The sequence below is a fragment of the Thunnus maccoyii genome, chromosome 4, assembly GCF_910596095.1.
Source record: "Thunnus maccoyii chromosome 4, fThuMac1.1, whole genome shotgun sequence".
NCBI classification, from domain to species: domain Eukaryota; kingdom Metazoa; phylum Chordata; class Actinopteri; order Scombriformes; family Scombridae; genus Thunnus; species Thunnus maccoyii.
The window spans coordinates 14,461,012-14,932,155 of record NC_056536.1 but is presented as its reverse complement, the minus strand read 5'-3'; the positions used below and the strand labels follow the sequence as shown (position 1 = coordinate 14,932,155).

At 40.1% G+C, this 471,144-nt stretch overlaps 15 protein-coding genes and 2 long non-coding RNA genes across 33 annotated transcripts; 12 read left to right on the top strand and 5 right to left on the bottom strand.

Annotated features, from left to right (window-relative positions):
- The first annotated feature begins 6,663 nt into the window (after positions 1 to 6,663).
- plekhn1 (pleckstrin homology domain containing, family N member 1) lies at positions 6,664 to 22,823 on the top strand. The gene is made up of 16 exons (XM_042409229.1): positions 6,664 to 8,845; positions 10,583 to 10,673; positions 10,880 to 11,041; positions 12,193 to 12,273; positions 12,829 to 12,919; positions 14,773 to 14,906; positions 15,472 to 15,621; positions 16,795 to 16,875; positions 17,004 to 17,079; positions 17,352 to 17,497; positions 17,837 to 17,989; positions 18,722 to 18,958; positions 19,482 to 19,637; positions 20,195 to 20,440; positions 20,663 to 20,723; positions 21,778 to 22,823. Exons 1-16 carry the CDS (start codon positions 8,772 to 8,774, stop codon positions 21,960 to 21,962), a joined length of 2,124 nt encoding a protein of 707 aa, XP_042265163.1. The 5' UTR covers positions 6,664 to 8,771; the 3' UTR covers positions 21,963 to 22,823.
- On the bottom strand, positions 11,105 to 14,762 carry LOC121895786. The gene is made up of 2 exons (XR_006095844.1): positions 13,860 to 14,762; positions 11,105 to 11,494 (listed from the first exon to the last, which is right to left on the bottom strand). It is a non-coding gene; the product is annotated as an uncharacterized LOC121895786 (long non-coding RNA).
- A 1,490-nt stretch (positions 22,824 to 24,313) lies between the features above and the next one.
- On the bottom strand, positions 24,314 to 39,029 carry LOC121895781 (PPARGC1 and ESRR induced regulator, muscle 1). Of its 6 annotated transcripts, none has more exons than XR_006095841.1 (6): positions 38,924 to 39,029; positions 38,001 to 38,214; positions 27,661 to 32,341; positions 27,324 to 27,545; positions 25,500 to 25,616; positions 24,314 to 25,160 (listed from the first exon to the last, which is right to left on the bottom strand). XR_006095841.1 is itself a non-coding variant. In XM_042409225.1 (6 exons), the coding sequence occupies exons 3-6, from the start codon at positions 28,089 to 28,091 to the stop codon at positions 25,045 to 25,047; spliced, it is 888 nt and encodes a 295-aa protein (XP_042265159.1). In that variant the 5' UTR covers positions 28,092 to 32,341; positions 38,001 to 38,214; positions 38,924 to 39,029; the 3' UTR covers positions 24,314 to 25,044. The 6 variants fall into 6 exon arrangements, 4 of the variants coding, with proteins under 4 accessions (XP_042265159.1, XP_042265160.1, XP_042265157.1 ...); XR_006095842.1 differs by having other exon boundaries at positions 27,324 to 27,848; positions 32,209 to 32,341; XM_042409225.1 differs by having other exon boundaries at positions 27,324 to 27,887; positions 28,001 to 32,341.
- A 49,858-nt stretch (positions 39,030 to 88,887) lies between these two features.
- Positions 88,888 to 90,883, bottom strand: her9 (hairy-related 9). Of its 2 annotated transcripts, none has more exons than XM_042409389.1 (4): positions 90,508 to 90,883; positions 90,240 to 90,335; positions 90,048 to 90,135; positions 88,888 to 89,917 (listed from the first exon to the last, which is right to left on the bottom strand). In XM_042409389.1, the coding sequence occupies exons 1-4, from the start codon at positions 90,613 to 90,615 to the stop codon at positions 89,337 to 89,339; spliced, it is 873 nt and encodes a 290-aa protein (XP_042265323.1). In that variant the 5' UTR covers positions 90,616 to 90,883; the 3' UTR covers positions 88,888 to 89,336. The 2 variants fall into 2 exon arrangements, with proteins under 2 accessions (XP_042265323.1, XP_042265322.1); XM_042409388.1 differs by having other exon boundaries at positions 88,888 to 89,920; positions 90,508 to 90,880.
- Positions 90,884 to 133,708: 42,825 nt separating this feature from the next.
- Positions 133,709 to 135,665, top strand: foxl2l (forkhead box L2-like). Its single transcript, XM_042409408.1, has one exon. The coding sequence runs from the start codon at positions 134,359 to 134,361 to the stop codon at positions 135,151 to 135,153; it is 795 nt and encodes a 264-aa protein (XP_042265342.1). The 5' UTR covers positions 133,709 to 134,358; the 3' UTR covers positions 135,154 to 135,665.
- Positions 135,666 to 136,660: 995 nt separating this feature from the next.
- Positions 136,661 to 156,201, top strand: tmem201 (transmembrane protein 201). 2 transcript variants are annotated; one of them, XM_042408920.1, is made up of 11 exons: positions 136,661 to 136,879; positions 137,522 to 137,642; positions 137,731 to 137,925; positions 138,030 to 138,209; positions 140,008 to 140,366; positions 140,472 to 140,672; positions 145,039 to 145,262; positions 146,931 to 146,978; positions 147,093 to 147,401; positions 148,153 to 148,275; positions 153,766 to 156,201. In XM_042408920.1, the coding sequence occupies exons 1-11, from the start codon at positions 136,770 to 136,772 to the stop codon at positions 153,858 to 153,860; spliced, it is 1,965 nt and encodes a 654-aa protein (XP_042264854.1). In that variant the 5' UTR covers positions 136,661 to 136,769; the 3' UTR covers positions 153,861 to 156,201. The 2 variants fall into 2 exon arrangements, with proteins under 2 accessions (XP_042264854.1, XP_042264855.1); XM_042408921.1 differs by lacking the exons at positions 145,039 to 145,262; positions 146,931 to 146,978; positions 147,093 to 147,401; positions 148,153 to 148,275; positions 153,766 to 156,201 and having other exon boundaries at positions 140,472 to 143,331.
- Positions 156,202 to 161,602: 5,401 nt separating this feature from the next.
- Positions 161,603 to 183,079, top strand: pik3cd (phosphatidylinositol-4,5-bisphosphate 3-kinase, catalytic subunit delta). 3 transcript variants are annotated; one of them, XM_042409014.1, is made up of 23 exons: positions 161,603 to 161,968; positions 162,825 to 163,006; positions 163,685 to 163,913; positions 164,845 to 165,077; positions 165,432 to 165,608; positions 167,430 to 167,585; positions 168,116 to 168,202; positions 169,239 to 169,460; positions 173,055 to 173,151; positions 173,565 to 173,695; positions 173,771 to 173,821; positions 173,940 to 174,107; positions 174,519 to 174,640; positions 174,748 to 174,891; positions 175,015 to 175,114; positions 175,214 to 175,380; positions 176,625 to 176,734; positions 176,963 to 177,041; positions 177,128 to 177,295; positions 179,828 to 179,951; positions 180,303 to 180,448; positions 180,539 to 180,671; positions 180,760 to 183,079. In XM_042409014.1, the coding sequence occupies exons 2-23, from the start codon at positions 162,866 to 162,868 to the stop codon at positions 180,895 to 180,897; spliced, it is 3,123 nt and encodes a 1,040-aa protein (XP_042264948.1). In that variant the 5' UTR covers positions 161,603 to 161,968; positions 162,825 to 162,865; the 3' UTR covers positions 180,898 to 183,079. The 3 variants fall into 3 exon arrangements, with proteins under 3 accessions (XP_042264948.1, XP_042264947.1, XP_042264949.1); XM_042409013.1 differs by having other exon boundaries at positions 168,113 to 168,202; XM_042409015.1 differs by lacking the exons at positions 161,603 to 161,968; positions 162,825 to 163,006; positions 163,685 to 163,913 and adding an exon at positions 164,495 to 164,725 and having other exon boundaries at positions 168,113 to 168,202.
- Positions 183,080 to 183,647: 568 nt separating this feature from the next.
- Positions 183,648 to 205,006, top strand: ctnnbip1 (catenin, beta interacting protein 1). The gene is made up of 4 exons (XM_042409016.1): positions 183,648 to 183,867; positions 192,985 to 193,099; positions 194,498 to 194,588; positions 204,895 to 205,006. Exons 2-4 carry the CDS (start codon positions 193,004 to 193,006, stop codon positions 204,951 to 204,953), a joined length of 246 nt encoding a protein of 81 aa, XP_042264950.1. The 5' UTR covers positions 183,648 to 183,867; positions 192,985 to 193,003; the 3' UTR covers positions 204,954 to 205,006.
- Positions 205,007 to 210,698: 5,692 nt separating this feature from the next.
- Positions 210,699 to 211,421, top strand: LOC121895793. The gene is made up of 3 exons (XR_006095847.1): positions 210,699 to 210,785; positions 211,113 to 211,191; positions 211,291 to 211,421. It is a non-coding gene; the product is annotated as an uncharacterized LOC121895793 (long non-coding RNA).
- Positions 211,422 to 229,894: 18,473 nt separating this feature from the next.
- On the top strand, positions 229,895 to 266,058 carry clstn1 (calsyntenin 1). The gene is made up of 17 exons (XM_042408197.1): positions 229,895 to 230,146; positions 246,202 to 246,324; positions 250,450 to 250,645; positions 251,563 to 251,771; positions 252,478 to 252,627; positions 252,892 to 253,077; positions 253,226 to 253,474; positions 255,823 to 255,944; positions 256,101 to 256,263; positions 257,726 to 257,883; positions 258,315 to 258,463; positions 259,694 to 259,938; positions 260,928 to 261,098; positions 261,403 to 261,548; positions 261,702 to 261,837; positions 264,032 to 264,216; positions 265,705 to 266,058. The coding sequence occupies exons 1-17, from the start codon at positions 230,065 to 230,067 to the stop codon at positions 265,897 to 265,899; spliced, it is 2,865 nt and encodes a 954-aa protein (XP_042264131.1). The 5' UTR covers positions 229,895 to 230,064; the 3' UTR covers positions 265,900 to 266,058.
- A 4,543-nt stretch (positions 266,059 to 270,601) lies between these two features.
- On the bottom strand, positions 270,602 to 273,496 carry lzic (leucine zipper and CTNNBIP1 domain containing). Of its 2 annotated transcripts, none has more exons than XM_042408199.1 (7): positions 273,405 to 273,496; positions 272,252 to 272,388; positions 271,963 to 272,098; positions 271,733 to 271,831; positions 271,508 to 271,603; positions 271,174 to 271,255; positions 270,602 to 271,081 (listed from the first exon to the last, which is right to left on the bottom strand). In XM_042408199.1, exons 2-7 carry the CDS (start codon positions 272,350 to 272,352, stop codon positions 271,026 to 271,028), a joined length of 570 nt encoding a protein of 189 aa, XP_042264133.1. In that variant the 5' UTR covers positions 272,353 to 272,388; positions 273,405 to 273,496; the 3' UTR covers positions 270,602 to 271,025. The 2 variants fall into 2 exon arrangements, with proteins under 2 accessions (XP_042264133.1, XP_042264132.1); XM_042408198.1 differs by lacking the exon at positions 273,405 to 273,496 and adding an exon at positions 272,814 to 272,996.
- LOC121895333 (nicotinamide/nicotinic acid mononucleotide adenylyltransferase 1-like) lies at positions 273,032 to 283,212 on the top strand. The gene is made up of 9 exons (XM_042408376.1): positions 273,032 to 273,136; positions 273,445 to 273,581; positions 276,873 to 277,056; positions 278,942 to 279,063; positions 279,895 to 280,282; positions 282,165 to 282,322; positions 282,606 to 282,784; positions 282,891 to 282,992; positions 283,111 to 283,212. The coding sequence occupies exons 2-9, from the start codon at positions 273,470 to 273,472 to the stop codon at positions 283,168 to 283,170; spliced, it is 1,305 nt and encodes a 434-aa protein (XP_042264310.1). The 5' UTR covers positions 273,032 to 273,136; positions 273,445 to 273,469; the 3' UTR covers positions 283,171 to 283,212.
- A 995-nt stretch (positions 283,213 to 284,207) lies between these two features.
- ube4b (ubiquitination factor E4B, UFD2 homolog (S. cerevisiae)) lies at positions 284,208 to 302,702 on the top strand. Of its 3 annotated transcripts, none has more exons than XM_042409402.1 (28): positions 284,208 to 284,567; positions 286,017 to 286,140; positions 287,805 to 287,940; positions 288,442 to 288,529; positions 288,936 to 289,080; positions 289,203 to 289,428; positions 289,674 to 290,153; positions 292,487 to 292,628; positions 293,030 to 293,130; positions 293,335 to 293,449; positions 293,630 to 293,713; positions 294,032 to 294,088; positions 295,210 to 295,326; positions 295,530 to 295,628; positions 295,725 to 295,838; positions 296,084 to 296,282; positions 296,747 to 296,885; positions 296,975 to 297,074; positions 297,306 to 297,433; positions 297,630 to 297,728; positions 298,044 to 298,279; positions 298,399 to 298,525; positions 298,664 to 298,808; positions 299,092 to 299,226; positions 299,358 to 299,549; positions 299,930 to 300,104; positions 301,169 to 301,315; positions 301,540 to 302,702. In XM_042409402.1, exons 1-28 carry the CDS (start codon positions 284,544 to 284,546, stop codon positions 301,602 to 301,604), a joined length of 3,939 nt encoding a protein of 1,312 aa, XP_042265336.1. In that variant the 5' UTR covers positions 284,208 to 284,543; the 3' UTR covers positions 301,605 to 302,702. The 3 variants fall into 3 exon arrangements, with proteins under 3 accessions (XP_042265336.1, XP_042265335.1, XP_042265338.1); XM_042409401.1 differs by having other exon boundaries at positions 286,017 to 286,236; XM_042409404.1 differs by lacking the exon at positions 289,674 to 290,153 and having other exon boundaries at positions 284,212 to 284,567; positions 286,017 to 286,236.
- A 1,059-nt stretch (positions 302,703 to 303,761) lies between these two features.
- kif1b (kinesin family member 1B) lies at positions 303,762 to 362,552 on the top strand. 3 transcript variants are annotated; one of them, XM_042409808.1, is made up of 48 exons: positions 303,762 to 304,056; positions 305,294 to 305,447; positions 321,821 to 321,897; positions 322,046 to 322,225; positions 323,336 to 323,401; positions 323,818 to 323,996; positions 324,610 to 324,721; positions 325,294 to 325,371; positions 325,466 to 325,531; positions 326,120 to 326,195; positions 326,676 to 326,754; positions 326,874 to 327,016; positions 328,118 to 328,159; positions 329,883 to 330,094; positions 331,603 to 331,682; positions 332,225 to 332,300; positions 333,705 to 333,784; positions 334,253 to 334,359; positions 334,710 to 334,793; positions 335,090 to 335,270; positions 335,397 to 335,469; positions 343,123 to 343,228; positions 344,145 to 344,293; positions 345,310 to 345,488; positions 345,813 to 345,950; positions 347,077 to 347,328; positions 349,050 to 349,168; positions 349,548 to 349,633; positions 349,928 to 350,057; positions 350,397 to 350,550; positions 351,087 to 351,177; positions 351,284 to 351,402; positions 351,532 to 351,587; positions 352,928 to 353,036; positions 353,497 to 353,563; positions 353,796 to 353,880; positions 354,461 to 354,566; positions 356,177 to 356,291; positions 356,393 to 356,526; positions 356,643 to 356,704; positions 356,818 to 356,963; positions 357,125 to 357,385; positions 357,521 to 357,592; positions 357,903 to 358,024; positions 358,208 to 358,360; positions 358,481 to 358,673; positions 358,768 to 358,886; positions 358,973 to 362,552. In XM_042409808.1, the coding sequence occupies exons 2-48, from the start codon at positions 305,342 to 305,344 to the stop codon at positions 359,013 to 359,015; spliced, it is 5,463 nt and encodes a 1,820-aa protein (XP_042265742.1). In that variant the 5' UTR covers positions 303,762 to 304,056; positions 305,294 to 305,341; the 3' UTR covers positions 359,016 to 362,552. The 3 variants fall into 3 exon arrangements, with proteins under 3 accessions (XP_042265742.1, XP_042265741.1, XP_042265739.1); XM_042409805.1 differs by lacking the exons at positions 328,118 to 328,159; positions 347,077 to 347,328 and having other exon boundaries at positions 303,764 to 304,056; positions 329,961 to 330,094; XM_042409807.1 differs by lacking the exons at positions 328,118 to 328,159; positions 343,123 to 343,228; positions 344,145 to 344,293; ... (23 more) ...; positions 358,768 to 358,886; positions 358,973 to 362,552 and adding an exon at positions 337,669 to 341,740 and having other exon boundaries at positions 329,961 to 330,094.
- Positions 362,553 to 363,810: 1,258 nt separating this feature from the next.
- pgd (phosphogluconate dehydrogenase) lies at positions 363,811 to 372,189 on the top strand. The gene is made up of 13 exons (XM_042409809.1): positions 363,811 to 363,946; positions 364,912 to 364,987; positions 365,087 to 365,266; positions 365,387 to 365,452; positions 365,543 to 365,661; positions 365,919 to 365,988; positions 366,113 to 366,247; positions 366,373 to 366,562; positions 367,849 to 367,979; positions 368,687 to 368,820; positions 369,471 to 369,570; positions 371,045 to 371,167; positions 371,620 to 372,189. Exons 1-13 carry the CDS (start codon positions 363,939 to 363,941, stop codon positions 371,737 to 371,739), a joined length of 1,452 nt encoding a protein of 483 aa, XP_042265743.1. The 5' UTR covers positions 363,811 to 363,938; the 3' UTR covers positions 371,740 to 372,189.
- Positions 372,190 to 378,625: 6,436 nt separating this feature from the next.
- Positions 378,626 to 384,602, bottom strand: tardbpa (TAR DNA binding protein a). Of its 2 annotated transcripts, XR_006095964.1 has the most exons (7): positions 383,882 to 384,599; positions 382,085 to 382,248; positions 381,767 to 381,907; positions 381,134 to 381,304; positions 380,956 to 381,040; positions 380,005 to 380,151; positions 378,626 to 379,223 (listed from the first exon to the last, which is right to left on the bottom strand). XR_006095964.1 is itself a non-coding variant. In XM_042410102.1 (5 exons), exons 1-5 carry the CDS (start codon positions 384,120 to 384,122, stop codon positions 380,567 to 380,569), a joined length of 1,191 nt encoding a protein of 396 aa, XP_042266036.1. In that variant the 5' UTR covers positions 384,123 to 384,602; the 3' UTR covers positions 380,060 to 380,566. The 2 variants fall into 2 exon arrangements, 1 of the variants encoding a protein (XP_042266036.1); XM_042410102.1 differs by lacking the exon at positions 378,626 to 379,223 and having other exon boundaries at positions 380,060 to 381,040; positions 383,882 to 384,602.
- Positions 384,603 to 385,728: 1,126 nt separating this feature from the next.
- c4h1orf127 (chromosome 4 C1orf127 homolog) lies at positions 385,729 to 403,662 on the top strand. 2 transcript variants are annotated; one of them, XM_042407763.1, is made up of 13 exons: positions 385,729 to 385,751; positions 386,044 to 386,154; positions 386,240 to 386,316; positions 386,395 to 386,496; positions 386,589 to 386,713; positions 386,823 to 386,966; positions 387,254 to 387,292; positions 387,471 to 387,608; positions 387,701 to 387,785; positions 389,129 to 389,325; positions 389,468 to 389,585; positions 390,326 to 390,529; positions 403,038 to 403,662. In XM_042407763.1, the coding sequence occupies exons 2-13, from the start codon at positions 386,117 to 386,119 to the stop codon at positions 403,112 to 403,114; spliced, it is 1,344 nt and encodes a 447-aa protein (XP_042263697.1). In that variant the 5' UTR covers positions 385,729 to 385,751; positions 386,044 to 386,116; the 3' UTR covers positions 403,115 to 403,662. The 2 variants fall into 2 exon arrangements, with proteins under 2 accessions (XP_042263697.1, XP_042263696.1); XM_042407762.1 differs by lacking the exon at positions 403,038 to 403,662 and having other exon boundaries at positions 390,326 to 392,718.
- Positions 403,663 to 471,144: the final 67,482 nt, after the last annotated feature.

Below are 471,144 nucleotides of genomic sequence, written 5' to 3'. Positions count from 1 at the left end.
AGCTGAACACTCTCACTTTACCCTTCTTGACCTCAGTCACATGGCATTCACACCTGTGGCTGCCTCTGCACACGCTTGAACCTACGAACTCCCACTCACCCAAAAACACAAACGCAGGCCAAATACACACAATGCAAAATACCCACAGGTTTGAATGGGACAAATAACTGACGACTAGGACTGCAGATACAGCTGGTTTTATACTACATTCTGAGGGCAGCACATGGAGATACATCTGTGTTAGTGTGAAGCTTTGCTATACTAAAGAATGGATATTGTAAAAACCAATGTTGGTTGCAGATATCTGTGAAATGTTAAGGTCACAGTTAACATGATGTCAGATGTCAGAGGAGAAAATAAGTTTGCAAATTTCCAAAACTTTATCATTTTTAGTTTTCTCTCAGTTGCTCTGGATTATGTTATTTATTGCAGATTTTATGAGACAACATGGAACTGTACATTTTTGCGTAATTCTTATATTTGAGAGAGATAGCAAATGATTCAGATTTTTTGCCTAATAAAATGGTTAAATTACTAGACGAATGGGCAGGAAAGGGATTGTAAGTGTATTTACAGATGATTACAAATAATTTCATTTGAAACAATAGCATCTAAATTTAATATAGGTAACAATCATTTCTTTAAATATTTACAAATAAGGAGCTGTCTCATGAAACAGCAGAAAGAAGAACAGAGTCAGAGAATTCATGGGTTACTGGAATTCATTAACAAAAATAGAAAAAGTGAAAATAGTAAAATCTCAAAACTGTACAAAATCCTACAGGAAACAAAGGTAAATGTGGACAACACCAAAGAGAATCGGGAAACGAAACTGGCAACAACAATTTCCGAAGAAGATTGGAAAGAAGTACGTAAAAGAGTTTTTAAGACAACACAATCAAAATATTGGAAAGAATTTGCTTAGAAAATTAACATGAGGCTTTTCCTAACACCCAAATTATATCAAAATATAGTCGATCAGACAGGACGCCGAATGCTGAAAGGGTTTTGGGGGGCAGTTCAGGACAAGGTCACGAATATTTTCCATTTAAAGAGGCTGTTAAATCATCCAATATTATATCAGGTAGCATCCCACTAGAAATAGAGAGGGAAGGAGATAAATATCTGTATTCAATAATTTGCTTAGCCGCATTAAAACAAATTACACAGCACTGGCTGGTCGTTAAACCACCATCTATTAACACCTGGAAATTAACAGTCAAAGAGATCAAAGAAATGGAAAGAATCACTTATAAGTTGAAAAACAGCGAGGAGGAATTTAAAAGAAACTGGAGTTAATGGGTCATGGAAATAGATGGAGTGGAACAGTAAAATAAGAGTACCGCAGAACCTTTTCTTTATTTTCTTAGTTATGTCAAAAGCAAAAGTTGTATAAATGTATAAATGTGGCAGGATGAATGAAATAAGTGACAAAATTGATAACTTGTAATGTAAAAACCTGCAAAAATGTAATTAAAAAAACATGGAACTGTACTATTTGAATGCAAGCTCCACAACATTGCTGTTAAAATGATATTCCACCCAAATCAAACACAATTGATGGCTTTTAAAAAATATATATATATACATATATATTGTTCCCATCTTCACAAAAAAGCCCATCAAATCACGTTGGTTACGACAGATTCTAATTGTAACAAAAATCTTGTCAGAATATTCTCAAAACATTCCTGCGACATGATCCACTTCTCTGCTGTCCATTCATATGCTCTGTATGTTATTAACATTTATGGTACCAGTAAAATATGACTAATAACAGGAAGTTTCCAGCAGAGCTTAGAAGTTTCCAGAGGGTTTGAAGAAGTGGTGTATTTACCAGTAAAATAAAAAGACTAATAAAAGAACAATAAGACTCTTTGGACCATAAGGAGCAGGAAGGACAGCAGAGAACTGGATTATGCTGCAGGAGTTTCTATTGACTATCTGTCCCTGTTACTGTTTGAATCCACTGACTCTTCTCAATCAATCAATCAATTTTATTTAAAGTGCAGAATCACCATGCAGCATGGTCCCAATACACTTTACAGTTAAAAAGAATACATAGGATGAAACATACAGCCATCAATTTACAATAATAAAATTAAAAGTGAAACAACCACATTAAAAACATGTTAAATGGATGTTAAAAGGTGATGGGCCCGGCTAAGTTTTAGGGGAGGCTGTCATGAAGTGAATAAAGGAAGGTTTTCAGTCTTGATTTAAAGATATCAACAGAACGTACTTCTTGACATGTAATAGAAGACCATTCTAGAGATAAGGGGCACGGTAGGCAAATACTCCGAAGCCAGCTGACTTTTTGTTAACTGAAGGAATAACCAGGAGACCAGCATCGAGCATCCTTCTCTATGAAAGACAAAACTGCCAACTTTTTACACCCAACTTTCAAGAGAAGGAAACTGAAAGTTAGATTTTGGTTGGATAATTACTCTACATGTAATATGTGCTTGTATTGGTTTCTGCTTACAGTAGCTGTGAGTCACTTCGGCTGCTATGAAGATGCTAATGAGTTTACAACCTGTCCAGATGAATGTGCTCACCCTGGAGGAGCTGCTGCCCTTATCAGGTCGTGGAGATGCTGTCACCCTCTCTGGAGGAGCTGCTGCAGCTGATCCGGGGGGGGGAGCGGTCAGTTCCTTCTCTTCATCCTTTCAGCATTCCTGCTACTGGAGCCTCTCCTCTTTCCTCCTGGTGTCAGTCTCTGTACAACCCTTATCAGGTCACGGAGATGCTGTCACCCTGTCTGGACTTTTGTGTCAACTGGACCTTTGCACCTTCTGCAAGAAGCCCATACACCGTCTGACATGCTGCTTAAGATAAGACTGGGCCTGCAATGGAAAATCTGTCAACCTCATTGAAACTATGACTGTACTGATCATATTTACCTTATGTTCTTCACAGTAACAATAAAACTGAAGGCTTTAATGCTCAAAAACACAAACACAAGATGTGTGCCTGATGGCAGACCTACAGTGGGTGAACAAAATAACAGAGAGAGACACGTGAAAGTACAATAACCCTGCAGTCAAAAAGCAACTACAGTAGATTTATGTTGTGTCAACTTAAACAGAGGTATGACAATTTTTAGAAGGGGGGTTTCAAGTCAATGTGAGGCGAATTACAGAGGTACAAAGAAACCAGAAAGTTGCAGCCTCTTGGTGCATGAGTTGCAAATACAGATAAATTAAATAAGATAGATAGATAGATAGATAGATAGATAGATAGATAGATAGATAGATAGATAGATAGATAGATAGATAGAAATTAAAGGTTTAGAGTAGCCACTTGACATGAATCAAAATAAAAAAACAATGAGGTAAGTAAAAGAAACAAATGCGATTAAAGGATAAATTATATACAGTAACTAAACAACCCAATTCATATATAAAAAATAAACAGAATATAACCTTAACTATAATATACTATATGCTGAGTATACGCTGTTCAATGATGTGATGTTAAAGCTGCTCTGTTTTTAGACTCAAACAGTATTCACACAATTACATCCTAAACACTAAAAAAACACACTTAACAAGTTACTGTAAAAATGTGCTTGACAACATTAAAAACTAGTTGAATCAACACCTCTGACAGCATCAAACATGACCCCATTATATAATTATGCTGCTTTTATCAGTGTAAGTTCTGTATCCCTTTAAATTCCTACAATGTATGTATTCCTTTAATTATGCGCAGTATATATTAAGTCAGATAGATTAGACTAAGAAAATCTAAAAAGTATATTAAAAGGTTGGTGCAATATCTGCAGTAGATATTTGGTATTAATCTAAGCAGTGAGACTGTAGCAGTTTCACACAGTTTTTTTTTCTATCTCTCATTTTAATAGTTAAGACGTCAGCAGAGTTCCTCGGAAATTCTAAACCATGTCTGACATGTCACCACAACACATGCCTGTAGGTAGTCTTAATGCTGACTTCTTTGTTTAGTTTTTTTCCATAAAGTTGAAGTAAAAATAGATGATGAAAAAAGATCATATCAACGTAAGAACCCCGACATTCACAGTGTGTGATTATGTTTGTAAGTCTGTCATATCTGTTACATCTAAATAAAAACAGTCTTCTTCTCTCTAGTTTACTATAATCAGATAAACTGGTGGAGTGTGACAGAAACTGGGATCTACTGAATTTAGAAATTGAGATAGTTAATCAGACTTTGACTGATCTTGCCTTCAAAGGAGGGCCGGGGTCCAATTAAGATTCCTTTATGGTCGTCCTGTGTGAGAACTTTGGCACGTCAGATTCTCTGTTGGACACCTGATGTTGGGGGCCTCATATCCAGACTCTGTTTTAGTGGCCTGAGGTGTGACTTTAGCACCGCTGCTCTCACCCGCTGAGTCTGGATAAACACAAGCGAGTGACTTCTCAGGGAGAGCCAAAGTTCAACCCCACCACACATGGAGGGAATGACATTATGAATATTTTGTCAATTTAGGCTTCTTGTTTTGAGCAGATGTGAAACATCTAATAAAATGGTCTAAACTTTAAAGAAACCCAAACTGTCCTCTACGTTGGTACAGAGATGGGTCCAATCTAACATTATTTTGGTGAGCACAGACTGAGAAACTGAAACATACCAGATAATAAAAAGTCATTATTTTTAATGGGAAACTATGTGGGCTATTGTTAGGAAACAGCTCATTCAGGATATACCATCTGAAATACGGTAGGAAAAAATGAATGGGCTGTTTGTCTTTCTAGATATGCTGTTGCTTTTGGCAAAGCACCCGGTATTTCCCCTTTCCCATCAAACAATATGACACACGTCTGTAGGCGTGCAATCTACTGTGGTAACCTAACCTTACCCACAAAGTGAGTTATATAACAACAACAAGCACATTTATAAAAGTCTGTAGTCACCATGTGAAGGACATGGTCTGCTTGAAAATAAGCACTTTGTACGATATGTTGCTTGTTGAATTGTTGGTTTTGAAATGTTACAAAAACTTTCAGACGCAGCTCTGGAGGTTTCAGACAATGATCCCACGTGTATACTGGCCCCATGAGACTCATTACACATCAGAACCAAAATTTTTCGATGTTTGTAAAATGGAGAGACAAACTTGTTTCACCACTAGAAGGGAAAAAATGTACAGTTTGGTCTGAGAGTGTCGCCAGAGTAAAGATAATGTTGTTACTCAAATCGAAAGGGTTTATCCTCTGTTCAGTGGTTGTTTAAAGACATCTGATGCTGCCATCAAACTGATATCTGTAGGTTGTATTTTAAACAGGTCACGTAAACAACACATACGTCACCTTTATGTTACAAGTTATGACACAAGTAATGGACATTGAACTTGGAACTGGTTCAATGTTTGTTTTTATCGTCTTTCAGTTTCGCTTTTGGAAAAGACAGAGTAAACGACAAAATAAAGTTTAAAAGGTAACTTCATAAGCTCTGATATTTAAAGAAAAAATTCTGTTTATGCCGCAATTTGTCATCTCAGAGATTTTAAAAACATTTCCACTTACAAAGTTATGAATACCATCAATGAATCATTAATGTAAACTTGTAAACATGACAAACATAACCCAACCCTACTATTACCTCATCAACTTCAGCACTGCTAGCATATTAACAAACAGCATGTTTACATGCAAAAGTTGCCTTCAGCATCTCAGCATATACACATAACTATAGTTAGATGGTAATATGCTAATGAACAGCATGTTAGTGGAAGATACTAACATTTTGCGTGTTAGCGTCTCACAAGTTTAAACACCTCTTAATTGACTGACTGGGATTGAGTCATTAGTTTCAGAGATAATCCTGAAGTCAAGAGTTGTTGTTTGGAAATTTTTGGCAATGACTAATCCTCTGAGGACCTTGAATATCTGGGTCAAATTTTATGTCAACACATACAATATTTGTTGAGATGTTTCATGTCAGATAAAATCATTGTGACCAACTGACACTCTTTTTCTTTTTTGGACCAACTGACTTTGCATAGATGAACAAAAATGTTTGTCATGAAGTTTATGGTTATACCTAAACTGTTATTGTATTTTAGGGGCAGGTTTGTCCACCCACTTACATTTTTTTTATCTGATGTAATGTAGTTTCTGATTGAATGTTGGAATTCTTGGGAAAGAGTTGGTTAACCTGTACCCTTTGTGAAGACTGGATGATGCACCTTGCCTATAATGTCCGACTGAAACAGGATTGATCTCAAAGCAGAAATTCCCTAGTTTCGTTTTTTTCAGTTGGCTGCCTTCCTCATATTCTAGGGATACTTACAGAAGTGTTAGTCACCATACGGGCTACATGTACTATCTCGTAATGCTTTTCCGTGATGATCAACAATACACAGGAAATATGCTTGCACGTGAATATAAATGATTAAATCATTGGTTGAATTACACTGCATGTGTAATCAGATGGATTATTCAGTAAAATGATCAGATTACTTTGAATTGAAATGAAACTAAAGACAAACAGGGACCTCAAACAGCTACCAGGATTACACTGACTCAGAGGGTCCCTTTAAGGACTCACAGATACAAAAATAAAAAATAAAGATTTAGTATTCAGCTATGAGGTCAGCAACAAGTAAAGGCTGAAAGTAAACAGCAGAAATAATATATATAGTATATATATTATATATATATAAAAGGATGGTAACTGTGTTTATAAAATGTATTGACAGTAAATAAAATGGCACTGTTTTCAGTTATTTGCACCTCACTATCTGAATTTTCTGTAGAAGATAAAATACAAAAGGAATCTATTTCTCCAAAATATACAGCAAATATTTTTCCTTTGTAACTGTAATTATTTTAGTTAATAAAATTAAAAAGTTGTTGGTATTCTTGTTAATTAGGTGGCTCTTTAACCAAGTTTCTAACATTGTGGCTAACAAGCTACGTATCTAAATGACAAGTTGTGATAAGTTAGGGCCGATTTTATATGACACATCGTGTTTTTAGTGGCCATGACATTGATCTATCCTGTCCCTGCTTGTTGGAGGTTGAAGTGTTTCACACGGTTTCTTTCTACTTGTAATTCTGCTTTCTAAAGAAGAACAAACCCCACTCAGTGCTAATCATGTGAGAGGCAGACATTAACTCGGTGAAATGGAGGCAAGATAAGATGCTGGCAATCTATATTATCAGTCTGCACTTCACCTACTGATGCGATAAAAGTTATTTTCTTTGGTCAGCTCTACATCTTGTCTGTCACTTACCAAGATGTTTTATATTCAGTTACATCACATGCAGCTCAATCAGTATTCTTCACTGATTAAATTACGTGATCTTGTCATGAGCTCTGGAGCCCATCAAACAGGGTTTAGAGAACAATACTACAGTGTCTTAGAGGCTGGAAGGTGACAATGACTCTGCAGTTGGTTTTTAACAGACAGATGACTGTTGCTGCCTCGGGTGCATCCGTTTTAACAATCTGGTTGAACAGGTTGACTTTACCTGACAGGGAGCTGTGCCTGTTTCATTTTATGACCAAAGGAGCTAATAGCAATGACCTAATAAGTGAGCAAACACAGGATGATCACGAGTGTTTGACTCCTCCGTCTGATTGATAAGTCCACTTGTCACTGTTAATTTAAGGATAATGTTTCCTAGTGTGAGTCATGGGTGTTGCAACCTAAAACCGAAGTTGTTTTGTTTTAAAGGCTTACTTACAACTAACTTTACTTTATGTCGACTGTACTATCAACTCAAACACCTTATTCCATTATACTGTACATTCATTAAGAAAAAAAATTAAATACTGAGGAAGAAAAGCTGTATTTACCTACTTAAAGTGTATTTTAGGCTTGTGCATCAATCATTTTGTCAGGGAGGGTTTCACCTTTTAGTTTGTAGATATCTCATATATGAATTAGGAACAAACACCTTACATGCAAATAGGACACTGTTTGCATACACTTCTTGCCTTATGAAAATGAGAGGCTTTGAATACACAAGCATCCTGTTTAAACTATCTTCCCTTCCCTTCACACACTGACAGACGACTGACCTAGAAGTGATGAAAGGCTAAAGACAAATATCCCATAGAGAACAAAGGCAGAACAAGACTGATATCTCATAAAACAATGTGATACCTAAAACATTTGTACCCCTGGTTTAAATATCATAGTGAGGTTTTGCTTATTTTTAACATCTACAGTGTGTTTTCTTTTTAAATTAGTAAAACCACAAAAACAGGGAAGTTCATAGTAATATAATACTTCCTGGATACCTCAGTTTCAAAATGACACTGATGTGTTTCAAGCATGTGGGCCAATAATAAATAGACTCCTTAAGGCTGCAGGCATTTTTTCATGTCTGGGCATGCCAGTGGAAGCTCCCATCTTCCCCTTTGATTGACACACACCATCCAGTGTGTTTAGTGACCACTCATTTCAGTGGCGACCCACAATGAGCTCCATTTGGCTCCTGGAAGGTGTGAAAAGGCACACTTCTCCCTGAACCCCCCTGTCTTTGTTGTTGGGATTGATTTAACAGACAGAGGCAACTCACAGAAGGTGTGAGTCCTACTGGTTATTCGCTACACACACACAAACACACACACAGCCTGTGACACAGCCCCAGACTCCACCCCTCCTACGCAGTCACTCTCACAGGTCTGACTATACAGCCCTCACCCTGCCCAGTGCTCACTCAGTATAAGTCAGACTTCAGCAGGGAGCGCACTGCACTCTTGGATTACACTCATCCATCACAGAAGGAGTACAGTTTGTCTATAGAGCAGCGCAAAGCCCCACAGAGCACAGCAGCATGGGGAGCAGCATGTCATGTGTCCCCCAGCACAACTTCAGATTCTCCAGCAAGAGTTTCATACGCAGAAACAGGTAAGAACAATCCAACTTGTCCAGGCGTTCTTACTGTACTTGTGTTAGTGTGTTTGCTCTATACGGAGTACACGTCATGCCCTTGACTGCTGTTATTTTAGACTTTGCATTTCAGCTGGAAGGAATTCTTGGTATTTCTCAGGGTTTGAGCAGTGGGGTTAAACAGAGGTTGTGAATTTTGTGAGGCCAGGGTCAGGATCATATGGTAATACGGGATAGTCCCGGAGTCGTGCCTGAGTGGTGCCCGCCTGGCCAACGGTGTCAATGATCCAGTTACCATTTGCCTCCTCTTTGCATCTCTGTGAAGATGATCTGCCAGCAGCTGTCAGTGAATCTGGTTTCCCTCCAAAATCAGGACCTGACCCCATTCATTATCATGATCACATGTGGGCAATTATAATTATTGACTGATGATATCCGGTTTATGACTCCTGATGTACAAGTTAACAGCTTGTAATGATCTGACCTGAAGGCTTTGAACATGAATGTAGGATCTGACTGACATTAACGGGTTATACTTGGATTTCTATTTGGTTTTCTTTAATCCTCTGGGATTATTATATGCCTGGGCATGTTACACTTGGTACAGCCCACTCTGCTAGACCACCACATCTGATTCTAATTAGCCTCTGCTCCAGTGTGATGATTCAGGGTCTGGTTTTGTCAAACATGCCATGTAGCTCTTGGTTTTCAAATAAAAACCCAATAAAACCCCCCACTGGGTTTCAAAAACCCAACGGCTCAAGCTTGAACACTGATACGCTTTCCAAGTTGGATCGATGGTTGAGTGTGAACAATACATTCAGTGTTCCTATTTCCCGTGTTCCCTACTAACTCTTTGTGTTAGTGAATTAGGCCAGACTCAGGTATTCCCCACAGAGAAGAGGAGTGAGTAGCTGTTGAATGCCTCAGCAATGACTTGGAGAATGTTGGGTGTGCAAATCTCTACCTGTCTATTATCTACATTCCTCTTTCACTTTGCAACTGCAGATTGCATCAGTGTACACGGTTATCGCATTTTTCTCTGTGCACAAGTGAGCTGTAAAAAAGAGATGTAGTGGGAAAGCATCACAGACATGGACTTCCTGATTAGACAGGCCTTGATTCCCACTGCGCAGACAAAGCCCTGGGTTGTTGCACAAAGGACACTGAAACACATATGTGCAGATAAGCAGATAAACTACAAACCGAGATTGTAAAAGCAGTCCCTGAGCCTTATCATTGCAGCGTGGGGAGCTTCCTCATAAAGCTGTGACACTAATGGTAACAGATGAGGGTCATGCAAAACAAAGAGGGACATTGAACACTGATTTGCCTATGCATATCCTAACTATCAGAAACACAAGACCTGATTGTTCTTATCATTTAAATGGCTGGCATTGATGGAATGAGGACAAAGGAAGCGGCTCTGGTTAATTTATATGACATGAGATAGAAACCATGATTCATTGACTCTGCCAGTGGGTCCAGAGTCACTGTCATTTGATTATAATGTAAAAAAAAAAGAGGAAAACAGAAAAATAAGTCACTGACCCTGAATTTATGAATTCAAATAGTAGAGCAAAGACTGTTTTTTTAGGTCATCTCTCCATCTGACAACAGTAACAAATGACTGTGAACAGGAAATATTCTTTGTTGACACTGCAGTCGTGAAGTTGAACTGAAAGGCAAACATGGACTAGATGGTAAACACTGGAAAGTGAGTGCTAACACGTGGTTTTCCTCTCTCTTGAGCAGCAGTCGCCTGTTTCGCAAGAAGAATCCCCAAGAGGGACAGGAGAAGTCCAACAGTATCATCAATATCCTTTGCACTGTCACCCCCAGGAAGGTAAGACCCTCCGTCGGCTCGCAGGAAACGGCACTAACATGAAACCCTATCATCTGCATACCAAACAAAATTGCTCTCCTACAAATGTCAATCTGTGCACGATTTGATTTTTTATTGCTGTCTCTCTGACCGACTTTAACAGCTGGTCTGACTGGTTTAATCATTGTCATGTTCAAACTTCACCGACACCGTGATTATGATTGCAGGAAATGTCCTCCAAAGATCTGCAGACGATAGAGAATATAAAATGGGATCCGCCATTCCCCTATGACCCGGCAAGCGGCTGGAAGAAAAGCAGTATCAATGTGAAGAATTATGGCCGGATGATTCACAGCTCCAAAGTTCGTTTCCGTTTCGTTCACTGCCAGGTGAGTGGATTAAAAATAACGTTTTAATGAGTCTATGTTGAAATATCAGGAAAGCAACAAAGCAAGCGCTGCAAAATCTTTATTGTGGTCAATGAAGTCTTAAACAATGACCAAGCCTACAATGACACATCATGCCAGTCATCCATGTGAGCCCTGTGAGTGCCAAAACCACAAAAACAGGTGGAGAGTAACAGGATGTTGCTCTGCAGCCACCAAACACACTGAAACTCGCTGCTGGCATTGACGTGGTGGCTGGCTGTGAATAATCCAATCAGTTCTCCACAAAGCGGACCGCAGCCTGTGTTTGGACATGCTCTTTTCTGCTGCTCTTGTGAAACATCTCAGAGAGAAAACCTCAGGGTAGAGAGTGTAACTCTGATCCCAGGGACTGATAGAGGACACGCCGGCTCCTTGCTGTGGGAACTGCAATTTGTCAGAGCTTTGTCACAAGAGCTGTCAAAAAGTAGAGAAAAAAGAAAAGATTGATAGAAGCAAAGGCGTGTTCAGTGAGCTCATGATGGCAAATGAACACATTGTATTACAACAGAAAAATAAAACCACGAAGGAAGGAAACATGTATTACCCAAGTATTGACAAAGAAAGCCATACAATTATCATTAAAGAAAGGGAAGTGAAGTGACTATTAATCATATTTTGTGGTCACTTAAGAAGTTTTCACATTTCTGAGCATCCAGAACCTACTCAATCACAACACTTCCTTTAGATGATTCATAAAACAGCTGATGATACAAGAACAAGATGTTCCAATATGAAATAAAGAATTAGACATAACTCCTGGCAGGGATTTAAAGAATCATTAATCTTAGAGGCTTATTGGGCTGTAATATATGACTGTAATATTTTCCTCATCAGAGAAAACATTAGAAAAGAGATTAGATTACAACATAGGCCTCTAGACAACGCCCACTGATACCATTGCACATGCACTGTTTCGTTTAATCAAAACACTAAACCAGCTGATTTCACCAAATAGTTTTCTAATTAAAAGTTTGCAAATCTGTGAAATTAGCTGCTGTAATGTTTGGTTGGAATTAAAACCTGCACATGCATGAATTCTGCACAAATCTGGAGGCCACCCGACTTACTTTTTATCAACAGTATATCTGCAACTTCTCTTATCATCTCTGCAGGACGTACATGATTGCTACTTGGATCTCTTCCAGACACACCTTCATTTTGTGTCCAACAACACAAGCGGACTGACATACCAGGTGAGTTTTAACTCAGGCAATATTATCAAAAAATGCATCCCTTCATTAGAATCCAGGGTTCCTCAATATCTCAGGATTGATTTTTTTTTAATAGTTTTAAATATTCCTTTGGGGCAGAGTTTTATGTCATCATAACTTTTGACATGCATACCCTGTCAACCAGCAGTGTGTTGATAAACAGAAAGTATGATTACTTCTCTTTACCTGTCTCATAAAGCGTGAGCAGTCATTAATCATCATGATTCTGTGTCTGTTGAGGGCTAAACTTGTCATGTCAAAAAAGAGTCAACTAAGCACCTGCAAACAGTGTTAGTCAGCATATAGATGACGGTAAATGGAAGGCAGACATGACTACATCATTGGCTTACAAGACCTCAGTGTCACGGTGAATAAGCTTTTATAACTGTGTTTTAGTTAATTTAGAGCAGAACAGTCTTCTCAAATAGAGCATAATAGCAAGGGAAATGTAGCAGAGAATGCTTAGAAGTGTATAAATGAGAGAATGTTTTTTTGTCCAAAGAAGTATGACTGAACTTTTTGTTGTTTTGTGTGCAGGGGACTCTTCCATTGAAAGAACTCACCATCTGCAACCTGCAACAGAACTGCAACCACAGCCAACCCCAAGAATTTGCCTTTCAAATAAACGGTAAGTTCAACTTGTACTGAAGAGACAAAAGTGGGTGTTGGCACAAAGCCCTTGAATGTTGTAATGTTTTGAGATTTTATTGGCTGTGTTGAATTTAGCTGATCAATCACTCAGACTGGAACTGACTAATCCAGAAGGATGTTTATAAGCTGTGGCTGACTTCTTACTTCTTACTACATTTTTAATGGTCATAGTAAGTCACTATTTTTACCTCTGCTGGTGGTCTGCTATGTTTGTCCCTCTCATCACTGATGGATCAAAGTAAAAATTCTCCTCACTTAAAAAACCAGCAAGGAACTACACGCTATTTTCAAGCTGCAGCATTTCCTATGTTGTCACATTCCAGTGATTCAAAGGTGCCGCGACCCTCTTCACCTCCACTCAACCCCAAGACTAACTAGAGTTGGGCCCCCTTCACCCTTGGCCAGGGGGCCAAACTGGCTTTAAAGGCCCCACTTGTTAGACAACAGGTGCACTTTAGTCAGCCCAGCTGTCGTGCAGAAAAGCCCGGCTACCGCTCTTAGCCTTGTCACTGCATATAATCTATGGCACATTCCAAAAACTGCTCAGGTTAATGTCTGGTAGTAATGCCACTTAGCTTTTGAACTCTGAAAGGACAATCTGAAACTATTCATTACGTAGAAATAGGATGCTGTAGGGACTAAACTTTGATCTTTGCCTGGTGAAACAATAAACTCCATGAAGTTAAAAGGAAATCTAACTTGTATAAGGTCAGTCAGTTATGAAGAGTGTAAGGTTTCTGTGTTTATATGTCTTCAACGTTATCTAAGTGAAATCTGAAACATCTCTGCTGTCACAATATTGACGCAGTTTGACGTTGCTTTCTCATATTTGGCTCTTCAATTTCCCGGATCAAGCTTGTTATTTTGTGTTATTGTATTTCAGTTGTTTTCATTACACACTACAGAACTTTACTTACCTTACGGGACGACTCACTGACAAGGAACATGTTGAGGAAACATGACGAAATTCTGAGTCAAGTGAGAGATCCGATGTAGATGTTTCCTCTGTGAGGCTTTCGTCTTCCTCACACATGGCTGAAAATATGAATCAGCTTTAGTATTAAGTGGTGCTGGTGAGTTAGTGTGATGAGACAGTCTGAGAATATTCCCAGAAGCCTTCACATGGTTTGAATTAGTGCGGCTGTGAAAGTTAGAAAATGACAGTTAATTACTTTTAACAACAGTTAATGACCTCTGTAAACTGAGTAATAGTTTGAATGAGCGAAAGTCTCATTATATGTTCCAGTCCCCAGAATTTTCACATCACTTTTCTTGCTTCAAATGTGGACACTTTTCAAGGGAGTGCTATGGTCAAGGTCTACAATTAAGAGCTGAAATGAAGAGAAAGTCAACAGATGAGTCCAGAGTGGCTGCTTATTAAGGAGCAGTCAGTAGGCAAGGCTATAGTTCTCAACAATTACAGTACAAAGCTGTGGGGCTGGAATGAAAGAGGCTATCTCTGTTGTTTATCTCTGGTATGTGTGGGACGGATAGAGGGAGATTCCAGCTCTTTTCATCCCAGGTCTTGTTCACTCCTCCTGGGTAAGCAGGTTGTGGGAGGGAGAGTCTGCTACAATTTTTAAATGCCAAACGAGGCGGGTCAAGGGACTGATCTTCCACAGTAACTCTTACATGTGGTTTACTGTCTTGAACATGTGTTAACATTTATTATGTATATTACATAACAGGCTCTAAACACCCAAGGAAACAGAGTGTGAACCCCATTAATGATTCATCACCATAACGGAAAGCTTTCAGAAAAAAAAAAAAAACGAGAACCCTTGGTGCCATTTTCCCTTTTGACCTTGTGACCTTTGCCTTTCCCTGCAGGTGTCAGCCTTAACCACATCATCGTCTACTGTGCCAACCAAGAGGAATTGGACCTATGGTTTGGCCTACTTAAAGAAAATATCGAGGCGAATGGAGGCACTGCAATTGCACCTGAGAACTTCACCAGAGTGAAGGTAAGTTCAACAACACTTTTTTGGTGGCTCCTTTCCCCAAATAGCCAATGACTCATAAAAACCCGCTCTTGTGCTGCAACACAACAAGATCCACATGAATGTGGTCATCTTCTAATCCATCTGGTGAACTAGCCAGGAAAATGCTTTTGTTTTCAACCCATTCTGATAAAACAGGATGTGTGTGAGCGTGTAGATTCGGTGAGTCAAGTAGGTCACTGCCAGCTCTGGGCCTCGGGGCTGGATACTAGGGAGCGGCCTTGACCGCATCACAGCCTACATCAAACTTAACCCCAACATCTGCACAGGGTTAAAGTGCTGAATCCACACCCACAGGTGGGGAAATAGCTGATGAAACACATGAACCTTAGATGTGTCATGACAGAAGAAAAATAACAGAACTGATGATGCTTTTATAAGCCTTAGCTTAGGAGGCTACACAACAAAGAGTGATATTCTGGGGGGAAAAATCAACATGTTTAAATTTGCTTAAGGGCAGAGCTCTGTTCATATTTACTTTGCTTATGATTCTGTCTGACTTCCGTTATCCCTTGTGTACCTTCCATAGCTAAACCAGCATGAGACTCCTGAAGGCAGAGAGGAGCTGAGGAACTCCATCAACAGAGAGCCCATCTACGAGTGGGAGGGCTCTCAGCGAGACAGCCTGGGTCCCATCACCTACGTCACTAAAGTCCGACTGCAGCACCTGCCCTGTCAGGTACGACACAACTACTGCTTATCAAATCTGAGTCATACAGAAGTAAAACACACAATCTGCAGTGTGGTATACTGTCAGTTATGATACATACATGTTGTCAAACTCTGGGAATTTTTCACATGATGAATAAATACAAGATAACATCAGCTCTAAATCCAGGTGACTCAAATAGCTTTTAAATTGCGCAACACACATACGCATTACCTCAACACAATGTAAGGATTGAGGGGAAAGGTTGGAGTCCATCTTTACATAACCCTATTCATATGTATTTTTCTGTCAAGGTGTAACATGGTGTCAGACACCTGCAACCAACTGATGACTCTTGAGAAAATGACTATGAGCCAAATCAGACATGAGCGTGAATAAATAATGCTGGTATAGCTTCACATAGCAGCCAATAAAAACAGTACTCATGACACAGCTTGCATGGGTATCTGTAATTAATTCTCTGTGGGAAATAGCGGTAGCACTATTGAAGTGTGTGAGATTTAGGATCTGGGTGTGTGAGAGGCATTTTCCCAGCTCACGCAGTGACTCGACTCACCTCACAGCTGGAATGTCAGCTGTCTCTCCAGACACACCCTCCGCCAGGGAGAGGAAACATAAACTCTCTGTCTGCCGCACCTTTAAATGCCCCACTAACTGGTTTGACTGTAGATCCTCCTGGGATTTAAACTGTGTCTCTCAACAGAGTATTAAAGGATAAAACTGGTGGTTTTTTTTAATGTTTGCACCAAGTCTCACGGCTGCCTCTGTGCTTTACTTTGCATTATTCGGTCTTATCTTCACATAGTTAGAAGGGATGGCTTTATCAGGCTGTATCAAGTATTTGTGCCATTCTCTCTTGTACAAGGTCTCTTTTACTTTATTGCTTATTTTTTTACTTTATTGAGAATTTTCCTTACACCCTGCACTCAAAGGGAGAAAAGGAAGGCTCTACAAGAGCCAAATCCCTTATATTGCACTAAAAATGCTCCTTTTCAGAAGTGTAACAATGAAAAAAATTATATAAGAGAAATGCAAATTGACACACAAAGTAGTAAACTGCCATTAAAATGACGCTGGTATTCTAGTACTGGATAAGGATATTTAAATACGGCCCCCCTTATCAAATGAAAACACTACACACACACCTTAAGCTCATCAGCTGCTGTTCTCATGTGTCCACAGGAACAGAATGACAGACTACTGGTGATGTACCCATCAACGCTGATCATCCTGTCAGAGGAGAACGATGGGCTCTTCTATAAGGTACCATTGACCTCATTGAACTTTTCCCCTTAAGTTTAATCATATCCTGAGTTGTGTGCATACAGTACATCCAATGTTTTCCAATGTTTGCATCAGAGAGTTGTGTTTAAGAGTCATTATGATTACAGGGGAAACTTCCACTCAACATGATTACTGTGACCACACCCTGCCAAGACGTTAAACCCAACACCTTTATGATTGAAGGTAAATACACCGAATCAGTGAGCTGCTCAGCCACAGTTTCTTCAGCACACTGTTGTTTAAATAGACATGTTAAAGGGATTTAAATGTGAGTGTGCATTCTTATGCATGTTTTACGCTAAGTGGCCTTTTCCATGAATCCGCTAGCGTCACAAAGTGTAACCCTCCATGAATGAGCTGGTTTTATCCTCAGTGAATGGCAATCTGACTGAAGCACATTCCAGTGAGCGACTGGACCGAATGACAGGCTTTGTCCCCCCCTCCTCTCTTCCCAGGAAAGCTGATCAACCCCATAGTGGTGTCCTGTCTGGATAGGGCCGAGTTCTGCGAGTGGATCCAGCATTTCAAAGCTGCTGACGTGCCCGTTCTCAGTCCCCCGCCCCCTGTGTATGACATCATCTACACCCCGACGCACAGAGAGGTGAGCCCTGCCCTCCTTCATTTCATGGGCCAAAAACAATTATATTCTTCACTGTTGCTGATGATCCACACCTATCACGCAAGCTATCTCCACCTGGTTTGTGAACCTGCGTGCAGAGTGAATTTAAGTATGAGGATAAGTGAGAATAGAAGCAGACAATGCAGCTGCGCCTCTTTTGTAAATTAACATTCATAATTCATTCATCAACATTCAGCATATGAATACCTTGCAACTACTACTATTAAGTCAACAGTCCAAAAGAAATCCAAAAAAGTCTGTTTAGCTTTGCTTCTTTGCTCTGTCATATTATTAATTTATTGCATCTTGTGTGACCTACAGGCGCCCCAGTTTGACAGGTGGAGTGGAAACAGCCAAGGACGCTCTGAATCCTTAAAGTTCAGCCAGTCACAGAGTGGACGTGGGTCCCACAACCTTCAGTTACCCATTCATGAAGACAACCCTCTCTCCCCAGGATACTGTGAGCCCCTCTGTGTAAGTCAGCTGTTTGCTAGTTTTCGTGTTAAGTATTCTTGAACTAATAAACTGAAGCACACACACACCAATACTCCAATATTTGCACAAATATAAATGTGGTAGGAGTTAGTTTTACATCGATAAAAAAGACCCCTCCTTCTTATTTGCCTTGGTGGAGCAGAGCAGCAAGGCTTTACTTTTACAGAGTTAATTATTAAGCAAGGTGTAGCAACTAAACCGCTCCTGTTGCAGCTACAAAGGCACAACTGATAATCTCAGGCCTTGCAAAAAAAAACAACCTAACAAAGTCAGAAATTTATCCCAGAAACATCTTATATGAGCCCCTTACATGCTGATTCAGCAGTGAAAAGTTTGCTTGTTAATTTCAGATTCTTTGCATTATCAGGACTTTTGACCAAACTCTCCTGAGAGACGGACTATGTAGGCCGACTGCCCATCTAATTAGCTTTAAGTGGAAAGGGCTCAGTGCCCAGAAGACATGTTGTTGTTCAGCTTCTGACCTCAAACACCACTCTCCCAATTAAACTGATGAGTGATGACCTTTTTCCTCTCACACACTCAGTCGAGAGCGGTGACTAAAAAACACACAATGATGCAGAAAACTAATGATGAGGGGAGGATGTTTGCTTTATTAGCACTCCGTGGTTGAAATCACCGATGCCACCCGTGTTGTATAAGTCCACAACTCTTGGCTGACTTTTGCCCTGGGTGTGTTTGTTGTCTCTACAGTATAGCTCCAGCCGTCCCTCCTCGACTGAAACTGCCCGCCTGGGAAGCAGGACCAACAGTGTGTCATCCCACACCAAGCCCGACCTACGACCTTTGTCACTCCGTTACTCCTCCCCACAGCGCAGCTCCTACCTCCAGCCTGCAGAGAGCTCGGTGCTGTCTCAGATCTACAGCACGCCCTACTCTGCCCTGCACCGTGCCAGCCCGCAGCAGCTGGAGAAAGCGCCGCTTGTCAAGGTAATAAGTCAGTTTGGCATCTAACTTGATAACTGAATATTCCCCTTGAGACTGTAGACTTATTTTACATGTCATGTGATCAGTAACAAAAATAGACACACCGAGCAGCAGGCTGAGAGGGGGTAATAGTGGCATTTGTGCAGAATTGAGGTTGAAAGATAAATCTACTTGATGGTGCAAGGAATGAAATGTCTATTATAGTTCATAAACAAAACTTAAGCCACCAATCAGACATTTACTATACACAGGGGACATCCCCACATTTATATGGCAGTTAGGAGTGCAGTTTTTATACATATTGACAGCTGACGGCAGTTTTCTGAGACAACAGACTGTTGTCCAAAATCTAATTGGTAATTTGATCCTTAATCCCAAAACTAAGTGTGGCTTATGTGATTGCCTTATGTGAACCTTCAGAGCGTGAGAGAAAATGACAGACAGCGAGGATGAGGGAAATTTGGTGATAGTCATCACATGGTGTTTTAAATTAACTCTTGGATCTGTTTGGATCTTTTGTGATCAGTCAAACAGCTGGAGCACACCTCAGACAACCCTGAACTACTCCCTGAACGCCCCGCAGCGCCACTCGGACATGTGCACCCCCCGGCAGCCCTTGTCGCCCCTGTACGATGAACCCTGCAGCCCAGAAATCTACTCTCTGGATGAGGCCAGGCCAGTGGTAAGTGGGTCAATGATACTGGATCCATAGGTTCAATTTACACCTGCACAGCTTGTCTGATATCAAGCAGTAAACACACACATACACACAGTGGAAAAATAAGAAAGATCAGGTGTTGTCAGAGACTTGGCAACAACCAGTAACTCATGAATCAGTAGGTCTATGTAATCAAGCTGATTGCTGAACGTGTTTACACCTTTGCATATTTCCACTTATTTTTTATTTGGTCGTGGTGGTAGTCTGGATTTTTTTGAGCATGTTAAATCATTTCTAATGACAAGATTGAACTATTTTTAGTTATTAACAACTAAATCTAAATTTAGAAATTACTTGTTTCACAATTCTTGGTTAAATCACCTTAAACCAGCTCAATTTCATTTGATTTTATAGACAAACAAGATTTTTTTTAACCAAAATCTGCTCATTGCAGTGTTACCTCGTTTAACCAAAGAGCTATTTGACAGCAAGGTGAAATTATTCTTATTGTTAATCATCTAAGCACTTGATTCACATGCTCACAACTGCCCCATCCTGACATGTCTCCCTCTGTTCCTCAGCATCAGAGCTGGCAAGAACCCATTCATCAGCACCACCACCAGCAGACCCCCCAGCTCCTACCCTCCTCCTTCCAGCTACGCACACCTCCCTTGGGCAAGCGTTGCAGGAGAAGCCTGGTCCTGACCAACTCCCAGGGACAGGCTCTGGGCCTGGAGATGGAGGCTCCTCAAAGCCAAGCAGAGCAGAGAGCCGAGGCCGTGTCAAGGCTAAAGCTGCTGCCTGCGCCCGGCCAAGTGCAAGAGCAGGTGAGAAACACAGAGATACTCGTCTCCCAGGACACTCCGGTTTCTGGAATGCTGTGGTGCAAAATATGGAGCGCTGTATGGTAGCAGAGCGTGTGTATATACTTGTTCTGCAGGTGATATTTGAACAGGTGCCGCAGATGAAGATATTTTAGCGAACATGAGAATGTTTGTTATTGTTGATCATGGGAAGTAACTTTCTTTTGTTTTCACATCTGTTGACAGATTCTCCTCCCATCGGGCTCTGTGATGAACACCTCTCAAATGCCTTATGGTTACTCACCAGGTAAGAACTGAAGGCATGCAATCATGAACCTAATGAAACATTCCTCATCTTATCTACAGTGTCCCTGTGTGAACTCAAGTACGGCAGTTTATAGTAAATGATTATGTGCTCCCAGTCCTGACAGCATGTTTTTTATTTGACAAGATTTTCAATCTTTCATGGCTAAATAGGGTTTATATTTCTATTGAGAAACAATAGTTGCTCTTTCAAATCATGGCTATAACACTGTGGCATCATATTTCCTCACAAGTGTGAGTTATGAAAGTCAACATTGTCAGCCGCCTACCCAAATACCACCAAGGACACAGAACATTGCTCACACTCCATTACACCTTAAATTAAACACAGCATGCACTTTGAATTGATTGAACATTTCAATCTGTCAGTAGGTAGACAGAAGGTTAAAGGCTGCAGAAATGAAAGTGCAGGAAATGCGCAAATGTGCTAGTGAAGTGAAACTTAGTGCCTCTCTAAATGCCATTTGTGCAGATGTCTCATGTAGCGGAAACCCAGTGTAAGAGAGCACTGTTCCACAGACAGGATTTACTCCTACAGTGTGATTGACAGCACACAACTGGGCAGGGTTACGCTCTCTCATATCTACAGGCTCGTTTATCACAAGCCTTTTTCACATATGAACCCCGGACAACATCCGGAGAATCAGGTCCTGACATTTTACGGAGTTGCCCTTTCACACATATAGCACACAGCAGGAGATTGTCCATGTCGGATGCGTTCTCACCTGGATGAAAACAAGAGAAGCATGTACCTGCTAATTGCATTTATCTTAGATTTACAGATTTAATCTAACACATGCTGCAACCAAGTGATTTCAGGTTGCATGTTTCTGAACAATTAGACAGTGAAACAAATGAAAATGTATTGACAGGTTACAATACTGGTTTTACAGAAAGATAATTGTCGGGGCAATATTGGGACAGGGCCAATCATACCATAAGTACGTTGGGACTGTCTAAGTTTATTCAGTCAGGGCGAGGTTTTGTCTTTCATTGTTTGAATCTAAAAGCCTGGGAATCTTCTCTCCCTCCTATAGATCACCACTCGTATCTTGATCCCACAGAACCAGATGACCAGGAAATGGACTATGACAACATTTGGGAGTACGACTGTGATACTGGAATGATTCAGCCAACGTCTGGAATTTCGACACACTGGACAGGATTAGACTTTGGGGCCAGAGGCCTTAGTGCCATGGCAACCCAGCAGAGATGGTCATAAAACAAAACAATAGCCCGGCACTCGTCTGGACGTGTGCAAACAACAGATCTCTATCAGAGGGATAATAAAAGCCAACTAGCACAGCCTGTGTTGCTCCTGCTGCGTACAGTATGAAGAAACAAATCCCATGAACTGCGTTGTTACATGTTGGGCAGTCGAGCAGAGGAATGTTGAGCGCAGGTATGAAGAGGAACAGGCTGAAAACAAAACATTATGAAACTGATCACAGACTTCAATTGTCTGTTTGATATGTAGCATTCACGAAATAGGAGTGTACATACTGTGTAGTTTTAATGTTATTTTTGTAATGTGTTATATAATTGCACGGTCAAAGATGTCATATGTAGTGCATATGTAGTTTTTTATATTTAAAGTATTTTCTAACATGCTGTCCAGTTTATCTATTGTTTTATTGTTTTATTTTTCTTTGTTTTTACTTAAAGCTGTAAAAAAGCATTCCACCAGGGCTTGTTATAGTAAAGGATGTATATTTTTGTAAATGTATGTACATTTAATATTTTATTATGCTACATTGTCAAGGCGAATAGATGTGGCTTCAACCGACTGCCTTAAAGGTGCTAATGTTACTATCATTACTGCAGAATACTGATACCTGTGTGGCTTCCTTTTTTCATATTTGTTTGAGGTGTTTATTTATATTTGGAAATAAAACTGGAAAAGTGAATCAACACGTTTACAGTATCTCTGTTTTATCTTATTCCAGACATGTTTTAAGACATAAAAATATTAGGATGCAAGGATGCAAGATGCAATTTAGTATCCCTAAGAACATTTATCAGATATAACATATGCATGAGGCTGATTGATGAGATATTATTTGACCATAGAAAAGTTATTGTTTGAAGAGAACAATAAAACAAAGAAATTCAATGAGGTATGAAAGAATATTTATGAGGCCCTATAAAACTCAACAAAGAACTTGTGGCATGGCTGGGAAAGGGGGTGGGGGACTTTATGTTATGAGAGTTATGTTTGCAGATGGTAAGGGGGCAGGATGAGAGGTGTATGTGTTGATGAATGAATGTGATATGAATGTACATGTGTCTTATGTCTTTATATCTTGTGTGTGTGAATGTATTAATGTTTCATGTTAGTCTGACACCATCTTTGGATTGTATATACTATCTTATGCATCAAGGTATTATTATATATTTGTTGGTGAGAGATTGTAAGCAAAACCACATGGTGGAAAACATGAAATCATATAAAGATAATTATTTAAAAAATGACATAAAAATACTCTGCTTGCAATAATAATTTGTTTCTAATATGGGTTTTTTCACCAAGAGGTTCAATTAACTAGTTAAAAATGCTTAAAATCACATGTACTCCATCTAACTCATTAAAAAACATCCAGAATCTATGAATATGCAAATATTTCATTTATTTCAAAAGTTTATCTACTTGATACAAGATGTCCACATGACATTTGTGCAAGCTGCATACTGGACCATGATTAGCGTCCAAACTAGTTGTGACAAATATCAAAAATCATGCTCATAGGAACACGCCATAAACTCAGATGAGCACAGAGAAACTTTCCACTTTCAGCAGATGAATATCAAAACAACTTTCAAGTGTCAAACTCTGCACAAACATCATTCTGCACAGTGAAACTCAAACATCCAACTGAAGGAACAAGAAGAAAAACATATTTTTGAGTGGACAGGGACTTTAAGTATTTTTGTATTTCAAAGCAAAGTGCTACAAAACATATGTGAGATTTAGATGACTGTGAAGCTTTTATCTGGGCAGTAAGTGAAAATCAATGAAGAAGACAACAGCAAACATGTTGTCCCTCACTAATGATGCACTCCCTTTCTGGGCCTTATAAACCAGTGAGTCTCAAACCTGTTACTGTAGCGCCCCCATGCATGAATCAGTGTAATTTTGAAATGGAGTTACAGTTGTCAGATGGCACTATTTTTTCCCCAAATTTCATCAGAATCTGATCTGTTTAGTGTCTGTTGTTGTGATAACACTGCAACAGCTTCAAGGGCTGCTGCTAAACTGGAAGATGTATATTTTACAGCTCAACTTTGCCATCTGCTGGAGAAAAATATGTATGATTCCTGAAGAACAGAGAATCTCCTGTCATTACTTACCAATAATGCTGAAAAAGCACATTTTCCAATGAACACTCTCATCTAGTAGTTTGGGTCTATAGTGAAATTTCTGAAAAATGTATGAAATCACTTGGAAACTGAACCACATACAGAAAAGTGACAATCTGGTTTTAGGTTGTTTTATGAGCTTATGTTGCCCTCTAATGTTTGAAAAGTTTCAAGTCTGTCCAAGTCCTTTTAAGATAACAAAAGACACAGCACACATCTCAGAGATTCTGTTTACTGTAGTTAAACCGAAAGGCAGCTCACAGAGTACCAAATACTGTACAGTCAACTATAAATTATCTATCATGAAAATAAAATTCCCTTCATATGATAAAAAAAAAAAACTGGCGCAGAAAAAGTCCCTTAAATTAATTATTAATTTGAAAGGGTGTTATGTTAAAATATGTGTAATCTGTATAAAATATTTCCAGTAACAATAATTGGAAATATTTCACACAGTCGTTCTGTATAAAAGCCTTTGCTACATAAATGTAATGTAATGAAAACAAACAGAATCATCCCAGCTTCTTCACATTGCCTAAATCCATTATCACATCCATTTAATGGCTCAAACCTGCCTTGAATCTTTCTTCTGTACATACTGAACATACTGAATCCTTATTTACATATGTGAAAGCCTGTCTAAAACCTTCTTTCTCATTTTGTCTTTGGTCGTTTCATGTACAGTATCATATATGAATACTTTCAGATGTTTAAAGTGTCAATTGTTTAAAAAATGAAAAAACAACTACAATTAAATAAAACCTGTTTCCATTTAGATTCAATGGACAAATCTAAGATTAATAAAGCAATTATGATGCAGATTCCTGTTGCAAACATGTAACAGCACATCAAACGTGACTAATTCCTCGAGGGACTCAGGTCCTGCAGCGGCTCATATCCACGTTTTCATGGGAAAATAAATCGTGACGTATTTAGAGGCGGAGGGATCAAGAATCAGACGAGGCAGTTTCTTGCAATTCCCTCTCACCGGCTGCCGCCTCCACCTTGACGTACTTTCGCAGGTATCGGATGGCTGACAGAGCGCTTACGTTTGCCAGCAGCACTGCGTGATAATACAAATGAAAAGTGAGCCATAACATGACTCATGATACTTTGCAATCACAATATTGTAATTATCTCCTAAAATAATGTTCAGACTTCTCTGGAAGTTGATTTTATTTCAATGCTTTGTCATTATTATAGTATGACAAAGCCTCAGAATATTAGTACCAGTCAACAGGCCTTATAATCCTTAAAAAGCTCAATTTAACCAACAAAAAATATAATAAATGTAGACCAACTTAGTGGATAAATAAGCAGTTGATTTTCACAATACTGTAATTATAAATAAAGGTTATGTCTGAAATTTTAGTACATGAATGCTACATGTTAACATACATACCAGCTTTCCAGGCATCTCCAACTTGTGGGTTTGCAGTCTTCAGAACCCACGATGCAAATGCAATACAAACCAGACACATGTCTGATTGTCTGAGAGGCAGGAATGAGGCATCCAACCCTTCAAAGAAAGTGACAGAGTGTTATAGGAAACATCTTAAATCATTTATTGCACAATGCATTGCAGATATGACATCAGCCATCCGCAGCCGAGTCCAGTGAGGTCAGGGGCTTTATAATCGCCACTAACACAACAACAGCTGAGTTATACGTAAGGCCCCATTAATATGTAGGGACACACTGTGACCAGTCAAATCCGCAGCACCTGCACAGGTTCCACTTCTGCAAACGTCCAAGGCCGCTTGATGCTACTGATATTAGACATCATAACTGTAGTGGCCTTAAAGTTAATCCTCATGGCAACTGCTGGATATTGGATGCCACATTAGTAGGTTATAAGTTATTATCTTAATTAAAACTGGACATTTAACATGACATATATATGTGTGTGTGTGTGTATATATGTAGAGAGAGAGAGAGTGAGAGAGAGAATCCTTAAGTCAAAGTATTTTCATTTCCTTTCACAGCTAAACATAAATTAGAGCACTCCACTGGCAGCTTAGAGAGGACACTCATTGAGTGAAGTCAAGTTATCACGTACTACCATTCCTCCTGGCTTTTACTGCTATGTGCCTGCGGTGCAGCGAGTGTCCTCTGACAGCTGAAGGTAAGAGAATCTGTCCCGGTCAAGACTGTGACAGCTGACTGAGTGGATGATATGTCCTTCACTACAACTGTCCACATGTGAGTAAAACAAAAAAAGCTTAACTTAAAGAGTTCAAATACTGACAGTGCATTGTCTTTAAATCCAGAAGTGGAAAAAGTACAGGTTTGGACATACTGGCACAAAGATACTGTCTGTTAGACTGATCCATAGAATTAGTTTTATTTTTGTTCTTATAATCATCCATTTCAACTTAGATTTGCACAAAATAATTCACAAATGTCAACACTAAAGTGTTAGCCAACACAGTCCAAAACTAACCCTGAATAAGAGCTGTTTCCATGGTAACAATCCATATCACACACATTTGCTGTTGCTCCACTTATAACCGTATTTTCCTGGTAAAATATCCTTCTATCTTTTAATTTAACCAGGAAGCAAGGCTATTTAATCCTGCTTAAAATATTTTTAAAAAGATCAGTAAAATCAGACCTGAGGGTGTCTGTATATTAGTTTAAAACCAACAGTTTGTGTGTTTCTCAGCTGCTTATAAAAACACCCTCAATAAATTTGGGCATGATAGTGACTTCAAATAATGTCTTTTGAAAATTGCAAACAGTCCTACATTGTAGTTGACTTTTGGGTGACAGATTGTTCCTTTAATTACCTTTTAGTGACATTTACCTTCATTCCATGAATTTTCAAAGAATAAAACCCTGATGAATTTCTGTTCTTCTATGTGTACCTTCCAGAAACATCTTGGTTTAAATTAGCAAATTGGACTGCTGAGCCTCATAATTGGTCTGTTTTGTTTTGAATGAAATCTGGAATTTCTATCGTATAAACACACTCACATCTCTGCTTATTGTGATGGGCAATGCAGTTTTTTCTCTGAATTTAAATCTCAATTAGGTGTCACCAAATGAACCAAAATAGAGAACAATAGATGATTATAATTCATAATAAATAAAGACATCTCTACTTTAATTCAAGTAAAATGCTTGCGTACTTGTTTCATCACTGTGTATCATCTACAATGTCTGTAACAGCAGATGTTTAAACCAAATTCTCATCATCGTGTTCATTGTGTGCAGTTGGACTCACTTGGATTTGAAACAGCTATCTGTAGGTCCTCATATCTGAAAGGCTGCTGCGCTAGTTGTCTGGAGATCCTGTCTTCCAGGTGGTAGAGAAGAGGATCAGGAAATGTCATGTCTTGATGTCCCAGAGCATTGAGGGGACGAATTGTCCCCCGAAGAGATTTGGCACTTTGCCTCACAGGTACAAGAGACAAAGGGCTCGATGTCTGCTTCTGGACTGTAGATCCTGTGAAATTAACATTCCTGAAGGAGAATGTAGTTTTCCAAAAGAAATTCTGCTTGAGGTCACTATCTGTGAAGAAATTGTCATATATATCTGTAGATATCTGATTTGAGCTTGCCTTACGGGTGAATCTAGTCACCACCTTTACAGGGCTGCCACTTTCATCATCCTCTTCATCAGATTCCAAAGAAGAATCGTCAGTTGAGGAGGATGTGAAGAAATAGTCATAAGCCTCTGGGAACTGCAGGTTTTTATTTGTTGAGCGAGAGTAGGAAAAGATAGGAACCAGCTCATCCTTTTCCTCTGCTGTGATGAGAGGAGAGAAGAAGCTTTCTGTGTCAAACTCTGAAAAGAAATGATCGTACATCTCAGGGACAGAATTTCCATCAATGTAGGGGGCAGTTATGTTATCTGTATCTGATTGGCTTGGAATTGGTTGTTTGTTACCAAAAATGTACCGAAATATATCTGTGAAAGAGGTTCTGTAGCTGTCTTTTGAGGATGAAGGTAAACAGTCCGTGGCTTTGTCTTCCTTAGACACATGTCCATCAGTGAAATACTCTACTGCTTTTGCTGATTCTCCTTCATCTAAGGTTTGTAAAGTTTGACCTTTCCATGCAGAGCGAAAAGTCTGAGATTCCAGGGCAGGCAGATTGTGCACACTTATATTTTTAGAAATCTTTCTGAGGTACTTTTGAGCACTTCCAGAGAGGACCGGCTGAGAAACATCACTCACAGACGTCAACATCATTGTCTCAGGGTTAATATCAGCACCTTGGCTCACTGGGACAGGTGCACTCTCCCACATTATACCCCTCGAAGAGGTAGAATCAAGTGCTGCGACAGGACCTGAATTTGATTCTGCAGAAGCACCAGTTTGCTCAGGCTTGGACTTCTCCTGTTCAGTCAAAAAGCCTGAATCTGTCATAGTGAGCATGTCATTCTCCTCACTTTCCTCTAAGGGTGTAAGGGAGCTGGCTGGAGCATTTTTGTTCATCATTCGTAAACCCAGGATGTCATTTATTGTCAGCTTCTCCATCTCATTCCAAAAAGAAGACATGGCGAACACAGAATGTTTTGAATCCGGTGCATTTTTCGCCTCACATTCAGCTTTGGATGCTATGACGGCATCTTCTGCTCTGACGACTAAATCGCATTTTGATTCAGTTGTGTCATGTGACTGATCTTTAGGTTCAGAAGTGGCATCTCCTCCCTCATTTGTTGCCAAGATTTGTGAGGCTTTTTCTCCTTGACCTTCAGAGTCATTTGGACTGATAGATGAAAAAGAACTTACCGACATGTCTGTGATATTTCCATTTGAGAGAGACGTGACAGATTCTGTGTCCAGAGTGCAGAAGGATGATACAGATGTAATATCTGAAGCAGTTGTTAGTAAGTCTTCAGATGTGGACAACCTGGGATTGGTTTCTCTCTTACTGTTGCCTGTTAGATTAATTTCACCAGATGACAAAGAATTCCCATTTTGAACAACCATTACTTCTGCTGAGTTAGCACTTTCTGGCAAAGCATCTAATTTGGATAAAGTTTCCAGAGGATGTTCTGTTTCCTTTACTGAAGTATTCATAGCTATACTGGAGGGACTTTTAGACCGACAGCTTTTATCAGGCGATGAATTGATACCATCTGATGTAATTTTATCACAGGTCGTTTGAGTGGGAATCTCCATCTGGGATTTTTCGTTGTGATTAGGCAGTTTCAGCACATCACAACTGATCCCACCAGTTGCAGACAGAGGAAGGTGAGTGTTTTCCAGTGTAGAGCTATAATGGTCTGCATCGTGACGGTTAATTTCCAGCTGTTGTTGGGGCTCAGCCTCACTTAGACTGTGTGTGTGGTTGTCTCTGCCAGAATTTCCAGCCTCTGCAGCCAGGACTGACTTAGCAGTGGATAGTTTCTCATTTTGGATGACTTCCACAGCAGGATGATTTGAGTCTGCCGTTGATAAAATACTGGGAGTTATTGAGTTGACCTCTGCTGAACAACATTTTTGATTTTGTTCATTTCCCATGATAGAATTATGACTCTTTTCATCAGACTGTTGGAGACTCCCTGCATGAACATATTTGTTTTCACTGTTTGCTGTTTCTGCGGCCGGGTCTGATTCACCAGTTACACCTTCAGTAAGTGAAACTGGCCTCCCAGAATTTATATTCAGGCCAGTCATTTCTTCTACCTGTAATTTGCTGCATGGCTGTGAGTTTGTTGCCATATTAGCACTGTTGTTTAGTGCTGAAATCACACCGTCATCCTTTGGAGTTACTGACTTCTCATTAGTTGCATTATTTTCAGTCGAGCCTGGTGCTTTACACCGTCCTTGTTGAACTATGCTGTCTGGTAAATGTTGGTATTGACTGTCACATGGAGGAACGGAGAGAGAAAGACTTGCTTTTATCTCGTCTCCAGATACGATCACAGGGAAATTGTTTGTGACTGAATATGAAGTTAAGGTGGATGTTGCATTTTTTTGTGGTTCATTTAAATTAAATAAATTAATATCATCAGATAAACACAGAGCCCTTCCTCCTCTCCATGTATACTGCTCCTCATCTGAGTCACTCTGCTTGACTAAGACCTGTCTGTCATGTCCATTCCCATTCTCAGCTGGATCGGAGCTGAGTCGTCTCTTCTTCCTTCTCTTCCTTTTAATAGAGGCAGATGGAGACGTTTCTTGGCTCGTGGCTTTGTTTGTGCATGTCGCATCTGGATGTAGAAAATTTGGGTTTTGTTCGTCCTTCCGTTTCACATTTGTCACAATCTCTAGATTACACTGTGAATCAGTGTTACACTGACTTGATGACAAATCTTTCTGCTTAACATCCTTGAAAGGTGTGCACGTTTTCACTTTTACCACTTTGTCAGCTTGAGGTGATGTTTCTGAGCAGACAATCCCGTTTGGTGAGTCATGAGACTGATTCTGCAGTGTTTCCTTGTTTGCTCTGGTTTCTGTGCAGTCTTCCTCTTGGATGAATAACTCTATTTGAGGGGGAGCTGATATGTTAGTCTTGAGCACTGAGTTACTGGCTGCAAGTTCATGTGAAATTTTGGAGCCAGGCTGGACTTTCTTCATTGTGTTTATGTTGCTCATGGCGTCGACAGGCTCCGTGGTCTCTTTGCCACCTGCTGTTTCACCCCTGGCAGGCGGAGAGTTTAACTTGGGGTTGTTTTTTGGCGAAATACTGCTGCTGGCTTGTTTCCCATCACTACACAGCTCCTCCTCCTGTATTGCTTCTCTGTTTTCTCCAGCTTTTACTTGGTTTGGCTCAGGAAGCTTCTCTGCCTCTGTAAGACTTTTCAGCCTTTCAAAGAATATATTGACAGACTGCAGGTGTATATCCTCCTCGCTGCCCGAGAGGACGCTCTCCATTCCACCAACGCCGTGTTTGCTGAGGAAATGCTCCACAGGTGAGCCCTCACAGTCTGGGGGGCCGTCGACGGGGCGGTCTGCCTCTGAAAGGCCTGCTGTTAGGTCGACTCTCTTAACCCTATTAGCAAGAATGGACGCTGTATCATCCATGTCACTCATGCCCGAGTCATCCAGACCTGCTAATGCTGGAGAAAGCATGCTGCACTCCTCGCACTCCTGAAAGAAGCAGTCCCAGTCACGGTCACTGATCTCCACACTGTATTCAAAGTCTTCCATTTTGATATAGAGGGCTCAGCACAACCTGCAAAACCAATCAAAGTGCTATTATTCAAACATAATCACTTTTAGCAGCATCATAAAATTATACGTCTTTAACACAAAATGCCAAAACAACATATTATAAACATGAATACTTAACACTAAACTGCCACAAGATAACTAAATCGACAGATTAATAAAGCAATTAATGCAATTATAAAAAACAAGCATGTAGATTTTAATTGTACACAATTTTGCAGCAAGGTTTTAAACATGTAAATAACTTAAGTCAAATGCAACAACTTATAATAATGTGATGTAATGTAAAATAATGAAATGTAATATAATTTGAACGAGCCAGTAAACTAAAATTATTGAGAAATAAATGCAATTAAGCTATTACTAAACTAAGTATGATAACAGTCAGTATTGCTTTTTTCTCTGCACTTCTAGCTGTTTGCATATGTACTTGTACATTTATGTACTCTTGTTTCCTACCTGTCCTGCTTCAGCTGTGATCCTGGTCCACAGGAGGTGAGATCTAGAGGTCTGGTGCCTGAGCAGCACCATGTTGTATGTCCTGTGGTAGGCATCCTCGTGCATGAGCACGTACAACGACGAGCCCCATGATTTGATAAATATAGAGCAGTGCTTCTAGTCACGTAATATACGCTGTGTTCTTGCAGCAGCCATCTCCAACAGAGGGATAATGTTTCTGAACTTTAAATAAACTCTAGCAAAGGCCTGAACTAGTTATACAGGATATGTAATGTCGCTATTGTTTCATCTGATACATACATGTAAAAATCTATAATAAAAATTTGTCTGGGTGAAATCAATGTTTGTTGTGTGACTTTGACTCTATTGTGTACGCATCATAATCTTTAATAAGATAAGTGAATCTGTGTTGAAAATCATGTGGTACCTACAGTGGCGTCCCTGGCAGCTGCTGCTGATTCCAACAACAGCCAGTCGCTCAGCAAATATAGGTGTCATGCGAGGTGTGTGTCAGTCAGCTGATACCTCATTGGTGTGATGTCATGGAGTGACAGTGGATCTGAATCTTTCCTGTGCAACGTTGCCAGACTCTGCTGGAGAACCAGAACAACTGACGAGCCCGGAGCTGCATCATGTGAGACTCGTGACTCATCTGAACCTGGACAGAAATACAGACAAAAAAAATCACTTGAGAAAAAAACTAAATCGATTCAACTCCAACTTCAGTGAGGCATACTTTTATAATGAGTTGTAACTAATGGATATATTAATGGTTAATAATTCATTAATTAAGGCTTTATAGATCAATAAGAACAGCTTTTGGTTGCCAGACTGTGAAAAATCCATTTAGCTTGTATATGTCCTCCTTCAGTAAAACTTGAGCTCTCTAAGAGTCATGAATTTGTCACTTTACAGTACAGATCTGCAACTATAAATGTCCCTCATTAATAAAGGGGCATTCTACTACAATTAGGCACCAAATCTACAATCGTAAATGTTTAGAAGTTGTTAATTAATAGATTTTGGTCCGGATGTCCTGCAGCTCTTTTCCAGAAGTGGTTGAATGGCTCATTTGAAAGGTCTTCCTGATGAATTAAAGAGGTAAATAAAAAGACAAAGCAAGCTGTGCCAGGAAATACACACCAGCCAAATGGCTTTTTCACAACCTAGCAACCCAAATAATTTCCTTATTAATGCATTATTATTGATCTATAAAGCACTAATAGATAATTTACTAACTACTATATTAGTAGCACTTCTAAACCCTTTATAAAGTATGCTTTATTAGAAAGCAGCAAACAAGTCTAATGCATAAAAAAATAATTTAAGCTAAAAGCTCCACTTATTCAGAACTTGTGAGATGCAGTTGAAAGCTCTGAAAACCTAGTAAGTGGACCTTTGAGCTTGAGATTATTATAATATCATATATTATACATTATTATATTTTGTTACACAAAACTGTTCTCAAAGGTCAAAAATGAACTTCCATTCCCAAAATCTAATGATTTTAAACTACGACTTCCTGTTGACTGCTTGTTTTGCTTTACTGATCTTTTCCTGCTGCATCTTCTTTTCATTTGATCGCTTAAGTCTTCCTATGTTATTACAGTTTAATCTTTAAGTCAGCAAATGAACATTTTTGCAGTTGCTGGGAGACAATTATACTCTCAGGTGCTTAAAACTCTGGCACAGAAACAGGGCTTATTTAGTGCTTGAATGTGAAATCTTCCATTAGTGAGGACGGCTTATCTGAGGAGGGCTTGAGCCTTTGTTTACAGCTATCACTAAGGACAATGTGATTACGGGGCCATCCTTGCTGTCAAAATGTCACTGACACTAAAAAGATACCAAGATAACCTATCAGTCCTGATCTCATTATCAACTGTTAAACTATACTTAACAGATGCCTAATGTGCCTTAATTGCAGTAAAATGTATTGATTAGCGATGATGGCATCCCGATGATAATTTAGTATGGAAACCCCTCACATGATATGTTTTACTGCTCTCTGGCAGCACTATTTTGTGAAGTAATTACATCAAAAGTGGTGAATTTGGTAGATTTTCACAATATGTATGCAGTATGCTAAGCTTCGGGTATTCAAGACCTTAAAAGATCAAATTTGGATAATTCTTGCTTTAGTCAAATTTTTCTCCGCAGTGTCACTTTGCATTCAGAATTTGCATCTAACACTGTCACAGGCTGTAACTACAGCCTTTATTTGCCTAATTTTCATCACTATAGATATTTATGAGAAAACAGACCCTCTAATTAGCCAAACCACAGCCTGGGCTGTGTGCCCAAGAGGGCCCTCTCAATTCATCAGCTGTGATAAAGGGGGACAAGCCAGGGCCTGTGTGGCTACTGCACCTGGGGCAGCGGGCCGTTTTGACACGGGTGGGATTCTGTTTCCATCAACAGGATTAAACTCTTATGAGTCAGTTCTTGGACTTAAGATTGGAATCTGTTTGAGCTGTTTCATAGCGGCTCATGCGACAGAATTTTACCCTAATTGTTTACCATGTCAGCCCCGGCAATTCAGCGTCAATTAAACAAAGCCCAGTAAACAGACACATTCAGCACCAGCTCAGCGTGATGTTTAAACAGAGAGGAGTTTGTGTATGGTCCCGTTACCAAGCAAGCATCCTTGGTTGGTGGCATCTTTTGTGTCAAACAGGGGTGCAAAGTCTTAATTATAGCAAAGCAAAGGGTAGAAAAACAGAAAAAGTAGACAAAGATTCCTATTTTGGATCTTTGAGGGCTGTTTAGAAAGCATACAGGCTGTTTGGCAATTTACAAAATGCCACACAGGTTGATGTAGACTCTTACAAGACGGCTTAACTGTTAGTGAGTCAAAAACAATAAGAGGTCATGACAGACAGTTCTCTAAGGATTACACTGCTCATAGGTGTAAAACAATAAAGATATCATTAAAAAATAGGGTGCTTAAAAATATATTTTAACAAGTTAAATTAACAACATTATTTTTCCTGGTAGTTTTCTGAATGTGAATCAGTCTGTAGCTAAATTAAAATGTAGTCATTGTTTGTGACTCAGCTTCTTTAATTGATTTTATCTTTTTCAGTGTTGCATTAACAGGAGCTTAAGGAAGTGACATGGAGGACAGAAAGTGTTGAAAATATATTCCAAACAAATGGATTTAGTGTTTCTTTTTATTTCAGTATTTACTGTACATTTAGCTTCTCTATCTCCAACACCTGCATGTATGAGATCAGTGTTTAGATCTAAGTTTCCCTGTTGCTTACAATGAAATCTGTTTTATTTTATCAATCCATCTGATCTGATTTAAGTCCTAAACTTCTGGTCTCATGCTGTAGTGTTATTTTCTTATTGTATCCATTTGCTGTTTATTGTAAATTATATGGTGTATGATTACAACTCCAGTAGCCTATAAGATGATTTGTTTTCTCTTTGTTGATCAGATCTGTATGTTTAATGTGACAATTGATAAATGTTGTATATATAAGTCAGTTTAAACAACAAAATTAATTCCACTTTTCCACTTCTTCTTTTCCAAGAATCTGCATCCACAGGTCAGATCCTTCCTTTAATTTTACTTTTGCAGGGGTACTGTATGTTAAAGCTGCCATCAAATAGTGATATTGAACTGAATCAACACACTGGGAACTACTCTAGTCCCACCATGACATTTAAAATGGTTGTACCTGTGGCCTACTGGTTTATCCTCAGTGTGAGGCAGAGAGCGCCTGCAGGCACTCAGGAGGATTATGCATCCTCCTGACAATGGTGAGATTTGATCAGGCGTACTAACAAAGCATTATTGTCTTCACCTCAAATGTCACCGACAACACAGAAGTATCAGTGCACTGAGATGTTTGGGGATCATGTCAAAATCCACCAATTCGACTCTGCAGGATTTAAACTTTACCTCCGGGCTACCATACCTGCGTTTTAATGAAAAGAACACAGGATGGTTAATTTTGCTTGATTATTCCCACAGGCCTCCTTATTTACTGGTTGCAAGATGGCGAGGAAGTGACTCACATGACATTGTCGAACTATTATATTTGACAAGGAACAGCCTCCAAAAACTCATTCTGCCTGAAAATAGTATAATAGTTGAACTCACTGACTTCTCCAGTCAGTGACTCCAGTACTTCCAGTCAACCACATGATGGCGCTTAACAACCACCATATGAGACAAAAAACATTGAGCCCATGCATGTGGCCCCACTGGCCGTATCCTTAAAGGATATTTGAAATTTAATGAAAGCATTCCTATTTTACTGAAGTAAAAGTAACGACACAATTACAAAATCCATTGCAAGAAAAGTCCTACATTTGTTAATAAATGTACAGAAATATAGCAGCAAGTATCACACCAGTAAAATTAGACTCACTGACAGACTCTTAGTGTTATAGTATTACTAGATTTATGAATTATCATTACTGGTGCATTGATATGTCATGGTGGAGGTAATTTTAGCTACTCTATGTACTGTTGTACGAGCCTATAGCTATAGTCTTTACAATGCTGAGCTCATCACAAGTTGGTAAAACTGTAAAGCCCCTCTATACACACTGATGGTGTAAATACACGAGTGTGTTCGCTGATTTGCGTGATTTGACTTCATACAGCACCTCTTAAGTACACTACTTACTTTCCCCACGACTGTAAATAACAAGGAAACATTTACAGCGTTTGTCTGTTCCAGTTCAAGTATGGCTTTATGGAGCGATAGGACATCATCTCATTTTCACCACAGTTACAGTAACCTGTATGTCTGCATGACAGACTGCATATCTACGTGCATGTTGGCGCATTAAATGACATATTTAACAACTGAAATATCGCTATACTCCCCTCAGATCATCATGCTGTGTATACTTTTCATATTGTTTTTGAACTGGAAACATAAGACATTTACTGAGAGCTATAAAGGATAACTAAACTTAAAGCTGCACAAAAGAGTCTTTCATGGTGTGCAGAGTCATCTCTAGCTATATTCACAAACCCAGTGCTGAAGCCTATTGGTTCCATCTCCATTGCCTCCTTCCTCTCCACCATCAGGCATACAACCACATCATTACACATTAGCTGGTGTCAAGGTATTTTTAGAACTTCAGACAGCGGGTCGGATTCTTCTTTCAGTTTCCAGCCTTAAGGCGGTCTGACTCCTTGCACATAAAACAATTTAGCCCATTTTCACCACTTCTTCCCATGAAGCCAAACAACTGAAGTGATTGTAAAGCAAGCTGAGTGAGACCTACACATTAGCGAAGCTGAACAGTGCACAATTAAGGCAGCAGACGCGTGACTTCAGCTATGTGCCCGAGGTGTGGGTTGACCCTGGCTGACTCTGCTCTGTCTCTGGTCTGTCTCTGGTCTCTGTCTGTCCTGACCGCATGCGGCCCTGCAGGCCTCATCAGCTGGGTTAATTTGTGAAAGACAGCTGACACTGTTCACTTCATCTGCTTTGCACAACAGCTTTTTCTGCCATAGTAAAAATATTGCCAATATCTGTTAGACTGTGTTCATACAATGACTTAAACAAGCTCAGTCCAACATGAATAAGATTTAATTTGCTGTTATTTTAATTTACCTTCTTATAATAAATTAAAGAAACAGAGTCCAACATGAATACGCTTTAATTTGCTATTAATTTAACTTCTCTTACCCTTATCTGTCTATGATTATGAAGCATTGCTCATGAGAGATTTTATCAGTCTAAACTATGTTTAAAACTTTACAAAAGCTCTGAAATCTGCACCGTACACTTGAGATTGACTTTTTTTTTTTTTGGTCTCAGATATACAATATGAAACAAAAAGGCTATTTGCACTCAGGGCATCATCATCCTGCCAAACAAAGAGAGACTAAATAATAATCTTTAAAAATAGGGCTTTTAAAAATGTCATCCGATCTAAAAAAGTTTCAAGGTAACTTCAAGCCTCCAACTCTCAGGTTCATCACTATGTTAATGGATGACAATGGGCTTATTTCCAGTTTATTTCAGTGATGCTTGAATTGAATGAAAAGTTTTGGCATGGTCACACTCCTTAGGGAATGTCCTTCCTCGTCTCTGCCTCTGCTTCTCTGCAGACAGACCACTGTTTACTCTAGGTTAACCATATGGCAAGCCATGTGAGAAATCATTCTTCACTCACTGGACTCTGCGGGTTAATAAGTTATCTGAGGACAAAGAGCTGACAATCCCACCACCACAAACCCAGCGATGGCCTTCCTTCCTTTGGCCTGGGTCACCGGGGTTATCAGTGACAGGGCGAACAATAGGAAGTGGTATGGCCAATCAAATCGCAGCACTGTCACTCACCTCCTGCATGCCTCCACACAGCTCTACAGTGCTGCTGGGAAACAGAGCCATCCGTCCACCGCTCTCATCGCATGTGAGACACAGAGTCCTGTGCTGTCACCACTTTAACCGGCGTGTCACACAGCATGAAGCAGCCCCTTGACCTCTCATGTATTAACAGTGCTCACCGCCCGAGGCCGACAACAATCCTGGTGTCATTGTCCCGTCAGAGCACCTGTACAGAATGCATAAATTACTAACAGACTTCTGGAAGTGACAGCACACTTGTTGCTGGCAGAATTATGACTTCCAACTATTTCCAGAGCTACTGTACATTACTACAAGTCAAAAGGGCGCTGGATACAAAAAATGTGTCAATAAAAAAGAAAGAATCTGCACACATACCCCCATGACAAGGAAGATAAGTAAGCTGATCCTTTTTTTTTTTTTTTTTTTTTTTTTAATTTATAGAATTATGACTTCTAGACATGTAGACTCTGAACAGAGACCATTTTTCATGTTTTATAGTCTGAATCATGAACACCAGTCCTTACTGTAAGCCTGGAGGGGATCATGCGTTTGGTCATATGTGTGTGTGTGTGTGTGTGTGTGTGTGTGTGTGTGTGTGTGTGTGTGTCTGTCTGCAGCTAATCTCGCTGCAGACATCAGCCTAATATTTTTTAACACAATTATGACAGTATACCCAAGCATCTCTCTTGGTTAGCTTAGACTTTTGTCTTTTCAGCAGTCCTCTCCATTTTACAATATGCGTTATTACGTAGCAAAAGACATTTTCCGACACATTTCCGGCAATCGGCTAGGCTAAAATCAAGGCTTGCCTAGTCGAGGCCACATTTTTGGCCTTTGTCGTGGCTCAAAAACTAACATCCATAGAAAAGTTTGGTCTCATCTTACACTAGAGCATCTGCTGATTAATTCCATACCTGATATATTATGATCCTGTAAAGTTGGGCACGTTACGAGATGAATAAATTCCTGTTTGTGTTATCTTCGCCGCCATCTTGGCTGTACACACCTGGCGGAGATCTGCACTAGTTACCTACGTGCTGACAGCAGCAGTGGAAAGTAAATAAATACATTTACTTAAGTACTGCACTGAAGTACAAATTTGAGGTGTTTATAGTATAAGTATACCATAGTATAGTTATTTGTATTTTTTCTGTTTAAGATTTGACCTAAAATCATAGACTGTAAAAAAACCCATAAATAAAACATATGAGGAGCTTATAGAAAAATTCTGCATTGTCACAAATTAAACAACCCACACGTATATAAATAGTTGAAATGAGCTTCACTTCAACCAGCTAAAGTAGAATAGTAAAATGCTACTTGTATATTGAATGAGCAATATAGGTGCCAATAATATATAATAAAGTGACACATTATTTTTCTGCATAATGAGCAGATTTACTTGTGATACTTCGAGTAGGCTACATTTTGCTGATAATACTTATGTATTTCGACATTTTTGTTTGCTTACTTTTACCTCAGTAAACGACCTGAATACTTCTTTCATGGCTGGCTAACAGAATTTCACTGTATATAAGGTAATGCTTGGACCCAATATTTTTAAATTTAGCATTGAAAATGCATATCATATAGACATTTTTCACAGCAAACTTTCTGACTTGTCATAGTAGGAAAACCACAGCTGTTACTAATAACATTAACAATGGCTCGTCTCTATTCAAATGTCCTGAAACTGAAGCAGATAAATGGAATTCAGCCATAAACCGTTTTATTATTTACACCTGTGCTTTTCCTACCGTGACAAAATATCTTATGTGAAAAAAGCCTATTGTAAATTTGTCTGAAGTCAATAAACTGACCATACAAAAACATAAACATACCAAACTGTGCAGCCAACTTGGGTAGCCTTCAATACTTGTCAAAATAGACAAATATCTAGACATTATGATGACTTTATAATAATTTACAGAATAATGTTTATTCTAAAATGATAGATTATGATAGCTATGCCATGAAAATTAGCTTCCGGATTATATTTATATTGTCTGGGTTTTAAATGATTTTTTGTCACATTTCAGGGGCCAGTTTAACATCAAGAGGGATACTGTAGACATGAAGTAACTCATAAGTGGCACCTCGCCCCTTGTAAAAGTGTTATCTCCAGATTTGGGCTGTAACATGATCATGAAGTCAGTTTTTAGGGTGTCTCCTTCCCAGTAAGGAAAAGGCGTACTACACAGGTTGCAACCTTGTCAAAACCAGCCTGTAAATCACAGCTTGGGTGCTCAGCCCTGCAGTGCACACCCACAGGCTTGGAGTCTGCTCACAGCAAACCTGACTCAAATGCCTGTCTGCCTGTGCTGTGCCCTGGCTGCCCTCTGGATCTGAGTCAACGGGCTAGTGAGAGTGGGCGTTGTGCTGCTGAGGGCACGGGCTGTCCCCTTGGTAACCTCAGTCTGAGCCTTCTCACAGCTTCGTTGGCTAATGACTGAAAGAGGGCACAAGTCCCTCCCTCTACAGCATAGAAACAGCCACTCCATGACCTACAGTATCTGTGGTTTATCAGCCACATATTTCCTTCTCCAGACCTGCAGCTTGTTTGCTTCCTGCTAATGTGGATCACCCACCGTGTTAAAACGACTCTCCCCTGAAACCACTCAATGCACAAGGTTATCAATGACCGACAACTGAGCCTCGACAGCGAGGTAAAATGTGGAGCCTACCTCCCTGGTTTGTTTAACCACAGCTGGTTGTTTGTGGCTCGACATTTGTTAATGATGCGTCGCTCGGAGGCTGAATGGCACATTCTTGCGCTGACACTTAAGATGTTTTTAACTCTTTTGCCATTGAGGTCCAGAGGACTGTGGATCAAGTAGGACTGAAAGGCAGCTAAATTAACACAACCAGTCAGTCAATGATGGCCTTTGCCGCCTGAGAGTGTGGAAGAATTTGCATTGAGGCCGCACCATTCACGCTACAATACGGTGGGTCCCTGACAAGTGCTCCAGTGCTCGTCTGGGTCTCGGGGAGTGTAGCTCTCTAAGGAAAGAGACTCTTCACTTGTATGATGTCAGAGGCCAAATGGAGAGCTTAGGTAACAAGAGGCAAGTTGAAGCTTATTTGCTTGGTAGTTGCCATAACAGAAAGGGTAATAAGTAGTATTGGCTGATGTGTTCCCTCTGCTTAATGAGGCACAACAAAAGCAAACGGTCAGAGGTCGGCATTACCAATGCCGTCAGCTCCCAAAACCTCTCAGAGCTACAACCCTTTCACACTGCAAAATAATCAACGCTGACTGTCGGGACTGCATGCTCGAATGGGCAGAATGTGTGTAGTCAGGCTCATGCTGCATTCACACAATGTCGGCAAAATGAGAAGAAAAGGAAAACCTCCAGTTATTCCTACTCAGGAGAGTTCACATTATTTCAAGATGGGGGGTTACCCCTACTGCTAGCCTTGTAGTCAAACCAAATAGTCTAAACTAGTTACTACAGCTGTGTTATGTAGTTGTAGCAGTAAAACCAGATACAGAAAAACACTGTATAGCTAATACAGCTATACAGTGTTAGCTATAGCTAATTTTTAATTAGCTCAATCAAATTAGAGTTAATATTTGATTTTAATTAAATGTAATTGCTGGCAATGGCAGCTTTGCAGCTACGTTAACTGCTGCCAGTTGACTCTTTTACATTCTTTTCACTAAATGAGAGATACAGCTGTCATATCTCCGATATAGGAATTACTGTACAACTCAGACGCTGATATGAGTGTTTTTTCCCATCTGCTGGCAATTAGTCAAAAATTAAACACCTATTCATAATGATATTTTCTGTGACATCATGCAGACATCTGTCTGCTGGAAGAAGAGGGCACAAAGTGGATGTTGGAGAGGCAGGGCCATGATTTTTTCAGTTACTTTTCAACTTTGAGGATTTAAAGGGGAAGTCCACCAAGTTTTCATACATAAAGGTGAGTTTACTCATCATGGGGAGTACTAACCAGCCTGTAAGACAGTTGTCTAAAGTTTGCAGGAGCTTTAGAAATAAACAAACAAAATACCTCTTGTGATGTCACCAAGGTTATCCCAGCTTGGGCTTCAATGGAAAGCTTGCGTTGAGTCTGGAGATGGAAAGATGGGGTCGCTTATCAGGCATGCAGGGTCTATCAACGAGATGATAATTTTCCAGAAATCTATTATTGATGCTTTCAAGTTGCATTATTATCAGTATAAGTTGCAGCCTTTTTCGAGCTTGTGACATACAATAGACTAAAAGTCAGGATAACTCTGCCTTTGCGTCAATTTTGACCTCTTTTTAAATCTGTCTTTTGCAAGTCTAGTGCAACTTTGGTGCAATTCTGAATTGCAGGATTGCCTTTTAAAAGTATGGTCCTACTTTAGTTATGGTTTTTCGTTTTCTTTTAAAAAAGATGGAGTGCAGAAAAACATTAAGTACTTTTTTAAAATGTCTCTTTTTTGATCAACTTTGTTTTTAAAACCTGAGAGTTTAGAGAAACATGTTATCAATCAACGTGTATCATGCATGTCTGAAATGGCTTAACATCACTGACATTAATAATTAGTTGTCATAAACTACATCATTTTATACCATTTTATATCAAACACATGTATAAGACATAAACTGAACATACAGTACTTTGCACAACATTGTTACATACCAGACTTTGAGCAATTTCCATTCTTCAGTGGATGGGGGGGAATACGCAAATTCCTTACTGAATGGATCAGAACCCTGATTTTAACCCAGAACCCTTTTTCTTTGAGGAAACCAAGCCAATCACTGACCCTCCATACTACCTTACTGAAGTTAAAACATACAAACAAAGTCTAAATTGGAGTCGTACGGCTTTGCCTGACAACAGTGATTTCCTCTAAAGCCGAAGAAGAGCCAGGAGAAAGAAAACACCTGCCAGCGTTTGGACGGTAAGGCTATGCCGCTGGTGATGGTGATATCATCACACTCCCAGGGTTCACTGCAAGTTCTCACCTAATCTTGTGTGATTGGTAAACCACAGTGGACTGTAACAGTGCTGTAATACTGGTCGACGCCTATGCACCAAGGGAAAATTTTCACATCTGCAGTTTTTCAGAAATCTCTGATCTTACATGTATGATAAAGATGCTTTATGCTGCAAAACCATGGAAATTTTCACTGCGTTATTTCATCATGGAACAAATAACCTTAACATATTTTCAGTTCTGCCATGTGGTCTTATGTTTCACCACAAACACAGTTTTGTTTGAAAAAAGTTGCCTACACTATGGTTTTTAGAAAAAAATATACTGAGAAAACCCATAAAAGGTCTCAAGGGTCAAAATGCGACTCAAGAAGCTTGGGTAATGGGTAGTGGGGAGAGAGGGGCCAACAAAGACCGTATACTTAAGCAACTCTGTGTACTTCACAATTTTAATCAAACTACACAGAGCATGGCATGCTGGGAGAAAGCCTACCCCCACTGTAGCCTGGGAAAATGCCAGCTTGTCTTGAGAACTTCCAAACAATCACTCGTTCCCCTCCTCTACTCTCTCAGAGCTCCCACTGTGTTGTAATATAACCTTAGAAGGGGGTACCAGGGCTGTGAGAGGTTAGTGCTGTCAGTGGGTACATTATAGTAGAAGCTGCGGCATTGCCACATAATATTACTAAATACTAGCTGTCGCTTTGAGGTTGCTGAGGAGAACTGCTCGGTTTTGGCAGGTGGGGAGCCGGGTGGAGCTCAGGCTTTCACAGTAGGTTCTGGTTGATTAAAAGTGTTTCAGCACAGTGGTGACCGGTGGTACCCAACCGCTTGCCGTGAGGAAACTAACAACATCATATATTACAACGATTGGCTGGGGCTTGTGAGTGTTCCCACAACAATCAGAACATGAGAAGGTGAGCATGTGGAGACGGAGATTTAAAGTGGTGAGGTCTTTTTTAATATTGTCCCACTGAAAGGTCAAGAGTCAGTCTCTGTCAGCCTCCAGTGGGTTTATGAGCCCAAGGCTTTGTTACTACAAATACTCAGTTTAAGGTGATAGTTCATTAAGACATTTGCAGTACATGTCTTAGAGTTACCAGACTACACCCTGAACTTGCTTAGTTGAGTCATCGTCTGGAAGGATGCAGGGATATGCTGTAGTCTCCTTGCTAATCAGAGATAGGAATACAATGGGGGCCAGGAAGTATGTTGCTGGAGTTTATCGTTTTTCAGGTTGATATGTGATGTAATTCCTGTTGAATCAGAGACATAAGACATGGATCATCACATCATTCAAAATGTGAACCAATGAGATACTAGCTGAGGAGAGAAAGGAAGTCTGATGGCACGGTTTCTTAAAAAACTGAGACTTTAGAATAGAATAGATCAGAATAGAACAGAATCAAAGAGAGTATACAAAACAGAAACAATAGAACAGAAGAGAATAGAAACTTTTGAACTTCCAAGAGTCCAAGAATATAATAAATACAGTGATTACAAATTTGTATACAAAAATACAAACTTGAACAGAACAGAACAGATAGACTAGAATAGAATGGAATAGAATAGAATAGAATGGAATAGAATGGAATAGAATAGAATAGAATAGAATAGAATAGAATAGAATAGAATAGAATGGAATAGAATAGAATAGAATAGAATAGAATAGAATAGAATAGAATAGAATAGAATAGAAAAAATAAACTCATTAAATAAACTTTAATACCAACACACTCAGATACAATGAACATTTAAAGTTGGGAACTTTATATCGTATGCCGAAGTGAATAACAATATACATAATTGCCCTCCAGGATGACACATAGCGTATATCTGTAGTGTTTTCTGATCTGACACCGCTGTCAGCAGGACGACATTATTTGTCACTGTCTTCCAAAACCATTATAAGTCAGCACTGAAAAAATTCAAGTGTTTTTTTCTGATCTGGTTAGGTTTAGGCACAGAAATGGCCATAGGCTGTAAAAAAAAAAAGGATGTAGTCACCGTGACGTCACCCATTGGTTTGTGGAGTGCAGTTTTGAAGCCTCGAGGTTAGTGATTTGACCATCGCCATCTTGGATTTGACTGTTGTCATGTTTGATTTTTAGAGCCAGAAGTGACTATATTTTGACGAGAGGGTGGAGCTGACTCCATGATAACCAGCGACCAGCTTGGTTAGCATGGTGCATTTACAGCCGACTCCTTAGAGGGTCTTTCAGTACAACCACTGAACAAGACTTTCATAGGCTACCAAAATGTTACAATTAGCTTTCATGAACTGAAAACACACTGTGAAATAGCGGCTACTACGCTGTGAATCTGGCACTATGCCATGGTTATGTTACATAATCAACGTTGTCACCGTGGTAGCAACTTGTCAATCACAAGGTAGCCACACCCTAAAGCATATGCTGCTTTATCATATATTTTACTTTAAATGGTACCATGATTTAAAAAATCAACATCATGCTGTATTGAAGAAGACTTGAAGAAGAAACTAGCGATTGAGACCATAAACTCATTAGGAAAGTGTTTACTGAGGTAATAAATCAAGTGAGAATTAGGGCCATTTTCTCATAGACTTCTATACAATTGGACCTCTTTTTGCAACCAGTGGAGTCACCCCCTGATTGCCATTAGAAAGAATGCAGGTTTAAAGAACTTCAGCATTGGCTTCACTTTTCAGACCGGGAACTACCAACTTGGAAACGACATGGTTAGGGTTAGGAAAAGACTATGGTTTGGATTAAAGTAGCTACTTCGTTAAGGTTAGGAAATAATTGTAGTGATGACTATTGGTAAGAAACGGGAAACAAACAGCTCTTTCCAATGTCAAATTCTAACATTTTGTAGACACATCCAACTACCCCAACCTATGTCTTCTGTGGACTTTGTGGTTCTATAACAATGTCATAGTATTTCCTCCTTTGTTCCTGATAGATATACGTATATTCTTGGGTATCATAAGTACTACGGCTGCTAGAGGTGTTTGTCACTTGAACGTAACCTTACATTGTTTTTTGGATATTTGCTTAAACAACTGATACAGCCTTTTTTCTTGGGAGGACAGTCTTTGAAGAACATGAGTTGCATCTTCAGGGCCTATCCTGTAAGATACTGCTCATTGATTGTCTGCAGAGTTGGCAAAGCAAATATGTGCAAATAAGTTCACGTTCCTTGTGGAGTGAAACTTGAAAGGGGTGATCTACTGACAGAGGATAAAATAATTGTGGCCATCATAATTTTCCAGAAATCTATTATTGAAAACAGGGATGAGTGGGTTCAAGCCTGTTGGAGAACAGTTTAGAAGGCCTCTGCTTTCACTTGCCCGAACCACTCACCTCCCTCCTGATTTCACCTCAGGCCAGATTGTCGCTTTTACTCCTGCTGTTTCACCTTCTCTTATATGACCATCCCCTGGTTCCCTGCTGGGGGCCAACCTGCCATGTAAAGAACTTGCTCCACAGGTAAGAGCGGCCTGAGGACAAGCTCTCCTGCTGGGCTGTGACACATGCTTACTCACTTTGCCCTTTCTCTGGGGGAAGCTAACATGTTTCTTTTACAGTCACAGGCACATATGCAAACAAGCAGGCAAGCTCACACACACCCGCTAGAAAGGAGAATACAATCTGTCAGTTGCTATGTTTATGAATGCTTCTAATGTTTTTTGTTTGCTCTCTCTGCATGAGCTTCTAAGTGACCCAACTGCTACCATAAGTCTTACTACCATGACCAAAATAGAAGAAGTTAAAAAAAAGCATAACACAAAGTATACCAGTAAAATGTTTTTCTATATGTTCTTGTTCCCTCTCTCCCTGCCCACAGCTGCAACACGACACAGTTGTGTTTGGGCAAAGGTACAGAAGCAAGACTCAGATATAGACGGCCACGCACTCAGACGCTTCCTGCTGCGTCTCGCTTTCAGTCTAGAGCTATTTCAGAGGTTATTGATGTGTTCGCCAACTGGGAGCTTTCTAAACAACTACCCTGCTGCAACAGGTTACAAGTCCAGCTTCCCGCTCATTAGGCTCTAATTGATTGTAATCCGGCCTTTGATAAGTACTGCCCCGCTATGGGGTTGTTCTGCACATGTGAGCGCCCCCACTGTCCCTTCTACTTGTTCACCTCACTCACCAGCAGGGTCTGGAGTACAGACACAATTGGCCCTCTCAGATGGAATCATTAAAGCGGGCGGGATAGCATGGGCTCTTTCATACATCAGGCCTCTGTGGACCAGCTTGAGACCAGGGACAGTGGCCACTCTGCCTGCCCAGTGGGAGAGCCCCATCCTGAGCAGGCTATTGTTGGCCTCACCCCTCGACTGGCTGCCTGTGGTTTTGGTTGCATTGGCTTGATTTGTATGCCAAGGTCCTGGACTAAAGACAGCCATGCAGGGGAGCTGGGTCAATATTGGTTTTGAGAGCTTGAGGAAAAATGTCAAAATGTTAAATTCTATTGACTTCCCCCCACTGCTATTTGTTTCTGTGGCAAAAGGCCTAGTGAGCCATTAGTGTAAACAGGGCTTTGTCTTAGGGCTCAGCTTCCAGCAGGAGGCTCATAGAACAAAATCCGGAGATAGAGGGTCTGGTCCTCTCTAAAAATGGCTGATAATGAAAAAGACAGATACAGAAAACAAACTGTTTTCCGCTCTGACACTGTTGAAGCCATCTTTGTAAATCATTGCAGTAAGTGCTTTTTTGGCATTTGGGAAAATCTGCACAAATGAGTGAGTGCTTCAGGTTGATTACAACATTCTTTAATTGCTTTAATAAAAAGTAAATATAATACATAATATGACATAATATGATCACATTGACTCTTTGGAAACGTAATTAATGTTTTTCCTTGTTATGTTTTGTAAGGATGTCATATGCTTTTAAGTATAATATGTAAAGTAATGACCTTTCCACGTGCAAATTTCACCTCTGTGTCTTTGTTCAGAGGTCTACTGAGTAACAGTGAAGAGCAGCTGTTTTACAGCAGTACATCCCTCTTCCTTTGGCTCTTAACTCTCTCCTATCTCTTTCAGCCCTCCAGGAATATGGGATTCTTTTTAAAATCACTTCAATTAACACAAAGCTATAAAACCGTTCTCCTCGAGTGTTTTCACACCCTCGTCCTCTCTGCTTTCTCCTCTGGTCCTCCCTGCTTTCTTTTACCTATTTCCCCCTAACTTTATTAGGTGGAAGGCTTTTGTGCTGCTACAACAAGTCACTTCCTCCATGGGCAGACAGGGAGGGAACATGGAAATACTGAGGAAAAGGCAAATAAAGGGCCTGAAGGGGCGAGTCTTTCACTGAAAATTGTAAACTGAGTTTTTCATAAAAGCTTGACTGCCTCAGCCTGAATTGATTTATCTTTTCTGAAATGTGTATCTACTCCCTTTTATCTCATGTGTTGCAAAATTAATCCAGAATGATCTAACACTCTTACTACCTCCTATGTTTTTAGTTTTACCACCGCTAATGGATTACTTAGTGTGTAGTTACACTGGAAACAATGCATGTGTGTGAAATCACACCTTACTGCAAGGTGAAGCATACCTCTCATTGGACACCAACAAGGGTTGTGAAAGTGTTTAATCTACATACTTACTGACACTAAATTGTGCCGTCAAGTAGTCTAACAAGTTTAGTTAGCCCCCCCCACTTCTCAGACAAATAACACTTTGATTGCTTGTTGACATGAATAGGTGTAACTTTATGTTAATGGATTCACTGGTCAAGAACACAGATGAGATCAAACACAAATAAAGAAAGATAAAAATGAAATCTGGTTTTGAGGATTTGTCTTTGAGGGGAGAATAGAGCTAAAGGCATGCATACATAGTGTATGTGTGTGTGTTGTGTGTATGTAAGCATTTGTTCTAACCAGGTCAATAGGTTCATTCAGTCTATGGAGACCTGGACGACCTACTGGACAGGAGCAGACCTGCTCTGCAGCTGCAGCAGACAAAAGAACCAGTCATACTCTCCTGTCCAGTCTGTGTCAGTGACCCTGTCCAAACCAGCTGTGTTTGAATTCATGCATAATACAGCTGACTCCAGTTACGGTCAGGTAAATAAGAGCTCTGGCCTTCTTGTCGAGCACAAGATGACTGGATCAGCTTTTTACGGTTTAAGGCTATTAAGTGTTGCAGGTTAAGAGCAGCAGTTGGCCAAAACAGAGTACTGGTTTGTGCAAATTGGAGCATTCAAATCCATTCAAATAGATGAAAGAGTTGTGTTTTTTCAGGCAGGCAAATTTCAGTCTGAAAGTGGCCTAAAACTGTACTTTGACACAGCAGTGCTTTGATTTAAATGCTCGGTGGCATGATATCATGCTTATGTTCATGAACAATGCTGATGCTAGACCAATGCCGCTAGCATGGCTAAAAACTGTCCAAACTAACAAATCACAGAAAAGTTTAGATGTTGCCTAAATTAGAGATTAATTCTTTCATTCAGATATATCAATTTATATCAGTCTCCAAGAGCTGATCCCTGAAAAATAAGACCTATAGATCGTTTGAACATAAATGTCTCATCTGAGTGTTGTTTGTGTTGCATCTTTATGGTGATGCAAACAGGACATTATATACTGAAACACTGCAACCACATAGTGTAACTTTAGTAATGGACTAAAATAAGATGTCTTGCAATAACGGGAAAGTCCAAAACTTTGACACGACACAGTGCCCTACTTTTTCTGAAGACGTAAGAGTACAATAGTATTTTCTTTTTCTACCTCAGTGACCCTTGGAGGATGCCTGACTCATTTTCTGCATGACACTGGACAGACTCTCGCCCTTTACTAGGGACTGTGCAGAGATGCGGTGGGTAAGTATGAGCATTGCCTGTTTGACTCAGGAGGACAAAAAGCTACAGTACAAGTAGCGAGAAAGGCATCTGTCACCACGGTGAGTACGCACACGTGAAAGAAATATAACAGTTGTAAAAAGGGGGCACATGTGGTCACGACACAGCCTCCAAATCCCCGTCCAGTCCTGCATACGCCAACAAACAACCCACAATCCCCTTCAGTAGCGTTGACTTTGCATGAACATATTTGCTCATTGTGATTGCCAACTTTCTGCCAGCCCCTTCTAGTGAGAGAGTAAGCAAACAAGTCCTTCTCCCCTTTGGACCTGCTGTAAACCAAAGACTGAAAGATGCAGAACAAAAGGAGGTGAAAAGAGCAGTCAGAAGATAAAGAAAAGTAGGGTGAAGTTTGAAAGCTTCAGAGTTGAAACAGAGAGAATAAACAGACCATGTTTGTCTCTACTGCTACTGATACCAATGATATAATCTTTACAACTGTGTGGTGAAAGGAAACTGCAAAAATTGCGCAAACACCAATAAGTATAAACAGTAACTCCTTCAAAAAAAAAAGCCAATAAAAGGGTTTTCTTTATGAGCAAGAATAACTGAGTTGTGTCCAAATAATGATCATTGTGGGTTTGCGGCTCCTCAGCTTCCTGTGTTTTCTCTCTGTGGACTCTCCTCAGTTATACAGAGTCAAAGGAGTCAAAAGCCAGCCAGCATGTGGGATGAAGTCGTTGCCCACTGTGAGCATTGCCTAAGGGATTTGTTGGACAAAACCTGACTCCAACACCTGACACCTCACTGTGAATGATCCTCTAAAGAGTGCACATCCTCCTCACCCAGGCTAAATCAACTGAGCCATTTACACACTCAACTCTTAGATGATTGAATGGGTTTGTCTTGTCTTGTTTTGCTATCCATGTAAAAACTGTATTTCAGGTTTCAAGGTGGATTTTATTGACACTCTCTTCATATGCGATACTCAGCATCAAGGGGAATGAAATTTGGTTTCATACCTTCAAACTGGAGGCTTTTTCGTGAAGTGAGGTCTTTCTTGGGTTTATGGTAAAGGTCAGACCTGGATTTTGGCTTGAGTAGGACTCAAGAGAGTTAGAGTATGGAAATGTATTAAGGTCCTCATTATTATAGAATGTTAATGTGTTGATCTTATGTATTTCTAAAGGTTTAGTGCCCATCTTGTGGTTTTTGATGAAATTCAACCTGGAAAGTTTCAACAACATAAAATAAAAGGGAAAATATAGCCAGAGCTGATTCTAGGAAACCAAGTGAAGGACTTAGAAAAGACGGGATGACATTAGTCACCTGGAAACTCAAGCTACGTCTCACCCAACAAAATGACATCATGAGAAAGCACCTGCTTGTAGGAAACAAAACACAGTGTGCCCAGGAAACAGCTGCCCATCTATTGTTGTCTGGAGTTTTGGTTTATGGACAACATGAACCTCTCAACAAAGCCAAGTCCCCGTGGATGACAATGGCCTAAGTAGGAGGCAGAGTGAAGGGCATGCGGTGTTAAATGAAGTGCAATGTCAGCCTTTTATGTGTTTTTATTGGGCAGTCAAGTGGATGGTGCAGCTCAGTAGGGGCTGCGGTTAAAGAGGAGGGAAGATTCTTTCACACTTAGGTGTCTATCCTGCTATCAGACCCTGTCACAATGATGGAAGTGTCCAGCGGGGGCAGTAACAGGGTCCATGCACACACTTGTACACAAACACACACGTATGTAGTCATACACAAGGTTGTATCATTGTTATACGTTCAGTAGGAATGCTGAGAGTTTGAAAAAGTTTTCTGGAACAGCTAAGGTTGACTTTTCCACTTGGAGGTGTCAGCGCATGGGGCTTCATCAAAGAACTTGAACCCTGCTCAACTTTTTCCAGGCTGCAATGCAACATCATGTGGAAAGGTGCTGCGTCTGGCTATAAAATATGTGCAAGCATAAATTCCTGGTAGCTTTGTAACAGTAACAGAGTATTTCTACTGTTTAACTCACAGTTGTTGCAAAAAGGATAAAGAATTGATAAAAACTACAAGCCCATTAAGATCCCAATCAATTTTGAATTCATTAATTGCATCACACATATAACAGCTTCATAGATTTTTTTAGGGATTTCCACTGTAAATTCAATAAACCTGGAGAACTAACACACTGACTTTTGAAGCATCACAAACATCATTCAGGGTCTTTAATATGTGATCCATTTCAATCAGTAATATGCACAGATAGTGTGTGTAACCGGTATGATAATGACCAAGCAGATTGATCAATAAGACAACGATCAGCCTGATAATCCTTTATGTGTCCCAGTTTAGTGTGTGTATGCAGAGAAAGACTTGTACTAGCCTGTACCTGCTGTTTAACCGCTAAACTTAATCCTACAAGAGGATCAATTATTTTCAGTCAGTGAGTCAACTTTGACAGCCGAACAACGACTTCAGCTCTTCAGGTGCAGGATTTATGTTATGTGTTGGGTTTAATGCTAAATAAATCACATGTACTAACTTGTGTTCTTCTTAGTGTCTGAACTTTTTCACACTCGGTTATAAACAAACAGAACATGTAAAGACTGGATGTTATTTCATTAAGGCATTACTCTTTTCTGTACTGAGGGAGGCAGTGTTGGATTTGTTGGCTCATCAAGAGGCATTTCTAAAACAGTATTCCGAAGATCCAATCCTGAGAGAAATATCTCCGAAGAGCCGTCAAACAGCTGTCAGGAGTAACCTGGCAGACATATTGTCATATATCATCTGGTCATTTTGTTAAAAAATAAAAACATGACAGTCAAACTCATCAAACAATGTGAATATAGTGACTTACATCTGCAGTTTTCTACCTTGATGTACTGAAAGTGTTTAAGGATAGCTTTAAAAAAAAAAAGCCAAGCTTCTATAACTATTCAGCACAGGATTAAGTGTGTTTTGAGTCAGAAACCTGGTATAAAACTAACTCACAGTGCTTATTTTTGCACACAATGAAGAAGCTGATCCACTAATCCAGTGCCACAGGTGCACAAATACCTGTGTAAGCACAGTTAGCTAATACTGATAAAAGCTCCTGGAAGAAGAAAAAAGGAACAAGGAAAAGTTCCCACACTTTGACTGTTTTGTTTCTCTCTCTGTGTCCTTTCTTTTTTTTTTCTCAATCCTGCCAAAATGTAAAGCAGTGTGCCAGCCATGAATGAAAAAAAAATGATGGGGGAGGGAAAAAGAATAGACTATAGAAAAACCAACACTGACTCGTGTAACTCACCTGTTGGTGAGAGTTTTTGTTTGGTGTTCATTCAGACAGCGGGCGGCTGGGCGGCCCCTCCCTGAGGCAGTGTTGGTTCCCAGGTAGAGAGAGGAGAGAGGGGAGGAGAGTTCCCACCACGCTCCCTAACCGTTCTCACCGCAGCTCATTGGTCGGACGTTGCCTCATCGCTGAAACACGACACTCTTCCAGCAGCGCAGGCAGGTGTATGAGGCAGCAACGCAGAAGGAGCTGACAAGTGTGTGTGTCAGACTCGAGGACAAAGAGACGTGCAAAGAGGAGGAGGAGGAGGAGGGTGATGAGCAAGTTTCACTCAGCTTTGTCATACCTTCAGACTCTCAAAGTATCATGCATGTCGTCAAGCACCTTGTGTGTATGTGACCATTCACGTCAGCTTTGCCTTTGTATTTAGCAGCTGCTCCACCAACCTGAAGACAGGTGTACACAAACACTGGATATTTTGCCAATACATAGGCAAATGAGCCTCTTTAATCAAATGTTGGTGGTTCCCACACAACTTTTCACAATCACTGGTTTCTTAGAGGGGAGCTGTGAAAGAGCTGTGTCTGTTTTTCTTTATTTTGGCCTTCAATCATTGCTATGCTGGCATGGTCGACCAGAAAAAATATAATATTCATGACTTAAATCTGACTTGATTCCAAGTCAGGAGTCTCAAGTCTATACAGCTCTGCTCACTGTCACGAAATCCATTTTAAAGAATCTTGACTTTCCCCTCATTACTTTGTATTTGTTCTGTAAACAACAGAGAACAGTTAAAAACTGCCTTGCAGAAAGGAGAGTGCTCACAAATGTCTTTTCCCATGTTTTTCCGTATCTCTTTATCTTTTGAATTCTTAATGTAGACATCAAACATTTAAAAATGTGGTTGAAAATTTTTGTTTTTTTATCTCATCCACCAATTCAACAAAATTGCAAAGTGTGCAGCAGTTTATCAAGGTTTCAGTTCTAGTCATGATCCGGATAGTTTAAAGCGTCTGACTCATACAGGTGAACCATTTCATTCTGTGTATTTCAGTGTTAAATGGAACATGACTGTGACTAAAACCAAAGTTATATTGTTCTTTTTACCCTTTAGAAAACAGTGTGAGGTCAGTGCAAAGTGTGAGGTTCAACAAGTCAGTCGTGCACTATCTCATTTCAGGCTGGTGTTTATTTCTGAATGGAAAACAGGTATACCAAGATATGAGTGAACTTACTCTGCACCTGGGAACGTCATGAACTCCTGGGTAGCTTCCTGAAGTCAGCTCCTATCACAGGATATCGCTTTAACAGCGCGCAGTGACAGCTGACTTCCTGGTGTGGGTTTCGAAAAGGCACAGGCAGGTCCCAACTTGGAGACATGTTTACTTTCACCTCAGTCTGACTGACAAGGAGCAATAATAGGTGAGTGTTTAACCATTTACTGTCTCAGCTTCCCTCAATCAAGGTAAATAAAAGGACTTTTTGACAAAAACAGTTGAAACTGTGTTTTTCACATGTACAAGGGGAATTTTTGAGAATCCAGACTTAATTTATTTTTTTAATTTATTTTAATTTATTTTTTTGATGTTGTTTGTGTTTGGCCCTGCCTGACACTTGTCTCAGATTTGCAGTATAACAATTCAACGATACTGCTGAACAGGTCTGTTGTCACTGAATTACTGTTAAATCTTGCCCATCAAAGCAGACACATGCAGACCTGTTGATGCACATGGAGGCTGAGTCAGACACACACAAGCATGCTACTGTATGTACACACACGTATAAACAGCAAATTAAAGTCTTTGTCACTACCCTCAAGTCATGTCTGCTGTCTACACTGAAACAACAACAGAAACTGTTAATTTCTTCTTTTTCAACCTCTTTTAGTTTAATGGCTGTGGTCAAAAATGAAGTAGGTTACTTGGAAATTTTTTTAGTAGGAGGCAACAAGGTACGAGTAACGAGGTAAAGCTAATTTCTATCATCCCTGACTTAGCTTTGCAACATCAGCCCGACATTGTCACCCTGCTCATCATGGTCTGGCAGGGCTTAATAGGCATTTGTTGGCAATGGATGTCAAGAGGTTGGCTGTGCAAGTGATGACTGACACATCTTTATTGTCTCAGACATCAATATGAAGCCTATGTTTCACAATACATTTGAGAAGTAACCTACCATCATGTTCACAGCTACATCTTTTCTTTGTCCTCCTTTTTAGTTACAGCCATCATCTGTTTAGGGGTGGAACAGACACAGTCTCTTGTCTGGTGAGTGTGAGGTTAATGTGTTTCTGTATCTGTTGCTTCCTCACACTCAGTGTATGAATCAGTGCAAACACGTCAGAGGGATTGAGGTGTAGAGTTTACACGATTTAGTTTATTTAGCACACCTATAACATGACATGAAAACAGAAGGCCGTATGGACATCATTTTTATAATAACAATAATATTAAAAAGCTATCGACACAGTTGTGAAATATTGAGTTCAAGAGTTTATTTTTAATAAGTCTAAAATAATTAAGTGTATGCGCATGTGTGTGGGTGTGTGAATGAACAATTTTAAATGTGCGTGTGTGCGTGTGTGTGTGTGTGTGTGTGTGTGTGTGTGTGTGTGTGTGTGTGTGTGTGTGTGTGTGTGTGTGTGTGTATAGGGCGGGTGCTTCTGGCTTCTGCCTCTGTCTGTTAATGTGTGTCAGTCTGCAAGCGAGGCAATGAGCCCGGCTGTGTGCCTGCTGGAGCCACACGTGTGTATGTGTGTGTTTGTGTATGTGTGTATGTGTGTGTGTGTGTGTGTGCATGTGCATGCGCGGCTGCTGACGGGACCTGTCACTATCAGGCCCACACATCTCTGGCACTGTCTGTGTTGACACTCTGCCCGAGGGGGAACGAGTCTGCAGAGGTTGAGGAGAGCAGCGGTTTCCCACGGCTGCTGCTCTCAGCCTCGGCCCTGCCTCTGCATTCCAGGGCTGCCAGCGCTCTGTAAATGTTTGGACAGCCTTGAACAAATAACACACCTTGAAAGGCACAAGCACAAGCCCTCTCTCCCTCTCTGCACACCCCTTCTCTTCATTTGCCTTCTTAAGCTCACATTGCTAACACCCCCAACCCACCCAGACCACAAATCTACCTCCCTTGCAGCCACCCGCCCAGCTACTGCCACTCTCAAACTTTCCCAGCTTCACTCTCGTGCACAAATAAACACCAACCTGTACTATGTTACTGTTGTACGCTTGGATACACAAACATGCAGACACACACCTGTGTATATGTAAATATACACACATGCCTATTATTTTGTGACGGCAGGGCTGTAGTTGTTTTAACTTTGCGGGATTATGTTCACACATACAATCACAGAGCTATAGGAAGAGTACATTTTTGTATTGAAAAGGATATTTTTTGACACCCCATAAAAGGCACACAATGGACCCCAGATGCATTTAATCTACCATAAACATATAAAGTAGTTGCTGATTTAAAGCACCTATGTTTAGTATGTGATTATAGTATATTGTGAAGTAGAAAAATTAGACAATAACTGGCTTAATTTGTGAGTTTCTTTCAGAACTTTCACCTCAGTGTCTCAGGGTCAGATCTGTAGTTGGTGTCTTACCAGATACCACTACCAGGAATCATTAAATCCTGCATATAGGGCCAAGTTGGCCTGAACTAAAGGTACAGTGGCTATAGTCAGTAAATGTGCCCAGATGGTGCCGGGGAAAAAACTGGTCCCTGCCCACAACCACAGTTTCCAGGCTGGAAACGGCTCCCATCCGTTAAGTAAGGATGTGGCAATCAGGGTGGTGGATGTGCTTGTAGAGAGCCTGAGTTTGTCCGTCAGTGTTCGTCTTTTTATTTACTGCAACCACAATATTCTCTTGACTTTAACAAAGTGTTTTAGTTGCCCAACCCTAACCATCCTTTAACTGTAATTTATTGGCCATAACATCAATCTTTCCCTAACCTTAACCATACTACAGCTGCCATGCACAGATATTGTAGAAACCAAGAATTTAAAAAAATAAATAAATAAAATCACTGAACATAATCCAGTGTTTTGCAGAATTGTCAAATATTGATGTTCTAGTGAGGTTGGAAGGATTGTGTCTTTGTTGCAGCATTACTGACTCTTGGTCTGTCTAGACCCTGCCCAGGCCAGTAATGAGTTAGCAGCAGCAACAAATACTACTGCAGGAGGAATAACCACTTCAAAACAGTGTGGTCACGTGTGGTACAACATCGTTGTACTTTTGAGTGTATAAACGGCAGGGGAATAAAAATAAGTGCCACAATGTACTACTTGTATACAGCGCTGCTCCAGCAATGAACTTTCGTACTGCAAAAGGTAGTTCTGCTCTACATTTGTGTCCCATGAGTGCACATGAAACTTCAATTCACTGTACAAAACCTGGATGATCTCCATATTCCCCTCTGACTGAGTGATGCATGTTAAAAGAATATCATATCCTCTGTAATCTTTTAATTCCTATGAGGAACCAGAGGCGGCCTGTGTCACCTGGGGTGCCACATGAGGTGGGGGAGTGCCAAATAAGTTGGATTTTTTTGTTTGCTTGTTTGTTTGTGTGTTTTCACTGACATGTGTGCTTGCATATAAAGCTTTTGGGAATATGGGCTTGTTCTCCCTTCTTAATGTTTTTCCTCTTTCCATTAACTTGCACAGGTTTTGATCTGGTTTAGTTTTCAAAGCCTCACTGGTCAGTCAGTTTTCGCCCAACAGGCCATGCAACCAAACACTGACCCCCACTTGTCTTTTTGTCTGAAGGTCTGGCAGGACTTTGTCTGAGCTGGAGGTACCATTGTTGCACTTTATTTTAGTGTGAGTTAATTTTTAAAGTTCTAGGGCTGGAGGTACTATTGTAGCACTTTTTGGGGGCTCCAATCTAAAATCTGGCCTAGGACACAAACACAGTCCTGACCAGCCCTGTGAGGAACAACAATCAGCAGATATAAAGGTACAGAGGAGGATTTCTGTAAAATCTTTTAATGGTAATACCTAATGACAATTTTGCAACTTTTAAGCCTATAACACTCAATTACTGCAACCATGAATGTTAAATATAATTACTATTCTCATATTAGTTAAGTTTGGTCCTGAAATGAATGTTATCAAGACTTTGTTCTGCTGATAGAGGAGAAAAGACTGAAGTGCAACATGCTTGTTTTGATGTTTTGATAAACATCCACCCTCAACAGCCTCCGACACACCACAGACACACATAGCGTTTACATGGCCTCCAAACCACACAAACACTTCCTGTCAGAGAGGGCTTGTGAACATGATGAGAGTTCTCAAGCTCAGTTTAATGAGCGACTAATCATCAAACGAAAATACACGTTGATGGTATGAAAAAATAATGCTGCTCCCTCCCAAAAGTCTCCATAAAATATGTTGGCAATTAAGACATCCAAGCTACTGTGAATGAAAACATCCATGTCATTAGGATAAATGTCTGTATACTGTAGCCGATTGTTAGCCAGGCCCTCCCTCATACAGTATGTGAACAGCACATTCATTGGGCATCAGGCTTGATGAGCAATAACATGGCATGTTAATCGTGAGGCTGACCCGGTATGAATTCCCACACAACCACCCACACGTGCACCCTGATGTCTGCCAGCAGCTGTGGAATCTGAAGTTCCTTGCTCATAGTGAATCCCACGAAACATAATGCAGGACAACTTCCACTGCACTCCGCGAGCAGCAGCCACTCAAACGCGGCTCTGTTTTCATTGTCGGGAGGCCTCGGGGTACATATTTCTGTAATTTGGCTTTTATGCTCAGCAGTTTTGCAGCTGTGATGACATTTGGGTGTCGCCCCCCTGTTTCTCACGGTCTTGCTGCCAACGCTGCTCCGGCCGCTGGTCGGCAGCCAAGACTGAGGTCTGTGTGTCAGCCCCCACTTCTTGTGTACACATGCACACTGAAAGAAGGTGCTTTTGAAAAAATATATTCCTGGCAATCGAGTTAACCGCAGTGGGCTTTTTTTTTCTCAGGGTCAGTTTTCCAAACTGTAGCTCAATGGTTTCAAGGGGAGGAAGGGTGTCAGAACTACAGCATATTGAAGTGGTTCAGTGCATGCACAAGCCTTCCTTGTTTTTGTGCTTTGAAGGTGCCTCACGTGATTTTTTTGGCTTTTGAAGATTGCAGACATTTCAGCTTCTGTTTGCTTATAACAAACTGAAGTATGCAGCCTGCTATGGTTCTTTACCTTTGTTTGCCTTCAATTGCATATTAAAAGATTTTACTGTACACTATAATGCTCTGTTTCCCTCTTCTTAACTTACAAAGTGTCATTAAACAAACAGTTTAATGACATTTAAGAAGGGAGATACTGTACAAACTCAACTTTACAAACAAAGGAACTGTACTGACAGAAGGCAGCAAGCTGCCTTATATACAACAAGTAGAACCTGCAGAACATGATAAGAAAAATAGTAGATTGAGCCAAGTGCACAAACAAGTTGTCATCAAGATATAAAACATAATTGTATGTTGTTACATGCAATTATTTATCAAGGCTGTATCTGGGCCAAATGTGGTAAAAAAAAAAAAAAAAAAAGATGTCCATCTTGGGCTAATTTTAGATTAAATGAGATGGACTAAACATGAATTTTCAATGTCTAATTCTGTCTTAATTGTGTAATGATTCGGCCGTGATTAGCCAACTATATTTGGCCCAGATAACAGTCTGTAGACACTGGATATGTGGTGGAATTAGCTTTTCAAACACTGAATGAACCAATAAAATCCAACTACAGGAAGGCAAAGCTAAGGTTTCTCCTAGAGGCATACCCACTGCCGTCTTGTACTGAGCATCAGATGTAAGCAGAGTTACTCCAAATAATCAATTTTCTGTCTTGTCTTCCTCTATAAACAGACATTTTGAAATGATTTCCTGGTTGGGAGGGACCAGTGGGGAGGGACGGAGGGGGCAGGTTTGGGTCTCGGGGGGGCGATAATGGTGGGTGTTCCCCACGCTCGCCCCTGTCTGCTTGTTCTCAGCTGTCCTCCCGGAAACCTCGGTCCAGCTGCTGCCCATTACACCAGGAATGTATTCTTGAGTCAGATGCCAGGAGTGTGGTGGCACATTAATAACAGAGTGACCACTAGCCCGGGCCACTTGTGAGTTATTAACATGGCACACTCAAGTCCTTCCCATGCCCCTCTGCTCCCCCTCCCATAACAGCCCACTCTGACAGCAGCTGCCGGACTCTCGGTTTCCCAGAGTCAGGGAGTGTGTCAACATGTGTGTGTGGGTGTGTGTGTATGTGTGTCTCAGGGTGGGGAGTTTATGGGGTCATGGTATCTGATTAATTGGTCAGATATGCATACCAACGGTTCCTGTTTTGTCATGGTTTAGGCCGATTTGTCTAATCGCTTGACACCACTGGGACTTTCTGTCTGAGCAAAAATGCCAGAAACATGATCAGCAGTCTGGGGCACAGTTTGTCTATAGCCAGTCAATCAGTCAATCAATCAATCAATTAATCAATCAATCAGTCAATCAATCAATCAATCAATAGATCAATCAATCAATCAATCAGTGAACTGAGTGGTTTTTTAGACATGCAGTTCATAAAAGATAAAGAAAAAAGTAGATACAAAATAAGAAATAATACATGAATGACTGCACATTTCAGACAATGATTTTGTTTACGAGGCAGAAGGAAACTATGTAAACTAGTTGTGGAGGAAGAAAACTTTGATTGACTGGATGTGGTTGTGAATGATACTAGACATTTGGCGCCATTGCATGTGGTTCACTTCCTGGCTTTGCACCATCAAAGGTAACGGAAACTCTGAAGTGCCTTTGAAAAGTCCATGGAGCAAAAATAATTACTCTCATTTTTTAAGAATACACTCTCAGTATGAAGTCTTTGGTGAATGTACATCACAGATGTTACAAGTCCATTAATTTTCTCTGATCACCCGATAGTGAAACATTCTCGCCATTGTTTGAAACTGCTTGATTGGCACAATTTAAGGACTCCACTCATGCGGCTGTGTATGAGAGTGTGTTACAAGGCCCAAAAGCTTGTGGTTTGGAGTTTTTCTTTACATAATCTCTCAACATATTCAGGCAGTGAGCACCTGGGTGGATCATTTTGGCCCTAATGATATGGCCTGGCAACAAAACAACCCAAAAGGTACTTGAGGAAGTTTTTTTGAGACTGGGCCTAATTACAACACGGGACAAAAAAATCAAACCGCCCCGCACTTAATTGGCTTCTTTTCTTTCTTGGTCCTATACATAGCCATTCAATCATGAGATGGAGGCAAACAAAACCCTTGCTCCCCCCTTGACCCAAAACACTCTCTAATTGCCACTGCATGGTCAGCTACAGCTGTAGGTGGACTATCCTATAGTAGAGCATCCGGAAGCTCCAGACAGCACTATAAGATATACATGCAATGGTATATCGGGGGGGGAAATGAAGAATGTAATTATTTCTATACTTCAAGAATGTGCTTACATCCAGACCTGATGCTTACGTTCGCTAAAATATTTGATCTACTTAGGTGTCACGTACAAAACGTGAACTCTGCCAACAACATTAGATGTACAAGATGACAGGAAAGTGGTTGGTTCGTTTTTCTGCCTCTGACCACTTCCCTTGTGTAGTAAAGTATGTCATGCCCTCATCTATCTTCTAGTTTCTTGCAGTTAAAAATATGTGGTTTTTCTGCAAAATACGGTTACGTGTTATTCCAGCTTCATGCGTCTGTTGGCGGGGTCATGACCCAGCACATTCACACATGTGGCATCTGCACGGCGGTGGAATACCAGAGCAGTGCTCCGCCAGCAAGACGACTAATACGACATGTGCAAACAGACACAGGTGAAGAGACGGCATGACAAACATGTATCAGATGGCAGACTTATGGAGTCTTCTAGGGGAGACCGGTAGCTATTAGTAAATACATCATGACGTCTTTCAGAAACTTTTCTCATAGCGGAGCTAGATGAAGGACAATAGTGAAGCAACGAAAATGAGAATAATAAAATGTCTTGTGATACTTCTATCTGTGAATCTCTATTAGAGGACATGTAGCTCTCAATCACTCATTCAGCTTTAATGAATTCAATTCACAGACAGACAAGTGGAAGAGCTGTTAGTGGATATGTGTGTGTGTGTGTGTGTGTGTGTGTGTGTGTGTGTGTGTCTGAGCCACATTGAGGCCACCGTGTGGGACCCTCTTTTCACTCTCTTCCCCTTGCACGGCTGCTTCTAATCTCTGACCCCCATCAATAAGATGCATTCAGAGTCCATCAAACAGACAAGCTGCTGCACAGGCAGCCGCACACCGCTGGGGGGAGAACCATGGGAAACACTCTCTTAATTGTCCTCCAAACCTTTTTAAAGAATATTAAGCTGCATTAGCTGACCATGAGCCTTTCTTCGCCTTTCCTCTAGAGAGGGCTACAGCAGCCCACTCAGCCAATAGGCCATTAAACGTGACAGGTCTTTGTGAAGAACAGAGAGACAAACTCCCAAGAAAGTGCAGCTAGCAAACCCCTGTTTAAGAAAAGGGAGGCTAACAGGTTAGCTAGCCTTGCATCTGGTTTGTTTCAAAGAGTCCGTGCTGCCTGACTCGCTCCAACATCCTCAGACCTATTAGGGACCATTAAGCATCCCAGTGGAGTGAGTCTATACTGTTAGCCATAACTCAGGCAGGGTCAATCTGAACAGACACAATATATAGGAGGATCATTAGAGGTAAGATTTTCCAACTTCAGTGATGTCATTGTTGCATTCCTTGTTGGCAGTATAACATATTTTATTTGGTGGAAAACACCTTGAGTAACAACTTAATTTTCCAGTGGTCTCATTCAGTGTATTTAAAGGACCAGTTCACCCAAATTACAAACCAAAAAAAGGATATTTTCTCATTCCATGTGTCGAGCCATGCAAACATATGTTTATTTTGATTTCCTGTCAGTTATATACTGTTATAATGTTGAATGTCTATATTAACATAGTGAAACGCGAGATATATATATGTAAAAATTTTCCCTGAAAGTCAAAAGCCCAGGTTTTATCCTGTTCTGAATGCTGTGTTTGAGCATGCTCTGCACCTTTGCTGACCTTTGCTAAGCTATGATTTAGACCAAAAGATATTTCTTGATTTGTTGAGTGTGAGTTGTATTATTCCAAGTCCCTGACCCAGCCGTTCTGTGGGGCATGGCTATATTGTCCATCACATTAGCCACATTAAGAAGACTTTAGGAGCTTGGATGGAGTGAACCATGTGTTGAGGTTGGTGTTAAGCTGCTGCGCCCTTGTTGCGCTCAGGCCCGAACTCGCCTCACAGCTCTGAGTGACACTGGGGGATTTAGAGTGAACGGCAGAGCATTCAGGAAGGTTTCACTCCAATTTAAAGGTCAAGTCGTCTCTGAGGCGAAGTGTATATATTTAGCAGATGAGTACAATATAAGACCAAGAGTCAGATGCATAACAGGATCAAAGGAGATGAAAAACCATGTGCAGATATCAATAATTTAGTTTATGTTTCTGCAAATTATCAAACATAAAACTGGTCTGAGTAAAATCAAACTAAGAAGAAGAGAAATTATTGAATATTTGCTCATAAAATTAACTAACTTAACTCAACATGAACATGTTTCTCTTTCCCACTCTCATCTCTTAACCTTAAACACATATAAACAATGACTTAAACACATTTACTCCCCACCAGATGTAGGATTGACTGCTCTTTTACAAATGGAAAGGCTCCATTTCTTCCCTCGTTTCACTCATTCTGTGTCTAAACTGCTCGCTGTGACCTTGTGACATCATTACTCAAAAACATCAGCAAATGCGGTCCCCTTATTGGGCCCTGAAAATGGCATATGTTACATAGAATGGGCCCTCCATTAATCAAAAGCAGTTAGGCGCTAAATAGGCAGATCCTGGATGAGGAGCCAGGGCGACAGATCCTCCCCCTCACCCAAACAACCACCGCAGCTCATATCAGCCCACAGAAAGGGGATTCATCACCTTGTCATTCTTAAATAATAAAAAGCTATGAGACAGAGTTTCAGTGTAGGCTGACGGGGATTGGGATGAATGTGTGTGTTTGTGTATATGTGTGTCTGTGATGCAAAGAGAGTGTGCGCTGATGGTCAAGAATGGGCGTGGCCTTCTTGTTGGCGACACAAAGCCGTTGCTGTGCAATCAGCTCGGTGTAAAATCGCCGCTCTGTGGCCCTCACAAAGGCTCACAAAGGCAGGGGGCTGGTGGCTGGGGCGGGAGTGCGGCAACACAGCTGTGAGCAGAGCCTACACATCCCTGCTCAATATGGGCCCTCCTCACATCTGTAGCAGCTTGGCCCCTGCTTCCGCCACGTCCCGGGACAATGGAGGCCCTCGGCAGACCCCTTTGTTGCAAACTTTTTCAGAGTTCCTTTTTAGCCTAAATCTTAAATATTTCATTAGGCCTCCTTCGCTCCGCTCCCTTTCTTTCAGTACCATTTTGAAGAGCATTGCCAGGACCTCTAGTCTTTACCCCCCATCGCTTTAGGAACGCCCTAAACAACAAAGGATTTCTTCCAAAACTGTTTGGAACCTGCTGTTACTGAAAAACAAGCAGTGTTTAAGGTTAAACACAGAGAAATGCACACACTTTGTTATAGCTCTTGCAATAATTTGAAGTTCACGAATCAGCTGATAAAGTGTTTTCTTGCTGCCTTCTTGAGATGAAATTGATATAATTTTTTTTTGGAAATTAGCAACTTGGTTAGGTTTTTTTAAAAATGTATATTTATATCTTCTTATTCTGGTGCTTCTCTCAAATTGAACTAAACTCATATATTTTATCCTGTATTACATTTTATAACAGCCTACATCCATGGATGAGTAATTTAAAGTCTAATGGACTTATTGCTTATAAATGCTGTTTTGTCTGACACACTAGTAATTAAAAGTAGACTTTACTACTAACTGGTAACATATACAAAAATAAGATAATGAGTGACTGAGTGGAGCAGTTGAAATGTTAAATCAGTGCTGCTATGTGCTGCTAAAGATTTGTCTTCAGCAGTACATAGTTGCCAGTGAAGTGTATTTACATTTTTAGAGAGTATTTGAGTACATTAAATCTCATAATAAAAGTTGAATAATGGAATATTGATTGAAATTCAAATATATTCATGACATATGGTCACATTAGCCACATCGAGTGTCATTATTAAGTGTTAAGTCACAGGCTGCTCGGTGTATAGGAGGGCCACACATAAACGTCATGTATAGAAGAGGTGACCAAACACTCCCATCCAAATATTAAACACTAGTTAATAACTTTTCCGGCCCTGCAGCAGAACTTCTGTCATGATGGATAAAAAGGGCTGAAAAGGATTTGTCTTTATGCTAAGCTTTAAACTGGCGTGATTGGACTGAATGACAAAGAGAAGCTTTTGTTACAAAAAGAGGAGAAGGGGGGGTTGATTTATCCAACACTTTAAGAGACCCTAATGAATAATTCAGTGTTATCATTCAACTTGATGCTCGATTATTATGTTTTTCTTCTTTCTTCACACGTGAGGGACCCCGGCAGACAGGGGGTATCATGCAGGGGCACCTAGGGGGAAGTAATGCGCACACAAGGACAAAACAAGAAAGGCTGCAGTGCAGTCACTCCGCTGTCAGCTTGATAAATATAATGTGTCACCAATTAAAAACTCATTGCCATTCTTTAATTCAGCCAAGGCCTTGTTAACCGCTGCCTGGCAGGGAGGCTGCCAGAGTAGCCACGGCCTCTGCGACCAGCACCGCCATAATAGAGGCCCCTGCTTTCCCATCCTTTTAAAACCATGGCCCTTCCCTTTGGCATGTAAATAAGACATTCATTCGGTAGCACTTTTCCGATAGAAAAAAATGACCATCGATGCCTTTGATTTTCATCTTTTTTTCCCTGGGAAAACAAAGAATTCTATAGTTTCAGATTTTTATTCAAAAAAACCCTTTTTGGGCCTTTCTTTGGGGGCATTCTCATGGTAATCATGTTGACTCAACTTTGTGCAACGTGGCTATACAACACATATGAACCCTAGCAGGAGTCCATTACAGAAATACCATTTAGCAAGCTGTTTCTGTGAGAAAGTCAAACGTTTAAGGGGCTTTTTTGTGCCGGTCGGGGACGAGGGTCCCAGAGGAGCAGCAGGAGTCCTTTGGAAACTTCAGTGAAACTAAAGGCCTCTTAGGTCTGAGATACTTCACAGCTGAAGTCAAAAGTGTTGAAAATGCAGAAAAGCAGGTTTTCTTAAACAATGTCTAACTCCTTGTCAGCCGTGACTGTTGTGCTATTTAGCAACTTTCTTCTCTGACACAGGATAAGTAGATGTCACTAAGCCATACAAACCTATCCTGGCACAAATATTCATAAGCAGATCATTTTATAAATCATTTTCATGTAAAAAAAAATCATAAAACATGTGACAGATATTGCTGCTGCACAGAACTACGATCCAATGATCCAATGATCCAATGATCCAGTGATGCAGCAAACAAGTCCTCCAAATTAAATGACAATATATGTTGTTTGTAATTGCCCCCCTGAACACATATAGTGTACAGTATACTGTATGTGATCTTACAATGCCATGCTTACGGTTTGATTGTTAAGGCACAAAAACAACTTGTTCAGGGTAAGGGAAAGATCATGGTTTGGGTTAAAATTACCACTTTGTTAAGGTGAGGGAACAATTGCAGTCATGGTTAAAATAAATCAATGTTGAAATGAAGGGTGATCTTCCATTTTAAAGGGCAGTCTTGCATAGCTGAAGTTGAAAATTCATGTGTGCTTAATTTTAAAACACTTAATTATATTAAGAAACACAGTAAGTTTAGGCATTGTATGCCCTCAAATATGTGGCAAAACAAATAAAAGTGTTAGCTGAACTGAAAGAATAAAGGGCTTTAGAGGCCACAAAGAAAGTCTGCTTCTCTTTCCAGGTATCTACACGGTTTGTTGAATCAGAGTTTCCGTCTCTCACACACCTTCTGTGTGAGACATTGTCCCCTAGGCAGTGGGAAAGAATCCAGATTTGGAAACATTTCTAAGCGATGAATTGTAGGAATTCAGAGGTCACGCTACTTATAATTCCCAATCTCTCAACGTCCCTCAAGCCCATTTGGACAGTAATGTCGGAATGCAAAATATTGTATTTGACACCAGATGAACCTGGTCATCCTGGAAACATTAAAGCCCAGAACAAAATATAAAAAGAATGAAGTATGAACATCTGAATGAGTGCAAGCCTCCCTCTTCAACGCCTTACATCCCACCACTCACCCTCCTCCTCCTCCTCCTCCTCCTCCTCCTCCTCTCTGCCCACTCATTATCCCTGTCACACGGGACCAGGGCCCACTTGGCACAGGCTTGTGGACTTAATTGAATTAGACATACCCGCTTGTTTAGGCATTGTGCAGTGGCATGAGAATCTCCCAGCCATCTCCATGAAGGCAGAAGAAAAGAGAGGCATCGGCAACACTTGTCGGAAGATCTGAGAGTTGGACATTCTCAGGGATGGAAGGGACGCCGCGAAAACGAAGGACCACCAGTCTCCCATTGTTCCCCGGCTCAGTGCCAAGTGCAGAGTGGGACTCGTCCAGGGGTGTCACTTCACTTAACCCAGAGATGTGGCACAATCCCTGCATCTAAACTCTGAAACCCACATAAAGCTCATCCATGATAAGGGACACTGGAAAAGTTACCGGTGTGATATTATTTTATATATGCAAAAATGTATTTGACACTGGACTGGTCAGTACATAGTTCAGAGGGGAATAGTCATCCTGAATTTTGGTTTATATTAAGATATGGCTTCCAATAGATTCTGTGTTTCACCTTTTCTCTCTGTTAAAGTAAGAAAGATGAATCGGGATCAGTCGAGTCAAGATAAACATCAGGGGTAAATGTTACCCAATAGACTGAGAAATATCCCATGAATGAATGTCTGAACCATGAACACAAATGAGTGTAAATTAACGAGAGTCACTTAAGTCACCTCAGGAGATCTGAAGATGCAAAACTATGTTGGTTTCATTGATTTCGGCTCCATATTTATGTTTGCAAAAACTGCGCATGCATGCTTTTCAGAAATGTTCAAGGGATGTTTTCCCAATATTGTTCAGTAAAACATTGTATTTGCAGTGCATTCTTATGTTGAAATGGTCTGTATCAACCATCTGTTATGGTCCTCATGGGCTTCTTCAAAAGCCATTCGATGCAGCTCTTGACACATGTGACAGCACTCACTGTGCCAGCTTAACCCTCTGACTTCTACCTTTTCCAGCCATCGTCTTGGAGCTAACTTTAAAGTCAAGAGTCAGATACTTTGTGATTAGAGATTTTTTCACTCTTTCTTTTTCTTGCTTTAAAATGGAAAGAAACCTCTTCTAATGTGATTGCCCTTTTCCATTTATCCATACGGGGTTTAAATGGAGGTGCTACAAGGGGATTCCTAGGCGCTGTCACTACATAACGTCACCTCCCTAACCCCAGGGGTCAGGGCCAGATTGACACCATAACCCACAGCCCTGATCCTCCTTCAGCCTCTTTAGAGGTGCGCCCGGCCGGCAGTAATACGGCCCGCACTTTATTCATTTGGAGATCAGCCAAGCTGAAAAGATAAGCTCTGAATAATTGGAGCCCACAGACCACGGAGAATCTGACGGGATCTTCCAGTCTTTAACTTTTTCTCTTTCCCTCCTCCTCTCTCTATACCCTCTTATAACTGGAGGACACCCCTTGTTAGATTCAGGCAGCCAGATGGGCGAGAGAGGAGTGGGATGATCTGCGGTGCTTTAGAGAGAGGGATGACACTGGCTGTACGGACCTGTCACTCACGTGCAGGGGGAGTGAATGTGGAGCTTAATGAATCCTCCACAGCCACCAGTGGACAAGACGCAGCTCTGTGTGGACACCAGACAGCCAGACAGTGCACCATCCTGCCTCCTTTCAGCCGTTTTTTTTTGGTCTCTCTAATGGCCTCTTTCATTCTGTCTAAGAGACAGACAATATTTAATGTAGTTCACTGGCAGTTTATTTGATTTTCATGGGATTTGACTGTAATTATGCCTTTACTTTATGCTTTAATTTTCAAAGGAGTACATTTCAGGCAAAAAATCAACGAAAACTTGGAAAAACAAAGTCATTCTGGGTGGCATACAGGGCGTTTGAAGATAAAATGTTGAGTTACTGCTTTATAAATATCCCCTTGAGACAAGAGATAACTTGTTAATAGAGCAGTCAAATCTCTCTGGGAGGTGAGACACTGGAAACAATAACACATGAAATGAGGCTATTTGCTACTGTGGCTGCTGTAGTTAATCATCCCTCTGTCAAATTAGTATTCCCCCTGCCCTGCATGGAAGACACCACAGCAGATAGACAGGGCATCGTTAGCCGAACTGTGCAACAAAGGGCTAGCAATGGGGAGGCTGCAGCTATACTGGTAATGTCAGGTCCCAGGTCAGATTGGTCCAGAGCCAGTGGAAGCCCATGCTGCGCTCTGCCTGTCCGGTGTTGTCATAACAGAGCAGTTTTACTGTATGAGGCCATAGGAGAGACAAGACCAACTGCAGCCTCCTGAAGACAGACTGAACAACAGGACCACACACTCGTCTCTCATTAACACCAGCAGCAGTCGTGGTTTTCTCCCCTTTCACGTGTTCGGACATGGACCCACTTGGAGTAGCAACAAGAGGAGCAGTGTAGCTTACAGTAAATGTGAGAGGGATGGGAAAGTCACTTCCAAAATGCAATCTGTTCAAGATTACTTGCTTATATCCATCTTAATCCCAGTAAACAGAGACATAGTGTGAGTGTTTTAAAAATGGTCAGTAGTCTGATATCAAAGAAATCTTACATCATTTGTTTCTCTGCAACAGTGCAACTCAACTTGTTTTTCTAAAATACTGATTGCAAAAAATGGCCCATTATTGCGCATAATTATTGTTAGAAAGCTTTTTCTGGTCTTGCAATATGTCTTACGGCTATATGTTTTTATTAGTAATTACAGAATACAGAAGGAATCTGCCCTTCTTAATGATAGCTACAAGTAAGTGATGTTATCTGAAGGTGCGTTGATTAGCTGTGCAGTAATCAGTGTCAGCGTTCATCCCAGAGATCCCATCCAGCCGCGTTCCCCTTTTGTTAGCCTGTGCTTGACAGAGGCCAGGCATTGTGAAACATAATAATCCTGATTATTACAATAACATCACACCGCACATGACCTCAAATCGAACTAAATGGCATGACAGGCTCGGACAAATCTCCAGCCATCAAGTCAAGCAAAATATTTTCTCTGCCCAGTCACAAGGGCACATTGCTTCCTGTCCTGGAGACAGTGTCACCCAATGGCTTCTTGTTTTCCATAAAACTTGTTTCCTGTGTTATAGGGCATTTTTATAGCGAAAAACAATCAAAAACAAAACAAACACATTCTCTCATGAAGCACTCTCTCATGCTGCATTTAGAGTATTCGAACCAAAAAACAGTGTTGAGCAAGACAGAGCTGAGAACATTCGTGAAACTTTAACAGGAAATTTGATTTCTGGGAATTTGAGCACCAGCTTTCTAACCACCTGACACGTCATCTGTGGCCCACATACAGACATACTGATCAAAAAGAGATCAGGATTTACTGCTGGTTCACCACTATCAGATAAACACAGTATACACCTGGCCTGTCATAAACGTACTGTTAGCACATTGAATTGATCGCTAAAGTGCTAAATGAGAAAGTAGCACAGATAGAAAGGACAAAGCAGAAATACAATACTTGTGCTGTATATCACTGTTATATACAATAGTTCTACTTAAATGGGTATAACAGTTTTCATTTTATATATCCTATAATATTTATGTAAAATATAATGACTAAAATCGTCATAGTTACAATGATTTTCTCTCTGGCTCCTTTTTAAGATTTTATGTGTCTTTACTTTAATAATGTTTCATTTTTAAAGTGTCCTTTATCTTCTTTAACCATCTGAGGTGGAGTGAGTAATGAATAGACCAGGCAGCTGAAGTGGTCCGATATTATAAATCAATGATGGTTTGTAATTCTCTTCATTTAAACAAAGGGCAAACGAATAAAAACCCATTAAGATGACATGTGAATTGGCAAACAAACTGTTTAATTTGTGTCTGCTGTGTGAAGGGGGCTTTCCGTCCGTGGGCCTGGGGGCAGCCCAAATTTACATCTGATTGGAGTTTAATGGTCCATGGCCGCTTTTACTGCATGGTCACTATGGCGACCAAGCTTTTCTCAAGATTTTCAACAGACTAAAATGTCCTTTTTTTGTCCATTTGAAATGTGTCATGCGAGCCAAATGGGGCTGGGGCTTGTATGTATCAATTTGTTTCTGTTGCGGGGCCCACACTAGCCCTGCAATGAATATATGGGCCATTGAATCCCGACACACAATGGCCACAGCTGATGCGGTTGCCACAGAGACACGCCCACACAAAGGGTCGGAATGATGACATATGGTCCAAACCTGCCCAGTCGGTGGACCCCCAATAGGCCGACTGCATTGATGGACAAAACCCCACGTTAGCCATTTATCTGTGCCTACTCATTTCATGGTAAGATAAACTTTTTATAAAGTTTCCACAGCCCATGCACAAGGAGTAAACGGCTGGTGAAAAAGCCACCATGTAAAGTGGGGGGAATTCATCATTAAGTGATTAACAAAGGCTTCTTTACCACCTGCTTCTACATTAATACGGACATTAAAGGCCTCTCTTTTTGTTTAAGGTGAAAGAGAAGAGATGGAGGCAAAAAGAATTAACTTAAAGACATAATAGAATGAAGCATATGTTACTGTGTGACTTTTTATTTCTGTTGCTGCTGCATTTACTGATATGAGTTAATGTACTTCCATTGAATAAAAAGTGTTAATATCTATATGTTTTTAGGTTTAATACATGAAATACGTTTTTCATATTTTCAGACACAGACACTGAAATATTTTAAGTTATAAATAAGTTATAAACTTTTTCAACATATTTCTGCTTCTACCAGAAATGTAAAAAGTTGGTTAACTGCTCACCTTGAAGGTAAATATTACTTATTTGAATCTCGTACTCTTGTGGGTCAAAATCTGTATATTATAATTTACATGTGTTGCATATGCACACACTTTGCCTGTGTTCTGTCTTAGATTGTATTGGTCACTTTTTTATCAACTGTGTCACTTAGGCATTTTTTCCTTGTTGTTCATTGTTTTTACAATTACATTTTGTAACATTTTGAGGAAACATAATTGCTGCTTGGATTATGGTCCAAAGGAACATTTTTTGTTGTGTGGGAAGTGCTACATTTATGCACCATGCGCAAATTGTAGGGAGGTGGTCGGGATGTAGCCAGAGTCCTTTGCGGTTAGGTTCAGGCACAAAAGCAATTTGGTTGAGGTTAGGCAGAGACTGTGGTGTCGGTTAAATGTTCATTAAGACCTCCATCTTTCCCTTATCAAGCATTGTGAGTGCCTAAACAAACACACAGTTTAAAAGTTTTATAATGCTTTAGTTGCAAGGGGTGGATATTGTTTTGCAAGAGTGGAGACTGTAGGAAAAACAAATGAAATACATTGTCAGTGAACGTTCTGCAGAGGAATTTAATATCAACATTTTTCGTCTCTGCAGATGTGTTTGTTAACTACGTTTCCTCATTATTTTGATTTAAAAAGCATAATCCAGGCAGCATTACATTTCTTACAAAATATATTTGCTGTTGGAGATTATGAGTATATAAATGTGATTCTAATAGGAGGGTTCAGACAAGTTAATTACATGCTCTGAATATATATTACAATCATTCCCAAACAAGGGTACCTGTAGCCCAGAGCCAGTTGCCAGAGGGTGCTTGAAAAGATTGACGAGTAGCTCAGCCAAATGAAAAAAACTAGAAAAAATTACTTGATTGAACAATATATATCCTCATATTTGTGTTTAGGAAGTTAACAGCCAAAACTGACTACAAAAGGTTGTGATGCTGATCTTTAGTATATTTCTTGTTACAATAATCAATAAACTTTTTTTCTGCTACTCCAAGAGGTCGTACCCAGAGTACGAATGCAAACATGACTACTGAACAATATCCGTTTTGATATAATTAATAATGTTAAATAGCATTGAGTTTGAAATCCAATCAAACAAACATTTAGCACATAGCAATAGTGTTGATGAAGAGGTACTTGAGCTCATTTGATTGGATTGTGGCGATATATCAAACGAAAAAAGTTTGGGTACCAGTGATATAATGCACATGTCATTCAAATCATATATATACATTATTCAAAACAACCATATGGACGTGACTATAATCAGGTGAGAAATGCACAGACATTGTATTTTCATTTTCATAAAATTATATTACATCAGATCTTAAAATTTCGATGATTTAAGTTTTCTATATAGTTTTCCTGGGTGTGTGTTTTTCTTACAAAAAGCAAGATGTTAATAATGATCTAATGAGGACCTTGTGGCTCTAAGATAAAAGATAGATAAGATAATCAGCACTATGTTATCAACTGGGGAAGTCCCTCTTAAAGCAGGCATTTAGGGTAGGAGGTCTAATTCCATTAGGAAAGATAAGCAGTGTGTGAACAAGACATTCAAGAGTTGACCTGTTTCATTACTCACCACTGAAATATGTGATGATGTCATTTCAGGCTTTGTGTGGTGGGAGGGCTGTTATGGACCATATGGGGGCAACCATTCACTTCAGGGAGTGCAGATGCTCCACTTTTAACACACAGCAGCACTATAGAAACATGGACGCAATTCTTCTTATTTGAGGCATTTAAGGACGGGTTCACAATTTTTCAGGTCCGTCTTAAAACAACAGTCAGGAGCCCAAATGAACACTGAAATATGTTTCTCTTGTCATAATCATTCCTGCTGTTCATACTGACCATTAGCAGATCCCTCCATAATGCACTTGCAATGTAAGTGATGGGGGCCAAAATCCACAGTCCTCCTTCTAAGCAAAAATGTGTTAAAAAGTTTATCTGAAGCTAATATGAAGCTTCAGATGAACAGCCAGTCAAATCAAGTAGATATCTTTCAACGTTACAGTCTTTTTAGTGCCAAAGTCCCTCTTTTTGTTACAATACGTCCACCGCAGCTCAACAGGGAAACACTCGGAGAAAACACAAAGAGGGAATTTGATGCTAAAAAGACTGTGAATGTGGCAGATATCAACTTGATATGACTAACTCAGACTGCTGAAGCCTCATATAAGCTTCAGATCAACGTTTAAATGCATTTTCCACTACATGACTGTGTGGACACACTGTAGATTTTGTCCCCACCACTTACATTGAAAGCACATTTGAAGGGGATCTTTTAATATCCAGAATGAACAGGAGGAATGATTACAGAGAGGAAAACCTCTTTCACTGTTCATATGGACACCTCACTGTTGTTTGAGACACTTAAAAAAAATTGTGAACCTGTCCTTTAAGTTAGTGCATTTTACATCTATAAAGGTATGTAACATTTAGCTAAAATATTGACTTTATAAACACATAACAGTGAAACAACTATGAATAGTACTAGTGCTGAAATGATAAATTGATTACTTGTTTGACTATCAACAAAAAAAATATCAGTCAAATAATGGAAATGATTGTTAGCTGCAGTCCTAAACAGCACTGTGACTTTTAAGCCAGTCCATTCTGATGTTTATACTAGAGTTCAATTCAATTCATCCTCTTATCAGCAGGAAATCTGTTTATTTCTGTCTATCTTTTAGAAGTTTCTCCCAGTAAAAAGATTCAGAGCACCAGGTATATGAATTACTGACATAAACGAAGCCTGTCTCCTGGAAATCAGGTTTATATTCTGCTAAATTGCAACAGCGAATAAGTTTTGAAGGAAACACAATGTCGCCCAAATTACATTTTCTGTAGACATGATGAGAAAATGTTAATTATATCTAGCAAGTCAGAAAATACAGACACTGAACGTATGAGTAAAACATCCAGTAACAACATATTTCTTATTTTTCCACCAAAATATTCGTATATTCATTCGGAAAAAAAAACTTTCCTTGTTAACATAAACCAGGCAGCAATTATGTTTGCTATTGCAACAAAGTTGTGAAAACACAGTAGTATATAAATATAATTTCTAGGAAACAGGGTTGCATACACACAACTACACACACCAAAACATACACAAACACACACACACACACACACACACACACACACACACACACACACACATACACACACATATACATACATACAATGCTTCCTACAACCACATGTGTACTCTGCAGAAGACGGGTCAAACCAAAGTGTCAGTCGATGTCAGCTAAGGTGACGGGGTGTGAGTGAGACCCGGAAGGAGATCTCACTTGGTTTGATTTGGAGGTGACAGGTCCTTCTGGATATGACCTATCTATTCCCTGATTTCACCCCAGCCATCCGCCTGGCTGTCCCCTGCATGGACGCCTCCATTGACGACTGTCAAAGAGAGGGACCTGGAGGAGAACATTACCCTGGGAGGTCAGAGACCCCCAGGTGACCCGGTGAAGCCCCCTCGAAACACTTCAGCGAACAAGCAGTGTCCAGACTAGACCTGTTTTCAACTGACCCTCTGCAGCCCAATCTGGAGCTGTCAAACCGGAAAGAGTGGGTAAATACACCGTGAAATTTCAAATAAATTACAGGCTGAGCATCCGTCTCAATCAAGCAGGCTTTGAGCTACTCTGACCCTGTTTTAACAAAGCATTTCCTTGATGATCCTTATCCTAATCTTGGATGACATAGATACGACTCTGCACCAAAATATGCCGCACAGCTCTCAACACACATACACATACACACATATACACAGACACACATCCTCTCTGTGATCATATGAGCAGACACACACTTTCCCACACATGTGAACGGGTGTGCAGACTCCACCCTTGGACCCCACACTGCACAGCATTATGCAGAGTTCCCTTGAATTCACACAGAGATCTAAAAATACCCGCAAGGGAGGAAATCCCCACATTCCGCAGCAATGGACTTGCACTACAAAGACATCCAAACAATAAGCCTCTCCCAACTCGGAATCATCCCAGACAATATAGGAAGACTGAGGCATCAGAGCGTTGTTTTTCCCGGATAGACTGTTGTGTCTAGGAGTGGAAACCTCTGACCGCTGCCGCTGACTCATGGCAAGTGGCCATATGTGAAAGAATGGGCCGCACCACGGGATAAACACATACAGGGAAACCATCCTGCATCCACAATGGCACAGAAGCTGATCGCTTACATTGGCAGAAAGATAGTAAAGGCATGAGAGAGTCAGAAACAGTGAGAGGTTACTTGTAGCTACACAACTGAATGTCAAAAGGTCGCACCTGTTATCATGCTGCAGTTTAATAAACGGAAACCAGCTCATGGCAGCGAAAGTCGGGATATTCAGCAGGTGGTTAACACAGTGAGTCAGCTTTTCCAGGTTTATATTGTTGCATCAAACAATGACCGGCGTCAAAAGTAACATGTAAACATTAAGCTGTAACATTAATGTGTCAATCTGAATGTTTTAGACACACATAGAAGATTTTTCTCATTGCAAATCACAGTGTGAGTTTTTCCGAAGAGGAAATTGTAGGAGACAAACAATCCAACTGATGAAAACAAATATATGTAGTAACCAGACCAGTGAACTAAACAATCACAGTAAGATCGTTAGTCCTCTTAGTTGAGTTTTTGTGATTAATTGAAGCTAATTTATCCATCTAACCCTGTCTCCCAGACAATATGTTTATGCAACTAATTTGCAACAGTGAATATGTTGAAAAACACATAATGCAGATTATGTATTTTTTTTAATTCTTTTTATAAAGATAATGAGGAAATGTTGTTAATTGATATATTTGCCAAGTCACAAAATGTTGATACTAAACTTAATCAGCGTTGTTCATCAACACCTAGTGATGGGCAAAGCAGTTCTTTTCAGTGTACTGAATCAGTAGAATCAGTTCATTAAAGTGATTTGTTCAAAAGATTCGTTCACTGAATAAAGATCATAAAGATAGAGTTTGCAAACTGAAAGCTGCTATAACAAAGTCCTACCCTATTATGTGCAACACATATATTTTCATGACACCAAATTGTTAATTAAACATTTGGTCCAACTTCCTACTTCAAGACTTCAAGACATGAGAGGGAGGGAGAAGGAGAGGGGCGGGTTTGAGCGACTGTCTATTACCCCGGGCTCACGTTCACTGTGTACGCTTGGTGAATGAATCACTGAACATGCACCGTTCCCTCGCAGTGAAAGGATCTGAGACAGTCTCAGCCATGAATCACATTTGCTCGCAACTGATTGAGAGCTCAACTGAACTAACTGAGAAATTAATGTATCATTTCAGGAAGTGATTCAGTTCAGTTCTTCCACCCAAAAGATTTGTTCTTTTGAACGAATTGTTTGCGAACAACACAACACTATCAACAACATATTGCATTTGTTTTTCCAACAATATCCTTTCTTGCAATACAATATCCTCTTGTGGCAACGATGGACTGTATAGAAAGATGGATGTAACGAGGTACTGCACTGGAGCCGGTTTGAAGCCCAGAGGTTCAGCTTATGGCCACCGGTGCACACTTGGGCTAACGTTAGCTACTTAAGCTAAATTGTGCTAAGCAGGTATCATAATCAAGTAACATTAAACTTACTGAAATATTGCGTGGCAGCATCCTGTGAGGGTCTTGTTTGTGTAACTATGGTGAGGCAAAAAAACTGTTAGTCAACGCCCACATGGCAGACAACAAATTTTTGCTGCTTGGTAGCAAATAAAAAATTATACAACTTTTCAATGGTTGTGTTTTGGCAATCACAGCATTTGGTCATGGTTAGGGAAAGTCTGTGGTCTTGGAGAAATACTTAAGAAATCAACAGTGACTTGAAGCATGAGACAGTTCACTTAATCATCATTTAACTGAAACCACAATCTTTCCGTTACCTTAACTGTAGCTTTTGTTAAACCCTAACCCTAAATCTAACTCAGGACTCAGGATGCAAACCAGTCTCTGGAGTCAATGTCCTGTAGTTTGTACGCCAACCATCCACCTGACCGTCTATGACACGTATGTGGTACATAAATCTTTAATCTTCTTACACTTTTACTTTTCCTTGCAAATCATACATCTCTATAAATGAACAAATAATAAAGTCCAATTAACAGGTTCAGACTGACTCACTAATGCTAATGTCAGTGGGTGGAAGTATCATTAGTCTGTGGGCGATACAGAGCTCAGATCACTCATTTAGACAAGAGAGTTTAATGACTCGCAAGACTTTTATTTGCTGACAGCTTGATGGGCGCCAACATTGTCAGACTCAAAGGATGAACGTAATAATACAAGCTATTAATTTGCAGTTAGCTTTGTCGAGTAAATTTTGGTTCTTGTGGGCTAGTACATGAAGGATAAAGACTTTTTAAATAGCTTTGCAAAAAGCATCTAGTTCATATAATTTCAGGCATATGTACGGTAAATATACAACATGTGGTGTGTGCATGTGTATATATACTGTAAGTTTGTATTGATTCTGATTGATTAACTAAAATGTTACTCAAGAAAGCTGTAACAAAAATGCTAAATCTGTAATAATACAGATTCTTTTGCCACAAGATAAACTTTCCTCTGTTGTAATAATCACTATCAGACAGTTCCTGCTATTCAGTACTGATTGTACTCTTCCCACTTGGAATGTGAAACTCAGGACTGAATGAGGATCAAATAAGGCAATACCATCCTCTTGATTGACAGCTTAACAAAGGCAATGGGGCAGAGTGATTTGTCAATGGGTAAAAATCAACACAAAGAGCTATTGATTGGCAGGAGAGAAAGAGGCAGAGGACAATGAGTGCGGCTGTGGGATTTCGCCGAAGTGATCAATACTGGAGTTCTGCATGAGGGAGCCATCCCACTCTGTGTTTATACAGTCAGACACAGAGCAAAGATCAGCTATTGTACAGCGGGTCTGGTGCTGTCAGTCAACACAGGGCAACACAGCAGGAGGTGGCCAGGCATCCTGCATACACACACTCAGACACACAAACACGCAGACGGTAACTCCAATGCTCACGTCAGGCTCAGACTGTTTCCAGACCATAGAGTGGTCTAACTAGAGAGTTCTTAGAAACAGGCTGTTGCTGCAACAGGTGTCTTTTTATGACACAGAAAACGATGAATCATTTCTTCTGGGCAACTATGTGGTTGACTCAGTCACTTCAAGCATGACTTGAAAGGGCAAGTTCACCTAAAATGACAAAAACAGTTCTAGCGTGATCCATGCAGACAGTCTCTGAAACATCTGCCTCAATGGAGGTGAAAGACGTTTTGCTTGTGCTGCGGAAATCTGAAAAATTCCATTTAAATTTACAATTAAATTCAACAACAACATTTCTTTCCAGAGTCAGTTTCTCTGTTATTGTTGAACAGATTTCAGGGACTATTTCCTCAATGGGTAGATGTGGTGCCAACTAAAAACAGAACCAAAATCACTGATATCGATACCAGTGATTTTCTATTATTAAAAATGACTAATTTACTGACTGAACGTACTGGTTTATGATTTGAATACATCATTAATAGCCCCCTTAGGAACACATGTTCACTGATGACGAATTATTTGCCAAACAGTAAAAGTTTCTTTTTACTACCGTTCTCTAGTTATTACTTAATCACATTCAAATTAAAACACAAGACAGTTTTTAATGGTAAAAACTAAGGAGGTGGTGGCAGAGAAGCAAAGACTGCATGCACCAAGAAGACTATTTATGTGTCTAGGATGAATTTAATCTGTTTTTAAAAAAATCTATCCTACTGATGCTAGATTTTCAAAAGAAGACTTATTATGAGAGAGAATCTGAACCAACTCAATCAAGAATCAACATTTTAGAAGAAAGTAGTTTCTATGAAAACGCTTATCTCTCCTCCTCTCTGTTGAATATCAAGAATGACAGGGACACTGTCTCTGGAAAGACTCGTTGCTGAATTTTTTTAATTTATTTTTTTATGCGGATGTTTTCAATCCTGTGAGCACAAAACAAAGTTTCATTCACCTCCACTGTATTGGGGTGAAGCAGAAAATTTAATTTCATGGGCAAATAAACCCATAGCTGAGAAGAGAAGACTGTCATTCCTTTATGAATGGGTTAAGACTGAGAATAACATGCTAGACAGTGCCCCATGTGTGTGTTTGCCCCGTGCTAATCTTATCATGGGTCCATGTATTCATCATGAGGCCCAGTCTCTTAAGCTCTCGAGAGCAGAGCATGGCTGGAGATGAGAGGTCGTGCTGGACGGGTGATCCATCCTGGAGGGATCACGAGCGGACAGAAAGACACAAGCAGAGCCACAAGGCGGCTGCAGGGGCACTGTTTACCTTCTGTCAGACCATTGTTAAGTACCACTAAAAAGCTGTTTGTTATATCGGCAGAGATAAGAGTATGACAGCGGGGTGACTGATGTGTGCAGGGAACTTTGAAAGTGTTGATAGATTATGTGTTTTAAATTTTCTTGTTATGTCAGTTGTAATTTTTTAACTAACACATGATTTCTCAACAGTATTTTTGTTTGATTTGGACATAATAGTGCAGAAATGACATCATATATTTATAAACAGTCTACAACAGCTGAACTAGAGTAGTCTACTGCTAATATCAAATTGTGGACAGGCCAACGAAAATAGGCCAAAAAAAATGTACACACAATTGCAATAAAGTTGGTCAAAACACACCCAAAGTCGTCTCACACCAGCCATAACTAAAACTACACCCAGACTTTAATAATAAAATGTTTAAAACAAATGTCTAACATTTGTATTTTAGGCTTTTTTTGCAGGTTAATGTTTTGTTTCTTTGCAAATCTGGTTTATGATATGTACAGAAAGGCCGTGGGGCATCTTGGAAGCTTAAACAGATTAAGCTTGTTTTACTTTCAAAACATAGACTCTGTAATGGTGCAGTTAGTTTTCACGGGGGACTCCTATACTTGTGGAAAGCTTGATCTAGGTAGACCCTGTTCTAGAGCATTATGTCCCAAAGGGATTTAAAAAAATGGAAATTATAGCTACGTGAGCTGTGCAGTTACCTTATCTTGTTTGAATGACGTTTGACCAATGTCTTCAGGGAGATGGGCATTACAAAACCATTTGTGTGTGTGTGTGTGTGTGTGTGTGTGTGTGTGCGTGCATGCGTGCGTGCGTGCGTGCGTGCGTGCGTGCGTGCGTGCGTGTGTGTGTGTGTGTGTGTACCCAGCTGCATTCTCGGCTCTCTTGGCCCATTCTCCGGGCGCATTTGTTTGGAGAGAGCCCATCCACTTATTGACACTTGCCTCTTGCATTACAATCCAGGCAATAAAACCATGAGTGGAGCACACACTGTTCAACAGTTACTACAAGAAAAACAAGAGCAAAGAGGATGAGTGTTTACCTTCCCAGGGCATGAAAAGAGGAGGAGAGGGAAGAAGAAAGAAAAAGAGAGAAAAAAAAAGACAAGGGCTCATCTCATAACTCCAACTCTCTACCACACGCAGTGCATAAACACATACACCCACACCCACAACTACGCTGCATTTCCAGTCTCTGCTTGGCATTTTCCATCAAAATCCATATATATGGAAACTTCATGCTAAAGAAAGGGAAAAAACAAGTTGATCTACTGACATGGGAAGGAAGAGCTCAACATTTTAAAAAGGTGATCCTGGTCACATCTGTTATAAGGATTTGCCCCAATGTCCACAGAAAGAGACACACAAAGGATAGCATATATGAGATGGGACCGGTCACCAGGACATCCTGCTTAGGGGACAATGCCCCCCGTCTCTACAGTGCCAGTGATAATGCTCTTGCAACAGTGCAGCTGTCATCGCCTAGCTTAGCCAGGTTTCAGAGAGGACCACAGGCCTTACCAGCGGATAGCTGGTCAGGAAAGAAAGCTTTTCAACACCTCCCAGTCAAATATGCTTGTATTTCATTTGCTAAATGTAAGACTGAGAGTCGCCTTGATCTTCTGCTAATAATGTGATGGGAAACTGCATGGGATACTTGGATTTTTTGTAACGTAAAGAGACAGAGACTGACTTACTCCTGTTCCAGAAATAAGATAACTTAAAGGTGTAGTGTGTAGAATTTAGTGGAAGAACAGACTTGGCAGAAATGGAATATATCATTCATACATATGTTTTTATTAGTGTCTTATTCCATGAAAATAAAAAAAAATTAATTACCTTAGAATGAGCCCTTTATATCTGCATAAGGAGCAGGTTGTCTTCCATGGAGCCTGCCATGTTGCACCACTATGTTTCTACAGTAGTCCAGAATGGACCAACCAAACACTGGCTCTAGAGAGGACCTTTTGCGTTTTTTGCAAGTTTTGTAGGTTCTCTTACACACTTGGAAGGGGAGGGGTATTCAGTTGGTTGCAATCTAAATGACTAAATCCTACACACCGGTCCTTTAACTCAAAATTATTTTGACATTTGTAGTGCAAATTACTAAAAATCCAACATGGGCACAAAACCTTGTAGATAGGGGTGGTAAATTTTACTCATGGCTGTTACAACAGCAAGACAGGGAGGGCTGAATGGCATAGACATCTTTACTTAGAGATGGGGTAGCGACGTGAAGTAGCCTCAGATAGCAGTAATAAAATAAGTTAGCTTAGCATTGGCTAAGTGATGAGGTGATGCTCTGACTTGGCTCTTTGTCTGCTTTGAGATAGATACGGTTCTGTCTGTTTTACTTCCTTTAACAAAACAAGCCCGTCTTTATTACCACAGAAGTACTGATGAACCTCAGAGCTTTTCTGCTCATCGCTTCACTGTCAGTAGCAACAAAATCAATGAAGTAGCTACATATGCTACTCTACGTTATCCAAGCCCACCTTTTCAGGTCCTCCCATCCCTCTGTAGTAGAGGGCAGAGATATGATCACATTATCTATGAGGTGTGTCACGTTGTATTCCCACATCATTTATTTTCCCCAAAAAGAAAAGGCAAGACACCTGTAGTATACTGCTAACTCTCACTGGTTCAGTGAAAGAAATAACCAGAGGTCGATATATATAAGTATAATCATTTGTAAGTTAAGAGGCTAATAGACTTTTTTCACAGCAAATCTTTTGTCAGGTCATACTGGGAAACACACAGGTGCAACTAATTTCACTAATAATAGCTGCATACCATTTAGGTTTACCAGCTCCAAGGCCCTGCTAATGTGTATGCTGATTTACTGGGGGATTTAAATCAAATAATGCAATTAATGACACCTGTGTTTTACCTACCATGAAATGTTTTGCCTGATATGAAAAGCCAAAATGTAAAATGCAAAACAGGTATATAGAGGTTAGAAAATGTATCATCTCGATATATCTCTCACCTTACACGAGATTACATGAGACTACTTGGCCAACAACATGGTGACAGTAACAGATATATTATATGGTATTTATCTTGCAGGGTTTGTCAGTGAAATAGGTCAAAGGTTTTTTCTCACACTGTCACCCAACAACACAATGCAATCTATACACAAATACACTTTGCTTCCCCCTACGCGTGCACACACACACACACACACACACACACACACACACGTGCACGCATGCACACATGCAGAAAGAGAGGAAGAGGGTGAACACACACACAAACAACAGACAGTGGCATTTTGACATATGAGTCAGATCACTGCGCAAGTTGTTCTCAAGTGTCAAATTAGGGACGTGTCTGGGCATGTGGTGAGACACAAGCTGATTCACACACACACACACACACACACACACACACACACACACACACACACACACACACACACACACGCGCGCACGCACACACACACAAACAAAAACACACTTGAATGCATTCATGAAGTGGTGGTATTGAGTTATCTTCATTAATTAATTTAAAATTTATGGTAAATTGGCATTCAGTGAACAACATACTCCATGATCTATCTTTTCTATATGCTGCTTACTCAGTCTTTATCATATTCAACGATTCTTTATCATCACACTAAATTTTCCCGAGAGGGTATACTTACCACTTGCTGCAGCTCAAGAACCGCGTTATCTTGGTTGTTCATGGAAAAAATCATTTTACTCATCTCTTAACTCAGGGGTTATGACATCATTACATCTCTAAGCTGTTTCATTTTCTTATCTCCAACATTTGAGCACCATTAGCTGAGTATTTACCTCTGAGACTTGCTGCTGAACCAGAGCTAAAATAGAACAACAGCTGCCAACGCTGCTGGGGGAAGACAAGGATGACCCCTCAGATAGACACATAAATAAAATGCGCTCAAATTTAAGGGCAGGGCTCCTACAAGGCCACCTAGGAGTCTGCAGGATGACCTCTAGCCCTGTCAAGAGGACCATTTACTTTCGCTTGTGGAATCTGCACCAGTTGCAAAGGCTGTAAGCCACAGGCCTCATGCCGTGAAACGGGAGAAGCTGCTGAAAAGCCAAACCTGGCCTCAGAAATACGTTCTGTAGACAAGCGGTGAGGATCAACGGAGCCCACGCGGCACACAGGCCCTGTGATATTTGATCAGGCTCGACGCGTCCCATTGCGTCTGCCCACCCTGCCTCACCTCCTCCGTCTGCACACACCCAACACCTCACACCCAGTCCCAGGGATAAGTGGTCCCTGGCTATAAATACTGAGACTGGATGGAAGCTTGGAGGGAGCCAAAAAAAAGAGAGGGCGTTGGGAGGAGGAAGGCGAGTATGGCTTAAACATAAAAAGTGAACACCTGTTAATAAGGTGTCAAGGAGTCAAATATGAGGTGACACTAAAAAAATTCATAATCTGCGTCAGCTTAATCTCCAGTGTTGCTGCTTACATCATTTTCCCTAACGTCCTTCATGATAAACACCTGCAGACATGTCACTTGGATCACACGCTCAACTGAAGCATTTTGTTTCAACGCCTTCTTTTTCTTTTTTCTTATCCCACCCCTCTTGGTCTGTTTGTCTATCTCCTCGTACTTATCTGCCTCTCCCTATCACCCTCTCTTATTCTCAAGAAAACAGGTGCAAGGAGGAGTGTCCAGTACACATACAGACAGACACATATGTACACACTTCATCTGCGATGCCTGCTCCAGCCCCGCCTTTTCCTCACCAGTCCAGGACCTGTGGCCAAAGCATGCAGAACATTTCCTTATGTTCTCGTGGCTGCAGCGTCTTCAAATTGAGGAGCAAATATAGCCTGTCATCCATGTGAAAGTCAGAGCAGTGGAGCTCTCAAAAGAAATTTACTACCACAGGCAACAGGGTGGCCTATATTCCTCAACCAACTTTCAGAATGAGCAACAACTGTCAGAGCTCCAAGCAAAAACATCTTTGTGCTTGAGGTGATCTGCTGCTTGAGAGATATTGAGTATATAATAATAATATTAATATAGCCTGTGTACCTCCAGAACAGAACAGAAGTCATGTTTAAAAGGGGTAAAGGTGGAGGTTTTCAGCCTGTAACCAATGAGTAAGAACTAACCAGGGAAATCACCTGATAACGTCAGGTTGGAATGAAAACCTGCACATTCTTGACACTTCATGTGACATTCAAAGTTAATGTAGCGTAACAAGGTACGTGATGAGGAAACCCCTCTCATCAGGGTTGTTTATGGAAAACACACTATTGTCAAACTGGAAACTATGACTTTTTGTCAGTTTTCAATGTAATGTAAAATGAGTGAGACACTAGTGAGTTCAGTTGTTTTTCCACTGTTAATAATAATGTTTTATTCCACTGTGTATATGTTGCATCAAATATTAACCTCAAGACAATTGAGAGTGACCAAACTTTTAGTTAACTCTTAATTGGCATGTCCTTATTTCAGTTATATTAAAATCTAGAAGTCTGGTATGGGGAAATGAAAATATGTTCACATTGATTACTTTTAGGAGCTTAGTTGATTTACTTACTGATACTTAAAATGAGTGAGGAGGAGAGAGACAGAAACTCTCCCTTTATGTCTGTAGACTGTTGCAGACCTGCATGAAAGGTGCAACTGTAGAAATTGCACAGGCCTACAAAAAGAACTACGTGCAGGCTAAATGAGGCCTTCTGCAACAACAGTAATTATAAATTTGGAGGGAGATGTGATCTTTGAATGATGAAGAGTTTGGCGGCAACGTTGCGCGCGCGTTCCTCCATTCAGTCGCTAATGAGAATGATAATTTGTGGCTCCACTGACGACCCCTACCCCCCTTCAATAGCGACTTCTCCCAAGGGACGTGATGGCCACATCCCCGAGGGAGATTCAGCCCCCTATAGGAATCCCTTTCATCACCAGAGAGGGATTCCCGCCTGTTTCGATTTATATTTGATAAAAACAAATTAACTAAATACAAAACAAATTAACTGCAGCTCAGTGAGTTTAGCAAGGCAGCAAATCAAGAAGAGGATTCAGACAGTCCACCTGGATATACATTACTTTCAGCAACAGACATCTGTAAATTCACATATAGACTATTTCAGCCTACATTTCTATTTTGCTATTTTAGCCTATACGGTGCCATTATGTGTTCACACTAATTCTAATAGTGTGTGTTGTTTTTATCTTTCTTCTTGCCTAAGTATATGAAACTTTCCAAACTTGATCTGACGGTCTCTTTCTATTTAACATAATGCTTTTTCTCTTTGATTTCATCAATGCAAACAGTATGTAGGCCTACTTGGTATTTTTTTTATCTTCCTGCATATTTCCTAACACTCTGAAGACCGCAGCAGACGTAGCAGCTTTAACCTGACTTGCTGCAGTGAAAGACTAATAGCCTACAAAATGTTGCCATATAAAAATAGATGGACTCAGTCAACTTCTCTTGGGAGTGGATGCAGTTGGATCCAAGATCCCTCATGTTTACACCGGACCAGGCTCGCTTCTTGGCGGCCACGCGTGTGTGTGTGTGTTCGCCTCCTCACCTCTGCAGAGCGGCTGCACGACCTGAGCCTGCCAGCGGGGATTTACTGACTGGCACTGTGCCCGGCCGCAGGCAGACTAGTTCGCTCGGTTCTCACGACCTCAGCTCCACAAAGGCATCTCTGAACTATTAACTCAGACACGAAGGCAGTAGGAACAACCGCAGAACCCACACACGCTGCCAACTGGTGTTTCACTATGCCTCCTTGCAAAAGGAAGCTTCTTAAACATCATTGGCACTGGGCTTTCACATGCCATTTATCGACGGTGTCATCTGCAGGGCACTGGCACTCAAGGGTGACAGCGAGAACGCAACTACATGAATTAGCAAGACAGTCAAACTGTTAAACGCAGATGAATACCAGGAGTTGTGCGTTATCAGTTCAAAAACACCCATCACAAGTCACGTACGCCAAGTTGACAACCTTACTTTTGTTAGATTGTTTTGTCAACAACGTAGGCTACTTTTCATTTTTCTTCAGAGTTGAACATACCGTGACATATTTTTATTTATTTACAATGCAAAGAAATTGTAAAATATACATATATATATATATATATATATCTTGATTTAATAGGCAAATCTTTATGTCAGTAATCACTTCTCACCTGTAAAGTGGCATACAGGCCTCGCAAAACTTGAAATATTAGAAACAGCGAATATTGTGCGTTTTTTCACTGTTCCGAGGAGATAAGGTTGTTTTTTTGGAAGGAATATGAGCCGTCTGAACACGGATGTGGTTACATTTGTGCATGAGATAGCTTCAAGTTTGCAACCTAAATATTTTGGATTGAAGAAAGCAGTGAGAATGTTTATCTTATGTGCTGGTGGTCAGGGCTAAGAAACACTTTAAAACCCACTTGCTTTTGGCCTGTGCCAGCCATGCGCACCCACGGCGCGCCAGTGGAGTATTAAATGTTGAGGGGTTTTGACCGGCGGTCACCAAGCTGTAACATAATCCCAAGTAAAGGGGCCCGCCGACTGCAAGTGGCTGACACACGGCTAGCGCCACGCCGCCCGACACAGAAATACGTCTCCTAGTTCCGGAGCCCACTCACTGGAGGAAGATAAGTTTACACCCATGGATAAACAGAGACGCGGGGAAGAGAGAGAGAGAGAGAGATATGGAGACCTTTAATACACAGAAAAGTGTGTAGAGCTGTGAGGAAAAGGCACCTACAGATGGCCACAAACTTTAAGCCAATTTAAATGATCTTGAGTGTGTGAGAGAGAGAGACAGTGAGAGTAAATTCTAATCTTACAAATGTGCTGCAACAGGTTGATTTATCTGCCCCGACTTCAGTCAGACCTCCCCGCTCTCACACCAAAACTATCCAAGTTCCCTCGTTTTCTCCTTTATTGAGGTGTAGGCCCACTGGGAGTGGGATTGAACAATTGATACACAAAAGGAAGCGAAGATCCTTCCATATTCTCCTTTCACTGAGGCAATCTGTTAGTGACATTAACCCCTGAGCGCATTTCCCAGGCTCATGAATAGGGTTTAAGACTTCTTAAAGCTCCCGCTGCATACAGGATGAGACCCTTTTCAAACTTTTAATTACCTTTATAGCAATAGAAAAATACACCCCCATTGTCCCCTGGACCATTCTCCAGTGGGCCAGATGTAAAGAGCTCCCGCCAAACTGGTGACAAGATGGCCAGTTAAAACTTAGTAGATTAATTGATAGGCTATAGGAGTTGATATTGGGAACATTATTAATAGTTTGTATTTCGTTTTGGCTTTGGCTGAAACCGCTGAGGGTGTGTTATATTCTCTAATTTATCATTTTCTGAGCTTTTACGCAAATGTTTTACGCACCGGCCTAAAAGACTACAGAAAGGCTCTTTACATCCTTAATCAAAGTGTGACAAAACAATGATAGAAACAGGCTGTAGACAAGAAAATTAATTTCTGAAATCTCATTTATTAAAACAATGGGCCATCACCCAACTTCAGTTTTTTCCTTTCAACACAAAAACAACAAGGAATATAAAACACAGCTTTGGTATAACAATCAATAACAACTCTGTACAAAACTAAACCTTTTCATAAAAAGTACTTCATAACAAAAAATCCTATAAATCTTCCATCTGCGTGTACAGCATATTTATCACCAACATCCAAATTTTGGAATCAGGCAATAAATGATAAAAACGTTGTGCCATCTAAGGCCCCTGTTCCATAAAACGAAACAATTAGAACTACGGGTGGGTATTAAGTGGTTAGAGTTACCGTCCCGTAGCGGAAAAGTCACAGGTTCAAACCCCCGCAACAGCCTTGTGTGCAGTCAGTTAAAAGTCTAAACTGGAAAAGTAATGCAAACTGGTTTCACATGAGTCTCTTAGCCTTTACGCTACCAAGGCCTCCACACAGGCTCGTTGCTCTCTGAGCCGGTGCTGACCCCAACCGGGCTGACCGCCTGGGACCCCCCAGAGAAGGACGTCATGCCGTGGACTGGAGATGCTGCAGTCGGTGCCGAGCCGCCGTGCACCGGACTGGCGTTAACTGCAACAGGCACTCCTGCGTTTGCGTAAAGAGGGATAACAGGGGCTGTGGCGGAGGCAAAGGCCGGGTTAGGGATCAAAAAAGCGAACTGTCCGTCGGTTGCGGGCACCAGCTGGAACCCACCAAAGACCTTGGGGGAGACGGCCTCTGCAGGACTGAGTTTGGAGCCCATGGCGGCGCCGCTGATGGGCAGAGTGGATGGGAGCTGCACATGGAGGGGCTGTGCCAGGTGCGCCTGCTGGGACGGGGCCTGCTGCGGGTAGTTCATGGACATCATCTGGCTCATGCAGCTGGACAAGTGGTTGAGGAGCCTCGACCTCACCTCCGTGTTCACCCCCTCTGAGGTGGACAGGAAGCGGGTGACCTCGTTCATGCACTCGTTGAATCCTGCTCTGTATTTGCTCAGGACGGTAGCATCTGCTGAGAGTGCTGCTGGGGGAGGAAAGAGAGAGAGAGATGACAGATATTAGTGACGCATTCGTGGTTTTGTGACTCTTCCAGTGACTTCCTAGTGGCGTCATACTGTTTTGGACCCACTTGTATGATTAAATAAACTTACCACTCATCTGTACGCGTTGCAGGTTCCTCAAGTGCTTCACTGTCATTTCCAGGATGTCTGCTTTCTCCAGCTTGGAGTGTCTGGAGCTCTGTGGAAGATGACATTAAAAGTTGAGTATGTATCCAAGGCACATTCAAAAATAATAAATAACAAAGGAGAAACAGTTGTTAAAGCCATCAAAATTCAACTTACGTCTTTTTTAAGTGCGTCCAGGATGAGTGTCTTGAGCTGCCCAAGGCTTTCGTTTATTCTCGCTCTGCGGCGTTTTTCCATGATGGGTTTGGATGACTGCAAAGAATAAACAATTCTCTATAAATTTCATGTTCAACCAGAGCAGATGTCAACTTGCAGACTGCGTGTATTACACCCAACTGAATGACAAACTCAACTTTTTATAAACACGTTCTCATTTAATACACACATAATATCTTTGCATGTGAAAACAATCAAAAATACTTACTTTTCTATGCTCGCTGGCATTTTTCGGTTTGTCCGGTGTGTGTGATCCGTTTGCAGGGGCACCGGCAATAGGAGATGCCGTCTGCTTTTCCATAGTGTCAGCTGGCATTATTGATCAAAGCAGGGAAAATGCGTAAAAGAAGTAAATCCTCTTTGGAAGCGCCAGGAAAGAAGAAAAAAAAAATCTTTATGTGTCGCTGCAGAACATATAAGAGATGCGCGACAGTCGGGTCCACCGATCAGTCTGCGTTATATCGCTTGTTATCACTGCGCTGTCATCTGAGTACGGGAGCGTGCGTTGCGTCGTGCAGGACGTATCTCCGCTTCTGCCGCCGACACACGCCGCTGCGGTACTTATAGACGGCTCGCGTGCTCCCAGTTCGTGTGAAACCCTCTCTGCATTCTTTCCCACACTCGCCTCAGCCAATAGCAGAGAGGACTCACCCATTGGGCGCGGGGCAGACCGCTGATTGGACAACACCCCCGCGGGCCGTCAGTCACGCGCTGCTCAATCAGCCCTGCAGGGACAAACAACAAAGCAGGAGCGAGCAGCAGCAGCGGCCGGGCCGGGCGCTGGAGTGATAAGGGGAGGAGGGGAGGAGGGGGGAATGCGCTGGATGTTTGCTTCCAACTTTGCTCCGTGCTCGTCAAAAATGTTATAGTGCTTGGTGTGAGTGTACGGGAAGAATGTCGAGTCTGTATTGACAGAGTCTTTTTATAGTGCAGCCACTATCTGCGACAGTGTGTGTTGTTTATTTAAAGAACTATTGCAAAAACAGAAATATCCGTGAAATGTTTTGAAATGAATGATTACATTGTGGCCCCGAAAGGATTCATGATTCTAACAATGGAGGATATTTTGGTGGGAACTGTGTAGATTAATGTGCCGAGAGAATAAATCCATAAAATAAAATAATATCTTTTCCTGCTAAGCTTGTATGTCCACTCCTCAAACATAGAAATGCCTGCTGTAAATGATAACAATGAGGTTTGTTTATTTCTAGCGCAGACATTTACATAAAACAAATAACATTTTATCTATTTTTAAGACTCCATTTGTGCCTCTGAGGAGAAGACATCTGTAATGGCACGCGAGGCGGTTTGCAGCAGCACGCACCAAGCCAATGGCATGCGGCCACTTTATGCAAATGAGGCACGGCGCACTGTGATTGGCTATGTGAACAGCCCTGTGTCAATCATCCCGGCGCGGGAGCTGCTCAAAGAGGAGAAGGAGAGGGAGGAGGAAGGGGAGGGGGAGGAGGTGGTGGTGGTGTGGTGGTGGTGCAAGAGGAGGAGGGGGGCACATCTGTCCGCGTGCCATTCGCGCACAGTCTCCTCCGGTCTACCCGGAGCACGTGCCAAAACTTGCAGATTACAGCCTGGAGACCAAAGAGTGTATAATCGTAAAGCCTGGGAATCTGGAAACATTATATTTAACGAGAGTAGAATAGAATAGCATAGAATAGTATGGCACATGAAAATCGATAAATACTAAATGTTAGATGTCATTCTGTCTCATTTTCCCATGAAGAAGAGGCAACAGTAAAGTCCATACGCCCGGCAGACTAATTACATCAAAAATATTGTTACAAACAACAACAACAATAACACCACCACCACCACCACCACCACCAACAACAACAACAACAAAAACTAAACAAAAAATGATAATCCGGAAAATCATTGCAAAGTCATTGAAAGTGAAAGAATAATGCGATGGCAACAATGTCAATATTGAATACCACATATTGATAAGGCTTTTGTGTCAGCGTGTCTCAAAGGATGTTTTTTCTAAGATAAGCACGTTTATTTTTATGCGTGTGTGTCCATCAAAACACACAAATATTCATCCTCACGTATTACAGTCGACATATAGCTTCCATTAGATGTTGTGTTTTGTTTAAAGGAGAAGAGCTCCATCTAGCGACTCATTTGTAGCTAAAAGTTAACCAATCTAACATGAGAAAACTCAGGTCACGTAACCATGTAAATCGATACATGCAGACATGTGCACAACAGATGCGGTTTTATAAAGTAATTTAAATTTACCTTATATGCTTAATGACATGTAAGCATCAGCTGTAATATAATTATATTTAATCTATGGATGTTTTACATGAGATATAATGATTCTCTTTTGATTATTTGTGCTTTGCAATTACTTTCATTATTTCTTTAAAATTATTAAGAATTCACCTCCTGTGACTTTAATTTTTACTGTGGTGACATAAACAAGTCATAGGAGGAACCACATGTAGCTTCTCTTATGCTTGTTCTATTGAGATGACCACAAGGTGGCACATTTGTTTCCAAATTAATGGAGAAAACTAGTAATAAATTAATAAATACAACAAAATAAAGCGAAATGCAAAAGCTTTTTTTTGTTATATTGCACCTCATGAGGATTTTCTTGTTGTCTGGTGAACTTATGTTTCAAATTATATTTGACTAATGATTAATAAGTCAGACACAAATCCAAGATCTGTCACATTTCTTATATTACTCCTAAAGTTGAAGTTAATACTTAACTTTAGTTTAGTTTAGTTTAGTTTAGTTTAGTTTAGTTTAGTTTAGTTTAGTTTAGTTTAGTTTAGTTTAGTTTAGTTTAGTTTAGTTCAGTTTACTCATTTGCACAGGCAGAGAACACCAAGATATTGAATACATGATTGACTGAGATTGTGTTGGTGAGATCAAAAACCCACATGGACTTGTGAATGTTTCTCACCAAAGAAAAATATATCATATGTAATAAAAAATATTACATAAGAAAAGAAAAGAAAAGAAAAGAAAAGAAAAGAAAAGAAAAGAAAAGAAACTGAACTAGTGCAAATTTACAAAGTGGTAAAAAGGAAAACTGAGAAAGAAACCACAAAAGGGAGTAGTTGTATGTACAATATATCATATCACTATATATATGTAGATGTTTTATATGTATTGTATGTCCCAAAAAGATAAAAGACAAATCTTTGCACACAACATATGTTTCTATTTACATGTATTATTTATGTTTATTATACATTAATCACATGTGAGTACAAACATGCATTCATATACATACACCTATACTTGTTGTACATATACAGCAGGATTTTCATATGTACACATTACTGTCTATACATGTACTTTATAAAACTATATTGCAAAGTATCTTACAAACATGCAAAGTATGCAATGTAGAATGTAATTTTATATAATGTCTAATATTTATAATAATATCACTGTGATTCAAGCCAGTTTCAAGCCTCTGCAAGTTAACTTCCATAAAGTAATGAAACTAATGAAAACCAATGGCTTCCTGTAAAGCAGAAATATCACTTTAAAATACAAAGTACCACTGAAAAATGGTGACGAAAAGTTTATTTGCTATGTTGTCAACATGCAAACCCACTGCATCTTAACTTTCTTGACATTTACTTGCTGGTCACCCTTCATACATCTGCAACTGTGTCACACATTAATACTTTATGTGAGTGAACAGCAGATTTCCATGTTAAATCAGTGGGTGTACTGCAACAATAGGAGCATTACAGAGTCTAAGGAGGCGTAGATGTCAAAGTAATCTTAAAACTGATGACAAAGTCTGTGATCCTCCTTTGGCCAGCAGTCTATTGGAACGGGCCAAATGTAATAAAATTTTGCTAAGCCCTGCTTCAGTCCAGTCTCTAGTGGAGTATCAGTCATTGTTCAGTGGCTCATGTGTCCCCCCTCGTGGGTGAGCTGTGCTGAGGCATGCTGGACACTTGTTTACCCAGGATCCTGAGTCTCAAGGGCCAGCTGTGTGTGTGCTCGGGCTCACATTTATTTGCTTTCGGATCGGCCCAAATGACGCAGATCTAATTCTACAGAGCTACACACACATTACACAATTGCACCCCGCAGCAACAGACGTAATGGGATTTTGGTTTAATAATCTGTATAGGTGAAGTAGCACCTGTTGAGCCTGATCTGAAGTCAGAACAAGTCTGACAACTCCTGGTATTTCGAACCCTATCCGTCAATAATTCCCCCCTCTTCATTCCTGCATTTCAAAGATCTGGGCCCAGACAACAAAGAGAACAGGAATTCCCCTTCAACAGAAAGAAACTTTTTGAGTGACTCCGTCATTAGAGCATCATTAAAGCTGATGCCGACATCACTGGCCTGAGGAATGTAGAGAACAGAAATCGCTGCTGTTGTAAATGACGATCAACATTCACCAGACACAAGAGCCAAAAGTACTTGCTTTTTGACTTAGCTTTATGAGGTGGAGGTCTGCCGGAGGAGATGGGTGCCGGGGGGAGATGAAAAGGCACCAAAAGAAGGGAGAAGCCGTGTTTGCAGATTTAGCAGAGTTCAGTAGTCTGTTGTCCAGATCCGGTGAATGCTCAGCGGCTCCTTTTGACCACCGCCTGCTTAATTTGTAGTTGTACAATGAGCCCGTGCACTTCTCGAAATCCATGTGCAGAATGCAGAAGGAGAGTCAATTATATCTGTATTAGCTGGTGTCGGCTGGGCAATCCCTTTATACACACTCCCCAATCAAGTGCTGGTAGATGTTTACCACGATGAATCCCCAACGCAACACACACAACGTTTGTTTGGGTGGCCTCAAATACTGTGGCTATTTTACAGAGGCAATGCAACATGCTACTAAACATGTGGAAATGTCACTTTAATGTGTAAATGTCATTAAAAAGCTGCAAGACATCCAACAAATTTACAATCTGATCTGACACAAAGTGAATCCAGATACACGGTGACAATCAGGACACTTTCATTTAATGATCTGTTTCCAAATCATAAATGATGTCAGGACTTCAAAGGTCTTGTTCGTACTAGTCTGTGCTGTGAAGTTTCTGAAACAAGTAAAGCCAGAAATCCCAACACCAGCAGATCTAAGCTTCTGAGTGAAAGGACACCTGTGGCTGCTGCTTTCACCTCCCACTTTAAGGATTTGCAGAATACCGAAAAACACAGGGTCGATAAATTCATTGTGGAATCTAATTAAACTAAATATTGAAGAATTAAGGTCAACAAATATTTGTGTAAAAATATGTGCTCTTTTCCTTAAAGACGTTGGCAAAAGATCTGAGGGGATTTTGTCCTGCTAAGATGAGATATTTCATGTGTATTGTTGCTAGGGATTTCTTAAATTTGGGAATGGCCAGATGTATTAAACTTTTTTTAAAAATTTTTTTTACACCCATCAATTGTGCTGGTATTAAAACAGCTATTTTCCTGTTCAACTGTTTTGTGTTTGATGTATTACCAGGACTGCAGGGTGCTTTATAAGAGGTCGGAATTTGAATATATTAATATGAATTTGGAAATATTTCTCATGGCATTACAGGGATGGGTGCATTAGGCTTCAAAGCTGAATGTTTGCACCACAAATGTGAGGGAAAGTGGTATTTTCCATGGTCTTTCACTTTATTCTTCCTTAATCTCATTACTCTCTTGGCTGTTTTCATACCTGCAAAAAACAAAAAAAACAAAACAAAAAAAACCCCCCGAGATCAATTATATTTGCCTCACTTTTCAAGCAGCTTGTTGTCATTTTGCCATCTGCAGACCAGCATGTCCAGTACAATGTGGTGCATTCACGGAGCCTCTTTGGCTTTCTGAACAGAGAGAGTCCCTTTTCTCTTGCTTCTCGCCCCAATTCAGGGCTTTCTTCTCCCTTTTAAGTGGGCTGTTGATGAGGTTAGTCTAATCAGATTAAGTCAACTCACATTGGTCTCTGCAGTTTGTTTTCCTTCCAAAGGCGTCCTGACATCTCCTATACTTTTTCTTTATCCTCCTCTTTGCACTTTTCATCCAGGCTTCCACCCAAAAAAACCCTTTCAGCAGAGGTCCCAATGGACTCCTTTATACACCGCAGTTCCCCAATGATATAGGTTATTTAGAATGGGTCACTAGACCGCAATACATGGGAAAGGCCTTTAAAGTTGTGCAGTGACGCATTTGGACATTTCCACTGGTGTCTGTGTGAATGCCAGAGATTAGGTAAACACAAAGCGCTAAATCAAATTTTGGAAATTGCTTTAACCTTTAATTTGATTCGTAAAATTAAATGTTTGAGGGATGTTTTGTAAACTACAAGGCTAATGCAATCTTCACTTTTATCTAGACTCTTGGCTTGGAGTAGTGTTTTCATGGCCAACTTGTTAAGTAGTTTTTAATTATTGTTTAGATGTGAATTCAAACATGTGGACACAAACTAGTTAAATTATAATAACCATTTAGTTGTTTCGCTTGAAAAAAATCCTAAAAATCATTATTAGTATTATTACTGTCAAATGAAATGATTCAATGCTATATGAATATTTTCTACTCTCACAAACTACAGTATGTTTTATTAAGAATATCCTAAAGTTGTGGCATTAAATATATATATAAAAGTGTTTTTTCTTAGAGTTTATTTTCTTGTTTTGACATGACTCTACTACTCCTACACAATAAAAGTTGTCATATAGGCAGGAGTATAATTTAGATTAATAAAGACAATGTGGTAATAGTAGTGATACAATAGTAGTGATTATTATACAATTAATTAATATGGTGTACAGTATTTCTTGATAACACACATCCAAATAATTCATGTTTAAAGTTTACTAATTGGAGGGAGTTTGGAGCGTTCCTCAGTCCTTCAGTAAAATTAATTCTTTCTCTTCAAATTTGATTTGATTAATACGCACAGATGCCCTGTTAAGAATATACCCCCCACCTGTAACTGTAAAATCTCTGAAGTTCTCATCAGTGGTGTGCCGTAACTTGATTCCCCCACTAATAACAGGCTTACAAAGACAATGAACACAATGAGTACAGAGGAGGTCTTTTCAGATGACTTCAGAGCCCCCTGTGAGAAAAGACATGGCAGCCCCACTGACTGAATGGGGGCTGCAGAACCATTTCAAGTTAATGGATCTGAGAGACTGTCCACATAATTACATTACAGCATTTCAGCAGCCCTTTGAGCTCCACACTTGCAGCTTGGGCACACCACCTCGATTCATTCATATCATAGCTCCACAGTGGAATGTGCTATGACAGATATGGCCCTCTTGGGCACTCTTGAACGAGGTTGCACTCCATGGGACTGGCAACCCCCTCTTCCCTCTGCATACAAGTTCCTGGATTTAAAACAGAGGGTGGGCACTGGAAAGACAAAGGATCAAACATGGAGAGCAAAGAAAATCTAAAAATCGACTTAGTGTCAAAGAAATGTTGTTGGAGTACAACGTATGCGTCCATTTGCTTGTTATCCTGAAATCATCCTGTTAATTTTTCTTACTGGCTTGCTTTACATACAATACACAACAGATTTTAAAGTGTTTAATGTGAGGTGAACATGTTAACATTTTGTAAAAGATTGTCTAAATAATGATAAACTAACATGCATGGTACAAAAAACAAGAGTTCTTTGATTATTTAACTCTGGTTTTGCATTTGGTTTTTATCTTGCTGAAATATTGTTGTTGTAAAACTGCAGGTAAAATCTCTTTTCCTTCATACCAAATGTCAGTATGGTTGCAAATAACCAGTATACACACAGAAAAATCGAGCAGAAAATCAGCTTTATCCCTCTTTTGGTTTAAATTGAGCTTGTGTCTAATCCATTCCAGCCAAACCAAACACGTGTTAAAAGGGAACAGGACTTTTCACAGGCTGTGGTGAATGCTGCTGAATAAGTCAAACAGACGAACACAGAGCCGAAAAAGGCACATTTGTCGCTGCATTAACGTACTCAATCCTCAGTTGGTTTTGATTTATGGAGAACCTCTCCAAACATTCACAGGCACAAATTATTCAAATTTAGACTGATGTTTTCTCAATTTGTGACCAAAAAGCGTAAATTTCACACAAAAGTCCCACTCAATCTACGCCTCCAGACCAAGTGGAAAATCCCTCAAACTAATATTACACAAAAGCGCCAATTTTGAGATTTCCCTCCTTGATAGCCATATTAAAAGGTGCCATTGATCTTTTTGTTCAATTTTGTGTGCTGAAGAAATGCTTTGCTCTCTGGTTTTTCTGGACAAAAAAATGACTCCTTTTGTGGAGGAGCGAAATCAATGCAAATTAATCCTTTATTCATTTCCCTGTGAATAATTCAAGTCTTTGCACTTTTGTTTGGGGCCCGTGAGCTAAACAAAATCATAAGAAAGGTAGAGAATGTGGACGTTTATTGGCCAGTGGATGAGAGAGATGACCCCGCTCATGGGTGACAAAGAGTCCTTTATGGCGTTGGCGTGAACCCATGAAGCAGGGCTATTCCACTCTGACTGACCAGCACCGCAGGAGATCCAACACGTGCAAAAATGGTGCCCCAGTAAAACCAACTCCTTTTACTCCCAAAAAAGAGGTTAGAGGACCAAAAGAAAAAGCCATAATCTTTGCCCATTCTTGGGTGCACATTCTCAGGGAAAAGACTGGGTGCAGGCTGTGTGGCAGACAGTAAAGCATACTGTCAGTGACAATGACAGATAAGATTTTTTTAAATCACCTCATAGTTATTTCATTCAGTAACATGGAGAGAATTGTACATGCTTTTATGTCCTTGTGCCTAGATTATTTCAGTTGGGGTAACAGGTGAGACGTTGCACAGCTTCAAATTGTGCAGGATTAAGCAGCCAAAGTGTTTTATCCTGCATCAAGCCAATCTTGGCATCATTGGTCCGTCTCCCTTCATTTTAAAACATTATTAGTCGCATATATGGTCTTGTTTGATCTGGCACCAGAGTTCTAACCCCTTTATCCTCAGAGGCCTCTAAGGTCTGCCAGTTTGGATGAATGAATGAATGAATGAACTTTAATTATATAGCACCTTTCATGCACAGGATGCAGCTCAAAGTTCTTTACAATTCAGCAGCAAAAACAAAACACCAAAAACACAAGTTTAAAACTATACACAAAGAGAAAATGTGTTACTATTTATAAACTAGTATTTACACAGTGACACAGTCATTAAATAGAAATGAGAGAAAATCATAAAAGACAGACAGTTGCTAGTTATAGGCTACATTAAAAACATATGTTTTGAGTGGTTAAAACTGTCCACTGACTCAGCAAATTTAATATTTTACGACAGAATGTTCCATATTTTTGAGGTGTTGTGGCTAAAAGCAGCATCCCCAAAGGTTTTAGTGGTGACCTTTGGAACAATTAAAAGAGCAGCTGTGGAAGATCTTAGGGGACGTGGAGGATCATAAAATGATAGAGAGTCTGTGATATAAAAGGGAGCGAAGCCATTTAGTGCCTTAAAAACTAATAGAAAGACTTTAAAATCATTTCTCAAAGATACAAGGAGCCAGTGTACTTGTGGTCGTGTCTGCGATGCCAGATGTCCCAGTTTAACAAGAACAGGTTCCCTCTTATTTCTTGGGCCAACTAAGAGGATCTCAGTCTTATCTTTAGGAAGCTTTAGGAGGTTTTTTGCTGTACTGGATCTATTGACTCTTCAACAGCCTTCCACTGAGCATCAGGGTGATTTAAATCTTGTCCTAAAACCCACTATTACAGACTATTTTCTTGAGATTTTGCCATGAAAAGGCCCAACATAAACCCCTTCCCACCACTTTGCGAGCAAAAGATGCTGACTCTGCAAGATGCTGGTGGAATACAGATCGTTGGTTCGATCCTTGTCACAGTTTTCTTGCTGAGGCTGAGCTCAGCACATTCCTGCACAAGGCCAGAGGTAAAACAAAGGACACAGACTAGCAGGACAAGTTGTGGGGATTCTTTTATGTCCAGACTGCAATTGTGTATGTTGGTCAATGCTAAAACCATCTGATTGTAGCAATGAACAGCATACACAATGGTTGAACCAAGAGCCAAGGGCTTACAGCGTTTCCATGTTTGTGGTCACCTCCAACATCATCCCATCATCAAAGTCTCCTCTAAGCCCCAAACACTGCCGCCCTTCCTTTTCCCTCTGATGTGGAGATTCACATACTTCACAGCGCGTACCCTCCCTTTAAGTTTTATTTTGGGCCAAACATTGCGGAGGAGACGATTTGTGTCTGTGAAAACACCGTGTATCAATCACATCAAAAGCCCAGGAAACAAAAGCGGAGGCTGGCAGCATCAGACAAACACTGCCATTAGTCACTGCATTTTCTTTCACGTGTATCACATCGCCGCTGAAGGAGGGGCTGTTTACTTTGGAATATCTCACACTGTAAAGGCAAAGAGAACCTACCGCCTGGTCCATTCAGCAAGCAAGGAAACAAGTGGACTACTGTGTAGTCAATTACAATAAAGACAGATCAAAGAACACAAAATGGACTTCTGTTTCATAATACGCCATGTGGCACAACCTTTTTCATTACGCGGCCCTCACAGTCGATCTTCCCACACTCATATACAAACTCACCATTAATAAGGTCTGAAAAGTGTGATTTTCAGCTGCCCTTCTTGTGTTTCTCTTCCTTGTCCCATCCCCAGCCCCCTGCCTGGTGCTGACCCAGCCAGCAGACCCCCTACACCCCCTCTGTGGCCCCCTCCAACCCTGGGAAGAAGAGGCCCACGCCGGAGCTACGACCGGGGCTCATTAGCAGCGCCCACCTGGAGGCAGGCTGGGGGCTAACAGGGGACCACTGGGGCCAAGGCCTTGATCTGTTGGTTGTGAGCAGCAGAGTGACACACAGTGGGGACAGGACCGGCTGTGGCTACATCTCGGCATAATATACAGCGCATAGCACCATCAGATACAGTCTATGCTCCAACAGCCCTGAGTTGATCAAGCTTAATCTGTTTAATTGTTCCCTTAGCAGAGGCACACCTCTCTCTGTTATCCCACCGGGGGCCCCCTTTCACCAATTCCCTCTCATAAAAGTCAGACGGAAAGTTTATAACTGTTTGTGTTGATGGTATCACAGCAGTAGAAACGGTCTGTAAAACAATGATGGAAACGAGAACCTTTTGTGTACGTTTTCTTTGAAGTCTAGCTGCCTTATGCAAATTCAATATCTCGTCTGCCACTGAGTGCTGCTTCTCCCTCTTCATTTTGACTAACAAATTTCACTCTTGTCTGGGGGGGAGTTGTTAGCTGTGAGTCAGTGTTTATTTTGTCAGTTGTTGGTACGGGGGTGATGCTGAGGTATGCCGGTGTGTCTGTGTGTAATACTCTGATGGTCTGGAGCCCCTGTGGTCAGATGCCCTGGGTCTGGGGGGACACAAAGGGATTCCACTGAAGGGAAGGCAAGTCTCCTGAGTCATGTGGCTCCAGTCGTGCAGTCTGCATCCAAGGACTCACATTGCTATTTGACATCACAGTATCTAAACAACAGCCTTTGGACTTATGTGCACGTGTCATGTGCTGTGCCGCTGAAATAATACATTCTGCTGTCCTGCTGAGTATAGCTTAACCTGTTTTACTGTATACACCTGCTGGTTTTTTAACAATGTAATTCAGTATCAATTAACTGAAAAAATGTAAGAAGTAACCTCTAAAATCCACCAAACAAAAACATGGTTTTTAAATCATATTTTTTAAGCCCCCCTGCAGTCAAAAATGTGTTTTTCTTCTTGTTCCTTCACTTGAATTTTTTAGTTTCACTGTGCAGGATGATGTATGTAAGTTTGACACTAGATGGCTGTTTTCACATTCAGCTACTGAAAGTTGAAAATGTTTCTCTGTGCTCATTGAAAATGTGAGTTTAAGACGTGAACCTATGAGCATGATTTCTGACGCAATTTATACAAGTATGATGTGATGATGTGTGAAACTTTAAAGCTCCAGTGCACATATACTGAGAATGGACTTTTCTATGAAGTAGGAGACATCTTGTGTCCAGCAGTCAAACTTTTGAAATGAAAAACATTTGCATATTTATAGGTTCTGGATTTTTAATGAGGGCAAAGGAGTAGATGTCAATTTACAGTAAGAATTTCAAACCAGGTAACTGAACTTTTTTATGGAAAAAACACAACAGACACTATTTTTTATTCAAAGCAGAGTATTTTATTAAAACATGTCTGGAGGGGATCTTTAATGATATTTACAAGATATCCTTAAGAAATAATCTTCAGTCTTTCCTGAAATAGCCACACTGTACCTGGTCCAGCACAAAACCCCTTCAGAGTGAGGACCACTGTGAAGGTATGTGAAAGTGTCCTGCGACACATGATATCCAGCTCATATGGGCTTACAAGACAATAACAACTACCAAGATGATTAAAAAATAGTGATGTACAGTTCAAAAAATCCAGTTTACATTTACAACATAAATGTCATATAATCAGAGATACAGGGATAGTATCTATAATTTTTGTCAAAACAAAAATCCTCTCATTAGAGTTATAACCCATGAGATTTTCCCTGGTTGCTGCTCAAAGAGCTCAAAGAGTGTTTGCTGTAGTATTAAACCACACTTGCTGTTACCATGCTAACCAGGAGTGTCACCAAATCAATCCGGACTGAAATCTTAAGGATTACAACTTGAAGATTTGCAACTTTAAAGTCACTACCAACATATTTCTTTTGGACCACCCAAAATAAACATGGATTCTTTAATTGCATGTTTTCATAGGACAATGAAACCTGTTTGTCCTCAACAAGATCACAGAAAACACACCAATACTGTTTTCTAAGAATACCTTTAGACTGTATCTGCCTAAATTGCCAGGGGCAAGAGCCTTTGTCTTATTTCTCTTTATACTGTGTAATATGGGGTTCTGCGTGGTATATATGCCCCAGCATATAGCATGGTTGTTTTGTCCTCTCACTTATCATTCATCTGCTTTGCAAAATTTGTTTCCATTGATGATCACTTGCCCTGAAATTTGTGTTGAATGAAGCAGTAGGGAGGACATCATGGTTTTATTCAGGTAGTAAAAACAGCAGCTGTGGCCCTCAGGCTTTCTCCTCCTTAAGATCCTCTGTGAGGTGAAAGACGCCCCAGAGGCTAATCACTGGGACCTACACATTCAATTCAATACTACAGCAGATAGATGCAAAGTCAGGTCAACCTGGTTGCAGAGTTTGAATCTGGTTTTGGACCTTTGTCCATATTAAAGCATGTTCTTGTCTTCTCTGCAAACAATTTTCTTATAACTGCAAAACTTATGACTACTAAAAGTAGTCATGAGACAAAGTGAACATTGGGTTTATCAGATCAAAGAGGAAGAGTCCGGGTCACTAGTGGTGAATATGGACAATGGATTGGTCATGATGACTGGTAAATCTCAGTCACGGACCACCACATCAAGGACAATTAGCATTAGCTTGACTCTCCAGGCTCACCCTTTAAGCGGGATGAAAAAAGTGACCTGCTGACTAAGCACATTCCACCTGCAGCCTGCAGTTCAAAGGGCTCCCATGATGATCACACTCTGCACCTCACTGCTCCACTGGTATCCAGCCACCACCTGCCCTGAGGCAAAGCTCACCCTCCTCCACACCGCGGGTGACCTGATGCTCCATCAACAGCATCCCAGCCCATTCACAACACATGTAACTGCTCTTCTAGTCTAGGCGCTACCTGCCAGCTAAGTGCCTCAGGTGATGTTTGAATGGGCTTCACTTCAGAATTAGCCACACCTCTCCCCCCTCAGAAAGGGCACATGAGGGAGGCAGCATATGGCCGCCTCGGATGAATTCCCCTACTGTTTCAGAAAGCTCTCAGAAGCCTTCAGGGTGATCGGAACTTCACGCTCCTCTTTACTAGATTAAGTCTAATAAGCTCCCAGTAACGAGACTTTAAATCCAGAGCAGTAAAACACTAGGCCCCGGGGTTCACTTAGACACAGTGCATGCCGTTATCCTTTTAACACTTTATTTTATGACGGCAAGTAAGAGTTAATGTTCCTCATCAACTTTCTCCTCATCTATGTGCAAAGAGAAAAATTCATTGACAGAGATTCATTAATGCAATTTTGCTGGAGATAGACTGTGACTAGAATGTGTCGAGCATCCCAAAAAAGTTCAGAGGTAAATGTTGGTGTTAGAAAACCAAACCAGTGATGACAGAATAATGATATATGTGAGCTTAAATAAATTTCCTGTACTGGCCATCATTTCTAATGGTAATAATAGGTTTGTACTCACCAAAGTAAGTGCTGCGATGTGAGAACATCGCTACAACAAAGTGAGACAAGAACAAGCTGTAAACAGCCAACAATTTAGGCAGATTATCTAAACCACTTAATTTGGGAGGTAAAACCGAAAGTGAACTCATGTAAGATGTCAGTGATAATTCCTCATTTCACAGGAAAACTGCGTGCATGTGCAATTACAGCAAGTGGTCTGAGTCAATGTTTAACCACCAAATCGGTCTGCAAACTGTGATGGATGTTTAAAACATACAGTTTGGTCAATAATTTGACTGTTCACCTTCAAGTTTGGCTAACCTGGAGGTTTGTTTAAAACCTGTATGTTTCTGTATGTTATTAGCCATGCCAGCAGCTAGTGGCAATGTCCGTCAGCCTGTCAATCACTTTGGTCCAAACTGAAATATCTCACTATTAGATTAATTGCCATTTTGTACACGCATTCATGGTCTCCAGAGGATGTATCTATGGTGACTTTGGTGAACCCCTGACTTTTCCTTTAGCGCTACCTTGAGGTTAACCTTTCGGTTTGGTTTTGAGTGAAATATTTTGACAACTGTTGGATTGCCATGAAATGTGGTAGCCTACAGATATTAACGGTTTCCAAAGGATGTTGTTATAATTTTGGTGATCCCATAACTTTTCATTTTGTGGCATCAGCAGGTCGAACTTTTAATTTGTCCGACACTTTGGTTTGTGACCAAATACCTGCAAAATGAATGTCATTCCCACTACCTCAGCCGTAGGCCTACTTTGTGTTTAGTGGTAATTACCAAATATTAGCATGTTACCATGCTAAACTAAGTCGATAAACCTGGTAAACATTATACCTCCTAATATTAGCATGTTAGCATTGTGAACATGTTAGCATCCTGGCCTTAGCATTAACTCAAAGCACCACTGTGCCAAAGTATAGCCTCACAGAGCGGCTAGCATGGCTGTAGAATTCTAATAAACCAGAATTATAGGGTTTTTTTCAAATAATCCAGCAAAGTGGTCACTTTAAAATCAGCACCACAGTAAAAACCTTCTTTGAAAAGTGTCTTTGCAATGCATTTTGGGCAGTCAGCTTTCTGTGTGAAAGCCACCACTCAGTGGAATGCCCTACCTGATGCATTCAAGACCAAATTAAAAAATCAACTAAAGACAAATCAGCTGTGTGACCACTGAGCCTAGTTTACATTATTATTTTTTAATTGACATTGTGGGTGTATGTGATGTGCTGTTGTGTGTAGCTTTGAATTTTGTATAGGGTGTTTTTTTTTGTTTTTTGTTTTGCTTTGTACTGTTTGTTGTTGTGCTGTTGTATGTTTTGATTATAATGGACCATGGATGCAAATAAGCTTCAAGCTAACTCTGTTGCAGTGCATCATTTATGCTTAATACTGGACACTGTCCTGTTCAATAAATCAAATCAAATGTTTATGATGTTTTCAATGATTTCACATCAGTTTTGAGGTTCCCCAAATGCAAGTTATTTTGATTGAACTGTTTGCATGTTGTTTGCAAGCATTTGTCACTATACCCAATATGATTACAATAGAAAGTAGAGCATAAACAATATAGCACAAAACATACTTAAGCCCTTTGTGAAAAAACAGCCTTGATTATTTGGTGAAAAACAGTGCTGTAAAGGACAAAAGAAACGGAAACATCTTGTCTTTGATGATTCTTTTCATTAAAAAGGGTGAGGCAAAATGGCACCATTGTGAAAGTTGGCAACTCATACTCAAGTAAAGATAAGAAAGCCCCTGGTTACCTTTCTCGGGAATTACTGTTGAGTTCATAATGAAGCAAGGACTCCCACTGGAGTGTTGATTAGGCAGATGCCTTCACTGAGCTACAGGACCGAGCGTCAGGCCCGTCTCCTGCCCTCCAGGGACTCAGTTCATTCATCCACTGTAATTCATCGCCGAACCCAGCACAGCCAGGGCTGCTGCATCCACTCATTTAATTTGAACTGAAGCAGCAGAGGCCGGAAGGAACCCCAGCGATGGAAGATATTAGACTGTGAGGAGCGGCCTTGAATGGGAAATCCACCCTGAAAATAGAACCATTATAAGATGTATATAATATATGATGTTTTATGGGCAGTTTAGTGAGTAGTTCTGCTTGTGATCTCCAGCTCTTAACACTGTATTCACAAGATGTCTTCTGAGAACATTGTTCTCCATTCATGATTATAATGTTTAAAAATAATTCCCTTCGACGATGTTAAAAATGACAGATTACAATGCATCATGACATTAAAAAAGGTCACAAATGTAAGCAAGAGGTTATGTCAGACTAGTCTCTGTGGTCATCAGAGACTAGTGTTATGTGTTTCAGATGGTGGTTCTGTCATTGGTTCAGTCTCTGCATCAGATCAAAACATCTGTTTTGGTCCTGCACTGAAAACAATGGCATTCCAGTCTGGAGACAACCAAAGCCTCCTCACCAGGAAAAGGGACCAAAACAAGGTTTCTCTGCTTGACGGTGTCTCTTCCGACCTTATGCCAGACAGCCGACTGGAAATGCCAGGAATGCTAGACTGCTGCTCGATAGGAGACCATGTTCCACTTATTGGCTACTGGTGGGCAGAGCCACGGGGACAATGTCCAAGATGAGTTCCCACACAATAGGAACAAGACATTTATGACTCTTTGGCCACAGAAAAAATGAGAGGTTCACACTCAGGACACTCACGGCTCTCGTACTCCCACTGACACACTGGGAGAGATGCTGCTCTGGGCTGACACCCTTCACATATTTGGGCTGTGTCTGAAGGCTGAAGAAAAGGTCTCCCCCTGAATCCAACCAGGCTGTCCCATTTGGGTGATTTAAATGGCCTGTTATTACCTCTCTCAGCCATTGTCTCTCTACTGGTATCCCAGTCTTATGATGCTTTTAGTTATTAGTTTCACTGGCACTCATTAGACAGGAGCCAGCAGAATTCTGGCATGGTATTTCACTGGCATGTAAAAATTACTGGTGATAACCCAGGCAACCAAAATGAGAAATTCAGATTTACTTTCAGTAAGTCAAATTTATACATGTTCTGTGTATAAACTACTGCTCCTTTGTTTTTGGGCTCCCATGATGAACGAGATCAACAGCAATCATGATAAAATGATAATAACATTGCACCAAAATCTAGTAAGTGGAGAGGAAAGATGTAGTAAAAGAGCACATCAATGTATAAGGTAAAGAAATAAGACAACAACCAAGAAGTGACCACACAAATATGAAACATGTTGTATTTCTAGGAATGTTGTTTACATTATTCAGTAGGTGGAAAATTCGCAGGGTATTAAGAGATGAACAACAGTAGTAAAGGCACTAAAATTACATGACCAAAAAAGAGTACATCATTAAAACTATTGCTTTTTTAAAGTATTGAATTTGTATCAGTATTAAAGTGTACATCAAAAATAAAAGGTTAGATGTAGTGAAGGTTGGTCAATGTTTGCTTTTAGTCGATTGTATGTAGTCATATGTTTGTTCAGTAACTTACTTGTAACACATTATGCTTCTTAAACTTATCTTGTTCATATAAATTAAATAGAGAAAAATATAGATTTTAAAAATAAAATAGAAACAGGGACGCTACTAAAGATTTTGGCCCGCTTACAAAAGCTCACTGGGGCTTTACTGTATCTTTAAGCCCTGACATGTTTTTTTTTTCCTCAGCAACGTGTTATAGGTTATACGTTCAATTTACTCTACTTTAATCTACAGTTAAATGCAAATCAATTGTGATAATATGTTAAATGAACTGAGATTCATGCATCAAGTATGCAACAGACTGACTGACTTGACATCAAGAACACATGGGACATGGGAACAGTTAATGGACCGTGTTATAATTTGGTGCTTTACAAACTGGAGACAACTTCAAACATAATTTCTATAGTCTATCATTTGTATATGTTAGTCTCATTATTTGATCTCCGTGATCATTTGGATGGGCTCATTCTCAACCTGCAGCTCTGAGACGAGGCAAACATGATCGTGTCATCTTGTAGCCTTCAGGCTTAGAGTGCCACCTACTGGTGTCACACCAGAAAAGCAGGAAACATTGAGTTTCAGGGTCATCCAACAGAAGCACACTTTGAAATAATTTAAGGCTATCAGATGTAAGATTCTAGGTTTCATTTGGATTTATTTATACTTTTGGCTTCTGTGAAATTCTCTATAATATAAATTTCTTTTCAATGTTGATTGAAAATACTATTTGCAAAAGTTATTTTCCAGATGGAAATTTCAGTTTGCTCCTTTTCTGCTCAATAGAAAAGTGTGTGATTAGTTGCACCAATTAGTAAAAACCCTTTTTTGGTTCATTACACATTCATACTGCCAATTAGGAGCATCAACGTACCAAAATCCTTTTCATGAGTTTCCCATTTCCTCACTGATATCCATTGTACTTTACAACTGGTCCACTGCTATTTGGACCCCATATCCAGACCTTTCCCAATTAGACCCACCTTCCACTTTGAGGTTTACTTACTCCAAGATGAAGGAGAAAACAGAGTTCTTTAACAAGTGGGCCCCATTCTCTTGTTCACTGGGGAAGTTTACCCACATCTGTCTCAGCACCTAACCCCTGGAAGAGAGAGGGTCAGTGCCAAGGCCAGAGGTCAGCACTTGTCCCATTGTGAGCTAGAACCAACATGAACCCCAATCTAACACTGCGGTCAGTGGGAAACAGTGCCCAGTTGGTTTTTAGGGCCACGGATGTGTGAACTTAACAGGAGCAGTGCTTTGAGCCGACTTGCCGCACGGAAGCGTTTGAAAGGGACTCCTCAGGTTTCTTAATTAAGTAAAGAACAAATAGTTGTCCTGCTTTGTCGCGTCTTTTCTGCATCGTCAATGGCACAGACACAAATAGAAAACAAAGCTGTGGTTTCAGAATTTGCAGGTGTGCATGGATGCGTGTGAAGCAACTAGAGGGGAGTACCACCATGCAAAAAAATGAAAAAAAAAAATTCAAGTTTATGTGGCACTCAAGGGGGAGGTCTGTGTGAGAACAGATCTAGTTAGGAGCGTCACAACAGATCTGAAAAAACAGGCGGTCAGGTCAGACCAGGCCTGCTGCAGCCACCCAGTGGTATTCAACGAAATGATAAAAAAAAACAGCAGTCTCACTACCTCTCCCTGTTACTCCTTCTTTCTCCTGCTCGCTCTCTTTCTCTGTTATCAGCAAGGCACCATCCATAATTGACCTGATTCCCAGATTTCTGTCCCTCTGACCACCCTTGCCGTAGCATAAAAGTGGGCAGCATAGATGGCAGAGGAGTGCCTGGCTGAGGAAAAAGGAACGTAAAAGAAAGTATTCTTCTAACATCTTGAAAGAAAAAGGGAAATCAGCATAATGACCGTGCTCCCCTACCACACATTCACTCTCTCACGCACACATACACACTCCTTCTCCATGCAGGCCCTCCTCCCACTCTCGTCCGCATCCAAATCTTGATTAACCTCCTCTCTCACTCCCCCTTTCCCACCCACTCACATTCACACATACACACAGACACAAAGTGCCTCGGAGGCCCCCTGACAGATGGGGAGAGGGGTTTCGGGGGGTTCCTCTGAACAAATGGCACCCTGGTTTAGTGTGGTGTTGTCAGGGTTTGAATTGATCCCCGGGACTACAGAGGCTTCACTCTGCCAGTGTGTCACAATGGCAACAAGTGTGTAGAGCTGGGAGCAAGCTTGTACAGGCATGGGACCCATACCTCATGAATGATAGCTTAGCAAATGGCCCTCCTTTCACTGGCTTTCATTGTAGGGCCATCTCTCGTTTTCTTTCATACCCTACTCAAAAAACTTGCCCAGCTTTGTTAGTTTTATTGGGTTTGATTGGTTTGAGATTCTGAAACGTGTTGGTTTTTGTGTGATTTTGTACGTGTGAACTTTGGAGTAGGGCGGGGGACGGTGTGTGTTTGTGTGTGTGTGTGTGTGTGTGTGTGTGTGTGTGTGTGTGGTGGTGGTGTTTGGAGGAGGGGGGCAGTATTTTTGTACATTTTTGCTTGTTAAATTGATGGGTGCTGTGGTCTCACGGTATGGTGTGTGGACTGATGTAAAGCTATCTGTCATTGGCTAAAGCCAGTGAATGTGATTCACTTTTATATGAATAGCACTTCCTGGGAGGTCGTGATGTTTTTCACTGCGTGAGATAAACACCATGTGTGCAATTTTCACAGCTTTCTATAAATTTCAGCCAGATACACAGCAACGAGACTTTCACACAGCTAAAACAGATAACACAGATGCTCCTTAAGACTTCTGAGGTCACTGCTGCAACTAGCATCCTGTTTGTTCAGAAAAGGCATAAAATCCCAAGGATGTAGTTTTGTCTTTTTAGTTCTAAAGTCGTATATTTGTCTAGTATGGTCCCGTATATCAGCATAATGAGCCTCTGTCTCATCCAAAAGATAAAGCCTGGTTGACAGGCCACCATGACCCCTCAGCTGACCCCGGGTAACAGTTTACAGGCTCAGGAACAATCATCCTATTGGCAGATAACAACGGCATCATCCCTCCAGGCTCATTTCATCACTGTCACTTCACCTCCGTCTGGTTAATGTTTCACCAGTCCTCTATTTTTTGCTTCTTGGTCTGCAAGAGAGGGGGAGAAGGACAAGGAGCAGAGGAGGCTTGGTTAATCACAAAAGGAAAACGGGGAGTGATCGATTGATCGGTAAACAAACAGGCTGGGCAGCCAGTGGCAGACCAGAAGGGAACCAAGCCTCCTTATCTTCCACATGTGACATCTCCATCCATCATACCTCATTATCAGAGCTGCAGCAAAACATGTTGATCTGACAGATTACCTAATAATCTCAAGATGTAATTTAGTAAGGAGTTCAAATGTTTAGCCCGTGGAGTGCAGAATGAATGTTATCAGTAGACATAAAGGATGTTCTCTGTGTTGCTTTTGTTTGCATGTGTTTTTGCAGTTTTAGAGCATTCATAATCAGACTCTGGTGCATTTATTTGCCTCATCAAACCACAGGGGCAGCCAGACACAGCTCAGAAGATGATCTAATTGTCTTTCCCAAGGACCCTGCAAGTTATTTTTACATCTTGGTTACATGATAGCAGATGTTTCATGTCTTCTCGTTAAGCCTGTGACAGGCTCAGATGTGAAGCTCTGTTCAGCCTGTTCAAGATTCTGAGAATTTAATCTGCCTTTGCTGCTTAACTCTGAAGCAACAAGTCAGTCATTGGTCCTGCAGATACAGCATGATGAAAGTGTCAGAAATCCCATTATAAGTTGTCTTTGGTGGATAAATCAGTTAACAGCCACTTGCCACGTTCACTGGTAACTTGCTGAGAAAATTACGTTTCAAAGCCTTGGCTTAATCAAACCCTGCTTCATTTTGAGATAGATTATCTATTACAAACTTGTCCATGTGAATGTGTGAATAAGCTATTATGAAATCAACACACAGTACAGTGCTTATGTGATGAAATTGCTCTGAAATTGGTAAAATCACCACCCCTTGGCAGGTAAATGAAAAAGTAAGTTTAAATTCTGGTCCCAGGTACAATGAACGACGAGTAGTGGTTGCATTTAACTGTTTAACAAGCAGGCCACACCCCCGAGCTATGGTGAGGGTAAGGGAGCAAAAGTACACATCTCATACATATCTGGGTGTCAGGTCGTTGTGCTCCCTTGCTCGCTTTTGTGTCGCCCACTCTGCATAGCAATGGCAAGAACATTGCAATATGTTTGAATTGTCAAGGTGCAGGGGCGAGCTTGTATTGTTAAGGAGGCAAGGTCTGCATATTAAGAAAACACGGAGGGAGAACAGTTAACTGAAAAGGCCTTTGAATGAGAATCAATTAATTTTCATTTACCTCCATTAGCACTGGGCAGGGATTTGCATCTGTGAACCCATTGCCAAACTGGCAGTGGCCTTTTTAGTTGAGGGAGAGGGCCACATTAAGCTAATGATGGGGGGCAGAGAGAGAGACAAAGGGCTGTATGTGTGGGAGGGGAGGCCTGGCCGTCCTCTTCTCTCATTAGCACCACAGTGCTCTGCACTGCTGTCACACAGCGAGCCCTCACAGGCAGATCATTAACCACTAGCTGGGATGTGAAAAATTGGGTATTCAAATTATCGGACACCACAAGTTCTTAAATTTGAGAGACTTTTTCTATGATTAGATCTTGGTGTGACAAACAGCTGAAGAAAGAAGAACAGCTGTTATGTTGGGATAATGTCTTAACAAATAAAATGTAGATATGTTCATTTGCTTTGAGAAAGGTGGCTGCTGCTGCTGCTACTGTGGCTGAGGAAATGCAAGTGCAGGTGCAACTACAGAGACATATACCGACCAATCAATGGAGGACGCCATAGCATGCATCCTCCACATCATCCTATCCCACCTGGACAAGAAAGGGAGCTATGTGAGGTTTGTTCATTGACTACAGTTCAGCGTTTAACACCATAATTCCCTACAGGCTCATCACAAATCTCAAGGACCTGGAATTAAACACCTCACTGTGGATCCTTGACTTTCTGACAGTCAGACCCCAGGTGGTGAGGGTAGGCAGGCACACCTCTGCTACCCTCATCCTCATCAGTTTGCTGACAACACAATTGTGGTGGGCCTGATCACAGATAACAATGAAAAGTCCTACCTGAAGGAAGTTGAGGAGCTGACCCGCTGGTGTCAGGACAACAACCTACTCCTGAACATCAGCAAGGCTAAGGAGATGATAGTGGATTTTAGGAAGAAGCAGGGAAGGAACTACACCCCCCTTATTATCAACATGTCCTTGGTGGAGAGGGTGCACAGCTTCAAGTACCTTGGTATCCATATCACCGAGGGCCTGACCTGGGTGCTGTATACTGACTCGGTGGTGAGAAAGGCAAGGCAGAGTCTGTTTCACCTCAGACGCCTGAGGAAATTCAGAGTATTCTGTCGAATCCTGAGGAATTTCTACTCCTACACCATCAAGAGCATCCTGACGGGGAACATCATTGTCTGATACGGAAACAGCACCAAATAGGACCACAAGGTCCTGCAAAGAGTGGTTTGTTTGGCTGAACATACAATACGTGGTGCTCTACCCTGCCTAAAGGATATTCACACCAGGCGCTGCAAGAATAAGGCTAGGAGAACCGTTAAGGATCCCTGAGTCATGGGGAAGTATGTTCATGCAGTCCCAGACAAGAACGGTGTTGTTCGCCCGGTCAAGGTCAAGACGAAGATGAAAACTTTAGATGGGCCCATCACCAATGTCTCCTCTAGGAAGCTGAATGAGGCAGTGGTAAAGACTGTCCTCTTGTGGGCCATGTGCTGGTAACATGCTAGTGAGAAGATGGCTTGAAGAAGAAGAGTCTTGTTTTTGTTGTTTTCACTCCAATCATACACATATATTTATTACTATTATTTATTTCTATTCTATTTAAACTCTTTTTAATGAACAAATTGAAGTAACTGACAGGATTACATTTCACTGTGATTTTACCTTACATGATTACATGTGACAAACAAACTTGATTGATTGATTGATTGATTGATGTATGAAAAGATGATGATTACACTGCATTGTATTTTTCTTTAATTCTGCATATGGTGAATTAAACTCCCATAACACACAAAGAAATTCACCACCTGCATATTTTAGGATGCTGTTTCACAACTTCTGTAATCACTGTAGACTTGTCTATGTAGTGATCATTAAAAAATAAACAGAACAACAGGAAAGAATGGCCATGTTTTTATTGACTGATGATTTAACCTTGAGAACCTTTCAGGAGGGAGCAGGTACAGATTCACAAACATTTTGACAAACTGCAACTGCTGATGGATGCATTATTGGGGGATTACTCACATGTGGCTTTGCAGTCATAGTAGGACGTCCCAAGGAGAGTTGGGAAGGTTGAAGAAGTGGACAGATCTAAAGGTCGGCAGTTCTGTACCTGTCAGAATAACCCAGCTTTAGAAAGTGGCTTTAACACTTCCCCAACTTATAAAGACTATTATCAAAGCACATTTTAGCAATCACTTCCAAATCTTCCTGCTCTAATGGAGCAACCATAAGTACCCATAATCCCTTCACTGTATCCACAAAGTATTTTCACTTCCAGGAAACTTTATGTGACGTTAACAGCAGACTCTGGACTTCTGTAAACTTGTATTTATTGAAAGACAAAACATTTGTATCTTCTCCTGTAATGACAAACCTGCCAAACATCATGTTGATGTAATTCTCTTCATGCATTTCTGCTGACAAAAGGAAAAGTTGACAGCGATGCAATGCTGCAAAATCAAAAGCAATGTTTTGAATGAGGGACAGCAGTTACTAATAGTAAGTTAGTAATACAATAAGTACTTAACAGTCTTCCACAGTGTGTACCTTAAAGAGCTCATAGACCCTATCACCCCACTGGAACACTGTGATCCCAGTATACAGGCTTACTGATGGTTCCTAGAGTCTCTTCAGCTATCAGGCTCCTTTCCTGTGGAACCATCTTCTAGGTTCAGCCCAGGAGGCAAACACCCTCTCTAATTTAAGAGTACACTTAAAACTTTCCTTTTTGATAAAGCTTATAGTTAGGGCCGACCAGGCTCGCCTTGGACCAGCCCCTAGTTATGCTGCTATAGGCCTAGACTGCTGAGGGACTTCCCATGATGCACTTAGCTCCTCTCTCCTCCTCCTCCTCTCCATCTGTATGCATGCATGTACAATTAATGCATGTCATTAACTTTGTTTCTTCCCCGGAGTTTTTGTGCTTTTGTGCAGGTTTCTATGGATTGTGGTTGCGGACTGCCTGCTGCCTTGGTCCTGCTTGACATTATTATTATTAGTCATATTTCTATTATTATTGTTGTTGTTATAGTTATTATTGTTCCTCTTCTTCTTCTCTGTGTCTCTCTCTCCTCTCCTCCTCCTTCTCTCTCAACCCAACCGGTCAAGGCAGATGGCCGCCCACCTAGAGCCCGGTTCTGCTTGAGGTTTGTTCCCGTTAAAGGGGAGTTTTTCCTTGCTCCTGTGGCCAAGTGCTGCTCATGGGGGAATGTTGGGTCTCTGTAAATTAAACAGTACAGTCTAGACTGCTCTATGTGAAAAGTGCCCCGAGATAACTTTTGTTGTGATTTGGTGCTATACAAATAAATTGACTTGACTTGTGTGTTGTTTTTCAGCAACGTAGACTGCAACTTGTTGGATGTCTTCTGAACCATCAACTAAATTTTGAATGAAGTTTTAATATACTGTAAATCCAGCATCCTGTGGATGAGGAGAGAATTCCTGTTCTTCCACAAGAATCCTAACCATATGTCAAATACCACATTCACAGAGGCCAGAGCCAAAAGAAATGATTGCAGGACAGAAAATGTAGAATTGTGATCAAGTACTGCACTCAGGAACAAACAGGACCCAGAACTCCTATCTCCTAATGTTACTATTTTTTGTGTATATTAAGATTGGTAACAAATAAAAGGGGGAAAAACAACATAAAGTGTTTTAGTAAGTTACCTAACTAGCACAAACCACCAAAACAGCATCAAAGCTCATTGGTATATATTCTCAGTCTGTTGAAATCTAGACACCAGTGACTCTTTATGTCCCAAATGGAAGCACCTACATTAACATGTATCTCCTCTCATTTATTCATGTTTTTCCTTTAATTTTGCTACTCTTTATCAGTCATTACTCTGAAAATATGAGACAAAACTGCAGGCCTGGTAGTCAAGTACCAAAGTTTTACTGTGGCTTCTTCAGTCCAGGCACTAGTGCAACGATCCATCCCAAGACAACAAATCCACTCTGGAATCTGTATCTACCTCTGCAGGCCAAGGAAAACTGTGATTGCACAACCTCATTGAGTGTATGTAACTGAAGCTGAAGGATCAGGAATGATACAGACTGCACACATGTAGGTCTTAAACCAAATGTCTGACAATTCAGTTTACATTCCCTGTTATTTAATGAGGGAAATAGCTGTGCATCTGCGGAGGAGTGTCAAATTAAAACAGGATTAGAAAGGAGGGCCTGCTCATCTTATTGCAGCTCTACGATGCAGAGCCTTGCCTCCACGTGTAGGGAGGAACCCAGACAGTATGAAATGGAGCGGAAGGTATGAGCAGAGAAGAGGATGAAAGACAAAATGGTAGAAAGGAGCAGACAGGGTCACAGATGTGACATTACACTAACAATAGGAGCGGCAGGGGTAAAAGTGTGCAGACGTCCCATCTTGGGCAAAGCTGTCTCCCAGCTGTTTGGGTCACCTGTCTATTAAAAGGGAACATATTTCTTGGTATCTACAGAAAGAGAGACAGATTTATTGGGACTACAAGGGAGAAGCCTTAAAGTGGGTCGATTATTAGACCAGCGCCAATAAATCACTTTTCTTGTTGTTTTAGGAGGTCTCACTCTTCACAAGCTTGTTGATAGAGGTCAGAACAGATAAGAACAGCATAATGTAAGGTTGTCATAAGCGCAGCTGATTCATATGCAAATCACAAATGACATGAAAACATTTTTGAGTCTCATATTTTATAAGGACTTGTATCTGGCAGGTATTGTGTTGTTTAGGACCACACGGCGGGGGCTTTACATTAAAGCCCAGACAGATATTGAAGTGACCTCCAGCCCTTTCCTGTACTCAGGCGGCCCCATTCTAAAACAAAGCAGACATGACAAGAGAAGAGAGGAGAAATCAGATGGCTTAATTGTTCCTTGACAATTAGACCATCACTCAAGAGAACATTGAGCAACCGAGCAAAAGTAGCAAAGGGAGGAGGCGGCTGAAGAAAAGGATGAAAGAAGAGGGCACTAAAACACCCACTGAGTGAGAGGGAGTGAGGGGGAAAGAGGGAGAGGGCCCTGCTATTGAGGGCCCGACAGGGCAAAAGGAGCAGAGAGCAGTTTACAATACTGTACAATGCTGTTCTGCACCATTAAGTGGCATGGAGGGCAGGGCTGGGACAATGGGCTTCTGTCCCAGAGGAGAAGGCCAGCAGCTCCAGAGGAGTCCTCCTTTTCAGCCCATATGGTTGTGGCCACCTCACAGGATGCTCCTCTCACCGTGGCCGCATGCTCAGCATCTGGACACACGAGGTCCACCGTCTCTCCTCGGTGACCACTGCAGCCTCGTGGAGGGGCGACAGAGTCTCCCTGGTAACAGTGTGGTGATACACAAGGATTCAGGGCAGCACTCAAGAGATTAAGGAAAGGAAGTAATTCTAGAGGGAATGAAATCCCAATTATGTTGGATTTAGAATCACAAAAATCACTCAGCAAATGCCCCAACAGGACTGGAAAACAGGGAGCCAGAAGTACCAAGACCAGTATTAGGCCCACGCGGATAACAAGCTTAGGTTACTCAAGGAAGCTCACCAATACATCAAATAAAAATCTTTGCAGAAAGTATTTTAAATAGCACAGAAGAACTCGCTGCTATTCAAGTAGTCTGGCTGAAAAGTTTCCACATTGTTGACATCAAAGTAACTAACCACTAATAACCTGCACATAATTTCTAATTTATTTACCATTTCATGGAGGTCTGCCCTTGTGTATTGTTATATGCATTTTTTGCATGTAAATGTGGACATGGACAGTCTGCAACAGACATAGTTTTACAAAAGCTTTTGTCCAATAAGTTGCTTTTTAAAGAAATGTCCAAATGCTTCTAAACACAAGCAGATGCATGTCCAAACCATTTACATTACTTTAGCTAGTGTATTTCCTCCACGGTCAGAGCAACTGTGACTCCTGTCTCCTTTGGACCACTGACAAAGAGCTGTCAGAATGATGGATTATGAAGCTGCCGCCTGAATTTCAAACAAGGGACCTGCCTTAACTCCTGTCCATCTTTAAACAGACCCACAAACCCCCTCAAAAGAGAAAAAAATATAAGCCGAGCGACTGAGAGAGAAAAGAAGTTGGGGGTGAGCCGAAAGAAGAGGAATCTTAACAAGTGTTTACCCTCTTTCTGTTGCCAAGCTGTGGAGCAATAACCTACCGTAGCGAAAGGCAGCGCCTGATCCAGGAAGAAAGGCCTCGGCCTGCGGGGTCAGGGGTCACTAACTCTACCATTGTCTCTGACAGCGCAAGCACACTCCAGCTTTTCTCCAGCTTTCAAAAGCCTGTGATGGGGGTGGGCACATAGGCCTGAAAACACTGGGTCAGGACCAGGGGCTTTATGGTAGTCGGGGAAGAAAGATTTGGACCCCAAAGGTTAAATGAAGAGCGAAAGGGCCCTTCTGTCCAATTACTGAGGGACAAATGCTCTCTGTGACCCATCAGGGTCAAAGTTCAGCGGAGGCTTTGGTAGCGGCACACTCTGGCTTTTTGTGGACCAGATGAGATGAACCTCCGCTGTGTTTATCTAAGTGACACCCTGCCCAATAGTAAAAGTATAAATAATATGGGAGCTTGTGTGCTGCCACTTAGCAGAATTAATTTATAGACCAGGACTGAGGGGGGTCAAGCTTTTTAACACAACTCTTAGATACACGCTGGCCCAATTAATGTAAAGGCTGCACATTCATGGCGTCTTTTAAGGATTAAATGAATAAAATTACCCATCATGACCATCTCAGAGACAAATTCTGAGAAAATGATGTCAGAAATTAGTTTATATAGTGAAATAAGTGGTAAATAGTATTGCTTTCAACTTTTCTAATATATTCTGAGATGCATACAGTTCTGGAAAACACAAGTTGTGCAAAATTATGCATTGATGAATGAAATTCCCCCTTCTTAGAGCTCTCAGCCAAGCTAGCCAGTAGTTCTCCTAATTATGTGCCCATCTCAGTCTCAGGCGGCACTTGTGGTGTTAATACCTGCTGACACAAAGGCCCAGTGTAGCAGCATGGTGAGAGTGTCCCATATCCGGAGATGGCTGGATTAGACTGTTCCTGAACCACTTCCTCCTGAGCCCATGGGCCGCCAGGGATTAAGTCAGTGAATTTAATCATCCGCACTTGTTAGGTTAACAAGCAAAGTACAATCATATTACAAGATTCAGCCCTTTCTTTTTCCAACCTCTTGCACAGCAGTGAGTGCCAAACTTTGTACTGAATTCACAGTATTGTACTTTTTTTCAAAGTTTTGCTCCTTCTGTCTAGGAACTGTCACAATCATGATTACATTAGTTATGTTTATGTACAATTTAATGTAAGATCAGCTACCATGCATTAAGTTTGCCATCATTTTGATGACTAGTAGATGGGGGTTTTCTGACACAACTTAACCTCACCCTTCTCCCCTGCAAGTGAGAAGGTAAAACAGTCTTAAAGGGTTAAAAACAAAAACAAAAACAAAAACAGCAAAACTCGACAACTACATGTGTTTTTTGAGTTTTCACACTTCACTTTTAAAACAAAATTGAAGCCCATTTTCATAGAAATCCCAGTAAACTTCTGCAGCACAGAGTCATAGTGAGGCCACTACAAAATCTCTCAGAAAGTCCAGAAATGAACCTGAGAACAATCCATCAAAGCCCTGAGATGCAGTCGCCTGGAACACACTGGGCGCTATGAAAGCTTTAAATCTCTTCCTCTGTGGAATCCATTTAACATGCCTTTGCCACACTCCACCCAGGGGGTGCTTGGGCTGGATACCAGGCGTGGTACCACAGGGATAAATTATGCATCCAGTGTTTGTGTGTGTATATTCTTGCTTGTGTTTTTTATGTGAGTGAATGTGAGTCAGCGTTGTGGATGTAGAGGATTTTCCTCTCTCTGGGACTCCTCTCTGCAGGCCCTCTCCGTCCCTCATGAGCCAGCATAAGCCTGTTGGACACACATTGGAGCAGTGAAGGGGAGTCACTGGGAGTGAGCCAGTCTCCCAGGGTCTTACAGGCCCTTAGAAGGCGCGGGATGACCTTTAATCAGGGATCAGGAGCCCAGACTGCAGCTGGAGGCCCACAGGAGCCTTGCTTACGCCCGAACCCCAGGTCACACTCCCAGCTGGCCGTCCACCATGAGCCAGGACACTGAGGCAACCTTAGGCCGGATGAAGCGCTCAATGCAGGCATGAGGTGTACATTTATGATGGAGTCTTAAGATTAATCTGTAAGATCTTCATCCACACACTCTGAATAATGTCCAGTGGTGAGAGTGGAGAGTTTTGATCTACCAACTATTATAATGTAGTTCTGCCCACATGATATTTTTAATGGGTTTTTGATTCCCCAGGATTTGATTTCCCCAGGACCAATCAAATGTTCTGGCTATGATTTGGGGAAAACCCTTTTGGTGAATTTGCTTTCATTGCTCTCCTATCTGAAGCGGCACCATATAAGTTAGTGCCATGACAAGATGGTTGGGTGTATTGGGGTGATGAGCTATTGAAATGAATGACATGCTGAAAGTGCCACCACTTGGGGGTCAAGATGTTTGCTAGATAAATTGGTGCACATACCGGGAGCACACACAAATTTTGTTCTTGCATTTTTAAAATTAAATTAATTACAACAGTACACTTAAAGGGGTACTCCAGTGATCAATAGTACACTTTTGGTCAAAATCAAAGTAGCAGAAACCAGGATATCCTGACCTTTAGTCCCTATGGGTCAAGCTCCAAAAGCTCTGCATCCTACATTTCCCATAATACAACTCAAGCTGAGATAACCCTAATGACATCAAAAACTTCAAACTTTTTGATTCTTTCAGAGGTTGAGTAGTACTCCTATTGACAAGTGAACAGAACTTCACATGTGTAAAATCAGTGGAGTGCCCCTTTAAACACATAGAGATGTCGCCTCACACTGATGGCAGAAACCAAAACACGCGTCTGTTTAAACAAGCAGTTGGTGTTGATGTAATGAAAGAAAAACACAAGATGAAAATTTATGGATCTTTGTTCCTGGCTGGTTGCCATCTCTTAAACTTCGTCATGGTTCATCTAAGTTGCACGTGGCGTGTCATTCGCTCCTCTTTTGCCAACAATCTTTCCCACTCTTTTAATCTAATAGAGGCAAAAATGACAAGAAGATTCACACAAACTCTCTCATTCTGTGCCAAGTAGAATTAACCAGACCCTCCCCACAAACACACACACACACACACACGACCTTTCCCCGTAGACATACACCCACAGATGCCCTACCACACACACTCCTGCCATCTGGGGGAATGCAACCCCCCTCCTCTCGCCCTCTCTCCATCACCCACCCCGAGGATTAGCCCCCTACCCCCACCTCTCTGCGCACTACCATCCCCTCTTGCCCTATTATCATATTTGATCCACAACTACCCCCCTTTACTTATTTCACCCTCCCACATGCACCACCAGCAAGGCATGCCCCCTTTTCTTTGGCCACTCTCAGGGAGAAGAAGAGGAGGATGAAGAGGCAGGGGCTTTCATGGGGAACAATCTGCCAGGGAGACGAAGAATGAGCGGGCACTCAATTAAGGGCTGCCCATTGAGCCTGCGGAGTGAGCCTGAATGTGGGCCCCTCCAAAGGAATGGAGTCCCATGAATAGATTGTGGGCCTTCATGAAATATTAAAGAGCGGACGGATTTCCCACAATATTTGTACACCTCCCTTTGTGGGGATTTCTCCCTCCATTGAGCCTGAAACTGTTAACACATCCGCTCTGAAGCATGGCCCGCAGACTGTGCTAAAGAGCCCCACGGTCTAAGCATCAAACGCTCCCCACCCTTACCTCTCTCTCTCTCTCTCTCTCCCTGTTGCTCTGTCTGTCTCTTTCTCTTTGTCTTTCTCTCCCTATCTCTCTCCTTCCCTTTCTCCCTCCGTCTTCCTGCCCATGAGCTATTCATGGAGGGGATTACAGCAGTTTTAATGACCACCTGTCCTTGCTCCAGCACTGTATTGTGCCATGCCAGGCCAAGCAGCAAGCATCCCCCTGGTATTAAAAGGTCATAACGCTAACTGGTGACCCTTGTCTCCACCAACACAAGCCTGACAGCTAAAGCCACCCAGACAGGTAACGGCCACAATCGCCCCCCAATCATTAATCACCTTGAACCCACCCAAAATCCTGTGTGTGACAAAAACAAAGCTTTAACATGCAGAACGATGAACAAAAGTGGCTGCTGTGCTTTGTTGAGCTGAAGTGATCTTTCGCTCTCCTACTTGTGTAAAACACCGCACTACTGTACTTGAGTATTATTCTTAATTGTGACCCAGTAAAAGTTAAGAACAAGTGCTTCCGTCTGGCATACTCATCTTGTCGCTTTTCCCTTTTTTTTTGTCTCCGCTCTTTACTCTCTGTCCATCTTCCTCTCTCCTTCTCTTTCTCTCTCTCTCTCACACACACACACAGGGATCAGGTTGAGTGGAGCTGTATAGAGAGCGAGGGCTATGTGGTTAAGTAGGTGGTTAAAGCTGCCATTAGCATCAGAATAGCCACATATTCCTGCCGTGAATCAACATTAGTTCATGTCAGAATTGAGGGGTTGAGGATGGGCCAAAAATTAAAGATCACAGTGCAAATGACATGTGTACTTGGTACATAGTTTGAGTCATGGTGTCTTTTTTAAAGAATATTTATTGGTATTTTGCCTTTATTTGAAAGTGCAGAAAGATAGGAAACAGGGGTAGCGAATCTACAGCTGGAATCGAACCGCAGATGTTGCTGCTATATCACGGAGCTACCAGTAGAGGCTACCAACCTCTGGATCTTGGGACTAGAATTTAAAATACAATTCTATAGATTTGACCACTTCTTGTACACACAACACAAGTTTTTGTGATGGAAAAAATATTCTCTTACATATCTGCAATGGTATCAGCCATGCAGATTGTTGTGGTTTTATTTGCCTGGTTTTAAGACATCCATCTCTGAGATATCTGCTTCCACTCCAATTTTATGGAGATGAACTTCCAAAGAAACGGTCACAGTTGATATTGTGTTTTGTGGGTTATCCAGAGTAACAGGAAGACTTTCTGTTGTAAATTTATTTACTCAATAGATAATTACTCAATAACATTCCATACACCTTCATTGTATTGGAGATGCAGCAGAAAACTGAAGGAAATGTCGAAACATGTTCAAGCAAAACCAAAAGTATCTGCATGGCTGGACATCCATAGAAGCAAGTGAGATGGTTGAAGTGAACTGACGTGATTCTTCCATTTTTCAGCTTGTTCACATCAATCAGGAAGTTTAACCGTGTAGGTGAAGAAAGTTAGTAACAAATATGTGGTTGCATGAAGTCCGGCTGCCCACTCCAGCGGAGCCCCAGCTGTGGAGCACATTGAGTGCAGGCCCTTTGGTCTGGCCTCCATATGCTGGGGTCTGGGGTCCAGGCTGTCAACGTAGCTCCAGCACATGGAGGGCAGTTGGGGGGCACATGGGGGGGAGGGTGGTGGGGTTCTGGGGTAGAGGTGGAGGGGGCAGCCGCTCGACCAGCATTGTACCAGGAGGACAAGAGCTGAGCAAGACCCAGCAGGAGAGTGGGGGGCCTTTTCTAAAGAGCGATCAACTGGAGCTCCTTTTCTCACACCCCGCTCACTTACCCTGCTCTGTATCTCCTCCTCACCCTCCCTCTTTCCTCTACCCTCCCCTCCTTTCCTTGGCAGATTGATACACTGGCTGAAATGTGATTTTCTTGTGTCTCTCTTATGAAACTGCATTCTCCCCCTTTGATTCCCCTTCCCACCCACTCATCCCACTAACCTATTCTCCGCTGGAATTAAATCGAGCCACGCCGCTTTGTTTTTCAATCATCTTGTCCACATCAAAGTCACTCATGAGGAGGATGGTAGAAAGGAGAAAAGGGGCCAGGGATGAGACAAATCTCTTTGGCTTTTTCCTCACACAATGCTTCTCATTTGAATTCCCCCATATATTGCAGATCACTGTTCTGAATGGTGCCCCTGATGAAGTGTTGTTTTTGTGGTTCCTCACATGAATTCCATAGACCCCGGGGATACATTTTCCTCTTTTTGTTTTTGACTTCAAAGTTATCTGGAACGGGACGTGTTGGAATGAAGAAACCGTGGGGTCACCAGGTCCAACGCTGGATGTTGTTTACCAACCTTCTCACCAAGTCAAGCAGCATTAAAACTATGGAGTCACCACGGGACATAACACGAGACATTTTTCAAGCATTGAGGTGTTTTCATGGCTGAACCCATGTAACGGGCAAAACATTCTTCCTACTTTTGCTTGGGTTAAAAGAAGGCCCCTTTGTTTTGATGATCTTTTAATTCACGGGTTACACCCCACAGTCTATCAACACATAAAGGATCATCCAACCTACATCTTTGGACCTTGTTTTTTATGTTTAGAGTCATGGCATGGGATTATAAAGGCATAAACCTGCTGCATTTTCTCTATTTAAGTGTGCAAAAACACATGAAAATCTGCCATATGTGTGTCTGTTGAGCTGCTTCACCTGGTATGATACCACAAGATAAACCTGTAAAAACAAAATACATTATTATGAGCATTATTATCATGTTCCTGAATGTTTGTGTTTTCAATGTCAATCAATCCAAACTCAGCAGGTTTCAGAAAAATTGAAAAACAAATTCTCCTGCAGCCTTGAAGAGTGTTGATCTGCTGCCCTCTGCTGCCAGAATTTAGAAATACAGAACCAGAAAATGACTGTTTAATGTTGTCTACCTTATATTAACACAGAAACTATTTGAATTTGTTTTATTCACTTAAGGTGGAGACATGGGAACATTTTCTACATTAAGAGGTTATGCTAAACTTAAAGTCTCATTTTATGATGCATGTTCATTGTATTTAATTATCCTATTTTTCATGTATCACTCATCAAATGTAGTCACACTGTGATTGAGATTAAAGGGGGCTTCGATTCTGGCCTTTACTGACCCTCCAACTCAGCATTTCATCCGTAATACAGAGACAATCTGCATGAACTGAATTACAGTTTTCTTTTCAATTCACCTCCACAAGATGGCATAGCAGAGTAACAAATGGACCATTACTGTAAGCGTATTCTGTAAGTGCATGAGAAATTTTTGCCTACCTAAGACTTAAACCAAGAAGAAGAAATGATATTCTAATTCCTTTAAACAAAACCAATCTGAAATCTATTTTTTTACTAATAGAATTAACCAACTGCTTGGGCGAGCTATGCCAAACAGCTGAAAAGGCTGCTGTGCAAAATAAAAAATACAACAAAAAGAAAATTCATGCAGGAACATGCATAGCGATTATTCATGCAAGTTTGGTATTTGGCGATCGTCTTATCATATAAATGTGATCTGACCAAAGTCACACAGCTCCTGCCAACTGGGAGAGGCTCAGTTGAGGCAGATAGAAATCATTTGTCAGTGAGATGTCACAAGCCTCACTGCTATCTGAGATCAGCTTCTGTATTCCCAGCTGCAGAAAGAGGCAAGAGTACACTGTTGCAAAAACTTTGCATAACAGCTTGAAATCAAGGGTACACGTGTGGCAGCAGGTTGATCAGGAGTGAGGAAGGAAACAAGTCAAACAGGAAGCTCTCAGCTTGATTCTGTCCAGTAATTTTTCGATAAGAGGCGATAACAGGTCTCTTAAGATGACGATGTCAGCAAGAGTGTAAAGTATAAATTGAAAAATAGCAGCTTATAAAACACTATATTTGTCATTAACAGGCTATCAAATGATACATCGAGGCTGTAGATGGTGATCATTCTGGTAACAAAGAAGCTGTCAGCATGCAAACTGTCACTGAGGAATCCTTGTTGGGTTTATCTTGGCAGACATCTTATTTTTGTAATTGACAAAAGAGTGCAACAGTGTTATTTTACCTGAGACTGAGACATTTTGTCTCCAACATGACGGCATGCATTGGCTCATGATTGATAACGGCTTTGTAAGACAGCTATTCGGAGGAAATCTTAATAACTGTCAGTGGGCACGTTTGCAGTCATTCACAAGTAACTACATGTGAGTACCCATGTCAAACAACAGATAACACAAATCTGACATGGTGGAAATCATACACACCAATATTATCATCTTCTATTCATTCAGGAGTCTCTGCTGGCAGTTTAGGCATGATGTGCAAACAATAGAGGAGTAGATGTTAGAGTTGGGAGTGGTTTACTGGAGACATGTGCTGCATGGCCTGACTGGCACAGAGCTGGTTGACAGGCAATCATGTAGAACCCTACAAAGGGATGCATTGTGGGAGGAGGCACGGGTCAGTGGCGTTGTGAACTGAACAGGGAACTCGAGTATCTCATCACCTGAGAGAGCGCCGCACCCAGCATGGGAATTCAGCCAACCAGCAGTGTCAGAGGAGAGAAGGAAATTGCTGTATTTATGACCTGTGAAATTTTCCTTCATACATCATTTTTCTATATCATGTCCAGAGTAGTGGGGACATGTGAAATGAGACAAATGATTTTGTATTACATTGACATAATGAATTGTGCACCACTTGTTTTGACTGTTATGTTGACTTTTGCCTGAGCGCCCATCACATCAGATGAAATGTGTTGTTTGGTCTGTCACTGAGACGCAGAGTTAACAGAAGGGAGCAAGGTTTCTTATAATCCGTGGATTAGGGAAGTCTGGGAGTGGTGCCTGAAATGACTACTGTAAGTCCAGGAGTCGGCTGTGGTTTGTCACATGTGCTTGTGTTTAGACAGAAGCCACAACACATACTGTCATTTCCTTTTATCAGTGATCACAGCTTTGCAGGTGCCCTGGTGAGTCAGATTTCATACCTGCTTGTCCCCACAGCAGTCAAACTACGCTTGTTTATTTTTCCACATACAGTAGATTTCATTCAGTAATTACTTCCTGATTAACCTGAATTTCACAGAATAAAAACAAAATTTTTTTATGGTTTGTCACGTTCGTCGTACAGAAAATAACAAAATTACCCATGTTGGTTTTCCTCACTATTAAAAATTGTATCTGAACAATGAAATCATAAATTTCCTTTGTTTACCACACATAACCTGCCAGCTTTGAAGAATATCATTTACCATTTCTTATTTGTATTGTATGTTGTTTTTAGATGATTAGAGGTGATCTGTCTTTTTTCACAGAGAACATTTTGACATGTCATAGTAGGAAAAGAACAGGTGTAAATAATAAAATGAATGATGGCCGAATGCCAATTAGCTGCTTCAGTTTCAGGCTCCTGGTATCGTGCATGCTGGCTCACTGTCACACTGTTTTGCCTTACTGGGTTTCTTGTATAAAACAGAAATATTGTTAATGTCGTTAGAAAGACCTGTGCTTTTCCTACCATGTCATGTCAAAATGTCAATAAAATGTCTATGAAAAAAGACTATTGTAGAGGTTTTACCAGTGATTCTTCTGAGAACATTTACTTAAGTAAAAGTAGCAACACCACAATGAATAAATACTCAATTACAAGTCCTGCATTCAGAATCTTACTAAAGTAGAAGTATTGGCTGCAAAAATGTACTCAAAAGTAAAAGTACTCATCATGCAAAATGGCCCCATTTAGAGGGTTATATTTATCACATATATATGTATATATTGATGGAATATTAACACTGATTCATTGACATGTATAGTCCATAGAACATTTTAATGAGGTCAAGGTAGTAAATTTAAAAACTGTTGGGTAGTCTAATCTATAACAGGGTTCATTTATAAACTGATCATTTTACATATAAAATATTGATCTGAAACGTAGGTATTAACTATAGCTGTGAAATAAATGTAGTAGAGTAGTGGAGTGGAAGCACAAAGTAGCATAAAATAAAAATACTCTAGTAAAGTACAAGTAGCTCAAAATTGTACTGAAGTACTGTACTTGAGTAAATAAACTTACTTACTTTCAACCAATGGGTTTAACAGAAATAAGTAACATCACCGCAAAACTAGAGAAGAGACTCAAAACTGACTTATAGAAGTAGGTAACAATTATAACAATCACAAGTGAAAAAAATAAAACAACCATTTTATACCAGTAATAATCCATCTGCTGACCTGTGTGGTGATATTATTATTATTATAAGGAATAAAAATGTGTAGCTTAGAAAATGTTGAGCATCACTCATCTCACTTCCAGACATCAGGGTATCCTGTTGCCTCAACCTCAACAGGATCGGACCATTTGCAGCCTTGTAACACACACACACACACATACACACACACACACACACACACACACACACACACACACACACACACACACACACACACACACACACACACACACACATACACACACACACACACACCATTCAAGTTTTCCACCCATGTCAGCAAGCAGGAAGAAAAAGGTGTTGAGCCACCTGATATGTTAAAAGGAGCTGGTGATCTGGAGTGCAGCTGTGCAGCCACCATCTGTGCATAAAAGGTATTTGTGGTATGACTCCAGAGAAGTTCCTGATTGTAGCAAGTTTAAAGTCAACACTATTTCTTTCAAGCGCTCATCTTAACTGCTGGTAGGATGCCAAAAACCTGTGCACGGAGAACTTAGATGTGGAGGAAGTATTATAATCTTTGAGTTAAGTAAAATAACCAATAGAACAATCTAAAAGTCCTTAATTCAAAATCACACTTTAGCAAAAGTACAAATGTATTATCAGCAAAATATCAAGTAAAAGTGCTCGTTCTGAGGAATGGCTGATAATTTATTGTACATTGTTATTATTGATGCATCAATGCATAAGAGACCTTTTACTGTTGTAGCTGCACAATGCGGAGCTAGTTTATTTGCTACTTTATTCACTGTTAGGTAGTTTAATTTAGTGTTTCTGAACCTTGGGGCTCAGGAAAGTCATAAAGTCACAATATAAATCTGAGGGGTTGTGAGATGATGAATAAAGCAGGAAAGAAGAAGAAAAAAAGCTTTGTGACATAAATTTGTATTCATGTTTTTTGTTAAACACTGTAGGACCTTTACAATATTTATTACATGTTAAGATATTTTTCAATAAACTGCATATCAAATAGTGTATATAGTGCTGCGAGTTTTATCAGCTTTGTCAAGTTCTTCCTTTCTAAGCTTATCAGTCCGTGACCAGAATTAGCATATTTTTAAATGATTGTTTTGTCCAACACAAGTGCACATCACTGAGTTATAGGGTGTGACATCTTTGCTGCTACTACAGCTCATCAGATATAAATAACCAGCATCAAGGACAAACTTTAAATCTGATAATCATTTGATCTGAGAGACGTGCTTTGAGGGCCTTTAATTGATGCGGGAGAACTCTGTGTGGGACGCGATACTAAACCAAATCCATCCTGCGAAACTCGCCTGAAATTCATCCAAACCCAAACAGATCACACCCTCCACTTATGTATATTTATTATATATTTTTTAAATATTTCTTTTATTTATATTTCTTTTCTTTTCTTCACATTCTGTCCCTTGTTCCCTTTCTGTGTCCTTTTATGTTTTGCAAACCAATATCATCTCTTGTTGCCTTTGTATTTATTAGTGTGTCCATATTGTCTATATATGTATGTATGCACTTGATGAATTAAAAAAAAAAGATCAATACAGAAATTTAATGTTAAGGTTTTAATACCAGCAGTGTTCAAATATGACTTGTCTTCTAAAGCAGAACTAGGTGTTTAGGTTTAGTTTAGGAAGTGAGGCAACCAATCATGTTTAGTTTCCTTGATAGAGAGAATGATAACATTATATTTGCATATTTACTAGAAAGAGAAGCGTCCATATCTGCCTTATCTTTCATTGTTTCAATAGTTTAATTCTTGTGTCTAAATAAAAAGCAAAAAAAAATCTTTAAATCTGACCTTAATTGATGTGGGAGAATGCTGTGTAGGATGTGATATTCATAAAAATAGTGCATTTCATTGAGAATAAAAAAAAGAACTGAAAAGCTTTAAGAGATGTTCTGAACAGACGTCATTTTATAGTCAACTGGAGTGAATCACTTTAAAGGTAAAGACTGTATCACTTGAAGCAGTGCTGCAGCCTTGAATTTTTTTTTTCTGGCTGAGACTTGAGGGCTTTTTGAGGGCTGTAACTCTTCATTTCTTATATTATCTAAGCCCAACCTTCATACTCTTTGTTTTTGGCAGTTTTGCTGCATTCTTTTTAAGTCTCAGATAGCTTAAACTACACAGATTGTGTTTAGCGTGGCGCCTCGCTTTGCTTACATGACATCAGGAGGTAAATCTAGCTTTCTCTTGGAAAAAACAAGCACAGTGTGCTGTCCAGTTACCTTTTGTCATTTTTATTAGATATTAAAAATCTAGGAAATCAGAGATGGAAGTGTAATAGAGCACAGGAGACACATGTCTGACAGAATTCATTCCTGCTTAGCTTGTGAGCATAATTTACTTAAGAAGCAGGAAAAGTGAATCATTGACTTTCTCTCTCTCTGAATTTTTGAAAGAGTCTTGAACATCATGATGGGCATCCTGTAGCTGTGATGGTGCTTTTTTCATTAATTTTCCTTTAATTACATGCACAAAGTTGTCCAGTGTCAGATCAGACTATTTACAGCACACAGTGGCTTGAAACTTTCCTTGTCTTTATTTTTTATCGACTTCAATATTATTCACTTGATCCTTGAAGTATGAAGTTTTTGGTCTGCTGAGAGAAATATCAGCATTTTTATGACTATATCATTACTGCAAATGGAAAATTGTAGATTTTGTGTGTTATTTTATTCATATTTCACTGTCATGTCACCACTATAAGTGTCACTGGAGACCATGAGATCATGATTATTATGAATTATCATGATGTTTCAATACACTTTACAGCAGTAAAACAATATTAAAAGAGATTAAGTTTAAAATATTTAAGGATCTGAGTGACACTTATCCATAACAGCTGAGTTCATAATTATGGATTAATAGATTATTATGGACTAATGCTGCATGTTTTCAGATTGAAAGATCAAATTTAAAAACTACTAAGAGTCATGATCTCCTTGATTTTGTATTGAACTTTATTCAAGAAATGAATGGTCAAGGTTACCAATACTTATACACCACTGGCCGACACCAAACAGTGTTAGTAGTTTTCTTTTTAGTACAGTTAATATAAAAACATGTCAGGAAATAACATAATACAGTTTTTTGTTTTCACACGTTATGGCTTTTTTGACAGTTGTTTGGTCATTTAAGTGCACTTATTTCAGTTAATGTTCTGTCTTTAACTCTCTTGTCTGCTTTAAATGATGTTCTACCTTCATTGTTTTTCATGGATCCACAGTGAATCCTCCTATTGTCAAAAGATGCTGCGCCATCAAAGATGGCTTCTTATACTGTGACCAGCAGGAAACGGAAGAGGCGAAATGCCAGGTGGGAGTCTGCTTTTTGGGATCCAGTTAATTTAGTACATTTAGTTGTTTTTGTTTGTCAGCTAGATGGTGATTATAAATGCTTTCTTGGCTTAAATCGTTGTTTGTATTAAGGTTAATTGGTAGTATAAAGTTAATTGTTTATCCCCCCCCCTCCTTTTTAACCTCCTTTTTGTTAGGTCACTTATGTTCAGTCCTAAGTTGCTTTTTAGTTGCCTTCAATTTAAGTTAAATGTGTGCAAGTTTTTCAAATTATTTTCTTAAATAATTACTTACTTTGTTCATTTGAAATAAGGTTGTAAACAAATTATTATTTTTGCTTCTCACACCTGGTGTCCATGAGCCTTACCGCTTGCTCCCTGCAGGCTCCCTTTTAATACACTAACACTGATAACTGGCCATCTTGAAATGCCCTCTAATCTTTGCCAAAATCATACTGTAGTTGCTTTTCCACAATAGTTGCTCACTTTTTGAGATCTGTGTTTCCGTATCAGTTCAGGGGAGACAGACTGTCTGCTGAGAGCAGGTGATCATTATCTACCAGTCTCAGCGGACAGACAGGCCTGCTGTTCATGCCTCACTGTATGTGGGTGGTATGCCGGGCCCTGATACCTGTAAGTCTCAATACTCTGCTGCCCTGTCGCATACTAAATGATGGAAATACCCAACTATCATCTACGTCTGAAGTAAGAAAACCCTGCAAGTTCTAGGGTATAATGTGTATGTGTGTGTGTGTGTGTTTGTGTGTGTGTGTGTGTGTGTGTGTGTGTGTGGGTGTGTCGGAATCATTTTATTTTATATTTAACTTGGGACAAACACCTAATAAATACAGTGTAAACAATCTCTTAATACATGCACTCACAACTTAACATATCAGACGGGGTTTTTTTATTTTACAATTTACAATGCACTTTCTTCCCCTTATTTTGCAAGTTGATGGGACAGATGCTTCAATAGACTAGACCTTATAAGTGGTTTAACTCTTTAGGAGCATAGCAATCGTAAATAGACTAACTGTTCACCAAAAAATAAAAAATAAATAAATCTTAATGAATGCACACAATCTTAACTTAAAAAGTTTGATTTGAAGGGTCATATTCTGACCCTTCATAGCACGGAGTGGATCATTTTTGACTCGGTTCAAGTTTCCCTTTATGATTAGTCTTTATACCAAATTTTGAACCACAAATATATTTTGCATCCATATATATCTTATCAATCATCATGGGTGACTAATCATTAATCATCATTAATGTTTCAGCAGAAAGAGTGTTTTCTTAAGGTTTGACACAACAACATTTTTGAATGGCAGGTCTAATTATAACCATTAAAACCATCAATCAACACTAACTGTAAACCACCTACACTCCTTATCTATCAGTTATGCACAGTCAACTCTGCACTAAGGGTATTAGTCATAAACCAAAACAACATACGGGTTTGCAAATTCAAAAAAAACAAAACTGACAAAAACTGACACTGACAGTCTCACTGACTGTGGGACTGCAGACCGATCATGGCAAAGTTCAGACGACTGTGCTGCTGTGGCTGCTGTGGCTGGCTTGTGGGGAAGGTGGGGTCACCTTTGCATGAAAGAAAGTCACAAGGACCTTTCCTCCATTTCCTTTATGTTGTCATCTTCTAATTCTTTCTCTTCAACTTCCTGTTTTTCATCTTGGAATAAGAGATCCACCAACTCAGTGAAATAGTGGCTCAGATGGTAATTGGTAACTGATGGGTTTGATTTGTTACTTTGTATAGGCTTGTTTGCAGGTGCAGATGCCCATCTGGGTGGAAACCCTGGCAAATGTAGCAATATGTTGGGGACGTGATCAGTTCACAGTGTCAAGGTGCCCATTGAACTCTGTCTCCAATGACAGAAATACACACATGACAATCTGTAGTTTCACTGTTTCAAGATTCCCCATAACCACCCTGTACCTTGATTTGACCACCTCTGGTGACTTTAAAATCCCTTTGAATTAATATGGGTCAAATCAGACCGGGAACATCCTCTATGTGGAAACATTTTTACCAGCTGTGCGAAAAATAGACTAATTTTAAAATATTTCCATTTTTGTATAATCTGGGAAAAGTAATAAAAAGTCAGGTTTAAAGAATGTCATTTAGGGTGTTTTTACTGCTTTAAAGTGTCAAAATGGGTCAAATTTGACCTGAACAGTGGGCTATGTGAACGTCAAATTTCTGTCTTTGTGGTGGCAAATCAAATTTCTAAATGTGAAATAATCCGTTAAGTGCACACTTAGGCCTACACAAACTTAACGTAAACTGCTATGTTATAAACAAATGTGTGAAATCAACTCGGTCAAAGGACAGCAATGTGTCCATCTGTGAGTGACTTTTATTCACAAAATGTTTACATAAGCCAGTCTTTGATCGCCACGCTCCAAAGCGAGAATATTTGAGACTAGCTACAATACAGTCGTGTGACCCCTTCTTCAACCTAAACAGGGAGCACAGATGTCTCTTACAGTGGCATAAACAGTGTGAGAAACTCGGCGAGATGAAAGGCGCTGATCACCGCTGCGTCCTGTACCTGTGGGCGGAGTGTTTGCACCTGCGGACTCAATCTTAGCGCTGCCTTGCTTGGCGCAGATTGCAGCTCTTTTGCCCCAGCAGGACGCACAGCGGAGACGTGAGCAATGGATGCGGATGAGAAATCCCCCGCCGACCAGGGAGTGCAGCTCCTCGACATCAGCTCCAACTCGCCCCCGTCTGAGCCCAGAGGCGCAGAGGAGACCGGCAACCCGGAGAAGCCGCCGTACTCCTACGTGGCTCTCATCGCCATGGCCATCAATGACAGCTATGACAAGAGACAAACTGTGAGCGGAATATACGATTACATCGTCTCCAAGTTCCCCTACTATGAGAAGAATAAGAAAGGCTGGCAAAACAGCATCAGACACAATCTGTCTCTAAACGAGTGTTTCGTCAAGGTGCCCAGGGAGAGCGGAGGGGACAGGAAGGGCAACTACTGGATGCTGGATCCCGCTTTTGAGGATATGTTTGAGAAGGGGAACTACCGGCGGAGGAGGAGGGTGAGGAGACCCTACAGACCCCCCAGCGTGCCTTATCCGTCCGGGAACCCCGTGGACTATCCTGAGCCGCTCTACCTGCAGCCTTACGTGAGCAGCTCCTGGAGTCTGTGCCAGCCCAGCTCATCCCAGCCGACCGGATACCGAACAGCTCAGGTTATCACCCGCAGCGTCTCCCCGAGCCCCTATTGCCCGCCACCCCACTTCCACCACTCTCCCTACGGGGCTTATCGTCACCACCAGCAGCCCGTGCTGGTACCCCACAACGGGTGTCCCTACGGCGGAGTGACCCAGCCGATGAGCCCCGACGCAGGCACCGTTTCCGTGGCATGCAACTACCAGCAGTTCACCTCCTATGCGAGGCAAGCGGAGCTGCCATTCACTCAGTCATTTGGCCTGTAAGTTATTCAAACCAACGACAGCCAGTTCACAGACTGAGAGTTATGTTTCACCATTTCAGTTCGGCTGTCATTCGTTTGTCAGTCAAAAGTTAATTGATTGGCAGTTTGATAAGGTGTAAATTTGTTGGTTGTTGGTTGATTGTTAAGTAAGCTGTTGGTTAACATTGTTTGAAAGGCTGAAGTTTCAAGAAGTCATTGCATTTGCTTCAGAAATGTCACCGATCAACTGTGAAACTGCAGGAAGACAGCTGAATTAAGTGTGAGCCTTATTGTATCCATCTTTTGTTGGAGAATTATTTTGTAACTAAATGAATTTACGTTTTTTATTTCTACTTTTTTTTTAAGAAAAAATGATTTTCTTATTTTTCTTATTTTTGAATATTTGTAACTGTATTATTTATTTCCTTTCTGTGGTTTTACCCAATCCTCTGAGCTGCTATGCAACAGTTGGTGACACTGAGAGAATGATCGGTTTTCTTATTCGATTATGAATGTTTACTTGATGTAAAATACATCACATTTGTTACAATAAAATGTTATTTTTGCATCAAATGCTTTGATTGATTGGTTTACTCCTTTACTATTCATTAGGCAATCTAGGCTATTGAATTCATTAGAGGCATTCTTTCACACCTCACATCTACATATAATATTACTTCTAATATTATACTAACTATAAGTTATGAGTCCATATTATTATTATGATTATTATTATCATCATCATTATTATCATTATTGTAGTAGTAGTCATAGTAAACAAAGGCTATAGCTACTTCCGTTTGAGTGTATGTACCTTTCCTAATTAAAGTTTTAGAGATATTGTGTGTAAGCTTCAATGATTGATTGTCCTATTAATTAATTTGCCTATTTATAGAGCGGACACAGTTTATCTTTCGAACTAATACTAGCTTTGTTGAAATTGTTAAAAAAAAAAAAAAAAAAAAAGTTTTTTCCAAAGTCTTCCAACTCTGAATAGGATGATAACGAATCAATCACTTGTTTTTGTCATGACAGAAGTATGACATCTGACAGGATCAGTAACTAATGGTACCTATTGGAGAAGGTAGCATAATTAAACTGGACAACATGTTAATGAAAGACGGATTAACCCATTTTTTTCTAAAGTAAAGAGTTTGTTTTTTCTGCAAGAGACGTAACGTTTAGTATTAGGGTAGACGTAAGGCTACATGTGTTGGCTATTGACCTATCAGGGGTTTGAACGATGGGAGGGAAAACAAGACAGAAACTCCACATTCCAACACACATCGTACTTCCTGTCTGCTACACTGCGCGTGGCTTAAAATTCAACAAACTTGTAACTGATCCCAAATGTAACAAAGTCAATCGCCTAAAACACTCAGCACGTGGCCAAAAACGTTTAGACTCACGTAATAGTTTGCATATGATCAGTTTTAGTGAATGGTGCAGTCAACAACAAAGGATGAATCAATCATATTGGAACGCGTCCAGGCAGTGACGTGATTCCGCTTCCGTTACATGGGCGTGAACAAAAGGGGATCGCTTGCCGCGTGCCCCCTCGCGCCGCGTTTCGTGTTATAATAAAAACACTACATTTTGCTGTTTTTGTTTGCTAATTTGCTGCCAATTTCAGCAAAAATGCAGACGTTCAGCCATCTTCTGTTGGAATATCCTGAGATAATGTACACTGGAGTCGGCGCCACGGCGTTTGCCGCCGGCGGAGCGCTGATATACAAAATTGCTACCAGGTAAGTTCAAGGCTTTGCGGCATGTTTGTAGCGTGATTTACGTCCAAGTTGTTTCGAGTTAGCATGCTGGCTTCAAAATGTGCATGGCCGATTCAAAACCGTGACGTTCAACGAGTAATGTCGCTAACAAAAAATGTGCAAATATATCTCCCGTTTCCAAAGAGTAGTCCAACTGTCAACGCTAGCTAGCGCTAACTTTGCTAGCTGTTTTGCTAACTAACTTAGTGCATGGTAGTTTTGTGACACAAATGTTAAGATAAATCGTCATTTTACACAAGTTGAAACACAGATATTATAGTTTTGATGACTTAAGAACTATTGTATCCTTGGAACGGAGTGTCATAATGTTATTAAATGTTGTCTTAACGTTATTATTAATCTGTGCATTAGCTAAATATCAACAGGGCTTCCCAAACTTTTGCCCGTCAAGGACTTTAACAGGACATGCTCGTAGTCTGTGCGTCAGTTATTTCACTGTATATAAGAAGAAGAGCCACATTTATGTAGTAATGATATCAATGCTCCCTCTGGAGCCACACCAAGGACTCATGTGCTCTCTGAATTCCACTTTAGGAAATGTTTGGACCTCAGACATGTGTCGGCAGGTTTGATTAACAGTGTCATGCTATATCTTACTTGCAGAAAGAAGCCGGTCAATGCCAATGTGAACTGCTGGTTCTGTAATCAGGATACAGTGGTACCCTATGGGAACAGGAACTGCTGGGACTGTCCCAACTGTGACCAGTACAATGGTTTCCAGGATGTAAGTTTGACAAGTATATGACCTGTTGATTATTGTCATTGTATGTCAAAAAGCTGAAGTGAATCTTTTTTTTTTTTTTTTTAATCAGAATGGGGATTACAACAAACCCATCCCTGCTCAGTACATGGAGGATCTGAACCATGGAGTGTCTGGTAGTCTTCCTTCAGCTGTGCCACCTAACACACTGCAGTGGGTCAACTCTCAGATGCTGCTGTGCAAGAAGTGCAATAAGAACCAGTCTGCAAAGATCAAGCAGTTGGCCTCATTTATCCCAAGAGATGATGTATGTACTTTGCTCTTTTCCATTCACTACGACACTCTCTTTTTTTTGTTACCATGTCTGAAGACTGTTAACATCAAATTTATTACTGTTCATTTCTTTTGTAGGAAAATTATGATGAGGAAATTGAGGCCTACAAGCACCACCTGGAGCAGACCTATAAGTTATGCCCGCCATGTCAGGCAGCAGTGGAGTACTACATCAAATACCAAAACCGCCAACTTCGAACCGTGCTCCTAAGCCATCACCTTCGACACACCCGAGATACTATCAAGGACTTCATAAAGGTCAGAGTAATCCAGAACCGTAGACTCTTGACAGACTGTCAATATATGAATGAAATTACATGAAACATAGCACTGAATCCCCCTCAGGCTTGATGGATAACCCTGTGCTGTGGTGAATGACTAAATCAGATAATTATATCAAAGATATAACAACTTTTTGTTGCAGAATTGGTCTTATGTTGGAAAATTTACATGTACATAATCTGTACTGGAATTCTGTCACATAAGTTCACATGTGAACTCCGAATTGTGGAGAATCAAGTCCAGACATTTTCCGGAGTTGCTCTTTCACACATGTAGCACAAAGCAGGATTGTCTGTCTGACGTGTTCTCACCTACTGGAAATACTGTTTGATTTAGACGAGGGGTGTAGGAAGCAGGACATGACACAAAAAGTACACTGCGGTTGTAATTAAGTGTTTTTAAGCTTTTCAACAAATAAAATGGCTTATATTTTCTCCCATTAGCGTTAGCGTCACAGCAGGGCGTTCAGGCTCAGTCAAAACAACACAGCATAGCTGGCCTGCTGCATAAATCCAACGCCAGCTGCATGTGTAAAATGGCAGCTGTGAATGAGAGGGTTGACAACTGGAACTCAGACCTCATATCTAAGTTTATGTTCTGCTTGTTCAACAGTTTGATAAATTGCTCGTATCATCTCCCTTACTGGCAGATTTAGTTGCATTTACAGTTTTTATTGTAGTTGTAGCCCACTGGCTCCTGTGATTTCTCCGGAGAATTCACTGCTGTATGCACACATGGGCTCAAACGGACATTACACGGACTTTGTACTAGGGGGCTGCCAGGTTATAGTCCATTTTAATGTCTGGTCCGATTAATTCGGACATTTGCATTCAAACATACAGCTCCTCAGGGTAATGTCCAGATAACTTCAGGGTTGCAGTGCATGTGTGAAAGGGGCTATAGTTACTCCTTCACTGCTGCTCAGTATAACATGAACTGATGTTAATACATCATAATATGCTGATTGAGCTGATAATAAATAAAAGGAAAGCCCACTTATTGTTTTATTAGAAAAGTTATACTCACATTTTTAAATGTCTCAGCCTCTAGTAAATTAAACATGCAGAATATCCAGCAGAGACCTAATCAAGCATCTATTTATTTTCTTTAAACAGTTTTTTTTTTTTAATTTAAGTTTCCTCTCTAGCTTTGGAAACAGAAACTTCCTTAATTTGAACATTTTTATAATGGTCTGCTTTGATTATTTTTATTGAAAGGTCTGTTCATCTTAACACAAATGTCAGTAGTTCCTTTCCATAATCCCACTAGACTACTTAACATGCCCTGCCACTGAAAAGAAGTATTCTAATCATTTTTACCCTCATTTGATATGGTGTTTAATACTGTCTTTTTATCTGATCTGTTTATTTTGCATGGGTTATAATTACTAACTCAACTTTTTTTTTTTGCGAATGTGCTCAAAGCTGAACTGATAGTTCCATTGTTAGCACAGCCAATCGTCTACAAACAAACTTTTTTTAAAAGTCACCCAGCATTGTTCGGCCGAGTAAAGCTTTAACTTTTTGGGAAAAATGGCATTTGTTTCTCTAGATGAAATTTGATGAATTTAATGTGTATATGGATGTTTTCCTCAGTGTATTTTTGCACAAAACAAGCTGTAATTTCAGGTTGAAAATGGTTGAAATGGGGGAAAAAACATGAATCTGCCAGTTTTGCACATAGTTTCCTGTTAATAACATACAACATGTTAGAATTGGTCTTTGTGTGTGGAAATGTCAGAATCCACACTGAAAACATGTTCTCTTTCCTACAGAGCTCCTGTTCTGTGTCTGCTCCAATGGGGGTCATACTGCTACGAGCCCTCGCCTTCCTGATCTGTGCTTTCCTACTTTCCACATCTTTCTGTGGATTGACCGACCAGCAGGCTTCCTCTAGTGGCCAACAGATATTGAGCGGAGGGGTTGTTCCTCCAAAACCCCTCAATGACTCCACGCCCAACAACAAAAGCGACGAAAGCATGAATGTCTGGCAGAATCTGCTGGAGCAGCTCCCAGATATGGCCATAGAAAATGCTGAGCTGGTGTGGCAGTATGGAAAGGAGAACCAAATGGCTGTTGTCTCTGTTGGCCTGTTGACTTGTCTCTCTGCTATCTTCATAGCAGGACCTGTGAGGTAAGAATTCACACCTCTATTTTGGAACGGTAATCCCAGACTGTGAATTTAAGCATGAAACTTTTATATAGATTTCAATAATTCAATCTATTCCTGCATTTTCAGGTTGAGAAGAATTGATGCTGTGGCCTCTGTCCTGTGGTTCCTCATCCTATGCTTGCACCTGAGTGAGAGCTACTTCAATGTTGCCTCAAGCTGGATGGACACAGCCAAGCTCAGCATTACCTCCCTCTGTTGCCTAGTCAGCTTTGCCGCTGCTGTTGCAACTCGCAAACCCCAGGGTCTACGAAGAACCAGATATCGAAGGTCAGAACCTGAGCAGTGATGTTATAATTGTACTCATGACGTGGGGTTGTGGAAATGGTCCTGTTTCCATGAAATATTTGATCTTTAGAAGCAGATCAAAGCACAGTCATCGATCTAAAGATGTTGCCAATTTCTGTTTTTAATTCTCCTAAAAAGAACAAAACATGAAGTTTTTTATTCACTGTTCTTTTTTTGTTTTTTACTCCAAACTGCCCTCTTTTGCTGCCGTGTGTGAATGACTGTGGTTATGGCATGTGAACGGCAAACTATAAACATAGGATTAACTGTCTGGCCACACTTTTATAATGCATACAAAATACTAGCATTTAATATGTGACCAAATTCTGATTTGTTACCAATCTGCAGGGTGATCAAACACACCCTGCTCCCTTCATTATGTCACATCAAAACCTCGCCTGCAAGCATAAATTCACGTTGGTCTAGATTCATCTGATGCATGTAAAATTTCAGCTTAACATTAGCAGTTAAGGGTATTGTTGAACAATAAGATGAATTCTTAGTCCCTCTGGTTGGTAACAGAATAGTGAATAATACATTTTTAATTTTTTGATTGTATCAATGAGAGAAACTGACTAGAACAACCTCTTAGGAATTGGTCAGATTTGATCAATGTAGGTTTCTCAATAACTACTTATTACATGATTCCTAACTCTCAAGATGACCTTTAAGTACACTAAAGAATGGGATTTATAGGAAATTGTACCATGTTTATTTATTTATGACTGATTACATTGCTTATACTTTATTAACCAAAACAAATGTGTGATGACTTCTCTGACCTTCAGAGTTAAAACAAATGCAATAGACAAGTTAAAACCATATTGTGGGATTATAACAATGAAAACTTCACTAGTATTAAACTAAACTATAATCTACTCTGTACCGGGATGTTTTAAAGCGTTTTTGAATGTACTCATTTATAACAGTCTGGTGTTGCTGTTGGTTGAAAATCATTTACTAACTACAGCTCATTGCATGAAATACTAATATGTAAAGACACCGCGGGCCCTACTGAAGAATACAACATCAGTGCTGAAGAAACCGATCAGTTCTCAAGTCGAAGCTGGAGGATTTCTGCGTCTGATGTGTGGTTACGTTTGTAGGGAAGTGGCTGTATTGCATTCTCATCCTTACAGCCTCTGCGTATAAATTCTGCATATTTTAATCATTAGTTGTAACTAACACTTTTTCTTTTTATTGAAGCGGTGTTAAAATGCGTTAGTTCGCAGTCACGAGTTCATCAATATTTCCCCAAAGTCCGTCATTACTCCCAAACCGTTTGCTGCTTCTCTCCCGTCCTCGTTGTCGTAATCTGGTGCTTGTGATATCTGGTTGGATCACACTTTCCTTCTTGACTGTAAGACAATACACCCTGCAAAACACTTTGCATTTTATAATGTTAGTGTTTGTGTGATGTTTTTGTTACTTTCTGCTGTGCCAATAGCTGATGATTTAAAACGGTGCCTCTAGGTGAATACCTGGCAGCTACTTCGCTTGTCTTGGCATTTGCTCAAAGTAATCATGCCTTACTAGTGGTTTGGTGACCTTGTTGTATCAGTGCTGGAACATACAAACACACATGAAGTGTTCACCCCCTGCAACTGAATATAGTCATGCAAGAAATGTTTCGAGTCTAATGCAGAACTGCAAGCAAACTGCTCCGCTGAGTCAAAGAATCAAATTTTTATGACACAATGTGTCATTTAAGTTTTACTTTACAAGTTGCCCTTTTGCAACATTAATCACTACAAACTCAGCAGTATTAGAAATACTGGTCTTGCACGGTTTAAACAGGGTAGGTTTCTATTTATTTTTTCTACCCGAAGATTCTGTTGTTCCAACTGAGATGTTGGACCGCCATGTTTTTAATATTCTGTTTGAATAAAACTTTGTGCTAATTTAAAAAATTTAAATGCTGCATTATCAGTTGCAGCTTGAGTATTAATTTCATTATCCCGTCTCCTACTGATTCATAGTATTATCACTGCTACACAATAAGATTAAACTTTCCTTTATCAGCGTTCTAACATGTCGATGGATTAAACACACTGATAGACGTACTAGTTCCATGCGCTAACATTTCACCTTTCCCTTGGTACAGTATCTGTCAACCTCTGTTTTCAATTATAAATGCTTCAGTAGGAGGGATATTTATTCAACAGTAATTTGTATTACTAAACCAAAAGTACTGAAATAACAGCTGTAGTGTTTGTAGACTGTATTTGGTGGGTAGAGTACTGTAACTATAGGGTTTAAATTGCATGTTGTGCTGTCCTGTAGATGGAGTTATGTTCTCAAACCAGAGCTTTAAATAGTGAAATTCTGTTGCTAGATGGAAAATGTTTAAGATGCAGTTTGTAAAGTTTTTGAGGAAACTGACTCTGTTTAACTTCTCATACAGAGTAATACCCAAGTTTTGGAGCTGAGATACTGTGCTATGCAGTACTGTAGCCTGATAAAACAGTATAATAACGCTGAGTCACTTCCTTTTTTTTTTTTTAACCTTTCATAAACTGCATCATATGACCAGTTGCATCTTAAACTCTTGACAAGATAATATATCAGCTATATATATTTTACATTTATTTACATATGTAAGGTATAATGCTGCAATGATTAGTCAGTTAGTCAATCACAAGAAAATTAATTGCCAACTATTTTCATTACCTAATCCTCTGATCGTTTCAGTCATTTAAGCAAAAATGCCAAACGTGCTGCTTCTAGTTTGGGGTTTGAATTGTTGTTCAGACCAAACATGAGATTAGACGACGTCACTTTGGGCTCTGGCAAGTTATTATGGCCATAGACTGTTGATGCATCAAGTAAACAATTAGAATAATCAGTAATGACAATAATTGTTGCAGCTATAGTATGGTACAACTTAAAGTATTATCTTTGCCAGTTTTCCATGCTGTACAAAAAGTTTTGTGTTCACTATAGACCCGCCCAGTATGTGTTTGTTGTGTTATATCTACATAATGTGTAGCTTGAATATGTATCTACCTTTTTTATAAGCTGTATGACTGTTAACCTTAATTTGTGTCAAGCATTTAACTCTAGAAGCACTACATTCAAACATTTAAGCTGCCAGATGCAGCTGCAACATTGTGCCACAAACATATTTTGTGTTTTTAGTCATAGCTATAGAACTACCTTTTTACTATGAAGTGAATGTTAATTTTTTTTAATAGCACTGTAACTATTGATATCCAGAATGTAGCTAACAAATGTGATAATGTTTTTAGCAATTTGTGTTGCAGAAACACCAAAAGACCCAGTACTTCAAAAAAAAACAATAGATATTCTTCCAAATCTTGCTAATTTTTACACAATTAAGCAATAGTTTGCAATCCCAAACTATAGTATAAATAAGCTAATCAAATACATCTCAATATTATGACTTTTTATGTTTATATATTCTGTAGCAGCCTCAAATGTAGTTCCGTCCATGTTGAAAGGTTTCCTGCAATATACCCAATTAAATTGTGTTTGGGGTGTTTAGATCCTTGAAATTGGGTGTCATGCTTTTAATGTCAGGCTCCTGTTTTGAAAGGGTTGTTTGCTGTATATGGAATATAATAAACAGCTGATGAAAGGATATGCCTTGTTGTTTGTTTTGTTTTTGTTTTTGTTTTTTTTTCATCCACACAAAGACACTGTCTGTCCACTTTTTGAAATGGTACCATAGTTACACACAGTACCAGTCAAAAGTTTGGACACACTTTCCCACTTAAATGAGAAACTTTTGACTGGTACTGAACATAGAATTGGACTTAAAGGAAAAATGTCAGTTTAATGACGATCAAGAGTGCTGCAATTGTTTTTGTGTGTGTGTGTGTTATGATTAAGGTTGATTGCCACTGAATAGGAACTACTTTGAATGGTAACACGTACAGGCCACTGACTGTGTGTTGAGGAAATGTGAAAGAACTAAGTTGTATTGCTGGGCAGCATTTCTCTTAGAGCTTTTGTTCTGAAGGCACTTGCTGCGTGTTGCCCGACAGCTGCAGCAGCATGTCAGTGGCGCCATAAATACACTGCTTACACTAAGTGGTTGTCAGAGCAGTATGTTACAATGATTATACACTGATTGACTGCCAAGGCGGCACTGCTTGTAGTAGTTATAAAACTCAGTGGTTATTTTTTTAATGTCAAGAATGTTGGATGTTTACATCTGGAATAGATGTATCACATCTACAGACAAAAATAACAAATTGAAAATTCAGTGGCGTTACAGAACTATTTATAATGTTCTTTGCAGAGTCTGCGTCCAACAGTATATTTTTGCACAAAACAATGTGGTAGACATTACGACAGAAGACATTATGATGCCTTTGTGTTGCAGATACCTTCCTGGCAGCCCTGCGGTCCCGCCCTTCAGCAGCCAATCTCCTTCGTTCTCCCCTGGCATGGCAGACACTTTCATCCCCACTCCGCCCCCTAACATCTCCAAGCTCATCAACCGCCAAAAGAGGAGTCCCCGTGAGCGCAAGGTCTCCCCCTCCTCTCTGCTCGAGCGTCTCAGTAGAGCCCTGAGCCTTGGCACCGTCCCCTCCTTCGCCTCGACAGGTAACATTAAAATGATTTCATTCATCTTGAGTTCACAGATGAAACGCAAGTCATCTGATATTGGTCGATCTTGCTTTGCCTTTTGGCGTAATCTGAAGATGCATGTGATTAGATTAAGAGCCCAAGTCATTTACTTGTCTCATTACTCAAAACATTTGCAGAAGATAATTGACATGGTAGTTAAAATGTATTTTTCAAGCGGCTGGTCACTCCCCACAAAGCCAACGGGGGCAAATGTATTTGGCCTACTTGTGTCTACAGTTCTTGTCTCCCAAAGCTACTCAGACATGTTTGATCTTGAGTTTCTCCTTGCTGTGTACAGCCTTGAATACAGACAAGATTTATAATTGATTAGATTCAGTAGCTTTACTTTCAGTTTCTGCTGCTTGTCAAATAATTGGGTCACAACCCTGTTTCCAAACAGGGCAAAGACTTTCTAGAAAAGATGTCTGAAGCACTGTAGTTTTTATGCAGAGGTGTTTTTTTTAAATTTTGTTTTAAACACATAATTTAACATTTTACAATTTTTAAGTTATCAGTGCTCTCTTAAGGAAAAACTATAATAGAGACACAGTTTCTAGGTGGCCTCAGATATAACTTCGGCATTTCTGTACTGCAACAACTTTTACTTATCAGTCCACATACACACTGATTCCATTATATCCGCAATAAGCTGATATTCCAGCCTGACCTATTCATCCTCCGTTTTGCATATAGTATGATGACCTTGCATAAGAATATGCATTTAACTTATAATGAATATGTATGTATTACGAAAATATGACCCAAGTAGAGGGTTGATTGGCCTTATTCCATCTAAAGCCGCATTTATCAATTTTTACCACTAGGGGGCTGAAAACATCAGAACAACCTGACAAAGAGACCACCAACACATATCTCATTACTTCTACCTGCACTTGAGTAACCTGATTACAGTTGATTTTCTCCAGTAAGCTGATTTCTTAAATGCCATGTAAATGAGAAACCTTGTTACTCGTTTACAAGTATGCACACGCATAACAGACTGCAGAGAGGGAAGGCACAGTCGAGCTGCTGGATGAAAGGAGAGAGATGATTACACGGAGCGGTGCGTCCTCGTATTTAAAATAATTCCATCCTAAACTGAGACACTCTGTCTGCCTTTTCTCTCCTCTCACTGCACTGTTAGTCTGCTCTGACATTCACACACCACAAACAGAAGTTAGAAAGCAGCATCTACTATATTAGTTAAAAAACGTAAACCATGGTTGACCAAAATGACCTGCTGCATGCGTACACAGATTTACAGTAACTTTTTCAGGTTACTACATGTGTATGTAAACATGCTATCAGATTACCCACATAATGACACATGGCCTGACATGTTTGTACAAAGTTGTCTACTTTTAGGTCTATCAGACACAGACCAACATTAGCTTTTATTCAGACCATCAGAGTTTCTTACTCATGGAAATGTCACACAGCAGGTCAACTATACAGAAACTGTGGGTTGTAAAGCCAAAACGAAGAATTAAAAAATCTGCAGAATTGTGTTTTCTTTGATATTGGCACTGTGAATAATCTTTTTTGCATTAACATGAAAAACACTGATTAATGTAGGGGAAAGAAAGTCCTGGTTCATGGTGGTGATGAATGGTGTGATTACATATGTATTTGTCTTGTTTTCAGATTCTGGTTACCTGTTTAGCGGAAGCAGACCAGCCTCCCCGTCCTCAGGTATCAAAACTCCTTTTTGATTATTTTGTGATCTCCACTAAATCCTATATCATGAAAAATCCTTAACAATTTCAAAGCACTTGATTTGACATTTCTCACTGCTTTTTGGCACAGACTACTTTTCACTGAAGTCAGTGAGCCGCCCATCATCCCCAGCCCCCTCTCCACCTCCCTCAGTATCTGGTTCGGCTAGTGCTAGTTCCAGTTCCGGTTCTGCCAGACAACGCCGCCCTCTCATCAGCCCTGCTCGACTCAACATCAGTGGCAGGAAACTCCGACTTTTTTCAACTGAGGCCGAAGCCACGCTCATGTCTCCACCTGTGTCGCCATGTTTTCACATGTCCTCCTCACATGTAGAGCAAACTTCCTCCATTTACAGCGGCTGCTATTCACCTTCGATATCACCCTTCCAGATCCAACAAGGTACGTAAAGCAGAGGTTAAATGGTTCTGAGTAAAATGTTTGTTGAAGGAGGGTTTGTAGTGACAATCATTGTCTATCTCTACCACCAGAGTACATTAAAGTAAAGCATTTTCAATTTCTACAAGTAGTGGCTCTAAGAGTAAAATGGCTATGTCTATTAAACCCAAAGTCAGTTATTTCAAATGATCACAAAGTTTAAAAATTGAGTGATATAAAAAAAAAATTCATAAAAATCCTAAATTTAGTATGTAAGGGACTGTACAGTTGTTACTTGGTGGGGGGTGAGTTGAAAAAGGACGAAGGTATTTAATTTTATAATTTTTATCTTTGTTGAAGGAAGGGTAGGCTGACTTTGTGAGAGCAAGGAGGGTCTTAAATTATTTCAGCCTTCTCTTGGTGGATTTATTGTATTAAAAAAATAGAGGACCATGGGAAATAAAGGTATCACATGCTGCTATTTATTCTTCTGATCAATGAAATCAATCATGTCAACTGTGGCTATTTACAGTTTCAATATGATCAAATCTGCGTGCACGTTTCCTTCAATCCACAAACCGATCCTAATAAGACTCATTCAGCTTTTTTCACTGTCAAAAGGAGGGTCCAACAACAATGTAAATAAGGCTGGGGAGGGTTATACCTTTTAAATCAAATGTAAAATTCAGCCCTGTCTCCCCATCACAATTGTTTTCTTACTGTTCCTAATAACTTCATGTTTCAATGTTTGTATCTTTTTCTTCATGTATTGTAGATTTGAATTCCATATTAAGAGATGGTGTGAGTGAGAAGGAGAAGCAAAGCAGCTCCTCAGAGTCCTCCGCTTGTTTGGTTGGTACTACAACACAGGAGTCAGAGACCCCCCCTTCTCCAAAAGGTAAGCAGTCTAGTTTAAACATAGCAGGGACACGTCAATCTGCTTGAAATCCCATTCGATTTTTTGTTTTATAACAACTTCATGATGTTTCTTGGCCTTTTTAAAATAGAGTTGAAATCCCAGTCTGCTTTACAGTTTCTAATAGGGCTGGCCAATATGGCCAAAAAATAAAATCTTGATTATTTTTTTTATTTTATTTTTTTCCATCTTTGGGTTGATTCTCGATTTGACTCAATTTTTGTTTGCCTGCAAAATGCAGTATTAAAACATATTTTTAAACAGTTAACAATTAACATGCTCTGAGTCCTTTTTAAATGCCAGCAAACTCCAAGTGGTCTATCATACCTTTTACTTGAGTGGCTTCCGTCTAGCAACTCTACCATCAAGGCCTGATTGATGGAGTGCTGCTGGTCGTCCTTCCGGCAGGATGATGGACATTGGCTACGGCAACTCATGCAAATATAAACACATCAGAAACAAAAGAACAGATGCATTTTACAGTTTCAAAAATCAAATAAAGTTACAGGTAATGCACCCATCAAGTATAATAACTTTAGAGGAAACAGGACAGATTGAACTGTTAAGTGTGTGAATCCAAAATGCCTTTGCGGAGCGGTGAGTCATTGCCCTGGGAGAGTGTGAGAATTTTTCTATTCCCCGAAACTTCAATGACGCTGCAGAGCCGTGGTTGGTCTGTGCATAGTGATGTACAATAGCGTTATCTGCATTTTATTTTCATAAGTCTTTAAAGGTCATAACAAAAATAAATGACTTGCAAGCGTTAGTAATCTTACTGAGCCTCTATTACAATATGTTGACTTCTTCATAAAGACGTTTGTCTCAAGTTTCCCTTTTTTTATCTTGGGGACACAGTTGATAAAACTTAACACTATCAGTTCAAAAGTTCAAATGTGAACTAGATTATAATCTGGTAACTCTAGATGTGCAGAGCCTGAACGCATCCAAAATTCAGGAAATAGGTCTTGACGCTCTCTCTCTCATTACCTCAACAAACGTCCAGATGGGATTTTGCCTTCAAATAAATTCCTATTAACACTGTCAGAAATTTCTCTCACATTTAACTTTTCCAAGTATCTGTATCCATATTACTTGTAATCTTGTGGCGCAGCTATGGACAGTGGCAGATACGACAACTGCTTTATTGGCGATGGCCATGTTCACAACACGCTTCATGCGCAACAACACCACATCCTGTTACTTCTTCCCAATACCAGATAACATGTATACTCTCATGCAGGCAGTCATTTGAGCAACTGAATATAATGCAACCAGTACAAAATATTGTAAACGTACATATCTATAAATGCATATTAATACGTGGAACTTAACAAACTCCCTCTTTCCCCCCCAAAAAAGCATTTATTCCCAGTCCTGTGCTGAAGCCTTGAGACTTCCTTTTTTGTAAACAGAAAATACAACAAAAAAATAAGACAACACTGCATATTTCAATAGGCCTCCTGTATTCAGTTCCTTTTTATGTGACTTAGAAGACTGACTTTGTTAATCAAGTTTCTATCATTCACTCACGTCATTCACTAAATGCCTCAACTAACTGGAGAGCTAATGCCCCCATTTTGGTAAGGCAAGTTGTTCTTCTGAGTTGTGCCACAGGACTCGTTCAACCTTTTGAATTTAGATAAATTCTTTGTTGCTGCTCATTTCCAGACAGAATCTTTTCTCAATGACTGACTTTGTGTATCAACCAGTGAATTATTTTATTATTTTTATTATTAATTTAGGTTATTGGTGTAGCATGTTCAAGCAGCATCACCGGTAGTCATTTCACAAGAGCGTAACCAGAAAGATTGCACTATCAATTTCATGACATGGCCAGTGTTTCACCATCAAGTGTGGTCCGTACAGTTCTCTTGACTCTTTGCCTGACAAGAGAGGGGTGAGAACTCAAGTGCCCCCATCTGAAATATTTTAAAATGAGACTTTGCTGAATACAATCATCAGAGCACTCTCTGCCCAAGTGTTACAAGTTCAGAACTACCTTCTTGGACTTATGTTTGCACACTATTGTGTTTGATTCATGAATAGTCTGTGCTGTTGCATCTTCATGCTTTTCATGCTTTGAGAGTTGAACTTTTTCCTCCTTACAGAGATGAGTCTTGTACAGCTTGTAAAGGATCCGTATGGGCTGCATATGCTGAATGTATTTGCACTTTCTGTCAAAGGTCACAGAGTCTGTCCCCACATCATAGAAGTTGTCATGCACCTCATGTTTAACTTTGAATGTAGGTCTAACATGAGGTGTTTCAAGAAGGGTTGAGTCAAGAGCAACCAGACTTGTAGATTCTTGAACACGGTTCACATCTCATACAAAAGGCTTCTTTTAGTTCTGACTAGCAACAGAACCACGCTCAGCCCAGATGCAAGACCAGTTTGACCTCTGCTCGAACACCACCTATTTCAAATACGAGGGCTTTTACAGAAAATTGCATGACTGTGCCATGGGTTAACCAGTGTTTCCCATTGTGGCTAACCTCTACATGGAGGAAGTAGCCAGAGCCCTGACCTCCATAGAGGGAACAGCACCTAACCACCGGATCATATACGTGGACAACACATGGGTCAAAATGAAACTCAGGAAGTGAAAGCCTTCTCAGAACACATCAACTGGACCGCAACATCAAGATCACACGAGGACATCAGGAGCACTGAAGAGAACAGAGCAGGAGCCTTTGAGTATACAGGAAACGCACATGAACCAGTACTTCCTCTCTGACTCTCACCGCCCACTGGAACACAAACTGGGCTAGGCTGACAATGTGCCTACAAGCACCGAGACCAAGGAGAACGCCTTGAGAAAGCCTTAAAAACTTGTGGCTACCCTAACTGTACTTATGTAAAAATGGCAACAATATCCGGTAAGAACACCAAAACTGCAGGCGGAGAAGAACAGAACAAACGCAACAATGTTGTTCATACATGGACGGTGAATCTTAGAAACTCAGGAGGAGCTTCAAAAAGCATCACATCCCTATTTGTCAAACCCAGGCCAGTATCACACTGAGACAGAAGTTAGTCCACCCTACCACACACCCAAATACAAGTGGAGCAATTTAGCGTAGTCCAATGCAACGAGGCATGTGCAGGCCTATACATGGAGGAAACAAACAACTGCTAAACAATGCCTGGGACGCCCTACTAGTTTATTAGAACTTGGTCAAAACTGAAGAACCTTTTTTGGATCAGAGGCGAAATGTCTTCTTCAGTCTTCAAGTCCAGTTGCCCTTGACTCAACTCTTTTTTGATATACATGACCTGGTAGAATCTTCAGACATAGAGATGAGGTTTTATTGTTATGGAGAAAATTTGTGTGCCCCACTACATAAAGTCATTCACATGACAGGCAAGTATCCCAGTTAGTGTGCAGTCCTGATGTTGCCAGCAGCAACTCAGCATAATTTCCTTTAATCTGTTGTACCAGCATAGTGAAGCATCTGCCAGACCATAGACACTTTTTGAGCTCCATAATCTTCCTTCACTGTCAGCCCAGGAAAAGTAAATGTCACATGATTTATCCGTTCCCCAAAGAAATGCAGATTTTATATCCATAGAATAATGTGTCCACAGTCTTTTGACAAATCACTGCCTCAAGTAGCTAAAGACACTCTGTAGCACATTCAAGTGAGTCCTTTTTCAGCTCTGACACTTAAAACTCCTCAAAACCTCCAGCTACAGTTCAGTGAGTGTCTGTTTTGAAGGTGCACACCCATCTGGTATAAATGCACTTCTGTCCCTCATCCCTAACTTAAACACTCACCAACTAACTCATGTTTTTTCATCAGTTCCCTGCCCTGCACCACTGAATCTCTGTATTTGTGTGTTGCTCTGTTTCCTTCTGCATTCTCAGCTCGTTTCTTCTGTTCCCTGTTATTGTCAGCAGTCTCCTGTCCTTGCTGAATGTCCTCTATCCATGTCTGACAAACATCCTGATTCATTACAAATCCTGTTCCTTTCCACTCACTCGTTGTGCACTTTGTCTCCCATTTCATATTTCTGATGTGACAGAGTTTCCGCAGTGCTTTCCATAATCTCTCTGAACACTCTGCTTCTGTAAAAGTAGTAATTCAGTTCATTCAATATTGATGTAAACCCACTAAAATTAAAGCTGAGACTTGGCACTTTAATGTAATATCTATTACTTTATTTCAAATTGAATGTCCTGAAGCACAGAGCCTGATGAACAAAAATGTAACTGTCCAAATACTTAAAGCCTGGACGGTATCTTTATGTGGTGCATCATTAAGATAGGTTAGCTTACAGCACAACAGTGAGCTATTCTAATGTTTGAGGGTTACCAATATAATTCATTTTGTTCATCTTTGTTGTCACCTTGTTCTAGAGTTTATACAGATTAAGGTTAGAAGATGAAAAGGTCATTTTACCTGGTTCTATGAAGCCTACGGTCCGACTTGAATCACCTGGCTAACAGCTTGCTAACTGTTGATTGTCACACGATTGAACAACCTACCCAAGCGCATTAGCTGTAGAGGCTCCGATAAACCACCTAACACTGTCTCCTGGTTGCCAAATCAATCAGGTTTTTTCTGCTGTGGATGCTGTACACAATGTTCAAACCCATCAGACACCAAATACCAAAAGAATACACCAAAGTCTTTTCTTAAACTGCAGCAGCACACATGTTATCTACATGTAGAAATGTCCCTGTGGTCTGGTTTATTTAACTGCATAAAACACGGATTATGTTATTGCACAACATCATGCACAGGTTACCATGGTTCTGCATCATCATTTAAAAGTCTGGAGAATAGAAAAATTCCCACCCTCTCCTAAAGCTGTGACATAATCAAGTCACTGCTCTGAAGAGGCCTTTTGGATTCACACATTTAACAGCAGAGTCTTTGTTTCCTCTTAAGTCACCTTTAGTATATCTGATGGATGCATTACTTGTACTTGCACTTGGACATTGGAAATGGCAACTCGCACCCTTCGATCCGTCATCCAGTAGATCTGAAATCCAGTTCAGCTAACTATCCAATGACAGTAGCACACCTATTCTAGGTCGACTATATGTATTTACCTTATCTTTGTCCGTTTTGATGCTGATGAAGACACAGTAGTGTCTAAACATTGCACATCTATCAGTTTGCTTCAGTCCTTTTTTCCTCTGTATTTAATATGGATTTGTGATGTTTGGCTGATACCTGACCCGCTTTTTAAGATCAGTGTCAGAGCGGCCAGTATCTGATTGTTGCTTCCCAATTTTTTTTATTAAGTCTGTTTGAGGCATTCTGTGTTTGCTCAAAATACACTGGTCTCAAATTAAACCGCCATGGTTTTAGGAAATGTATCTAAAATGGCCCGAGACAGTGAATATATTGGCTGACTAACAAAACTACGAAAGATTTACACAAAATGGAAAACCTTCACGCCACATTGATGCTGCTGTATGATGATTCTCATTAAATTAATTTGCTTTCTCTCTGACATCCTCAGGTTTTTACAAGCGACTTTTGTGGTCGGGGATTTTATTAGCGAGCCTTAGTGCCAACCTGTTCTTCGCCTGCCTCTGTATGTACAACTGGATGTGAGCTGTTGATGGGTTCGCTGCTGTTCCCTTGTGACCTTCAGAGTGAGTCAGCCTCTGGTTGTCGTTCCCGTAGACCTGCAGGTCAATCAGCAACGTCAGAAAACATCTTGTTGGCTGGTGCTTGGTGAAAATACAGATGATGGTTTTTGTGGTCGGATCTTGTTAGTCTTTTGTTATGTCACTCCACCTCTTACATGAACACAGGTGCAGGAGTATTTCATTTAAAAGGCTCAGTTCTTTGTACTGATGCCTGATGGCATTTTAAAAACCATGCTGTGAAATGTGCAATAACATGCACTGTTCAGTCAATGCTGCTTGAACACAGTCATGTCTTACTTATACTGATTGTGACCTCTTCCAGCTGAATTAATATTCTGGTTCTCTACAATTGCCAAAATCTAAAAAGCATTAAGCAGCTCGTTGTAGAGACGTTGTACAGATTTTCACTTTTGTGAAGTCGTCATTTCACAGCACTGGTATTTGCCATTGTCTTTGTTTGTTTGTTGAGCTGAGAAAGAGTGTCGAGCTCTATCCCAGTGTTTTCTAATACGGTTTACAGTCAACATTTGTAATATTATGGTCATTTATAACTCCTAACAAAGTGGCGTGTTACAGTCATTCACTACAGAAATGGTTCTTTCACCAAACATTTCACCTTCTATAGACATCCTGTTCACATCAGCAGGGTTGGAAATTAACAGGGGCTCGGGGCAAAATGGCCCCCAAAAATGTAAAATTGCTGACGGGGAGGTTTTAAATGCCCTCGTAAAACAAACGGTCAACAGTTTAACTCCTCACTGAGCTGTGAACTCATTCATACAGGACGTTCTTAGAGACATCCTGTTCACAAGTTAGTTTGTAAAGGGGCAAAACTTTAAATGTTCACAATCCAAAAATGTTCTCATCTATAAAAAGAAATCATGTTTCCGTTTGCATGATCATTTGCATAAGGCAGCAAAATGATCAGTAGAAGTTTCACTCCTCACTCAGCTGTGAACTGATTCATACAAGATATTCACTCCAATGTTTGCTGATATGATTTACAGTCATCATCTGTAATATGATGGTTATTTATAACTCCTACCAAAGTGACGCAGGTCACAATCATTCACTACAGAAATATTTCTCTTTTCAAACATCTTGTTCACAGGCTGATTTTTAAGTGGCAAAACTCCTAAAAAGGTCAAGTGCAATAACAAGAAAATGTTAGTTCTAATCTATTAAAATCATGTTTACATGAACATGATTTCAGCATATTTCCTTAAGGCAGCACAGTAATCAGGCAGAGGTTTTACTTCTCACTGAGCTGTGAACTAAGTTAAACAAGACATTTTGTGTTTGTCTACATATAGAATTGTAATGATTTTTGCACCTGGTTTTCTGAATTGTATTTTCAGTTTTTTGTTTGGTTGTGTTGTATTTTGAATATGTGACTTGCACTTGTTCTATTAGAAATGAAGAGCACAGATGTTTTGATTATTGTGTGTATGTTGAACAAATGATTTACAAAAGGTTGTAAATTTTGGGCATGTTTAAGATGTGTATATAAACAGGTTACAGTTCATGCCTTTCATGCAGAAAGCAGATGTAGTCAGACTTTGTTTTGTTTTATTTCCACATGAAATTTATTGTGGTGTAAAATGACCACCTTAATTTTTGTGAGGATTTTTTTTTTCTTGAGCAATTACTGAGTTTATGTGATTTTTCTCACATAAGACACTTATGCAAATTTAATTTTGTGCTCATTTAAAGTGCATTTGTCAATTTGTTTGGAAGAGTGTATTTTGAGCCGAAGTGTTAAAAAAAAAGAAGAACTAAAACAAAAAAAAACTAAAAATTAAGTTTCTGGGAAAACTAAAAGTTGCTACTGAAAATAAATCTAAATGACTGGGAATTGTCTAATGTTTAGAAATTGAGTGTAACCTTTCAACATAGTGTATTCAGACTTGTGCATTTGTGCTTGATGTGTAAAATGACGTGTGTGCATTTCTTCTCAGAAGAAGGTGTAATCATTGAAAGGTTATGAAATGTAAATGTATTTCAGCCATGCTGAAATTTTCATTTCAAGAAGAAATTAATTTATTTTTGAATTTGTATTTAATGTAAATGAAAGTTTTTCTCGACTTTACGTCACTTACGTTGAATCAAAGGTCGTGTGTTTAGACTCTTTGAGAAGTGGTATGAATTTATGTTCTGTGTAATATTTTCACTAATGGTTTGAAGGGTTGTTACTCCACTGTGTTGAGCAATGCAAATGTTTGGTCTGTGTGATTGTAAGAAACAACATTGGCTTGTTTTATCTAGACCCATACTTTTTTAATAAAGTATTTTTTCCTAATTTGTTTTGTGTAATGAGTTGAATATTTAATCTCCATCAACTACAGAATCATTTCTATAACATGTAAATACAGATTGATGCTCTGCAACCTTTGATAAACGCGCCCCCTTCTGGCACCACTAGCACATCAGCATCCCTCCCTCTCTAGATTTTTTTTTTTTTTTCCTTTTTAGGTTTGACTCTGAGAACATTTCAAGCTGAAGGCTGTTTTATTGAACTGAAATATTTCAACACTGAGTTTACACTGGAGCCTTGAGGGAAGTCATGTCTAAAATGTTGCCATAGCAATGAGAGACTGAATTTGACAGTGGATGAGCGGAGCAAATGTAAGTACATTACTCACCGAGCAGTCAAGGACGAAGAAAAGAGACTTTTAGATAAATGACTGAAATGAGGAGAGGGGAAATGTTTGCATTTGAGAGCTGTAATGCTATAAAATAAGTATAAACTTTGTTTTTTTACTGAACAAATACAATTCCTTGTGCAGGTTTTAAAAGTGATCACATGATGACTACAAAGCTACCAGTTTTTCATCAGCAGTGCATCCCAAATTCCAGTTCTTGCACATCCCTGCAGCCTAATAGATATGAATCATTAACAATATTGCTTGTTCATGAGTTTATGAATGTATCTAAATCGTTTTAACATGTTCAGATTGTCACTGACCTGCTACATGAAACAGGTCATACTCTTGTTTTAGATTTGAAATTTTGTATTATGTCCTGAATATCAAAATAGCTGATATCTGTTTATCTCAGCACAGGACAATTATGTGTTTGATGCCTGATTTCCTTTAATTAACTCTAACATGAGCTCTTCTGTTTTTTTTTCCAAGTACTTGCTGTATGGACGTTTCCATTGTCACTTTACTTTTGCTGCTTCCCCTTTTTGCTTGTTCAATAGGGAGCTTCCCCATCTCTGTTACTTTCAGAGGAGATTATTTCTCTGTGCACCTGCTTAACCAACATTTTAACCACCTTGCCCTTCTCAAGATGAGAAAGCCTAGACTCAACCTTGGCTGAATAATATCATTAAGCCTCTACAAAGAGAACGTGGGAAAGCTGAGTCAATCTGTAAAAGCTAACAAGACAGTCGACCTGACAATTTAAAATCACTCCCGAATTTGGAGAAAGTCCTTAAGAAATCCTCCCTATTTAATTCACAACAATATTTTTTGACACATTTCAGTGTGGATTCAAGGAATTAAACATGAATCATTGCTTTTCTTAAATAATCTCATTCTAGCTGTTGACTACTATTTTTCTCCTCACATCTTTCTTTTAAAGGTGGACTGTGACATCCTGATCAATCTCCTTCAGGCTGTAGTTGTATTAATGGCACAGCTCTGTACCGGTCAACACAGGCAGCATCTCATCCTTTTCTCTATTTACGTGCTTCATCTTTGTCAGATCAGTCAAAAATACTGGATGTATTTCCTTCCACTGTCACACTGTGGACATGCAGTTGTGGCGTCGCTCCTTTAAAAACAAAGTCTGTTTTAAGGACACAAATATTTGGATGGCTGTCTTAATAAGGGCAAGCTTGTAGCTAAATCCTCAACCTGCTAGTTGCCTTCAAACCATTTTAGAAAATACACTTATTCGCTTTCTTGCCGAGTATTAGATGAGAAGATCTATATCACTCTAATATCTGTCCATTCAGCACAAGGGGGATAGTGACTTTGCAGCTGACCCGATGCTTTTTTTTCTTTCAGATAAGCCCCCAGTACTGCCTCAAAACACATCTTTAGCTTTTGGCTATTTTTACCCATTTGATTTTAAATCATTCTTTGAAAGTTTGAACAGCTGTTTCAGTCAACATGTGTTTGAAATGTGCATTTGGCTTTTAACATATACCTTTTAAGCCTGTTTTGTTGTAGTTGTTACATACTTCCTAACCTAACCCTTTTTATATCATTTTTTACTTCACCTTTTTGTTTATTAACCCAGATTATCTCTTTTTCTTGAGAATTTTCACCAGAACGATGGCACGACAAAGCAACGAGAGATAAAGGAGAGCAATGACAAGAATAAAAACAGAAAATGCACAAACTTGTTCTTTCAAACCTTGACTGTTTTTGGCTGTCAAGACCACAACAACGCTTATTCAGGAAGTCACGACCCTCTTCTTGATCCCCCCACAAAACTGTGTGTGAGCCAGTAAACAGGTCACACATCTGTACAACACATGACTAACCTATTAGTATGTGCTAACTGGCTGTCAGGGTAAATCTATTGTCTTAAATATTATAATGAATATTTCCTGTGTTAATGGTGAGGGCTGCTGTGTGTTAAAACAGCACAACTGGTTTCCAGTTAGGCTAACTAACTAACTTAGGATAACTACCAGTGATGTCACATAATGTAAAGTCTGTAGCCCTTATACAGTTCAGGGGTTCAAGCTTGAGTTCCTATCAAAAGCAACTAGAGTTGCACTTTTTGTCAGACAAAAGTGACAAAAAGTGCAACTCAGTAGCTTGTTCGCTAACGGGGTTTTTCTGGCTCACATTTGAAAATAGTTTATGCTTGGGGGTGAAGGGGGGGAAGCAGGTTGATACTTTCAATCTCTGGTCAAAAGTTTCTCTTCTGCACAATCGCTTCCTGTTTTCACCAGCTGGTCTGTGAAGAGTGTTCACAAACACATTGTGTGTCTCTCAAAAGTAATGAACGAGTCTGCCAGGTCTTATATGCTTGTGGTAGTCTCGAAGACATCATCCGACCGGAAACCAAAGTTTTCATGCGTACCAGACCACCAATGCTCAGACTACATGAAATATTAACACCTGCAAACCAAACTGACAAATAAACAACTGACAAACAAATATTTGTGGCTTTTTAACCCGTGATATTTCGTGCTATAACAGTATTGCCAGTAAAAACACAACACACTTTGTTGATTTACTAGCTGACAGTAAACAGTTGATGTTGATCATGCTGTTAGTGTTGGCCCCACTATTTCCCCTCTCCTATAGTAGTACTACTGTGGTTTATGTACCACTTCCATCAGAGTGTGATTGTTCATTAACTGCTGCAAAACAAAAATTGTCACTGGTCTTATGGTTATAAGATGAAAATATGAAAAAGGAAGGCAGGTTCCCCATTGAGGAGTTTCAGTCAGATTACAGACATCTACCTCCAAATAAATGAAGGCTGACATCAAAGTTCATTGTGTGTAACTGTGAATGTTTGGGGTCGCCTGAAGACTTTAACCCACAAATCAGCTATTTAATTATAGGCTAATATTCATTGGACCATTTATTTTACATAATAAGGTGTTCATTTATTTATTTACATATTTACATTTTGGAATGAAACCACTCTTATTCATAAATTCATATACAGACCTAGATATATCCAAATATTTAATTTGTCCGTCATGTTTGTGATTTATTTATCAATAACATGTTTATTTTTTCTAAAAGCTTCACCCTTAGTTTCACGATTGGTTGCATCATCTTAAATGTACATTAACAGGAGGTTTTTATGCTCCAATCAGCAGTCAGACTTACAGAGGGCTGGACCTTCTTCAGTGACACTAAAATACCAGGAACTACGTTCAACTTCTGTCTACATACCAAGAATATCATAAACTAGAAGACACTACTGGTCTATTTTGGGTCACAGTATGCGAGACATGTAAAACTTTTACCGGTGGACGTGAAATAAAAGGGGAAAGTACTTCCTGTAGAGCTATTTTTGCATACTGAATATTGTCAGTAATTTATAAGGTTGTTCACAAAAGTTTCTTAAATTAAGATACACAATGTCCTTGACTAGAGATTAAAGTGAATCAGTGAGATTAAGGCTGAATTTAACAAGTATTTTTTATTATCAATTAATCTCCTGATGATTAATTCATTAAATGCTTTGTGAAGGTTCTCATTCAAATTTCCCAGAACCCAGAATGACATATTAAATGGTTTGTAGGAGGAATGTAACAAAGTACATTTACTCAAATACTGTGCATAACACACAAATTTGAGGTACTATTTTATTTGAGTGTTTCCATTTGGTGCCATTTTTACTTCTATTCTGTATTTCAAATATTCCTCCATTACACTTATTTGTCAGATATTACTGGTAACTAAATTTTACATACAAAACATCTGATGAGCTCATATAATATGAAGCACTGTTATAGATCTGTTATGTATCTATAAGGTTAGATCCACATCAAACAACTACAACTGTAAAGAATATATTTGCCTCTAATACTTTTACTGAAGTAAGTTTTCAGAACAGGACTTTTACTTGTAACAGGATTTTACTCAACTGATGTTTCCTCCACCATTGTCCAAAAACCAAAGACATTCAGTTTTCTATCATATACGACAAAGAAAAGCAGTAAATCCTCATATTGATTGATTATCAAAATACCAATGATTGTTTTGGTCAAGCGACTAATGTATTACTTAAGAAATTGTTTCACTCAACGCTACATGAAAGAATTACACATATTTAATTCTCTCTCTCTATCTCTGTCCCTCTCTCTCTCTCTATCTCTCTCTCTATCTCTCTCTCCCTCTCTCTCTCTCTCTCTATATATATATATATTTAGTAGTAGTGATGAACAGGTAGACACATACAAGACATGACAAGACAAGAGAAAAAAACAAGAATGATAATAGAAACATGTAGGTGTTTTTATTGTGCTACGCATGTGAGTGTGTGTGTGTGTGGTGATAAATGAAGAAAGAAGAAAATGTTAAAAATAAAGGGAAAAATATATATTGTATATCTAAGTTTGGGTTACAGGGATGGACCCCTGCTTGGATTGGTAGCACAACAGGCCTATGAGTCAGTGATTCTCAAAGTAGGGTCTGGGGGACCCAAGGGGTCCAGAGGGGTCCCCAGCAAAAAGGGGAATAATTTATTTTAACTATAATTCCATCTATAAGTAACACAATTACAATGTATGACTATTGTGGTCATGGGTTTCATACACTTTCTGTAATAAAAGCAAATATCTCTCAGACGGGGGACCCTGGGACAAAGTCATATCAAATGGGGGTCCGTGGTCTAATTTGTGGGGTCCTTAACGTGAAAAAATTTGAGAACCTGGCACACTGCGTACTACTAGAGGGGCTGTTTTGGCGTTTTCTTTCTTTCTTTATGTATTTATGTAATTATGTATTTATTTATTTATTTATTCTTTTAAATACATTTAAGATACATTTAAGTCATTTTATTTTCTTTGTCTTTTGTAAATAGTTTTTTTGTTTGTTTGTTTGTTACTAGTGGTTTAGTCTGTATAAAATATAAATCTTAAAAAAATAAAGGAAAAAAATAAGAACACCTTTTTTTCATAATCATGATAAAATGATTATATTAATATACTCTTAATATATATATCTATAAATCTATATGTAAGTTTGAGCGGGGGCAGGGCGTTAAAGCAGACACTTATTTTTGTTGGACGGTCCCTTGGCTGGCCACTGGCAGCTGGAGGAGCAGTGAAGCAGAGCGCAGCCGCTTACACCGGGTCAGCGCAGCATCCCCGTCATACTGATTGTCAGTCATACTACCGGGGAGACGGACACGCTTCACTTCACATGAGCCGTGCAGGCGCTTTGTGCGTATTGAGCTGGATTTACGACGCATCACATCTCATCACCCCGCTTTTGACGGATCCCTGGACCCCGCAAACCTTTTCAACCGTCGGGAGCAAGAAATGTCACCGTGACGTTACAGCCTCCATCTTCGCCGTAACCAAACCATGAAGAGATGACCGGCGTGTAGAGCTGACATCTAGGCAGGTGTCTCCGCTAACAGGTTGGCAAGGTTTTCACCATGATAAGTTTTACTCACACCGCTCTTTCTCCTTTTACATCACACCGGATTGTATGTTTTCTCTTGCTGATTTCAAATATAATTCCTCGAAACATCCACACTGTAGGTATTTTAAATATGAATTTATCTAGAGGCGCATATCAGCCAATCTGACATTTAGCGACAGCTCATACACATACGCAGCCTTACAGTAAGTTAGTTCCCACTTACCAAAATCAGTAGTGTTGTGTTACTTTATGACAAACTCTTGGAATGTACACGAAAATCAGTTTATCTTTCTCTATTGTCTGAATCCGTTGCTAAATGCTGTGTATTTTTTGTAGTGTGGAAAATTCAGTCATTTGAAGTTTCTTTGTAGTGTGTCTTCACCTAGTATGACCCCTTTGAAATGGTTGCACTTGTTCTGGCAAAACATGCAGTCTGTTAAGATGCAGACAAACCAAAGGCATCAAACTGCAAATTTTAAACTGCTCAGCACCATAAAAGCAGCAAAAATCTCAATAACATTGCCCCCGGTTTACCATTCAATATTTTGTATTGATACATATTCTTATATATACGAATTAATCTGCGTTCAGGAGATAGATAAAAAATATCGAGCAACTGCAGGCGACTGTTTAGCCTATGTCATTCATTCATGTCCTGCAGATTATGCGTGTGCTTTCTGCTTCTAGTGGACGGTCCTGTAAACATATTAAGGGGTTTTAGGAGCAAACAACAAACAGGCACACTGCACAAGTTAATAGTGGACATATTAACCCTGCTGTGTGTGTGTGTGTGTGTGTGTGTGTGTGTGTGTGTGCGTTTCCCCTGTGTGGCCGGCTGGCTTGTGTTCCAGTGAGCAGCAGAGGAGCTGACGGTAAATGAGAGGCCGTCACCATGCCCCCGGGGAAGTATGGGATGCAGGAGGACTGGGAGTGGGAGGGGAACCAGCAGATCATGATGGACTTCCTGCTGCCCACTGGGATCTTCCTCAAATTCCCTGTGTCTCATAATGACACCATCACAAGCATCAAAAGGGTACGTCCGCTCACATAATAGCCATTTAATCATCAGCAAGATCAGAAAAAAACAAACCTTGATGGAGTATCTCTCCCCCCCACATATTTATCTACTACAAGATAACACTGTATCTCTAATAGATTATAATTGATTGAATGCAGCACAGCGCTGCAGCTCTCATGACCGCAGTTGCAAAACCGCTGTCGTTATTTACAATATTTACTCAATATGCTTTTAAACAAATTGGCTGAATTAATATTTCACTCATTCACTCAGACATTAAACTAATTAAAACATCACACAGTCCAAACAATGCTCTTGATTCATCTTGAAGTTTTGATGCAACTGTGAGAGAAGGAGCTTGCCGATCTCCTCCTCAGTACACACAGCCAGCCCTCTGCTCAAACAGATCTGCTGTTAAATGTGAGTGTGTCGGTTTCTATGCCAACAGTTCTGCCACTTCAGGCTGTTTGATTTAGCTGTGTTAAGTAATGATACTCTTGGAATCGGTTAAGATGATTAAGAGATTAAATGTCTTTTCAGTTTGGGTAATTCACAGGGAATTTTAGAAAAATTTTTTTTTTTTTTTTGCATAATTGGTTATGATTTTAGCTCATTAGGCTGAGTTAATTAGAGAATCAGAGCGTTGGCAAATATGTTTTATGTGTATATGTTCCCACACACACCCTGTTTCAGATGGTTTGGAAAAGTGCCAGAGGCGAGGTCCTGTTCAGTGCGTTGGGTGATCCCGACGCCTACGTCTTCACTTGCATCAACAACACAGCAGAGAGGGAGGAACTGGAGGAGGAATCGAGGCGTATAAGCGACGTGCGGCCCTTCATGTGTGTTTTGAGACTGGTGGCGAGGGAGGGCGACCGTGTGGAGAAACTCACCAACTCACAAATCGGCCAGTTAATTGGCAAAGGTCAGCAACGTATTTCCTCGTCAGAGCTTGAAGAGCTGAGCTGCCACATGGTTTTGGTGGTTGGTGGTATTGTGGTCTAGTTAGAAATAACATTTATAACACCGTAACATAAGCAGTCTGTCAATCATTTGAAAAAAAAAATGATGCTGAATCACTGAAACAAGCTGAAGATAGCAAAATGCAGGAACGTGACACAAAATGACATGTCGGTGTCATGATCAGATAACCACGTTGCCATTTTGTGACATGTGTTTGCCCCGTCAATGTCATTTTCAGCTGAGACAGAGGCTGCAGTGGGAGCTGCCAGCGCTCATGTTTTTTCATGTCAGTTAAAGAAATATGCTGAAATAAGAGTTGTTTTCAGCGACAACCTGCATCAGTGTCGTCTCAACAGGAATACGACGGTGTTTACGCATTATTACAACATGGTTACGCCCACTAGCCTTCTGATAGGCTTAAATAGCCTAAATGAGCAAATTTATAGGGTTAATTTTTTGTAAAATGTGAAACCAGATTTAAAAAAAAAAACAATTTATAACTCATTTTTTAATTAGCTGAGTCTACTAAATATTAGTTAATAGCAGATTTTATGAAAGCAATGGTGTCTTTGCCTATAGGAAGTTATCGTAATGTTAGCTGTTAGGAAATCTGCTATCTCTCAGACTCGTAGTCACAAGTGGAGTCTGAACGGTATGACATGAACACAGCATGACCAAAGTGCTGGAAAAAAATCTAAGATGTGGCAGGGATTTAGGGGTCTGGAACCAGGCTAGGCTACTGCTAGCAAAGTTAGAAAGCCAAACGGAAAAGAGGTGACTCCAAAAAACATTCAGAGTGAATGTTTGTGTAAGAAAATATTTCAAAGTGTGTTAACTGTTTCTCTCACCGTACAAGACTTATGCTCTTTGGCTCTTTTATTATGATTTTTCAGGTCTGCACGAGTTTGAGGTCCAGAAGAACCATGAGGTGCATGAGTTTCGGACTAAGATGCGTGCGTTTTGCGAAGAGAAGGCTCAGGAGCGGCAGACGTTGCCATGGCAGCAATGGATGGAGTACAGCTACCCGTGTGACCTGGAGCCATGTTGCTCACCGCCGGAGCGTGGGAGCGTCAAGTCAAAAAACACCAAGAAGATATTTGTCAATGTCAAGTTCGAGGCTTGCGATGTGAGTTTATCTGCTGTTGTAGTTTTCTATGAGTCATATGTTCAGCGGTTGTTAAGACGAGTGAAATGTAATGTTATAGTATGACGGGACGCAGTAGGGAACCCCACAAAGAGCACAACAGCTTTGATTGGAAAAACTGTGGTTTAATCCTTTTGTCGACAAACTGTGGAGGAAGATTTTAAGTAAATGTGAACATCTTTGGAAATCCCCCTCCTACACCACAAACACCACCTTGCAAACCTTCAAAATATCACTCAGGCGCAAAATCCACAGACATGAAAGCTACACCTTGTAGGCCTATGGTTTTCTGTAAAGCTGGCGTATTTATTCGAAATTTGTCTGTTGCTCTGACAGGAAAGCTTCATGCTGCAGCAGGACCCTCAGGACCCGCCAATAACTCTGATTAGGAGCGCCCTGAAGAAGAAGGCCACCGTCTTCCGCTCAGTGCATCAGAAGCCTGAGGACTACACCTTACAGGTCAACGGGAGGTGGGAGTTCATCTATGGGAAACACCCACTGTGCCAGTTCAAAGTGAGTGAAGGCAGTAACAGACTGTTTGAGCTCAGCTGCTCTGTGTGGCAATACAGCATATCACGTATTCATACACTTACCTCAGAAATTTTTACTTTTTGATCGTAAATCATAGTGGAGTTAAGTGGCTTTTTTGACCAGCAATGTCACTTTGAAAACAGTCCTTCAATTAGTGCACTTATAAAACAAAAGCATACTGACTGTGTAAGTTTTCACCCTTTTTGGCAGAATTACTGCCTTGAAACAATAAAGATAATAGGTCTGTGTCCGCTTTGCACATTTGGACACTTCAATCTGGCCCCATTCGTCTCTGCCTTACTGCTGAAACGTGCTCTAGTTTCATGACACAAATGAATAAAGAGAAAGTTTCAGGTCCACCACCAAGTTTGGATTTGAACATTGTTGTTTTGAAGCGTTTTTTAAAGTGTGGTTTTGACTTTAGGTTTGGTGTTGTTGTCTCGCTGGAGGATAAATGGTCTCCTAATCTAGAGTTCCTCTTCAGACTGAAGCAGGTTTCCCTCCATGATATTTTTGTATTTTGCTGCGTTCATTTAACACACCACCCTCAAAAGTCTTCCAGTCTTGATGCATCCCTACAACTCGACGCTGCCACAACAGCACGTGTGTGGCATTTTGGTTAAGCAAAGCAAAATTTTGGTTGAAACTGTGGTTCAGAGGCATCAAGATACCTCCAGTCAAACAGTTTTTTCCAACAGTCACTTTCTTTGTGACACAAAGCTGTAACTTGCAAAGCCACTGGGTAACCTCTATATAACTTGGATTTATATGGCTACCTGCTCTGAGGAATATATACATAAATATATATATATATATATATGTCTTCCTCGTATCCTTCCACCTTGACTTCATTTTGTAGTTTTTGCCAGAAAAGAGAAAAAACAGTGATCGAATCTTCCAGATGCAGGTTTATTTAACCCTTAAGTCACTTGATGATTTAGGTGTGTCGTAGTAAGTTTAGGTGTATCGTGGTAAGTTTAGGTGTGTCGTGGTGAGTTTAGGTGTGTCGTAGTAAGTTTAGGTGTGTCGTAGTAAGTTTAGGTGTGTCGTGGTAAGTTTAGGTGTATCGTGGTAAGTTTAGGTGTGTCGTGGTGAGTTTAGGTGTATCGTGGTAAGTTTAGGTGTGTCGTGGTGAGTTTAGGTGTGTCGTGGTGAGTTTAGGTGTGTCGTGGTGAGTTTAGGTGTGTCGTAGTAAGTTTAGGTGTGTCGTGGTAAGTTTAGGTGTGTCATAGTAAGCGGGTACATTTTTATGCAGTCAGTTATGAATGGAAACTGTTAAAACCTCAAATCAATGAATTGTACTTGATTCTGATACATTTGTTGATTTGTTTGTCACTGACATTGTTGCAAAATGACAAAAGCGAACACTTTTTATGGGCACTGAAGCTGTTATTTTCTCAGTGGATGTGGATGATTTTCTGTCCTGTGCTGTTTGTCTGCATGCTGCCTGTGAGCCCCTCGTCCTGTGCAGGTCGTCCACAATAGCTGAAGTGATTGTCAGATCAGGAGTAGGGTGACTCAAGGTTTTGGTGGCAGGAGACTCCAGTGTTGATTTTGAAACTCCAGCTACCCGCAGGGGTGACTCATATCTCTCTAGCAGCCCCGCAGAAAGGAACTGCATCCATCCACGCATAATAAGATTTTGGCTGCATTAACCTACAGCAAATGAACAGCCTCCAGGAGTTAACCAGCGCTATCAGAACACTGGGAAGTATCTGTGGGTGAACTGACTGATGGCTGCACCAGTAAACAAAAAAAAAATCCCTTCTTCTTCTGTCCCCTCCTGTTTGTCTATCTCCCCAGTACATTTTCTCATGTTTGAGAAATGGCCAGAACCCTCAACTAACCATGGTGCATCACGCCACCATCAACAAATATCAGGAGGAGCAGGGCAGGATGTGCAGCCAGATATACAAGAGTCGCTCCTTGTCCAGACCTCCTCCACTGCCAGTGAAAAAGGTAAGAGGTCAGCGGACGGATGTCGTCTTTCATTAACAGCAGCATTCATTCTCTCTTTCTCTCCTTCTTTCTCTCTGTTCTCATCACAGTTGTTCCTCAACCAGACTTGCGGACTTTGGCACATTTGAAACACGCTGTGCAACACAATGTAGATAATTAACGCTCGACAGCTTTGCTTGCATTTGCTGTAGCTGAAAATAGAGTGTACTACTCGCCTTGGAGTTGTAATGGGAGAATGAAAGCTATTTTAAACTTGTATCCAAAGTGATTCACACTTCAAAAAGAAGAAATATGAGCAGGACATGTTTTTTTTTTGTCAGTTTCAAAAGTTTGTTCCCCTTTTTTCACTTTCTTTTGAAAGTCTACATTGTTGTGTTTCTATCCTCTGACATATTGCTAAACAGGAAACTGTAGCAACAGTTCCATGACTTCAGACTTCAGTGAATGCCATGAATGCAGTTTTATTGTAAGGAATCTGATGGCAAAAATTAAATCCTCCTCTCCTCTCCTCTGACTCCCTCATACAGCAGAATACCTCCTCTTTGTGGTCCATCAATGAGAATTTCCACATTCACCTGATACAGGGCAGCCGAGTCAATGCAGACGAAGGGATGAAGGTTGGTGCGGTTTTGCGTGGGTTTTCTGTCACTTTTCTGCTCAATGAAATGTGGCATTTACTTGTTTACCAATATCTCAATTTCAGTTGTAGGAACAGCGGGTTTGACATGTAAATGACAGGGGGGGTCACATGGTCCACCACACGTTTCCCATAATTCATCAAGGCGGTTGGTTAGAGCTTGAAAACAGGAAGTGGGGAGGGCCTATCTGGTTTTTATGTCTCATTCTGAGCCCTAGATTCTAAGAAAAAGACAGACTTCATACCGTCTCTCCCTCTCTCGCTTTCATTGCACTTCTTTTTTTTGAAGGCGATGCATGCATGTTACTATTGCAGGCAGATAGGCTCTGACCTATCTTGAAATGTATTCAAATTGACATATTTCCTTGTAAATGACTGGCAGAAGCATGTGAGAAAATATCCAGTCATACTGCCTATTCACTATTTCCATGTCTTGTGTTTTTGTTTGCAATGTCAGTTTTCACCCAATCTGTCAAACAACAAGACGACTCAAGTAGGGGGGAACTCTTGTTAATGTTTGTCTGTGTGTGTCTTTGTGAATCAGTTTCATAAATAACTATGTTACTGTTTAGATGGTTTATTAAGTGTAAGAGCTCTTCCGGCTGCACATCATGACTCATGGCAAATTTGTTCTGTCATATAATTATTAGTCATGTCTACAGCTGGCAGGCAGATATCAGTAAAAACACACCCTGGGGGAGAATAGCCACTCACATATTTTGTAAATATGGACTCAAGGCTATCTTGATTTGGCAAAGGGCAGGACCTTAATGGTGGTACAATATTGAATTTTGACTCTTGTGGTTGTTTATCATTTTTGACGGGCATCTCAACCTGTTTATGAATGTGTAGACCCTTTGACTCAGTGACACAGGAAGCTCTGAATCATCTAGCGAAGTCTGTAAATCTTCCACAATCAATCTCCCTCACACAAGTGCTAAAGTCGTCAGCTTTCAAACCACATGTCATGCCTTCATCTAATCACTGCTGTTTATGTGTGTGTTTCTCCCTTGCAGCTTGTGGTGCAGGCCGGTCTGTTCCATGGCAGCGAACTGCTCTGTAAGGTGGTGACGAGCTCCGAGCTGACGGTGTGCTCTGAGCCGCTGTGGGATCAGAGGCTGGAGTTTGATATACATGTGGCTGACCTGCCTCGCATGAGCCGCCTGTGTTTTGCGCTCTACGCTGTCATTGAGAAAGCTAAAAAACCCCGTGGAACCAAAAAGAAGAATAAGAAAGCGGTGAGTCCGTCAGAAACTCGTGCCGTTTTTGGGGGCCTTTAGTACAACTTGTGTTGAATGTCTGGTGGGTGTGAATTTGTTAGCAAGCACAAACAGATCTGTTTCCTCTCTAGTATATAGTGCGCGCGTAGTCAGTGTGCTGTGTGGGTGTGTTTTGCTGCTGTGTCTGGTTGTGCAAGTGTGTTCAGTGGCAAGGCTGCGGTTAACATTTCATCCGCTTCAGCTCTTTTATCTGCACATCACTCCAAGGAAGGAAGGAATTGGCAAACATTTTCAAGGAATTCTAAATTCATCTTCACAGTCCTCCTACGTAGTAACATCACTCCCACTCACTGAGCATTTTAAATTACTCCTCATCTTTAAGGACTTTACTGGGGGTAGTTCAGAGGAGAGGCTTAAAAACAGTGCAGAGCCATTTTCTGTTTTTTATATTCTTTCTCAAGTTTGGCTTTTTATCAAGAGGCCTTTATCTAGAATATATATATATACATATACATATATATATATATATATATATATATATATATATATATATATATATATATATATATATATATATATATATATATATATATATATATATATATATATATATATACATATATACATATATATATATATATATATATATATATATATATTTTATTTTACTTTATTTTACTTTATTTTATTTTATTTTATTTTTGTGGCAAATACTGAATATTTCACATAAATAGAAAATCTAAAAAATAGATGCACACAATACATATACATATTTAGTAAGCATCCCTCACATTTGCTTGTCTAAGAGTTATGACTAATATATGTAGCAGGGGCTGGTTATTGTGTATTAGCAGATAACACGAGCCCAGATGATGATACTAGCAGACCACAGCTGCAGAACCTTTCCAAAATTATCTGATATACAGATCTTTGTACAATATGCACTTTAACACTACTACTACTGCTATTACTGCTGTGGTTCTGTCCACAGAAGAAACATGTTTTAAACTCATTTTTACCTCACTTGTCTGTACCAGTTGTTCTTTGTGAGTTTCGCTTCCTAACCGCATTATCGATTAGTCATGCAAGAGAAAATGAATCGGCAGCTGTTTGTGATCATCAATGAATCGTCATTTTTCAAGCAAAAATGCCAAAAAACATCAAATTGCTTTGGGGTTTTTTTTCTCTGTTTTATATCATTTAAAAAAAAAAAATTTCTTATTGCTTTCAAAATATCATCGTGGCCTCTGTAAAATTGCAAAGGACATTCTTCATGATTTTTTGACATCGTATAGAATAGGATTAATGGAGAAAATAATGAATCAATAATAGAAATGATTATTAGTCGCAGACCTAATTACATGCATGAATTTAAAAATGAATGTCACGTTACGTCACTGTGACTAACACTAATAATACAACAACAGAGGGACGTTCAGATTAAAGTTTTACTGTTCTCGCTTCATAATTATTTTAAAAAGCTGTGTCATGCACGAAACTCCAACAGCAGAAGTCCTTCGGTGTGACATTGCATTGGAAAAATCCTCTCTCTGCACACTGAGAAGTACAATCAGCAACAACGAATTCCCCTTTTTTCTGCGTCTGTGGTCTCAGCCTGTTTTGTTTTAAAGCGCTGCAGCCGCTGCAGTCACCATGATATGGCGGACGTCACAAACATGGTCCCCAGGTGTGTTTATGGGCATTAAAAGGCCACTTCTGCTTTTTTCTTTCTTTTTTTTTTTTGGAATATTTTGTATTCAAATTTTAGATTCAACAAGACGTACAAAATAAACTCACACAAACATGGCTCCATATCTCCTTCCTGTCCCACACATTTACAAACTCAAAGAGGACCTTACTCAAAAGGAGTAGGTAGTAGTCAGTTAAAATTGAAAAAGAAAGAAAAGAGAAATTAAATTAATATATAAATAAATACAACATAAAAGAACAAGAGACAATGTAAACTATACTGGCTTACTCAGACGACTAATGGTGTATCAATTCTGATAACAATTTACATAAAATCTGATACAGGCGTTGGCAAGGTGTCCATATAGGTCACATAGGGTTGCCAAATCATTAGAAAGGTGTTTTATTAATTTCTGCGAGTATAGGTGAAATTTTCAAGTGGAATGCAACTATTCATTCAAAACCATCTAGCAATGAGGAGATGGGAATTAGGTTTCCATGTCATTGCTATACACCTCCTGGCAATGCATAAAGCTATTTCTAAAAACACTAATGGTTGTAAGATTCCCCAGTAAGCAAATCTACAGATGCAATGGGAAGGTAAAGTTTTGTCATAATGTCACAGAAGTCGTACCAGAAGTTATTCAGTTTCATACACGACCAGGTACGATGCATACGAGAGCCCTCCTCTGTACCACATTTAAAACTCATGCTTGATAACTCAGGCTCGTATTTATGTCATCCCTGTGGTGTGAAATAGAGTTGATGAAGAAAGTTATAATGAATCGGTCTGTATCTAGAACTAACGGTGGCTGACAAACGTTTTTTGGCACAATTCTGTCCAAAGATCTGCATCAACTGTTACATCTAAGTGGGATTTCCACCCACTTCTGCTTTCTCAGCCACTTCTCTCTTCTTTTGCCCGGAAGAGAAGTCCTCTAGCCAGACGCCAGAAGGACTGACGGAAGTTGAGCTATTTTGGCCGTTCTTGTTTATGTGTTTTGCCTCTTTTCTTTTTTTAGTTGTGCTCATTCAGCCTGAAAGTGTTTGTTTCATGTTGAACACATTAGATGGTCAAGTGATATTTTAACTGATAACTACCTGGACTTCATTTCCATTGTATTCCTCTTTTGTTGCTTTACATGCCAACTTTAACCATAACACTTGAGACCTTATGAATATGACAGCTATCTCATTTATATATTTTAAAGAAGCTGCAAAATCCTTTGCTACACTGTTTATTATTTAACACAATGAATTATAAAGTAAAAGTTGCTATGAACATGCTTTAAACTGTATCATTAAAATATTAAAGTTTCCTTTACTCTACTTGATTTGAATTCAAATGAACATCTCGATTAAAGCAGATGTTGTACAAGAGAGATTTAATAATTCAGTGCATTTTGGATTTATTGATGAAAAAGGTTTCTTCTTTAAAGAATCTTAAATATATCTTTTGAGGGGAGCCCCAGTAGCCTGCTGGTGAAGACACACACCATAGAACCGCAAAGCCCTTTGTTGTATATCATACCCTCTTTACCCATTTTCTTGTTTCTCTGCATTTTCAACTGTCAAATAAAGGCAGTAGATGCCAAAGAAACCAATTGTTTTTTATATATACTGTATATATCTTTTGGATGTTGACCATATTTTAACTTTTTGACACAAAAAGACCTTAAAATGAGCATCTAGATGTTGAAATAGATATAGAGATCTCATTTTGTATCCCCCTGATGATACACTGATTTCAGTGTAACTGAGCAATCCTTAATTTAATTTCGACTGAAAATGATGGCGAGAGAGAGCTGCAGTACTGTCTTTTTCTTTCTTTTTTCTTTCAGTGTCAAAGATACCACCACTGTGCATTATTTTACTGTTTGCATATGGTCTTCATCCTCGCTGCCTCTCTCTCTGTTCTCTCAGGATTGTCCAATTGCCTGGGTGAACACCATGGTGTTCGACTACAAGGACCAGCTGAAGACCGGGGACTTCTCCTTGTCCACATGGCCATCTGTTCCTGGTACGTTCAGCCTTGTTTCTTCTCGTATTTATGCTTCATAAACACCCCACATGTTCACAGCCTCCTCCGCAACGCATGGCAGAACACAGTGAGGGCTGAAATACCCAACGTAGTGCTATCAAAACCGCACATATTCACACATTATGCACTTGTTGATGCACAATGTAGCCTTTTTAAGATATGGAAGTGACTGTTGTTTACTGGTGTCAACAACTTGGCTGTGAAGCAGGGCTACATGTTTATTCAGTAGTGTGACTGTAGCATAAAATGATGTTATCTTTCTCTGTGGTTTGGAAGAGCATGAAGTTTAACTTTCAGAATTAGAGGAGTTGTTTAAAGTAGAAAATATACTCAGCAAGTGGATAAAAGCTTCTGCCAAATGGCACATTTCACAAATTACATTTTTATCACAGATGACAAAAGCGACCTGTTGAACCCAATGGGAACCGTCGAGAAGAACCCCAATGTTGACAGCTCTGCTGAGCTTCTCATTTCCTTCCCAAACATCAGGCCACATCCTCTCTATTACCCTCCACTCGAAAAGGTACTCATTCCCAAAAGGCTATATTTGAGGACTTACTGAAATTTTGAGTTGTATTATAATCATCATCTTTTTCAGTTCAGTGATAAGGAGAAAAATGGCGAGGCAGGTGTTACAACTAAAGAAGAGGTAAGACTCTCCACATCAAAAATTTTACAACTCTAAAGTACATTAAAAAATGGAAGGTGTTTCTTGCTGACCACATTTTTTTTATAAATATGTTGTTGGGTTGTTTTGCTCTCTGTAGCACATGAAGCTAAAAGAAATAATGGACAACAAAAACTACACCGAGTTTTTTGAGGACGAGAAGGAGCTTTTGTGGAAACACCGTGTTGTAGTCCGCAACTTTTATCCTGAAAGTCTGTCCAAGCTGCTCCTCATCACCAAGTGGAATAAGGTTGACGACGTAGTTCAGGTATGGATGAAGAGTTTTGGAGGGGAAAGCAATTAAAGAATTTCTCTGCTAGGATCAAGCCAATAAGTCTAGCTCTTTCCTTTTTTCTTTTCCTGTCTGGGTCATGTAAAGTTAAGCACGTCTACATAACAACTTTTGAGAATTTCTCAATAGATTTCAAACTGAGTTATTGCATAACCAACTTGTTTATTAGTAATTTCACATATTGTAATATTTTATTTGTCAGGGGTAATTGCTCACAATTTAGTGGTCCTTTGACCAGCCACTATCAGCTGATAGATTTTAAAATCCAATTGGTAAAGGTCTTGAAAATACAATAAAACATTCAATAACAACTTAGTCCTATCATATTTAACATCAGTTTTAGCTTTTTGCCATCTCTGTACAAAATAATCATTTGACTCTCTTCAGATGGTGAGTTTACTAAGGAACTGGCCAGAGCTCCCTGCCATCCATGCCTTGGAGCTCTTAGACTACAGTTTTCCTGACCCAGCGGTTCGTTCTTTCACTATCAGATGCCTCAGGAAGCTCAGGTACACTCATATTTATGTTCATGCTTTTGCTTAGATCCAAGCATCAGACATTTTGTGTTTTTGAGTTTCAACTGCATAATCATTTGTGGAACATTTTCTTTGCTCAGTGATGATGAACTGCTACAGTATTTAATCCAGCTGGTCCAGGTCCTGAAGTACGAGTCCTACCTAGAATGTGACCTCACCACTTTCCTTCTAGAGAGGGCTTTATCCAACATGAGAATAGGACACTTTCTGTTTTGGCATCTCAGGTGAGACGGATGAATACAGCAGAAAACACAAGATTGTGTGCGTCTGCAGCCTCTTCTTCTCTGACTGGAGAATTTCTTTATTATATACTACAACAATAAAAATAATAATATACTTTATTTTAGGTCAGAGATGCATGTGGCATCTGTGAGTTTGCGTTTTGGCCTGATTCTTGAGGCCTACTGCAGGGGAAACATCCACCACATTAGGCTCTTACTCAAACAGGTAATCACTCACTTATATACACTGACTTCAAGCTCTGAGATGTGTGTATTTGTTTTGTACTAAATTTCAGCCTCTGCCTTACTTACTTCTCCTACACAGCACGACGCTCTGACCAAGATGAAGGCCCTGAGTGACTTAGTCAAGTCGGGCTCCCAAAGGACGACAGTGGAGGACCTGAAGCTTTGTATCAGACAGGGGTCCTACCTTGAGACCCTGTCAGACCTGCAGTCACCACTTAACCCCAACATCATCCTCAATGACATCTGGTTAGTGCCAGACACTCACCACACACACAGACACACACACACACACACACACACACACACACTAACTGCAGCATAATCTTTTTTGTCAAATTGCATTGTTTACCTGCTTAATGGGATTTTCAGGGGTATTTTTGGTCCCTTTCTGAATTACAAAATATTATATTCATAGCATTTTGTCGTATTAACCTTTAATGAGTACAGTACCACTGAAGTCTTTTTTATTTTTAAATAAATAAAAAATAAATAAATATACTATACACCATTTTACACTTACTTCTGAGTGTTGTAAATCTGATGATTTAAAAAATTAATAAAAATAATGGACGTAGCCACTGTGATGTCGCCCATTGGTTTGTGGACTCCTGTTTTGAAGCCTTGAGTTTGCATTTTGACCGTCGCCCTCATGGATTTTTGGAGCCAGAAGTGACCGTATTTGGACAAAAGGGTGGAACTGACCCTAACGCTGGCTGCTAGCTTGGTTAGGATAGTGAATTGGCAGTCTATGGTTAACTGTAATAATACTAATGCTAATTTTCGCTAGCGAAAACAGGCTTGAATGAAAAAAAAAAAGTAACGTTACTTACTGGAAAAAACTGACTCCTTAGAGGATCTTTTAGTTGCCCAACCAACGTTGTCGCTGTGGTAGCGACTTGCCTGTGACAGCACCCACCTGTCAGTCAAATTGGCCATGCCCTTAATTGTGCATAACTTTAAGCCTTAATAAAATTTAAACGGGTAAGTTATATAAAAATTCACCCCTCATACAGTTGTCATGAATGGGAAAATTAGCTATAGAGACCAAAACTGTTTTTTGTACCAGGCTGTAAACATGTTTATTTCTGCTGTTAAGTCGCATTTTAACATAGGGGTCTATAGGGATTGACTCACTTTTGAAGCCAGCCTCAAGTGGCCATTCGAGGAACTGCAGTTTTTGGCACTTTCGCGTTGGCTTCATTTTTCAGCCTCAGAGGTTGCTGCTTGGTTAGCCCTGTAAAAAATTGCCCCATTCCCTACAGAAGCCCACAAGGGACAACAGTCATTGATTCATAGATGTTTAGCCAGTCAATAAGCAAAATGTCACCTGGTCGAAAACTAAAACAGCCATGCTAGTTGCTCTGAGGCGGTCGACAGACTGACATTACCATCACATTTTCTGAACTTTCAAGTGCATTTTGTCTTTAGTCTATAAACCTGGCACACTGTTAGGTTGATCATGTGCTCATAATGAGTATTTTCTGTTGCAGCGCAGATAAGTGCAGATTTATGGATTCCAAGATGAAGCCGCTATGGCTGCTGTACAGGAACCCCTCAGCCCACGGAGACATGGTGGGCATCATTTTCAAGAACGGAGATGGTGAGATACAAGAAAATCTGAACACAGCCACACACATACTGTGCACATTAACAGACAGTAGCTAGATAAACATATCCACCAGGTTTGGAAAGGGATATCCCCAAAATTTATAAGAGGGAGGTTACAAGTATGAGGGTAAAAATTAGCATGAAATTCATTCATGAAATTCATTTGTGACAGTGGAATCAAAGATTTTTTTCTCACCTCTCTTTCACTCATCACCTCCAGATCTTCGACAAGACATGTTGACCCTCCAGATGATCCAGCTCATGGAGAATTTATGGAAGAAAGAAGGCCTGGATCTTAGGTATGAGCTGCTGTCTACAGCAGGTGTTGACACTTTTGCACAATATCTTCTGGAAAACCAACCTAATACTGTTTTTTGCCTCACAGGATGATCCCATATGGCTGCTTGTCCACTGGGCACAAGACGGGGCTCATCGAGGTAGTGAAGAACTCTGACACCATCGCCAATATCCAACGCAACAGCAGCAACAGTGCTGCAACTGCTGCCTTCAACAAGGACGCCTTGCTCAACTGGCTCAAATCTAAGAATCCAGAGTGAGTAAAATGAACTACTTGCCACACGCTGGTTATTCTGGGAAGCCTGAAAATGTAATCTTCTACTGTTTTAATCTCTCTGGAAGTGATGAACCTCTTCTACCCCAAGAACGCACCTCAGGGTCTATTATTGGTACACCCAAGTATTCAAAGCCACAGAATTTAATCCTGTCCATCCGTTTTTGCATTGTTTATCGTGATCAGGGTGGCAACAGTGCAGAGCAAAGCCGCTCATACTGCCTTCACCCCAGTAACTTCCCCCAGCTTTTACTGTGGGGGATCCCCAGGCCCGCTCTATCATGAGCTGTGTCCCAGTTGCATAAGTTGCACTAGTTCTAGCCATGTTTTGTTAGTATGTAGTGTGTTCACCCTGGAAAAATGTAGAATCAAAGTATGCTTAAAGATCCCCTCCAGACATGTTTTAGGACATATAAAAATCCTCTGCTTAGAATAATAAATTGTGTCTGACATGTTTTTTCCACAAGACAAATGGCATGTCCTCCTTCTTCCTCTTTAAATAAATTAATAATCTATGAATATGCAAATATTTTTCATTTCAAAAGTTTAACTGATGTACACAAGATGTTTCCTACTTCACTGGGGAGTCTACTCTCAGTGTAAGTGCACTGGAAGTTTCAAGTTTCTTGTGTTACTTGTATACTGGCCCTCGGTTGGTTCCAAACTAGCTGTGATGTCACAGATCATGCTTGTAGATACACACCTTGAACTCAGATTCAAGGAGAGCACAAAGAAAGTTTCCCTCTTCTTCAGATAAACACAGAAAAACACAGTCTTCTAGTGTCAAACTCTGCACATACATCATTCTGCACAGTGAAGCTTAAACATGCAACTGAAGGAACAAGAGAAAAAAAACACATTTTTGAGTGGAGTGGGATCTTTAAGAAGGCCAGCATGAAGAATTTAGCCAGGGACCTTCGCCCCCACCCCAACCCCCCATGTCATCTACTGTTGCATCTCTACCACAACATCTCAAACATTTTGTGCTTGCTGTTAGGTTTTTAAATTGGAAATTTACAAGCAAGTTGTGTAATTTCCTGTTACAAAATGGTGAAGTATATTAATATAATAATATAACCACATCCCTAATGATGTGTCCCAGTAAATAACAAGATGTGTGAGGAAACAACCAGAAAAGTGCAGCAACAGTAGCACTTTCAGTTTTTTTTACATTGTGCAGAATTGAAACAAAGGTATGAAACATGTTACTTCCAGTGCACTGGCTCTGTTTTGAACAGTATTTTCAACTAAGATTAGTGTGACAACTATAGATATTCAGATATGTTAATAATATGTTAAAGATCCCCTCAAGATATGTTTTAAAATATATGAAAATACTCTGCTTGGAATAATAATTTGTGCCTGATGTTGTTTTTCCATGAAAAAAGTTTACACATTAAACTTGTGTATGTTGCACACTGGATCACGATTGGGTCCACACTAGTTGTGATGTCACAAATCATGCTCGTAGGTACACATCTTGAATTCAGAAACAGCCTTCTAGTGTCGAACTCTGCACATACATCACTCTGCACACTGAAGCTCAAACATCCGCTTGAATGAAAACAACAAACACATTTTTGAGTGGAGGGGAACTTTAATTAATAAACATTACAGGCACAAGCTTTTAATTAAGGGCACTTTTACAGTTTGTTTGTTTTTTTAAAATTCATGTACTTTAATGTAGTAATAAAAGCTTGAGTTAGTTAAGTTTTGATATTTCACTTAATTTAAGCATGCCACACTGTATCTTCAATTGGAACAAGCAGGTATAGAGTATGTAGATGGTTTCTCTTGACAGTATGGATATTAGTTAGTATATTAGTCTTATTAGTATATTAATTCCACCTATGATGGGAGCATCTAAGTTTTATGTTCTAAGAAATGTTCTCGATATGTCTGTACAGTATGTGGTTTGAATTGTTTACTTCAAAATATTTATTGGCTTGCAGCCTTTTAAGACGGTGACAAACCAAGACTAAGTGCACAGGCGACTACAGCTTTAGCAACATTAAATGAGAGTAGATTTTTTATTTGGTCCCAGACAGTCTGAAGGTCTTGTCTGCTCTAAAAGCTCCTTGAGGAGAGAGAACTATTCTGTGTAATGAATAAGCCTTTGTACGTCACGTTGGCAAGACGGGCCCAGCTGACTGCAGGACAGAACAGAAAGGTAATTAGCTTGAAATGCTGGAGTGCCTGAAATGGAGCGGAGAAAATTAGTAAAAGCTTAACACAGTGAACCTCATGCACGTCTAGACCGTAATAGGATGCGACAGTAAATCATTAATGGGTGACAGGAACTCCTCTGTGAATATTTCATTTAACAGTGAGGAAATCCTGTATAATATTTTGAGAACTCCTCTCACGTCCCATAGTGTGTGTGTGTGTGTGTGTTAGTGTGTGTGTGTGTGCAGCTTATGAGACAAAGATGAGAGAAGTGCAAATTCATTGTAAAAACAAAACTCGCTCACACGTTGCTTCCTTGTTTCTCTGAACTTCTTTTTTTGTCACCAGGGACAAACTTGATCAAGCAATAGAGGAGTTCACGCTGTCTTGTGCTGGCTACTGTGTAGCTACTTACATCTTGGGCATCGGAGATCGTCACAATGACAATATCATGATCAGGGAAACTGGACAGGTGGGATTACCAAATGTTATATTTGACAACATACGAAATCATTATGGCACCAAATTCTACCACAAGGGGGCGATTAGACATTAAGTGGGGAATGAGTGGTAATTTGTAATACACAACTTTTACACTGGTGCAGTAGTTATCACTGTTTAAAAGCACAATTGTTCTTTCCTGTGAAAAGTTCCACAGTTTCAAAGTAGCCAATAACCTCAGTAACACTTAGCTTTTTGATTATTTTGTCAGACTAGGTGGTCATTTTGAAGTCTTTACGGGTCATTCACGAGTCTTTTAGAAATGTGACTGTGGTCAGTGATTCAGGACCTACTTTATTTTATTTTCACCTTTGCCCCTCAGCTATTCCACATTGACTTTGGGCATTTCCTTGGCAACTTCAAGCGGAAACTAGGGATCAACAGGGAGCGTGTGCCTTTTATCTTGACTTACGACTTTGTCCATGTGATCCAACAAGGAAGGACCAACAACAGTGAGAAGTTTGAGAGGTACAGTTTATCAGTCAGCACACTGATCTGGGATTCTGTCCACATTTTTTTATAACTGATGACTGATTTTTTTGCATCTATTGTTGTCAGGTTCAGGGAGTACTGTGAGCGGGCCTATAAGATCCTGTGTCGGAACGGGACGCTGTTTGTCAACCTCTTCGCTATGATGAAGGCAGCAGGACTGCCTGAGCTCACCTCCTTCAAAGATATTCAGTATCTAAAGGTGCGCAGCAAAAGATAATGCTGATGCTGATGCTGCTAATGAGGATGCTGATAATGTTGACAATGGTTTGTTCTCTTGTCTTCATCAGGACTCTTTAGCTTTGGGAAAATCCGAGGAAGAGGCCTTGAAGAACTTTAAGGTGAAGTTCAACGAAGCTCTACGAGAGAGCTGGAAGACCAAGGTCAACTGGATGATGCACTCCTTGGCCAAAGATAACAGACCATGAAGAACACTGAACCAAAAATGATTAACTTATGGACTTAAAAGAGAAGAAAGCGCAATCAGATATTTTACTTTATTGACTGCATTCAAAGACACTCAGCAAATGTTTACACCTGACTGACCTGTCTGTGGGAAGCGACGACTAACCAGAGGCATCCAAAGACAGCGAGATAATCACGGAGCAGAGCATCAACACAAATACTTGTGTGGAGGAAATCCATCACACTCATCTTTCTGCCATCAAACAGTGGGATTCTACGTGTGTTTTTGATGTGTTGAAATGGCTACTTGAAAACTACCTTTTCAGCAGGAAGCAAACTGCAAATAAACTTTGTGATGACTTAAGACAAAGACACAATTCAGTCCTGCGACGGGGCAGCAGTTTCACCTCAAGTCTTTCATACGATTTACAACCTTCAACGGCCATGTCATTCCCTCTCATTTCAACTGCCTCTTTGCAATAGTGTCTTTAATTTTATTATATTATATTTTATTTAATTTTAAGTACTTGTACAAAGACATGATAAGATATTTTAAAAAGACTTTGGGTTGTATTGCTAAATACAGTATGTTGCCTTTGAAGTGCCGGTAGACGGTAACATCGGACAATGGAAAATTCATTGTGAGATCAGAAAATAATTGCTGAATGAGACTTTTATTTAAATAACACCCCTGTGTGCCAGGTTGTGTTTACTACACAGGGACGCAAAGAAGACTATGGACTTGTATAAGTCATGTGACTTAGGGAAGTGTTTCAGAAAATGTGGTTCTCCTACACATGGCCGTTTTGAAAGTGTGCATCTCTACTGTGTGTGTTATTCCAGGTGATGCACGTCTTGCGTCTATGTGTGAGCGCTTCTGTTATTCTCTGATATTTAAGTTATGCACTGCGACTCCCATGTTTTTAACTGTTTTAAGCTGTGCCAGGTGCCATGAAGGAGATTTCATGCTTATAGTGTAGAACACCTCTATACTTTGACATATCTAATGCAGTGTAAAATGATGTTTTGTCCGTTTAAATGAGACTTTGTGCTGTATGATTTAATGTTATGGTGCGTTCAAATTACTTTAGATGCTGTATATCCAGCTGTCAGTCCAGCAAGGACCACTTGAATAGGAGAAGACGGTGTGCTTTTTCAGAGCCATTTTTATTTTGCATAGGAGTGCAGATGATCTCTACTGTTTGTATGAGTCTTTGTTCAATGATGACTTTTACAGAAGAGGAAGTGTAGCTGTAGATTACACAGCAAGAAGATTTAAATACCTTAAGCTACTGAAATATTTACTGTAGCAGAGACTTTAAATATGGGTCATGACTGTCTCTCAGTGTGGGCTTAGCTAAACACTTTGCTGCTGCTTTAAGCCTGGAGGAGTGATTCTAGTGAGTGTATGGGCTACTTTTGCAGATTGTAAAATACACTGCTGTTGCCTTTTTAATTGATTGTAATTCATGAATTCTGTCAAATGGTACAAAACCTTTAGAGGCTCAGGCCTGATTTACATGTGTGCAGCTAAAATAGACAAATCATCCTGTCAACATTGTAGGTCTAATGTTGACTGTCCTTCATCTGCATCCTGTTTTTACATTTGCTTCACTTGCTGTTGGGAGGGAAACATGCTCTCAATAAACAGTTTACAACCGCAGAGCTCAGTGAGGCGTACTTTGGGCCAAGCCATCGTCTACCTGTTTCTTTCAAAAAGACTGATGATGGACAAGGTCAAAACCACCAAAGTCTCCCTTCTTTTCCATTAACCCAGAATAATCCCCAGTATTTTGAGGACAAGTGTGGGAGTTCATGTGTAGAAAATCAAATAATCCAGTTCTCCAAATTATATCAGCTGGATGTGCAAATGTCTCTCCAACTGAACAAAGAAAAAAGTAAATAAATGATTTGTGTTATGAATAAATCAATGAAAAATAGTCCTGTATGTCCTTGTATGTTAATAATTTAAATTATGTGTTTAGTGTAGCTTCCATATTAAGCAACGTGTAATATGTGACAGGCTGTGGATCTACTTTGGGGCTGTAAGAATTCAATTGATTTCTGATTTTGTTGGGCAGTTGTTGCAAAAGTTGTGCATTCTGTCCTCTGGCTCCACAGTTGTTGTTGTGTTTTTTGTTTGTTTGTTTGTTTTGTTGGCAATAATGAAACAACATTAACAGATAAATTCACGTATGTGTTTTATGTACTGTATTATACTTTTTTCTCTTTTTTGTGTTTTTTTTATCTTTATTGAACACAGAATCATATACACATACCATCATCATTATACAAGACATGTAGTGAATACAAGTGAACATACTGTAACATAAGATGGCGATACAGACAACTACATGTGAACAAATATGCAAATTATTACGTTTTGATCACTTTTCCTATTATGAGAATGAGAAACAGCATCAGTGTAGGCTTTACAGTACATGCATATATATAAAAAAAAATCTAATTTCAGTGTACGTAGGTAATGCTTTCCTTGCAATGTATTCAGAGAGTCTGCATATGTGCAGCTGTAACGTGAAAAAAAAATAGATCACATCAATTTACAGAAGAAAATCTGACTTGCAACCAATTAAGTTCCTGTAAGAATTGTAATATTTCTCCCCATGGACATAAACCTTCCACAATTAATGACTCAATTCACAGTGAACCAGTGCAGAGAAGAAAGTACAATTCATATCAGCAAGGCCTCTGTGTTTTCTGAAGTGTGTCCCCAGATAATGACATTAATATCATAATATAATCATTTGATGATGGATACTGGAGGCCATGTACTGTGTTTTGGGTGTGCGGATGTCGCCCCCGATGGCCAGTAGCGGTACTGAACAAGCAGCAGGACTCTGGCTGCTGCTGTGTTGAGCCACTTCTCCGGAGCTCAGCCGACTGGAGGGATGTGACCCCGGAACAGGACGCCCTCCTACAACAACACACCATTCAAACAGAGCACAGAAGAAAGAAAAGCTGGACCAGGAGGGGTAAGCTCATAAATAACCGCTTTTCTTAACGGGTCGCACATTGTCAGGGTTTTTTTTAGAAACGATACTTGTGTTTGAATCCCGGCACTTCTGGCAGAGCAGCGGTACCTGGATGGTGTTTGCACCCATAGGAACTTCATTCAGGCTTTTGTCTCGGGCATGCTAGCGAGCTAGCTTCGGCTGGTTAGCATTGACTGCTTTACCTAGGGTAGCGCGGATTTAATGGAGACTTAATGAAATGTTTGGCGAGGTTAAAACGAAGGCGACTCGTAAGACATTGAGAACACTCTCCATACATTTTTTTCCACGACGGATATTTGCTTAAAAGCCACATCGAAAATGCGTTGAAGGCTTGCTGCTTGCTAGCAAGAGCGCTGCTACAGTTTGAACAGTCTGCGTCCCGCAACATGATAACAAGAAGCCTTTCACAGTCATGTGTGTCCATCACGTACAAAACCAACGCTTTTTTTGTTTCAGCTCGCCACGTTTGACGTTCAGGCATTTTTATTTGCTGATTATTTTTTTTCCTTTGAGAGTATATCTGTAAAGAAAACTACCCGAAAACGGTGAATAACTTACAGTCAAAACCAATCAAGCTCAGCTAACGTTAGTAACCGTTAAGCAGATCCTCGCTGGCACCGACGAAGATTTTAACAATATTGTAAATAACGACATCAAAACTGCACATGATGCAAACCTACGTGTTAATATGAATTACAGACCCATTTGTCTCACTCACCACTACCTGTGTAAAATGCTGAGAGAACATTTAATAATGCTGCTGTACATGTGGTCACCTTCTTTCAAATTTGGTTTTCATGCTCAAGTCTGCTTTTCGCATAACTCCTTCATCAGTTTTCTATTTCTGGACCGTGCCACCCATGGATGCATTGTGCCACCCTGCCTTACAGTGTCTGCTTTCTCCACATGTCAGATAGCTGACAACCGTTTGAGTGGTGAAGCTGGCACCCTGCCGGCAGCAGGGCATTGATGAGTGCTGCAGCCAGAGGGTGTCAAGGCTTTGGCCACAGGCAAGTGCTCTGAGCCCTCCTGGCAACTAGCAGACTTGGTCATGTACCCACAGTATGTCAAGCCTGCCTTAGTTTGCACATTCCCCCTCCCTCCTCTCCTCGCCTCCTCACAGTCAGGGCAGGTGCTCTTCAGCGGCTGCTCGACCCCCTCGAGCCCCGAGGGGACCTCATCAGCTGCCTGCGAGCGGAGTTTGTGAGGGAGGCCTGGTTCATCTCACAGCCTCTTGCTCTGCGTTTTGGCACAAGCACTTGTCAGCCTGTCAGCATTTAACCATTGACACTATGACTCTAGAGTTGCATGCATCCTTTCGTGGCCTAGTCAGAGGCAGAGGCATCCAGAGTATCACAAAGTCATTTTAACATAGCCATCTTTTCAGCGCAACCTAGATTGCAGAGTTTCTCATTTGCCAGTCGTATTTTATGTAAGATATCAGATATATATCCACACATCTTTGTCTGTTGCGCATGGTATCACGCACATTTGCATTGCATTGCATTGTTTCAAGCACATAGATCATATAACGATTCGCAAATCAGAATTTTATGCCCTGCCTTGACGTTGGCGCTTTTGAAATCTTGCAGCCGCACCCTCAGGGGACCAGCTTAAGGCAGCAGCTTCTGTTTCAATTCCTTCGAGAGACCCTGAGGAGTGAGCAAAGATGTTGTGAGATCATAGACCAGATTTAATTATGAGTTGCGAAGCATGGTCTGTGAACAATTCAGTTATAACAAATTAGACATCACTGAAACATCTGCAATCTCAAGTTGCTTGAAATTGTTCAACAATAAACTGAGAAATAGTTATTAGTAATTTAATTCATAATCGTACAATCAATTGTGTTGGTCTGTTATTTTAGTGGTACAAGTGTACTTTCCCCCCCTAATAGGAACCAAATTGTTTAAAAAAGGTTTCTGAACCATCAGGCGAACAATAAGTCAGTCACAAGTATTAGCGCTTGGTATATATGCTATATATATATGTTAAATTGTCATGGATTGCCTAGTGTGACTGACTTGTTGGGTCATAGCTTTAATCTAAGTTGCAAAGGACAGTTAAGCACACCCAGATCCCCAGCTATGAACTAAGCCTGTACAGTTGAGCAGGATTGTTTGAGTTCATGCCTCACGTGGTGACAACAAGACATGACCTACTTATCAATCATGTTTTCACAATCCAGTTCATCACCATTGTCCCCAAATACTGTAGCCATTGTTGTGGGCACTGTACATGTGAGGAGATGGCTTCACACAAAGGCAGCATGCAGACATCCAGTAAGTCCAAGCCAGAGCCTTCCTGGCCTGCAGTGTCTGCTCGTCTGGCTCACGCTGTATCAGGACCCCACATTGCCCCGACCCAAAGGTAGTCAGTCTGCTGGATGTATGGCTTGTAAACTGGTTTTTCTAATGTTTAGTGCAGGTTTGAATGTGTATACGCTGTGTTCTTGTTGGGCAGTAGGACTCTGATCAATATCAAAATAATCAGAAATTCATTTTCAACAATTTTGATAATCAAAAAATTGTATAACATGAAAAACTGCCAAACATTCTCGACTTTCAGCTTCTAAAATGTAAGTATTTGCTTTTTTTCTCAGTTTTATTTCAATGTAAATTGATTATATTTGGGTTTTGGTCTGTTGGTTAGACAAAACATGCAATTTGAAGACTTCAACATGTGCTCTGAGGACCTGTAACATTTTATAGAGTAAACAATCAATTAATTGATCTAAACACATTTTTTTAGATTAATTGGAATAAAAATGATCTTTGGTTGCAGCTCAATTAATTGTATATCCTTATACTGTGTGACAGTATTACTCAAAAAGTCACACTCTGCAGTGTTTGGTGTGCCGCCAAGAGCGCCGAATTTGTGAAACAAAATACCATTTATAAAATCTCAGAACAAATTTGGTCATCTTTAGAACATAATTTGTATCACAGTATGAAAATAAATGAGAATATTGTTCTGTCCTAATTTCAGTATGACTCCTAGTTGTTTTTATAGGTTTTGTTACATGCATGTTTGTACCTGCAGTGACACAGCTGCTCTCCAGAACCAGGCCAGGTTGTTGGCAGCTCAGCTGGCAGCCACACCAGGCTCGTAGCCTACTTAGGTTTCTCACACATTTGCTTGGGATGTTAGAGCAGCTCGTGATTGAATTCGAGTTATTTCTCCTTCTCAGTTTTTCCTGTGTGCGGAGATTATTGACCTTTCAGGGTCTTGTAGAGTTCAAGTTTTTACAGACTTTTGTGCGAAGCGAAACTCAACTCACAGTTTGTGAGTCAACTCCGAGGCTTGTTTCCCCAGTTTTTCTGCTGGCTGGAGGAATTTGATTTGTAAAACAATCAGACGCTGTGCATCATGTGAGCAGCCGATTCCAGAGCCAACAACAAGCTGGACCGGGCCATGTGTGACCGGGTCGGTGCACTGTGGCAGCCTCTGCCCTTCATGATCCTCAGCAAATGTGAGGGACTATCATATTGCATACTGTAATTCCTGGCAGCAGACCCCTGTTGCTCCGTGTGGCCTGGTCACAGTGTTGAAATGAAGTCTTCTTTGTGTTTTGGTTTCTCAGAGACATTGATGGACACTAACACACACAAGAAATCCAAAATGCAGATGCCATGCAATGAGTAGGCTTGTCACTATTTTTAAGACAGCATAACTGAATCTGTGATGTGTTTTAGAAATGTTGCACCCCGGTGGCAGTGGCTGTCATGCAGCGAGTGTGTACTTTAAAATGGAGCATAATCTCATTTGCAGGAGCTGTATTTTTTTTTTAGTACCTGCAGTAGATGCTGAAGTCACAACAACAGTTTGTTTTTTTTTGATTGAACATTTGATGGTTATATTTCATTCATCAGTGCCCCAAAAGTGATCAAAGAGAAAGTTCTCACTTCATTTGATTAAAAACTAATATTTGAAGTTTCATATGATGTAAAGCAAACACTTGAAAATAGTTCATCGCATTGAACAAATGCATTTTTTTTCTGATTTTGCGTACATTTATTATTTTTATTATCTTTTATAGCAGTAGCAGATATTCAGTTTCATGTCATGTGTTAGAAGGGTAATTTAAGATTGATATACAGGACATTCACTGATACAAGATATGTGACAAGACAGCCATCTTGCCACGTATCTTCTTGTCATACATCATGGATCATCCATTCATCATATCTGTAAATTAGGGAGCCCAGGAGGTGTCATGGAGAAAAAAAATCATAATTTGTGCTCTCAATTTAGCATTTAGCAACTTATCACCTCAGTACCATTATTCTGGTCTTGTTTATATCCTTCACACTCACTGTTTATTTATTTTAATTAAATCTTTGACATGTATATTCTTCAGTGTTTGGCTGTTAAACACAATGTTGTGTAATCTTTGAGATCCCACAAAAGTACTTTTCAGGATAACTGACTGTTTCATAGTAAAAACTTCTATGACAGTGCGGATGTCATCCAGTTTATAAAACTTCAGGTTGACTGGAAGCACCGCATCAAAGGTGTATTATGCCCTCCATAAGAGGGGGAGAGAGGAGGCAAAAAAAATACAATTTTATAATAAATTGAGAACACGATTTAGTAATTTGTGTGCACAAATTGTTAAATTCATAGCAGCAAGCAAGTACTTTATGCGCATAAATTATTAATCTGAGAGAACAAATTATTAAATTGTGTGCAGACATCTCCCAGACTATGTAGCAAGTGATAAACGATAAAAAAAGTACCACTAAAATTGTTAGATAGCCAAGATTCATATGTACTCAACTGAGAAACAGTACGTATCAAATGTTGGTACACATTTTCAAGCTTATTTTAAAAACTTGGCATACCGCTGAAGGCATAAATACCATAAAGTAGAACTGTTAAAATGCATGTATTAAAGGTAAACGTAAGCCCCAGTATTGCAGGAGTATTGCAGTATATTTCTAATCTATTATGGGTCCCACCACCACTACTGTGTGTACAGATACAAGATTTAAATCTGGCCCTTGTGTTGATTTTTTTTTTGTTTGTTTCTTTCTGTCAGCTTTCTCAGTTCAGTGTCAGTAATACTGAGGTTTTGCTGGGTTACCCAGAGGGGCTCAGGCCAACATCACAACACTGACAAGAGCCCACCACGGGCAGAGAGGGGGGATTAGGCCCAGATCAGCGTTAAAGAAAGCCTTTGATTACGTCTGGAATATTAGCTGCATGTGTCTGAGGCTGGCTGAGCATCCCTCGAGGGATTAGCGTTGAGCCAGCCCACCTCTAGAACCTCACATCGGGCACACACAAAGGAGTTTGACAGGATCCTTATTGTGACCCTCTAAACGATTTAAGACATACACAGAAGTGAGTGTATATCAGAAGCAGCTTGAATAACCCTTGTAGGCTACACATAGCTTTCCAAAACACTAAGTTTCTTCTAAAACACTATTTATAGATTTTTAGCACAGGTTTGTCACTTCTAATTTTTGTCTTTACGGCTGCATTCAGAGACATCTTTTATCTCCGCAATCATTTTATAAGAATAGATGTTTTTTTTAAACTGTCTTCTTGTGTAAAAATGATACAAACATGAAAATGCCAACAATTCCCTGATGTGTCAGATCATACGAATATCGCACAGAAAAAGTTAGGTGTAAACTGTCAAGGAGTGGCGTCCATAGACGTTGTCGTTTGCTGAAGTGGCAACATTTTAATTCAGATGCTGGTCCTTTATAAATAGAACAGTTTGTGTTTTATGTCGTCCCAGAAGAGTTTTATCAGAACAATATTAGGAGACGCATTACAGAAAAATCATGTCATTCTCTTGCAACGCATCTATTGGTCAGTCTGCATTTTCTGTAATACAAATGCAATACGACTACTCACTTGCTTAAGTGATGGGTCAAATAGAAAATTAATAAACAATAGTTGTGTTCATTTTATTATTTAAGTTATTTCTTAAGTAAAATATTTTTATAAATTAATCTTTAGGTTGCTTAGACAAAAAATGCAATTTGAACTTCACTTTGGCCTCTGGCAAATTGTGATATCACCTTTTCCATATTTAATTTTTATTTTTCACAAAAGGTGAATTTATGTAATCAAGAGATTAATCAATGGTAAGCATTAGCTGCAGGATTGAAATGGTTAAATATGGGGCGCGTGGACTGCAGGTTAGGACACGTGTCAGCAGTTTGATTCCAGCCGCAGACCTTTGTGGCATTGTGCCCTTCTCTCTGCCCCTGTTTCCTGTCTCTCTGCACCTTCGGCTGTCAAATAAAGGCAAAAATGCCAAAAAATAATATTAAAGAAGCCGAATATTCTAAGATACAGGCCTTTGTCCACCTAACTAACTACCAACAATAGACCTAACTGTTTGGACACTGATTTTTAGCTTTAAAATCATCTTCAGCTGGACTTAAAATGTTGTAATACAACAGTGAAACCCAGGTAGGAGAGCATTCTTTTGAGGTTAAGTCTGCGGCAGTGAGGCGTTGGACGACAGGCACTGAAGTACCATCTGGAGTATTGTTGGAAATATAAATATGGCTGTAAAGCTAGTTTGTTCAGCAGAATTGTATGGATGAAAAAACAAGTTACATAATCACATGCACAATGTTAATCACTGTTGTGTACATGTTATCAGCTAGAACAGTAATATTTCCAGATTTATAGCTGTTCTCTGCTGCTCCTGCCCAAAATAGTCATCTCTGCCCCCTCCAACCTGAAGAACAGGTGAAATCCACAGAGAGATGGAGCTGACTCCTTTTCCTTTCCTCTTTTTTTTTTTAAAGTGACTCACAAACATATCACGACAATGGAAGAACATCACTGATCATCCTCATTATTAAATTCCAGGTTGTTTCTTCTTCCTACAGGGATTTTCCCTTTGGGACTTTGTGCACTGTGTTTGTTCTTCTTACACCAGATATCACTGTGAAAGTGGGATAAGATAAAATCATTATTTTTGCCGGTAGAAACACAAATTGCAACCCACAAAACAGTCGGGAGCCTGGGCAGAGATGGTACTAAATATGGCCAGTTTTCAAACTTCAAAAGCAAAGATCAGAGGATCACAAATGCCTCAGTCATGAAAGCAGTAGTCCTATTTATACAGATGATGAATGTGGGATATAATGGCCTTTTGTCCCAGCAGTAGCAGACATGAAAATAGTGAAGTTGTCAAGTCTCAAAATACGCCTGAATATTAATAAATCTTTGTTGTATAATCTTTCCTTTCTAACACCTTTTGGCAAGTAGAGTAATCCTCTTCTTCATCCTCTAGTCTTTACCTACTCGTATGCAGCGACTGTTTTACTCCCAGTGTGCGTCTGAGACAAGCAGATCGGTGCCTCTGAGTTTCTGTCATGCTTCATACTGTATGTCGTCACGCTTGGAAAATCTCTCTGCCTGGAGTCTTAGCTCTCCCATTTGTCTGAAGCGAGGAGCTCGGAGACGTGATCAAACGTGTCACTGCTGCTGATCTGAGACACTAACCCCCACCCCCCGCCCCCCCCTCCATACACCCTCTACCAACATCCTCGCTACCCCCACCCAAACACATTCACACACCAGCACCACCTCCAATCCCTGAAGGTGTACTGAGCCACTGAACTGACACTGGCAAGCTCTCTCCGTTTTTTTTTTTCATGTCTGTCTTGCTTTGAGTCTCCAATTAAAGTACGGGTGACGCTCAGGTTGAAGTGTATAACTAATGCATTCAACTCATGTGTCCCGCTACCACTTTTTGTGGCTGAAAACAGACAAGAAAGCAAAGTCAAGTCCTAGTCGCTCGCAGTAAACAGCCACCAAAGGTTGCTATAATTATAAAGACTATAGCTAGAAGCATGGTCTCCAGCTGCTCTGATCTGGGTAAATCCACACGCTCACAGTGGCACCCAAAAGCTAGCCAATGGCCAACGGTGCCCCATTCATCCCCCACCACCACCCCCACCCCTGGGCTCTGGGAAGGGGGGATGGCGAGCCAGCTCCTCAATTAAATATAACCCCACATCAAACAGCCTGTCAACATGCATTAGTGGTCCTTTGTATAGATAAGAGGCCAAAATAAATTGCCAGAACTATCATAGTCACTGTGGCTCCCATAGGCTTTTTATGAAAGATTCTTGGAGGGGAACAAATCCTGACTTGCATACTGATATTCTCTCCATTAAATCATAATTTTTTTCACAAGATTTATCTGTTTAAAGATTTATTTTGCTCTTTTCTGTGAATTATTTCTTCTGCACATGTAGCTTTTTCAATTAGCAAATCTAGGCTGGATATTAAGCCGCGCCGTATGCCTCCGTCTTATTTGCGCATAGAGATCTAATGGGACAGCAGACGACCTTGATGTGTGTGTGTGTGTGTGCGTGCGTGCTATCGCAGCGGAACCTATCCCTTTTCTGTCGTCCGCATTAGCTTTGGCAGCTCCTTTTATCGCCTTCTTTTCCCTCCCCCTTTGCCTATATTTTGCATCTCCGCAGACTGACAGTGAAAATAGGTCATTAGTTAGACGGAGAGTTAGAGATGGAAGGAGCAGGCAGGGGCGAGATCTGTGTGAAAACTAACATGCAATATTAATGAGTTTGACAGCCATTCAAGCTGCGAAACGCCCAACCTGCACCGTGACTGCACCGAGACACGGCCCCCTACTTCTAATACCATCACTGTTTATACTATAAGTGCTTATCACATATACCTGAGTCTCTATTTCTGTAAAACATCTAGTTCCAGTCTAGTGCTGTCCATCTGAGAAGTCAGATCAGAAACATTTGAAAACACTGCCAAGGTTATTATGACTTCTACAGTTGTTATCAATGCAGATGTTCTGTCTGAAAAGCTTTATTCAATGCAGAATTAATAGTTAATACTGTAGAATAACACAAAACACAAAGGAAACAGGAGAAAACAGGTAAAATCACTGTTTATCTAGCTGGTTAAAACTTTTCAGGCCCGCAGGGTTGAGTGTTGAGTGGAAGATTTTTAAGTGGAGTATCACACTATCAACTTAACAGCATTCAGATTATGTGGCAGAAACAATCCTGTGAATGTGTTTGTATAGCTGCGGTTTTTCACAGGTCTTGTGTAACGTGGATTTGTTTGTGTACGCAGAGCCACAGGAGCAGGGGGGATGAACCGCGAGGAGGCCCCGGGGAAGTCTCCTGAAGACATGTACATCCAACAGAAAGTGCGGGTCCTGCTCATGCTAAAGAAAATGGGATCAAATGTACGTACGGGGTCTTTACTAGAACATACTACGATCATGTGACATTTTACCTTGGGTATTGACATTTTAAGATGATAATTTTTAGCACTGTATATTGTCCTGCTCATGCACACAGTGATGTCATCCTGAAACCTATGAAACTTTGCCGTCAACACTAGAAATTATCTTTACCATGTCAAAAATGTTTGTGTTCACTGCGTCTAACAGAAGCAGGAGATGCTGCTATGAACAAACGTAGACGAAGCAGCAAACATCCGCAAGATTTTTATTCTTTAATGTAGAGAAGCACATGTCTATTTTGGCGGAGAGGTGATTACTTAGGACAGACTGAAAGTAAAATTGACTGTATTCCTAATTTTTTTGAAGTTATCTAGGACAAAGTCCCCCTGTTGTCCCTTTAGGTTCCACTTTCCTTCAGATACACCTGTCATTTTTAGATAAATATTTGTTATGAGATTCAGTTTCCAGCTGAATTTGTTTGTTGCATCAGAAGAACGGATAACAGCTCATGACATGTTTTCTCTTCAGCTCAGGTACTGACTGAAGTTTTATCTAAATGCCACTTGACACATGACAGTGTGGAGGAAGTGAACATAGATGTTGTTTTTTGTTTGAATAGCACAGTCAGACACAGTCTGCACTCTGGTCCTGGCATGCAGACAGCACACTAACCAGACAACAGATGAGTTTCCTTTTGTGATTTGAGCAACACTCTTAATTAGACACAGCTGATAAAACCAGTTTGCTATGGTCATTTTAGGCGACGAAATTGATTTAGTCACAGGCTAAAATGAGAACTCTGACACGGGACATCATCGCCCAACATCATCTGATGTGTAACTTTGATGCTGTGAATCCTCAGTCGCTGTGTACAGAAGTTTAAATATGTGCTTTACTTTGGATATAATTAAAGTCAAAAATCATTCATCATTAATGATTGCCACCATCATCATCAACCCAGTCACTATTGTCTATCCATTTATAAAAATAATGTATTTCTTATATTTAATAATATAAAGTAAATTGTATTTTTACACATTTCAGTCTAGGTTTCCGAGTGATGAACAAGTGCTTACCAAAACTAAACCACAAAGTCAAAACATTTGTCTGATAACCAAGAGTCATTATGAAATGTCTAACCTTAACCTCCACTCTTGAAACAACTGTAGGCTAACTTTCACTTACTAGATAGTTAGCAGGTTCAGAGTCAAATATGCCTTTGACTCTAAAATGATTTAAGAGAAAGTCTTATACCAGGACACAAACTGAGAGCTGTTGAATGAAAGTAAGAAACTAATTCTTAAAAGTGTTATTTTGTTTGAAATTTAGTTTAGAGAACTTCTCCTTCAAGATGAATTCAGGTTTTGTTCTTAACGTCACTTTTTCACCCGTCTCTAGCTCACGCCGAGTGAAGAAGCTTTTCTCCGGAATTACGCAGGTGTGGTCCACAGTCAGATGAGCCAGCTACCACAGCACAACATAGACCAGGGTAAGGCTGTCACACACACACACACACACACACACACACACACACACACACACAAACACACAAACATATTTTGCTGTATATCGACCTCGCCTGTATTCAAATCACCTTCTCGTTCTTATTCCCCCCGCTGGTTTCACTCAGCAGAAAAACCTACAGTCATCACTCCCTCCACAGTTCTGACGCTATAAACACGCCATAAAGCCCGTCTACTCTGGTTACACCTTGATAATGTAACCTGCATATTGTCTCCCATCCATCCCACTACTCTGTGCAGTTGTTTGATACTACCTTTGAGGTTAAACATGAGGTGTCGATACAGTGGTAGACGTTATAAGCTGTAGCTTCAGACTACATCTTTTTCAGACTGCAGGAACTTAAAGTATCACTCTTTTTTTATGTGGCTATGATTTTGGACACCAAAATAAATTCTATTATATTCTACTCTCATGCGTACACCACCTGCCCGCACTTCCTGTTCCCCACCCACATGCCCCCAGACACACCTGGCAGAGATCAACACTCTTCCAGTTAGGAATTTGTCATGTTTTTAGCTGAAAATAGTTCTGACTTGTGTGATTTAGAAGTGATTTGGTAACCTTTTACTGACTACAGTAAAAAGTAACTACAGTCAATACTTGTAGTTTTTAAAAAAATACATATTTAATATATGTTATTTTAGCTCTAGTTTCAACATTTTGTTTTTTGAAGGTGTAAGGGTAGAGAGTGTTTGTGTCAGTGGTTTTAATACGAAAATACGTTTAGAACAACATTAAACCACAAACACCACCCTTACACATTGCAGAAGTGCTACTGTACCGACATTGAAAACAAGGGAAAATCCCTCCGCACACATCACTCCTCTAGAGCCCGTGCCCCAGCAGGCCTAACGGATTCCCTGACTGTGCATTGAGGCCGACTCAGCAGCCCACCAGCACTGAAATTACTCATACAGCAAACAGTGTGGCTGACTGGAACAGAGTGATTCATCCTCAGCATGAGTGTGTCACTAGTTTCACTGCTGCTTCTCACAAGTGGCCTAGATAGTGCGCTTAACACACGTATGACTTCAGACATTGTGGTGTTTACATGATAAAGCAAATCACTGTTCATGCATGTTGTTAAGACTCAGTTTGCCCAGTAATATGACCGTGATGCTTCTTAAGGCCACAAGAGGGGGCCTTTGAGCTTTCTTTTTCTTCCACCACAATTTTCATATTTTTACACCACAAGATGGTGCTAGATTAAACATAATGGTGAATATGCAGAAGCACTGCAGTTACCTGAAAAATAGTTGCTGTTCTTGATTTTTTTTTTTTTGTTAATACACTTATCAGCTGCTTTCCAGGCTCACTCCAAACATGTCTGTCAGATAGGAGCCCCTCCTGTCGTAGCACTGCTCAGGCTTTGCTTAGTCCCTCATGATATTGGACCCTCAGGGGGGCTTAAAGTTGAGAAAATTGCCTGCGACACTTTACCTACAGTGAGTTGTTATGTCTCCTTGTCTGTGTCCTTGCTCTGCGAGGAAACAAAGGTGTTGTTTGGATTGATGAATATGTGATTTTCCATGCAGGAGAAGGATTAGGTTTATGATTACAGAAGGTATTAAGGAGGCGAGTAAAAAGTGCAATGACTTTGTGTTTTTCTCCTGCTCTGGTGTTTTTAGTATCTTTGTTTTAACCTGCAGGATATTACAATGCATCATCATATTTCTGTTAAGTTCAGCCTTGTTCTGCAGTATGGGACGCATCATTAACAGTCTAAAATCCGGGTCGTTGCATCATGGACAGTGTAGATCTCATTATTACAATGGATTTCTTCATCAAACGGCACAACATAAAGTATTGCATCAGATAGGAAAGATGGTATCAGAAGCACCCGAATGTGAGATCAGCACAGATTTTCTTGAGTCATTCATTTTCTATCTGGTTAAACAACTACAGACTAGATGTTAGTTTCTGCTGCGTGCCCTCGTTCTGTTTCTTCATGCCCTTTAGAAGATACAGAACTCAATCTCTGTGCTGTGTCAATACTGTGAGGAAGAGCCTCATTAAATATGAACGAAGATGACTGGTGAAAGGTGCTCTGAGTATGCATTATACATCACAAAAACAGACGCGTTTAGTGTCATTTGGCAGCCTGCCAACTCCACGGTGCACTAATAAATAATTTGTGGTCTGCATCTTATCTAAAGTACTGTGATTAGGCATCGTGGAGATAGCTGGGAGTTAATCACTTTTAAATATTCAGCCCAGCGCTGAAGGACAGTAGTTTGTAGGCATCAGCACATTCGGGATCCTTTGAGGTAGTGTGAAGAGGTTCAGTTACATGAAGAGGGAAGTCCTCTATTTGATCTCATTTAGACTTGGTAATAGGGTAAAAAATAGATGAAAGGAAACATTTTATTGCCTAGCAACTTGCACTCACTGTCCTTCTTAAAATGTATTTTCACATAAGCACAGGCTTCAAACAACAGATTACTGACATGAAATAGTACAAAGAAAACTATTTGATCAAAGTCAATAAATAAAATGTAAATAACTGTGCGAATGCTGCACGGAAATTTTGGGGGAAAAGGCGTTAACGGGTGAATTTCAATGTGTTAATTGTACTTAATTATTTAATTTTCAAGGTCTATGCCAGAGGGGGTGTTAATGTTGAGATAGATCAGGTTGTGCTCTGTGGTTCACCCTGTTCGTACTTCATTACAATGACAGTAGAGCTTTCCCCTCGTTCTGCTGTATGCAGCAGCAGTACTGACCGTCCAGCCAGACGGACACCTTCTGTGACCAGCCAGCAGTTTTTCAGGCAACGGTTGTTTGTCTGTGTCTGCTCACCTCAGTTCCACCTCCACACCCAGGCCTTTCTGATCAATCTCTGTAGCGGACAGCTTAAGCAAATATATTCAAGTTGTGAGATTATGAGATTTCTGTTAGGTTAAAATAGTTCTTAAGGTTTGAAAATGTCTAGCAGTCAACACTAAATCCACCTGTTTTTTTTGTGTTTTTCGTGTACAAATCTCTTTTTACAGCATTTTCAAAAGCTCACCTCCTCTCCTGCTCATGCGTATGATGGAAATAGTGTAATATTGATTTGGTAATAGCTGTAGTAAAAGGAGCATCATTTTCTATCTTGGCTACTCAGCTGGCTGTTTCAGGGAGTAATAATGTAGAGTGGATGACTCTGCATCTTTAAAGGTTTATAGAATCTTTTGTCATCAATAATATACATTGTTAAATTCAGCTAAATTGGAACAATGTTTTCACTGGAGACACCCACAGAGGTCAGATGAGCCCCGGCCAAAAGGATTTGTCCCTCTTGAGTATGAAACTAAACCCGTCCAGGCACAGAAGCGTGATGGTTTGAACATGCTGACGCAGGACGGCCTGATAGCAGCGTCCTCAAGGGGTCCCAGCACGGAGAGATAGTGTCACGTGTCAGACACAGCCTCATCGATTGAGTGGCGGCATGCTCAGAGGGCGCTGAGGGCACGATGGCGTAGTGGTGACACACTTGGATATTGATTGCTCCAAGTCAAGGCCGAGCTGTATTCAGGAAATGTTAAATAGGAGAGTAGGTGAGAGAAGACACAGAAGCTAATTTGACAAATGGATAACATCATTGCTGTTGTTGGCTTAGCGTATTCTGATAAGAAAATACATTTATAAGTATTGCAGTGGAATCTATCCAGAAATGTTGTCGTTCTTCATCATCATCTGATCAGACTGATTGGAAACGTTGCCGAAACCCTGAACGATTCCCTCAGACTCTACTTAGCTGTCAAATGTTATTCTGCTTTCTTCCTTGTAAGAAACAAGATAAAAGCAACTCGGGGGTTGCTACTCTTATTTCTTTTAAGTCTATGGGTCACTGAATTTGCATTTTTAGTTTTAATTGGCTGATTACCATACATGCAAATACAGAATTTTGTTTTGCAATTTTAATCAGGCCAAAGAGGAATTCTCTGCCAAAGGCTGAGAATGATTTTTTTTCATTGAGCTCTCTTTTTGTGAATACCTTGATGTGACTGAATTCTAGAGGAGCAAGACTTTGAATGCTATGTTTAAATACTTGTCCTGATTGGAAATGAAATCTGAACTCATTAAACAAGGCGCTGGGTTTTTAAGGGGCTCTGTTTCAGTGTAATTTGCTCCTTTTTGGGTAATGCTGAATAATAACTGTGTTACTTATGCTACAGAGACTTTGCTGTGGCACAGTAGTCACAGTATATTTGGGGGGAAGAAGAGTTTTGTCTTAATAATCAGGCTGTTATTCTTCTTCCTTCAGCCGTCTAATTCACAGCTTCCTATAACTGACATCATGTCGTTTTAAACAATACAGTTTGTCAGAGCCACACATAAAGCCGGCAATCTCAGGAATTGTTATTCTGTCTGATTTGACAGAGAAAGTTTACTCCTCCCAGATCCAGTAGGACGGCTGAGGGGCCTCAACAAAAGAGGAGAGACATGGATGGGGTTGCCATAGCAATCTCAGTTGTCCCAGGAAAGCTAAGCTTCCCTGTGGGCTTTGGTGTTGTTGCGACGTGCTGCAGCGGTAGATTGGAGCAGGTGTCATTAGGGGGCCTGGAGGCAAGCTGGAGTGCTAATTACACAGCCAGAGTGTGATATTCTAATCTCCGTCCGTCAGTCCCGTCCCTTCTTACAGAAATATGGCCGCTTGTTGCAGATATTACAGCGGCCTCAAGCAATCGATTCGCTATCTTGTTCCCTTTTGTCTGTGTTACAATCCCTGTATCACGCAATACTTAAACGTGCTTTTCCAAGTGAAGCCCTGTGACACAGAGGAAGGACCCGCCTTTGTTTGTCGGCTCAGTCAGAGCAGAGTGGTATCGATTCTTACTTTATCCTGTTCCTCACTGCAGCATGAATCAGAGCCAGAGACTCAGATTTATGAGCTACCATGTATACCTGACTCATTTCACTGAAACACACAGGCTTGATTTTTCTCTTTAAATATGCTCTCGTCTCTATTACAAATATGTCAAAAGGTGTGTGGTTGTATAGACAAATGTTAAGAGATAGTTTTGGGTCAACTGTTTCCAACTCAGATATGCTTAATCAGCTAATTTTCTTTCTAATGAGCTCAGCTTCTTTGGAAACAGAAACCAAACTGATCTTGAGTTCTGGACCTGCTCTCTAAATCTGCTGCCTTATAAACTAATTTATCTTCTTGATGCGGCTTGTAAAATGTCAACTCTAGAGGATCCATTTGGAGGAGAAAAATGACTGGGAAAATAATTTGCTACATCCTTTAACCTAATTTGAAAGCTCGTTATCACAGTGTGAAGTGAAGAACAAACTGTTGCACACGTTTGACTTTCTCTGTGGAATCTTAAATCATTTATTTGCACATTATGTATTTAATCTATTTAGTTTTTTACTTTTCTCTCTTTTTAAAAATCTACATAACAGGATTTAAGACCAACACTGACATTGCCATCTTGTTGGTAGTCAAGTCACGTCCATTTTATTTGTATATCACAAATCACAAATTTGCCTCAGGGGGGCTTTACAATCTGTACAGCAATACAACAACCTCTGTCACTAGACCCTCTATTCAAATGAGGAAAAACTCCCTAATAAAACCCCTTTAACAGGAAAAAAATGGAAGAATCCTCAGGAAGAGCAACAGAGGAGGGATCCCACACCCAGGACGGACTGATGTGCTACAGATGTTGTGTGTACAGAGTAGAACAAGAAAGACAAATTATAGAAATACAGCATGGAAAACAGGATCATTTTATAATGGATTTATAATATATATGAAGAATGTGATCAAGAGGATGCCGAGCACCTGGTACACTTTCTGGTACAATTTGTTAGTGGGTGGTGCAGACGTCTGAACTTAAATGCATTTGTAACACTCGTGAGTCCAGAATAATGATGTAATAGACAAGAAGTCATGATAGGAGAAATTAAGATTAACCTTTTGCTCTCTCTTCCATAATGTAAACCGAGAAGAGACTTAATACTTGATTTAGAGTCTAGTAGTTTAGCTTGTTAAAGGCGCTGACTGTCTAAAGTACACCTACTGTGTTTGTTGGTGTCAACATGTTGAGCTGGACCACACACACTCCCCCCGCTGTGTAGCTTCTTAACACGCCCTTGCTGTTGTTTTCATGTGTGTGTGTGGGATCGGGGTCCCGTGTCTTTATCCTCTCAGCTGACCCTGCACAGATTGTGACCTGGAATAATGCAGTTGCTCCTCTGACTAATAACAGCACTGCAGCACATCATATGGCTGCTTCTCTGCTTATTCAGGCAGGAGGGACTAGAGGGACGCAGTTTGGTGCCTTTAACTTCAAACAGACGCCCTTTGGGTTAATTTCACAGCTTTCTCATCCTGAGAGGTTTTAATAGAACTTTGTTTGTTTTGATATTCGTCTTAGGCTACCTGTTCTCAGCTAAATAGTGATTTACAGACTCTTAGAAGTGTGCAGACAGACTTTATTTTGTTTTGTGAATTAGAATCAGTTCAGGTGAATAATGTTGTGGTTCTGGCTAGCTTTGATAGGATGAAGCCAGGGCTGCAACTAATTATTTACTGTTTTCTTTCTTTTTTTATTCTTTTTCAATTAATTGATTAATTGTTTTGTCAATAAAATGTCAAAAGATTGTAAAAAAAATTCCCTCCCAACTTCTGTTAAGGTGCCCACAGTGAAGTCTTGAGCTTGTTTTTCTCACCAACAGTCCAAAACCTAAAGATATTCAGTGTACAATTATATAAAGCAGAGAAAAACACTAAACCCTCACATTTGAGAAGCTGAAGTCAGGCATTTTTGCTTTATAAATGACGGTGATGATGCATATTTGAATTTGAGACACGGCTTTATTGATGTCGTCTCTGTTTACCCCGATTTCTTTTCACAATCTCTGCAGTATTTATTTGAAAACAAAAACACTGACTTTATGTGGAAATAGTTTTTCCTTTGGATCTCTACTTTTCCTTAAAGACAATTTCTGTAACAAACGAGAGTTATTTCCCCCTTAAAGTATTTATAGAGCACAAATCGGACGGCATGCTCGTTGTTGCTGCTGTTTATGTAATCCACCGTCCGGAGCCGCTCTGTTTACCCCCGTCGTGCGAGGCGAGGAGGGGATCAGTGCACGGTGGAGGGAGGGGCCAGAGAACGGCTGGACACAGAGCTGCATTGAAATAAACTAAAAGCCGTTTGCTCAGAGGCAGCATCAGCAGCAGCCTCCCGTCCAGTGATGCGATCTGATTTTTATCTGTCGCTAGGCAACAGCTTTAAGGGGCTTGACGTGTTGGTTACAGCTTGTTTGTGTGTGTGTGTGTGTGTATTGTATGATGGCAGGGCAAGGTCTGACAATGACTCTCAGTCAGTCAAGTAAAACAGATATAGCCTCCCAATTTCCCATCATCCACTTGGCTCTCTCAATATATTTTGATAGTGTTTCTGCTGGTCATTCGGCTCAAATTGCGCAGCGTCCGTCATGTCCTTCCCCTGAACTGCCCGTCACACAACGATGAACTCCTTCATACAACTATAGAATGATTCAGTCTGGCGTTCATTGTGATAAATGGGTGCTATTGCAAGTTCCTGCGCCAAAACATCATCTTGAACAGTAATGCCATTCAGCTGAAGTGTAATTCAGGTCGAGCTGCTATTGTGTATTACATAATTGTCTCTTGTTCAGGCATCATTATCCGTACGTGCTGTCTCAAAGCAGATGAGATTTATGTTATTAACTAAAGTCGAACAGTGTGTCTCTGCCAATATTTTCTCATCACTCTGTCTCTGGTTTCTCTCCTGGTGCTGCTTCTGCCTATTGGCTGGTTCTTTAACCATAACCTCATTTGGTAAGCCAATGAGCTCCCACGGGAACGGGAACTTGAAAGTTGATATTAAAAGGCGCCCTCCCCCCCCAAAAGTCTTCATCTTACCAAGCTCACGCCGACCTAAATGCAGCACAGAAATATGCTAATTATCCTCCCCGTAGAGATAGCCAAATGAAACACAAAAATTCTGTGTTTTTGGAGGGGTCTTCGATGTCTGGTGAGGAGGGTCCGCCCTTTGTGCCAAATACATGTGGAAGCTCACAGTCTCTGGCCTACTTTCATATCTCCACAATAATTAAATCTAACAAGCACTCGAGGGCTGTGGCGAAGAGAGGCTTTTTATAGCAGACGTGCACAAGGTGCCATTTTCTTCTCGACCATCTGAAAAGGTGTGGAGCTTGGTGTTGATGATATTTATGTGATCATAGCTTGTCAAGATGTATTTATTTCAGTACACGATCACGCTCACTGTAGGCCACCGCACCTAGTTGCCATTTGGCCGTCGTCTTCTTCAAGAGACGCTTTTTAATTTAAGAGTCGGAGGAGACTCGAAATGTTCCTGTTATGCATTTTGTGGTCTCTCTCTCTTACACTCAATGTACTTTCATTACCAAGAAGCAATTGCATTTCACCAGGCTGCCAACCATGACAGTGCAAGAGGGGTTTTTACTTCCCTACTTCATCTCGCAGAAGATGTTTTGGCGCTCTCTCTTTTTTTATGGAGGGTCTACAGGCTGAATGGCTCAAATTAAAACGAGTCGTTGCCAAATAATCAGGCCTGTGTAAAGGAGCGGTTGTATAAAAGCACAAAATGTATTTTATTTAACTTAATAAATTGGAAAATGTATTTTCATTTATCAGAGAAAGACTGTCTGGGCAGGTGTGGGCAGGCCCAAACGACATGATGAATCACAGTTGGCAACAGACTAATGAATGATTCCTTGTTAAACAAAAGCCAGCTGACAAAGTCCTATTGTGTAGCTGGCAGGATCCATTAGTTGACTCAACCCAGATAAGGCTGTAATTATCAGTAGTCCTCATTAACTTGGTAAAAGTGAAAGAAGCACAAAAGAAATAAAAAGAAATCATAACTTCATTTCTCTCATTTCTTTGGGCCCATTGTTGGTTTTTTTTTCCACATCTTGGTGAAGTTTATATCACTAGCTAGAATCTGATATTGTTTACTCACAAGCAATCTTGCACCTTACAGCCTGAGCCGCAACCGCAGAGGAGATTGAATAGTATTGAAGTCTCAGATCTGAGTGTTATCGTGTCAGAGCAGGATGCTGCTGTCAGCGGGCCACTCGATGTGTTTACACTATCTCTCGTCAGGGTGCGGCGACGCCAGGCGGTGCCTTTCCACAACAGGTGAACACGGCGACAGATGAAATTTACCTGCATGCGCCAAAAGGATTTTCATGGAGGCGTATTCCCACTCCGCTTTATAGTCACAGCTGTCGGCCTGTAGAAAACTGTGCTCGCTTCACACTTTTCACTAAAATTTATTTTTGGGTGATCCGATCACATGTGGGTTGCTCAAACGTGTTTAAGACTGACTGGGATCTGGTGACTCAAACAAACATTCAACTGTGCCCTGAGATGACTGTAGACTTAAGAACAGTGTAGTTGTGATCACACTGAACAGTCTCCTTGTGTGTGTGCACAGCTAGAGTTGATTTGCCTCTTCTGGAGTCATACATGATTCAGACCAAATGAGTATATTTTGTTATTTAGCAGTTTCTCTCAAAAACAACTGAAATCTGATCATATTTTAGTACCTGTGGCCAGGTGGGAACTGCAGACACATATAGACGTATCTGAATGCAGATCATCTGTTTTGTGTGTTTCCGTCAACGTGAGTTGATGTTTCACGAGGTAGTCATACATTTAGACATCAGTACACACCTACAATTGACTTAAGTCAAACAAATGAGTCATTTCCTGTTAGTCATAAAAGTAAATATATGTTTTTCTGTGACATTACATTACATTTGTCCAAATCACAATTAATTAACTTACCAGTGTGTTAAATAGACACAAAAAGTGACTTATGTCTGGATTTTTTCTTTTTGACACATGAAACTTAAGGATAAGGCTACAATTTTTTTTATATTTTTCTTATTGTCAACAAATCTCATGTGCAGAGTCAAACCAACAATGAACTCATCCTACTTACAAGTATTGTGCGTGTGTCCAAAGCCTGATATATCTTATTCCTCTGTGCCTTAGAGCTCCATTATTGTCCAAAAATGATTAAAAACATGTCAGTGAGCCACACCGTCGCTCTGGGTCACATGTTCTTTCACCACAAAGAGTTTTGGGCATGTCAGTTTGTTTAGAAACAGCTAATAACAACGATCATGATCAGATTTTGGCCTCTATGATGAGTCAGCAATAACATTTCATTCTCCTTAATGTTGGTTTGTCGTCCATGTTGGTTGACGTCAGCGTCTGCGGACTTCTCTGACTTCCTGCTGTCGGTTTACAGGTGCAGAGGACGTGGTGATGGCGTTCTCACGGTCAGAGACGGAGGATCGGCGACAGTGACCCTGGGCCCTCCATCCCACCCCACCCCCCCACTCCACCGCATCCCGCCCCGCCTCGCCCCACCCAGCCCAGCCCAGCCCAGCCCAGCCCTGCCCAGCCCAGCCCAGCCCAGCCCAGCCCAGCCCAGCCCAGCCCCCGTCCCGCCCCAGCCCTGCACGTGGTCCACAACAACCCAAACTCCACAAACGCAACACTGATGAGCTCAGGAGAGGAGGGGCACCTGGAAGGGACAGAAGAGGTACGGGAAGAGACACCAGGAGGTCGCTGCCTCACTCTCCCCCAACCTTTTCCATCCCGACTCCTCCTCATACAAGCTGGCACACCATTACCTGAGATGCACTCAAGTGGGTCACTGTGAGTCGAAGCCTTGGCATCAAGGTGTCAGTGAAAACACTCACAGGTTGTGTGGATGAATATCAAATGTAGTTGTTTTTTTTGTTTTGTTTTGGTTTTTTTTTTTGGGTGGGGGGGGGGTTGGTCTTGTTTTGTATTATTTTGTCTGTGTTGAGACTTTAGGCAGTGTTACGTGTTATATCTGCTGTGGTCACTGAATGAATTGACCAGGAAGCAGTTGATTGAAGCAAAGAGAAATATAGTTTTGGTCAAGCAGCGAGTGTGGCGACTCATCGTGTTAGGGGAGAGATTTTAATTATTTCTGCTTCCCCTAATGGGGCTGAAATTGTTTTTGATTTAGCTGTTGTGTTATAAAGGCTTTTGTGTTCTGTCACACCAGGGGCCTCATTTATAAACAAGGAAAAATGCGAATGCCGCTTCTCACGCAGATGTTGGGATTTAGAGTTACAGATGTTTCCGGAGAGCGTCTACACATCTACTGGGAGTCAAACGCTGACGAACAAAGTTATAAAATGAAGGTAAATGTTCTTATCAAACTATGACCTACGTATCTGTATCACCTTCTAGTGGTCTCATCTGCTGTTAGATAATCAGTAAAACCAGCACAGAGAGGTCAAGTGATCTCCGTGACCTCTGATCTTCATCTTTATCCCTTTTGCTTTACAAACACGCAGCCGCAACACAGTTTGTGGCATCAACCTTGATGTTTTCACCTCCGAATCATTCGGCTTTCTGATCATGCAGAGTTCACCGCTGCTATCAAACAGAAATATGAACAAAAACACAAAAAAAAGTATTCGGCATCTGCAGCAACAGCTTTTACTTTCACACTTTGCAATCTGACTTCTGTTTTCACGTACAAATACTAGAATGACAAGCTGATTGATGTGTGTATTAACACTCACAACATGGCCCGTCATTAATCATTCCTGTGTAATCACGGGAGTTAACGGGGCAGGATAACGAGGCTCGTGACACGTTCGGCGTGATTTATGAATGGAAAATCGCGTTAAGGTGAGCGTACACAGTTTTCTCCTCATGCGTCATTACACACAGTTTTTTTTTTTTTATAAATGAGGCCCCACTTTGTTCTTCTGCTGCTTTATTTTGAACCATAGGCTGTTGAGAGCGCAACAACGCTTTTTTCTCGTGAGGAAAGCGTATGAATTTAAAGACACTATAGCAGACATAATCACATAAACATGAAACACAGGTGTACACATTCTCCCCAAACAATCACAGGTTTTGGGTTCTTGTGACATGTAAAACCTTTTTTATTGTACAGATAGTCGGGGAAAATACAATAATGAATTGATTGTGCCAATTGTATTTTTTTTTTCTTTTGTTTTTTATCTGTAAGATAAAATTAACATATTAAGAAATTTGATAAGAGACGAGCTGTAGTTGTAATTTATTGTTTACTGAATTGACTCCCTGTTCCTCAAACGCATCATTAAAGACGGAGAACCAGTAGATAGTAAAAGCGTAACATGAGTCGCTCTTTAACGTTACCCGCGGCGGCGGCGGTTCTGTTTTCACACTAAGAAATCCTTTCAAACTCTAATTTTTAACTACCTGTAACTAAACACACGTGAAGCCAAACATCAGAACCGTCTGCTATTTCTGACTGTACTGTTTCTCTTGCACTATTATCAATGGGTTATTTGCAAAAAAAAATACATTTTGATATTTAGCGCAGAGATTCTTTGTTTGGTTCAAAGGGGGGAAAAAAAACTTTGTAATCATGTTTTTATTCCTTCAGCGATTTAGAAATCTATCTTCTCTGCGTTAATTGACTCAACTGGAATAGCTCGAATGAATACTTGTTAACAACCGACATGTTTTTCTAGTGACATGCTCAATATTTAATGTGTTTTAAGTACAGTTTGTTAACTTGTATAACTTAAAAGATAATTGTAACGTAATGTTTTGAAAGCCAAGCATGTCTGCCTCGTGGTTTATAATGTTCATTCAAGTGGCGCCGAGGATCTTTGAAGCCTCGCCACAGTGACCATTGTTTGTACATTCTTGACGTTTGTGTTCCGGGGTTAAAAAAAAAAAAAAAAGAAAAAGAAAAGAAAAAAAAAGTGTTATCCATTATATCTTGTTCGCAATAACTTCTATTTGAATGTCCTCAGCAATCATCGCAATGTAAACGGCCAACAGATCCGTCACGCTGTCCGCCTATGACAAAGAAATTTGTCTTTTTAATGTTTACTTTTGTTTTAAAACATTCTTTATTTGTCTATGCATTGTTTTTTTTTTTTTTTCTCTAAAAGGTGTCTTACTGTACATTTTACTTATCAGGGTTGTTCTACAGCCTTCATTCAAGTTGTGAATGAATGTCAGTGTGTGTGTGTGTGTGTGTGTGTGTGTGTGTGTGTGTGTGTGAAACTGATTGTGTGTGTGTGTGTGAGATTGATTGTGTGTGTGTGTGTGTGTGAGATTGTGTGTGTGCGCGCTACCGGATTTGATTTTCAGCATGCTGAGTTTGACTAGGATCGATGTATCTTTTTACTGTGATGACCTGACGTTGCCTAATTGTCTTTTTTTTTTTTTTTTTTTTTTTTTTGAGTTTTTCTTTTTTTTAATCTATTTTATTTTCCTCTCAGTCGACATTGATTAGTTGGTTTTGTTTTGTATGGCTGCTGACCATGTCTTGACCTAAAGCTTCCAAATCCTATACCAACTGAACCATTAAAGAAATTTTAAACAGTAACAAGTGTTTATTTCTTCTTTCTATAATAAAGATGAACTCCTTCAGACGTGCAGGCTCAGAGACGAGAAAGTTATTCTTGTAGCCCAGAACGACGGCTTGTCTTCAGATAAGGCCGCATGCTGGGAGAAAAGTCATAATAAGGGTACAATCGTGGTTCCTCTTATCACCTGCATGTTCAGAAGAAAACTATTCTTTTGTTCAGTCTGATAAGTAAAAAATGTGGTTTGTATATAAAGATAAGTTTGCGATGCGATCTAAACTTTAAGACACAGATCTCCATATATGTTGAGCTCAACAGTTCACTCTTGACCTTTAATGATTATATTCAGTCATATGCGAATAGTTAACTTAAATGTTACACATAAACATATGTTGGGGGGAAGCTGCATTACATCATGTTTTAAACACAGCTGCACATCATTTCTCCTAAACCGTCCCCAAACCATCATAAACTTTGAATAATGGAGCAACTTCACCTGGTGATGAAGACAGTGTCAAAAGCTCCAGAACAAGCCAGTAAGTGGACTTTGATGGGAAGATTGTTTTGTCAACATTTTGAGTTTGTTCCTCTGGTTTAAGGTTTTGAGCGCATCTCACACCTACAGTAGCATTACTGCTGCAAAGTTGCGCCTTTAACGCCCAGCAGTGATGTCACAGCGTCCTGGAGTACACCTTTACATCACTACAGTGAGGCGAGTTAAACCTCTGGAGGTCAGAAAACAGATTTCCAAGGGGTGTTAAGTTACTTGTTCATCTCTTGTTTTCTGTTATTTCATGTTTTCCTGCTAGACCTCAAGCTTTCTGACACTTAACAGTTGCCACAAAGATCGACAGTAACAGCAGTGACACCTTTTGTCGTCTGTGACATCTTAACTACTTTATGTACTTGTCACCGTTTACCTTGTTACCGAACAGTTAACAGTCACAGCCTCGTACATTTTCCTCTCAGGTGTTAATTGAGACAGATGTTTGAATTCGGTGCTCTCTGGTCATCGAGTTGGGAACGAGGCTCCATGTTTTTCCACTGCTAATGATGAACATCTGCTCGCTTCTCCCATGCTATCGTTCACAGATGCACAGATCAGAATCCTGCGATTTAGAGGGAGCCGGCTCTGGGAATAACACACCAGCTGTTGGCCAATTTTTCAGTGTTCATGCACCACTTTAAGACGGTAGCTGTCATTTGCTGACATTAAAACGTCTGTTTTCTCCCCCAGAACAAGCTGAACACTTGTTTTGGTATTCAAACCCCCCGACTCTATCCATAGATATTGGTATGACGAAGCAGGTTTTGTTTGCAGAGTTTGGTGACATTCATTATTATTACTATTTGAGTACAAGCTCTCAGACACATGGAGAAACAATGGTGTTCAGCCTTCATTAGTGTCTGCTGCAGGCTGAAGTGCAGCATGTGAGAGCAGCACAACCTTCCTTCCAACAACATAAGCTTCCTCTCTCACTGCACACTTGAGCCTTGACGTTGTGTTTATCTGATGTCAGACAGATCAGAGCCAGAGCTTGGCACACAGCAGCCCGTCTGTGCACCAGCCAGCCGATATAACTGCCACCAGCACTATCACATCACGTTATGCAACCGTGCAAACAGTGTGTGTGTGTGTTTGTGTTTGTGTGTGTGTGCCTGGACAGTGGACAGCATACTGTATCTGCTGTATACTGTCCTCAGTGTCCACACATTGAGAACATCTGTTTAAGAGCAAGAGGGTGAAACGGCAGGATGTATGATCACTTTTACTAGTGTGAAGTCTTGTTCGAATGACATTTTAATTCTACCTTTTGAGTATTAAACCCTCACTCCCTTTAGACTTGAATCGTGGATGTAAAACTCTTTTACAGAGAAAAGTGCCCGTGGTGAGCTGTAACAATGGATTCTGGATCTTTTCTTGGCAGAAAAAAAAAAAGTATCAAAAATGTCAACAGAAACTTCTCAAACAACTCTTGCTGCATGATGTACTTGTTCAGTATTTATCAGAAAGTCATAACTTTGGCAAAATGTGCTACTTCCGACACAGCTTTGGAGCTTTGAGGAGGGTGACACATAAGCAGCGTATTAAGCCATATTTGGGCGTAAACAGGACGGCACATACGGATGAACAGCAGAGAAGTGATTATCCTGAGTGGTTTGAGAGATTTCTATTGACTTTGTGACACAGTTTGCAAAGTTTTGCCAGAGAGCCTTTGGTCATGTTGTGAATTTCACTTTTAATTGTTTACTGTAAATGATCCTGGCATCAAGTAATATGCCTTATTTATTGTTTTTACCCGCTTTATTGTCTCCAATTCACATGCCTTATAATGCTGTTTAAAAGAAACCCAAGCATACAAAAAGGAGATCATACACAGAGAGGCCGAGGGCTGTAATTCAAGCCATCGATGCACAGAAAGTAGATGTAAACCTCCAGTTAAGACATCCAGAACCATTCTCACATACTATCTGACAAGAAGAAACTAAAGCCAGGTCCTCTACAGGTCTTAGTGAGGTGCTGGTCCACAATGAGCTGCTCCTTGGTATACTGTAGATGCTCCAAGTCTCTTGATCTCTTCTAATGATGTGCACTCATTTGATGTTTAGAGGACTGTAGAGGACTCTCCCACAGGTGTTTGAATAGGTTGAGATCTTTCTCACACTCATCAAACCATCCAGTGACCTGTTGTGCTCTGCGGGGAAGAATCTGCATTCCTCATGTTTGTCAGTTGGTTAGTTTTTATTTCGGTGTCATATAGCATCCATCTTCCTCCAAGTAAGTGGTTAATTTAAACTCGGTCTTTGTGCATCATCCATATTTACAAAATCACGTAATATTTATCTTCTTTTTCTGAAAAAACTACTGGAAAACTATGTATGTGTGATTCTGTGGGGCTTCAGGGTGTTTAACATATAAACATGACCAGGAGGATATTATCCTCTTATTGTCACATCCAGTCATCTCATCCCCTTTTGAAGTGCATTACTTGTGTTTTCCTGTGTTCCATGTCCCTGGTTTGTCTCTCTCTCTCATTGTGTGTGTGTGTGTGTGTGTGTGTGTGTGTGTGTGTTACCTGGATCCTACACACCTGCCTGCAATCAGCTCATCACCTCTCCAGGATATGTACCCCGGCGTCTCTCCCACTCATCACCAGACTGTTGCTTCTGCTAGTGTGATAGCTGTACTCCGCCTCACTTTGCTATTTTTTTTTTTAATATTCACCAAGTTAGTTTCCTCGTGTTTTCGACTGATTAGCGCCTGTTTGTCTCCTGTGCTTCAGGATCCCTGCCAGCCTGTCTGCCTGTCTGCTCGTTTGCCTGCTTATTCATTCTCCCTCACAACCCTCCATCAACCACACGGCCTCTCCATCTCCATTCCTCCAGCCATCCCCAGTCATCCCCTCCTCTTTTGATGTGCATTACAATAAATCTGTTAAACATCATCTGCCTCTGAGTCAGTACTCTGTGCTTGGGTCCACTGGTTATGCAGAGAAAAGCTCAGGTTTATATTATTATAGTTCCACAGTCAAATTAAAGAATATATAGCAACTTTGTCTGGATTAAGCTAAAACTGCAGTCAGTCAAAATAGTCATTTTTATCATGATCATTTGTGGGAATTTGTTTTACATGTGTTTAATGTTGAAGAAACCTTTTGTTTGTTTATTTGATGGTTAGTTTTGTTTTTTGTCATCTCTACATCTTTTCCTGTCTGTTAAATTTCGTATAAATATTGTATGGAGGTCGTGTCCTCGCTGGTATTATTTGAGGAGCCTGCAGGAGGTTATATTCTACATTTGTGGATATTTTATAGGTTGATTTTTAGGCCAATGAATAAATATATAAACATTCATTATTCCGCCACCAGAATTTGGTGTGTCTGCCATGTATCTCCAAATTTGATCATCTAAAAATGCATTGTCATGAAATTGAAAACAGGACAGGAAGCTTTGGAGATTTTTCACAAGACAGGGGCCCTCGTGTTTACATATATATAACTGAATGAATAAAATGGGAGAGTGACAGCTTTTGACTCATAATGACCTCATCTTGACAGAGTTTAAAATCAATATAACTGGAGGGGAAGCCTTATTTGAGACTCTCCTGACCCGGCACCGAAATCACTCCGCCCCATAAATTTGAGAGGAAGGATATAACTTCACAGCTCAAATGAGTGTGATCAGCTCCACCTTTCATCTTCAAAGCAAAAAAAGGGAGCCGGGATCATAAGCGCGGCAGCTCCAGGAGCGAGGGAGGTGACTCTCCCTCCCACCTTGTGACTCAACATTATTAAGCGAAGCCAGCAGGAATCCAGAGAAGAGGAGGGAGAGGCATGCAGGCAGTGTAATGCAGCACTGCACAATCACCCACAGCCCTACACAAAGCTCTGCAGATACACTCTAGTCCACCCTAAACCTCATGACTAATAGATGAGATTTGCTCTCCGTTCCTTCAGCTCGCAGCCTCTGAAGCTCTCTTCATGCAGGGAACAGGCCTGCCCCTCCTTTTATGCATCAGACGCTCAGCTTTTCTAGTTTTTTTGGATTCCCCCTCTTAAATCCTACTAAAACAAACTTTGACTAGTCTTTTGCTTGTGCTCAGTATATTATTTTAATTTAAGAAAATACAGGAGACTATTGACAGATGAGTGGTACAGTCCCAGACATCTCAGCAGCATAGCTCATCAGCAATGTACCGCTCATGAATTACAGACAGAGCTTCACTGTTAGCCTCGGATGCACCATGATGGTGTGTTTCAAATGCAAGTATCCAGTATGATAAATTATTTTTTAAGTGTAGCCTGAGGTACCGAAGCTTCGCTCTATGTGAAAAACAGATCTTTTCTTATGTCTGAGTGTATTTCCCCATAAGTGGCATTAAGGTTGGAAAAATATAATCTTATTTTACACTGTCAGACTGTATCAGATACAATATATTCTGTACTGGCTTGTTCCAGCTGTTCATTGAAGGTGATGATGATACTGTATGATGTTTGCACCGAGTGAAACCTTCAAGACTCCATGTTTTTATAGCTGCATCATTCCATCAAATGGAAATATATAATAAATGTCTTGTGCATCATTTTATGCAAATTTCCCCAAAATTCAGTCTAATATATTTGATATAATTGTAAATATTTGGACCTCCACTTGAATTTAAATTCAAGTTCTGTGGATTTGAACAATGTTTGGCTGCACAGCATGTAGAAGAACTGAGGTGACAGTGGAGGGACTCTCACCACTAATATTTCTTTAATGCACTGAAGCACAGTTTATGTTTTGTATTTGGGACAAGGCATTGTGATGCATGCCTCTGAAAACATTTAAGGTCTGTAGAGCAGCACTGTATTTTGCCACCCATGTTTTGGTCCACATTGCATTGTAGAGAAACCCTCTTAGTTATGAGAAGCACCAGATTCCTGCAGCACCTGGTGGCTCTGAATGTGGGCCATACGTTGGTTTAGCTGCTGTGGGGTCGTGGGTTTACCCCTGAGGACCACCTATGAGTTAAAGTCATCTCATTTTTTTGTGATTAAAAAACCACACAACCCACTTTAAACTCATCAACCACTGGCCACAAGAGAACTGCTTCCCACCTCCTTCATCCTATGGCCCACTGCTCCCCTGAAGGCGTACTGACTCCCGCCATCTGCTCAAGCTCTTTCTAGCTGTGATATCACTTTGACAGAAGTGTATTTCCACAATAAACTCTCAGGATCAACATACCCGTCCACCTCCAGGATTCCCACTCCGATGCTTCCACCCAGTTAGATTTATTTCCTGTACATGATACAGTGCGTGGGAAAGAATGTATGGAGATGTCATCTCTGGTTTCTGCATATAACACATGTGAACAGGAGAATATTGTGGGAAGAATTCAAAAGTGTTGAGTCTCTGAGTGGAGAATGTGTTATTAGGTTAGACTCCTATATAACCTAAACTATAGGAAATCTTTCATTTACAAGCTATTCATGCAGAAAATGGATATGAAACTAGTCATTAGGATGTTGTAAATCTTTAAGCCCCTATGAGTAGAATTTCTATGTGATTATGACGTCCGTCAAACTGTAAGTTGTGGGAATGTCAAAACTGTACACCGTGTGAAAATATAATACCAACTGTTATAAATGTAATCACTATTTATGAATCATAGGCACAAGTTTCCCCTCTCGCCTCAAAATATCAGGACAGCCTATAACTGGCTCTCTGAGTAAATAGATTCTTGCTGCATGCATCATGTTGACTGAAATAAGCAGGAGTGACTGCTGTTGCTGCAGAAACCATTTATACTTCCAACTACAACAATAACACAAGTGGTTCAGCCGACTACAGTGGTGTCTCAAACATGAAAGCCTGATAGGAATTCACAATAGTAATTCAGTTTCTTTGTCTGATGTTCTGTTTTGATAAAGTTTTGTCCTTTTCAACACTGAGAGTTTCTTTTCCTCCAACTTTCTTTTTCTTCTAAAGTGAGTTGAGATTTTTTTTAAAAGAGCCACCTGATAAAATTCTCCAAACTTCCTTTCATCCAACCCACTACAGCGGGGATTTCAGTCCTTGGAGGACTTTAAAAAGCTGAACCTTTAAAAGTGATAAAAAAAAAATTCTTCCTTGAGGAGGTTGGGGAGGGAAACAAAGATGCACAGCCAGCAGCAGCTCTGGCGTTGATTAATGAAACAGACTCCAAGCTCTCAAGTTCAAAGCTATATTTATTACTCTGTTTTCTTCTCAGTAGATGATGGAGTCTGTTCACTGAAACCGCCTCAATATGTTTAATAGACAGACAAATCTTATTTGTAGAAACCTTACTACATTTCCTCAGCTGAAATGTAGTTATCTAACATATCAAAAAGGGGATGAACTGTCAATTACAGTGCTTTGCCCATGACGAACCAACACATCAGACCAGTAAACCACAGGATAAAGTGACATATTGTGAACCACTGAGGGCTGAGCTATTTGTGGACTTTGACCCCAGATAAATAATTGGAGCAGTGAAGCTTGAATGCTGGGAATGCATAGAATGACTCAGCGTTCTCTGCAGGAGTTGGCAGAGCAAACATCCATCACGCCACTACTACAGTCTGTCGGTAGCCTATAGGACCCTGACGCCTGCTCTGACATTGTAACTGTTGGCTCAGAGCAGTCGCTGACTGCTGACTGCTGAGGAAAAGTGACCGACCTTGTTCAGCCCAGAGCTGAGGTAGAAGACATAATTAGTGGAATTGGCCAAAGTGTGAACCATCATTATGTCTGAAACACTGCTGACTGTCTCAGTGGAATTTACCTGCTTCTTAACCAGGGCCGGATGAACCTGCCATGGTGCCCGGGGGCAAAAATTAGCTGAGGGGTAGTTTAGTTATATTTGCTTCGAGCTCCAGAAATGAACCACTGCCCTTATACTTGAATACATCCTGGCCCTGCTACAAGAAAAGGCCTCAAGTTATTGTGCTTCAATGGCGCAAATTACCACACAAATTTGCAATTAATCAAATTGCCACAAATTAAATGTCACACAGTGATCTTGGGGTCTTTGGGGCATTCATTACTCTGCTGGCAATCCAGCTTTCATCATAACAGTAGGATTGTGAGTGTATTTTGAGCATCAGGTTAGCACATTAAACTAGTGTCTGCACCATCAACAAACTCATTAAAGGAAAAATCCACCCTGTTTTTGTACTGTAAGTGTTTTGTATCAGTCACAGATAAGACCACAAACAAGGTCTCCTTTCCATTCATTTTGTACTGATGGTATGAAATTAAACTAAGAAATCTACTGATGATGAGAAAGAGAAACCTGCATTTCCACTGACCATAGCGTCAGGTGACCAGAATACATCACAGCCAAAAGAATAAGCGACAAGCTCTCATCGTTCTCTAAAAAAAAACTGTCCAGTGTAGCTGTGGTTGCTGCTTTCATTATTTCCAACTACACATGCAGAAAACGGACAAAATAATGCATCCAATAATATCAACACCACAAAGCACCGAACAGTAGAGCTGCTAGTATTAATCAATTATTAGATCGAAAGTCATTATTGGAATTCATTGCTTTTCTTGGTCTTACATTCTTGGTCTTTTATAGTGTATTTTTATTATTGTAAATTATAGTAGTATTAGTAATATATAGTATATAGTGGCGGTTGTACTAATTATAATTAATTAATTGAGAAAATAATTGACAGATCAATTGATAATGAAAATAATCAGCCCTACTGTACAGCCTCAAAACTTTCAAAACCTCTTTAACACACAAAAAAAGTTGTAAGCTTCACAAAAGAGTTAATTATTGCATAGCTTTTGCTTTATATTACATAATATTTTACAGATGCCATGTCAACTTCCTGAAGATCTGGATTTTTATTTTCTACCATTGAAACCAGCAGTTTAGTAGCCATATTGTTACTGTTAGTCCTCTTTAACTCTTAACATAAACACAAGGTTTTATTGTTGAGCTCTAGCTGATATCTAAATCCCTTTTCATTTGCCCTCCGCCATGGGCAGCAGAGGTCAAGGTCATCTACACAACAGCACGCTACAGTTTCCTGTTTAAAGACCATTAAGCATAGTGGCTGCACACCAGCCTCTGGAGCTGCTCATTATCACGCCCTGTGTAACCTCCACATAAGAATTTGCAAATGCAAATGTCAATACAAATTCCAGAAAGCTTTATTGGCACAAATGGAAGAGAATCGACACTGCCAAAGCATTTTAGAATATCAATACACTGATGCTGATGCACAATAATGAACCAACTGGGTCTTATGCAACAGTGTAATTGATGACAGACACGGCAACACCTGTTATCGTCAGATGATGATGCAGATATCAGTGGCCAATGACTGTCTGACCAGCTGGTCATCTACAGTAATGGCATCTACACACACACACACACACATACACACACACACACAAGAGTTGTATTTTCTCATTTGACAGTCACCTCACACACATACACACCCTTCAATCACGCTCCCACGAGGTGGTTCTGGGGTGTCACTGCATGTGCTTTTATCTGTCTGCAGGTGCTGTTGCCATAGCGACAGTAGATGAGATCGTCAGGGTGAATCAATCAGCTCACTCTTTGCCCTGAGAGCAGGTCCTGACCTCCTCAGGGCCCTTGAGAATAGTTTGCCCGAGAAGCCAATAAAATGAGATTCTGCCTTGCACATGGAACATGCATCTTTTTTACCGACTTTACTGTCCGCTAGCTCTCAACTCTCCCTGTGACACCCGTATCCTCGGGCCCTCCACTTAAAATTAGAGAGCAGCTGTCCCTGGATTATCTTATCCTGAGACAGATTCCTTGAATACCCGCGACAGAATTATCCTGAGGGGGCAATGCAGGGAGGAGGAATGAAGCTGGTGGCCATTTTTGGGGGTCAGTGTATGTAAACACCTATTTTGAACTGTGACAGTATCCTGTCAGTGGTCTGGCAGGCATGACTGGTTGTTAGTTTGTGTTTCTAAATGAATCCGCCATTGAGGGCGTGGTACTTAACCTCCCTTCTCAACACGTCTATTTTTTAGGGTTGAGGCTAGAATTGGGGTCATGTTTAGGTCAGAGGTTAAAGGTTAGGAAATGGATGTAGTCAATAAAGATGAGCTTGTTTATTCATTTGTTTTTGGGTGTTAACATGTGTGCATATTGTCACTGTGTGGGGATAAGCTTTAAACTCAAATTTTGGGTGTTTTTGACTACAGTTTCAGGATTACAAGCTTCTCTGAGGGTTGAAAACTCATTACAGATTTGGGGTTTATATGAAAAAAAATTCAAAACCAATTCAAATAAAAACCGTTAGCCAGCAAGTCAAAATCAAGCCTGGAGAGGTTTTTGAGACAGTGGTATGCGCACTATGTGCATGTCTGTGGATTCATATGCATGCATATATCTGTTTATTTTTGTCTGTGTTTGTGCACTTGTCGCTGGAAGTGTGGCTGTATTTTTCTTTTCTCTCTGTGTGTGTGTGTGTGTGTGTGTGTGTGTGTGTGTGTGTGTGTGTGTGTGTGTGTGTGTGTGTGTTACATGAGGGTGCAGCAGGTGAACCCAAGTGCAGACACTCATGGCGAGGAGACGGGCATATGATAGTGTTTATTTTGAAGGCTGGGGAAAGGAAATGCAGACCTGGGGGAAGTTTGAGCTGGTAGCTGGGAAACTGGACCTGAGGCTTGAGCAGGGAGCTGGGAAACTGGGGCTGAGGACTGGGCTGGAAGCTGGGAAGAGCAGGGCAAGGAAGCGGGTGCTGACGAGACTAGACGAGGGGCCGGAGACAGAGCAGACAGAACTGCAGGGAACAGGAAACAGGGTTAGGCACGGAAAAAACGGGTGACAACAAAAACTGGTGATGCATGAAAAGGGCTCGAAGCATAGACTGAATGGTGCAGAGGCTCCAATCTGGCAGCGTGGAAGTGGCAGAGCTGAGTCAATGTGTTTTTGTAGAGGCTTGATTACATAGATGAAGTAGCTGGTATGTCTCTGCCCTGACTCCAGCACACCTGCCTCCACTCACACACTCGCCCACACACACAGAGGGAGAGAGCCACTGGGAGAGCAGCAGCAGGCCAGTGAGACACTGAAATAGAGGTAGAGGGTGTGGCAGATGATGTTCCAGGGGGTAGATGTAACAGTGTGTGTTTGTGTGCTCCTAGGTTTCCTAACAGAGCCCCAGTGAGAGCTGTGACAGCCTATTTACAGTCGTGTCCCGCAGGGCTTGGCAGGCGCTCTATGGAAAATATACTCAAACTGCTCATGGGTGTAAACATGTCGAGGACTTTCATAAAAAACTGACATCCCTGAGCAGGAATCGCATCTCATTAAGCATTATCGTCCTCTGTGAAACATGTGGTTTTGACCAAATAATATTACTCATTCACACCTATAACTGCGGGGCTGTGCTCTTAAGGGACGACGCATGTTCAGAGATCTCCCCATTCATCTCAATCTGAGCTCCAACTGTATAAATATGGCAGCACAAGGAGCAGGCAGCATTTAATGAGCCTGTGTGAGGCTGTCGTTAGTGCGGGGAGAGGTGCTGGATTATTGATGCCTCTGAGCTCCTCCGCTGGGCTCATTCCTGGCTGTCTCCTCAGGGAAGATGTGTGCTCACTCACCTCCAGCCTGGGTGACAGCCCGGCATGAATTACCTTCCCCATTCACCCTTGCTGACACTGCAGCTAGCAGCCGGTAGCTACGCATTTTAATATGGAGACGAGGGAGAAATGGAGGAGGGAGAGGCGAGAGGGAGAGAGCAAGACCAGAAGGTGTGTGTGTGTGTGTGTGAATATGTGTGAATATTTGTACATGCGTAGATGTGAGTATGTTGTGAGTGATTTTGTGTTGGAAGAAAAACAGCCAGAGAAATAAAAAGACAAAAGAGAGGAAGAAGGAGAGATGAGAGGAGAGGAGAGATGAGGCCTAGCGAGTTGAAAATCAATAATTAAAAGGTCGTGTAGAAAAAGAGAGAGAGAGAGAAAATAGAGAGATAGTCCCTTAACTAAATAATACCTTAATCCTCCATTAACATGCAGCTGCCAAAATCTCCTACCTCCTCATCACATGAGGTCACAGCGGATGTTGGCTCTAATGCACCATGGGATTTATTCATGCAAAACTTCTACCCTGCTATGTGAATACACACATATTGAATGAGGTCTAGGTTGAGGTGCACTGTGATGGCTGAATAATACAGAGGGTGCTTCTTTCAGTTGACACGCATGTTGTATTAAAGGCACACTGTGGTAGTACATGGTGATACATACATAAACCTTATATATAAGTATCTTTATCACTTATGATTTGGTTGGTTCAACGTGTTTCATTCATGTACACATGTTGATTATTTCAGAAAGCAGAAATGGTTAATACTTTAGAAGAGATTCAACTTCATTAAAATGTGTTGAATTGTTTAAAAAATGTGTTAAGGTAGTTTTCACAGTCAGTCTATGTGACTGTGATGGCAGCATCCACGGCTACACCAGCAGACTAATATCATGTCCACACACCCTCACATTCTCATTTTAGTTTTACCTTTTTCATTGTCATTTAGATTCAGTTTTGGACAATTTTTGTAATTAAACAAACAACACAATTTGATTTTGTATTAAGTTTATGAGCGTTTTTGACATACATGATTCTAGATGCACACACATTTAGTTCACTATTTCCATCACTGAAATTGTGTTATCCTTAAGTTCTAAGTAAGTACTAATATGTTCTTTCTTTTGAGTTGTGGAGCTGGTCTGGTGTTACTTAGTTCTAATTAAGGTCTAATTAGGTGACCTGTGTGGGTGTACTATGTAGGTGTGTAGGAAACCAAGTTTTATACTAAGCACAAACATTTCTTCTTGACTTTGTAAAGAGGAGTTTGACAAAACAATCCTGCCACAAGACCCACTTACTTTCTTTTTCGTGAGCTTTCAACTCTATCATATGGTCTTCATTAGCTGAACTTTCATGCTTAAAGCAAAATTGTCAGAGAAGAGTGATACCACTTTAATGTTTGTACACTAAATATGAAGCCAGCACGCAATTAGCTTAGTTTATTATAAAGGCTGCAGCAGGGGGAAACAGCTAGCTTGGCTCTTAGAGGTCGAGTATTGACACAACTCATATTAAGTCTTGTTTTGAGTAGCGATACTACTGTCAATCGGATTGATACCAAAAAAAAAGGCATCTGTCTCATGTTAGATCACGCTCTGGACACATGCATAGTGATCACCTTACTAGGTCAGAGAATTAACACGATAAATGTGTTATTCATCACTGAAAACTGTCCTGTGTTTTGACATGCATGTGATTAAGTAATTAACAGTGAATTGTCAAAAGAAATGCTTGTTTAGCAAATATGAACAATGAAAATGTATTCAGAAGTAGCCTATTAATCCTGACGCATGGCTTTAGGATTACCTGTCTGTATCTGCATTGACATCAGTGAATCAGCCCTATATATTATGTGGTATTGCATCAGAACCAAATTTTGTTATATTGTCCACCCCTACTGACTCTGTCTAAATGTAAAAACAACAATTTGCGGTTTTACCAGGCGCAGTGACTTCCTGGAGTCTCGCTGGTTGACTAGGAATGTCATGGTGACAACAAGACTCCGGGCAAGACAGAGAATAAACACATTTCCCAAAATATTATACTATTCCTCTAATTTCAAGCCAGCACAGACATGCAGTCACAACAGCTACTAAGCTTGGACGTCAACAGATCCATCTCCATGACAACTGAGCAAACTCCATCTGCTGATGAAGAGCATGTGATGAGGTTTAAAGCTCCCACGAAAAGTGGACGCTGAGTTTTTAGGAGATTGGTTTTGTTGATTTTATTTTATGCTGTTTTGTTAAAGAAATTGATATGAAAAAAAATCATTGGTTTATTCATCTGCAACTAATTGGAATAATCTTCCTACAAATCACAATTTGGCCTTGAAAAGATGGTTTCTCAGCATTTGCAGTCATATTTGTAGTTGTAATATTATGAAGGGAACTTGTAAGCAAGTTTAGCCACCTTTGCATGTTGCTATTTGTTTAATTTGTTGTTGGGGGACCACAGTGGAAATAATCCATTACGCATACTTGTGTTTTCATCGACAAATTCAGTTGTGCAGAGTCACGGTGGATTTGTAGTCCTCAAATAAATCTAGTCAGTCAATCAGTGAATACGCCACGGTGCATTGAGACAAACAGTGTAATCAGTAAGTGCATCACTGGATGTTTAACTTGGACAAGAGTCAGACTTTTGTCAAGCTCAACAAGATCTATAATCAATTAACATAATTAACCAAATGGATGTGTTAGGAGCGGCTTTCCACCTTCCTGAGCATCACACAGTGTTGATTCTGATAAGCTTGGCCAGCGACTTTTAAAGAAGCTAAAAGACCTCTAAAAATAATCACGCACGACAAGCCTGAGGATCATGTGTCATGTTTTATCAAAGCTCAAAGTCATTTCCGGCTCCTCCAGCTTTTTTCAGCAGGGGAATCACAGACGCTGACTGTGACCGGGGGTATTTCAAGTGCTCCCCGTCTGCAGTGCTGACCTGGCCATTTAATGATCACTGATGTTGGTTAATAGCAGGCTAACAACATAATTATGAGCAGCTAGGGAGCATGATAGAAACACTATAATGGGACCTGAGCAACAATATAACCAGTCTGACTGCTGAGACCCTGATATGTCTGTGATTTACCCCCTTAATGTCTCAACAGCAGATTTAACTGTGTTTATGAGCGTGTACTCCCCCACAGGCTAGAGGTCAGCTAGCTTTATATCACAGGAGGGGATCGGATGCTGGTTTCCAGAAGGGAGAGAACAAATAACCATCATTAGACACAGCTGAACTCAAAATGGGCTGAGGGGAATATTCAGGCTTTAAAAGTCTGAAATCTATTGATCTATCTAGAAAGACAGTATTTAATTCTTAAATACTTGAAAGAAAATGAGGAGGGTTCATTTTTCATGTGATATCTCTCCTTTTTAAACTGTTTTGAACTCTTTTAGATTTTGCTCAGATATGCTTTGTTATCATATAATTGACCAGATTTTCCAGTCTCATTTGGGTCAGCTTGCTCCCGACCGCGCTGCACACTCGGTCAGAGACACAGAGTATGCCATGCACTGGCTCCGAGCCATTTTTAACCTCCTCCACTTTAATATCACCCACTCGCCATATGAGCCACCTTCAAGGGTAATGAGGGGGCAGACTGCTCAATTCTGCAGTCTGGACAACAGGTTTACCCATATACACGAACACAGGGACGCAGATTTTAATCAGAGACGTGTCTCGACCCGGAGGTTGCAACAAAGGGTGGGCAGTGTGTCTTGGGTCTGTGTTGTTACCTTTATCCGGTGTGTGGGTGAATGCATGCTAGTGTTTTTTAAATGTCTGTTAAATGAAAATGAAGGAGTTGACGACTAAGAAGATTGGCATCCACAGCACAATTTTCTTGCTACTATACTTTACTCAGATTTAAAAAGCACCAACTTTACAACATACAACATGTCTACATTCATCAGCTGCTGTCCCCAGGGTCTTAATTTTCAGTGTTCAAAATGGGAGTCTCCAGGGAGCCAAAAGACCCTGCCTATCACAGATGACTGATTGGACTCGTTGTGACAACCATGTCTGTGCTCCCCCCCCTTAACTCTCCGAGGCAATAAAGCCAAGGAGGTGAGAGTGTGACCTCCACTATGAACCCTCCCCGCAGTATGTCAGAGGTGACCTTCTGTGGGGGTCAGGGGTCAAGGTCTTAAAACAAGAACATCAAAACTGTGGCACCACACGCTCCTCTGAGCAACTTGATGCCCATCTGGAGGAATCTACCACACAGAGGTGGCAAATGGAGACGTTTTTATTAAGAAACACTGATTTCATATTCTGTTTCTGTTTCATGCAAACCAAACATGTTTGACAGCTGATATCAGTGGAAAAAACTCAAATATGACTCTCATGAATATGGATGTGGCTGAAGGTGCTGACTGAAAACTTAATCTGCAGGGTCCTTGAGCCCTTTAGAGGACTGAAGTATTCTGTGAGGTTATCAAGCCTCCATCTGTCAGATTCCCACTCACCCCTGCCATGTGTTTTTAGTGTCCTGGCCTAATATCAGTAACAATGGGGCCTGAGAGACAGCTGAAACTGTTGGCTGTTGATAATCAAAAAGGCCATAGAATACCTAGGGACTACTTCACAAGCCAAACAGTGACACACAACATAATAGTCAGGCTTTGAGGGATTTTGTAAAGGGCTTTGATAAGGAGTTTGTCATTGAAGGTATGGGATATAGATCACAGCTGTCAGACTACATAAAAAAAACATTTCTTCCAACAGCTTCTTTGTTCATAAACCAAAATAGACTAGCAGGATTGTGCATAGCATCAATATGGAAATGAAAAAAGCAAACAGGGAAATAAATAGATTTCTTGTCTCATGAGGTGAACTACAAAAACTTGCCTGCAGTACTGACAGGAATTATAATACTGCCTCTGATGAATGAGGCTGGGTTTAGGTTGAAAAAAGACAACCATCGGTGCATTTTGGGGATGTTCATGGTGACAGTGTGTGCACCTAAGCTGCATAGAGGACGAACCGCTGGTTAGTAAATGACCATGAGCGACAGCCAAGGCTGTAAGATAAATGAGAGCAACTTAAGTAGAAGGGAATCAATCACCGAGGGTAAGTTTTAAATGTTCCCCATGGAGGATGTATGAATTAGACAGCAAAGGCAGCTTTAAAGGTGCACGGCTTCACTTCCCTGTGTGATTTGTTGCCAGACTCCTGCACATACAGGCCCACTGGCTTAGAAAATTTCCCGTGAAAAAACTTGATAACATCCGTAACTTCTAAAGTGAGATTTAATTTCCCCCCCAAGCCAAGAATTTAAAAAATGTATTCATGAGCAAAGTCAAAGAGACATCCGTAGTGAATCAGAAAAAGAGATTGAAGTCTCGCTGTATATGAAATTAATCTTTCAACAAAAATGTCCAGTCAAAAATTGAGCCTTATGAATTTATGAGGCCCCACATATTCAGGTTTGACGGGATTTATTTTTGATTATCAGATAAAGAAAATTGAGAGCGAATAAAAAAAAAAGATGGCAAATTGGCTTGCAGACATATAATCCTCTGAAATAACTTTCCTCAGCCAATTAAATACTACCTCAAAAGTATGCTGCTCCTTTGTGGAAAAAGACACTAACAAATAAATAATTTGGTATGCGCACATCATTAATATAAAATCACATGCAAGGAACTCATTATGAAAAGCTTTCCAATCACCATCTGAGCCATTATCTCCAGTAAAATCTGTGCTTTAAGGAAAACAAAACAGAAAGTGGATTTCCTACATCCTCTGGTAGCTGGAGAACCGAAACTGCTGTAGTTAATGACACAAGTTGCTGTCTAGACACGAGACAGGAAAGAGAATATTAAGATGCTGCAGTGCTTAATGGTCACAACCATTTTGATTCCCGTGATAGCAAAGTCTTTTTCACGCTCCGTCTGCTGCCAACCACCCACCATGACTGCAGCCAACAGTAATATCTCCAACAACATGACTCCTACTGAAAATGTCCGACCCCCAGCGTATCCACCCCTCCGTCCGCACTGACAGAGTGTATAACTGAGGCAGAAGGATGGAAACTGAGGTGGAAGGATTTTGAATAATTTGAGCAGCCATGAGGCATTCATGACCTTCGACCATTCTAATAATGTGGTGTATCTAATCCTCAAATCCTTGTCTGGGGGCTCGAGAAGTGAGCTCAGTCTCTGAGATGGATGGCAAAGTCAGAGTAAAACAGTCTATCTATCTATCTATCTATCTATCTATCTATCTATCTATCTATCTATCTATAGAGGAACCATTAAAGTCCTGAAAGATGACAATTTGTATGCAAGAGGGGGCTTCGTATCATAAGATGTGAAAGATCTATGTATCATTCGTTGGATGCACAACAGACAACATTAGTCAATGAGGGTTTTAAAATCCAAAGTGTTACTGTGTTTATATTAATCACTATTAAAAAACATTGTCTCATTTCTTTCACAAACACCTTCACTTAATTTTAAGGACATTTAACCTCAAATAAGATGAAGGCTGTTATTTATATATCTATTCACGTAACAGGATGGCCCATAACACAGAGTGAAAAAAAATGTTTGACAATGTTTTTAAGTATCAACTTCTTGATGGGTCAGTTTAGTGAATTTAGTGAATCTACAGCTATGCTAGCAGCTTTGTGAGTGGTGCTTTAAGCTAAGTGCTAATGTCAGCATGCTCACAATGACAATGCTTACATGCAGACATGTTAGCAGGTATTATGTTGTTTACCATGTTCTCCATCTTCTTAAGTGTGATAGCATGCTAACATTTAATTAGCACCAAAGTGCAGCTGAGGCTGATGGGAAATGGTTTGATTTCATAGAATCACTAGTTTCGAAGGTGTTTAGTCTTTAAACTAAAAATGATAAGATACATAAAAAAAATTTGGCCACGATAGTGCAAGATGGATGGAAAGATGGAATCATTACAGCTATAACAATGAATTCTGAAGGGCACATAAATATTTGTAGAAAATTTCATAACAATAGCTAGTTGTTGAGATGTTTCAGTCTGAACCAAAGTGGTGGACTGACCAGTGTTGCCATCCATAGAGCCATTATGTTACTCCATCACTTACTCCTAGAGGTGTCTGAGCATTCACACAAACGGTTTCATAGTTTTCATATGGTCAACTTCTCCGGTAGAAAGTAGTTGCAGTGAAAATTGGGTTCTGTGGATCATTGTTTTATGAAAGAAAAGTTGCTGTTTAGTTTTTAAGATTTTTACTGTGAGCACCACTAGTGAAACATCTCAGATCTAAGTATCTAATTTGAGGTGAACTGACCCTTTAAGATGTGGCGAGCGTAGTAACGAAGCACTGAGGCTGACAGCTCCATAGCATGGTGAAAAAACACTCTTTAATTTCCATAAGTGCATTAGAATCAAAGACTTCTCTACAATTTACTTATTAAGTACAAACGATCACCAATAAACCTGCTTTCACAGCAAACCAACCATCAACAGTCATGGAAACCCCTGAGGAAGAAGAGCAGCAGTCATTCACAGCAGTGGGTGAGCTGGTCTGGAGGAAGTAACACCTCTGTGATGATTCACTGATGTCTCACACCTAATCCACCAAACCCTCCTATTGCCTTTACCTATTGTCCCCCAGAGGAATGATAATGGCCACTCTGTCTCTTCCCCAGAGTGCTGGACATCTGTGAGGAGGGGGGGATGGAGGAGAGGGGAGGGGGCTCGCACTTTCTCTCGGCCACTTCATGTCTTGCCAAAGTGGAAACAAACAGTCATTGTGCTTCAGCTCAGTGCTGCTGCCCGGATGACCATAGACTGTCCCTGTTTATGGACTCATCACTTAATTGTGGCCTCACACAGCTATGTCCATTCTCTGCTGCTTCTCTATGGTAATTGCATCTATTTAAGCTGGACTGAGGTCTAATGGTCGGCCTTTATTCATACAGCAATGCAGCAATTTGTAATGCAGCAATTTGAAATCATGCATACTGATTTTGTGTGACTAGCAGCCATATCAAGGTTGCTTGATGATATGCAAAAAAAATAAATAAAAAATGATGCAGATGCTCATAAGTCATTCCCTGATTGCAGTGCATCCTCTTCTCCTTAGGGGTGCTATCTGTATCAGAGGGTGTTGATTAGATCGCAGCCCCCACCCACATTAGCAATTCGAGGCCTTGCTATCCTCACATTGCCATGCACTGGTTGTTCTGCAGTTGTCCTGCGGGGTGAGGATGGCGGTTAACTCATACATGATCAATATGATGCTTATTTGTATTGAATGGTGTACAAGTTTCTTTCACGGTGGATGGTTTTTTCTAAAATTTGCTCTTTGTGGGACAAAACTTGGGGGTGAAATTTAAGCATGGATGTTCTTCAGATTTACAATTCCCATCTCGCCTGTCTGGACTAAAGGATTAAACGACTCTTTGGCTTCAGAGCAGCTTCACACTTTTTAGTTTGTCACATTCTGGTAGAGTCATTTGTTAAAATATACATTTCACCATGTCTGGATTATCCAACCAGGGCCTCAAGGCAGCATGCTCTATGGGTCCTGACTCCGCCAGGGATACCCTCTACCCCTGTGCATCTGTCTAGCCCTTTGAGGCAACTGAGGGAACTGATACCTAAAACTATTGACACATCCTGTATAACCATGGGTTGAACAAATTTATAATTAAATTGCAAATTTGTTTGGTCTTCAGGCAAAAAGAACGCTTGGATGGTCCTAGTTGCCCCCTGAGCTGTATCTCTAAATGTTGTGTTTAATTCAGTCACGCAGCTCACATTATGATGATCACTGGGTACTATCCTCACAGTCCCTTTGTAGCACCAGAAGGCATTTGGCCCCCGCCCCCGGTCTTAGTTTAGCCGTCTGTGTTAAACTAGCTGCATGCTCCCACAATAACAGTATTGACGTCACCGGCCATCGTTGGAAACATGGTGCCTTCAGGTTCTCCTTTTGAGCTCCGATTTTTCAAGAGTTAAGTTGTAGATCTGACTTGATCTGACTTCAGTACTAGATATGTTTTTGTTGACAGTGTTGTTTAAGAGATCAGGAGCGAAATTAAAGATTATTTCTGTTTTAAAATTTCGTATCCTGGCAATTGTGCATATAAAATGTATACAGAAGGTGGAATTATAATGGAGGAAAAGTGGTGGTTTAACAGTTTTGAACAGGAAACCCTGCATCACTTAAGATATTAGAGACAAATATGACAAATGCAATACTCTGATTGGCCAGTATAACTCAGGTTCTTAATGAAAACAGATTTTTTGTTTTGTTTTAGATTAGTTTGGCATATTGACAACATTCTCATAAATTTAACATATCAGATTTTGCCAGGGCTAAAATGACAAAGTGTCCTACTGGACTTATTTCTATCAGTGTCACTGGTGCTTTCAAAGTCCAGCATATAATCAAACAAAAACACTGATATTTGTTATTTTGCAAGTGTAGATGCCTTTGCAATGCATGCAATGGTCATACACCTTGTTGTGTACAATGTGTCAGTTTTCCTACATAAAAAATGCAAGTAATGCAGTCTCTGTATGCAAATGATGTATGAAATACTCCTGTAGAGTTTTAAGAGCATGTAATCTTGTAATAGTGATAATATGTTAACTGTTGGAAGCTATGCTCATTTGACATCATATTGGAAACTAGGGTTTGAGAAAGCAAAACTGAACTCCCAAGCATGACCGGACTAACCTGCTGCGGGGCTTTGGGGCAAAAATGAGCTGCTGGGCCCTGAGAAACTCTCTCACTTTGTGCAATGTGTATAGTTTATCTTTGCTGTAATACAACCCCACTCCAGATTTGCTGTGTGGTAATTTGATTAAACACACACATTTTAAATATGTAACATATTGAATGCAAAACTGAAATCTTGAAGGTCTTCAAACCTACATTGTAGCATGGTGCCCCTCTGAGGACAGGGTCACATGATCAGGTAACAAAGCGGGACCCTTATTATGTCAGTTAATGTTATCATTTAGTTGTGCATATTTCATATTTGATTAACACAAATCAGTTGACACACGATAAGCTGGGAGCTGTGTTGTTGTTTTGGAGTTGTGGGGCCTCAGGGCAGGTGCCCACTTTGCCCAGTTGGTAATCAAGCCTGCTCCAATGCAGGAGCTCTTACTTTAAGTGTCATTTGCATTTCATTTCTTTTGTTTTCTTGGTTTTAAAATAGGAAATCTTGAGATCGTTGTGTTGTATTTATTGGGACAATGTATAGTTTTAAACATAAATGTTAACATTTGATGTACTGCACCAGAGTTAGCTTTAAAGCTAGTTTTCATATGCAGTCCCTTACAATTAAAACATATAACAGCACAATAACAAACAGTACAAAGCAAAAAACACACAGGACACATTATACAAAATACAAAGCTACACACAATAGCACATCACATACACCCTTAATGTCAACTATAAATTAATAATGTCTGCTTGTCAAATTAAAAGCAAGACTATTTGAGATTAGATGAGAAGATCATCAGATGAAATTTAGATTCAGTGGTTAGGTGGTTACTGATAGTCAAATAGAGGGCAAATCTTTGGACTTTCATTTGGCTTTTGCAGGTCAAATCCCAATTTGATGGTACCCTGTTATAGCCAAGTTAATGCCCACTCGCCTTCTTTTCTGTTTTTTTTTATTATTATTCTTTTGTGTTTGTATCGTGATTCGCTGGTGTGATATTACGTTATTACGTAAAAAAGCTGTCAGGGCAAAAATCGCGTCTTACAAATTTCCGACAGCCCTTGAACGCAACAAGCTGCAAACCTGCGAGAGGAGCGGTGATTGAAGGGAGAGCAGAGCGGCGGCGGCGACGACGGCCATCTTAGAGCTACCGTGGTAACCGGGACTCATCTTCTGGATTTTAATTTTCTTGTTAGAGAAACATTTCGCCTGACTGACGAGGGAAGAAGAAGGTTGTCTTTTACTTCGCCGCGGTTGAACTCGAAGTCGGGATGCGGTTCCGAGGGAATACACAATTTGCATCCGCTGTCGGACTGGTCCTCGGACTATTATGTGCGGTGGAGGCAGCTAAAGGTAACTAAGCAGGGATTAATATCCCGTAATGTTTTTGTCTGTTGTACATGTCAGGCAGGTTTCTTTGTAGGGTTGAGAATACGGTGCTGAAAGTTGAATCTCTCCTGAGTGCTGCGGTTGTTTTTCGTGCGGAGACGTTGTCGGTTACCGCGGAAACGTTAGCGGGGCTGTGCGGTCCTGAGGGATGCACGGTCAGTAACCTGCTCAGGGATGGTCCGCTCCGGAGCCGCAGCCGATGGATGTCGCGTAGTATCCCGCCGGCAGCAAGTGCATCCCGCTATATTATGTCCATTTTAACGTTAAACAAGCCAACACAACGCGCATTATATTCTCACTACAGCTTTTATATGTTTGTAAGATTTTATTCTAAGGTTTAAACACCCGAAGTAGGCTACTTTGGAGATAATATCAAGGCCACAAAACGACCTCCTTCTGTCATCTGCATTCAGTCTATTTTTGGTCCTGGTCTCTTCTAGTCGCCTTTTAACAGTTATATTTAAGATTAAAAATATTCTCACCTTCTTCAGAGTTTGCAAGATTTTAAAAAAAAACTTGTGCGTGTCTGGTACACCATGTATTTATCTGGTATTTAACATATTTGAGTACATCTGAATAATCAATTAAGACGACTGATGGTATGTTTCTTTGGCCTTTTTTTTTTTTTTTTTTTTTTTTAAGATTCCGTATTATTAAAGCACACAGGTTTATTTCTTCATTAGTAGGCCTAATGCTTGGTTTGGCAACGTTGTGGTCGCACCAGGATGGAGCCTGGTTGGCTACGCATTGCAGATCCTCTTCACAAGCCCCCGGTTTGTCGGTGGATTTAAAAATGCATGTGCTGTGATCACAAGCTTAAGTGAAAAACATCCTTTAGTAGGTCTGGACTTACTTATGATCAGATACTATATAAGTACTGAAAGTGCAAGTAGCCTCTTTATTTACAATGTCACCGATGGACACCATCACACACACGCTGCAAGAAACCAGCCCTTTCTTTGCTGCAGGGCGGTCCACCTCCCTCCTTCCTTCCAAACAGCTCACTGCTCAGACATGAACACCATGTTTGCATGAATTTATAGACTGCTTTTTAATGTCAAAGTCAATCCACTGACTCCCCAGTGTGACCTTTTTTGTCTCAGGGTGTGTTTAAAAAAAAAAAAAAAAAAAAAAAAAAGGCAAGAAGGCAGGTGCGTATTAGTCACTGGCAGAGCACAAAATTAGCACCAGCCATCAGCCAAATGCTGGTAAAATATGCAAGTTGCTGGTAGATTTGCTTCACTCATCAGCTAAAAAAAAACAACAATGGTGATCTATTAAGTGGCTGGTAAAAATTAAACATTTACTAGGCATGTGGCAGGTGGACCAAAAAGTTAATTTTGCACCCTGGTCACTGGACATATCAGCATGCCTGGGCAGTCACCAGCACTGGAGGCCAGTATGTGTTGTTTTTGTTTAATGTTACACCCGTTTTATGCACAGTGAACCCAGTAAAAACCATAAAAGGGATATAGGTGGTCATAAAAGACTGCACCGGGGCTTTTTATCCAGCCATATTTTTTTCTTGTTGCCATGTCAGACAGCTGAGAATGCGTGGCACCGGGAGGCTACCATTTGTAAAGCAATAACTTTTATTTCTTTTTCCCATCAATCTAAAGGAAACTGCTTATAGCACTTTGTCCTGAAGAGTGTGTGTGTGTGTGTGAGTCTGGCTTTTTATGTTTTAGCCAAGTGTGTGTTTGTGAACTTGCACCTGCTGACTTTCCTGCTCTTATCAGCAGAGTTGAACTGTGAAATCACCATCTTGGTGAGGGCTTATCTTTTCTTTTCTTTTTTACCAAAGGTCACTGGTTTATTCTGTGCGCCACCTCTCGCCACCTGCAGTCCAGCTGTGTGTTTTCACAGCATGTTGTTGATTCCACCTTTACAGTGGATGAGGAAGCACATATTCCTTAGTCGTTGTTCCTGAATACTCTGCACTGCTAGTTTACATGTTTATAAATGATTTGATGTTATCACCACACAAATGGACTCAGGTAGAGCTTCAGCACTTCCTGGTGAATTTCCCAGAACTGTGAAACTATGTCGTGGTCTTCAGCTATTCGCCCACTCAAACATTTGCCACTGATCACATGGCAACAACAAAACATTAAAGGATCAGTTGAAAAGATATGTTTTGAAGCACATCAAAATTCTTACCTACACTTTATGATTCATTACGCTGCCAGCAAGAAGAAATGTCAGTGTGTGTAAAACTGGGGCACACACAGATAGTGTGTGGCAGGCCTGTTGAAGCCTCAAAGCATTTTAGACTTTTAACTCTTTGGTGCTGCTGTTCACTGCTGTGAATGTTTATTTAATAGAAACTTCTGGAGTTTCTTGTGTTGTCCCTTATGCTGTTTATCACTTCTCAAGGTCTTACTCGTGTAATCTATTTCTTTCTCTGTTACCACAAGCAGCTGCTGCTGCTGCTGAGCGTCCCCGTGGTCTGGAGACAAACATTAGGTCCGCTGAGATGCGTGAGCTTCCTCTGTGTGCACACACAGCCAGACAAAGGAAAAGCTGGCTGCCTGGAAGTTTCTTGGCTCATTCATCATCGAATTAACTAATTCTAGTTGAACAAATTGGATGGCCTGCTTTGTGCGGTGCCGAGTTAACATATGCGCTCTCCTCACATGGCTCGGGATGAAGTACATCTTACATATTATGTGTTAAATGTGCTTTCCCAGTCTTACATTTATTGGAGAAGTCTGCCATTGATCACTGAAAATTGCACGTCAGTTCCTGTTAGAGCAACATATCAGGTCAATATTCTTTTTTTAAAATGTAATTTATCGGTCATTGATCTGCCACGCCTCTGAGGTTCCTCCAGCATCATAAAAAGATTCTTAATAAAATAGAATTAAAACTAATAAAGTGTCTTCATTTGTATAAATGGCTCTATAATTTCTTTTGTATAATTACTTGAAAAATGGTTTAAATGATTATGACATTATTAAAATGGCCATCAATTAATATTTGTCATATCAGCTAATCGATCAGTTTACTAATAATTTTAGCCGTGTAGTTAAAATGCTTTTTCCCTCGTTAGAAACATGATTGATCAGCCTTCATAAGCCAGTACTTGTTGAAACCTTGCGCCAGGCTTGTGAAACTCTCATAAACCAAAACATAATATGACTGCCATCACTGACCTGGTTGACCACAAGTAAACAAATAAGCTCACATTTTCAATTTGTGATAGACAATCTGATTTTATCCCATTTTAGCCTTTCAAGCTGTGAACGATCTGCGTGACGTATGTCGTCTTGCTATGTTATGGCAAACAGAAACTATGTGCATGAACTCTGCTGACAATGACCGCATTGTTCTTCTCTCCCATGCAGCTCTAATAACACTGTTTTGTGTGCCGTCATTCAGCGTCAGTTTACACACTTGTTTTTCCTCAATAACATCATTAAATGTCAACAGGCCGATGTCTGATGACCGAAAACACGGCGCCATGGGGAAAGAAGGGACTCTTAACTGTCCTGACAGTTCAGCTTCTGATGTTTAACATGTCAGGTTTTTGTCAGCTGCTAAAACAAAAAGGAAAATGTCAGCTGTTGTCAGTGTGCCACTCCGGGTGGTTTTGATTGATCGAACCCATTTTATTTGATGTTCAGTAATCTGGTCCACATATTGCACAGTGTTAGTCATTGTCATTGAATACAGATGATACTAAAGAGACCACCTACCCTTGCTGAAATTGCATGATCTTCAAAATTTGACATTTTAACTCTGCTAGGCTGATGGCAGCCATGATTTTTGAAGAATAACTAGATTCTTCCCGGGAATATTAGGGCTTTGTTTGACGATGAGTTTGCATAATTTTGAATAAGTCAAACCATGGCCACTGAGTTATGAGCATGTATCATTACACTGCAGTATCACCTTTTTAGATGAATGTCATCAAATGTGCAGGTATGTTCAGAATTATGTGCACTTGTCATCAACACATTCAAGAGTTACAACATCATAGGGCTGAGCAATATATCGAAATTATTATCGATGGCGTGATATCAGACTAGATATCATCTTAGATTTTGGATATCGTAATATGATATGACAAGTTTTTTCTTTTCCTGGTTTTAAAGGCTGCATTACAGTAAAATGATGTAATTGTCTGAACTCATCTGTTCTAGCTGTTCTATTATTTGTCTTTACTCACATAGTCATTATATCCACATTACTGATGATCATTTATAACACATCTCATTGTGTAAAGGACCAGTAGTCATCCCTACAATATTGTCACAGTATAGATATCGAGATATTTGATTTTGTCCATATTTCCCAGCCCTGCTGCAGTCAATGTCAAATGATCCACACCTACAAGATATTGTGATCCAATTACAGGAAAACAATATGGGATAATTGGGATAATAAATGAAAAACTGTTGTCAGGCTCAGCTGAATATGTATCAAATTTGAGGAAGATTGGATGAAATTTGTTGAAGGAATGGCAAAAACAATATTATAGACATTTCTAAAATGGTGGAGAATCTGTTTAGGTGGAAATGTCAAGTCCTATACACGGATTAGTCTTAGACTTCTGGAGCAAAGAAATTTTCTGCTGCACCTCATAGTTCAGGAGTTATGGACAGCATAAGAAGGTTTGTTATAAATGTCCACTTTGTGGCACTATCCACTCTCTGGCTCATCATCTAACTTTACACTAACCTGACGACTTCTCAGATGGTTCAGTGTAACAAACCATCTGAGAAGTTGTCCATGGAAACTGTTTAGAAAACAACAGGAACTTTCAAAAAATACTTGGCAGGTGATTGGATGAACCACCAGTCCATTACCGTCTATCACCGTCTTACCTTGTGAGGCAGCTGGATTCGCGATGCTGATCGGTCCGAACCACCGGTGGTTCGGACACGAGCGCAAAGCGTGAAGTCTGACAAGATGGATTCTTGCGTGGTCTCGTGATGTCACGATCTCACAAATCCAGCTGCCTTGCAAGGTAAACCTGCAGACAAACAGACATCAGGACTAAAGACAGCCTGCTTGACCAAAGTAATGAAAGAGCCCTGCAATGCTACTAAAGTGGGATTAAAAATTGAATACTGTCACTGAGGAGTTTCATATGAAACATTGCCAAATGTTTTACCCTGTATTGGCCTGAATAACAGTTTTCTTGCCCTTCACTGAGGCTCTGTTCTTATAAGTTAACTCTTGAATGTTTTTCAGAGATTTTGCTGAGGAACAAAGGGCCTTTAGGCCCAGACTTCAGGGTCGGGATCTTGACTAAGCATGTCACAATGAGGTCACTGTTTGTAGGATCGCGACTCAAGCCCCTCAAGAATGTGTGTATGAGATAATCCCCAGAAAGCGCTAAGTTGTTGAAGCATTTCGATTTGGTAATTTGCCACTTAGTGTTGGAAAGATAGGCCATGAGAATACTGGACCCAATTTGAGCCGGTGGTGACTTCCCTCTCATTGGTGCCTTCACGGGCTGAATGGAGTCAGTGAACTGTCAAGAATGGGTCATTCAGTTGTGAATATTAAGTTGTGCCAGATGACTGGGAAACAGTGTCGGCTACCAAGAAAAGAGTTACGTTCACATGAGCCCTTGATCGGACATGTTTTCTGTACACTGGAACTGCAAGTGCAGAGCAGAAAGTAATATTCAGACAGGAAAACACAAATATGAGAAAGTATCAGGATAACAAGGATTTTGATTAATTCATGCTCATATTGGACAATTATTAGAACCTGCTCAAATAAGTTTTGTCAGTTACCTGATTTAACATAAGCAGCATTAAAACTTGATAATATTGCAGTAAACCGTTAAAATCTGTAAAAAAATGTTGTGGATGTCAGTGAGATTTGAAAAAATATCCCCTATTCTTCAATATGAATGTCAACATTGAAATGTCTTATATAAGACAATTATAAGACAATTATAATGTCTTATAATTGTGTTATTTTTTTATTAAGAAGGTGTAATATAAACCCATATCTGAGGCTTATAAGGCTGATACCTCCTCCCTGGAGCCCCGTTGCTTCCAGGAGAAAAACGGCACTGCGGAGCTATTCACATGTGGGCGTGTCCACATTAACATTCAGGCTTCATGGGAAACAGGTAACCAGAGAGCGCATTACCTGCCGTCTCAGAACTGCAGGTCAGCTACACCCGAGCGCCTGTGTAGAGCTCTGGTCTCACTCTCACTTCTTCTTCACTCTCACTGGCCCTTTTGTGCCGCTCACACAGAGAAGTGATTGAGTTGCATTCAAGGCTCCGCGGCCTCCCAGCCCCCCTCTTCAGAGGACCGCTATGGTCGCAGAGGGTGTGTTCGTTTCTGTTGGGCGGTTGTGATTGCGTAGAGGACAAACAAATGCTGTTGCCTGGCAGGGAAACTGAGAGGCTCTCCTGTGTGAGCGGGATGTTTTGGGAGCGGGGGCCCCTGAGGTCTGGGGTTCCAGGGTTTTCAAGGCTTCCCAGAACAGTCCCCAGTCTGTGATGGAGGTGGCTTGCGTCAACAAGCTCAGGAGCTTGTAAGGCAAGACAAACAGAGAAGTGTGCCCACTGTTTCAGACCGTGAGCAGATTGGCCATCGGTTATTCCTGGTACACGGAATTACGAGAGCCACTCACCAGAATAATTGAAGTCATTCCTTGGCTCCGATTAGCATGCAACACATACCTTCAACCTATTTGGCTGCAGTTTGCGTTAGTCTCTGCTGGATATTTATGTCTGACATCAGTAAGGCCTGAAGCTGCCTTCTAAACATGCTTGAAAGGAGCCCTGTTGTGGTTATTAAACGCTCACCTGTCTCTCAGGAAAACCTGGCTTCTGGCACGCACAGAGGTTTTGAATTAGGGATGAGCGATGTCATATGGTGTATGAAGATGTCCACGGTGAAACATCGCGATTGACGATGATATCGTTGTGGGGGGGCATCTTATGGGCTACTCTTATATAAGTACTATAATTTTTTATATACTTTTTATATACTTTTCCTCCCTATAGCCTAAGATTTAGCTGCCTCATTAAGCAGATCATCTGATTATATACATATATGTATATTTTAAATACTAGTGATAGTGATGTAACTGCAGAATATACAAGTGAATTTAAAAAAAAAAAAAAGGCAGCCCTGCGGATGTGAGCAGATATTGATCAGTGACGGTGGTCAACTGGTCAATCAATGTGCAATGTGGTGGCGACAAACAAAACAGGGTGTAGCTAGAATCTGAAAATCAGTCATTGCTCACATACTCACGGTGCATTTTGCATATTTTTCTGCTTTCACAGTTGACGCTGTTCAAATGTTCAAAACTGTGTTTTTTGGCCATCTCCTTGGCAACACCTCAAGGTCTGACTGTTGCCTGAGCACAGACACTCCCTTCTCCTTTTCTTCAGTGTGCTGCTGCAGCTTATGGATAAATATGAATAACAACCTGGCAACAGAGAGGCTTTAATTAAGTCTCTAACAATAATAACGCAGCCTGTAAACATTTGCTCGTAGACCAAGCTGCCACTCAATGTTAGTCTGTGATCAGCAGGTTTTGTTAGTAAATTTAATTTATTAATTATTCTAGGTAATCAAACATTTGCACCAGAGCAAAGAGTAATTATTCTCGCTCAGTATATAATTTAAAATATGGAAACATGCTAACAGTCATACAGTTCAACTGTTTGCAGTGAGTTTAATAGTTTTTGTTACCATGTGATACTTGTAATCATGAATCTCTGAGGACAAAACCATTCAAGTGGTTGCTCAGTAGCAGGACCAGCCTTACAGTGGGGTGCAGTGGAGCCTCACATTTGCATGTAATCAAAGAAGATGAAGTCTTGCAGGCTGTCGGGCCATCAAATGTAAAATATGAGCTAAATCGATGGCAGCAGAGCTCCACCACGCGTCACGGGCCTGACACTTGGCTGCACCATCATCATTACACAACAAGCCCTCGGAGGTTCCCAGGCATTGTCAGGCTTCATCTGATAATTACTGACTGATCATCTGCTGCAGTGATGCTGCTACAATCTGGCCAGCTGTGGTGCATTTCTCCGGTCCTCCCAGGGTGACCTCTAGCCGGTGAACAGTCATCGTATTTGGTTTAGTCCATGGCAGTAGTGAGGGTTGTACAGTAGCTGGACACGTGCAAAGTCCTTGGCAAGCGTCAGGGAGGCAGAATGATTTTATTTTTTTTTCCCCCCATGAAGAAGAGACGTCACAGCAGTGGCAGAGAGAGAGAGAGAGAGGGAGAGAGAGAGAGAGAGATAGTTTATACAGGCGTCCTGTTGAATCTCAGGATTACCAGGACCCATTGTGGCCCTAAAATTCTCGCAGGAAGTATTTCATCACGGTTAACAAGCCAAACTGTATAGGTTAAGCTTCAATAAAAGAGCTAGGCAACCATAAAGGGGCTTTGTCTTTGTATCCATGTGAATGTTACCCAGTTCTTTGGGGGATCGTGAAATTAGTCAGTGATGGAGTATGTGCCTCCGCAGAAACCTGAAACACCACCTTGAAGTTTCTATTGATGGATTATTTGTCCCGTTTTAGAGGAAATCCACAGAAAAACACAATGTTTCTATACAAAGAGAGATCAAGCCTTCAGTATACGACATAATGGTTATTGTCATTTTCAATTAATCTGATGATTATTATCGATTAGTTCAAAGATGTTCAGTTTGCTGTCATGGAGGACTAAAGAAACCAGAAAATATTCACATTTAAGAAGCTGGAACAAGAGAATTTGGGATTTTTTTTCTTCTTAAAATGACTCAAAATGATTAATGATGATCAAAATAGTTAGCAATTAATTTTCTGTTTATCGACTAATTGATTCATTAATTTTAAGAACTATTTTTCTCACAGCAGTGGTCCTTTTTAAAACACCTAACCTAGTTTGAAAGAGTGCAGGTGGCAGAGACACAGAGCTGATCAGTAGATGGCTTGGCACAGCACAGCACAGCACAGCACAGCACGGCTCAGCTTGGCAGACACAATCACACTTATCCTCGACCCTCCCGTGACTGAAGTCAGCTGTCTTTCAAACCCAACGAAATGTGCTTCGTCTTCCTCCGTTAATCATTTGAGCATCTTAAAAAGTCTCCAGACTCCAGATGTCGGCGCGACATTTTTTGCTCACATTATCGCAGCAACTTAATTATCGTTAGACATATGTAATAAAAACTTGGCAGCGTTTTGCTTTTGGCTGCCTTTGTTGCTTTGTTTGATCTCCTGCAAGTCTCTTGACCTTGTCATTGAATGAAATAAGACGCATCCCATTATGGGATTAAATGTCGTTGGCTTTATTTGCTGTGTAACAGGATTGCATACCAGGTACTCTGTTGAGTTGTAAGTAGCACACCATCTGTGCTTATGCCTTCTGACACATCATTCATTTCTCAAAGGCTTCTTAAAGGATTTTTCTGCCTGTGTCTGCCAGATTTTGGCTTACTTTGTTTTGTACTGGTATACAGTTTTGAGTATAGTTAATTTGCTGTTGGATTCTTCAGATAGACACTGTTTAAAAAGTTAATGGCAAGTTTTATAAACTCTTCTTTTTTTTGTAGACCTGCGGTGCCGGCGGGGGGATGACATGGCATGGTTAATATCTATTATTTAGAAAGAGGCTAGTATCAGCCCACTGTATCTGTGTATTTATATCCTAACTCTTCATCTAATATTTATATCGAGGCCAACGATTTCTGTGTGCTAGAAATAGGATGGTGGGTCACTGTGGTCCGTTTTTCTCCTTAACCCCATAACGCAGGAAAAGACAACACTTTTGGCATTTTGTAATAGCTGAGTGACTTGAAAATTAGTGTCACAGTTCTAAAGTGTCTTTTAAGTATACTGAGAGTAGTATCTTCCATTTTCAACATGCATTTTTACTGTTTACGTGTAACATTGACCCACGTTGTTAAGATATACTTTATTGTCCCCTTAAGGAGATTCTTCTTGGGCTCAGCATCGTGACACATGTATCTCCCAAATTTACATACATACATACAACCTTACATACCTAGCTTACATCATTCATACAAAACAAAACCACAATAAGACAATGAATTGTTGTGACCTCTTTAACCATTCGACATGGGATTAAGCATCATGTGACACGTTTGTAACAAACCTATTTCACTAGATTATTATAAAAACATCTGTCAATTTACAGTGGATACAACACATGTAACTTGTCTCGTCTGCAGTATGTCAGAAGTGCCTTGACCTGTTTAATATTGATTATTCATTAGAAAGAGTCAAAACTTCCCTCTTTAGCTGTCTGCTTTTATTTAAGTGAAGGACTGAGTCTGCAGGTTGTAATTGGGCCAGTAGTGAGTGTGCATTGCATTAGATGAATTGGTTTCCTAATTAAGTTAAGAAAATGGCAGTCTTCCACGTTTAAACATCCTCGGTGCTTCATCAGCAGGCTCGTCTCAGACAGCACCAAACATGTCAAAGCCCCTTTCCTAATCTCATTCCATCCTAAATCCTAAAGCCTCTCCTCCCGAAGAAACTGCTTTACAATATAGAGACTCGTTCCCTTATGAAAATAGAAATCATATCTTTTAGGTTATATAGATGTTATGTAATAAATCACTCAGTTTCCAAGAATAATGGTGTCTGCATTGGTGCAAATCCTGTCTTTGTCGCTCTGTGTCAAATCTTCTCTGCAAAGCAAGTCGCAGCACAACAAATGTTCTTTGCTTTCACTGCAGGGGGATGATGAAGATATCTTGTCAAAAGGGCCTTGTTGGCAATTTCACACAATGTATGTGACAATTTCACGCTTTTGAATAAAATCGTGCACCTCACGGGAGGTGTAAGTGAGTCAAAGGGGTTTTGATTTTTAATGGCAATGCACGGCGGAAGTGCACTTTGCTGTTGAATTTGTGCGAGGCCTCCCAGGTCTGACTCTTTTGTCCTCATAGACCTTCACTCACCTGTGTTTCATTTCCCTGCTCCACGGTTTGCCATCTGTGAGCATATCTGTATTAACTCTTGTTTCAGTTGATTTGTGCTGCCCATCTCAGACAATCGTTGGGATTTAATCTCATCTATCAGACTTTGTCTGACTTTACATCACAAGGTTGACTGACTTCCAAAATACCACATTTAGTTATAGGCCTACCTGTGCAGCATTTAGTTTAGTGCTTTCTGACTGTGGGACTGTATAAAATACTAATAACTCTTTTTGAAGTCTTGACAGGTGCTCATTTTTGGTCAAGTTGGAGGTGCGTGCTATATGAATGGACATGGTGCTCTCCATTCTTGGCTACTGTAGAAACATGGTGGTGCAACATAGCGGCCTCTATGAAAGAGGACCCTCTCCTTACATAGATATAAAGAGCTCATTCTAAGCTAATGAAAACACAACGATTCTTATTTTCAGGTGATTATACACTAATTAAAACATACTTATGAATATTATACTTCATTTCTGCCACTAAATTCTAGACACTGCACCTTAACGGGCAACAACATTTAACTGGAGTAAACAACAAGGGCACATGCCAACAGCCTTCTCGGTGAGTTTATTAGTTGTTATTGGTCAGGATTTCCAAAATGTTTTGCATCATAACCTGCAGAGGCTTTGAGAATGCTGCTAGTCAGTGCTGGTCCTGGTTCAGTGCACCTCAGTGCTGAAGGACATGAACGACTTATAGACAAATGTGAGCAAGGGTTAAAGTTCTTGAGAGCATAGAGCAGTTTTAAATTCATATAATACTTAATTCAACGCTTTGTACACATTTCCTCCTGAACAACTTTTTAGGCTCACAAATCTTTTCTTGCTTTAATCCCCGAGTGAGGCCCACATGTGACCTGGCTAACAGTAACTGTGACTCTGTGGAAGCTAAAGCAGATTATTATAGTAGTCTGGCCTGGCAATCTGTCTAAAGACATCCTATTCACTTCAGGTCACGAGACACTCAGCAAAAGACGATTTATTTATTGGGCTTGATCGATTTCCAAATTACTGGCAAACACGTTAACTCATTCTCACCAAGAACCACTTGTGCAGGAAAGGATTTAACCAGAAATGTAAAGTGATATGAGTCTGTGTAATTGGTTAAATGGAAAATTATTTCTTTTGGCAAAGCCCCCTTTACAACAGAACTGTCTGAGTGGACGCTGTAGTCATTTTTATATCATTCCCTTCTTTGCTTTTAGTAGTGCTGAATTATTTTTACACAACTAACTAGAGTTGCATATACTTTTTGACAAATATGGTTTATAGCGCCGACTATGAACTGTAACGTCACCAGTTTGAGTCCGGCTGAGGACCTTTGTTGCATGTCGTTCCCCATCTCTCTCTCTCCCCTCATTTCCTGTCATCTCTTTACTGTCAAATCTTTAATAAAAGCTTTAAAAATACCCTCAAAATACTTGTACTAAATGTAGTGAGTACGGATGTATTCTTTGTTATGACAATCAAATATATTTCTGTCAGTGATTGTAACATAATGTCATTATTTAATGCTGCAACCAGTGGATTTGATCGTTTTTAAATATGTCATAAGGCATAATAAACATTTCTACTCACTGTGACAGATTTTGAAAGTATGTTTCCCTTCAGTGTGAGGAAACCTCTGTTAGGACTTTTCTCACCGGAATAAATAGTTTAGTGGGTAATTCTCATTCATAATGGTGCCCACATTACAGCAACCCTGTGCAAGTAGCTCGTAATTAATTTTCATTGATCGTGTAATCACTGAGAATTACACTAAATTATGTAATGACATACAACGCAAGTCATTTGCTTCGCTCAAATTGGATTTGGCAGACTGACATGTAATGACGTCTGCAAACATCCCCATCATGTATTTACGTTTTTGAAGGCTTTCTTTTTTTCTTTTTTTTTTTATCTGGTTAGTGTGTGGAGTCATAATATAATTGCAGCACAGATTGTGTTATTGAACATCAGGCCTCTGCTTATTAGTGAGATGATGAATGTGTGATGTTGTGGGTTTCTGCATCATGAAACACTGTGAATTTAATTTCACTGCAAAACATATTGTAATTAGGTTTTAACCGTAAAGACTCTCAGGAGAAAAAAAAAAGTCATTAACTCTGGATATAATGTGTAAATAATGTAGAACACAAAAGGAGCTTTTTGAGTCAGCCGGAGAGAAATGACTAATAAAAGTTTTTGTAACATTTCTGTGTTAAATGGTGAGTATATTAGTTTCACTGTCAGTTGTTAAATATACAAATTGCAGGTCACATGTACCGTTGTGGAGCGCACGTGTGCCAACGTTTTTGTTTTGTCAGGCTCAGCGGATACATGAATGGCTCCAATATTTTGCAACGGAGACACAGTAATTAATGTTGCCTGTTGAAATGAATGTTGCTGTACTCAGAATGTGTCATTGTGCACCGTTAATTGGATAAACGTCGGCCAGAGGACGGGCTTCAGTAGGTAATTGAAGCACTGGTAATATTGAGCATCTCCACTCGTATCCTCCTTTTACCAGTTTTTTGGATTTGTCATCAGTGTGAAAAAACTGAAAGTATATAAAAACATGACCAGAAAATAGGACAAAACTCAGACAATTAAATAAAAGTGACTGACAATAAATAAAAAGAGTTATGAGTGCACATTGTGGCGGATGCAACAAACATTGTTAAGCTAAGTTAAGCTAAGTTAAATAGCCGGACGCACTTCTTATAGAATTAAAAGCAGGTAAAATATCACCAACAGACAACACTTACATATATAATAATAACTCCACAGCAGCTGTAGCACTCAAACACATATTAAAAGAGAGCATGCACAGTTTTTACACACACACACTCACACACACACACACACACACACACACTGCTACATTGCTACGCAACACAGCGGTTGTTGACGTTTCCCTCTGGAGAGCGAGTTGCAACCATCAGTGAGTTTATTGTTGTACTCGCCCGTCTGAACTGTACTCTGTGAGCCGTATGTGCTCCGTGAGGTCCTCAAATATCTTGCATAATATCAGTAGTCCACTCAACATCATTATGAGCTGAATGAGCTCTGCAGCCACAACTGTAACAGGGATTAACAGTCAAAAATAGCAGAAAGGTAGTCCACTCCTCACTGAAGGTAGACGTGCTTCAGAGGATCCACCGTGAACAGTTCTGCCACACCTTGCATGCACCTGTTAGTTATGTAACACTGTGGGTATGTTTGATTTAGATCACTTAAAAATCAGTGATTTAATTAAGGTACATGCAACTTTTTTTTTTTTTTTTAACCTATGCTGAGGTACAATAATGCTAGAGCTGGAGAAAATATTGATATTATATCAATGTCATGATATGAGACTAGATATCGTCTTAGATATTGGATATTGTAATATCGTGATATGGCCTAAGTGTTGTCTTTTCCTGGTTTTAAAGGCTGCATCATAGTAAAATTATGTAATTACATACAAAAACAAAGTATTAAGCTGCTGGAAAACACACCTACAGCTGCCCGTAAGATAAAAAAGTGCACCATGTAAGCTCAAATAGCACAAATAAGTTGGAAATATGTTCATGAGCGGTTTTAGTTGAACAATAATAAAATGGCTCTTTTATTTCAGAAGCTCAGCAGCGCACTCTCATCCTGCAGTGGAAGGAGAAAATGTTCATCACTAATTGATGTTTAACTTACTAAAAGTCATATTTTTGTTTGGGGCTTATTCACACAGAATGACAATATTGATCAAGTCTTTCAATATATCTCCCACTGGCAAATGATGATGCTTTATAGGTTATCAAATAGATTATAGATAACCCTGGATGAATTCTTATGTAACCAGAGCTTTTTCCTACATTACATTCGGGCCACGTGCTTGTTGTGCTGTGGTCGATGATTTCCTGCTGTAGGTTGTTTAGGCTATCACAGCAGTTCACTGTTAACCTCGATTAGCTTGTATGTATGACCGTTTACATCGATACTGACCTTTTGAATAAGGATGGTGGGGTTTAGGTGAGTCTGACCAGCTTTCAACGAGCTCTGGATTTATTATGTTCTTTAGTAGTTTAAAAAAAACCAAACATAGAATATTGCCTATTTTTCTTAGAGAAAATAATGATTCGAAAATTTCAAACACTGAGAGGCACAATCCATGTGATCAAAGAACAAAGAAAGAACGTAGCTGCTTGAAAATGGGTCTTGCACAAAGCAATTATGTAACGGTAACGCTTGCTTTTTGTGTTAGCGTCTTGTTCTCAGGAAAAGTGCCTGGTCCTGTTACCTCTCCCAGCCTATCTGCCCCCCCCCACCCCACCCCACCCCACCCCCCACAGTGTGCTTGTCAGTCATAGTCAGCATCACCTTTGCAGATCAGTAGCACAGGAATGCCATCCTCTCCTCTCACTCCAGAGCGAGCACATATTGGCTGTAAGAGAGCTGCATCTCCCCCTGCGTCAACGCTGTTTTCTAAGCCAGCCCAAATATGTCACTCACTGCAGCTTTTTTTTTTTCCTGCAACCGCCAGCTACATCAGAGTTCTGCCTGTCTGTAGCCGGGATGCTTCCCAAACCGATGAGCACACACAGCTGTAAACGACCCGACTACTGCCGCACACGCCGGTCTGAAAGTCATAACCCGAGCTGTTAGCACCTTCTGTTAAAACTCATTAACTGATATGGACTGTGGGACATTACGGTCCTCAGTGTAGATGAATTGAACAATGTAGCATCAGTATGTTGTAGATTTATGGAGAATGATGATCAACGGAAGGTCAAGAGCAGCAGATTTTCATCCCACCAAACGTTACACTGGCTGATTTAGCCTCCCTCTGAAACCCCGTGTGTTCTCGGTCCTCCTTTAGACTTGACATTTAGAACCCCTTCTTTATGTGTGGTCCTTTCTAAAAATAATATTAAAAGCCAAACCCAAACCCTCCATTAAAAATGTACTTAAGCTGCATCGGATGGAAAGATAAAAGTCAAACTAGTGATTTGAGAAAACAGATGTGAATCGCTAATTAGTGCCGGTGAAAGAAAAACAAGTCGCCTATCAAGACATTTATTTGTACATTTAAGAGGATACTGACATTTTTCTCTCTCTGTTTCTCACAGTCAATAAGCATAAACCATGGATTGAGACGACGTACCACGGGATCGTAACGGAAAATGATGACAAAGTACTTCTGGACCCCCCTCTAATTGCTCTGGACAAGGACGCTCCTCTTCGCTACGCAGGTGAGAGAGGAGGTTTAATGATGCTGCTGCTGCTGTTCTTTTACTCCCACAGCTTCACTTTACATGGAATTACTCATTTCACATTCAATAATAGAGAAAATGCACTAATTACTCTGTACCCATAAAGCTTTGAGGTTGTGTTGCACATGATGGATTCAGATAAATTGTTCATGTATGAGTGATGTGAATTTTATAGGATATTGGTGTTTATGTTTAAAGACATCATTTTGCTTATAGATTATTTATACATTGAACTGATCATTCTTGTAAATGAAACAGAAAAAAAAGTTTAAATCTAATGTCAGCATAATGCTTTGAGATTCTGTCTTGGTTAATATGTGAAGGTCCGTCTCTCTTTGGGGTGTTTTTATTATCTGTCAGTCATTTTTATATGTGTGATTATACAAATCACTGACTCAGAAGAAGAAGAACGACAAAGTTTACCTTTTTGCCTCCATCATTGATGAATAATCTTTTCGTTTATGCTCTTCTGGTAGCAGACCTGTGTGACTCGAAGGCAGATTAGATTTTTTATGACATGTCTGTCATACTGTAATGCAGCTGGCTACCATATCCTCCACATTGGCCCTTTTGATACTCAGATCAAAATACTCTTTCATGTCCCCCCCCCCCTCCAGTGGAGAGGGACAATTAGTGTGCTTTATGTTCCGAGGCAGCATCGGCTCTGGGGGTTTTTTTTTAATCACATCAGGATCGACTTTGGCCAGGATTCAAAGCATCACAGCACTGGAAATGATTTCCCACCATTTCACATCACATGAGTCGTGCGATCTTTTGTCCGCTGCTCCCCTCACACTCTGTGCTCTCACTCCACTTGATGTGGCCATTTTTTTTTTTTTTATCTCAGATTACTTCTCCTGATTTTGCAAGTGAGGCATTTCCATCCACGTGCCTGTCAGAGGAGACGCCAAATGTGATTTTCCTCACAAAGTCATGTGAAATTTGATTGTTTACAAGAGCCGATCGGCACGGTTTTTAAGGTGGACAACCTCAGCAAGAGGCCCGTTATTTCTGAAGGGCAGGGAATCAAATAATATCCCCTTTCTCTCCATGATGTTTGTCTCCTTTCACAGTAAATTGGCGTTGAATACAGTTTGGTGTCCCCACTTCTTTCAGCCGGTGCTCCCTTTTTGATGAACTGGGCTTTTGCGAATAGACTGTGTGTCCCTGTGAACTAGCTCTCTGCAGTAGACAGAACCAGCAATCTGGCTTCACGTGGCAGCAGGGGTGACCGGCTCTGTCGTGCCAGCCCCCTTCTAGTCGCTCCGTCCGTGCCAACTAACAAGGGTCACTGTGAAGCTAACCCACAGGCCATAGAAGCCCAATCACAGGCTCTCAAGTGTGAACAGGTGAATTTTTTTTAGCCTGAATGAGGACACACTTTATGAGATTTTTAGAGTGAAGTACTGTGGGACTGTTTCTAAGTGCATATCCGTGTGGCGAGTTCAGTCAGGCCGATCGGATCTCAAATAGTTAATAAGCTAAACTCTCGCAAACTTGAAAATGAGCTCAGTGTTCACGGATGACTGTGCTCTAAAACAAGTGCCGAACACAAAGCAGGGAGCATTTATGCACCAGATCTGGGTTATTTGATTCGTGTAGGAACATTAGACAAGGGAACAGAAGAAAATGTTCTCCTCTCATGACAAGTGTTGTTTCTGCAACACAGTTCCTGCCAACAGCTGCCTATGAATATACAGCATACTGACCCATTAGCTTAATATATCAGATTATAATTCCCTGCATTTATTTAGTACCAGCGAAGAAAAATGAACACTGCAGGTCAAGACTGTAGAATCAATACGCCGCAGTCATTATGATGGCTGACCCGACCTGAACCGAGAGGCCCGTGTGACCTGTGAGGAATTCCTAAAGCCCCGCTGTGAGCCGGTCATTAGAGCTGTGGTGAGCACGGAGGCCCACAACTCCCACTGCCCACTGCATGACTGGTCCTTAACAGCAGCCACTAATGTGAAATCCATTTGTAATTGTTTAGTAGGTGAAAACAAAACGAGCAGGTCCAACCCAGCGGAGGCCCTGAAACAGCTTTAAAACAATCAGCTAAAACAGAGAAAGACTTCATAAACATGATCATTTTATTCATTCGTACTTATATGTTTTACATTTTTCATTATCAAACAAAGTGAATTATTTAACCCGCCTACTAGTTTTCCAGAAAATATATGTGCATTTTTTTTTAGAAGTAAGATGAACTTGTGACATTAAACGTGAGATTTTTGTCACATTTTCACTCGCTTCTTCTAAAAGGATTTGCTGAGTCATTAATAAAACTGCAAAGACTTTGACACAACCGGCTTTTCATAAATGTTTTTGTTTTTTTTTTACAACTGGCAGATGAGTTTTTGCTTGTGAGGAACTGAATATGAGCTTTTTTTTCTGTAGCATAAAGCGAGCGTATGTTTCCTTCCTGTCCTCTCTGTGTTTTTCTCTGAGCTTCTAACCCTTCTTTAACTGACCTGGGTTTATCTCTTCTCCCTTCCTTGTAGAGAGTTTTGAGGTGACCCTCACTGAAGAAGGTGATCTTGGGCTCTTTCTTCTGCCTTGTGCTTAGTTGTTACTATTAACCCACTAACGCAAAAAAAAAAAAAAAAAAAACAGCATCCACACTTTTACACAGAAGCTCTCGCCATGTTCTGTAATCTCCCTCATTAGTTTTTTCTCGACTTTATTTTTTTCTCACCCTAAATTTTTTGGAGTTCCAACAGCTGGATGAAAAGTGTGATGTGGGGCTGACTGTTCTTAGAAATATCTGTGCATGAGACATCCATTGCAGTTTGCAGACCCTAACAGTTTTTCAGCTATCACCAGGAAACAGAAAGCTGCTTAAAAAAAACAGGAGTTCTCAGTCACTTTGCTGCCATTTTGTCCAATTCAATCCTTTCAATTTAAGAATGTGGAAGGAAATCCAATTTGAAGATCATTCAATAATAAAAGTACAATCTAAAAGGCCACGTAAGACGATTTCACAACCCTCCCACGGCAATTGGAGCAGAAATTGACACTAGAATTGGTATTTAAAGAGGATGAACTATCAGATCTGTGCAGGTACAGTGACTCCTGTGGACTTTTTTCTGACATTTATGTCTTCAAATGAAAGCTGCTGAGATTGTTAACTAATGCAAACTCTCTCCGCTGCAGCAAAGTTTCTGTTGCATCTTTGCCTCAGTGGATTTCTTGAGTTAATTCTCCACCACTAATCTCCACCATTAGCATGGCTGCAGTTCATTTGATGTGGATGTCAAGCAAGTTGATATTTCTAACCCCAGTTCTCATCCAGTACTTTTTGTTTTCAATACTGTTATTGTGCCGGTTTAGTTCTCTATGATTTCTATCTATGATTTGGATTCATTTTGCAGTAGTTTTGGGTAAGAGGCTAAATTACACAGGAAGACTAACTTTAACAACAACAACAACAACAACAACAAAAAAACAATATTAGCGGTGTTGTCTGTCTGAGACTTTATTTTTTCTTCACAGACTGAATTGGTGCTGGATCACCGTATTGCAATGCTTTCTTTTGTAAAGGACTTTTTCTTTTCTTTCTTTTCTTTATGTTAATTATTGTTTCTCCCTTAAGATAGGCTGTAATTTTTATTCATTACAGAGATAAATGATCTTCACTGCAAACACTGCTCTCTGTGTACTTACTGTTTGGGCTTGGTTTCATGGCTTTGATTTATAATATCTTAAGTACTCCTGTGAAATGCCTGTCCACATCTTTTCGGTTTCTGCCTGCATGACTGGATGCAATGTTTTCAAGTGGCTTGGAAAAGACACTCCGTCTTCTATATGATACTAAATGTCCCACACCCTCTCCCAACCCCCCCCCCCCCCCCCCCCCCCCCCTCCCTGAACTCACCCATATGACAGTGCTTTTGAGCTTCCTCCACAGACACCACCCACCCCAATCTACAACTCCCTGGCTCCCAAAACCTGTGGCTGATCTTTTTTTTTTGTTTTCTTTTTTTTGCGTGAATTTATGGTTTTGTTGTTAACATAATTTTTCATTTGAAAAATGAAATTTTATACCTCTTGTCAGTTATTCTAACTGACAAACTCTATTTTGGCTTTTGACGTGTTCAGGTGAGATTTGCGGCTTCAGGATCCACGGGCAGAATGTCCCCTTCGAGGCAGTGGTCCTGGACAAGTCCACTGGCGAGGGGGTCATCCGGGCCAAGGACAAGCTGGACTGCGAGCTGCAGAAGGAGCACACCTTCACTATCCAAGCGTACGACTGTGGAGAGGGCCCTGATGGCGCCAACATGAAGAAATCTCACAAGTGAGTCACCGCTGCCATTTCAGAAGAGTTCTGTTCCCGATCTAAACCTGAGTTTCTGTCTTAACTAGATTCAGTTCAGGTGGACTACAATTGAAATAATCATGGTGCAGTCAGTCGGACAGAGGAGACGAATGAATGAGAATAATTTTTGGATTAGTCTCTCGTCACCTCAGAGCTTGGAGCTGAAACAACTGATTGATTAAGTGATGAGTCAATTGACAGTAAATTAGTAGACATTTTTTCTAGCAAAAGTGCCAAACATTTATTGTCTCCAGCTGAAGATGTGCTGCTTTTCTTTGTCATCATGTTTACTATGTCTTAAACTTTATCTTGTGAATGTTTCCACGATGCTGTCGGCCTTTTCTGCTTTTGTCATGTGAGGTGAAACTTATTTTAAGGCCTCTGTTGCCTTCAGGTTCACCTTACACACATCCCTCACTGACTCTTCTGTCTCAGTTTGTGGTGCAGGACGCATGTTATCGTTAGCTAGCCTTTCTTAACAAACCACACACTGAGGCCGCGGTGAGTCTCTCGAGTCATATCAGTAAACCCAGCTGGAGGTACTGTCCATTGTATTTGTGATGTTTTGATGTAGCTCATGTAGTTTCAGGCTACAATGCTCTTGATATCAAAAAGAGTCCCACTTTGCTATTTAAGGTACTTAAATTGCCTTCATAAGCTGTGTTTCACAGCCACTGCTGCTAAATGGGCCTACTACAATACTGACTTCCTGTTGTTTTCAGAACACCTGCATGCACCTGTCCCTTTCACCTCCAGCAGTATATTTGCCTCACATCTCTCCCTCTGTTCCAGACAATAGAATATTATGCTTTGGTTAAAATTCTCTCTTGCTGCTGACTATCTGTTTGAACATTCCCAGCTGACAAAGTGTCCTACCTTGACTTTGTCCCTATCAGGGCCACTGTCCACATCCAGGTGAACGACATCAATGAGTATTCACCAGTGTTCAAGGAGAAGTCCTACAAAGCCACCGTTATCGAGGGAAAGAAGTATGACAGCATCCTGAAGGTGGAGGCGGTCGACGCCGACTGCTCTTTCCAGTTTAGCCAAATCTGCAATTACGAGATTGTCACCCCTGATGTGCCCTTCACCATCGACAAAGACGGTAAGGACCTTCAACCAAGCAGCCGTGTCATAGGGCCTGGCGGAAAAAGCTGCAGCGTATGCCTAAGAGCCACAATTTTATTGACACACATCACATTGTCTATTGATCTGTGAAAACAATGGTGCTGCGAGACCGTCATTTAGAATTCACCGCAGCTTGTTGCAGTGCGAGATAATGATAGCCCCCTGAAATGTCATCGGAGTCGGTCAGCCGCTCATATCGGATTGTAGGATTATTTATCTTTGTGTCTCATAACACAAAATGAAAGATCCTGTACAAAAAACAAAAAAAACAATATCAGATATCCAGTTTCAGCTGACATGGCCTCTGGCTGCGGTAAAAAGGTGACAATGTGAGAACAACGATCAGTGTGAGGATACATAATGTTGCTCAACTGTGATAAATAATTAGTGTTTCAGTGGGAAATATGAAAAGAACCTGAGATGAGAACTTAGTCAAACAAATTCCATCAGTTTCTTTTTAATCTCTTACATGCCAATCAGACTCTGTACATACATTAGCTTGCTAATGATGAATGATGGAAGTCAAAATATTACAATGTAGCCCTAAGAGATGTCAGTCAAATTATTATGCTTTTACTTAAGTTTGACAGTTTTACTATTTCCTAGAATTGCTGCAGCTTTGAAATCAAACAAAGAGCAGCACAGGCACTTATACTGCCTTTGTTTTTTCCTGCTTTGCTCAGGCTTCATCAAGAACACGGAGAAACTGAGCTACGGCAAAGAGCGCATGTATAAGCTGACCGTGACGGCCTACGACTGTGGAAAGAACCGCGCCTCTGAGGACGTTTTGGTCAAGATCAGCGTCAAGCCAACCTGCAAACCCAGCTGGCAAGGTATCAAAGCTCTCCTCTAATCGCTGTAGCTCGCCAACCATCATTGTTCAGGTGCGTCTGTGGTGAACAAAAGCAATCCACCAATGCAAAGTCCACACAGACCGCCATTGTCTATAAGGTTATTTAAGCCATAAGGCCTTTCATTATATTTGAAAGCACTGAAGTACTTCTTAATGAGTAATTACTATTGACAGGCCCAGTATTGACTGCTCGGCTGTTATCGGTGCTGTGCTGAAGGACATCTTTTCATTCTTCTCTTCTCAGGCTTCAATAAGAGGATTGAATACGAACCTGGCACAGGCAGTCTGGCCCTTTTCCCCAGCATGCACTTAGAGACCTGTGACGAGCCAATCACCTCCATCCAAGCCAGTATTGAACTGGAAACCAACCATATTGGAAAGGGATGTGACCGTGACACCTACTCTGAGAAGTCCCTGCACAAGCTTTGTGGTAAGTAACTGCTAGCCAACAATACTTAACGTATTGGCAGAATTTTAATTAACGTAGTGGGAGAATCCACTGGAAACCCTCGTCAGTAGTTGGTATCAAAGTCGTCCAAGTCCAATCGCTTTTGTACTTGTTGATTGTATTTTTTTAGGAGCCAGCTCCGGCACCGTGGAGCTCCTGCCCGCACCCAGCAGCTCTGCCAACTGGACAGTGGGGCTGCCCACTGATAACGGGCACGACAGCGACCAGGTGTTTGAGTTCAATGGCACCCAGGCCATCAAGGTTCCTGACGGCATGGTGAGCACCAGCCTGAAGGAGCCGTTCACCATCTCTGTTTGGATGAGACACGGCCCCGGGGCCCATGAGAAGGAGACCATCCTCTGCAACTCTGACAAGACAGGTATGAAAAGAGTCGAATCATTTCACAGTTGACTGGAATAAATATTTTAGCTGCACCTGGACTGTGAAAGGATTGGATTGCTGGTAGCCATTTTTAAAACCACTCGATAAACATGCATAATTTAAGATATAGTTCATGATCCAAATGTAACCGCAAGGGTAGCCAACCCACCAAAATATGGATGTAAACCACTTTTATTGGCAGGTTTTCTAATACATAGACTAAACTTAAATGACAACTAATAGCTATTCACTAAAGTTGTTCATGTTTCAGGTGCCGTTAAGGGTTGTTTATGTCAGTACAGTTTGTAAAACTCTGTTAAACAAAAGGCCTGTTCATTTAAGAAACATTTCTAAGTCAAATTCTGAAGTTCAATGTGAACATACTTATTTATACAGTAATTAATTCCAGTAAAAACACATAAAGCAGCATGAAAAATACACAAAACCATATCATACTATGACTTGTACCATACAAGTATTAATCATTGTTATGATCAGAAATGATTTCAGCAAACTGCATTACATTAAAATATCAGTGTCTACTAACAGATATAAAACCTGCTTTCAATTATCCTGGCATCAAAGTTACATACTCATTATTGCCACACATATGGTGTCTGAAAATATGCCTCTAATAAAAACATTGTAACTTGAGGCTATAATCAGTTTGTGCTCAGCTGGCTGGCTAACACATGGAAGCACACTTCCTTTTATATTTTCTTCTTCACCTCTGCCGAGTGCTCGCTGACCTCTCCATTTTTGTCACTAGTTGTAAATTTTGCCTGTGGTCTCGAGCTCCTTGATCTTATTGACTATAAAGTCTCTGCCGTGGCCCGTGAAGGGGGGCTGTTCATCAGCTTCTGTCTCACTGCTTATATAAGAAGGATTACATCAGAACGGCTGTGCCCTGGACAGGAAGCTCCCAGACCCATGATCTCAGCACTATTCATGACCTCCATTCAGCACAGTGTCTGCTTCACAGAAACATGAACATCTCACATTCTTGCTCATTTGTCAGTCTTAAATTCTTAATACTGAAAATACATATTAAAGACTAAAACTGTAAAACATGGACTTTACATTTCTGGTGCACCAATGTGACGACAGAAGGGTTGGAACAATTATGTTAATTATCAAATGAATCTCTGAAATGAACATTACAAGTCATCATCTTAAAATGTGTTTCATAGTCTGAGTGGCATCATAAATCCAAAGTATTGGAGTTATTAAAAAAAAGCAAGCAGACAAATCTGTTAATATACTACCAGCAAGTTTTTACATAAAAATAATATTTCAAGATGAAAATTGAATTGACTTCCTGACAATTATAGTAGTAAACACCAGTCATTTCTCCTTTGGCAAGGTCTTTAGTTTCTCCCCAAGGCAGGGATGTTACCATAGTCATGATTGTCCCTTAGTATGAATAATCTAAAGTATATAAATGTTCATAAAATTATTATCAGGCTTTAGTCCAGAAGCCTGTTACTGTATTCCTTTAAGTGTGTCCTGCTGTTGTTGATCATGCTACTCAAGCAAGAGGAAGACGCGGCTTTTGTTGAGGGATGATAACTTCACTTTCTGTTTTAAATGATCTGCACCTACATCCTGATATTCTCCTAAGAAACATATCACATGACCTCACATGACAGTTTCTAGTCAGTTGTTATAGACTGTGTCTATATTTGGAAAAGTATTATAAACCTTTGAATCTTTTCAAGGATTAAAAACCAGTTGGTGTTTGGTGTGAAGTTTACATGTGCAGATCAATCCTGACTTTTTAAATTCTGTTGATATTTGCCGGCCTCCTCCCAAGAAAATATTAAAGAGCCGTTATAAAAGAATAATAACTTTTTTGGGAGTTGGCTGAGGAACCTGTTTCAAAAACAAGTTTTTGAGAACTTGTTAAATCATGTTATAAATTATAAGAACAAGAAATGCTGTTCATGGAATAGTCATGTGCTGATGAGAAATCCCAGCAGTTATATATGTCAAAGGTCGTTTGTTTTTTAACCATCAGGAACGAAGCCAACAAGCTCATGCTTGCAAGTAACTTACTGCACACTTTTGTATAGTCATCAGCTGTAAATATAAAAAAGTAATACCATAAACCACACAAGATTTCAGAATTTTTCCTCTATAATGTTTTATTACCTTACTGTCATAGTTGCTTATTTGCTTCTTGCAGCATTTATAAACAGCAGTTGTTTAGTAGTAGATTTAAAAATGCTAATAAATGTCGTCTTTTCTGTCATGTGGTGGGGTAGTTGATTAAAAATGATCACCACTCATCCTCAAAATATTTTTAACTAACAGTTTCCTATTCCTCTCTCATATTCTCCCGTGCAGAGATGAACAGACACCATTACTCGCTCTACGTGCACAACTGCAGGCTGATCCTTCTCCTCCGCCAGGATCCATCAGAGACTGAGAACTACAAACCAGCAGAGTTTCACTGGAAACTCGACCAGGTCAGCTGCTTCTACTACCAAACTTAAAGCACGCTGAAGTTTAGAGAATGACGGCCTGTGACGGCATGTTTTTCAAACCAAGAGTTAGTTACAGCATGCTTTTTAACTTTCATAGTGATGATTTCACCATTTCATTCCTCCTGTTGGTCTTTACAGGTGTGCGACAAAGAGTGGCATCATTACGTGCTGAATGTGGAGTTCCCCACTGTGTCGCTGTTTGTGGACGGGACTACCTTTGAGCCCTTCCTAGTTACAGAGGACTACCCGCTGCACACCTCCAAAATCGAAACTCAGCTCACCATTGGTGCCTGCTGGCAAGGTACATCCTTTAATTTTTTGAGAAATGCTGCAAAATCAGGTAGAACTCTCTCATATGTCAAAATATATTCATTTACAAGTGAGTATGAAGTACAGATATATTTTTAAAGGAACACATGTTCATTCTGCTTCTGTAACATATGACTGTTTTTAATGCTACCTGATTATCTTTTATTCCTGTTGATTAGAGCTTGTTTAAAACGTAGTCGGCATGTTATTTTATACAACATTAGTTCCCAAATGATGGACCATGACCTCGTATGTAGCATCTGAATCTCTCCCACAGATCCTCAACCCTCTTCCCTGTCTCCTCCTGCTCTCTTGTTTCTGTCCTCTACAGAAAACTCAGGACATGACAATGACACTGAGACAGTCTCTGAGCCCACCTCAGGTTGCTCAAGTCTTTCCCTCATTCCTCAGATATGTCCATGTGTCTACAATGTCCCACCACGCTAACCGCATCCTCACGCCATTTCGACTAGAATGATTTCCATACATTCATTCTAGATGATCTCTTTTTACTATTTCGAGCATGATGCAGTATGAATCAAACCGGTGTGATTTTTTTTAATGCTGCCTGACTTTCTTTTGCGTCCTCCTCATCCTCCATTCATACACTGTTCTCACTGCAGCTATTTGACAGTTGTTTTTCCACCACAACCTGATACACAAGCAGAACAGAAATAGACACATAACGAGCACAAAACTCTGACCTGGCTGCAGTATTTTGGCCGTGCAGGCTCTTCTTTCAGAACATGACCTTGAGGTCAGAAGCAGTAGCTCCTCCGTATCAGATAACAAAGCTACAGCAGCACACACACACACACACCACTGAATTACTGTGTGACCTTGAGATGTTGGAGATCCAGGTTCGTCTCTGCAGCGGTGCAGATTCTGCTCAGTATGGATTAGTAGAAACACGACACGATTCTCTCACCTCACATTCAGCAGAATTGATGCATCTCACAGAAATATTGAAATACAGTTTTATTGTTATTTCAAGGCTCCAAACTTCTGATCGTTTTTTGCATATTTTGAGAATTTTGCAATCGTCAAGATGGTTCCATTATTTTGTGAAAATAAGGTGACTAAAGAGGATTGATTTCATCACCATCTAAGATAATCCCTTCTTTGAGTTTCCTTTTTTTTTGTTGATGCCATTTTTTTCCCCACAGTAAGGCATGCAGCAGTCCACCTTGTTAATGCAGATGTTGCATGTGCCTAAGACGTTTTTAATCTCATCCATCGTTCTCCTGTCTTGCTCTATGGGCCTCAGGCCTTGTAAGGGCACACATACTAACTTGCATGAACACCATTCACGTCGGCTTTGCAGATTGAGACGGCATGCTTGAGTCGTCAGCCCAGAAAAGGTGAAGTCTGTGTAAAGTACACTTGAGTAACTATTTTGTCTGTGTGTGTGTGTTACTGTCTTCTTCTCCTCATCTCCATCCTGGCGTACCCAGGCGGAAACGCTCGAATGGCTCAGTTTTTCCGGGGGAACCTTGCAGGGCTGATGATCCGCTCTGGCAAGCTGGAGAACAAGAAGGTGATCGACTGTTTGTACACCTGCAAGGAGGGCCTGGATGTGCAGCTGCCCGAGGAGGTAGCTTCGACTGTCAAGGTGAGGAGGGCAATGTGCTTTAGAGACTTACATAAAACACTCTCAACCTCGGTCAGGCTGAGTATATTTGTGCATCAAGAAGACAGTCTAACTCAGTGGTTCCCAATGTTTTTGGCTTGTGACCTTTTAAGAGGAAGAAAACCTACTCTCAGCTGTTTCTCCCAGGAAGCATTTATGTGTGAATTGTGAGCAGTGGAACCAAAAAGTGATTTGAACACTTTGCTGCCCTGAAAGAGTATTAATTAACAGTCTTCAAAAATAAAATTAGGACAATATATCAGCCAATGATGGATCGTTTCAGCTGTACAAACATGGGTACAAATGCTTTGTATGCTTACTATCAGCCCGAGAACACATTTTTGGTGTAAGTAACAGCTTTAAGTGACAAAGAATCAAACCTCACAGTTTCTCACCTTGTTTTCTTCTCTCAGGTGGAGTTCAACCCCAACCAGTCCTCCCTGACCGTTGAAGGCGACGACATTGATGCTTTTGACAAGGTCATGCAGCACATCTCCTACTTGAACTCCCGCCAGTTCCCGACCCCCGGCATCAGGCACCTTCGCATCTCCACCACCGTCAAGTAAGTAGCAGAAGCCAAGAACACTTCACCAGTTATTTATCTTCTGTGCTGCTTTTCTGTCAGCCAGCAGCAGCCGAATGTTTGTGAAACAGGTTCTTTCCGCCTAATAAACATTCAGAGAGGGCTCATCGTTCTACTTGAAATGTAAGGATGGTTTGTTGTGGTGAAATAGAGGTCAAGAGTTTTACCCGATTTCCATAAAAAAGGCAATAAACAAACAGTTTTAGGGTTGGAGAACGACGGAGGCAGAAGAGCTGTATGATTGTTTTGTTTTCTTGTTCTCTTTGATGTTGACTTTTTTTTTTAACGGATGTATTCAGAGACTGAAATGTGAATAACAAAACAGCACTACATGTGCAGATGATGGATGAAAATGTATTAAGACTCTCAGGTTTCTGCTGAGCCTGCTTCCAGGTAGTGTTGCAGTTAAACATTTGGTCTTATTTGCATACACACAAATCACCAGCTAAGTAATTACACCAGAAAACACATTTTTCCCTATGTGTGTGTGTATATGTGTATATATATATATATATATATATATATATATATATATATATATATATATATATATATATATATATATATATATATATATATATATATATATACATATACATATACATATACAGTTCCTACCTGTGAGAACTTTCCAGCTGTTGGTGCCATTACATCTAAATGAATGTAGAGGAAGTACTAGAATAAGCATTTTATATGTTAAGTTGCTGTTTGCAGTCACAGTGAAATGAAAAATGACCTTTTTCTCCCCTCGTAAGCTTTTTCTCCACATCATTAACTACACCTGCTTACAAAAAAAAATGTTTCCTTTACTTCCTGGAAAAGAGCATGTAGTATTTTTAGTAGTTACAACACATCAGGCCAGTTGGTGCTCACATAAAAATGCTCACAATAACTCCTGAATACAGTTTCACATCATTTATCCTCAGTCTTGTCAATCAGACAATTTTGGGAGTTCACCACTGATTTAGCACCATTGTTGCTTAAATTTATTCACTTACATTGGCATTACTGGGTCATTGTCATGTTTGTTATGAGCTAGTAACAGCCAATCTTTGTGTTATGTCTTTCCATGCATAATTAGATAATAGAAACAGGGCACATTCAAAACTCCACTCGTGTCTTTAAAAGCAAAAGGATAAAACAGCAACTACATGAAAACCTGATAAAAGATCCAGGATTCCAGGTATTCAAAATTAAATCTTTCCCCAGATGCTTCAACGAGGAGTCCTGCGTAACAGTGCCGGATGCTGAAGGTTACGTGATGGTGCTGCAGCCCGAAGAGCCCAAGATCAGCCTGAGCGGAATCGACCACTTTGCCCGCAGCGCCGCCGAATTCGAGAGCCAGGAAGGTGTGACGCTGTTCCCTGAGCTGCGCATCGTGAGCACCATCACCCGCGAAGTAGAAGCCGACGCCGAGTCTGAAGCCGCAGAGGGAGCTGACGATGACCCCACAGGTAAGAGGAAATGCACATCAGACCCCTACATAACCCCTGGTAATGTTATAGAGAATTAGTGGATAAAGCCAACCCATTTTTCAGCGGATTATTGGTGTTGTTCATGTAACAGCCGGCTCATCCTCTTGAGTTATATACACTGATTTTCTACTTTAACACTGTCACATGTGTAATATTAGTCTTGCACCTCCTGAAGCAGTGTGATACAAAGTGATACTTCATCTTTCACCTCGGTTGAATCACCTCAGAAACTGAACAGGTCCATAGATACAGCGAATGTGCAGTTAAAAAGCCGTGTTGATATACAGTAACTGGGCAGGATTACGCCTGCAAGCTGAAAGGATTGGATAGACAGAGCGAGAGGGAGGGAGCCAGAAGAGAGATAAGTTGTTTACTACTTTATGGGAGGGGTCAGTTGACTAGCTGCGCCATCTGTTAGGCTTATATATATATATAAGAGAAGGAGAGACAATAGACATGCCCTGAGGTTGACACAGATACAGGAAGATTTGATGTCCTGTGGTGAACAGCAGGCCATGTGGGACAAAAGGGCTTACCAGAGATCAGTTGCTATCACCTAACAAGCAAACAAGAGTAGTAGATGACAGTAGAAGACCAAGAATCACTTAATAGAGCTTCCACAAAAGTGCAAACTGAACGTGCATGAAATGTTATTTTTTTTCACAAGCAAAATGTAGAACAAAGGCTACTTTAATGGGGCTATTTAAATAATTTCAAATTAGTTTATGTGAGTTGTTCATGTTTTACACATCTGTTCTGTAAAATGTACAAATTCAGTAAAATAAAATAACAAAGTGGTACTATGCAGCTTTTAACATGCAAAATTTGCTGTTAATGCTGTGTTCAACCTGCTGTAGTTCATGATGAAGGATTGTCTGTTGTGTTTTAATCGTCATGTTTTCATCATACATTTGAGCAGAGCCTTACAACTCTTCATTCTCAATCTCTTTTCTACATTGTTCATTCAGTCCAAGAGACAGTGGTGTCGGAGGAGATCATGCACAACCTGGACACATGTGAAGTGACCGTGGCGGGAGACGAACTGGACGGGGAGCACGAGAGCCTGGAGGTGGACATGTCTCAGCTGCAGCAGCGCGGCCTGGAGATGAGCTCTTCTAACCTCGGCCTCGTCATCACCGGTACGGACTACTGAACTGGATTATAATAAAGTCTTTAAAATCTGTATAATGTGGAGTCTTTACATGTGAACAAATAAAAATATGCAACTGCAGGTATTTAAATGTAAGCACAAAGCTCACACTGTTAACCAGAGTGATTTGAAGTCAGTCTTTGCGTACCAGTCTATTTTTAAGAATATATTTCTAAATCATCTTAAAACTACATTTTTTTACTGTTTTCCTACTAATACATTGAGTTTTTACACTTTCTGCTGATCGCTACTCGGATTTCATGTTGACACAAGCTCCCTTCTGTATGTTCCAGGCGTGAACACCATGGCCAACTATGAGCAGGTCCTGCATCTGATCCATTACAAGAACTGGCACACAGAGGCTCTCTTTGACAGGAAGTTCAAACTGGTCTGCTCTGAACTCAACGGTCGCTACATCAGCAATGACTTCAAAGTTGAGGTATGACTGAGCGTTTGTCAGTTACGTCACATAAAGGTGACGCATGTAACGCCCCGGTGTTGCTGAAGCATTCTTGTGTCATGTGTACATCTAAAATCTGTTGACATGATTCTGTGATGGTTTACGTGTGTATGTTTTTTTAATTCTCTCTAGGTGAATGTAATCCACACAGCTAATCCCATGGAGCATGTTAACAATGCCATGGTGCAGCCCAACTTCATCAACCCTGTCCATCACGCCTCTGTGGATCTGTCTGGTCACAACCTGGTCAACGCTCACCAGGCCTCAGGTACTGCAACATTTGAAAATTTAGGCTTCAAATACAATACGTTATTTTCTTTGTCCTTTACGTTACACAAACCAAGACTGTGTGCACCTTTTTTCTCCCAGGTTGCTTGTAGCACCTAGATAGGACCTGTGCTGAAGCTACCAGTAGTCTTCTATTAACATCTAACAAAATGAAAAAGTTTAACAACACAAAAACAAATTTCAGTGTCAGTTTGACTCCACACATCCTGACTATTTTAGTTCTTACATGTGTCCATCTCGTCCTAAAACAAAATTCCAGGCATGACAATACATTCCAGAAACCCAGTTTAACCTATTTTACAATCACTTGATGAATACTGATTCAGCTTGTTTTTTATTTGCACTTAAAAGAAACCCTGCTGGAACATCCCCTAGTTGCAGTATTTTACTTACCTGTTAAACTCATAAACTGTAAAAAAAAAAAAAAAAAAAAATGGACATAGCCACCTTGATGTCATGCCATTGTTTTGTGGACTCCCGTTTTCAAGCCTTGAGTTTGTATTTTGACTGTCGCCATCTTGGATTTTTGGAGCCAGAAGTGATCATATTTGGATGAGAGGTGGAACTGACCCTAACGCTAGTGGCTAGCTGCTAGCTTGGTTAGCACGGTGCATTTACAGTCTATGGTTAACTGTGATAATGCTAATGATAACGCTAATTTTAGCGAGGGAAAAACAGGCTAAAAAAAATGGGGTCTTTTAGTACAATCAAACGCTGAACAAGACTTTTTTTAGGCAACCAAAACGTTACACTTAACTTTCATGAACTGAAAACACACTGAAGTAGCTACGGCTACATGTAAACATGTTTATTTCTGCTGTAAAGTCGGGCATTTTAACAAGGGGGTCTATGGGGATTGACTCGCTTTTGGAGCCAGCCTCAAGTGGCCATTCAAGGAACTGCAGTTTTTGGCACTTCGTTTTTGCTTCATTTTTCAGCTCCAGAGGTCGCCGTTCAGTTAAAACTAATACTGGAAATGTCATAATCAAACCAGTAATCTGCTTAATTGTTATGCTTTAGAAAAAATATTTGGCGTCTGATATGGCAAGCATTACTGCAGATGGATTACAGTCTATTAACCAGAAATAGGGCACGTATGAAACACTGGTTCGCTTTTTTTTTTTTTTTTTTTAAATGGCACAAGTTTAGGGATTACACTTGAGTGCTGCCTGTGACATCTGTACAGGCGGTGCTCTGAGCACAACCTTTTATTTCCTGGCTTCAGTAATCTTCTGTGCAGTCAGGCTCACTAAGCCTGCCACCGCACAGGAGAGGCCCTTTACTGCAAATATGGGGCAAAGTGGAGCAGGTTAGAGGGAGACGGGCAAAGCTATTTAAAGAAAGAGACACACCTAGAGCTGCCGAAAGCATTTATCTGCAGTTTGCTCAGAGCCCATTAACATCAGCACAGGCACACCAACAAATTAAGCCCATGAAATGCTCTCAGACAGTGTCTCCTCACATAAAACTTTAACCATAGACTGTATAAAAATAATGGACTTAGTCACTATGACGTCACCCACTGGTTTGTGGACTCCCATTTTTGAAGCCTTGAGCTTTGACCATCGCCATCTTAGATTTTTTTGAGCCAGAAGTGGCCATATTTGGATGAGAGGGCGGAGCTGACCCTAACACTAGCTGCTAGTTTGGTTAGCACGGTGCATTTACTATGGTTAACTGTGATAATGCTAATGCTAATTTTTGCTGGCAAAAAACAAGCTTAAAACCATTAAAATTAAATGTACTTGAAAAAAATGAACATCTGACTCCGTAGAGGGTTTTTATTACAACCAAATGGTGACCAAGACTTTTTTTAGGTGACCAAAATGTTACAATTAACTTTCATAAACTGAAAACACACTGAAATAGCGACGGTTACGGCTATACTCTGTGAATCTGGGCCATGGTTACCTTACCTTCCAAACATAAATTAAGTGAGAAGTAGGGTCATTTTCTCATAGACTTACATACAATCAAACTTCCTTTTGGAGCCAGTGGAGTCGCTCGAGAGAATCCAGGTTTATGTCACTTAATGTTGGCTTCATTTTTCAGACCCTGAGCTTCCCGATTGGCTGTAACTTGGTTTTTAAGTGCCCATGTGCAAATGGAACATAGTTTTCCATCGAACATGTAATTTTATGTTTATGTGTGTGTGTGTTTTTGCTCCTTCACAGTGGTTCCCAGCGCCGCCACTATCGTCATCGTCGTGTGTGTCAGTTTCCTGGTGTTCATGATCATCCTGGGCGTGTTTCGTATCCGAGCCGCACACCAACGCACCATGAGAGACCAGGAGAACGGCAAGGAGAATGAGATGGACTGGGATGACTCAGCCCTTACCATCACTGTCAACCCCATGGAGGTAAAAACACACTGAGTATACCCACAGAGGAAAATGAGTGAACATCTCTGGTGATGAGCCAGAAAGCTCAACCAACGTGGTCGAGTTATAGCCGAGGCAGCTTTTCACCTGCTAATGCTGCAACTGAACCGTAGTTTTATCTGCTCTCTCATGATTGACAGTCCTGCGGGGATGGGGGAGAGACTTTTTTGTGGTGTTACCTCGCTTAATTAGAATAAAAGAATCACTTCAGATTATTTTTGTATTAGACTCACAGAGATCTAGATCATTTTTGGTGCCTCAGACAAAAAAATGAGCATTTTTCTCTTTCAATTAATGAGTCAGCTTGTGGGCAGGATGTTAATATCAATAATATGAATTCATGCCTTGCTAAGCTGTTATGTGGGCTTACAACTAATTTAATTTATCATTTTTCTCTTTGCTGATAGCTGGTCACAATGCCACAGTCACCAGCATCTTAACTACCATCTTTTAAGAGCTGCTGCTCATGTAGCTGCAGTGTTCACAGCTGAAGAAATACAGCTGTCTTAGCCCAAGTCAAAAGTTTGATTGAAATATAAAAGAGTATTACATCCCTACTAATTGAGACTCTGTAGATCTATAAACATTCTGGTGGGGGGTATGGACACTTTAAACCACAGTAAATGATGAGAAGTGAAATTCAAATTCTCTCCTTAAGAGCAGCCAGAAAAGAAGGATTCAGTGTTGGATCTTTTTTGTCTCTAGTCCTTAGTATCACAAACCAGTTGGGTTGGTTAACATGAATAGACTGTGTGCACTGTGTTCATTGGCATCTTGTTACATGACCTCCAGCTATTGAAGTCAAATTTAAAGTGGTCTTTCACTACATCGGGATGATGTTGTTGACAATATCAACAGTATTACCACAACATAAATAAAGATTTTTTTCCAGTATCAGTGCATGTCATGTTAATGGCAGATGTTGCAACCCTGCGTGTAAAATGTCTGCAGCAAAATCGCTGTCTGTCTGAGTCCATTCAGGGTGACATCTCCCATCCGCTACATCCAGATCTTATCTTCTGGTTGTCTTTTTAGAGTCCCATTAGCAAAAACTAATAGATAAAAAAACTCTGTCATCCCCTCTGTCATCTCTCAACTTAACCCTGTGAGGAAAAGTGACTTGAACCCATAAACCTACTCAGGACCCAAATCCTAGACACCTTGAAATTGTACATTTTTTCACATTTTATGCCTTTTATTGGACAGCGACAATTGAGAGATGACAAGAAACATGTAGCATGCGACTTAATCAGTAGGCTACCTACCAGGGCACGCCCTGTCTGAGAGATATAAGTAGGAAGTGTCCATGATGCATGAGCATGCAGCTCTTCCTACCAGCTTACAAAGTTAGTCAGTATGGGTGACGCTATAACACATGAGGAGGATCAGGAGCAATTTAGATGATTAAAATGTATAAATCAGAAAGTGACTCTACACTCTCTCTCTCCCCGTGTCTTTTTAATGCAGACGTACGAGGACCAGCACAGCAGCGAGGAGGAGGAGGAAGAGGAGGAGGAGAGCGAGGATGGAGAGGAGGAAGATGACATCACAAGCGCTGAGTCAGAGAGTAGCGAAGACGAGGAGGGCGGGGAGCCAGAGGACCAGCAGGGGACCAGCAGACAGCAGCAGCTGGAGTGGGACGACTCCACCCTCACCTACTAGAACGACACACACATACACACACACACACACACGCAACACAAGCTCCTTAAACACACACACATCGCCAATTCACACTCAGATCCTCACACTCATTGCTACACACACACACACACACACACACACACACTCCCCCAGTTTCATGTCCGAGGAGCCATGATGTAAAAAAAAAAAAAAAAAAAAAAGGAAAAAAAATCCCTTCAGCATATATATGGTCAAGATTTTCCTGTTGTTATCTTAGTGGTGGTACTCAGTGTAGTGTAGTCATCACCAGATTGCTGATTTTTACTGTTTATTTTTTTATTTATTATATTTTAATTCCCAGGAAAACTTGGCCAACATTTGTTTTGAACTGCGTGAGGAAGCCAACCCTGCACTTTTTGTTTTCTCTCAGACGTAAGGCTTTCAAAATGGAGAATAATTTTTTTTTTTTCCTAATTTTATTCTTTGCTTTTAGATTTGTTTGCCGCTAAAATCACGTATAGCTTTGACTTGAGTTCCTTGACTTGTAGTCCACAGTGAAATGAAATGCTTTAACAAGTAGACCGCATTTTCTCTTTTTTTTTTTTTTTGTTCTTTTTTTTTTGTTCTTTTAGTGCATGAGGATATTTGAGAAGTCATATGTGTAGAGAAATAAATTGCTTTTTAAAGATTTTGTAAATATAAAGAAACCATGTAATTAGTTGATGTGTTAGTGAAGGCCTGCTCAACGGGGTCCAATATCTAAAATGACGCAGTACGTAATGTAGAATATTTGTGTCACAGAGGCTGTAGCATGTCGCTAAATTTCCGCAAAAGCTGTTCCATCATGCTTGTACAAAAATGTCTGCTTCATGATGAGAAACCCAGGACTGTTAAGCAGAGGTTTCCATGACAAAGTGGTGTCCATTTTGTCTCCTTTATAATAATTTCTTTTGCTTTCTGGTAGACAGGACTGGTTGATGGGGCTCAGCTTCATACATGCTTTGCTTTGCTTGCACAGGTGGCAATGCTCTACTCCAAGCGTCAGTGTATTTCATTCCCAATAGATCTCACTGTTGTACAGAAGGGATTTTCTTTTTGTTCAGAGTAAATCACGCTCAGAGAAAAGCTAATGTACAAAAATCGACATTTTCGCGTGGAACGGTACAAACAGCAGGCCCGGGGTTCTGTGGTGCTGTCGATCTTCAAATATGGGTACTAACGTTTCTGCCAGTGCATTTGGACAAATCGAGAGATTTCCTCAGCAGCTTTAAAAAGCCTTTCGTCCCTATCACAGTCCTGCTGTGCTGACAGAAGTGGGAAAGGAAAAAAAAAAAACAAAAAACCTTCAAACCACTGAAGGATCAGATTTATGACAGACTAGCTTTAGTGGGACCTGGCTGAACAGTGAAGATGCTGGCATTGTTTATTTGGGGAGAACAGTGAAATGAAAGTACTCTTCAGAATTGATCTGTTGCAAGTTTATTTTCCATGGCACAGCTATTTAACTTGGAATAATAATACATATATTAGATGCAATTTTAAATTGGTTTCCTATTGCAAAACAAGCACCGTCTTTATTGTAGTTTAAGGAAACACAACCGAGGGAACGACTGCATAGTTTACAATAAGAAAACAATTTAAAAATGGATCTTCCTCTTGTTTGAATCTTAAAATGAAATATTTTTTGCAGTAGACCACTAGATTTTATTGTACATGGAACTGTACTGTAGAGTTGTTCTAAGATACTTGTTTACATTTGGTAAACTTATTTTCTTTCTGGTATTAGTATCAAGCTTATACAATTGATTGGGAAAAATGTGTCCAACCTCTTATCTCCTCTCAGACACTGTTGTTCATCACTGTTGTATATATATATATCTTTCACAAAAAACCAGATACAAATGTACCGTCACGCTTAACTATGTAGTGTTTGCCTCATGTTTTTGGGCACCAAGTAAAATGTAAACATTTCTCACACCTGCATTAATTAAGACCAGATTTAGGGCACTGCAGTGAGCAGAGTGCGGCGTTATCAGGATTAGAAATGCAGGTGTTGCAAGTTTGATATTTTGCATGCAAATCTGTTTTCAGATGCCAAAATTGAATTTTGAGAAAAAAGAAAAAAAAACACATACAAGGCTCTTTTTTGGAGGCAGTTTCCAGGCTACTTTTGAGAGTTAGAGTCGCACAGTTGTGTTTCTTAGGTTAATTTATGATTTTTTTTCTTTTAGTGGTCTGTGGTGGAAAATGTTGTGAACAGTCTCCCCTCCATGAAGACTTGGACTTGTAAAAAAATGGGGGCCAGGTCTGAGCCGGCTGAGATGGGAGTGCCTTTTGCCGATCATAGCGCAATTAGCAGATCTAACAAAAACACTCATCCATGCTCTTTTATTTGTGGCAATTTTGTTTTTCTTTTCTTTTTTTTTTTATTTGTAACTGTAAACAGCTAGATTTCTTACAGAGCTGTGGATTTATTACGTTTTCTTTCAGTTTGTCGTAACAATAGTCCACCGCTAGTTTTATTAAAAGTGAAAACAGTTTTACATAGATGTCATGTGTCCATGTTGATGTGTAGACGAAGTAGATCCATATTGTATCTTCTATAGATATTGTACTAAATCATATTGACGGAATCCACCTTTAACAAGATGTACAGTACATTATGAAATTGCTTTGGCAGCATACATGGGTATACTGTTAATTGGCCTATTTGTGTATAGTGGCAGGTAATTTAGAACAGTGTCCTATTGCCTGAGTTGTTGAGAAAATGATTTCGAGGGCAGCATGAAATTCACAAGAGTTATAATCCTGTCGACTCTCACGGTTTCATTATGTCTGACACTTAATGTCCACATTTCATCTACAAAAGTACAGTACCAAGGGTCACTGAATCGTGCACACTGACTCTGCGGTCAAGTCTCCTCGGTGACTCCACCATCTCCAATTTTCTGGGTTTTATGCTTTCCGATCAGCCCCCCGAGCTAAAGTGTGAGTTGGTTGAATTGAATGTCACTGCCTAACAAACTGAAACGCAGCCATACTGTAATAACACTAAGATGTAAGGGGAATTTACTTTGCATGAACCACAAGTTTGTGTACGTTCCATGTGGGGGTTGTGAGACTGGAGTGAGGAAGGAGACGTGATACACTACTGATTCTCAGATTGTCTGTTTCACACGTCCACGACACTCCAGATATATATATTTTTTGTTTTCTTTTTTTTTTTTTTTCTTTTAAAAATTTGCTCAAAAATGGAAAGGTGACGATGTTTTCGGAACAGTTGGATGCTTCCTTTGTGCTTGTTGGAGCTGCTCTCACTTTTCTACCAATTGAAAGGCAAATTGTAGTGAAGGTGATGCTTGCTCGTAAACAAAAATAAAGGATAATGAGATGGGGTATAACTGCTGTCTGTTGTTTTCCTTCAATCATCGCTCATACTGTAAGGGTATCACTAGACATGGTGTTGGTGTGTAGTGTGAGTACACGCCCTGGATACTATGGGTATTGCTGCTCAAAGTGTTGAGCGTTACTGCCATCTGGTGGTGAAAATGAAAACCTCTGTAAAGCCCAAAAATATACGTGGAACAGAACTTCACAAACATAATTAGTAACAATTTTTGATTTACTTCCATTCAAAACAATAGATACAAAGCTAAATATACGTATAGCTGAAGTTGAAGCTGTAAACTGACAATATAAAATAATTTCAGTCATATTGAAGATGAAATATAATGCAAAATTGAAGTTGATTATTGTTAATTTAAGACAATAGTGGTCAACTGAAGCACTATTTGAAATATTTGACATTCTGTGAGTGTACAGGGGGTGGACAAAATAATGTAAACACTGGACAGAACATAAATACCCAGAACCAAATAAGGTGTGAGGCCGCCTCTCCGCCTCCAGAACAACTTCACTCCTCAATGTAAATTCTCAAATGTGCTCCAACTGTATGTAATGACTCTTTTACATTTTTCATAATTATCTTCCAGGTCTTTTAAAGGTAAAGGAGTCTGAACTATACTTCATATTCTGCCCTCCAGTATGCTCCCAAAACCTGTTCAGTCACGTTTGTTTTTATTCAGGGCTTTTTGTTGTAACCCTTTTCTTGAAGTATCTTGCAGCATGAGGACAGCATGAAGAACAGTGTAGGAGCATCTGGTACTGTAAGGTGACCTCCTGTTCCTCGGCTGTTAAACGACCACATTAATCAAACTGAATGACTCCCGTGAGATACAGTAGCTGCTGAAACCATCACAGACTCTTCACGATAGCAACAAATCCATCCAATGGATTTCTTATCCAATTCCAGGCAAACTGGTCAAAGATTCATTGGACCATATTTTTCCCAGACGTCCAGTCTGGTTTCACATCTTAATACAAAACGGCAGTTTCCAGATGGTAGTAATAACTATACATGTAAGCTCTCAAAGCCTCCTAAATATCATATTTTGCATCATTTTTGAGTCATTCGCTATTTTAAAACCTTTTGTGACAACCTGTGATTCATGCACTTACTGTTTGGATGTTTATTGCTTGATTGCTTTGAAAACTGAGAGGAGTGTTTTTCACACATCTTAGAGCTGACACACTGCTGCATATTGTCAAGTCTTACTGTATGCATATTGCATACAATATCACTTTCTAGTGTTACTGTCTTTGTAGTGTAATTTAGTCACTTCAAAGTTCTGTTTCATGTTGTATTTCTGTTATTTTGTCCAAAGTCCCGTAGACAGCACAGTTGAATTAAAATAATATGACATCTTTATAATAAAACAACACTTGCAGCACTCATACAGGGATTCAACATCTTTAAAAACACCATTGAATTTTTAGGTTTTTAGACAGATAGACACAGCAACCCAATAAGAAATATAACACAAATCACAACAGAATTATTTCTCATGAACTGCCTGGAATATCCTTCACATTCATGTACATGTCTTCATATTTAAGAAATCACATGCTTGTACCTATAATACAATATACACTTATCTGAACAAATAAAAGACGTTGAGGGGTATAAAACAATACTGTTAAAAAGTGTTAGCATCTACAGCAACACCTAGAAGTGCACTGATTATTTACAAAATCAACCATCAATTGGCACATTTTCTGTCTTGGTGATAACAAAGTCGACTTAAAATCAACATTTTGTATAATTACTATGCCTTGGTTTTCACACCAGAGCTAGCTAAAGCCATAATTTTATCTTCGGACCCTGGAAAAGAAGGCAAAACAAGGTAAATATGAGTGTTCACACAGTGATTTGTGAAATTAAACACTTCAGTGAAAGCTGGTGTTTATGCTCACCTGAGTTTGCAGTCACTTTTTCAAACTGGCTCAGAGTAGCTGTAGCGTTTTCTGCCAGAAAAGTCTCATCCTCTATAGTAAGCTGTCAAAATGACCAGAAGCAAAAAGAAAAAGTGTTTTTAATTCAGGGTTTCATCAAACACACAAACATTTGTAAAATGTTACAGCTTCTTCTGTGGTGAGTATTCAGCCTGTTATTACACCCGACAGCTACGTGACTAAAAATAAGTCAGTGCAGCTTTAAGAGTTCATGTGGACTCGAGCACAAGCCACTGAATCATCCATGAACCCGTGGAAAAAAAAACACCACATCTCTGCTGTGAGTGTTACTCACCTTCTCCCCCAGTTTTCTCAAGGCTGTGAGGATTTCCATTTTCTGCTGCGTGTACAGATCCCGCGACAGTTTCCCCACAATAACATCTCGGTCCATCTGCGCAGAATGTCACACATCAGTTGGACAAATTTTTCAGGCCAAGCAACACACAGATAAACACTGAGGACCACAACTGCACATTAAACAAACATAAAACATCATATCCTAGACATATGCAGTCCAAACCTCTGCTAGTCTGGTTCTCAGCTGTCCTGGCTGCTTCTTAGCAAAAAGTCGGATCACCTCTGGGGTTTTGAACGCTTGGCTGATGGCAGCCTGGATTGCCTGAAAACAATAGAGATATCAGATAAAAATTAACATTTCACCAATCATTGTTCACACTGGATTATTTCTTCTATAAGCCATAACATCCTTAAATCACTGTTACAACACTGTAGTTCTGCTGTCGTCCATACCAGCTGCATTCCACTGAGCTCATCCACAAGTGTCATGTCTCCTGTCATGATCTTCTTCAGAGAGTCGTTGAATTCACTCAACTGTTCCAAGGTTTCCTTCTTGGTCTCCTCGTATTCTTCTTCATCCAGCTCTTCTCTAGAATAAAGATTGGATGAGAAACTTACAGAGACACAGGAAAAATAGATGGAAGCCTATATAGTATTTTCTGGCATCATCACGCATGTTCTAGATAAATTGCTCATTCAGTTAAGAGCCTCATGTATTTAATGTATTTCTCCTATACTGCACCTGCATTCCTCCAAATCCTGGAGCTGCTGCATCAGTCTGTCAAGCTGCTCTTCCATATTTTGTCTCAATTTCCCAGTTTCTGATTTCCCGCGGGAAGCCATCCTTAGTTCAAGTTATATTTCCAATCTATGGAAAAGCTAAAGCAGAGAATAAAACAGAAAAACAGACAAGAATCTCACTTAAAACCTTTTTTATTCAGGAAGACCTTTTCATCTTATCTCTTTGTTATGTTATTTAGGTTATAAGTGTTTAATTCTGTAACACTTTGAGATTCACTGCGAATGAAAAGTGCAGTACAAATCAAATGCATTATTATTACTTCTTACTGGGCATTATTACCTAAGTATGCTACAAACAACCTAGCATGCTATCTGGAGACTGTCTTGAAATGGCGTTGCTGAAGCAAGAATCACGACAAATATGTTAAATATTTAGCGAGACACAACTGACACTGACGAACTATTAAAGTCTCTTTGCTCGGGCCTTGTTATGTTAACAACAGTGAAAGTTTAGTTAGTTAGTTAGCTTGGTGGCTAGCTAGCATGCTAATAGACATTCTCACCTGGACTCTCTTTGTAAACAGTTGGCGATTGTGCTCAAATCAGTGAGTCAAATGTTCGCATAAGCTTGACGAATGTGCCGTAAAACCAACTGGATCACTGCACGAGAATCCGCTAAAACAACTACTTTTAAATAGGGGTTTGGGAGTGTTGAGTGTTTGCCGATGTGGTTGTGAACGTAGCTCATAATCTGTGGGTGCGGCTCTTCTTCTTCTTCCTGGTTGTTCTGTCCAATCATGTTTCTTGATATAAATGTTGTCCATAACGGCCACACAGGAAGCAAATGACGCATTACAGAGCAGCTGACTGCCGTCGTTTCTCACCGGTACTACAATGAGTTTTTTCATTATTTTACTTAAAGTGAGAAGACGCTTTCATTTTATATAACTTCTGTTCCGGGTTTAAACTGTGTTTTGTCAGCTGGAGCGTCTTCCCAGCTCGCGTTGCCTGGTTACCGACAAAGCTAACGTTTAGCTACTGTTTACAATCACTGACAGCGCTATCAACGCCATTTGATGATAGAGTGCCACATCATTTACTATCCAGAAAGGTCTTTGACATGTGATCCTCGAAAACAATTACTGTTTACTTACTACCAGCCTTTGTTTCCCCTTCCCTATCTGCTGTTATAAGTGTGAACCCAGCTCCAGTAGCAGGCATGGAGGGTCATAAAACTAGCGTGGTCCTGCTGGCCTGTGGGTCCTTCAATCCCATCACCAACCTGCACCTGAGGATGTTTGAACTGGCTCGAGATCATCTAGAAGACACAGGTAAAGTAAAAAAAAAAAGGACCCCTTTTCTTTTTGGGGTCTTTTTCTCCCTCAGAAATATTCTTCTTTAAAGGGCTGGTTCACTATACACTATACAATAACACTTTTTTTCACTCACATTCAGATAGTTTAGATTTAATTTGCTCTGGTTTGAAGTTATTCACCAGGAGGTGAAGGGAATGTATGCAGTGTTCACAGCATTGACAAAAAATATGTTTAGTGATGCAAAGGTAACCTGTACTTTACTGGATTATTATTATTGATGCATAAAGATTTTAATATTGTAGATTTTAATATAGTATCTGGTCTGAGTTGAGCTCATTTTAACTACTTTATATACTGTGAGGTAGTTTGAACAGTAACAATGCATCATGTTTTATGAACTGATATCTTAATATGCAAATCTGTACCTGTCAAAAAAATGTAGTGAAGTGAAAAGTACAGTATATAACAAAACTGTGTACACCCCTGGTCAGTATCACTAAAATGTTAAGTAATAACAAATCCTTTCCATTTAATACAATTTTATTTGTTTTTATACAATACTCAAGAAGCATTAAGACAATTCACTTGAAAAACAGAATGTTTGACTAATTAAACTATTATAAAAGGTCCATATTTAAGAACAAATTGCAACAAAATTCAGCATACCCCTCAATAGTGAGACTCCATTCTTTTATTTTTTTATATTTTGTATGCCCGCCTTTGTTTTTGATGACAGATTCAATCCTCCTGGGCGTACCAGTCTTGCCCAAATCTGTGGAGAGATGTTCTGTCATTCTTCACAGATGATTCAGATGATTGGGTTCAAGTCAGGGGACATACTTGGCAAGGTCATAGTTTTCATTTTTTGGCTTGACCGGCCACGGACCAGCCCTATAACCGCGGTTGTCTGTGGGTCACTGAGTGAGTGAGTGATGAAGTTTCACCATTGGTCAGCCAGCCGAGTATTGGAGTTTCCTCATTGGCTGTTGCTCTTTCATAATGAATCGGTGCAAGATGATGGAAGCGGAGGACAGCAGCATGACGCTCTGAGCTCCAGTGTTAAATACAGAGAAGTCGGCTAAACTCCTGTTTGAACAGACGTGTACCAGCATTTCTAATGTCTCTTCCTCTACCGTCCAGTGTGATCGACTCTCCAGCTGAAAGCGCTGTCAGCAGCCAGCAGGAGAGATTCTATGCGGTGCCTTTGGATTTTATAACTGAACTAATACCAGGACACAAGCTTTTTATTTCTGACATTTTCACATCACAGCAAGAGCAACATGAACAACAGCATTAAAACATGAGTCCTGCAGGTAAAACATGACACTCATATAGTGGTTATATCAGTTTAGTGTTGGGCGGCTGCTCTGCGGGTGCCTTTGAATTGACTGTAACTGCGGTAACTGGGCGGAGATAAGCCTCCTGAATTTGCACCAAAATGCTGTCAAAACTTTCATTTACAATCTCCACCGGAACTTCCATGATCATCAACTGGGAAAGAGGCAGAAAAAAGGCGTATGACCACTTAAAACACCCCAAATCACTCTGACAAAAATGCAGAGTGAAAAATGAGAGAGATCTGCAGAGTGAAACAGATGAAAGAGCAGGAGGAGTTAACAGATAATTAGAATAGTTATAATTAGAATTAAAATAAGTTCTCTTTCTAATCAAACATCCCAAGATATGAGTGGAAAGTATTGTTCTTTCAACTGCATTTATATATATATATATATATTTTTTAACTCAAATGTAGCTTAACCATGTCATGTGATACTACTTCAGTACACTTGAACAGCAAATATTACTGGGACCACTACAGATGATCATTTAATATCCAGGAACATTATAGACACTACCACTGACTATCCCTGTAACGTATCGGCCACAATTTTGCACATTGACCATACACGGTCCAGCCACATACTAGGTTTTCACCTAGTCTTGTTTATTAACTCTTGTGTGATTTTTGCAGTGTGTTTGGGATCATTGTCATGTTGGAAAATTCCTCTCCTGCCGAGCTTCTTGAGACTGGGAGTCATCTTTTCATTCAGTATTTGGGTATATAAACTTGCATTCATAGTCCCATCTATAAATGTCATCTCCCCTACACTTTTTGTACTCATACAGCCCCCATATCAGCACACTCCCACCTCCATGTTTCACAGTCGGCACTATGCAGTCCTGGCCAGGTCCACCCCAAACATGCTGGACCCCATCTGATCCAAACAAATTTATTTTGGTTTCATGTAACCAAAGAATGTGCTGCCAGCATTTATCAGGCTTCTGTTCGTGTTGTTTGGCAAAGTTTAATCTTGCAGTTTTGTGCCGTTTTGTGAGCGTTTTAGAGGTCGCCTTCATGCAATATCCTTTGCTTCACACTGTCTGAGCAGTCACTGAAACACCGCTTTCCACAGATAATCCTTGTGCTGAGTCAGAAGCTCTTGCTCTTCTGTTTTACAATGCAAGGTTACATAATAGCAATTGTGCATGCTGTCATTTTTTGAGGACGGCCACTGCACCTTCTGTTATTGGTAGTTTGGGTTTTCCTGTACCTCCTAACTGCTGCTGCAACTGTGTTTTGGCTTCTGTTCACTGATGATCTTGTACCCTCTCTCATCTTTATGAAGTCTCACAATCTGGTTTCTTACTTGTTTTGTTTTAATTCCTCACCATATGGAGCCATGTTGCATTAGACACAACCCAGACCAAAAGTGAGAAAGTTGTGGTGTTCACAGGTTCTTTTATAACGTTGTTCAGGCAGTTAGTCTTAATTGAAAGTCACAGGTGTAATTATTTTTGATTTGGTGGTCACAGGTGTATTCACATTTGTTGCATTGAGGTTGTACTTTGAGGCATGTATTTTCAATGAAGTCTATCTAACCTGTTTGTTTTTAATTACAAATAAGATCAAATACCTGACACTTCACCCTAAAAATACTACAGTTATTGTAAGATGGTACTATTTTGAATTTAATTTAACATTTTAGTGATATTGCACAGGGGTGTACTCAGTTTTGTTATATACTGTATAATGTTTCACTCTGAAACGTAGTGGAGTACAAGTTTAAAGCAGCAGAAAATTGAGATTTGCAGGTACAGTAACTCAAAATTGTGTACAAGTACAGTAATGGAGTAAATGTACCATTTAAGAGTATTCTTTTCAGTTTATCATATGAGTTTATGTGCATGATGTGTGAATAAAAAAAGAGCATCAGTTTCCCAGTTTACTGCTTAACACTTCTGTGCAAATTTTGTGCTGTTGCCCTAAATCATCTGTTTATTCACTCTATTTCCTTAATGTCAAAGGTCAGTACAGGGTGGTGAAAGGCATCATCTCCGCAGTGGGTGATGGCTATAAGAAGAAGGGTTTGATTGAGGCCCGTCACCGTCTGGAGATGGCCAGACTGGCCACAGAGAACTCTGACTGGATCACAGTAGATTCGTGGGAGAGCTTGCAGCCTGAGTGGGTGGAGACAGCTAAAGTGGTTCGGTAAGTTTACATTCTTTATGTCTTGTTACTGGCAGTGCCTGTTCTTGCTGCAGTGTTTTTTTTTTTCACCTTGAGTCATCATTATAGATGTAACACACTACCTGTCAGACCTTTTAACCTTAATCACTCTCTCTATTCTTCTTCTTCGTCAATGACTACACCGCAAGTAGTAATGACTATTAAACCGATGATTTACAAGCAGCCCCTCTAGCTGTTTGAGATGGTGGTATTAATTTGGCACAAATGTTAACAAATTATAGGTTCTTAGTGGTGTTAACTGAATTCTCTAGGCATGCTAATAACTCTTGTATCATGTCATCTGTGCTGTTCACAAATACAGTATGTTAAACCCTTGGCGTGTCAGACACTGAGGAGGTGACAATGAACAATATATGATTTTATTTATTTCAGTCATAAAGTTGTTAAAAGTAAAAAAAAAAAAAAAACAACACACAGTTGTCACAAGTTATCACAGAGTTCCTTCCACTTGATGATTGACTCTTGAAGCGCTGTGACTTTTTAGGGTAGAAAATTCTATAACTGCATAACCTGATGAACAGACTGAATTTCTGTTTGGTTTCTCTTCATTCATTCATTCACTGAAGGAATCTGAGATCTGGGCAGTGATTCAGAAATCTGGCATCAGGCTTATCTTTGCATTCTGCACAAATATAAACAGAATAATCTGGTTCTCAATCAATTATCACACATGTATTAAAAGTGAAAGCTTTAAATCAAACTTCGGACCTGACATGTTTCATTATTTAGCTTGTTATGTTTAAATAAATAAGAATATCATTTATTTATAACTGTTGCAGAAGTATCTTTCTTGGCCATTTTTCCATCAAATAATAGTTTCTGTTTTATATATTAACAGCTTTTATCATTTTTTAAATAGGAAACAAATGCCTGAGCCGGAGTGTTGATGTTGAGAAATGTTGACACAGTTGACAGTTTCTACCACAATGTGGCAAGAGGGTTCCAGATTTTGAACAGGAACTACTGTATTTAGCAAAAAAAATGTTCAATATCCAGTTGAAAGCTTTGTAATTTTGTAAGAAGGTTTAGAAAAGACTAAACCTTTGTGTGCTTTCAGTTGTATTTCATCTGACAGGTTCTGACTTGTTGCTGTAAAGAATAAAATGTATCTGTAAACAAAGCGGCACAGCTGTGAGGGGCCTGCCAAAATAATTCTTAGTAAGAATCATTGAATACTGTCCTTAACCCTGTAATCCAGATGAGAAATCACTGCTTTGATATGGTCAAAATAACAGACTAACAGACTTAAGTATCACTGACACAGAGTCACAAACAGGTGATTTGTTGTTTGAGGAAATCTGTCAGAAGTCTCTGATTCTGAAGTTTCAATCAAAACCACATTAAATTCTGTAGACTACTGAGCAATTATCTATAACATATTAGTAAACATAGACATCAATAATAAATCTATAATAATACAAGTTTTATAATTTGATATTTAAAGTTTAATCATTTGATGTTGATGGTAAAAAAAAAATCTGAATAAGTATCCAAACTGCAGACACACAAAGGAAAACTGCCAAATTTAAAGTTGTATTTTGATTAAAAATGTACTTTACACTAAAAGGAAATAATTTTTAGATGATAAACAAAGGCCATAAATTAGTGCAAAGTGTAATTACAAAAATGGCTCCACATTTTACTCCACATTATTGAATGGACCAGTGTGTTCGCTGTATACTAACTGATATATTGTCAATATACTGCAACTAACATTGCTTGTATGGGAACCTGTATGCAATACAGTCAGCCCTACTGTGTTTTTCCTCCTGCTCTTTAAGTTTTGATGTATCAAAGATCTGATTACTGTATTTAAAGCTAAATTAATTTGTCTGTATCTACTCAGGCATCACTATGAGGAACTGCTTACAACAGAGCAGAACAATGATGATGTGGACACTGTCAAGTATACAAAAAAGAGACGCATACAGGAGAATTGTGAGGGTACATCTGAGCACAAAAGGAGAGGTGGGTCACATGCAGCTATGTACGATTGCTTTGTTTTCATCTCCTCCCTTTTCCAAACCCCTGATTCCACGTAGGCAACAAGTCTGATCCTGCTTCCACTGTATTCATGGTTTACTGTATTCAGCTTAACTCATCATTAGGAGACAATGCTTGAATGATGCAGATACTCAAGGTGTGGTAAGTGACACCCAGTCACACCACCTACAGTAAAGGACAGATGCGTGCATCAGTGACAAAGTTGGAACATCACGCCCAAGCGCTCAGTATTACAACATTCTTCACACTAGTGACAAGAATGTCAGACTATATGAATCCACATGTAACCGCACTACATAAGATGATAAACACCAGGAGGAGAAGCACATACAGTGTCATGTATTATGTGCCAAGAGTCTCTTATCTTAATGGAGATGTTATTAAGTCAAGTATATTTGTATAACACTTTTCAACAACAAAGCACATAAAACATATAAGGCAGTGAGACAAAATGTAAAAGAAACACAAGACATTATAAAAAGACACATTTAAATAGAATTTAAAAGAGTTACATGAGAAATTAAAACAAGCTAAAATAGAATAAGATAAAAGATATAATAAGATATCTCCTGAAGATAAAACAGGAGAATAAAAATGACAGTGCAAGATATGATATATTAAGTCACAACAGTTATTGATACTTAATTACAATATGTTTTTAAAAGAGTCTGTAGAGCATTGATTAGTCACAAAGGAGTAAATCACTTGAATGTAGTTGTATTGGTGTCCCAGCATTGCCTACTGACAGAGTTATGACCTCTTCCACCTTAACTAAACTGTCTTCTCTTCACTCAGACAACCCTCATCTGATGCTCCTGTGCGGGGCTGACGTCCTGGAGTCCTTCGGGACCCCCAATCTGTGGAAGCAGGAGGATATCACCGAGATTGTGGGCCGTTACGGTTTGGTTTGCATTTCCCGCAGCGGCAACGACCCCCACAAGTTCATCCACCAGTCAGACATGCTGTGGAAGTATCGCAAGAACATCCACGTGGTCCGCGAATGGGTGACCAACGAGATCTCAGCCACTCACGTGCGCCGGGCGCTTCGTCGAGGTCAGAGCATCAGGTACCTGCTGCCAGACAGCGTGGTCGACTACATTAAAGAGCACGGCCTCTACACTGCAGAGAGCGAGCAGAAAAATGCCGACGTGGTGCTAGCTCCCCTTCAGAGATACACGGGTGCGTCCTCAAGCTGAGGATGTTTAACTGCTGCGGCTTCAAAAACAGAAGCGTAATCTGTCTGCACTGAGTGTTGTGAGTTTACAGTGAACTGAAAACAAATGAAACACACCTCAAGAAAGTTAATTTAAGTTTCCACCAGTGCCTGCTCTACAGATTAGTCATTTTTTAAAATGTGTGTGTGTTTTTTAAGAAGATAACCTTGCATAGACTTTCCAGTGTGAGGTGATTTAGTAACTGTTATGTAATTAGTTGTAATTGATGATGAATTATTACGTGTGTGTGTGTGTGTGTGTGGGAAAGTTCATGAGTCAGAAACAGAATAACTTAGCAGCAGTTCAACCGGCTCTCAGATCATCTAAATGTCATTGCTACAATCTGGTGTGTGGTTACTGAACTAGAGATTCACAGTTTTGTGTGGAATAGTCGGCATACATCATGTTTGATCTTGCATGAAATATGATCAGCAACAGATGAATCTCTACTTGCTTTATCACGGTTTCTTGTTTCACTTGCTTCAGTATTCACCTCCAGACTCACCTCATGTTTTGTACCTAGAGCAGGTTTTTCCATGCGCTCCCTCAGGCAAACACAGCCTTTAATCACTCAGTGCTGCAGATTTCAGAGTGAAAGTGTGATTTGTATTGACTGGAAATGAAATAAACAATCCTCTTTTGTTTTTCACCTCAGAAGCTTTTCATTGCTGTTACAATGTCATTATCACACAGATAAGAAACTCCTAACATCCTCAGTTAAGGAAGTTTCAAATTGACACCTGTTTGTTGGGGGGTGGGGGGGGTGAGTCTATGTTTCAGGTACTCATCATCTGAAGAAGATTGCAGCTGAAATAGCTAATTGCAGCCAACTAAACACTCATTGTGATAACACAGTGTTGAAATGAGATCTTCAATTGTTTCTTGAAGTATAACTGATTACATTATATCACATTTGTATCTGATTGATTTACTTTTAACAGTAGAGTAATGATATTAAAGTTATCAAAAGAAATCACATCAAACACCTGGTTATTCAAACTTAAAAGTAATAATTTCATTACATCACAAAGTCATGTTTATCATATTAAACAGTTCATTACTATGTCAGGGTCAGGTACCTGTGACACATGTGATATGCACATGTGATCACGAGGAAGTCACGAGGTTCATGTGTTTTATTTTCTTTTAAACTGGGTTTGCGTCAATTCCTCAAAACTACATGCCAGAGTAACTAACGTCAATATTATTTTCCTCATTGCATAGAAAGGTGCGTCACTTTTAACATATGTCATCTACATGAAAACTGCAGGTGTTTGTCCTCCAGTTAGCTTTGAAAGCAGAGGAGGTTTATTCCACAGTTAGATTTGCACAATTGAAAAAAGTACAAATCTATATCAATATCTTTTACATTGATATGACCAACATTAACCAAAAAACAAAACTACTGCTGTAGGAATGATGGATTTTGAGTCATTTTCTTTGTTTAGACATATGGATAAATCTTTAAATTACTGCATATTCACTGTGTATTGCAAATCTGTCCAACATTTCTTGTAATGATTTGAGTAAAAGGAAGGAACTACCAAACAAAAAAGGATCATAATTAACCAAAAGAGCCTTCCTGTAATCATTAAGAGCAAAATATTTTCCCTGTTGTGTGTATGCATGTACACTTAAGGTTGTGACACTTGGGGCAAATTTGACAGTTTATGATTCAGTGACCTGCACGGTGGGACCAGTCAGACACGTCTGTCTTCCTCGGCACTGGTGAGAGCACCTCCCTCATCCTCACATGGTCCTCAGGTGACAGCGAATGAGGTGAGAGCACACCTCCCCTTTATACCTCCACGTCTCTCACAGAACAGCATTGTCTTCAGCCTCCTGAGACAGTTCAGCAGCCCGGCAGTGTGAGGATCACCTTTTTTTTTTTTCTTCTCACACACATATTATAAAGAGTGCAAAAAAGGTGCTCAAAATGCCAGCCAGCCTCTGTGGTACATGGGACATGATCAGCAATCACAACTTTGAGGGCTACATGATTGCACTGGGTAAGTTGTTCTAAACATGTTTTAATCCAACACTATTCTCTATCATCAAATATAGTTGAATAGCCCTGAGATGTCTGCATTTCTGTCATTCAAACTTTAATTGTGCAGTAAAATGCATGCAGATATAACATCGCCACAGTGGGAAAATAAACATTCAGCTGTACTTTTGTAACAATACTATTTAGGGTATGCATGGGACTGAGTGAGTGAATGTATTTCTTGCCTGAGGGTGAGTTTGTCCATCAGATTTGTACTCAGGGAAAATATTTGTCTACCTCTCCAGGTGTCAGTGCTTACTTACGAAAGATTGCTCTGAGGCTGAAGATGAGGAAGGTGATTGAGCAGCAGGGGGACCAGTTCATCATCAAAACGTCCAGCACCTTCCGAAACTACACCATCTCCTTCAGAGTGGGTCAGGAGTTTGAAGAGTTTACCAAGGGACTGGACAACAGACACGTCAAGGTGAAGATGATTGTGACCTTTTGTAGATTATTTGATGTGTTTTGCATTTTATGTGAGCGATGAGATTTTTTAAAGTGTTCTGATTTATTTTTTTTCTTCTGTGCAGTCACTGGTGAAATGGGAGGGAAATAAACTGGTGTGTGAGCAGATTGGAGAGAAGAAGAACCGGGGCTGGGCTCACTGGATTGAAGAGGACAAACTACATCTGGTAGGAATATGAATATGGACATTTTACACTGAATTGATTCACTTTCCCATAATTTGTATGCTTGTGATTTTCAATTACATTTTATTTACTTGGTATTTCTGTGACCTTTTATCTTCAGGAGCTGTACTGCGAAGGAGAGGTGTGCAAGCAGGTTTTTAAGAAGAACATGAATGAGTGAAGAGGAATGAAAATTTTATCTCTGGAGAAGAGAAGTTACTCTATGATGAAGGGCATCGTGTATGAGATTCACCATTAATAACAAAACCAAACCACATGTTAAGTTTGTGGTGTTTTCTCTGTAATGTGACTTCAATACTCAGTCCATGAGAAAATATCTTTCCTCTCGGGGTGTGGATTTACACCACTAGATGGCATTACTGGATTACTTTTGTGAAATCTAGTCTACGCTGGTCTGTAGTTTGGTGATGTGATAAAATATACTGAACATCAAGAATGTCTATGGCTTCTTTCAGCAGGCTGAAAAATGTCTATGCAGACTGTGTTTAGTGCAAAATTATTGTTTCCTTTAAATCTCTACTGTCTGAGAGGACAAATTCAAGATATCATGTGGTGTTTTTTTTGTATACGCTTGTGCTGTCCACTGTGCTGTTGACATTTGGTTGATATTTGTAAAAATAAAAAGCCTCATTCATTTATACCCAAATATGTATGACAGACAGTGAGGTGTAAGATATTTGGTATACAGCTGTGTTGTATGTGAATTTTGTGAAATAAAATGGAAATCAGAAGTGACGTCCTTTGTTTGTTGAATTATTCATTTTTGCCATTCTTTCTTTAGTAAAATAAACTCTTAACCAATGTTTTTTCAATTGCATACCACCAGGCTGGTCTGTCTCATCATTCTCACAAGCACACGGGCGATGATAGGAACTGCCATTTAATAAATCTGTAATACAATAAAAATGGAGCTTATAAATATATACTGCTTATTGTAGCTAAATTGAATTGTACCATCTGGCTGCCAGTGTTTCGACTGGCACTTATGAGTCCAATAAAACCTTGTAGTGACCTTGTGCCCCACTGACTGTCTACTGGGATTTAATAACTGGCTGTGCTGTTTATTTATTTATTTTTTAAGGGAGAGTGGGAAGCGTCAGCGTGAACGTGATAGACGCCTAGAACAGTGAATAAAATATAAACATACAACAGGCGAAATGTAACATTAATCTGTGCGGCACAGTGGAGCCTCACACACCTCCTCCTGTAGGCTCTTGAATCACGTGACAGCATATAGAACCAAAATGGCCGCTGTTGTATTTTGACGTGTAATAGCTAGCAACTTTTCTTTTTGTTTAATTCTGGATAGAAAACTAGCAAACGATAGACTTTTTTGGAGGGGCTGTATCTTGCCATCTTTCACACAGCGGTGTCCAAGTTTTTTTTTTAAAAAAAATCTGAAGACAATCCAGACTGACACATATATTAGTTAAAGGAGTTAGACTATGCATATTTAGCTCTTCTACAGGCTAGCTGGCTAGCTGGCACACACTGAAACAGTTGAAAGTGAAATAGCTGGCTAACTTAGCTGCGATGGAGGAGTTGAGCGCAGATGAGGTAAGATACGAATGGAAAAACCGAGAATTGACATATTTGTATTTTTTTTTACTAACGCTACAATCTACTTCCCTTCCTTTCAAATGATCTTACTAGCCTGCGTGCTATTACTGCTAGCTACAAGGCTATCATAGTCTTTACTGAAGAAAAGCATCCGCGATAAAATCCTCACATTAACATATATTTATATAAGTATGTGTTACATAGCACGAACCATGACAGGTTTATTAATGTTATTTAATCCGTTAATATATTGGAATAAAGGAACAAGAAGCGGATGTGGGTCAAATGTTTCTGTCATCGCCAGTTCGTGAATTTAATGTAGTCGGAGCACAATGCTAACTAGCCAGCTAACGTAACAGTTAAGGCTAGAGGCTGTGCACGGGTAACACTGTTTTCAATTGAAAAAACAAACAAACGAATGCATGTAAATATACTGAATCATTTTTCATTTTGTACATGTTACATTTTTCCCGAGTTGATTTGACATCTTCCTCTTTTTGCGCCAAGCTAGCTGACATTTGCTAACGTTGTTTTGCTAACAGCCAAAAAAAAAAAAAATTAGCCTACGAGACGACTCAGCATAAAAAACACACCGGGCCACCATTGTGTAAGCTACTGTGGGCCGAATATGTGGCCACTGGGCCATTCCTCTTGAATCACACACACAACCTTTTTACAAAGTGTTATTTCATTGTCTCGCTGTTGTGTCTGCATTTAGCTACTCGATCAACTCGAGTGTGCAGTTGACGTATTACTACTGTTTAACCCTCCAGCTGAGTTGTGACGATTAGTGCACATCTGACTTTGTCCTTAATGCAGCTAGGGTTATATCCATTCGGCAAGACTTGAATTTAAACCATTGTACTACAAACCCGATGAATGAAAACCGATCACTAATTGTCTTAAGATGGATAAAGTCAAAGTGAATATATCGCCTTATATTTCGTTTGTTGTCAGGTCTGATTGTGCTAATCAGTTATCCAGATTAAAATATGGCTGATTACTATTATCATAAATACAGATTTCCACAGCCCTGTCATACATATATGCACATATGCAAGCACATATTATATAGGGCTGTACAGTGAATATGTAAAGTAAATAAACTATATTTGGTGTAGTACCTTTCACAGAGCAAGGTCATAAAGTGCTTCACAAGAGAAAAAATGTTAAAAATTAGACCATGAAAACAGTAAAAAAAAAAAAACAACAACCAAACAATTCAACACAAGCAGTAAAAGACCTTATAAACACACAGAATTACAAACACCAGACAGCTCGAGGTGAGACAAAGGCCAGTTTGAATAAATGAGTATTCAGTTTATTTTTAAAGGTGTCAACAGAGACCACAGATCGACGTCTATAGGAAGAGCGTCCCACAGTGTCAAAGCCACAGCTTCAAAAGGCACGATCACCTTTTGTAAAGTGTGGGTATATTTGTTCTAGATTCGCAGAAGACGTCTAGCACGACTGGCAGGGGGACAGACGTCACAGCCTTGCACCCCTCTCAGCACACCCCTGACATCCCCACAGAGAGAGACTCCACCTGGACCCCTCCCTGGATCCTCAGGTGCCGCACCCCAGCCCCTGCCACCAGCTGCCTCTCAATCATTGGGGCTTAATGTTCACAGTGGTACCCCTGCCACATCCCCTATGGGCACCTCTGGTAAGACCTGAATGAGAAGTACCAGGATGCGTTTAGCCTGTTTTTAACAATCAGTGTTATTGAAGTAGATTTGGTTGGATTGTGTGTTTTAGGTTTTGACGTCAACAGATCAGGGTCTAGTCAGCTTTCTCCAGTTGTTGCCACAGTTATCGTTGTTGACTTCTTGTGTGATCTATAACCTAAACCTTATCATCCTACCGAAACGGTCCTGTGACACATTGTCTGAAGCGTAGCTGGAAGGTGATATGAGTTTGAGAGCCACACTGAAAGGGACCTTTTATATTTTTGACCTCGATATTTGAACAGCAAGAAGCAAACATGCACCCTGAATGACATCAACACGAACAGCAGCAGCTTGCTGTGATCACCAGCGTCCCTGTTTGACATCGAGCGTAGGCCCTGCTGTACAGAGTGAGAATTGATGCTTTCACCCATGCACTGCTCTAGAAAATGTACTAGCGAGCCTTGTATGACAGTCTCCTGGCATTGTTTGTTGGTATGCATTGATGTGGTGTTGTTACTATACAAGGCTGCCTTTTTAGGACTGCTTTACAATTGTACTTCGCACAATTGGTTAATATTTTTGAATTTATTCTCGGCAGTTACACAAACCTTTGTTGCATGTCAATGTATTTATGAATATTCTCCCTGATGCTACCTCTGTTTACAGTGTTTTCGTTTATTTGACTTAACAGTTACTAATGATGGATGATTGTTGTGTAACCAGGAGAGAGTTGTTAATTCCAGCCCTTCATCCACAGTAAGATCCTTGGTGTTAATCAGCTTTCTCTCTACCTGTGTGCGGTAATCAGGGCTCGTAACGGTATGGCGCACCACGTTGAGCTTAAAAACACCAATTTGAGCCTTTGCTGAAGCCAGTGTAGCTAAACAGTTGGTTTTTCTCCAAAGAATAGTCCCGACATGAAATGTAAAACTTGATAGAGCTGTTGCATCATGTCTAATCTATATACTGTTCTTGGTTCTTACGTAATTGTTCGGGGTGCCCTTTGGGGATGTGATCAGTTTGAAAAGGCAGTAAACACTTCAGCTCCACTGTTTATTCACACTGGAGACTGGTGTCAGTTTGATTTAATAGCAACAACAATAATGACAATAAACACAGTATTACTACAATACTATACTGTACATAAACTAAATTAGATGCATTAAAGCAGGATGAAATTGAATTAAAAACCAGGTGGGACATAACACAATAAAACCCAAGGCCAAATAGTAAAGAGTAAAAATATAAATAGGCCTTCATATTTAAGTTTTTAGAGGAGACATAACCGTCTCTGGTAGGTTTCTGAAGTCTGCCTTCGATCGCAGATGATCGAGCTGTTTAGACTTATAGAACAACCTGAGAAGCATTTACTGCACATTCATATGGAGTCAAACTGTGTGAAACCTATTTTGTATCCTGCACCACGATATATATCACCTATTCCAGAATCAAAAAGTAAAATGCTCATAAATACCTCAATCAAAATGTTACGACATGTAACACGTTACATTATTTGTTTTTGGTGCTTTAGAGGTGCTCAGGTGATGTGTTTTTGCTTCTGCAGGGGTGGCATATGGTAGTCAAAGCAGCGAGGGCGTGAGCTCCCTCTCCAGCTCCCCCTCCAACAGCCTTGAGACACAGTCCCAGAGTTTGTCCCGATCGCAGAGCATGGACATCGACACTGCCTCCTGTGAAAAGAGGTGAGAGTTTTTCCTCGCACACGGCACATTGTACCGCCTTGTTCCAAGGCTTTAAAAACACAGTGAATGAAATGAAACATGAATGAAATATTATGAGTCTTAAATCCTTTAATCCTGTAGATTTGATAGGTGGCTGTTAAAATATATGTAGTTTTCTTCTTCAATTATGTCAGCTACCGTAGATCCCTCTGGTGGCAAGTGTTTCACATCAAAAGGTGTGTTGCTCAGTAATGTGCTGAATATCAGTGGTCGCTTTTACATAAAAGCGTAACATTAATGAATAGTGACTTGTTCCTTTTTGAAGTTACTTCAGAAAGTTTTTTTTCTCTCTTGATTGATTGTAGCAAACTAATGAAAACCATAGTGTTTCACAGCATGGCCTCATTTCGGTTTTTGCTCTTTCAAGACACATGTGACACTTCGCATTGAGCCTCGAGTGTTTACATGGTCTCATCGGGGATGAAGAGACTTCCTAATCACTGTGCCTCTGTTTTATTCCAGCATGTCCCAGGTGGATGTGGACTCAGGGATAGAGAACATGGAGGTGGAGGACAGCGACCGCAGGGAGAAGAGGAACTTGACTGAAAAGGTAACCGGCAGCAGAGAACATTACTCAGCACTCGGGGTCTTTTTATCTTTAATTAATTACTTAGCCTGCTTGACTTTGATCACGTCCCACTAGAGATCAAGCGTGTTTTTGAAATTAGGCAACAAAAGGGTGTGTGAGTGATCTGTGTGTTTACTGGAAGGTAGTTTGGGACTTTCCGTTGACGCTCTTCTTGGTTTCATTTTCACTTATATTAACACACAGATTAGGGCTGCAACTAACTGTTATTTTAATTATCTATTTTAATCTAATACCTGTCACTTGATAGACCAGAGTGATCATGAGATAATGAGTATTATGAGTATCTACTTTATTTGGCTTTTACGCGTTTAATTGCACTAGACTGTGATCAAACTTCTGCTGTCGTCCTCCTTTGTCTGCACCTCAGGAAACCTCTGCAAACTCAGATGTCTCAGAAGAACAGGCTCTGCAGCTCGTTTGTAAGATCCTCCGCGTATCGTGGAAGGAGCAGGATAGAGATGTCATCTTTCTCCCTTCACTGGCTGCAGAGTTTCAGCAGAACCCTAAAGATGGTACGTCTTTATCTGTGTCAACATGCTGAATGACCCGGCGCTCTGAAAAGGCAAAGTTTTGTTCACAACCGACAGATTTCAGCATTTGATAACTAGGCTGTTATCGATCGTTTCTCCTGTAGCATACTCTGACTTCAAAGACCTGATCGGCCAGATCCTGATGGAGGTCTTAATGATGTCCACTCAGTCACGTGTGCACAACCCCTTCGCCAGCTTGACCGCCACCTCTCAGCCAATTGCAGCAGCCAAATCCCCCGACCACCATCTGACGCTGGTGCAGCCCTCCAGCCAAGGTGGCAGCCCTATGGGCCCCGGTGCAGGGTCCTTTGGAGCCAGCTCTCTGTCCAGGCAAGTACCCCGACTCAGTATTATGAGCTCTGACAAAATAACCTCCAGAGACATATCAAGGCTCTGGATCGGTCACCCCCACTTCTCCTCAAAAGTGTACTTGATTGATCTTTAATAATGTGATTTGAAACTGACGTGTTTTTCCGCCCTAGTTTTTCAGATTTTGCTTTGATAAATTATTTTTTAAAATTTTTTTCTTCTCGATGAAGTTTTGCCAATCATCATCTCATCAATGTTGTCCACAGTCTGTATGGGTGTGGTAGCCCTCACCCAATGGCTCTGGACGCAGCCAAGAGGACCTCCCCATCTCTCCCCACCCCTGCTACACCTTCTGCACCCTCTACACCCTCTACCCCACAATTTATTGTTCCACCCAGCCCACCCACCACCGCTACTCCGAGACACGCTCTCAATCCTCCATCTGCCCCCATGCCCATCTCCCAGCGCTATCGTCCTTACTCTGTCACCTCTCCTTGGGGGGCACTTTCCCCATCGAGCCCAGGCCACAGAGGATTCAGTTTCTTTGGACCCCCTCCCGGCTCCGCTGGGCCCTCTGTTCCTCCCAATACCCCGGTCCCTCTGCCACCACCTAGCCCCCAGTCCCTCCCCCTGAGCTCACCTGTAGCTCGCAGCCAACCCTCCTCCACACCCCTTCCTATGGTGCCCCCTTCTCCCAGATCGAACACCCGACAGGCTGCCTTTGCTGCCAGGATCCCGCCGTCTAGGTATCTCATCTGCCATTTGCATGTCAGTGTGTGGTGCACACGCAAACAACAATACTAAAAGCTTGACTTTTTGTGTCCCACCAGACTTGAGGTTGGGTGTGACCCAAAAGTCTTCAAACTAAATCAGTGGTCAGATCATTTTTATCTACATTAATTCTTATATAAACTTCCATTTCATGCAGCCAGTTCTCATCTTAACAGGCTTATAATAATCTCAACTGAGTTAGATTTAAACTGCTAGTCGGAGGTTGCTAAACAACCTGATTTTTATACATTTCTATATTTTTAAGTCTTAAGTTAAAATGAAATAAACAGTTCCAGCATCAGTTTAAAAAATATGCAGTATGTCATCAGTTACAAATGATTAAGATCTAAGGAAACTGAAATAAAATATTATCAAGCACTTTATAGTCCATATATTTTCATTGAATTTTCAATTACATTACTTTAGATTTAACAGCATTATCGTAGTATTAAGGATGCTTGTTGCTTACATGTGTCATGTTACAAAGCCTAACCCTTTTGCAAATAACTAATAACCAGTTTAACAAACATGTTTTATAGGTAATACATTGCTTTAAAATTCTCAAGCAAATAATAATAAAAAAAAAAAAACAGCTTACTCCTCTTTGCATTGGCTTGCTCAAGACAAGCTTCATGAGTGATGGTGACTCAGCTGAGTTATCAGTTGAAAAAATGTTCTGACAGTGTGTTAAAGCAGCAGACAAAATGGCATTAATGAATATTTTAAAAAAAAGCACAAGAAGTGGTCTTCAAGCAGGCATGCAACCCTCTAGCGTTCTCTCCGTACTGCTTCCTTCTTCCCTGTCCGGTTTTCTTGCGTGTTACCGCTCCACATTTGTCTTCATGTTTTTCACCTCCCCCTCTGTCTTCCCCCACTAGCACTACATCCTCTTTCTTTCTTTTTTTTTTTTTTCCCCTCCCGACCTCACTCCTTCTGTTTTTCCTCGTCATGTTAGCCCCTTGTCGTTCCTGTTGTTTGCCCTCTCTGACATGTCTCAGGACAGCAGTGATGAAGATTCTGAGGAGGAGGAGGATTTTGCGCGGGTTCAGTTTGGGTCCAGGTACACCGCTGCACGGTGTGTGTGTTTGTGTGTGCGTGCTTGCTCAGCGATGGGCCCACTGCATGCATCCAGTGGGCCCGAGAGGCTTACCACTAACGGCGCACAAACACACCAGAGCAGAGTGGTGAAAGATAAACTGACGTAGGCTCAGACGTCTTTAAGAGTGCTTAAACTGTTTTGGTCATTGGCAGTATTAGACGTAAGGTCCAGTAACTAACTTTTAGTGTATTTTGTGGCGGTAAGTATCAAATACAGTTTCTACAGAGCTTTAGAAACAACCTTGAATTCATCCACTTTCATAGTTACTGATATTACCTGCATTTCTGTTACCATCTACCTTATTAATACTGTATTTCTTAAGTCAATTCATGACCAAATGGGTCCTAATTATCGGGTAAAGTTGATTTGTTTCCATTTTTATGTACATGAATATGAGCATTTGCAGTATATGTATGTACAAGATGATCTTGCACATCCAACAGAAATGATCCTCAACCCTGACAGCGCATGTTAACTTAAAGGGACGTTTTTCCAATATCATTTAACCCATTTAGTACAGCATGAGACTGTTATGCATATGTTAGACCTGTGTCTTACTAGTTTCATGCATGGGAAGTAGGTGATTCGTGATTCTATGGACATTTGCACTGTTATTGAGTAAAGTGCATAGGTGATTTAGCGCGTTTGTTGTTGCTGTTTAGTTCAACTTGCATCTCATCTTGAAAAATTGATACAAATAAAGTTTTACATTGTTATTTAACAATGTAATCTGATGTGCTGATTTCATTTTTTTTTAGCATTGAGAACAATTGTGACTCAGGGCAGAGGTGATATTTGTACATTGCCTGTGTCTAATGGGCAAATAACAAGTGTAATGTTATTACCTCTTGAGAGTTGTTGTGCTTTGAAGCAGCTCACAGACAGGTTTGACCACTAACCGCAAATTAAAATGTCACCACATTTGTCAGTTAAATGTGGGAAGGAGAATCCTAATACCAGCTTAAAATAATTGCTGCAAGCAGCTCGTGACTATTTTATCTGAGATCTCGTTTCCTTTTCAAAAGCCAGCCACTAATGCCCTATAATATGTTTCTTTCAGGACCCTTGAAAGAGAGTTTGAGCTTGTTAACCATATATATACGTAAATGTTTGATGCTAACAGTACATCTCTCTGCTCTGTGATTGTTTTCTGTTATTTAATGAGCCCCTCTTTGTCCTTGTTCCTGTGTTTGTTTGTTTTTTTTATAGTCTTGGTGCATGTGGAGGGGGGATGTCCTGCGATTCAGCCAGCGACCGCTTCACCATTGAAGCATGCAAAGAGACAGAGATGCTGAACTACCTCATTGAGCGTTTTGACAGTGTTGGCATGGAGGAGAGGAAAGCTCCCAAGGTAGCGGTCAATCTGCAAGACAAAAATGTTTCAACAAGGCAGCCGTCTTATTCAGATGATTGACACTAATAGTATTATTTTTAATTTTATACTAAAGAAGAAAATCTATTCATACATTTAATTGAAGCATTAAGACTGATATAATTCCTGTCCTGATGACCTCACTGATAATAACAACCGAGTGTGCTACAAAACGTCCTTAAGACAGAAGAACAGCCTGTCCTTCAGAGACTAGCTGCAGGCCAGTCAGTCTGGAAATAAGTGGAGGCTTCGCTCTTCCAAGAACATTGTGATTCAGTCGGGTCTTGGAGAGAGACACCGTGTGAAATTGACAGCATACATTTTTATCACACCTTTTAACCATTTTCTCTCTCCTCCTCTCATTTCCGTTCCGCTCTCAGATGTGCAGCCAACCAAATGTCAGCCAGCTTCTCAGCAACATTCGCTCTCAGTGTATTTCCCACGTTGCCCTGGTCCTGCAAGGCACCCTGACCCAGCCTCGGTAAGCAAGCCCGCAAGATGACGTGGCAATCTTTGGGTTATTTATTTATTTATTATATCTGTCATTATGTTTGTGTACGTTCTGTTCCTTTTCCTTCCTTTTTCTGGGTCTCCATAGCAACTACTCTTTCACCTTCCCTTCAGACACACGATTTATTTATTTCTTTTCGGTTCAATTCTTCTTCTGTCTGTCTGTTACATGTAGGAGCCCTCTCCATCAGTCTCTGCTGGTACCTTATATGCTGTGTCGGAACCTCCCATACGGCTTTATTCAGGAACTGGTGCGCATTACCCACCAGGAGGAAGAAGTGTTCAGACAGGTGGGTTTAAGTATGTGTGATACCACGTTTTAGAGCGAACACGCTAAAACACCTTCACGGTGATGAAGAAATCGCAATAAAAATACACAATTGAGTTTTTTTCTGTGAGCTGAAAACATATTTACAATAGTTGAGCTGACACTGATGAATGACAGGTTTGCTATCTTGTTTTTTTTTCAGATCTTCATTCCTATCCTTCATGGGCTGGCTCTTGCAGTGAAAGAATGTTCCTTTGACAGCGACAACTTTAAATTCCCCCTCATGGTAAGGAGATGTCGTCCTGGCCCGACCTGTAGTAATAGGCAGGAGATCAGAATGAATGTAGTTGCATTGACAGGGGATATACAGATACACATCAGGGCTTAATGAGTTGTTGGTAGCCTGTCAGACAGCCTCAGACAGTCTGATCTTAAATCAGATAATCTCTAACTTGCAATTGTTACCCATCAAAGTCAAGCAAAAACAATATGTATTGTTCCGGGGTTATTTAAGTACATGTTACCATCTTACCTGATTTCCTTGTGAATAAAACATGATCTGGATTTAAGATTTGTTTCAATTGTGTTTTGTTTGTTTTTACAGGCATTAGCTGAGCTTTGTGAAATCAAGTTTGGAAAAACTCACCCAGTGTGCAGTTTGGTAAGTAAACAGTTGGTCAGCCAACGTTATATTATGGCACTTGAGTGTTCATCATTATGTCTTCATGGCTCATTTATTAAGGCTTATTTCTCAAGTCACCAAACAATTTAATTTCATCCCGTATTTCCCTCAGACATGACCGCCTATTGTCTTTGTTGTTTATACTCTCCTCATACTTTCATTTTCAATTGACATCAGTACAGAGAAATGTGCTCTACTTACTTCTAATCATGACACAAATACTTTTCCCTGTTCCAAAGACGAAGTAAATTCCCCTTTGCATGGGAGAGGACTTTCCCTTTATCTAGCAACTTAAAAATGTCAAATCAGAGTTCACAACACATTCGTGAGTCCAACACCGCTCACATATGTGTTGCGCTTTGTTTCTTCGCTTTGTGAACGTTTGAGCTGTGAGCTGAATGATATATGTGCAGAGTTTTGCACACGAAGGCTGTTTTCACGTTCATCTGCTGAAGTGGAAAGTTTCTCTGTGCTCACCTTAAATCTTAGTTTAAGACGTGCACCTACAAGCATGATTTGTGATATCACAGCTTGCTCTTAAGGCGGTCGTGGTCCAGTTTGGAAATTGCACAAGTGTGATGTGGAAACTTCAAGCCTCCAGTGCACAAACATTGAGAACGGACTTTTCAGGAGTAGGAGACATCTTGTGTCCAGCAGTTAAACGTTTGATAAAAAAATATTTGCCTTTTCATATATTCTGTATTTTTCAACGGGGAAGAAGAATTATATTATCAGTATCTGCTGTGAAAAAGCACAGCAAACACAAATAATTATTCAATACAGAGTATTTATATTTGTCTTAAACATGTCTAGAGGGGATCTTTATGTTTATATTAAGCTAATTTAGTTGCTTGGCAACTGTGTGTTAATGAATCCGTTTCATAACTACTGCATATTCATCTCAAGCCACATTTAGGCTTTTAGCTTCACTTACTGGTTTGAGTTATAAGTTACCATGGTTGTGGATGAAAGACGTATAGTGTTTTACGGTGGAGGTTGGGACAAGTAAAACAGTCCTGTGAATGATAATGAATTGCTGACACATGAACCCATCTATCCTCCTGTGTAATATGTGTGTCTGTCATGGCTCCTGTGTGCAGGTAACGTCGCTGCCTCTATGGTGTCCCAAACCTCTGAGCCCTGGTTGTGGCAGAGAGATCCAGAGACTGTCCTACCTGGGAGCCTTCTTCAACCTCTCTGTGTTTGCTGAGGATGATGTGAGTCACACTGCTGATGTTCACTCAGCTCTGTCTGTTCTTTTATATTCTTGACTTAGTAGCATCAAATACCGGTCAAACTGCAGAACATTCTCTACTTGAAGGTCCTGCTAAAAATTGTCAGAGAATGAAGAACAACTGGCAAGATGTTTAATGTACAGATCATTTTTATGACTGAACTCAATGCTTTTCTTTTCCTGTAGACCAAAGTAGGAGACAAGTATTTCTCTGGCCCAGCCATCACCATGGAGAACACGCGAGTGGTCAGCCAGTCCTTGCAGCACTATCTGGAGTCAGCAAGGGTGAGTCTCCGCTTCATACTGTTTTTTTATTTCATAGCAATGCTTTTGTATCAGTATAAAGGAATGTGTTAAAATATTTTTTTCCATCTTTTGCAGGGTGACCTGTTCAAAGTTCTTCATAACATCCTACTAAATGGAGAGACACGCGAGTTAGCTCTTAATTACATGGCAGCTTTAGTCAACTACAATGTGAAGAAGGCCCAGATGCAGGTGAGTTTCAGAAGTTCACATTCAACAAAAATAGAAATATAAAAAAATATAAATATTTTGTACTAAAAAATATGTTTGACATTTGAAATAAGTATATAAAATTCAGACATTGTGTCTTATTTAGTGGGACTTAGTGTACTTGTCACTAACACCGCCAAATGTCAGTTTTTTTTGCAGAATTGTTGTCACGTTCAGGTTGCATCTACAGCTTTTGAACATTAATATTCACCCTCCTTTTCTTCCAGACGGATGACAAGCTGGTGTCAACAGACGGCTTTATGCTCAACTTCTTATGGGTGCTGCAACAGTTGAGCATGAAGATCAAGCTGGAGACGGTGGACCCCTACTACATTTTCCACCCACGGTGTCGCCTTGTAGTCAGCCTGGAGGAGACGCGTCTGAAGGCCACTATGGAGGAGCTCAAGAGCTGGCTGACTGAACTGCGTAAGTTGCCCTGAATGAAAATGATTTTTGATTGTGAGGGGTCTGGGCAAAATCATAATTAGTTTTTATAAAGTGATTTTGTGTTAAAGTTTGAAATGAGTCTTTTTGAGCCTTAAACTGCTGCCATTTTCAGAAATCTGTTGATTGCATATAAAGGAGCCATTTTGCATACTTATTAGTTCTCAGTGATTCATCAGTTTGCCAGATATGTGAGTTTTATCAGATGTGATCCAATTAATCACAGATGATTCATTCCTTGTGTACTTTCTCTGTTCCTTCTACCTCTAACTTATTTGCAATCATCTACAAGAATTGAAATGATTCATAAAAACCTTTGGCACATGACTCACTAACATAAGTTTGTATAGGCAGTTAAACTGATAAATGGTCCTGGCAGACTGTTCTGACCGATGGTGCTTGTTTCCATATTGGAAATCATGAATTTGATCTGTTCACATGGACAGATGAAGACCCCGCCAAGTTCTCCGAACCCAAGTTCCCCACCGAGTGTTTCTTCTTGACGCTGCACACCCACCATTTGTCCATCCTGCCTGGCTGCAGGCGCTACATCCGCAGGTTGCGGGCCATCCGTGAACTCAACAGGTACACATAAACACATACACATGGGTAATAATTATAGCATGCTCAGTTTTTTTTTTTTTTTGTATTAATAGTGTTGTTTCCCATGTTAGGACTGTAGAGGAGCTGAAAAACAGTGAAAGCCAATGGAAAGACTCTCCCCTGGCCAGCAGACACAGAGAGATGCTCAAGCGATGCAAAACCCAGCTCAAGGTCTGTTTAACATCCTTGCGGATGCAGCAACTCTCTCTCCTTCTTTGACTGATTAAACCTTGGACACTGTACAGGTGCAGATACGCAGAGACTCATTTCTCAGTTTACTGTATCTGGATATTAGAGGTGTTGTGTCCCGGACTATCGTTAAACGCTGAAACATGCAGAATTCTGCGATAGAGCATATTTACAGAGATGTGATCCTTATCCTGTGTGACTTTGTCCTGTCAGAAACTGGTGCGAGCCAAAGCTTGTGCTGACGTGGGCCTTCTGGATGAGAACCTGCTCCGCAGATGTCTGCAGTTCTACAGCACAGTCATTCAGCTCATTCTTCGCATGGTGGACCCTGCCTACCCCAAGTGAGTCGGCCTGCCACTGACAAAATATTTTGCTGTTTGTTGTGATATTGATGTAAATGGAACAGATGTGGCATCACACACACACACACAAAAGGGCATTTTTTAAAATTTGTGCTGTCTGTCATGCTGTTTCACTTCAGAATATATTATAAATCAAGATGTAAGTATCATGTTTATTCCTTCATCCCTTTCGCAGCATCACTCTGCCACTGAACCCTGAGATTCCCAAAAGCTTTGCTGCTCTCCCCGAGTTCTACATTGAAGATGTGGCTGAGTTTTTGCTTTTTGTCGTGCAGTAAGTTCACAGTTCAGTCTTACACATTTTTCTCATTGGTCATGTCTTAGCAAAGGATTTCCTATGAATGGGAGCAATAAAATGTTCACACCTCAACATCTCTGTTTAAAGAAATTATACTATAAAAGAAAAATATAGATCTAAAATGTAGAGACAAAATTTGGACACAAGTGATGTTTCTTAATCCACAACATGTGATGTATTTGGTTCCTTGTGCCCTAAATCAGTTTCAGCTTCATACAAAAGTTAAACCGAGTGTTTCAATGTAAGCAGTTTTCAGTGTTGCTTGTTTCATCCCTTCCTCCTTTCTTCCAGGTATTCTCCCCAGGTTTTATATGAGCCATGTGTCCAAGACATTGTCACCTTTTTGGTGGTGTTCATCTGCAGTCAAAACTACATCAGGAACCCCTACCTTATCGCCAAGTTGGTGGAGGTGCTGTTTGTCACCAACCCTGCTGTACAGCCTCGCACTCAGCGATTCTCTGAAATGATGGAGAACCACCCGTTGTCTGTCAAACAGCTGGTCCCTGCCCTCATGAAGTTCTACACTGGTGAGTTTTACTGAACACTGTTATTTTGAGCTGCTGTAGTAGTAAATGGGATATACTTTAGATTGTCTGAAATCTATCTTTCTCTTTTTCACTTTAAAAAAACGTTCCTCTCTTGTCAGATGTTGAGCATACCGGTGCCACCAGCGAGTTCTACGATAAGTTCACTATACGGTACCATATCAGCACTATCTTCAAGAGTCTGTGGCAAAACATTGCCCACCATGGCACCTTCATGGAGGAGTTCAAGTGAGTTTGATTTCAAGGCACAGTTTTGGTCCAGACAAAAAAACGAAACAATTTAAGTTTGAGTCAGTGTCTGTCTAACTCGGATCAGTTCCAACCTGACCTCCTCGTCTGTCTTATTTCCTGCTTACTCCCCTTTAGCTCTGGCAAGCAGTTTGTGCGCTACATCAACATGCTGATTAACGACACCACCTTCTTGTTAGACGAGAGCCTTGAGTCCCTGAAGCGTATCCATGAAGTTCAAGAAGAGATGAAGAATAAGGAGCAGTGGGATCAGCTGCCAAGGGTTAGTGCTCGCCTCAGTAGGGTTTCATATTTATTTACCATTTATTCAGACAAAGCTGTCATGTTTAAGCCTAAATTATTTCAGCAAAGTAACACAGAATCAAAGCAATAAAAACCTGCTGTGACTCAAAATGCCAAAACGTTTAAGGAAGGAGACAAGTTTGAACTTGTATCACTGTAACTCGATCAGAGTCTTGTGCTCAGTCATGAAACTTGAGCAGAAGGTAACTGGTGCAGAATAAACCAGAATAATATTGTTTATGTGTTTTCCTGCTAACTTACAGGAGCAGCAGCAGAGCCGCCAGTCCCAGCTGACTCAGGATGAGCGAGTGTCTCGCTCCTATCTGGCCCTGGCCACAGAGACGGTTGAAATGTTCCACATCCTCACCAAGCAGGTCCAGAAGCCTTTCCTCAGGCCTGTAAGTGTTGCTTCCCCTCTACAACATTTTGAGACATGGTCACACTTGCACTTGATATATTCTCTGTGCTATAAGAGGAAACGTACTCTCTATAAGAAGCTACTCTTAACAACGCCGTCTTCTTCATACAGGAGCTGGGGCCTCGTTTAGCTGCCATGCTAAACTTTAACCTCCAGCAGCTCTGTGGGCCCAAGTGTCGGGACCTGAAGGTGGAGAACCCCGAGAAGTACGGCTTTGAGCCCAAGAAGCTCTTAGACCAGCTGACTGACATCTACCTGCAGCTAGACTGTGCCCGCTTTGCTAAAGCAATTGCAGATGACCAGGTTGGCACTGATCGAGATAAAATTTGCAAATCATTGCAGATAGAGCATTTTCACTCTAGATGTAGAAGCTTTAGTTGGTGTAATATATAGTTGGTGACTGCAATGAGAAAACACAAGTTGGAGTTTGTTATGATGAATATTAGTCATGAGAAAAGGCTGCAGGCAGTTGTGGTAGATCATCACAGTCATGGTCTCAACGCCTGCAAGACATCAGCATGAGTTCTCTATTGTACCTTGTGAATGTAATACAGTGTTTCATCCTGACTGTGTTTTAAGTCTCGAATTATGATGACAATAACACACAGTGAAGGCACCGAATACCAGCATCATCCCAAAGAGACTGCTCTAATAAATTTCCCCTGTTTTTGGTCTCTGTGCAGCGATCGTACAGCCGAGAGCTCTTTGAAGAGGTGATCTCAAAGATGAGGAAGGCTGGTATTAAATCCTCCATAGCCATTGAAAAATTCAAGCTGCTATCTGAGAAGGTGGAGGAAATAGTCGCCAAGAACTCCCAGTCTGAAATGGACTACAGTGATGCACCTGATGAGTTCAAAGGTTTGTGTGTGTGTCTGTGTTGAAGCAGCATAACTGCAACTTTTACATCTGTATATCCAGTTAGAGGTAAATTGACTCGAGGAGCACTGCAGACTCTTCTGTACTCAAGCCCCACATTTCTTATTTTTCTGTGTGGTTCTCAATATTACAGAGCCCCCAGCTTATTTAGATAATGAGTTTAAACATCTCCTAGTCTTAAAAAGATGTTAAAAATGTAATGTCTTGTTGAGGGTTTATCATGATGAAATCTCATGATGTATTGTAAAGAATAGCCACATTGAAAAAAAATGTAATAACTCTGCTTCTTGTAGCTTCTTGTGTCTTAAAATACAGATTTAAAATAGAAGTTGTAAAGTTTAAATGAAACAAAAGTTTTCTTGTGATTACTGTACTGAACACTCAGTAACACGATTCATTTATTTTTTTTGCTCCAAGTAGAAAAAAGTCACTTGCTTCGAAATCTGGTGTGACCTCAGGTCAGCCAGTGCAGACAGACAGGATCTTCAGCAGCCTCTGTCACTGTTGAATTCCAGACATTTGCAGGGGATTTTTGCAGCTCATGGAGGTCATATAGACAGCTTAGAGCAAGGCTATCCTATAACCACACACTTAATATAATCTAGAAAGTGAACGTGGCCCACATACCTCCTTTGATTCCCAGATACGCCAGCCAACCCACCACAGTCGACGGGAGTGTGCCGTACAAGAGGCTGAGGTGTCGGCTTTCTGTGCGGTTAGAATCTTCCAGGCCAAGGTTTTATTTTAGTAACGCACAAGTCCTGCTGGAACAACCCTGTGACATTTCAATATGGGGCACACCCCTAATCGAATGCTCTTAATGAGTATTTTTTGGATGTTTTCTTTACTGGTGTTTTGATAGGTGCACCAATATTTCTGTCGTAAACACATTCACACTCGACACATGTCACCGGCTCACACGATCATGTGTTTGCTACATGGATGTATAGCTTGCTCTCACTGTGATGAAACAAAGTTGCCAGTGCTGTGTGTGTGTGTGCATGTTGATCCTTTTGTGAGAATGTCATGTGACTGTGTTATAACAGACCCTCTGATGGACACGCTGATGACTGACCCTGTGATTCTGCCTTCGGGGAACATCATGGATCGATCCATCATCCTGCGCCACCTGCTCAACTCCCCCACTGATCCCTTCAACAGGCAGCCTCTCACAGAGAGCATGCTGGAGTCAGGTAACCACACCATCATGACTTTTTCACCAATAATTACATGTAAAGCGAGAGTTTCTGTTCAAGGTAGGCATGCAATAAAGAGCTTACTAGAAACAGCAAAGCAATTATCTAGTTTTAGATTCAAGGCAAGCGATTTCAGGACACTAAATGTCAAATTAAATTACCACTTGATAGATTATGAATGTTACTATGCGTCTCCTCACAGTCTGTTGTTAATTTTACAGTCCCTGAACTAAAGGAGAGGATCCATGCGTGGATGAGAGAGAAACAGGGCGGACGGCCTCTGTAAGGACTTCATGTCACCAACGTCTGGCCCCCCAGCCATCATTAAGGGATCTGTCCAAATCGCCTGAATTCAGTGTCACTGCTACCGACGACGACAAAAACATTTTTGAATGGAAAAAAAAAAAAGGAGACCTGATTTGATTTTTATTCGCATTTACCCTTTTTGTCTCAAACCATTATCATGGTTCTAAAAACAAAACATAATAAAGTTAAGACGTTTAAGTTTTTTCTCATGAGTTTGTGTATATATATATCAAAATATATACATATATTTAACAAGAGTTAGTTGATGCATTATAATGCTGCAAGAATAAGTTTCCACCACCAACAGGTTTACCAGCGAGGTGCAAACAGTCACTTCATTGATCATTTTACTTTACAGTTCTCATTTGTTTTGTCATAATGTGTATGTTGGCTTCATTAAAGACTTCTAATTATTTGAGGGAGAGGGGGAGGGCAATACATTTGGGAGAGTTGGGGTGGGTTCTGATAAAATTGCTAGCCCTGAGTTCTTATGATCAAGACTGTGACAATGACAAACTTGAGTCCGTATAATGTATGCTGGTGTCCCAGAGCTAACAAACACATGCACAGTTTGTGCTTGTTGTAGGCGGAGTTCAGAACTGGGAGTATCCATAAAGGATGTAGCTTAACGTAAACTAATCCTAAATGTCAGCTTCCTTTTGAGTACAGTAGGAAGTTAAGCAGTGGTTTACCAAAATACAGTATGTTCAGTTCCTTTTTAGTCACATTTTTCCTTGCTGACTTTGATAGACTGAATTTACTTCTTGTGTGTGTGCATGGCCTCAAGCCCAGAACCTCCTCAAAGCGCCTCATGGACAAATAACCCTCTTTTAGGCAAAGTGGAAGGAACATGAGAGAATGTACTGTAGCATGACCACCAGAAACATCGTTGTAGGAGCACACCATTAAAAGTCTGTTCAGAACCACTGACATCTCACCTCAAGATGATCTCTTTCAAGTCGCACTGTACCTAACTTGACCTTGCTGACCTTAACTGTACAGGAAATGGATTTCCTTTAACCACATACCTGTTTTGGAAGCTAGGATTTTGAACTGAAATAAATGATGATGCACATTATTTCATTACTCGTCATTGTTTTGTCCCAATATTGATGTCGTAGTGGTTTTGATTGGGCCTTCGGTTAGTTTTTAGTTAAGTTTATTTGATATGAAAAAACAAAATCACACAAACTAGTTTCTCTCATGGTCATCAATGTAAAAAGAGTAATCAGGAAGGAATCCAGGTGACATCAACAAATACAATACATACCAAAATTAAGTGAAAAGCAAAACATACATGTTATAACTCGGATGATACCAAAGTTTCTCTTAAACCATAATCAAAATTGTGGTTATTTATTTGTTTACATGTGCAAAAGTAACTTATTTCAATTCCTGGCACCACAAAAGCAGTTCTTTTGGAATGAGGTTTCCTAAACGCATACGCTTAGTCATTCTGCTGTAAATGTTATAAACTAATGGATTAAACTTGGCAACTGTCCCCATTTCATTGGCAAGATTTAGTGCATAATAAATATATCCTGAAATGATGATTAGCATAATTAGCCAGTCAATCAAGTCTTTAAGATGTAAACATTTGTTGCATAGCATCGAAATCTGCAAAAAATATATGTAAGGATGGTTGTGAATTGCGTCAAATATATATAAAACTGAGCAGAAATTTTTATTTTATTTTTTATTTATTCAACATTAACCTTTCTGCCTATCTGCAAGTAAAATGGCCTACATCTTTAACAAATAGCACGTGTGTGACTATGCTTTTTCCTTTAAAAGAAACTGAATGGGATTGTAGGCATTGTTAAGTTTATGAAATGTACAGTACCGTCTGCTTATGTGATGCAGGGATCCTATTGTTCGCTAGACGGCGCTCTTTGCGGTGACCCTGGGTGTTGCGGTGACAGCGGTGCGGGGAGCGGTGGGTAGAAATCCTGCAGTGTGGCGTCACGGGCGAGGAAAAAAAAAAGAGAGACCCCACTGGACCCCACCCACTCCTTTCCCCTTTCCGATTTCAAGGATCGCCATTGGCTGTGCGAGGCAGTAGTCATCGATATCTGTTCGTTCATTGGTCCGTCAGGCTGTCAGTTAGCGTGGCCGAGAGGGAGTTGACGTAATCTCTTCGGTAAATCAAGGCAATCCATCAATTCTTCTCTCCGCTTGTGTGCAGATAGACGTCCGCCTTTCATCTCTACTGGAAAATAAACTCGCCAAGGAGCCACCGGTTGCAATCACAGGTCCATCCGGTGGAGGATACCGCTATAATGGGTGTTTTTCACGAAAGTGGACTTTATAACAGTTTTCCTGCTCGCAGATTCTGATAGAAAAAAAACAACACATTTTGACGCCCGCTAGCTAACGTTAGTTCTCGCCGCCGTCCTATGGTGTCGGTGTTGTCGTGGTGAGAGTCTAAAAACGTGAGTATAAACGTTGAATTAAGTTGTTTATTTTTATTCTTAAATGTGTTTAGTACAAGAGGTTGTTATTACAGATTAATTCCTGGTAGTTGTTGGTTGCTGGTGAGCAGTTGCCTGTATTAGTTAGCTAAGTTAGTCACTGACGGCAGCGTCTTTGGACCGGTACACAGTCCTGGTTCCGATAACAGTTTTAAAATCACATTTTACTTGAAAACTATACAACCGTAATTGTTCATTACCTTAGTATTTGTCTATGTTTGCAACTTAACGTTACGGCCATTTCCGTCAGACATATATCGGAGGTCAGTTCCGTCTCGCACCGCAGAGACTGAAGTCAAAGCCGTTAACGTGGTTTGACGCTGTCTCACAATAATAAATAAAACTGTTAAATTAATGTTAAATTCCTTTAACCCTCCCATGCAAGGGTTCATCGGGGACAATGTGTCGGGTCTGTGCTGCTAAAATCAGCATGCAACTCCTCCTTGCACTGTTCCACAACATACAGCAGCGGAGGATTAGCCTACTTCCTCACATCGGTGAATTTAATATTGTTTAAAAAAAATTGGAAAATTTTAAGCTCTCGTTGTCTGCACGGAGTCAACACTGCTGGATGAAGCAGACAGGCCCAGCTCACTGTCCCGCTGTAGCCTACACCAAATAGGGTAGATAGAATTTCATGGGCGTATGCTTTAGCAAGTATGGCTGACTGCAAGGACATGGAAAAACATGAGATATTTGGCCTATGTAATCACGGGGCGCGGGATGTATAGCTATTAATGATTGCAAACACACTGGAAAGTTCTGTCGTAATTAAAAAATGTATAGTTTGTTGTTTATGCGGCTTAATTATATGCAGCATTCATATTTTGTATCTAGCTAAAGCTAATTTCATATACACTACGGATTTATGATTTAAATGCATCACCTTGTATCCTTTATTCGGGGTTTAATACAGTATGTGATTGGATGCTGTTTACAAAATATTTGCTTCAGTGGCTTAGGTCGGCCATATTTGTTGTAAGCTGTTATGACTGGAAATTGGGAGGGGGGGTGGACTTTCATTGTGTTTGATTTACATTTAATGATAGTGAGTTCTGCATTATTGCGTGCTTGCAGTTCAGATTTTTTTTTAAAAATCAGGAGATAAACACAGTCTTGCTTGTTTTTTTGTTTTTTTTGCACAGATATTCTTTTTACAAAGCAGATGCAAACAACTCTTTTTCTGTTTTTCCTTTAGGAGGGACATACAACAAATCGTACTGGGACACAGTCCTATACTGCAAACATGTCTGGGGCGTCTGTAAAAGTCGCTGTTCGGGTTCGACCCTTCAACTCCAGGGAGACAAGCAAGGAGTCAAAATGTATCATTCAGATGCAAGGCAACACTACAAGTAAGTAGCCCACTGGCATGCACACACAAGGATGCACGCCATATCTTAAATTCCTGCAGGAATGTCTGCTGGGGGAAGTTTGGTATATCACACATGCTCCCGCGTGGTCTTCCTTCAGGGGTCTTAGCATAGAACAGCAGAATGAGCAAACTGAATAGTGGAACGGTTGGGGACAAACAGCCTGAAAGAGAATAAAAGGCTTACTGAGTGAAATTCCTCCTCCTCTGAAGGGGCCTGCATGCCTGAAGAGTTTCTATGTGAGAAACGCTGAGTTGGTTTATACTGGGACACCCAGGGGTCGCTACACAGCCTGGCCTGCCAACACCCCCAATTCATCAGAGCTTTATCACGCAGTTTTTGTTTTAGAATGGATATATGTGTTACTTTGTAGTTTATAGTTATGTTATCTTATAGTATAAACACAGAGATTGTAGAGTCACATAAAATGTTATGGCCACAAGTTAAACATATACCAGATAAACTGCTTTTTATTTTGCCGCACATTTCACTAAATTTGAAGTGGCTGGAAGGCAAAGTGATGTTAAAGTTAGAAAGACAAAGTAACGTTGAGTAAAAATGACCTTCATTTCTGTTAAGTTGAAGTTTCTGCAGATTTGTTTGTAATTTTTGTCACCTTTTAACGACATATTATTGGGTTCAGTGATTAAGATGGCTGTTGTACAAATGCAATTAACATGCTTCCCAAAGCTTTTAGTTTAATGTGAAAATATTGGAAAATAGAGACGCAAAATTCCTTCAAATTTAAAATTGGAATAAGCTATATTCTAAAATCTAATTTTAAAAGTCTAAAAACATATTGAACTTGTTTGTGTAAAACTGTGATGACACCCTGCTTGCATGCTGTCATTGTGGAATCTATGAAAATATATGAAAGGATATGAAATGATAGACAATAGCAGAGCAAGAGGAAGAAAGGAAGAGAAAACCCGAATGTGTTTTATAGTCTTGTGATTCAACCTGCTTACTTGTGACTGTGAGTCATCAGGTACTGTGAAGTGCTAGCGGCCTCATGCTGTATATCCCATTCCAGCTGACAGATGAACACAATCACCCTGATATTTACATGGAAACATTTACTGACCCAGTAACACAACAGCGTGTGATGTCAGGAACCTGTTCTTCCTGCAGGCTCTCCTATTTGCCTGGAGTTTTGTCTGTCAGTCTTTTCAGGCTCATCAGACTAAGCCTATATGAATCTTCCATAAGATCAAGTGTCCCTTCCAGTTATGGCTCACTTACTCTTTATCTTTTACACTCTACCAAAGAGAAGCTTTGTGTCAAATCCCTAGTATTTGTACTCCATATCCTTGGGTTTTCATTATGCCAATGTCACTCGGAGGTGCTGGAGGGTGACCCGTGGTTTGTAGCAGAACTGCAGTGGAATATGCAGTGTTTTTGGGGGGTTAGTCAGTGCGTCTGTGAGCGAGGGAGAGGAGGAGGCTGCAGTACTGCCTACTCTACCTCCTATCACATGGGCAGATTGCAGAGCAGAAAGGAAGGCTGGCAGGCAGCCATACTCTCCCTTCATCAGGACTTCATTGCAGATGGTATGCTGAGAACGCTGTCTTATTAGGATGCTGAGAGGTTGAACGGTAGCTAGTGGCTCAAAACATGCACACGTTCATACATCCTGTCAAGATTATTTTACATGCAGTGTGAAAATCTGACCTTTCTGTAGTTTGCTGGATTTCCTCACATTTTATATCTATCACTGTTTACCATAGCCAGCCACTTTCAATTTTTAGTCTAAACAATTCAGCAGTGTTTCATTTGGGAAGCCAAGAGATGCCATACTGGTTAGGATTTTTGTGTGATTAAAGTATGTAACAGTAACAAGAGTCCTTGTTTGAATTTTAAAACAAAACTTCAAAGCAAACCAATGTCCAATTTTATCCCTTATGGTTGGTTTTCATTACTACCAAATGTGTATAATTATCTAATTCAGTTAAAAATTAAACCACATCAGCCAAAAACAGATGGACTTGTTTATTTGTTCCCCTATCAAAGGCAGTATATCCATGACTCATCACAACTTTATGTGATAATTCACAAAATATGCACCAATAGGCTTAAAAAGTGTAGTTTGCTTGATTATTAATCAGCTCATATTCTGCCACGACGAATTCCAATGGTGACAATTTTTCACATCAGAAAAAAGTGTCTCAAGCCACTACTGCAGCATAATAGACTTGTAATTTTTTAGTTTTCATACTTTGTCAAAATATGTTTCAATACACTTCTATGATGAGACGGTGGTGTGATAGTGCTATCCTCACAGTGTCTGCGATAACCGTGTATTCCTATTATTTCACGGTGTTTTGCTGATGGCTAACATCTAAACAGGACTCGAGAGCTACTTGACAGAAATGGGATGTTTTTCTGGAGCTGCTTGGTCAGTTTGTAGGTGTTTGGCAGATGTGTGGATGAGGCCATGACACTCCCCTTATTGTTGTCACTCGCTCAAGGGCACATGTGTTGGGGTGTGCGCGTATGTCAACAACACAGAGAAAGAGAGAGCTCAGGGGCAAGGGCAGGATATGCCGTCTCCTCTCTCTCTCTCTCTCTCTCTCTCTCTCTCTGTCTCTCTCTCTCCTTTTCACCATGCATGGAGGGTTGTCAAGGATAGAGTGCAGGCAGAGGGGCAGCAAATTGATTATCCAGTGTGCAGGAAATGTGTCCAAGGCCTCTGCAGGCTGGCTGGAAACAAGTAAAGGCCTCTTTCAGTAGAAGCTCTTAAACATACCAGAGCTAATGTAATTATAAAGGGGTGACGCGATGGGCTGTTGCATTAGTTAGTGTTGGTGCTCCAAATGTTGAATAACACCAGGACACCCAAAGCTTGCCTTCATTACGAACCTGATGTGTTCTCCACATCAGTCTCTGTCTTGTTATGTAACCCGTGTTACTTGCTATGTTACCCCTCGGCTACTGAGCAGCCTCTCATGTATGTATGTATGTATGTATGGCCAAAGATGTTTGATAAATGTTGCACAGTGCATGCAGAGAATCAGACTCTTGTGTTATTTCAGAGCATAAGGTTGATTTTCATTGGAACAAACCAGCGTTCAGATCAATTCCTTCCATTATGGGAGATATCCAGTGTTAAGAATGGTATTTCTAATGCAATATCAGAAGATACCAGCCTACGCAATCCATGTTTTCCAGAGCTGGATGTCACACAATATCCCTCCCTAAGTTAAGAGTAAACTAATTGACAAACTGATAGAACAAACTAAAGGTCAACATATCAATTAAACCTTCACCTTTCAGTTACAATTCTCCCGAGTGTCCTCTCACAATCAACTAAGTGGATGTTGACCTTACAAATCCCTGCAGGGAGGAATCAGCTGAGCCCTTGTGTCAGTTACACATAAGAGGAGGCTATCACCACAGCAGAAATGACAATGAACCCATCTCATATGAATGAATCGTGGTCATTGAGGAGAGAGCTGGCAGGACGAGTGGCGGAGTAAGGTGGGGAGCATGGGTTTGGATGAGGGATGGTCATCTTGCTGCTGAAGCTTCTGCAGACCTGATTAGGAGCAGTAATCCACAGGCTTTCTTCAGGTCACCATGCCCTGAGGCTGTAATCCCTGTGACCCTTGTAGGTGTACACATACACAGACACACCCACTCAGGGTGTTACATTCCTCATCGCCTCAGAGCAGCCTGTCATTCCAGACTGACCTCCTAATGAGGAGGGAGGACAGGCAGATGTCTGTATCTGTTATCAGCTCATGCTGTGTCACAGGACTGTCAGGCCTGAAACACAAATGTATGTTGAAGAGCTCAGTCGGTTTTCAACACCTACCTGTACTTTCTATGTAACAGAAAGTGGATTACACTGTCTTGAAATTCTGAAAGTTTTTTTTTTTTTTTTTACACACAAAGTTTACTTCTGTGAAACTTTTGCATAATTACACCCATAAAGAAACACTAATGTAACGAGTCATAGTGTGAGGATTGTATCTCATGTTCCTATCGCTGTCATATCTCCTGTGGTCTTTTTCTGTGCTGGGTAGTCAAGGCAACAGCAGCAGTTTTCTTCTGCTGCAAAAACATCCTGACTGAATGAATGCGAGTGTCATACTTCTGCCATGTACATTTCCTTCTTTATAACATCATGCGCTCTTGTTTGCTTTTGCTCACAAGTGTGTTGCATTTCTGTCTTTACGACCCACTTAAGGTTTGGTCTAAGTGTCGCAAAGTGTTGTGTGATGCGGTTTGGCAGTTTTGAAATTGAATAGTAGACAGCAGTGGTTGTAATTGTTTGGGACAGTCTGGGTCAAGGTGTATGTCCGACACAATTTCCACAATATTTGATACAATTTGAATGACAAGTCTTAGTGTCAGGTTTTCTATAACTCTTCAGTTTGACAACTTGACTCTTTTCAATTTATTGATGATTGAAATCTTCACTGAAAATAAAACCGGCATAAAAGTATGTGTTAAGAATTAACAATTAGTTTGGTGAAATCCTGTTTGAGCAATCAGTCCTACAGTATTATGTGTATTGAGCTTTAAAATCAAATAGTATTACTGATATTTACATTTCAAACAAAATGTCACACAGAACCACTGTGGCCTCTCAAGGGCTGCCCCCAACAAAAGATTTTCCTAGCCTCATAGTCGTTAGTTCAAGCCATTAGTCAACTAGTCGTCGCATGTGTATGATATTAATTTCATTATTTAAATATATATATTTTGGGGGCATCAGAAAATGGTTTGAGTTTCAGGGTTGAGACAGAATATTAACACTGTGCTACGTTACAGAGAAATACCAAACTGTAATAATGAGCCTTTAAAATATCAATTTTACAAGCGCATGTACGAAGCGAGCCTCCTGTTAACAACAATGAATGTGTCGGCACAACCAGCGAGGAGACTGAGTTACCTCTTTCAGTCCCGTGGGTCAGTTAGTTCCGTTAAATCATCCCATCTGTCATTTTAGGGGGTTTCCCTGCAGGAAATAGTCGAGGCTGACAGATATTTCCAGAGGAATCTATACTTCTGTTATCACAGCGGACAGGGTCACTGACTGAGTGATTGGTCGCCTCGACCGGGTTGTCGCCACGTGTCACCACTTTCCTGCATCCATCGTTTCAAATTAAAAGCCCTCTAGGGTTTCATACACAGTCCGGCCATACTAGGTTTTGACCTAATTTTGGCAAGGCGCAGCTCCGGCGTGGAGTTTGAGGTTTTTTTTTAAATTTCTGCAACCAACCTACCAGTGAAAACTCGGTTGACTAAGACTCTTCTCATCGACTAACAGTCGGTCGACTACTAGGGGGCAGCTCCAAGCTGCTCCCATTGGTGAGGAAACTCTATCCATTCATTTGAAATGAATAACAAACCACAGTATGGCATTGCATATCAGGAGCAGGCTGAATGCAGGAATGTAGTTTACGTGGCAGAGGTCAGAAAAGGAAAGTGATAAATACCTTCTCTTACTTAATTATGGTTTCAGTTATTTAGCTGACCAAGCCAAAAGTTACGTTGACTACGTTCAGTGTGCCAGTATTTTAAAATTAGTCTTGATGCCTCTCTGCTTTAGTGCTGAGTCAGTTTATTTAAAGCAGTAACCCATGGCATCTAATTGTCAGACTGTAAAATATTTCAAGGTTAGCATGTTTGTAACAAATTTGCCTAAATTAGGCTCTTAAAGTCTATATAAATGAATCTAACAACAGTATGTTTCTTTAAAATCTAAAGAAACAGACTTTTTGCATCAAAACATCTGGAGACATCAGACATAGATTAAAAACCTAACAGTTGACCCAGCGATGATGTCACCATCAGGGTTTATAATGAGTGAATTTGTTGGCGTTGTCCCCCCTGTTAACATCATAGGGCCTGGGGATCAGCTCCAGATGTCTTTAAACAAAAGGTATTACTAATGATGAAAAGAAGGTCTGGAAAACCAGTGTCATGATCTCATGAGACCTGGTTTGCCACATTGTATGCTTATGTAGAAGATGACCCTCTGTCAGATCTGTGGCACATTTTTTTTACACAGGATCTCACATATTGTAGCATAGTAACTACAACGGTGAACAAGCATTAGTGATTCAGTATTGACTTAATGCCAAAGAATACGTCAGCTTAGCTTAATTTTGTTCACCTCCTTGTTTTTCAGCTCATTGTTTTTTAGCTCACTGTTAGTTCCAGCCTGTGATGGGGCTGAGCGGAAGCTGAGTGGAGCTGACTCGAGAGGGGGGAGGGGAGATGTAAAGGCAGCCACAGCAGCAGAGACAGTGAAAGTCGTGCACGAGCACTATTCACGTGTAGGACAGCGTGAGGCAGCATCACATACAGTCTCCCAGCTAAGGATGATAAGATTTTCAGTCATATTGGAGGATAGGAAATGCATGATATTTATACACTTGAGCTGTAACTAAAGAAAAGGCAAAGCTATTATATTTGAGTCTGCTGATGTGTGGTCATTGTCCAGCAGTTTGTGCTTACACTGCAGAAAAGGCTGGTTGTTTTCATGATTTTTTTGTTGTTGTTGAAACAGGGAGGAATGGCATGAGATAATATTGCTAATTCTGTTTTACTTGATGTAGGAGTTTTCTACAGAAAAGCATTGCTATCTTAAATAAAGATAAAGCTTATTGGCAGCACAGAACCCTTCAGAAAAACCACCAAGGATGGATGCTTGTATGAGGCTGTTCCTAGATGGCTTTGCTTCGATTGGCCGCTGGACTCCAGACCAAACAAATCCATTAATGTTAGTAATACAACCAGAGATAAAAGGCCAACTCCCTGCCCTCCCTCACATTACAAGGTGGAACAACACAATACGAAATTAGTCGCCCAGCCAAATCCTAAAATGTGTCCCAGTTTTACAGCGGCACCCGATCAATTGAAGGGTGGTAGAGATTGTCTGTACAACAAAAGGGTCACTTGCCCATTTTGTACACAGATGAGGGGGAATTAGGAATGTTTGTGCGCGTCTGTGTGTGCCCACACATCTTTTTGTGTGTGTGTGTGTGGACAGGGCAATAGGAAGTGAGGAAATAAGGGATGTAGTTGGGCCATAAAGTATGTTAACATGCAATTAAATGTCATCCAAACAAAAAGTCCCAGCTGAAAGATACCTGCACCAGGCATATTAGTATAATGAGATTTAATTTTCTTTTAGAAGACTCTATGCAACCATTCACTTGAGTCTGACTTGCTAACCGAGTTCATACTCAGTTTGGGTCTGTGTGGCCGAATACAGATCTCCAGCTTGATGATGCAAGCAGTGGGATAAATGGCAGATAATGGTGTGTTTGTTTTGAGGTTATGGCACTCCTGGCTTTCTCCTCTTACCTACACTTTGGTTCGCTGCCTGAGTTGGGTGAAATGGCTGGACTTTCCCACATTCAAGAAAGTGAATGTGTTTTTTAGTTTTTTTGTGCCCAAAACCGACACTGCTCTCTCTTTCCAGACTGTATTGTTTGGTTTCCTCCCACAGTCTGAGGGCTGAATTCAGAGGCAAACTAGAGAGCTTTGCAGTCCAGGCACGGGTAGCTTGGTGGTGGGCATGATGCTTACTTTGTATTATTCATGAGTAAGAAGTAGGGAGTTTGGCTGTATAATATTTTTGAAACCTTACTGAATAAGATGAGAGAGCTGACCTTCAATCTGGTTGGCTCATGCTGCTGTTGAAGACTGTGCAGCTAATTGAGATCAGTAGTACACACGCAGACAAACAGTTTCACGCATCATAACTGTCCTTCAGAGAAAATAGGTGTTAGTCATCTGACGTTAGCTTGAGGCATCAGTCAGTGTTTATCCTTTGTTTTATTGGCTTCACAGAACTTGTCAAACCAGTGGTGTTGCTTCTTCTTATCTTATTATTATTTATTTTTTTTAAGATGGGGGATATTACAAAAAGATGTGAGAATTTCACAGATTCATGTGTCAGAGTTGTTTTCATGATGTCATAATGCTTACATAAAGCCAGAAAGCATTTAAAGAGAGACTTCAGTCTCAGAGTGGAGGCTAGTTGAGGAAATCCAGGTCACTGCTCTGTAAAATGGGCGCCTGTGGTGAACAGTGAATGTAAGGGGCTCTGTATTTCCCTTGTCTGCACACTGTTGTCCAACCACTCTGCCTGGATCACATGATGATCTGCATGTAGTTAAGAGACAATTTCGGGACACTGTTCAGTCATGATGCAAGATGTTAAAATCATAATAATAATTTAGTTTATTTCTACTTTCAGTTCTCTTTTTAGGAATGAGAGCTCTTGCCTTTGACCTACTGTATGCTGATGGACAGTTTAACCAGCATTGGCTGATATTTGGAAAGGTTATCCGGGACAAGGCACTAATTTTAAAGTGACAAATTGCTGGTGTTGGAATCAGCATTCCTTCAGCGGCAGATAAGTTTTATTACCGTTCTCATTGCAGGCTGATAATTTTATGCCGGCTTATTCATGGTGATGCTATTCGTTTATTAGTACAGTTACCGATGATGTTGGTAACCAAGGTTGGGCTGAGAAGAAACTTTTCCAAAATACAAACTTTCTAAGAAGTGCTTTATTTTTAATCCTTTTCAGTTTTTGATGCATGCAGAAACACTCAAGTTTTTGTATGAAGATGTTGACACAGGCGAGTTTGAATTGTCAATAGATTAAGTGCTATTTTTAAACTGGAAAATTCCAGACTTGTCTAAAGCTGTGGATGCATTACTATAGCTTTCCATGACACAGGATGTGTTTGGAAAGACCTCTGACCTTTGAGACAGCACCTGCAAGGAGGAGAATATCCTTCTTGGACCTGATCCATGAGAAACATTGCCTCTTTGAGCTGCGAAAACAGCTGAAAACTCTGAGGATCCTGCATCATCGTGTTAATATTAACATTTAGGTGAAAACAACAAACATGTTCATTAAACAAGTTCACACTTTGGTGAGACGCACCCGGCATTAGACTTGCGAGCCACTGGAATGTCATTTAGAGATTTCTTGTAATTTCAGCTCTGATTTCAATCCTGTGTGCTTTTTATGTTTTAACCCCCCCATGTCATCACCTGAGAGGATGCCTGATATCCCTCGCTCTTTGTTGTAGTTCTGTGTTTGTTTAGCTTCTGAATGGAGTCCTGCTGGCTTGGCATGTTTTCTCTGTCTGGTGGTTTCTAGAAGCCTCTCTTTAGTCTCTGTTATCCTGGACTCAGTAAGCCTGCGTGAGCTGCTAATATCAAAAGGCACTCGCAGTCCTCGCTAGCTATCAGTGTCTGTGGGCTGGCAGCAATGTATGGTTTGGCTATGAGTTCAGCGGAAAAGGTTGGGCGGCTGAAATCTGTCCATTCCTTCCTGTCACTGACAGTCTGTCGGCATGCAAAGCACTAGCTGCCATCTGCTGCTGTATAAATAGACAGTAGTCAGAGCTGGAACAGCTGGCACATGGACCAGGACTGCACCCTTTCCCACTGCTTTCCAGCTAGACAGGCAAACCCACCTAAAGCCATAACCTTTTTTTTCACTTTTTGGCATGGAGTCGGTAAAACTAAACCGCACTTACTAGAACAATCCTGAACAAACCTCTGATTTTCAGGTTATTAGACAAAGCCTATTTGTGTGTGTAAATGCAATTATTTAACCTTGTTAATTTCAATTTTTAGATGTTTTGAAATTATTTTAAACGTCATGTTAACAAGAAATCCAGCTTCCTGAATTGGAGAGAAATCCTGTTGTCAAATAAAGCGTATGTGCATAACCAAAAAGACATCCACTCCCAGTATATAACTTGTCTTTTCACTGCAACTATCACTCCAAATGCTCTGAGAAAATGGGCAGGTGGCAGGGACTAAATCTGATTGCCAACCAGCTGCATTAAAACGTTTAATTGCAATGCGTGTAAACACACTGATTTCCTGCCCAAACCAGATTTCTTCAATTAACCTGGTTTCTTGTGTGCATGTAAACACAGTCACTGAATTAATTAAATCTCTAAAGTTTTTTTTAAAATAATAATAGAAAGATGAACATTTTTTCAATGCAGTGCAGTTGCTTTTAAAGTTTAATTTACATTTAGCTAACGTCAGACACTTTCCGACAGAAACATTGATTTTCTTTTTTTCTAAATGTGGCAATATTTTTTTCTAAAAAGGGGGGGGAGGGGGGTTAGGGGTGGGGGGTGTAAGGCAGTGTGAAAAGGGTCATTGTGATAGAGGGGACTGGGCACATAAAGCCTTGTCATAACAGATTACCTAACATGTTTTGCAGGCTCTGTTGTCAACTGCAATACCCCGTATTCAGTGCATTGTTCTGGTGTCTTCCTGTGCTTTTTTCCCCTCTCCTCTCTCTCAGTGGAAAGAGAAAAATGACGTGATCAAACTTTTAAGTAGAAATAGGGGAGAATGCATTGCCTTTCTTTACAGTTGCAGTAATTACTTTGATCTAGTGGCCCATCTAATGAAATAAAAACGTGATCTTAAAATAAATAGAAAGTTTGTTGCAGTCTTTTGAAAATGATGTGTCTGTGTCAGTGATGGTGATGTGGATTCTGGTGTGAAAGGGGCCCGTCTGTGGCTAGATGAACTCGGAAACTTCCAGGCTTTTTTGGCAAGAGTACCCGACAGAGAAATATTGCTGTGTGGATATTTTTTAATTAAAGGCTACATGGCATCTCCTTGACCTGACGTGAAAGTGCACTGTATCTAAAGGGGTAATCAAGATACCACATGTTAGTTTCTGTTTTGGAGTTGTTGTACGTCCTGTGTTGTGGCTGCGACAAGCTCAGCTGTTAGTCGAATGTGCACAGCAGTGCTCAGAGACTACTTTTAGCTCTCAGCTTTGAGCTGCATCCAGTGACAACTCTGTCACCTGTGCTGCAGCCCCGGCAACCGAGCCATCACACACTCTCTTCCAAAGATACTGGATACAACACGCAGAGCATTTCTGTGTGTGTGTGTGTGTGTGTGTGCTCCATACAGTCTTTATGCTCCCTATGTAAGGCTGAACAGCCATGTTAGTGTTACTGTGGCGCTGCTCAAACCATCGGCTCATGTCAACAGCTGCTTTGCTTCACCACACATGCACAAAGTGTGACACAGGTGTGCAGTTGTAATATTTTATAGACATATATAGCTTTAGAGCTGTAGAAATGAGCACATCAGCTGTTGGGCGGTTAAGTAACAATATAAATCCTGTATAAACAGTATACACTATATATTTACAACCCCACTTCTTATGTTATTATTTTTGACCATGTACGCTGAAGTTTGCACATGCAGGAACTGCACTGTAGCCTCTCATGAGCTACTGTGATTAGTGCCTGTGATGCTTTACCACACAACCGGAACCGCATGGGGAAATGTGTCACTTGCCTTAGTGACCCATTTGGAGGTTTCTTAATCATGCAACTGAAAAATTAAGCAGATTAAACAACAGTGAAAGTCTTTAATTGCAGCTCTAATCTAAGCTAGTGTTAGTCCATTTTAATATGAGATAACTTGACTTCATTCAGAGCTACTGACCTACAGCTCATAGGTCTCCTTGGTGGAGTATCACATTATTTGGAAGATGAACACACCTTGGCTGTAGATTTTCCATCCAGTCTGTTACAATCATTCTAAACTGTTCAGGTCCATTACCGCCTTTAGGCTCGTCACCCAAAATGAAAAAACAACAGAAACGATGATAAATCATAATCTATTTTAATTGATTGAATTCTCTCATGACAAAATGATCATACAGTACAGTACAGTAGGTCCACTTGTCTGATACCTTATATGTTAAGTGCATATGGTTGATGCAATTTGGTGCTAAAACAACACTTTAATTTAGTGGAAAATGACTGTAATCTTATGAGTGAATTAAATGCAATAATATTCTTCAGTTACATCACACCGCTGCCCACATGCACACACACCTCAGGGATGCTATTAAAATTCCTCATTCCTGCTGAAAGAAGCACATGTGGTAATAACAATTCTGCACAGATATTAATTCTCTGAATGCTTGGATTCACCTTAGCAGTTCATTTATTTGTTTTCCTTTTTATTTTTTTCATATACATTTATTTAATGCCCTCATCTCCTTCCTGTTATCCTGGACAGTCATCAATCAGCTTGAATTAACAGCTAGCAGGGTCCATAGAGGGTTACTGGAAGACAGAGGCAGATATACATTCAGCCATTTTAGACCCTGCTTGTGTGCTAGACTCAGGTGAATGGGGCTAGCTTTTAGTCCCCATCTGGTGCTCGGAGACCTCCTAACAACCTAATTACTGGGGGTGTCTCTGCTTTCCTGGCCGGATTATGGGCCCCATGTTGACTACTGGAGCACAAAATGTCTGCCGGCTACAACCAGCTGAGTGATGTTCTTTGGATAGCAGGATGTGGTTAGTTAACTGGTATCCACCCTGCCTTGAAATGGAGAGCTCCTGTGGAGAAGCCGGCATCCTATCGGTCCTATATACTGCACAACGGGGGAACTGAAAATGCAGAGCTGTGGCATTTTGGGAAAATAAACATCTGACGTGCCCTCACATGCCACCCAGTAGCTCGTCTGTTCACTGAACATGGGCGTTCTCTATCTGAATGAATTTCTCTATCTTTTATGTCTCCTGCAGTGTCTCCCACACAGATTTGCATACCATCAGTTTATGTTATGTAAATTTAGTGTTGTTTGATGGCCAGATGATGACACAGTAATGATTAGACGGTCCTCTGTGTCACTCTTTTATCGATAATGTTGAATTTCTGACCTTGTGTCTGAGGACATTGCGTTTAGTGTTTCCTGGTACGCAGCCAATCAATGCATACCTTATGTGTCACCAAGAGAAGTGCCTCAGTGCTCAAAAGGTTGTTTATTTTTAAATGATTAACTGTTTGTCTTTTTATATATTCCTGTCATTAGATTTTGCAATTAAAAAGTATCTAAAAGCTTTTTGTCAAGTAAAAGTTGTTTCTGGTATTGCATATGGAGTCTGACATGATAAGTAGCTTAATCTCTTACGAATCCTACAGTTTCTCACACAATGATTTTTTGCATGTTTCAGGGTTTTTAAATGATTAGAATCCTGAAATCACATGTTTGATAAATAATCAATAAACCTGTGTTTAAGTTACTCTATATAATTTCTACAAAGCAGGAATGGGGAATGCTTGAGGAGAGAGAAAACAGAACGCAATGTGCCGCATCCTCCCCTTGTGTGCCAAGTTGAGGTTGTTATGGCAACCAGAATCTGGTCCTATACCTGTTGCCATGGTTGAGAAAGACAGAGTGATGACGTTGTTTATTAGGCAGCAGAATGCGTCTGCCATTTTAAGTACACGATGTGACTCTGGTGGGAATATTTACTATAAATGGAAAGCAGAGGAATTCCTCATTGACATCCTGGTTTGTGACTATTAATACATGCACCCGTGCTCACATAGATAAGTGTGATGCACATGTGCAGGTGTAAAAAAGTGAAGTGAGTCACACTCTGGCAGTATATGGGGCACTCCTGTCAGATTTACTTCATCTCAGATGGCGGGGATAAAACCCACCTCCCTATGCATCACTCTTCAACATAAAGATGCTACAGTTTGACTTTAGATGTGTGTGTGATGACGTAGGGTGGATACACTGTATATGAGAAACAAACAATATATTCATTCTTTCACATAGAGTACAAATAATAAGAAATTGGACTACACACACATCCCCATTGCCATATCCGTTCCTTACTGGGAGATGGCAGATGTTATCTTGGTTACAGCTCCATTTGTGTGGTAGTTTGTTTCATCCTTGCCCTCAATACACTATTTGTAGACTTACATGAGAGATCCTCTCTTATGACGCACTGGCAGGACCACATGGGTGAGGTAGCTATCTGTTCTGAGAGCAGTGAAGTGGGCAAAGACGTCTATGCACGTCTAAAGACGTGAATGATTCACCCTCAGGAGTTGAACAGTCTCCCACTAGCTGATGCCATGTTGCTTTGCTTTGCTTAGATACATTTTTTACACCCCTACATCGGCTCTCATCTATGACAAGATCTGAATCAGAGAAGTTGACAGACTCGGTAAAGAATAGAAAGCTCACATCATGTCTTGTCTTGCCAGAACACACCTGTGATTCCCAGTAAGGCTAGTTTGTCTCTGTCAGTTTCCTGGCCTGTCATGAGCACACATGTGGCACTGTCTCATCATCATTCTGTTTTTACCGCTAAGGTGCCTCGTTGGCACTGAATCAGAGCTTAGGCTGCCCCCTTGTTAATAGCCACTGTAGATTGTTCCAGGAAAGGCGAACAGGGGCACTGGTAACGTAAATCCCCCTTCGTTTCTTTCTGCCCTGGCTCCAATTTCTCTTTGGAGGCAGGTCAAAGGTGAAATTGGGCTTTATTTAGCCACCTGTCTCACTGTATCCTCTTCCAGTGCCCAAAATGGAAGCTGCTGCTCTACCAGTGCACCTTAACCTGTTTGAAGATCGTAGGGGGTGCACACAGATGCATTGTTTTTACCTGTGCTAGGCTGTGGCTACCTGAGTTTTAGTGCAACGGCAGCTGCTATAATCATCACATATTTAGCATGAAGCAGTTAGTGTTCTGGTTTCTAAGGACACGTTGTGCTTTTCTGTCAGCATGTGACCCACGGAGGGCGATATGCAATCCCCGTCTCTCCACATCTCCTGCATTATTGATAAGTGTGCTGAAATCCTCTGAACACATAAGGCACTCTGCCGGGGACATCTTGATGCAAAAGCCTCTCAAGCACCCTCATGTCGAGGAGCCAGACCTGCCTTTAATTTGCCCATTAGCGAAGCACAGAATTTGCATGAAACCAAGATAATTACTGCTTTGTAGCTCTCACTGGAGATTTGTTTGGAAAGAGTGAAATGCTCTCAATACACAGATTAGTATTGCACCTACTAAGATACAGATGCAGTTTTTCCTTTCGTACTGCCTTTTGGTTTCTATTGTTGCTCTGTTTGGATTGTTGCTAGGTCTTTGTGCACACCCGTTACTTTTAGTCTCTCAAACCTTTTTTTTTTTTTTTTTCACTCGCCTGTTTCTCGTTCCTACCTCACCACCTCCCCCCTTAGTTCTAATGGTGAAGCTATGCGTTTCTCTGTTTGGCCTTAGCAAACTCTCTGCACTGACCCCAACACATGGCAGCTTTAGTCAATAAAAGTGCAGTTTTTCTTATAAGGGGATTAACAATTGGGGTACCGATATCTACAAATATCCTGCAGTAAATTCTTAATCTCCTCCTCTCTCTCTGTCACATATCCAGTGCAGTGTGGAACGCTTGAACACTAGTCCCAGGGGTACCAGCAAGCATGGTTGAGAGGGATGAAATGCCAGGCATGGCTGCAGATTCTTGTTCATTAAGAAATGTCTGTGTGGCCATAGGGAACGGTCGGGTGTGCGGAAATATTGTGTCATCATGCCTTTTTCAGATACAACAGGTGAAGATTGTTTAGTAGGCGTAATCGACATGTGTTATGACTCAACCTCTTTATTGTTCATGTTCTTGCTGTGTTATTAGTGCATGTGATTTAATCAAAACACTGATTAAAGATGACGTGTTTGGTGAAACTTGCTTTGGTTCTCAAAAAAGCCAACAGCTCATAATCCGTCACTGGTTCATGTGACTTTCAGTTCCAAATATATCACTGATGGTGCTCCTGATTGCAGAACAGGATCTTGGGAGATCCACTTTTTGCCAACTAGGATAAAAATAATTTATATAAATTGAGCATGACTGTGTCTCTTTAAGTAATTATTTGTGAAATGAAAGACTAGAAGAATTACATAAATGAAGCACACATAAATTAGGGATGTAAGTTTGATGTTTAAAAACATTTATGTAATCAGCTTCCCTGACTTTTTTAAGAGTGAGATGAAGCAAGTGTGCAAGCAAGAGAGAATGTGCCAGCAAAGGGAAAAAAAAAAAAGGAAACTGGAACCGAAACGTTTTTAAAGCAGAAAAAGGACACATTCAGTAGGCACAAAGGCAGTAGGTTTGCAAAGAAAACACCAGGCCAACTGCCATAGCATCAGGTATTCGTGGATAATCTCTGTTCTCATTTGAGAAGTGCTAAGCCAAAGCACCTACTGTCATTTGAATCACTTGTGTTTTTAAATTTGACTAAGTAATGAACCAGTGTTTCAGTCAGAATCACCAGACATCATTCAAAGTCACTGTACACTTGCTGCTTTCTTACTTTAGGTGCTGTGATGTCGTCAGAGTGAAATAATAAAAATCTTCATTTAGTAAATTGAGTCACTGACGTTTCACAAATTAATTAACTTTAGGAAGCCCTTAAAATGAAAATACAAGAACGTGGGAGTAGTTGTTGTCTCATATTCACATTCAAACCAGATGTTATCAACCATGTTACTAATTTTGTTTCCCCTCCACAGCTATTCTCAACCCCAAAGCCCCAAAGGAACCAGCAAAGACCTTCAGTTTTGATTATTCCTACTGGTCGCACACTACGGTGAGCTTTAACATTTTCCAGTGTCCAGCATAATGGCCAATAAGAAATATAAGATATAAATATACTTATTCATATATTGCCAATTTGAAATATCTTGAGTTTATTGAAATTCTGTACATTTTAAGTCATTTCTCTGTCTTTCCCACAGCCGGAAGACCCCAGCTTTGCATCACAGAACCTTGTATACAATGACATTGGCAAGGAAATGCTGCAGCATGCTTTTGAGGGCTACAACGTCTGCATCTTTGCTTATGGCCAGACAGGAGCTGGCAAATCCTACACCATGATGGGCAAGCAGGAGGAGGGGCAGGAGGGAATAATTCCCATGGTTTGTTCTACAATACAACTTTCTGATTTTAGCCTGACTGCAGAGATTAAGACAGACTTTGTCCTTTGTATTTTAAGTACTGGCTGTGCTTTCGTCATTCCCTCCTGTCATAATTCTAAACCAAATCAATCCACCACTGAAATATTGAGACTGCAAGTCGACTAAAGAGAATTTTTTTTTACCTTTGTTGTAATGAGATAGCCCTTTGTCTTCAGGAAATTTCGGATTGCTTAATATCCTTGTCCTCATTGATCTCAGTTCAGCATTTCACATAGTCAGACAGCTATTTGGGTCCTTCCCTGTCTTATGTTACACCTCCTGGTTTAGGGACACGGGGATAGACAGGGTGACATGGGCCAGATTGAAACCCAGGAAGCAGTATTAACATGGTACATGTGCCAACAGCGCCCAACATGAATTATATTTATTCTTTTGAAATGTGACTAAATGCCAGTGATTTGTTATACAAAGTGTAGTTTATGATGTTAATTTGGACCTTTTTCATCTATATATATATATACACACTATAATGGCATTTTTATGTGCAAGTTTTCAGAGTGTGATCTAGACTTGGTATCAAAGGTGACCCCTCCCCACCCCCCATCATCTCTATGCTGATGACTCCAAACTCTATATAAATCTTCTCTCACAATCTGTCTTCTGGAAACTGAATTGTGGATGAAAACTACTTCAAGAATAACGTAGTAAAAACTATCTGTCCCCTAAAATTAAGGACAAAATCATTGATCCTGCCTTTGTGGGGCTTTCTACAGCTAAGATTCAACACGAATGGAAACTATAGTCCAATCCCTCCTCCAAAACACTGTCAAAATCTGTCTTGTCAAAAATGTTCATACAATGTTTTTGTCTTTTGTCTCATTCTAGCAGCTATAGTGTATGTTACTCAATAATAACCACCAAGTGTTAAATCTCATGTCTAGATTTTATGGTTGCCTGTTTTATTGCTAAATAATTTTCTATATATGCAAATGAATGGATTGTTAGTATTTTGTTTATGGGGTCCACAGATCTCCTCACTATTCATCCTCCCTTTAACCTCTGCACATGCTGGTAATGTGCACTAAAATGTCTTCTTTCTTTGTCTCTCAGCTCTGTGAAGATCTATTTGAGAAAATCAATGACAACAAAGAAGAGGACCTCTCCTACTCAGTAGAGGTGAGTCTCAGACTTCTTCGGCATCTGTAATCCCCATTCTCAACTCCTGCCTCTGACTCTTGTGTTGGCTCGTCTCTAATGAACTGTTCCTAGTCTTCTCCTACGAGTGTCTCTGGCAATAGTCAGGTATCAATCACATGCTGGCTGAAGCTTCAGAGATGCTGGTTTGCCTCTGCACATTCCTTCCCATTATTTAGTTAAATTGTACACTTTTTCTCAAACTGAAAAAATAAATGAAAGTCTCACAGAGCAAATGATTCTAATGTGAGTTTAATAGTTAAAAATGAACAAATATCCTCCTACACAGTAATATACCTACATCATTATGATCTGTATTATATTACTTTGCATTCAGCTTCATCTTACTGCTTGTTTCACTGCAGCACCTGAACTGATATTCTGCTACTCGCTACTAGGTCGCTTACATGGAGATCTACTGTGAGCGTGTGCGAGATTTGCTCAACCCCAAGAACAAAGGGAACCTGCGAGTGCGAGAACATCCTCTACTCGGCCCCTACGTGGAGGACCTCTCCAAACTAGCTGTCACCTCCTACACAGACATCGCTGACCTAATGGATGCAGGCAATAAGGCCAGGTGAGCCAAGCTTGACCGTCAGTGTTGTTCAAGGAACGGCTAGTTACTGTACATTCAGAACACCAGAACCCTGCTTATCTAGAGGTTTTAATAAAACCGTAAGTCCATTATGACCTGGATGACTGAGACTCCTTAGAAATAGAACCTTTCTCTAATTGCAAGTAGTATTTCTCATTAAAATATGTGTATATACTTCAGTGCATGCAATTTGTGCGCACGCGTGTGTGTGTGTGTGTGTGTGTGTGTGTGTGTGTCACGAGAGCTCCTGTGGGGAGGAGTAAACCCTGCCTTAATCTTCCTGTGCTGACTCAGAAGGCTTATTTCTAGAACATGGCGTGTAAAGCCCGTATCTCCCCTGTGACTATCCCTCTGAGTACGCCTATGTATTTGTGTTTGGTGTCCTCACAGTATTATCCACCTCCGCCACACAAAATAATCCCTTAGACTCAATTCACCCTAATAGGCGTAAAACCCAGCGATGATAGCTCAAGTAATAGCCAAGACCATGAATTTAGTGTTAATAATACTGAGTAATTTAAAAGAAAAGTGATTAAAGTACTCAGAAAATGTGTAATATCCATATTGTTTTCTGTTTCGTTTTGTCAACATACAGAACTGTGGCTGCCACCAACATGAATGAGACCAGCAGCAGGTCTCACGCTGTTTTCACCATCGTCTTCACACAGAGAAGACACGACAGCGAGACAGACCTTTCCACAGAAAAGGTCAGCAGACAAGACAGACAGCCTACCTTCTGATTCTTTAATTGGACTGTGAAGCACAGATTGTGATTATGATCCCATGCTGTTGGGAGCGCATTTCTTCATACTGGTTTTTATTTAGAGCCCATTTATAAAGTTTGTCTATATATAGTTTCGCCAAGATGTCTCCTATGGTTCTTTAAGTTTATGGTGATGGGGGAAGGAAGAAGAAAGCCATTTTAGATTTGACTTGTAGCGTTTCCTCTGACTGTGGAGAGACAAAGACCTCTGTGTTATTGTAAACACAATGCCTATTGTCTTTAACCACTCTATCAGATTTTAGTGCCTAGCTGCATCTCACTCGACAGTAATGTTGAAATGTTAAGAATGTTTACACTTCCTATGCATGTGACTTTGAAAGATTTTAGATGTTTTAGTTTGTTTTGGTTTCTGAAAATATCTTGAACTTAGTATTCGGTACTTAGTATGCAGTCATTATCGTTTCAGTAGTATTCTCATCTGTTCCCAGTTTGTTATTCAAATATAAATTATTCATAAACTTTATGGAATTTAAAATGTATTTCCTCCCTCTTCAGGTCAGTAAAATTAGTCTGGTAGACTTGGCAGGGAGTGAACGAGCAGATTCCACTGGCGCTAAAGGTACCAGGCTAAAGGTAAGACTCACGTTATTACAGAGACCCAGCAACAATATAAACAGTTAGAAACTTGGATCAACTTGAATAAAAATTTTTTCATCTGCGGTTGCAGGAAGGAGCAAACATCAATAAATCCCTCACCACATTAGGAAAGGTTATCTCCGCCTTGGCTGAAGTGGTGAGTGTTCTACGTCCATTTCTATTTCTTTTTTTCTTTTTCTCTATCCTCCTCCTCCTCCTCTTGAGCCTTTTCTCTTACCCTCTACAACTTGACCTTGTCCTCTCAAGGAATTAATATTTGTAGCCTGGCATGCTGTAATGTCTTGTCTGTTTTCTCTTCTCTTGTCCTTGCAATGCCTGCTTATACAGGATAACTGTACCAGCAAGGTAAACCCTTTGACAGCTCAACCACTAACCTCTGATTCTTCCCATGAGCCAGATTTGACAGCCCTTTGCCATGTGCATTGTTGACGTTGTTGCACAGTGTTCTGCCACAACAATTTTTTTATCATTTTTATCAAGTGCTGTGCATTTAGGCATCATGCAGAATAATGCCAACATTTCTTGCACATGAGCAAAAGGGCATCAAATCAAGCCTCTACTCATTTTACCTGATCACTTGTCCCTTACATACATATAAGGTTTTTGCTATGATACATCATATCGTCCAGTCTTACCTGCCATCACTAATTTTCAGTGTTTAAACAGAAAGCCTTACAGCAGCATTTTTTCCCAGCCAGCCAAATTAATATTTGGTTTATTACAGAGCAAGAAGAAGAAGAAGAGCGACTTCATCCCGTACAGAGACTCAGTTCTGACATGGCTGCTGAGGGAGAACCTCGGTATGAACATTAATATCGTTTGATAAACATCCTTTGCCGGTGGAATTTATGTATGTATACTGTGTAGCAAAATCCTTATACCCTGATAGCAGGAAAAATTGAACCATCTGTATCCTGTATTACGGAGGAAGGGGGGATTAAAAAAAATAGAGCTAGTGTACATTACTCTCTGCTAATTTAAGCAGAACACTGTCAGCAGACTGTATTTCAACTTAACTAGACAAGCACACCCATCTGCTTATTTCAGACACGTATCAAGCAGAGTGTACAGTTATCTTCAATCTAAGCTGTCACGTGTTCTAAGTAGCAGTTCAGTGGAATAAATAAGCGTTTTAAAGTGCAGTGGAAATCCTGTTTTATTTTTAAATAAATCTAATACTGATCTATCTTGTTTAGGTCCATATATATTATGTCAGACAAATGATCTTTTACCCACATTCTCACATAATTCACCTCTTTCCTCATCTTTGATAATCACAGGTGGAAACTCCAGAACAGCTATGGTAGCTGCCCTCAGTCCTGCAGATATCAACTATGACGAAACTCTCAGCACACTGCGGTAAGGTTTCCATCCAGGGTGTAGATAATAGCTTACAAATGAATCCCAGTTAATTGTTTTCATTACAGTTTATCTTATTTCAAAGCCCCCTTACAAATAGAGTCTATTTTCATTTTTAGCTATGCTGACCGAGCTAAGAACATCAAATGCAATGCTGTCATCAATGAGGATCCCAACAATAAGCTGGTGCGTGATTTGAAGGACGAAGTGGCTCGACTGAAGGAGCTGCTCCGTGCCCAGGGCCTGGGAGACATCCTGGACAGTGAGTTTTATGCTATCACAGCAGGCCATATCTGCAGCCGCGCAGCATCTACCTCCTCTCTCAGGGCCAAGCACAAACTGGCAACATTTTCTGTCTTCTTCATTGTCTCATTTCTTTCATCCATTCAGCTTTGTTTCCATTGCAGTGCCTGTACTTGTGCCTAGTATAAAACTAAAAAGACTTCAACAGCTTTTTGAAATCTATTTACCTCTATACTGGTTTATTTTTCCTGTTTACAAAGTGAAATGTATAATGTGTATTTTGTAATATGTATGATATGTGCTATATAACACTAAATGCATAGAATAGTTAAAGAGTATTTCTAAATCACTTAATGAAAGTTCATATGGTCACATGTGGCTAACTGTGACTGACAACACAAATGGTAGTTTAAAGCTACATTAAAATATCACACTTCATTTGCTGTACACAAGAGTAATGGCTCATAGCCTAGTCAATTAGAGACATAATACACTCGTTAATAACTTCTAATATCTGTTCTGATTAATAACCTGACTACTTGCTAATGCCTGCTTAGATCTAGCCCCAGTTTGTTCCTCTCATGTATTAGCTTGTTTGAGTCATGGAGCAAAGCATCCTTAAAAGAAATAAATACTTGGCGATGTTTGAAGATTTTTGAAATACCTTTAGGACAGCAGTAAGTTCTGGGTTTTTCAAAGAGTCTTCTAACCATCTGGATGGAAACATATTCTGTGCGCCACATGATAAAAAAGATTTCTAACCCTTTTCCCAAATTACGACTCTGTTTCTACCATCTCTGTTTGGATTAAGAAACAGATTCTGGAAATACCTTCAGAAAAACAATAAGTGTTGTTATACAACCTTCTGGGTTTTTCAAACATTGCAGTGTATTTATCTCTTAACTCTGTGACTTGAATGTAACTTTAGAGACACAAACTGGAGCTAGCTTAGATCATGCCTAATGACATGGCACTTCATTTAAGAAGTCAATCCATGCCATTTCTTCTCATCCTCGTTATCATTCTCATTCTTCTCACTAAGAAATGTCTGTAACCTTTTCCTTCCATTCTACTGGTGCTGACCTCTGACCCTTCTCATCTTTTCCTGCTTCCCCCCCAGTTGATCCTATGGGGGATGATTGCCCGGGAAGTGGAGTCAAATGTGTGTATATGTGTGGTAGTCATGCATTGTCTATCACTATTTGCGCTATTGATAATAGCTAACATTGCTTATGCCCCCCATTACCTATATATGAAATCTGCTACCAGCTTTGCATGTAAATGCTAAAAAAAAAGCTAAAGCTTTATAGTATGAGAAATGCAAGGCTTCCATAGGTGTGCTGATCTGGCGAGGGTTAGCATGCTAGTAGGTTAGCTTGCTTTGCGCTTGTGTTCCTGTTATTTTTCATAATGATGGGGGTGAGGCAGCTATTTGCAAGCTCAAATCCAACTATCACAAGTTAATATTGGAGTATCCCTTTTAGAAACATTACTTTTAGACTAGCTCGTCCGTCTCCCCCACCCCCAACTCACCTGCATCATTTTCTTACCATGTCAGCCTTTAACTCTCTCAAGCTTCTTTTCTTGCCAGCTGTCTTCCTGTTCATTTTCTTTTGTTTTACTAATCATCCGCTGCAGGTGACAATGCTCAAAGCCTTAGAGAGCAACTTCTCAGTTCTCAAACTGAGGCTCAGAGCTACAGACAGAAAGGTGCATAATTTAAAATTTCTAAGTAGCCACATCAGAGGTGTATATATACAGAGTTGACCAACTTGGTGTGTTATGATAGTTTGTATTGAATAGTTAGTTTGCTAGTGCACTCTCTGCTATTCTCACAAATCCCTAACTCATCTCCTCTCCTGCCCTGTCCTATAATAGTCTTACTGCTCCTAAACTGTGAGGTGATCCTGACCAAAAGTAGATGTTCACCTTTTGCGTCTCTTATCCCACAGACCGTGTACAAGTAAAGTCAAATGGCTCCATCAGTGGGCCTTGATGCATTCCCTTTTTTGGAGATAAGAAAAGCCTATATTTCCCGTGTCAGCAACCGTTCTCATTTTTATTTCCAAAGTGTCAGCACCTCCTAAAATCATTTAAAGTCTACTTCTATTGGCCATTCATTTTTAGTTTGGTTTTTAACGGACACAGTGTCTGTTACCTCAGATGTCCTTGAGGCCATTAGATTGACATGAGCTGCCTGACCTTTACAGAGGCTGCTGTGGCTCTGTTATGGTGTGTGTGTGTGTGTGTGTGTGTGTGTGTGTGTGTGTGTGTGTGTGAGCGAGCACACACGTGTGTGCTGTGAATCATACTGCTCAACTGCGGGCTGAACTTTGGCAGCATGTGTCAACGACTCTCAGTCTCCCCCCCCCCCATCCTGTAGTTGATAACACTGATAGCAGTTTTCACACAGTATGTTCCCATTCACACTAGAGTTCAAGACAAAAGCAACACTGTGACATCACCTTATTGTACACACTGGAAATTAAGTGTTCAGTGTTAATTGCTCTGCACTGTAATTCTGGCCCACATAAAAACGGGCTTCTGGAAAATCTCTAGTACAAGCTGAAATCTCTTCTCTGAAAGCTGAATGGTTGCAAACATTACTCTTGAAAGCAATCTGGAGTGAAATCTGCTGCTCTCTGTAGCTGACCATTATGCTGGGTGTTTGTCTTAACCCTTTGACGTACAACATTTGTCTTACACTGGTCTTCCCTTCCCTTTGTCCTTTTCTCTTTCCCCATTTCCTTCTTTTGTTTCTATCTTCCTCCTATCTGGAATTTTATTCCTCCATTTTATGTGGTTTATTCCCCCTATCCTGTCCCGAACCTATCCCACCTTTCTCTGTTTTTGCTTTCCCTCTTTCTCTCTTGCTGTTGGCTCAGACCTCAAAGACATTCAGAACAATAAGAATAGATACTTGATAGCCTCAGAGAACCAACGCCCTGGCCATTTCTCCACAGCCCCTATTGGTTCCCTGACAGCCTCTCCATCCTCTGGCTCACTGTGCAGCCAGGGGGGCCTGCAGTCGGTTACCAGCATACAGGAGCGCATCATGTCCACACCTGGAGGAGAGGAGGCTATCGAAAGACTCAAGGTAAAGTGGTCCTGTGTAGGCCGCTACGGTGTCACTTATGTCTCTAGTCAAGAGAGCAGTCCCACAGCTAAAATCTGCTAAAACCATCAACTCTGGCTACTTTAATCTCCAACTTTAAGGCTTTTTTCTTTAACTCACTAAAGATTTGGGGGAAAAAAGCACATTTTTTTCTTTTTGCCCTCCAGCTGTGCCCTCAGTGGAGCTAAAAGCTGACCCAGTGGTGCTATGTGTGGCAACAGGCTAGATTGTAAATGTTTATGCAAGGCATGTGTTGTAATATCTCATTAATTATTGGGTAAAAACACTATTAAAACATACTTAAAACACATTATTAATTATTGATTATTATAAATCAATGATTATCTTTCATTTCTTCCAGTGGCTCTTGTTCTGTATCTGCCACCAAAATATTGTTTTCTCCACCTTCTGCATTGATAAATGTGTATTTACCACAAGTGGCACAGGAGGAGCTTCCCTTAGTGTTTGTTGTTGGATATTATAATAATAAACCATAAACTATATACTACTAATAAACAATAATTGTTAATTAAAATATATCTTAATACATACATATATATATGTAATTGTTTGATTTGAACAAGTATTGAGGATACTTCATTAAATACAGTACAGGTTGAAGTATCTTTCGGTGTCTGTAGAAGGTGCATCTTTTCAAAATATTAAAATATCTCTGAATAGATTGGTACGCTGAGTGAAAGTCAAAAAATTCAAAGCAATGTAAAATCAAAGCACATGCAGCGTAACGTTCAGTAAATTAGAAGTTCATTTAATGTTAATATGGCTGTTTCATTTTAGCCCACACATAGCCTTTAATCAATCTATCAGTTCTCATGAGGCCTGTGAGCTTCGTATCTCTCACACTCGCAGCAGACCTCTCACTCTGTTGATAAAGGAGCACATAGGATTGCAACAACCAACTATGAGGAGCTGCAGTTTCCATGGCAACCATGGTGCCCAGTCTGTCTGTCATCCAATGACGTCAAGCACCAACGCAGATACGGAGGAAATTGGACCAAAATAGATCCAGTCTTATTGGCTTTTAGCTGTAATAGTGAGCTTGTACTATTCACATTCTTTGTTCTTCAAAGGTGTGGCAGCTATTTTAGTTACGAAATAAAGGTTACAGTGAAGGTTTACAATCCTTACAAAACATAACACCATCGTCAGTATTGCCCTGCATAGCAATGCATTATGATGTTAATCAAAGATGACTGTGTGCTGCATTATTAAACCTTTGCAGTAACAAATGTGGCATGTCACAGAATATATCAATGTCCAGAACAACAGACAAATTTCCAATGAGCTTTAATTAGTTAATAAAGAAACTTGACCAAGAAAGCAGGTTTGTCTCTATTGAGCCAAACTAATTCTCATAAATCCAGAGACTGGGTGGACTTGTTGTTACTGAGCTAAATGTGCAGCCTCCACTGCACTGTTTATAGTTACAATAACAATTTTTTTCTCACATTTTTCCCATCTGTGTTCAGGAATCAGAAAAGATCATTGCAGAGCTCAATGAAACCTGGGAAGAGAAACTGCGAAAGACGGAGGCAATCCGCATGGAGAGGTCAGTATTGGCAGACCATTTCCGTTCGTTTCCACAACCCTCCCTCAATTCGTCTGTGTCCTGTCAGCGTTAAACAACCCTCAATAACTCTGTTCCCTTCTGTGCTGTCTGTCTCACTTTCCCACACCTACTGTATGTGTCTCATTTCATCTGCGCTCATTCTGTCCACTTCCCTTCCTCTCTCTCTGTCGTCACACTCTGCTGCACACACACCCATCTCGCACCCTTTCTCCCCCTTTACCCACTCATCTGTGACTGCAGACATCAACCATGTTACTGTCTACCCATTGAGTCTCAGTGGTACCATTCTCTGCCTGTTGTCATACCACAAATCACTTGCTGTAATGTTGCACACCATCACTTCTCATCCTCTTACTCTTATAAAAACGAAGGCACTTTGCTGAAAATAAATGTATTGTATATAGATGGTATGGTGTGTGTTTTTATATAATATACTATACATGTATATAGAAGAGTAGCCACAAAAGCCATCAGATTGAACTATTATTCCTAAGCCTACAAATGTCTTTCCTTCACTACAGGGAGGCCTTGCTTGCAGAGATGGGTGTTGCAATCCGTGAAGATGGAGGCACTTTGGGGGTCTTCTCTCCTAAAAAGGTAGGGCAGACATGATACACATGCATAGACACTGAAGGCGCCAGGCGGCAGACTGTGTCGAATTTCCCATGGGTGGTGGTGATGCACGCCCTTCCACCATCACTTCCTTAGTTCTGTTTCCCATGTTATCTTTTCCATGAGAACCCTCCCTGTACCGTCGCTGGTTTTTCTCAACTGCTCTCTTTATCATTCTGTCTTTCTTTCCATTTTTACCATTTATTTGCCTCCTCCGTATACTCAGCTTAGCCATGCTGACGACCAGTTTGATTGTTTTCCCACCAAGAAGGTTTGTTGAATAATATCGGCAGACAAAGTGCCTTTCCTGCACTAGATGTAGCCCCATAACTGACAGTTTAGTTAAGTTTTTAGTTGTGTTTTACCATCCTAATGTCCATAGTAAGAGCAGTTCTCATAGTTACTGCATCCCATGCACAGATCTGAACTTAATGTATTTCTGGTCAGATATTTACATCTTTTTAACTACTCTGTGGAACATCTATTGTTCCCTTTTCTCCACCATGTTTGATTGACTGACTGCCTAATGTATTAAGATTTTGACAAGTGATTATGCACGTAAGCTACTTTGACATTAAATTTCACATCAACCACTTAACAAAGGTTTATGTTTAAGTATAATACTTGGCACTGAGGTAATAGAGTATTCAAACCTTTCCTTTAGTTGCTTAGAGCTATTAGTGCTGTCATGAGGCATATTGAATAACAGGCAGTCGTACATTCCCCTGACTCTCCTTACCTCTCCAGCATCTTTCAGTAGAGGCACTGCTGCGTGTCAGTAACAATAAGTCCAGTAGATGTGTTAGTATGGGCTTGTCAGAAGAATCACAATTGCGACAGAGAAATATTTGTGATCTTCTAAACACTGACTTTTCAGCGCCAGCTGTCACTAGATCAGCTTTGGTTTCAGAAAATTCCTCTCTTTGAAATAAATCTTTTTCTAGGCAGGTTTTGACCCCCTTCCTCTGCTGCTAATTGTTGCTTTAGTTTAGTTTTTTTTTGTTCACATCCATTTTTCTTCCATTCATTTTTTTCTCTCACGCACTGCCACTCCATGGGTTAGCATTTCGCTGAGAAGCCTTGTGATCTCTATACAGACTTTAATGGGGTCTTTTCCCCAAAGAAGGTTGGTGGTTTTGATGAGTACTTGCTAGCACTGTTTGAGTCGTAGTGTTGTGATGCGTCAGACTGTAGAGGTGTCAGCATTGTGTCAATGTGACCATTTCTGTTCATGTATCACTCAAGGCCACTGAAGACAGTGTTTGATATGAAACTATACCCACTTGGTTGACATTTCTCGTATCCTAGATGTAGAATTCTGATGGAAAAAGTGAAAATTCCTGAACTTTTTTCGTATTAAACTGTCTACCTCTTATGTTTCATCCATAGACTCCTCACCTGGTTAACCTGAATGAGGATCCTCTCATGTCAGAGTGTCTGCTCTACTACATCAAAGACGGAATTACAAGGTAACCAAAACTTGATTGATGACATTGAAATGCTGCAGAGGATGTGGAAAAGTTTGGAATTCCTCCCAGGCAGGGTCTCTGAAAGACTACTTTTTTAATTTTTCCTCTTTTTATGTTATGAAAGAGAAACTTTCAGAGTCTGAAGAAACTGCCCTAATATCTACCACAGATCCAAAAAAAAAAAATGACTGTGCAAAACTACTTTCCTTCCCTCTTTCCGGTCCTTTTGGACTCCTCTATAGACCATTCCTGTTGAGTATTTTGTTACAGTCATGCCCCAGGGGGACAATAATGGATGACAGAATCACAGATGAAAGAACCCATAGTACTTTAGAAGTGCTGCCTTCTCTTGAGTAATGCTTTAAAAGTCCCATTTAACTTCTGCTGCTGACTTTTTGCCCAAATGGCTGCCAATCCAGTGAGAGAGCACTGTTCACTCTCTCAAAATGGCCTCTACGATTGTTGCAGGGTGGGTCAGGCTGATGCCGAAAGACGTCAGGACATCGTCTTAAGTGGTGCTCACATCAAGGAAGAGCACTGCATCTTCCGCAGTGAGAGGAATGCCAATGGAGATGGTGAGATGGTTATGAGTTTTCTTGCTTGTGCATGTATGCATGTGTATTAAATATCTGGATTCTTATGAATAAAGAAGAGTTGATCGGAAGAAAGGTCTGATTAAAAGACCAATACCTATAGTCCCTAAATACCTGCAGAAGCAACATTAGGCACTTTATCAATGGATGAAATTGGTGCATAAATATAGATTCCAATTCATTTTCTGTGCTAATGTAAAACATTATGCCCTAAATGACAGTAATCACTACATACTCTGGATGAGCTATTTGTCCTTTACCATCTAAAAATGAACAATGATGAGCTTTTCAGAATGTTTTACTGATTATTGGTTGGTGTGTTTTTGCTGAAGTGATCGTCATGCTTGTGCCCTGCGAGGGATCAGAAACTTACGTCAATGGCAAGCGTGTTGAGGGTGCAATCCAGCTTCGTTCAGGTACATATCTCATTTTTGGAAACTTGTAAATAATCTGTAAATGGGAAATTGTATTATCTTCAATATAAATGAGGTTGATGAGACTGATTTCCTAATAACATAGATTATTGACTTCATATAATGGGCTTTTCCTTGGACTTCATGAATCACGGTTATAAAACGTGGTTCATAATGCCTTTTAGATGTTCTACTTCAAATTGTTGTTCCATTGGTTACAGCACAGATGGAGCAATGTCTTGCAAGTTTCATGCTTTCGATTCTTATTCCTGCCACACATGTGCTCTACCTTCTTTCAGGAAACCGTATCATTATGGGAAAGAACCACGTGTTCCGCTTCAACCACCCAGAACAGGCCAGGGCTGAAAGAGAGAAAACGCCATCTGCTGAAACCCCAGTTGAACCAGTGGATTGGACCTTTGCTCAGAGAGAGCTTCTGGAAAAGCAGGGCATCGACATGAAGCAGGAGATGGAGAAAAGGTATGCAATCCATCCTGTTAGTGTTATTCAGATGAATTTTCAAAAGGTGTCAGTAGTCTGATTTGTGGATTGTACAGTATGCCTTAAATTGATGTATCTCACAATATATTTTGCACTTTTACGTAGACTCACTGAGATGGAAATCCTGTACAAAAAGGAGAAGGAGGAAGCAGACCAACTTCTGGAGCAACAAAGACTGGTGAGTTCAAATGAGCTGGAATTTAATCAAACCCACTTTGTGAGTGTTTTCTGTAATCATGCTAGAAGTTGTAGACAGGTTAGCAATAACTGCAGAGTGGGTTTAATAGGTGTTAAACAATAACTTATATGATGCTTTCTGCAAGTGAGCTATATCATAATTAAAGGCAGCTTCTTGAGTGATATAGATGAGCTAGTGTGTGATTTTGTGTGTGATTTTGAGTGAAATGTACTTGAGTGTCATAAGCGGGATACAAAGTTAAAGCATGGTTTTCTACGGTCAATTACAATTGGAAAGCTAGTTTTGTTTTTTGGATGATAATTTCACTTGGTCTATTTAAATCTGACTAGTACTAATTCTCACTCTGAGCTGACACTTTTGAGATATGTGTGTGTCAATCACACTTTTACTCCTAGCGCATGTCTGTTCTTCTTGCATGGAAGTTTTTCTGGTTTGAGACAGATGAGCTTTTAATCGTCTTCCTCTTGAGTTTAACTGATTTTTCTGTAGCAATTTGGTTGAGCGAGAATTAGATTGTAAAGCTTTCCCCTTTTCAGAATCCCCGTTTTCACTTTTCTTGTGTCTTCTATAGTGTATTTGAATCTTGCAAAACAGCAGTTTACAGCTAAATTTGATTCAATATCAAGATCAAAATTGAATTAAAACAAAACTGATTGAATACTGGTCAGTATTGAAATGCATATTCTTGTTTTTATAAAGTGTTGCTGCTTTTGCATGGTTCATGTTAATAGCATGTTTTCTTAACTCATTCAGTACTGGTTCTGGACTAAGTTGCAGTGTTTGCCGTTGAGCTGGTCAACTTTAAGGTGGCTGTTGATTTGCTTTGATTAGATTTCTACTCTAGTTTTCTTGCTCTGTTTTGTCTTGAGTTTCATCTCTTCAATGCAGTTGCTGACATGTACAATGCATTGTGATAACAAAAATTCCTGCTGTAGTTTTTGATGGATAGTGACAATGTGGTTTCTCATTGACTTCTTTGGCTACCTCTCTTCGCTAGCCTTATCTGGCGTCTGTGTAGCGCACTGAGGGCACGGCTCAACAACAGAGTTACAGTATCACTGCTCAAAGTTGAATCAGTGAATCACAGACCTCTTCCATACTCATGGTTTTATTTGCAGAGCTACAGGCATAGGGTTCAGACTCCCAACGACATAACATGTCCAATTCTAGCCATAGATAAAGTTTCATACACAAGACCTGAAATATCTGTACCCACTGGTTGTGATCTGTAATGTACTTTGTCTACAAAAAAAATGAGAAACTGCATTTTTTTCCAACTAACTAATCTTTCTTGTAGTGGATTAACACTTACCCTCACCTCTGCCTCTCCTCTCTCTACTGGCTTTCTGATCAACTGCAAGAACACTCTTGTCTTCTAACTCACCGCTAATACTAAAGCCACTCAAACCTTCTGGACTAAAGGGGGGAAAGCTCCAAAATCCATCTACATGCATGCCATGCATGCCACGGTAGCATGTTTGGGATCCAGCTTTCAAATCACTAAATTTTCATTTACGAAGAGGATTATCACAAAACGATACAGAAGTGCTCCAATCAGCAACTATCCTCTATTGATATTTCTTTTCTAATCATGATAGACATGCTTTACCTTTTACTTTTAATATCAATATGCAACATTGGGAACAATATCGTTAAAGCTGAGCTTTCTGAGATGGGAACAGACTTATTTTTATATCGAGTGAATGTTTTAATGAATATTCATATCCCCATCACCATTTCACCAGAGAGAATATAAGAAAGACGAACTGAACAAGAAAGTCAATGGAAGCCACTGTTTGTTGGATTTTCATTTCTTTGTTTTTCTATCTTTAATTTGAACATAATTCTGTGAATGATACCGCATGTTGCCATACATCTTGTATAGTAATGATGTATGCAAAATATTTAGACAACATTATCAAAATGTAATAGTCCTCCATGGTAAATATCCTAATCCTAAGTCTTGAAAATCAGAACATCAAAATTCTGACCAAGCTGAAGTATTAGATTCTGATTTAACTTCCACTTGGCTCATGGTTGAAGTTCCCGTGTTGCATATTCGTACCTTTATTCATTCTTTTTTAAAAGTCATCCTTTCATCCTCTCTTTGATTTCCCATTGTAATTTCTCCTTTTTTTTGGGAACCATTTGGTTTGTTTCCTGTGTTGTTTTCTCAAGGATGGCGACTCTGATAGTGGGGATGACTCAGATAAGAGGTCTTGTGAAGAAAGCTGGAGGCTGATCACTTCCTTGAGGGAAAAGCTGCCCCCCAGCAAGCTACAAACCATAGTGAAAAAGTGTGGATTACCCAGCAGCGGAAAGAGAAGAGAGCCAGTCAAAATGTACCAGATCCCTCAGCGGCGCCGCATCACCAAGGACTCCAAGTGGGTGACCATCTCCGATCTGAAGATCCAGGCAGTCAAAGAAATCTGTTATGAAGTAGCGCTCAATGATTTCCGCCACACACGGCAGGAAATTGAGGCACTGGCCATTGTAAAGATGAAGGAGCTTTGCGCTAGCTACAGCAAGAAGGACCCCAATGAGCGGGACTCTTGGAGGGCGGTGGCTCGAGATGTTTGGGACACTGTAGGGGTTGGTGATGAGCGGATTGAAGATGTCATTACCACTCTGTCTCGACCAGGAGGTGTTGTTATGGATGAACTAAAGGTGCACATTGATAAACTCGAGGACATCTTGCAAGAGGTTAAGAAACAGAATAACATGAAGGATGAGGAGATCCGAGCTCTAAGGAATAAAATGGTCAAAATGGAAAAGGTTCTTCCACTCATCACCCCAGAGACCCAAGAAAAGCCTCCCAGCGTACCCACTTCTACTTCTACTTCTACTTCTAGTTCTACTAGCGCAGCCAGAACTCCAAGCCCTCTAGAAGGAAAACCTCCTGTGCCTGAAAAGCCTGATCCAGAGGACGGAGATTCACAAACAGGCCAAAGTACAGGAGATGACTCGACCCTTAAGCGAGGCCACATGCGCTGGATGCGCCAAGAGCAGTTACGCCTTAAGAACCTTCAGCAACAAGAGATCTCCAAGCAGCTCCGCCGGCAAACAGGGCCACACCGCTTTATACCCCCAGAAGACCGCAAGCTCCGCTTCCCCTTCAAAAGTAACCCTAAGCACCGCAACTCTTGGAGCCCAGGTACCCATATCATCATTACAGATGAGCAGGTCATTGAGCTAAAGGTGCCCAAAGAAGCTGTAGAGGAAGAAGAGGGAGAAAGCCAGGCTGCGGAAGGAGTACAGTCTAGAGAAAAGATGGCTGCTTCAGTTATCCAAATCAGTCCTCCATTGCCAAGCCCATCAGTCCAGCGTAGAAGCAAAGACTTGGAGCAAGGATTAAGCCAGGGTCACAGACATAACTATAGGAACAACCAACACCAGCAGCCCCATGAACGAGGTCGCAGCAACTCTTTGAATCACCGCCAGCGGCCCTCTGGCTCCATGGAGTCACTGCAGCAGTCTGAACCTAACAGGAGGCATTCGCAGTCTCTCTACCAGCCCCGCCACCATCAGAACCAGCCAGCACATCCCCAGCCACACCATCAACGACCTTGCCACTATAATAGCATGATGTATACAGATGGAAGCTTCAATGGCTACCAGCAGTACCATCACACTGACCATGCTAATCATCCAATCAACTTTCAGGCACCTCCGCGAATGCGCAGGCAGATGTCTGCTCCAAATCTAAAAGCCAGCAGAGAGACAGCAGTCTGAGTGGGACTTGTGGAATGAGGAACTAGTTTGATATACTTTTAGTAGGCAAACACATTACAGATCACAACAGCTCAGTATCATGTGAGTCAAACAGCTAAAACTGTGACTTTTGCACTTGATCAGTATGTTATTGGTTGATCCAAAAGTATTGTATGTATTATAAAAAGACATTTTATCATCGTCATAATATATGCCGTTTTAAAAGTTTTTGCTGCATTGTGTGAGCTGTCATCACTAGCATAGGGAGAGCTGTCATAAGGAATTGAAGCCAACAGACAATAAGAGGACTGTTTTTTCGGAAGATGCATGCCATGCTTACTCTGTTCATTTTTCAGCATGTGTGACAATTCATCCATCATGCTTTGATTTGCCAAAATTATCTTCATGGCTGAATTTCTGAGTTTACATATTTGCCATTTTAGTATTGTTTTATCCTGAATGGTTTTAGCCACTACAGTATGAACACATTGATGTGTTTTAATCAAGATTTATGTTGTTGTAGCCCAAATTAGGAACCGAAAACACCCTGTATTTATTTCTTCCTGTGTACCATGTAATTGAATGTTAGGATTGAAGAATCACTTCTCTTTGCAATTTTACATTTTGTGTTGTACCTCCATAAAACATTTTCTGTCGTAAATCCTCATTAGCTTAGATCTGGAATCTAAAGACCAGTATGTTGGACATTTTAACATTAATTATGGAATAACTTGATGCACTAGTCGATGGTGTGACTGCCAATTAAATAGAGACTGAAATAGTGGTTAAAGAAAGTGGTATTCAAAAAGTGCCTTTTTACGCACTAACTTTATTAATCCTGCTGTGCATTTACAGTCAAGTATTTTCTTTCCCTTCCTTTTAATTCAGTGGTTTGCAGCTAAATTTCGCAAACTATAATAACAAACCTAACCAAAACTAACCTTATAGTAATAATGTACTGATTTATTCAAATTTTTTTAGTAAGCCACTTGATTGCTTGATCCCAGACTTGATTTTTTTTGGATTTATTTCAAATATGTCATTGCTGCCTACTTGTATGACAGTACTTTGCACTTCTTCAAGTCATGCATAAGCTGTATAATTAGTTACTAAATACACAAATCTTAATGTTAAGCAATAAGTTACTCTATTCCCAAAAATGTATTTTTTTATACTTCATTTACAAACTACCCACATTTCACATATTAGTTTATTTGCCCCCAGGATGTTTTCATTAAAAAATACTATGTTCTCTGAATCCTGGAGTTCACTAAAGACCCTATCAAATGTAAGAACCACTATGCTGAAATGCTTGGACCTAATCGTACACAGGACGACACAATCCAAAAAAAAGAAAATTAAATCTATTTGAAAGTTTCACTCTAACCAGTCCAGAATGTTCAAAATAATTTCCCCTCTCTTACTATATAAACCACACATCTGAGCTCTTATTTCCATCTCATGCCTTCTTAAAATTACATCTTGGGTTTGTGGTTCACTGAGTAAGCACAGAGTTCACCGTCTTTCAAATGGATGTCCTACAGAGTGTTGTCATGGTTCCCAAAGACTCGCCTTAAAAAATGTTGGAAGGAAGACAAAGAATTGAAGTGTTTGCATAATGTTATTTGGGAGAACTATCCATGTCAAATGAGATTTTGAGGACTGCCTTGTTTCTGCCTTGCTCCTTCACATCCCACATATTCATGCAACCTGGATAGAACTTTCAGTGATGGTCTATGAAATCAGTCGTTGATGTCAGTTTTTTTTTTTGCCTCTGTGCTTTAGCTGATGCTTATTTGAATAAGCAGCAAATCTGCCTGTCAATCTGTCTTTTCCTTGCTGCATTGGTAGCTTTAAAAGAACCCAATAATTATTACATTTCAATACCCGATGGCCTTCGAATCATTTTAGAGAAACCATGACACTCAGCAGCATGGGAGAGACATTTAAGGACTATCAAAATGTTGAACTTGGGTTCAGAATGATTAAATGATTTTCTGTGTTTTATACTAAGTTTTGACAGTATATACTCTGCCTTAACTATGCTGTAACAAAAACCAAATGATATAATGACATATGCAAGTCTAGTGTCCCCACCCTGCGCTGTTTAGCATCATGACCTTGTGTCTTCATGACTATCTTTGCATGCAAAAGCTTACATCTCTAATAAATGCTCCATTGAAGAATGTTATTTAACGTATGCACTGGTGCTTATGGCTACCAGGTAAGCTGGAAAGTATACAACATCAAATGGACAATGTACAGTGTACTGTTCTTTTGAAATATACATATATGTCTGTGTTAGGTCTCATTTCAAAGTGTCTGTTGAGTGTTGTACGTCTATCTGCTGTTTTGACTCTGCAATATCAAGTGCCTCATTGTGGCTACCAAGTTGTGTTGCTCCTTAATCATGCACTTTGTGCAAACATATAGTAGGCCTACCTGTTGGAACACACAGGTTTAAAGAGGATATACTGAATCCCTGTGATGTTGGAGGTTTATTTTCAAAGTATGACTGAAATAAAATGACATGCTCCAAGTGCGGTTATCTGTTATATATGGGTGGGTTTTTTCACAGCCAATAAGCCAGTTTAGGGACAGAATCAGATCTTTACTTACATGCACCACAGCAGAAAAGACTAAACCATTTTAGACACTATATTGTTATTGTTTCTACAATATTACATTTAAAAGTAGTATCTGTCATCTGCAGATTTATCTCTGGTGTTATTTCTTATTAACTACATTATGACAATCTCCCACATATACACTTTAAAACATGGGATTGAGGTGAAAGTTGAATTTGTTGGAATGTCCTTGTTGTTCATCACATTTAGCCATCATTAAACCTACTTGGGAATTTAGATATCCATGCATTGAAGCTGCCTCAAATACTGCTTCAAATGGTTCATTATGTTAAACATTGTGTTATAATAGCAGCTTCAGAAAAAACTTGATTATTGGGTTTCCATAGGTTGCTTGAATTGGGAGAAAATTCAAATTCTAGCTTGTTGGTAGGATTTCAGCAGGGAGGAGGTTACTGACAAATGAAAAGGCTGCATTGTCTTCCCAGAAGACACTGAACAAACAGGATGAGGTCATCGGGCCCACAGCCTGTCCTGCTCTGATGATGATGGCGCCCCTCATTGGATTACAGTTGACTCAGCTTCCACCAGCACCTCACCTCTACTACTCCAGCCATTTCTCTCTGAATATATGATGATGTTTCTTTTTTTTTTTCATGGAGTTTCATTTCCAGAACATTGTATACCCATTGCACACACAAAAAAAGAAATCACTGCAAAAGGTGAAAGTTTTTTATTCATTACTTTGTCTTTGGACTTGAGCTACCCACTATTCTTTAGTACTGTATATAGAAAGTTTAAATTTAACTTCTCTTTTTTGAACAGAACTCTTCAATTATATCTGCTTTTTAGTTTGGGGTTATGTCTTATTATGGACAGTGGACATGTGATTATTGGTTGTGTAACATATTTTATCATCACAGGTTTTTAAGTAAACATTAGTAGCTTTCAACTGCTAATGTTTCACATACATACACGATGTCCATAGTAAGTCCATAACATGTAGGGTTTCGATACAGGTCTGGAAACATACAGCATGAGGAAAAACGATCCAAAGTCCTTGTTTACATCTCATTGCACATTTTATGACATCGTACATTTAAACAAAGTCAAATAATCAAAGTCTTCAGCTCTTGTCTTTAGTGTCGAAATATAACTCTGGTTGTGTTGTGGAATTTCAAAACAGAAAATAAGTAGTAATCATATAAGAAGGGGCCGAGTGTATTTTGGGTTGAAATGTGAAATGCGGTTCCGATGGCTAGCTGAGCTCACCTGTTGTTGCGGCTGATGGACAGTTGTCCATGTTCTCTCTCCTCTTCCCTATGTTGGTGTCCAGGTTTACGAGAGCAAATTGCAGGAACTTCAGAAACAGGTTGAGACTCGTTCGCTAGTAGCCGAGACACCCGATGAAGAAGAGCTGGAGGAGGAGGAGGAAGAGGAGGGTATGTACTGTGAATCTTCAGTCTTGCAGATATTTCTTTACATACCGTATTTAAGCCCCCAAAAAATAAAATCTGTTTTCTTCCACATTTTCTGTCTAGAGCCTAAACTACTGGGATGTGCGTACAGTATTTTCTGTCTCATAATCAAAAGAACATAATGTCAACTTCATTCAGATTAATGAAAATGTGTTAATATGTCCATACTAATTACCCATTCAAGGTATTAAGTCAGAACAATTGATAAATCATATATCCGCTAATCCCTTTGGAATAAAACGTACTACTAATGTAATATAAACCATTACTTGAAGTCTAAAGGACCATATGCGTAGTTTTTCATGTTTTAGCTCATCAGCTACAAATTGCCTTAATTTTACTGGCAACAACGTTCCAAATCAAGGTTTTTATCAATATAAATGTACCTTCCAAGCAGTATTTTTCAGTACAGTATGACTGACACATTTTGACTGAAAGAGGAAAATAAGCTTTTTGTCTGTTTGAACTAATTTACAATATATCCCCAATTTACTCCTGTTTTTAAACATTATTCAATTGAACAAACCATTCAAAGCATCAGAATTAATAATGAAATTAAGAGTGATAGCAGGTTCTTGACCTATGTTTTGTATTTTTGTTGATGGGACTGAACTTAAGACATCTTTCTCATACAAGATAAACAGAAGCAATGACTTAAGTGATGAAATATTGATGGATTACCCAGAATTGTGGGCAGTAAAGTACAATGGATCTGTTGTTGAGCTAAAGCAAGAAAAGCCACTGGTATGGTCCTTTTGGGCTTGATGTGCATCTACATTATGTGTGTGTGTGTGTGTGCGTGCGTGCGTGCGTGCGTGCGTGCGTGTGCGCGTGCATAGACATCATGTTAACTTCACCTATGTCCTCTGTCTGCCTACAGTGCCGTGGACTCAGCATGAGTTTGAGCTGGCTCAGTGGGCCTTCAGGAAGTGGAGGTATCATCAGTTCACCTCCCTCCGTGACCAGCTGTGGGGAAACGCTGTTTACCTGAAAGAGGCCAACGCCATTAGTGTGGAACTAAAGAAGAGAGTACGTAAAATTACATTTCAGGTTGCTTCCTGACAGGACGAAGTTTTCCAGCTTTGACTGTGATGGAAGAATTATAAACTTAATTTGAGTTTTTAACCTGCTTTACTGAAAGGCCTAAAAATATTAAAATATGAAGAAAAAAAAACATGTGGGACCCGCTAAAGAGGTGATATTAATGTTAAATGAAAAGCGTGTGTAAAGGATGATACAAAATCATTGATCCAAAATGTGGTTAAAGACCTAATTGTCCTCCATTAATGTACTCACCTGGCAGCCAAACCTACAGAGATGAATCAGCCATTAAACATCAGCTTCTTGGATGTTTGACTGTGAAGCAAGAGGACTGAAAACATGATCTACTGACCAGATGTCTTTACACAAACCCACATGATGTCAAGAAAGGCGCCGTCAGATTGATTTAAGATTTCTTTTTATTCCGCACTGATGCTTGTGATTTATTTAAATGGATACACAACTTAAAACATAGTGTATGTTTGAGATAACGTACAAGCCGATCCTTTAAATCATCCTTGGTAGGACGTCGACTTACTGTCACAGACAAATTGAATTTGTTACAAATCAAAAGCTGGTCCGCTGTGGTCCACCTTCCTCATCAGGATGACCAGTGTGATTTATATTCTCGCCCAGTTCTAGGCGCTGAATGATTGATACTGGAAATGGCTCATCTCTCACAAAGACATTTTCAGAGGAGTCTTGCATATCTTTGAGTTATCTGCCTGTCTGTAATTTATGTCCAGTGTTGCTAATTGGTTTAGCATATTGCCACCAGAGAGTTCTGAGAAGAGGAAGGCACAAAATGGTGGGTGGTATGGATTTGTTTGACCTTTCAACCTTCCAATGTCTCCAGTAAAATGGAGCCATACTACAAACAAATCTTAACCACAGTTATGAGTAAAGGTTCTGTGCTTTAAGTCAGAGTGGATCCATGTGCTTGTTTTTTGTCGACTTACTCTTCTTTTATTCTTCCTTTCCCACTTATGTCTCCTATCCTTCAGGTCCAGTTCCAGTTTGTCTTGTTGACAGACACTCTTTACTCTCCACTACCCCCTGAGCTCCTGCCGCCAGAGCCTGAGAAAGAGCGTGACTCCAGGCCTTTCCCCCGCACCGTGGTGGCCGTAGAGGTTCAGGACCTTAAGAACGGAGCCACACACTACTGGTCCCTTGATAAACTCAAGTAATGACCGTAGCATACATTAAACTAATTATTGTTTTAATTAGATGTGTGTAAAAATTAGATACTTATTCATAGACGTGCAGCATGTTATTTATTATACACCTTCAGTGCTTTTCCTCGAATGTTGTGAAGATTTGTTAACATTTCTCATGGTATCAGTGCAAACAGGAGCAACATGATACTTACAGTACAGAAAACATTTCATGAGTAATGAGACTGACATCTGTACAGTATCATTTCTTTCCAGCCATTAGGTGAGCTGTACTGTATGTTCTCTTTCTGCTTCTCATTAATGTTGAGTGCACTTCTGTGCGTCATTTGCAGGCAGAGGCTGGACCAGATGAGAGAGATGTACGACCGCGCTGGAGAAATGGCCTCCAATAACCAGGAGGACGGCGAGGGCTCTCTGACAGGAAATGACCCCTTCTACGACCGCTTCCATTGGTTTAAACTTGTGGGGAGGTATGTAATGCAACGGCAGGAAAAACACATTGAAAAAATCAATGTTTTTGTGGCTAATTAATTTAATATGGCTTCAGTCAGGCAGCTTTTGTGATCCATTTATTTAAAATGGGTTTATTTCCATTCCATTTTTCACTTTCATGGTCAAATTCTGTTACACAGATTCATTTTCTGTCATTACAGGCATATGTATCAGTGATGTCACATGTTTTGGCACCACGTTTTATCATTTATATCTGTTGTTTTGTTTTCTAACGCAAATCCTTTTATGTTTTTTTTTTTTTTCACTCAAGTTGTTTTCATAGTTTGATGTCACATCTGTGGTTTCATTTGATGCTTTTGATTCCATGTCACTTATCAATATTGCGTTGTGTATTTATTCATTTTTACTTGACATCATGCATTGAAATTGTTTTTTTTTTTTTTTCAAAGTCATAAATTGTCATTTTCATACATCCTTTATGTCATTTTACTGTGTCTGTTGCCATTCTCACGTTGACATCCAGTTCATACAAAAGCTTGTTAACATAGTGGATTTGGATAATGTGGAAATTTGTGGCATTTTGTATTCTATCCTCTTTCAGACAGCGTACGTTAGAAGATTTACACGTTAATCCTTTTAAAGTGACGTTTCATTTTGGTATAAAATGGTCATGTTTTCTATAAACTGGTGTGACACCTTGCAGCTTTTTGTAATACCTGCTCTTTAAGACATGAACCCTTCTGTTACATTTGTAATAGCTTCAAAGTGTGGAGAATTAATTCTTGAGCGAGTGATGCCAGCATACACAGAAAAAAAAGAATCTCAATTGATTTGGTTTAGCTAAGTTAGCGTGTGCCATCTTGACTGATTAACGTATAACTGTGGTTCATGGTTGATTACTTGGCAAATCATACGGGAAAAAAAACTTGTTTATCTCCATTATATCTGTGTATGGTTTTATGTTATTTGTGATAGTAAACTACCAAATAATACACCGTTTATGAGGAAAAAGTGATTATCATGCCAAAGTGAAATATCACATATCAGCCATGTTCAATGAGCTGCAGTGGCCTGTTTAACTCTTACATCATTGTTACCTTTCCTTGGTTCTCGCCACTGTTCCCAAACCACCAACCCTCTCAGCTCCCCCATCTTCCACGGTTGCGTTAACGAGCACCTCGCCGACCGTACGCCCTCGCCCACCTTCTCCACCACCGACTCCGAGATCACCGAGCTGGCGGACGAGCGCCAGAGCGAGATGTCTGACTTGATCGACGATGAGGCGTTTGTGGACGACACCAGCTCGGACGCCGGCACAGAGGAGGGCTCGGACATCTTCAGCGACGGCCAGGACCCCTTCTACGACCGCTCCCCCTGGTTCATCCTGGTGGGAAGGTTGGTGACTGGCAGTGGCTTTCCCACGTCCTCCATACACAAGCTGGGACTGGAGTTTGGGGGGTGCTGGCTTGGTTTAGTGATTTTTTTGTTTTTTGTAAAAGGGCAAATAAACGTTTACTCAGTGTAGATAAGAAAACAAAATAAGAAATGAGTTATTTTAAGTACAGTAGATGTCTGGAAAGATGTTGAAATACATACAAAAGTAACAGCATATTAGATGTACCATCATTTTATGTATTATTTTAGCGTCTGACAAGTCAGAATCTTAAAAAATGTGAGTATATACTGTAAGTATATCACTTATTAATTATCATAAAAACCCTCGCTGGTGAAAGAATCATTTCAGAATCAGATCATGTATTCATAGCAGCTTTGCAAAGATAAAATGGACCAGTTTTGAATTTAACACGATTAGTCATACTTCTGTGCCGCACAGGCCTGCTTTGTAATAACTGCTTTTAATTTAGACTCAGTCCCAAAAATTGAAAAGCCACCATCCTTTTCTCTCCACCTCCTCCCAGCGTGATGTCTCATCCCCCGCCACCATCGCAGCACTGACTGTATTAACTCCCATCTGTGTGTGAATTACATGTATTTGCTGTGTCTAAGTTGATTTGCGGTCTGTCATTTTATGTTTTTTTTTTAATCCCTTAAATCCTGTTTGAGTTTTTTAATTTTTTTTTAATTTCATGTATTAAGTTGTGGTTGAAACATTTGTTTTTATAACCTTTGTTTGTTTTAACATTTTTCTCTGACTGTATAGTAGGTAATATTAACACAATGGTAGTTGGCAGTCACGTTCATAATAATGCTTGCTTGTAATATGTTTGTTTTAATACAATGTTAGGATGGAATGATATGCTGCAGCAGCACATGAAATCACAGCACACGTTGTACCGAGGCTGCAGCCTCAGAGCTGTAATAAACACAGAGTGCCAATCTCAGAATAAGACGACAGATCGATGCAGACTGTGAGCCAGCCAGACTCTGCAGCAGCCGTAGCTCAGCTACCTGCGTCACCGTGACTTCAGAGATTTTGTAGATTGATATCTCTCCTCCGCCTTGGCCTTGAGTCTCCCTGCAAAGGGGAGGTGGGAGGGAAGGAGCAGAGGAGAGTGGAGTGGGAGGAGGAGAGGGGAGGGGGGGGGACAGAGAGAGAGGAGGTCACCGTGGGTGCAGCAAAACAAATCAAGTCCCACAAAACAAAATGTCAGCGAGTGAGAGACTAAACATCACCATAACACGACACAATAAACCACTCTGCTACTGCTGCATCCCAGGCGATCTGTCATCACCTCTGTCACGCACTTTAAAAATAAAGTGGAGGGTTTAAGCTGCTGCTGATTTCAGTGCCCTTAAGCATGTACTGTATGATTTTATGTTCAAATTTCTTTTTCTTCGTTTTGTTTTTGCTTGTCCCTTAACATAATTTTCACTAATATGTTTGTAATGGTAGTTATTAATATATGCTAAACACTGGAAATGTCTGTGCACATATTTGTCAGTGTGTAGAACGTAGAGCTATCAGAAAATCGTCCATGTGACTATAGTACTCATATATTTCAGTAAGAGGATATTCAGTTATCTTTTTATAAGCTTAATTAAATGCAACAGATAACATGGCAGTTATGTAACAAAAAAAAAATCATACTGCAGCAGCTGTTCCACTCTGCACTAGGATCAGGTTTTCATGTCTCTCTCCTCCCTCTTACTCTCAGAGCTTTCGTGTACCTGAGCAACCTGCTGTACCCTGTACCACTGGTTCACCGTGTTGCCATAGTAACAGAGAAGGGCGAGGTGCGCGGTTTCCTGCGCGTGGGGGTTCAGGCTATAGCTGGTGAGTAATTAATGAGATTCTCTAATGAGCAAGACTGTCCGGGTCTTTATACTCGGGTTTTATCTGGTTAATCACTCGTTTATGTGATATTAGTATTTGTCAAACTTTTATAATATGGAAATAATGTAGCAGTTGAATTACATACTTATTTCCACTTAATGTATATTAATTGCCAAATAACTGTATAGATGTAAGGTTGTAACTTCTTTTTTTGATATCAGTGTGAAAACATGTTTGAAGGGCATTCCGAGCCACTGATCAAGTGGCGAAAAGAAAATTCCTTCAGAGTCTCTGTGTATTCCTTTTGATGTACTTTGACAGTTTAAGTCAGCTGCGTCTTTGATAGATCCTGATAAGAGGCTGATTTGTCTCTTTGTAGCTGACGAAGAAGCCCCAGACTACGGGTCAGGAGTTAGACAGTCGGGAACCGCCAAGATTTCTTTTGATGATGAGTACTTCAAAAAGGTAAGCCCTGAGTCAGATAAAAGTTGTTTTAAACTTAAAGACAGAGAGCGGTTGTGTAATATTTTGATTATGAAGTCAGCAGAGAAAGTTGTGATTTGTTGGAGAGTGTTCCTTCATTGCCTGTTTGTTTTCTTAAACAAAGAAGGAATGGCAAACCTAGCTTTCATTCATTCAGTATTATGCAAATAAAATATAAAAGCACTCACACAGGTGGAGGTTTGCTTATTCCATTTCTCTCTACCAGCTATATGCTAATGTCTTCCTCCTTCCCCTCTTGCATCTCTGACCAATCAGAACGACTTCCCTTCCACGGTCATGACCCGTTCCGGCTTGTCCCTGGAAGAGCTGCGCATTGTGGAGGGTCAGGGTCAAAGTTCAGAGGTCATCACACCCTCAGAGGAGCTCAACAGAATCAATGACATGGGTACGCCTGCCAGACCTACACTTCTCCACTCGTACACTTTGACCTCTCAGCCCACTGGGAAACACAAACTTGGCAGATGGTCCTGTTGAACGCAAAGGAGGACTGAAAATGTTTAGTTATGGAAATGAGACCGATGCACTTTGTCTTGTTTTGTGAAGGAATGTGTACAAAGGCTGTTTGATGCACGAACAGCAGAATCCGCTCTACAAATCATGAGCTTTATAACGTGCAACTGTGCAGAGCTTAGAATTTGTATGCATGGCTGCAACCTGTGATCACATGTGCAGTTTCAATAAATCACAGCACAAGTTCTAACCTTCCCCCTGTGGCTCTCTTCAGATCTCAAGCTGGGTAACATCGCAGAGACCAAGCTGGGTTGTGGTGATGGTCTGGCAGGCCAGCTGGAGGTGGGGAGCATCTTCACCTTCCGTGTTACCGTGCTTCAGGCCAACGGCGTCCCGCCTGAGTACGCCGATATCTTCTGCCAATTCAAGTAAGTTCACAATCCTCAAAAAAAGAGTCTCTGGTAACCTCAGTGTTAATGTAAGAGCTTCACAATCATACATGTCCCAATGTCCCCTGTGGTGTCTTATATCTAACTATTGAGATATAGTAGTGATATTTTATATGTAATAATTATATCTATATTTAAATTTTGTGAAAAAGCTCATCATAACAACAGCAAAAATAGCTGTACTTAGGGACAAATGCAATACAGTGGTAGTTATTACTACAACAAAACACATTTATATGAAAGTTTCCTTTGATTTGAGATCACCAATCAAATAAAAATAAAAAAGGCAAATGATTCAGCTTTATTTTTACCATAACTTTGGCAAAATTCAAGCAACTGTCCACAACACAGCACAGAATAACAAGAGCAGTGACAAGTTCTAGTGATATTTTAATGGTTGATTAGTTGAGTCGACTTTTGCATTATAAAAGAAAATGCAGAATTTGCAGAAACATCCTCATATTGTTTACAAATAAATGTGACACACTGACACTCATTCGTGTTTGTTTCTTCAGTTTCTTGCATCGTCATGACGAGGCTTTTTCCACCGAGCCACTGAAGAACACCGGCAAAGGAGCACCCCTGGGCTTTTATCACGTCCAGAATGTGAGTGTATACACACAAACACACAAACACACACAAGCAAGCTTAACTTTAACCCACTTTATGTAAATTCCTTCTGACAACTCCTTTCTTTTCCCCGTTGGAGCAGATTTCTGTAGAAGTGACGGAGTCTTTTATTGAGTACATCAAGAGCAAGCCCATCGTGTTTGAAGTGTTCGGCCACTACCAGCAACACCCGCTGCATCTTCATGGCCAGGACCTGATCAGGTTGGTGGAGCTAAGAAACTCTTTTTCTGCTTAATCACCTTAAAAAAATGTTTTACTGATGCAGTGATAATTCATATTTGGAACGCTAGATTTTGTTAGAAATACATATTCTTCTATTTGTCTTAACAGTCCTCCTACACCGTCAAGGAAATACTATCCTATTCCTATGCCTCTGTCTAAACCAGGTAAGGATTTCAATGTCAGTACACTGTGTACCGAAACAGCAACTGTCACCACCATTAAAGCTTATTTTTTCTGTTATGGTGATATCAGCATGCCTCATATTTCCTTCCACTTTTCTTTCATTTCTCGCTTCCTCTGGATTTTTTTGTCTCATATTTAATCATTCCCCCTCTATCCATAATCCTCTTACCTAACTCTGTCTGTCCTCCTCCACATCTGTTTTTTTTTTTCACTCATCCTCTACAAACTTTCTCATCACTCACACAATATCACACATTGCAAACCAACCCCAGACCATACCCGTAAGATAGAGTTGATCCGCTACCTGGTGAGCGGATATGTGAACGGCAAGGTGCTGGACACGCTGTCCGAGCACGCCAACGACCTGGCGTCCGCCGCCGTGGCCAGCCTGGAGGACGAGGCTGACCAGCTCTCTCACTTCCCCTTCCTCACAGTGCCCAATGACCCTGTGCTAATCGTGCCCAGGCACCATGGTTGGTACAGCGGACACTGTAGTAGCAAACAGACCAGGCATTAGATGCACCTGTGTTGTAGTGATTAGACTAGTCCTGTGCTTTGCTCTTGTGGTGCTCTGTGACTGCAGGCTATAGCGCGATAAAGCTCTGCAGTGGTTGTATGTGCTGCTGCACCTTGCTGCAGGTCTATTTAGGTCCTGTCAGCACAGTCCAACCTTCCTCCTGTCGCTTACAAACTGTCCTGAGCTCACACCTCCAGGTAAATCTGCCACATGCGCTGAATCTTAAACCGCATAATAAAATAAGTATTAATCCTTATCATAGAAGATCACCGACACAGCATTCACAGCATAAATCAGAATCCAGAGGCTTAAGCCTTTATAGGTTCAGCTGCGGTCCAATTAGGGTAGTTTTCATGAGGAATAATGTTCATTTCAACCATATTGAACACAAATTAATCTGTAGCTGTGTGCCTCAGAGATTAGCCTGTTTCAACAGGAACATAATCCTGATGTGTCAGACAGCAGGGTGCTGTCAGTGGTGGTGTAATCTGTGATTTAGCACCTCAAGCATCTCAGTGTGTGCAACTGTTTGTTTGAATACAATGTGTTGTACTTCCTTTTTACCTTTATTTCACTTATAATGGATTTTATAATTAACGCATCCTTTAAATATTGGTATTATGTGTGTGGGTGGTGGGGGGGGTTAATGGCTCAGTATCCAGGGTCAGCAGTGTGTTCACATCACATATCCAGCCTCCATTTACTAATCATATTTATATTGTTAAAATTTATCCCTTATTTTTATTCAGATTCCAATTTTTAATTTTCCACTTGTGTGTTTGTGTGTGTGTGTGTGTGTGTCAGTTCCAGCCACCAAGCTTAACACCATCACCAAGTCCAACCTGGGTCAGTGTGTCAGCAAGTATGACCTGCTGGTCTGGTTTGAGATCAGCGAGCTGGAGCCCACCGGAGAGTGAGTGTCTAGACATGTATCTTATATTCACATACAGCAGTAAATATGTGTTTATTTTTATGCTCTTTATGTGTCATTTTTAAAGAGATACATGATGTGATATCTCAAATGCAACTCAAAGTGCCCCCGTCTCATTAATATTAAAAACAAAGCAAACCTTTCAACATTTACTTCACACCGAAAGAGATAAGAAAAGATGAAAAAACAATGTAAGCAGAAGTGTAGGTCAGAGTGTCTGTTGATCAAAGGGCATATTTGAGCAGCATATAAACAGTTTAAACAATGATGATAAGATCCATGAAAAGATTTAAAAGACTTGACCTTGAACACAAATATTTCTGGCGCAAGCATCCCATTTTTCAAACGGTAGACAAGTTTTGAAAGCAATTCTTCAAATCCTCATTAAAAAAAACCACCATGAGATGTGATGTTCTAACCTGTGGATGTCCTCCCTCCTCAGGTACATCCCAGCTGTAGTGGATCACAGTGGAGGTCTGCCTTGCCATGGCACCTACCTACTGCACCAGGTACTGGAGATCCACACCTCTCCTAAGAGTCACACACACACTAGTCACTAATTCTATAAAGTCAGTTTGGATTTTACAAAAAAAAATCAGATTTGACCTTTTTCCTGTCAACCTACGAAAGCAAAAATCGTACGATAGATGATATTTCTTTTTTTATAAACATCATTTAGAAGCTTAATTTTGTTCTAGCTGGGTCTCCTCTGATCCTAAGCTCCTGTCATCTTTGCTGCAGGGGATCCAGCGGAGGATCACAGTGACTCTCATCCATGAGAAGGGTAGCGAGCTGCACTGGAAGGACGTTCGTGAGCTGGTCGTGGGTGAGCAATGTTCCCCTCAGGGATTACTAGTTCTACTTTGCTACAGACAAAACACCACTGAAACACGCCACACTGTCACAGTAGAAGATAAGAGGGTGTTGCTGTGTGATTGTTTCCTCATTCACACAGCAGTGTCAGTGGATACTCTGAAAATATGATACAATACTTTTTTATCATCTTAAAGGAAGCTCAGTTTGTGAGGCCGCACTGAAAATGTTTCACACAGTTTCCTCAGTCATGATTCCAGTCTGGGGAGTTGCGTCTGCTTCGCCTCAGGCTGCTTCTCTCTTAAAGCAGTTTATACTGTAGCTGTAGCTGATGGACCAAATAATTACATTTCACATTTTATGCTTTCAGCTGCTGACACTCTTATTCAGGGAGACTCATGAGTGAGGAGGCATGTGTTTGGAGTCTCGCTCCTGGACACTGTGACAGTATGGTTGTTAATGGACATACTGGCTGCAGTGTTCTCAGCTATGAAGCCACCCTGTTCTTCTGTTAAGCATTTATATTCCCTCAAAAGAAGCTCGTTTGATGGCAGGGATGTTTGATCTGTCGTTGCTGTTCTGTGCCTCACCAGGTCGCATCAGAAACAAGGCTGAAGTGGACGACGGCGCTGCTGACGCTGTCCTGTCCCTCAACATCATTTCTGCCAAAAACATCAAGTCATCCCACAACTCCAACAGGTAGGTCCACTCTGAGATAGTTTGACTCTGAATACTTTAAATCCAACTTTACTTAATAAAGACAACACTTGATGGTGTAAATACATCTTTATGTGGGCACTGAATGAAGGTTTGTTGCTGACATTCTGCTTATTTTTTGTTTTGGCTTATTTTGACGCACATCTTTTAAAAATGCAGCAAACTTATATCAGTAATATTACTGCTATGGCATTATTGTCACATATTGTAGCTGGTTTCTTACTCTTAAAAACAGTCACAGTTTATGAACAGTATGTGGGAATACCCATTAGACCCATGTGTACAATATGTGTTCTTGCCTTTATTATTTGCTGAAGCTACATTGAAATCATTGCATGAGCATTTCCATTTTCACTGCTGTTAATTTTCCTGTTAATTTGCTCCATTGTCTCTGTTGCCTGACTCTTTGTGCTTCTCTCTGTTTTTTTTCCGTGCACTCTCTCCTCCTGCTGCGACTGGACTCTTGATTGTGCTCAGGCTTTCTATTGATAAGGATATTGATAGGTACCAGTGACCAGAGAACATAAGGCTCCTTCTGTGAAAGACCTTTATGCTTCTCTTTTAGCCCCATAGAGTCATAGAAATAAGTTCTCCACCGTTTGTGTTTTTTGTTGGCGTGTTGCATTCAGTTTGCCTTTATCTGCTTCAATATTTAGTGTCTGAAAACAGATTTGCATACCAAGTATTTAATGGGCAAGTAAAGGCGATCTGGTAAATGCAACTGCAACCCCCCTTTTTTGGTATTAGTTTGTGATTTTGTGACACTCACTCACTCACAGTGGCGCCCAGATTAAAAATGAATGCTTTCGTCAAGGCTGTTATTCACTGAGTCTTAACTCAATAACAACAAAGGCCAGAGAGGCACCAACAGGGCAGTCAGTCTGGCTCTCAGTCCGTAGGTAAGAGTGCCCCCTGCTGCCAAAGACAGGAACAGTATAAATGAGTCATCTTAGAAAGCAGGCAGACACAAATCTATAAAATGACGCGCAAAAGGAAGAAAGCGGTAAATAAATTTAAAATATAGTTTTTATATCTGTAAAGAAGAAGAGAAATCAAGGAGGATTCTTCATGCCAGCCGCTTAGATCAGTTCACATAATATCAGTAACTGTTTGTTGCTATATAGTATATTAATTATATCATGCAGAACATATCAACCTTACATTCTGCATGCCACCTGTCTCTCAAAGCTTGCCGCACTCTCTGCACATTCCCGACACTCTGTTAACTAGCGTGGCTCCTGCTCACGTTGTGTAAAGGTCTCACCTCAGTGTGTTTCCTCACATCTTGTCATGACTAGGGATAAGTGTGAGGGCCACTTCAGTCACTTCACAGCGCTGACTGCTTAATCTGTCAGCGTTGTGCTCACGTTGTCTACAAAAGAATGATGTCTGACTCTCTCTCTCTGGTTATTTACACGTTCTTTTACAAAATTAGCTTGTCCTATAGTTAAATCACTGCAGCTGTACCCATACAGATCCTACAAACGCTATAGTTTGTAAAGCACTGACTAACTTAGACTTAGAAAATAATGTGTGAACTGATATCTCTGTGTTTTTGTTGAGAGCTGAAGGTTGTTTTTGTTCTTGTTCAGGACCTTCTACCGCTTCGAGGCGGTGTGGGACAGCTCCCTGCACAACTCCCTCCTGCTAAACCGAGTCACTCCTTATGGAGAGAAGATCTACATGACTCTGTCTGCATATCTGGAGGTCCGTCACTTCTCTTCGCTGTTGTATCTTCTTTCGTTGAGCTCTATATTTTACCAATTTTGATGTTAACATGACTAACAAACTGTGTCTCCTCTTCACAGCTTGACCATTGCATCCAGCCTGCCATTATTACCAAAGACATCTGCATGGTCTTCTACTCACGAGACGCAAAGATCTCCCCTCCCCGGTCCCTCAGGAACCTCTTTGGGAGCGGATACGCTAAAACACCTGACTGGTAAGGTTGCAGGCTGCTTTATTGTGGACATTTCTATTACCTAAATTAAAGACAATTTGATCAGGTTACATCCATACACAGTTTACTTCAATAAAACTTCCTCTTCTTACTCACAGCAATCGGGTCACTGGCATCTACGAGTTGAGCTTGTGCAAGATGTCTGACACCGGAAGCCCAGGTGAGCAGTCCGAAAATCTACGACATCATTGAAAGAAATGTTTTAAGACAAGCTGCTGGTTCACCATGAATCCTCTGAGAGCTTTATCCTAACAAGAGCTTTGTTCTGAGCAGGCATGCAGAGGAGGAGGAGGAAGGTCCTGGATACATCAGTGGCTTATGTGCGTGGAGAAGAGAACCTGGCTGGCTGGAGGCCCAGAGGAGACAGTCTCATCCTGGAGCACCAATGGGAGCTGGAGAAAATGGAGCAGCTGCATGAGGTGGGTGCTTAAAAAAATCACAATCACTGGCAATCTTAATAGAAAAAATATATCACTCACAAAAAAGTAAACTAATACACGCTAAATCAAATACCCACTTTCCTTTTGAAAAGTGTCCTCTCATGATGTAAACTTCACCCTGCTCCTTTCCATTCGTCCAGGTGGAGAAGACCCGTCACCTGCTCCTGCTGAGGGAGAAGCTGGGTGAGGCTGCTCCGGTGGGAACGGCTCCCACCACCAAGTCCCTGAGCGAGTCCCTGTCGCCCAGCATGAGCTCAGGCACCCTGTCCACCTCCACCTCCATCTCCTCACAGATCTCCAGCACCACCTTTGAAAGCGCCATCACGCCCAGCGAGAGCAGCGGCTACGACTCCACCGACATCGAGAGCCTGGTGGATCGTGAGAAGGAGCTGGCCACTAAGGTGAGAGGAAGTTCTGTAACACGGGACAGGATGGGATATTCTCAGCGACAATTTATGCTTCGCTGCATAATTAACAGCAGCAGCCTCTCCTACTGCGCTACGAACTGATCCGTCTTATCTTCTGTTCTCTTGTAGTGCCTGCGCCTCATGACACACACCTTCAACAGTGAATACAACCAGGTGGTCAACAGTATCAGTGACTGCAAGGTGAGTCTCATTTTACTTGGATACTGTGGTTCAATGCTGATACACTAACAGCTAACAATATGATGTGTTACTAGAAAGTCTTAATGAGTTTGAGGAATTCTCAAAATAGTGTTGAAAGCAGTTCATGGATAAAAAAGTTAAGCTCAGAGGTAATCAGGAGATGTCACATGATGGCAAATGATTCTTAAATAAACATCTAACTTGTTGGTTACTTGAACATAACTCTATCCAAATATAATCATGTGAGCTTAACAGACATAAACAATGTGTTGAACGTCTGTCTCTATCTCTCTACTCTTCTTCTCCTCAGCTCTCCGACATCTCACCAATCGGACGCGACCCATCAGTGACCAGCTTCAGCAGCGCCACCCTCACCCCCTCCTCCACCTGCCCTTCTCTGTCTGATTCCCGCTGCGGCTCCGTAGACCAGAAGTAAATCTTCTCTTTCATTTAAATTATCTGTACCAGCTTATCCTTTCATATTTTTTTTCTGTATGTTACTGTAGACAGCTGGTGTTTAATTTCAATCAGCATCTGTATAAAATGTTGCAAGCAGGGCCGAGCTTACTTTACATTTATTGACAGGTTGTAACTAACTTTGCTTGTCTTCCTAAGGACCCCAGAGAACAGCTCCCGTGCCTCCAGCCCCTCCTGCTCAGACTATGAAAACTTCCCGATGGTTCCCAGCCTGGAGACCTCCTACCTTGCGCGTGCTGGGAAGAACGAGTTCCTCAACTTGGTGCCTGATATTGAAGAAATGAGGCCAGGGTGAGGACCACCACATTAGCTCTTTTTCTGTTATTTTAGCCTTAATGCTTTTGCTTACTTTTCTGTTTTTGCTGCTAAACCTGGATGATTTCAACTGAATTTTTTTTTGCTCCATATCAGATCGGTAGTGTCAAAGAAGGGTTTCCTAAGCTTCATGGAGCCGCGCTCCAACTCATGGGTGAAGCACTTCGTAGTTGTGCGCCGGCCTTACGTCTTCATCTACAACAGCGACAAGGACCCGGTGGAGCGGGGCGTCCTCAACCTCTCCACAGCACAGGTGGAATACAGTGAAGACCAGCAGGCCATGCTCAAGGTAGAGTTTCAAATCATCTCAACGTCTTAACTTACAGTCTTACTGCCTACAGTTCCATGTGCAATATGAGAAATATCTGCTGTTTTCTTTTCAGACTCCCAACACATTTGCTGTGTGCACGAAACACAGAGGAATCCTCCTGCAGGCCAACAACGAGAAAGACATGAACGACTGGCTGTACGCGTTTAACCCTCTGCTAGCAGGAACGATAAGGTACACACACTTCTCTTCATCTACACTTCACACGAAGCAGCTCCACATTCAGTCTGATCACAATGTAAAACTTGTCATTTCCACAGATCTAAGTTGGCGAGGAGGCGCAGTGGCCTAATGAAGAACTGAGTGAGTTGACTGGCACACAGGAGACCACGGCTTCCATTCTTTCTGAAAAAGCATTTGAACATACCAAGTGTTAACACTTATTAATCATTGTGATTCTTGACGGTTTTCTCTTGTAAGTAGACTTGTGGCTTAAGTCTCCTTTCATGCGACTAAAATTTTCAGTTCCAGAAACATTTGCCTCCCCTCTCCCTCCAACAACCCTCTGCCAACTTTAGCTTCCCTCCTCTCTATTTCTCCCCTCCCCTCCCTCCTCAGCTTTTTGTGTTTTTGTTTTTATGACAATGTTTGGGTCTAATTTTGTTCCGCTTCGTCGTCATTCCCCTAACTCCCTAACTAGTAGCATGTTGTAATAGTCTACTTGTGTGTGCACGATTCTTCAGAAACTGTTCTTTCTGGCCACTAATTTTCAGTTTGCCAATCATCTGTAAAAAAGAAAATCGTCTTTATCAGTGTTATTTGTCTCCCAAGTAGAATTTTATTTTTTGGGTTTTTTTTGTTTGTTTGTTTTCCATTAATATGCCCGCATGATGACTGCAGCAGTCCTCAGGAGAAGACCATATTTGCTTACTTAAAAACAACAAAAAAAAAATCTGATAAACTACAGTTGAAATCATGAAGGGAAAATATACAAATATCTCCAAGTGATATATCGGTTAACGCTCTGCTACGGAAAGCAAGGCTACTTCAAGAACTATTGCTGCTAATGAATTCATAGGTTTTTTTTCCTCTCTTTATGAGATTTGCATCAGGCCGCTGCCTCTTCCTAAAGTAGACTCTAGCTCCCCCGTCTGTTACGTCTCCTGAACAGCCTTTTAGAAACAAACACAAACATGTCAACACTGAAAAATTTGTCAACATCCCAACTCAGCCAGACAGAAGGGCAGCACTGGATCTCCACCGTCATCCATGTGATATTTAGATCCCACTCCTCAGTCCGTGTACATACACCAACTCCGACCCCCCTCCCCTCGCCCCGATAGTGCCGTCAGTCAGTGAGTGATTACTTACAATCATGCATTTGTGTCAACATCAAAAACACACGCTTAACTGAATGAAACATGCAAAAATGGATGAATTTCACATCTCAGCAGTTGAAAACATGACAAAGGATTTATTTTTTTCGCTCCTGCAGGAGTAGATATTTGTCCCTGTCCTTTTGCTCTTTCATCTCAAATGGTTTCAAACAGGGTTTCAAGGGGAGGAGAAGGAGGAGGAGGAGGAGGAAGATGAACAGTAGTCTAAAAAGAGAGAAGATCATTTGTACATACAGTCTGTTCTGGGATCAGTTCACTCTCATTTAAGACATTCCTCTCAGCTCCTCTTGCGTTTTTTTTTTTCCTCACACAAACATGTTGAGCCTCAGACCTCAAGAGAGTCTCAACATGTGCTTTTGTTTTATTTAAACCATCACATACTGATGAAGACAAAACAGAACATGGTGAAATGGGAGAAGGAAGTAAAGACAAGAGAATGAAGTTCTCTAAGCCTTGACGCCAGTCGTTAATTGATGAAGCCGCGAGCACATTGGCTGCAGGGCCGATAGTGATACAGTCGACCCCGTGACTCCCCTCGCTGTCACGCCAGTGTGCGGTTAAATCTCTGAAGTGAAGTGCTTACTGTTCAGCAGAGACGCACCACACGTTTGAATTTAAACCTCTTAACTCATCTAACTCTCATTGGGTTGACATAGTTTTTTTTTTCTTTTTAATTTTATTAACATTGTTGATTGTTTTTTTTTTCTATTATGCTTTTAATCATTCCATAGTGATGTTTTATATGAAATGTAACAGAGGGCATTTATTTCTTAATTTTTAACCAGCTGTATTGGTTGTTTTGCACATTAACACATATCTATAGCAAGACAAGGGCAGATCACACATGTTGAGTCCAAGATTATTTTTGAACATCATCTGAGTATCAGGAACACTGATATGAGCACATATCAAGGCTACACTGGATAGCTGTTACTCAAAAGGTTTACTAGAAAGAAGTGATATTAAAGGGACAAAATATACTCAAAAGGTTTTATTTCTTGATATTGTTCATGAAAATATTTGCTCTGTACATCGTACTACGGCTGCTATATTTGGCTCCTGCTAAATTATGACATTTCTGGTGCCTCTGTCTCTACAGACGGTAGAACTGTGATGGGTACAGATGGGTTAATAAACTCTGGCCAACCAACCAGTAGTAGCATGCCTGCTGTATCGTATGAAAGGGACGTAAAGGCTAAATGTGTTGAAACAGAGGTACCCATTTCCTGTTATCAGGAAGTATCAGTGGAATTATTGGTGACGTATCTTTGATTTTTGCTGATGTAAAGACAGAAAACATTCATCTCAGAAGTCAGAATCAATAAAAACTCCCCAACATCTCTGTCCTCAGGTCAACCAGCGTGCTGGTCAGAGAGACAAAACCTGTTGGATTGTTAGTTTCTGAGAAAATGTTTTGTCTGTCAAAGTTTCCTTACAGGAAGAAAAAAAAAATGAAAAAAAATGATCTATGCACTGACCAACGCTCAAAGTGCGATGAACCTCAGCACACTCAACAGTGGCGTGTAGGAGATGCACATTGATACGAACACTTTTCAGAGCAAACATTTTCATTTCAGCGACTAATTTGCAGAGGTATATTATTTTGGATTGTGTATTTATTGTTTGCAATGTATATATTAGTTTGCAGCTCTTTGCACATATTAATAAAATGTTCAACTAACTGATCAAATAAAGTCTGTGCGGTTTAGTTGTTCTACTCAGAATGAACCAAATGAGGGTGTGGCAGCCTCTTCCTGTCTGAACGGGGAGAGAGTTGAATGTAATATGAAGATGTTTTTGTTTTTCCATCATTTGAAAAAAAAAAAAAACGGGGGGGAAAAAGAGAGAACTAAAATGTAACCCACTGCACCTTCTCGAAGGGAGGTGGGTTGAATTAGTGCTTCCTTTTTTATCAGAAAGCGGTTTGAGTGAAAGTCTGCTTTTGATTGGAAGAATATTAACTCACGACTCATTCTCTAGCCAGCCATCTGAATTCTAACATAATGAAGGTGGTTTTTAACTCATTTCTTCTAATATCAGGGAATATAATACAAAGTAGCTAGTGATATCTAAGATGACAGTATACCATTGTTTGTGCTGGTGTCTTTCTTCACCTCAACACTTTTCCGTTGATGCCTTTCAAACAAAACTAGCCATGATATTTTCCATCTTCCCCTCTGACAATTAATTATCAGTTTTACTGCGTTCCCTTTGGATTTGTTCGCCAGAAGAAAACAAGACAAACCATGACATTAACACTGTACATTATTTGTCAGACTGGTTTCATTTTCATACTTATTTTGTAAATATCTGTGTTGTATGGAGCTTGAATTAAAATGTAAATATGTTTACTGTATTTGTAATAATTATAATCCATTCGCTGTATAGCATAGATGTGTCATGCAGATATCCTAATTCTGTGTATGGTAATCTTGCACCATTGAACTGTTTAGTGAATGAGGCAACAATAAAAGTGCAAACTGTGCATTAGCAGAACAAGTGATGCCTGTTTGTCGTCTCCCTTGTTTAGAGCTCCACTCTCGTCCTCACATGCTTTTACATGTCACGCCTGCTTTATATAGTGAGTATATATAGTATAATTGAAGAAGACCATTTCTGCCGGAAAAAAGTGATATAATGTTACAAATGAAACAAACATACTTGTGTTTAGTCAGTTACACATTTTAAGTCAGTTATAACATAAAAAGTCAAATTATGAGATGGTAAATCATCATTTTGACTTAAAAAGTAAGTTCAGTGCACTATCTGACCAATTAAAATGCTTAAATAGACTTTCATTCCACAGATTATAAGAACACATTTACACAATATTTTTACCTTTACTCTGGTAGGTACTACTCCTTCCTGCCTCTCATGCATGTAAAGACATGCTGACACTAAACCGGTTTAATGTAAAGTCATTTTCCTGTGATCTGCCACAGATTAACAGTAATTACTAGAAGAAATGAAGCATGGTTTATTAACCGTGTGAAATCCCATACTGCACTGCAAGGAAAAGAGGGACTCTTAGTATAATTTAAATCCCCTCCAAACATATTTTAAGACATATAAAAATATTCTGCTTTCAATAATACTTTGTATGTAATAAGGTTTTTCCATAAAAGTTAAATTACCAAATCAAAATTCTAAAAATTGCATCTAGTCCCTCCCGGTAATTTAATAATCTTGAAGCTACAAATATACAAATATGTTTCCTTTCAAATGTTTAATTGCTGGACACATAATGCTTCCTGCTTCACTACTTCAAAGTCCATTCTCAGTGTTTATCATGTCACAAAATAATGCTTGTATTTATGTGAAAACAGCCCTCTAGTGTCAAAGTAAAATAGCAATAAGCAAAAAACATTTTTGAGTGCTACTGTGGAGAGATATGTGGTTTTTCTACATCTAGTCATATAAAAATTATAATAAAGCGCAATAAAATGGTGTGTTTTCGAGGCTATACTACTATCATATAGTGTATATATTTCTTAAAGAAGAAAATGTCTGCAAATAAATATGCAATAAATTGTCATATATGAAACAAAAAAACTAGTCTATTATAATAACCAGCACCCAGTCCCATTGTGGGTGTGCGCTTACGTAATATGAGTGACGGCCGGAGCAACCAATAGGAGCACAGATACCTCTGCTCAGGATTCTGGACCAATCAGAATTCTCGACAAACATCGTTTCAGTTGGCTGGACGTCATCTGATTGGTGGATAATCTGCGTTGGTGTACGTGAGCCAGCTTCTCCTCGCTCCGTCACGTTGAGAGAACGAGGAAGTTAAAAAACGAGAGAGGAGGAAATCTGAAGTGAGGTGGATCAGTGTGAGAGCCCGACTGTCATCCGCAGACTTCACGGTTAACGTTACCCGCAGAGCACCATGGCTAAGTAAGTTTTTACTCAAGTTTTCACTTATTTAGAAAGCCGGTTAGGTGGGAAGGTTGGTTGATGTGTGTGGTTAAATTGCTGCAGACTTTCTAGTCGTTTCTTCTCTCTTTATGCTGAAAGTAATCTTCTTGTGTAAACGGAGCTGTTAGCTTGTTAGCTAGAGGGTCAGCTGCAGTGTTTAGAAATAAATGTGGCAAGACATTTAACGTGAAACTTGAACGGTTTGACCGAGATAACGGTTGAGATGACGGAGCCTTGAAATCATAAGTGCTGTTATGTCTTCGTGGTTTTTTAGTCCATGTTTTCATTTCCTTGTGGTAGGAATAGATAAATTTAAAGGACAGGTTCACAATTTTTCAAGTCTGTCTTAACACAATAGTCAGACGCCCAAATGAACATGAAATACGTTTATCATGTCATAATTACTCTTCCTGTTCATACTGACCATTAGAAGATCCCTTCTAAGTGATGGAGGCCAAAATCCACAGTCTTCTGTGCAAAAAATGTATTTAAAAGTTTATCTTAAGCTAATATTAAGCTTCAGCTGTCTAAATGAGTCAATTAAAGTAGATATCTTTCAACGTTACAGTCTTTTTTGTGCCAAGGTCCCTCTTTTTGTTGCTATACTTCCACCGCAGCTGAACAGGGAAACACTGTCTGAGGAAATACAAAGAGGGAATTTATGCTAAAAAGATGATATGACTAACTCAGACTGCCGAAGCCTCATATAAGCTTCAGATACACTTTTAAATGCATTTCTGTGTTGATATGGACGCCTGACTGTTGTTTTAAGACAGACTTGAAAAATTATGAACCCATCCTTTAATTAATTCCATTATAAAGAAGATATAATTTGAACAAAGTCAGAAATGTTTTTGACTATGTAGTGGATAGTTTATAGAGGTCTTTATTGCTGATGTTCGGCTTGAGACCTTTCATTAATGTGATTACTCCTCTCCTCACAGAGCAGACATTGCGCTGATTGGTTTGGCTGTCATGGGCCAGAACCTCATCATGAACATGAACGACCATGGCTTTGTGGTAAGATGATGACTTGTTTATTTCCACCACTCCTGGCAGTAAAACCTGTTCCACTGGCCTTTTTATTTTAAATAAATAATCACGATGCCTCTGAAACAGGTCTGTGCCTTCAACCGTACCGTGTCCAAGGTGCATGACTTCCTGAACAACGAGGCAAAGGGCTCCAAAGTCATTGGAGCCGAGTCTCTTGAGGACATGGTGTCCAAGCTGAAGAAGCCCAGGAGGATCATCCTGCTGGTCAAGGCTGGACAGGCTGTGGACGACTTCATCAACAAGCTGGTTGGTGACTTTAGTTGTAACTGGTGATCTGAACTGTGTTCAAACCACCTGATATCAGCTGTGGAGGGTGGAGTCCTGCCTGGTTTGTGTTTTAAGATTTCTGCATTTCTTCTTCCTCAGGTTCCTCTTCTCGAGGCCGGGGATATCATCATCGATGGTGGCAACTCTGAATACAGAGACACAACAGTGAGTAGATGAGAATCACTGTTTAGCAGTGAATCTTTATTTCTTACTGAGGATATTCTCACAGCGCTTTTATTTGTTTCTGTCATACAGCGGCGGTGTAAGAGTCTGAAAGAGAAGGGCTTGCTGTTTGTTGGCAGTGGAGTCAGTGGTGGAGAGGAAGGGGCACGTTATGGACCCTCACTCATGCCAGGAGGACATAAAGAGGCCTGGTGAGACATCACAAACTCCATGTGACATTTCATAACTCCTCACACTGTCTGCTGCACAGTAGATTACAGACACAGGGACACAGTCATACGAAAACACACACACACATAGTTACTACTGAGAACACTGGATAGTGTGGGACTCTGAACAAAACACTCAACATATTAAAACTGTGGATATTTCTACATGTTCACAAAATGTATTGCCCACATTCATGAAGGTCATCACACTGAACACTTGTTGTTTCTTTATTTGTAAGGCCACACATAAAAGACATTTTCCAGAGCATCGCTGCCAAGGTTGGAACAGGAGAACCATGTTGTGACTGGGTGAGTAGTGTTTTTTTTTAATGCTGTGTATGTAATGTTTACTACACTGATTAGTTAGGATGTAGCAGCTATTATGATGTTAAGTCATCTCACAATAATCTGACTGTCTGTCTTGCTTTGGCAGGTCGGAGATGAGGGTGCAGGTCACTTTGTAAAAATGGTCCATAATGGCATCGAGTACGGCGACATGCAGCTAATTTGTGAGGCCTATCACCTGATGAAGGATGTTCTGGGTATGGACCATGATGAGATGGCACAGGTGAGCTTGACATACCTGTATGACTGTTATTAATCTTCACAAGTACTTTCTGTGACACTTCTGTAAAATTGTGATGAAACAACGTGGCCGACTGTATTTCATCACCTTCTGGTTGAAACACTCAGGTTTTCAACAACTGGAACAAGACAGAACTGGACTCTTTCCTGATCGAGATCACGGCCAACATCTTAAAATACAAGGACTCTGATGGTAAACATCTGCTGCCCAAGATCCGTGACAGCGCCGGACAGAAAGGCACAGGGAAGTGGACGGCCATTTCAGCCCTGGAGTACGGCACACCTGTCACTCTGATCGGTAAGAGGAAGAAAGGAGATTGTAGACAAGGAAGTATCTGATTTCCTTCGAGGCAAAAGGCATTACGTCACACCTGTTAAAGTTTCACCATGGCGTCAACAAATTAAGAGTCAGTAGGACTAATGATCATGTTCAGCTTTGCCAGGTAGTTTCCTCTAAGGGAGTGAGCTCGATATGCGGCTGACTCTAAGAAGATTGAGGGCTTTTCTGGTGGCCTGCTCATCTGAAGTGACATAAGGGGGATTTGTGATACTCTCTGCAGCTTTGCTCTTTGCTCTGACTGTATGACAGCGTGTTTCATAAACAGCCGTGGACAAGCTCGAGGTCAGGGAGCAACATTATAATCCAACACAATAGGTGTCATTATATTAGCTCTACAGAGTGGATGCTCCTCTAAAGAGACAGTTTTGAAAGTGAATAGTTGAGTTTAAAAGGAACATACATGAACTTTTAAGTAAGAGTTCAATGTAGCATCGACATTAAGCAACAGAAACTTACCAAACCCCTGCAACTGTTGTTCAGATTCATTTTTTTTTATTGTTTTTTTTTTGTTTTTTTTAATCCCTGTCAGTGCTGTAGATGCTCTTGTGATAGAGAGAGATAGAGGCAGCACAAAAGGCTTCATTGTGTGAGAGCTGAGCCAGTGTGTGTGTGTGTTTGTGTGTGTGTAGCAGTCCAACAGGCCGGTACAGTATGCTCGGGTGGATTTTTGCACCCAACAGGGATCACATTCCACACCAGGATAGTTCACTGGACACATTTTCTCTCAATGTATGTCTTTCTGTCTGTCCCTCCCTCTCTGGCTGTGGGTTGCATCACTGAGCTCTGCAGCTTTTAGCAAGTCATGCTCACCCAGCAGTTTTTTTTTGTTGTTTTTTTTTTTTGCTCTTTCCTTGTAGTAATGCAATTCTAGTTGTTTAATTTGCCAACTGGCAAGCCTTGTTTTTTCTTTCTCTTTTTTTGTACAGTAGTGATCTCAAGTCCTGCTTTTACAGCAGTATTATTACTGTACTGAGTCATGCAGATGCTTGGTCATCGTGTTTATCTTAGCATTTGTTGATTGCAGCATAGCTGAGCTGAGCCGGCGACCAGTTCAGCTTATTAGTGTATACAGTGCAGCCTGCAAACTCGTTTGTTTTGCAAGGTTTAGGCGAGTCTAAATAACTGTTTTCTCCTCTATTCGTGTTCAGAGAGCTCTGTTTTTGTGTGACGAATAATGTTCAGGGAGCTAACCTTGTTGTCCCTCTCTATTCCTGTCTCTCTCTCTCTCTATCTCTGTGTCTCAGGGGAGGCTGTCTTTGCCAGATGCCTGTCCTCTCTAAAGGATGAGAGAGTGGAGGCCAGCCGCAGCCTCTCAGGGCCACAGGGGGTCAAATTCAGTGGTGACAAGGCTGCCTTCCTGGAGGACATCAGAAAGGTACAACACACAGTGTAGGAGAGTATGTGGAACAGTTAAAAGCACTAAATCTGGTGAGAGAAAGGTTGACCGGCTGAAATATGAAACTGGTATTGTTAGAGTGCCAGAGATGTTATTACTGTATCATGGCAGACCAGGAAAACCGTCAGTGTCACAGTTACTGAGAAGCTTTACTAAGAAACTCATGTTCCAGAAGTTTTTTCACAAAGGTTTTAATTGGATTGGATTTTTTTTTTGTACTCAATAAATAAAATGATCCCATTTATCACTCATGATATTACTCCTCTGTCAGCTTGTAAAGATCTGCAGAACTGCAGTTTAGCTCAAGACATGGTGGACTGATGCTGGTGACATTGCATTGAAAGATTGCATCTGTATTCATAATTCTTTTAATTTTAAACTATTCCTGTCAGGATGCACACAACCTCTGGAGGAGATGCATAAAAATAAACTACTGCAGCAGCACTCGAAATTTGGTTGTAGTGAAATGAGTAGTAGTAGGAGTACTGTGTGATCTGCATCTGTGCTGTAGATGCACGAAACAATGATGCTTTTAGTTTACAGCTGACTACAAACACATGCAACCACTCTGCCAACATGCAAGTTTTATCTACATCTGATCATTTATAAATGTAAAATATGCCTTTTTTGCCGTCACTGTCACTATATCAGATATATCAGAGTAAATACATTGTTTTTTTCTCCAGGCCCTCTACGCCTCCAAGATCATTTCCTACGCTCAGGGCTTCATGCTGCTGCGAGAGGCAGCCATCGAGTTCGGCTGGACCCTCAACTACGGCGCTATCGCACTGATGTGGAGAGGAGGCTGCATCATCCGAAGGTACATTTGAACTCATGTGTCCTCATGTCACAAGTTTGCCTCACTGCTGCCTTTTGCAACATTCTGTCAACAGGGGTGTTTCACATTGATGGTGAAAAAAGTGGTTACATGGTGAAATAGAGAACTTCAGAAAGAGAGAAGAATAAAATGGAGAAGTTTTTTATTGATGCAAGTCAATTTGTAATAGTTTAGAAAGTTTTCATTGTAACTTTAAGACAATTCTAGGTCAGGAGGGATGGGTAGTCATGTAGTCCCATAAAGGAAGTTATGAACTTTCTTTATCACTGTCCTGTGTTGTAATACTGGAGTGAGAAATGCACATCAAAGAAAATATGATCCTTCCTCTAAAATCAGATTGAGAGAAGAATGAGGAAATAAAAGTTGTGACATTGGTTTGCTGTGTGCAATCTGACAAAGACGTTGCATAAACTTAAATCAAATACACTCAGTACGTCTTGCGGTGTGTAGCCTCCAGCAGACCAGTGGAAACAGGTTTCAAAAGGTCATTGTGCTTATTTGAATGGAAGCTTGGTTACACTATGTAGGGATAAAATTAATTGATTTTTTTAAATTTAAGTTATCTAATGAAATGTCCCTTTACTTTGAGCAGAATCTAAGCAGTTATTTCTTCTCCTTCTCTTCCCCACCAGTGTCTTCCTGGGTAAAATCAAAGAGGCATTTGACAGAGACGCTAAGCTGCAGAACTTGCTGCTGGACTCTTTCTTCAGTAATGCTGTGCAGGACTGTCAGGTATGAGGAACAAGGAAATGACACAAGACCAACCTGCAATGGCAGCATTGACAAAGACACACAAAACAAGTTATTTCCTCTTTTACAAAGAAATGGAGTGATGCAACAGAACCACTTGTTGACTTAATCATCAGTAGGGCTCGAACTAGTGAGAATTTTTATTATCAAGTAATCTGTCGATTATTTTCAATTAATCATTTGGTCAATAAAACATCAGAAAATGGTGAAAAACACCCATCCTGGATCCATCCTTACATTTCTTATTTTGTCCAACGGACAGTTCAAAACCCCAAATTAAGCAACAAACTCTCACATTTGAGAGTCTAAAACAGCGAATGTTTCGCATTTTAACTTGAAAAACAGCAGATTAATTTTCTGTTTATTGACAAATTGATTAATTGACTAATTATTGCAGCTCTAATTGTCAGCTATCTTAGATGCTGTTTAAGGCAGGTAGTTTTCAAACATAAATCTAGTCCTATTGTTGAGGAATAAAGACAGCTGACTATTTTAAGGTATACTATGCAGGATTTTCCTTAAAAAAAAAAAAACAAACAAAACAAAAACAATGTATAGACTCATATAAAAGTAATCCCTCTCAATCATCACTGATGACCCACTAGACGTGTGTAGTGGTGTATGTATCTGCAGAGACTCTGCCTTCTGCCTGTATTTTCTTATTATTTTGCTGTGTTCAGGACACTTCTGGATGTCAACCTTTGGCCAGTGTGTGTGTTGCCCCGAGCTAATAACAGCGTGTAGTGTAGTGACCAGGTTACATCGCTGTCTCCACACACACAGCAGAGCAGAGAGGCCTCAGCAGACAGGATGAAGCTCTGCATTCACACAAAATCCAGCAATGTGGCACCTTCCTGCCGGGTTGTGTGGAGGTGTGGGTGCGTTTATTTGTGCTTTACAACGTAGGCGCTGTGAAACAATCAGAAGATAACATTTTATTGATCTGATTCACGGTTGTTCTCGTCAGTACCGCTCGCTTCCTTCATTCACCCCCCCACCTTGCTCAACCACTGCTGCTTTCTCTCTCTCTCTCTCTCTCTCTCTCTCTCTCTCTGAGCCGGTTAGGAGGGGCCAACTTTGAATGCTGTGTGTTTACAAACACCAACCAACAAATCCTGCATAGTAGACCTTTAAGACCTTTTAAGAGCTCCTGGTTGAGGTCTTCCTATCAACAAACCTATAGAAAACCTACCTGAACAAAATTTTCTCCTGTGATGATTAAGATTCAGCATGTGATCAGAGCTGATCCACTCAGTTTTAGACATATTATCACACAGACCCACTGCAATAGAAGTGGACTGTACTGAACTTGATTAGAATATAATTTGGACATAAGCTGGTTCAAGTCTTGTCTCAGTCACCAAGAATTGCGTGGCCTCGTGAAGACCTCTTGTTCTCGGCCTCACATGAACAAGAACTTTGCTAAATTATTAACCTTTTTACTTTCTTTGTTTAGGAGTCGTGGCGCAGAACAGTCAGCACTGGAGTTCAGCACGGTATCCCCATGCCCTGTTTCACCACAGCTCTGTCCTTCTATGACGGTTACAGACATGACAAGCTGCCAGCCAACCTCCTCCAGGTAAGACACCAGTAGAAGCTGCAGAGCAAAGCCCACTGAGCATATGGCCGAGTGTGGAAGTATGTCAGATTAGAAGAGATCACGTGTGTTTGTGTTGGGATGTGGGGGCTTTCAGACCCTGACATGGTGCAGTGTGTGTTTGTAGCTCATCTGTCCTTGGACTCAGTTTAATTTTACAACCATTAAACATGTTTTGAAACAATCAGTCAATTTTGATAAGTTAATTGTTTAAGTCATTTATTATGCAAACACGCAAATTTGCTTTTTGTTGCTTTTCCCTTTTTATATTATTCGTAATTCATAGATTGAATTACTGTTGGTTTAACAAAGCAAGCAATTTGGAGATTGACAGATTAAATAGTATTTAAATTAATAATTAGTTGAACTCCCCCTTTCAAAATTTTTAGAAATTTGGGTATCAGAAGTTGTTTGTTTTTTTTGTTTGTTTTTAGGCTCAGAGAGATTACTTTGGAGCCCACACATATGAACTGCTGTCAAACCCGGGTAAATTCATCCACACCAACTGGACAGGCCACGGTGGAAATGTTTCTTCTTCATCCTACAATGCTTAAGAACCATCTCCACAACACGCTAAAACACCAACAAGACGGGAGGCAGAGGACGAAGGGAAGTTACCTGTGAAAGACGACGTGTTACACATTCCATTTCTATAACCATGCCTGATTATTTAAGACCTACCCACCCCAACAACCACCTTAATCTGACTTTACTCCTCTCAAAGATGTGTTGTTACAGTTTTATTTATCATGAAGTGGAATCATAGATTATGTGTGTTTTAAACTCTCCCCCCGTGTGTTTTGGTTTAGCGACTTTTATCACGGTCACAAGAGGGGGAGCAACAAAGTGTGAACTCCATCTGGATACAATGGATATAATACTGGCTATCAGGCTAATGTTTGCCAGTCATGTTTGGCCCAGGGTTCACAGTGTTAACACTGGATTAAAGTGAACCGTTGCACTGTACTGTATTAGGCTAAATAAAGATTTCAATCCCTTTATAATTAGCTTGTATGGTCCTTACTCTCCAGGTGCTGTAAGCAGGATTGAGATGTGTTTGTGTGTAGAACTAAATTAGGTAACAGGTGATGTAAGGTGTCTGATGCACAGACGGGATTTACGGTTTAAAGGGCCTGATGGTAAACACTTTGAGTCACTGGCCTATTCAGTGTGTACACAGATAATGACATCATCATTAAAGCCTAACATGCATCCATGAAGGCTGAACAATCCTATAAATTTGTTATGAGTTACTGAAAAATTATATGTATATTTTAAAAGTTAATCTTCATCACAATAAACATGGTCAGACAGTCAGAGAATACATGTGCCAGATTTGTTTCCTTCATGAAGATACAGTGGCTCATTAGAAAATAGTGAAAAAATATTTTCAACTAAATTAAACTAAATGTACACTAAATGTCAACTAATGACCCCATTGTGAAGAGTTTACTCAATCGTGTCATTTCAGTGGTGGTCCAGTAGGTGGCACTAAGATCCTGAAACATGTTCCTTTATACAAAGAGACCAAGCTGTAAAGTCCTTAGAGTGAAACTGAAAAACCCTTCACAGTTTTGGTCACATATAGGCAATATAGAGGGGCAGGACACAATAACATGAACACCAGTACCATCAAAGTAGCCCTCCAGTAAACACTATTTTGTGAATTTGCTGACATTGTATAACATTCAGTGGGTTTGTTGGTCACAAGTCACAGTGTGCAGACTTTTCGGTTTGTTTTATGTATCATGTTTCAAATTCAAGCAGCTGTTTATGACATTTTATAGAAGAAGAAGGGAGTCAAGCATGTATCTTTACATTCATGCGGTACTCTGCTCAATTTCTGTGTGAGTCTAGATCAGTGGTTTCCAAACTGCGGGGTAGGACCCACTAAGGGGTGGCAAGGTAAAGCTGAGGGGCTGCAAAATGATTCATGGAACAGGAAAAAAATAGATTTCTTTCACATGTCTGTGATCTTCACTTTTTTCTTTTGAAATGGTGGCTAAGGTTACTGCTTCAGGCCTATAACAGTTATGCAAATGAAAAAACCTGAGAGGCTTAGAGAAGAAAATCTGTCTTTGGTTAAAATGCTTGAAACTCAGACATATTCAACTAGTGATGAGGGGTCATAAGCAGACTTCATGGGGTGCCCTGTTGGCCTGGGGGTTAAGGTGTTGATTGTGAACCTCAGCGTCCCCAGTTTGCATCCGGATGAGACCTTCACTGAATGTCATTGCTCATCTTCTCCCTTCATTTCCTGCCATCTCTCTACTGTTGGCTGTCTTATAGAGACATAAAATACTTGCTTGCATTGCTTTGCTTCATTACATTTGCTTCATTTTAAGGGATCACTGGCTAAAAAGGTTAGGAGTCACTGGTCTAGATTATGTCTGCCTAGTCAAAACAAAAGGAAGGGGAGCCCCAGTAGCCATGGACCTTTGTTGCATGTCATACCCCTCTCTCTCTACCCATGTTACATGTTTCTCTGCACTTTCTACTATCCAAATAAAGGCAAAATGCCAAATTACAATCTAAAGAACGAAAGGTAAGACAAACTATGCTGTCAGAGGAGTGGCTGCTCTGACACTGAGAATAAATGTACAGGCAGTAATACTTTGGGGAAAAAAGTAAATAATAATATTAATATGAGAATAGCTCAGTGGCTGGTGACAGAAAACATCGTCACACTGATGAAAGTCTGTTAAGGCAGAGAAAAGGTAGCTCCCAGAGGAGCGTGTATAAAGAAAAACCCTTCATTTTCTCCTTTTAGCACTCCTGCTGCTCTCTAAAAAGCCTTGTCAAGGGATTCTCAGCTGTGCTGTCAGCTGCTGAGATAATAATAATAATAGTAATACATTTAATTTGTACCACACTTTTCATTCACAGTGAAACTGAAAGTACAGAACACACAACATAAAGAAGATGAAAAAGCCTTCCTGAATAGAAAGGGTTTTTTTAAAAAAGAGTCTAGGGTCTGTGCTGCCCTCAGATGGTTAGGAAGGCTGTTTCACAAGTGATGCAGCAGAAGGTTTGACCCACCGTGGTGCAGAGCTTAGTACTGGAGGCCCTGAAGGAGCAAGCTGCTGGCAGATCTGAGGGTGAGGTTCAGAGGTTTAGAGGTTCCTGAAGGAGACAGGGAGCCAGTGCAATGACAAAATTATTGGTGTTATATGTTTGTGTTTTTGCACTCTCATCAGGATCCTGGCAGCGCTGAAATGAGATGTTTTTGAGATGATAGAAAGAGGTTTTGCACAGATGTCTTATATGGTCTCCAAATGTCAGCTGAGGGTCAAACACCCAGATTAGTGACTGAGGAGGAAAGGGGGATGTCCTGGCCGTCAGTCATCCGCCCCAAGGTATGGGGGGATTGCCAACAAGGAGAGCTCCAGTTTTGCTGCTGTTGAGCCGGAGGAAGTTTGTGCTCATCCAGTCCTTTATCTCGTCAAGACAGGTGCTGAGGCGTGACATGGCTGCAGAAGGGCAGTTTTGATGTACAGCTGAGTATCATCCACATATCAATTCAAAGACCTCCTGTGTCTGCTGATGACACGTCAAAGAAAGAGCATATAGAGGGTAAAGAGGATGGGCCGGAGAACCGACCCTTGCAGAACACCACAGGTGACAGGGAGGGATCTAGACCTGCATCCTCACATGCTCAGTCCTACCAGAAAGGTAGGACTGAAACCACTTAAGTGCAGAGTCTGACAGTCCAATGGTGGTGTGGAGATAAGAGATAAGAGGATAGTGTGATCCACAGTGTCAGATGCAGAGCTCAGGTAAAGGACAATCAGGAGAGAAGGGGACCAGCTGCCATCAGCAGATCGTTCAAAACCCTGAGCAGAGCTTTGTCAGTGCTGTGTGCTGAACAAAAACCTGAAATTGAATTTTTCAAATAGGTTGTTATGTTTAAGGTGGGGGATAATAGGGATGAATGATTTGAGCAGAGCTGTGGGAATGGGGTCCAGGGCACAGGTACAGGGTTTCATCTTACTGAGGATTTCTTCGATGGGACTCTGCATGACGCCAGTAAAATGGAGTACAGACGGCAAGCTCCCAGACAGAGAGTCGATGACAGGAGGAGGAGGAGCTGGACATCAGGGAGCGGATGTTGTTGATCTTGGCTCTGATAAATGTGCTAACAGCGCTGCTTTCACCTCCACTGCGGTGAAGGATGTTGTACCTGACAGGAGTGTGTTACAGCTGTTATTACACCTGCTGTTAAAGCGTAAACAAAGTCTCACCTCAGTGCACCTGTGCTGCCACAGCTTTGGTGATTGCCAGGTTGATGTTTACGTCAAGCTTCTCCTATTCAACAATCCCAGGACACTTCAAAAACCTTCCTCGTTTGACTCTTGATATTAGAGCTTTGATCCTGAGGGGGAACACAGCAGAGCAAACACTATAAATACTGTCATTCATACGCCTGCTACATACAGTGCATACTCTTCAAGTACCATAAACAGGCCGCTCCATTATCAGAGTGAGGTTCACTACTGCCAGCCCTCAGAGAGGCCCTCTATCAAATTAGTGCTACTCTGTTATTTGGGTTCATCCCACTGGTTAATAAACGGCTGTGTTCCTGTCCTTTTCCTCTAATGCTTAATTAATCCAAAGGACAGAACATTCTCTACAATTAGGGCCTTGTATTCTTAATGAGGCCTGATGCCATACGGAGGTTGCATTAGAGCACAAGAGGCTATTAGAGCTCAGTGAAGGCAGTGCAGGTGGAGGATGAGCTCGCTGAGTCATCTGCAGACTGAGGCTGTAAGGCGACACCACAGTATGATGATCAAAAGCTCTCAACGTCCCGGATTTCTGATTTGTACGAGATCACCGAACTAAATGACCACGCAGTGAATATCAGAATCTGAATTTTAATGTAGTTACTTAAAATGTGACTTTGTTGCATGACAGGAAGTAGAAGGAAATACAGACTGATAAGAGACTTCTGACAGAAGTTGTGTTACAGTGGACTTACTTTAATTTAAAGGCAAATAATTCCAAAAATTGGGAAAAACATGTTTTAACTAGAACCAAATATAAATGGTTATTATTTCTGGCAACAACTGTACTTCAACTAGTCTTGCTGTAACTGAGGAGATTTTTAGTGTACTTTTAATATTTATAGTTTTTATTTAGGTATTATTACACGGCTTTGTTGAATACTCGATTCTGATTGGTCAATTCCGCCATTCTACCATCTGTTATTTCTGATTAGCAGACCGCTGCTATGATTAACAAACAATAACATTTTGTAATTTAAAGGTTTCCAAACATACAAAAAAAAATTCTTACATGTTTTTCTTCAAGTACATTTTAAAAGCAACTCTTTTTACTGTATTTCCCCCCAGTGTTTCTACTTGAGTTAAGAAACAGAGGGTAAACTTAAAAAGTCAGTTTCCCTACATTATTCCTAATTAACCAATAGTGATATTTTTCTCATATTTTTCTCAAAACCTGAGAAAATTAAATAATAACTATCTGCATTGCTAGATCTCACTATAGGTACATGGGAGAAATATACATTTTGTATTCTTGTACTCTTTTCTTCAATGTACAAACCTTGCATGTGAGGTTTGCAGATGGTCCACTTCTTGTTGTAGCAAATCAGAATAAAACTAAATAACTTATGTGACTGATGTTCAGGTTTGAGCCCTTTTCTGATCTGAATATTGTATAAAGTATATACAGTATGACAACTGTAACAAACATGTACAACTTTCAACAGATGATTCCACTAAACTGTGAATCTTAAATAAGGATAAATATGGAGATGACAAAACTATGAGTGGGTACATGGAGAGTTGCTTCATTCGGATAATTGTACCTCTGATGTCAGCTGAATCACAGTCGTGAGTGAGGGCCTATAAATCAGGCAGCAGTGGTTCAAATCTGATCTTCAGCAGACTGAACACAGCAGCCATCATGAGAACAATTGCAAGTGTAGTTTGTCTGGTCTTCATGCTGTGTACCTTAAGAGAAATTATTCATGCTCAACCAACCAATGACAACCCAGGATTGTTACGAAACCAGGTGAGTTCATAGTACTCTTAATTAATAGTTCTCTTTATTACTTGAATTGACATTTCATCTGGTGATTTCTCTGAGCTTTTGTGCAGTTTTTATACTATTATAAGAAAATCAGTCAGTGCAATGATTTGATCTGTGTTGATATGTCTGCTGCATCATCTGCATCATTGCTGGAAATTTTTATAAGGTTGAGCCCGAGTTTGTCTTTCATTAGAGGCTGCAAAAAGAGCAGAGGATGCTTTCGGGAATGATGGAGCTACGGTTCGGGTACCTGGATCCAGTGAAGTACCTCAGTGAGAAGCGAGCAGAGAGGACCCTCAGGAACCACATCGCTTCCCGGGTCAGACCACCCTGCAAGATCTTCTTCTGGAAATCCTTCTCAACCTGCTAGCAGTGGGAGAAAGCAAACCAGTTCACACTGTGTTCCCATGTTAACAGCAGCAAGCCTGAAGTTATAAAAGGGTTGTTTGTGGCCCATGATGGTCTTTAACTTGTCTTTGAGCATGTAGGTGATTAACGACCCTCAAGGCCTTGTATCAATTTCAATTCCATTACACAGATCTGATAATTGTTTGAGGAGAGAACAATGTTTTCTGTAAATAAATCAAACTCTGCATTTAAATATTTTTTTGGTAATGGTTTGATTAACATATCTTATACAACTCCTGCTTAAAATTTTTGGTTTAAAGTTTTTTGTATTTTACCATTCACATTTTTAAATTCTACCTTTTTATCATTTAATTTGGAGTAACGGATGATAATGTACAGGTCTTTTTACTAACATTTTTTTTAACTTTAAGTTCAACTTTGCAGTATGAAACAGACTACAAAGATTATAAGACAAAAAAAAGATGCTGGCAGGTCAAGGAACAGATTTCACACTATTTTCTGAATCCCGACTGAAAGGTGTTTTTCATATCTATGGTTAACAACATTAAGCAGGAATGTATTTTAGGTTTACATTGCATCCAATATTGTACAAGCTCCCTCCTTGGAGTATTTTTCAGGAAGACACTTTTTCCATTTTTAAAACGGGTTTCATTTCAGGGGGTTTTATGAGTCTAAATGGAAACTTCAAGCCCTCAATCGTGCTGCCAAAAACTCGCACAACAAGAGGTTATTAATAATAGATTACAACATATAAAAGGTGAGCTTGGAGTCTAAAAATTGCCACATCAGCATCACCAACAGGCAGAAAGGTAAAACTACACACATACTAACCAGCCAGCATCAATATTACAAAGTGCAAATGCAAATCTAAAGTTTCTAAATAAAATCTAACAACGGAAAATAACCAATTCTGCTGTAAAACAATAACAGCTGGAGGTGAAGCCAGAAAAAAAAAAAAACATACTACACATACTAAAAATACTAATCCACATTTTGTCTACATTAAGAGACGACAGGTGATTAAAAACTCAAAACTTTTATTTTGCACCGCAATACTAAAATATTTCAATACACAAAGTGTGAATTCTTGCTGGCATGTTCAATCAGTTGTCAGTGTCCCTTTAAAAATCCTCAGCTCATACATTCCAACCATTTTACAATCAAGGTAAACAGAAAAACACACAACACTTCCTGCCTTATTGGAATTCTTCTTGACGACATTGAGACGAAGTTAATTACTCCCATTTTGTTATCAGTGACTGTCACGAGGACAAAGAATGAAGCATTTACTGACAGAGGTGCATCTGAGATCAAAGGCAGGATTTGTGTTTCACAGGTGTAGGATCATTGCCAAGCTGCAGGTGTGATTTTTGGTCCTATTTGTGACATTTGTAGGCATAAACAAATACCTCAGCCCAATTGAGTGCGGTCCGCTCTAAATTTCATTTTGGGATGGTCCAAGGTTTCTTGCTAGTGAGGTTGAAGATGATCCTTTTCAGGATTAAGGCGGTCGAGCAGCAATTCCATTGTTGGTTTTTGTGCCGGCCCGACCAACAATGTCTTCAGCTCCTCCATTACTGACTCCAACCTGGATTCCATTGTTCCGTGTCCGAGGTCCCTATACATGTGAATTAAAGTGTTGGCAGTTCAATTAATTTAATGTCAAAAAAATAAGTCACTGTCAAGAGGGTATTATACCTAGTCAAAATCAGTTTTATTTCAGACTTCCTTTTGATTCACAAAACATAGAAAATGCATTCGTAACTACTTCAAACACAAACTTTCAATGGGAACATGTCAAACATTCACCACATCAACCTCTGAGCTCACTCGCAAACTTCAACACACTTTCAAGCTCCCACAGTGTTTCTCCCCTCCCAACACACAGACTTCACTGGCACATTTTCACACAGAGAGGGTGATAACAAGGAGAAAATAAAAGCACACAACCAGACACAGCATTCACATCAAATCAGACAGCAAGAGAAAGCTAAGAAAGTATACAAATACTCATAGCACTTGACATTTCACTGTGGTTTTAAAGAATTAAAGTTGATAGAAAACGATGAGAGAAAGGAGACCTTAAGGATCTCGAGATGCAATAAATGTCCTTGTGATGGCCATTAGGAACACACTCGTGCTTCTTCCGCTCACACTCGCACAAAGCCACAGGTTCTTCTCAACTCTCGCAGGCATTTGTCGTTTAAAAAAAAAAAAAAAAAAAAAATTTGCACAAACAGTCCTTCTCACACTTGCTTTCTTTCATTTTGCTCTCCCGTTCGCTCACTCTCAGTCTCACTCTGTCCAACATCAATCCCACTCATTGATCTCGAAAGCGACAAGAGCAGACAAGATTTCTATATCCATAAAAAGGGGAGAGGAAAAAAGACAACACCCACCGTCTAACACAGTATATGCAGAGTGAAGCTGTGTTCTTTGATGGCAAAGCATTTACACATGGGAGGAGGGGAATTGATACTGAGATCGGTCGAACATTGCTGCCAATGAGGCGCTTCCTCCCGGGAAATTGGGAAAGAGTTGGTGAACTGCAGAAGAGATTTTCATGAAGGCGTTTCCATCAGACGTCAAACAAAAACAAACAAAAAGATGCAATCAACTGCATACAGATATATAAATATTTCAAGCCCATTTTTACAAGGGGCTGTGGGGGCTCTTGTGATGTTCGTGCATGTTCATAAATATTAATCTTGCATGCACATCTCATCTCATGTTCTCAAAAACAAAAAAGGTGATGTGGCAGCTTCCGCTAACAAACTACACTTTTCACCCATTCAATGCAGGACTACATAATCAGTCACACGCAAATATAAATTTCCTCTTCAACAACATAAAAGGCAGTGTATTTTTAATCAATAGGAACATAAGATATGAGCAGTTCCCCTCTGGGTATACTTACCAGATTAGCCTAATAGCAACAGTAAAAGGTGAACTCAAAGCTATCTACATTCCCCAACTAGAAGACTTAGACTCCATAGAGGTGCCAAAGCCGGAGCTGAAGCCACTGTTGGAGGGGGTGTTAGTGCCTGCAGCCCAGCCGAGGCTAGCTGAGCTGGGGCTGCTGTAACTGGCACTGGCAGAGCTATAGGTCTGGTCTCGGGTTGTGGTGGCTGTGCCTGCCGTTGTGGTCAGACCCTGCTGGTTAGCCAGCATGCCCATCATTCCCCAACTGCTCTGCAGCGCTGCCTGGGCAGCTGCCACCATTGCTGGGTTAAGACCAAGAGCCCCAAAGTTAACCCCACTACTACCACTGCCTAGCCCACCACGATTACTGCCATAACCCTGACTGAACCCACCAGCCCCAAACCGCCCGCGATCCATCATTTGCCTACTATTATTGTGTTTGGGCTCAGCATTGGAAATGTGCACGCTGACTCCTTTGATGATCAAGTCCTCTCCACACAGGGCTTGGGCGACCTGAGAAATAACAACGAGGAGGAGATTGTCACTACAGTCATTATTATGCTACCAAAAAAATATTCAAACTCAGCTGTTTATGGAGAATCTTACCTGGTCGTCAGCGAACGTGACAAATGCAAACGCCCGGAAAGGTTTGGGGATGAAGACATCAGTGACTTCGCCGTACTGCATGAAGTACTGCCTCAGTTCATCAGTGGTCATGTCCTCTGTACAGCGGCCAACAAAGATTTTACGGCTCCGCATGGGTTCATCAGGACATGCCTGAGGACAAAGAGGCACCACGATGAATTAAATTAGTTTTCCAACATCTAACAATCATTGGTGACATACATTAAAGTTGCAAAACCAGAGCAGATGTTTTTCATCCATGCTACAGCTATAGTATGAATGTATCAATTCAAAACTTATAGACTTGTAATCATTATAAGTATTCACAGTCAAATTAGAAGACAGAGAGCAAAAACTGTCGATGCTGAACAATTTTTCAATTTTACCAACTTTCAGCCTCCATGCTTGCAGTTTATCTTCATGCAGTAACTTGTAAATACAAAACTGTTTGGCCACCCCAATTTATACTTTCCCAACAAACAAATGAACTTAACATTAACGTGTAAGTCTAAACAAAAACATCTTGCAGGAATCCAGACGACCACCTAAATCTTATCAACTGATCATTGATCTAAAGGCAATCTGAATCAAATTATATCGGGGCGCCCACAATACCTTTGAGTTGGGAAGTTTGCAGTCACACCATCGTCCATCAATCATGTGTCTCTGAGCGATCACTTTGGTTTGTGTTTCATAGTCAGTGAACCGGACAAACCCAAATCCTTTTGAGTTGCCTGTCTTTGCATCTCTCTTGACCTGGAGTTAACAAAGAGGAAATGTGAGCATTATTACTACTTTTAACTGAAATCTAAATATTATTATTATTACACTCCACACCTAAGAAATAAATAGAATAAATGCTATTAAAATATAGTAACACAAAATAAATATACATTTAACGGTACATATTGGAGCCAGATGAGACGTCAATACCTGCACCATGATGACTTCGCCAAAGGTAGTGAAATAATCTTTCAGGTCTTGTTCTGTTGTTTTCCATGGCAGCCCGAGGACAATGAGATCTGATGTCTTCTGAAAGCCCCTTTTGATTTTCACAGCTGAGGCAGCGTCTATTTCATCCATCTTCCTTTTGTTATCTGTTAAGAACAAATCGATGTGGTGCCTTACATGAGTAAAAAAAGAGCTGATCAAATGTAAATACAAATCCTGTTGAAATGAGGTGGAGGATGAAACAATTGACCCTCTGAGCCCTTTGCTGCCTGGTGGCGACTGTGACACACAACAATAAAGATACAGTACATGATAAATGGACTGCACTTATACAGCATTTTTCTACTTTAACAGTAGCGCTTCACAATTTTTGCCTCTCATTCACCCATTCATACACACACACTGAACAAGGTGGAGCTGACGTGCAAGGCGCTGGCCTGACCGTCTGTTTTAACTTCAATTTTGAGATTTCAAGTCAATGTATGGCATTGTATGGTAAAATGTATGGCCAAAAGTATGTTGACAATGAGCATTACACCCATATGTAGCTGTTGTGTATCTCTCTCCAAAACCATGGGCATTAATATGCTGCTTTAACAGCCTCCACTCTGCTGCGAAGGCTTTCCACAGGACTTGGCTGCAGACATTACTGTCTTACTGTTGTCATTCCAGTTCATCCCAAAGGTGTTGGATGTGGTTCTTCCACAGAAAACTCAGAAAAAAACATTTCTTTCTGGACCTCCCTTTGTGAACAGGGGCTTTCTCATGTTGAAACATGAAAGGGCTTCCCGAAACTGTGACTAAAAAGTTGAAAGAGTCTGAAACATCATTGTATGTTGCAACATAAAGATGTTCTTTCATTGGAACCACTGGGCCAGACCAAAAACACACTCAGTTGCCAGTTTATTAGGTACCCCTAGCTAAAACTAATACAACAGCCCTGCAGAGAGGCGTTGAGGCTGAAACTAACAATTATTTTCATTATCGACTAATCTGACAAGACTGAAATTAGCTTCCGATTCGCAGCTTCCAATTTGGGGTTAATGGAAAAGTTAAGGGAAACATAAATATTGATATTCAGCAGTGGAATCGCCATTTTTTCACCACTTACACTTGAGAAAAAGTCTTAGTCATTGTAGCAAAAGCATTAACGCTGTTTAAACTCACTTTCAGACTTGTGAAACCTTTATTTGTGAAACCTTAATTCTCTTTATGAAAAAAAAAAGATTTCACTGATATTTCTCCATCCAAACCACTTTAGACCGAATAGAATTAAAGTTTCACAAATCTGAAAGTGGGTTTTAATGAGTCTCTGGAGGCTCCTTTTTAATCTAGTCCACATTTGACATGGACTAGATTTGATCTGGACCTGGTCTAATGAGGTCTGGATGGGAAGAAAGCAGTGAAATCGACCTTTTTCCAGTTTTCATAAGCAAAATAAAGGTTTCACAAATCTGAAAGTGGGTTTAAAAAACATTAAGGCTTTTGTTACAATGTCTAACACTCTTATATAAGTGGTGAAAAACTGAGAATCAGCCGCTAAATATCAATATTTGTGTTTCCCTTAATTTTCCCCTTACTCCCAAAGCGGAACCTAATTTCAGCGTCGTGTTAATCTGTCGATCATTTTCTCGATTAATTGATTGAGTCAGTTGTTTGGTCTATAAAGTTGTGGATAATGTTGATTACTTGCAGCTAGATGTACATAACAACTGGCCGCTGAGTGTTTGAAGACAGGGTTGGCCACAGAGAGTAAACACAATAATGGGCCTGTCTCACCTTTGGGGTAATTGACGACGTAGACCAGGTTTCCCCAGTCGCTCTCGGGTGCGTGCAGGACCCCCTCCACCAGCCGGACCCCCCGCATGCACTGGGACTCCGGGTTCCTGTACCGCAGCCCGCATGCCCCTGGAAACTGAGCCGCCACCGACGACAACAACACAGTGCCGTCGTCTTCTGAGGGGATCTCCATCGGCTCCTCGCTCTCATCCTCAGCCACCCGAATATACAACTCTGACATGGCTGAGCGCCGGTCCGAGTGCAGTCAGCTGATAAGAGTTATTGGTAAACACAACAACAGAGATGATCGATCTTCAGTGAAGTTTATCTCTCCTGGTTGGGTAAAGCAATGGAGACAGAAACTGTGAAACGACGACACTCTCTCCACTCCTGACTCTATAACATTTAATCGCTGGCGGCCATGAAAGCTGACCGTTTGGACAGCAAAAACAAGTTAGCTGGCTGGCTAACAGGCTAGCAAACTCAAATGAATGACCATCCACTTTTGCGCCGTGTTTACTGTCAACAACTGCACGAGTCCCCCTCTTTTCTACGACCGTGTGACCGGAAAATTGTACGTAAATAACAACACCAACTAGTTATCGTATTCGGTGAAATTTAAGTACGAAGTCAACCGTCCAGAATAAACATATTTGCAACTAAACGTGTCTGCTAACCTTTCTCTAACCTCTCAAGCTAGCTAACAAAATGGCTGGTCACATTCTAGCAATGACATCATCCAGTTGGGAGGGCACACTTTTCAGTTTTTTACGGGGATACCAAAAAATTACAATTAAAAATATTTTGCTAATTGCTTGACTTCAGATCGCCAATAATCGGTTAGCGTTTTATAAAATGCTCTTAAATGATGTCTGGTTAACTTTATTAATCGTGCCGTTTTTCATAGCTTGCAATAGGCAATGTTAAAAGTTCATGGTTTACCCTTTGATGTTTGGCCATAAAGATTAACCTTAAAGCTCCAAACAAAGGTGCGCACTGAGAAAATATATGGAAGGGGGAAAAAAAACAATATTTTATATCCTGCAACCACTTGTCATGTGAAATGTAGATGTCTTCGTCATATATCTGTTTCAGTTATCTTTTTGGATAATTTCGCTGACGTTTATATCGATTTGATTAAGATATGATTATGATGAAATATGATTATGATAAACATAAAAGGCAAAAAATGAAGGCCAGAAATGAAGCTTAAAGGGTGCGAATGCAACATCCAGCTGACCCACCAGTGATCCAATCATCACAAACTTATTCTGTGTAGCCAAACATCGTTCAAACCACAGAACATTAACTTGGTGGTTGAAATATGTCAGGCTGAAGTTTGGGGAAATGTTTAGGTCTATAGGTTGAGTTGAAGAGCAGGATCAAGATGAATATGTGTGTTTCTGTAGCATAGGATTATTCTGTCCTAAAACAATAGTCAGGTGCCCAAATGAACACTGACACATGTTTTTCTTGCTGTAATCATTCCTCCTGTTCATATTGACTATTAAGAGATCCTTTATATAAATGTAAGTGACAGGGGACAGAAAACACAGTTCCCCTTCTGTGCAAAAATGTATTTAAAAGCTGTCTACATTAGTCAAATCAAGTTAATATCTTTCAAAGTTAGTCTTTTTTGTTCCCTCACTTTGTTTTTTTCCTTTCTTTTTAGTTTTCCTTCCACTGCAGCTGAACGGGGAAACAGCGTCCATCAAGACACAACAAGGGAAATTTTAATAAAAAGGCTGCAACTGTGGAAGACATCCACTTTATTGATTAACTGACTGCTGAAGCCTCATATTATCTTCAGATAGACTACATTTTTGCTCAAAATGAGGACTGTAGATGTTGAACCTCCATCACTTACATTGTAAGCACATTTGAAGGGGATCTTATAATAGTCAGTATGCACAGGAGCAAAACCTGTTTCAATGTTCATTTGGGCACCTGACTATTGTTTTAAGACAGGCTTTAAAAATTGTGAATCTGTACTTTAATTTCTAAAAAATCATCATCAAAAATTCTTAAATGACAAAAAGCTTTACAAGTTAAATGTCTACAACTGCCTTAAACCCTGTTGCTGGAAACAGTGATCATTGTGAGTTTTTTGTCACTTGCTTTTAACATGTTAAAGTAAACACACCTGTTTTCCACCTCCCCAGTGACATCAGTCACTTCACCTACAAATAGGCTGGTCTCAGACTACCCACTCAAGTTTATGTCAGTGGATGTGACATGGGTCAGATAAGATTTGGCATCTTGCTTAATACTATGTGAGTACATAATGTTGTGCAAATGTGGAATTAAACTATTCACAGTCCTCTAAATATAAGCTAAACTCTGCCTTCTTTTCAACAGTGTTTTCCAGTGTTTTATCACTGTGCTTTCCATTCAGAAAAGAGAATGGGTTGATATCTCAACAGCAAAATTAACAGGTAAATCATTATTATGTTAGAAATGCAAATTTTAACAGTGTTTTCACATGGTATGTCACAAAATACTTGCTTTTTCAGAGGGAGATGTCGCATGTTTTTCTGAATACATGGAGATATGGATCCACAGGGCGAGGATCGAAGGGTTGGGGGTCTGGCTGTCTGGGGCCTTACGGATTCAAGGTAAATCTTCAGACGCAATGAAGCAACAAAATACAGAGAATTAATATGAAATAAAACGTGTTGTTTCTGAATCTCCTTTTGCTTTCTACAAGTCAACTTTGCATCTCTGGATCACCTCAACCTCCAGCTGTCTGCCTGCAGATTCTCACTGCACAAAGACCCTGACAAGAACTTTATCTTTAGAGTCAGTTACACTGGATGTTTTGTCCAGCAACAGGTATGTCCCTGTTTTTTAAAAAAAGTTTAATGCACATGCACTAATTCTGACATTTGACCTTAATGGCTTTGTGGTGACAATAACCAGAGGTTATATGTTGACTGTTCAGCACAGCTTCCATGTCCTCACACTGAATTTGGTCAAGAGGATAAGTCGGTTCGGAGGCAGACCTCACAGTTTCATGATGAAGTGTCCCATGGTTTCTGTTCTACCCAGCAGAGAGCACATCCGGTGTGACCCAGACTACATTCAGGTAACTGCTGATTAGAGATCATTGCATGTAGATCAACTTTTCTCTGTTTTCATTTGACTACATTTAGTAATAATAGTTTTATTTGTGTTGCACTTTTAAAACACAATGTCAGGAAAGTGTTTGACAGGATCAAAATAAGAGAAAATAGTAAGACTAAAACTAGGAGAAAATGACAATACACATAACAAATAATGATATAAAATCACAAATATGGATATAAAATTAAGGTCAACCAAATATTTCTGGTGTCTTTGTTATTCTAATAAGTTTTGCACATGTTCTCTCAGGTGACCAGACAAGTTCCTTATGACAACTGGAACAATGAGGTAGTAATTTTTTTTTTTTTTTTAATTCAGTTTTTTTGTTGAAATCAGTCCTTAAAAATATAAATACATTATAAATGTAAACAAATATATTTGTGCATGTGTATGAGTGAGGGAGAGAAAGAGAAAGATTATCTGTATCTGACTTTTTGTGCATATTTGGGTACTGTATGTCTTACAGCTGCACTGGTCACTGTCTCTGAATAATCACCTGATTGTATCTCTGGAGGATGTCAGTCTGATCCAGTTGAACATCGACATGAACGGACCAGACATTACAGTTCAAGGGAGAAGGAAAGAAGTCTTGAGCCCTGTCAAAGTAAGAAAGCTCAACAAATCCTGCCACTTAGTGGCCATTAACAACATTACAACTGAAATCCACGGTTTTTTAACTGTCTTTGGTTAACTCAGGTGATGGAAAATGAAGGTGAATTCTTGGCCTTGAAGCTGGTCAGTGGTCAGTACGCCTACAGTATGGAAGCAACGTGTCCAAAAGGTGGGTAACAAGCAGAGAATTATAGCTGGAAGTTACTTTCTTTGACACATTATGACATGTGGCTTTAACAGGTTTATCCCAGTCAGTGGGTGAGGAAGTACTCAGATCCTTTACGTAACCTTACATACTGTTCTTACCCTGACTCTTCACAGTATCTCCTCATAATTATTCTTTATACCAAACCTCTGAACCACAAATCTATTTTTCATTCATAAATACCTCATCAGTCATTAATGATTGTCAGATTCATCCCTAATTAAGCTTTCAGAGAGTTTATTCGTTTGACACGATTTGTTTATGATGAAAAAAACATTAAAATCACACTGTATCATTACCTAAAACAAGAGAACAGCAGAACAAAATGATTAAAATGAATTTTATTGAATGTGAAGAATACAAGTCATAAAAATACAGGTCAAAATTAACTCCAAACGCATGTGCAAAGATGTGTAAATGTTGAAATTTTCCCCTTTGGTATATTCTGGGTCACTGTAGGAAAAGTCATAAAGTTTCAGGTGAAAACAAAAGTGTTTTTACTGCGCTCCTAAATAAAATGGGTTAAATTTGACCTGAATAGTATGTAAGGGTCATGTAAAAGTACCAATACAACAATGTAAACGTACTCCATTACAAGTAAAAGTCCTGCATCCAAACTCATACTTAGGGAAGTATTAACAGCGAAAGTAAAAATGATATATTATCACACATAGCTTACTAGTGATGCATTTATTTGAAAGTGGTATTTTAGTGTTTGGGCCGAGGTGTAGCTAGTTTTAATTAGTTTAGTTTCACCTAAATCACATCGCAAATGAGTCTTGTTTACATTGTATATACAGTTCCGTAGTTTAGCCCAGTGATTTTTCAACTCCAAAAGGCATCAAAAGATGATTAATGAGGTTTGGAAAGAGGAAAAACAAAGTCCTGCTGCCTAAATTTGTATTTATTATTCTGGCTTCTCTTTAATCTTAGCTTTTTGTGAAATATTGGATAATTTAATATCTTTGGGCCTCACACTGTTATTTAAATGGAGCCATCTGAGAAGTTTATAGACACTGCTCTTTGTAAGCGGTTATAAGCCAGAAAGGTTGGGAACCACTCAGTTAATCTATAAGAGTGAATGGTTTTTTCATAAGCTTATCATATGTTTTTCATTGTGTAAAATCTGAAAAGTAACTATATTTGTCATATAAATGTAGTGGAATAAAGTACAATATTTCCATTTTAAATACATACTGAAGTAAGGTACAAATACACACAAATTGTACTTAAGTGCAGCACTTGAATAAATGTATTATTCCACCACTGATCCCAGTAAAACATTTTATCCATGATGTACATTTCAGTGACGACTTCTGCAGCAGATGAAACCGTGCTGCACATTTTCAAACGCCGCATGGGTTTGACCAAGCGAGGCAGCGATGAAAATGAAACACTGACAGTCAGTAATGTGTCAGTGAACCAGACAGATCATTTCACTGTGAACGAGACGAGTGAGTTTGTGACACTGATCATTCCTGCAGTCCAAATCCTCCAGACCAAGGTTAGTGCTGAGACAACATTTCCAAACCAGAGATAAATCATCATGGTGGTACATTCTGTGTAATGCAGTTGGGTCAGTTTCTGACATGTTGAGAGCATAAATACAATGTGTGTAAAACATCTAAACCAGGTTTGTTTTACAGGCCTGTGCAGACAACAAACAACTCTGGCAGCCGTTCTACAGGGTGGATGTTGTGCTCACCTTCAAAGAGACGAATCACAAAATGCACTGGACCATGGAGAACACACTGCCATGCACAGGTGAGTGTCCTGCTGATGAGCACAGTAAAACTAAAGTGGTGATTAATTATTGGGTGCTATTTTGACCACTGGCCATTGAAAGGTTTTTACTGTAGTCACACCAGGCAGTTACTTTTGTTTGCTGCTGAGTCAGTCAATGAATCATTCAACTTTACCACCTTTCAAACAGTTTAAAGTGAGACAGAAGTTCAGAGAAAAGTGACTGACAGAAAAATCCCCAAATATATTGTATATCACAAGAAAATCAAGAACAAAAAGCAATAGCCAGGCCAAAAAAACCAACATTTTGAGCTTATAATACAAACAGTATATTGATCAACTTCTATATTAACTTTACTTTGCCTTTATCATATTTAATAGCATTATCCTTTAGCTGCAGTTTCAATATCACCTAATAACACTACTAAAACATATCTCGATTTGACCGATATTTGATAACCTGCGATCTTATCTAACTCATTATTGAGATTCTATTTGCAATCACAGTTTTTACAGTCACAAAAATATAAAAATGTTAACATGTTTGGGTTGAATAGCAAGTCAAGCTGGTTGAATATCACTCAGGAAGGTAGAGTGTGCAAAATTGTGTAAAAAATGATCCAATAATGTTACCCAGCTACTTCAACTAAAAATCCACATGAAATTAGAAGAATAGGCCATAAATACAGCTTTTGGATGCTTTTGGATGCTTTTGACCTTTGATTTTACCTTAATAAAAATGTGAAATCATACCTCTACAGCCCTATCCACTCTCAACTTCAAAGTAATGAATTTGACTTCTGAACAACCGTCGTTGGACCGCTCCACCGTCCCTGCAGGAAAACTGAATGAGGCAGCTCCATTCGAAGAGATGAGTGTTGAGTTTTCCACAACTAATTCCCCTAACACGCAGACGGAGGCCAGCAGTTTTAATTTCCACATTGATGAGATGTCAAAGAGTCAAAGTGAGAATTTGTCTTCCTGGTTTGACAGTGACGCCGTTCCTTCTATTAATGTGACTGAAACAAGCTTTTCTTATTTTCAAAATGCAACCGTAAATGCTTCGGCGGAGACAGATTTTCTTGAGTCATCAGCATCACTTCTCCTCACAGTGGTTGCACCTGAACAAATGAGCAATAGCAGTTCAACACAGTAGTGACCAGCAATAAATAGAAATTAGACAGTAAACAAATGAAAAAAGCAAATATTGAGATTTGTGAGGAGCAAAAATCAGATAAAATTTGAGGAAAATGTATGAATAACTGTCACAAATGAAACATGTTTATCCAACTTATGTATTTTGCCAAATTCTGCAACATCATGTCCACTATCTTTTGTCAAATTAGACCTCAAACACAGTTTCAGCTTTTCGAACACATGCTTTAATCCACCAGCTTTTTTGATTAACATCTTTTATAAAAATTCTCATTGGTACCACATGCTGCACGTCTGTTTGCAGTCTTGAAAGGTGATGCGGTGGTCAGTTAGTGCTGTGAAGATTGATTATACAAGCAGAAATACAGCCAGACCTCTGCCAGCCGTTGCCTGCAGGTGGACATTATCCAGACACAGACAAGGCAGGCGTTAAATAAACACGTCTCTATCCGAGCAGCACAACAGGCTGATGCAGAGAAGACCCTGCAGTTGTTACAGCTGATGCCAACTCTTAGAGAAACCTTGTGTTATAGACGCTCATAATGAAGGTTTTCAATAACACAGAATGATGAATCTCACACTCTCAGAGGTTTTATGTTTATTAAGGGGAAACTGATGCTTTGCTTTGTTTTTTCTTCTGCAAAAGAAAAACAAAGGTTTCTGAATTTAAACAGTATTTCAGCTACTGTAGTATTGCTTTATGTAGCTTAGCTGCAGTATCCTGAATCAACAGGAGAGGGCACTATTGAATTTGTTTTCAGAAAACTCTCTTGATGGGCCGACAGCCTGCCTGCAAATTCTCTTTTTCCGAATTAAACAGTTTTACATGTTTTTCACTGGACTTATTTTCAATCTCAGTTGCTTTTTCATGAAATACCCCTAAGCAATACAAAATGTAGTAGAGAGGGAAGTTCACTTAAACCTAGTATGCATCTTTGCCAGTATAGTTAATTAGTTGCTTTGAATATTACTACCTTTAAATGTATCTATACATAATCACAGGTATGATCAAAATTCTAGTGACTAAAATGACAGAAGATGTTTAACTTTTGTTTCCACCGCTGTTTTTCCACCTTTGTTATTGTGACCTCCTGGTATGCACCCAAGCGTCTGTAAATGATAACAGTGCAGTGTTACGCAGTTACATGCATCATATACAATGGGCTGTGGGGCAGAAAATCTAAACTTCCTTGTGCCTTTGGTCCCCATCTGCTCAGTGAACTTATGAGCAGGAAATGGAATAACTGGTGCAAAAAGCACGCCAACATCCCCGCTTCTTTCATGTGGCCTCTCTCGGCCATTACTCTATCTGTACCGACTGTTAACTGTCTTTACAAAGTTAAAAATCCCTTTCATGTTTCAGTGTTTCTTTTTTGTTTTAATTTCAGTCAGAACATATGGTTTGCACATCTGGGAGATGCTAAGCATGGTGGCACCCAACCCCCACTCACACTGCTTCTGTGAAGTGATCCATATATGGTCTTCATTGTTATTGCTCATAATCACTCATCATTATTATAAACAAGTCCTGTCTTGATTGGCCGCTTTGAGGTTTACTGTGTAAAGATGCTTAATAATGTGAACTTTCAGAATTTCAAACACAGACAAGACCTTAGGAGAGAGTGAAAACTTTCGCTGGTGATGTTTAATTCACAGCTGTAGACATCTTCCTTCGCTCAAACCTGCGACTGAATTTGCCACCTGTGATTAATCTGAGTTTCCTGATGTGACCGGTTGTGTATGGGTGACATCATTTCTTTAAACAAGGAACACTCTGTGCAGACATTTACAGTAAATGATTGTTTGGATTACATGTTTCTCATGATTAGATCTCGCTGAACTTATCTGCAGACGCCACCATGAAGCTGCAAAAATTTAATATTTCTAGTTAATGCTCAGTGTAGTCAGACCTCCCGAAAGTGGTCTAACAACAAGACAAACAGCTTGTGCCATTGGACCACAAACAAGCCATCAGATCATATCAGGAAATTTAATAAGTGTATCTCACCTCAGCTTATTTGAGAGTAACCCCATATGATCCTTTATAATAGAAAGGGAGTGGCATTAACTGAAAATTTATCTAAAGACACCAAAATGAAGTCAAAATTACTATTGTGGACAATTTTTGGTCATTAAATGCCACTTCAGCATCCTCTGCTCTCCAGCTACTCGCTCTCAGCACCACATTTTTGGCGTGGCAGGCTGGGTTTCATGCCACTGTAGAGACGCGGGGAGCAACGGGGGGAAGGAGGCTATGTGCGGCTTTGAGTGGTTTGCTGGGCCTCTTCATCTCGCTCGGCGGGTAATTACAGAATCATGGGTCAACCACGCATGTAACCACGGTTACGTTGCACAGTAGCAGATGTGCTCATGACATTATCCAGCACCAGAGCAAAAGGTAAATAAAAACAGATGCAGCTGGTTGCTACGGACCTTCGCCAAACTCTCGTACACCCCTAATTGTTCCCATGTGGGCCTGCTGTGCTGTGAGTAGTAAAAGGGGCGGGCGGGTATGCCCTGTTTAAGAAATGCCCGTGTTCCTCAGCGGGAGAAATTTATGAATGGGGCAATGAGCCTCTGATGGTGGCTGTGGTGGTGTGTGTTTATATGTGTGTTTATGTGTGCGTCTGGCCCCGATGGCATTCAATGGAGGGGCAATATCATGAGTAAATACACAATTTCACTCATTCTTACATCATGTTTGCCTCTTTCTGTCCTCCAGGCCTTCTCTGAGCATCCCCGCTTGCTCGAAGGCCCGCTGCTCTTAATGCTTTCTTTGCTAAACCGTGCCTGGATGTGTGTGCGTGACACTGCACAATGTCAGGGAGGTCTCTGCTTGGCCCTGTGCCAGGCCTGCTGCAGCCCAGATGAAAAATTGAGGAAGAGGCTCGATTTCAGAGATATCCTGTCTTCACTTGGCATCTAATTACCGTACACAGACTGCACATGGGCTAGTGTGGTGTGTGATTGTGAGCGTGTGTCTACAGGTTCACAGGTATAGGCCTATTTGTTGCAGAGCGTGCTCGCTAACGACACACAGGTTACCGTGAGAGGAGGCTCGAGGGTGGACTTGAAATTCCTGATTTAGGGGCCTGTTTTTGTAATTCGATAAACAATTTGACATTTCCCACATCTTCTGTGTCGCTTCCGTTTAGCTGGAATGTGGTCTATCCTCTTTTCACCGCACACACACACGCGCATACACACACACACACGCACACACACATGCACTTACAGGTCTTACACTATGAAGCTCGCTGCCAACAGCGCGTGCCTCCTCTCCCTCTCTCATTAACCGCAACTGTCAGATCCTCCAGATGAGGAGCAATTAAACCAGATAATAAACACTCGCCATCAATTCCTGTTTGTTGATGTTGTTGTTGTTGTTGTTGATGTCGACGAGCTCGGGGCTCCTCTCCTGCCACCTTAGTGCTAACTAGTACTTGAGTAACACACGAGAGCAGCAAGGGAAGAGTCCTTCATAACACTGAAAAGGCCTTTACCTGCTGCATGTACGGCAACACTAGGCTGATAATAAAAACGGCACAGTGAATGTTAACAATTAGATCCTAATCAGACACAGCTCACAGAGGCTGCTCTTTTATCCCCAGGCTTCACAGAAAAGGCAAACAAAGCGCTGCAAACTGTCAAGATAAAAACACTACTTGGGATTGGTCGTGTCTTAGGGCTTCTTAAAGGGCAGTAATCTTGCCGTGCGCTGCTTCCTGAGATGACGTGCTGTAAAGACTCCTGTGTTTGCTCTTGTGTTGGAGTGATAAGGCCGCTCCTCATCACGCCTCACTTCAGACGAGGCTCGTCTCCCCTGACGATGAGAAGATGAGAAGGTGTTGGAGGGACAGAGAGGGGCAGACGTGAAGGTTTTTTACACTGTAGATGATCGGGGTGATGACAGGAAAAGTGATGAAAGATGTTCCAAATGAGAGACAGAGAACTGAACCTGAAGCTTTTCTGTTATTTTGAGGAACATCCTGAATTACATACTTCCCTTTTTATGTTAATGTACACTTGTATGATGAGAAATGTTGATGACACTAAGTTTGAACCTGGATTTGTTCTAATAAGCTGAACTCCAACTGACCTCCCGAAAGAGGCAAAGGTACATGTTCACTCATGATTGTTTAGCCTGTGAAAAAAAAAGTGCCTGGGATGGTTTTTCACTTAAATTTGAAGGCTGGACAAAGCATTCTTAGGAATTTAAAGACAATACCCTTTCTTTTCAAGGCTATAAAAACATCTATACAGCTGTACAAGGTTTCCTGATCCAAAGGCAAAGTACGTGTCAGATATTCCTATTACCAATCAGGATGGCGTGGCCTGGAAAATAATATACAAGATGAAACTGTGGCCTGTTAAAAAAAAACGGATCCGATTTCCCTTTCTATGTGGAAAAATGGATGTGGCCTCTTGTTTTGAAACCATATTTCCCTCAAAAACACTCTGAAAACTAAACAAAATTGACAGTGTTGGATTTATTGTCTTCTGCTCTTTTGTCTTCGCTGGCCACTGTTTGTGCCTTTGCCATGGAAACGGCAGGGTTATTTATCTTTACAGCCCTTTTACAATAACGTCCCTTTCCTGACCAAACAACAGAGGAAATATCAGGTCAAGCCTCTTCCCCCTTCTAATGATCAGGTCAAATCAGCCTCAGTATTTCAGACGCTTCATGCACAGTCACACGTGTGCCCACACGCAGTTATTGTATTGATGAGAAACTACAGTTTGTGATTAAGATTTCCGTCTCCTTAGCGTGTTGTTTTTTTTAAGACTTTTTGTTCTTTAAGTGGTTGTAGTGTTAAAGGAAAAGGGAAGTGATGGTATGCTATTTATGTTCTGGATGTCTGAAAGCTCTAAAAGTGGCTTCAGACTGAAACACTAGATGGAGACAGAGAAAACTGACTCCCAGGTTGCATTTTAGAAACAGGTCTGAGACAGTTCACAGTGTGTGAAACACAGGACAAGCCAACTCACAAAGAAAGCGTTGAATATATTGTCTCCAGTTTTTTGGGGTTTTTTTGCATTTTTTCCTGTGTTAGAAGACGTGTTTAACATGTCTCTCAAAGGTTATTCAGAATTTAGCTTCTTTCTGACAGAAATTTAGAAAACCTTCTGAGTTTTACTTGCTCTGAGTGCTGCATTTTTCCTCTTCACAGGATAAATCTAATAATCTCCTTTTCTCAGATAAAATGTGCTCTGTGCAGTCATCTGTGAACATCTTGCAAATCCTTGTGACTTGTGTATACTCTAGTATACTTTAGCTGTCGGGTGCTGTCCCCTCTCCTAGCATGGGGGAGAAGAGCAATTACTCCTTTTAAGGAGCTGTTCTCGTGAAAGTTGCCTAGAGTATATGCAGACTACTTTCCTCAATCCACATAAACAGCGCTGATAATAGAGGAAACTGACAATTTAGATGAGGAGGAATAAGCATAAAAGCATGAGGTGCGTAGAAAGTGCATGTCACAATTAAATTACTTAATGGGTGAAAGTCCCACGATAGATCACATGTAATTTACATCAAGAGTCACTGTAATAAAGACTTTGTAAAACTTACATTGAAATTCAATTAGAGTGTTGAATGCATAACCAAAGCCGTGAAAAATGAACTCATTGGGGGTCCCTTTTCATTACTGCCCTGAGGCAAAAGAGACCATTAATTTAATACATTCCGTGTTTTTTCACATGAGCATTTTTAAGTTAGTGCATATTTCCGCCCTAATGTATCTAATACAAAGAGAGAGCCTGCCAAAGACTGCATTATACAAGCAGCAAAGAACCCCCCCCACCTCTACATCCACCACCACCACCACCACCCCCTCTCCAGTTGTTACCTTGAGTAGTCAGACCACTTTCAATCAGTCAAGCTTGAAAAACGACCTGGCCCTAAAAAAAACAAAACAACAAAAGAAGAAATTATGATATTGTTTTATTGATTCATAGCGCGGTTGAATATTCCTATACTGCAGGTGCCGCCTCTGGCACAGGGGTACAAACAATGGCGCTGACTCTGACTGTAAACAGTTAAACGGCACGTCTTAATTAAGATATTACTGTTTTATCTTAGAACAGTGGATCTGCACCCTTCAGTCAACCACAAAGCCAAAACAAAACAGGGACCCCTTCAGATGTTTCACCCTTAAGAGGAGTGCTAATTAAAAGACTGTTTCATTAACTGTTCCAGCTTGGTAAACTAGGGGTCAATAGACTTTACAACACATAATGATTTGGAATATAATTACTGTGTAAAGGGAGCTATGAAAAATACCTTCAAAATGAAGCAAAGTTGTTTGTCGGTCCAACAATGACCCAGTGTGTCAGTCTTGGTTAACGGAGTGCAGAGGGCAGGTCATGTTAGCTGCTGTCAACTTGATGCACCAACAGTTTATCAACCTCCTTTGCACCTTTATACTTTATACACACGGCTGCCGTTAAGTTAGCGGCTAGGGAGTCACAATAAACCACAAACACTCACTAATACTTTTATTCAGCTTTGTTGCAAACAGGTGAGGTAATTACAAACCAGTTAATATCATCTATAATAACTTTGTAAGGGCTCTTTTTGCTGAAAGTGGTGAAAACATTTGAAATCATATTCTATTGTCATTACTCACATTGCAGGTGTGAAAACATTTAAACTTGCCAGCACTTTTGAAATAACTGTTTTCACACGCAGGAGGAAAACCCATAAGCAGGTTTTCACATGTAGAAATTAGTTTTAATTGTACAAGCTATGGTCTTGCTCAACTCATGATCCTTTTTTTTTCCCCCTCTCATTGTTTTTCCAGCTCTGTACACACAGGCTGTTAATGAAATCAGCCCGTAGAACAATGCCTCTTATAGTCGACAATTCCTCTAATGAGTGAATGCAAACAGCATGTGAAAAGTCTTAAAACACATATTTTTTTTAGGATAAAGATGAAAGAGAGTGACACTGAAGCCCCGTCTAGGCGAATCCTTGTGGGGGAAAAAAAAACATGTATTATTCATTGAAAAACTGTGAATGTTAGTGCTTCTTTTCCTTGTTTCAGCACGCATTTTTCCATTTGTCTTGTGATGCTAAATTTTTAACGTTTTCCCCACATCGCATTGATGTTGCATATAATTAGTGGCTTTACAACAAAATCACTTCTGACACCACCGTGTTCGCAAATTAGAATACTTCAGATAGGGAAAATTCAACTGGGAAAATGGGGCTGGGAGAAGTATGAAAGTGGTCTAAATATTATATGCACGGCCCCGCAAATGTGACAAAATCATTTGAATTAACAGAAAAGATGTGAAGGCTAATTGAAAACTCTTGGTTTATTTATATACGTTTAGAAAGCTCATCATGTTTTCAACAGCAGGATGTGCCCTCCACAAACACGACACCACATTCTATGCAGAAAAAGAGCAGGAAACGCTGAAGTGCATATTTGATTTATTTATTTTCACCCAGACGGATACTCAGAGCTTTATACAGATTTTGCCATTTGGAGGTTGAAATAATGGATGGGGCGCTCATCCATTTTTAATTCCTCCATGTTGTGTGAAGGGTAAACATGCTGTTTGAGATGTCTTTTCTCTGCTGAACTGTGTTTTCTCATTATGAGGCTGTGTATAGGGAGCAAAAACTAGTCACGGAAGTCCTTAAAGTGTATTGCAACAAGTCATTGAGGGTGACTTTCCAATAATGCCTATTCCCAAAAGCCACTCATTTCTGAAGAAGAAAAAAAAATCAGCCTCCATAGGTGCTCTTTGTCATGTAATATACTGTATATACGCACACAAATCCAATGATGGTTGTGATTTTCTTTTAATTAATTTGTAGCACTCAGTGATCTAAGGACAGGGATCTTTGTTGACAGACCATCCACCCATGGGAAGTTATTCTGCTAGTAATACAGTGCAACAGCTCTCAGTTTGGACCCAGACACCAGCCCACAGATCCACTGATAATTTGGAATCATTTTTAATAAGTCATAATTACACAGAGGGTCTGATTGTGCTCTGCAGCCCTTGAAAATGAAATATGTTACATTGGGGCCTGATGGTAAAGGATATTGCTTGCCGTTCATACATAATTGAGCAATCTTGAATGTCAAACCAGTGGGAGAAAATGCAACAGAAGCAACAGTACACCTCACCACAAAACTACACAGCATCCTCTCCTCTCTGAGCCAGCCAGCAGAGAGGAACATGTGTTATGTGGTGTACCGAAGTGCCCGAAGGAGGTGTACATTGACAGGTTTCGTATTCGAGAGTGTTTTCCCCAAACTGCTGCTCTTTAAGTACAGCTTTTTTTCTATGTGGATCTATTTTTTTTGCCAAATTGCTGAAGAAAGATATCTTTCTTTAAAGACCAAACACCAAATCAACTCATGTATTTTGTCCTAAAAGGATGATTAAATTAGCTAAAGAAGAATACCGTTTGTATTTAAATGAAAATGGAAGCGTAGATGATGAGAGATGAGGATCGTTTTCTTCCGGTCTCTTTCTCTGTGCCTCTGATGGAGGATGGAGGTCTGGCAGGAGGAAGAGAGTTGTCTGTAAACAGATAACCTGACTTTGTTAGTAAATGAAATACACAAGAGCTCGGGGATGGAAGCTTTTTATTTCCTCCTCCTCTTCATAGATAAATGACTCGCTGTCTCCTGAGCAAAGAGCCAGCTTTATATTTTTGACGTTTTCGTGTTTAATGTGTTGTATATTTTATATGGCCCATCTTTATGCTCTGCCTTTTTGCATTTTCTTTTAAAGCTCAAATGCAGTTATTGATGCCCTGCCTCTAGTACATTATGCATTATTTGTTAGTAAGTACCATTTTTGCATATTGACGGTAACAAGAAAATGCATGTATGGAAATTCTAATATAAATTGACTTATATGTATAGGCCTAGACTCTGCTCACGAAGCTCTTCTGCAAATAATATATAGTTCTTTATGTTGCTAATCCTGAGGAGCAGTCTGGAAGACTACCGGCTTGAAGTGGGAGAAAAAAAAAAACAACCTGGACATTTAGCTTTTAAAGACTTTTATCTTATATTACAGGAATGACAGATTGTGCCTCTTTCTAAGGCTTTTATGCTTTGTTTCAAGGGGCCTGGGAAGGGGGGAAGAGAGATGCACGAGGAGACGAAGGGTGATATTGATAAGGATGGAAGGTGCAGAGGAGTGTACTCCAGTGTAATGCAGCTTTATGATGCCCTTTTTCATTTAGCATGAATGGTTTTTATGATTCCATTTCTTAGGTGAACAGGGATGACAGAGGACACACTGAGACACCCTTTGCCATCTTCACGGTCAACGCAAAAAAAAACAACAAAAAAAAACAAAAACCTTCCACTAAGTGTCTAAAATTGATATTCAGGCAGAAATATGAGTGGAAATCTGGCTGTGAAGTTAATGTGTTTCCTTCAAAACAGCTTTCGTTTGTACAACCTGGCTGATAATAAGCTGCTACAGCTGCTCTGAAAATATTCACCCCTCATTAACAATTTGCACATTTTGGTAAAGCTACACAGTTATTACCTTGTTATCAGATTTTTTTCTTTGGGATTTTTGAAATGTGGAAAAAAAAATCACTTTTTTTAATCAAAGCATTACATTTAACACACTGAGCTCTTATTAACACCCTTTATTAAACACCCGTTTTTCCTTCTGAGGAGTGTTTTCCCCACAAATTTGTGAATTCTCTTAAACCGATTGAAAAGTACAAAACCCTTACTGTCGGCTGCTACAAATTATATTCAGGTGGACTCATATAATATAAGACACTGTGTGTGTTTCCAGTCCTTTCTAACATAGATCATCACCTTTCTGTCACTTCAATAAACACCAAGAGACAAAAGATGCAATCTTGGTGTGTTTTCTAACTGCACGAACCAGAGCTGCAAAACATTCCTGAACCTTTATTCTTTACATTTTCACACACAGTAACAAGGAGATTTGTTTTTTCTTTTTTTTTTTCTTTTGGTCTTGTTGCCAATTCTTGGACAGCATCCACAACTGAGCTCCATGTCCCTTTATGATTTTTTCTAAGGGTAAGTCAACCTTATATCGATGTTTGAGGGGGAAGTTAAAGAAAAAGAAAAAAATAAAAACATTTGAACAAAACCATTGAGATACAGTGTAATCCAGCGATAAAGCCTGAGAAACATGAGCAGTCATGTAAGTCCAGAAGAGGGTGAATCCAACTCAGTAAAGTAGTTATTTTAAACATTGATTTATTCCTTAAATTATTCATCTCTCTTTCCATTTTCTTTGTTTTGTTGGACATCTATTTGCTTACTCAGTCTAAGCTTTTCTTCCTCAACTTCGAGTGTATCGGGGTTAACTTTTCTTTTCCTCTACACATGTTTGCCAGTACTCGGTGTTAGCTCTGTAGGGATAAGGGGGGGAAAAAAAGGACATGAACTTTTTATGGGTCATATTTCTGATGCTTTTGTCATTTTATGTTCTTCAGTTGGGTTTATTTCTGTCATGGATAATTATGTTTTAGATCCCATCTAGGATTATAGATCTTTTATGTTCAAAAGTAATGAAACATCTGTTATTTCTGTCAGTAAATGTTGGTGAAACTTTAAACAAACATTATTATATCACACAGAGCAGATCCCGTCTATGACTGTAAGCTGATTGATACACACTGATACATCTTTATCCACCGACTTTGAGTTTAAGCAGAACAGCTGATGTGTTTCTAAATAAGAAAATAAGGAAATTGTAATAATGCGGAGGTACTCAGCATCTGATAAACTCATATAAATCCTTTAACGCTGGATGTAAGCGCACCTCGATGCTCAAACAGAGACCTGAAAAGGTTTGTAAAACATATTAGAGGAATGCTTTGGATGGACGACTTCCTTGATTCTTACTTACTCATCTCCGCTCTGTGATCCCGATACCGATACTAGCGGTTAAAGCATCCACTTCCCAGGAGCAGGGCATCATTTTTCTGTCTCTCAATAAGGTTTTGTGGGTTTATCCTCTGTGTCTAAGGCACATAAAGGCTTTATAAGGGTGCTTACAGACAGACTCGAGCAGAATCAGGCTTTTTGAATCTGTTTAAATGATTTTAAAGGCGGGGCTGAAGGCTATGATTTTCTGATTTATTGCTTCCCCCTCTTAGTTCAGATTGATGTTTTGCTTTTCAATGCCTTCCTGCTTTTATGGCATCATCTTGTGTCCAGAGATGTGGCTCCTCCAATAAAGAGCCTTTTAACTTTGCTCACATTTCTATAAAAAACAAAAGGATGAGCAACTGTTTTGAAAACTTATGGAAATGTATTGTATATTAACAGTATTCCTGCATGTGTGTACAAGGCATGTGTGTGATGTGAATGAGAAACGATTCCTGCAACCAGTAACACAATGCAATATAAAAAGAAACTATGTGGATATTTTACCACTGGCAGTATACTTATAATTCTCCTTGAGGCTTTCAGTAAGGGACAACAAATCACATGTTATTTTATGCTGCTGTATTAAGACGCATGCAACAAGAAAATCCTCTGAACCACAGCGTCCTCATGTCATAAGTGTCACATTGGGCTGTTGTCTAAACAAAGACATGGCCTGGAAACAAGAAGGAGTTAGGGGGACAGGTTAGGCACAACGAGAGACATCCATTTTAATTAAATGTTACACAGTCCCACTCCCAGGCCTTAATACAAGTAGGCTTACTGCAAAGATCTCATTTAGGACAAACAAGATGACTGCATCTTTCTCTAACTATCACCCACAGCCGAGGAGCGCCCTGTGATACAGGGCTGTAAAATGACTGATGTTTGTAAAAAGCGACATTTCTGCCTAGTAAGCACTTCTACAGGGACGCTCCTGAGTTTTTATGTGCGGGTTCATAAACTCCCAGACTAATGCACCCTGACACTCTGTTTTGATATCATTACAGCATTATACTCATCCTTTTTTGAGTGAAAAAATGCAAGTACTTAGAAAGTCGAAATTCATAAATAAATTTATGTCAAACTGCACTTAATATTGATTTTGTTAGTGTACAGATTCAATAATAAGGTACCGAGTGCATGAATATTTAAATATAATCTTCATTTCTGCATCTCCTAATGGCCTTTTCTCCTCTACACTCAATTTAAACACAATTTGGAAACTATAATGTATTGAAAATGACTGGAATTCAGCAATAAATCATTGCTGGGATACTGTGGCCCTTTTATAAGATAGTCCAATATTAGTCCCCGAGGGGATCCGCACAATTAGATTTCTGTTTTTTAAACTTAGCAATTATCATTCCAACTATCGTTTGACTAGAAAGTGTTGTCTCCCCCTTTTCCAATTTCCATGCAGAAATGGAGAAAAGCCTAAATGGACTGCACAACAAAGAGGCTAACCAGAGACGTCAAAGGTCAAATTACAGGCAGTGAAGGACAACCACAGACCATGCAAATGATCTCCACTATGTTACTTTGTTTTTACTGTTTGCTGGAAACTCAGCAACCTGCATAAAGTCAGTTATTGTTAACAGCTAATGGATAAAAGTAAAAGAAGAAGAGTGATGTGTAGTTCAAGGCAGCAGTCCAAGCTGGCGTAAATGAATGAACAAAACCCTCTAATAGGCATGTGGAGCCACAGCGTGCGATCCATATGATGGCTATCAATAATTCATTCTTGGCTTTGGCCTTTTGGGAGACATTAAGGTAATATGAAGAGCAGTCAGGCCAAATGGTTTGCAAATCCCTTTTAAGCAGGATACACGGTATCATTTACCTGATTTCTGCACAAGTAGCAACTTTATAGTGTGTCTAACTGTTTTTGATAAGCACAATCAAAGACACTTGTGTTTATTTCACTTGATGTACTTGTAACGTATTGTGTGTATAAAGATCGGAGCAGGATAGCAATATCAACACAATTGATCGATTTTGCTCATTGCGGTTGCTTCTTTTATTGTTGTGATGTGACAAAACATAAAAGTGACATTAAAAATTAACAAAACATAAATAAAAATGAATATTTAACAAGAAAAAACTGTTTTTGTTATAAAAGTAATTTATAAACCAATTAGATTGGGACAAAGTGTGGGTCCCAAACTCATATGGGCTTCACACTCTGCCACATTGACAGCTGCTAATAGTTTGTTGTTGGAACTTCCTCTGTAAGCAACTTTGCCCCGGCCCATGTGGTTCTTGTTCCTCAATCACACTTTGTTGTCTTTACTCACCCTAAGAAAAGCACCGCTTCAGCATTAATAATTGGCTTTTCAGAGACATTTTGATTTGTCCCCACTCTTGGATGGCATATGGATATGATTTGTTTGCAGAAACAGGCTTCCATTCACACACAAACGGTCAATTGATCTCATATGATAAAAGTTAACTGAGGAGGATTAGCAGACTTTAATCGTTACCCAAAGCTGACTGGAGGGGAAGGATTTTCCTGAAAATGGTTTTCCGGGTGGCAACAGCATAGAGCGCATAAGCAACACATGAGGAGTTTGTTATCATTTCTGCATCCCAGCTTGTTTTCCCTGCATGTGAATGGAGTGAATATAGACTATAGGCTTAAAGCAGTTTGACTCCTCAGCTCAGTGATTAGTCCACACACACCATATTATGTAAAGGTGGCCCGGCAGTGGCGGCTAATGGCCTTCCTGTCTCTATAAGTTATTGATGTAGCCTTTTGTGCTGCAGGGTCGCACATAAAGGCCCCTCTTTTTAATTCACAGTCACCCATGGTCAGGCTAAATGGCTGACAGTGGAATTGGAGGCCCACGTTTATTCCAGTACACACTTATATGCACATATACTTTGTTTCGAAAATGGCTATTGACATTGACTGAAGAGCTTGAGCTGCTTTTCTGCAGTGTTTCTACAAGGTTAAATATCTGAATCTATGTGTTTTGTTTTGTTTTTTTGCTTGTGTGTGAAAAATGTCTTCCTGTGACAGATTAATAGAAAACATGTCTTGAAAATATATGTCAGAATACACAACACAGAGGACATCTAAAGGCACAACTGATGATGTATGTTTGCTAATCAGAAACTGACAGTTAAAGTACTTCAACTGTCTTTGTACTACCAGTATTTAAGCCTGTATTTCTCATTTGTTTATGTTTTCATTTGCATACACTTACATGCACAAACATGTCTACACTGAATACACTAAGAGATTGTGCCGCTTGCAGAAAAAGGAGACATTTTTACTAGTTTTTCCATAAAAAAAACCTGCCATGAAGTAGCTGTATAACATGTGGTACAACATGTGTAGTGTACCTGGCAACTGTGGCTGGCAATATCTCTAATTCAAGCTTCATAATGTAAAAGCGAGGCCTGGCAGCCCTTCATGTTAATTGTGTCTGCGCCTTAAAACAAAGCTTGTTTTTGCAGCCTAACACTGATTACAAAATGTTGCAGAATTCTGATCTGTGCATTTCTGAGCAGCACTTCATTTTTTTCTCCCTTGAGTAGATTATTAAAAATTGATCATTCTTTGTAATAGCCTCATTTCTGTCGGTTTTCATATTTTAATCCTGTTTTAAGGAAAACATGATACATTAATCAAATATGACAGAACATACTCTTAATGTAATCATGCAGGGGAATATGAATTGCAAATGCCTCTCCACCCCACCGCCCCCCCTCCACCCAAATGTACTTCCATTAATGTTACAAAATAAAATAATCATGACCATTTTAAATAGAAATCAACTACATGGAATGCGACGGAATATTTTAGAATTGGGTTTGTGTGAAATGGGCGAAATGTGGAGTCTTTACATCAAAAGTCAGCGGTGTAATGCTGTGAACAAGCGCTGGCGCCTTGGGACAGCGACTCAAGACAAATGCGAGACGACGCACGCTTCGCCAGGCCCCATTTCCTCGCTGATCGAGATGGAACACAAGTTTTCTGTGTCAGGAACAAAGATTCTTCTTAGCTGAGATGATTCTTGACTAATGGTACTGCGTCATTTCCTCCGCTGTCCTTGTTGACTACATTGACAGGTTGAGCCTAGGAGTCCTGGATGTATAAGAGTGCACTGCAGAGATTGCACGACATCTCTCCGCTCACAATGGATGTTTAAGAAATTAAAGATAAAGACGCATGATTTAAAAGAAGAATGAAAAGCCCTCCACAACTGCAAAAACAACTGGTGCCTTGGAGTTCCTGAGATGTGGAAATTAGTGCACTGATGAGGACATCCTGCAATTAATGTAATACATTATGAACGACTAGGCGCCACTATAGATCTGTACAGGATTGCATTTAGAGACTAAAATATCTCATCAGCGTTTGGAAGTTTTCCTTAAAGAGATTGGGACCGAGCATTCCAGAGACATTCACTTGAAATGGAGAGGCACCTTTCAAAACAAGTCAATATTCAGCACAGAAGAAAGAGGTCCTAATTAGATTCATTTGCCTCGTGGATCAATGTTTTCCTAGGGATGTGAGTTATAAAGTCAGAGTGGAGCATAAATAATCAAAAACAAATAAAGTTGTGTGTTTGGAGAAATATGGCTGATAGTGCTCATAAAATCTCAGCCCAGCATGGAAAAGCAGAATGAATATTTAAAGATGGGAAGGAAAGAAAATAGCTCAGGTAGGGAAAAAAAAGAGGCAGTTTCTAAAAAGGTCTGACCTTGGCCAGCAGAGTGGAGGAATCCTTTAGAGGGTACCTTGGCCATACTTAGTGAAAAGTAGATAATTTGTTAATGTCACGCACTTGTTGGAAATGGCAGATAAATGGATTTCAGCCATTATTTTCCAGCCTAAGTGAAGTGAAGGAGGAAACGTTGCGGAGAGGACAAACCCAGTTATGACTGATAAGTGTCTAAAAGCTAATGAAGGCTGGCTAGGCCAAGGTCAATGGCTGCTAGTGAGATGCTATGTGCTGCTCCGTTGTCCTGCCGCTTAAATATAGAGGAAATATACATTGAGCTTTTAACACCTTGAAACATAGGAGAGACTGGTATATGAAATATGGGCATGTAATGGCTTTTTAATGACGGCCTCCCAGCCCACTATTCTGGCCTGAGATTGGAAATCGGAGGTGAACCTTGATATCACTGCGCTAAGTGCTTGTAATGCACCGTAACTTCTGGCCATCCTGTTGAGCGAGACAGTTCAGGCCAGGAGATAAATGCCCCTGTACTGGACAGGGGCTTGTGCTGGCAGGAGGACACGGCACTCCCTGTGATCCCAGCGAGACTTACTCCGTAGGTGAAAACAGTGACAGCTCAGTAAGCAGTGATTTGTTGATTTGCAGGTCAAAAGATGTCAATAAAACCGGGTTGGAAAGTTGGTTGAAAAGTGAAGATTTTCAGACAATGCAGGTAGGATCTGCTCTTCATTGACATAGTCATTTAAATGCTGGTGAAACAATTGTTATATGTCTGCACTTCAACCGAATTTAGCCCAGTTTTAACCAACACACACATTTTAAAAGAATAATGTTTGTGAATACAGTCTCCTAGTGACAAAGTCCGCAAACACATCATCAGCCTGCACAGTGAGAGTCAAACACGCAAGGGAAGTAATTCAATTTTTCCCAGCCTTTGAGCAGTATATTCACAGACCTCACATGAATATTGGAGTGACGAGAGAGTGGAAGTTGCTTTACATGCTGCTGCTACAGTTTGGGTACAAGCTGACCCTTGGCTGGACTTTCAGTTTTGACTCCTATAATCCAATCAGCTGAGTGAATAATTACAAAATGATAACACCGATGCAACATCATCTTGGCTCCATCCAGTAGAGTGGCTTCCCTTCCGCCACTTGTGTGCTTAATGTCCTCTAAAGACCCATATTACACCCCAATTAGATGGCACTCTTGTTTCCTTACATCAAGGGCTTGACTCTACTGGCTTGTCACCCTCCCTTGGCCTAATCAATTTCATTACTCCAGTTACAGCCCCAGCCCCGGGAAAGCTGTGCCCTTAAACTTCAGCTCCTGCTTCAATCGATCAATAGCCCGCGTTCCTGCCAAGGTTCCATTTAAAGTTCATTTATTTCAAGCCATCATATAAAACAAGACAGAGCATCGATGCAGCCCCACTTTGCTTTATTTGACTGAGGATTTCCACCATGACACTCAAATCCACTCCAGTTTACTCCCAAAGCTGTTCTGAGAACAGACACCAGGTAGGATCACAATACTGCTGAGTTTACTTACTTCCTGTTTTCCGGCCCTGTGCTCTGAGTCACATGTGCACTTCTGCTCTGTGTGCCGTAACACGGAGAAAACACCACTTATTTCCCTTAAATGACATGAAACCTATTGTTGTATTCAAAAGCTGTCGCCTCAACATAAATGAACAGTTTTCTATATGCAAAACACGCATTTCATGCATGTTCAAAACTCGTGTTTTTCTCCCCTTGGAACAAAAACAATTTAAAACAACCTTTTGCTTGAGGATACAAACACTGAGCAAGTGTTCACGAGTTTCAGGGAATAATCGCACGCGTAAAAATTCACAGAAATCTGTGCACCTTCTGCACATTACCGCCTTCACAGTTCCCCCTGGATCCCGCAAGTGTAACATCCTATATTATCACCAGTTAATTAATTTCAATGATTAATGAAATATAGCTAGGTCTGTCTCCTCCATTACATACTTTATTTGTGAAGTCTATAGAGATGCCAAGCTTTGGTGCGCAATTATATACAGAATTAAGGACCTTAAATATTCATAAGGGTTATAGAAGATGATCATGATTGTGAAAGCCTGCATCTTCAGCCCTTCATTAACCAGACAACTTCATTATCATTCACAGCTTGACAAATCAGTGGAATGGTTTTGGAAATCTAATGAAGATAATTTGCTTTGGATATTGTGAATGAGGTCCCAATTTACATGAAAGTGGCCCCCAACATTGATTGAAGTGGTATGTTTTACTTATTTTGCTGCTTGGAGTGTGTTACTACTCTGCTACTGTATTTCACAACTTACAGTAGGAACGATTATTGTCGAAAGTCTATTTGTTTGGTCCAGAAATGAACGCTGAGCTTCAAATGAGCAGCCAAAGCAAGTTGCTTGGATTTCAAGTTGCATGACAGGCGTCAGGACAAAACTCAAGTGACTCTTCTTGAGTTTGTTGATTTGTGCTGCTGGTAGTGAGTCAAAGCATGACGGGTCAACCGGACTCCTCAGACGTCCAGTCACTGCCACATGAGAGTGACTTCACAACCTGTCAGAGGACATTTTCACCCAGCAATTTTTGTCCTTAACCCTCTGCAGTTACAGCTTCCAATAAACAGCATATTCTAATGATATTTCTAATTTAATCATTGCTCAGAATATATAAAAGTTAGTGGATGAATTGAAAGTTTGAATATTTTAAGGGTTATTTAAGTCTTAACATGTGTAGAAAATAAGGTTTGTGCATTAAATCCTATGTCACAAATAGAAAAAGTGCAGAATGCAAGCTTTAAATACATTTACTGTACCAGACATAGATGCAGACTATCAATGAAAAGATAGCACTAAATTTGTACTGTAAAAAGAAAAGATCCCATTTATTAGAGGTGAAAAAAGTAGTAACAAATACAAAACCCAGTCACTGGTGGAAAAACCCCTAAAATGCCTATAAATGCCTTAATCGTTACACAGTAACTACTTTATTTATATACATATATATATATATATAGCACCTTTTGAGAGCAGAGACGTCACAAAGTGCTTCACAGAAGAAATAAAGCATGAACATACATACAGGCATAAAACACAATAAAAACAGAATTAAATAGAAAATAGAAAAATTACATAAAGGCAAGTCTGAACAAATAGGTCTTGAGCTGCTCAAGACCTATTTGTTCAGACTTGTCAAGGCGTCCACAGAGTTCACAGATCTTAAGTCCAAAGGGAGAGAGATCCAAAGTTTAGAAGCCACAACCTCACACACACACAGACAGCCATTAATATAAAGTCAGGGCCCCTTAAATGTCTGAAAATAATGCCTTAAACTTCCCTTAATCTGCAAGATTAATAAAAGCTGCTCAAAAAACCTCAAATCATATTAAAACTCTTAATCATTAATGTTAGACTAAGCTAAGGAGCATCACTAACGTTAAGGGCTTCATTTTGGTTTCTTAAAGATCACGTTCAGTTTTTTTTCTCCACTTAAGAGTGCTTATTTCATGCACATTTTACTTTAATTTCAATGTGAAAGTGATAAAAAGCGTATAAAATTAAAAGGCTCTGTTTGAAAACTTACAAAGATTACCTCAGACTCTATGGGGTTTTAATAACAACTGTCTGAGTTTTAAGAGCGATGTTTCATGCTGGCCTGAGCGGCACTGACTGAACTCTGAGTTACTGTGGTCTTTTAGAACACCACTTTGATGAAACGGGCTTGATTCAGTAGCACATTGGGCTTTAAACCAAATAAAAAAAGCCTCTCTTGGTACAATGAGCATGTCAGCTTTGCCACACATGGCAAACCCTACTGTAGTAGGGCTTGGCAGGGAGAGGCCCATCTCTGGGAGTGATTTCTTCCAAAGCTGGCCCAAATGAAAGCATCTTGTTTTAATCAGGGATTCTGGCTGCGATAGCTGCAGTGGGAGCTGTGAGGATTTGGCAGTCGGTTGCAATGCAGACTGTGGCACTCGTACAAAATACACAAATATTTCCACAGTAATTATGTGTCAAGTTAAACAAGCAATTGAGGGCTCGGGCTGAATGTGTTGGGAGGGAGTACTAAGCGAAAGAGCACGGTGTGTTACTTGGATGCAGGGGATTGAGTGAGACCCCCAACAAGACAAATTAGGCCATCAGACTTTGATAGGCTTTAGGATATTTTTTTTTTTCCTCTGGCAAATGCAAGAGACCACATTGTAATTGTGAATACTCAGAGGATTGAACAATATCATGTGGTATCGCCACATCTCGTTCCAGTGGAGGAAGGCGCTCTAAGTTCAGTTCACAAGATAGAGTTCAAAGACTGGGTGGATGGCCAAAAGGACTAAGTAATTGTGAGATCAGTGACTTGTGCTTTTTTGTGGTCCCTGGTTTATATAGGCACATTTGTAAATCTACATTGGCATCAGTACTTGAAAATGAAATACAATCGCTGTCTGACTCCCTGGTTCAAAAGCTGCTGGAAAAGGGTGGAAATTTAAATTGATGTATTTTGCACTGAATTTTTAGTGTAAAAACTTATGCACAAGTAGAAAGTATTCATACATCTACCAAGGCTGCACACGCCTCTAAATGTGTGTTTTATCGACAGAAAATGTTTGGAATATTTCAATGTGCAGCTGGATGCAATCTGCTTCAAAATACACATGATGTGATAGACAGTCATGGGATACAGATTTTTTCAAAAAAGGTTTTAAAAAGGTTTTTTTTTTTTTTTTTTTTTTTTTAAATCCTGGATCTGTACCAAAAACAAATCAATACTTTCTTGGCCCAGGGTCTAACTCTCCATCAAATTTCACAAAAATGTGTTCATATATTTCACAAACAGGACCAAAAGCTTAACCTTTGTGTTGAAAGTAAGATAGTAAATACAGTATATCAGTACAGTTATCTGCAGTGTGGGTGTAGTTGTCTTTAAGGACCAGATTTGAGTCCATGGAGGGAAAACAAACAGCTACAAGTCAGCCAAAGAGTCATCTCACCTGGCTGAGGGAGTCTGTCGCAGCCACTCTGTCGCACTAACTTCCCCATGACCTTCCAACCTGAAGACACTTTCCACACGTTGAGTATCATTGCACCTGATTTAAAGCTGGCTGATCTGAACAGGAAACCAAACACTTGCCATTCAGCAAAAAGAACCCCCCCCCCCTCTTCACAGACAGACAGATCTCAGTGCCGTCCAAAAGAGGCTTTCGAGGTATCAGGAGGCTGAAAAAGTGGCATCACAGAGATTTCTCGCAATTGTCCTATTGTAAGACCTCCAGTAGGGGAAGTATTCACATTATAGAGCTGCAACTAATGATTATTTTCGTTATTGATGAGTATGTGAAAATAGTAGTAGTGAAAATAGTGAAAAATGCCCCTAACAGAGATGTACAACAGCAGCAAATCTTCATATATCAGAAGCTGGAACAAATATCTGGCACTTATACTATAAATGTTGTCAATTCGTATTCTATCTGTCTATAGATTAATAGATTAATTGATCATTTTAGCCCTAATTCACATTCTTTACTTAAGTAGCAATTCCCAAATGGATTTTTTAAACAACTATTAGGATTAAAATACAATTAAGTCAAAAGGCAAAAGTAAAAGTAGTCATCGAGATGAAGGGTCCCTAGTGTTGAAGTTTACGACATGCATGAATATATGAAGTAAATCCTGAATCAGAGAAAATTAAAATGTGGGTTTTGGGAGTTTTTTATGCTTTCAGATTACACACTCTTATACTCTTCTACTCTTCTTCTACAGGTTAATAATAATGTCTTGATATATAAAAATGTCTAAAAATGCAAAAAGTTATCAAGCTGAAACGAGGATGTTTTTAATGCAATAGTCTCCATGGACAACTGTATTAGATATATTTATCTCATTGTGATTCCCTCTGAAATGTAGCTGAGGTAAAGTAGAGTCTCCCTGTCTTAGCATACTCTAGTGAAGTGTCAGTACATCCAAACTGTACTTAAGTACAGTAAGCACCTCTGCTCAAGTGACCAGCATGCAGCTCTTTTAGTTGAGCACAATCCATCCTATCATAAATATTCATAAAGTTCGTCTAACCAACAACGAAATCTCTGTCAATTTTTTGTCCAAACAGCATCTCGGGCCTTACTGCTGTGTATGTCTGAGCTCTCCCACTGAGCTTCTCCCAGCAGTGTAGCTATGACACTCTCATTACACCCAATCCAATATAAGCCCCCTCATTTCTCTCCTTACTGTATGGAACCGGCACTCAGAAGTGACACCACCTCTGTGAAAGAATATGCTCATTAGCAAAACCAGCTAACAGTAGATCTCCCCATGTCTATTAGTGTTACATTTACCTTTGGGGTGACAGTGATTCATCACAAATATTAGCTTTGACTGGAATCCTGTCTCTGTACACTTCTATTGCTGCTGTGACAACCATTAAATCACCTGCCACGGAGCAACCACTTTACTGATGCTGCTGTTGATGCCTGGCTGACCTGTCTAGCCCCGCAACAGTACATACTTCTGTTTTATGTCACATATAGTAGCAGTCCATGACCAGACAAGTCTTCTTTTGTGCCTCTACTTCCTGTGAAATCAAATGATTTACCTTTTCCTCTGCAATCCATTCGAGCAAACAGAAAAGTGAAAATTACATGTGACTTTTTTTTTAAAAATCTAAACGTGTGAGTGCAAAGATGCATAGAGAAACATGAAGAGTGCACCAGAGATTTTTCATAATTATCACATATCATAAAGCGACGTTCTTTTTCGTTGCACCACTGTTCTCTGGTTTCAAACTTGTCATTTCCTGATTTCCTGGTTGTTGGTTTTTTTTACACCTAAAGAAAAAAAAAAAAAAAAAGAAAAAAAAAGCGCCTGTTTCTGTTTTCTACTCTTTTTTGTGTTGCTTTCATGAACTAAGCAGGGAATTGAGAAATAAAGTAAACAGTTGGGCTCAGATTCCATTTCTTATTTAAATGCTCGCATTGTCTGTGCCAAAACCATGATTTCCCTCCTCACTCTGCTACACACAAAGCCCACCTTCCCAGGTGCCTGCTACAGATGGTGATAAAAGGTATTTGCTTTTTGAAGGCATTGTCTTGGGTTTTTGTGTAAATCCATTATTTAGGATATCCTTGAGTGGATGTTTATTGTTATGAATTTTTAGAAAACTTCCTGGTTCCTGGTGGTGTGGAGTATGAAGTAAATGCCCCTGGATACTTCATCTGTGCAACTGTGCAAATTCAAAAGTTTTAATGAAAAGTGAGACAAGAATGACAACTGTTTATGTGCAATAGACCTGCGGTTCTCAGCCCTGCAGGTTTTCATCTCGACCGAACACCGCAGCGGCCGATTTAGCTGATTGGCTCACTTTTAACCAGAGAGAGGGAATATCTGGTGAAATCATCTAGGGGTTTGGTGGGAAAATAAACTTACAGATTTGTGTGGCTCAGTGGCACATTGCTGAGACACAGATGTAACCAAAGTCAACTTGTCCCGGTGGCTCGTTTGGCAAAGGTACTTACCGCGCAGTTTGAATCCCAAATGAAACCTTTGTCAAATCATCTGTCTTCCATATTTTCTGTCTCCTCGCTGTGAAGTTGCCAATAAAACAGAAACACGCCCTAAATGCCTTTAAAAATGACTAAATAGACAAGAATGACATTCATGCTTCCAAACAGATTTTTTGGTAAGAGCCTCTGAATAACAGCAGCCACACAGACAGAGTTGCCAAGCGGGGCCAATAAGCGCCAATAACAGTTTAGTGGAGCACATTTTAAGGCTCTTAACCAAAGTCTGAATTTAACACACATTAAACAGTGATTGTCAGAAAAATGTGTCTTTGGTGGATAATTCAACCAAGAGTCGCAGAGAAAACCTGGTTCTTTCACATGACACAGGATTTTGCAGAACACTTACATACATCACATATATCTACAGATTATGTCCTTTAACACAGTGATTCTCAAACTTTGTCATGTGAAGGAGCCCTAAACTGACTCATATTAGACCACGGACCACCCAGGGTCCCCCGTCTGATGAGACTTCTTCTTTTAGATATGTTATCAAAGAAAGTGTAAGAAACCCATGACCAAAACAGTCACACTTTCTGTCATTGTGTTACTTATGGATGGAGTAATAGTGAAAATAAATTATTCCCCTTTTTGCCGGGGACCCCCTGGTACTCCACTTTAAGAATCACTGCTTTAACATTTAAAAATACTAGCAGGTAAAGTCCAGCTCAGCAGCCTTCAGAATTTGAGTGTCATAATTTCTAAAAGGCCCATAAAAAGGTGCAAAAATATGCTGTCTCCTCTCTTACTGATCCTATTACATGTCACACACTATTTTACACAAACTGTACTTCCTTAAACAGTCTTTCCGTTTTAAAATCAGACTAACAGCAGTCGTTCAGGTGTGTGCTGAACCGTGCAGAGCTCTGGTACTGAGATGCGCCAGTGGGAGGCGCTTTAGCCTTTAGCCTGTATTCAAACTACCAGTGTGCAGCACGGAGAGAAGCTTTTTCTCCTCAGAGTGAGAAAACTTTTTTTGACAAGCACTTGGTTTATTTTGTACCGCCTAACAAAAAATATCATCACATTCACAGCTCTTAATAACACGTGGCCTAATCATTAAGGCGATCATAGAGGAAAACAAACACTCTGCGATACATTTATTAATGTTCGTGTCGTGCAGAGGGACAATGGGCAGTTTCCTATAGATGTTACAAACATGTCGGTGATGCACATCGCAGCGTGTTTTGCTGTTTGCATTATATACATGCCAAAACTATTGACGCACACGCTACAAATAAAGTTGTTCATATTGATGGAGTCTCTTTCTGCATGCGCGTTGAACCATTGTCACCATCTAAAGTGACAAAAAAACCTGCAGAAGTCGGTTCTTCAAAAGGTAGTTTGAACAAAAAAGAATATATATATATATATATATATATATATATATATATATATATATATATATATATATATATATATATATATATATATATATATATGTACACAACACACACATGTACAAATGATTTAAGAGTCAAACGCCCAAATATTGTTTATCCAATTAATAAAGCTCGTGCATCTGGTGACGGATGGGCTGGGGGTCAGAGTGCTGTTTCTCACATTTCAGTTCATTTGCACAAAGACAGTCAGACGCCTCGACCTACTGCGAGTCAATACCGTTAATAACAAAGGACAGGATCCTGGTGTGACAACGCCTTGAAGTTGGACATGTCTCCGGATATACTCGCAAATAAGGAGAAGGCGAAAACACACACAAACAGAAACGCAAAGTGCAGCACAACACTGGAAAGAAAAAGGGAGCATTAAGCACCAAAAGGAGACTCTCCCAGGACTCTTGTCATTTAGCTGTTTAGCTTTATCACAGGGGACCTGCTGCAAATAGCAGGGAGGAGAGAAAATAGCTGAATGCAAACGATCTGCTCTCTTCTTGTTGGGTATTAAACACTTTATAGAAAATTAAACCTTTCAGAGGTAGCAGTAAAAGACCTGGGTGCATCTGTCTTTTCTCCACTATAATAAGGCATTGGTATCCAAACAATGCTGGGATAATGCATTTAAATACAAGTCCTATTATTTTTTATTGTTATTTTGCATTTTCTCATTCCCTGCTTCGCATCTTTGGCTACCAGATGTGTCTCCACATTGAAGAATTATTTCTCCTCCCCAGAGTCAAATAAATGCAATCAATATGAGTATTGCTCTCAGGCCTTGAAATATTACATTAATGTTCCATGTGGTGACATTTTAGCTGGAATTTTCAAATACATCATGAAGGCTCAAATTAATATTTATCAGCAAGAGGCTTTTATGCTTTGCAAAACAGTATTAGCGTGAACTCCAATAATCTTGTCCTCTAAGCAGGGAAATGGTGTCGGTATATAGGCTTGAACAGACAGGTTTGGGATTTTATAAGCCTACCAGATGTCTCATTTTTGTCTCAGATCCGTTAAATCTACATAAATTAAAACAATAATAAAGCAAATGTCTGTAATCTTCAATCTGAGGGTCATTAATAAATATTTACATTTCACATGTATTTATTGCTTTTCTTTTCCTCCCTCAAGGTGGTGAGAGTCAGTCTCATCTGACGTAAGTAAGGGGGTGGGGGTCCTGCATTGATATTATTATTTATTCAGGTATGTTAAACAATTTGTCCTTCCTATCCTTGCTGATCTGAGCAGAAAAGCCTAAGAAATTCAGAAAAGATCGATTTCTCAATATGTACTTGAACTCACCAGATAAAGACACAGAGCCACCAAATAGGGCAAAGTGTGTTTATGCACACACATACATAATATTATATAGCATAGGGTTTTTTTGTTTTTTTTACACATCCACATGTGCAAGTGTATGTATATTTTGTAAAGCTTTTGGAGGTTTATCTTGTCAATCTAGAAAAAATGTTATGCATCTGTGACCATAGGGAATAGCATTCTATCGTTTATAGATCTGTTTTAAATTATTCTTGTCATTGAGCCCCAAATTTATGCTACCATTGATCCAGCAAGGAAAATATGAAACGAATTGGGGTTGCTATTTGATGACCTGCAGGTCAAGGAGATTTTAACATTGGTATTATTGAGCGTGGCATCTGTCGTTTTTCACCTGGGCCGCTGCCCTCCTCACTTTCCCCCTGCTCTCCACTGCCAGAATGAAAACAAACGCCTTTTCTTTCAGCAAGCAAAGATCCAAATCTGACGCCTGCAAGGTGACAGTTGTAGATTTAAATCTGAAAAATACACTCAAGAAAGAATCTCAGCTAACTTTAAACTTATTTAATACTGATGTGTAACATAAAGCCTCTAGATTATTGTTAAATTGTGTTAAACAGCATCCACAGGATTTGGCACAATGAAGCTCTCACTCATTCATACATTCATTCAGTCATTAAATCATTCATCATGTGTTGTGCAAGCTATTTACATTTGATTATTTTGAAGACATAGTGTGTAGTCCATGTGTCATAAATCAGCCAAAAAAGAAATGTAGTTGGTGTGTTTAGTTAAAATCAGCTCGGCCACTGATTTTTCAAGAATATTTAATTTTATATTAGAAACTTTATAGAAAAACAGGAGTTGTCCTAAATGCAAGCCTGGTAGGTCATATACACTTGTATATTTGTGTGTGTTCAGGCCTGTGCAATATATCCACTATTCGTTATTTACACAACAGATTGTTGCTAAAGTTTCCATAAGGGAGTTTAAATGACACAGTCCATATGAACAGTGGATCCTGAACTATCCTTGAGCAGTATGAGTCTATTTTCACTCCGATAGCCAGACTGTGGCAGAGCATCACCGCTCTGCCTCCGAGCTCAGAGCAGAATGAGCCAGGTGTTGTGGTAACAGACTTCCCCTGTGGCCCACTGATGAAGAACATCTGGAGTGCTTCTGTTCCGCCACTTCTTTCCTGTCCCCAATATGACCAGGCGATGTAGCTAACAGTGCGACGCTTGTCGACACATGGCTCCAAGGTCCCTAGATAGGGTATGAGATGCTCCGATATTCATACCTGACAGGCCTGCCCCATTGACACAGTGTGCACTCTTTCCATATGTGTGGCTGGTGTTGGGTGCAAGGGTGCTGATCCCAGTCAGAGAGTTTACAGCTTAACAGGTAACTGCTTCCTGTAACTCTTTCAGGCCTGAAGGGTGAGAGACAGCAATACTCGGTGTAAGGTAAATGGACATTTTGTCACTAAACTTAAAAGTGAATGAAATCACAGAATGGAAACTTAACTGACTTAAATATGTGAAAATACAGCTTATTTTGTGTATTAAACACAAATAAGATACTTTTTTTAAATAACTGTCTTTGTTCATAATTCTGAGATGTTTGGGGAAACAAGATTCCTCTTTTTGTTATATATAATTACTTTAGGTAAGTTTGGTGTCACATTTTCCAGCTGTAATAAATTACAAGAAACACTATGGTAGCTTCACTTGTACTTTTAACTTAAAGCTTTAACTATATCCATTCCGACAACCTACATTTACAACATGATTAATAGCTGGGAATAAAAGTCTTCAGCAAACAAAGTAATGCAGTAATACAACTTTTGTTTTACAATGCTGCAGTCCAATCTGAGTACATGGATCTTAAATCATTAGGAGTGACGTACTGGACCTCGCTGCCAGGTGCGTATTTAAAATGCAGATACGGATCAGCTGCAGTATGTGCAGGAGAAATTGTCAAATTTAAACATTTGAATGATAATCAGAAAAAACTGTGGCACAAGATAAATGTTTTATTATTTCAAAGTACAGATTTTAAAAAAAAACTTCATTTCAAGAAGAAGTGTAATGATTTTTATAAACACGGCCTGAAGGTGCTTTTAATCCCTGACATTTAGATAATGCATATGCAGAAGTCCTGTCCTACTTTTATTCACACGAACAATTCATCTAAGATTGTTTTTGTCCTTCTCCCCTCCTGACAGCTGAGGCTATAAAAGAGTTAAATCTGCTGGAACCTTGCCCTGCTGGCCAATTGAATGGCAAGCACAGTGATCCAAAACACCCTCTGCAGAAATAAAACAATATATAGAAATGTGCAATACTGGGATTTAATTTTCCTACCACCATCCATTTATATAATACATGAAATGAACCTCAAATTAATTTGCACCGAGGCTCTAAAGTAACAATGTAATCTCAGTGTTATAGCACAGTTGCAAATGGATTTCTGTCTCTTGTAATTTTATAAGAAGCACTCTAGGGGTCACCTTAAAAGATGTCGCTATTTTTTAAAAGCCAAAACTATCCCGTGGCCTGTCAGCAAAGGGAATCTCTGCAATGCAATCTGTTTTGTGCCATCGATTTGTCTGGTATTGCGCCTTGTCACATGGTTTGCCTGTTACGTTTGCTGGTATTGGCAGAGAAGACTAATATTATACGCAGATGTCTATAATAAAGTGTGGAGTATCTGCTTACTTGTGCGCAATCTGGTCCTTACAACTTCCTGACCAGTGCAGAATGACTTGAACCCTGTTAAATGTTAAAGGAACAACATTACATTACATCGCATTGCAAGAGTGACGGAGAGAGGGGCTCAGCAGAATATGATGATCCTTCTATTAGTGCTCTTCAGCTGAAGAACATGCGGCTGATTTTATTAATGCCCTTTATATTACATTCATATTTTACTGAATTGTTCCAACCATTTATTTAAAGACATAAAGGAAAAATGTACATTCTAAGATTTTAAACTTCAATTCTTGTCAAAAATAAGTATTTACACACTGATTAATATACTGTAATGCTCTGAGTGTATCCAGTCATTCCCAGTAAAACACAGAAAAGGTTCTCCAACATTAAAAAGTCATAAAACCAGTATCTTTCCCATTCCAAAAGGGCACATATGTGACATATGTCAAGCAGCACCTGTCATGCAATCAGTCACTACAGAGCACATCTCCACAGCCATAATGTATTCCATCTTATACTTCAAATCCACTCAGCCTTTCCAGAACTTTTCATATGTCACATGATCCCACCCAGATATGTCCTGGGCCATAACTCAGTACCTAAATTTAGGCAATATATTAAGACGCTTCCCTCTGGACCCGATCATGACTTTTGCCTTTTTTTGGGAGCAAAGCCTAGCGTTTCACACTGGCTGGATCGGAGGCTGTCCTTGTGTAGTGTTTAGTTTTCAAATTACCACAAAGACTCGGTGAAGGTCGCTCAGAATACACAATGTGACGTGATTTAAAGAGTGTTTTCATGACGGTAGTTGAGAGCACAACGCTGCCAGAGAACACAGTTGACCCACACAGTATCATAGCTTAAATAAGACAAAATACAGAGCATTAACATTATATAATTTGATAAAAGTTTATTGTTTGCATTGTAGACCTCAATAATGTCATGATAATGACACTATAAATGGCACATCTTGATTTGCTTCTGGGTGAAGATGACTTTGTTCTCCTCAGTGTGATTGTCTGCTTGTCCTTCGACCTTAACGCCCTGCAAGTACCCTGATCAGATGGCTTGTTAATTTCCTCATTTCAGAGTTTTATGGATTTTCCAGTTGCTGTTGTGTTCATAAACGAGCATTTCAGCTGACCCCCCTTCACTCTTTGTGTGTCAGCGTTTTCTCTGAAGGAGGAATTTAGAGCTCAGAAAGTTTATAAATAAGCCTTCTATCAAGTTCCACAACAGGTGTGACCCCTGTGTCCTAAAACTGAACACTTTCAGTGGGTGCTATTTGGTAAGTGAGGAGGGGAGGACAAACTACTAACTACCTCATCATATAGAAACCTTGCCTTGGCATGTGTGTGTGTGTAATATATTTTTAAAAGCCACAGTCGCTACATCATGACAAAGTGTTAAACGGGCTCAGTTTGACTTGACAATAGCAGCTGTAGTGAGGACAGACATGTCAAGTTCTGTTCCTGCCAGGGGAGTTTGAGGTATTCAATAAAGCTTTCAAGGATAAACGCCATATCAGGTGATATACTGTACTCAACAGCACTCAGTATGACACACTGAAAAGAACGCAGCTTGTCCCTATGGTGTTTCAACAAATGCAAAAGGAGGGGGATTGCAGAGCTTGCCAGGGAAGTTGTGAAGGACCAACTTCTTTTCAACACCTAGCCTCAGAGTTAAGCAAGCTCCCTTTAACTGCTGCCACAGCTCCAAATATTGCTCAAGATATAAACAGGCAAGGAAAAAGGAGATTAAAAAAACATTAGTCAAATGTAGAATAGAGAGGCATTTTGGGAAATATCAATACTTAACATGTAATATATCGATCCTACTGCCATAATCCAGGACAAGCATGTATACACAAAAGCCAGGACACACGTTTAGGACATACTGTACAATACTTTCCCAAAAATGGTCATTTTACAAAATGATAAAACACTTACTGCAGTTGAACAATTTGTACTTTAGGAATAAATAGAGTTGCGCAGTTACAAGGTGTAAGTGGAGCACAGGTGTGCCTGTATGCATCTGTTAATGACACTCGAAGTAACAGGAGAGTGCTTCATGTTTTCTCTCTGAGATGAAATGTTTGAAATGTTTGAAACTCCTGAAGGAATGATTTTTAAAGTACACAGCATAACTGTCAAGCGGTTTTTCATGCCTTTTTCATACATTATGCTCTGATTTGAGTATAAGCAGGAAAGTTTGAAAAATTGAACTGGAAGGAGCTTTCAGATCCCGAGGGAATAATTATGGTCAATCATAAAACTTTATCACAGTGTGAGACGAACACAGTGGCAGAGTCTGAGCTGATTGCTCAAATACAGTCTAAACAAAGACGCTCAGTCATGCATGACTGATGTGCTTTACTCTTCAAACCCATAAAGGTTATCAGTTATAAGATGCAGTTTACAATTATGACTTTACATTTCTCATGTAGTCTTAGTGTATATAATGTGACATACCTAACATAAAATTAAAGCATTTACATTCAACCTCGGAGAACAGCAAGAATAAGAGGGATGTGCTGTATGTATAGTACAATAGTTATGGACAAACCCACCTTTAACACCTTTAACATTTTCACCTCTGAAAGTTCAATTACCTTAACAGGTGAACATACTAGAAATGATTTTTACATTGTACACATCATATGAAGTAGCAGACATAATGCTCTATATAAATAGCTGCTTTTTTTTGTGCTCCTATCGGCAGTCTAACACAGCATTTTATTTACCACAACATCGCTGGTAAGAACAGACGAGAAATAAGAGACGATGGGTAATGGTGGGTAAAATGTGCTCCTCCATGTCACTCCCATGCCCTTAAACGTCCCTCCCTGTCCCCTGTCAACTGAGAGCAGTCTTAGAATTAGGAGCAGGTGAGCCAAGAATGAAAGCTGGCTGGATTACTTTACGTTATTTCAATCAATTATTCAAATGTCCCTATTGCCTTCATGATGGCTTGACGAGGCATGCCAAATAATGATCCTTGCCCACACACGCACATGCTCGCATGTAAGCACGCATGCTCACCTAAATACTCACGCTCACTTACAAATACTCAGCTGAGCATGAAAAGCTCACATGCACAATCTCACGACAACAGTTAAACAGTAATTTCCTGTTGATTGGGCCAAACTGCGGAAAGATGTCTTTGTCAGGTCGACCTGTGTGAGGTCAGTACCAGCGGGTACTAGAGCTAGTTGCATTTAATGTCTCTGTCACCTTAGTCACAGATAAACAGCTGAAGCAGCACAGCGAGGAGGGGGAAAGGAATAAGTATAGCCAAACAAGTGCAAGAAGAACAGCGTACCCTTTGTCCCAGACTGTGACTTTAAAGAGTGTCAAAAGCTAATAAATATTTTAGAATTAGGTGTGTGTCAGGGGCAGGCCCACTCTATCAGGCGTCTGCTCTGTTTACTCTCCCAGGGAAACAGGTGCAGCCACATGAAGGAGAATTTCATTTCAAAAATAGCATTTAGCATTTTACTCCTCCTGGAGGCCTTCTCTGAGAGAAATTCTCATGTAATCATACACCATGGTTACTGAAAACTTCTGAAGTTGATCCACCGAGACATATGGTGTCTTAGGGAGGGGAGGAGCCACAGTTGCTTGAGGGACGTAAATAGGATTTAAATGTTTGGTTTGTGATTATTTTCAAAGGGGAAAATTGCTGTAACAACTGCATGAAATGACATGCTTTGCTGGTTCATAATACAGGTATCATAAGTAATACTTTGCAGTAACATAAAAATATGTGTTCTTAAAATATTTATCATTTTCCATTAGTTGCACATTTAAATGGGCTTACATCTAAAAACATAACCGATTAGTGTAAAACATCTACAGTACAAATGCCAAACAAAATATCCAACCTCACCATCTCTTTATCTAGAATCCTAACAGCATCTTTATATCTTTCAACATTTTCCTGAGATAGCTTTGTGTAAGGCCCTGTTCATTTTGATTATTAGAGGAGTGTGCTGTCTCCCAAACATCCAGGTCGTACTCACACTCCCTCTGAGCCTTCGCATCTTATTTTTGAGTTTTTCCATTCGCGTCATCAAATGCTGCCTGCAACATAATGAGAGATGTGGCAATTAATTTTCTTTTAATCAAGGTCGAAATGAAGTAAATTGGTGCAGCTTGGCGAGCCCTCATTTTCTATTTTTGCAGTGATGCAAAACAAATACGATAAAATTATGGCCCTCCTCACCTTCTGTAATTAGAAAGCATGAATGATCAGAGGGAGATGATATGTACTATACAGTACCTCCGCCGATGCCTCTCCCCCCAGAGATCAGATTTCAGCTCTTTTGAAACAGATGACCATGTTTTCCTCCCCTCGCCTCCCTTATTTGTCTGTTCTTTTTTCCCTCTACTGGAGTTACAGACAGAGGGAGCAGCTCAACATGACATTGACTGCAACGTTGTTGTAATGCCTCTCAAATCTTATTAAAGACCACAGCTGTGAAAGACCTTGCTGACTCTACACATTTCCATTAACTACGTTGTTTCAGTATCCCTCCAAGCTGATTAGGAATTTATTAAAATTAGATTTTACCTGGGCACCTTATCATCACCATATGGTGCGGTGACCAGCACTGTTGAAGATAGCATTTGTTTGTCATTTTGACATGTGAATACAGCTTCTGTAATGATATTTTTAAGCAATAAGTCTTCCCTAGTTATCATTTCACACTATGAACTTTCAGTACAGACCCAAATCTCAAGTTTCTCTTTCTCTTAGCTCAGAATATACCATTTGTCCTGGGAAAAATTTAGATTGGTGCGATACTGCAGTCTTCATGGAGGACCCACACCTTAATTTCCTGTTGGAAGTGATTGAGGAAGTAGCCACCTACCTGTTATTGTCTGCTGCTTAAACATGTAAATAACCTAGATGGAGAAAACATGTTGCCCCAAAATGAAAAGACAAACAACCAGATTTCATAGAGACTTTGAACATTTATATCTGTGTTTGTTACTGGTAAAAAGATATGAAAGTGTGGGAGAGAATATATTCTTCACAATGCCATATTTCCAGGGCCACACTCTTTGAGGTCATGAGACATTCATGCTTATGCCTGAAGTTTGTAAGAAAGAGTAATTCACTGGCTAAGGCATTTCAGCTTTTGCCCTCTGCTGCTCATGTGCTCCGTACATCTGTCACACCAAATGTGTCTCTGTGCGGCCTCAAACACTAGGTGTACACAGTGTTGAAATGCACTGGAAAAATATATACAAAGGCTTGATCGAGCATTAGCTCTAAGTCAGCACAGTGAGGTGGGTATGGCGACAGCTGTCCAATCTTCCCCTCGCCCCCTCCTCCCTCACCAGCCACCATCACTTTTCAAAAATGTTCCCTGTTTACCATACATAGGCAGCTGCCACTACCGTTAACTTCCATAAGACAGCCACCTGCTAAAGGACATTTGTACATGTCTTTATTTAATTAAGGTGAATGCCAGTTCATTGGCCCCCTCATGCAATGCGACTGAAAATAAGTCGACCTTGATCAGACTCATGCCAGTGGATGTTTTAGAGGTTTGTGGAGGGAATGTCTTCTTCATTGATCAAAATGTCAGTTTTCACAAAAAAAATGTTTTTTTTTACAAAACAGCTAGTATCACACTCTACAACCAGATGCATATAGTTTACCTTTGCTTAAACTCAAACAAAACAAAAAGAAAAACCACACCACACACAGCACTATTCCACCAAAACATTACAAATGATCACACCCATGTTCAACTGTGATCTTCTGTCCTACACAGTATATATATACAGTATCACTTACCTCAAGTGTGAAACTTGAGATTGTTTTGATGAAAATAAAACAGGTATTTGTACTATTACTGATGATATGCATACACAGAACTCTTTGCCAACTGCCGTAAGTCTTTTTCTGTTTATGAGTTTTATGTAATTCAGTCTTCTGGCAGGTTGTGTTTAGACTGCAGAATTTTATTTTCAAACCGTTGTATTCTGGTAGCAGCTGCTGCAACTATCTTGAAAAACAGGTAAAATACTCGCAGGCGACAAGGATGAATGTGATTGGGCTAATAAAAACGCTACTTGCACTAATGCACTTTATTTGTATGTGTATCAATAGTTTTTTCAAATTTATATTTTAACAGCACACCTGGGTGACTCTGGAGGCACACTGGTTGAAAATTACTGCATTACATAATTAGTAAGGCTTATAAAGGAACCGTCTGACATTTTGGAAAATGTGTAATATACAGTCTGATGACAAGTTTGATATAAATTTCATCAGTGTTTCCAGCACTGAGATAGGTTCAGCCAGGGTGTGTTTAACCTAAAAAAAAAAAAAATTGTTTTAAAAAATCTGAAGCTATATGTTGAATCTCTTTTTCTGAAAATGTAGAAATACAGACATTAAACTGAGACATCGTCGCATTACGAGCAGTCGCAAGTTGGAGTTATTTCTTGACCAACAGCTGCTGGAAGCGAAGAGTGCACTCAGAATCTCCAGAAAGTCCTGTCCTCATATTGAGGTTGCCATATAATCTGTATGACTTTTGATAGTAATGCCGACTAACTTTAATGGTAACAAGATACATCATAAGACACCTTTCAAGAAGTTGGAAGATGGATGTTTTTTATTTTTATTTAGATGGAGCCGGGCTTCTAGTCTACCGCATGCTTCCAGTCTTGTCTGTGCTGAAACTGATATCGATCTTCTAATCTGACATCCCAAAATATGTCTATTTATATATATAAATATATATTTCCCAAAAAAAGAGTGTTCCTATAAGCAACAGAGCTAATTCACAGTATCATATGATGCTATTCATAATCAGTACTCCATCATCCTTTTGACATAGATATACATCATGCTGTTACAAGTGTCTGTATGAATCAAAAATATGTATCTTCTCTCAGGATGAAATGAACCATTTAGTTTAACCAAACTGTATGTCTTTTCTAACCTTGGACTGCCATGTGATTAGCTTTTAATGTTTTATAATTAGTAGTACCACTGGCAAAGGAGTCAGCAGGGCAGAGGTGGGGTGGGTACGCCCTTGAGAGCAGGCCTTATGAATCAACGGCTGGCGATAAATGGACTGGATCATTACTGAATCAAGTGATCTGCAGAATAATCTATTGATTTTCTGGTCTTTCTTACTTCTTTATTATTCTGTATCACAGTATTGCAACATCAGGAGGAACCCACTGATGGATGGGATGCTTGGACCTCTGCAGTGACCGTGGGGGGGTTTTGTTTAAGAGTGTAGTATATATAACACATTCCAGGGTACTGGGCATAAAATATATACAATAACACATGAGTTTATGCCTCATAAGGTGTGCTTTTTTGAATTTACCACCGACTTTCTTGAGTAAATATAGAGCATGAATGTTTTTGAACGAGTCGAGATGTTGACGTTTCGTTTGAAGTGGTAGGAGAACTGGTAGAAGACATTGGTTGTAAGGCCTCAGTAGCATTAAATATGTACACTGTGTAACAACATACAGCCACAGATAATCGGAGAAATGTTTCAACTATGGACAAGCCGTACAATATTTATAATAGAGATTTTTTTAGCTGAATATATTCCAATCTAATAGTGGCAGGTGTTAAAGGCTATCCATTTATAGAGAAAAGTCAAAATACCATTGAAAACCTTTAATCCACTTAAAAAGGCATGAGGTGAAGTTCTTGTTTGAGATTATTCAGCCTAACCTTGAATTTCTGTGAAATGGTCATTTTTAGGTTCAAATGCTGCAGAAAAATTTAAAGAGGATTTCTGAAATGAGGATAAAAAGGTTATTGGATTATAGTATGACAAATCAATTAAAAATATCTTAGATGTATTGGAGGTATACCAAGCAGTAGATCACAATCCTTGAATCCTAAACCCTACAAGCAAGGTAGAGATTAAAGCACTAGCTACCTTGTTCGTTGACTTTGCTATTGATCTTCTTGATTCTTTATTATGTACAACGTGGTACATCACAAAACTGCTAATTGGCAATAATCTGTTTGTCAATAGCTCACAAGACTGCAGAATTTAGATAAGGAACGTTCAAGTTTAAAATACATTATCACAGCCCAACTACTCCTATGGGCTTTGCTCCTGGAATATCTTCAAGGAGTCTCATGCTTAGAATATTTTACAGTAAATTATTGATGTATGGTAGGTGGTAGGAAAGGTGAGAGAGAAGGAAAACAAAGAGAGGAGGTGACATTAGTGTTCTGCCAATAGGAAGGTAAACTTTAAATGGACATGGAGAGTGCTGTAAACAGTTATTGATTAACTGTGAAACTTAAACCACACAAAGAGTGATCCTTGTGAAATGATAAAGGATACATATATATATTTTCTTTCAATTTAAAGTTTGAAACAATGCAAAAATATTATTTATGCCACTAAAATAATCATGCTTACTGGAAATGAAACATTAACGTCAGCCGAACCATGCCTGGACGTGACCCAACTTTAAGGCTGCACCAATTATTATTTTTTCCTATTTTTCCCCTCTGAGAATTATCACCTCATTGTGGTGAAGGTGTGACCCTGCCAGCTATGTTGTAGTGGTAAGGTGTCCCAAGGCAAATTGTTTCTAGGTGAGGGACTAGACAAAGACCCTAAATGCAATGGCAACATCGTAGCTACAGCGCCACCCCAAGAATAGGGAACACCCGAGATTCAGGTACTCAGTCGGGCACAGCCTGAAGGAGTTACTTGGAGCCTCTGCCCTCCACCCACCGGGATAGGCCTTGAGGTCAGGTGTATTGCCAGTCAGGCAACAGGCAGGGGTCGTACTGACCGGATAAATAACGAGAGGATCGCCTTTATGCGACTATGTTTACAATTTACAATTTACAATTTAATTTAGCAGATGATTTTATCCAAAGTGACATATATCTGAGGGCTGATACAACACAAGCAGGGATCTAGTCAGGAGAGAACAACACAAGTAAGTGCCATAAAGCTAAGTTTGAGTCTGATAGGACGTAGAATCACTTCTCTTCTCTTTGCAGATTATGTGGATCTGTTAGCTTTATCAGACTGTGACCTGGAGCACACACTGGGGTTTTTTGCAGAGTGGGAAACTGTTGGGACGAGAGTCAGCACCTCCAAGTCAGAGGCATGGTTCTCTGCTGGAAAACAGTTGATCCCCCCAGGTTGGGAGTGAGTTGCTGCCCCAAACGAAGGAGTTCAACTATCTCAAGGTCTTATACACAAGTGAGGGTAGAATGAAGTCTGAGGTTGACAGGTGGTAGCAGAAATATGGGTATTGAACTGGACTGTTCAGTGAGGAGGGAGCTAAGCCAGAACCCTCTCTTATGGTCACAAGGTTTTGGTAGAGGTTGCTGGACTCACCCTTAAAAGTACGATAAGGAGCCCAGACATGCAGCCACTGTAACCCAACCTCAGATAAGTGACAGAAGATTAATGGATGGATGGATAATTTATATTTATATTAACGATGGATCAAATGGCAATGTGTAATGTTAGGCCAGTAAAATTTGAGCTCCATAGTGTGAACAGATACATCAGAACTATTTCTTTAGCATTCAATGACTACAACTCCCATGAGGCTTTGACAGGAGGTTGAACTTGGTTAGAGTGTTGAACAGATAGGCCTACTAATTGAGCTGAGGACATGAACAGGGAACCCCAATAAATATCTTAACTGTAAAATAAGACATGTGATGACAATAACGGAGTAGCTAACCACATAAACGCTAATTGGGAAAGAAAGTTTACTACATGTCTCTCATAGTGACAAACCCACAGATAATCATCACCCAACTCTGTGGTTTCTCTCAGTTCAGAATGTTTTAGTGCCTTTCAGCTCATTGTTTTAGTTTCATAGCGAGAAACTTAATTATTTTGATTTAATCTCACCTCTCTCAAAACCAGCCACAGCAACTGTTTTTGGCTCAAAAGGTCTGATAAATCCACTGTACGCTACTTGCCTATCACTGGCTAAAGAGCTCAGAAGATGGTGGAAACCCAAAATAGAGCTAAATTGAGAGAAATGAATACAAACATGGCTCTATGTCTGCTGGATGTATAAATAGATTGTTTGCTAACATGTTTCCTACAACAACTTTAATATTAATATAATAACATTAACATAGTTGTATTTACAGCTTGCTCCACTACACCAAGTGGCCAAAAGAAAATAATTTATTTATGTTTTAAGAAAACGAAAAATTGAACCAAAGTGGTATTACAATAGTTTTGTAGTTATTTTGCAGTTGCATTGTTTGGTCAAAGGAATATCTGTGCTTCTTGTAGTGTGTCCTAAATCACAACTATTGCATTATGCCTGCGATTATGCTTTATATAGATAATATATGGGGGTCCATTATAGGGTCCAGCTTTCTCTGGACAGAGTGCTGTCTATAGCTGCTATATAATATTTGACTTTTTCTACAAAAAAAGCACTTATGAAATAGATTACATATATTAAATTTCACTTAAAAGACTTCAGGTGGAGTTCCTTTTCCTAATAACACTAAAAATCAACACAAAATGTATTTTATCATAATGTTTGACTTCATTAAACAAATCCAGTACACTACTCTGTTGAATATGTATTATATGTTTTGGATGTGTTTTTTTTTTATTTTGTGGAGTGTGTTTATTTAGGCAAATATATTACAGGGGCTATATATTTTGTTATGACAGAATAAAACCAAACCAAACCAAGCATTATGTAGCTGTAGAGACCAACAAAACAAAAACAAGTCATACCCCACTTCTTAAATATCCTTTTTTTCATTTGCTTCTGTAACAGGTTTTATAGTTGAGTTTCTTTCAAACAGGGTTTCTGTGCTTTATCTGAGTTAAATGTATATACTAATATACTGTACTGGCCAGTAAAATTTGAACTCCATAGTGTGAACAGATACATAAGAACTATTTCTGTAGTATTCAACAACTATAAAGCCTATAAAGCCTCCCATTAGGCTTTGACAGGAGGTTGAACTTGGTTTGAATGATGAACAGATAGGCCTCCCAATTGAGCTGAGGGAACAGGGAACCTCAACAAATGTCTTATCTGTATAATAAGACTTGTGACGACAATAACGGAGTAGCTAACCATGTTAACGCTTATTGGGAAAGAAAGTTTACTACATGTCTTTCTTTAAAGGACCAGTGTGTAGGATTTAGTGGCATCTAGTGGTGAGGTTCCAGATTGCAACCAATTGAATACCCCTCCCCTCCCACTACCCTTCCAAGCGTGTAGGAGAATTTACGGTGGGTGTGAAACTCGAAAAACGCGAAAGGCCCTCTCTAGAGCCACTGTTTGGTTTGTCCATTCTGGGCTACTGTAGAAACATGGTAGTATATGGAGTTTTTAAAACTCGTGTCTGTGGTGACATTCCTACACTGGTTGGATGAATGCATACTGCGCATGCTCTGTGGACTTCTGCTGGCCGAGCAGCTAACATCCGGTTAGCCCTCTGCTAACTTGAATGGGGATAAAATAATTTAATCGTGCAGCTTTCCAAATGTTATCGGACCAAATGGATCAAATTCTGACAGTGAAACGAGTTATTTCACGGGGGTTGTGTGACACTCAAAACAATTTATTCACCGCTTTGCAGCCGCAACAGTAGCTATGACAAAAGCACGTGTCGACAGTGTTTTTGTAGTTACTCTTACTACCAAAGGGAGGAGACAAAAATCCTGAACTCGAGCTTTAAAGTTCACATACATATGCTAAATGCCTGGAAACAATGGGTTCAGATCCAGCAAGTGGTTAGAAGGACGAGGGTGCCTGATACTATGTGTAAGTGCTGTAGATGAGCTTGAACGACTTGATAGGCAAAAGCCCTGTCCCATAACTTAGTGATAAAACTTATTTGACAGAGCTTTGGGTCATATTTTTTTGGCAGACAAGGTGATGGTTCATCACACTATTTATTTATCTATCTAGAATGTCTGAATTATCGTTTCTGAAATAAAAGGTAGCAATGGAGCAAACTGTTTTGACAAGCTGTCAGCTGAGATGGGAACAAACGCTAAACTCCAGTCCAGCTTTTCCAACCAACACCTGCTAACCGAGAAATTCAATTAAGGACTCCTCTTCCCACTTGGAGTGGGTCTCCAGGGCAGATCTTCCGGGCTGCTCGCCCTGTAAGAAATTAGAAAATGCTACAATAAAACCTGAAAAACTGAAAAAAAAAAAAAAAATGTGGCAACTTTAATAATGAAAGCTCTCACGCTATCCACCGTAAACACACACGTCCCTTTAGTTGGAAGTCACCGAAAGACAGCGAAGTACCACAGGTAAGAGTTTTCCTTTTCCTCTCAACTACTGTTCATTTCCAAACATATAACTCGCTGCCGTAGAGAGACATCAACGTGCTCCTCGCCGCAGAGGTGACACGAGAATGGAGGATGAATAAGCAGTTTAAAAATATTTAAGAATTGACAGAAGAGGACAGGGACTTGATGTGAGGACTTGTCGGTGAACACGGCGTGACTCCCAGCCTCGATGCAGCGGCAGGAGCAGCGCCGGCAGACAGCGGTGTCGGTGCGGAGCGACCCATGCAGTCTGTTAGTGAACCTCTTGTACCGACTAGGCTCCCCTTCAACTTTGATAATTCACACACCGGTCAAATTATATGCCAAAGACCGGATGGAAACCAAACCAGCTTGGTTACAAAGTTGAGACAGATATTGCAACTCCCCCGCCCCCCTCACTGTTCGCACTTTTTGCACAGTCAAGGCTCAAATACTCCCCAAATGTAAAGAATAGAAGAGACAACGTTAAGACAGGAGTGATAGGAGGTGTTTTATTAGCAGCTCAGACCTGCAGTTTAGTTTTTACTGACCGCTGACACTTCTCCAAAACTGCATAAACGAGCGACTTTTGGGTGCGACTTCAGCGCACGAAAGTCCCGGTTTTTGACGAGAAAAACTTAGTGAAACTCCGCTGGTTGCCCCTAAACAGGTAGTAGCCCACGGTATCATTTACTGTAAATAGAGGAACTACTATAAATGCAATCAATATTCAAAGTCTAAAAAGCGGAAGTTCTGCTGTTGAAGATTGTCTGTAAATGACTTTTGAAAGCATGTTTTCTTTGTTTTGCTTCCCCCCCACCCCCGAGGTTAATTTGCACTGCAGTGTCACATATAAGCCTGAATTGTAACCTGCTAAATGCAGGAATTCATCAAAAATGTTCTACTAATTATTTATAGTCTCCTCAGGCCATTGTATATGTAAAATGTATATTTTTTTTATAAAAATACCATTATAAATATTACATTATTAAACAGTTTTGAGAAGCTGACCATTCGCCCACAGAAGTTCAGCTTTTGGCAGGTTATACACCTTCGTGACAACCAGAGACACACACACACACAAGCACACACAATGGATTTGCAAAGGTAAATATGATTTTTCTGCAGTTCCTGCTCTCAGTGGCTGTAAGGCAGGTTTTTTTGACTTCCACCTCCTGTAGAACAAACAATCTGTTTAAAAACACTGTACGTACTCTGCATGTTTGCTTAGTTGTGATCTCTACAAAACACCACTAGGATGTGAGATTTAATTTAACATGCTTTTGTAAAGGGTCACTGTTTGTTCTCATGCGCATTTGTAAATGTCTGCGCTGTGTGCTTGCCACTGTGTTTGTTATTATTCTCAGGGATGAAGATGAGGACAGGAATAGATCACTGGCACTTTAAACCCGGAGTCCTCATATTCTCGCCGGATCTTTCTCCTTTGCTAATTATTGTGTTGTTTTCAGAGCAAATATGTCATATCCATGGCGACCAGGCAGGTTTATTGTCTCTCCCATGCAATAGCTCACAAAAGTAATTAATTATCCTTTTTTTTCCTCTCCTTCCTGTCTTTGGTTAAACAGATCATTCATGGAAAGCCATCTTCTATATTAAAAATGCCACTGCTAGTACAACACAAGGTAAATGTTAAAGTTTTTTTTTTTTCAATTTTACAGTTCTGATGTACCTTTTTGTGCTTTGATCTTTTTGTCTTATAAAACGGTTGTCGATGGAATAATTTCATGATGTAAAAGATGCATTATGCTCACAGTGTTTGCTTTTGAGGTATTTTCCATAATACCCTCATAATGCAGCAGCTGTGCAGCCTAACTGTTGCAGATGTATTCATGCATGCAAAGCAAGCACACACTTGACACTTAAACAGGCAAGCTTAAAAACACATGTTTAGGCATGAAATCAGCTTGCATTTTGTGTGATTTGAATAGCAAGCATTAGTCGGGCCAAAGGTAAGTTTACTTTAGTGGTGTCTCTTATTTTATGAGGTCACCAAAAATAATAACCGGCAGCAGGTGACACCACAGGGTACAATAGTTCACCTCGGTGCATAGCAGTGGCATTGTACAAGCGCTTTTCTACTGTTTGTCTAAAGAGAGCTGTAAGTTGAAGCAGTTTCCAGCTCTTCATCCTGTGTGCTCCCTCAGTGTAAGTCTGGAATGTGACGGCATGTATCTGCTGTCCGGAGGTCCCTCTTCGGCTGGGCACCAGCCAGCCTTCACTGTCAGACTGGTGGTACAGGTTCTCATCTCTCTTCAGCATTAATGAGACACCGCAATATCCATCTGTCAAACATACTACCCTTCTATCTCTACCTCTCTTTTGCTCGCTCTCTGCATGCCTTCCTTCATAATTTTTCATTGTCACTACAGGTGAAAGTAGAGCAAGGTAAATCTCCTCAGCTGAGAAAGCAGACATGCTAATTGTCCATTCGTGCTGTTTTAATTTGGTTTGTGTGTATAGTTCAGTGTTTATGAATGTGGTTCTTTAGGCCTTTTGATTGGGTCTCTCTCTCTTTAAAACGGCACTTGAAATGTTAGTGCTGTGCTCCCGGTCCATTTGACTAGTTGAGAATCTCATTGGTTAATCAGTATGTGATGCCGCCAACGTTCTTATTTCCTGCAGCCCTATCCGTCAGTGAAATGCCTCATGTCTCATAAGTACCCATCTGCATCTGTCAGGGGGTGTGTAGAATTAAACCCATGTGTATTCCTTTTCTGTTTGACCTTGGCTGTGGACCTCAGGTCTTTGATGTCAAATAAGCGCCAGTAATCCCAGGCGGCATTTGACAAGCTTCAGGAACCATTACTTTTGTTTCCCAGCACATAAGCTTTATCAATTGCCCTCAGTGTAATGATTTTGTATACAAATTCACACTACCACAACCATAGTGTTTTGCCTTGTAAAAATATACTGCCTTCAACACGTACTGTTATACCAGCACAAATAGCACACATGTTTTTTTAATCATCATTATTGTTTTTATTTTAGTGCTGAGGAAATGTCCTTTTTGCATGCTTGATCAGCCAGTAGAGAAATCCAATATAATGGAGGTTCAAGGTGAATTGCATCCCGTGCATTTCCCCCCTTTCGACTGAAGGAATATTCCAGAGCAAAATAAACAAATCACACAGACAACAGTAATATAGGGTTGATTTTGAAGGCATGAAATAAGTATCGATTAAATCCTGCAGTTCATAGATGAAAATGGCCTTTTTGGTAATTTGTCCTGGGTCCTTTCAATACAATGGAGAAGGAGAGAGAGAGAGAGAGGCATGAACTGAGGGGAGAGGGAGACTGCAGAGAGAGAGAGAGGGAGAGAGAGAAAGAGAGGGGGAGAGAGAGGAGAGAGACGGGGAGAGAGAGAGAGAGAGAGAGAGAGAGAAAGACAAGTGAACAGTGAGAGAGAAAAAAAGACAGAGAGAAGAGCTTTCACAGAGTTGAGAAAGGGACATGCTGCCCCTTTCCGAGCTCATTATCATTCTTAATAAGTCTTAAGGAAAGAAGGAGCATTGAGTGTAAATGCACGGTAATCCTTACACTGGCCAAGGTTAGTAGGGACGTCAGCACATGCGCACCGTTCCCAGCTGGCCACTTTGGGACAGGCAGGGAACCAGAGGAGCACAGTTAAGGATAGATGTTCAAGGAGAAAGTGAGGACGTTTAGACGCTGTATAAAGGTTAGGCCCTTTCCCCCAGCCTGTAGCTTTTCAGTGGCTGCACCACCTGGCATTCAGTGAGTAAACAGTTCAGCATCGCACTAAAAACAGCCTTATTTGGCTGTAGGACCTGGTGCGGGCTGTAATAATTTAGAAGAATTGCCAGGTGAGATTTAGAGTACAAAGCTTCATTAAAAATCTAAATAGCACAGTTTTGAATTTGGCACTGTTAACCACAAGGGAACTTGAACTTGTAGAGAAAGTAACTGTTGGCTGCACTGCATGCCTAACTCACTGTTCCTTGGGTGTGGTCCAAAACCAAGCATTAAGATGAATTGGATGAACTGGTGAACAATTAACTCATTTAACAAATTACCAGCCACTTGTAGTGGTTGTTCAACCATGTTGCTTTAATGGAAATCCAATGTAGTATTTATTTATATACTGTTCTAAGCGTACAGTCCAATGTGTAACCCTATGCATTCTACAGTGTTGGTAATATTACAGTATTCCTGTTCATTAATCAAGTCAGATGTGAGACATGTCTGGCACATTAATCTTTGTCCACAGTGAAACCACACCAAGAGGTGCTTTTTCTACTTTCATTAATTAGTACAGTGAGTGTTTTTTTTCTGTTACATTGTCTGTCAGTTTTTAAACACTCTCATCACATATGAAACCAGAATGTGAAACTGATGCTGTATGAGTGTATATCTCATTGTAAAGAGTCTTGAATATAGAACTCACTTAAGTGAAAGTCAAGTTTTTCAGTTTTTCTCTTAAATATTACCAGACAGTCCTGCTGACATCTACTGATGTAACAGACATTCATCCCTGTCCTCGAGTATATTAAACAGCCTGTAAAAACCTGAAAGACATTTGATTTTCATAGCACAAGTAACTCCTCAATCTAACAAGAATATGCTTTGGTCTTTTAGTAATAGGTGTAATCTGGAGTTTCCCTAATGAGAGAAATGATTTTCAATAAAAAGTTCTAATGTCATATGACCAAAATGTTTATTTAGAAAATTTCCCTCCAACAAAAAGAATATAAAACTTGGAGCATGAATGTGTATAATTTGCTGCAATAAAATGGTCACAATTTGAGAATATTATTAGCACACAGTATAGGCTATAAGATTTCTTCAGGCCTTTAAAAAACTGAGTCTCTGGAGGGTGACAAATTATGTCTCATATTTGAACCTTGTGGTGAAGTTGTGTCGTAGCCATTTTGGCTTGTAACCAGAAACTTTTTTCCTACATGGATATTTTGGTTGTTCAAATGTAATATGTAGTTTTTAAAGTCTGGGATTCAACAACCACATTGACTGTTGGGAGAAAATTTGTTTCCTGGCCCAGTCTCCAGCTCCATACTGCTGGCATATTTGTATCTTGATGAGAACTCTGTGGATCCTCTTGGGAATGTGTTTGCTTAATTGTCCAAGAAGGGGACAACAGTTAAATAATCAAATGAAATTTGAGCTGGTGGTGTCTTTTTGTCTTGCTCAGTGTAATGCCATCTCTGTGCCGTTCTGTCATGTAAGGATGATTTACCCAGAGACAGATGTTCTCAGACCTTTGCTCATGAACCTGCACCATTTTGTTCTATTTTTTAACCTTTTAAAGGTTAAAGAGGCTTTTCCTGCAACATGCCAGCCTCTTTTGATTGCTGAGGTGTCTGTTGGTCTGTTCTGTCGTGTGCTGAGTTTAGAGGCTGCACTGATAGTGGACTTAACTCTGACTGGGCTGAAAACACGTTAAACATGGAAGATGCTTTTTGCAACATGTCTTCTTCGCCATTCTCCTCATCTGGGTGCGTTTTGGTCGCAGCTTGGTTGGCAATGTGCTTCCTTGCTGCCCCCCTCCTCCCCACCACCACCAACTCTCCAAACCCCTCCAGGGAGCCTTGGGAGGCAGAGAGCCATCACCATGGTGATCTGAACACAGATCCCCCACACACCGGTCCATTGTGACTGGCGTGCGTTGAGGTGAGAGGGAACAAAATGTCACAGCAACAGGTTTTTTTGTGTTTTTGTTTTTGCCTCAATTCTCGGTGGGATTGTGCTCAGATCCATGCGCTCAGTTACACTGGAGGGACCGCTGGAGAGACTGTGGGAGTTAGGGAAACAAGTTGATTGGAGAAATGAATAGAGTGGCATGGAAATAGACTGTAAATACTAATCAGTCTGTGTGTTTATTTTTCTTTTTTTCTGTGGTCGTGTGCAGCATCAGGGCAAAAAACACAAAAGAAGTGTCATGAGTGAGTGTCATTGTTATTATCTAATTTGCAAACACTTTTAATCAAAAGTGTTTGCAAATTCTCCAAATATGCATATCCCAAAGTTAAATAAAACCAACAGAGTTTCTAATAATTTTTTTTTCACTTGTATGGCTTGAATCACACTATTAATTTAATTAGCATCAGAGTGTTGCTAATAGGCAAATATTTTATGATAAAAAGACGGCTTTCTTTGTGTCGTCCACAGAGATTACACAGTTTTCCTGTCCAATTTGTGGAGATGGTGGATAATAGCGGTCACCAGGAGGCCCTTTATACTCCAGGGTCTAACTTGCTCCATGCTCCACTGTACTCCTGCCATTGTGGCTCGTGATTAGCTTATGGTATTGCCCTTTAAGTGCTCAGTTTATGCTGATCTTTGACCTGTCTTGATCCGGGCAACATGCTATTGGCTACAGGCCTTGGAGAGGGAAGGGGGTCCATAGATAATGTGGCATTGAAGAGGTGGAGCAGATTTTGCCCCCAACCCTGAAGAGGATGTGGGCTGTTCCTATGACAGGTCCAGGGTTGCCCTCAGTCCCAGAGGTTGGGAGGGACAGTCAGCCTGTACCAAAGGGCACAAGGGTGGCTTCAGACACACAACCCAAACGTCTGGCATAATGTCTGGGCCTCTTGCCCTCTGCTCTGAGTAGGATACCACCCCATGGCTCCTATGATATTAAAAATAAAAGTGATCTCGTCTCGTTTTATCTCAGTATTTCTATACATACATGTTTGTTTTGCAGTCAGTGAAGCAGTGTGTACACTGCATACATATGTGTTAACTCAATAATCTGTTTTATTATGCAAGAACCAGAAGTCTCATTAATATTTGTTGATATGTAGCTATAGCAGTCAGGTCTTTTCATGCCAAGTCTGTAAGAGTAAAAGCTCTTCCTGCCATCTCTTTTCCCCGAGCAGATGCAAAGGTGCAGGTCCTGAGAGATCCTTTTATGTTTGGAGACCTCTCCTTGCTCCTTTGACTGCGACCTCAACCACAGCACAGCTCTGTCTCAATCAGCTCTCTGCTGTAATCCCACTTCAGACTTCCTCTTGGCTAAAGGAGTAAATAAATTTTTCAGAGTTTATTAGAATACAGCTTGCCAGAAGGGACTTCTTTCTCCTCTCCTATAGCTGCTCCAGTAATTAGCAAATTGATTAGGAGAACTTCAACACACCTCCTTGGCTCTTATCTCCCTATTCTAGGACAATATTGCTGTGCCATGGGACAGCGTAAATATTTTAAGGGAAACCCTCAGTGAATCTCATTAAATGGCTATGGGGCAGAGCAGCTGTCTCCTGCTGAAGGTCCCAGCCAATTTTCTAAACTATGATTAAAGAAAAGTTTTGGATTATTTAAACATGCCATGTCCTGTGGGGGTTTTCAGTGCCACTGAAGACCTCTGTGATTCTCCCACCCCTCCGTGCCAGGACCGCTCCTCTCCCTTTGGATCTATTAGTTTGAAATCGTTTGGGTGATGACTCTTTGAAAGTGGTGGTCATTCTGGGATGCCATGTTCAAAATGCAACAAAGACCTCTCTTTTATGCACAAATGCTAATTAAAATTTTTACCCCCCATCCCCAAGCTGCAGAGGGAAAGACTTGGTAGCAATTTGGCAGATAATCAAATTGCATTTTAAATGGAGCCGTTTAAAGATGACTGGGTCTGCTCACAGGAAGACACAGTGGCACAAATTAAGCACGAATAAGCTGCTATGTGCACAGAGGAACAATACAACAAAATTCACATCACAATAGGACGATGCTTTTATGTAAATGGACAACATGCAACGTTTGATTTATGTTTTTTTAATTAGTTAAAAGGAACTCAGGTACACAGTCAGATTTGTTTTCTCTAAATGCATGCATGCAGGAATATTGTTTTTCTTTTAATTATGATTTCCCTATGGCTAAGTGGCATTTTTTTTTCGTAATGTGTCCTTACAATCTGACCAATTGAGGTAAAAATGCTAATAAGACATGATTTGTTAACGGTTGCGGTACCTTAGAAACATTTTGTTCTTAATTTTAGATTTTCAGCCTGACAGAAATGGCAAACTGGGTGGAAAATGTTGTCAACAACTATGTTTGTCTACAAAAATATGCGCTTAGAAGCTGTCCCCCCACATTTGGTATACATCATTAAGTTCTTCGTAGCCAATCAAATTGTCTATTCACACAGCATTCCAGTACATATTAGTGACATCTCGTTAGCAGAAAACAGAAAACTGACACAAAAAATTTGGGAAACAGGCCTGAATTGTTTATCTCTCAGAATAAGCAGAAAGTGTGATTCTTATGAAATGATAGAACTAGATCAAATGTGCAGTTCCCAAAGCCTCTCTTATCCGCTCGCTTTGTGTCCCTGAAAAACTGCACCAAATGATCTGCTTAGTTTTCAACACCACTCTTAATTCAGGCCACATTTCCTGTTAAGTTTAACATTCATCACAAGACCAATACAGCCATCAGAATTGCTTCATATCCATAAAACCCCATTATGGACAACACAACAAGTGATGCTTGACTTGTAAGTTTAAAGGGTTCTTAATTGGCTGTGATTTTCTGGCTGTACAGCAATGACTGTGGAAGTGGCATAATGACCCTCTGTGGATGATACATTACTTTTCTGGCAACTTAACGCACCTTAACGGTGCTTGTATCTGTAGTCCCCTGATAAAATGTTGCCTTAATCTCAGCATCATAACAGACTCGCATAGTAACAATGGTTTTGACTGGCAAACTGCAGGTTGCACATGAGTAGACGTGATGTTGACCTCCTTCACCTTCTCTGCAGTCCAGAGGAAGTCCCCTGAGACCTTTTACAATGATCCCTGAAGGCAGTTTCGCTGTTAGATTTGTGGTTGAAAGCAGCTGAATACATTTAAAGGAATATGAAGCACCAAAGCAGCTTTGCCTTACAGGATTTGATGCTCATTATTGAAGCATTTACAGTGTGAACATAGTAGACCCCAAAAAACAATCACATAAACTAACAAAAAAAATGAAGTGTCTCAAATTCTTTACAACTTTCCTGGTAGACATTGTAAACATGTTTTACAGTAATCAAAAGAATGTATCCGTGAAACAACATGTCAGTTTTTTGATTTAGATTTTTTAAGATTACCTTTAAAATAGGTATTCTACTTTATTTGTCCATCGTGCAGCATTATTATGAATAAATCCCTTCAAACTGCCTTTTTCATATTAAACATTTTCAGTAATGAAAGGAATAATTTCTTATTTAATATCCATGTTAACTGGACAAATATCAAGACAATAGTCAGTGTATTTTAATTATCTGCCTGTTTTAGTAAAAATCCCATTTTTAATATGCTTATATACATGGTAATATTGTATTGGAGTTGTGTAAAAAATTGTCCTTCTTTTGCACATTTCCTAAAATCCATATGGTAATTTCCAAGTTGGCGTTTTTATAAAGAAGCATGTTTTTAATGATAAGCGCAAATTAGATTTCTCTTTGGTAAAAGCAACAGATAGGAGAAGGCGTCCTAATTGGAGCAACACAATCCCTGTCTTGTGACGCTGATTGACAAATATTGTTGCAAAGTTAATGGCACAAGAGGGATTTGATTGATCAAGTGGATGACTGATCATAAAACTGCAGTCAATATTTGGCTGAAGCTTTATTTCCCCTCTGAACAACAGTGTGCCAGGATGTCTGAGATGTATGGTTAGACACACAGTGATGGCAAAACACATATTTACACTTCAATCTCTCTTGAGCATGATGATGCTGCCTCCGTTTGCCATACTGTAAATAATATCCCATCATGCTAAAATGAGCAGTCTTGGAGTATTTATTCAGTTGGAGCAAAGGGTATTGGTTAAACCTGACCAATTTTAGAGTAGTTGGGATGAAAATCTCCCTCTAATTACTGTACTGTGTGGATCCTTTGGACCCACTCCCTCTGCTGCAAATGATGGTATTAAAAAGTCTCTTTTATTTATAGAAATAAAATTTTAGCTGCAGAGACAATAGGCTAGTTCTGTTTTACGGTACAGCAGACTTTATCTTTTTAATAAAAATTCCTGACTTGGTGAAAGTTTAATTAATAAGGGACTTAAAGCTACGGGAATGAGCAAGGGAGTTGGGTCTTTAAGGGGGTACTTATTTTTCCATCTGGGCTATTCTCCAAAAAAACTGTCAATTAGTGTGTTAAGCTGAAGAGACAAAAAACGTCATTAGTTCTAGCAAAAAGAATAATGGGTTTTAAAGGTTTTGCTTTAGAGGCAGGCCAGAAGCACACAAGTGAGTCTTATGTATTTTCATTTATTTCTTGCAATTATCAAAGTTTGAAGGAAAGGCTTTATTGTTCTAAGGTGCATGATTGAAGAAGCAGACACAGTGGCTTGTTTTTCTAAGTAACTGTGTAACTTAATTGTCTAGATAAGACAAATATCTCAGACAGCAACTGTTGAGCGCTTATCTCCTGTTTCTTTACTTTAATTCTTCATCTTTATTTCCAGGTTCAAATATTCTCAGCTGAGCAGCTGTGAACTGTATTATCATAGAGGAAGAAATACGTCATACATTACATATATTTGCATATGTCTGGCTTTTCAGCCGGAAGACAATACAAAACCAAGTGAGCTTGGTAAACAAAATTTTGTGCAGTAATGTTTCTGTCGGCATTTTGTTGAACTCAGCAGCAAGTGCAGTTGTATAAATGAATTTTGACAATGGTCACACATGTTAACTTTACTTAACAACTAGAAAACCACAAATATTTGACTGATTCGGCGGGAGCTTTGGCTGGATGCGACTGTTAAACAGCTTGTTGACATTGTCTAATGTGTCCAACTCCTTCCCTCTGACTTAAACATGCACAGTAAAATACAGGCCTTGTTATGCTATTTATTGGGTTGTGTTGAATTGATTTGTCGCACATAAAAGCTGCTGCCTTTTCTCACATGTATTCATGCTCTGTCAGCAATCAGCTCAAGTTAACAAAGTTTCATTGGGCTACTTGGGTTGCGTGTCGTGAGGCTGCTCTGCTGTATTTTCCCCTCCGGCATTATTTACATGGTCCTCTTGATTTACATGTAACAGAAATGTCCCCACCATCCTGAATGGGCCTTTTAATAGTTATTTTCATGTTCAACTTCAGAGTAGGGCTGGGTGATCACTTGACGTCAGTATGATGATTAATTGTCACATTCACCTTGATAACGATTAATGAAACGATACCTTTAATATACGCCTGTGTCCTCACAGTGGACGTCTGTACTGCGCAATGAAACTGAACAAAAGATTACACTAGAACAAAAAAAAAGCATGATTAGTTGTAACTGCTATAGCTGAAACAACATAAAACTCATTATATAACTCACTATAGATTCACTGTTGCAGCAAGTAGAGTGTAGGTGGCGACATGTATGAAGGATTTAATTTATGGAACGTACAAATGCAGCTAAAATAAGGTCAGCTAGAGGGTCATAAGGTTATGGTAACTTTCCATTAATTGCCCAGCCCTACTTCAGACGCTTTGCATAGTATATCATGTCTACACATGCATGTAAAAGATTACTCTAGACCAACTTTTATATAAAGTGACTATTGTATCCTGTTTCTTTATGGTATTTATTCATAATGCACATATTAAAGTGTTGAAACATGAATCCTAATTACCAACAGTATGGTTCTTTCATATAAAACTGGCCCAAGGCAAAGTGAGCAAATGAGCAGTAATGAACTTCCAACATTGCAGATAGCCATTTGAATGTTTTTTTTTCTCTCTCTGTGGGCAGAAAGTGTGACAGTGGTGCTTAGATGAGGCTTACATAACTGGTCATAGTGCAAGAGGTTTCAGGCGCTGAGCCCAAAATATGTCATTGACTTGTGCCACACACAACAGGAGATTGCTTGTGCATCACAGTGTGAATGCTAGTAAATGATTGGTTACAGGAGATCCTCCAATAAATTAATTGTTTCCACTTCATGGTTAAGTATGTGCTACTCTTCCAAATCGAGTGCTGGTACTTGGTTATTACACTTTAATAGCTCGCTTGCCAAACTAACGATATATTACTCCATGTGCTGGCTCAGATCAGAGAAGATGAATTGGCTATTAATTAGAGTTGCACTGAGAGGGCACAGGGGAGAGACTACTCATAGCCTCGCAATCAGTGTCAACGGGGGCCCTTTTCTGACTGGGACAGCCAGGGCAGGCCCAGGTCACTGAGTCTTATCATAAAAACCTCTGAATCTGGTGGGAGGAGCAGCATCAAACATGGCCACCATCTTGTCGAGTCAAACAAAGGACAAGACTTTTTAACATCAAGCAGCTGCCATTTCATCTGATGATTTGAGTCAGGAGCACAGACAGAACAGCAGAGATGCGTGGGAGGTTGTTTGGCTCCATGAGGTTCCTTAACAAAAGCCTCACGTCCGAAGGACTTTGAATTAGAAAGTTATGGAGGAAATATTTGACGGGCAGAGATGATTTGTGAGGAATATTATTGTTTGGCTCACTTTTCTTGTGCAGCCTCTGAATTAGCCCTTTTATCACAATTAATTAAGCTTGCCTATAGGAGATGTTCCATCTTGAGCTCATCCACACAGGATAAATAAGTCAAAGCAGCAGGATATATGTCCTTTTATTGGCTGACTTGATCTCGGAAGCATCTGTAGTGGGGGGGAAGCTGTCTCTGTGGTGCGACTTTGTGGAAGAGTCTTTGCCATCACTCACTTTGAATGCTTCTTTTATGATTTGTTAAAAACCTCTTTTTTTAATGCAAGGTATCAGGAGTTATGGCCTGTCTATGCAAATTAGAAAATTTTGACAGTTTGTTATTCATGTCATCGCCTTTTTAAACACTTAAAGGCAATAAATTTCATCATGACAGGCTGCTCCGAAATTGCCACTAAATATTATTAAATATTTTAACAAGTTCCTTGTAAATATGCCTTAAATGTTTGAACGATGGGCAGGAAGAAAAACGGCCTTGCATCAACTTATTAGAGGCTATAAAAGTGGCAGTGATTTATCATAGATGTGGAGCAACTCAGGCCATCTCTTTTTTTGTTTTGCTTATTCTGTAAGCTTGCTTTGTCCTGATGCGCACAATAAAGAGAGAATCATCCTGTTAAAAGCCTGTAGTTTCACAAGTCATGAAAATGTTAGCAGCGGGTATTGTTGTACCTGCGGTCCTTGAAAGGCAGAGCGATATATGGCAACAGCATTTTAAAGTTTTAAAGCTTCTCGTACCCATTTACAGTGTTAAGAGTTAAATTTTGTCATATAACTGGCTGTAACTGGGTGTGTTTATCAAGAAATCCCGTTAAATTTACGTTGCAGTGCACTGATTTGGTTTGATATACACCTGAGGTAACAATTTTCTTTTTCAGCTTTCATTTGACTCTAATTATTTTCTGCCACATTTAAATGGGCAGTAAAACCTAAATATTTTGTTGTTGTATGACCTCTAGAAGGAAGAAAATTTTGTGCATAAAGAAGTCTTATCTCTCACTGCCTTGTCACATTGTAGTGCCTCCGTCCAGTGATGCTGATCAGCAGAAAACTTGACCATCAGTCTGTGTCTTGCAGATGGTTTGATATTATATTAGGTTGTATCTATGGAAACAAATGAAAACATTAAAAGCCTCTCTAGAACTACAACTTCAGTGTCATCCGTTTCTTCCGTATCTTCCAGCTACTGCGCTGCTGTATTACTGTCCAAGACAGTAATGGTGAAAGTTTGATAAAAATCAAAACAAAATTCTGTCAGTTGTTGTGTTTCTTCCAGATTTATAATCATCAATCATTTTCACCAGCAATACTACAGATTGGATGTGAAGTTTTAAGTGTATTTAATTACAAAGTCGAGCTAAGAAGAGGAGCTGAAGTGTCTAAAAATAGTTTGAGATGGGACACAGTCTTGTGGTCTGTGGTGCACCTTTCCACTGGTTTAAGGCAGTGAATTTAGCATCACATCGGGGTCATTTAGAGTAACATGACTGGGATCCAGAAGATTTCTCTTTTACATTGGCAATACACAGCCACATTCCAGCTTTTAAATTCAGAAGTCAACTTTTTTCCTCAGCAGCCTATCATTTTGTGACTTAAAGTGGTTTCTTAATTTATTGCACTTCAATTACGATTAAGTTCAACTTCAAGTTCTTCTTTATTAACTCTAAGAGGGGAAATCATGTCGGCCAGCACCCACAAAGAGAGGGGAAAAAAAGGGGGAAAAAAAGAAAAAGAAAATCACAGCTCAGCATAAAATTATAAGACACAAAAAACACTGTCATATTCAAAAAAAGCTGATTGTGCATGTACAAAGAGTTACCTTGGTGGTTTTATAGTCAGTGAGATGACAGAGCCATCCAAAAAGACTTGTGCATATTTATAGAACATGATTGTGCTCCAGTACAATGGTTTAAGCACATGGATGTTCATCATTATTTGCTTTATGTTGTTACTCATCTGTTTAATTCATGCATTGTCTGCGGCCCCGACTGGCACCTGTTATCTTACATATTTAAGAAGCTCCTTCCTGTCCTCAGTGTGCCAGAGACGCACAGCCAGCACAAAGACAAAAAGCTCTGCAGCTCTGTTGTCATTGATCAAAGGATGTGAAATTTATTTTGGATTTTATTCATTTTTCAAGGTGTCCAAACGGTAAATACTACTTACTTAATATTTATACTTTATTTATACGGAATTTATCCGGAAAGGTTGGCCTGTTGTTGGTTTATGTATCTGTAAATGACCAGACAGGAAAATAAAAAACAACTATTCAATTATTCATATACTGCAACATTTTTATTGGGATCTGATGACCAGGGTTGAAAGAGTGTTAAGATCACCTTACCTTTCCAGACGCCTTGAACTTTGAATGGTTTTGTTTGTTTTATGCTCATTATCGACTACTTTTGCTCCCTTATGATCCCTTTTAGACACTTAGGTATAAATAAAGCAATCAGGGGTCATGTGATCCACAAACTCCTCACTGTTTTGGTTAGAAGCCACTACAGTGTTCTACAAATCTCAGTGCTGTCTGTGCACATCACTCTTACTGGTTAGTGTGACGTGACGGCTGCCATGTCAGCAACACGGCACATCTCTGTTCTCCCTCTCTGGAGCCCTCTGTGAGTTTTCCCTGGGGTTGGCAGAATACGAGTGCCCCCTTGTCTGACTGGCTATAACCTTGCCACCAGCTCGTGTGTGTGCGTGTGTGTGTTTTTTCCTACTCTAAAGACTTGAACAATGATGACTCAAGCCACGCAGAGTACACCTCAGGGAAAATACAGTGGAAATAAAAATAACAAGTGGATTTTTGACTGCAGTCAGATGTGAGAGGAGGCACAGTGGTACTGGGCTAAAAGCCTGAGCAGATTCTGCCCCCCCCACTTCATTTGATTAGGCTGTCTCGTGTTCAGGAAGTGCTGAAAGGCACTGCCGATTGTATCTGCATGAAATGCTGTCCTTACGTCCAGAGACAGTTGCCAGTTCCAGTCTTTGAAATTCCAGAGTAGTTCTCAATTCAGTTAAGGCCTGATATCGTGGTTGTCTCCTTGTTCCCCCCCTGCTGAGGGTTCTTATTAGAAGGGTTAAGTATGAGGATGCCTGTGTTGGTATTTCTGCGGTTGCTGATCTGTGTACCGCACATGAATTTCTTTAAATTATTTATTTTCCTGACACCACCATATGGTGCTGTAACTTGTTTGTCTTGGAGCATACTGGAGAAATGCAAGACCGAGACTGGATTACTTCTTGTGTGTATACATGGGAGACCCTCTTCAAACAATGCCTGTTTTTTGTTATTTCTTTTGTTGGGTGGGCTCTGTTGATGCAATTCTGCGCAACTCCCTACAAGACTTCTCCTGTCATCTACTTGAGAGCGAAGAGATGATAAACATAATTGGGCCAAAATATGGAGATGTTTCAAAGAGATGCACACACACAGACCGCTGTCATTGGTCTGCAGCAGATGGGGCAACTGAGCAAGAAGCTTGAAGAGCCCTGGAAAAATGGGGTCCTGATCTTCTTTGAAATGCCACAATTAATTGCTATGCATTGTCCCCAATGCATGGATGATTAAATGTGCTCCTAAACTGCCCTGATTTGTGGGGGCACCTTGCCGATTTTATTTGCCACTGTTAACATTTTCATTCCTGCATTATGCATGGTGCTGTGGGGCAAGGAAGTGCTGCAAACAAATGGCCTGAGGGATCGGCGTAAACACAGCGTGCCATAAGGGCGAGAAGACTAACAGTTCAGCACCGCCTCCCTCAGCCAGTCTTCACTGACAAACTAGACAGCCCCTCTGCAGTGTGGCTTTAGCTTAAAAGAGCAGTACAATGTAGTTGTCAACAGTCTCACATCAAAATGTGTAATAGCTACGTTGGTCCACAAAACGTATTCATTTCACAATAACGGCTCTAAAATTATGAGATGCCTATGTTTGTTTTGCATGTTTTGTAGTTTTGCCTATTCTGACTATCTTCTAATGGCTGACATCCCTTTTATTCTTTTAGTATCTTTAGCATTTCTTAACACAAAAACAATAATAACAATAATCAGCAATACATTAGGTTAATGTTAAGGCCATATGGTTTTAATTATTTCTGCTTAAATCTGAGAAATCAAGTTTGTTTTTTATTTAGTTTTTGATTGCAGAAGACTATGGAAGTGCACTGTGTTGTGGGCGGACTTGGCGTGTTTGATTTCTGTTTTGGGTTGTCTGCCATGGGTGGGCCACTATCTCTGTTAAGAAAAGGCGTTTTATAGCCTGTGATTGTAAAATGTGAAGTTGCTCATTTAATTTTATATTTCCAAGAATATGTGGCTGAGGATATTTCATATAAAATCATCTTTCTTAAAACAGTCTTCCTGAACTCATTTTGAGTCACATCATTCAATAAAGCACTCCAAGTTGTGTGTGTGTTTGTGTGTGTGTGTGTGTGTGTGCGTGTGTGTGTGTGCATCAAATCTTGTATCATGCCTGCGCTTGTTACTTGTGCATTGTAGGGATGTCAACGGTCAACTGTTGATTGGCTAACTGCAGAGAATATGTTTGACTGGTTATGCATGTTGGTCTATAGGTTAATTTGCATACTAGGGTTGGGTACTGAGCTTCTTACTTCACCTTATTCACATTAGATCAATTGGTACCTTGCGGGACTGAGAGTGAGCGCAGGGCAAAAATAAATTTTAAAAACACACATTTACCAATCGAAGTGTCTCACACTGCGGTTCTTGACACTGACAGGAGCGCCAACCTGCAGATACAAAGACATGCGACAGATCCATTTGCACAGCAGCTAGCAGCTAGTTAGCATGGCCAGCATTGTTAGCACAGCCGTGCCGTGCTGTGTGATGTCCATAGACTTAGGGTGACCATATTTTCAAACCCCCAAACCAGGACCTTTAAGTGTACCACACATTCATGCAAGCACACATGTATGTGCTTATGCATGCACCATAGGTGTTTTTATCAGGATGGGGAACAGTTATTTCAGTACTTAGCACACTTACTGAGCGCATCATTCAACACCATGGACAGTGCCTCAACAGACAAAAAATTATGTTTTTTCTCCCAAAATCCACCAAAGTATTTGTCAGTGTGCACAAGCGCTGGCTAAATGGCCGATCATGACACATTTTCTGCCGGCTTTTTTTTTTTTTTTTTTTTAAACAAAAGAAGGTACAAATTTCATTGTGGCCTATAAAAAATGTATAGGCTATAACATCAAAATAACTTAAACTTATATCTTCACAATGCTATGCCACGAGCAAGGCGTGATTTTACAAAACGAGTTTGCAATTGCTACAATTGTTTACAAAAGATAAAAAAAAGTAAAAAACGTCAAAACATCAAAATTGCACCTCGTTAATAATAAAAACCGAGAAAGAGCCTTTAAAGAAACCTTTACCTACCTACCTTTAAGAAGATTGGCATGTACTTTACGCTTTGCAGTCTTTCTTCTTAGTTAGAGTTTCTTTTCTGTAGCTCTCAGCTCTCAGGGAAACCATCGCTTATGTTTGGCCGTCTTAATATGATCTTTTATACTGGCGTTTTCACTGAGTGTGACCGAAAATGTTTTCTTGCAGTGTGTGCAGAACAGCATTTTTGTTGCTGGGCACTTTAAAATGGAAGGAGTACGTTTCCTAGAGCTCATTACAAAGGGCCAACTCTCTCTTTGGCATGTTAGCTAACCGTTAGCATGCTGACAAGTTCTGTCAGAAAGAGCCGCTAACATAGGCTAGCACAGCCTTGATTGAGACCGATATGTCAGTGTGGTAGAGGGTGAGGGAAGGATTGAAAGAGCTAGTTTAGTACCTCAAACCCAAGTATATTATGCCATCGAGAGCTACTGTGACAAAACACATTGAAAAACACTTTGAGGAGAAGAAGGATGAGCTAAAAGTCAAGCTAACATTAGCTCTGACCACTGACTGCTGGACAGCTCTCACAAACGAAAACTACATCACAACTTTTCTTAAAAATTAAGTTAGTTATCGGTTAATGGGTGTCGGCCTATCGAAAGCAAAATTAGCTGAAACCCTAGTGCATTGCATTCAACCTCCGCTGTGACATAATTTAATTATTTATGCACATCACATTTAATTTTTTCCCGTCACCTTCATATATTTCATACACTTAATTTCTTTGCCCATAGCGCAGTCCATATTTCCTTTGTACAGTCAATATTTCATTTCAAGTTTTATATCCCATTTCAAAACTATTACTATTCCATTCTGTGACTAGATTTTAAAATTTCAATTTAATTATAATGCTATTTCATTATTATTATTATTATTATTATTATTATTATTATTACCTTTCTTTTGTCTATTTTTATTCTTCTGTGTTGTGTTTTTTGGGAGCAAACACCAAGACACATTCTTTGTATGTTTGCACTGGCTAATAAAACAGATTCCGATTCATGCTGACATAAAATCCCAAAACCAAGAATCATAAAGATACAAAAAATGTCCAGGGTTGTGTCAGTAGTAGCCTACGCTTTAATGAGAACGGGTTGGTCTTTTCAGCCCTAACCCTAACCCAAGCACATCAGGCCTTCCTTCAAGCCTGTAGTAAAGCCCTAGATTGTCAGCAGAATTGTAATCTCTGAAGGTGACTAATTTTGGTCACTATTTCCACTAAAAAAGAAAAAACAAACAAACAAAATCAATTCATCCCTGGGCGCTCTAAAACCGTGGCGTTATTTCAGCAAGAGCCAAGGTATGGCAATGTGACATGACGTCATGGAAATACTCAGTGATGATGGAATTTGAAAAATATGAACGTACCTAAAACTTCATTTAAAAGCTGAGTCCCTTTTACTGGCCAGGTATATCTACACGCTTTTATATTAAAAGCCAGTCTCAATTAGAAGCCAGATCTAAATAAATTGTTTTTACGGTTACCACGGATGCAGTTTTGTTTTTCTTTTTATTATCATTTGCAATCAAGTAATGAGCAAAACTCTAAAATGCAGCAGCAAGACATATCTCCATTATCTCTCTCTCTCAGTCCAATTCAATTCAAAGGGCTTTATTGGCATGAAGGGTTCGAGAACAATGTTGCCAAAGCATCAAAATACAATTTGTCCAAATATTTGGACAGTACACAATAACAGTAATATGAACTTTCTCTCTATCTCTGATTTAGCTTGATGCGCAACTTAGTGGCTCCACTTACGTAGCTCTCTCTCTCTCTCATACGCCTCTCTTTCTCTCTCAACATGACATACAAATCCATCTATCATACACCTGCACAACATAGGCTACACGCAGCAATCATGATTTAACACTGCTCGTCACAACAATGCTTGCTAGTACATATTATTAGCCAACTACAAAAGTACAGCGCGCCTGGATGACATCTGTAGGATTTACTCACCATTAGTAGTGACACTTGTAAAACTGAGTGAAACGTCATCATAGCTCCATTCATCCCCACTGCTGTCTCTCTCTCTCTCGGTTTTAAGCCTTGATATGTCCCCGACCCTGACTGCTGTTGTTGATACATCTGTATGTTTTGTGAAAAATCTATCTATCTTTATTTACCCAGGAAAGATTGTTGAGCACAAATCATCAATTTTAAGGCAATACAAGTTAAATTAGTTTCTTATTTTTATTTATTTTATTTTTTTTAAACTGATTTCGAGGTATGGCAGCTGACATACTTGCCGTACCCCAATTGACGCCTAAAATCTTTTTATTGAAAGAACATCATCAGTTACATAAAATAACACAGATAACATAACAGCTCAGATAACTACACAACGCAAAGACAATGATTCAAACAACTACATGGTTTCAGCAATGGCAGCATCCATAGCAATCACCATGGCAACAATAGATATCCTGACAAAATTTCTGTAATAACTGACAAACTAAACATATACATTCACTGAACGAAGATTATATAAATAAAATGCACTTTTTTTGCGAGAAATGTTATCAAAACGCATTTTTAATGCTGAAACTATCTTAAAATATTTCATTTTCCACTGAGAATAAAAGGGATGTCGGCCAGTTTTGTTTGTTTTCGCAGACAGTCATGTCACGTGGATGCAGACCAAGAGAAAAGAATAGGCAAAAAAAACCCCCAAAAAAACAAAACGTGGGCATCTCACAATTTTAGAGCTGTTACTGTGAAACTAATACATTTTTTTGCTGTGGACCATTGTAGCTATTACACATTTTGATGTGAGACTGGGTTGTTATCAGTGTCATTTATCTCAGGCATTCAAAAATGTTGACTATAAATTGGCAGGTGTATATTGAAAATGTAAGGACAGTTTGGGGTTGATAAAATGGAATATGCTCATCTGTACCTTTATTAATCAACAACGAATGCATGTCTGACAGAATATTTCTATCTAACTAATTGAATATGATTCCTCCTCCTTCAGCATGTATAGGCTGAGGTCACTTTCACTAGTTAATTCTGACAGCCAAAGCAGTGTGGTGCTGGTTCCTTTGTGTTTAGGGATTTTAGCTCCTCATTGCAATAATCAGTGACTGATGGAAGCCCTAGTGTTTTATGAAGGCATGCCAAATGACATGTGCTCCCTTTTGAACATCAAACACAGAGTAGAAATATGAATTTTCACATTAGAGGCATATTAACTCTCTGATTAGAATTTACTTGATCTGGGATCTTGGCTGTTAGAAGTGCAACGCTGCATGCATGGCCTGCCCGAGTTGTCAGCTGTCATTGCATTGGCCCAGAGCCTTATACTTGGCAGGTCTCCACCCTCTCACCTCCGGCTGACAATGCAAATACAGGCAAACGATGTGTAGCCACTGGACAGCTCTGTATACACTCATGTAATTCCATATGGATCAGAAAACTTGATGGTGGTGTAAGGTGATCATCAGAATAATGGCCTTTTCCACAGTGACAGTTTGCTGTTTTGACAGTGGAATGATTTCTTCATCCTCACTCATAAACCAGTTCATACTCTCAAGTTCCTGCCAGTATATGCAGTATATGTACAGTATTTTTTTTTTTTTTTTTTTACCCAGCCCTTGCCATCAAAACGCTCTGCTTGGCATTAATCGTAACTAATGCACTAGGCATTGGAAAGAGGGCAGATATTGTATTTTATGGCCTGACCTTTGAAACATTATTATTTTTTTGATGAATAACTGTTTACTCTGAATGCGGGCATTAAACAAGTTTCCTTAAGGTTTGCAGTCATTGCCCCTGACACAAATGGCAAAACAAAAACATCTCATCCTGTTCACAGCCAAAGTGAAGCGTTCTGTCAGGGGGATATGAAAAGTCGGTTTTAGTGGACTGGAGAGTAGTGTTAAATAGGTGGCGACCAGTTCATTAGGATGCCTTTCAGAGCATGAAAAATGACCTTTTCCCATGTAATTGTAGTCTGAGTTCATAGATAGTTGACTGGAACCAGAGCATACTGTACACTGACAAGGATCACTGGAAACAATTAGCATTGCATCTCACTAGTCTGTCTGTAAGCAGCTCTCAGTCACCACTTTTTCACACCTTCTTGCTTAAATGCCAGCTTGATTTGATTATATGTGACAGATATGTTAGACAAATAAGAAAAATGCATCATTTAATTTATTAAGTGTATTGAACTGCATCTAATATCTTTTGCTGTATTATATGTCTTAAGAAAAAGGGATGTTACAGACAGTGTAAACAAGTGGTGAAGTATTCTTGTGAAGAATAGCTATTGATTTACTTTTAATTATATGTGTGAAATTCATTGTATGTTTTTTTAAATGCAAAAGTACATTGAAATGCTATGGTTGATGGTTTATAATGTAATGTGAGCCTTACAGTGGGCAGACATTAACATGGATTTGTAGTCCTACAGTAAAATGATTAAACTTTTTGACAGTAATGGATAATTTTCAATCAGATTTACAGAAGCATTATCAGTTTACCACATCAGATCACATGGTGGAAGTCAGCACCTACAGTACTGTGGCTAGTTGGTGTGGCACTAAATATCAATATTTCCTAATTAGATAAACATAAAGACACAATTCATGCTCCAAATATAATCAAAAGAGCAGTCCCACCACCACAAGTCAAAACACAACATTGAACCTGCTTTCACCAGCGTATTGATTGAAACATTTTCAACAGAGCGACAGCAACACTGGTTAACAACTTAGTCTAAATAATTAGTGCTTTCTAATGTGATTAAGGGGTTGTTTACATTCTTTAATTTATGTTTTGAATATATGGAGAAAAACAGGTATATATTGTTTATTATAACGAGGTGGGGAAAATTTTCATATATTTGAAAATCTTCAATTATCACATGGTGGTGCGTTGACACCCAGTTATTACTGTGTTTTGCTATCTGAAATACATATTATTAATGGCAATTTTAGGTTTTTTTCAAAGGTAGTCAGGACTTTTTGTACCTGCATGCTCCTCAATTAGTGTTTTAAATTTTGTTTTACACACATTTTGGGTTCATTATGCTCCATTAACCTATAACTGTCATTTAACTCTAATGCACTTGGTAAAGGTAATAAATTAGATTGAAAGAGATACAATGTTTAATGTATTTGTCTTTTAAACAAACACTTCTCAATCTAATACTATGAACCTACAGTCTTAGGGGAGTGCAGTAAATTTAGGATGCTTGTGGAAAGCATCAAAAGTTAGTCAATATTTATGTACATCTGTTGTTTGGCAATGTTTGTTGCCATATACTGCTTAGGTCATAGCTTTGATAAAACAGTCAGATGTGGAAAATGTTGACTTTTCTTCTTTTTCATCTTCATTGCTGTCATCATCAGTAATGTCTCTCCTTCTCTGTGGTGTTTTGATAAAGCAAATGTGGTTGAAGAGAGCAAATATTTAAGGTATCTGCAAATGTGATGCACATCTGTCAAACAGCCCAAGGGTGAAAACCAGCACATAACAAGGCAACAAATGCTGATCCGGGACTTCTCTGCGGCAAAATAAAATATGGCTCAAGTTTTCATTAAGGTGCTATTGATTAGCTTTTCCTGGCAATGAATTATGGGCGACATTAAATAAAAGGGAAAATATTTTTATGACTTCGCTTAGGCCATGCCAGATTCCCCCTTTGCCTCATGTATGCTCGCCCTGACAGGCATTTTGTTTTCTCTCAAATTCTTGTGGCTTTTGTGAAACTTAGACTAAGGTAAGAAAAAAAGTTATTTCACTTTAATTACGGTTCTCATTTTATATATGTGTATATGATTTGGAATAGAGACTGCAGAAAGGGTTTAAAATATCTAGAATTTAGTATTTTGAAATCTTTAAGTGACTAACTTGATATTTTACGCTAGTTTTGACTTGCGTCTCTCTATTCTGGCCTTCAGGATTTTGTTCACTTCATTGCATAGATTTAGATTTCATATTATAGATCACTATTTGTGAGTAAAAGTGATACTCAATTCAATTTATTGAGAATGAAACACTCTTTAATGACAAATTTTAAAGTCTCAAAATGTCCATAGAAACTCCTCACTCTTCTTTTGCAGCATAACCCATGTTGCTGCTCTCCCTTCGTATGCAAAGCAGTATATTGCAAACACAGAAACATCTACTGTATGAGGGGTATAATTATGTGGTTACTTGTTCTCTGAAGGCCCAGGTTTTCTACCTGTACCTGGGGATAGTAATTGCCTGAATGAAGAGTTTGATTACGTTAAAAGGATATTCTTGGCATGATATCTTGAAATAGTAAGTCAGCGGTAACTGTACTTGTTCCAGATTCGTCGTGTTTGTTCTGATGAAGTCACTTGGATGAGTGGAGAAACGTCTTCAAGACAAAAACAGAAAGTCTATTTGCCTTTGATTTAGTGCTTAAGATATCCTTGATGACTGAGGTTCAAATTCACATTTGCTTCATGACAACAATAATGTCAAAGCATCAAGAGTCAATGAAACAAAATACCATGAACGTAACATTTATTTCAGTTATCAATGATACATTTAAAAATGTTGCTACACCCCCGTGCTATTACATCAGCTATCATATCAACAGCTTCTGCCTCTTACAATTGCGTAAGAATTCCTCATGACTTTTATCCCCATAAGTCATCCAGTGTTGAAGCATTGCCTCTGGTGGCCAGGAAGAATGAAATAAAACATGAGTTATAACAAGAGTCTTTTCCCTGACATATGAGTTGAAGTTGGGTGGGGGTAAATTTTTGCGATAGCTGTCACCAAATGCTTCCACAAAGGGAATCGGGGGTCACCCAAGTCATTGCTTTTCAGATTGTGACACATAGGGTCAAACACAGTGTTAATGAAAACAAAATACAATATCCTACACATATTGTTTTCTTGGGGGGGAAAAACAACAAGAACAAGAAACATATTTTCTCTTCCTTTCTGTCATGCGCCCCCACAAAGGAACACAGTATTCATATTCCCTCAGTATTCACAATCTTGGCATGAGTTTAGACCTTACTATGTATCAGAGGAATGTACTGACTGTTGGTGTTGAACACTTTTATTAGAATAATTACATCTCTCTACAGTAAATAATAGTTCAACCTGTCTGTCCTGTTGTGTGTTCTTACATCCATTTTGTCTTCCTGTATGTAAATTGTCTCTTTTCTTATCTAGGACAAGTTGCAGGGCAAGTTTCACTAACTGCAACATTTTTCATATGTCACGTTTTATCCAGAGTTGTGACAGTTAAGCACAATGTGGTGAATGCTAATATGAGGAGTAGTAGATTTGTTAACATGAGTTAAAACGTTCAGATACTGTATTATTTTAGTTATTGTGTGCATATACGTTTATAAGACAGGAAAGGTGCCCTTAGTGATAAGAAATGCAGTTGCAGTAGTGCTACTCAACTGTATTTAGCCCACTTAAAATTCGCCAACAGGTTTGCCCATGCAAGCTTTGCAGAGTGAGGCCTTTTATTCTACGTGGCACTTAAAACAGATTCATTTTTAGAGGCATGTTTGAGAATGAGCATTCCATGCATTCTGTTTGCTTGGTTTCAGAAGACGCAGAAGACATACAGAAGTATGTCCTTGGCATTTACGTCACTGAAAAAAAAACTTGCACTGTTTTTAGAGAAATGCAGCCGCACCTATGTGGCATTACAGCACATGCACATCAAAAGCATAACATTGTGTTCCTTTTTGTGAAGTGCTCAAACTAGTTTCTCAAGGGGAATGACTGAAAAAAAAACTAAATACATGTGAACTGAGTACATTTTTTATGACTGCATACAGGTGGGAAGTTATTTTGTTAGAATTAGATTTATACTGTATATCAGAGCATTTTTAATTGATTCCAGCCAGTAAATAGGTTTTTAAAAAATCATTATTCATTTCATTTCTGATGGCCGGACAGTGAAGTAATTCCAATATGGTCTGGCAGGTTGTTACTTAAACAGCTTTAAGGGTGGTGATGTGTAACGTCTGCAATGAAACCTGCTTCACCCTCCCTCAATGAGCTACTAATCCATCTCCTGTACAATAACACATCATATGTAAACATTTTAGGCATGAAAATTGTCAAACTTAAACTGAATGTTGGGACTGATTTTAAATTAGTTGGTTAAATTAAAAAAATACCATAGGCACACTCAAAAACCTATTGGTATAAATCTTCTTTCAGCTGTATTAAAGACACCTGTGGTCTAGTCCTCAGTCACAGAACAGGGTTTTGATGCATTTAACGTTAGTTCATGAGGAGCACGAGCTGACTGATTTGAATGATGTGTTTTTAAACAGACTATTTTTGTATTAATTTAGGTAATTCACAAGTTAAAAGGTGTTGAAATCTGACATTCTAATAGTAAATATAGCTGCCATGCATAATGACAATCAGGAAATGACAAGTCCAGTATAAAGCTGCAGAGCGTAGTTAATAGCAAATGTTTTAGATGTGACAGTGCTTCATAAAAGAAAGCCATGACTGCTAGCTGCTCTTCAGTGTTCAGACTGCAGGCACTTAGTGCGCCAGGTGTTTTGCTTGAGATTTTTCCACAAGACAAATGGAAAAGTGCCATATCCTTTAAACATCCCATTAATATGTCTTATAAGACGCACCACAACTGAGAACCAAAAGCTCAATTTTATTACAGTTTCTTGTCTTTGTCAGGCATAGCTTCCAGTTTACGTTTTCAGGTAATTATAGCGTTGTGCACACAAGAGTGGCACAAATTAGCACTTTGGGGGGAGAATCAGTTGGCTGGATGCCCATCATTGCCTGTATGGCCTGGACATGATAAACACACAAGAACAAATGCCTGTAAAAGGCACCTGAAGCATGCGTCAACATTTTAATGGAGGATGTGTCTCGGCTCTGCATGATTTTGACTCAAGGCTCGATCAAAAACTTAACTGTTTTTTAAGCACAGCTTTTCATGGTAACTAAGACAACTCTGTACACTTATCTCTTCTGAATTCACACAATGAAATGGTTTAATATTGGGCTTTCATGATAGGTGAACCTCGAAGAGTTATTTGTAAAAACAGGCCATCATGCAGGCTAATGCAAAGCAACTAGATTTGAGACTGGACTGAGAAGACACATTATCCTGATGAGCTCAAAACACAGACAGTGTCAAAGGATGTTCTGACTTAAACCCTTCGGGTCAAGTATCTTTTAAAGTATGTGTTTTTTTATGGCTATATTGCCTGGTTGTAAATGGTTGTACTGAAAAAACATTGTTACAGTAATGGTGTGAGGACATCTTATTAAAGACATAGTCAGGGTTGAGTATTTAGACCTTGCCTGTGCATGTGTGTATTGTATGAGAGGTTTGATGTGGTCCAAAGAGTTTTTCTATCTCAGATGCCATGAAAGAGAGTTTATGGCTGTACTATATGGCCCGACAGCTGAAACTCATGGTCGGAACTGTAGAACAGAGACCAGCGATTCCTCCTTATTACATGTGGAATTTCCTCCTAGCTGATTGAAGTACTGTATCAGCATATTGCTGCCATATTCCCTCCCACAAGAACACAGTTTTAATAATTTGCAGAATGGAGGGGGCAGATGAGAGGCTATCAAAGTCACTTACATTTGTTTAATCTCTTAAGCACTGCTGTTCACTAACTTTTCTATAACAACAAAGAGTGTCTTATAGTTTTCACTAAAAAAATGTGTTGAAAGCAGACAACTAAAGCCATAAGAGACAAGTCAGCATTAATGCACATTGTTCACCTAGTGTGTATGTATTGTATGTATATAGTAATCAATATGTGCCAAGAAATACTATATATATTGCGTTTACAGTATGATCATGTGGAGGAAAAATAACAATAAGTAATCTCATGTCATTTAGCTGTTCTATGCAAAGTTAATGTAATCCTCTAATGTTTAGTGTAACACATCAATCATGCAAAAATCTATTGTTGCATTAGCCTTGAAAGAACAATAATAATAAAAATGCTGTAATGGTTTTAGCTTCCTTTCCATAAATCATACTTGGAGGCTGGGGAGGGGGCATCTTAACTTGCCATTTCAGCTCATCTGAGCAGCTGAAGGGATGCTGAATACTGATATGATATTGAACAATAACCAGAGCTGCAGTTGGTCACTTTCAACCTCAAGTGGTTTGAAATACTGCGTGACACAGTCAGTTGCTGCTTCTAACCGAAGTTGACCCAACACCTTCTACAATGACATAAAGCAGTTTTCTGTTCGATAGCCACTCAACAAGGGACTGTAAATCAACAGTAAATGCATAAAAACAGTGCAGAGAGGAAGATTTATTGTAACACTGCAAATCCTTTTAAACAAATATTAAAATAAGACCCAAATCAGCCGAACGTCATTTAACAGGTCATGCTCGCTTCAGTTTTGAGCTCGGCCTCGGTAGCTGACAGGCTGTCGGAATTTACATCGATATTAACATTTGATTAATAACGCAGCTCTCACTCTCAAGACTGGTTATGCTCTAAATGTATATGTCTGTGATGTATGAACAAAATGAGAATAGAATCAACACATGATTGGAGCGCGATGTATTTTCCAATGGTTTAACAGCACATTAGGATACATACATGGATGTAAAAGTACAACAGTTAAGCAAATCTCCCGTTCAATAATGTATCATTATACTAACAGTCATGTAGCCAAACACATACATATAGAGAGAATTGCTGAAGAGCACAGCTTTCAGATTTGATAAGTGGAAGTGCATTTCTACCATGTGGTTTCAACCTGGGACCTTTTACAAGTGCTTGTCAGAGTAGCACTCAGAGTACTGCCTGAAGAGGCTTTTCGATTTCACAGAGAATACACTCTTAGGAAGTGGGTGGAGAAGATAATATTCAAAAAGAGGATGAAAAAAAAAAGAAAACTAGCGAATTAATAAACCTTTTTAGTTGGCATAATCATTCATTTTGAACTTAAACTGAACAGAGCAACAAAACAAATCATTTTTGGGGAAAGAATACATGTATTTTAATGCCCTCAAGCAAAACTAATTAAAGACGACACCTCATTTACATAAATAAGCATTATAATTTGCATGCATGCACAAGGGAATAGAGTCAGAAAAGAAAGCAATATTTTGCAGTCTGCTAATTTCATTTTATTCAGGATTTAAGCTTAATAAAGATTCATTTTGGAGGGGAAAGGAAAATAATCAAAGGGGAAATTTGAACTATCTCCAAAGATGCAGCAGCCTTCTATTCAAAGGGCTCTTTCCGAGTCACCAGATGACTCCTAATCTGGAGTGGCACTTCCTGGCCCAGCTCCAACACCAACTCCTTGAAAGGTAAAAAAATTTTAGAGCCCAATTTATTAGTATGCAGTTCTGGCATCGGGTAGAGAATTAATGGCGGTGACTGATAATGACTGTAATCGTGGCACAAATGGGGTGTTGAAATAGCAAACAACGGGCACAAGGCATGTAATGGGGATTTTATTAATTACCCGAGGTCCCTAGCATGAGCAGTCTCCAGGATTTACTGTGGCCATGCCAGCCGGTCGTGGAGGGGTCGGCCAGTCTAATCTGACAATGAAAGGGTCACTACAGAGACTGCGGTGTGGGCAAGAGGGAGTAACGTGGCATGCTACTGCATTTGCTTTAAAACATCTTTATAATACTGTGAGACTTACTTGTATTGAAAAGATGCGAGGGGTTGTATTCATTTGGCTTATTTATTCATGGTTGGATCATATCGAGCCACAAAATCCTTGAATACTTTTCAGTGAATGGCAACAGTGAGCTGAACTATAACAAAAAGAGGCAAAATTTCCCATTTAGCAAGTGTTTATTCACACAAGAAAACAGATCAATAGACCAGAAACAATTCAAATGAATTACCTTCTTTCTTTAAGGTATTTCAAATAAGTTATATAGTAAATGCAGTCACCTGCACTGAAATAAGCGCCCTTTATCTCTTTGTTGACTAATAGAAAAAGAAATCAGCATATGGTAGCACTGTCAGGTAGGATAGCCCATTCACACATCAACTCATCAACTAGAGAGGATTGATTAAAAGTCCTTTTTATTACTCACTGCATCCTTAATGGACGCTAGACTTTCAAAATGGAAGAAACAATTAGAGTTTTACTGCTTTGTGGGCACTACTGATTTATATAAATCACTGCACGGGTGTAAATTTTCCAATAAAAGACTGAACCACTCCTAGCATACATAATCAACATGTCCACACTTGGTACACACTCTAGACTCAATCACACACAATCTCTTGAAATTGGAAGGACTCAACAGTCACACCAATTCAGTCTCACTCTATCAACAGATTAGGTGTGCTTGATGACATTTCTAAATGGTTTCTATAAGCTTTACCACTACTAATCAAACTCAGTGCTTTAGGCCCAAAAATATACTTTATATCCCAGAGGCAAACAAATATGACCATGGCTGCTTATATTTTAATGTTGTATGGAAATGAAATTGCAGTTTGCTCTAGTTCATTTGGAGCAGTTAATATGAAACCTTGTGTGATTTACCCACAAGTTTAGTTTGTCCAGGCATGTGTGAACGCTGCATTTGGAAGTTGGAAGCTAGAGGTTAATCAAAGTTGGGTTAATAAACCAAATGGAACTGGACCGCTAACATATGATTTTGAGGATAAGGATGCAAACACCCAAATCTAAGGTTGGTAAAGTGAACGTATAGTAGATGTCCTGGGAGATGTGGTCACTGTGACGCCGTCAACTGGCTTGTTGTAGCAGCATGAAACAGGTGGGGTCATAGCGTGCAAGACAAATATAAAAATGACACTCCCTGTAATATAGTCAATAACCTGAGATTAAAATAGCGTTTTAAAATTGAATGGGTACCTAGATGCAATTTAAACGATACTCCACCCAAAATCTATCTTTATCAAATAACCACCCTCTGTAGGCTTGAAAGGGTGCCGTAAAAAGTTAAAAGTTTTTATCCTCATTGAGAAAGCAGCTGTGGACATATACAGTGCATTACAGTACAATAGAACCTAATAGTGAAAAGCTTTCACAGCAGAAAAAACACATTAAAAGATCCATAAAACTTCTGAAACTGATGCTTTGGCATAGTCTACTTGTCTGCTGTCCATCTATACACTGTATGTTCCAAACAGTCATTGCTTTATCTAAATATATCTCAATCAAATCACACAAGAAAATTATTATTTAAACCTTCAAAGTTGTTGCTATTGGAATACATTGTAATCCACATAGATTTAAGTTTTCCTTCTTCCATGTGAATATAGAAAGTACAAGTTTTGTAGCCTGATTGAAAACTGGTGTTTGATAATCATAAGTGAATCTATAAGTGACAGACATGCCCTTAACATGTATTGAAATTCACATAAATATCTCCCTAGTGCTACCATAATTTGAATATTCCACATTAAGAGAGGCACTTGAAAAAGGAAATGAGACTGACTGTTTGTAGTGTACCTTTTTGTGGGAAAAAATAGTGACTTATAATTGTACATTGAAAAAATGCTTTAGTCACACTGAATCACATTGTGGTGGATGGGAGATTAAAATGGCTCTTCAATCAGCTACGTATTAGTAGTCAGCGGAGCGGCCGGCTTCACTTGGATATTTCTGCATTGCCTTTAAAATATCAAGTCAAGCCATGAAAACTTTGGCACTAAAGTTCCAACACATCACAGAGGCATGAGCAGCCAAAGTTCAACAGAAGACAACACAGTGGGTGCAGTCTTAGAGAAATTCAAATAAACTAATATGTTAATCTAATAGAGTAACAATTTGTCCTGATTTGTGTTGCTCTGAGATTATAGAAAGAAATGATTCTTCTTTTCCTCTCTCTCTCTCTCTCTCTCTCTCTCACTCACACACACATACACATACACATACACATACACACACACACACCCTGAAACTAGACAGCTGACAGAGAGTAAAACCAACAGTTGTTTTAAGATTTTGAAAACCTAAATAAAAGCATGACTGAAACTGTGAGATTTAGATGATTATGTGAGCAGTGTGTTAGCACAGGCTGTGTCTGTATCACCAATATAATATAATAAATTGCATTTAGATCTAGTCTTCTTGAAAGGAACAGATACATTTAACATTTTTACTACTGATGTAAACAGTGATTGATATTACTGTTCAGTGAATAAGAATCTTTAAAGCTGGCTATCTTTCTGCCAGCGAAGACTCTATAAAGTAAAAAAAAAAAAAAATCAACTACATAAAAAAGTAAGCTTGGCCAGCTGCACGTTGCATTTATGGGAAGTGTAATCATGAACGTGGATGCTGTTTTTGCTTAAGTCACATTGCGTGACAAAGGTGTGTGTATATTGTACAGTATATTTATCTCATACTTATGCCCAAAGGCAACTGTTGTTAACATACCCTCAGAAAATCTCACCATTCAGGTTCAGATTTTTTCTTTTTGTCATGTGCTTGCTTTAATGCATGAGTAGTAGTGTTTCAAACCTCAAAGGTCTTTTTTTCTTTAGATAGACTCAGTTTTTTTTTTTCAAATATTTTATTGTAAATTTGTATACCGATTGAACTTCTTAGAAATGATGAATTCTCATCTGCAGACCACCATAAAATATTTACAGTCACTGAACAGTTAACACATTTCAGCTCGTGTGATTGCTGTTTTATCACCAGAATCAAAATATGCACTTTTTTAGAACCTTCCCTCATTCACATGTTCTGACAAGGCTTTCACAAGTGGCTTGGCTCTGGGCTGTGTTTATAGTATTACTGTGTACTTTAGTAAGTGTACCTTGTTTTTATTTAAATATTGTTTTTAAGGGGATTGCAGGAAAATGTCACATTTATGAAAACAACCGTTAAACTCTCCCGGTAATAATAAAAAAAAGTTCTTTTAACATGTTCCTTCCTCTTCTACTTATGTTTCATTTTACTTCAAAACAGTCGAAAGCTTCACAGTCATATGTAACTGTAGACTCACCTGACACAGTGAGAGACAGAGCTGCGGTTAATATCTCACTCTTCAGAGTTACTGGCATGAATAATTCTTGTAAAGTATGAAGTCTATATACTAAGAACCTGACTGGTTTCTTTTTGAAATATAAGCATTGCATGTCATCTCCCCCCAAAACCCTGATACATACATCCTTTCACATGCTTTGTAGCATTGCCAGTAGCTTTCCTACCCATCTGTGCTTTCCTGTCCCAGAAAGAGTCATCACTGTAATGGAAAATACCAGTCTGAGGCAAATACCAGAAAGTACATACCCCATTTACTTGTGAAATACCCATCTTCCTGAAGCTTTCTGTTGTGAGTGTTTTTTACCTCAAGTACCTGTTCTATGGGTGTGTACATTCTTTTTTCAAATTGAGAGGTCATGTGTAAAAAATGTATTGAAAAACAGTCATGCCGTAACATATCAAAACCTGTTTTTTACGTAATGATCTAGATTTAAAAAAAAAAAAAAAGAAAGAAAAGAAAAAAAGCCATCTTAAAACATCGTTCCTTTCTGGTTTCATTCTTTGTTCCTCTTCTTGTCCTGCCTCTGAGGTGAGAGACTTTGAAACTAAGGTTGGCAGCATTCCTTGGCAGTGACACACACAGATGTATCACCTTATTGCTCACTTTTTGAACACATGAAAAACACAAAGAGCTGAACCAGATGTTCAGGTTCTGATCTTAAAACAGATTGTGTGTATAGCAAGAAAACTGTAAGTATACTTGAAAATTCAGACGATTTTTGGGTCAAAATTACTTCCGAGAGATACGAATTGAGCCATGTGGCCATCACTACTCACGGTAACCACCCAGCTCTTCGGTTTATTACAGATTTTCAAAGTTTGGAGTGCCTTCTGGTAATGTAGAATATATCTTTTATTTTCTGGAATGATCTTCCCAATAATGGATATACAGAATGTCAAATGTAAAAACGCTTTTTAAAGAATAGACTGAATGAGTATTCTGTTTTATGAATCAGCAATAGGATAGAAAAAATGTACGTCGCGGTCATTACTGGAACCCACCGTGAACAAGTTCCCTGCATGTCGGAAGTAGCCGTCCCGTGGGTGTTGAAGAGGAGATCCCTCTGCGTTACAGAGGTGTCTCAGACAGGCGTGTTGCCTCACCTGGTCCTGTGTTTACCTCAGATGGTAGGATTAGGAAGCAGCCATATGGAAATATGACTCTAATCCATCATGCCTTTACTTGGCACTCAGTTACGGTCCTCAGCAACACTTCTGCTTCTGTAGAGCAACGCCCTTGAGGAATGCGAGAAATATCAGCAGCATTTTGAGAGTCTCAGAGTGTGATACAGCAATATTTCGACTGCCACATGGGGTGCAGTTCGCCTTGTTGAGGAGGGTCGCAGGTGGGCTGTTGGGGGGATCAGTTATAAGAGGTGTTATGATGGTCCGTGATAGATTCAGATGCACAAGATAGAAAAGTGCATCATATACTATCCAAAGCAGGAAATAACTGAGCTCCAGACTTGTGCCTGGCCTCTGCCAAACATACTTTCATATTCCTTTTTCATCTTGTAACATAGTGAATATTAAACTCTCTTCCAACCTGTAGCACATAAGCTGTGCCTTAAGTTTCTGGTATGTTGTAAAAAGACATATTTTTCCAATGAAAAGAACATATTCTTCACGATCAAGTCATGTTAGCTGAAACATGTATTTTTATATTGTGCCTAAATTCACTAGATGTTGAATGACTCATAATTTGTCACAAGGAAGAATTCTCTAGATGACTAAAGGTACATTTGGTTCGTGGTTGCGTCAACTAAAAAAAGTTGAACAAATTGAGTTCTACATGTACAGTACTTTTCTATCTGCATCTCTTTCTTTTTGTTTTTGGAAATTTAAAAGTTGTGTTGATGAAATTTCAAATACAGGTCAGATTTTGTTTTACATTAAGAAGGCAGTTAGTAAAAACTAATAAATCTAATAAAACAGTGAAGTATTTCATATAGCTGATCATATGTTGATAAATTGCATCACATCTACTGCAGAATAATAAAGGCAGTTCTTTTCAGGCCCAACTTGTGATAACATTGTTAACAGATGAAGAAGACATTTGCACACAGCATAGTCAGATCTAGATTATTGCGCATATTATTTGCATTATCGTTATTTAATGACCATCTGTGCTACTGTGTGAGTCTACAGCTTTACCTTGGGTGTTTTTGGTCATGTCGTAACCACATCACCACCTCCATCACAAACAATAGAAAGCAAAACTCGTATTTATTCAATGTGCTGATAATTAAGCTGTTCTCATTAGTGACATAATTGGAAATGTAATTAGCAATAGTAATAATTATTGCATTTAATACATTTTCTCTTTAGTTATCAGGCTCATTCAAACTGGTAATTAGCAGTCATGAGAATTTCATACTTTTTGTCCTATTCATTTTGGTCACCAATTATTTCTGTTGTATTTTACATAAATATATCATTATCACATTCATTTAGATTTTTCAGTAAACATACAAACACTGCTCACACACTTTTTAGAGTAGAATAGAGGAGAGGAAATATGTCTTCAGATGAGATCTATGATTTTACTTTTGGTTTTACTGCTGTGACATTCCTCGCTATGCTTTTATCCTTACACTGACTGAGAGACCAGCAACAGGAAAGGTTCTCGCCGCGGTGACAGCTCAGGCTGTGTCAACACGCAGTTTGTGAGTTAGCGAACATGAATATGTCCCACAAACCATTAACTTCATCTTCACACTAGCTTAGCTTAGTTGATAACAAGCAAAGTTACATATTGGCGAGATAACAATCATAATTCACCAAAAGACAGATTAATAAAGGATGTTAGGATGCGTCCAGTGGTAATTGCGGTAAAAATAAACAGGGTTATGAGAGGTAGTTTGTGTATATCACTTAGTGGAGCCATAGGTAACGCTAACTCTAATGTTAGTTTACTTTGAACTGTAGCAGTCACCCTCCTAAAGGCAGCATTAGGATATTGTATTGCAGCAACAATCAGTGATGACAGAAAAATGTACACTTCAACGTAGTAACCAATGCAGAGCAGAAGTTGATGTTGGAAGTTGCATTAATGGCAGAGTAAAGCAGACGGCATCTTAGAGTAAGCCGTTGCTTTGCTTATTTCCACATTGTCATTGTTGGATCATACAGGGTTAATATTGTCTGACTGCGCTGTTTGTCATTATCTTTTTTGGCTGGCTGACATCCTTCCGATTTGGCTTTTTTCTTACTTGTAACACTCAACGGCTCCAATTGATGGTGGCTCTTGCATTTCCCCCAATGTGTTTGTTGTAGACACCTTCCTTCTTTTTAAATTTTGGCTGGAAAACAATGAAATGACTCACTACCGCTACCCATCGCTATGGAGTGTTCACTGGTGCCGTAGCATTTCCTTCAGAGTCTTTATTTACATCTGGTTGCTTGGGAACACAGATATGAAGATGCTTTCAGCCAACACACACTTCAGAAAAATACACTGTAGTGGCCAAACACAGAGATTAGGGTGGGTGTGGTGCATTATTTTTATTTTGCTTCTATTTTTTTTTAATGCAAAATAGTGTACCTCTTCCATTTTTTTTGCACCTTTTAAAAGTTACATGGTTTCGCTTTAAGACTTTAACCATTTACATCAATCTGTTTGCACAGAGGTTGCTGATCATTATAGAGAAATAATCTCACAAGATCAAAAGTTTGATTTAAATAACAACATTATCATTATTCAGACATCATTATTTATCATTATTTACACAGAATGCCAGAATCAAATTTCCGGCTTGACGTTAAAATATAGTGTGTACTGTATATTATCATTCCAGGGGTGCAGAGCTTTTTCCTGGTGTGACTTTGTGTGACTGCTTTTGAAGATTTGTACATTGACATCCAAACTGTTATTGGTCGCATTAGCATTGGCATCTTTTGTGCAATCTGGTCAAATTCTTGGTGCTTTAAATCTCCAGTTTCAAAGAAACTCTGTGTGATGGTAAACAGCTGTTTTATGTTTATCTACAGAAATCAGGTGGCGGTGTGAGCATCGGCCTGAGGCGATAACTGCTCAGCGGATTCAGCTTTAGCACAGACTGTTCAACAGGAAGGTGAGTCTCATTGTACATGATACACCAATATTTGCTGTAAATTTGATAGCAAATGTATCCAATAGTAAAAACAGTAATGGGAAAAAAAACGATTTCAAGTATAAATTGGTGCCAGATTGGCTTACCATCACCGAGAGATCAAACTAAATGATTTGTAATTCAGTTTTATGAAAAAAACATTTCACACAGTTGTCATTAATTTTCTGTTTCTGTCGGCGGGAAACAAATTATTGGATAATTGACTCTACTTTCACAAAACACAAAATGGGGCCTGTAATGTGCAGTATTGGTGTCTCTGCTCCTCGTTGAAGTTGCACCTCTTGTTTCGTGGAACAACTTAATTGTCTCAAACATGCACGCAAGCAGCACGCACGAGTCATGATACCCCAAGGCCTAGATTAATTAAGCTATGAAAACCCATGAGCAGAGAGCATTCAGCAGGTGCCTGTTTGCCTTGGTATGGGACTTGTTTTTGGCAGTGGTGCACTGGCTCATTATAAATCTATAATTAAGTTACAATTTTATTTGCTTTTTTTAACATACTGTCATCTGGGATCAACATGGCTTAAACTCTGATTTTGTTAAGTGCACTCTTGGCTATATTGCTATTGTATCCTCTATTCTTCTTCTGGAATTATACTTTGACAAATGTGTGAATGAGAGGCTAACAGTGATACCGTGTGTGTCTCTCACTGGTTGCCATCCTCTGCCTTCTACAGGTGTTTTTGTTTTCAACTTGCTGTTGAGACGCATCTCGTAATTCTTAAAATCTCTTGATTTGTTCTTAATCCAAAATAAGCTGATTTGCAGCCCCCCCTCGCCCCAACCCGCATCCTACCCCTCTGTATCTCAGCACAAAAACAAACATCGAGCCCTCCTGCTGGTTGAAGGGATGGTCCTCAGAGCTCCCACAGTTCAGCTCATCCCGTGTTGGGGTGTGTTGGCAGCGCTGAGTGAATGCGGTGAAGCGGCCCTCTCAGGGCAATGTCTGTTATTTTCAGTCACCTGCCAGCAAAGAGGGAGGGTGAGATGCACAGCAGGAGCCTGAAGGAGGGATGATCAGGGGCTGTGGGAGAGAATCCCCCTGCCTGCAGGGTGGTCAGACTGAATGAGAGTCACCACCACGGCAGTAACGTTTGCCAAGAGCTCGCTCAAGCTAACAATGTGGCCTGTGGAGGGGCAGAGTGGGCAGGAAATTGAGGTTAACAATGTTGTTACATATTAAACAGGGCTCGTGTGTGTGCATAGGATGTGGAATGGTAAATCCCTGAATAGTCCAGCATGTTATTTAGTAATGAAGTCTTATAAAAAAGAATATTTATTCATAATATTTGTTCTCTCTGGATACACTGTTGTTAAGGAGCAAAGAATCAAGAACATTAAAGGTGCAGTGAGTTTATATTTGCTGTGAAATGCAGCAGTACAGACAATGTTGTTTGACAGTTTCAATGTCTTAGGTTTATTTAATGTTAACTAATTACTGTTTCTATAAACATTAACTATTAACTCTTAACTCTAATTACTGAATTTCAGAAAAAGTCCAAGTTGATATGAACCAGCTCAAGTTCTGTTATCTCTGAGTGGTCCCAGTGAAACACAGTAAGGTCTTTTAAAAAAAAAAATAGCACTTTTTAAATCTGAATGTAACGATACGTCCACAAACCCTCTTCAAGTGATGTGACTAGTCAGCAATTCTGAGTCCTGTGAGTGTTTTCACAGGTGCTAATTGTACATTACAGTACAGGTCTTAGCACTGGTTTTCACAGCTCAAGCCTTACTAGTGAATCTCACCGCTTTCCTTTACTCTTTCCCCCACTGTGCTTTGCCCAGGGGAGAGACGCCTTCTACGTGTTGTAATAAGGGTAGCTGATATAATGAAGGTCATTGTAATCAGAGCTAATGTGCCAAGGAGTCAAGACACTGTAGCTTTATTTGCCAGCAAGGCCCGGCATTTGGTACCCATGGGGATCAGGCTGATAGTGTTATCTTTGCTAACCTGACTCTAATACAGGCCTTGCTCCGCTGTTTGTGTCAGTGTCGGAGCTGAACTTTTCCCAGTGATCCCTTCCATGTGTGGATGGGCATGGATTGGGCTCCACTCCGCTCCATCCTGGTTAAATCCCATCCCAAGGTGTTTGGCTTCTCTCAGTTCACATACTGTATTTAGAGAGCTGTGCTCCCTCTCTCTGACTGTCTGACTTGGAAAACAGACTGGGCTCACATAGGCTTCAATTGAATGTACTTGACATAGAAACATTACTTTGGCGTCTACTGAGTACTGGCTCGTAAGAGATGACCTCTAAATCTAATCCTGTCCCTCAGGATATGCAAATGTCCTCAGCTCAAATTTGATTTGTTTTTGTCAGTTCAGGACACAGCAGTTTGTTTATAACTGTTATCCAGCACAGAGTAAAAAACGGATGGTATATAACATATATTATAAGACATTTTGCCGCTTTGCTCACCAGACTGTTAACTGATAATTTGCCTTAAACTTTGGCATTTCAATTATTTTATCTTAGCTAATCGTTCTGGTAAAAGATAAATTATATATCAAGGCTTTGCTATCAAACTTAACCAAAGTCTGATGAGATTAATCAACTACAGCAGTGAATAATTGGACGTAAATACTTTATTGATAAAATATTATATTATATGTAAAATTTGCTGATTACAAACAT

Bases quoted from the DNA above. Each gene is read 5' to 3' on its own strand.
- plekhn1 (XM_042409229.1), top strand. From the start codon at position 8,772: ATGGGGAGCAGCATGTCATGTGTCCCCCAGCACAACTTCAGATTCTCC. The intron at 19,638-20,194 runs GTAAGTGGGTCA...TCTGTTCCTCAG, and splicing joins TGGATGAGGCCAGGCCAGTG to CATCAGAGCTGGCAAGAACC. The intron at 20,441-20,662 runs GTGAGAAACACA...ATCTGTTGACAG, and splicing joins CCGGCCAAGTGCAAGAGCAG to ATTCTCCTCCCATCGGGCTC.
- LOC121895781 (XM_042409223.1), bottom strand. From the start codon at position 31,203: ATGGAAGACTTTGAATACAGTGTGGAGATCAGTGACCGTGACTGGGAC. The intron at 25,617-27,323 runs GTGAGTCCAACT...CTTTCTTTGAAG, and splicing joins GATAGCTGTTTCAAATCCAA to GGTTGGATGCCTCATTCCTG. The intron at 25,161-25,499 runs GTATGTATGTTA...ATTATCACGCAG, and splicing joins TGGAGATGCCTGGAAAGCTG to TGCTGCTGGCAAACGTAAGC.
- her9 (XM_042409388.1), bottom strand. From the start codon at position 90,615: ATGCCAGCTGACACTATGGAAAAGCAGACGGCATCTCCTATTGCCGGT. The intron at 90,336-90,507 runs GTAAGTATTTTT...TATTCTTTGCAG, and splicing joins ATGCCAGCGAGCATAGAAAA to TCATCCAAACCCATCATGGA. The intron at 89,921-90,047 runs GTAAGTTTATTT...TTCCTCCCCCAG, and splicing joins GCAACGCGTACAGATGAGTG to CAGCACTCTCAGCAGATGCT.
- foxl2l (XM_042409408.1), top strand. From the start codon at position 134,359: ATGGATGCGGATGAGAAATCCCCCGCCGACCAGGGAGTGCAGCTCCTC.
- tmem201 (XM_042408920.1), top strand. From the start codon at position 136,770: ATGCAGACGTTCAGCCATCTTCTGTTGGAATATCCTGAGATAATGTAC. The intron at 140,367-140,471 runs GTAAGAATTCAC...CTGCATTTTCAG, and splicing joins TTCATAGCAGGACCTGTGAG to GTTGAGAAGAATTGATGCTG. The intron at 147,402-148,152 runs GTACGTAAAGCA...CATGTATTGTAG, and splicing joins ACCCTTCCAGATCCAACAAG to ATTTGAATTCCATATTAAGA.
- pik3cd (XM_042409013.1), top strand. From the start codon at position 162,866: ATGCCCCCGGGGAAGTATGGGATGCAGGAGGACTGGGAGTGGGAGGGG. The intron at 173,152-173,564 runs GTACGTTCAGCC...TTTTTATCACAG, and splicing joins CACATGGCCATCTGTTCCTG to ATGACAAAAGCGACCTGTTG. The intron at 174,108-174,518 runs GTATGGATGAAG...GACTCTCTTCAG, and splicing joins AGGTTGACGACGTAGTTCAG to ATGGTGAGTTTACTAAGGAA.
- ctnnbip1 (XM_042409016.1), top strand. From the start codon at position 193,004: ATGAACCGCGAGGAGGCCCCGGGGAAGTCTCCTGAAGACATGTACATC. The intron at 193,100-194,497 runs GTACGTACGGGG...ACCCGTCTCTAG, and splicing joins TAAAGAAAATGGGATCAAAT to CTCACGCCGAGTGAAGAAGC. The intron at 194,589-204,894 runs GTAAGGCTGTCA...GTCGGTTTACAG, and splicing joins ACAGCACAACATAGACCAGG to GTGCAGAGGACGTGGTGATG.
- clstn1 (XM_042408197.1), top strand. From the start codon at position 230,065: ATGCGGTTCCGAGGGAATACACAATTTGCATCCGCTGTCGGACTGGTC. The intron at 250,646-251,562 runs GTGAGTCACCGC...TGTCCCTATCAG, and splicing joins AACATGAAGAAATCTCACAA to GGCCACTGTCCACATCCAGG. The intron at 259,939-260,927 runs GTAAGAGGAAAT...TTGTTCATTCAG, and splicing joins AGCTGACGATGACCCCACAG to TCCAAGAGACAGTGGTGTCG.
- lzic (XM_042408199.1), bottom strand. From the start codon at position 272,352: ATGGCTTCCCGCGGGAAATCAGAAACTGGGAAATTGAGACAAAATATG. The intron at 271,832-271,962 runs GTATGGACGACA...TATTGTTTTCAG, and splicing joins AGCTCAGTGGAATGCAGCTG to GCAATCCAGGCTGCCATCAG. The intron at 271,082-271,173 runs GTGAGCATAAAC...CTTCTTTTCCAG, and splicing joins AAAAGTGACTGCAAACTCAG to GGTCCGAAGATAAAATTATG.
- LOC121895333 (XM_042408376.1), top strand. From the start codon at position 273,470: ATGGAGGGTCATAAAACTAGCGTGGTCCTGCTGGCCTGTGGGTCCTTC. The intron at 277,057-278,941 runs GTAAGTTTACAT...GTATCTACTCAG, and splicing joins GAGACAGCTAAAGTGGTTCG to GCATCACTATGAGGAACTGC. The intron at 282,785-282,890 runs GTGAAGATGATT...TCTTCTGTGCAG, and splicing joins TGGACAACAGACACGTCAAG to TCACTGGTGAAATGGGAGGG.
- ube4b (XM_042409401.1), top strand. From the start codon at position 284,544: ATGGAGGAGTTGAGCGCAGATGAG. The intron at 289,081-289,202 runs GTACGTCTTTAT...TTTCTCCTGTAG, and splicing joins TCAGCAGAACCCTAAAGATG to CATACTCTGACTTCAAAGAC. The intron at 297,729-298,043 runs GTAAGTTCACAG...CCTTTCTTCCAG, and splicing joins TTTTTGCTTTTTGTCGTGCA to GTATTCTCCCCAGGTTTTAT.
- kif1b (XM_042409808.1), top strand. From the start codon at position 305,342: ATGTCTGGGGCGTCTGTAAAAGTCGCTGTTCGGGTTCGACCCTTCAAC. The intron at 350,551-351,086 runs GTAAGTTCACAA...TTGTTTCTTCAG, and splicing joins GATATCTTCTGCCAATTCAA to TTTCTTGCATCGTCATGACG. The intron at 351,403-351,531 runs GTTGGTGGAGCT...TTGTCTTAACAG, and splicing joins CATGGCCAGGACCTGATCAG to TCCTCCTACACCGTCAAGGA.
- pgd (XM_042409809.1), top strand. The intron at 365,989-366,112 runs GTGAGTAGTGTT...TTGCTTTGGCAG, and splicing joins GAGAACCATGTTGTGACTGG to GTCGGAGATGAGGGTGCAGG. The intron at 366,248-366,372 runs GTGAGCTTGACA...TGAAACACTCAG, and splicing joins ACCATGATGAGATGGCACAG to GTTTTCAACAACTGGAACAA.
- tardbpa (XM_042410102.1), bottom strand. From the start codon at position 384,122: ATGTCAGAGTTGTATATTCGGGTGGCTGAGGATGAGAGCGAGGAGCCG. The intron at 382,249-383,881 runs GTGAGACAGGCC...TGTTCTTAACAG, and splicing joins CGTCGTCAATTACCCCAAAG to ATAACAAAAGGAAGATGGAT. The intron at 381,041-381,133 runs GTAAGATTCTCC...GTTATTTCTCAG, and splicing joins TCACGTTCGCTGACGACCAG to GTCGCCCAAGCCCTGTGTGG.
- c4h1orf127 (XM_042407762.1), top strand. From the start codon at position 386,117: ATGGGTCAGATAAGATTTGGCATCTTGCTTAATACTAT. The intron at 386,317-386,394 runs GTAAATCATTAT...TTGCTTTTTCAG, and splicing joins CTCAACAGCAAAATTAACAG to AGGGAGATGTCGCATGTTTT. The intron at 386,497-386,588 runs GTAAATCTTCAG...GCTTTCTACAAG, and splicing joins TGGGGCCTTACGGATTCAAG to TCAACTTTGCATCTCTGGAT.